This window comes from Passer domesticus, chromosome 8, assembly GCF_036417665.1.
Source record: "Passer domesticus isolate bPasDom1 chromosome 8, bPasDom1.hap1, whole genome shotgun sequence".
NCBI classification, from domain to species: Eukaryota; Metazoa; Chordata; class Aves; order Passeriformes; family Passeridae; genus Passer; species Passer domesticus.
The window spans coordinates 28365565-28858587 of record NC_087481.1 but is presented as its reverse complement, the minus strand read 5'-3'; the positions used below and the strand labels follow the sequence as shown (position 1 = coordinate 28858587).

The 493023-nt window shown below is 41.3% G+C and overlaps 7 protein-coding genes and 4 long non-coding RNA genes across 32 annotated transcripts; 5 read left to right on the top strand and 6 right to left on the bottom strand.

Annotated features, from left to right (window-relative positions):
• Positions 1–6213: 6213 nt before the first annotated feature.
• Positions 6214–165366, bottom strand: JMJD1C (jumonji domain containing 1C). 8 transcript variants are annotated; one of them, XM_064429944.1, is made up of 26 exons: positions 165052–165366; positions 113950–114114; positions 62279–62392; positions 45212–45317; positions 40369–40493; positions 38954–39097; positions 38650–38836; positions 36896–38562; positions 33666–33838; positions 31170–33349; positions 28401–28602; positions 26523–26737; positions 25472–25624; positions 22606–22695; positions 21221–21348; positions 20805–21018; positions 19296–19510; positions 18748–19026; positions 18190–18358; positions 17709–17799; positions 17464–17594; positions 16265–16387; positions 15102–15241; positions 12673–12849; positions 7451–7582; positions 6214–7117 (listed from the first exon to the last, which is right to left on the bottom strand). In XM_064429944.1, the coding sequence occupies exons 1-26, from the start codon at positions 165190–165192 to the stop codon at positions 7028–7030; spliced, it is 7551 nt and encodes a 2516-aa protein (XP_064286014.1). In that variant the 5' UTR covers positions 165193–165366; the 3' UTR covers positions 6214–7027. The 8 variants fall into 8 exon arrangements, with proteins under 8 accessions (XP_064286014.1, XP_064286019.1, XP_064286020.1 ...); XM_064429949.1 differs by lacking the exons at positions 113950–114114; positions 165052–165366 and adding an exon at positions 67410–67647; XM_064429950.1 differs by lacking the exons at positions 113950–114114; positions 165052–165366 and adding an exon at positions 67485–67647.
• Positions 165367–166539: 1173 nt separating this feature from the next.
• LOC135306322 (uncharacterized) lies at positions 166540–183465 on the bottom strand. 4 transcript variants are annotated; one of them, XR_010367113.1, is made up of 4 exons: positions 183322–183465; positions 180686–180828; positions 169195–169320; positions 167361–168470 (listed from the first exon to the last, which is right to left on the bottom strand). It is a non-coding gene; the product is annotated as an uncharacterized LOC135306322 (long non-coding RNA). The 4 variants fall into 4 exon arrangements; XR_010367114.1 differs by having other exon boundaries at positions 167361–167900; XR_010367111.1 differs by lacking the exons at positions 180686–180828; positions 183322–183465 and adding an exon at positions 170666–174604 and having other exon boundaries at positions 166540–168470.
• On the top strand, positions 167046–220207 carry REEP3 (receptor accessory protein 3). 8 transcript variants are annotated; one of them, XM_064429974.1, is made up of 9 exons: positions 170754–170868; positions 173214–173445; positions 199879–199951; positions 203560–203636; positions 204132–204252; positions 205547–205660; positions 212819–212966; positions 215382–215533; positions 216283–220207. In XM_064429974.1, the coding sequence occupies exons 2-9, from the start codon at positions 173429–173431 to the stop codon at positions 216337–216339; spliced, it is 759 nt and encodes a 252-aa protein (XP_064286044.1). In that variant the 5' UTR covers positions 170754–170868; positions 173214–173428; the 3' UTR covers positions 216340–220207. The 8 variants fall into 8 exon arrangements, with proteins under 8 accessions (XP_064286041.1, XP_064286044.1, XP_064286045.1 ...); XM_064429975.1 differs by having other exon boundaries at positions 170803–170868; positions 173227–173445; XM_064429971.1 differs by lacking the exons at positions 170754–170868; positions 173214–173445 and adding an exon at positions 167046–167113.
• Positions 220208–227941: 7734 nt separating this feature from the next.
• Positions 227942–235336, bottom strand: TFAM (transcription factor A, mitochondrial). Its single transcript, XM_064429970.1, has 6 exons — positions 235030–235336; positions 233788–233858; positions 232152–232301; positions 230694–230789; positions 229824–229880; positions 227942–228853 (listed from the first exon to the last, which is right to left on the bottom strand). The coding sequence occupies exons 1-6, from the start codon at positions 235310–235312 to the stop codon at positions 228635–228637; spliced, it is 876 nt and encodes a 291-aa protein (XP_064286040.1). The 5' UTR covers positions 235313–235336; the 3' UTR covers positions 227942–228634.
• LOC135306325 (uncharacterized) lies at positions 230948–234242 on the top strand. The gene is made up of 2 exons (XR_010367117.1): positions 230948–231336; positions 234139–234242. It is a non-coding gene; the product is annotated as an uncharacterized LOC135306325 (long non-coding RNA).
• Positions 235337–237420: 2084 nt separating the features above from the next.
• Positions 237421–253293, bottom strand: UBE2D1 (ubiquitin conjugating enzyme E2 D1). 2 transcript variants are annotated; one of them, XM_064429990.1, is made up of 7 exons: positions 253166–253293; positions 243663–243726; positions 243547–243578; positions 242526–242603; positions 242174–242279; positions 239945–240038; positions 237421–238300 (listed from the first exon to the last, which is right to left on the bottom strand). In XM_064429990.1, exons 3-7 carry the CDS (start codon positions 243553–243555, stop codon positions 238255–238257), a joined length of 333 nt encoding a protein of 110 aa, XP_064286060.1. In that variant the 5' UTR covers positions 243556–243578; positions 243663–243726; positions 253166–253293; the 3' UTR covers positions 237421–238254. The 2 variants fall into 2 exon arrangements, with proteins under 2 accessions (XP_064286060.1, XP_064286061.1); XM_064429991.1 differs by lacking the exon at positions 253166–253293 and adding an exon at positions 251416–251563.
• On the top strand, positions 238294–247414 carry LOC135306321 (uncharacterized). 2 transcript variants are annotated; one of them, XR_010367109.1, is made up of 3 exons: positions 238294–240322; positions 244564–244643; positions 244909–247414. It is a non-coding gene; the product is annotated as an uncharacterized LOC135306321 (long non-coding RNA). The 2 variants fall into 2 exon arrangements; XR_010367110.1 differs by lacking the exon at positions 244564–244643.
• On the top strand, positions 252586–265559 carry CISD1 (CDGSH iron sulfur domain 1). 3 transcript variants are annotated; one of them, XM_064429989.1, is made up of 4 exons: positions 252586–252744; positions 258254–258459; positions 262720–262837; positions 264729–265559. In XM_064429989.1, exons 1-3 carry the CDS (start codon positions 252714–252716, stop codon positions 262807–262809), a joined length of 327 nt encoding a protein of 108 aa, XP_064286059.1. In that variant the 5' UTR covers positions 252586–252713; the 3' UTR covers positions 262810–262837; positions 264729–265559. The 3 variants fall into 3 exon arrangements, with proteins under 3 accessions (XP_064286059.1, XP_064286058.1, XP_064286057.1); XM_064429988.1 differs by having other exon boundaries at positions 262720–265559; XM_064429987.1 differs by lacking the exon at positions 252586–252744 and adding an exon at positions 253103–253247 and having other exon boundaries at positions 262720–265559.
• A 342-nt stretch (positions 265560–265901) lies between these two features.
• LOC135306317 (basic proline-rich protein-like) lies at positions 265902–274286 on the bottom strand. The gene is made up of 2 exons (XM_064429985.1): positions 273697–274286; positions 265902–272008 (listed from the first exon to the last, which is right to left on the bottom strand). The coding sequence occupies exon 1, from the start codon at positions 274216–274218 to the stop codon at positions 273715–273717; it is 504 nt and encodes a 167-aa protein (XP_064286055.1). The 5' UTR covers positions 274219–274286; the 3' UTR covers positions 265902–272008; positions 273697–273714.
• IPMK (inositol polyphosphate multikinase) lies at positions 274177–308470 on the top strand. Its single transcript, XM_064429962.1, has 6 exons — positions 274177–274442; positions 278529–278614; positions 291552–291648; positions 297302–297474; positions 304369–304450; positions 305396–308470. The coding sequence occupies exons 1-6, from the start codon at positions 274217–274219 to the stop codon at positions 306028–306030; spliced, it is 1299 nt and encodes a 432-aa protein (XP_064286032.1). The 5' UTR covers positions 274177–274216; the 3' UTR covers positions 306031–308470.
• A 5629-nt stretch (positions 308471–314099) lies between these two features.
• Positions 314100–316246, bottom strand: LOC135306302 (uncharacterized). The gene is made up of 3 exons (XR_010367102.1): positions 315730–316246; positions 315381–315462; positions 314100–314431 (listed from the first exon to the last, which is right to left on the bottom strand). It is a non-coding gene; the product is annotated as an uncharacterized LOC135306302 (long non-coding RNA).
• Between the last annotated feature and the right edge of the window lie 176777 nt (positions 316247–493023).

Sequence of the window (493023 nt, the reverse complement as noted above, 5' to 3'; positions counted from 1 at the left end):
GCTTTCTAAGAGTACATTTTTCTTCCAGAATAGACTTGGAAGTGCAGCAAGAACACCTTACTGCTGTGCAAATTCTCCCCTTACCTCTGTGTACCTGGCATCTTCTGTGCTTGAAGGAGCGTAGGGACTGGAGGTTAGAAAAAGTCTATAGAAACAGAGGTAAGACAAGTTCATAAGAGGAGGTGCCTTGTGCTGAATTGTAGCTGGAATTTTATCTTGCTGGGGAAATAAAGAAGTTATTTTTCATGTGGAGCAGTTCAGTAGACAGCCCTATCCAGCTATGATGAGGTGACCTGTTCCAGGTCAGGCCCAGCTCTCTGCTCCCACCAAAGGGCAAGTTCCAGTCTCTGCTGGCTGACTATTCCAGGTAACAAGGCAGAGGAGCCTGCTGTTTCTATCATGTAAGTAAAGCAAGAAAATAGCATGTGCTCACAAGATGGAGATAAAATTATTTAAGCACCTACCTCATGCCACTGCTGGGGTGGTAGCTCAGGGTTGTTGTCTACAGGACAGACATCAGTGGTGTCTGCAAATGGCAGCTCGAGGAGATGGAAGCAGTTTTTAGGTCTGTTGAAGTCAAGAGTTCTTCAGAGGTGGGAGTGTGGGAATTGCAAGCTCTACCTTCTTCACTTTAACACTCTGAAGTGTCCCTTCACGTGTAGCTGCATAAACAAAACACCAGATCTGAAAGAAGCTGCTTCTCTGTGGGAAGGATGGCCAAGTAGGGGCAAAACTCCATACTGCCACTTTTGGAAGTGGTGCTAAGACTTCTCTCTCTCCTGCAAAGCAAATGTTTGTTTGTTCTTGCAGTCTGCCTACTCAACACGACTGCTGCTGAATCCCAACTCCAGGCAGTAAGGCTGAGCACAGGCATGTTCCACTCTCGTGAGTGATGCTGAGTTTTTTAAAGTAAGGAATTCTTCAGTCTGAATCCAGAGCTAAGCAATTCCTCAGTACACTGCAAGAAAGGTAGGTTGTACCGAGAATACTCACCACTAGAGGACAGGTTTTACAGATTCATAGCAATAAAGCCAGGGAAATTCTTCTCCCGTGCCTGGCAGCAATTTGTGTCACAACAATTTAGAGCTGTTTGAAGTTGTTAAACCCGCGAGCGGGGTGTGGCGGGCGCGGTTCCGCGGTGCTCCAGGCGGTGCGCGGATCCCGCTCCGCGGGCTCGGTTGTCACTTGTCTCTGCCCCAGCATGGGAAAAGGTGGTTCTGGGCAGGCTGCGCTCTCGAAGAAGGAGTCTGGACTCTTGCTTTTGGTCTTCAGTTGAGTTTATTGTTCCTTATCTACAAAGCTTTTCTGTCTGTCCAGCCGAGGTCTGATCAGCAAGACAGCCAAGGGCACTCTCCCCTGCCCACGGGGTCTCTTTTATAGTAAAAACTACCTATAAGATATTTACCTTCTATTTCCAATACTTTTCGCCCTTGTTGGCAAGTGCACCTTCACCATGAACCAATCCACACATGCCAACATCATCCTGAACATGGATGCCAAGGAGAAGAAAGAAGAAGGACAGGGCACGCCCAAATCCCTCCATCTTGGAACCCCTGACCCCCACGTACAGAATTTCAAACCCCCCTGCACAACCTAAAAAACCCCCCTGTACAGTGCTCTAAAATTTTTTCCTTCACCCTGTGATTCCTACTACTGTGCTACTTAAACTTTTGTGGCCTGTAATTCTTCATATAAGGTTGGCAATTTGCTCCATGAATTAAGATCGAATTTCCAGGTGTCTTTGGCTTCCTGCCAGGATCTCCGAGCCCCTGCCAGGGCTTTGAGACATCCAGGGCATCCAGAGAGATGCTCTGGGTTCCGACAGCCTGGGCAGCCCCCGGCTGCCACCTGCCGGGGGCCCGGCCGGGCCGCGGGGACTGTCCCCTCGCTGGTGTCACCGCCACCTGCCGGGGGCCCGGCCGGGCCGCGGGGACTGTCCCCTCGCTGGTGTCACCGCCACCTGCCGGGGGCCCGGCCGGGCCGCGGGGACTGTCCCCTCGCTGGTGTCACCGCCACCCTGACGGGCTGTGCCCGCGCCTGGAGAGGGTGAGGAAGAGGCGCGGTGCGGGAATGCAGAAGGTGACCGACGTTCAGAGAGCTGCAGCAGCAACAACAAAGCGGAAAGTCAGTGTCTGTCCCCGGGCACATCACCAAAGCCTGGCACAGCACACACAAACATTCCCGGGGTGCTGCTCTGCATTGTTTTATAATGGACAGAGTTAAAAAATCCTGTGGTCCGTTGTTTCAAAGTGTCTCACCAAGAACCAATTTTAAATACACATCCAGACACTGGCTTCTATTCATAGACTTTGCTTTAACCACAGAAACCACCCTTGTCTTGGCACACAGAAATGCTGGCCCTGCTGAATATTGCCAACATATGCTATGCCGAAAGAAACTGTAATTATCCAATCTCTGGCTGTATCACCACAGAAAGAGAAACCGGGAAGCAGTGTGGAGTCTCCTGAGAGTAAAATGTGCAGACTTCACCACTACCAGTTGCTTCTTAAAATGATGGCTAAAACCAAAACACAGAAGTTTTGGGTTGTACATTTTGCTTTTATTAAAAGGGAAAAAAACCAGATTTTGTGACTGCTTCCTCTGAGAGCATTTTTATCTTCAGGAACTCTGGTAGTGAACTCCTTCCCACTGTCCTCTCGGCAGCAGCTCTTCAGCCATCTGCAGTTCCTGATGACCTGCTCTCAGTGACAGGAGCCACACCTCAGCTAGACTTTCTCACAAAAGGCTGGATCTTTTAGACCCCTTCCAATCTAGCACTGTACATGGAAAAAAGCAAATACAGCCATAACAGCTAATAACATCCTGTACTGAGCTGGGCTAAAACAGCAGAAAACAAAATCAAACTGTTCCACAGCAATCAGAGCAGTGGTGTGGCTGCCACAGGTCAGGTACAGGCTGGACATTATTTGCCACACCTTCCTGCCTGAGGACTGTGGAGTTCAATTGTATAAAAAGTTCATTGTTCCCAAAAGAATCAAGAGCTATGGCCATCTTTTCCTCCACCTTCTTTTTCTCTCATGTTTGTTTTACCAGAAGTAATTTCAGCTTACTCAGGGTTTTGTCTTGTAATCATTTGAAGTGCTCCCTCAGGCCCATTTGCTGCAGGACTTAAGGTATTATTGAGATCAAACAATATGAAATCCTTAGAGCTGTGAAAATACAGGATTTCCTGCCTCGGAGCTACTAAACCCTACTCTATTTTCACTAAGGTAGCACAGACCCAGGGACTGGACAAAGAAACAGGCGCCTGGGACAAGAATATATGGCCTTGGTGTGGCTGGAAGGTACAAGAAATGTTCACTTTGAAACAGAACAGCAAAAATCCCTCAGTCCACCACTTACCTTTAGAAAGGCCCATGTTTAAAATGCAGCTATTTACACACAGCACATCAGGTGAATCACATCTTCAGTTTGCTATGAGGCAAGATTTTCCTAGCAGCTATTTATAGATGGTGACTTCCTTTTCAAAACCGATTGAGAACAAACGAAAAAAGTACAGAGGTTTATTTGTGTGTGCTGCTGACGCCACAGGGCATTTGCTCCTTGGGCAGTTTCCTGAGCCACCCTGCTGAGACGGGAAGAAAAGAACGTGGTGGTGGCCACTGCATCCAAGGACTGCCCCCTGCACTGCTGGGGCACAGGGACCATGGAGACACCGCGCTCCAGCCATCAAAGCACGGCCCCAAGTGTGGAAAGCAGGAGCACAGGGCAGAGCTGACACTGTTTGAAGCAAGCTGGGGGTTAGCAGGGGAAAGCACAGCAGAGATGACTCCAGGAATCTCAACAGGGTGAGGCGGCTCATCCAGCACGGATGTGGGGGAGAGCACAAACATCCTGCTCTGGAAAGCAGCAGAACAGGCAATGGTGGCTGTGGAAGGAGGAAGGAAGGGAAATTCCCAGTTCCAAGCACAGGGCAGGGAAGGCTGTCAGCTGTGAGAGCAGAAGAGGGCTTGACAGGATGTCACGGGAGAGGGTACAAACAAAATTACCACCTACCAAAAAGGTCAGAGAGCATGAGAACGTAGTGCTGATCAGATGGGGGGCTGGCCTACACACACAGATCTGAGCAACTTGCATGAAGCTGGAGGAGTAGAATAAATAGATTTGCAAATCAGACTGTTCTGAATCCCCTGCATCTGACCTCCCTAACAGGGACCACCATTTCCCTGCCAGCAATTCCAGAAATTTCTGTTTCTGCTAAACCATAAACGCAGCAGCCATCTGTGCTGAAATACTTCAGGTCATCAGAGCCCTGCTTTGTTCTTTGCTAAAAACTTGTTCTTCTTTAGGTACCTCTGCAGTATAACAGGAAAGAAACTGCTGTGGCCATTTACTGTGCAGCAGTGCTGAGGATGGAGATGATGATAAGGAGCTGGAAAAGAGGGAAAGAGGGGGTGTGGGGAGCAGGGCTCACAGTTTTGCTGACTCTTGAGGTGTGATCTTTCAGATGACAGGAAAGGAGAAAGGAGGAGGAGTTTCATGGACAGCAAAGCAGACAAAGACAGAGCTTGTGCTCAACAGGAAGGTAGCAAAAGATGACACACAGTATTTCATATCCATGTTCTAGCAGCTGACAGCATTCCTGCACTCAAACAGCTTCAGCTGATCTCAGTGAATACTTTTGGCTGTATTAAAATAGTTGAGATTGTCGAGCAGAAAATCCCCCAAGAGTCTTTAGCAAAGGAAGATGGGAAAAACATACCCAGTAACACCTCACAGAATATGGGAAATGGTCAAGAGGGAAAAACTAACCTGAAAACAAACCAGCTTCCCACAAACCCCTCTGGTGTCAGACATGAGCTGTGCACACCTCTGGTCATGCTCACAGCCACAAGCACAGCGCCAGCCCCACTTCCTGCAGGGGAGCAGGGAGCTTGGCTGCATTGTGACAGAGCCAGAAACCTTAAGGTACTGAGTAAGCAGAACAATTAAACAATTTTTTGGTGTCTCTTAGTGGTATTTGGAGTACCTGTGAACTTCAACAACTTCTGGCACTGTTTAGTCACTCTTCCAGTTTCCCTTAAGGAGAGAAGAACCTCTCTAGCCGGACAGGCAGGTGCCAGGGATCCCTGCCCAGGTCTCTGGGGTGGCAGGGGCAGCTCTCAGAGGGGCCCAAAGGGTGCTGCCAAAGCTCACACCTCGAGGCACAGCTGCTGCAGCTGTACAGGCACTGCAGAAAACCCCTGGCTTTGGGCAGGGCAGGCGTGGCCATGTGACACTTTGGGACACTAACTCGGGGCACAGCAAGCCCTGCCAAGACACACCAGCACAGGGGTGAGCAGGGATGGCAGCCAGGGCCCAGGCCCAGCAACTGCTCTTGGCTGCAGGAAAACAGCCAAGGGGAATGGGACTCTGCAGCAGGAATGATAATTTCATACTTGAAAGGCATATGAAAAAAATAGCAATTGAAGAAGGAAATACTTAAATATTTATGTATCTTGAACTTAAAAAATAAAAGTATGTACAACCAGAGTCCACTTCTCATTAAGCAAAGGTACACTGGCAGATCCTCCACTTTCAGGCAGTGCTGCACGGAAGAACAAAGATGATAATGGATGGAACAGAGTACGAAGCTAAGAAGCAACTGCTAAGTGCAGCACCATTAACTCCCTGGTATTTCTCTGCAACTTGACAAATTCCAAGTTTTCAAGCCAACTAAATGTTCTGACTTTTGGAATGAGGAATTGCTTTTGCACTTTATTATTTTGAAAGGTAACTTACAGGGCATTTGGGGTTTTTGGTGACCCCAAACCCAGTCAGATGTGTCAGACTGGAAGCAGTAACCAAGCTCGTTACTGTAACCAGGCTAATCACTATCCCCCTTTGGACACCTCATGAGCTGGCCACTGGCTCTACACTAAAACTATTCAAATACTTTAATTTTATAATCGAAGTATTTGAATAGTTTTAGTAACTTAAAGCACACTTCTTGTAAAGCTTTTCAAACTCACTCCAAAACCTAGAATTCTGCTCAACAGCTAACATTAATCATTATTCAATAAAAAAACCCATACAAATACATTCAAAAAACATCCATTATTTTGTAGTGTTCCTGAACTATCAAAGGCAGGTTGTTAGGGAATCCCCATTCCATGGGAACGCCTCTGCCGCTCCCGCGGAGCGGCGCCGATCGCTGCGGTGCCGGCTGCGGCCCGCAGAGGGCAGCAGCGAACAAACCAACCCACACCGCGCTCTGACAAAGTCCTTTTAATGGAAAATGTAAAACCCCTTTCAACTTCAATGTACAAAGCATGTGTAACACTTGCACTTTTAACAAATTAAAGCAAGCCAATGTTTTAAAAAAATACATCATTGAATGTATATATGTATATATTTACATAGCATATTAAGTTTAATATTTAAGCTTTTAAAAGTTCACATAAATTTTACCAAAATGAGACAATTTTTAAATAAATTACACCTTTTGAAAACGTTTAATTGTACACTGAATAGCTTCAATAAAATACTGAAGTGTCTGTATTTAATATCTACTTTATATACTTTATATTTTACAAAGTTTACAATTATTTGGCAGTAATCTTCAGAATATGACATGACTGCTGTGCGGACTCAGCAAGATCCCAAATGCAGGCAATAGCTGGTGTTTGTGTCCTACTCTCACAGTAACTGTCTCAATGTAGTGAAAAAGATCTGAATTATTTTAGCAAACTGTACAAGTCACATTTACATTTGATCAACAATATAGCATAGAATTTTGTTGTTTTTTCCAAAAATAAATACATCATCTTAAATCTTTGACATTTCACAAACTTCATGTACATTATAATACAGACAGCAGAACGCTGCTCAACTGTTTGCAAGTGGAACATGGAATCACAGTGGCTGTGATATGAAGCTCTACCGTTGCAGTGTCATTAACAAGTAAATATGATGACTGTGTTTTCTTGGCACTGATGGTTTGTGAAGCTTAAATTAGTGTGTATACCCTTCACAGATCAGGTGAAATAACCTCTGGGTGATGCTACCTCCAAAAAGCAGAGTGTGCTCAGTTCTCATCCATATCTTCCATTTCACCTTCGTGAATCTTCAGAGCTCTCACCATTTCTTTAACTGCGTGGTACAAGATATTTTTAACCTGCAAGAACATGACACAGATTTTAGTAAGGCCTACGACCTGAGGAACTCTGCAAAGTTTAAGACTGAGCTCTAAGCTCAGTGGATGGAAAAAATGAAGGCTTCATCAAGCCCATGCAAAAGGAACAGCTTTTTACAGATTTTAAAATGTAATGTGAAATAAAGCCAGCAGCTCAAGGGAGAGTCATTTACAGCCCTGGCATTCATGCTGCTGCTCATTGTTATTCTGTGTGAACAGCAGCAAGGAAGTAGCTCCACGCACTGCTCGGCATTTCAATGAGCCCGAGCACACCCTGCCTTCCCAGCCCCTTCCAGAGCAGCATTCATTTCCTACCTGCAGTTTATCATCATAATTGATTTCTTCCTTTGACAGCCTCAGCTCCTGCGTTAGGTGAAATGACTGTACAAGATGTTCTGGAGACACAAAGTCTTCCGTTACTTGAACGCAGCTGTGAAAATTTTGCACCTATCCAAAATAACAAAAAGAGACTGATAATTAGTATTTGGAGTTATTCTTTGGCAGAGGTACCTGAGGAAAGAGTGGGTCTTGAGATGCCTTAAGCACAGCCTTATCAGACTAGCGGGCACTTTAGAGGCAGAGAGCAATGATGTGTCTGACTTATCTAAGCTGGCTGCTGCCAAAGGCACGCTGAAGGCTGCACAGCTGCTGTGCTGCAGCATCAGTTCCACACTGAGGCCTTGTTCCTGCCTGAGCAGCTGCTCTCAGCCTCCCAGCACGGCGCAGGCGTGCTCTGCCGACCCCCGGAGCTGCCCTGCCCTCTGAGCTGCCTCCTCTGCCACGCTGGAAGCTGGCACCTTCATGGAAAAGGAACTGCCCGTGGAAGTACTTGAGAGAAACAACCATCAACAGAGAAAGGGGAGGCTGAGAAGTAGAGGGAGAAGAGCACTTTTCTTCCTTCTCTGAACATTTCTTCTTACTGACAGGAGACAACTACTGAGGAACAGACACCATCTCCTGCCACCCAGGTCGTGGAGGAAGGGAAAAGGGAAATTGCTTCCTCACTGTGACCCAACCACCAACTCCAGTTCACTCCCTTCAGAAACATTTGTCTTTTCACCCCTAAACCCTTACAAATTAAACTAATTTTTAAGTCAGCACGTCAAAACACTCTTTTCCCCAAACTCCAACAGCTCCTCACAGAAGCTGTGTAACATTTTCAATTCCCAAAGCCTGGGCGGGGAGGCAGAGCCTCAGCCATTCCAGAAAACACCCCACCCCATCCCACCCTGCTCAGGACTGACAGACATCTGTGTATTTTAAAGTGAAACCTAGCAAAATCTAGAGTTTCTAAATGCATACTCTAAAAATTCCATTATGGTACATGACATTCAAATAAACCACTGGGGTCTACACAGTTGAGGACAGGGGACTTAGTTTAAAAATTACTTTCTTCTTCAAAACCCCTTCCCAAGTCTGATTTTACACAGCAGCTCCCCCCCACAGCTGAAATCCCAGCAGGTAACCCCCAGCTCAGCAGTCATGTTGCACACAGGGTTTTGAGGGCTCATCATCATCAAGGACAAAGCAGTGCTGGTCCCTCCTGAGAATTAATCAAAACAGAAGTAATTCTGGACACGAGGAGGGTTTGTTGACGCCACACAATCTGCAAAGAGCAGAAAGCCAGGAGAGAGGCAGCAGCTGCAGAAGTGCCAGCATGAGGCTCCCACCAGCACTGAGGGAATTTCCTAGAGCTGAGGGTGAGGCGCCTCTGTGCTGGCAGCTCCAGCCCCCTGCCCTCCCTCACAGGCTTCCCACCTCCTTCAAGTCTCCACCTGCCCTTGGTTTCCTTGCCAGCCTATGAAAATCCCTCCTTCACTTTCTCCTCAGTAAGACAAGGTTTTACTGACTCCCTATCCCTCCATGGCAGAATAAGAAACATTTGTTTCCCTCAGCCCTTTAATTCTGCTGTGCCTCAAGTCTTCTCTTCCCTCCCTTCCAGGGCCTGTCTTATCCGTGTGAAAGTTTGCGGGGACAGATTTTACCCGGCTGGTCTGGTCCTTAGCATGGGAATGCCCCGCTGCCAGCCTCAGGCAGTTCTATTTATAATATTTATAACACAAGCTGATGCAGTGACACACACATAGAAACGTTTAGCAACCATTCCCCTGAGGTTTGTGGGGCGAGGAGTGCAGCACTCCCACGCCTGTGCCACTTCCAGCTGAACTGAGAGCAGCTTCACACGCGGCCCACGCGGAGCAGCCGCTTCCAGCAGGGCTGCGGTGCTGGAAAAGCCTCGGACTTGGGCCAGGACAGGGAAAGGTGAGTGGGCAGGGGAGAAGGGGCCACCCACCCATCCTGATGGCCACAGGATCAGCCACTTCCTTCAAGCAAGGCTGACTGCAGAGCTCTGCGTGTGCAACGCCCAGCCCTTTATCCTACAATCCTTATCGGAGCACTGCCAGGATGTCACATTACCTCCGAGCATGTTATTGTACAATACATAATCCTGCTGTTAAATCAAGATAATGCCTCTATAAAAAACAACATTATAATAACTTGCTCCACTTGTTCCAAGTTTTGCAGGGCTCCTGAACACCACATTTCAATTACTGGCTCCAGTATTTCTAGCTTTTTACTTTTAGGTAAAATATTTTACCGATTTGGAGCCCCCAAGTTAAAACCAGGGAGGCTATCCCTAGAGATGTCTGTGATAACATAACCCACAGTGGAGCAGCAGAAAGAATGAATCTTTCAGAAGAACAGGACCAACACCCTTTTTTAGCTGGGGAAGTTCCAAGGAGAGCTCAGGGGCTCCCTGTCACAAGTGCCACAGAGGGAACAAGGCGCAGCCATCAGCAAGGCAGGGACACTGCTGAGCTCCCACCCAGTACAGCCAAGAAGAAAGGAGATGGCCCTCACGGAGCACTCAGGGAAGCATCTGCAGAGGTGACAGTCCAACGCTGTATCTATTTCTGGATTCTCCTTCTGAGAGCAATTCCCTCTCCCAGAGGAACTGACAAGGCTGCCCTGCCCGTCACAGCTCACAGGAGAGGCTGTCCCTCCCATCCTACCAGGAACAGTCTGACTTTGCCTGCTGCAGCCATCTCAAGAAGAATGTGACTGCTGTCTGCAAGTACACAGGGAGGGGGAGAAAGCTGGGAAGCAAGAGGAATGCAATATGCTGCCATGAAATGTAAAGACTAAGTTACTTTAAAAGCCAGACGTGGATCCATAGAACCGGGGGGGGAAGGGGGTGTGGAAAAACAATATACAGAAGAAATACACACAGCCTCCTCCATGTTAGGGCAGTAAATTCTAGCCCAGCACGTCAGAAGCAGCAGTGTGCCAACAATCCAACTGGCTCCAGAACGGAAGAGTCACAACTACACTTATGCAGCAACCACAGGCAGCCAGGCTCCCCAGCTCCAGCCCTCAGACTCATTTCTTCTGCTCCACAACATTACTCATGAGCAAATAAAAATGTTAATTTACCACCTAATTTAGCATCAACTCTTACCCAGTTTTAATAATTAAAAGGTTCATAATGTGCACGTAAATCTGAAACACTTAATGTGTAAACTTAACATGGTATGTATTCTTTCTTGTGCAGACTTATTTTTCAGTTTTTAAATGTGCTTTGTATCTCTGAAGTGCTGGTGCTGATCCCTAAGGTCAGTATTTACGCATCTCTACAGAGAGCACTATGCACATACATGAAAGAACACGATGCTTTTATTTCCTCCTACGTGGCAGATTCACAGGAACTTCTTACTGAAGATGAAAAGGTTCTCAGCTTCACCCACTAAGGTTTAAAAACACCATGTTATTAACTCCTTGGTGCCAGAAGCTAGAATATTACCACTTCAAACACAATCTGCAGTTTAAAGCCAAAGAGATAAAGATAAGAGTGGTCTTATTTTTGGTCCTTAAATATATAAAGTATAGGGAAGACTGGAACAGTCCAACTATTTCATGTTTTATGTTCTGTATGCCTCTATATAATGGCACATGCTATATAGAACAGATTTCCCAGTACATCTGTTATTTCCCCTGGGTTCCCTTCCACTCTTCTATCTGGAATATCTCTCTTGTTTCATGAGATCAGGGTAAGGCTGCTGGAGGATGCAATACTTTATTCTGGGAGTGCCAACTTCTTTAGCCTAACATGAGCCAAGAACAGCAGCAATGCCAGATGTTCCTCCACATTTGTGAAACAACATCAAGCCCTGAGTCATTGTTTGGGGGAAGGCAAACTACACCTCCCTAGATTTGGGTCAGCAAGGACTGTCTGGGTCTTTCCTTTCCTGTGCCAGGAAACAAATCCACACAGACCCTCCAGAGCTGTGCACCACCATGTCAAACCCGGGCAGAACATCAGTGGGACGAGGAGGAGCCCAGTCCAGGTAAGGTACCAGCTGCTTTCCATGCCCCACAACAGACACAGCCAGAGACAGAGCAGGGACATGACCCCTGTCAGTTTTTCACAGAGGAAACCCCACTGCCCTGGCCACAGGGACATGGTGAGCCATTGCTCCCTCTCTGCCACAGCTGGAAGCTGATCTGCAGATTGGAAACCCAACAGCACCTTCTTCAGAAAGGCTTGGCCTTGCTTGAACCCACAGGGAGATCAATGATAGATCTTCAACATCACAATGGTTTACAACCAGCTGCAGGGTGAGGATGCTCCTCATTCTTTGACAGTCAATGACCTCATTAGGGGTGCCTGACAGCTGGCAGGACAGCAAGCCAGCAGGCTCCACTTCCTGCTGAAGCAGGGAAGAAATCTAGACTCCCTAAAAATCTCACCTAAACAACTGAGCTTTCTTCCTGTTTTCACCAAGGAGCAGCAGTTTACAGGCTGTGAGGGGAAAAAAGGGTAAAGGCAGCAACAAACCCTTTATGCCAGGGGGCAACTGAGGCTGGCTGACAGAAATTCATCCTGCTGCTCCAGAACTGCCCCACTGGCAGTGCTTTTCTTACCCAGCTACAGATTAGATCACTTAGCTGCTGCAAAGGGGGTATCACTCTTTCTAAGAGTAGAGAAAAGCTGCTGAAGAGACAATGATGACTTCTGGTGATTGATGTACCTTCTGTGTTAAAAGGAACTTAAATGTGGCATGGGAAAACAACCAAATATCTGTTACAGAAACACCAGAACACTCACTACAATTCTCCTACAGCTAAAGACAAAAACAACTACACCTGACATCCAGGTGCTTACCATCCATACCTGCTCAAGTTGCTCTCCCTGCCCCTCCTCGATTTGATTAACTTCTGGCTTAGAAGAAGAAAATTACTAACCTGACTCTGCCATAACTAGGCTGTTTCTTTAGAAATTTGCTACAGAAATGAAAAGTGGAAAGCAACAGTTAATAATGGTCTGTTCATTTGCAATTGTGAAGCAAAAATGAACTAATACTTAAGGCATTCAATTTGCTGTATGTTGATCAGCTACACCAGCAGATGAACCTTATTCTACATTCCTACACGCTAACAGACACTAATAAAAAATAAAATGTAACTGAGCACAGATGTCTCCACATCTTTGGAAAAGAGTTATTCATCTTGTATGTCTTTAACCTAAGGCACATTACCTGATGAAGTGCTCCTGCTGGTAGAATAATAGCATCACCAAGGAACTGAATAACTGTGCAGGTTTTTACTCCATATTCTTCAAAAAGTCTTTGGCGAAGTTTTTTGTTCACATACCAACTCTGATCACGGATTGGATCATGCTCTGGTAAAACCTCCAGGCCTTGCTCCTTTGCTATCTGTTGAGTACAGAAAAGATCCCAAATAACTTCCAAAAGAACCAAACCTTTTGCTGATAAATTTTAGGTATACCCACCTTGCCAAGCAACACCACTCAGTTCCCAACACCAAACAAGAACTCTGGCTAGGGATTCAAAACAAGCCCAAAGGATCTGGGAAGTCTCACTGAACTGAAAACATCTGCAACACTCCCACTCCAAAGTGCAGAGCTTTAAAGAACTCAGCACAATAATCTCTTAATAAGCAACATGCTCTCTGTGTGACTTCTTTCATCCAGAAAATAAAATCTGAGCTCAGGAGTTCCTGTGCTGCCAATTCCTCAGGCTTACAATCTTCTTCAGTTTTGACAGACATGCAACAGCACTACCTCAGCTCAGGAAAAAAGCAGCCAACAAAGCCAAAGGCTGTAGTTTCCCTGTAGTTCCTGCAGGGAAACCTGCTCCAGGTGACTCAGCCTGAGCACAGGGCTGGACAGAAGGGACCTCGAGGGGCCCCTTCCAACCTCAGCCACGCTGGGATAAGAAGCTGCTTTCCTACCACCCTATAAAGGTATTCAGAAAAAATGAACACAAAAATACTTCCTGACATCAGTAAATGGAATTGCACAACCATTTCTCATCAAGTGAATCACAGGGGAACAAATATTACTCCTAATCAACTGCTACAAAATCAATCCTAGTCATTAAAAAAGAAAAAAGTTATTACATATAAAGAACACAGACCTAATCCACCTGTCATGAGTCATGAAACAAGTATCTCATTATAAACATACTTTTTTTTGCTCTTATTTATTAAATAAATGTAATTATGTGATGCAGAACTTGAAACTCTCCTTGAGTATTATCACCCTTCTAAGAAGATACTGAGATTTTATATCTTAGCAGCAGCAAAGTGGTCCCAATGATTACCCATCAATTAATCTCCAAGTCAGTACTTCCCAAATACCACCACTCCTAAAATACATGGTGGGACACAACTCACTTGGAATACCAGGGCTAACTGTAGTAGCAAATGACAAACTTCTTTACACATCATCCTCAATGCTTCTGTTTCAAACCTGCTGCTCAAACAGTTTCACAGCTATTCACAATAGTTTCAAAAGTGCTGAGGGAGCACTGAGCATTTCCTCTCTATGTCCACCTATGCCTTTGCATTCATGACTGAATTCACAACTCTCTTTTTCAAACTGAAAAGCCACCATCTAATTTATGAGCACCTACTTTTTGAATGAACAGTCTTGCTGAATAATTCATAAACTCCTGGAATTAGCTTTGTTTTACTTACCAGTGCTCATTTTTCCCCACAGCTCAGCCTGCCAAAGAGCAAATGTTTGAGTCACTGGAGGACAGCTGGCCTGGTACAGAAACACTGCTTTATTGTCAAAGGGAATCTTCACTGCTGAATTTCTTAGGCTTTCCTGCTCACAGCAGAGCCCTTGGCCTCGAGTTTGTTTATGGGCCCCTTTGCTGCAGCCAGTTAAAACTCATCTGATCTCTCCTCACAGGAGAAGACAGTGAAGACATCTCCCCGAGCAATCACTTCAGTGATACTTTGGTATTTCTGTGTCTTCTATCAAGGCCACCTTCCAGAGCACACAAATGTGCTAAGGAGAGGGCACAGAAAACTGCTTCCAAGATGCAATCCCTACATTTAATGCACTGACAGATATTCATCCTAGAGAACAACCTCAAAGGTTCTGAGGTGGCTCTATGATCACCACATGCCATGAAGGATGATCTGCAACACAGCCAGGTTAAGCCTGCTGCCCCTGGGGATGCTCTCCCACTGCCTCCAGCTTCACCAGGAGCCCAGCCACGCTCCTGTGCTGGCTGATGTGACACAGTCCTGGCCAGGATTGGTGGCCACTGGGTGGTGAGGGCAGGGGATTTGCCAGGGGAAAATTTGCCAAGAATTCAGCAGCAATAATACAACAATGGTCAGTGACAGAAAAACACCATCCCACATATTATCTTCGGTATTAGAGCAGGGCAAGAGTAGATCTCCATGCCCTCCTAAGCCTTCAGTTACAGGCCACCTGTCACTCCTACAAAGTGAACATATGTATTACATACTTTATTTGTTGGTGGTGCAGCAGGTCAAGTATAATTTATGTTATGTGCTATAAAGGAAATAATTTTGCCTTCCTCCCTCTCTAACACTGAGGTGAGCCTTGTGGTTTTTGCCAGCCCCCTTTGATTTACCAATTACTTTGGTTATATTTATAAATTATGTGTAATGTAATAAATCTAACCTTTTGCAGAAACTCTCTTATCTTGTCAGCATCTTTGCCAGCATAAATGTGCCACAAAGCACCAGGTAATTCACTTGAATCTTTCAACCGCTTCCTTAGAAGGTCATCCAAATCTTCCTCTTCCAACTTCTTCAAAACTCCTACGGTTCAACAAAAATATTCTTTAAAAGTGAGAAGGAGAAAAAACATTGAAACTAAATACCTTCTTTTCAAATTTTTTGTGTGAGACTGAGCAGATGGAAGTTTGCTGAATATAAGAGAAGCCACCAGGTGATCTTTCTGTAACTCATTACTGGAACATAAATGCTGTGGATACCTTAAAAATATGTTTAATTTTTATACTTTTTCACACTTCCTGAATTCCACAGAACACAATCTCCTATCTGAAACAAACAAGCAGGGTTGGTACCAAAAATGAAAAGATGAAAAAGGTGTTTTCCTGCAGTCAGCACAAGCAGTGTATAGCATGCTGTTGTTGCAGCCAGAGCTCTCCCAGGATGCTCAGGTTTGCTGCTGTTAACTCCATGCATACACAAGTGAAAACAAAGCAAATGAAAGACAAACCTTACTGCAGCTCTATTAGTCACACCCAAAATCTACATTTGCTGATTATGGAATAAGAGGACAAAAGAAAAAGGGCAAAGAAATAAAACTATTTCAGTGATTTAAAGACTGTTTCACACAAGCAATAAGCCTCATAGAGACTACTAACATACACCAATTTAAGCTCTCCAGTGCTGAAAAATTACATTACAGCCCAAATTCAATAGAGCAAGCACAATGCATCCAGAAGCAGCAGCATAAACAGAAGGTTTGGCAAATACATCATCCTGACATAATTGTTAGAACCAGCACAGCTTCCAGAGAAAATCCTTCACCCTGCACTTCCATGAGCTATGCCAGTCCCAGCACAGCAATGGGGCATCAATTACAAGTAATGGCAAAAAGAGTGGAAAGAGTTTGAAATATCATTTCATAATTCATGAACTGCAGTGTATTTTATACGAACTAATGTGTGTGCAAACCCTTGGAACAAAATCACCCAGCTGTAAGCACATTCTCATGGATCTGTTTCACTGCCTTCCAAAGAACAGTGTCAATTTTAGAAGGGGCAGAACATTCAGTCCACTGACACCTCTTACAGTGAGTGAGAGTCACATTACCTGATTTGGAAAGTACTCCATTTCCTTTGGCTATGCCAACATAAACAAGGATGTTCACGACATCAGAAACTTCAATATGGAGATTTGTGGTTCCTATGTCATGGTCTTTAGTAGCAGCCACACCTATGTTACAAGATAAAATTAAGATTTGTTTGTATTGCATATTCAAATCAGAACATGTAATAACAGTGAAGAAATTTCTGAAGTATACTTGGCATCACTGAGATAGACAAATTAAAAACATGTTTTTGGTTCACCTGCTAAACAAGAAAACATTACTTTTTAACAGAGTCCTTGAGATTGTCTCTTAGCCCAGGTACCTGTCCCTACACAGCATCTGTGTCAGAACAAAACGTTTCAGCAGAATGGTCAGAGACATTTCCTGACCATGATGTTCCATTCCTCTTCAAGTTGTTCAGGGCAGAATACAGGCACAATGAATACACAAGGTTATCAAATCTGTCACTTTTATGTCTGGCTGTAAGAGAGTTCTTAACCAAAATCATGCCCAAAGAGGAAAATTCATTTTAGTTTTAAGAAGAGGAAACAAACATACTTAAGTGAAAAGGACATTCTGGAACACAGCCTTAGAGCAGTATTACCTCAGAGTGGCATTAATGACTCAGTTCTCAGCCCCATGCCATTATCACTATTGTTAATAAGCTTCTTTCACAGGCTATATTTGGAGAACTTTTAAAACCAAAGCCACCGTGTCACAAATTACTACTCATTTCTTGTCCTATTACAACAATTTGTAAAACAGAATTGAACAAAATTCTTTGCAAAAGAAGGAGCAAACAGAAAGTGTCTGAAGGAATCAACCTCTTCTGAACAGGTTTTTGAGTGCACAAAAATAAATTATGAAAAATATGATGAGATTAATTTATGACCATAATTACGAGTACAATGATTTTTCATTAAGTGTTTGGTCACATAGCATTACTAAAGACAGGTTCTATCACTGTGTAGAAGCAGCTAACCATTGACATGCTTCAGAATGCTATAACAGCATAAGAAAAGATGGAAAGAAATGGAGAAGCAAATAGACTCTCATGCTGAATACCCAAGTCAGTCAGTGTTTCCCCTACATTCAGTGAACAATTACTTTTCAAGAAAGCTCAGCTCTGTCAAGCATGGTCATGTGAGATTCTCCAAGTTTAAGGGAAGAGGTAAGGGCTGCATTTGCAGGGCAAACTCACCATATGCACTGCACAGTCTGGGTCCCAAATCCGGACGGACAAAAAATCCTGGCAGATGAGAAGCCAAGTTTAATTTTCCTTCTGGGCTACAATATTCAGGCAAGGGTAAACTTTTTAGTAAGTCCTCATATCTGGAGGAGAAAAGAAAAAAAGAATGTAATTGAATTTGTGCTGTTACATAGAGAGAGAAAATAAGAGTAATGCTAAGATTGACTGAAGAACATGCAATATTAAACTCAAAATACCTTGCTGGCATCATGGCCTTGAAATCCTCACCAGAAGGCCAATCTTTCAGTTTTAGCAGAGCTGTTTCTCCATTTTTTACTTTCTGCCGTTCTGTAACAGAAATAATTAAAAACTAATGTACTGTAGGTGTTTCACTGTATTCAACTGAAATATAAACATTAAATATGCCAAGAATCAAAATTTCATACATAAACAGGAGATAGCTGATTTCAAGACTCAAGAATGATACAAACCAAACTCAGCTAGTTAAGTAAGGAGGACATAAGTCCAGTTTCTTGGTCAGACCTAGCTAGTATTATAGTGCATCCTTAATTCTGCAGAGATACAAAATGCAAGTTTCCATCACATTCTCTGGAAACAGATTACCTAGAGCATTCTTTTAAAAGTTTCTTCAAAGCCTCAAGATGACAATTTTTAGCTGCAGTTTCTAACACTGATCATGTTCAGAATCAATACCATAACACATTTTAAGGAACATACTTGAAACATCTTCAAAACCATCCCAGAACTCCTTGACATTGGTGTTTGAAATGATACTGTCCTTGCAATTCAAGATATCTGCTTGCTGGTTTCCAAAATCCAGACTGATTGACTCAGCTTTCCACAGGCTGAAGTTCATTTTCTTATGCATACCAGACACCAAAACAGGCTGTAAAGAGCAAAATAAAATAACTTTTAAAAATCAGTACTTATCCTTTCACACGCAGACAAATTCCTTAACTCAACTGGAATACAAATGTGTCTGGAACACACATGGAAGACCTTGGCCTTACTGAGCTGTTAACACTTCCTCCAACAGCACCCACATCCAAAGCTGTCAACCCTTTTTGGAATCTGAAACTCCACAACAGAAATATCTTATTTATTATAGCTGGTTAACTCAAGTTTAACTACACAAGGTTCATCTGTGGGCTATACCTGAGAACCTTTTTTTACCCCCAGTTTAAAACACGGAGTTGGGCATGTCTGTCCTTTCATACACAACTCCCCAGAGCTCCTGCTGATGTCACTTTACTAACCAACCTGCTCAACACCTACCCTTCCTTGTTTCCAGCACTCTTTGAAGAGCTTCCAGTTGTTGGTGTTCTTGTGATCTCTGAGCCACAGAACATGCTTGTCACAGATCCACGAATACTGGATATCACTGTACCGTTTACTGCAGTCATCCTGAACACTTTTTTTATCATCCTTTGGCTCTTCTTTTATTTCAGATTTTACATTGATCTTTGGTGTTTTATTTGGTGGAATCTTGTTTTCTACTACTGAAGCAATTATATCATCGAGAATGTTTGGCATAGTCCTTCCACTCTTGCCACTCTGTTAGAAAACAAATGCATGCTTAAACAATGTAAAAGCAACTTAATGCAACTCCTTTTGAAAGAGAATAACATTTCTGATGTTGTATCAATTACCATCACATATAAAAACAAATAAAATGTTAATGTGTGTGTGCATATGAAGTGTTAATTATGAATGAGTATTTAAAGCAATACACCTATCAGACTGCTCTAACGGTAATGTGCCAAACAGACTGATAGAGATTTTCAAATCCCATGAGAAAAACTGTTCATCCTGTGCACACTTACTGCTGTTCCTGTAGAGTACACTGGAGCAAAAGCAATGCCAGCATCTGTAGAACCCAGGCGCAGTTTGCCTGCTGTCGTAGTTAACAGATCTCGTAAGGTTGAGCCCTGCTCGTTGTTCTGGGATGCAGGAGGGGAACTTTTACAGTTTGGGGACTCCAAATTATCCTGGTCCTTCCCTTCCTTCGAATGTTTTCCAGAAGGACACTCTTTGTTCTCTAAAACAGAAATAATCATTGCAAGTTTATGCTGTTGTATCATGGTGCACACATAGGAACAGCACCCTGCACTTCCTAGTGGTGGTAACAGACTGCAGCACTAGAGCTCTATTCACCTGGAAACACACCAGAGCATCAACTACACCCTTCAAAACAGAGTCAAACAGTGTGACCAAGCAAAGGCCTTCCTCAGCATCTCAGACCTGCAGCTGAGTGAGTGCCTGCCCCGAGTGAGATACACTGCAGCTGGAAATACTTCCACAGCACACGGGCATTCCACCAGCCATCTTCTGCTGACAGATTCTGATGCCACCAGGGAAGAGAAAAGAACACTGTCTTTTCCTTTTATGAACAGCAAATGGCATTATTTTTTTAACGAATTCAATTAAAGAATCACACAGAATCCCTAGCTTGGAAAAGACCTTAAAGATCAAGTTCAACCCATGCCCTAACACCTCAACTGAACCGTGGCGTGAGTGCCACATCCAATAATTTTTAGACACATCCAGGGATGGTGACTCCACCACCTCTCTGAGCAAACAATTTCAATACTTTATTACCCTTGCAGTAAAAAAGGTTTTCCTAATATCCACCCTGTATTTCCCTTGGCACAGCTTGAGGCTGTGTCCCCTGGTTCTGTCAGTGCTGCCTGGAGAAAAGCCCAGCCCCAGCTGAGCACAGCCACCTTTCAGGAGCTGTGCAGAGTGATAAGGTCACCCCTGAGTCTCCTTTTCTCCAGGCTGAGCACCCCCAGCTCCCTCAGGGGTTCCTCTCAGGGTTTGTGTTCCCAGCCCCTCTCCAGCCCCGTTGCCTCCTCTGGACGCGCTCCAGCGCCTCAACGTCCTTCCCAACCTGAGGGGCCAGAGCTGGACACAGCACTCCAGGTGTGGCCTCACCAGTGCCAGCCACAGGGGCAGAGTGACCTCCCTGCTCCTGCTGGCCACACCATTCCTGATCCAGGCCAGGAGCCCTTGGCCTTCTTGGCCACCAGGGCACACTGCTGGCTCATGTTCAGCACCCCCAGGTCCCTTTCTGCCTGGCCACTGTCCAGCCACTCTGTCCCCAGCCCACAGCATGCAAGGGGTTATTGTGGACAAGATGCAGCACTCTGCACTTGGACTTATTAAACTTCATCCTCCTGGACTCTGCCCATCCATCCAGCCATTCCAGGTCTCTCTGCAGAGCCCTCCTACCTTCCAAGAGCTCCACCCATGCTCCCAGCTTGGCGTCATTTGAAAAGTACCAGCAGTGCCCCCAAAGTCACAGACATCATATGGCAATTTGAAACATATACCTTTTTTTTCTTCTCTGGCTTTCTGCTCTGCAAGATCAGCCAGCCAGTGCAGTGGGGACTGGGATTCAGGTGGTGTTAACTTGCTGTCTGTGCTCACATCACTCCTGGGACTTGTGTTACCATTTGTCTCAGACTTTTGAGGAGTATTCTGCTGTTGAGACTCAGGCATACACAGAGAAATTTTATTACTGTGGTTAAGGACATTCTGCAAAACCTGTAAAGAACAAATTTATTTTTAACTACACAGCTTCACTTTAATGTATCTCAAAGACATGGCCAGCATTTAATCCCCCACATATGCAAACTAAAATGCAACTGGTACTTTTAAAATACAAAAATCCACCAGGATCAGAACACTTGAACAAGATGCATATATATATATATACACACACACGTTACACACATTTTAGACTCACCTGAGACACACCATTCATTGCAGGGAGCTTGCCAGCTTGTGTGTTCTGCTTGATGGTGCACTGACAATGGGATTTAATTTCAAATTTTTCTCTAATATTGTGCATAGCATCTAAAAGATCTGTCAAAACTAAAGACAATTAAGAAGAAAAACATTACTAGCTGTCAATCATTATGACCCCCTTTACGACATACATGGGGTGATGTTTTAAACTATTAAAAATCCTGAATTTACCACTCAAAACTACTCCAAAATGACTGCCCAGTTTATCATTAAGCTTGTGCACAGAGACACTCAATTAAATAATTGCACACTACTCTTCTGAATAATCTGAGCTTTAATCTGCATTCCCATTGCATGGCACACATCAAGTAAGCCAGTAATTATTTACTTCTCTTTGTTCAATGGGTATATCATTGCTTCATTCAATAAAACCATCAGCCACAGACTGAAGTGAGCCATGTCTTGACAAAAAAATCAGTATGTGAGCATGTAAATGAAGGCTGTTTGGTAATGGGCATGCACAGAAGAACAAAACTGAGGTTAAGTAGGCAGTCTTCATTGTGCTGTTTCCAGATGAGTGGTTCACTTTCACAATTTAAAATTCAAACCAGTTTCAGTCTAGAACCTGTTCTGGGAAATGTCACAATTTGAATTTGTTATGGAATCTACCCAACCTTCATTTCTACCTGAACTAACTAACCCATGGAATAACGACTTGGTTCTGTATTTTCGGCTTAAAATAACCTGGGAATTCACTTAGTACATTTAAGGGCACATTTCAGTTTTCTATTTTTTGGTCTGTATCAATGCTGACAGAAATTTTGTGCTAACAACCACTATACCACACCTAAAGGCACTACTTCACAGAATTTACTTAGTTGTAGGCAGAAATCTGAATCTAGCTGGGTCTATGATTCCTGTTTAGTTTTTCAATTATCATGAAATTGCATTCATTGCATTTTGCTCAATCAAAATGCAATTAATTTGGGCACGGGACACACGACAAATCCCCAAAAATCCATTGCCTCAGTGGTACTATTTAAACATTTTCTTTTAACAGCTAAGGTCATATTTATTAAATACATTCTGATTGTTTTATTCTGTTCAGAAAAGGTAGAAATCCATCCCAAAAAGGCCCTCAATTTCTTCACTGCCTGTCCCCAAAACCCCTTTACACATCTGTCAGCACACTTCTCTTATTTTCATCATCATCTGTGCCCAGTGCTGGTAACTGCCCAGAGCCACTTGCCTTCTTGCAATGATTTAACCCAATTCCCAGGTTTTTAAACAGAAAATGAGAAGTTTCAAGAAACAACTCTTGCCCTGCTTTCACAGGGAGACCTGGGGAAAAAGCAGCTTCTGCTGGTTTGCATATGGCCTTACCAGAGCCTGGAATGATCTGTGTTGGCATCAGGTGCTTGTGATCATGAGGCTGTCCCTTCACACACTTCATCCAGGCGTACAACTCCTTATCTGCAAAAGAGCATTGCCAATGTTTTACTTCCCTTGTGTTGCACACAGACAGAGCTAAGGCCTTTCAGACTGGTTTTGGTTAGGAACATTTCTCTGCACATACAGGCCTTCTGTCCAGGTGTCCAGTGTGACAAGGACTTGCACACAACAGCTGCTTTTCACATTAATGAAAAGAGCTTTAACAACACTGAAATCTGAAAGAGCTGCACCTGTAACACAGGCCCTTGCCAATTACCTCCAAATTTCAAAGTGTATTCCCTTTATCACATTTAGTGAGTTGCAAATTTAACACAGGCTGAAATCCTGTACAGTTGCTATTAAGGCCATGAGCCTCCCTTGATGAATCCTGCCATGGAAAAGAGACATAGTTAGGCTGTGATTGTCTGGTTCATCTAATTTAACACAGTCCACACTCCAACTGGAAGTGTCTGTTTTCAACCAGAGTTCACCAGACGAGCCAAAAAGATGAACTTTAACCAAGTCATCTCTCTGATTCAGCCTATGATGCAGGTACACCAGTGGCACTGGTGGCACAGAGGAGAGGGAAGCTGCATCACAGATTTGTGGCACATTAAAGCAGCCATGAAACCCTAAGTCTCTATGTACTGGCTGAAAATCATTTGTGCCAGCAGAAAGGGCCTAACTGGTAGGAGATGCATTCTAAAATGTTTAAAGAAGTATCTCCTGAAATATGCAATGTGAAAAAAAACCACACAAGAAGAATGAGAGCAAAAAATGTCTGGCCAAGCAACTGATCACCAATGTGCTATATGATTTTGGGGCAGAAAGAACACAATTTCTTTCTTCATTTCCAGTCCTATTCACTGAACTGCTAACTTTAAGACATTTTTCCAAGACTTTGACCAGTTTGCTCATTCCAGCAATTTAAACTAAAGAACATAACATAGGAAGCATTTAACACATTTAAGGCATTTTTTTACACTATAGTAGGTACACAATGTTTCCAAATGTTCCTTCAGATAAGTGTTACATTTATACGCTATTGGGTAGTTTTTCCAGCACCTAAAACACCTGAATATCCAACCGGTCACAAACATAAATAAATCAAGACAACAAAACAGTATGCATCTACTTAATCTATTTTCTCACAGAAATGTCATAAAATGGCATCCCACTTGATGGTGCCATAAACTCTCTGAAGGTAACAATGGTTGCATATTCACTCACTCATGTGGTAAAGTGATAAGAGAAGTCATTGATAAGTATCTGAATCTGGAATATTTAAATCTCTAACATTCCTGCTGAAGCAGGGAAAAACCAGGGGATTCTCTGTTACATTCAGCAACTGTAAAAACAACTGCTGGTTCCAGGAAAAATGGTGTAATATAAAGTCCTATTATATAGAGATGGGTGGGTGGTTCTGAACGTTTTTTAAGAGAGTACCAAAGAAGCAACACGGTTCTCATGAATCCTCCAGCATCATTAGAAATGAAGCTACAGCAAGGGAAGCTGTTGTACTGCTGCTTTCACACGTAAAACTGCAATCAACAGAAAGGAGAGAAGTCCTCCCTGCAAGAAAACTGAAGAGAAGCCTCCTTCTTTATACTGCTTGTTCCAACTTCTAAGACATTTTGCTAAAACTTTCCTGGCTGGTTAACACACACTATAAAAAGCCTCTGACTGTGTGTTCCCACCAGGGTAAATAATGTTTGGCGTCCATCCCAAGCCACGTCAGATGGATGCACACACATGCGCGCACAGGCTCCAGCCCGTGAAGAGCTGCTGAAGCAGCCTCCAGCACCAAAGCACTAACAACTGTTCTCAGTGCAGGAAAATACTGACATTAGCTCCCTAAAAACTTCAGTGTAGGAGGCTGTCACTGCAAGCCAGGGACAAAGTGGGTGAGACTCTCCATTTGGCAAAGCTTTGCCACCTCACAGTTAAACTTTATTTTACTAACGTTTCACATCTGTGGCATTACACGGCTATGACAAACATGGAACTGCTTTTCAAAACAGCATTATCCTTGAATCAGTTCCTGGCACAGTGTCTGACCGCAGAGCTGTGCCAGGGCACAATGCCTGCCTCCCAGGGAAGGCAGTGCATTCCACCAAGCAGCCTGCACACCAGGGTCACAGCCCAGGGCTCCAAGCCCAAATCAATCCTCCAAGTCATTCCTCCTTTCAATTGTAACCCAGCTGGGTCACCCAGAAATCAGAGGTTTGCAAGTCAGTCCTGTTATACTTCTCTCTCTCTCTCCAGACTAAAGCAGACATTTCCATTAGAGCACAAAATAACCACATGTATGTGTAGGCTTATGGATTGTGAAACTTCCATTAACACTTATTTTAAATACCATCCAAAGTATTTTTCTCCATCTCTTTCTTTTTTATGATAAAACTATAAAATAGGATGTTACATCAGTATGACAAGACACTTGTGAAGGGAGGACTCCAGAAAGCATTTAAATCAAGGCAAGTCTTAACAGCAATGAGTTACCATAAACAGGGAGGTGACTGAGCAACAGTCTCACAACCAAAGAACAAGATTTAACCTTGAGGGGCAAAGCACAAGCAATACACACAATAAGACTGAAATGTAGACAAAGAGCTAAAATAGCCCCAACAGCAGTTGCTTTCTGAATGACTGATTCTATATCTACTGACAAAAAAGGAGGCAAAAAAGATCTAAGAGAAACCAATACACACAAGAAGTAATTTAACACTTTACAGACAGACAGTTCTAGTGAATCAGCAGCTCTGCAGCAAATGAGAATAAACAGCCTATACAATACTCTAGTTCATAAAAAACTGACCTCTAGAACTTTTCCTTTCCTTTGCTTTGTAACAATCTAGGCAGACCACAAATCCACATTTTTGGCAGACCCAATGAATGTTAAATAATGTGGCTTCACATGCATCACACATCTCACGGACTCCTCTCACTGCTCTCTTCCATGCAATTTTGGCTGAAATACAAAATAAGCAGAATAAAAGGACTGAAATTTAAATGCAAAGCACAGAATGAATAGTCTTTATACATGAAGCATTCATAAGTTTCCCCCAGACACAACTGGGTTTAGGGGGAGGAAAGTGATCCTTCATGAACAGGCCATCAAGAGCTACCCTCTTAGTTCCACTACACAGCATGCCCTTCAATGCTACCTATTATCAACACATTATAAAGAAATAAGGCATTCAGAAAACACAGACTAAAGTAATACAGAAAATATATTGCTGCAAGCATTCAGAACTTCTTCAGTATACACTTTTAACCCATGCACTCATGAGGGTTTTGCACCTGACTGCCCAGGGGACATGCTTGATCTAAAGGGCAGCCAAACCAGTGAGCTGGACAGTTGAAGCTGGCAGAAGGGGAGGGAGGTGCTGTTCAGGAGACCTGGCTAGTGTGTGTTTTCTGCTCCACTTCCTCCTCATACAGCCTGGAATGAGCAGAGCCACCAGCCTGTGCCCATCTGCTGTGGGCCAGAAGGACGGAGGGCTGCTTTGCTGGGGAGGTGACACTGTTAGCACATGCTCTGCAGGGCCTGTGCTGCTGCACTCTTCTCCTCTGTTTAGGGAAGGAGACACATCAGAAACACACCATTTGCTGGCAGCATCAGTACCTGGCTCACCACAGGCCCTGGCTGCAGGCCAAGCTGGCAATGGAGGCTACTGCAAACCCTACAGGAGCCTGGCCCCAGCACAGGGAGGGGACGGGGCTGGCCCACTGAGGAAGGAACCCTCCCCAGCACTACCAAACAGCTGAGGAAAATCCAACAGCCAGGGGAAGAGAGCTGCACAAAGGGAAGCAATGGGCATCCAAGAAAAACTGCACAACACCTGAGAGCTTTGAGAGCTCCTTACCGTCTTTTTTCACCCAGGACATGGCTGTTTTCTCAGAGGTTACCAACTGACAAAATTTATCCCCTATGATATCTAGAATGTATTTAGAAGTTTCTAGGTCCAGTTCATCATCTTCATAGTTTTCATGTGTCCATAAGCTCAGTGCTTCATCATCATATTGATCAGGAGAGGAGAAACCATCTATCCTAACCACTCCATTCTTACTAAAAGACAACCTAAAAATGAAAACAGATAGTTTGACTGCATGTATCATTATACTCTGTGACTTCCAATTTACTGGCTGCTTATATCTTACAACACAAAAGTTTTCTTCTCCCCTTATCATCCTACATACTTTTTAAATTTTAAAATAAATCCTACTGATGAAAATAGTTTTAGAATTATAAATAAGGAAGCATGAAAACTAAAACTAATCATTTAGGAACTTTTTTCCATTCCATTCACTCATCATTGTCTCCCTCTAGCATTTATTACTCCTTTAAAATTGCAGACAGGAACATTTTCTTTTTCTGTTTTATTTTGGTCAAAGTTTGGTTCCACCCACTTTCCCACCTCACTTTCAATTTTTGGAATGTCTGTGTCAGCAGTCCCTCACTCTGACTTTTATTTTATAGATTTTTGTATCTTACTGCTCTCATACTAAGAAAACATGGGTTCAAATACAACATTTGAATTTTTCTAGGCAGAATAAATCACCAATAGAAGCTATTGTTTTTGTATCCACTAAACTCTGACCTTTCAAAGGCTTTCCTGTTACCCTACCCAGGACCATTCCACTAACCCTGGCTATACTCAGCCTATTTTTAAGTGGTAACAATTAATCAGTCCATCTTTTCCAAAACAGGATAAGTCATTATACAGATGTGATTATAACAGTTAAGGAATTTATGCCAGTGAGACAGTCCTGAATTTAGACATATCAATAATAACATTTAGATATGTATTCAAATGAACAAGATGAAATGATCAACTTTCAGCTTCCAAAACAACAATTTCCAAAAGAAGTGTAAACTTCTTTTGTAATTCAAGCCCTACTATCTAAACACAATGAAAATAATTAAACTGCTGTGAAATTTACCACAATAGAATAAAAACATTCAATAGTTTTTTTTTAAATGTTGGCAAACCTTTATGTTCTCTCTTTTATACGGGAGGAAGAAAATCAACCAAAATTCCAACTCTGCCAAATGTGGAAGCAAACATTCTTACAGAGAAGTTATTCAGAGTCCAACCTTGAAATGATTCCTACAGATCTACCAAGTCTAGTAACTGAAAATTCATTATAAAAAGTTAAATCCCATTTAGGGAACAGTTTCTTGTCAAAAACAAGTTGGATTAATATTGACAAACTGAAGGTGTTTTATCCTTTCTTGGAGCTTCCTGCACCCCCAGGAAATTTTCTTCCTTGTGAGTTTTCCTTGATGGGCCATCAATTCTAAAAAAAAGAGGTCACAACTCTCTGTCCTCAGAAAACTCCCAGGAAACCCTGAGAAACATTCCCACCGTATACTGGCATAAGAACAATTACAAGTAAGTGCAACTCTGTGGTTGTACAACTTATCCAGAAAAACTGAAGCTTGCCTTTTGAAAATCCCACTTCAAATGTCAGACACCTGTGTAATGGTGATGTGCTGTATTTTCTGCTTGCCTAAGGTATAGCAGGCAGATGTTCTGATGTCTTTGCTATAAAGCTTTTAAACAGCAATGAAGTCAATCCACAAAAGAAATGCAAATGTAAATACTGCTAAAATAGATGCTGTCTTTTATCGGGTAGACTGAGCCAGAAAAATCAGACATGCTTTCAAGTATGCCAGTCCTTTGTCAATATTATTTTTTAAAGCTGAAGCACCACATTACCAGGAAACCAGGCATACTTACCGCCGAAAGTAGTAAAATCTACAAAATACTGGTGAGTGAGTTGGTTCTTCTCCTTTCTTACTTCTTATTAACCTACATTCTCTGCATTTTTGCAAATTTGGTCCTATTTCAGAACAAGAATCATCCTGCAAAAAGGACTCTCCCGTTTGCTTCAGCTTCTTTACTTTGCGCCAGTCTTTTAACACTGAGCGAGGTATACCAGCTGCAAAGGAAGGACAGTTTCAATGAGGTACTGGCACTGCTTCCTCACACATCACACTCAAGACACTCATTCAGCATTTTTTTCTGGTACATTTGTTACCTGCATAATGTATTTCATTTTTATTTCCACCTGCCTGCTTGTCAGCACCGAAGTTTAAAAAGCAAATAAAACTTACACAGTAACTGCTAAGCTCCCAAGACACTACATTTTCCCTTATATTAGGCATATAATTCTCCTGATATTCTCCTAAAACCATCTTCAGAACCTCATTCTTACAAAAAAAAGCAAAGATATACACTACTGCAAGATAGCTACGTTTGAACTCTGTTTTTGGAGGTGTAGGCACAAAAAGCTACAGTTTAATAAATAAAAGCAGAGCTTAAAATAAACCAACCTAAAACCAAATTCCAACTCCATCAAAACTTTTTTTTTTTTTTAAAGTTACAGAATAGCAGCTATATTCACAGAATCCATTTACACTCTGTCTGGTTTGTTGGCTTTGCAAGGCCAAGCAATATAATTCTATTTTCGATACTGAAGTCAGCAGATCTGACACTGAGTAACATGAGGAGCAAGACTATTGAGTAATAAGTGCAATTTTCACATACAGGTTTTGAAACTGAACCCTGCTGTCATTTAACCAAGCTTTCATTTTAAGGAGTCTTGAAAGTGGCACCACTCTTATCTGCAGACAGAGAGAATTATCTGTCATTTCATCTACCACTACTCTTGAAAGTTCATGTCCTGTAAACAGGGATCTGATGTAGGATGATAAAAGGGTCAGGGTGTTAACTTTGGACTTGGTACCTGGGTGCAGGTTGGTGTTTTGCCAGAGATGACTTGTACAAACTTTACAAGTGACAGACTGCCTATGCCTCAGTTCCTGGCCTAGAAACCACATTCCATACTCACCCAAGGCATGACAGTAACTGGATTAAAACCTGAAGAGTAAAAGGGGCCAAAGTACAGGTCTGCTAGTCCAAAACAATGTTTTCTGCCTTGGAAGCAGAGATGCTGGGTGTCATCTGGTAGCTGCTAGACTTCAAGCTCTGTGGGTAGGCACTTGGAAGAGCCCCAGCACTTGCAGGGCTGTGAAATGCCTTGCTGTGCAGGAGGGAGCCCCACAGCCCTGAGCTCTGAGCACTCTGGCCAGCACATGAGCTCCCAGGGGCTTTCCAAAACAGCATCAGGACAAAGCACTCCTCAAGCCTGGCACAATCCACACACCAGCCATGCTGCAAAACTGCCACTGAGCCCCAGACCCTGCAGCACAGGTACCTCCAGGCAGCTTTTCCAAGGGAGCACCATCCTTCCTCAAACCTCCTCAATGCTGACTATGATTTTTGTGTAAAATCTTTGTGGAAAGTTCTTTTTGAAAGAAAAATCTCTGACCAGCTCTCTTGCAGAAATTTATCACAAAAAAATCTTTTGCAACAGCAGAAAGATCATAAACATTTAACATGTTAAATATATGCATTTACAGCTTACTTTAAGAAAGGAAGCTGAAAAAGAGTTTACAGGCATGTTTGCCTTGATCTTCCCCTTACCTGGGAGCAGAAAGAAATAGTACTATTACTACTGGACCAAATATCTAGAACATTTCAGATAGACTACAACACTTCCAGCACCCAGTACAATTCAGGGATCAAGTACTCTCAGATACCAGAAGAGTAACTTTATACACCAGACAGTGAAAAGCCACAGAATGTAATTACAGGCAGTATTGCTCACTTTCTTGCTACTTGTACTTAAAGTCTGACAAGAAGTAATTTAATGGTAGACTCTCTAATACTTAACCAGACCAAAGACAAAGAATTCTTGGAGAAGAATAAATTGGGATAAAAATACGGCAAGTTTTTTAATAAAATCCCCTATGTTGACAGACCAGTTTCTCTTTTCAGATTAATCTAGTTACAATCTGCTACACGTTACAGTATTCCATTTAAATGGAAATTTGTATTTCCCTAAATTTTTTGATTCCTTAAACAAGAGGGATGTTAACACCATGTACTACACATACTCGTTAGGAGTGTGAAATTATTCTCCCTTAAACCTTTCATTAAATTAACCAAATCATAACTGAGTGGCACCAGGCTCTCAAGGAACTGCCTCTGGCTTTCTGATCAAAGGATGAATTAGAGCTCAACAACAGAGAATCTTTCCCTCCAGCAATGCTCTAAAAATAAACGCATTAGATCTTAAAATAAAAAAAAAACCCAACATACATATATATATATATATATATATATATATATATATATAGCTCAATACAAGTGGCACAACTATATGCATCAGCCTGCTCAGTTCTGGTGGACAGCATAAACGAAATGGTTTACTTCTTATTTTTAGGCCAAGAACCAGTTTGTTAACACAGACATACAAAACGGTCTATTTCTTACACCAGGATATTTCAAATGGCCTCAAGACAGATAAATCAGGACCAACTCATTTACACAGGCATGTTTTTTAGCTCTTTTCCCAGCTATCGTGCATGACAAACCCTCCAGGATTATCAGTGTTGGACTTCACACACTTCTGTGTCTTCCAAATCAGATTAATATACTCACTGCTGTTACTGCCGCTCTGTAACTTCAGCTTGCTTTTTTCTTTGGCGCTCCTGCTAAGGACACCATTTGGTTTCACTTCTTCCTCGGTATCACCCTTTTTTTTCTGCAAATCATTTTGTTTCTTTTTGTAAGTTGGCTTGGGCTGCCGTTTAGTCCTTTGCTCTGACTTGCTCTCGCTTTCATCAGAGTCACCACTTTCAGAGCCAGACTCGTACGTTCGTTTTCCTTTTCTCCTTGGGTGCTTATCTTCCTTCACAAACTTATCTGCCAAGATTTTGCTATCCATGTTATTTTGCAAATCATTTGATGTAGAAGCTATTAAATTGACAGTACACGGCTTAATAATTTCTGAAACACTGTTCCCTGAATTATCTTTTTTATTAGTGTTTTTATCTTCCTCTGAATGCCTTGTTAGCCAAGCCTTTTTCAGTTTAGTGTGGTAGTTTGGCTGACTCGTCTGGGAAGTTTGCCCACTGCCTACAGAGTTCGCTTTGTTTATTGTATTACAGACGATAGCACTGTCTAGGGAGAGAGAGGTTGAAAATGTCTGATTTTTCACAGAGTTGGACTCGGTCTCAGCGGCGTTGCTACTTTTAAACTGAGCCGCAGCCAACGCTGCCTTGTGCTTTTTCAAATGGACAAAGTCGGTAGAGGTGGAGAATCCCGGGGCGGGCTGCGCGGCGCTGCCAGCAGCGGATGTAACCGGAGCTGCAGTGCTGACCTTGCACTCCTGGGGCTGCGCAGCCTGGCCCGCCGCCCTCGGGGCCGCGCTCTCCGGCGTGCCCGACACCGAGTCACTCACTTCAGAGCTCCCCCGGCTCGACACGCTGGTGGTCACTGCTGCTGATGCAGGGACATCCGTTTTGGTGCTGCAGATGATGGTTGTGGTAGGGGTGACAGCACGAGGAATGCTGCCTTGCGAGACAGCTGCAAATTTCTTTTCATACTGTGTGCGAGCACTGTCTGAGTTCATATTTGGCAGTATGACTCTTCCAGTCTCCCTGGCTTCCGCTGTTTTCAGGCAATCTGCTAGATTTGTCACAGCTGAAGATCTCTCACTAACTCGATCTTTGGAAGCAGACTGCATTACTGGTACATTCTCATATTTTGTGCTAGAAGGAGGACGCACAATAACAGATGCTGTAGCGGACTGCGACTTTCCACTCATTCTTTCAGCGTTCCAATCCACTTTTTCATTATTTGGGGCATTATTAGACTTCCACATTTCTGATAAATTCTGTTCAGAAGTGCCCTTGTAAACAGTTTGGGCTTCCTTGGGCTCAGGTACTAAAGTTGGTGGTTTCTGCAACTCCTGTATTTTGCCACCACCAGCATTAACGGGTTGAACAGGGGTCAGAGTTGGAGGGGAAAGGCTGCTGTAGCTGCTCTCCTTCTTCTCCAGGTTCTGGTGCACAGGAGGGTGAAACACAGGGGCCCTATGCAAGGCAGGCATACTCCGGAGTGTATTTGAAGATGACACTGACAACTGAGTAGGGCTCCTGCTGTCACTTCTGAAAGAATTTACAGAGTGAGACTGCACCGATTGTGAAAGCTGCTCGGGTATCTTGCTTGTAGAGCCTTCGCTCTCTGGTTGGTGCTTAATTAAAGGTGGCGGTTTTGAAAGGGAAGAAATGTAGGAGGGCAGAGCCTGGGGACTAGCTGCTGTTGAAGGACAATTACTTTGCTTATCAACATATACACCTGAAGCTTCCTTTGATGGGTAGGATCTTGGTGGTTCATTTACTACACTGTTAGACAAGGTAGTGAAATAGTTACTCTGCGGCAAATTCTGTGGAACTGAATGTTTCATTTTATACAGTTCTGACACAGAGCGTTCAGCATCTTTGTCGTATTTTACTGAATGGCTTTTGGGACTTGAAGATAAGGACGTTACCCTGGAGTAGTTCTCTCTCTCTCCCTCCAGTGCCTTTATTTTAGCTGTAAAAGGAGCAACTTCAATACTTTCTTGGAGTATCCGTCTGTGTTCTTCTTTGTATTTGCTCAGTCGCTCCCCAGTCTCCTGTGGTGGCCTTGGCAGCTGGTTCAACATTGGATCTGCATAATGTCTGTGCATATGGCTCTCCTTTGCTGTCTGTGTTCTGCTCTGCTCTAGCTCACTCTTCACAGGTGCAGTGGTAACAGAACGCAAAGGTTCAGCAAAAGCTTTCCTCTCCAGTTCCCTGTTTGAAGAAAGGTTAAGCAAACACAGGTTAGCATGAACGTAGTACCATGTGCTAGACGGAAGACCTTTCTTCCCATGCCCTGAACCAAGTTATCTATTAACACAAAATAAACTTTCCTCTATATTAAGTACAATTTTCAGAAGTTTTCAAATTACTCACAAACTCGAGTACCACACCAAGTCAACAAGGCAACACAATGACAAGCCTGGCTCCCCACAGGCATTCACGTCTACAAATAAACTAAAAGGAAGCTAAAAGGCAACACCACTTGCAGAAATGTCCCCTCAGACACAGAGATCAATGTCAAGCTTACTCTTTGCGATGCTCCACGATACTTTTGGACAAAGGTGGGCTGGAATGCGTTGTCAGTTTGAGAGGCCGCAGGGGATCTGCGCTGGATGGTCGCACAGGAATGTGACTCCGTAAACCAAGGCTGTCAGCTGAGGTCACTGGGGTGGGCTGGTGTAACCAGGGGCTGGGAGTGTTCTGTTGACACCAACCAGAACAAAAAATAAAATCAGATTTCAAAATAATCATGGGACCACAAGAGTAACCCTACCAAGTCCTACCAATGATCAAAGTAAAGTAATATATTTCAGTATCAAATCACAGACAGTAAATATAATTTAACATTTTAAGTCACTTTTTTTGACCAACTAAATAAAACATGATTGTACTTCCTCTGGATTTTCAGCATACAGAACAGTTTACACATTTCACAAGCATTCTTAGAACCATTTAATTTCTAAGTACACAGGATGAGCAGTTAATTCCAGAACAGCATCTCAAGCTCATCAAAATTAACAAACCAATGACAACCTGACAACACTTATATTCAGTTACTAGTAAAAAGACCATTACCTCTTCAAAGAATTGCATGAAGTATTTCTTAAAAAATACAAATATGGCTTGATATTTCTAGAAGCAATTTTATCTCCAGCCTTATGACAAATCTCAATAAAAGGGATGTAAGTATCTCTTTCCTGGACTGTTCCTCTCCTGCCCCAACCAAGTGATTAAGTATGATAATCCTAATTAATCTGCTTTATTTAGTCAGGCATTTTTGTTTGGCTCGATCATCATCATCACGCTATTAAAACCATAAATGTACACACTTGCCATACTGTGCAGCATGGCAAACTCACAGCCCAATTTTATGCTGTGTACCTAAACACTCCAAAGGTGGGCCTCCTTGTTCAGACACAGTGGTAAATCTTGATCTACGAAACTACTTTTTAACCTACTGCTTTGTTAAGTTTCTGTTTTCTTATCTTTACTGAAACTTGTGTAACAGCCTGCAGAAAAAACCAGGAGCAGCCCTCTTCCTCCTCTTGCCCCCTCTCTCCTCTGCTTAGGATACCTGCTTACAGGAAGTGCACACAGCAGAGTGGAATAGCAGGACACCTGTCCAAGAGGGGCCCAAACCAAGAAGGGACTGGGGACAAGAGTGAGCTTTTGTGCACACCCCAAAGCCTCATGGTGCTTGTCCATCCCTACCTCCTTCTCCTCCCCACACTCCTCACCAGTCCATCCCTACCCTTCTCCTCAGACTTGGCAACTCCAGTTGGGAACTGCTGCCGCAGAAGGGAAGCCAAGAGCTCTCATGACACATGCACAGAATAGATCTGCAGGTGCTACAACTTTGAAGTTATGATTTCTGTGTTTTTGAATATTTAAAGCAGCCACTTGGGTTTGTGCTCACAGTTTTAGTGCGCACGTTTCCTTGGCCAGGAGTTCCCACGCTGTGGCGAGTTCCCACGAACAGCCTGTAAGCTGCATTAAAGTATTATGCAAAGAAGGCCCGTCACCTTCTCCCTGGAGGAGCTGGGGAACATCTGCCTGAGCACCAAGCATTGCTCAAACAGCCTCCTGACTGCCACCTGCACCATCTACTGCCCAGCCCAAACAAGGACAGCAGGCAGAGGTGGGCTCGGGGCACGCTTCCTGCAGCTCAGAGACATGGCTCAGCCCTGAGCCCAGGGTGGATGCTGCTGCTGCTCTTACAGCTGAAGCACAGATCCTTTTCTGTGATTGTGGCATCCATGCAAACCGACCTTGGAAACGCCCATTCTGGGCTTCTAAGATCTATTTAAAAAAGGCCTCCAGTGCGAGAGCCAGAAGACAAGTCACCACAAGACAATTGCCACATATCAACATAATTAAAAAGCTACGTGCCTCAGTATGCAGGGCTGCATTCTTCAGGCAGCCAAAGTGAAAACAACGTCTATCTTAAGTTCTTTTAAAATGGACTTTTCTATAGGGTGGAGCAGGCAGCAACACGAAAATATAAATCCACCTATCTTTTTCTCTTAGGCTTTTCTTCACTGCTACGTTTTGATTTTATCACATTTTAGATCTAACTCATTTCATGTTACAAGACTAACTCAAACTGACTGTTTTGGGAAAGACTTAGCCACAATGGTTTGGCTTTTAAGAATGAATCTGGGGAGGAACAGCCTTCCCCATGATGGGGGGAAAATAAAAGAAAAAAAAAAGGCAAAAATCTTTCTAACCATTCAGAAGGCCAAGCTTTGACACAAAGGCTTACAATTTGGCAGAAAGACCACTGTCAGTGACATGCCTTTTGTGGTCCCTGTGAAAATCTGCCCAAATTAGGCCAAGTTGAAAGCCTCTAAAGATCAGTATGCACATGCTCAGTGGTGGTTTAATTGAAGCTGGCAGTAAAGCTCTCCAAAGTTTCTGTCTGCATTACACATGCTTCATCTTACACTATTCCTCTGAGGTGCCTGCAATGAGCATGCCATATCCCAAGCCTTCAGGAGCTAAAAAAACTTTTCCTGTAATTGCCACGTCTGCCTGCCAAACCCCACCACCGCACTGGGCACCAGGCTGAAAAACACAAACCACTTCTTCTAAGACTGCAGTGGTTACACTCAGCAAACAGACAGAGGAATCACCTGACTTGAATACAGAGGAGGAGAAAGCAGATGGGAAGGCAGAGGTGTGTGTCAACAGAAACAGAAGAGGAGAAAATGGCACTCCAAGGAAGGGCACACAGATAGGTGTACAGACAAGAGAAATGGGTGTACAGTGTGCATGAAAAACCTTTAGAAATGCAAAAGTATTTCTCTCCAGAACTTCCTACTGGATTTAGTACTCTTTCCTTCTCTGTCTGTCACCATTATTGAGTGAGCATGCATTCAATTTCACTATGAAGACGACTGTCTCACCTCTCCTAATATTTCACTTACACAATGGTGCAGTTTGAGGTACAAATATTTACCCTGTGAACCTCAGTTCCCAAACATGCTGGCTGACCTCACCCTTAGTCATAAATTAAAATCAAACATTTCATCTTTCTTTAGAATTCTTAGGAAATCAAGGTCTGGAAAAACTCCCTACGCACATCCACCATGAGACAGTGGTTACTGTAGTTTCATTCCTAGTTCTCTGCCTACTCAAAAACCTCACCATCACAATACACTCCCTGTGACACAAACTACCACATCTGTAAGTAGGAAAACACTGCTGGGAGACACCAGGCCCAGCTAAATACATCATTAAGAAAGGATCTTAACTCACCCTTCTCAAGGAAGCCTCCGCGTTAACAGGAGTTTCTGGGTGGACCCATTTGGAGGAGGGCAGACCGAGTCCTGAGTAAGCATGTGTTCCATTTGGATACTGCCAAATAATTGGATAAAGCCCTAGCTGATTATAGGAAGCAGAAGGATGAGCTTGTCCGAGAAGATGTGGAGACTGGTGTTGTAACATCTGTTGCTGCTGCTGGTGTGCTAATGCCAAATGGCTTAAGCTGCTAGCATGAGCAGTCTCTAGTCGCGGGTGGGCACCCAGCAAGGAGGCAGCAGGCACTCCGGGCAACACTGCGGGAAGTAGATGAGGGTGATGAACAGAATGGTGGGGTGCACTGCTAAGGGGGTGAGTGTTAATAGCAGACAAGGGAGCCTGAGCTGAAGACCCAGCGAGCAGATGGGATGAACCAGTTAATGCAGGATGATGTGCGTTTGGATTTAAACAGGTTCGGTGGGATGAGGAATGCAGAGGATAATTATGCTGATGCAAGTAAGGTGAAATGTGATTAGTTCCTGTTTCTTGTCCAATCAGAGTGGGGTCCCTGTATACTGTGAAATGTTCATTCTTGTCAATGATAAGAGGACTCTTAGTAGCTTCTAGAGCACTAACTCTAGCTGGAACTGGATGAAAACTAGACCTAGGCAAATCATGATCAGTTTTATTGGCTGACCTTGTTAATCCGGTAGCATGGCTGTTTTGGGAACTAACCTTCGACTTCACAGTATCAGAAGATTGGGTGAATTTAGGCTTAACATCAGGTGACTTTGTTTTAGGATGATCAACTGAAGCACTAGATTTTGACTTCACAGAATCGGGGACTGGACTTTGTTTACGCAGTTTACTCTCTTCTGCTACAGAAGCTACATTTAACGAAGACATAAATGAGCCATACTGCACTTTTTCAGAATTTAAGCGTTCATTTACCGGTAATGTTTTTACAACCCCAGGTTGTATCAAATCCGTTTTACCAACACTGCTAACCCAACTTTGATCAGCTTCCTGTTTTCTTGCTTCAAGGAAATTTGCATTTGCAAATTGCTGCTTTAAATCACTGCTGTGAGATTCTACTTTCTGAACTGTTTGCAAACCAAAGGTACTTGCAGCATTATCCTGGTTCTCCTTTTCAGAGTTGTTTTTATTAGAAACATCAACAACACACTTAGGAGTAGGAGGTCTGGATAAAAACTGCTCATTTTTTAACTCCACAGTATGATGTTTTTCTGAATTACACTCTTGAACAGGTGGATCCTTGGCATTCTGCTCATAAAGTGTTGGCTGCTCCGCTGCATGGAGCGAAGATTTTTCCTGATGATCCAAGACCGATGACTTCAGTCTTTCTGTCTCTTCATGGTTTTTATCCTGCTGTACTTCATCCCATGGAGACTGCCTGTCTGTTAGTGTTTGTTCTACTCCCTCAGTAGTTTGGGATTTTCCTTCTTCTCCATTTATCTTTGAAGAGTTCTTGCTTTTTAACTCATTTTCTGAATTTTGCTCCGAGGATGAATCTGTTAATCTTTTATTTGAAATCTCCGAGTCACTGCTCTCAGAATAATCTGAGATGTTGTCTGTCCGCAGTCTCTTCACATTTAGTTTTTTATCATCTTCTTCAGGTTTTCTTCTTTTACTAAGAAAGTGTTTATTTTTGGTTTTGGGGTTTTCTGCAAAAGATAAAAACACATCTATCAGATTTTCAGTCTAACAGAGTTTTAGGAAGCTCTCCCACCCTTTCCATTAACCACTTGTACCTCCTCGACCTATATAATCATATCTTTCATCTTTCATCTTCTCTTCATCAGGCATGCTGCTATCAGAGCCTTTCCTCTTATTTGGCCGAGTATTCCTCTGTTGCTGGTGAGAATTCTGTCTTGGTGCTGCAGCTTGGGAATTCATTGCTGGTCTGGGACTATTTGCTTGTGCACGGGTATAATGACCCTAAAAATAATTTGTTATTAATTCACTTAAATGCACCATTAATTAGTGTCTTTAAACATGTATTTTTAACATTTGCAATATATGAAAATACTTAGGTAAAAAGATAAATGTATCTACGTGAACTGTGTTGCTGTTCTGGTTGGAACGAGACCGTCGGCGTGAAGTGATGCCAATATTTTCACCTTTCAACAAAGAGTGAACAACATCATCTAGAAAGGTCATCTGAACCATAGAAGGATCAACATTCTGAGGTTCTAACACCTGGTTTATTAAAAAAAAAAAGAAAAAAAAAAAGAAAAAAAGAGAAGAGAGAAAATAACAATCCACAGATGTTCAGACAATGCCTAATCTGTATTTTCTGTACCAGTGTTCACCAGTCTATTTTGTGTGCTAAAGACTAATCAGAGAAAAGCCTACTTAATCCTGACAAGCAGAACTGACATATGACACAACAAATGCTGGGAACAGTGTCAAACCAAAGCAAATGTGTCTTTACATGCCATTGTAAAAAAAAAATTGCCTTTTTTTTAAGCTAAAAGTATCCCACCACCCATTCCTTCCCCTTTCACTAACCTGCAAATTTGAGATTTAACAAGCTATTCATAGAACAACCCCTAAGCAGTAATTACAATATACAGATATTTTATAAAATTAATTTAATATACTATAAATTATACTGCAGAAGCACATTACAGTACTGCTTTCAACAGAAGCAAAACTGCTACCAGAACCAATATGACTGGAAAGCAGAACTTTAGAACTGCTGAACGTTATTAGTGAGAAATACTTCATAAAGTAGGAAATGCTAACTGTATCTTCAAAGGACATGGCACAAAGTGGAAAAAGTAACCTTTGGGGAATACTAATTTGAGCAAATTAAGGGAAAGAACTTATCTGAGTAATAGACTAGTCTTAAATTTTTATTGTCACACATGGTTTTGTCAGTCATTTCAAGGCAGATGGGTCATTCACTCTATTACTGTTGAGTCATTACCCTACTCTCCTGAAATAGAATTCATTACTGCCATTAAAAATACCAGTATTAACTCTTCTTGCAACATCAAATTCCACAATAAAACTAAAACCCACCACAGCAAATATAAATTGGGGCAGCAGTAAAATGCTTAATTCAATAAATTGCAAAAAGTGACTATTTCAATTGCTTGGAAAAGGCAACCATTACTGCTGTGCTGAAATATTTCATTCTTGGGAAAAGAAATTCTCAACAGAGCAGGCAGGGAAGACCAGTTCTTCAAACTGGATTGCTTTACTTCAAAGACTTCACTAGTCAAAGAGCAACAGCAGAACAAACTGTAGGACTGGTATTAATCATATCACTGCACAAATACTCAGCTTCAGGAGGATTTAACTGATAGCCCAACACATTGTGCTGTAGTCTCAGTGCAGTGTAGCCTCAGCCTGCTGGAACTGAACCAACTTGGTGTGATTCTGAGTGCTACCAACAAAAATTAGAACCTCTCAAGGCACAGCTTACTTGCAGCTTTTTTTGTGAGTATCATCCATCAACTCACCTGGTCATTCATAACCACCATAGTGCGGGTGAAGAGATCATGGTGAGTGATGATGCCAGTGAACCACTGGGTGGCAGAATCCTGTCTGTACACTCTCACCCTATAACCATTTAAGGAGTACGGACCTTTGGAAGGGGAAGAAATAAAAAAGCCATTGAGGAATGTAGAAAAAAAAAAAGGAAAAAAGCATACATGAATTTTCCTATTTTTTTTAAGCTTCACAGCAAATATACAGTGCACATGGCATGGACAGCCAACCACAGATTCAGGAAGACATTTTGAAATGCAAATGATCCATATAAGTATGCTTTAAGGTTAATTCTGTTAACATTTTCAACATACAATTTTCTTATCTAACTAAATCTTTCTGCAACCACGATGACACATGATGGGAAAATTCCTGCCTACAAACAGCAACCACAGAAAAGTAATCTGAAAGGCTAGAAAGTGGCAGCAGCAGGTTATACAGAAGCCATCTAACAGGCTAGTCACATGCCCAGCTGCTTTGCTGGCTAAAAGATTTACATCTTGGTGGTTAGGCTCTGCATCTGCCAAGTCTTTCCCATAAGTGACCACAGAGCTTCTCTCCACTACAGCAAGCAGAAAGGCAGTGGAATGATCCCGTGACTGCTATGGCCACACAAAACATTCAAGCACACACATTATGAACACTTCAGCTCCTGTTTTCAGGCATACTAAATCCAAAGAAACCTCACACATTTTGCAAAGCTCAGTTAAATTCAGCTCCATAAGCCCCTGGGGATGGGGGGCTATTATGATGCAGTACCTATTTTACAGTTTGTTTCAAGACCCAGAAAGCAAGACTTGACAGTTTTATTCATATTCAGTGTCTTACTTGATCACTGGAACTCAAGTTTCATTGCACTTGGTGTTTATATGGCATTTTGTATAACCAAGCAACACTGCCACCAAGTTCAGTTCCAGCTGTGTGGGCTTTGCTACTTCCACAATCAAACCCCAGGTCAGGCAGACAGGAAGGGAGGAAAAACCAGTCAGTGACAACCTGCAAACAGCCTAACCTAAGTGATTTAAGACTGCTTAGTTGCTGAACCACACAGGCAAGGCCAGAATTTCCCTGTCTTTCCTAAAGATCAGTTTTTCCAAGCCCTGCCCAGTATATTAAGCAAGCTCAAACAGCTGCAGCAAACAGGCCAGGGACCTCACAGGTGACAGCTTTCTGTAGTAAAAATATCCAGGATCACACAAACGGGTCTGTTATATCCTCTGCATGTGACAGTGCTACTGCGAGGACTGTTTTTAATGTCAACATTTGACAGATCAAGAGAAGTGCAAAAGCAGTAATTATTTAATAATTTCCAAGTGGTCTCTTGAAACCCTTTTTGCATGTGACTATATAATTTTTAAAACAAGATGGAAGAGAAACACCACACCAGAGCAGCCTTCTCACCCCCATCCACATCATGCATGGCACAACTGAAACACTGAGACCTCCTGAACCCACCCTAAGCCACCTCAGCTGATGCCTGGAGTATGTTTCCAGCAGCACAGACAAGGGCCAGAGGTGTGCCAGCACAGGCACTGCCAATCACAGGTACATATGGGCAGAAAAGGAGGAAGAATCTACAAACTTATGTCTCATATTTCTGGTCTTGGACTAGACAGGGTTCCCATGGGGACACATTTCCTGATGGCTTCTGTCCAACCCTTACTCCATATGCCCCTGCAGAACGCCTCCAGCTCAGCTCCCACACTTCTGACTGCCTGACCTATCCACATTCTCACATCTTGAACTTTTAAGGGCTGTCCCAAAGCTCTGCCTTATTCAGACAGTCTCAGTAAAATTCTGCATGTGTCTCTGTGCAAATTTGCCATTCCTACTTTCCCATCCAATCTCCTCTTCTCTTGCATCCTACTGCTAACTGCACAACGATTTTCAGTCTCTTGTATAAGCAGAACCAGCATCTCCCCAGCTTCTTGTCTCATTTTAGCATTACTGTGACTCCAGGCCACTAGCTTTTAAGTCCTTTCCCCCAGTCTTCTCAGCTTACAAGCTCCATCCTTCCTTCTCCAACAGCTTCCAGCGTCTCCCATACTCCCCTGCATTGACCCAGTGCCAATTTCTTTCTTCTTACTCCTTGTTCTAATCCTTGTCCATCCTTCATTCCAGCTGTTACCCTATTTTTAAAAGAGTTTATCTATCTACCTTTAAAAACAGTGGGTTAGGTTTTTTTCTTACATGCTGATGGGATGACAGGAAGAAGGAGAAAGATTGAACTGCAGTCACACAACACAGACCAGCTGAGCTCCAGCCCAGCCCAGCCCAGCCACAAGCAGCCATTACAGGAAAAGCCTGGCTTTGTCTCCAGTCCCTGGCTGAATCACGCCAGCTACACATTGTTGAAACAGCCTGTGCAGTACTTTGAGAAAATATGTTCAGAGCTGAAGCACACTTGGTGTTTCAAGAGATTATACATGCAGCCTGAGATTGTAATGATAAAAAAACTAATCGGAAGAAAGAAATCAAATATTTTAATTGTTGAAAATCAAAGACACTTCACTATGTTCCTTGAACCAGTTTTATTTGTCCCAAAAGCTTTCAACTTGGCCAAGTTTGGGAGGAGTTTAATTTTTTATTAAACAAGGAACAAACTACTTTCCTGCCAAAGCTACAGTCTCTACTGCAAAGCATGCTGCTGTGACTGCCGCCCAAAGGAGAAGTTAAACGGGCCAATTTTTTTCTTTAGTCTCATTCTTGTAAATAATTGGACTGGTTTTGACTAAAATTCTCCCTCCTCAAATTGGCATGGTCCTTTCCAAATATTTGGAACCAGATTTTAATGCTTCTATCCAACCCTCTTCTTTCTTCAGATAAACTGTGTTCTAACTGCAAAAGTCAAAGGAGAAAATACTAAGTTATGATATGAAGGTTTCAGCATCACAGAAAACAAGGAAAAGGCTGGATACTAAAAACATTGTAGAGGATGAAGTAGAAGAAAGTGGGAATAACCTTAACAGATGCATCTAGACAAGGCAGAGCCGAAAATGTAGCTTAAATTGCAGGGAACAAGAAAATGGAGGAGGTGAAGCAAACCAGAGAAGAGAGAGAAAGAGGAAAGGAAGAGAACATGACCAGATTACAGCAGCTAGCACTGTCAGAGGGCTGTCTGTAAGCCACTGGAAGGTTGGTGCCAACAACTGCCAAAGTCTGCGTGAGCAGGAGCAGCTTATGGGCAGGGAGAAGCTGACAGCAGTCCCTGCTGGCTGACCACCATCCCATGGGGCTGAGGCCAAGGGCCCCATGACAAAGAAGCATGTGTCTCCTCAGGTCACACAGCACACCAGGGGAGCAAGTGGATCTAAAGCTTCTCCTCAGATGAGGATAACTAGCCTTCAAGGACCTTGGCATGAGATTCATCTTATCTATATTACTGCTCATTTGTGCACTTCTAAGCACAGAAACCTCAGTTTGACAATCTGTATCTATGAAGACAAAAATACAGATCCTGGAATGATGGGAGGGAGTTGTGTGGGTGATGGGCTGGCAGTCTCATTTGGATGACTATTTCAATACTGCTGGAGCTTTGCTCAACTATTGATTCTGTACCAATGTACACAGAGACTTTTACAATAGTCCTACTATCGTTACTGTAACTCTACTGAAATACAATAAACAAGCTCAATTTCAGTTTCCTTTTCATATAACCCTGAGTTAATTTGCATCAGCTTTCAATCCAGTTTTGTCTCCAAATTTCATCAATAGACTATTAACTTGTATTGCATCTGATGATAACAAAAGTAAAGTCTAAAATTACTAACACCAACATGCCAACTCACTATCTACACAATTCCATGTGTTCATTTCTTCAGCATCCTTTTTCTGTGGCCCATAAGAATCGTGTCTAGTCAAATGAGAAGCTCCACAGAAGGACAGACAAGGTTTTTACTCCAAGTTCAGTAATATACTTACCATATTCCTTTTGTCTTCTGATCTTGGTTTTATCAAAGAGACTAGACAGCAAGAAAACCTCAGAGCCATCCTTAAAATATCTGATTATTTACAGCTTCCCTCCTAATCTTCATTTACAAAATGACTGCTTAAGCATTTTTGCTCTGAAACTTCTTTCCTGGGGATTTTAGCCCAGACCCACAGAGGCTGATTTTTGCCTCCTAGTAACAGGAACTCCTCTGCAGAGCTTCCTGAAACTTAATGAATATGCTGCAAATGCATACAGTATTTTTAATATCAGCAAGATAACACCAAAATAATTTCTTCAAATTCATACTAGTTTTCTTGTAACTTGTATCTACAGCATAAATATTATTGTATACAGCTTTTTCTGCAACCTCCCAGCATTAGAACTGAGTTACAAATTGTTACTGATTTGAAAGGAACTTTTCACTCAGGGGGTGAGAGCATGGGGTGGGGATCTGAAAGTATTCTTCATCTGTGACACAACTGTGAAGAACTACAAGCACAGACAGGTACCTGAGAAGTTATCACACGTAACAGTAACACTAACAGAGCACAGAACAGTTTTAAACATGCCAAAATGTGTGTGGAGGCCATTCATACACACTTATTTTCACAACAAACTATAAAATATCTACATTCAGACTAATGACATTCAGCTTTTGCTGTAATCACTAAAACATCAAACAAGTTAAGAACAGTCTGAAGCAAACACCAACAGCTTCTTACAGTCTTGTTTCCTTGTATTAACAAATACTTCCAAAAATAACTTCCAAGTTAAAAAATATATTCTCCATTATATCACAATTGCTATGGGATGAGTCCCACACAAGTAATGGCCTTAAACTAGCTAACACAGAATATAAATAACACAATTTCCCACATAATTACCTTGCATAAAAATCTCCTGAACCTTTTGTTCCTTTACCCAGGCTTTTACCTCCTCATGTAACTGCGGGTTATCCCTGAGAACTGGGTTTAGACTGTCTACGTCGTCCTAAAGTAGAGATTAAAAAAAGAACCATATGTTATGTTTACTTGTAACATTTTTGTTTATTTTCCTAGATGTATTTTAAAATACAATACTAAGTCGTTAGATGCTAATTTTACTGATTGCCTACAAATCCCTGTACTATTTTTAGAAAAAACTTAAAAGCATAACATAGTGCTAGAAGTTATTTCATGGGAACACAGTATGTCAGATCCCACATGTGGCCAGACTTGTAAGCTATTAATAGGATCACACTTTCATACTGCCTTACTACAAGCTAAAAATGCCCTCTAAAGACTTAGGTGCTCACAGGTATGCACAAAGATTTTTTTTTTAAATAATTACTAAAATTTGTTTTAAAAAATTATAGTTTCCATATCTGCAAAATGTAATAATATGGACATGTTGAGCATAAACACAGATATCAAACCTACAAATGTAACACACAAGCAGTATTTCAGGAGAAACAAGCATTCTGAGATAAACACCACTGCTGATTTTCAAATATGTTGGCCTTTGTTAATTAGGTAGTTTCAAATAAGACATGTTTTAATTTTTATTACAATCAGCTCTCCTGGAAGATATTATTTTCCAGTATTTGGTAGGATATCATCTGGGAAATTAAGATATATTCAGTGGCTCCTAACAGAAAAAAAATTAAGCACAGAATCTGGTTCATATCCTTGCAAGCATGGCTTAAGAATCACCATTCATCTCTGGACTCCTAGAACAGCAATTTCTCTATTTCAGAGCAAACTTGCTATTTCTGTCTTTGAGGCTGTGGCAGAGAAAAAAAGCCTGGTGGCTCCTCACACCGAAGATGGCCTTGGAAACCCATGAGCAGCAGCAACATTCATTTATAGCAAGAGAACTTCAGACAGCTAAAATAATGAGTGCAATTCTCCACATACAAAATGTAGAATGTTTTATCAGTACTGCAGCTGAGATAAAGCAATTTCTTTCCTTGATCTCCAGCAAGTTCCTTGATGCTTCACAATTTATTATGAAGAGCTCCAGCCACAGAACACAAAGATACAAGTAACACCCAGTGAATCGTGCATTGCTGCCAGGCCCTCCAGTGACACAAGCAATTTCTCTATTCATCTGGATGAGATTATTCCTGCTAGCCCACTGATCACAGGATATCTATTTCCAATTCAAAATTCTCTTCCTGACACTTGGAGATTTGCAGTGCTCCACTATGGAGAATGCATCAACACTTTGGTTATAAGAGAAAATTACTCTATCCTTACGCTTTTACAGCGGATATGGCCTTGGATTGCAGAAGTGGTCAGGATGATCATTTTAATACATGCAAATTGGAACAAAGTGAGAGTGAAGGAAGATCAAGGCCCTCTACCACAAGGTTCAAAATACCAACCAGGTAAGTATGCTGCTAGCACTATAAGAGGGTCATAACTAAAATTTATTCAAGGATGGCCTCTCCCAAAGCAGTTCAAAAAAGAGTATTAGCTATTCTGTCTGCATCTGCAAATCCTTTTGTGCAATGATCCTACATACAACAGCACCACCACTAGAAAGAGGAAATTATTTGCCAGGGGAACACAACAGATCCTGGAACTGGAGCTGTGTGATGATCAGACATCTGTCCTCCTTCCCATGCACTCTCTTTCACAGCAGCTGCAAGAGTCTCCTGCACCAAAAATTTCCCTGCTCAGATCCACATGCACTGGATCTAAGCAACAGACTGAGGACTGCAATACTGAGTTTGGCTGACCTACAAATGTAGTTCATGTGCAGATCTTGGACATTTTGAGTAATGTCTTCAGTTGCATCTAAGAAAATTTATATCCTCATTCTGAGATTATACACACTGATTAAGCACCATGAAATCAAATCTGTTACTCTTAACATTATACTATTTCCATGAGTTCTTTAAAGTTTTCGAGTCTCTGTGTCATCTTAAGCCACTTTTGATTTGTTTCCTGAAGGCAACACACACTGGTGCTTTTTTTCTTAAGATTTCACATCCTTCTTAAGCATCTTGGCCTTCTTTGAACTTGACACTGAAGATACTGTCCATCCTACATATAGTACATTTGAACCTCTACCTCCTGTTCAGATGCATGACATCAGCATCTTTGGCTGAGACTGCTCCCTGTGAACATTTAGAAAAGGGGACTGCAAAGTCCATTTCGTATTTACCTCCTCACCCCTGGAGAAAAACGAGCTCAAAGATGAGCTACAAAAAACACAAGAAGTTAGGTCAAAGACCTATTACACAAACTGCATGCAGGTGTGACTGGGATTATGTGGATGATATCAAAGAGAACCCAGAGTTTCTAAATATACACACAATACACATTTAACACATCAATCACAGCTTGGGGGGGAAGATACTAACAGAGCAAGTTTCTGTAATATCAAAACTCTGCTCTTTTGTGTACATGTATCTATGAAAAAAAATGTGTGTGCCATGACTTACCTTTTCCCATCTGCAGTCTTAAATCTGAGTATCTAAAACCCAGGAAATTAATTGCATAATGTGTTAAAACTATAAAGCAGTGGCATTAACCACACAGTCTCAGCACACATCAAAAACTCTGGCAAAAACAGGCAAAGGTGATGACTTGCAGTCTCTTCCCCAGTTTAACACTGAAGACAAGCAGATGACTCTGCAGTTCCCAGTTCTTTTCCTTACCCTGTGTTTGTATTACTCAAGTACAATTACTGTCTACAGAATTGAACCTTGCCAATTGTAACCCTCAGTTTTCCTCTTCTTAGCTAATGCAGCATGATTGACAGACTAACCTCCAGAAGATTTAAATGCCCTGCAGGATTTTCCTCCAGACTTTTCCTCATTTGAAAGTAGTTTTTACAAACAGAAGTTATGGTACCCTCTTCCTAAACTAGTTTTTCCACAAGTCCTGGAATATCTCCTCCAGAAGGATGTTAATACTGGTTTGAAATCCTTATGCAAATCAGGATGCAAATCAAATAAAGGGAACTGTTATATTCTTCTTCAAATCTACTAGAGGAAGCTCTTTATGTACTTCATGTGGCAGTGCCTCTTGCTCCACAAATGATTATATGCAACTCTGGGAAGAAGACAAAGGACCTATGGGCTAGAAGAATATGGCTGAGATAACACCTCCTGCCCTTCTGGAAAACAGTCACATGAGGCAATGTGACTACCAGAAGCTTGCCAATCTATGACTAGTTTTTCACATCTTTGCTGATATTCTTCCTTCTTTCTAGATCAAAAGAGGGATTCACTTCTGGTGGACTGGACTTTACACTAAATTTTCCAAAGAACTGGGTCAGCTGCATGTCTCTCTAGGTGATCATTCTCACCTGCTGCTGGGGATGTGTTTGACTCCAAGGAAGTCCTGAGAAGGACAGAGAATGAAATTTTCCCCAAGTATCAAAAAGATGATGTGCTTTTCTGAGTGTATCTGTTCTTTATCCTTGTGCAAAATGATACAAAGCAGGTTGAAACCACAGACCATACCATCAGGTTAAGATAACATACTGGTCTAACCAGGAAGGAGAAATTTTTGTTCAGAGGAGCATTTTCAGAGAGTTTATTCAGACATAATAAAATAATTAAAAATAATTTATCATTCAGAGTCACAGGTGAACAAGTGCTTAGATCACTTCCCATGCATCAAAATTCCTTTGAGATCAAACAGGAATTTCAAGATAGTACCCACAGAAAAACAAGTCAAAATCCCAATGAGAATTCTTCTACTTGCTCTCCATCCACAAAAAAATATTGTCCAAGACACTGAGAGCTATCCCCAGATGTGCTGAACCTGCCCATTGCCCAAAGACCACCCAAAGTGCTCTGAAAGGCTCAAATGACCAGAAGCTCCTTTTGCATTTTGGGCAGCCAGGTGTGACTGTGCATGGACGGCCTACGTATTTCCACAGCTACCTCCTCCACAAGACCTGAACTACTGAAGCAACACATTTCCTCAGCATTTTAAAACACTCTTCCAAGTCATAGTTCAGAAACCTGAGAGGCAGAAATGAGTTCATCGAGAGATGAAGCCCTGGAGCAAAGAGGAACAAAGAAGATTCCAGTAGCTGCTCCTACCCCCAGTCACAGCCTGCGTGCTGCTTATGGGACAGCGCACACACTCCAGTCAGCTGCCAACTCCCCACTGTCAGTGAAGAAGAGAAGGAGAACTGACAATATGCATTCCAGGTAAGCCAGTCCTAGAAAAACAGTGGCTTTTGGCATTAAAAAGGCTTAAATTAGAGCCCTGAAGACTACATCTCAACACACATCACACATTAGGAACCTGCACACCTTCATTTGGGAAACCTCATTCCTTGGTCATGGTGTCTCTGCATTTGGCTTCATGCATCAAGGACATGTTCCTAATATCAGTAGGAACTCATTTCAGCTAGTGTTTTCCAGAGAAAGACTAAGTAGATTTTGCAGTCCTCGCAAAGGTCAACGCCACATTAGTCCTCACCATCTGTGGCTTAATTAACTATAGCTTCCTCTGGCTGCTTAGAGGTTTTCTGATAATTTAGGACACGAATTAGATGAAACTAGTACATAACCAACTTGACAGTCCTGTTTACAATGTTTACACAGTATGCACTGCACATTGAAATAAGCATTTTGTCAGGACTTTAATGATAGAGGGACTACATTTAAATTCAAACAGTGTAAAAGAAAACCTCAAAGTGTCCTGAACCTTCAGTTTTGTTCTTGTTTCGTAAGTGAATATTAGCTTCTATAAAATCAGACCCCAACTCTTTTTCTCTTTCTTTTGCAGCAACTCATTTGTACAACTGCACTGAACTTCAGCTGCATAGAAATTAGGTATGAGAACTGCAGTGTGAAAACAAGCCAACACTTCCCTCCTGATTGCCACAAGTCTTCAGAGAGCAGAACAGTAGCAGCAAAAAGCACTTTTCAAAATCTAAACAGCTGAGAATTTATACTAGTCCTCTAATACCGATTTCTGATTTATTTCTCCCATAAAGAGGAAATATTGTACCTGCACTCAGCCTCAAACACATTCATGTTAATTTTTACCTCATTTGAAAGCAGGCCTGTACAACTCTCTCCTTATTTTCATTTCTTGATAACCAGCAAAATCCTTTTCTTTCATCTTTCACTGATTATGTCACCTGACATACATGATTATATCACTGATCTATAATCTCTTTCACTGACAGTAATTTTTAACAAACCTTCAATCTTAACATTGTCCTGCCTGACATCAGAGTGAGAAAAAACACACAAAATGCGGATAGGCAGAATACCAAATATCACAACAAGAACATCACCTATGAACTGGTAGTATCCATCTGTTCTGCTACCAGACTTTTTTTTTCCCAGTGGCAAAAGATAAGAATCTAACTAAAACACAGAAAAACTGGCAGCAACTGACACCCCGAGGGTATTACCAGGCAGGCACTGCGGCTGCCACACAGACCACACCAGAGCTTAGGAGGGAAACAACCAAATTTAGATGAGTCTAAATACAGATCTCCTGCAGCTTCCTCCTAGACGCACAGCATGCGTAAACCACTGGTCAGGAGAATATTCCTGATTTCTCTGTGACAAGTGAAAGGCTACCCCAGCTGCCACGCCAGTGCAGCTGCTGGGCAGGAGGTCAGCCAGGCACAGCCACAGCAGAGGGGACAGCTCTGGGAACGCATCCACCCGACCAGGGCAAGCTCCCTCCTGCTCCACGCTTCCCACCGAGGGCAACGCCACCCACAAGCACCAAGGCTGGAAAGCTAGAAAGGCTAGAAAGTTTTTTGGGGAGATTGTAACTTCCCAGTTTACCTTAAACGGCTTTGTCTGAGCTGAGAGAAGAGGCTTAGGCTTACCAGGCGACGCTAGCGCTTTCTATGTAAACCCAGCCCACACTTGACCTATTTTCTGCTGTTCTGAGCGCACAGTCACAATTTACCTCATTCAAACCCGGCAGCTGCTGGGCTGCATCTGAACCAGTTAAGTCAAGCTTGAAGGCACAAGCCTGACCCCTAAAGCAGAAACAAAGTCGAGGCGAGGTCAGCCCTGCTCACACGTGCGCAGAGGCACGGCCCTGGGGAAAGCAGGGATGGGCAGTGACGCTCGCCCCGCACGCAGGGCCAGCACACACCACTGGGATAACTAATCCCCACCCAGCAAGGGGCTCGCAATGCTCTGTTCCAAGGACAAATGTTTATAGATAGTTCAGACCACAAACATTTAAAGATTAGGGGTTATTTTCAGTGTGTAACTGCAACGACTATGTTTCTGTAAGTAGGAAGTTAAAATTACAAGGGGAAAAAAGATGAGGATACAAATTTAGTGATTTTCCAACTGTCAGTAAAGCTAACATTTCTCAGGAAAAGCTATCAACGATTTTTCTGCTGCTCCCCACTCTTCCCTATGCATAATACTCCTCCCCACACACTCCTACTCCCTTCCTCATTTTACCTCAGGAGCTGAAACTGACTTTAAAATTTTAATTATCAGGTTTGAGAACCAAGGGATCAGGGCTACATACACTTCTCAAGTTCTGATTTCAGGCTTGAAGATGCATCATTACACTGATTTGTTCAGTTCTGGAAGCATAACTGGTATACTAACATTAGGAACATAAATATACAGGGAGGGAAAAAATCTGACTTGTAGTCTAATACTGTCCATTATTTTAACTTACACAAAAATCAATAGAGGTATTTGCCTTCCTATAAAACTATCAATATCTCAGGTGAAATGGGCATAGTGTAAAACTTATATTTTACAAGTCAGTTTATTATTCTTCTATCTGTAGATGACAATCTGGTGTGGGCAGGCAGAGGGGAAATCAGAACACCATGGACATGGATAGGATGAACATCCAGCAGCAAAATAAGCAACAACCAATTGATAAGCAAAACCAAACCTGGGCTAGACAAATATTGTCAATAACCCACCTAAAAGCTGCTCTAGTGGCATCTACAATAGTCTTGCAATTGAAAATAGAGATTAAAAAAATAGACGACCCTTATGCTCAGAAATTATATTACTCTCTGAGCAGCTAGGACAATCTGGATCAGAAAAGCTAACTCTTCCCCCAAAGTCAGGTATCTTTTAGCATCCAAGACTTGCCAAAAAAAGTGGCTCCTACCCACAAGACAGAGGGGCTTTCAGCTTCCACCTAGAACACTGTGGTGACTGTTTGTACTACTTATATTCTCCACATGCAGACAAACAAAGGTCAAATCAACTACACTGCTCCATGTCCACCTTCCCTCTCATTTTGCTGACACAGCCACACATTTGCTTTTCTTTCATTTTCCACTGAATCACATTTCCTTCCGCTTCCTCAGGGCAGGCTCCACTTTTTTTATCACCACCATCTATCTCAGCAATATGCAACTTGTACTAATTTGGCATTTTGTTTTTTCTAATTGTAAGAGAAACAGGGAGGGAGTACTGGTCCTAAGCCACTCAGTCATGTGGCGATACTGGAACAGCCTTTGAGTCACTAAGCAACTCACTGCCACTATGGGAAAAGAAACCTCAAAGTGCAGACATTTCCCTGAAGCAAGCAATTAGCAGAGTGAAGTTGATGCTAACAAGGAGACCTGCTAAGTAAGTAGATTGAAGAAATCTCTTTTGTACATTGATATTAAAATTTAAACTGAGAACCAGACACCCTGTGAATTGTGAACAGCTTTCAGAAGGTATGCAACAAGAACCAAATCACATCAGCTGAAGGACAAGCTGTATAGATGAAGGTGTCTTGAATCAAAAAAAAAAAAAAAGAAAGTACATTCTGTTGGTCACTAGGTGTCTGGACTACTGGGCAACCAGAAACCAAGCCAAGAGGCCTGCTCAGGCACTGACCGCTTCACAACAGACACATGCTCCTTGCACGAGGGACAGCAGAGGTTGCTGTGGCAGCTGGGAGGAAGGCTGTGCCCCACCATCACCACAGAAAATGACTGACCAGACAGGTCCTCTCCTAGCTCACAGCAGTCACCTCCATCAAAGCTTTTACAGTTCCATTGCTCAGCAATACCATATTCCTTGACAAGACTACTGGTAACTGAGAGCTTACTGAAGCAGAGCAAAGGCCTCTCAGTTCAGTCTGCAGAAGAGAACTGCAGAAAACTGTCCAATACGTGCCTGTGTGATGACAGATCCTAGAATCAACACCAGCTCCCAGAGATATCCACCAGTGTATCACTCTGGTGAATGACTCCCTGCTCTGGAATTTGAACTACCACCAGCTTACATTACCAACAGTAATCACACAGCTACCTAGTCTCTTCTGCATATCCTCAATCCTATTTGCCAAATAGGAACTCTGGCAACATACAACTTGCCAACTATCCAGCTCCTTTTCTCTGTAACTCCTGAGGATTATGGGCAGAAGATGAATCCCTACAAACAACCAAAATATATTTTTTTTTTTAAGGCAGAAAGAATACATCAGATACCATCCAAATGTTCTTGAAACCCCAGTGTTTTAGCCCACTGAATTACATTAATGTTTTATTTTCAGGCTTTCACAGATTAATCTGATAATGTGTTTCTTAGAATACAAATACATACATGTTGGCCCACACGCTGGTATTATGAAAGTAGATCAAAATAAAACTCATTTTTCTCATATTTTAAAAGTACCACTGTATTTGCAGAGAACTTTTCAAAGTTAATTTCTAACAGGATTTAAAGCAGCACTATCTTTTTTTCCTGTAGAGAGCTCCATTACAACCTGCTGGAGCCTTTTTAGGAATTTTCCCTATAAATAACAGATCTGACCAGCTGGGACATATATCACAGCTGGATTAACACCACAGCCCTCTGCAACTCTAGAGAAAGGAGTGGATATGCCTTTTATAGAACCGATGAATAACGGTCTTGCAAAGAGGAAAGATTAAATTGCTAATCAGAAAACAGGGATGTTTCAGTTATTGCTGCAATAAATTCCCTGGGGTAAACTTAGGTAAGTCATTCAGAGTTTAAAATTGATACAATGATCTTCTATTTCACCATATTTTTTCACAGACAAATCTCCTAGCATGTAGAACCAAAAAAAATTCCTATTGAAGACATAATTCAAAAGTGAGCTACATCACATGGGGAAGAAAAAAAGCTCAAGCCTGTCAAGCATCATAATTCAGCCACCAAGTCTTATGCATTCTGAAACCTGCTTTAACCTGATTTTATCTCCCATGTACCAAAATGGTGTGACATGGTGATAAGACAATGAAAGGGAAGAAAACATTCAAATGGGGTAAAACCCCTGCCTCTATGCTTGAAATATAATTTCTAAATTGCATGGTTAAAATTCACAACTAAAATCACAAAAAATGTAATAATTAGTGAGATGCACAGAAATTACTACGACTAAAACTCACTTGCTCAGCAAAAACATTAAAATACTACCCTCAATAATACTAGCAGATACACTCAGGAAGAGGAGGTTAGGGAAGAAAGGGAACAGTTAACTTTAATTCCATTCAAAAGACAGGAAATGTTTGCTAGATTAAAGGGGGGTTGCAGTATTTACAAACAATAGTAGTAAAAAGACTTTATAACTGTAATTACTAGTATACTGTTAAAAATAAATAATGCTCTGTACATCAAGCCCTCGGTAAAGTTATTCCAACATCTAAGAATACAGCAAGATTCATTCTTGGTTTTAATTTTAAAAATTCAAGTTGGTATAAAATTACTTGAGTTTCTCCCCAGATGTCTGGCCTGGAAAAAGAATTAGGTACACAAACCTGGAACTGCTATAGCTCTTAACCTCTACTAACTGTAGCTTGCTGAAGGCTGTGGAGCAGAATTCCTGTGAAGCAGTAACCCCAGATTACAAATTATTACTTCTATTAGTGTAATTTAAAAAATACATTCTGTAAGAAAAAGGTGTAGAGTGGCAGCCAGAACAAAGGGACATTGTGTCCAAGGGAGGAACGAAAGCAAACAAACCCATGAGCACTTCACCAAATGAGCAACTGTGTTATCGTGTCAAGATAAGGTTTAATTTGGATAAGAACACATTTTCATGAAACTCAAGTTTCCCCCTACCTGAAATGCAGGAATGCCTACTCTCTTCCTGCTCTGGGTACAAAGTCCCATGCAACACTGCAGAGCTTACTTGCATTCACACTTCTGGGATCCCTAAAGCACCGAGGATTTCCAATCCCAACAAAGAGCAACTTGGGAAACCAAGAACACAGGGGCAAAGCAGCAACTGGTTATAATGGGAAACAGACTTCTCTAGGAGCTGACTCTGAGTCTGCATTACAGAAGCAGGGCTGGTCAGGACCACCACACAAGAAAAATACTTGAAACTTTCATTTTTAATAGATGAAATGGAAATTTTAAGGACTCAGAACCAAGAATAAGGCTTCCTTCACTTACTACTGAGTGGTATTTTCCATGGATTTTTAGTGGTGAAAAAGTAATCACTTGTGATCAAATACAGGAAATTTTTACCCAGAAACACTGGATGTATTTTTAAACTCTGTAATCCCAAGCATGGCTTTTCACAAGTACCAAAATACTTCAGTAAAAGGATTTAATATTCACCTTCAAAGAAGAAGCATGTTTTGTTCTATCTCTTCCATTCTGAAATCCAGTCTTTTAATTACTTACTTAAATACTACCTCCTAGAGTAGGATTAATGAAATCAAATCATTGAACTGGTTTTGCAGAAATTGTAGAAAGAATATGACCGAGGAAGGAAAACAGTTTTCCTATGGATCTGAGTGCCATCTGCACTGGGATAACCCCAGCTTATCCCAAGGACCTCCCAGCTCTTTCCCCATTCTTCCTTGTGTATCTTCCCACAGCTTCAGCAGTTCCACCTGAACTGGTGGAGCCACACTATTTGTGGCAGCTGCGTCACCTCCTGTGACTGATGGCCTCCCCTCCACACTGCTCACTTCCCTAGGGCTTGGCAGATCTGAACAACTCCACTCCTGTGCCAAACCTTGCTGAGAGACAAAAAAGGTGACTGAAGCTCTTACTTCTCACCAGATCAAGGTAAAACAGAAAGGGGCCATTTTATTCCACCTCTTTTGAGAAAACAGAGGAAGTTCTCAAACAAGAAGCTCTTCTTCAAAGAGGAGCACAAATACAGGCTTCGGGCAGATGATGTACTCATCCCTCTGACTCTACAAATGGAGGGTGCCAATCCCTCCTCCCTCATTCCTCTCCTTTTGTGAGCACTGGGATGAAACTCTCCTGTCCTGCACGTGTTGCTGGGAGTGAGGACTGGGTGAGTCATCTGACCCACTTCTAGCTGGACCAGCTTTGTGCTTCCCCACATGCTGGAGCCCAACGCTGCAACGCCGACGTGTCGGTAACGAGCTGTTTAGACCATGGCTCTTTACAAGGCTGCCAGGGAAGCCAGCTGGACTCCTTATGGGTGGTCCAGAGACATGGGAAAGAATCAAGACAGTTCCTCAGCACAACACTGAGAGGAGTTAAAGATGCACAAAGCTGTGTGTGCCTGGGTTTTGTCTGTGGAGGAACTGAAAGCAGGAGGGGAGTGCACAGGTTCTGTGGCCAGCACCCGGAGCTCCCAAGCTGCTCCTGGCAACCTCAAAGGGTGGGTCCCACCCCAAAAGCTCCTGCCTGCCCATCAGTGGAGGTAAAAGTTTATGGGAAAAGCAATTTTCAGCTGCAGTAGTTATTTTTAAGCCTGAAGCCTAAAGTAAGAGAAGTCTGAAAGATGAGTGCACATATAATTATGGGGTGCTTAAAATACAGACCGAAAAATACTATTTTATCCCTGTTTCAAGATGTTTAAAGAATTTTTTATGTGCACATGTCATTACTATACAAGCCCAGCTTACTTGCTCCTACTACAAGCAAACAAGTCACAGAACCCAAAGACATCCAGGTCTGAAATATCCAATGTCTGCCCAAAAGGAACAGAAAAGCAGAGCAGTGGTGTTGCCCATAGCCCTTCACTCAAGTCTTTCTTAATGGCATATATGACTTGAATATGTAATAGATCAAGATAAGAGTGGATTAGGTCCTGTATCTGATGTACCTACTGCATGATTAGTGAGAAAGTTGATTATTTCAACAATCTTTAAGGCGTGTTAGACATTTGACCTGCCAGCATTCAGACGTGCCACACACATTTAGAAAAAGGGCAAAGTACAGGTGCCTATCACTGTTCATGCAACACCTCCCACGGGGGATTTCTCATTGCCCTATCTTTACATCTGCAACCTTCAGCACAGAGGTAGACAGGCAGACTGTACCATTTTGAAACACTCAAGCAACCAGGTTTGTCTCCCAGGGAAAAAAAAAAAAGTTCTGAAGGAGAGTGTGAGGCCTGAAAAGAGATCTCACCATAAATATTCATTCTCAGCAAGATTTTTTTCTTTAAATCAAATAAGCAAGAGGACTTTTTAAAGACTGTGCACCCTTCCACTTTCCTCCCTAAGTGGTAAAATACCCTTTGCAGGACATTTAATGATTGTGAAGGAACTTCATTTGAATTCTGTCCTGCCTCCACTGTGCACATTTGCTCCAGTGCTGTGTGCTCAGAAATCCTTTGGAAATACATTATCACACACAGTATGTACATATTTGGAAGTATATAATCAATCATGCACTCCTGCTCTGCCCGACCCAGACACAGCTGAAATGCACTCACTGCTTCAGGCAAAGCAGAGTCTTTCCAGATCTTTCCACAAGCCTATTTTACTATGAAAAAACCACGATATAAAACACTTTTTGTTATTCTTCATTTGCTTGTCCAAAGCATAATGCAGTTGACTCCAGCTGCTCCAGCCAGCAACAGCAGAATCACACACTTCAGTCCAACAGTGTCCGTGACGGGCACTGCCAAACACCACCCAGACAAAACCACCACTCTGATGAGGTCACACATACCATATGCTGGGCTTTAATGCTTCACATCCCCATCTATAGCCCTTCAAGTAAAAGACAGTGCTTAAACAAATTAAGGCATGATTAGCTTTGCTGCTGCCTAACTTAATATGTGTATCACAAAACAGACACACATAGATGTCACAGAACAGTACAAGTAACTTATTACAGAAAACCACTTCAGTTCAAAGTATCTGATTTAGGTCACACTTACATGTGTACACTTAACTGTAACTTTTCCTTAAAACAGCTTTTTGGAAAGGTGTTCATTTTCAGACTATACCGAGAACCATTATTAAACCCACTACACTAGTGAATTTTTAAACACAGAACACACATGATATATTATGAATGCCAAGTGGAATTCACATTAAAGACCTAACCTACATGTCCATTTCAAGATTAAACTTCCTATAGATACTAATTTGATATAAAAAATGCATGTTGTAAACTTTATGTCTGTTTCCTGCAAAGGACAGAATTTTCATTCCATTGCTAAGGAAAAGTACCACAGCAAACCTTCACATCTGCTTTATCCTCAAGATCCCCTCCTCACCACCATAAAAAGAACTACATGACTAAATGGTCTGACCATCCAAGATTAATGAATGAGTCACTCAGTCACACACAAGTTTCACATAGAGAATAATACAGTTTACATCCTCCATGAAACAACAGAGATAAAAGCCACCGGAAACAAGTTGTAGGTTGGTGTTTAAGACACCACACATACAGAATCCAAGCGATTTCTAAAGAGAAGGGCAGGATTCTAAGCAGTACACACAAAAGGCAAAAGAAGAACCACATGCACATTTAGCAGTAAAGAACAAATTCAAGTGTTACAGTTGGTATAGCAAACCTTGTGAAGACATGGAAGGGGGCTCATATAATGCAGCAGCATACCCTACTTTTACTAACGATATTCATCTAGCCCTCAGCAAGGTCACTGAATCTCTTAACAATTGAAACATGTTTATTTATGCAAAGAGCAGACATGCCATGGGAATGCATGGGTCACAATTCCCCAGAAGTCCTGCCAAAGTCTCTTTAATCTTGTTCTGGAAGAACCACTTCTGGTAACGACAGTAATTTAGTTCTTTGCCTACTCAAACTTTGTTTTTCCTGCCAAGTCTGAAAGGATGCCAAGTGTGCTGTTTTCTCTGCTTTGAGCAGTTGTCACCTTTACACTGGACAGCAGCACCTTATTCATGAAGCCTTTTGGCCCAATAGTTATGTGAAACACCACTGTTTCTTGATCAGAACTGATGTGAGCATAATTCATACCAAATACTCGTCTGCTGCCCATTACCAGTATTATGAGTCTATGTAATGATGGGAAAAATTAGTCAGTAGTTAAGAATTGTATCTAAAGTGAAATGGAGTCTTCCCACACAAATTCAAACTTTGTTTGTTTTGGCAGGAAGATACTGGAATTTTAGGCACTGACAGCAAAATGCAATAAAAAAGTGTTTAGGTCAACATGGTCTCTAAGGACTTCATATTGAAAATGTGCAGCCATGAGAGCTTAAACAAAAAACTGAACACGTTTCAGAAGACTCAAAGTTAACTCATCCCTGCAAAGAATGATTCCTCAGTTCTGTCTCCTGCTCACAAGGAGATCAATGCTTTTACAGACTAAACAAGGGAGCAAAACCACCATTTTCTTGCAAAGGAGATACTAACAGGAAGTTACCAAATATTCCTCTAGGACCTGGCATTATGGCAAAGAAAAGGGAGGTCTTTCAAAAAAACATACAAGTACAAACGACCTTACATTAAGTGACTAATGGCTAGGAATGTGATTTCTAGCATTAACAGAAAACAGCATGCAAAAAGAATAGAAACAATCCTCCCACTTCAGCTATCTTTGTGCAGAAAATAAGTCTCAGTAATAAAGCTAATATTTCTGTCTAACACACTGTTAGTACATATAGTTTCTATTCTCTTGAAGACATGATCATTCAGTAAAGTTCTTATCTACACAATTAACTTGTAAAACTTGGCACTGAGATATTGCCAGCCCTGTGAAGAGATATTCCTATGAAAAACATTTTTCAAGCTTTTTATAACTATTCAAATAAAGAAATCTTTGCACTATTCATCAGTGAGCACAATGCTCTTTTATGCTACTACACTCAATATCCAAGCAATATCCAGTTAAAATGCAGATTCTGGGTGCCTTAGTACTTAGAGGCATCTCTGTCAGGAAACGTCTTGTAATGTTAAAATAAACAATTTAAGTATCTTGTCACCAAACTACTCAGGATGGATACAGATCAACAGCCCTCATCTCAGGTTTCAATAGGTAACTATTTTCTCCATGAGAGGAGGAAACCGCCTGATCTAACACAGAGTTGCCCTCTATGTGTCAAAAACAGAGGCCAACAGTTAGGGAGAACAAGCCTATCTCTGGAACTATTTTCGACAAGCTACTGCTTTGTAGCAATTTTTGGTGAATATGTCTTTGAGAAGTGAAGTCGCCAACACTGCTAATTTCGTATTACTGATCAAGATATATTTTGTCTGCTCAAATGACATATTTTACAAAATGACACCTTCAATCTGAATGCACCTTCCCAAATTAAGGTGCTTCCAAGTCTAATGCCTTATCATTTAATATTCTTTGGAGGGCTTAAAATGGATAGAACATCGCTGTGTCACTGCCTGGCAATGGCATTGTTTAACAAAAGGCAGTCCTCCTATGTTCCGTTTGCTTTGTTCAGATCAGAAATGATCCACTGCCAAAAGGAGATTGATTACTGTTACTGGAATGAGCATTACCAGACACATGATCCTGACAGATTTCAGGCAAAGGACAGACAGTAGTGCCAGTATTTGCTTTGTAAAATGAATCGGGAAGATTGCGGCTGGACTCCGAGGGTGAATTTACACTTCATGGCTCAGCTGATTTAAGAGGTTGCTGCTGCCAAAGGAGGATATCCCACTCTGTGTTGCGTCACCCTGACCCCCTCCGTGGAGGAAGCTGCAGCACTGGATGCACCCTGGGCTAATCCAGCTCAGCTCATCAACATCACAGGCTCTTCCCCCGCGCCGTGTCCCCCCTCCTGTGCTCCAAAATCAAGGCTGTGTTGGTTTAGAGGACTGAAGGTGCTAGTGCAGGGTCTGAGTGGGAGCTGCCGTCTGCAGCAGAGCCAAACTGTGCTAGCAGCTCGAGTCATAACATGTAACCTCACCCTGATGAGAAATGTTCAACTCGTTTGGCTTCCCTACCACAGACACACAAAAGCACCAGCCCTTCCATGAACTGAACCTCCCTTTCCCCAGGATTCTCTCTCAGCCACTCTCTTTTTCTAGCTCTGTATTTGGCATTGAGGGGAAAAAACATCTTGGTGAAGCAGGAGGGAAGAAGGGGTGTCAGGACAAAATTACATAGCATTTATTCAGGGCCATCTGTTATTCCAAGCCTCTAAGTACTATTTCTGTATCACCACAGTGTACCATCCAAGCCATAAGGAGGAATTTATGGCTATTGTAATTGCAATCAGTTCAGCACAAACTGAAGTATCAAGTATTTTTCTATTTGTCATAGAAGAGATTTTTAGACCTTCTTCTGAAGCGGCAAGGGGGGAATCACTAATTCTCTTGCTCTTTAAATACACACACATTAATATATTAATGTGTTTCTAATTAATGGAGAGGCATTAAAATCAAGGATACGGGAAATTTTAGCAAGCAGCAGTAAGAAGAGTGTTTCTTTTTTAAGATACTAACATTTTCTGTTATTCATTTTCCAAGAGAACCAAAAATCAGTAAGTGGAATATCACTGTAATCATGCAAAGACCTGGAAATGAAAGCTTCAGAAGGAGGGATACTATCTTCTACCTGCTCTACAATTAATGGTACTGGTTAACCTTTAAAGGGGTCAGGTATTTTATCTGAAGGTGCTACAGTAATATTCATGGCACAGTACACCTTGACATGATCAGATTAACTAGAATAATAGAGTACCCAATATACTCTTCCACAGAACAAGGAACAACCTCTGCTAATAACCAATAGGAAATTGCTCCTGTAGCACAGAACTTGAACATAAAATGTACTTCAACAATAGTAAAATCACAGCTTCTAAATAAATTAAATTGATAGTATTTATACACAAGTCAAATTTCTTACCTGATAGGGCTGAAAGGCACTATCTTCAGTTATGAAATCCAGCTGTTTGTCCACAAGGAATTCTACTGCAGTAATTGAATTGTATACACTTTTTCCAACCAAGGGCTTGAATGTCTGTCAAGAAAAAAGGGAAAATTAGGCAACTGAAAAAACCCCTCAGCATATCAAACTCCCAAAATTGTATAAATGCTGACATGTTCTTCCCTTAAAACAAGCTAAAACAGAATAACAGTCACTAATAATACAAGAAAGGATTTTGTGTTCTGTCGGTTTTTTCCTTTGTGCTGTTGGTGGAAAACCAGCTAGAAAAGAGAACTACACCACACATTCTTCCTCTCCTTCACAATGCTTGAGCAAGATTGTTTACCACAGAAGCACCATTCCATCCTGAACACACAGCTCAGCCCGCAGAGCCTCTCTCCCTGCCTGCAGGACCAGCTAGCACAGCAGTGATTATACTAAGGACAGCTCAAGTGGAAGCAGACTGCAGAGAAATCCCTCCCCCCGCTTCCTGTTCTGAAATCGTTCACCTTGCCTCAAGTCAACCATCTCATTTCCCTGCCCATCTCTGAACTGTTCTGCCTCTGCTCCTGCCGCCCCCGCAGCCGCTCCTCCCTGCAGCAACCGGCTGCTCCAGCACGGCGAGCTCCGAGCCCACGGCGAGCTCCGAGCCCACGGCGAGCTCCGAGCCCACGGGCACTCGCTCAGGGCAGGAGCCTTCCTCGCTCACCCCGTGGGCTGCCAAAGCAACAAGGTGCTGCGACCCTCGCTGCTGGAGGAAGCAAGGAATCTCCCTGCTCTGCTGTAAAAGCCAGGCACAGAGAAAAGGGAGCAGGGAGGCTCCTCGACAGCCTGGAACAGTGTTTGCCCAAAGCCCCTGCCCTCATCCAGGCACAGCAGGATGCAGCAGGCGAGCAGGGAGGGCGCCATGCCTCCAGTGATCTCCCCTGAGAGGGGACAAGCAGGCAAAGCCTTCCCTGCTGGCTGGGTTTCCTGGAACAGAAGTACAAGGAGAGCCCAGGGATGTACCTACTGGGGATGAGTCAGGTGAAAAGGAAATCCCAGCGGATGAAGGGGAGAGAAATGCTGCTCTGAGGACAGACAGGAACAGCAAGAGGAAGACATCTGTGAACAAAAGAAATGACTGGCAGAAAGAACATGCAGGATGCCAGGGGAAAAAACATGGAGGGACAGAAAAAAATAGGAGGAAAGTTATTTTACAGGACAAAAAAATAATAACGAGGGAAAACAGGAAAAGAAAAAAGCCCTTTGAGACGGATTCTATATTTAAAATGCAGGAGAAAAAGACAAAGAGGAGAAACAAGGGCAGGTCAAACCACATGGAGCACTGTGCAAATGTTACCAACATCTGTAAAATGCTGCTATCACAGCTCACATGCAGCATCCTGCAGCAACAGACCCCAAGTACTTACAAGGGAAGGCAGGATCACCACGACCTATTTACAGATGGGGAAACTGAGGCACGAAGCAATCCCATAACTTGACAAAAGCCACTAAGCAGGGCAGCAGCAGAGCCAGTGACCTGCCCTGAGCCAGGCAGTCTGCAGGCAGCTCGTAAGAGAGCACTCAAGGTTTTATCAGGCTTCATTACCTACTTTCAAAGGTGTCGCCTCGCGATTAGGCTAAATATAACCCAAGTGTCTCTGGAGCTTCAGCTCTGGCACTTGCTAAACAAATGAGAGAATTCTTCATGGGAGATACATTATACTTTCTAATACGTCTATCAAACTCCACAAATGCTCCAACTGAATGCACAGCATTCTTGTTTCCATTTTATTTTAAGGTTTCACTTCAGCTGCTACTCTTTTTCTCAGACAAGGAAGGAAAAAAGCCAAACCTCACCTCCAGTCAGTCATCTCTACAAGTGGTAACTAGATGAAAGGGCTGGAGGAGCAAGAGTTTATGATAATATTCCAACTACAGAGTCCAAATAGTAAATAATTATTTAACCTCTATTAGCTAAGAAAGGGCCTTTGCTCTTGCATCACTTTCCTATAATGGATCTTGTATTGCTAATGGTTAAGAGAGGGTGGAGTTCACATCATGAAATTGCAAAGTGTTGAGTGTATAAACTCACAAGCAGATTTTTCTTCGAAAAAGCCAATGTTGTAGTCCTTGGGCTCTTTAACTGTCCCCATGTCTTCCCTCACACTGTTCTACTTTTCCCACACTGCCTTCTTTCTAACTTTCTGAGCTATTATTCAGGTCAATAAATGAGTTTCCGACTACAAACAGGACATACCACATCATCAGCTAAAACGAAACTGTGTGGAACGTGGCTTGCAGTTATCATTCAGGATTCAGACAACACCACAGATTAAGGTACATGTGAGCCAGTGGTTTATCTTCCTACTGGTATTAAAAGAACTAGTTCCAAATATATATCTGTGTGATTATTCTGAGAAGAGAAACGTAATGCCTTCTCCCTTACTTTCACAGATCTACGCCTCTAGACAGGTCAACGCCCCCAAAATACTCATGTGGAGGATGCAGGCTATCCCACAAGCACAGAGGAAAAATATGTAAATAAATAAAGCAAAACCATGCCATGTCACAGACCTCCTCCTGTGCACATAGCCACTCAGCTGCACATGACTTGAGATTTTTAAAAAACATTCCCACTATCAACAACAAAACACCACCCTTAAGTAAACGCCTTCTTGGAAAAGCAAAGTCCAGACTCCATCAGTTCCACGAGATAGGCAGGCCACCAAGGAGACACCCAGCCTGGCATAGGTTAGGGATTTCAAAAACTTTAAATAGAAGACATAACTGAATTTCACACTATATATCACACATGCCCAAAGAAACACAGACTGAGAGCACAGCAAGCAGGAGTCAGCTATTAGAGGTAAGCATATGAGGCATGTAATGACATGAAAATATATATAAGAAGGTCCAACAAGCTCCTTGCAGATTTTCAGAGGAAAAGCTCCTTGCAGATGCTCCCTCTTTCCATTCCCAAAGTGGAGGACAACTTTAAGGACAACCAAGCATACTGGCAGAAATGAGGAAAAACTGAACCCCTGTAAATTAAAGTCTCCCTTTCAAACCTGTAGCTTGTAAAAGCAGTTTTATATGTTAACCCAATTCCCCAAAGACCACAACTAAGTAGAGGACTCAAGCACTCAATTTTAAGAGATATCTGGCTTTACCCCCTATTCTAACTGGATGTTTAAAACAAACAAAAAAATCCTACTTTCTCCCCCCAGATTTCCCTGTTTAGCCAAAGGGAACTCCATGAACACACATACACTCTCTTTGGCTGCTTTGCTAACAAGCTCCCTGATGCTGAATAAAGGTGTTTCTTACTCTGCCCCCTCACCATGACTTTACCCCAGCTCATGCCAGAAATAACCTGCCTACAAGAGGCAGCTGACACTGCACTGAGTCTGAGAATTGGATTCTGGACCTTCTGGAAATTCCCATAATTTTTCAGAAGACATAAATTACCATCACTTCACAGCAAACAATCACAAAACCATTCAACAGCATTCACCAAATACCAGTAACAGCAAATTACTCAGTGACTGCCTTTCCTTATGCCCAATAACACAAGTCATCTCTTTATTTCTCTTTCCAAAAACCCCACAGCAATCACAGGACCCACTTTCCCAGGAAGCAGCACCAAGCAAGCACACAGTGCATTTTTACCTCTGCCTACAGCAATTAAACAGCTGGAGTGGGGATAATCTGCCTCCAGCATGCGAGCAGGCAGCTCCCTGGCACCGGCCAGGGCTCCAGACGCTGCTGCACCTCGACTGCTGCAGGCTGGGCGCTGCCAGGCTGTGACACCCAGAAGGCTCAATGCAGCAAATGCTCGGGTTACAGCTGAGCTCGCAGCTGCTGCCCAGCTCATCCCGCACGTAGCACTGCCTCAGCTGCCTCGCTGGAGCTCACAGCCTGCCTAGCTGGGCGCTCTGTGCCGCAAGCCTGCTCCCCACACATCCTACAACGCACACCTACCGCAGTGACCCTTTTTAAAAAATATTTCTAAAGGAATTTATGCCGTAAACCAATCAGACTGTTAAAGAGTTAATAATGTAATTTAGAAAGCCACTCCTACACTAAAACATCTACATTCTATACTTCTCCCTCTTTAAAGCACAGAAATCGAAAAGATTAATTAAACCTAATTTTTACATGCTATTCAGTAAACTTTTCCACATATTGTTCTCTAGCCTTGCTGTTTAGTCTGCAATACCGCAAACACCGGCACCTTTTCCTTATGACACTTAATCATTCGAAACAGCTGTAGCTCTCTTCCAACGCCTGTTTGTTGCCATGGTTTGTACTCAAAGGCAGAATTACCAAGTGGAAAAGAGCGGACGATCAGCAAAGCAGATCTGACGTTAAAATCGAGCACGGGGTTTCCTCATTCGCGGATTACCCTGCCTGCAATCCCTGCGGAAGCGGCCGTTTCCAGCCAAGGCGTTATTCCGGGCGGAACTCTGGCAGCCCTGCGGCGGGGGGGGCAGAAGGAAGTGCCCGTCGGGACGCGGGCAGAAGGCAGCGCCAGCCGGGCCCGCTGCCCGCCGGGGCTGCCGCATGGCAGGGCGCACCAACGGCGCCCACGGCCGCTCCAACGGCGGGGCCCGCGCCGTTAACGGCCGGCACCGAGACCCGCCGCTCCCGCACCCCGCCTTAACGGCATAAACTTAACCGAGAAAGAAAAAAAAAACCACAAAACCTCATTTTTTTTCCTGAACTCCCTCTCTCCCGGTTCCCAGGGGCGGCCCCGCGGGTGCAGGCGGTGCCCGGTACTCACGCTGTCCCGGGGTCGCCGCGCTCTCGGCCCCGCCGGGCCCCGCACAAAGCCGCCGTCGCCGGCCGCGTGCCGCGCCGCGCGCGCCCCCGCGGGAGCCCGTTCGTCACGTGCGCCGCTCCGCGCTCCGCGGGGACAGGACGGAGCGGGGCTGAGGGCCGCGACAGCCCCGCGGGCCGGGGGCGCGGCCCGTTCCGCCCCGGCAGCCGCGGAGGGCAAACAAAGGCGCCCGTCGCAAAGTAAAGTGTCCGCGGGGGTTCGTATCCCGCGGAGGCGCGCCCCCCGCGGCCCCGAACCACAGCGGCGGATTGTCCCACTCCCCCCGCCCCGGCGGCCGGTACGCACCTCGCCCGGCGGCCCAGCCCGCGGGACCTCCGCGCCCGCCTCCGCCTTTGAACTCACAAGGAAAATGGTTCTCACCGCGCCGCTTCCGGGTCGGGCCGGGCGGCCGTGCCGGGGGCGGAGACTGCGGGGCCGGAGGAGGAGGCGGCGGCGGGGAGGGAGAGGAGGAGGAGGACGACGGCGACTCACCGCCCGCCCTTTGTGGGGCCGGCGCGGACTATCGCGCAGCTGTGCGCGCTGCGGAGGCCCCGGCGCGTCCCCGCTGCTGGGTCATGGCGCGCTGCCGATGCCGCCGCTTACATAAGGGCGGGCGCGCAGTGCGCGGTGCCGGGGCGGGAGGAGCCGGCGGGGAAGCACCGAGCGGAGCGTCGGGCGAGCACAGCACGCCGCGGGAAGAGGCGGCGCTCGGCAGGCGCGGCCCGCGGCCACGTCCCGCGGGGGCGGAGTCCCGGCACACGTGTGGCGGCGGCTCGGGAGCGCGGCCGAGGCACCCGCGGGCCTTGAGCCTCCTGCTGCCGCCGAAGTTCGCTTGCAGCCTCAGTGCTGCCTCCCCCCGCGGGGCCGAGCCCGGCCTTGGAAAGCTGTTCTCTGTCCTTCCCGCGGGTGGGCTTTGCGAAGTTAGCAAGCCAGGGCTGCAGCTCGTCTGCATTCAGCCGAGGGGAAAAAAAAAAAAAAGGGCAATAAAAGGAAGGGCGGGTCAGGCATGATCTCAGTGCCTGGTCTGGGTCCAGGAGCAGCCGGAGCAGAGGGCGGTGGGCGGCTCCGCTGCCCCCAGCGCCGCGCAGCCCGCAGCCCTCGGCAGCAGCGCACGGTGCTCGCCCAGCGGGGCTCGCAGCCCGGCAACTCGCGGAAACTCCTCAAACACCATTGTCTTTTTTCAGTATATAACCTATTTTCTGCCTGACGACCCCCCGCCCCAAACCACACACCCCCCCCCCCCCCAAAAAAAAAAGAAACCCCAAAACACAAAAACCCCACGTTTTCACACTTTCCAACACTAGCTAATGTCACTGACTAGTTGTTTACAGTTCACATGGAAACTTCAACTGAATAGTCCAGGGGGAAATGGTTCAGGGGACACTTAACTAATGAGAAAATTATTTCCAGAGAGAAATTTAGTAAAAACACCTGTAATACACTCCTTGAGCTTAGCTCACATACATAAACATGGATAGTAAGAAAAAAAAAACCCAAAATCACAAGGGAGGTTGCAATAGAGACATTTGTTTTCCCCAGTCTCTTTAAACATAAACAGCTGTACATTTTTCACTTCACGGAAAAAATACAAGGCGTGTCACTTGCCAAGAAAGTATGAGAATAATGGGAAATCAATGCATGACTACATCTCTGTTCTCATCTTGAATTATTCCAAATGATGTAAGCTTAAAGGTGTACTGGAATGCTATAACATACTACGCTCTGAAATGAAATACTTAGGTACAGCTAAGTATTAAAGTCGAACTGGAAGGCTTTCTACCCACCACAGGCTTTTCTCCAGCAAGCTGGTTTTCTTCCGTAACAGCACACGAGCAAGGGCAGGGACCAGGCTACCTGTACATGGTGTTTGTGCACTACCCAGCCCATGCTCAAACTGCAAGACTCCTGAATTTCGCTTGGAAAGGACACTAGCAGAGGCAGTTGATTGTATTGATTTTCCTTTTTAAGTGGTCTTCCATCCGGGCTGGCTCAAGCAGCTGAGCAGCCTTATATGGCAGCAAGGCTGCGGGGAGGCAGCAGTGCCTCGAGCAGCCTCCATCTATTCCTGACCACCCAGACTGGACAGTTGCTCCTCTGGTTTCTGGGAGCCCTGCCACAGCCCCTCACCAGACCCACTCAGGGCTCACCACCAGCAGAACACAGCTCACTAACTCCTGGGTTCCCCCACAACACACCTCCTGCCCCAGCCATGCCATGGTAGGGCTGCACTGCCTTATCTCCAGAGAAAAAAAATTAAACATCTTAGTGATACCATTCTGACCCGATTTCCTTTCACTTCCTTTTTCTCCAGACCACCTCTCACTGGGTAGGGGGGAATAACACCTCAGTCACTTTCACCAGTACTGAGAGGTCATGCAGTAGCAAAGACTAAAATGCAGCCTTATTCCAGGTTTGGGGCTGCAGTTTGCACTGCTGTTCCCCCTTTAGAACAGAAGTGTGCCTTGTTATCTGCCACCCAACAGCAACAGGGACACTTTTTAAGCAGGCAGAACAGTCTTTCACAGACTTGGTCCTTCAGAGGCCTCATCACCACCAAGAAATAAAACTTGACCTATCAGTAATAGCTGACACAAGAAAATATCCTGGAACTCAGACTTTGCCAAGTAATCAATAAACAAAGTATTTTTCCAAACTTAAATCTGTACTTGTATAACCTTCAATTTTACTTTGAAAGCACACTTTAGATTACCTCCAAGAAGTACTGAGCATCCCAAAGACATAGTACTTCCACCACTAGATTCCCCCCTTTTTCATACAATTTTAGGTTTTGTTTTACCATTTCTCTTAAGGGCCCAGACACTTAATAGCTATTTCAGGAAGGGCAAACAAATGAAAAATGCCTATTAGAGAGCACAACATAGTTCACGCTACTCTTGAACTAGTGGTGCTGTGATAGCTGGGTGGAATGTAGTGCAACTGTCAAAGCAGGCAATCCTTAATAATATCCAAGACAGACACTATTAAAATACAAATCACAAGATGGTCTGGAGGACAGGCAAGTTTGCCCGTTTGGACAAAGCTTTATTAATAGATGGCGACTTAGTAACAAAGAATATTAATACCCAGCCCAGCACCACCAATTCATTACCACAGAGGGATTTTGCTAAAAATTCTCAAGTTGCACCAGCTATGCATGGAATACTAACTCAGCAACACTTATCTCCAAGAGTTTCACTCAAAGACATCCTCAGGAAAAATCCACTAAGTGGTAAAACACCTTTTGGAAGTAAAAAAAACCAAGGAAGTTGCTACTGGTGTAATTGTTAATGTTAAGTAGACTAAGGCAAACTAAAGTGACATTTACATCATTACTACTTACAAAATTTACTACAATATATATGTGTATGTTATTAACAAAACACAGATTTGCCACATAAAGATAAAATTTTAAGTAAGAATTATAAAAATTAGCACCTATCCAAGCCTGGTTTTGACATTTGCAAACTACTACACTTTAAAAAGGCTCATTTAGTAGTCACATTATTTTAGCACTGTTTTCCACTACTGTTTGCTCCCTCTCACAATTGGGCCCGAGCTCTGTCAAACAAGCCATACTATAAGCTTGCAGAACAGAGCTGCCTTTGTTCTTTGGCACTGCCAGTCCCCTATGGAATCAGGCAGCACACTGAACTGCACTCGACAAACAATCCCTGACCTTCAATTACTGCCTTGGCTCCCTGCCACAGGATACATGTATTACTGCTAACACAGCGTGCCCTATTTTGCAGATAATCACTAGAACTACAGATAATCATGAAAATCAACGGAAAAATGCAAACATTCCCTTCCTAAAATCGCGGTTGTAACTTCCCCGGTGTGCTGCAGCACAGCCCAGGCTCAGGCCACGCAAGTGAGGACAGCGATTCTGCAGGGTTTGTATTTTTAGTGACTGCATGAAAAATCCCAGGTGGCGGATGGCTTTGCCGTCCTCCGCTGGACGTTTTCAGTTTGTTTTTTGTTTGCACGCCGGGCTGTGCTGGCACGGTTGTGCAAGAGCTGCTCTTTTTCCCCTGCAGGGCCTGGCAGGTTTTCCAGCGGCAGGGCCGGTGGCAGCTGCAGCCGCTGCCCTTGCGGGCTGGCCGGCAGCCAGCCCGGGCCCCGTGCCACCGGGAATGCCACACCGGCAATGGCTCAGCCGTTCTGCTGTGACCCCCTCGGGCTTCTTGCAGGCAGAGAACCCCTTGAAAACCCCCTGAACTGCAAACCCGGCTCCTTCTTCACGCCGAGCCACAGAAACCCACGTGCGCGCTGCTGCGGGCCAGCAAAGAGCGCATGCAAATATTGCAAATGAGTAAATATTTAAACTTTGAAACAAATGAAGGTTAGTTAAATCGGTCTTCAGCATTTAAATTAGCATTTTTTTTTCTACTTATCTTCTTCCTGTCTGTGCTGCTCCACATTTGCTTAGCAAGCAGAACGGTTTCATAGCGATAGTCCTGCAGATATTTCCTGCAGAAATAATGCAGGGTAAGGGCAGAGCTACGGTCAGCCTCATGTTAGTGGAGAAATTAACTTTCTCATTATGCATTTGTGCAACCCATCGAGTTCAGACCCTGTACTTAAGTGCAGAAGCCAAAGTCCAAAGGAGAAATTAATGTGTGTGAAACAATTGCTGCAACACAAAAAATGCAGTAACTAGCATTCAGGTGCCAATTCATTTGGCAAATTCTTCATTTAACTCTCCTTTTTTGGTTATCGAGGTGGGCAAATCAGACACGCAAAAACTTCACCAGGCTATCTTTAGTAATTTTCAAAACTGAGAAACAGGACAAGAGTGTACATGAAGGAACATATGCAACAGTACAGTTAATACACTCCAGATCAGCGCTAACTGATGTTAGAGTATATTTCAAATTAATCCAATTTAAAATATGGTTTCTATATTTTTAATGTTTTCAATCTGCTTTTAAAACCAATTTTGTCCTTCCCTGGGCAGGCATCATGGGGTTTAATGCTGCATGCATCAACATGACTGTGCAATTTTCCCCATTACTTCATCCCCATCTACTTCATCATACCAGTACTGTTAACACAACTCTGGGAATAAGCCCTTTTAGTGATCTGGTGCTATATGTGTCCTGAATCAGTGTCCCTGCTGCAACAGGAGACCAATAATTGTGGTAAAAGAAAAACCAGATGCATGACCTTAAAAAAAAAAAAAATCATCACTGTAGTCAATAGAATTGTATGAGTTTTCTTATTTGCTGGACAGTGCTCTGACTCCAGATTTATGTTCAAATACAAAATATTGAGCAGTCTCTCAGGCATCACTTTGTGGATGTCTGATTTTAAGCCCTAGACCACTGTAAAAGACTTGTGTTTTCCCTAATCCCCCTTCCCTCATTAATTGATCCAAAATGCTGGCACCCTTGCCACTTACTCAAATTGAGTAACATCAATGTCACCTTATGTGTGTCCTGCTCTCTCTCATTTCTGGGTGCATGTCTTTCTAACAAAGCTTATAAAACATATTTTTCTACCCCTCCCCACAGTTCAGAGCACCAGTCTATATTGCCTATATTCATTCTGCATTTCATTCTGCCCTTAATAAATGCACACATGTTCAGACCATGCACAATGCTGTCACAAACACTCCCAGCCACTTTTTGCCTTCCTTCCTCCAGCAGCCCCATTACATCACACTGCACTTTCCGACAGAGCATCTTCCAATCCTGGTATCACTCATTTACCAATTGCAGGAACAATTTACTGGCAACACTAGCCAAGCTGATTCACTGACATCTTTCCATTTTCTCCTTAAAACTCTGCCTGCTGTATTGACCTCTAAAACCTTGACAGTGGCTTGGGCACTGCTTGATGGAAGCCTCATCTTCCCTCATAAGCAATGCTTTCTATTTCCCACCTCCTGTCTATGTGTGTCATCTGCCCTTGACTCACTCTCAGACTTTAACTCTGTGCAGAAGGGAAGCCTTTTTATTCTGTGCTTGTTGTAGAACTCATTGGACAAGGGAATTCTGGACTTTCATGTGAGTTTTCGATTGTCGTGGTAATGTGCCATAACATTCATTAACCTTGGGACACATTCTGTCTTCTACAAAGCAAGCACAACAGCTTCAAGTTCATAAAGCACAACAGCTTCAAGTCCATAATGTTCTTACCCACACTCCGTCTGCAATATTCATCAAACCCTTTTTAACTTGGGTGCCATCCATGTTTTGCAGTATTCATGCTTCTTCAGCCTTCTTGCTTCCATCACAGTGAAGCCAAACTCCACCCAACTCATTTCTTGGCTTTTCTTTTTTCTTCCAGCCCTATCAGCAACATTCACAATGTTCTTGCATCCTTTACCCCTGTAACTTACTGGATATAACATTCATTTACCAGGCCTCCTTCCAGCCTCACCTCCAGAAAAAACAACCTTAATAAGAAAATCAGCTTCAGGCTTCTAAACATCCACTGCATTTCTGCTCTTCTGATTCAGCAGTAGTGTCATGTCCCTCTCATTCTTCCCACTAATTGAAGTCCATTACAGAACAGGAGTCCACCTTTCACCCTCCTACTATTTCCTGTTCCTCTCAGACTACATTCCCAACTGCCTCTCAGAAGCTCATCTTCTTTCCTGAGTCACTCAGATCTAGCTTTCATAAGGTCCCTTTCTGTTCTTATTACCCAGAACCTAATACCTGCCTCACCTTTTTCCATCTTATCCCCTACATATTTGTTAACTTGAATTTCCAGAGCACTGGGGTTTTTTTCCCAATTCTGCTGTTTTTTCAGCTCCTCTGCCCTGCCACTCCCTGTCCTTTGTCTAGAGCATCTTATTCACCAGCTTAGTCATCTTCCTGTCTTTTAAATGGACTGTATTTTATTTTGCATTTTTCTTGCTCTTCACTAAAACAGCTCGGGAGCATCCTCACCACAGAAAGCTCAGCTTCCCACTGAAGTGGAGGCTCCTTGATTGCTCAGGCTGCTGGCAGGCCCTTTGGTCCAGGGACTCCTGCTGGAAACAAGCCACTGGCTCCATCGGAGGCGAGTCAGGGTGTGGTTCTGAGGGACCTCACTGCAGGCATCACTTCCTCTTACAGCCGTGGTGAGCATGCACCCGTGCTGGTATTTTCCATTCCTGCAGCCCCATAGGACTCTTGGAACATCAAATGCTCCCTGTATGCCTGACACCACACCCAGGGCATGCAACATATTCTTCACACCATGCTAGAAAATGGTCGCTTGAGTAGGAGGCTGGGACAACTCAGCTAAGTCTCTACGGGGAGTGGAACTGGCTCTTAAAACAGAGCTGGATATGTTAAAGAGGAGCTCCGGTTTGGAGCTATTTGCAATAACAAAAGCCTTAAAAACATACAGAAGGTGAGGAAGAAAAATACTGAAAAAAACATCAAGAACTGAGAGCAGTATTTTAAAAGAACACGTCATAGAAGCTGAAAGAGGGGAATGCCTACTTCATGTTATCATGTGAATAAAGTTGTTGTGCATAAATTTGGATTCAGTTTCTGAGAAGCAAATGACTCCTCAGGGCCACTCCTCCAGGTCTACACTTCCCTTTTACTGACAGAAGTGTATTCCACTGTTTGTCAGACACAGTAAGAGCTGTAGAATAAGCACATTCAATCTGCAACATACTCTGAACTGGGGAGGAAGAGGGTGGTTTGGGGGTGTTGGTGAATAATCAAAAGGCTGCAACTTCTACTCGTTCCTCCTTTTCTACTTCCACTGTCTCCAGAAAAGCAGGAACCTCATTTGGCAGCTCTTTAGGCTTTCTATCTGGCTGTCTATGGATTCCCATAGGCCATTCATGAAGGGAGAGGATTACTCATTTTGGACTTAGTGCCTCTTTGCTCTTAGTCCCAGCTTGCTGAGAGTAAGGTCACACTGGAACATTTGTCTGTGTTTTGCAATATGTCTTTTTTATATTCTAAACATTGTACACTTTACCCATAAGGGTATCTCAGAAGTAGTATTTTCATATTTCCAAACACTAAGACTTGAGTAACAGTGTGCATTATGTTTTAATTATCTTTATAGAAAGCTCTATCTTACTGAGACAACATGCTAAAATATACTCCTCAAATAAAAATACCAGACTGCTCACCTCACCTGTGTGCGGGAGGAAGAGAAACAATCAAGTGTCAGACTACACAGAAATGTATTTTAACCTTCTTGAGCAGTATTTTCTCCTGCTGTGATTATTTTATAATCATACTGTAACTCTGTCAGACCTCCTACACAGATACACTTGCTAATACACTGGTTTGATTCCTGAATCTGCAGCATTAAAGGCTTTGGAGAACTTCTCAAATAAAAAACTCTTACAGGCATAAGCCACTAAGAAGGTGAGGTTAAAAGTTTACATTTGATAATAAAAAGTCTGATGGAACAGACAAGATTTTAGTCAGTATATCCCAGCATCAGGATAATGCTGAAATAATGTTGAAACACCATCAGTCTATCTAGTAAACAAATTAGAAAATAACCTAGATATCATAATGGATTCTCCCCCCGCCCAATGCTATTTTTATATTCTCACATCTGCCCTACATGCTTGTCCAGTAGCAACCTTGATGGACAAACACTTTTTTTTTCTGTTCAGGAAAACAGAGGACAGATGGTGTTCAGAGTATTTCTCTCCGAGATAACAAGTTTTCCGCTTTTTATAAATTCACTTATCTTCAAACTGTGACAGCTGTGAGTTTAAAGATAAAATCAAAATGATCCAGATCTTGTTCATCTCCTTTCTCTAGGGTCTCTGAAAGGTCACACAAACATGTCTCACTCAGAAGTTTTCTACAGAATATGGAATGTTTTTCTAAGTTTAAACTTACTGGTATTTTAGAAAATTTTAATGTATTTTTTCCAAGTTATGTCTCAGGTCTGTATTGTGAATTTGGGATCTTCTGGATCCATTTGTATAGGATATCAGATAGTACTTCCCTCCAAGATCTATTGACAGTGGTGATTACATTGCCTCATTCCTCCCATTCTAGCATACATAGCAGTGTCACTAACCTGCATTTTCTACTTCCTTGTAGTCTCTCATGTTAGATTGTATCCTGTGCTCTGCTTATCCTCATCCTCCTTCCCCGTATCCTCTTTGGCTTCAAACGATCTTTCTCAGCTTGGATGAGCAGAATTGTGTCTGTGAGTGTGGAAGGGCTCTCAGGGCAGCTCCAGGGGGACAGAAGCATGCCTGTGCTCTCACACACCCCAGTCACACCTGCCATCAGCTCGACACCACACAGCCGCTCCTCAGGCCTCCTCTGACCAGCCACAGGCTCAGAGCTTCTCCTGCCAGTGCTTCTGCTGGATAAGCTCTCATCTATATTTGCCATCTGCTCCTAAATCCACCACTTTCTGTTTTATGCAGTGACATTTTGTTCCATTTTTATTCCTTTTGTTTTTCAAGGATATTCCATTTTAGTTGCATAAAAACCCCTCATCCTCTGTGTTAATGGCTTCTTGTATTCTGCACCATCTAGTGCTTTAATCAAATTTAATGAATTAGTCCAAACATTTTAGTAAAAACACGAAGCAAGTCATTCCCAAAATGTGCTAACAGCTATTGGCAGACAAAACTATTTCACCACAACACTCCACCTGTTTCAATACCACATAGCAAACATCTTATAAACTCATTCCTACCTAATTTACTGTTCATTTACTAATCCCAGTCTTGCTCTGATTGTTCACTGCTTGACATAATGTGGAATGCATTACAAAAGTCTAGGTGAATGACATAAATCACATTTTCTTGCCTCACAACAAAGCCAACTGAATTTTTATTCAGGTGGGTTCATGATATAGCATTTTGAGGTGCTGATGGTAAGAGTAGACCATGATTAAGGGCAGAGGGAGGAAACACACAGTAGCTATAATCAGTGTATTTGTGGAGATGTTAAAGAACACAAGACCATGAGTAAAAGGCAGCATTAAATCAAAATGTCAAAGCAAATTTCCTTGCCAAATAAAAGAGCAAGCTAGAGAAGCAGATCTATATCCTGACACTTTGCTTCCTATAATACTCATGTGTGCAAGCTAAACACATTAGACCAAAATGAAACTAATGGAGATGCATATCTGAAAAAAAGAAGGAATAAACAAAACAATTCTAAACAAAACAAAACAACACAAGAAAAAAAAAAAACCAAACAAAAAAAAAACTCACAAAAAAACACCACCAAAAACAAAACAAAAAAAACCACCCAAAAAGCCCAAAAACTAAACACCCCCAAATATATTCAGAAATCACCACTAACTATCTGTCAAAATATGCAAAATAGGTATGTAGAATGCAGTTCCCAAAGTCACCTACACTGCGTCTGGTCATACTCACTATATTTATTAGTGACCCAGATCATGGAACAGAAACTACATTTATTAAATTGTCAACCAACCAGCTTGATGGGACTGTAAATTATATTAGAGGACAAAAAGGAAAACTGGACAAGTGGTCTGAGAAAAAAAGATGCCATGCAAAACACAGCACGTAGGCAGAAGTCAACAGCAAAAATACTGAGTGGCTAAGGAAGAATTCCACAGAAAAAAGAGAGGTTAGGTTCAATTTATGGACTGAGTTAACAGTATCATGCTGTAAAAATATAAACACAATACTGGGATATACGAATGTTTGTACAACCTGTGTTCAGCATTCATAAAGCCTCAGTTATAGTACTATAAAGTGAGCAGAGTTCTGGATATTGCTCTTCATGATAGGTATGTACAATAAAGTGAACACAGTTTTGGAAAATACCATAGAGGAATACAGACTGAAGAGACTGGGAGGGGAAAACAGCTGGGTGTGTCTCCAGTTATGAAAACAGGATGCTGCAAGGAATAATTTCTTAATCTCTACAGCAGACACAACAAGTTTTAACTGCCTTAATTTAGATTAGATGATCTCAAGGTCTTTTTCAGTCATACGATTCTAGAGTATCTGCCGAGTCACTGACCTCTCCCAAATAAAACAGCATTTAGAAACACACAGCCAAATTAATAAATCTGCTTTCATTATGCCATGTACCTCTCTGCTCAACATCTCCTCCTTCGTGGCTTCTCTCAACAGCAACAAACCATTGTTCTGGGAGGGCTGCAATGCAAAAAGAGTCTCAAGACCTCGCTCCTGGCAGCAGTTATTGCAGTGCTCTTGGAGCTGGGAGGTCCCAGCTTTCCCTGGCTGCTCTGATCCCAGCCTCCGTATTCCCACCGCTGGAGCTGAACAGGAAGATTTACCTGCAGACCTTGGGAAAGGTTCTGGCACATCATGCCTGACCTCAATGCCAGAGAATGGCCTTCCTTGTCTTGAAGATTAATTCTCCCCAAAGACAAGTAGAGGGTCAATAACATTCACTCTCTGAAGTTGATATATTGTAGTTTACTTTCTTTTCTTTAATTTCCCAAATCCTGCCCCTCACCCACACGCTGCAGTGCCTTCCAAAATTTTACATATTGTGAGGATAGACTGACAGGCTTTTAATTGCTTGCCTAATTCTTCCTTTCTCCCTCTTCATGTTGGCACTGCTTTCTCCAATGATTGGTATCACCCTGAAGGAAAAATTGGCTAAAATAGCTACAATCAACACTAATTTTTTCCTAATTGTGAGATGAACATTTCTCTTGGCCTCTGAGTATTTTATGATCCTTAAGTTCCCTCTGGTTGTAGCAATTGCCATTCTCTTATTCTCATACATCCAGTATTTCCCTCTATTTATTGTTATCCTTACTGAAAATTAGGCCAAAATATTTAATGTTTTATTTCTGCATTATGGTTATTCTTTATCCTTCTCACCACACAAGCCTTATTTTTTGCAAGATCAAGTTTAATTTTTAGAAACAAACCTGAATTAAGTTGTCCTGTCCTCTTCCCCCACCTCCATTGCTTGCAAGATTCCTGCATTAGTTGTACTGTATATTCTCAGGATGACTATTTAAACAACAGACCATGATAACTCTTTACTAAGGATTCCGTTTCCAGGCAAGCTTTACATATCTCTAAGTTCCAGAATTTGAGTCCTGAGGCTCCTTACACCTATGACCAATTTTCCTTATTTAAATATGCCCCCAAGATTCAAAACCTAGATTTCCAAACCCAGTTCTCTATATTTTTTCCATATATTCAAACTGAATCAAGCCACGATTACTAAGGGTGCAATTTTCCCTTGCAGTTCATGTGATGAAGTGTGAGCTGACTGCCCCAGCAGCTCTCTGGAGGCCTGATCCATCAGAGCTCCCCCAGCCTGACTGACTCACTGCCACTGGAGTCACCTTGCTGATGTAACTCATGCCTTGGCTGCGTGACTGCTCTGATGAGCTGGACAGGGCCACAGAGAGGGAAGCCAGCTCTTCAGCAGATGATAAAGCATAAAGGGAAACTGAATGCTCAATCCAAAATGATTTTCTAGAATATCCTCATTGCTTTTCAAAGTGAAAGGTAAAGTAGTAGCACTTTCTTCCTGTTAGTTCAGTGACTAGTTTGAGGAAGAAACTTGCCAGCAATCAAATCCAGGAGTACCTTGGCCCTATCACTTCTCTTATCTCCACTGGGAAAGTAAACCACCTGATAATAAGGCAGTATTTATCTAACAACACTACATACAAAGATCCCTACCCCTGTTTGAGTCTAACCCTGGGGCTAACACAGATTCTTTGCTCCTTCTGTCATCTTTTTCCAAAGTGATTTTCAGCCAAACTGATTTCAGTCTGACCTTTTTACACCAAAGCCTTTTTTTCTAGTCCACTATATAATTACTACTGCACAAGTTTTGCTTTTGTTCAGTTATTTCTGAACAGCACAAAGCCTTTTAAACACATCTAGTCCAGTTAGTAAGAGCATTCTGCCAACCTTCTGATACTTGGATGTTTTATATCCTGACCTCTATGAGAAGCTCAGATTTCTCCATTTTGTTGTCCAGTCTCTCAACATTTCAGTTACTTCTTAGTAATCACATACCATTATCCAGTGGAAATTTTTCCTTAGCTGCAATGCCTGTCATTTTCCTTAATCTTGGAACTCTTTTCCTCGTCAGTCTAGTCTTCTACCCACTGGCACTTTTCCATATGCCAAGAAAGAAACATTTACCCAACAGCTCTCTCCTAAAAACTGAAGTCTGAATGGAGGTTGCATTGCTGGCCAAAGCTTTTCCTTACACTGAAGTTCTCAGCCATTGCACTAGCCACCCTCTCCAAAGGCAGTTTTTCTAGGTAGTCGGGATCAGAGCCTCTCATGAGTTATCTCCTCAGTGCTCTCTCCACCAGGTACCATACTTCCACTCAGGACTGCCAGAGCATCTGCTCTGCCTTCTCCAGATGGTATGCACATCTGTAACCCACCACAGGAGAAAATGTACTGTCGTTTACTCTATCATGCAGGCTAATGATGGAGTCTCTCCTTCCCACTCCCACTCAAATCCCTTCAGGATCTTTCTCAGCTTTCTCATTCCTCCTTATCTTCCCATTCAGCAACATCAAAAGTTCCACTAAGAAATCTGCAGTTTCTCAGCCTTCCCTAAATTCTTGGATCTGGTTTAAGTTCCAGCCTCGTTGCCAATTATATCTTGAGCCTCCCTGCTTTTCTGGCTTTTTTTCCTCTTCGCTTTGGAACAGTATTAGTAATTTCATGCATACTATATTTAGTCATCTTTATTAAATCTGCCATTTTCCAGGTTTCCTCCATTGTTCCTTTGATTATTAACTCTCCTTTGTTTCCAATCCCTGCCTTTAGAAAGGACACACACTAAACTCCCTCGATATACTCACCAGTTACACAACAACTACTTATCAGCTGCTTGACTTTTGAAACCTCTTGTCTAAAGGAATTTCAGCCCTTCATTTAGATCAGCTGTGGGTAGCAACAGGAACCAGTCTCATACCTAAGCTCACATGCTGTCCATAAATTACATTCAAATCAAACACTTGTCACTGGTCCTCAAGAAACAAGATTTGCTTTCCAATGCCTCAGGAGAGGGTGCTGTGCTGGCTTTGCTGACCTCTGCTATAAGCTCAGTGCTCTATAACAAACTGGATGTGTCAAAGATGTCTGCTTTGGTTATTCCCATGGAAGTCTACCCAAATTTGGCACAGTTAGAGGCCTTAAAAAATAAAGAGTTCACAGATGCCTGATGGAGAAATGCTTGCAAGAAAGGTGCTGTTTCCATTCCTGACAATCACTGTTCCTGATGACTGAGGGTTGTGGCCTTAGAGATCAAGACAAAGAGTGCTCCCCATTGCTGGCACCCAGCACCAAAGAAAAAGGGAGACAAAAGCAGAGGAGAAGGCACAGGGGCAGAGAAAGAACCACCAGGTGGGTGAGAAAGAATGAGCACACAAAACAGCTGGCAATGGATTAACAAGAATAGAAAGCTCTGTGTACTACCACCACACATCCCCCTTGGAAGCTGGAAACACACCTAGAAACCCCAGGCAACATTCCTCTGGTTTTTTACAAAGGCAGCTTACTGCTTCTTTTGTACCTGGGCCACAAAACCAGCCAGCCAACTGATGTGGAAAAAAGCACTTTACTCTGTAAAATGCTTGTGTACTAAGAGGGATTAAGCTTCTCTCTACCCCACTCCCTTCTCTCCATCATTTAAAACCGGGATCCCCCCCACCCCAAACTGACAGGAAGGAGCAGTATTTTATTTCTGCAAGTGCTACCTGCTCACAGCAGTGTCAAAGCAGAAATCATCCAGGCACTCTCCTCATACACTGTTCTGCTTCATACCTTCCTCTCTTCCCTGGCCTGTGTCACTTCTGAGTATTTTTGCCACTTGCAAGACACCTATGTGAGGATGAGAACATGGTCCTTTATTTCTGCCTTTCAACTTGGCGTAGTAATTAATTATTTTAAATAATTCTCCTGCTCATGTTCAATTTTTCGTAACAGTATTTCAATTTACTATTTAAATTAAATTACTCTTTTTTTGGCCCAACTAGCCAGACATAACTGACACAAAACTATTGATAAATCAGATAACAGCTTCAAATCTAGAAGTATTCAAAAGTTGGGGAGGTTTAATCCTATTTAAGATAGCCTCAAGTTGAGCTTAAAGGCATAAACAAGGGGTGGAAGTTTAAAAACAAAGCCTGCCTCCCTTTGGTCTTTATAGTCTCATACCTGTAAAATGTTTTTAGGAACTTTACTTTCTTCCTCAACCCCCAAGTAACCAGACCAGGCTTTACATAAGCCAGGTACTGAGGGAACAGAAGAATAACTCTCACTGACAGGTTTTTATTTTTCTCTGAAAGAGCTGTATCAGACCAAGACTCACAAGTAGAGCTAGACAATAGAGCAAGCAGTAAATCTCTGGGACATTTCCTCCCTCCCCCCCACAATTGCACAGTGCTATAAGACTGCACATTGAATTACTTCAGGAGAATCTATAAAATAAATGACCCATTTCTGGTCAAAAATCCCAGCTGTGAATCATATAGCCATTTGGCCTATAAAAAGCAAAAAACATAACCTTTCCTGCTCCCCACCACCCCACAACCTGTTCTGCAAAAAAAAAAAAAAAAGTGTGATTTTTCCAGTGAATATAAAAGCTAAGAACATTTTGAGAAAGAAGCACAGTTACTTTACTTTTAGAGCTACCTTCCTATATGACAAAATCATTCTGGCATACCTACAGATAATGCTTCATTTCTCTCTCAATCGTTATTCAGACACTGAAGCTCTCTGGATTTCTCTAAATCTGAGTTATACCTTTTTCTGTAAGGTTATTAGTCCCGAAAAGAAAGGGGATAAGGAAAAATACATCCACAGGTTTGAGATCTATTTCAGCAGAAGTGAAGATGCTTTGCACTAAGTGGCTTTAATAGTAGTTTTAATAATAGAAGAAACCCCCATACTGGCAACTTTTGTCTGCCTACAATGACCTAAGTAACATTACCAGTGGACTTCAGCAATAAATACCTCATCATTGTAATGAAAAAGAAATGGACCCCTAGTTGTCACAGCAGAATCTAAATTAGGTTTCTATATTTAGAAGTACCACCTTTCTTTTGAGGATAGAAATGTGCTTCAGTTGAAGGGCAAAAGAACTCTTAGGAAGTTGGTGCAGAAGCTCCTGAACATGAGTGAGTGGCAAAAGAGTGCAATCAAAGAAATTTATATGTAATGATGATGCGTATCAAATGTGATTATAACATCAACATTAAAACTCATTTGTAGGAGATGGGAGGTGTATGAAATTGGAAAGTGAAGTTTAACTAGCTGAGTTCTAGCTCTCTAAAGAAATTAAAAAGACAAAGATATTCATTCCATTATGAGCTTTTTATTTATGACCTTTCCAAGTGAAATTTTCGATCATTTTCAAGAAAAAGGGGAAGCCCTCTGTTTTGTTGTCTGGTCTGGTAATACCTCGCAGCCCTACTTTTCAGATGCAAAAAGTTACAATTTATTTTCAGAAGTGTTTTCTCTGTGATGCACAGACACACCCCACTGAACTCTAGATTATAATAGTCTTTATAATATGAAATGTATATTTATTGGAATTGATATTCTGCTGCACAATCCTACTTTTCCAATCAGAGAGCCCTTAACCCTGGATTAAAAACTACATTTTAAGGATCACAGTAGCTTGGAGGTTGATGCGGATAAGAAAAAATATATGGAGAAAAAAAATATTTTTTTTCCCATGCAAACTTTGCTGGTGTAGGTTTTGTGCCACAGAAGGAAGACCATAACCTGAGCTGTGGCAGGAAGCAGAGGGCAAGGCACACCCACTCTTCCACATGACTCTTTGCAGCAGGGTGGTGGAAAGCAGAAGCCAGACCACAGTCACTGTGGAGGGTCAGCACTCCTTTCACCAGTGCTCCTTACTGGAGCCTTCCTGAATACTCACAGGATACTCCACTGCAGTCAAAGTGCAATAAATGAACTTTTTTTTTGTTTCTCAGCAACATTTTTGAAACCAAATTCTCATTCAAGAGGAGAATGCTACATGCAAAAGGTTGACGCTTATGAATTAAGCAAAGGGGTGAAGCTCAAATAAATATATTTGAATATATTTTGCCCATCATTAGGAATTAATAAACATGGGAAATTATTGAATTTCTGGTTGCTGACAGGTGAGTCCAATATAGGATTATTAAGAGCAATCAAACCAGGTTTTGCATTATGTGCCAGAGGATCCTTTAAGCATTTACTCCTGAGCTTTCCTCTATGGCCCTTGGGGTGGACTGGGGGGAGTATTCCTGAACATTAATACAGAATTAATCTGAATTCCTTCAGGCTTTATGCATTGACAGAAAGAACTCAGCTACCATATTAAACTATTTCAGTCTGTTTCATGACAACTTCTGTGCCTCTGGTGTTTCCTGAAAGGCCTGTTAGTTTTTCTGCCTGTTGCCCGGCAGGCACAACACACTGACTTTTAGAGGGTATCAGCCATCAGCCCTGAAGTCTGAAGACTGCAGTGGAGGGCAGCATTTAACCTGAAGAAAACAGATATTTATACCAAGTTTTGCAAAAGGACTTTCCATGGGCAATCTGTTTTAACAAGTCACCACACTGGGATATGTGAAATGACCACAGTTTTTCCCACTCTAAAAGTGGAGCCTGGATGACCATCAGTTTCAGAAGAATTCATGTGTGTTAACTGGATGCTCAAATTCTCATATTTACAAAGAAAATAAGTGAAATGGGACCAATGAAAACTTACTAAATTAATAATTACATTTATTTTTAAAAATTAAATTATTCCATAATACGTTTTCTTCTAGGTTACACCAAGTTACAGTAAATACTAACTTTCAGTGCTTAAAGTAAGAAAAAACTATGCAAAAGATTCATGCACTTTAAAATATTTTTCTATTTAAATAAAAGGCCTATTGTGTTACAGTGTCAATTTAGCTAGCTAAAACTCATGGATGTGTATGAATGGCTCTTTTCTCCCCCCCATAATAATAAGAAAAAAAGATAGGTTACACTGAAGAATATTAGCATGATTATATGTTTTTCAGAAAATTATATACTCCTATACTCAAAGATGGACTAACATAGGTCTGGAAAGAAGCAACCAGAATTTTTTCCCCACAAACACTACACAACAAAGTTTACCATGTAAATATATTTGTATGAGAATAAATTGGAAAGAACTAACTTCTCTGTCAGATTTTCCTTAACTGTAGGTTATCTGCTTTCTTACTCAAAAGTGCTTTGAACCAATGGTGATGTATTGGCAAGGGTCTGTCAGTAAAATTCACCTCTTTGCATCAGAGTGGCTCATGATGCAAAGGCAGCAGCAGCTGGCTCGCGTGGCCACCATATTTACCATTCCCTAAAGCCAGACTGGAGGAGCTGCAGCCAGGTCTGTGAGACCTTGCTGAGCACAGTCAGGAACAAAACCCCGCACTGCACCCTGAGAACACAAGGCATGCACGCACAGAATACCCACACCAAGCTCTGAGGAGCTCCCAGCTGGAAGCTGAGAGAACAGCAGTGCAGGGAAAATGCCAGAGCCTGCCCTGAGGCCGTGGCTGTGCTGCCCCAGGGGCTCTGCCTGGGGCACAGCTGGGCCCTGATGTGCTGCTTATCCCCACAAGCTGCTCCAGGTTCCTAAAACTGTCTTAGCAAGCGTGTTCCTCTCCTACAGCAGCAGAGATGGCATCATGGGGAATTTGTGTTAAACACAGCAGCATCCCTCCTTGGCTTGCAGGTAGCAAAAATTCACAGCCTTTTTACTAGCACACTTTTGATGTGAGGAAATCTTAACATTATGACAAGGCCAGAAGCCTTGGGCTAGACTGGTAAGCAACTACACCCTTCTTTTCCCTACAAGAAGTATTCTGTTGGACTGGTGCTGGCAAGCCTGCCTGAGAAGTCACATGTTTTGGCATTTACTCTTTAAGGCAGTATATGGTTCCTCTTATAGCTTCTCAGAAGCAGCAAGCAGATGTCCTTGTATTTGTTACATTCACACCACATTTCGGGACTTCATTTTCAAACATGAGGTTTGGGGTTTTTTCCCCAGAATTATTAAAGAAAAAAAAATTGTCTTCCTCAAAACTGCAGGTGTGAGGCAGCAGGCCAAAGTGCTACCTGCATCAGCCCTTCACATTTCTCTAGATTCAGAGTAACCTCTTGCAATCACACAAGATAATCACCCCAGCTGAGAAACCTCAAACATGAGAACTGCTCTGACTGACAAAAGCAACCCAGGTGGGGCTGATAAAAAGCAGCTTTAATCACAGGTCTCAACATGCAGAGTTGCAATCACAGCATTCACACTACTATGGGAAATCACAAAGCACCCCAGGTGGATGCTTACTTATCGTACCTGTGAAATTCTAGGTGTCTGGTAGGGTTTATCCAGTGCTGATCCCAGTGCAGATCCACACAGCAATTGTACAGCTTCTGGCACAGGAGACAGCCTGGGGCTCACTTCTAGAGCTCCATATAAACATTTCTGGATTTGTACCTTGTACCACCTCAGACTGAAAAACACTGCCAAGTGTACATGGAGAGATCATGGGCTACCATTCCTTAAAAACAGCTTACAAAAGCATTGTGGCAGTACCCTTAATTTTGCATTTTTTTGCAAAAGTAAAAATTGCTTACTCATATTCATTCTCTCAGCACTGAGATTTCAAACCTCCTTTTTGGGAAGGCTTTATTGCAGCTCCTGTGGTGATGAGGTTAGCTGGTACCTCCATCTGGAAGCTCCACTAATTCTTTTGCTTTTTCTGATGGTTGCAGACCAGATGATTGCACATGTCTATTAACTGATGGCAGGAACTTCAAATAGCTCCATTTTTCTGTTCAAGGCACACAGAGCAGCACTGGATAATTGTATGTTCCAACCAGTCTTTCATAGGAAGCTCCCAGAGCTGACAAGGCTCTGTGTGCTCAAGGCCATCAGGGGCTGCTGAAACACTGGGTTTACCTCTGTGTCTCACAACAAGTGCTGGTAGCCCTCAGCACTGGCTGACAAGAACAACTTGGAGGCTAAACCTCAGTACCAGCTTTAGTGTTTGTGTTTGTTGTGTGAGGGGTTTCTTGCATAGACTAATTCAGGCCAGAAAGTTACCACGCATTTCCAAAGCCCAAAATAAACCACATCCAAACATATGGATTACATGGATTTCCTGCAAAAACCATGAAAATCACAAACTGAATACTATGGATTATGTTGTCTTGTTGTATGGGTTTGTTGTCTTTGCCTGGTAAAGTGTACTTCTAGCTGGTCACAGAAGATTTGGATGAGACTTTTATGCATCAGAAAGACACTCAGATACACGCAATGCTTTGAAGTCCTAGGTATGAAATACTTTAGAGGCTGTCCAAGACCCATGGCCATCATGGCAGCTAATGCTATGGAATTACAGCAGGGCCGGTGCTGAGGGGGGTGGGAGGAGCAGTGGGAGTTTACAACCCAGACAGCTGCTGAAACAATGCTAATTGACTTTTCATGCTAGTAAGGGGAAGGAAGGAGGACTGGGAAGGCACAGAAATGTTACTTTACAGCTTCACTAATTTGTGCTGTTAGCATCATCTGCCCTGTCTTCGCTGAGGATGAAATCACTGCAGAGTTGTTGGCTTTAATGCAGGGGCACAAGAGGACATAAAGAGAAACTTCCAAGAGCAGAAAAGGGCAGAAAGAGACCTGCAAAAGGCATATCAAAATGGAACAGCACAACTCCCCCTCTGACCACACACAGAGCTCACTAGACCACATCAAAGGATGTTAAAAGGAAAAAGAAATCAAAAACCTAAAAGGGAAAAGAATATTTCCCAAAGAAACTGACAAAATCTTTTCCAAGTGGTGTATCATAGCAGACTGCTAACTGCTGTTATTCCCATCTCTTCTCTCACCAGACTATGAGCAGTGATACCAGGTCACACAAGGGCACTATCTGGTCTCAGCAGTTCCCACACACACACTCTTTTCCCTCCTTGAAACTGGAAAAGGGCACCCAAAACAATCCAGCAGTTCCTGGCAAACAGCAGTTTATGGACTGACTTCCTGAGCCTGAGTCTGCATCCCATTCCATCATCCTCCCCCTGAGTCACCATCACCACTTGCCGTATCCATGAACATTTTTCACCACTGGAGCACAGCACTCAGCAGCAAGGGCACCATGGCAGTCACTATCATTCCCTTTGCTGCTAAAGCACTTCCTTTTGCTTGTTGTGAACCTGCTGCTCCCATGTTTCACTGAGCATCCAGTGGTATTTCAAGGCAGCAATTTCTGACGTGCCCCCTCACCAGCATGCACGGCCATACAAAGGCTGCCCCCACCACCAGCCTCTGCCAAGCCAGAGAACACAAGCCTGTTTAGGAGTCCTGACAAGAATATTTTCTTCTGGTCTTCTTCACTTTTACAGTTCTACTATACAAGCCTCAAGACAACCTGCATTTGCTATGCCAGGTAGACATGCACTGTTAGTTTTTACTAGAACATGATTTTAAGTTTTGCTTTGTCCTTACACTCAGTCGTTTTCCACTGTTTGCTGTTATTCAGCAGATCACTACAGCTAAAAACAAAATGGAAAAGCCAAGACATAGTTAAGGTCAACTGTGGACAGGCAACCACTACCTGCTCTTTAGAATGATGCTTAAATGCTTGGTAAACTTCAAGTGAGACTTTAGACATCTCTTTTAGAGGGCTAGTCTATTATTCTATTAGTTATTCTATTGTCTAATTTTTTTTAAATGCCACCAATGCATTTCTGAATCAAAGAGTGTCCAGGGGTGACTTTATGATGCTGAATTGTATCCCCATTTGTCTGTTTAGCCCAGAATTAAGTTCTGCACCTTTAAAACTAGATTCAGGAGTGAAGGGAGGGGAGGTGATGGTGCACAGTCCGTGTGTGCAGAAGCTCCATTCTCACTCCCCCGGAATTCCTTTGCTCTCGGTGTTGTCTGCAGCACAGACAGCAGGAGAAAGCTCCCCTTTGCTTTTAGTTCAGTTTTTTGGCTAGCTGAGACAGAGAAGTTCCCAGGACTGTGGCTTTTCTTTTTTTTTTTAATTGATCAGCCCTGCTGTGGACTGCAAACCCAGAGAACACCGGGAGCTCACACGTGTGGCCCGGGACACAGCGTTTCCAGCACAGGAGGGACTGGCAAGGGACTGAGCGAGCCGAGCTGTGCCTCACGGAAACTCCTGGATTTGCCATCTCTTCAGAACAACGAGAGGTTCCATGGTTTAATATTACTCATTTTCTCATGTTTGTGAATACTTTGCTTGCTAAATAAATAGTTTTTCCCCTTCTCTTGAAGAAGATTTATATCTCTCAAACTGGTGGGGGGAGGACCTTCTTGAATTTGCTTTCTAGAGGGACCCCTTTGGAAGTTTCCTCCCAAATTTGCCCTAAACCAGGACAAAGAGCTTCACAGAAAGGCTTTACATAAAGGTGGAGAGTTTGACAAAGAAATTCCTTCATTTCATGGAATTCCAAGATCATAGAAATTTGAAATTATAAATAATGTTATTTTAGATTAATAGCTGATCTACCAGAATAGTGTATTTCCATTAGTGCCTGACACTATCAACACCTGTATCAGATAAATGTCTGTCTCACTGGGAGGTGGGTATGAGCCAAAGTAACAATATATTTTAAATTGTCAGTGTTGCTCTGGGGTCCTGAAATGAGTCTGCATTTATAAAAACCCATATTTGAGAAAGAAGGCTATTATAATGGGTTTGATTCCTTTCTTACTGTCACAATTGAAAAAGATGGCTGAGGTAAACACTTTTGATGCATGTATTTGATACATCTCAAAAATACTGAAATTATTTTTACCATACAAAAACTTGATTTAAATTTGCTGTAAAACTTTCATAGTATTACAGACAAAATATTAAGAAAAAGCCCCCAGCTTCAGCAAGACAAGGCTTGTAGGGAGCCTTATCAAAAGGTGAAACTATAAAAAGACTGTAGACTAAATCTGATGACTTCAAACAAGGAAATGGCAAGAATACAGTACCTTTGGACCATCAGAAATCCATACCTCTTACCAGAGAAAAAGTAACAGAAGTGGAAAAAGTATGACTCTATTTCACAAAGTCTTTGTGACTTGCTAAATCTCACCTTGGTGTCCTGCACCAACACCAAAACAGCATTTTGAATCATTGCCCCCGGTGAAGTTCACTTGAAAATAATTCCTGAGGCTATTTAAAAGGATGTTTGCCAATAAAGCAACTTGTAAAAATGCAGACTGAGAAGAAGATATACTGGTATTATTTTCAAGATCATACCAAAGACCCCTATACACTTCAGCCAAAAAAGTTTTTCTTCACATTTCCTGAACATTTAAAGACAGCCATTTATAAGGTTCTAGCAGTAAGAGTGCATTCTTCATGGCAGCCACATCCTATTGAGTATCTATCAACAAATCCCTTTTGGAGGAGGAAGGGGATCATACATACTTGTCCTGGGGTGACTCTGTGCTCCTGAATCCCCTGTCATTTGCTCTGTGCACAGGCATGAGTCCTGTAGCTTTAAGCTGGAACGAGGGGGAAGCAGTGGAATTCTTTCAGCAGCAGTGTTCAAAACTCAGATAAGTCTCTGTCTTTTCCAGCTCTCTCAGCTTTCTTCCTCCTCAGAGAAACAGGGAGAGTTTCTCTTTGCTTTTTTTTATCTGGATTTTTAGGCAAGAGGCAAGAAGTTTTTCCTGGGACTGTGGCTTCTTCTTCTTCTGGAACTGTTCAGCTTTTCTCTGGTCTGAAACACCAGGATGCTGCCAGGGGCCCCCACGCCAGCCCAGAGGCCAGCTCCAGATCCCAGAAACAGCCGAGCCACACCTACAGAAAGGACTCCCAACCGACAAGCTCTTCTCTGCAGGGAGAGCTTTTATTATTTAACATTATTCGTTTCTTCTCATGCCTATGAGCACCCTGTTTGTTAAATAAACAGGTTTTTTTTCACTTTCCTCTAGAGATTCTTTTATGAATCTGCATGGGGGAGTGTCACCCAGAGGTATCGGGGACAGACAAAGGTGATACAGAGACTCCATCATCAGAGGGTATGAACAGGCACTTCATTATTAGAAATCCACAGTTCTTACAGAAACAATGGTGGACTTAAGACTTGATTGGCCTTCAGGAATCTTTTCTTTCCTATTGGTCAAGAAGGGAAAACTTGTAAACATCTTTGACAAACAGAGATTGCCTGCCAGGTGCAGAGATTGAGATAATAATTGCTTTAATTTTTTTCTCTGAGCTTTCTCACAGCTTCCCAGGAAGATCCTGGGAGAGCTATGTCTCTCTCTGTTCAGAAGATATGTGATTACCACAGGGGAGGGGTTGCTGAATTCTGCCTTCTATATTAGAGGACACTTGGATTTCAGGACATGTCTTCCCAGTTTGTTGCAAACTAAGACAATACTGTAGTTGATTCTCCAACTTTGGCTTTTAGTATAAATAAAAACATTTTTTCTTTTCAGAGTTTAAAAACGCGCTTAAACTCTACTATACTGGCATAAAAAAAATTCAATTAGCCTGATTTCAGTTTCACCTGAATACAGCATTATTGATATGAAATTTTATAAAGGATGACTACAAGGTATAGCCATCTTCATAATTAATGCCTTTTAACCAGAAAACTATTTTGGGCATTGGAAAGTAGAGCAGAAATTATATTTGTGGAGTACTAGGAATAAGTCTTATATAACTCTTGACCTAAAGTAAACATTAAAAAAGTGATGCTTATATTAAAAAGATAACTGACCACTTCTATTTTTATAGCACCAGTGATGGAACAGAAGAATTCCATTCCTGAATAACATTTAATATTTCATGTATTACAATGCTATCTGCTCAGCTACTTTTTTTTCTAAGTACAAAATATAGTCAAAATCTGTCCTCTGAATAGTTTAACATACTTTTATGCAGAACAACTATGAGGCACTCTAAATTCTATGATGTGTGAAATACTTCAACCAACTATATCTCAGCTACAGTTATTAAATTACAACTCACATAATGCTCTCTGACATATTCCACCATGATATTTTGTAGAACTCCAGCAAAATTAACTTTTTCATTTGTCTTCTCTCCAGCCTAGCTATTAAGTCAACTTTTCAGTTTTTAGGAATAAGCATGTTCTGGGCAATTCCCATAACTGTGTGCAGGGTAACGAGAAGAAGGAAGAATACATCTGCATTATATAAAATCTTAAAAATACTCAGGAGTTTGAAAATGATGGAAAACGCATAGTGAATCAGTAGGCCTCGGGTCAGGACCATCTCACACCATTGACAGAAGAACTGGTGGATCATCTACCCACTAACTGGTGGATTTTGAGATGACTGAGGAAGACTATTAGATGTAGACGCTGCCATCCTTCCATTACATATGCAGCTTTAGTTATAATTTTATTCAGCTAAAATGAAACCCAATTCTGAAGTTCAGGAACAGAGGATTGAAAGTTTGCACAGACAATTTACACCTCCAGATTCATCCACACATAGGAAAACAGTGTCTTCCAGTTTTTCAATGCCTGACTTTGCAACCTGAGCAGTGACTCTAAAGGCTTTTGGCCCGTGATCTCCTAAACTCTAAATGGAAACTGGTAGTACAGAAACTCCATCACGTGGGAGCACAGTGACCACACAGAGCTCACAATGCTAATTTGAACTTTCATATTTCATTTACTAGCCAAATTAAGTGAATGGAAGAACAGCAGGCATGGGGGCCCCTGTCTGGAACTACATGTATTCGCCTACTCTAAAACACTCTTCTAAAACAAAATGACAGCCTGAGATGAGGATCTTCTTCAGCTTTCACAATTTAATACCAAGTGTTGCTCTGCTCAGAGCTCTGTTCCTCCCTGTAACTGAGGCAGAAATCCCTGGCAGGGTGCCACACAACACAAACCCACAAGACCTTGCTTAAAACCAACCTACGTTGTCAGATGTCTTTTGAGCTCAGGAGCCTGAAAACCTGTGCTGCAAGGCAACCACAGAAGCTGGAAGAGTTTTTAAGAGAAGACTGTTCAGACCAGTCCCTAGAAGGAGATAAAAGACTATGTAAATGAGTGTCATAATTATCTGGTAGACAAGCTTTGGTACTCAGGATTCACAGGTTTTATTTTTAGTTCTGAAAGGAAGTATGCTTTTTATGGTCAATCCCAGTTGGCCTCTTTCTGCTTTCACACTCTTACCACTTCAGCAAGAGAAATTACAGTACTTCTCGTTCAGCTGCTCACAGGTTTTCCCATAATGGTTATGTGAAATGGGGATGAACTGATACTTGCATTGTTTTTCATAGATTTGTACAGCAGAGGTGGCTACAACCAGAATTAATTGAATAATTAATTTCATATTTATGCTTTCTACAAAACTGTGGGTTTATGTTTAACAAACTATCTAGACAGCTCAAGCACTAAGTTCACATACAGATTAGGGATCTATCATCCAGATTTGTCTTCATATAAAGAAAATGCAAATTCTACAGAAATTTAGAATTCTGTAGAATTCTAAATGGAGTGGCTAGACCTTGAGCACATTAAGGACATCTTTCCACCTGCAGACCCTCAATGACTTCCTTAGATTATAGGGCTTTTTTTCCCCATCTGTATAACCAGAAATCTTTTTCTTTTCAAGTAACGACACTTCCTTTTTTATCTTTCAATCGCTTCCTTCTAATCACGCCGAGGTTTGCACTAGAGCTGTGTGTCACCCTGCAGCCTGGTGATGAGTGAAGGAGGCACTGCCATGACTCACTGTCCCCTCAAATAACCTCCAGACTGTTCCGACCAGAGCTGCAGCAGAACTGGCTGCTGACTCAAACAGATGCAACACGGCCTCCTTCCCTCCCGAGCACGGTGCCTTCCCTGTGCCATTAAATATGATTCATGCACTGCACCGTGCCAAAATCAAAAGAACAGATCAACATTAGCAGACAGTAAATTCTAAGTCTGCTCTTCTTTGAATATTACATGCAAATAAGCCGGTATAATTCTGCATATAGCAACCTGCCCTTCAACCTCAGTAAGGATGTTACAAATTTAGCACCTTTAGTACAAATACACAGGCAGTTTGACCATGGAAGCACACAAAAAGAAACATCAGAGATGCCTGACACCAAAGTAAGGTAAATACATGCCAGTGTTTTGCATCAACTGGTATTACAGAATAATAATAATTGTTGGTTGTTAATTAGTAGACTGTGATGAAAGCACTGACATTAAAAGTTATTAAAACCACGTCCAAAACACACATTCAGATTTGAGAGAATCTAACATTCATCTCTACCCCTCAGAAAAGGAGGCAGTGCCTTTGGAAGAAAGGAGGACATGTGACAGAAGAGCTTTTGAGCAATGCTGTCAGACAGCATGGCATGAAGCAGTTCCTGTCTTGACAAAAAAGTCACAGAGAGAGACAGACTTGGCTAATAATTCCATCCTTTTCAACCAGACAGGATGTGGTTCTACAATAAAAGAGACACTATTGACTCCATTAACCTACAGTGCTGGAAATAAATCATGAAAAATGCATTAATTTCCACTGCTCATTACCACCCCCAAAATAGCTGCTACAGGCTTACCTAGCACTTGCACTATTTTTCAAGAAAATATTGTAATCCAGGCAGAGCAGCATTTCCTAACTCAGTATTTTTTTTTTCTTCAAGGAAGAACAAATCTATGTGTTAAACCAAGTGTTTTCATCTGCTGATATTTTTATAGATGATGAAATAGTCCCTTCCTGTGGTACAATGCAGACTCTCAAACCAGAAAATTGATCTTGCTGCCTAGATTTAAAAGGTTTCACTAGCAAGGAGTTGAACTTGCAGTTTTCAGTGATGTAAGTTGGGGGGGTGGGTTGTCTAGTAAAGCAATAAATAACTGGATCAGGAAACAAATTTTGATATTGTTCTTAATATGGAGATCAGTGTGTACATTTTACATGGCTACAACAATTTTGTCCAGTGATACTTGAAATTCATGAATATAAATTCAGATCCAATCTTTTTTTCACAGTCAGTCATTATTAAAGGATCATGCCACCTGTATGACCAAGACATATTGATCTTTTGCACTCCATGACTTGATAAACAGAAATACCCATTTATTTACATACCTGTCTCCTAGTTTTTTGATCTCTTTCCCCAGCTTGGGCTCCATAAATTCAAGATGTGTTAAGTCATCATGTGGTTTTGGCATTTAGTCCCAATCCTTTTCATGCCTCTATCTGTTTTTACAATTAATGACAACTTTGCAAATTAAGACAGCCTGCATACTGTAATAAATATCAATTCACAATGGTTTTGCCACTAAAAACACAAACTGCCAATATTTCACATTGTGTCCAAGGATCTGTGAGAGTTGCTTATACTCATCAAATAACTTATTCCCCTCCCATCCAAATGACGATCCTTTGTCTCTCAAACTGAGATGGACAAGAGGCATCCTAAGAGCATGGTAGGCTTTGTGGCAGCACTCAAGCTCTCAGAAGTTCCTGGGAATGCTCCTCTCAGAGATGTTATTAATTTCATTCCTGTGACATGTCAGCACAGCATGTTGGGGATTGCACCACCAGCTCCAAATGGGATTTTGTGAGGAGCCAGCTCCCATCCTGGCAATACCCAGGAACAGCACAGCCCAGCCACCTGTGACTCACAGCAAGTGAGAGTCTCTGCCAGCCTCTCCAGCTGCGTGGGGACAGGAGATCTGCAGGAGAGTTGTTCCACCAGCCACAGCCTGCCTCCTTTCACCGAAGGCCCTGCAGCACCCTCCTTAGCAGGCAGACAAAGCAGCAAAGGCACATGAGCAGACATGGGAAAAGCCTGCATTTTAGCCATGGTGACTGCACCCTTGTCAGGTGACTAAACACGAGCTGTCTCATGCAAATGTGCCCTTCGTGACTCCAGAGAAGCATTTCCTGGAGGCAGCTGCATCCTGTGTGTCCTGTGAACTGCTGTGACTGCCCATGTACCGACACTACTGGAACATGGCATTCAGGATCCAAAGGGGAGCTGTGGAGAGGAACTGCACAAATCAAACATCCTGTCCACTGAGGAAAACAAAGACTACATAAAGCAGATTCCCATTAATAATCCTGTACTCACAGAAAATGCAAAGCTCTCATTCCACTGTCCTTGGACTGGCTCATGAGGAAAGCAGAGCTAGAAGAGAGACATGCACCCTTTACAGGGGACTCCATGAAAACACAACTGAGAAGGACAAGAGGGATGGAGGATCCAGAACAGTGAAGAAATACCAAATGGCTCCCAGGCATTGTAAAAGGAGTAAGAGAAAAGGAACAAATGGCACATTGACACGTGTCTGCATTTGTATGTCAACTTCTTTTTTTTTCCCTAGACTATTATAGTTTCAAGTTTCTTTACGAAGTTAAGGTTACTGAAGCTGAATTGTTGGCAAACTGCAGAACCAGATTCCACAAATGGAGCACTTTTAGATGAGAAGTTTTGAAACTAGTGAGAAATCTTTAAGGAGAAGAGTTCTGACAACTGTTTTTAAGACAAAGCTCTAGGAACCAGGACAGGTGTCTGTAACTCTGAGCCTTAGACCTGACTCAAGGAGCATGTTCTGTACACTGCCCTGGGAAGCCAAACTATGGGCACAGGATTCAAAAGTGTGGTCCAGAGGGCTTTTTATCTGCTATGCCAACAGGAAGAAACTCATCACAAGGCTGTTAAATATGCATTTCCTCAGAAATCTGGTAAGCCTCTTCTAAAACCCCTCCACTTCAGGAGAGGTTGTGCGGCTGGGAATGAAAAGCTTTCTCTGTGTTACATGGAGATGATCTCCACCCTGGCTGAGATGACATCCCTACAGTTATCAGTCTTGTTAAACAGATCCTTGTGCAAGACCTGGCAAAATGAGGAAGAAAACAGAGGATGAACAGGAGAATGGAGGTGATCATGTGTCTAAAGTGAGGAATTTATAGACATCACAGAAAAGGGATCAGTGATTCCTGAAACCTGGATTATATTATGATCCATTTGTGAAATGATAATATTGCTCTGCCTGTGACCATCACCCCAGTCTCTGTTATGCAGAAGTGGTGGGGGAGGTTTCCTGCTTTCAGTTTTTCCTCCCAGAGCTCTGATGAAGGCTGTACAAGTGCATCACTGGTAATCTGGGGCTCTGCACAAACAAACACATGTAATTCTTTCAGTATCCACTCCTCTCTTCAACCCACCAGCTGGAAGCAAGGCAAAGGATTCTCTCCCATTCTTCCCTCCAAAAATGGCAAAAAAGACAACATGAAAATGTCACTAAAAGGAAGCAAAAGGAAAAAGCTACTGGACATCATCCTGTTCTGTTCTGAAATCTTCTGTAGCAGCAGTAATTCTCCTTTCAAAGGGAAAATGGAGACAGCAGCTACTCTGGATATGGTAAGATTCTATTTATCTCAGCAAGTTGGCTCTATGTGTTCTAGTTAAAGAGCAGAATCATTTGAACCATCTTCAGAGAAAAGAACAGGGAGAACAAAGACTCCCCCTTTTGACACCAGTGAGCTCCTGCAACAGTTCTCTGAATTTGGGAGATGATGACCTTATATTCTGGCAGTCACTTACTCAAGAAACCTATTTTTTTTGTTTTAGTTTATACCTAATTCTGTCTACTTGGGGAAGAGAGTAAACTAGCAATTGATGGAGTATTTTGTGTTAACAGGTTCAATATAGACAAAAGCTAATGCTGAAACAGAAGAAAAAAGTCAAAACAACCTGAAGAAGGCTACAGGAGAGCAACGAGGCTGGAGAGGGGCTGGGAACACAAACCCTGAGAGGAACCACTGAGGGAGCTGGGGGTGCTCAGCCTGGAGAAAAGGAGACTCAGGGGTGACCTTATCACTCTGTACAGCTCCTGAAAGGTGGCTGTGCTCAGCTGGGGCTGGGCTCTTCTCCAGGCAGCACTGACAGAACCAGGGGACACAGTCTCAACATGCATCAAGGGAAATATAGGTTGGATATTGGGAAAAATTTTTTACAGAAAGGGTGATAAAAAGTTCTGGAATGGTCTGCCCAGAGGTGGAGGTGGTGGTGGAGTCACCATCCCTGGATGTGTTTAAAAAAGGACTGGATGTGGCACTGGGTGCCATGGTTTAGTTGAGATGTTAGGGCACGGGTTGATCTTTAAGGTCTCTTCCAACCTAGTCATTCTGCGAAGAGGTGGTAAACAGAACAATCACAGAGCATTCTTTCCCCATTTCCTCTCACACCCATGGTTTTTTTGTTCTTTGATGATAAATTCCAAAATCCCTTTTTTCATCTGCTAGCACCCTCCATCCCAGAGCAAGCCCCTCAGACAGCTCCATGAGAACCAACACTGCTTGCAGTGTTACCAAACAGTAGCAAAGAACTAAACCAGGCTCCAGCCATAGCTTGGAACCAAAGACAAGCAGTTCAAGTAGACAAATCCATTACTTTCACACCTGTCCTGTTACTGGTGTTATCTCCTTCCAAACAGTGAGATACAACCTCCTATCTCAAAACATGCAGCACATCCTGGAGGCAAAGGAAGTAGTGAATCCTTTCTCAGCTGAGCAGCAATCCCAGCAGACAAATGAAGGAATTCTAGAACAACATATAGCCAAATTTTTTGTGTGACTGCTAAAATCTTACCAAAATTGGAAATCAGACCAATTGTGGGAAAAAGAAGACTTTACTCTCTGTCCCTTTGAATCATAAGAAATCACAGTTGACATCATCTCTTCTCACCAAACTACTCAAGAGAATGATTTCTCAATAATAAAAGTATAATTCCAGACTTCATGGTTGAAAGCTAAGCCTAGAACTATAACAGGCTGCAAATCATTGCTTCATGAATCTGGAAAAATTAATCAGACCTGTAAACTGCCTTGTTAATCTCAAAGCCAACACTACTGAGTCAATGTCCATGAGGCAGAACTCTGGCCTTTCTCAACATACAGTATGAAAAAGAAATTTTGGTTAATGAATTTCATCACTTAGTCTCAGACAGGAACTACATTATTTCTTCACTCCACAACCTCTTCTACTTGCAAACTCATTCCCTCAGAGGGTGACTAATGTGCAGGACAGTTCAATGAGCAGTAAAATGTAAAGAACAAAGAGAGCACAGGTTTTGTCTGCAAGGCAGAAGAGACAGAAATATGGTCTGGTGAACTCAAAGTCACTGAGGGAGGGCATTGGAGATTCAGTGAAGGTGGATCCGAGCTACAGTCTCTGACCCAGGACACCCAAAACCCTGCATTAAGAAAACCAAACTACTCTGTGCACAACAAATGACTTGAAGAGCATGATAAAACCAATGGCCAAGAACTGCAACAGTTGAAAATATGTGTGATTGAAAACCACTTCACGTAAGGATTTTTTACTTCTTATTTTCACTACTCTAATGGGAAGGCTGTTTGAACACAACACTGCTTGAAAAAGAAACTCTAATCTTACTAGCCTTACTTATTACAGTTAATTTGTGGGTAATTCATGCCCCTCTTCTCATGCCTGCCTTGGAAATGGAAAATAAGGTTTAATTTCTGGTAAAAAAAAAAAAATACTGTGTTTACATGCATTCATGGTTACCAGTATTCTTTGGCTTGTCACAATTTTGGATCACAGTTGGAAACAGAATTTCAAGGGAGAACCAAGTATCTGCTTTGGCCTAATGACTTATTTTTCCATATGAAATTTGATATAAACAGTTACTGGGTTTTCTTCTTTTAGTTTTTATAGTCAAAATGTTATTGCTGGCCAACATAATAACAGTAGTCATGATTTATTGTGTTTTATAAATTTTGCAATGACTTTCCTGTTACCTCCCATCTTCATCTCTCATTTAAGATAAACAGATCTTTTAGTTCATTTCAAATACAAACTCTAAAGGCAACCAACAAAAGCCTGGACTACATTAGTTGAAAAATGTATACTGACACTGAAGTAAGAAAGCAAACTGCAGCTAGAGTTTTAAACTCACAAGAGAGATGCTAAGACCCTGGTTAACACCAGTGGAAGAAAGTACATAAACGTTAAAGAGAACCAGTTCCCTGACAGAGAATAACTACCTTTCATGGTGTCACTGTGCCAAAATATCCACGGCCAGGTAACAGACCTGTACTTTCTTTATACAGTAAATTACATAGATTATGAAAACAAACCTGTCTGTGTCTCACTGTAAACACATATACTAAAACATATGTTAAAATACCATTAACATATAAAAGGAATTGTTTAGAATGCTGTAAAACCAGAGAAAAAGCCAGTTTGTCTTCCCTACTCTCCAAAATTTGATTAAAATAACACTAATAGATGTGGTACAGACACAGAACAGCTTACAGCTTTCCAGTGTTCTGGGCAGGTGAGATGTCCTACACACCATCCCTAAAAGCAGGCAAATACAGGAGCAGTCCAATGACATCCAAAAGCACCAACATTCCCTGTGGAATGCTTTCATTTGTACATTGTATGTGCATTTGTAGCATTTAAGGATATGACACTGGTCATTTTGTCACTGTGAGAAGAAGCTTAGGTTAGATATTCAGAGGAGGGTTTAAAAGGCACAACAAGAAGTGCACTGGTTATTCTAATAAATAATCCAGCATACAATCCTACGTGTGCCAGTAATGTCATTTGTATTGAAGGAACTCCAAGTACATCTGTCATTAAAAGATTGTGCAATTGCAGCAGCCAAAGATGTTGAAAACAGCATTCTACGGCAGTGGCAGTAATTTCACAGCTGTGTGCAAAAATGTGATTAATTACAGTTCACTGGGTATTTTGATAGCAACACAGGAAAATAGCTTGGCATAGAAAGGCCACATGATCAATTAAGAATGCCATCAAGCCCCCCTGAAGCAAAACCTTCTAGTAGTATGTGTACAGAACACTTATATAAGTTGATTAACTTCCAATATATAGGTTTCATATATAAAGGACAGAAAACCAAAACTATAAATAAGAGACCATATGAAAACTGTATGAATCCTTTCCTAACAAAAGCTCATCTGGATTATCCAAGTTTAAAGGAAACACAAATTGCTGCATATTCAGGCACACAGCTGCATTTCTGCCTGACCACATTTTGGGGGTGGAGGAAAAACAGCAGAGTCACAGCAAGTTCTCTACATATTGCATGTATTAGTCAGGCTTACAAAAACTATCCACGAGCCCTCCACCTGCAAATCCAGGCACACACATTTCTGTGCTGCAAGTGTACCAGAGTCCTCACTGACCAGATACTGCTGCTGCCTGCAGATATCTTCACCAGCAAAGCTGATGGCACTTGCTGGAGGTTCATTCCATTCTGCCTGTCTAGGGGATGGCCTGACATCAGTTTGACAAGAAGTCCAATGGAAGTTCTGATGCAATTTCAAATTCCTGCTTTCTTCCACAGGACAGCATCTCACTAGACAGCAGAAAAACATCAATAAACAAATGCACACAGTGATTCTATTTTAGTTTTAGTTATTTTCAAGATGACAGAGTTCTCAAAGACCTCTCTGACAATGTTATTCCTCCACAGTTGTCCATAACTGCCCTGAGTACTGCTCCTGAATAAACTGGACCAGGAATCTTAGATGACTGCACACAAATGCCTATCACTCTACTTGCCAATAAACAATCAATTCATTACCACCCCTCAAACTGCCTTGTAAATGTGTCCTACCCAGGAAGTTAAACAGAATTGATTAGGTCTGTCCTAAATAATCGAACAGGAGATAGTTCAAAAGGGGAGGATGGGGGGGTGGTGATGCCCATTGTTGAGGATTAAAAGGATTAGCATCTTGCCTCAAACTTCTGATTTCAGCAACAGTTTACAAGTAGTTTACATACAAGCAGTTTACAGAGTTGGTGCTCCTTCATGTACAACTCACTACTAACAAGATTCCTGCAAGGAAATGTCTTATGGTACATCTTCAAACTCTCCTTTCTGTAAGGTATGAAGATACAACCTGTCATTTCTGTAGCACTTTATGTAATCATGATGGGAAAAAAGAGTTGATTTTAAATTTAGAAGCAATAAAAAAGTTTAATAAATAATTTGGACTAAAGTACTAAAAGTACTGTAATTTAGAATAGTAAAAGTGCTACTACAAGCAGAGCATATGTGGACAAATAGAAATTCTTGAACCAAAACCAACAGGGTTCAGCTTGGTAACTGAGCCTTACAGAACACTGAATCATAGGATCACAGAATATGCTGAGTTGGAAGGGACCTACAAAGTTCACACTATTCCAGCAAATACATCAAAACACATAGGAACCTAGTTCCATAAAAAGCTGGTTACACTCAAATGCAAAAATTCTGTAGAACACAAAGAGATTTTGGCTGTATTTATACTCATATAAAGTTTTATCATTATACTTTCAAAATAACAATGTATCAGCCAGTGATAAGAAGTACTATTCAGCTCATTTCAGGATGCAGCTAAATGTTTCAGTGATTCCAACATCTATCCACTCACAATCAGCCCAGCTCATCAGGAATTTATTCCTATTGTGATGGTACTAATACAGTTTGCAGCAATTCAGTATATGCATTTAAAATCTCAGTAAAACCCTTCAAATTAAATATGTAAGAATTTTTCAGAGTAATCTGAAACTAGAGCCATGAACAGAAATATAATTTTGCATCATTTATTAAAAGAAATGAGGTACTTACCCCATGTCCTAGACTCAAAATTGATGGGAAATTTCAAATTAAAATAGTCAGGATTTTTTCAGAATGATGCATTATATGTAAGAATAATTAATTTTTTTCTTATACAGATCTATTCAAAAATTGGCTAACTAATAGACCAAGACTTTTCTATAAAGTAGTCAAAATGAAATACAATAGCAGCTAATAAAAGACAAAAAAGATGAATATAATACTTTTTTTTACCCATGACTGGTGAACCCTCTGAGAGTTGGTAGACAAAAAATAAACACTATATCATTAATTGTGTTAATAATTTACCTATCTGTAAATAAGAAGTCAGACTTACTCAAGGTTAGATAAAGTCTGCCATATTTCTCTAGTAAAGTATTAATTACTGTAAAAGGATATTGCTTGCAAACAAATATCAACCCCCTAATCAATAGGGGTCTATTTTGATTGCTTACAAAAGCAGCTTAATGAATACTCTTCTGAAATGGTTTTGGTTTCTCAAGACTTTATATAGTTCTAAATTTGCAGTTCTTAACATTGATTCACCTTTTGGTAATAAAGATACCATATGTAACAATGCTTTAAACATACAATGCACCTTAAATAAGATAGAACACCTCAAAGAATTAACAATAACCATTGCTGAAGTAACCTCAGGCTTTACTGCAAGGAAATGCAGATAAGCTAGGGGGAAAAAAACCAATCCCAAACTGAAGTTTCACTGTCTGTCCTTCCCCATTTACATGAATATATCACACAGCAGATGCCAGAAGTGCTCTAAACCCACAGACAACATGAAGTGGTTTGTTGATATCTGATGAATTTCAAAAGATTAAATGGTTTCAGTGTTGTTCCATCATTTGTTTAGCACTGACATCATCTTGACAGGACAGGCTTTGCAAAGAAAAACACAAGCATCTTCAGTTTAAGTTGTTGCTTTTTCTTTCAAGAAGTCATTGGATGTTTCTTTGTCATTTCTAGCCCTTGACTCAACTTCCTGATTTGGCCAGCAGCTGGAAGGATGTTAATCCAAGGGTACAAGAAAGGAAGTGGTAAAACAATATGCTCCCAGCCCTGGCCTCTGCATGTGCACAGCAAATGGATTTTGGACCCACAGCATATAAATAAATCCCGTGAGGACAGGATAGGAAAATTGCTCAGCAGAAGAAACCAACCTGTGTCTTCAGCAGGCTCCTCCTCCATCCTTCTCTCCCCATCAACACTCCCTCCCAATTCCAGGTAATCTGTGATTAGGCAGTAACTACATTTTAGTTGCCATCATGAGTGGTGTGACCTGCAGCCAACCAACATTTCCATTCCTCCTGCCCAGCTGAGGCAAATGCAGAGCCAGCAAACCCAAGAAAGGCTTCAGGAACACTCATCATATGCACGCCAACATAAATGGTCAACACGAAGTTCAGAAAGTAACGTGTTCCCATACAAAAATGCACCTGGAAAGAACTGGCAATTCCTTCAGGAGGCTGCTCTTGTGACAGTGAAGGCAGGAGTAGAGGGCATAGGGGGTTTGCTACTTCAGGGTTTGCTTTTCAAAAAAATGCACATGATGGTCACTTTGCTACAAAGTGAAGTTAGCAGAAAGTTTAGGATGCTAAAAATACAAAATAGAGATTCCACTCAGCTATTCTCCTCATGCAAGTTAAATACCTCAAGCTGACAGTCTGTTCCTGAACTTTCTTATGTTCAGTTTTCTCCTAAGCAGTTAAGATAAATTTAAAAAGCAAACATAGTAAAACATCAAATTGTTGCTAGAACAACTTCAGCAGTGTTTGAGTTGCTATGGAAATTTGACTTTTCCTGTCCTCAAGAAACTGCCATGTATGAAAGATTGCTCATGATAAATATATCACGGACAGCCCATTTATAATGCTTTAGCACTTATGACTTTTCTCCAAATACTTGATTTAGCCTGTTTTAGTGTAACTGAAGGCCTGCAACATCTGCCAGCAAAAGAAATTTCTGTTAATGGCAGGTAACTACCAACATCTCCTTTCAAAATCTTTTTAAAATGCAGAGCCCTGATAATGACAAAATGAAACAAACAAAAAAAATATAATAGATCAAAAGTGATCAATACAGTTCAAGTACAGACAATGCATAATAGAAATAAACAACAGCACTTCATTCTCACATATATGTCTGCTTAGTTCACAAGTGCTTAGTGCAAGCTAAAATAATAATTTCTGTAATGGAGGGGACAGAGATTCTGGATCTGAGACTGAGGTGGGTTTAAGCCACAGTGCCAAAAAGGGGAGGTAGCAGCATGGCCCTTCCAGCATCAGTGAGAAGCCTAAGCAGCAACAGCTGCCTTGTTTGTATGTCAATAACCAAAATTCAGGGGGAGTTGAAGGACATGCTTCCTTAAGAATACCAAAAAAGCCTTCTTCATTTGAAAAATACAGAACTTTTACCCCAAACTTGGAAAACAGTGTCTGGTCTTGACTGCAACATTTTTTACTTTGAGACACGAATTTCACCTGAAGCTCCAATGTCTCAGCTGAATGAGAATGGGAGGAACAGGAATGCACCAGGCCCTGTGTATCCACACAGTCCTGTAACCTACTGAAGTACCTTTTACAGAAAAAGCCCTTCACATTTTGGGTGGGTCTTCCACACTGCTATATGTAAGTTGGATATTGAGACTTCATACAACACATCATGGTATTCACTGTTAAGCACAGAGGAGACTGCTGGAATTCTGGGAAAGAAGAACATGAAACTCATAAAATTCTAATTATGCTTCCCATAACTTATCTTACTCAAGTAAGCATGATGTGAGCAGTGCTTCAGTACTGCACAGCTGACAAGTTATTAATGCACAGAAACAGAAGTGGAGATTTGAAGAGTGGGTGGCTTTCAAAATTAGCTGCTAAATGGATTTGACAGGTGTAAAGCCCAGCTGCTCCTCCTGCCATCACAAGAGAAACACTGAGCAGTATCTGGGGATGGAGGTCTTCTGGCACAGCTTTCCTTCATCTGGACAGCCCCTCTTGGAATGGAGGGCAAGTACCATGCTGACATCTCTCTCTCACTGTAGAGACTCTCAACAGGTATAGATCAGAAGATAGGCTTTTAAAAATGTTTATAACACACAGAGAAAAATATTCCACTTGTGTGTATACCTTCTAGACACAATCTATAAATACACACACATACATATATCTAATGTATATATTTACATTATATAGTCATAATTGATATAAACAGTAACAAATAAGACAGAGTGATGAGTCTGATGGAGATACACAGTCATCTTCCAAAGCTCAAGCTCTGGTAAATGAATTTTCACATTACTGTACTGAAATAACCACCTGCATTCATGAGTCTATATCCTGCTCACTGTGTTATTTCCAAAGTAGAGCTGATCTTTCTAATTCACTGAAAAAGTGCAGATGATCTAGGCAGCTACAAAGCAATTTGTTTTCTTCAGCACAAGTGAAAATTTTGTTCTCATAAATGCTGTTGAAAAGAAGAAAGAAATCAAAATACTTGAGACTTTCCAGTGAATTCCAGAGAACACAGCACACCTTGTAGCTCTTCTACACAAAGAAGCTGTGCAGTAGTCAACACTGAAGCCAAAGTGTGAACACAGTTCAGAAACAGCAACACTGACTGCAGTCTGGCTGTATAACCATATCCCAAACCAGCCTAGGTTTCAGCTATAAATATCAACATGCAAGCAGTCACCCTGCACTGAGCTCCCTGCAGCTGTGCCTTCAACTGCTCTGCTTCAAGTGCAGAGCTTGAATATGGAACCTCAAGATGCTTTCTGTCTGTCTTTTACAGAAAGACAAATAATGAGCAGCATTTCACTGCTATCTGACTTTGGAGCAGGTGCAAGAGACAGAGGCACACTCAACTGGGAGCACTGCTGACATACAGCTGGAGGACACTAAACAGTATCTGAGGCTTTTTACCTGGCACAAGCCTTGGAGAACAGTGCTTTAGCTTTCCTGCTAGTGCTTTACTAGCAGGAAAGAACCTGAGGTACAAAGACAGCTAGGGTGCTGTGATATGCTAAAGAAGATTTCTCTAGAAAATGGCCAAATGGCAACTAGCTGCCAAAATGACAACTCCCAGGCCAGTATGATCTATGTGGGTTGTGGTTACTGTTGAAGTCTTGAAAATACTCCATTTTGTTTGGAATTCTGTAATTTCCATCAATGAAATTAACATTAAGAACTAGTATTAGCACAGCACTTAACTACAAAAAAAAATCATTTATTTTATATATATGTAAGCATGTTTTTACAAAACTAAACCCTTTCACACACACAAAAAAACATCCCCATTGCTTCCAAGTACAAATTTGACAAGAAAATAAAAAGGAAGCCTGCCATTAGCCAACATCTGAAGAGAAAAAACTTTGGAACAACCAATGCACTAGTGTAAAGTGCACAGAAAGTACCAGGGCCATGTGGAAAACAGCACTGCAGTGAGGCTTTCCAGCCCATCACTTATTTCCAGAGTGGGAAGCCACAGGGCAACACCCATATTTCATAACAAAGCATCTGGGGAGGCAGATTCCAGTTTATTGCTCTTCATTTGGAGCATGTCCTGGGAAGGTAACAGCCTCTCCCTAGAAGGCTGCATGGAGAGCAGAGCCTCCCAGCAAGCAGCAGTTCAAAAGGAGCAGGTGCCAAAGTACACAGGCGGGATGTGGTACTGCTTGAGACGTTTATTTCTGTGGGAATATTACAGTAATGGACTCTCCAACAAAGTAATCTTTGAACCATCTCCAAGTGCTGTTTCTGCATGTTACTGTCTTTCACAATGCAGCAAAAATCGGGTCATTTACGCTCTGCTGAGTCAGTTACTTGAATTTTCTCTTCCCCAAGCTCTAAAGTTTTCCAAGAAGCTGACAGCTTCCAAGCATTTTCTCCTCTATTGCATATATCTTATCTTTACCCCATATTACCAAGGGATACAAGCACTAGAATTTTGATGCAGGGAAGGGAGTACCTGAAAAAACCACTATTAGTTTTTGATTGTTTTCCCTGGAAGCTACAGCACTTCCTCCCCTCAAATTTGAAATATCTTCAAAGTTTTTACTTATTTTTAGGACTCAGAAGACCGAGTCTTCTCTCTGCCTTACTTTCCAGAGACACAGTAATCCTCTGTGAATTAATTTCTTTTTACTGCTGGAGTATTTTGAGTGTCCACTGAGGATTTAATCATAGGATCTGGCAGGGTATACCTCTGTTTTTCACTGTGCAGAGAGAAAAGGCTGCAATGAAGTAACTGAATGTGCAGGGGGAACATCAACAATATCTATAGAAGCTCCTGATTTTGACAGGGATCAATCTGAGCCATGGGATCAACATATAAAAGAGAAACTTACACAGAAATCCTAAAATTAGATCATCAAGACAAAGAAGAAAACAAATCCTTGAGAGAGTGAAAAAGTGCTAGTGTGTCACAGTATAAACAGAAATGAACAAAGAACCTGTTCTACTTTCCATTATCGTGCCAAAGATAAAGAATTTGATTTGTCTCAAGAACATCTGGAAGCCCTGTAGAAACTTGTACAAACTGTACACTTTCTTCTTTAATCATGACAACAAATGCCAATAAACTGGCACGTCTAAAATATTTGCCTCGTAATCCAGCACAACCCAGCCAGCTGAAGCAGAATGCAGTCAAGCCAAGGGATTCTGCAATTGACAGCTGGGACAGGGGGGCACAGAGGGAGGAGGGAAAAGGCTACAAAAGGTCAGAGGACAAGTCTTCACTTCCATGTATCCAGGAATGCTTCACCTCACATACTTTACCACCAAGTGCCCTAACGTGCAGTCAGCACATGAACACATTGGGTTCATTCACATCTAACCAGAACAAACACATCACTGCCACCAAAACCAACCTCATCTCATCTTCTGCTGAAGATGATCTCCTCATTAGCATGACAGTCAGACTGAAGGCCCACAGTCCCACATGTGCCACTGGCCATTGTAAATCAGCTCCAGATTCTCACAATGAAAAAAGGTTCGTCATTGCCAGTGAAGATTCCCTCTTTGTCCCTGTTTTTGCTATAAATCTGCTAAAGCTCTATATTCTTGCAGAGCCCTACAGAGAGACCCAGGAAATACTGCTCTCAAGCCACTGGTTTAGCAATAATTTTACTTGATCCAAGAGAGACAGGCAAACAGGCATGCTCCTTTTTTTACTGGGGCAGGTTGAGCTGTTCTTCCAGCATCCCTACCTTAGGAGATATGCATATTCAGGATCTCCTCATGAAAATGTATTTTAGCTTTTATCTATATATTCCTCAGAAACACAGACTTGCAGGAGAACCAGTTCTTGCTGTATACCAGCCCCAAAACTGGAAGCGATAGCTGCTGCAGACCTTTGTATTAGTTGAGACCAAAGTGCAAATCTGTTGGTCTGACAAGGTGAATACTGTAAAGCTAATGAAGCATTGTCTTCATATTCAGAGCAACCAGCTACTATGGTTTCTTCTGATTTATTACATATGGATTCATACTGAATTCCCACGCAGCACTGGTTGGTTTACAGGTATAAAAAAGGGCAACACATGCTTCACAACACAAGGCATACCCAGAGGAACACATGAAACACTGACTCATCATCATCCCAGCACCCAGCTCTGCCCTGCCAGCTGAAGGTACCATTCCCCAGTCCTGTTTTTCATCACCATAAACTGAGCCAAACTATTTCCTCCTTTGACACCTAGCCTGCACAAGACCACCAGTTTCTTCCAAAATGACAAGGCCAAAATAAGATACTTGTCCTTTTCTGTTTTATAACATCTTCTTCCTTTCTTGTTGCAGAAGTTCCTCATGTGTGTTCTCATTCAATGTATACACTTTTCTCTATATTCAATTCCAATCCTTTTCTTTCCAACCTCTTGTGTTCTCCCAGATCCTTTACCTGAAAGTACAGACTTGCCATAACCTATCAACCTCAAACTCATTTAATCATAACTTTATTTTCCATTATTCTTCTTTCCTTATGGAACATGTTTCTTAAAATGCCTGTCTGAAATGTCTTTCTTTTGTTCCTATCTGTAGACCTTCAATAATAAATTTTCATTTCAGTATCATTCATGTTTCCAAAACCCTCTTCCCAAACACAATTAAGAAAAAGACACTCAGCCCACACCTTCCTGTACGTAAAACATGTACAGTTGATGCTGTGAAAAAATGTGAATTCCTATCTGTATTTCTACCATAGTGCCCTCTGCTAGTAAGCCTGTGACCTTAAAACTTTTCCTGCACATTATTCTATTATTCCCTAAAATGTCTCTAGCTGCTTCTACCCTTTGTCATCTCATTTTCTCCCTCTACGCTTGATTCTAGATATTTTAATGTGCAATTAGAGAGGCAGTAATTAAATTCAAACTGACAGCTCACAGAAGCATTCTGTTCAGTCCACATTAAAACCTTGGCTCCAATTTGTCACCCTGCCCACACACGTACTTCCATCTCCCCTCTTGGCTGCTGAGGGGACAGCACCATACTCCTAAGACTTCAGACTGAATTCTATCATATGCATCTTGTCACTGATCTCTAACATCATAGTACCCAAACTATTTCTACAAAGGAAAATTAATTTACCCACCCTAAAATACAACCATTCTTTGTCTACCTACAGGTCAAAATATTTTATTCAGCATGTCAGTTGCTGCAAAGGTATTTCTGAGAAATTCAAAACCTAAATCTGCCTCATTTTTGAAGTACTGGTGATTCCCCTAACTCACCACTTTAAGCCTATCATTCCTGTCTTTTTGTATCATGGCATGCACCCCCCCTTATTTACCAACCCAAACTGATGCCCTCAATTTCAACACCTTATCTTGGCTACTCTTTTTAATCCTTTAATGTGAGAAGGCACACCACTCATTTCCACTTACCTACAACTTTTTTTCAGACTCCATACTTTCACTTTTTCCTATGATAATACTTTGGCCAAGAAGTTTTCTTGTACACTGACATCAGTAAATCACCTCTCACTTTAAGGTAACAAACCAGCACTTTTTACCAAACATCCTCCTCCACAACATCCAGGCTACACATACACTGACATTGCTTGTCACTATTGCCATTTCTTTAGGCTTCTTGACAGTCATTTCTTCTATGACTGCAAACACCTCACATGCAAGGTGATTTCTAATTATACCAGCCAGGCAGCCAAGTCCTCCAGTGCTCCCAGGAAATCATCTCACAGGAAGGAAAAGCATCTGATTAGAGCATGCACAACCTGAGGCACTGCAGTTCCTCCCTCCTTCTCAGCCCTGCACAGTGGCAGAGGTATCCAGTCTAAGTCATCACATGAAGTCATCACAATGAAGCTTGTTACTGGCAATAGGGCTCCAGGTTCATTTAGAGCCAGCTCCTCACCTGAGGCAGGAATTTCACTTAAAAAAATTATAATCTCATCATGGGAGAAACTGAATTCAGGTGATACTCTACTCCTCTCCTGTTACTGAGTTTCTAAACAAGGAGAAAGAGACAGTGCTTCCCATCTCCTCCCTTTCTCAGCCTGACTATAGATGCTAAAATCTTAAGCATCATTACACAAGGTCAATAGACGCTCTGCTTTCAGGAATAGCTACACCTCAGGCACTCAGACATTTTAAAATAGCAACATTTGCGAACAATTTACATTCTAGACATTTCATCTATAAAGTGGAGATCAAATTGTGTCACACAACTGAGTGATGAGAGCAATCAGTAACTGAAGTACTCAGACACTAAACTGGTAACTACCCACAGAAAGCCCCACAGCAATTGCAGACCTTGTCTTCTGACCAGGCTTGAACACCATGCAGTAAATACAGGGTACATCAATCAAAGGAGAAGAGAAGAGAACACCTTTCGATAAGAACAATCGAAATAAACAAGCAGTTTTCATTCACTCCACTGAAGGCAAAGATCCTAGAGAAATACTACATAAAATTTTCTAAAATACTGCTCTGCTGCATTTACATTGGCATTAAAAATAAAGCTGTACCAAAACCATTTATTTTTGTATTATTTTTTTTTCAGTATTGCTCACATGCATGAGAATGCTTGAGACTTTTCCTTTAAAGGCTACATCAAGACTCAGCTTTTTCAAAATATGTGTATTACCACATCCACATTTGGGATTTCACATAAAAGTGCAAATATTCCTACTGCTGCTTGGCAAATCAATTTTTTTACCAGCTTTTTCATGTTTTCTTATTTTTAATAAATCTTTTGGAAAACAAACAAAAAAAACCCCCGCAACCAAAAGACACCACGCAAACCTTCACGGAGCTCATCCACTCCAATGCACCGCAGTGTTGTGACAGTCTGGTGACACAACCCAAAAGTTCCATGGCAGTTTGAGCACCCTCACTGCTCCCCACGCCATGGTGTGCTCAGAGCTGCTATCGATACACAGCAAAACCTTGGGAGGGCTCTGTGGAAGGAATCTGCTCTAACTACAGCTAATATCCTCTATCTGCACTTTCCCTCAAATATGTTTTTTCTGGAATGGATGACTAGAGGGTTTGACTCAGGAAACAATTGTTAGAACATCTGTATGCAGGCCAAGTATAAAGGAGAGAATTTCTGACAATTTCTCATCCTTAACATCTGAAAACTGTGACCTGAAGCCATTTGAGCCTCTCTTCAGCCTATATGATTTCAATTTTTTAACTGTAAAAGCAGGAGGCAGATCTTTTGAAAATCTTCATTCTCACGTCTATCAGTTGCCTCAAGAATGCAAACATTTAAAAAAAAGAAGGAATTTATAAGATAGAGAGGGAAGAAAAAAAGTTTTTGCCTTTTGCTGGACCAGCACAAGTTTGATAAAAGTGTCTGCTAGGAGAAAAGCTCAACCAAAACTTTCACACATTAGTAAATACATACTTCCAACTTGGGGGCAGGATCAGCAGCCAGACTAGAATACTTTATAGAAATACACCCCCTCTAAGCCCAAGAAGGCTCTCTATCCTAGAGGGTGAGATTAAAAGCATGTAAAATAGCAGAGTACTTAGACACTAAGCTAAGTTTTGAACAGATTTTAAAATACCCATCTTAATCAAGGAGAGATGGGTGGCTTCAAAGAGCAAATAACATGACTCCCTATAAAACTAAAAATTCTTCCTCAAGGATATACTAACTTGCCTGTACAAGCAAATACATGACTCAGCCTGTACATCCAGAAAGTTACCTTGCTTTACTCAAGTACATTAGCACACACATACAAGCTGAGTCAAGCAGGAATATTAACTGAAGAGGAGTAAGTCAATCCAAAATCATCTATGACTTTGACCAGACTGCTTCAAGACCGTCAGCATGACTGTTCCTACCCCAGCTTCAAAAACATTATCCCACAATAGCATTCCAAGAAATGCATCAGGTGTTCAGAGACAATAATATGAAGAGTATATTGAAAGGAAACAGATACAGCAAAAGCCAGAGGAAAAAAAATAATATAAATTCATTATGACTGTAAATATCTAAAAACCAAGACTGAAGTTACAGATATTAAGCTTATTACCAAATATATCTAAGACTTCCCTTCATCATTTCCACATATTTTTTGGAGGCTCCTTTTACCCACAAGTCTGTGAGGAATCTTCCCCAACTGTATACACAGCAAAACCATCCAATACAGTAGGTTCCCAAAATCTCACATCTGTTAGGCTCTTCTGAAGGCTTTGATAACACTACTAGTTTCTTTGGAGAAAAAAGGCACACATGTTTATTGCTTTTTAGATTATCTCATCAGATAGATCTAAAGGCATGTCACAAATGCACACAGCCTCCTAGCAGTTATCTCAACAGCTTTAAAAGCTCGGGCACCAATCCAGAAAGAACAGTCACAAGTATCACCTCATAAACCAAGCAAACAATTACCACTTACTTGATTAATCTTTTCTCATCTTTCTGAACTCTGACCTGAATTTCAGATACCTTCTTTGTGGAAGCTGAGGGTATCACAAGCTTAAGGGTTTATTTTTCACCTAAATTTTAATCCTCCCCAGAGCAGTAAGATGTGTTACTGGTAAGTTTATATTTGTAAGATGCTTTGACTATGCAAAGTCACATTAATCCTATTATGTCACTCAGAGACCACTTTTGCAGTGCTTTAGGTTGATTCAAAAAGGAAGATGAGTGACTATTATCACATCACTCCACCCCTGCAACACCAACATGCTTTACTAGTTTTTTCTTATCATTTTCTTACCCTTCTCCCCCTCCATGCTCACCACTTCCCATCATCACTGGAATAACCTAGACAGTTTCTTAAGGACAGAATTAAAGAGAATTAAATGCTTTAGTAAATGCAATTGTTAAAGTATCTTACCAATGCAGGCCACTGAATTTGTTTGATCTTTGATCCCTGAGTCTGGCTTGGGTCCTTTCTTTTTGCCCAGACCAGCTGGTACTCCACCAAGAAGGCTGCAAAATCTTCATAAACTTTAACCCATTCTCGCTTTTCCCATTCCAGGTCATCAAATTCCACATACACCTGGGGAAATTGAAGAAAGGAAAGGACACACATTATTGCTTATACACAGCATGTGTTCATCTACATGCACTTTCCAATACATACACTGAAAAATTTAACGCAAGATCTTATTTATTACCCATTTTAATGCTTTGGTTTTGAAATTATATATTCAATTCCTACACCACAGAAGACAGTTTTCTTGGCAGTTTGTGCATTTGTGGTGAAGAGAGGAGAGCTACTAAAACATTGCCACTAACACTGGGTGTCTTATCTCATGAACAAAAAGCATTACACTAAGTATTTAGTAGTATTATTCAAGTAATACATACAGCTATCTACATAATCACTAAGTTTTATGAATACCTCTCATTTTCAGTTCAAATACCTGTCATGTAAGATAAACCAACTAACCAATGATATGGTTTTATGGGAAAAAGAAAAAGAAGTCAATTGGAACAGCACCAGAAAGGACATCCTGAGCCTGCAGACCTTGCTACTACTACAAGCCAGTCCAACACACAGCAGCTCACAGAAGCAGCTCAGCTTCCTCCTGCAATTCAGCCCAAAAAAACAAACAAGAAACAATAGCACCACATTTTGCTTCCAGCTAGGTTAATGTGGAACCAGTTTGTAACTGTTTGATCCTGTGCTATCCCTGGCCCTCCCCAGGACAGAGCAGCTGTACCTTCTCCCCTCAGCTGCATTCACTAAACCCTAAGTTACACACACCACACCTTTTGTCTGCTCTTGTGCACAGCACAGGGATCTCAAAGCTATCCAAAAGCTAGCTGCATTACCAAACACAACTCTGCTAAACCCATTACATGTCAAAATTACAGAATTCATTTCAAATTTAAAAATAAAGTAGCAAGTTGTTCTCTTTTCCAAATTATGAGAAATGTCATAAGAAAAAGCAGCTGGCAAAATAAAAAAAAATGCCACTGCTTGTTACACTAAGCAGAGAAGAAGGGAAGATGCTTTCCTACCCTTCTGAACTTCAGCACTCAGTCACACCCAAGGCAATTTCCAAAACTGGAGTTTCTTCCTCTATCTGCTTCTGAGAACTAAAACTCACTGTCACAGAAATATTCTTCTCTTTTAGATCTGGTTAATTTTAGGCCTACAACATACTTTCTTGTCTAGACTTTCTGTCTCACACTATCAAACGTGTACTACACAGTGTTCCTTCTCATCTTGTCCTTCTCCCTTCTGAGTACACAAATTTTCACCAAGCCACTTCTCACTTCTGTACCCAAGTTCATCATCCCAGTTTTCCCCCACAGATACTTTTAATCCATGTTACTCCCACTTCATTCCCACACACTTTCCTTTTCCTTTCCCTCTTTAAAGCATCAGATCAAGAAAATCCTCTCATCTCCACTGTTGATTACTACAGCAATTGCCTCTTATTCTAACCAAAGCAAGTAGAAAACAGCAGCAAAAACTGTTATCACTAAAAAACACCACTTTTTATTAATTTTATTTCTAGAAACTAATTCTAAAATATGTAATAAAGTTACAGAATATTAATTTCTTAATCAAAAGAGTTATGAGGAACAGTTAACAGTAAACAGAGTAAAACTTTAAAACACTGGCAGGAAAGCACATCATATCCCAAATCATTCTAGCAGCATTCATGATCTTGTATTTGCAGCTACTTTGAACCCTTCTGGAGAACCACTTATGTGTAAGTTTTGTCATTTGATCAAATCTAAAGACAACCTTCAGTGACACAGTACAGTTAAAAATCATTCTCCAAAATTCACCTTCCTCCAACAAATTTCACTCAACTATTTCAGACTTCTCAAATAATTTTTAGTATCTGGAAAGACACTTCACCTGCATAGTCTGTAGCAAGGTGTTAAGAGGTTAAGCACCAGACCTCACACAGCAGCAGATTAAAAAAAAAAAAAAGGAGGCAAGGGGAATGAAATGAATAAATATTTTTGAAAAACACAGATAAGTCTAAAGCAGAGTTAGCACTTTAGAAACAGCCACACTAAAACATACTGCATCTTCTGGACACTGGCCAGAACTTGTGGATAGCTGTGATACAATCTAGTGTTTGTGTGCAAGTTTTGCACCCCAAATAAACCAAAATGCGGCACAGCGACAGTGGGAGTTGCTGCTGAGCTATCTGCAGAGTCTCCTGGCACCATATAATTAGATCTTCAAAGGAGCAGTTCCAAGAAAAGTGGAGAATGGAGCCTGGCACAGAGCCAGTCTGCCATGGCTCAGGGCACCATATTCCGCCTCTAGTTCCACACACACAATACTGGGGAATCACTTCTGCCAGCTTCCACCACTTTTGGGGTTCCATGCCAAGCCTATTAACTATCTGCTGGCTTTTTAAAGTTTATTTTTGAAAAGCAGAAGCAAGAGAGACAAAATGCAGTGCCCAGTCATTGCCCATTCTCTGTTTGGCTGGGAAATTAATTTTTCTAAGGCAACAGTGAAGCCTCTGAAGAATAGAGATTTCCCCTTTCTCTGCACACTGACCTCCCACACAGAGACGAGCACTATCTCAAACAGCACAATTTATGAAAGGGAGTAAAAAGGGAAAAAGATGAGGAAAGGAAGCAATCCAGCAACCTACGCCAACAAAATAAAATATAGAGCCAAAGTTAGACCCTCTAAGGAGTGCAAAGCCTAAAAATATTTCATCGTTTTTGCTCCACTGACAGAATGCTGTACAGCAAGAAACTCTATGACATTTGCCTCCCTAAGAATGAATGTTGATTTTGAGATTTCTCAGCCAAATTTTGCTTCCTTGCCTTGTCAGCTATTTGTGAATAGATATTGTATGTTTGTGTTCCCAGAGTAGCTGAAGTTCTCACCACGTATGCATTCTCTTGAATAAAAAGGAGAAATTCCCACTGGGATGATATTATATTTATAATTGGCATTAATGTGCTAATTTTGTAACTCACTGCTATCTTCCAACAGGAAGCAGCATAAGCTTTAGCATGCTCTTCCAAGTAAAGCAAGACAACAAATTTATTTCCAATGAAGTCAGCCAAGCAATTGCAACAAAATATTGTTATTTCAAAGCCCAAACACAACAACCATGGTGAAATCCTCTACAGGCAGCACTGTGATCGAGTTTTCCAGTCATTTCTCCTCCAAATAAATGTGCCTGACCAAACAAATTCTGAAACCCTTTAGAGCTGTCACAAAAGCAATGCTGACTTCCAAAAAAATTTGACTTAAAATGTTAAAAAGCAAAGTCCGTGCATCATCCACTTTCTTAAAACTACTTCAGTACCTTGCTATCCAAGTTCTGTTTGCCCTCCTAAGGGAAGAGAGTACAGTTTCCCCTTTATCACCTAATGATTGTTAGCAAAAGGTTTATTTCTAGGAAGAAAAACCAAGCAACCTCTCTGAAGATGTTTTCAATAGGGCCAAGAAAACACTGCTTTGTACAATATTAAATAGTCTTTCATCAACACCAGGTTGGCTGCTGACTTCAAGGTGAGCCTCAGAGTGCATCCCCCTGGGCTTCACTTGTAACTATTATATTAAAAAAGATAGAATATTATACCATGTTCAATTATTACACATATATACTTTAGAAGCAAATTGTAAGTGTTGAGAACTGCAGACTCAGATGTTAAATATTACCTGTGCAATTCAAACTTCTTAGTTATGCAGCTCAAGATGGACCTAGACCTCTTAGCATGTAATCAAGATGCAAAAAACAGCTGTCAATTTCCCAGCCTTGTGATGTGTGGTCAGGTGAATACACAAATGTAAACCTTGTATGTAATTTAACAGAAATTTACTTAAAAACACACAAGTGTAGAAAAGCACAATAATAATTGAGTATTTTTACAACAGAAGGGATGTTTTGCTTTTACAATCCATGGCACAATCATGGAAGGAAATAAAAAATTTTCTGTTTGACACCTTCAAGTTATACAACATAACTAAAAGAACCAGAAACTACATTGCAAGATGTCACTGCAAAATTCAAAAGACAAGTCCAAATTAGCTCTTATTCCCCAATGTTAAATGCAACCTGCAAATTTTCATTCTGGGGAACAGCATTGTACGGGATGTTTAAGAAAGGCTTATTCTTGGCCCAGTAACAAGGGGGTTCTGGGAGTTTCTTGGTTTTGAAAGAAAACCTACCTGCAGGAAAGAAAACCCAGGCAGCACCTCGTGCTGCTGCCACAGAGGTGGAGGGAGGCAGCGAGTCCAGGGCTACCACCCTGACCCACCCATGGCAGCCATGGGGGCTTGAAACTGCCAGCAATGTTCCTGGAGCTCTGAGCCCTGCACAACTCTGACACCCTGCTCAGCATAGCACACAGCTGACAATTAAAACAAACTAGACTCTGAAAAACTCGTTCATCTCCTGGTGGAGATGGATGTGCATGCCAAACATCCAGCTGGTACAAACTAAGGCCAGTTGTAAGTACATAGGGAATGGAGACAGGAAGGGTGTTTCTATAAAACTTCATCTTGCCATCCCGTTCCCAGTATCCTTGACTTCTCAGGTTTTTACAAATTGTTTCTTTCATGGAGATGGCATTAGCCAGCAGTCAAGTCTTTCTAAATATATCTTAACCTAATCAAATGCAATCAAAGCACAAGCTTTTTTGCTTTATAGTAACTTAACACAGGAAAATTATTACTCTGTTATGCAAGTGCTACCCATTTCCACAAGGAAAAGTGGTCAAATAGCAACCAAAGGCAGCAGTCAGGATTTTTCTTTAATAAAGGGCTTCAATGTTGTTTTTTGTTACCAAAATTTCCTCAGTCTTTCGCATTAGCATTTCACAGTCACTCTACAACAAAAAGAGCTCATAAAAAAAGCATTTTAAAGTACACTGGCGTTCTCCATATAGCCTAAAAGCAACTGAAACAGCTGAAATAATAGCAATGGATTAGTCTTTAACTACCAAATATTTTAATATTAAAAGATGGGGTTTACTGCCTCCATGTATTCTTAAAAATAACCAGCACTTTTACTGCAGATCAGACCTGTTCGTTCACTTATATTTGCAGTCAAGAAAGTGCCTAGTTTTGATAAAAAGTACTAAATGTACCTGTATTTTTCAGCCAGGGTGAGTAGATACCCACAATCCCACAGAAAGTCTCTAGACGACCTGAAAATGTTCTTGACAAAACTGGTATTCCACAATTTAAAGAACATAATAGCTTGCCTCTAAAATGCAAGAGCCCTGCTTCCAACTCTCAAGCACTAGAAAAAAAAAAGCTGTAGAATCAGATGTTTTACAGACATGAACACTGAAAGCTCCTTAAAAGATGGGACAAATTAGCAGTGCAAGGAGTTATTTTATGCTATTTCAGCTCTTAAAACATGAAATTGTTTGAACAAATATTCAAATCTGCACATCTGTTTTGATTATTTATGGAGTTTACAAGAAGCAAGAAATTTAAGGGCAGAAGATTTAATTTTCTATTAAATGAGAAGAGAAAGTCCTGCTACTTTCAGATGAGCTGTGGAAATCAAAGGGACAATTCCTCAAAGATTAAATCCTGTTTTGATATACCCTTCTACCATGAAACAGCATACAGATAATTGTGAAGATTTAAATTGTCTGTTTATTCACAAGAAAATGGAATAGGTGTAGTATCCCAGCAGCAGTCCTCAATCATTAGCTGGAAAGTTGAAGTGTAGAAGAGAGGCTGGTACATTATCTGCAGAATATTAAGTCTCTGCTGCTTCAGGAAATATTAAGTCTTCAGTTGCTTCACAACTGCCTGGAAACCCCCTCTTTTTTTTTTTTTTTTTTTTAGTACAAAATGATTCTAGGTCTGTCCAGCAGGAAAGCACCAAGATTTACTTCCTCCCACTGAAAGACCACACATAACAGCATCCAGCTACAGCTCCTCTCAAATGCAAGGAGATAACCCCTCCAAAAACACTGTTCTCATTACTGAGGGAAGAGTGAAATCTGCAGCCTCAGGATCATCTGCTCAAGATGCATAAAACTACAGAGGGTCTCTGTCATTGCTTGAGTCACACAGTGACAGACACACTCAAGCTGAGGCCACACTGGTACTGCCAGCACTGCTCAACACACTTCAGAAATAGCAGAATAAGGAAGACAACCTGCTCTCTCAACAGGCTCCTGAATAAAGCAGAGAGAGGTACACACTCACTGGAAGACATCTCAAATGAATGCCATGTGCAGAAGGGAACAGGGCCAGATGTAGCAAATACATCCTCCAATAAACATGGATTTTCCAGGTAGCTTCCTTATATTAAGCCTTGAAACAAAACAATTATTTCTTTCCAGAAAACAGTAGTCTCAAGGTACATTACAGGGTAAGAAACAATCAACATGTACAGTTTATGGTTCATTTTCAAACCTTAATTCTGCATTCCCCAAAATGCATGCTTGAACAGTGACAGTAAAGTAGCCTCTGCAGAAGAAAAATGCAGCAAAAAAAATGGTTGCAAAACTGAAGAAAAATACCAGTACTATTGCAACAGCCTGCTGCAGTCTGTAGCTTGGATTGCTAAGCAACCAGCACATCACGTAGAGCACGGAGTAGAGATTGCAGAGAGGATGACAGAATAAAAAAGCATCCTACTTGCAGGCCCCAATACCATGCTTGAAAATAAAGAAAACCATCTAACACAAGTATGTGACTTTCATCCCACAATTTAAAACGCATAGTCTGAACAGAAAGATGAAGGGAGAAAATATGATCTACAATGAAATGAAAGGGAAAACAAGCTCATACTTTTTGTATGTGAGTTTTAAATTAATTTCTCAAAAGAAATACTTCCCTCTGATGAAAAGATAATCTACAGGAGTGCCAAGTTTTACTTTACAAGCTATTTAAATCACTGTGTTTAAATTATTCGGTGTAACTATTTTGCAAATCTTTTTCCAAATTCAGAACTTAACAGCAAAGTGAAGTGACTCACAAACCAGAAATTAAATCATTACTCTACTGGACTTACAAAGAAACCAACGGGGCACAAATAGCCCCATTTGAAAGATGTTTTACATTCCAGACATTTACTGAATTACTTATACCAAGGGAGAAATAGAAGTGACTTACTACTTTAAGGAACCACAGCCCATTGAATCATAACTAGGTAAAGTATGCACATCACACAAAAACCTCTTGCCCCTTCAGACTTGAAAAAACCTTTCAAATTCTTTTCACTTTTACACAACATAGGAAACTTTTGCTATACCTAAATTTCTAAATGATCATGTCTAAAGGCAGTAGTTGAGAAGCACACATACTATAGAAAGCTTACACAATCAATTTAAAAATAAATTTTTGTTTTCAAATCAGATGTGATTTTAAATAAGGTAAACTAAAAGCCAATTTAAAAACTTGAGTGATTTAGATGACTTCTTAATTAATCTGTGCTAATACTAATATTTGTAATATCACATTAAAAAGACCAACACCTGTCATTTAATAAGGAACTATTATTACTAAGTTTCAATTTTTAAAAGATTATGCTGACTTTAAGATGTGACTAAAACCAACAAAAATAACCATCAGACTATTTAAAACACTAGATATTAATGGATTTAAGTCAATTTTTACAATGTAATGGCTTATAAATGAAGACAAAGCTTGTTCACCAGACCATCAGCAATCACAATGCACTATAGGAGGATAAATTAAAGTGACTGGTGAAAGGAATAGGTCACCTCCTAGTCAGAATTCATCAATTGCCATTGTTCCTCATCCCCGATCTGAGACAGAACCAGAAATCTGCCTCTCATGAGGCAGGAAATTTAACCACACAACCTGGCTATAGCTGTGGCCAGCAAGGTATGGCTGCAAAGCCACTCATGGGGAAACAGCTCAGCTCCAGTCCTCCTGAGAGTCTAAATTCAGTCTAAATGCACAAAGCTGGCACTTGGGAGATGATCAGGACCTGAGCAGGGAGCTACTTGAGTTTTTCTGATGTCTCACTCCAGCTGAATAGCCCAAACCTGAAGCACTGCTGGAGGGAATCACGAGAAGTGCTAAAAGCACAGACTTTCCTTATTTCCACCAACACAATCCCATCAGCCATCCTCAACTGCTGAGGAGCCAGAACAGCCACCCTTCCAAGGCTCAAAGGACTGACCCTGAGTAAGGACCTACAAGCACTTATCAGGATCTACCCAGACAGAGGTTGAACCTGATTTATGTGCTGCTAGAACAAGTGGTGTCCTCCCAAATCCGCAGTGCAGACACTGATTAAACACTGCACTTTGGAACAGCAGATCTTTATTTGCAGTGAAGCAGAAGAGAGACTGCAAAAGAAAAGCAAGGTTTTGAGATGAACTTTTGATACTCATACTTGGGAATCCAGGCTAGGAAAGACCAAGTGCCTCTCAGCTGCTCTGCGTGCCCACATCAGTCTCCAGACAGCAAGCCAAACAAAGCAGGAGTGGGCTCACCAACAATTTCCTTTTTGTCAGATAAAGCCAGAGATATCAAAAAGACACCAACAAATCCTTAGCATAGTGACAAATCACCCGAGAAAGCTGGCTGGTAGATTTTGTTTGTACTGGAGACATTTTCTCAAGGCCTAGCTCATATCAACAGCAAAAATTCCAGCAGACAAGCTCACTCAATTCATTGCTTTCTTTGGTCATCTTACAGGAATTAAGAGAATTATGGAGCACTATTCCAAGAGTAACCAGGAAACCAAGAGAAAAATTGAGCAACCAAAAAGAGACCTTATATTGGCATTTTTATAAATTATTGTCAATTACAAAATGGTAATTTACTGTATTCTGACAACAACACAGTATTTGATTTTGTAACCAAGACTGTTAACCTCAGGCAACAAGTCAACCAAACAAATCTCAGAGAGCAAATGAGAAAATAGCAGTAATAGTAACAATAATCATAATCTTCTGAAGCAAGACAAAATGTTAGTGAAATATTTATCTACTTCATTGATCATCTGCTAAACTCTTTGGAGACTTTTTCCCAGGCCTTTTTTCCATTATAAGAGGACTAGAATATTTGAGTAGAGAAGTTAGTGTACTGTATCAATTACTTTAAAGCATTATCTCTTATTGGAGAAGAACATGTTACAGTTTTAACAGTAATTTGCTGTCCTCTTTCCTCCACGCTACCTATAACCACACTGCAAACTGGTCGTGGTCCTGACAAAACCACCTCTAAGCAGAACAATAAACACAAACAGTTTCCAAGTTCTTCCTAGCTAAGATTCAGAGGTATTTGACTTTGGCTGTTTTGTTCAAGTTCTAATTTTTTTTGAGTTCTGGATTATTAAAGTCTTCTCTTGTAGTCTTGTGACCGTATTCAGTGCTATCTCAAAAGCTGAATTACTGTTTTGTTGTTTAAGAGTCAACTTCGTGGTACCACTGCAGCCTCTGAGTTTCAACCACCTCTACAAGTCATCTTCCAACACTATATCTCTGTTTCCTTCACACCTGTCTAGTTCTTCACACTGGAGAGTCATCACTCACTCGAAAAGACTCCCATATAATTTTTCTGATGTAACTAAAAACTTGAAGACACCTAACAAAAGATTCATAAACAAAACTTACCCAGGTCTACTTCTTTCCAATAGATTAAGTGCAGCATAAAACAGAAAAGTGAGATCTGTACTCAAGAGGTTAAATCTTCAAAGGATTAACAGATACACTTTAAGGTCTATATGATCTTCCTTTATTTTTCTATCTGACGCCAAACTGCAAGGCTAGACTTTACAGGGAAGAACTGGGTCATTACAGTTCATAGTTCACCAGTGCATAAATGCTTACATACTGGGATCAAGGTTCATTCAACTCTGAACTGAGATATCTCCAGCAATTACTAAAAGGCCATGTGAGCAAACATGGCATCAGGAAACAGCCTGCCAAAGGTAAGCAACATTTTGGGAGCAGGGGAGGAAGTGTAACCACAGCTTCCTGGGGTTTCAGACTGCCTTAATCCACATCCTCAATCTGCTCTGCCATAATGGCCACTCCTGAGTCACAGATCTAAGTGTCTAAGCAAAAAAAATTACAGCTCTGTAAAGAATAGGTAAACTATACAGAAATACAGTAGCATGGTAAGTAATTTAGGAAATCCTATTTTCCATTGCACAATCTTAAGGAAATGGTTTACATCAGAATAAAGACATTAGTTATGTGGACAGTCTGGTCCCAACTTAATAAAGCACTTAACTTTCATCAATGTATTTCAAAAGTCTATTAATAGTAATTTGCTTGTGTTTAACTTTCTTATTAAAAAAAACCCAAACCAAAAAGTCATGGATGGTGAGCTGGGAGGTTCTGCTCTCACTCCATGACACAAGGAAGTCACAATGTCTGTGCTTCGTACTCATCCTCCAGACCAAGAGTACAGTCACTTCAGCCCAGTGGTGCCCCCTCTGACCACGAATCCCTTGGGACCTCAGATTATGTTTACATGGCACTGAATGTGTTGCAGATTGAATGTCAGGACATTTTCAGGTGCAGCTGAGGTGTTACAAGACAAATCGTGCTGGGTCATAGAACTACAAACACAACCAGCTCCTCTGAACAATTGCCCACTTTGTTGTTGCAGCTGCTAAGGCTACAGCACAGGAGGAATGACTTCAAATAAACAGAATTACTGATGCAGAAAAGCTTCAGGAAAACAGGGGTGAAAAGCACTTAAGGTTACAGAAATCACACACAATACATACATGGAAATTCTCTTTCAATGTATTTGTCTACTACTGTTTTTCAGAAGAGAGACTTGCTGTCATCTAACATCACTTTTTGTCCTTCAATAAAACTTCTCAAAAATGTGAGGTCATTTAACCTTTTACATCTTGAGTATTCACTAACTTATTTCAGTATCACAGTTGTCCAAACCACAGAGAAATGTTTCATTTTTAATTTAATTGCATGATTGTTTTAAAGCCTTCAGAACTATTGTTAATTAGAAATTGTCCTAGAAATATCCAATGTACTACAACAAAAAAAGTGAAGGCAACGAAATATTATGCATTTTCAGTTCTCCTAGTAATTCCTTTCAAAGATCTTTTCAAAGGAGGAACAATAGATCCATTGATAAGACCAAGAGAACAACAGATCCCACAGATAACACAATCAAACCCTTAGTGCTTGAGGCCAGAAGAAAAGACATAAGAACAAAATATTGGCAATGAGTATACATCAAAAGCTGCCTAATGAACCCAATTAATCACCTTAATTACTGCATTAGCCATCTCTGGGTAACTTAGTAGTGAAAAAGTCAGACACTCCTTGTCACAACAGCAAGGATAATATTTTTTAATAAATGGCATTTTAAAGATTGTGATAAATTTAAAAAAAAAAAAGTTTATTTATGCACAATGGTTTTACAGACTGTAACTATAAGGGCTGTGACTGGGATTAAAAAAAAGTCCTCCCTGCAATTGAAAATGCTGCAGAGAAGAGAATAAAAAAGCATTAATTCAGAACTGTACATAATTTTCTCACCATCTGTTCAAGTTTCTGGAACAAAACAAGGTTTACTGTATGTCCAAGACAGCTTTTAATGCTAGAAATTATACACACAAATGTACCACAAAATGAGGGCTGATAACCTTTACTTCCTCTTTTCTCCCCTTTATTGCCTCATTATCATCTTGCTTATTTAAAATTAAGATTAGTTTTTTTGTATCCCCTGAATCAACCATTTCCATACACAAAAAAAAGAGGACAACTTCCCCCAAGTTTCAGCACCCATTCTCTGTTTGGAAGGTTTTTTTCTGAGGAGCTCCTTGAATTCCAATACTGATGCTCAGAATCTTTTAAAAAATGTATTAATGTAACCAAGTTCCTTTTTGTAACAAATGTTAGCACAACTTTATCTATTCCAACTTCTCTGAGTCACAAAACCTCTCGAAAACAAACAAAACCATCCCACAAACTGCAATTGACTGTGTACCTACAGTTACACAGAATACAAACAAGACTTTTGGAAAGACATCAGGAAATTAGGTAGGGCCTTGATGACCTGCAGAGGTAACTCGAGCAAGCCCAGCCTTCCTGCAGTGAGGAATTTGACAATTTTACTGTATTACAATAAATCAGTGCAAGAGAAGATAGGGCATAGTCACATCACACTTTTCCCATTCCCCTAGGGAATGAGCAATAAAAATTACTGTTCAAGTTAAGGGACACGAGTGTTCCCTTCAGGAAAATGAAAATACCATCTCAGTGTGTTCAACCAGAGTCATCAGCTGCACAACTATCTGTGGTATCAGATAACTGCAGTTTTCATTGATAGAGATAAAGAAGTTAATCTGTTTTCAAAACATATCAGGGAATGACAACTGAGGTTTCTACCTTGCTTTACAAAATGCCTTCTGCTTCTCTCTATAAACTGTTAAAAAATCTGGATGTTATTTCTAACAGCCAGTCTCATTTCCTTGTGAATTGTATGCAAAATATACCTTCTGCTGCAATCAACTTACTGTGCATAAGAAAGGAACAATTACTCATGTGAAAAAGTCCATTTAGCATTCAAGACAAAAGCAAGACAGAGAAGTCTGTCTCCTATAGTCAACAAATATTAATACTGCAATAAATTAAAGGAATATGCAATAAATACTTTTGAAAGTGATGTTCATTATTGGATTCCTTACAGCTTTTTGGTTCAGTTATGTCACTGTGATTCAAATAACTCATGTATCACAATTATGAAGAGCTTTAAGCACAACCAAGACCTGCAATCTTGCAATTTTTATACACTTGGAGTAGACAACAGTTGCCAGCATTTCAGACAATCACATATACCAGTATTTTTATTCAGTGCATGTAGGAAAATTAACTGCATGGAGGTGGCCAAGGGGGGAAAAAAGCCAGGTTTTTCTCCCATGCATTTCACTTCCCTCAAAACCAGTAAGAAGGATGGAATGTGACAGCTAAAACCTATTTTCTTAAGTCTCCCTCTCAGGGTGGGAAGGAGATCACCACTGATGAACCAGACAAACAAATATTTCACCCACTCAGGGAATCAGTTCAGTTCTACCATCTCCCACTACCTCATGTTTAGATCAGGAAATGAAAGCTGAATAAACAAGACTCAGAAGCAGCATTAAATGTGCTGCATTATAAGCAAGGACTGCTGTGCTAGTTTTGTTTATAAAAAGGAATCAGAATATTAGTTATATCCCAAAAAAACTTCATCTGATTTGGTACATAGATTATTAGATAACAAAATGAGCTGCCAAGGAATTTTGGCACAATTTCATGGGAATCATAAAATAAAGAGACATACCTGACAAGTTCCATAGCACTGGAAAAATTAAGTGTTCTTGAGTACTGAGAGCAAAGGGCAAAGATTTCCAGGCTTTTTAATGTATGTGTCTTCTCTTACCATCACATCCCTTCCCTCCTAATACTCATGTTAAAAAAAAAAAAACCCAAAAAACAAAACAAGCCTAAAAACCACAAAAAAACCTCCACAACATATTTTCACAGGATAAGTTGGATACATTTTGCCCAAGAGTCCACAATAGCAGGACTGGTTGTCAAGACTACCCCTTGCTCCCAGTAAAGTCTATTTCCTTAACATGTTTTCTGCACCCAAAATGATAATAAAAAAAACCTTAGACACTTCATCCAGTCAAAATTTTTTTAAAAGACACACATGTATGCAGGATATCTAATGCCAAGGCAAGATCAGTCCTCTTGCAATTATTTAATTTTTAAATTTAGAACCAGAAATAGACAACTTCGTAATTGTATTGTTCTCATTTCAAACCTCTAATCCTTTAAATAATTATTCTTTCCACATGCATCAGACTGAAAAACAATTGTAGAGGCCTGAGGAAAGCCAGCACCTGCAGGAAAGGGTTTAATCTGGCAACTGCTGGTGTTGTTGAGTTACTCAACACATAAATCTCCTACTAAGTCCCACCTCTTTCCTGTAGCTCTAACCGTTGGAGTTTGAGAAAACAGACCTCGTTTCATGCTGAACTCCCACCACTGAGCAGCTGAATCTCCTACATTGCTGAGGATACTGTTCGTGAGAGCAGACTTCACATGGAGTCATGCAACATCCTGTTCCAAGCCAAATGCTCCAGATGGGATATGTTTCGCTGCTGCCTCCCCCTCCCCAGCCCATTTAAGCTTGTTCTTTTTTCTTTGAAAGCATTTATCCCAAACTGGTGCTATAACAGCATGCTAAAACTGACCTTTTAAGAAAAATACAGACAAACTGAAATCTACTTAAAATCCAAATGTCTTATTACAAAAAGAAAAAACCCACACCACTTCCATTATCAAAATATTTCCATTAGCTAACCAATTAGCAAAATGATGCATATAAGAAAATAAATTACTTGATGCAGCTCTACACTGCAGGAAAATCTGCCTTGTTTCAAAAAGTTTTCTAATCATTTAAAAGCTTAACACTGTCACGCACGTTACTAATCTAATGGAAGCTCTCATCAACATAAGGAAAAAACTGTCTAGTCTGCTGATCACTCTGAATGCTGGCAATTTCTCAAACATCTGCTAAAGGTCAGATTTCCACTGCATGGAACCAATCAATGAAGCTACACAACAGTCCCAGCGCCATTGGAAGTGCCAAACAAAGACCACTGTTTTACATAAGCAAAGAAACTCAGCCTGAAATCTTCCAAAACACTACCAGCAAAGTCCTCGCTCCCATCGCCACATAGGACTTGTCTACCTGGCAGTGGCTGCTAAGATTTACTCTGGTTTTGCTTTTTAGAGCAGAACAGAGTTACTTAATGCCAGCCCATTTTTCCACATTGTTAAATAGTGGGCAGCTGATACCACATACAGAGAAACATTATGGAGGGGGGAAAAAAGGGGGGTTTTACTTAAATGTTAATCAACATAAAAACAAAGTTTCAGAAAACTGATTACTGACATAATTGGTGCCTTTGTTTCAACTCAGTGACTTCAACAATACCCCCCCACCCAAGTTCTAAAAAACAGATCTCAAAGTTAAGAAACAGACTGAAATCATTAAGTTCTCCCCTAAAATCCTTACTAAGCAACCTCAGAAATATAATCCAAATATGCTAACAGATTAGGGAATTGTAGGCTCCTGCTAAAAACAACATGCTTTTTATTTCAACAGCTTATCACATGTCATAAAACCAGTGCTTTAGCAAGAGTCCACACAGAAGAAATAAGTGATCAATTCCAACACTGCTGAAAAGCTGAGCTTGTTCTATTTTTACACATAAAGCGTTATTTTTATATAAGGATAGTCTGGCACTGATTTACAAGTGAAGCCTTCTGCACACAGAAGAGAAGGGCCAGTAACAAAGCAATCTGACTGAATTCAGGGCATTATTTTATGCTAATTATGTGTTACTAAGTGATCTTCAAACTACAAATTTAGGATTCTTTTCTAAAATAAGCCCAGTGGCGCTCAGTTAGCTCCTGACCCCCAGTCCTCCTTCCACAGCTGGGACAGTCCTACCAAATGGTCCAAAGGCCAGCACCCCAGGGGCACCACGCTCCTTACAGAGGGCAAACCCCACAGAAGCACCATGCCAGGAATCAGGACATGGGGGGTGGGAGAAGATGTGTTCCTGTGTGAAAGGAGAGGGCTGTGCAGCAGACACAGACAGTGGGACATGGGAAAAGGGAGCAGCACTCCCACAGCAAGACCAGGCTCACTGGAAAGGGCTGTTTAACAGCACAAACAGCAAAACAATGCAAGTACAGCTGCTCCTACAGCCACCTACCAGGAGGTTTTAGTGGGATGATAAAACCTGGTATTATCCAAGACACAAACATGAAATTATTAAAATTGAACTTGAATACATCTCTGAGATAACTGACTCTCTGTTAGTTGGTCTGGGTTTTTTTATTATGGCCTTATTAAAGCTGAACAGCAATAGGACATGAGAATATTTCAAGGAGACAGTTCTCTGTATTGCTTCCATTTATTCTTTGAAAAATGCATTCAGCTCCTTTGAGCAACCTTTTTTCCTGAGTGCTTCCTGTCAGATCTAGCTGTTAGTGTCAGCCCTGATCCCATTTTTGCAGGACACTTAGGGGTACAGAGTTTTGTCACATTTCAAAAAATGGAAGGCAGCCCCAGAAAGGCCTATCAGTATCCAGCTGTCTCCTGACTTTCAACCATTCAACCAATACTCCATTCAAGGGAAGCCAAGAAAATAAACAAACATCTGTGTGAGATGCTTCAGGGAAGGGCATAAGGACCAATAAGTCTCTGTAATGCTCTGTGTTTCTTTCAGCAGATCTGTACAAGTCCCCATTATAAAGTGATTTCTTCAAATTATATTTAGCAATGTTATCACCCATAAGGGAAGATGCAGCAATTCACATACCAAAGGCAAATCTTTGTAAGGATCACAGATCAGTGAGAGCTTGCAGAATTTGGACGCTTTTATATGTAAGCATTAGCAACTGCATTGATATACTTGAGAATAGATTTAATTTTCAAAAATACTGTATTGAAGAAGCAGCCTGGCCAAATGGGAATATAGAATATATACATATATGAACCCAAAGTACTTACATTAGTTCACATCTCCACATCTGTGTGTGGAAGAATATTGGTCTGGCATTCCTATTACTGACACTTCTACAGAAGGCAGACAAGGCATGCTTAACTCACTTCTGAAATTGAACTGTAGCAGTAACAGTCAGCAGAATTTACTTCTGGGAAAGATACTGAACAGGGTTAATTTCTCCAGCTCTCCAGGACATGAACATCCACCTCTACCTCAGAGAGGGTGCCATTTTCCAGGGAATTTCTGCTGACACGGTATTACCCCACAAAGCAGCAATTTAAGTGTCTGATAAACATAAACTGCAGATGCAGAGTGCACCTACACTACCTTTACTGACTGAGTGTACAGCTTGGACATGATCCAACAAAAGAGGAAGAAGGATGTTAGAGGAGAGCTAGAGGATCTGTAAAGACCAGTTTTATGAGTGCAGGCCAACTGCCAAAGCATTTACTTTGAACTCTGTTACCGTGGCTACGAGAGCTTAAATCCAGCTCAAGTACATCTGCTCTGCACTGCAGTGCACACAGACTGTCAGCCTGCTCTGCTGTGCTCCAATGCCACTCACTCATGCTGCTCCTACAGAATCCACCCAGAAGCAAATTATTTAAGCAGTCAGTAACAACCCTCAGTGACACACCTAAGTCACAATGTAACCTTGTCCCTCAATTAAGTAGAGAGAAAAGAGATGGGGAAAAGCTGCCTAAATGCTGCTTCCACAAGAGCTGTGTAGTCAGTGACTAATCCAAGGAAAGCTCAAGTAGGTCACCATTAGATATCCACTATCCTAGCATCAAATAGTTGGGAAGGAGGTTCAGTATTTAAATCTAAGATTTAAAGCTTCTAGTCATGCGTAACTATGGCTATCCCCTACAGATTTACAGCACTTCTTCATTCTGTACTGAGTGGATTTTTTTAAAAAGAATTTGCAAAAGTTCACTAGTTCAAAGGATGTAAAAAGTTTATTAAATATGTGCTACCACAATTGCTCCCCAAAAATCATCTCCATGCATGTGTATCTAAGATTAGTATCTTACAGTTTATTAAGTAGAGAAAATTTTAGATTTAGCAGTAATTTTCTCCCATGGCTTTTAAGAGAATGAAGAATAATGCTCTCCAGAGAACCTTTCAAAACAACTGCCCTTTTTCCACAACAGCTGCCATTTACTTACACTCTCAAAAGGATGGATGCCATAGGCTGCCTCTCAGCAAAGAATAACTTGGCTTTCATCCTTTCTCAAAGTCATCATCTATATCCCTACTGATAGGAAGCCACTTTCTCCCCTGGGGGCAATTGGCTTCATTCCCAGTAGCAAAAACAGAAGGCAAGTAGTGACCATCTTTGTTCAGGCAGTTGTGACTTCAGTCAGACTGAAAAATGAGAAGTTGCAGGCACAATGGAGGGAAATGCACTTTTAGGATCCTTTTGCTAAAAATTAGTCTCAGTCCTAGACATCCTCAGAGCTGCTCCATCTGAATTCGTCAACAAGATGGACACACAGAAAGGGGAAATGGGGGAGGGGGGGAAAATAAGGAAGAGAAAATTCAGAAGTTCATAAGGTATCAAGAATGAAAATAAAGTGCAGGTTGTTGCCCTGAGTGAGGCAAAGCAGCTGTAAATCTGTTCGAATCAGCTCTGCATTCTCCAGTTGCTTTGTAGCTCCAGAATGCATAAAACAGCCATCACATGCCAGCCAATCTGACCCCCTGACCGTCAGAAGTCTACTTTATTTAACACAGGTTCACTCCTTAAAGATTTCCTTTTGTATGAACACCGGATAAGAAGGCTGCCTACATGAAGTGTGAAAGATGGGTCAAACCAAAGAAATTGCCAGAAGAGAACGACATAAAGACTGAAGTCAAGTCACTCTTTTAGAATCAAAGGGAGCATTTTACTGGGAGAACTGTGGAAAACTGGGGGTTGGGGAAACACTGACACGTGGACAAAACGACAAAGACTTACAAAACAACCTTCAGACGTTTAAAATATCATTAATTGTGCTTACCATAATTAACTGCAGACAGAGAAATGCAGACTTTAACAACAGACACAGGCAATTCCACTTCTCTCAAAATTTCTGTTAAAAATTGCTATGCAATTGTCTATGTTAAATACTATTGGGAAGTTTATGGTTTTAGTATTCCAGTTGTTTGTGTGATTATTACATTCTTCCCCCATCCCAAAATACCAAGGAAACTCTCTGCCTTAACTTAGTAGTCCTTAAGATTTCACTGCAATGCATAGAACTACAAAGTGCAGCAAGGTAGTATTATTCTGCTGAGTTGGAAGAGCATTACCATCTCCTGACATTCTAGTGGTACTGATATTCTATTTTGCAGTCTTTATCTTTAATTGCATTCATATTGTTTTATATCCTTTGTTATTCCAGTGCAAAATGAAATTAAAGCTAAAGACTGGTACATGATACTCTTAACTAGAGCTGTCAAGATGTTTTTATCTCAGAGATGCCTGCAGGTCTTTTGCTCTTTAGATTGATACCTTCTTGAAAATTTTGAGGAGCCTACTAGGCAGTCAGCTAATTTAATGGATTTTATTTCATTAACTATTCTTGCATGTAGCACTTGTGATACTCCCTCCTCTCCTCATTTGCAAGGACGTGAGTACTCAGTTATAAGAAAGCTTAATTGAAGTATCAAAATGAAATCAATTTAGAAAGCATAACTACACTCTGATCTGTGAGCACACAAACACTTAGATTCCTAGTTAAACTGTCAGCAAAGGCAGCAGTCTGTAAAGTTAATCAAGCATGTCATATAAAGTAACAATTAGAGCAATTTACTCCTTCAGAAGACAAAAGAGCAGAATGGGAAAGAAAAAAGAAAAAGAAGCCAAAGTCCCCAAACTACAAGGAAACTAAGAGAAAGTCCACATTGCGTGTCCAACAGCTGGGCAGAATCCAGCAAGCAGAACACTTGCTTGCAACATGAACACCAACAGATACAGCCAAACTGCCATCATACACACTGTGCCTCTTATTTCACTGGAGATAAAATGGGATTAGAGTAACATCATCTGCTTACACAGATCAGGAAATTAAATTATCACTCTGTACAGTGCACACAGTACAAAGAATATTTTTACAACAGATGCACAAATGCAATAAATCTATGTTTATTGCAAGGAAAAAGTTTCACCATACCCAAGCTTGCAAATGCCAGATCTCACCACTGCTCTGGCATCATCATGCGACCAGTAATTCATAGAAACTCTGCAGGGCCAATTAATTGTGCAAGTGACAAGTTAGCCAACATCCAAGAGGTTCATCACAGCTGACATACGCTCTAGCTATGGCACAACCTAGAAACATTAAAACATTTTAAGACTTTTTATGAATGAGTATAACTTCTGCTTAATATACACAATGATACTCACAAGCTATTAGTGATCAACTCCAAGAATTAGAGATCTATTCCCTACAACCCAATGGTTGAAGGATCCTAGAGGTCTCTCACAGACTAAAAGAGCAAACTTCAAGTTGGCAACAGCTGCTTACTTGTACATCTGCATTGGTTTTTCCACTTGAGAGCTTCATCCCCAGAAAACAAAGGGGAAGCACCCAAACAGCCCCAAGAGACCCTGTTTATATCTCTTTTCAATTCACTGCTGTTCATCCTGTATGTGTGCAGTACCCCAACATTTCTGGTAGGGTGACAATTCCCTTGTTCTAGAAATGCAAGCATATTCAGGGTTATTTGACAGACAGGCAAAAGTATTGCAATTATCAATTCTGACAAGAAGGCTTCTTTTATTCTTGCCTCCCAGAATTAGCATCTTTCCATATTTCTTTAAATACCCAGGCACCATTTAATAAGTTCTCAGAACAGCATCACATAAACCTACCAACTGTAATCATCAATTTCTTATTTAACCCACCTATCAGCTGGCCTGCTGACAATCTCACTGAAGAAATGAGCTGACACAAAGGAGCATCGTATGGTCAGCTACACTTCAATGTGTGGAAGGGAAGAAAAAAGAAACAAGTCCCAGTGATTAGCACTTCAAGGCTTTTTCTAGAGAACTTTACTCTGATGTTTCAAGTCTACCTTCCCAACAGCATTCAACATTTGACAGAAATAAAAGCACAAATTCAAATACTAAGGTATACCATTGGCAATAGTCAATGATGCATTGAAAGGTTTGCCTGGCTTGTGTTTGTCCCTAGCTCAAGCCTGACAAGTAGTATGGACAAATTCCAAGTCTTTAATTCTTACAGAAATCCAATTAAATAGTTATATTTCCCTTCCACCTGCAAGAGAAAGCACTGAAGATCTAACAAAAACAATGCTCTACATAGAAGGGGCTGTGCTCATTTAATTTTGTTTAGTCCTCAGTTTATACTATCATACATTGAAAAATGATTTTGTCATCACTTGACAGCAAAGGTTTCAGGAAGCATGAACAAATTTAATGAAGCCTTCAATTTTGATTTGTTCATACATATCCTAAAGTCTTTCATGATGTTTCAATAATAAAACTTAAGCTTCTACAACATTTTCACATGGGAAATTATCACGAAAATTTGTGGCAATTTTGAACCACATTACCTGAGTACACATATGTAAAAAAAATTCTCAGTTGCATTCTCCACATCATATACATAAACTGCTTCAGGAATTTGATCTTGCTTCATTGTTTGTATTGAATAACAGCAGCTTATAAGGGACACATCTTTTATATCACTCACTGCCTTCGTACTGTTTTGGTTTTGGTTTTTACAACTTTTTTTCCCCCAGAAGCAGAAAACAACTATGTGGTGTCTTACATTCCCAAATACACTTTCATTGTAGTACTCTGAATTCCCCAGGAGTTGCAAAATTGAGTTTCCTCCCATACATATTCCAATACCTTACTACATCTTCCTCTCTTACACTGGGATCTTACCTCCACACCACTGTCCTGCAGCTTTATCTGGCCTGGACGATGGGGATGTGACAGCACATGCTGGGGCTTAAGAACATACAGACAGCACAACAGGTTTGTGACCAAATTAAATCAACACCTGCTGAGCTCCCTCTGCCTTTGTATGCAAAGTGTTCATTTGGACTCTTATTCACATACTAAACATCAGTTTTCATTGAATTCTCTATGTCTTTAGTTACCATAGTTTCATGCACCATATATCACACTGTAGATGGTCAAGGGACTCAAACATCAGCAAGAAAGGGCAGAAAAAGAAGGCGAAATTATGGAAATGCTTAAGCTTCTACACCCCTGTCACAATTTTCTTTGCATCTGTCCTAATATCCATCTGGAAGAAAAAAAAACCACCTGAACAACAAATACCTGAAATAAACTTATTAAAGCAAACTGCTGGAGACCTTTGCCCTTGAAGGACATGGGCAGATGTGCCCACCAACACAGAACTCCAAAAGGACCAGTAAGAGAAGCTGGTAGAGCTGGGGGAGAAGGGGCATGGATAGTGAATCTGAATGTTACAGAAAGGAGGAAATTCTTGTCTATCAAGACAGACGTGCACAGAAAACCAGATTCTTCAAGTACAGATGTTTTTTTCCCAATGAAGTCTAGAAACTTTTCCAATTTTCTACTTTAATCATGGAGAGACGGAATGGTTCTTATTATACATAACAGTCTTGAAGCAGCAACACCAGACTACATACACACTCTAACATCCAGTATCTACTACACTGAGCAGCCCTTACTTCAAACTGTGCTACTACAAATTGAAATGCCTGTAAAAATGGATAAAGAAAAGTGAAAAATCTCAGCAGTACCAGTTTAAATCCTTTCTTTTACTATAAAACCATTTCTCAGGACAGCATATCTACTACCTAGTAACTGCCTCCCATCTACCCATGTTAACATTTATAGAGCAGGAAAGAACAGGGTTTCTCTGCATTCTTGACAAACTCTTGGCCAGACACCATATACTTTTAGAAAGCAGACCTTGAAAATTATATTTCTGTCAACTGAAGGTCAAAAAAACCCCTTTTTTTCTCCTCAAGTGTATGACTATGGTACATATAATTAATCATTTTAAATGGGATGTCTAAGCAGCAACAGCACATAAAAATACACTAGGAAAAGAAGCTCCTGGGTGGATGGATGACTGTACCTGGCAGGGGAGGCACAAACTCACTTCAAATGCCCTTCTTTGAGAATAATCCAACCACTGTAAAACAGCAAAAATGTATACAAAGTCATACACATAAGCAGCATCTTGAACATCTTCCCCCATCTCTCACAGGCTCCTCTACCCAATAAAATTCAAGTCTGACTTTTCAAGCAGGCAAGAAGTCTTGCCAACCAACAGCAGCACTGATCCCACAAGGAATTTGAGCAATATCACATTCATCAGTGCTGTGGCACGTTGAGCTGACAGCTGCTGGGGGTCAGCTGGAACCAGGAGTCCCCATGTGCTGCACCAACACTGGTGACAGAGGCATTTCCGAAGTGATCGCGGTCAGTTGGTTTTTTTCTTGACATACTGCCAAGAAAAAGCTGACCACAATAAACATAATGATTTAAACACTTTCTCGGGGAAGAAAAAACCTCAACAATAAAGCCCAAAACTTCAACTCCCACATATAAGAGTGGGGTTTTTAAGTCTTTCAGGAAAAAAAAAATAAAAGATCTTGTAGAAGCTAAAACATCAAACAGCAAGCTGATGCCAGGTCACCTCCATGTGTGTATATATATATATATATATATATATATATATATATATACACACACACACAAAACAAGTCACTTCCTTCCCCCACTCAGACATAGCATCCTAAAACATTCTGAAATGGGTTAGCATGTTTCTGGGAGAGCCAGAAACTCAAAAAGTATGGAAAAACAGCAAACCTGGTAACCTGGCAAGCTTTCCTTCTGCAAAAGGAAATTTTACATGGGAACATTGTACCTGCCCAGCAGTACTAGGTACAAAAATACTACAGAGCTTGTTGATTTATCTGTGCACAAAGATATTTTCATACAACTGGCAAGTCAAGACCTGCAGTGTAATTTAGCCCTTCTGTGAGACTGCCAAAATGGCAAGAGCCAGGCATCAGATTTCATCCAACAATTAAATGGGCCAAACAGAAACTACCAATCAACTTTCTGTCAGAGAAAAATACATAATAACAATAGGTTTATGATGAAGAAATGGCATGTACTATTAGAAGACAGCATTTTAAAGGCAGAACATCATTGCATTAGTCTGCAAACTACCACACCTAACAGCTGAAAGCAAAGTCTAAAAAGAGACTCCTGATTAATTTTATTTTTCTGCTGCTGAGAATCAACACCGACATGCAAAGGCAGTCAACAGGAACAAAATTTATGCCTTAATTCTTTTTTTTAAGTGGAAGGAGTTAAACGCACTTTGGAAAGCTCATGCTAGAAGACGGAGTAATCAAGCAGTAAAGAGAAATAAGTTTCGCATGTGAAAGGCAAAGATTCTTTAAGTCAGGAAAGCAAGTTAAACCTACCATACCTGAATGATGTATTTCTGTAAAACCCCATATCCAAATGGAACTGGAAAGAACTGGATCATGTAGACATCATAAGAAGGACTCAATATAGTAACACTATTTTCTTTTGAAAATGCTTGCCAACATTGAGAAGGTGAGAAAATGCAGATCTACGAGTGGAGAACAATACAAACAACTACAGTTTAAGGCCCATTAGGTTTTTGTACCTCCCAACCAGGAGAACTTGGAAGATGTTTGCCACCAAATTTGTGAACAAAGCCATCTACCACATCGACTAGATAACATCCAGGGAGCAGATCATAATTCCTTGTTAAACTGAGTTTAAACTTCTTGAGCAACACAACAAAGGAGGCAACAACATTATTTTATTGCAGTAAAGAATATCCCTTGCAGGAGGCTTTTTTCAGGTGCACTTATACTGAATTCACATTCTAGAATTATCTTTTTAAAAGTACATTAAATCATAAGGTCAATTCTGCAGTTTCAGTAAATCTACTTAAATACCAAAATAAAAATTTGTATCTGCATCTCTGCCAAAAGCATTTACACCACACTATAATCACCCCAAAGCTATGCTCAAGTAGTAACTACAATTCCAGATATTCTGTAGCTGTGGATCCTACACATAACACATGCATGCATTCAGTGTGAGTTCAGGAATTCTCCTCAGCAGCCTCCGTTAGGGGTCACACAAGCACTCTGCCTGCCCTCAGCTCCAGGCAAGCACAGAAGGGTCAAGGCAACCCACATGGGCCCCACTGCAAATAAAACTGAGCTGCATGAGCAGAGGGCAAACTGCCCGATCAACAAATACAGAACATTTCTAAGCACAATTGTTATATTAAGTAACAGCTTTTTCCTCAAGTATCCATGCGACACTTACTTAGCAGCTTGGTCGTGTAGGAGATGGAAGCTAAAAATTCATCTGAAAGATCATAGAGGCAACTCTCACTGCATCTGTTCTCAGTGCTTCCATCAGCACATTGTTTGGTTAGCACATACACGAAGACCACGTAGCCTCTCTCCAACCCCTCACCACAGGGAACTCACCAAAATAAGCTATGAAGACAGTCTGAGACCGAGCTGAATTACTTCCAATATACAGTGGAGTATTTGTTGATATCATTCTTTGTTATGCCTCAATCTGTAATCCACTTTAGCACTGTCTGCCAAAAACTACTCCTTCTACAACCAAAAGAAACAAAACTATTTAGGCTTTAAGCAAACAGATTCTGCTCCACACAAACCCAGCATTAAAAAAAGAAAAATCAGACTAAATCACTGCCTCATCCTGACAGGCAAAAGGCAGGCACTTTGGACTGAAGAAAGAGAGGTTCAAAGACAACTTGAGAAATCTTAAGTGTGATTGCTACTCATCAAAAAATAATGCTGTAACCACAAACATCTTGCTGTACAAGGTCTGATAAACAAAACCAGTGAGGCTGTGCCAGAACCAGTGAGATTACCTGGGCACTTAACAGACATATAAGAGAAGTACACAATAGTTAAGCCAAGATCCACAACCAACACTGGGCTTTTCTCCTGCTACAATACAGGCCTCTCTAGAAGCAGCTGACCTACTCAAGGAATTGCTCATTTGAGGGCAGAACACTTCTATTTTATGAACAGAGGATCTGCCACAAAGAAGATTGGCTAATTTTTCAATCACTCCACAGCCATAAAATGTTGCAGATTTACAGCTAGCCCTTCCCACACCTGGACTGCTTTGGACAAGGTACTTGTCTCCCTGTTCATGTAACACTGACCTAACCCAGCTTTTTCTCAGAACATCTCTGTTTTCCACATACAATCAGGTAGAAGGATCCTCATTTTTACAAGTGGTTGTTTTCAAAACAGCCCGTGTGAAAGTTAGCAATCACTGATTGAATGACTGTCAGGCAATGCAAAAGTGAATATATTTCAGAGACAAATGTCTTCTCACTTTGTTCACCACTGAAAGACCACCTGTCTTACATTTGCTTTTTTAAAAAAAGGCTGATGCACCAATGCAACCCTTGTGAGCAGTATCACATGCACATAACTGAATGAGGGAATGATGTCTATTTAGCCCTAGCTGTGAGTGGCTTTGTAAGCTTAACAACAAATAGATTTGCATTTGAAACGTGTCCTGATGGAAATCTTTCACTTCCTGGAACTCCACAACTGCTGCAGAAAATTATGGACTAAGTCAGCCTGATTTAACCTTGTAACACTGACCTACAAGTCTCTACTGAAAACAAATCACAAATTACTCTGTTTTCTGACTAAGGATGTTTCAGGCATGTCAATGGATAACTATACCTACAGACTTTGCTACCAAAAGACAGCTCATAAAATTTTGTGAGCTGCTTAACCACAAAGACATGCAATAAGCGAAGTATTTGAGTCTGTAAACCATACCACAGTTTTCCCTGGTTTTGCACTAAGTGAAAATTTGTTCAAAGGAGAGTTATTGCATTATCACCTAGTATCCCCTGAGGAACAGCAAAGTACTGCAGACTGGAAATCTGTCACGGTGGTGATACCAGTATCCACAACACCAAGAGACTGAAGCATGGCTCTGGCCATTAACTGATACCCTGAACAATCTAGCAAAGTTTGCTACCGAGCTCCCTATGGTTTGAGAAAAGCACTGGTGAATCTTTCCCCAGTGAATTTCGACAGTACAACTTAATATTAAACTGTTCTGCCTAGAAAACAAGAGGGAGAAGGAAAAGAAAAAAAAGAATTATTGCCATCCATCTGCCCATGAGATCAGACTTCTTATGCACTGTTGTTTTAATTTTCAATTGCCATGACTGCTAGAGAGAATTGGAGAGTACTGTGAAGATACTCAACCCTCTTGGAAGGTATCCAATTTATGTGGTTAGCATGGTGTGATGATGTGGAAACAGAAGATAATGTGGCCCACAGATCTTTGGCAGGCTTTAAAATATCATCTTTCATCGTAAAATTACTCTATTTTAAGTGGGTGATTGAAAGGTACTAATAAAGCATTTGGGTTGACTCTACTACTGTGGAGAGAATTGCTGCATTTCTAGAAGAATTTGAAGAGTTCTGGCTCTTTTAAATAGTTTTTCAAAGTCCTCTATTTAACATTAGCTAGCACAGCAGTTATCAGCACGTTGAGATCTCTGTCAGGGTAAGGCTAAAAAACAACTTGGATTAACCACCTGTTTTACTTCACTGATACCACTCCTTGTACTGGGGCCATAGCAGAGAACAAATGAACAAAGTCTTGGTTACAAGTCAACCTTAAAGGAGCCATAAAAAAAGCTGCTTTAGAATCTACATGCAGAAATCTGGTTTAAAACTTGTAAAAACAAGAGGCATGTAAAGATCCTCCTCCCCTGAAAGACTATCAAGGAAAATAAAGATCTTGAGCAAGGTATATTCTAACTTGAGTCACTTAGCTGCACAGTTATTGCTCAAGACAGCACTGCAAACTTGAAAATCAGCAGGCATTTCCTTCCCTTTCTTTTGTATTAACATACCTCATCCCTATTATACCCAAAATGAATGAATCTAATTTTTCCCAGACTTTCTACCACCACAGGTTCCCTCAAGCCACAGTCCCTAAGTGAGGGAATACCACTAGCCTGACACTGCCTTGCCTGAAGGCTCACAAAAGCACTGATACAGACAGAGGACTGCTATAGGTAAAGGTAAAGCTAGAAAAGCAGATTACTTTTTTCCTACACATCAAAATCTAAGGTACGGAGAGCTGTTGTAACAATTAAAGCTGCTCAAAGTAAAAAAGCAGCTCCATGCCCTATTATTGAATGAAGTCGGTTTAGATTAGGACACAAGTCACAAGTTAATGCCCTGCAAATCAAAAGTAAAGACTTTGTTGCTAGACATCGTTCAGCAAATAATTTCTGCCCTCTCTGCTCTTATCCAAAGGGAATCCTACAAAACTTATTTCAAAAAATGAGCCTAGGGACAAACTTCAATTCCAAATCACAGCCACTGTAACACTAATGTCTGCAACATCAAAGCACATACAATAGCACATGAGAGGATCATGTTTTCTCTGTCTTAACCAATGCAAAATGCAACCTGCAATTAAGAGGTCTTTTACTCCATTGTCCTTGGGACAGAATTCATAATATTTAAGGTTGATTGTCTCCCCTTAAAGCAAAGAGAATCCCTGATGGCAAAAAACTGATCATGGATGGCGTCCATTAAAGCCATCAAATCACTGGTCACAACCCCCCTTCTACAGAACATCTTGATGTTTCTGAAAGTTCCACTGATCTGGAATGGATATGCTGCTTATAAATATTTGGGTTCAAGTTAAATAGGCTTTCTGGGACAATCTGAATTCTTTCATCGTATTCCCCTTTGAGGTACCTTACCACAGAAGGCTCTCTAGCCTTCTGCAAATGTTCCCTTAGAAATCTGCCTCTGAACTTTGAGCATCCTAATAAAAAGATGGAGTTCTGCTCAGCAAGAGGAACAGTCTATAAAATCTCACTAAGGGAAGTGCTTAGACCTTATTAGTTTTTATCTATCTTAAGTGACTCCCAAATGTTCTGACCACTGACAGCATTCAATGTACTGTCCACACAACACCTTAATGAAATTTAAGTATTTTCAAATAGAGAGGCAATGAAGTTTCACAGACATTTTGCTGCTTTCTTGGGGCCCACCAGTGATACAGAAATCTCTTCTGAAGAGAAAATGCCAAACCAGCACACTGCCACACACTAGGCAGCTGTTTCTAGCTGTTCACATAAAACACCACTTGCTGTAGCCACAGTTTGTTGGAACAAACCTTCCCAATATAAGACACAATGAGTTCACTCCAGCTCTCTGCCCAAGCACTGCAGGACATACAGACAGCTTCAAGTGCCCTCTATGCCCTTGTGAACAGCACAAGGACATAAAGACTCCACATACAGTCCTTCATGGCTACTCTTAATGAAAACTTGCCAAACCTCTCACTACAGGGTGTCAATCACTATTTTGCATTGCTTCTGGGTATAAGAAAGAAAATATTTTGGAAATGAAAACCAAACGTCCTTCCACTTGAATTAGTTTTCAAAATGCAAATAAGCAACTCTATCAGTCACCTGAACACCAACATGAAAGTTATGACCAAGCAGTTCCCAAGTTTTGGAAAGTCTTCTCCTCACAAGTTGCTTTTAACATGTTTACTAGGAAAATCTTCTAACTGAAATTACAGCCTAAGCTTGCAGAACTGCTGCTGTAACTGTAAACACAATGGCTTTTTTCTTTAATGTCTGTTTGCAGGACAAGCTATGAATAGTCACTTCCAAAGTCTCACTGATGGCTCAATTATAGTTTATGCTGTCATGAATTTGGCACAACAATATCTCCCATTCACTACTATGTGAAGAGTTCGCGCCTTCTCTGTCCCCAGGTCTTGAAAGAGATTGCTTACCAGTAAAAGCAGTAGGAAAGCTGAAGCTAATCGAAACTGAAGAGATAACAGGCAAGCAGAGAGGTAATGAAAAAGAATGTACTAGCCAAGCAGTTTTGGTGACATTATTCAATCTGAAAAAAAGAAAAAAACGTGGCAAAATAAAACATTTTCCAAGCTCCAGTTCAGAGTTCATTCCTGTCTTACTTGTTTCCAAAGTACAAGACATGAAAATTGTGGGTTTTTTTCAGCAGTGTAATATCTCCTTAAATTATCCTTAAAGCACAACCAGATCAATTTAGTAGACTTTCTTTTGTGAAAAAAAAAAAAAGAAAAAAAAATATATATAACCCAAGAGGTAGTCTCAAATTTTGGATTTGTGTTTGTGATTTACAAGTCTGAGATGAGGATTACACTGGAAACTCAGATTTCTTCCCTGAAACAGTCTTTTCTAAGTTACACAAATGATTTCTCTTCTTCCTGCCCTCTCCTCCCCCCAGCATCTCTTGAGAACCGCCTGGAGGCAAATATAATTGGAACCTTGCACTCGCTGCAGACATGCCATGGACAAGAACATAATCCAGGGTCACCAGCAGGCTAAAGGCTGCGCTGCCCTGCGAGGCGATCGGTGCCGGCATGGTGAGCGTGCCTCCAGCCAGGGCAAGCCCAGCACAGCTCAGACCGGGCAGCTCGCATTGTTCTCCAGGAAAATCTGTCCAACACTGCCTACAAAACATCCCTGATAGCTCTGAAAGCCATTCCCCCGCTCCCGGTTAAGAGGAAAAACGTCATGTCCTAAGGATTGAGGGGGGAGGGAAGGCTGAAAGCAAGGATCTGCTTACAGACAGAGAGTATCATTAACTATTAATAACAAAAAGGCTGCAATGCAGACAGCTTGAAATCTGGTACAGCTTACTAAATCACAACTGCATTTGAGACCATTATACTACAGTACACCAGTAATAGCTCCACAGCTCCCTTTTAGTGAGAAATTCATACATTTATATCAAGACCACACAGCACATGTCTCCAGCAATACTGTACTTCTAATGCTGATAGCTGTTTGAAAATTCAAAAGGAATTCTTCTAGTTAAACATTTCATTTTAAAAGTAGGTCTTTCTAAAACAGAATGTTTTATGCCAAACAATTTACAGATGCTATTTAATAAAGCATAAGATCTGAGTGTGCAATAACACTGGGGAGGGAAATGAAATGCACATCATGCATACCTAACAAAGTTCCCTCACTAGGAAGAAATTATGATTAAGTTTCCTCTGGGAAAAGCCCTGTGAAAGCCAGCCTCTTATGCCAAGACAGTGCAATTTCTTTGCATCTCACTTCAGAGAACTGGCAATCATAAGCAGTTCTTACTATAACTAATAAGCAAGGTACAGCAGAGATAGTGAGTGCCAGGTGGGGCTGGGGATGGTTTGCTTCAGTTTATTTTTACTTTAACTACACTGGTGGTTTAGGTGGAATCCTCTATTCCCATCTAAACAAGTCAATTTAGCTAATCGTACTTTTTTCCCATCCAGACATTTCAAAGAGTATTGATGTGACCTTTCAGGTGCACTCTTCCTTGGTGCAATACAGAGTAACTGCTGCTTCCAGACTGACAGGAGGACAAAGGGCTAAAGGAAAACAGGGAAGACCATCTGCAGGGCAAAAGGTTGGATCCCACTAGAGCCATTGTCAGAGAATAGGATAGGCAATGCCAGGGTCTCAGAGCTGTGAGATGAGGAAAGAGCAAATTGGGATGAAAATGTCTGTGCTGAAGCAAAGTGAGGATGCTCCAGGAAGGGGAGATGCAGCCATTTTAGTGCTCAAATTCCCCTATTTTCATCACCACGTCCTTCCTGCAGTTGGTTCACAGCACTGGAGTTATGAAATCCTGTGTCCCTGCTGTCACCCCACCCAGGCTCCACAGTGCAAGGAGGAGATAAAGAGTCCAGCCCTGGTGCTGGACCTCACCAGTTACACGCTCTCCTTTCTCAGCCAAGGTGGGTAGCATAGTTTGGAATGTACTGTAGAAAAAAGGTCTATTTGATCACAGCTGGTCCTGGTCTGGCAAGCCTCTCAAAGTGGAGAACGCTGCCCACACAAATGGCTGTTTGTGTAAAGATGGAAAACAACAAGGTAAGTGACCATTAACAGAAGATTTTTTGTGATGCTCTTAAATTCACAAATTATTCAGAAATTTACAACATTGTTTCAAAGTAACCCATACAAGAAATATGTTGAAGACAGAGAAATAAAACACATGCAGAGAATCCATTATAAGAGCCACACCAAGAAAAGTCAGGATGGACAGCCAACCAGGTCAGTTCTACAGCAAAAACTGCAGAGAGTTACAGGGTGGTCCACTTTCTAGAACAGAAGTACATCAAGAAAGGTAATAAATTTGGAGTCACAACCACATCAAAAAGATACTAACAAGTGTTAGCTTGTTTCTTTCTGGTATTTAATTTTTTGTGGATTTGAATGTAGAAATTCACTATCTCTCAGCATAAAAGTAAATATCCTAGGAAAAAAAGTAAATATTAATAGATATATATTAAAAAGAAACAAAACCCCAAACAAACTCGCACAAAAAACCCTTCTTTCTCAGGCTGAGAAACCAGCACAGCTTACTCTCATTTCTTTTTCCAGAAGAAAAACTGGCAACTTCTCCAAGTGCTTAAGACAGTATTGTTTTTTCCCTTCCACTTGCAGTTAAGCATGCTGGTAACATTCCCACCGAGTCTGGAACCCAGCAGGAGCCCAATGCCCAACTTTCAGAGACACAGAGACATCAATGATTTACAGCACCTTGCCATAGTGAGAGACAGAGAATACCTACTCCTTCAAAGAAACTCTGAAGGACATCAGAGACCAAAAACAAGAAAATCATTTTCCCCAACATTTTCTGAGATTGGAGGTAAAGTACTGCATCTCTCTCAGAGGCTCACATTTTTAGAAGCATGCTTAAAAAAAAATGGAGGATGTAGAAGAATACCGAAAATAGGCAAGAAAACCCATTTAGTCCCATATAATCAAATTATTAAGAAAGACAGAAAAATCTGACTCTAACTTGCAAACATTACCAAGAAATACTTCACAGAAAAACACTAGATAGTAATAGGCCTCTATGACAAAGTCACAACTAGGGCTCCTTCAAAATTTTCTTTTTTTTTTCTTTTTAATCTCTGCCTAAAATAATGAATAAATATTTCTTATCATCATTAAAAAGTCTGCACAGTCAGCAGCTCCCAAGTTTTTTTACATAGATAGGTACTGAAGTTTCATAGAAACTTCTTTGGTATGTGATGCTCTTCTCCTTTGCTGTTTGTGAAGGCAAAGTATATTTGCATAACCCAAACAAATCATCTGCTGGGAAGACAGTGATAATGCTGTCTGTGCTGCCAGCATCTGAGACGCTCTCGCATGACAAAAACCTAATGCTACACCAGACAGCTTTTCATTAGCAGAATGCTAATACATTTATATCCCCGAGTAATTAATTATGCAGACTGGGCAACAGGAAGTTCCACAGCAAACATGTGTTTGAGCTCCAGTTTGGGGAAGATAGTGCCCAGATGAACTGAGGAACTGAGTTTCTTTCTAACAGGCTGCAGATCTCTTCCATAAGTTCTCAGCTATGCTAAGCACAGCTGACTGAAAACCAGGCCAATGATCACTGATGATTTGTATCTTTCAAAAAGCTTCAAAACTAAACATGCCACATTATTCACTTGAAAATTCCACTGTTTTGAATTCCAAGCTTGCCTCTGGGAAGCACTGGAGGATTCCAAGATCTCATGGACTTTTCAATCTGTTAAGGCTTCTGCTGAAGAACCAAATGTGAGAATCACAAAAACATTAGACAATTTTGGTGTCAGGTGGCAGAGCAGTGAGAGGGGAATCACAGGACTTGAAATTCACCCTGATGTGCTTCTCAACAGGAAATTCAACAGTATTTTAACAGCAATGATTAACCACTAACAAAGGACAATGGACTCACTACTCGGAACCTTCAAATCAAGCCTAAATGCCCTTTCTGGAAAATATGCTTGCATTAAATGTGCTTTGAAAACCCAGCTAGACAACCTACAATAAAGCTTCATAGCCTCAATTATTCAAGAGATGATTATTACTAGGTTATCTAAATGGATGACTTTCATTGCCAAGAGTCCTGAACACTTGGGCTCAGAATTTTGCTGTGCTATATACTGAATTGACAATAAATAGCCATTTCTAATGTAAGAAACCTAGATTTTCCTTTCTGTGATTAGGTTCATCAATAAACCAGAACAGGATTTACCAGCAATTGCCAATTATACAGGATCTGCAGCTGCTTTGCATCTGGAGTGCAGCAATTCGTTTGCCTAAGTAAACTCAAGAGTTTTGGTACTTAACTGGCAGCAGATTTATTAGCCCAGAGTGTCACATTAGCAAAACCAACCCTGGAAGAAAGGTGGGCAAAGACTAGCTGAGAAAACATTAGACACAAGTTGATCAGAGTGATCTGTGAATGCAAACACAAGCAATACCTGAGCATTCAAACCTCCAAGTTAGTGCAACCTAGGGTTTGTCAGGATTCTCAGCCAAGGCACAACAACAGGTTAAACATCAGAAGGACTGAAGGCGAATAAACAGATTATTATTTAGCACAGAAGATCGTGAATCAGTTCACAGTTTTGTTTTAGAGGGTTCTCTTGCACACAAAATACTAAGCTGGCTTCTGTCCCAAAGCTTAGCAGCTACATTAGTGCCAGACAATGACTTGCCAGCACATCTAATGCCACCACAGTAAACACATTCTGCAACACAGACATCAAAATCCTTGCACCTGCACTTTCCAGAATGTAACATTCCTCATCCAATGCACTATGTGCCTAATGGAAGCTCAGAAGCCACAGTAATAGTGGAGCCCATTAAAGAGACATTTACAAAGGACAGAAATACCCAGCTGCCAGAGCAAGTCATCATTCAGCAAATAACAATTTCTGCCCTCTCTGCTCTTATTCACAAGGGAAGCCTACAAAACTTATTTGAAAAAATGAGCCTAGGGACAAACTTCAGTGAACACCAAAAACCATAAACTCAGTAAAATGCCATAAACTCAGTAATTTTACTCCCCTCTTCATGTTCCAAACAACCAACTTTTTTTTCTTTCTTTTTTCTGGAGAATAAACTTATTTTAGCACTTCTTTTACTCCCTCCTCCCATCCCCTCAACCCCACTGCTTTTATTTCAAAGACTCAGATGATGAAAAGCATATCTAGTTTTTTACCAACCACCTACAGAAAAACATTTAATAATGGTTTCTCTACCTCTGAAGCTTGGTTTGCCTATACTCTAATACAGTCACACAATGCCCATCTTTCAAGAGCTCCTATTTTTGTTTAACACATTTACTAAATCTAGATGACCTCCCTCCTCAGTAGCCCTTTTAACTGACACCCTACTATATATACACACATACCCTAAGCACAGGATTCAAAAGCTGCAGGTTCACCAAGGTTTTACCTTAAAAAGGCAGATTCCCTCCCATCATAAGCCATAAAAACTTTACCAATTCTCTGAGCACAGAATTGAAAAAAAGTAAAAATTTGGTTTAGTTACAGAACTAGGTTTTGGTATCACTCATAGCTCAGCAAATCTCCCTCCAGAGACACAGATGCTGTAACTGAACTTATTCATACATGATTTTGCTCTTGGACAAAGCCCTGTCACCCATAAGTAGTGCTCATCACCTACTGGCTCTATCTTGTTTACTGACTGATACTTTAGATTATTCTTTTTGAAACCTGTAACCAAACAGGTTTTTCTTTGAGCACAATGAGAGAAAGATTGAGAAAAAAGTCTAAAGAATGTCTATTTTAACATCTTGTGGTGATAGTTAAGGCTATGTTGATTTTTTCAGGCACACCCATTTTCAGGACTCCTACATCTCAGTCCGAATGCTTGAATTATTACAACCCACACTTGTGAGTGGGAGCTGAAAATGTGGGGAAAAATTTTTTTTTAAATCTTCTTTTACAACAGCAGTCCTGTAGGCTTAATTAAAAACAAAGAAGCCAAAAAAAGCAAAGAAAAAAAACCCCAAAACACAAGGGATAACACAGTCACTGGCTTAACAGCACTCAAATTCTTTGCCAAGACACAAAATTCTTTCTGTTCCTGCCTATTTTCCCTAGACACCTCCACCTCCTCCTTCCCATTAAACTAAACCAATATGTTCACACAGTTAAGCGTTCCAATAACTTGGTCAATATAAAATATTCATAGTAGTTCCAAATCTATCAAATTAGGATAAATACTCCCTCCCAAATCAAAAAGCATAGAGTCTCAGAGAACTGCAAGCACACCAATGCTGCTTCTTCCCCTTGCGACTCCCTTAGGTTGTCCTCTTGTGGAAGAATTAAGAACTTAATCCTGAGGGCATTTAATAACAGCACAGTCCAGATTTCACCATGTTTTACCACTTTTACAGGTTGGAAATGTTAAAACAAGGGGGTGTCACAAACCCTACTTAACACTTAAAATTTTGTTAGGCAAAACTGAATGAATACAGATCAGAACATATGGAGCACTTCTTCTGCTTTTCTTGATGCAACCCACAGAAGTGATAAGCTTGGCTTATGACCAATTTGACATCTTGACAAATCAAGTCAGCTCCTCACAGAAAAAGGATCTCAACTGTTACGTGTTTGGGCAATCCAGGTTAATTTGATTATTACTCAACTCTTCTGTCATTCACAATTATTAAAACCTCTACAATGAAGTCAAAACCAAGGGGTCTTTGCTACATCTATAACATAAAACACAACTAGCATCACAAGTGATATATGAAAAAGCCTGCTGGCAACTCAAGTTGCTACTAACCTCCGTCATCAAGATGTCAATGACTAAATCATCAGGAAAACATCTAAAGCCTTTAGGATTGAAAAGGGAGCACTCAAACCTTGAGATCAGTATTCACTTAAACTTTCATTAGAAATACCTCATTCCACTTACCACTTAGTTTCCTAGACCACAAATTATATGCACAGAGTGCAAAAGTCATGAGTTTAATCCATTTCAGAAGTTATTTCCTGAGTTGGTACACAGAAACAAAAGAAGTGTGATAGAAATGAAGAATACATTCTCTGTGCTGAGGGGAAATAAGTTCAGAATATACCTCTAATAGGAGCTCAATCAGACTGCTGAGCACAATCCTATGGTTAGGGTCACAAAGCCCATTAAAACTCCCTCAGTGATACTAACATGCAGAGTTTGCACCTCAAGCATACTGTGCTTAAGACAAAACTTGCAGTGTTCATCCCAATACTATTTGTTTCTATAATCTCCTTCTAGGTCCTTACCCTTATGTATCTTTAAGTCCTCCCCTAGGTTTGCAATTATTACATCATTTTTTCCTCTGGACTTCACAGAACTTTGCTCACACACAGCACCTCACAATGTGTTATGCAGTAATTGTATAATCACTCATAATGACAGTATCTGTCTTTTCTACATCATTTTGCCTCCTTCCTTTATTCATGTAACTTACTGGGATTTTGGTTTCAAAGACTTCAGACTCAGCTACAAAATGCCAAATCCCACTTCTGATGCATTCTTAGAACCTGTCACTGGCTACATTAAAAAAAAAAAAGGAAAGGGAAAAAAAAGAAAATTCCATTTCAACCTGCCACCTTGGAGTTTTATCCCTGGCTATCCTTCATGTTTGACAGACAACTGAGAAACTCCAGTAGAGCTACTCTGCTATACACCTCAAAAATGTCTCCTACTCTCCCCTGCCAAAAGACTTCCCAAAGGTTGGGCTGCAGGACACAAACAATACATCATTATAACCTCATTTCAGCTCCTTGTCACTCTGGATTTCAGAAACTCTGTAGCAGTGACAATTTTAGCTCTGCGTTTGCACAGCACCTACCTTGGTCAAAGAGTGTCCTACAAAGTAAACAGAGTTGCATGGATACAGAAACCGTAATCTCAGCAATTCCAAAACAGACTTGGCCAAAGTTTATCATGCAATACACAGTCTGTTTACCCTGGAACATCTCAGTCTTACCTTCAGACAAACAAAATCACATATGCACAAGTCCATTTTTGAAGTTAACCAGCCCAACCTGTCAGATGATCTTCAAAAAATATACCACTACTCAATCAATTTATTGCCCACAGAAGCAAAGAGCCAACAGATCTGTGCAACCATCTACCATTACCATAAGCATTTCTATATTTTATTTTTAAATGAGACATCAGTAGTTTCAGTAGGTTTGATCTTCACAATAAAAATAGAAGTCATTAGTTAGCTAACTGTATCTTATTTCCTGAGGGAAAGGAGGTTTACTGGAGTCTTCCAACTGTGAGGATAGGACTTGATGATTATGAGAATCCTGAAGTACTCTAACCATAGCAAAATGCAATAAAGAGATATGGTCTAAGGAGAAATTAAAATATAGCTCATATAGGGTAGGTAAGGTACAAGAAACACTAAACAGGACTTGGTGCTTTGATGCTAAACAGACTTGGAGCTTTGGTGCTAAACAGGATTAAGTGCTTTGCACAGGATGAGAGAAGATTAAAAGCAGTGTCAATAATTTTCACTCATGTTCAGAAAGATCTCAGGCTAATATGCTATTTTAAGACACCTTCTCTCTGCATAACACTTTCCATTGCCAGTTTTCTCATGCTGGCTACCTTGGTTCGATAGTTCTAAAATTAGAAGGTAAGAAAAAACATGGAACACAGCAAGATGCATGGGGATATTATTTAACAGCACTCGTTTCAAAGCACATCGACAATGCCTTCTAGCTGCAATGACTGTGACAATAAGTGTTCTATGAAATTGTTTAAAGATTTCTTTGCAAATTGCAACCTGTAGAAAAATTTTAATTGTATTCTTTTCCCCAGGAGTGCATTTCCCATAAGTCACATACACTTGAAGTTAAAGACCTCAAAGCAGTGTCACAGGCTAACCACCCTTCAAAGTGTTAACCTGTTTGGCATGACTGCTAAAACAGGACTTCATTTTCTTCCAGATCGTTAATAAAAATCTTTCATCAGAGTATCTGAGCAAGTAGTTTCCCTTTTAAATAATGTCAGTAGTGCTAGAAAACACATGAAAGGATTACACAGAAGAAACCAATAGAGAAACAGACTTCAAAGCACAACTTGAGCACACACTGCCCCATGTCCATGGCCAGTGCTCCCCACACCACCCTGCACCACTACCCCAGTGCCACAGAGCACAAAGCCCACCCCTCAGCTCTCCCCTCCCAATCAGCCATGCCAATAAAACACAGCAAAGGCCTGCGCAGTCCATGGCACCAGTACTACAGCAGCATTTTTCAACTTCTGTTGCAAACCAGATATATCAATTTTCTTATTTAATATCTCTAGTTTTTATCACCATAAATGCCAATACTAGTAGGCAATGTATCATTACCACACAAATTTATTACTTTCTACTATTGTTTCTAGGTATATATATATATATAATTTTTAAGTATGTTTTCCAGTCAAGATTTCCTTATTAACTTTCAGCTACTGACAAATTTCAGAGGATCTGGATGTCTCTGCCCACAAATGAATTTCTTATGAGGCTTGCAAAACAAATGACTTGCAAATCCTTACACTGTACTGATGAGCTGGCTGGCTGCCTAATAGGCAGGCCTGCAGTTCCAAACCTCATGCTGCCACTGCCCAGCTGACAGGCCCAATAAAGAAAGGTATGGAATACTGATGTGGTGAAAAAAAACACCTGGTATTAATTAAAAGTAGCTTTCAGCAAAACACATATTTAAGTTAGACATCACTGTCTTCTAAGGCCCAAAGGGAAAAAAACCACCAACTTCCCCACACTAAAGAAAAAGGTTAATTCTGTAGCCTCACTGGTTCAGACATTAAGATTGATATTCACACTTGAATAGCCTGAAGGTGGATAAAGCTGCAGAAAGAGTTTGCACTTTACCAGACATCTGATAAACTAATCCCCTTCAAGGCTACCCATCTGTTTGAGTTCTCATAACTAAAGGAATTCAACAGCAGCTTTATTTAAAATCTGAGACTAAAACAAGTCAGCTGCAAGGGAAGCCAATCAAGCAGCACATATTCAGAGAAAATGTGTGTGCATTAGCACAGACACACTCAAAACCACTTTTCTGTGTGCCACAAGTAGTCAAAAACCCACCACACTATCAGGCACCATGTCCCTCCACCACAATGTGTTTTAAGGAAGCAGCTTCCAAGATCTAACTTTCCAGAAACTTTCCTAACTCCCAGAATTATGCTGCTGTGTCATTATCCACAGTACTCAGACCACCAGCCTATAGTTCTCTATCCCAGAAACCTTGCAGTTCTAAGCGAGGTTTGAGCTCAGGCTCTGTCCTATACACACAGTCCCAAAAGAGCAGCACATGCCTGCTGTGTTATGAGTGAGTCTCCCTTTGCAGCCAAGGGCTGACAAATAACAAGCAGATACAGCTATGTCCTGGAAAGAGAAGTAAACAAAGCAATTAAGAACAGCCACAAAACCCCCCTCAGTTCTACAAGTGACATAAGAAATACCAAACTGACAGCTTTAGGAACAAGAACTGCACATGGCCCAAGCTGTAATTAATTACACAGCAATACCAGCCTCACGTCTCTGCTCTGACCTGAAGTAATCAATGCTTTTTGAGATCTCCTTATTTCCTGAGCTTAAGAAACCACTAGATTTGAGTAAAGCTATCAATTCAGGTACTGAACTTCAACATTTAGACTTTACTTGTTTACAATTTTCTTAATATTTCTTTGTGTTAGAGAATGGACCCAGAGCAGCTAGAAGCCTCCCAGGAAGGGATGCTGCCTTTTATGCAGACAGGAGGAGCCTTCCTTTTGTCAATTTACATCAAACTACATATGGACTTCTGCATTCAAACCATCAGAGTCCCCTCCTCTGTTGACTGACCCATACCTTCTGGTTTGTGTATGTGTCGCAGCACACATCACAGCTGAGATGGCCACAAAACACAGAGTATAACCGTACAATTTCAGAAAGCTTCAACCTATACAGAGCAATATCTCACCACTTCAGAAGGCTTCAGGTGTCTGCCCATCTTGCTCTTCAGCCCAGCTTTTATAGCCTCATGCTGATGCAGTGCCCCTGTGTGCCCTGTGCTCCCTTTGGTGGTTGCTCAGCACACCTCAGCACTCCATGGCTCATTAATCCAGTGCTGCTCACCTGCTCCTCCACAGCTGAGCCCCATTGGGGATGAGGCTCAGCCCAGCCCCATCCCAATCACCACAAACTCTGTGCCTACATGTATGTGCCTGCCTGGATTTTTTTCATAGGGAGTTCTGATTAAAGAGCTCAAGAACTGATAAAAAAAGTATTCAGGGAAAAAGAAAAAAAAAAACTGAAGGAAAAAAAAAGTTCTTTAAGTTCTTTTCCATTCTTTCCTGCCTTCAAACACTAGCTAACTCAATCCTAAGATTCCTGAGAGCCATTCTGCATATCCTTATATTGTCCTCTTCTTAACTGAAGACATACTTCCTAAAGTGCAGACCAAGACCAAAACTAGACTTCTGTAAAAAAGAAGGAAAAACATAAACATAGAATTAATTGGTTATGTCAGCTAAAGCCTTAAACTCTTTCAAATGCACCAGTAAACATTCCTGGAACACAGGTTCCAGATACCTGGAAATGGGCAGTTACCATAATATAAAACACATCTTAGACAAGAACGTAAGAGGATATTGAATGCAGTCCTTTTCCTTCAGCCAACAAACCTAAGAACCCTCTGGAGATACAAACTCCCTCCATTTAAGAGGAATCAACTGAAGAGCCCTATTCCTATTAAGTTCTACCATTATTCTAGCAGAAAAGTAATATATATATTATAAAATATAACCTCACACTTGTACCCTGTGTATCACATTTGAAACTAAGCCACTGAGCAGCCATCAGTTTTGCCATGTTATTGAAACATGAGCCATGCTCAAATGCATTTAAAAGTTAAAATAAAAATAAGTTTTAAATCAGATATCAGAAAACTTACTGTCAAAAAAATTGTGACAGGGGAAAAATATGCCAAGGTATGCACACACATCTCACTTTACCTGAAAAGGCAATATTACAGAACTAAAAAAAAAAAAAAAAACCAAAAAAAAAAAACCACAACCACATCAAAAAAATCCAAAAAAATCACCAAAACAAAAAAACCCAACTATTTAAGTGGTATCAGCAAGCCACTTTTCTAAGCATCAACAGAAAGCCAAATATTTTAATTTTAAATATAAAAAATTTTACAATCATTTACTAAAGTACTACATTCAGTTTTAAAAGAAACCCTCTGATGGAATCATAAAGTTAGTCAATGAATAATTTATTAAACAAGATTTTTCATTTTCTACAGTCTAAGGCCTGACTCACTAAATTGAAATCTTGTAAAAAGCAATCAGTAACAAAAGAAATGGATTAATTTAGACTACATACTTTTAAAGGAAAAAAATACTACAAAGTAACAAAGCACTTGAAACATTTTCTATTTATAAAAACAAATTGAACTGTCTTTAAAATGAGTCAAAATGTATTATCTCTTTTAAAAGATCACACAGAAAGAGGTAAGTACACCCTTACACAGAAAAGCTACCTATTTAATTGAGAAGTGATCATGACATTGTCTAAAAATATTCACATATCACATTCTGACCTACATAAAAATGTTTAAATATGACAATATATAGGAGGTTCAGGTGTATTTAGGACAGCACACCTGAATTAACAGTTAGCAAGCCAGAAATGTTTCATTATCACCTCCACATTTTTTTAAAACTTACTCTCAGCTTAACTGCTGTTCAATAGATTACCACCAAGGTCTGACCAACATCTGGGTATACTAAATGTAAATGCACCTGCAATAGACAATTTTATTACCAAAACTAAAACTAAAATCAACTATATACTTCAGTGAAGAAATAAGCATTTTTTAAAATTTAAAACTCATTTATAATATTAGCTCATTTCCAAAAAAAAAAAAATTAACTTGACAGTATGAAATTAAATCTGTTCAGAACAACCTGCAGAAAGGGAATCATGTGAAGATACACATCTTGGTGGAGAGCCATTGAAGATAAGCAAACAAACTGCACTCTTTGGAATAATCTAGTTCAAAGAGACATTTATTTGGAAAGGGTTGGTAGGGACTGACAGAAGAGATACCTCCTTTTCTCTTGGGTTAAGAAACAGTGAAGGAAAATTGCCACATTTCAAAGCTCCAGGAGACAAATATGATGTCACAGAGCAGAGCTAATAAATCCTGAGTGTCATGCAAAAATAATGAAAAAAATCATGAATGGCAAACAAGGGGTGACTGTGGACTTGTACCTCACAATGCAGGGAGCAAAGCATGCCTGAAACAACAGAAGGGAATCCTGAGTAGCATCCACAGGTAAAGCCTGACCCTTCTTTGTCACAGGATTTTGAGAATTTCACAGAGATTCAAAAAGATTTCCCACTAATTCATTTATGACAAACCCAGGAAGGGCTACCAACCTCAAAGACCTCTGCTGGATGAAGTCCCTGAGCTCCAAATCCCTGTAACAAACCACTGAGGAAGTGCAGCCATGTGCCAGAATTGTAGAGGTGTGACAATAAATCATCACAGTATCTCTGAAGGCCACAGTACCTCATTCCATTCAGTCTTCAACTATATCAGCTTTTGTACTTCTGACTAAAATATTGGCAACTATATCACTGTTAGTTCCTAATTCTTTAAATCTCACCAAGAGTCTCCAGCCTAAAACTCATTAACCTGCCCTCTAAAAGCTGCTTGCACCATGTCTTGATTGGACACTCCTGCTCCCATCTTTGATGAAGACCAAGGCTGAAAAATTTAAGTCTTCAAGTTATGTTGTAGGAAGAATTAGGGTACAAGAAAAAGTACAGATTAATGAGAAACTCCAGCCTAAGACTTCAATACCATTTTCTGGTTTTCCTTCTCCAGGATTTTCTATACTGACTGAACAGTCTAGATCATGTATTTTCTATCATTACCCCAACAGGTTTCTTTGCTTGACTTTGGCTTTTGGGCTGCTATGTTTGTTTTTTAAAGGTAGTAAATTTACATTCCATGTTTCAGGAAAAAAAGAGAAGCCAAGAAAAACAAAAAAATAAGGAAATCAGCTGGAGGAATGTTTCAAAATGAACTGTCCTTGCCAACACTCCTCCAAAATATAGCTTTTCCATCCCTCCTCACTAGACATGCAGGACTGAAGAGATTTGACTTGGATCACCTGGCAATGACTCAGCAAGTGCTCTCTTTTCCACAGAGCAATCAAAATTCAGATTTTAAACCATCATTTGTTTGAAGAGCCCTGGTTCCCTTAGCCAAAAACTAAAACCATGGTGAGCCAACCCAAATAATAAGTCAGCAGTGTCTACTTGAGTTACCTGCAGTGAAGCCTCGCTGCAATCATTTCAACATCTGCATCAGCTCTAGTGCTAACACTCAAAAAGATCTTCCTTGGTGCAGAAGTGTTATAGGCAACACTTTACTGAGTCATCAGAGGTTTATGCATTTTAACATAGATCTGGATGCCTAGGTTTCCCTGAGAGCATTTAGTTCACATCTATTCTTCCAAAACTTGCTTTTGTAAGCCTTGCATCAGCTGACATCAAATGATCGTGTCATGCGCTATTGTGAACATTTATTTCTTTATTCAGCTGAAAGAAGAAATTACTCATACTAGGTGAATAAGTATCATTAATACAACTGAACACATCTACTAGTTATTGCATACAACCCTCAAAGGTATTTAAGTCAGTTTTCAACTTCATTCAGGCCATGGTGCAGAGACATTTCTCCTGGACACAATTCCACCTTAGGTAGCTGCTCCTGCCCTCGGCCTGATCCCACACCACCTCATCCAACCTCAGTACAACTGCTTCAAGTGCCACATGGTGAAGGATCAGGAAACTGTTCAGGGTTAAAAAAAAAATTAAGCCAGCAGTGCCACCAAGAGAAATGTCTGTGGAACCACAGTCTTCAAAACTTCTAAAAACACTGCCACTGGAGGATCAAGCTAGACATTTTTAATGCTCATCCTGCATGTTCTGTGCCCCTGAAGCTCCAAACAGGGTACAGGAATTAGCTCAAAGCCAGTTGCTGTGTGCACATGAAACTAACTTCCTCAGGAGCAAATCAAGTTGCTTCATTCCTTAATTCTGAAACCCTGCAACAGCTGCTTTAAATAAAATAATATTTTAAAGAAAATTACTAGAAAACAAAACACAGCAAAATCCTTGATGCACATCTGGATCCCCTGCTCTCATTCTGTCTTATAACATTGAAAATTAGTGGTGCAAAGGTATAACATCATAAGGTGTCTCCTCCAAGACAAACACTCGCTGCCAGCTTCAGCTGAACTTCTCTGATGATCTGTGCTTGCTGTTTTTCAGCAAAAGCAGCAGGAGTTTACCAAGTCCAACAGAATGGGAACGTCAAACCTAATCCCAGTAAAGATTCAAGACTCCTGATGGAACTAAGCATCTCTACAGATCACTGATAGTAGGATTAGAAGAAGGCTGAGCTGATTTTTGGGCAAATTTCACAAGCATCACTTTTATAATTCATTCTATTTGATAATAAATAACAGTTCTGCTGTTCTCAAGCAGGTTCAGAGATCCTGGAAGGTGCACAAGAAGAATGGCTTCTTATAAAATAGCTGCTAATTTTTCACAAGTCCTTATGATGGCTAGGCCATGCTTTCAGACAGCTCTGAAGATTCACACAAAGTTCCAGAAAAAGAAAAATCTGAGGTAACGCAAATGTGGAATAATACAGTATTTATATACAAAATATATAAAAGGCAAAAGCAACTTTTTTATTAAGAAAATATCGATATCTCTTCCTAAGAGCCTCCTGAAAGATTTACCAACAGGATAAAACCTTCCTTTTTCCATACTTTCTTCACTGTTGCTTACTTTGCAACTAGGCAACAAATGGTTTGTCCCTAGCTCAGTACACCAAAACTCTCTTTGCAATCTTGACATTCAAACAAACTTTACTCAAAATCCATCAGGGCAGGAACATTTACTTATTGATCAACAACATACTCAGGTTTCTTTCAGTAAAAGAAGTGAAGAGGGAAGAGCAGGTATAAAGCACTGAATCCTTGCAGTCAATTTCATAGCACTACTCCTCTGTTTGATCTTTTTGTCAAATTGCTATGAAAGAGACAGTTCAGGAAGGAGTATCTCTGGAATACAGATGAGGCGACATTCACAGACACAGGATGACAAGCTCAACCTTACTAGAAACACAAAAGGAAATAGGAAGTTTTCTTTACAGCTTAGCCAAGACTGCCCAGCTGACACACACCAAACTTAGAAGACTCTTGTTGGCATCAACACTGATACAGAACAGCAGAAACAACTGAAAATGGCCTAAATCCCTGCCGCATTTTGAGCTCTCCCACTCCTTTCAAACCAGATTCAAAACACATCCTACAACAACATTCCTTCTTTCAGAGGCGGCAGTGATGTGATAAACTCTGGCATGTCTTTAGTGTCATTCCCAATAGCTGAAAGAAATAACGTGACAGGATCCTCACCAACAACTTGCTCTTCATCTTTAACCCAGATGCTAGTACAGAAACATACAGAATTTTTAAATTCTATTAACCACCAACAAGCTGTACACAATGAGTGTAAAACATATTTATTTCTTTACTTTCTACAATAATTTTACTGAAGATTTTTCTGTGTCTTCCAGTCTATATCAAGGCTAACAAGTCAAAGCTGTAGAGCACATACTTCAATAGTAAGGAATGAAAAAAGAAATGCCATTTTCAACAGACCAGCTCAAATGTGTTCAAAAAATTAACACATGCACCTTCTCTTTATAATACCATCTTAGCAAAAGGAGAACAGAGGACAAGACGCAACACACTGCACTAAAAATCGATATAAGGCAGAAATCAAGTGTAACCTACAGAAGTGCGATTCTGTGCCTCTATGACAAAGACAGATCCCATTCATAAACTTTGGGAATGCAGAAGCAGGAGATGAAAACAATTACAGCTTGTAAAAAGACTAGGTAAGAGCAGCTCCACACACAGTGAAGGCAAATTCAACTTCATCATTTATTGAGAAACTAATCAGGGTTTTGACTATTTGTCTAAAATATATTTTATTTTCCAATTACCTAAAATTATTTTCATATTAACTGCAACACAGTAGTGGTAAATGTTCACTACATTTTGCAAACTTCCATTTTACTTTTAAGTGGAGGCAAATTCAGTTAAAACAGATACACAATCTGCTGATATTATCTTCAAGTGGTTTTACCAGACTTATTGAATTTTTAACAATTGACTGTTTGTAAATTACCAAATATGAGCTACCAAAAAACTACAATTCACCAAAAGTATTAGTGTATTGTTTACACTATTATATCTTACTGACTTCATTGTAAATAAAAATCACACAGCTGCTTCAAACCATCATTAATATTCAGGCTTTTATGAAGAGTATCTGATCTGGTGATTTATTGCCACAATATATTCCCCTATGCACAATTATTAGATGTCAGTCTGCCTATCATAATGCATTAAAGACTACAACTCAATTTTTATGCTGTCTTCCAAACCATGTGCATCATGGCAGAAAAATTCATGCATCAATAAACACGAACTTACAAATTACTGAGATTTCAGAGTTTTAAAATTAATGAGAGATTTCTTTACTATAGAGTAGCACAATGTATGTTTAAAAGTTTACTTCCATTTTCTCTTTCATCACTACATCAAAAGTTTGCAACCTATGGCCCAGAAAGAAATTCTTATGGGACAGTAAAGACCAGGGAGATCATATGGCATTGACTCCACCTCTTTCCTCCTGGCCATTTCTTTATTTGCCCAGAGTTATCACTGTAATCAGAGCAGCACACAAGCCTTTCCAGGCAGTTAGAAGGAAGGAAAAACAGAGCTCCCAGTTTCCTCTAACAACACTCGGTGTGAAGCTGAAAAATAGTTATGAATTCTCTCAATGGCTGTGAAACACACACAGATATACACACAAACACATATATCAAACTTCTGTCCTTGCTTTGATTTTAAACAAACGCTCTGCATGCAACAACAATGTCCAAGAAAGAAAGACCAAGAGGTCTAACTTATAAAGCTCAGACTGTGGAAACCAGCAAGAAAACTCCTGGATTAGATTTTCTACATTGCACACGTTATACCTGTATGGCAGGTGTTTACAGCATTACAGGATGTCTAAGAAAGAGGCACAGCTTCCAAATCCTGGCATGGAGGGTCTCATGTAATGGCAAGAGCATTCATATTCAGGAGACCAACAGCATTCACAACCAGTGCCAGCTGCTCTCACCATATTCCCCACTAGTGGTGAATTAATAGGAAAGCTGAGGAAGGCAAAATTTTTAGAAAACAGTGGGAGAAAAGATACTTTGATAGTGTTCTCTTTCTTTGTAAAGAAATACATTATAAAAAGATCTTGCATATCAGCTATATTCCAATCATGAAAAGTAAAAGGAAAGAGTTATTTAACATACTTTTTACTTTATTAAGTACACTAATGGAGTAGGGGAGATCTAGCAAGAGGAAAATACTAGACAATTGAGTTATTTCCTATGTTTTCCTACCAGGACAATAATTTCAACTATGAAAATAATAATTAATTTATTATAAAAATACAATCATGAAACAAATTTAGCAGCATATGAAAACTGGCCTCTTGATTTCCCTGCTCAAAGGTGGAGAGCAGCTAGTCCAGCCTTCAGGTCTGGAGTTCCTGACTTAATGAGTACTTCTGTTTACAGCAGAACTAATGAAGCTCAGTGCCTCTGGATTTGCTCCTATAAGCCCTGTGGCCACTTAACATTAATTACATCAGTTGCCTCTAAACTTGCCCATGTCTCCTGGAGCTCCTGCAGCCCATAAAACTCCCCATTTGTCCATACATTCCCACCAGCACACACTGAGGCTCGCTCTCACACCTTCATTAAGGCTCAGCTCTTTGTCCTGCCCTCAAAGCCACCTTCTCATTCCATCAGCCCATCACCTATCTCTGACTGCTGCTAAGACAGACAGCACATGCTGCAGCTGCTTTCAGGCTGGGTGCACGCTGCCTGGCCAGCTGGAGATCCCCTCTTCACTTCCAGGAGAACACCAAATGCCATGACCTCCTCGCTTTTATGGTTTTTGGGGAGGGGGTTCTCAGTGTCAGCTTTCACAGACTAGGGGAAGGCATTCTTTCTCAAACATCTCCCTGTTCTTGAATTGTTGAAATTGGCTGGGGGGTTCACACTCACTCAGGAAGAAAAGACACAAAGTCAATGCAAATAGCACTTCCTTCCAAAGCCAGGATTAGGAGGTAACTCGGTTCCAATTCACACTGAAAATGCCCACTGCTGCCCTCCTCCTGTCCTGTGGAGGGTTCAGGGCAGCTTCTGCATTTCTCATTCATCCACCCCACTCTGGTGGGACCAGGAAAACACGAAATTGACAAAAAGTCTATTTCAACATATTTATACTGCACCCTGTGGGCAGCAATGAAACTGTCAACAAGAATTACTGCTTCCCTCGAGAGACGGGGAGCAGAAGGGTCTGGAGCTATTTACAGGGATGGCCACCTCAAAACAAAGGCCAAGGAAGGATAAGAGCAGTCGATACTCCAGCTAGGATAGCACACATAGAACAGGGCTCACAGAAAAACATCCCTGTCCTTTGCTGGGGGCAGGGCAAGAGGATCATCACATTAGCAAATAGCGACTAACAAGAAGTTAATGTTCATTATAAATGCAGAAAGAGAATCCTACCTGTTGCTTAAAGAAACCTTATCATTTTTTTCCTCTATCCACTTTTTTGTGCTTTGGGGCCAGAGAACACATAACACAAACCCCAAATGCTGCACTTTAAAGAGGGCAATGATGTTCCAGTAGTTAACTACTACTGCATGTCTTTTTAGACCTAGAAATTATTTTCAAGACCTTCCCAGGCTTCCAGCACTCACAGGTGCCTAGGAGTGTATCTACATAGCATAATGCAGTGCTGTGCAGCTATCTTGAGCACCAGAAGGAACATGGCCACGTTAGCACTGCACTGCACCCAGGCTGAAACGCTGGAGCATCCATCCTGCTTCTCAGGTAGATTGCATCTATGCAAATGGTGCTTCACTACAACACACAAGCATGCCCTTAGTCATCCTGCCTCAAAAACCAGCTGTAACCCCACAGTTCTTCCTTAAATTACCAACAACTGTAATGAAAGAGCATCTAAAGAGAAAAACAGACACTAAAGTCAAGAAGAGGAACAAGTTTTTACAATCGGCAGCATGCATTTAACAAAACAGACACAGCCCCTGAAATGCCTTTCTCTCTTTATGTCAGCTCTGCCCCTAGAGTTTACAAATTATGGGTCTGACTTGTAAATGTTAGTAAATACCTCCTTAAACCTTACTCAGTGTTTCCATAACTGTATATAGATTCTAGAGACTACCCTGCAAGAATAACATCCAAAATAGGTTCTAAAAATAAAGTGTTCTAGACGATTCTCACATATAGCCAAAGGCTGAAAACACAAACCATTTCATAAAGAAGGGCATGAACTTGAATTATGAGCTCGAATTCAAGGGCTCCTTGAATTATAGCTGGAGAATGGGAAAAAATCCAGAACAGCATGCCAAAAAAAAAAAAAAAAAAAAAAAAAACCAAAACAAAATAAATAAATAAAAAAAAAAAAACCACTAACCCAGAATATAGCAAAAAAGTAGCATCAAGTCCACTTTCTGTTTTTGAAACAAAGCTTGAAGTCTGGAACGAACAAAACCAAGAGTTCTAAATTCTGTGATTCACACTCCTCGAACTAAGCAATCGATAATCTCCAATGCCAGGCAATTGTTTGCCTGATGAGTTTGTAAAAAAGGCAACATTCCAGCCCGATCAGTGCCGGGCTGCGAACGCCTCCCCCTTGCCAGCAGCAATATGGATTGCCCAGCGCAGTCCGGTGATTCCTTTTTTCAGCCTACGTAATGCCCATTTACATAGTCGTGATATTTTTAAATGTGCTTCCAGAAGCGCTAAACGACACAAAAACATGGCAGGAGACAAGCACAGAGGTAGCACAGCACTCCTGTGACTGCGGAATTCACCAACAATATAACGACCAAGTCCGGGGAGCACAATAAAACTCCATTTTCCAGATTATGCATTCAGAACGCCAAGCCAAGGAAATCCTGGCCGTGTTTCCCCCCCACGGCGAGAGTGTGTCTGAGCACAACGGAGCACATATCCTGGCTCCCTCGCTAACCTACACGCACATTCCTACACCCCTTAGGAAAACACTGACAGCGGGCATGAAAGGAAGGGAAACAATGACATTCTTTTAATAACAAGCGCGATGGCCCCGGCCGGACAGTGCTGCATTCCCCTGGAGCAGCCGCATTCTCCCCCGCTGCTCCAGGGCAGCCCGATTGTCCCCGGCGGCCAGGCCGGGCACCGGCCCTGTCCCCGCGGCTCCCGGCCGCGCACGCCGCACCTGGCGCCGGCCGTGACCCCCGGCTCCACGTCACTGCCCCGGCCGGCCGCGGGGCCGTGTCACGCCGGGCCCGCCGCCCCCCGCCGCAGCCCCCGGCCCGGCCCGAGCCGCGGCTCTTACCGCCAGGTCGGGGCTGTGCGAGTCCCGCTGGGACACGGCGCGGATGACCCCAGCCCGCCAGCGCCCGCTCTCCGGCGGTTCCTCGCCGCCGAGGCACAGGAACCGCTTCCCCACCAGCTCCGGCCGCGTCTCCACCGCCATGGCCGCCGCCGCGCAGGCACCGCACCAGCCGCCGAGCCCGCTGCTCTAGGGGCCGCGCATGGCGGGCGTGGGGCGGGGACGGGCGCGGGGCTCTCGGGCTCACAGCGGCGGGAGGGTCGGAGCCCCTCGGCCGCGCCGCCGCCGCCACAGCCCGACACAAACAGCGAGCGAGGGGCGGGGGCGGGCCGGGGGTGCGCGCTCCCTCCCTCCCTCACCTCCTCCCTCCCTCCCTCCCTCTCTCCCGCGCGCGCCCGCCCGCCGCGCTGCGGCCCCGACCACTCCGCCCACGCAGCCCCACTGCCATGGCGACCGACGCCGCGCGACGTCTCCCTCCGCCAGGCAGCGCGGGGCAGCGGCCGCAGCGCGGCAAAGAGTCCGCGGCCGCTGGGCTGGCACCGCGACCCCGCGGGGTTCGTCCCGTCGCCTCCTGCCCAGCCCCGGCCGGGGCAACACGGCCCTCACCTGCCGCCCCCCGAGAGCAGCCCCGCGGTGATCTGACACTGGCGGGTACCCGCGCCCTGCCTCCGGTGCCAGGGCGGGAGCTCGGCACGGCCTCCCGGGGTGCTCCCCTCGGTGGAAGAAGCGGCTGTCCGTCCGCCGCGGGCTCGCCCACGCCCTGCTCATTAATGTACATAAATGTGCCAAGGCGGGGTGCCAGGAAGATGGAACCAGGCTCTTCCCGGTGGCGCCAGGGAATGGGACACAAAGCAACAGGCACAGGGAATAGGACACGATGCACAGGCAAGGTGTTGCTGTGATGTACTGGAAGCTCCACCAGAAGAAGAGAAAGAACTTCTTCACTGTGCCAATGACACTGGAAGAGATTGCCCAGAGAGTCTGCCTCGCTGGAGATACTCTAGAGCTGTCTGGACATTCCCTGTGCCACGTCGTCTAGGACAGCCGTGCCAAGCAGGGAGGTTGGACCAGGTGCTCCCCCGTGGTCCATTCCATCCTGACCCACTCTGTGATTCTGTGAGAGGCCAGGCTGGCAAAGGTATCCCGAGAGCCAGGCACCAGCATGCTGATGTCCCAGCCCTGCAGGGTTTGGGAGAGCCATCTGCAGCACCTTCTCCCCTAAAGTCAGTTTGGTGGGGACTTCACCAAGGACACCCATCCAATCCATCCTCATTTCCCTACTGCAAAGACTACAGAACTCCTCGGGAATGTAATGTCAGTTTGATCCCTCAGGGGCTTTTAGAGACAGAGGACTTCAGCCCTAGAAGACGCTTGAATTCTGCTGGATGCCAGCAAACAGAAGCCAGCCCAGAGGCTCGCAGGGGCTCAGCTGAGAGCCGGGGCTGCAGCACCCGAGTTTCCATGCAGCCACGTTCTGCAGCAGCTGCTATCGGTTTGTTGTTCTTTCCATGGCTGCCGTAGTCATGCTGTGCTAATGCCATGTTTGCATTTGAAGAGTTTTTCCTTTACGTTATCTGGAGGTGTAGCTTTCCTGAACTTCTGCCTGCCTTTACTGGTATGCTTGCCCTCAAGAGAGCAGGTTAATGATCTCTCATCTAGCACTAAAAGCAAATTTGAATAGTGCATTTTTGAAAAATAGATTATGAGGTGAAAGCCATAAATCAAGATTGCCAACTTCTCGCATTCCTGTATATTTTAGTGGAACAAATAACTTCTGGTACAAGAGAAGTTAATTAACAGAAAACAAACAAAAAAGAGAAATAATTCATCATTCACCATGACAAGTTTGTTCACAGGATTAGAATAATTTCCAAGACATAACATTTATTCTGGAACCTATAGATGGCTGGCATCCTGGGCTGGAATGGATGGAGGTGTGCTCTTTAGAGGCTGCAGAAGCACAACCATAGTGCATTTGAGCTAAATGAGATCTTCATTCACATTCCAAGGTAATGCTACAACCAACAAAAGTGTACTGCAGTCTTGCAGAAAGAACAAAAATTATGTAAGTACTAGGCAGTTATCCATAAAGGGTATAAGGAGAAGTAACAAAACTGACTAAATAAATATTAATCATATCAAAGTTCTTGTATTCATTCCCTCTTGTTTAATCAGAGAGTAATTTGAGGTGTTATTGAACTCTACAATTAAATGACATTAATGTGCAATAAAACATAAAATATACTCCAAAAAGCCAATTTACATGATTCTAATAGACTGAACTTGTGAATTTATCACAGAATAACAAACTATTAAGAATCAAATATTTTTAATTTGTTCCAAAAATTCATTTCAAGGCACTGACACTAGAATTATGTTTTAGTATAGATTAGAATTCGCTGAAGGCTATTGTTCATTGCAGAACCATTTTATAGTTGTTAATCACCTGAAAATATCAGGAAGATCAAGTAACATTGGTTTTTAGGTGGGAACTCCCATGGTTAGCTGTCAGTTCCCAGATGCCAGGTGGGATGGACAGGACTTTTCTCTACTCCCACAACACCAGTGAGCTGGACCAGGAGGAGACAGCTCAAGGGAAAGCCTTGACATATCACAGGGCAGCTTCACTCCCCAGCCACCCACACCTCAGCTCTTCTATCTTTCACTTATTCATCTTGGAGCACGTTTTTTAACCCAGAGGTGCTTTAGGAAGGTCAAAATTACAATGTTCAGGTGGATCAGCATATGAAACCCACAGGTTGCTGGACATTTTCCACCTCCAGCAACTTATTTTCTTGGTCTCTCTTCACTTATCCATTTCTTCTTTGCTGCTTCCTTCTCTCCTTGTTTCTCTGTGAGGAAATTGGGAGAGGACTAAATGCTCAGGATAAATAAAGTATAAATCAACTCAGAACCTCTGTCTTCAACAAAACAAGGTCATGATGCTGTGGTCCAAGGCCTGAAAATAGCTTAGACCCTAACTTTTTAAACACTCTGTAGGATTTCTTCCTTTTTCAGAAGCCGTTGCAAGCATCAAACCAATACATTAACTCCCCTTCCAGAGCAACACCTCCCTTTGTTTGTTTGATTAATATTAAGGAATATTTGAACTGAAAAGTCAAAGCACCAAAATTCACAGGATTTAAAGGATTAGGGATGTTAGGAATTGATGTATCTTCTGAAAAATGCGGGATAAGGAAGCGTCTTGTAGATTACTCTGAAAAGACCAGAGGAATCATCCTCTTGGAGCTCAGGAGCAACACCCAGAGCCAGATGCCCATAGGCAACAACAAAATAGAGCTGACACCTTCAGGCTGGTAGAAGTCCACAAAAAAAATAAAGCAAAAGAGCTCTAGGCTGAGCCCTGGGGAAGGAGAGCTTCTCTTGGGCAATTGACTGTGGACAAACTCGTCTCTTACTCCCTGAAAGTATAAACATTAGTTAGGTGCAAAGTCAAGATATTTACTGAGAGCTTTTTCTAACTTCCAGATTGAAATGCAGCACAGCCTGTACTAGTAGCAATTGTACCTTCTCCATACAGATAAATGCCATATTTAGAAATTATTATTTCCATTTTACAGGAAGGAAAATTGAGAGAGAAAGACAAAATGACTTGTCAGTGTCACAACTCTTAAGCAGAATTAATATTGAACTAATTCTTTCTAAAATATGTGCTATATACTTGTAGTCTATCTTACTTAGGACCACCAGTTTCCATCACTTTCCTCTGAATTAATAATTTCTTGGAAATTTGGAAAGTCACATTTAATGTTTTCCAATGTTCAGCAGCAGAAAATTACGAATCTACATTTAACAGATTGGTTTAAGAGTTTTGTAAGTTTAAAATTCATAGCCAAAAGAAAACAAATTTTTCATCAAGCATCAGTTATTTCTGATACAAAGCCAACTTTTGATTTCCAAGTGTGTTATCTTCTACATAGAGTCCATGGGCTTTTCTTAACACATCCTCCTTGAAAGCACAATTATTTGAGTGGTGAGGCAATTCTTGAACACTGAATGGGACAAAGAATCAGTGGGAAAGTATGATTCTTTAAAGACAGCTGTTTAATGTAGATGCAAAGGCTGCATTGAACACCTGGAAGTACAAAAGTGCAAGAGAATAAAAGCTGTGGTTTGTGGCATTACCTCCCCAGCTCTCCCACTACCATCCTGCACGGTGATCTGTTGCATCTCCAGCCGTCTACAGGCACTCTACATCCGAGTCTGTCCACTGACCACTCCTGTGTCTTGGCTTTCACAGCTGTAAAAAACCTGCAAATTTACTGCTATATTTATACTGCAGGTGAATAGAGCACCCCACTGTGTCCAGGTATCATCCTCAGGACTTTAGTACCGTCCTGGCTGCTGCTACAGCCCACACAGGAGGAAGATTTAAGTTTACTGCATTTGTGAATCACTCCAACCATATCTGCAAAAGAAAACATTGTCTTTCACAGGGTGCCACTCCATCAATGCTGACAACAGCAAGGAGCACTACTGAGCCTCCATGTGATGTTTCAGTCAATTTATAGCCTAGAACAGATGAATACAACATATTCCAATCCCAGCATTTCCTTCTCTTCCAGCTAATGAGATAGCACCAAAAAAAGGTTGAACATTCTGAATAAACATAGCTTTCGATACATTCTCTTCCTCAGAAATTTGGAGACATCTTCAGATATCAACCTATCCCCATACAACCCCTGGCCCCCATTTCCTGCCACCCTTAACCACTGCCTTACACCTGAGCCAGCAAACAGAACTCCCGGGCTCCCCACATGTGCTTGAAATGCACATCTGGCCAGCTCAGCCCGATGAGGCTGCAGGGGCAGGTTCTGCTGAGACCTGGAGCTGCTGAGCTGTGCTCACCCCTTGACCCTGCCCCGGGCTTGGCCGGCTCCCTCCTGCTGGGGATGGCAGCACCTTCAGCCGCTGCCACAGTTTTCTGCGGGGTTCAAAGGCAGCCTGAGGGTAAAGCATCGTTACACCGGCGCTGCCTTGGTACCAAACTCCCTCCGCCTACTGATGGGTTTACACCCCGTAGAGGTAAAATGCAGACGGTGGGGGAATAGAGATAACAAGGTGCTCAATCTCCACCTTTCCTTGAATACTTAAGGACAATTCCTAAGGTGAAACAGCATGGCCCTGCTTTGACCTTATCAGATAATGTCTCCATCTAAAACAACTTTTTTGAATTTGCTTGGAGGAAAATGCTCTCAGTTTCTTCAAGGCACAGATGGAAGATGCCATTTCTACTGGTCACTCAACCCAGGTGCAAGCATTAAGAGCAAGGATGATGCACAGCAGCAGCAGTGTAATATTTTTGTGGCCATTCTAGCAACGTTAAATTTCCACTCAAGTTTCTTTCCTGCTTTTAATATTGCTGCAGATGCCAGCTTGAGGCTTGGTACTTCTCAGCAATCAGACTGAGCTTTAGGCATATGGGTCAGCCCGTAACAGCTCTCCCACAACATGAACTGTAATGCCCAGAAGACAGAACAAAAACTGAGAACAAATTCTTATTTAGTTGAGGGGATCCACCTACAGAACAAAACACCAGAAGAGATGAAGCTTACTCAGAGCCTGAGCAGCACTGCTGATAGTCCTCCTACCTTACCTTAGGCTGCTCCCAGCTACAATGCTCCTTTCTCCTGTCAATCACTCACACATAAAACCTGAAACCAATCACCCTTAAAATTAATTAATCACCTCCCATGAACCTTTACTTCCAATGGTGCTTCTTCCCCACGCACACCTAAGCTGTATAAAGGTCAGTCAATAAGATTTCTGCTGCTGGAGCAGCATTAACTGGAAAGATAGGTGAGTGTAGGCTTCTTTCACACGGGCAAGTACCAGCTTTGTGGATTATCTTGTGTGTATTTTTGCCTAATGTTAAGTGCTTGGCTGCTATCTCTGTGATTTTACAATTAGTGGCTTTTGAAGGTTACCAGATGGGTAACACTAAAAAGAAAATCCCTGAAATCACAAACAGCCATGTGAAGGGAGTTATTGCTTCTATGTCAGACTTCTATCTCAGTTTTAAGATGTACTAAAGTTTCTCAGAATATTGTAAAGGAATATCTGTGCTGGATGAAAGGTGTTTAAGTAGATCATTTTATGAGTAGATACTGTTACTGATAAAAAGAGCAGGATATATTAAACACTGAAATAAACTTACAGATCTTCTTTGAATTAACTGGGAGGTGGGTTGAGTTCTTATCCTCACTGGAGATCACTAGGATATTGTGTAGCAAAGATAAAAGAAAGGAAATGTACAACTATATCTGGCTAGAGTTTTCTGCCTCCTGAGTTGTTAAAGGTCTTCCTGGCACTCCACACATACAGCATTGAAGTACTTGGAACAGAAGTTCTATAATCTTATTTCTATTCTGTACATACATTTCTTAATGTTTATCTTAAAACTTATAATTCATCGAAAAAAAAAAGGCAACTATTAAGAGCTGTACTGGTGCTGCAGTGCAGGAAGCTTCCTCCCTTCTGAACCTCTAGCTTCTCTATGATTTGTGTTGGGGTGGTGCCCCCTTGAAAAGCAGGGCTCCTGTTAACAGCAAGTTTTGCACTGAATTTACTTGGATGTTGGTATTGCTTAACCTGACATAACTAAAGGAGGTGATGGTTATGGTAAGGAAGTGGTTTATAATGCTGCTCTACAATATGCACAATAAAAGACAAACAGGAGGCTTTGGGCTTTAGGAAAGGTCTAAAGCTGAGGTAAGAAACAGCTGGTTTTAGCTATCATTAAAATGTACTAGATGGGGAACGTGACAATGTTCCTTATGCTTGTCTGGGGAAGAAAAAATATTAACAGGAAGATGGTTGGGCCTTTCTGAAACTGGGGTAGAAAGAAAAGCTCTTAATGGCTTAGGAAAAAAAATAGTTACTTTTTGTTTTTGAACCTTCTGTAACACCTTTTCTCTGCCTCATTCTCTACTCTGCTATCCAAATTCCTCTGCATTTTCTTAATGCAATTGCAGTATTTCCCCTATATCTTTATCTCACCAAGTATAATTGCGTGCCAGTTTTGTATGAAACAGTAACAGTGCTTATCACGTGGTAAGCACGCTTTAACGAACTTGTCTGATGAATATTTTTATGTGATGCTAGTTCTTTCTTCCTGCCAGCGAATTGTCTGCCAATTGGCTTACAACTGGCACACAGGTTTCTTTCCTGTATTCCAGCTGCCTGTCTTGTTCAGTTTCTGTACCAGGAAAGGATAACAAATTAGTGTCAGCTGTGTTCTCCAATTCAGTAATAGCTATTATTTAACAATATTTATCTCTTTGGTAAGGGTTAGGTCTTTATATTTCATAGTGTTGTCTGGCACAGAGTGTAAACAAATTATGTTACTGATTCTGTGATGATCAAGCAGTGGTACTTTTGTATTTTTCCTGGCACAGTTATCCCAATTAAAACTATCACATATTTTCTACTCAGCCAGTAACTTCTTTGATTAATTTCCTGTTCTCATTAGAAGTGTTCCAGGGTCTGTCTGTGACACTTGTTCAGGCGACATTCAAAATTGACCCTATAAAGGGAATTGATTTAAGTCTGCCCTTACTGCCAGAACTGTAATGAAACATTACATCTTATAATGACAATCTGAAAAGGCACAAACCTCCATGAGCATAGAGATGAGAAGGGACTTGCATGTCTTCTTGGATTTAAGAGCAGTAGATTGTGTTTGGCTGTTGCTGAGTCATTTAATTGAATGAGAAGGTTGTCTTGGAGTCATGAACTAGCTGAGGCTGGAAGGAACCTCTGGACATTGTCTAGTCTGGCCCCTCCCTGCTCAGAGCAGGGCTACCTACAGCAGCCTCCTCAGGGCCATGTCCAGCCAAGCTTTAAGTATTTCTTCAAGGCTGCAGACTCTGTGCAATCTATCATAGTGGAAAAAGTATTTTCTTAAGTTCAAATGGAATTTCCTGTATTTCAGCCTGTGCTCAATGCCTCTTGCCCTTTCCCTGGGCGCCACTGTGAAAAGGTAGCTCCTCTATTTTGTCTTTGAAAAAAGATTCCAGCAGCCATTTGTATAAATGGTGGTATTTGTATAAATAACACCCTGATATACCAAGTATCTATTACACATTCATTGCTGATTTTGTGGCAGCAAAGGAATCAAATTCTCCATCCTCCTTCTCCCTAAGTTACTTTCCACAGATTCCCAACCCAGCAGTGCTGGGACCTGCTTCCTACATTTGCATCCTTGCTGCTGCTCCTGTGGTGCCTACTGGAAAAGGTGGAAGCAGAAATTGGTTCTTCTTGCCCAGCTGGCTGAAGTTCAGCCAACAGCAAATGTTTGTCTTCAGTAAATAACCTCTCTGAAAGCAAGCACCAGCACTCCAGTGTACAAACCAGGGAGATGTTTTTCTCACTGAGGTAAGTCCCAATTGCAGGTAAAACTTAGAAAAGTGTGTACTCTGTAGCTGAAGCACCATTGACAGTAAACATGACTGAATTAGGAAAAACAGTTTTGGAAAGAATTAGTGGAGAAAGATGTGCTTAGTCCTCAGTAGTTGCAGGTATCTGCATTGCTGTTGTTCCCTGGGTAACTGATGCTCAATCACATTTTGTATCATTATTTTCCTGTTGCATATGACTTTTGAACCTGAAGCTTCTACTCAGAGAAATTAGTATTTTTGATTTTTTTATCTATACAGGAACTTATCTGGTTCTGTCCCATATATTTTGTAGGATGATATGCAGGAATCCAAAGGAACAATCTACTTTGGCATGTGCAGATTTTTAATATTAAAAAATGTTCATAATATAAGACTTGCTGAAGAAATTTTAGTAAGGTATGTGCAGGTGGTTCCATGCACTATGAACACAGTGTACAGGCCTGCAGAAGACCTGTCTCCTTTCAGTGAGTGCTCTGAAGATGGGCTTGCTCTTGCTGTGGAGTCCTAAACCAAGAACCTGCTGGGTCCCAGCAGGAGTACTGTGCCACCCTTTCTGTGTTTAGATACTGATCCTACTTTCAGAGTATGAGACCAAAATACTTCTTATCTTAACTATTAGAAGTGGCTTAAGTGAGGCAAAATTAAAGGTGAAATCAAAGTAACTGAAGATATATCTTTTCTTGGTGCTCTATTATCCCCCTGCCTTTCATCTTTTCACTTTTAATCAAAATTATGTTCACAGAACTTTGTTTTGGCATTACTAAATTGCATCAGCAGCTACCTGTAAATATTCATTATTTGACCATATCTTAAAAAGGTGACCCCAATTACAAAACATCAGGTTGCAATTGTAATCCTAATGAGAATACATTATGCAGAATATTCCCCAGCATGGTCTGGCCTGTGTTTGAAAGCACTGCATTAACATGGACTTCAGAAAAGGCCATCAGGCCATGTCTGATGGCTCTGTAATCCCAGTGGTTATTTACCTGAAGCAGACTTGACTGCACACAGCACTGATGTGATTCAGAAAGGTCAAGGTCCAAGGCAGGTGGTGAGCCAGCCTGCGTGGCTGGGCTGGGGAGAGATGCTCCCTTTCCAGTAGGAGGCCTTAAATGACTCTTATTAAATCTGTAATTTGTGACTCTCCTATGCCCAAACGTAATGCAAATCCACTGTCTTTCTTGTTTGCAATTAATGTCAATGGAAAGATGAAATGGAAGTTCAAGGAAATGGTTGCAATAAGCACCACCTCAGAGCCTTGTGTTGACTCCAATTTTCTTACATCACAAACTGCTTTGAGCCCTCTAAGTTATAACCCAGCAATTTAACACTTGTGCTTCATGTTGCTTAAGTTAACTTTAGACAAAAAAGGGGTCTGGAAGCACATGTTTGATAACTGCTGAACCAATTGATACAAGAAGTAATTGATACAAGAGACATTTAGTGGTGCTCACAGTTGTGATGCAGCTCATCTGCAGGGAAATAAAGTGAGGGAAGGTATTCTTGTCTTCCTTCCAGCATTTGCATAAGCTACAAGACTTGTTCCATACTAAGGATGGTGAAACCTGAGTACTTGTTTTATGCTTATGAACCCAGTGGGTCAATCATAAACATTAAAGCCACTCAAAATCATAAAGGTGACTTTGTTTTTTAATTCAGCAATCAACAATTGCTGTTCATTTAACTGAGCAGCATCCATAATTTGTGTAATTCATGGTCCTAAGTACTCCAGAGATCAGCTGCTGAAGTTCCTGAATTTTAGGTTGCACTTTAGTTTTGTCAGGAGTTTTTAAATTCAGGTTTCATGTATCTTGCTAGATTACTTTCCAAAATGTGTGAGAGGATGAAAAAAGAGTATGTGGAAGAACTGTGTCTGTACATTAATATTATGTGAAAGGAAGCCAAAATAAACCAGCTACTGATTCTCATTTTTGAGTTGCTGGAGAATGCCTTTTGTGTAAATTTTGATGTGTAACAGTTAATTCTAGCAAATTCTGGGACACAAGAGGTATGCAAAAAAGGTAAAGCTCTGATTTGTCTAGACAGAGTGTGTTTGACATAAAGAGGATGATTTTTTCCTACCCTCCTGGAGGCTACCAGCTCAGAGCAGCTACAGACACAGTGCATTTATCCCTGTTAAACCAGAAGTTCTGCCTATTGTTTTTCCTGCCTTCATCACTTTCTACTGCTATAGTCCAACTATGCTACACCAGGCTATTAAACATTCAGCATCCAGAATGTCTAGACAGGCTGAAAGACTGTCTGTGCTCCTTTTCTCCGAGTCAACTTTCCTCAGAACTAAAAGGCTAGTTGGAAAGCAAAGGTGGCACAGTTTTGAGTATCAGAGACACTTCTTCAGGCTGCCTTCTGAGTGGGTAGTAATACACACTGAGAGGGGTTTCTGGCAGAGCACAAAATTTGTGTGCAAACCTCTTGCTGCTCCCCAGAGAGGTTTCAAGCCTTTGACAATTACTGCTAATGTATTAAACAGCTTGCACTCATATTCTAAGGATACCAGACTACACAGAAATGTATTCTGTTAGCTGGCAATGTTCTACTCAAGTAACAGAGGAGAAAACTCAAGGGTGATTTCCTTGCCACAGAAGATGGGAAAAATCTTTTTGAGGCAGAAACAAATGGTTGCTGTGTAGGGGCCTGTGGACTAAGAGAGACATTTTGCTGTGTATATCTGCTGGTTTTGGCAATGTTGAACAAGAAAGCAAACAGAAGTGCCACCTTTTTTTCCTATGTAATCTTTATTTTCTTCAGTGCTGACTTGAGTCACTCTGTATAGCAAGAAGCAAGTACTAGTTTCTTGCAGGGTGGAAATGAAAGCTGCCTGTAGAAGCTTTGCAAATTGGAAGTTAGATACCATATAAGGGCTGTTGATCCTGTTTTGCTGTTGATGTACTGCACACTCTGTATGATTGTGATATATATTATAGAAACATGCTTTGATTTTGCACCTCAGGACAAGCCTGGGAGGCTTTTCCAGAGGTGGGGAGGAAGGGAAGGCAGTCAGGAGGCGCAGCAGGAGTTGTCCTTGTTGTGCTTGAAGGAGTGAAGAGACATGGGTGCTCCTATCCAGCCATGCCTTTGGGTCCATCCCACTTCCCCTTTCTTTAAAGAATCTTGGGAAGCCTTGTGCTAACTCTCTTAACTTCCAGCCAGGGAGAGCAGCATCTCAGTGGAAGTGTTTAATAGCCTGGGCTCTGACAGGAAAACAATTTTTCCTGTGTGAGGTGAGCCCTCCAAGAACAGAAAACAAAACATTCAGACTGGCAGCCAGGAGTTTGAGAAGCAGCATGCAAGGCAGGTACCTGGATCACAGGACAAACAAGTGAATATGAGCACCTGATTCTCATATTCTGAACATTCTGATTTCTCTGTTTAATGAGAACAAAAGAAAAAAGAGGGTGGCAGATTTATTATCTTATGCCACTCTAACAGAAAGTTTGTAAAGTTAACAGAAATGTGTTTACAAAGTTCAGCATATGAAAAAATGCTGGACAAATTTTGGGGTTAGAGTAGAAATCTACCATAAAGCATTTAGGGACTAAAAAAAACCATTCAAAGACACTTGCAGTTTAATTTATCAAGAGATTGAAGTGTGACTTATGCATGCATTAATCTTTGTGGAGACCTAATGAGTGAGAAAGACATCTCTACCACTTAAAGCATAGCAGGAAGCTAAACTGTAGACTAAAGGCAAATTCAAAGTTTAAAAGCGTGGGCCGAGTTTTCTCGGGAGAAAAAAATTTACTGGTGAAAATTAAAAAAAAAAGGTTGATGCTCTGATGCCTTCAAATCAATATCCTTTGTCAGCAGCACTGCTTCTAGGAAACAAAGGTTATCTGACACAACACATGAATTAATGATGTGTCTTGGGTTTAAGTTGGATGAAATGATTTGATATTCCCTTCCAGCTTTAAAATCTAGAGAGACGTTTTCCCCAGTTCAGGGGAGAAGGCAGAGAGATGACACTTCTTGGGGGGGGGGGAAAGAACCTAAGTAATGAGAAGACAGAAAGCATAGCTCCAAGGGAAAAACAAATCAGGATGTTGTTGAATATAACAGCTTCCTTAAATGCATTTGTTGGTCAGCAGTTTTGACTAGACCTGTCCTGGAGTGAGAAAGCAAGTGGGGTCAGCTGGCTAAAGGCTTACAAAGGGTTGTACATGGGAATTGCCATCCTGCCTCACCGCAGAGGTTCCCCTGAGTATCTGTCCCAGCTACTCATGCTGTGCTGCCCCGAGAGTGTGGGAAAGAAGAAAAGGGAAACCTGATAGCCCAGTGTCCTTTGCTGGCAGCCTTTTGAGTTGCTGGATAATGTATGAGGCAGTCTTTCAGCTCTTGGTGCTGATTATTCTCCTCTCAAGCTCTGTGTATGGATTTGGGCTTTGCATTTCAAGAATGTTGGGTTAGAAAGGAATAAAAAGGACTAGAAAATATCCCATAAGGAATTCTTTATTCAAAGGAAGATTTGATAGATAAGTATTTGGTTTAGTTTTTTAAGTTTCTGCAAAGGAAATTAACATTTTTCCTTCCATACTTGGGGGAGGCAGTATAAAAACTGCTGAATACTCCTTGACTCAGCTTGACTCTGATACAAGGAAAAGCTTCCCAGCAGGATAATGAAGGACTAGCAAACATAGTTAAGAAAAGGTGGGTAATTGTTGATGAAAGCTTCAGGAACAGGTAGGACAAGACATCTTTCCAAATGACATTGGGTGATCCTTGTTTCCTTATGCAGCAGAAAAACTTGGGGTCCTTTCTGTTTCTAAAATAAGTTTTTTCCACCTCTTTTGGGCTGGTGGCAATGTTGAACAGGCACTATTTAGCTGGAGACTATGACATTCTGCAAATAGATATTGTGCTGAACAACCTTCTAACAACATTCTATATCTTCTGTTGCCAAAGAAGGTATATCTCCTCTTCATTTTAAGTAAAATCTGTCAGCCAGTTCAAAAGGCAATCATTGTTCCCTGATAAAATGCAGCTGGTGTGCACATGAGCTTAGTCAGCAGACTAGAAAATAACATAAGCCTTCCACAGGGATCAGAAACATCAAAAGCAGAAGGTGTATTTAGAAACAATCTCCAACAGATTGCTATAATTATTAAATGTGATGCATCACAAGTAGTGGTGGAGTAGAGCTGAGGTGATACTACCCAGACAGGAAGGAATGATGTGGCTTTGGTGTCTGTCTCTCTATCCAGATTTCAAATCCCAAAGACTGGATCATCAGATGCCAGGTTATGTGCAGCTCATCATTTAAAATGGGTCTGCTCTCATGAGGGAGGTGTGTATTTACTGAAACATTCAGGTACAGCTTTAATGTCACTCTGCTTGGGAACATGGGAGAAATAACTCTACAAATCTTTCCACTGGGCAGCCCTAGTGGGATGTACTGGTGTGGTTACACTTACCTACAGGGCAATGTTTGAAGGCCCACGTGCAAGACATGTCAGACATTTCTGTCAATAGTTTATCAACACAGAGGCAGGGAAGTGACAGGTACAGCAGAGTGGCTTTGTGAGAGCCTCTTGGGCTGGAAATGAGCTCCTCTGTCACCTCAGCTTGCCCTTGTGGGGGCCACATTTTATATGCTTTCAACTCCAAATGGAAGCAATAAGGTAGGATGGACATACGACTGCTGCCAGGAGAAAGTCTCAGATGGAGCTGTTCTGAACTTTCCCCTTCCGTTTTAGATCACATTTCCCTTCAGAAAAAAAATCATAATGGATTGCTTTTATGTTTTTGGTAAGAAAGAACTGGAGGCACTTAACCCATTGCAACCCATTAAAAACTGATAAAACCAATCAGCAGTTGCATGATAAACTTTTTCACAGCATGGTGAATTTTCTTTAAAATAGTAACTAGAGTACCCTTTTAATATTTGTACTTAGAGGATTAATTGGATTCTGTCTGAACTGACTGCTGCAGTGATGAAAACACTTTGGCTTTGTATTGATAGGGCTGTTCTGAATTGCTTTCAGTTCTGTCTCAGCCTTATCTGTTTTTCCTGACCTACAGCTCCCAGAATTAACAGTGCTAGATGTCATTCTTTCACAGTCTTGGAAAAAAAGTCTCTGGGCCTGCTGCATTTTCTAACTCCTCTGCTTGCAAGGATTCCCCTCTACTACAACAGGGCAGTCATCCCACAACTCCAGCTAGATGACTTTTTAATTCCAAATTCTATTTTGCTTAAAATTCAGTACTCACTGGAATTGTCAGGGCCCTGAAAGTCAGAAAACTGCCATCAAGAAACACCTTAAACTATGAATTTTACATCATGTTGCAGTTTGTGCATTTTCAGGTTTTGCACTTGCAGGTATATCTGTGAACATGAGGGAAAGAAATTATTCAAAACCTAAGGCTTCTACTTATTCATATTGAAGCAAGAGTTTTAAAGGGAATGTCAGAATGTAATAAAATTGACAACAATAGTGGTTAAACCTACCAAAAGAAAAAAAAATAGGTAGAAACATCCATTTGAAACTGTTTTTTCATTAAGTTGGGTGGTCTACATTCCTAATTTGGAATGTTAATACATTTCACACAAACATTTCTGAAAGAAATAAACATATGGCCTGTTAGCATTCTGTCTGCATGCTGGAATAAAAGAATTTAAGACACCAATATTAGACACCAACTGGCTCTGCCATGCTCCTCAGCAAGATGCTGTGCTGGGAGGCTGAAATACCTGTGAGCAAGAGGTGCCATGTCCAGAATTCTGAGCAAAAGCTTCAGCTGCTTTGATTTCCTGAAACATCCACAGCATTGCCCAACACTCACTTTCAAATTAAACCTCATTAGGGCAGAAGGGCTTTTTATCTAGAGATCAGAGCCTACCTTTGCTGTTGATTCATGCATAGCATAGGAAAGGGAGATGAAGAGTTAAATACTTGAAGGTAGCATAAACTATACATTTCAACCATATTAATTAATAATCAGTTATGGTAATAACATCAGCTTAGTGTGAGAAATAGTCATCTTTATCATTCTGTATTGCTGTTTTAACAGATGAACTGGCATAATCTGTTCTGTGTTCTGATCCCAAAATTACAAACATATGTGATATGGTTCAGGACTGAAAGAAATGTCTATTTTTGTCAAATTATTCTAGATTTGACACTCATTTAGGATAGATAAATATAAAACAGTGAATCTATGAAAAACCTGTGATCAACCTATGTGTATTTTTAACTTACGTGATGCAAGTGGTGCTGTCTTTGGGAGCACATCCTTGTAATGCAGGGAACTGAATCCCTCTGTCACAGACTAGCCTGTGTCTTCCTGGGTGTTGTTCACTCACTGATTGCCCAGCTGCAATGTAATTAAAATGTTTGTTTACCTGTAAAAGAGGTGAAAGCTCAACATTGGTGTTTGTATACATACATTGTATTATCAAAGAAGTTAGGTGGCTTTTACAAATGATTTTCCAAGCACTGTTAAAACTATTTAAAGCAACTTTTAACTCTATTAAGTGGCTTTTGGAAGGGGTGTTAAAAATATCCCATAATGAGATACCTGTGAGTCTCCTCCTTACACAGAAATAGACAGACATATGAGTAAGACATGGCAAGTTTGACTAAGTACATGGCATGGATTTAATTGCTGTGCTGCTCCCTGTGTCCCTGCCATGCAGGAGCAGGGATTAGCATTATGTGGGAACTGGAATACAGGGAAGTCCATGGGGCATCCCTGTGCCTGTCTGCTGAGGGCCCAGCAACCACCACCCAGTTTGTTGCACTGAATTAAGTCTAGAAACGTTCTGTGAAATAAATTGTGATTTTCTGAGCAAGATAAATTACTCTCAGGAGCCATCTGCCTTTACCCTTTTAAAAAAATGTCTCTTTAAATGTAAATTTAGCTTTCCAACAGAGACAGTATCACCATGGTAACAAACGCAAGAAAAATAAATGTCTCTTAGAGGAAAACCACTTTTTATTTTGTGTAAACATATTCCATATAAAATAAATTATGCAGCTATGGAATTATTGTATATACAATCTCAGACAGTAAAAAAGAGTATAAGTCTTTTCCTGGAATGGTTCTCTGAGCTAGTACCAAACATAATTGCTTGCAGTAAAGAAATGTGTTGTATACTTAATTTCACATGCTGTGAACTGGAGCTCTCATCTTTCAGTTTGCTCTAAATGGACTGGAATGCTACAAACTTCAGTGGAGCGTCAGGCAGGCAGCAGGAGTTTACAGAACTGGAGCCTCAAATGTAATCTCTGCCAGGTAATTTATATTACAAGTGCTCTGCTCGGTGAATTTCCTCTGCCCAGTCTGCCACTGGAGAGGTTTGTTATTCAGAGAGCACAGAAGCAGTGGTTAGGATTTCTCCTTTTGTTGAATGAAAGGAAGAATGCTTTCAGGTTAGGCGTTTCAAAAATAAGATTGATGAGTGGTGCATTTTAAATTGTTCACAAACAAATTCCTCTCTACCTCTCCCTGCATCAGTAACCCCCTACAAAGGTCAGTGTGAGGAGACACCCAAGATGGGCAGTATCATTGTTTGCAAGAACTTTTGCATGATTAAAAATAATTTCTTTTTACGTTGTCTGCTTTCTCATTTCAGGCTTCAAATTTCACAGTATACAACTATAACAACTGTTTTCAAACACTGTCTTCGTTGAAAGGTCCCACAATTATTTATTCACCCTCTTTCTTTCCCTCCTTTTGGCTGTGTGTGGTGTGTTTGAAGGCTGCAGAGGAGCGAAGATGCTCATGGCTGGGTTTTAGTGGTGGGGAGAGGGTGAGGAATTCTGGTGCTTGCCTGTGGAACAGAAACCATTCTGCATTTACCTGGCAGCTCTCATCTGAATAAGACAGTAACTTGCACAGATAAAGCTCTTTCTTTTTTCTGTATGGCAGGCAGGGAAACTGTAGTATCTGCACTTAAAGGTATGTTAAAGAACTGATTTCTTCCAGAGATTGTGACACTGACTTTGGCATGTCATTTGCTATGAGAGGCAGCAGGAATGGTGCTGAAACTGTCATCTGCTCTTTTCCTACCTTAGCTCTGAGTTGAATGTTCAGAAGAATCTACATCTATCACTTTGAACATTGCTCTGTAACACTTCTTGAAATCAAAATAGTAAAATGGAATGTTTTCAGTGATGGCCTGGGCAGAACTTCATACAACCTAGTCTTCTGAGAGAAGATAAAGCAGTCAGTTTCAGGGAAATATTGTCCTTTTATGTGTGCAAACAGTTCTGAAGTGTAAAACTAATATGCAGAAATGGATTGCAATGGATTATCTAAGGTATCAGGGAGCAATCAGCTTCTCCTGCATGTCTCAGCCTGCCAGGAGAACCTGGACTGCATTACACTGTGGATGGTGCTCCTGGCTGTAGGGCCTTGGGCAGCAGCTCGTAAAAAAGATGTGTAAGGGAAGAAATAAAAGTAACAAGGCAGACAAGCACTAATCCTTCACGTGTCTATTCCTGGTCATGTGCAGTTTTGGATTAACTGCAAGTAGCAATCTGTGTGGCCCACCTAAGGACGTGACCTTAAAGAGTCTTTGGGTCTTTGAGTCACCCAGCACAGAGCGCCTTCCCGCAGCGCTTCGGGGGGTGCACCCCGCTCAGCAGGCAGGGCTCGGCGGTGTGCCCGGGGCACAGCAGCCTCGCCAGCCCCTCCAGCCCCCGAGCTGCTCCGGGCCAGCCTGAGGTGACCGCACAACGCCACACGGATGTCTTGGCTCAGCAAACAGCCCGCAGCACTGCGAGCGCACGGGCAAAGAGCTAGGCGAGCGGTGAGCATCCCACCCCTCTCATTGCTAGAGTTGGTCACTGTGTTTCAAACAGGCGGTGAGAAGGGGAGAAAGGTGCCTTACTGCAATCTTAACGACTTCTATCTGTTCCTCTCTCTTCAAGGCTGTGGGGGGCTAGGATGGACGCCACTGCTGCTCGGGCAGCTCCGGGATGAAGAGGCAGGAGCAGACAGGCACCTTCCGCCGGCCCCGCTCCCCTCACAGCCCCCGCTCCGCTCCCGCCCGCCGCGCGCCGCCCCAGCGCGCAGGCGCGCAGCCCCCGAGCCAATGGGGCGGGCGGGGCGGGGCGGGGCGCGGCAGCGCTGCGGCCATTGCGGCCCGGCCGGCTGAGGGGACGCGTCGCTGCCGCCGCCGCGATGGTGTCCTGGATGATCTCCCGAGCGGTCGTGTGAGTGCCGGGCTGCGGCTGCAGCTGATTTCCCGGGGCGGGGATGGTCCCGATGAGCGGCAGGCGAGGGGCGGCCTCCCTTTCCTCCTTCCCCCAGCCTCCCGAGGCGGGTGCTGTGCGCTGCCCGCTCCCCTCGGGGATCTGTGTGCCTCAGAGTCCTTGTGCTCCCAGAAACTCCGCCGGAGCGGGGCTGTGGTTACCCCGTGTGTGTCCTGCTCTTCGTGCACCTTTCCCTGCCTACTCGCGCTGCTTGTGCCGGTCACGCACAGATTGCAACCGTTGCTTGTAAATTGATCCAAAGTAACCTATAAAACCTCGTAACTTTCCCTTTTTCACTTGTAGCAGAGTTGAGAGGACTAGAAGGATGCTTGCTGGTGTGAGATGGCGGTCTGTGCTGAGTGTAGCTTATCAGCTGAAGAGATAGGTTGGCAGTGTTGTTGTGTACTGCGCCTCATAAACTGGAGTTTTTGGAAGCCAAAGAGGAAACTTTATTAGGCGAGAAGCTTCATGTTATATCTTGTGTAAGTTCTGTTTGAGAAAGAGTAAACTGCAGTGACACCTCTGATTTCTTTCATCAGCGTTGTACTGTTCCTTCCTGAAACTGATGAGTTATTGTGTTCATTTGAATTATAGTCCCTCGTAAAGGCTGAGTAATATTTGGGGAGCAGAGTCTTCCTCATGCTCCTCGCTGGATAGCTCTCTGGGGTCCCCAGTGCTTATTGGGTCTTTTAAGCTGAGATTTGCTGTGTGTGAGTTTTTGCCAGGCACATGAAGTGAATCTGCTCACAAAGCAGTCCAGCAAACATCCCAATTAGCATAAAGTGTGTGACCCACAGCGGGACATAATAGGATTGCCCTGTTTTGTTGGTGACGGATATCCCCCTTAAGCTGTCTGGTGTAATTTCATCTGCACACTTTGTCAGGTTTTCTCACACTTTCTCATACTGCCACGTATATTTTGCTGCTGCAATCCAACCACCTAGATAAGCAGCAGTCCTTGTCCCTCTTCCTGCCGTCCCTGAGACTTGTCACATAATTGCAACTTGCAGAGTGGAACATCACGTTCCAGAAGTGGCAGAGGACGAGAGAGGTTTGGAGGAGAGTCTGTGGGAGGAATTGCTGTTGGTGTACTTTGCCTGTGTGGTCTTCCCAGAGGCTTTACACGGTGCTATAGGCAAGAGGCATATTCTTGCTTTCTGTACATCAGATGGAGCTGCTTAACCTGTTTCTGCTTTGTTACATAACAGCACCAACCAGAGAATTCTTATTTTCGCTATTTAGACTGTGTTGGTTTCAAGGGAAATAGCAGCAATGTACCTTAATTTCTGATGACCAAGCTCTTGTGTAGTTAGTTGGGTTATTTCCCCCCTGAATTTCTAAGGGTTGTATTTGCATAAATTAAAATCCTCTATGAGCCTAACCCAATAGCACAGGGAATGAAGAGAGCAGCTACTGTTCTCCACAGGTTTATTGCAAAAGGCAGTAAAGGATAATGTACTGTGCAGTTCTGTGGAGTTTGGTTTCCTTGTTGCCACTGGTCACTCATCTAATGTGTGCCCTAATTATTTTTGCTAAAAAGGGACTCCTGAATATTATTTATAAATCCTTCCCACCTTCTTGTGTCCTTGTTTCCTAGATGTGGGATTTAAATAGATTGCCAGCATTCAATTTCTCAGGAAGGTGAATGTGTTCAATGAGAACTTGAACAGCTTTGAGATTATTGTTTAACTTTGCTAATAAAGCAAAATTATTGTGAAAACAAAAGGTGAGAAGTAGCACAGAAGTAGATGTGGTGTGACATGAGAGGTCTTAATTTCAGTGGTCTTGGGAACGTCCTTCTTGTCCTGTTTTCTCAGCATCCATTATCTTCCTTTTTTGATCTGTTTTCCCCTGGTCTCTTCACAGATGCACCTATTTCAGTGACTTTGGGTCTCTGAATTGTGTGTTTGGAGTTTGGAAGGTGTGTCCTATCTTTCCCCTAGAAACCCTAAGAAACAGATTTTTAAATACTATGTAGCCATGCAGACCTGAGGCTCTTTCTTGTGCAGCATTTGGATTCTGGTGTGGTGACTTCCTGGTGCATGGGTCCATAGCAGCCTGTCATCTTTGCTGTGGTGGAAAGGAGCAGCAGTGTTTTGTCTGTGGCAGAGTTCTCCACTCCTCGCTGACCTCCTATGTTTCAGGGCCAAAAGAGCAGCAAAATATTAATTTGTAGGTGAGTCGCAGTGCCCTCTGCTGACTTCTGGCGTGGTGGGCTTGTCCTGACATGTGTGTCCCAAGCAAACTGCCTTCTAATTCAGTTCGAGAGTTTGCAATTTGGAATTCATTAACTCCACTAAAATGCTTTGGTTAACGCTTTAAGGAACTAGGGAATGGAACTAGTAGGGAATTTGAATTCTTAATTGCATGTGAATTGTCTTGAGGAGTCAGGAAACAGGGAGTGGTTTAAATTCACTGTTCCACATAATAATCTCCAGCAGAACTTTGTTTTCATGAAATTTTTTCCCTTTGCTCTATCAATGCTACTGTTCTTAAGTATTTAAAATTGTGAAATACTTTGTACTAATTGCATGACTTTATGTCGAGAAGACTTGAAGTGCACAATTAAAACATTTTTCCATTTTCAAATTCTATGTCAATTGGGTGCTGTTGTAGTAAGTATAGCTCATTATTATTTCAAAAACACACTGGCTGTTACAACAATTTTTGGAATGTTTACTACGGGGATTTTTCCTTTTTTCATGTAACAAAAACAACAAAAAGATAAATTATTTCATTCAGAGTCTCAGAAAACTTCTCAGAGTGGCACATCTTGTTCTTAGTCTTTAATGGTGTAAATAATTTTTTTTAATTTGTGACTGCCCATCTTGTTAACTTCAAATAGAGCTTGTGCCTGACTTTCATCTGCTTGGATTGCTCATTCTTCTCATTTGTAAGGTCTGAGTGATTGTGTACACATCAGTTGCCGAGACAGTATTTAATAGTAAACACACTGAATACTTGTCAGTCACAGCCTGGTATGGATGAGATCAGACCATCCTCTTGTGCCAAGCAAAGATGTGAAAGCATCCTAAATACCAAGTAGATGGCCATTTTGTTCTTGCAATCTGTTAAAGCAGACTGTCTGCTGTAATCTGTTAACTTCTTTCCCTCCTCACTTAAAAATGAAAGTTCCCCCATCTGTGTTGCTTTGCAGCACACCCTCTCCCTTCATGTTTAAGTATGTGGTTTGTTTCCAGTGAAGTAGGTCAGCATCCATGGATGTTGGAAGGAAAAGTTGCAGTGCTCCACAAAAGGATGTATTTGTCTTGGGTACTAGCAGTTAGCTTTCTGTTTGCTTGTATTTATAATGTCTGTCTTCCCCACCCCAGTTTTAAAGCCTTGCAAATATTCCTTGAATCTGATATTAGATTATAACTAAATGCTTAAAGCTGGACAAAGACTGTCTGGGGGACACAGGAGGTGACCTGGAGCTGGGTAGTAGTGTTAGTCTCTTTCAGCTTTACAGATTTCAGCTTTACAGTCTTCTTTGCTGCTTTACAGATTGGAGCTGTTTCTTTAATGGTAGTTTCCAAGGCATTATCTTACTCTACTTTTATTGCTTCTGTTGTTCTACATTTCCAGATGTGCAGCTGCCCCCAGAATTGCTGCATATCTGAGAATGGGTGGCTGAAGCCATAGCTTCTGTGTTGATTGAATTGTTGTCAGGAATACCTGGCTTAGCATGTAGATCATGTTTTTTGTAACTGTGTATGCTTTGACTGTAAACCTAGTTCGTGTCCTGCTCTTGGAATACAATTTTTTTTTTAAATTAAAAGCATAAAGTGAAAAATATTTACCCTCTTGTTTGCTCATCAACATGCTGTCAAACATGACTTGAAGTGAACACAGCTCATGGGATGGAATTGAGTAACAATAACACCATGTGTGTGGAAGGCATAGCCTGATCTTCAACCAGGCCATTTGTGGAGAGGTTCTTTGACTGTTTGTACCTGCTCTCTGGCACAATGGTTGCAGCTGAAGTGTGAAGGATGTTGACTGCTGTTGGATGCTGAATGTCTGATGTACTCTTCAGTTTAAAGGCCTAAAAATTGCTGCTGCACCTGTGGGGCAAAAGGAGCTGCTGTCATAGCGTGAGTGAGATGTGCTGCAATGTCTGTCTCATCGCAGAACTGGAATGAATCAGTGACACTGTATCAGTTATCCTTGGCATTTCATGCTGAATACATCCACAGCCCTTTTGCTGGGAGGGGCTATCCTGTCCTTCATCCTCTCCTCATTCATTTTCCACATGATCCAAACTCTGTGACCACTGTGTAACTTTTATGGTTTTGTCAACTACAATGAAAGTTAGTGTTGATAGAAGTTCATCTTTTGTTAGTTGCAATGAGGTGCACCAGCTCACGCTGCTGTTGTGTAGTTGCTAGGTAAGTGCTGTGTTGAGAATGAAAGGTTGCAGGACAAAACCAGCATTATTTTAGGCTTTAAAGCATGCTCTGAAAATACATTCTTTGCTTTCACATTGTTGCTTATTCTTTCTTCTTATGAATCTAGTTCCAGTAATAACAGTGCAGCTGTTCTAATCAAACAAGGTGTCAGATTTTTTAAAGGGTTTTCAGTTTCATGGGTTGAAATCTGTAAGCATATGTAAGTCTAGGGATTAAGTGCATTGTCCTGACTGTGTGAAAGTTTAAAATCATTTACATAATTAAGCAGTGAAATCATCAGAACTCTGCTCTCCAATAGTTCAACTTCTCAGTGAGGTAATCCTAATGTATACAATGAGAAGTCTCTGCTCATGACTTGTAACACCCCTTGAGTTAGTACAATGCAAAATTTCTCTCTGACAACTTGTAAGGAAGAAGTGTCCCTCCTGCTTGTCTTAAATCACCTTGCCTTAAATCAGCCCTTGCTCTGCAGCCTGGCTGCCCCGTTCTGTGCCATGTTTGCAGGGTGGTGAGAGTGCAGAGCGCGTGCTCAGCGTGCTCAGCCTGCGGCAGGCGGCCGGGCGAAGCTTGCTCCAAACAGATGGAGCTCGTCTGGAGGTGTCCTGTGGAGTCTGGCATCCTTACTTCATGCTCTTGGCATGTGCTGTGTTACAAAATGTGCTGAACCCCACATGTGTGTCCTGTGCCTTGGAGATAAAGAAATACCAAGAACTGCATGATCTGGCACAAAAGGATGTTTTTAATTAAAACAAACAACTCCTCCCTTGCAGTGTTCCACACACCAATGTCTGCTTTGGGCTAGCACGTTTAGGCTATTGAGCACTTCTGCTCAATGGCTTATCTTTCCTGGGTTTGTACATAGAGGCAGCTCCCTATATGCTTGTGTAAGGCTGAGGAAGATCCTGAGCCAAATTCTGATTTTTTTTAAAAAAAAAAAAAGTTGCTTTGGCTCAATAATTTTACTACTTGACAGAAATCATCTTCAAAATATGTGTAAAAACATGTCTGGCAGAGTCCTCTGTTCCAGTGTTCCATGTGCAAAGGAGCTTTCTCTGAGCTTTTTGGTCCTTTTTATTCTGCTTTTGAAATTCCAAAATTTTGAAGCCTGTGAAAGTACTAGGTTTATATAGAAGAAAACATTACATCTGCCAACAGTACAATCCCTCTGTTGTCAAGACCTGCCAGACTAGATCATAACAATTTACTCCAGGACAGATGAGATGAGGTGTGTAGGGTCTAGGCAGGAAAGGTGATTGCAAGATTTTTGCTGACCAGTATGACTTCAAACACGACTGGCCTCAGTGGCACAGAACAACCAATCTGATAAGATGGTTTTTTATATGAGGGAAATAAAACACCCCACAGAGGCTATCTCTGCACTGAGCTTCTTGTCAGCCATCTGTGTTGCTTTGCTGTTCAGTTTATCACTGACAAAATGATAGGGCGTTCCTTCTATTTCTCTTGTGTTTCCTAGCAGTCTGCAAGCATCAACATGGAGGTGGGTTTAACTAGATGAATGTTTGCCCTGTGTTTATCATCTTTGGAACATTACTCATGCCTCCCGAAGACAGTTGGAACTTGTGTTTGATGTTGAAAACTAGGTGCAGTTTATTTCAAAAGCCTGCAACCTGGCTTTAAGTGCAAGGATTTCCCAAGAATTTTTCCTGATGTGAGGAGCCTGACATAATGCTGTATTTTTTTTTGTGTTAAAGCTGTTGGAACTTCCAGTGCTCAAACGGGAAAATCAGAAAACAGTTTGTGCTTGTGCCTTCCTATCACCACTGTCTGCTTTTGTTATTTCCTCCCCCCACCCTGTTTTGTAACTCATTGATCAAAACTATGGAAAGGAGAGTCAGGAAGATGGTCACTAGAGGAAAGATATCCTGATTAGTTTTTACAGTATGGTAACATTACCTTAACTAATATAAGAACCCCAAAGAATTATTATTTGGCTTTGTGCTGTCATTATTTACTTCTGTCTACTAATATTTTTTTTTCCCCAGATTAGGATTTTGTTCTAGAATGCATCATCGCCTTTAGAGCAGTCTAAAGGCACATCTAGGATTACTCAGTTGCAGTGTATTTAATATCAGAATGTTTTAGGAGCTGACCTATTGAAAATTTTCAGCAGTGAACAGCTTTTGGTTCACTTGGAAGACACAGAAACATAAAATATATGTTTTATGTGGCTGCTTTGGCAGTCATTAATTTGCTGTAGTTGCAATGTAAGCAATGTTGGTTTTACTATTCTACTTATAGAACTTTGAGGAGTAGTTTTTCTTGTCTAAAAGTTACCCTTGAATGGTTGAGACAAAATGAAATTTACATTTGTATAAAGAGGATAATGTGAATTGGGCAAATTACTTTACATTTGCATTTGGAAAATAACATTTCTGAAAAAGCACACGTTTCTTTTGTGTCTTCTGGTTTCTTAGCCCATTTACATATAAACAGTGAAACATGATTGTGTTAACAGAATTCTTCTCTCAGAAAAATTTTTTGTTAATCAGCATAGTGTGCTTTGTTTTTGAGAGCAAAACCTAACCCTCAGACTAATTAATGCATGAGTCTACAAACCCCCCATAAATTATTTGGGCTCAAAAGGGACAAAATTAGTTATCTTTTAGCATTGTATTTTTGTTATTAATAGAACTGCATGAATAAGGCTGGTGGAGGTTCTGCTTGTCAGCCTGAACTTGGTGCCTAACAGAGCCTTCAGAGTTCTCCATGTACCAGGTGTAATTGAGGAAACACGTTACTTGGCAATGGCAAGTCCAGATGCTGCCTCAAGCATCTGCCAAATACAGAGTTCACAGAAAGCTTTTCCTGTGTGCAATGGAAAGCTTTGTTCTTTGAATGCTCTAAGAGGCTTCAGAAGTACAATGAGTTGTTTGAAAATCAAGGACTTTACAGCAAAAAATTAAAATGTCTGTAGCTTTGGATGATTAAAAACAAAGCCACCAGCTGTCTGAGGTAGAGATAAGACATGCTTACTTGTACTTCAGGAGCTGCTGTTACAAGGTTCCACTTACCACCTTGCTCAGATTGTGGTGTTTTTGTAGCATTTTTTGGGAGAGGCAGGACATTGAGGCTGGTCTCTGATGATGCCCTTGGGTTCAAGAATGTGTAATGATTAAGCATCATTCCAACAATTAAGTAGGACCTTTCTGAGCCTTTGGGTTATGAACTTCACTTTTCTCTCTGGAGCCACCCAGGCAGATTAATATTCCACACAGTGTGACCTATAGGAGCGTGGACCCTTTTTTTTTTTTTTAATGCAACCCATATGAATGGGTGGTTCCATGTAGTGTGGTTTGCCTTACACTAACAGGCAGCTCAAAAATAAAATGTGGTTTCCCTTGGAATAAGCAGAAGTAATTTTTCTTTGGGACCACTCCTATTTTAAATGCCAGTTCCCTATAGCCAGTTATTTTGATGTTGATTAATATTTCCAAAAATAAAGATACTCTTAGAGCAGCAAACAATGACTGTGGATTTTAGCTTGTGAAATTACCTCAGGTCTCTAGCAGACTTGATGTAGGGTGAAAACCAAAATTGAAAAGGTAAGAATCCAAGTGGAAATCCATTTTTTGATTATGGCATTTGGAGGTGGTAGAGGGAATGAGCCGAGGCCCTAAGTGATGGCCAAGGAAGATCCTGGAAGAGGACCTCCAGTGGAGTAGCTAGATTTAAAGCCACTTGTCAAAGCTGAATAAAGCTTTAGATTTGAAAAATAGTTGAGAATGGGCATGACTTCAGAGTCTTGAGAGAATCTAAACTGGGTTTCCTCTAATATTGAAAATCATATTCAAGTACTGGATTCCTGAATCTCAAGCATTGGGTACATCAGGAAACTTTCTCCTTGGGCAGCTGCTGAGACAATAGAGGAAATATGCTCAAACACTTTTACTGCAAAGAATTTGTCCCCATCTCCTGCAGTTGAGACTTATGTCTATAGTGTGTGATGGGCTTCCCATTGTGACTTCTATAGCTTGATTGAAGGTAGTATAACTCAGGGTAAATATGCCCAAATCAACTTTAATAAATAAAAAACTGGCCATGGATATTTTTGGGCAATTACTTTACATTTTTGGGCAATTACTTTACTTTTTTTTCCCCACAGCAGTGAAAGAGATTCCTGCCACTTAAAGCACTGAGTTATCTTGTCTGGGGACTTGCATACATTAAATGAGTGAGGCTGCTTTAAAAATTAAGTACAGTTGCTGTAATGAGAATGTATTCTGCTGAGCTTTTTTGACTTTTATTCTAGGGATGTGATGTTCATGTATTTTTGGCAGAGTTTCTTTTAGTTTTCTGTTACCTGCAGAACTTCTGTGACTTATTTAGTATTGCTGCTCTTCAGCTGTGCTGCATTACTGCTTCTCTTCCAATTCTGTGCTGGACAAAACATTATCTTTGTATGCAAATCTGATTGTTTCCTGGTCATTTCACCAGGACTGAGACCTCTGAGGCTTCCAAGAGCTGAAGCTTTAAGACTGTTAAACATGTTTGAAAATGTGCAGGACTTGGCAGTACCAAGATGAGTCTTTGCTTTGTTTTCTTTCTGCTAGCTTTGGTTCTCCAAACATCCATCTAACTTCCCTGCTTTCAAAATTTGCTGTGGCACAGAGCAGAGAAGGAGTGGCTGCTGGCTTGACGCAAGTTTCTGAAGTTACTGGAATGAACAATTTTCCAGTACATCATATAGATTGCAGTGGAAGGTGTTTTAAGGTGTCTTCTGGATTCTTCTCCTTGATATGAAGGATATCATGTTCTTACATAGAAATAAAGACCTAAACATTTGTAGAAGCTTCCAACATAATTTTGAAGACACTAGGCACAAAACAAAGTATTATAAATAAGAGAGCTGGTAGTTTTAAAAATTAAATTTATGGAAGCCAAGAAACTACCAAGTGTATTTGTAACTTTAAACCTCATAACAAAATGAAACACCTCATTCTAGATCTGTAATGTTCCTGTTAATCTTGTTGAGCACATCATCTGCATTAAATTACCCATGTCTTTTAGGAGCTCTCAGAAGCATCCTCAATGGAGAGGATCATGTTGCTCATGAAAACTGCATGTGTAGGTTGTAGTACCTCCAAGAGCAGTAAGTGTAAAGAGCTTTTTCCAAAGCAAGGAAGCTCCTAAGTGTGTTTCTCTGTCATCTGTCAATTACCTTTATTATGTAAACTCTTGATGTGACAGTTTCTTTGAACAGGCATGTAGGTATCAGCTTTCATCTTTAAACTTTAAAAAAATTGTAGTCTTAATTGTATCTTGTTCACCTGCTTTATGAAATAAGCTTATTCATGCATATACTAAATAAAATAGAAAATATCTCCTGAAAACTAGGCTTGGTTTGATGTTTTTTTAAAAAAATGAAAAATAGCAAATTAGTCAGTTTGTTTCTTCTGACATCCTTAATCCAGCTGTCAGTCCTTGCTGATCATTAGAAGCTGAGTACAAGGACACATCTTTTTCTTGGATCAAAGTCTGTGCAAGGCTCTCTTGAGAGCTGTCTGAGAAGTCCCTGCAGTCGTTCCTAATTGTTGGCTATTTCTCAGTGTTCAGTTGTGCTCCTGCCTGATACCACAGCTGGCTGACATGGGGCCACAAATACTGGCAAGAAGTCTTAACAACAGAGAAATCAGAGATGTATTTGAAGAAATTAATTTACTTGAGATTTAAGTAAGCGTGAGCAGCTTTGAAAATTAATACTTCTTAAGTATGGATGAAATTTAGCTATTGAGTTTGAGCTAAGAGCTAGGTGGGAGATGTAAGTTCTCTTGTGAGGGCTGTTCTGTGTTTGAAGGCATTCAGTGTTTGCCCTTTATCTCGAGGAAGCGCTGCAGATGCTGTGGCTGCAGTTCCTGGTGGGGGTGCTCGGGAGGTGTGAGCTCACCTGAGTGCCCTGCCCGTGCTGAGCCTGTGGGGCTGTAAACAGGAAGGAGTGCTGGGATGGGCAGGACGCTCTTACAGCAGCAGGCAAACATGTATCATAAAAGCCAGAGGTGAATAGGTGGTCATGCAGAGGAATGACTAAGGGTTTTAGAGCAATTTCTGTTTGCCTTCCACTACTAGCTTTCTGGAATTTTCTGTACAGCTGGGTTTATTGGGTCTTTTGACTGTGTTTTGAGCAGGATTTGTTATCTGTTTCAGATTTTTTATTGGTTTTTTATGACATGGTGATGATATCTCCAGACTTTTGCTCTGTTAAAGTATGCCTAGGCTGTCCAGCAGCACAAGAAAAACTGCTCAGTTGTGGATGCAAGTTTTGGGCGCTATCTCCAGGCACAGGTGCAGATTCTTTGAGTTAGAATGATATAAATAAGTACCTCTGTACTGTACAGGATCTATATGTGAGCAGGAGGTGAGTTGATTCACAGGTTTTGTGTACCAGTAATGCCCTGTCAACTCATGAGAAGGGTGACTGGGACAACTGTTAAAACACTGATGCAACTTGACCATGTGAAAGAGTTTGCAGGCTGACTCATTAGAGAGGGTAGCATGGATTTTGCTTCAGGAGTTGTTTTTTAGCTGTCCCTTGTTCCACACTGCCATGGGAAGAGTCTGGAGAGGGCTGTTGGAGCCCATAAATCCATCACCATTTGCACACACACTCCAGTGGAGAACATCCCTTACAGAAGAGAATTTTTTATAATTTTTTTTTTGTCCTCATTTTAGACTTCTTTCAAGGTTCAGACAGGGATATATCTCCATGTTGAGACAACTTGAAGAGTTACCTGGCAAAAGGTGCCAGATAATTTGGGGTAGATCAATAATTAGTCCATAAACATGAGTAGATAGGGTACTTGTGGAGCCTGGAGGTCTGCATTGGAAAAAAGGCTTAATTGTCTCCTATCAGACTGCTTGCAATTGTTATACTTGGGACCCATTAAATGAAAGTTCCTGGCATAGAAAAGTCACAAATTTTGGAGGAATCAGTAGGGATGTAATTTTTCCTGTTAAAATTCTAGGGTGGTTTCTGACTGCTTGAGCCTTACTATTGGTTATGCTGTGCTTTGGAAGAATTTGGCAGTTGCTTTGGAGAATTCCAGCTTTCTAAGTTGGAAAGTTAATAGCTGCCTTGCTCTGTTCAAGAATGTGCTTTATTCAGATCTCTCAGTGCTTCTGGGTGTATTCTTTAACTGTTAAGACATTTTTCTTCTCTGGCTTTTGTATTCTGGTCATAAGAACGCTGTGAAGGTTTTGACAGACCTGTTTCTGATTGCATTCCTGCATTTTGGTAACTGTAATCTGCTAAAGGAGTTGCTGAATTTGAAGTTCACTACTGTTGGCAGACATGTTCTTTTAACAGGATTTACATGATTTTCCCTGCTCCTTGCCCAAGGCAGGGGGGGTTGGAAAAAAAGTAGGATACATTTCTTGAGGGGTTCAGGAGCTGATCCTCATGCTCCCCTGTCCCTGTAGCAGACTGGCATTTTGGTCCAAGTGTAGTTTTTGTAGTTACTTGAATATGTAGTGTTTTACTGCAGATTGTGTGGTTACTATTGTGTATCTGAATAGCAAAATGGAACAAAATTCTGTGCTGGACAGAAGAACTTTGTTTGGGGTAGTGCTTTTCAAAAACATTCAGGACAAAAATGCCAGGGCAAGCTTTTGTTTGTCTGGACATGTGAACCATAGCTGGCTTAGTCTAGAAGTCCCAACCTAGCTGTATCACTCAGGGGGAGGGGTAAGGCATGATTTAAGTCTTGCTTTTTTGGCAGTGTATTGGGTTTATGTGTCAAGGTTTTACTCTTATTTCTCATTTTCCCACTCTGATTTGATTGGTAATAGATTAACAATCCAATTACCCAAACCGGGTTGGCAATTGCCCATGACAGTAACTGGTGAGTGATCTCTGTCCTTATCTCTCCACACAGCCTCTGACCTTTTTGTATTATTTTCTCTCCCCTGCCCAGCTGAGGGGGGAGTGACAAAATGGCTTTGGTGGGCACCTGGTGTTCACCTGGTGTTGGGTCAACCCAACACATGCAGGGTTTTTGGCTGTTCCCCCTGAATAGGATTCTTCCGTGTACTCCTTGTGCCTTATTTCAAGCTTGAGAGTGCACAGCAGGCAAAACTTAATCCATAACTGTAGCCTCATCACTTGGGAGCCAAAACAAAAGGAGAGCAGAGTCCAAACTGCTGATCTTTGATGGGAGTGGCTTGGAAGTATTTGGGCAGTATACAGTCTAAGCAAAATGCTTCTGCTTTTCCAGTGTGTGCTGACTGAAATCCCATTGGTAAGGCATATGGCTCTATTTGCCTTTTTTATAGCCAAGAACAGCCAGCCAAAGATTCAAGCATTGTTCTTTAGATTTTTATTCTGCTATTTTGTTTTCATTAGTAGACTTCCTTTCAAATGAAATCTTGCTTAGGCTAAACTGGCTAACCATATGTGGAATAGTAATTATAGTTCATCCAGAAGTAAAATTGTATTACCACCACCAGACCTAGTTTCTGCATGCACAGTACAGTACAAATACTTCTGGTATTTCCATGTTGTCTGACCAGCTCTGAGAAAAAAACTTGTGTTTATGACAGGGATGGAAGGCACTCCTAACGTAACTGGAAACACTTGGTATTGAGAAGGGGAGCTGGGCATGGTCAGTAAAGCAAGGCAGTTTATCAGGCCTTTATATGCAGGTCCATGGTTCTGTGGAGGCATGGAGAATTCTTTTATTCTCCAGCCTGCCACTCAAGGGTGTAGGTACAAATTCCTACTGTGGGTGCACACAGTCTGGCTCTGTATCACTCTGTGGAGATCCTCAGCCTTTGAGTGGACAAATGGGTGTCAAAAATTTTTAGGGAAAGGGAGTTTTGTGAGTGCTGCTGTCTCCAAAGCATCTGATACTAAAAGAGTTTCTTGTATTGCTTTATACTGTTAGGTAGGGAACAGAGAGTGTTCCCTTTTTGCATTTTGGAGGAACAAAAGAATAAAGTGCCAAACACTATTCCATGCTTTGGGCAATACTTTGGCAATGTGAACAGACTGAACCCTTAAATGCATTGTTGTTAATGTTAATGGCTTAGTGTTTGAGGAGTCTGGATGCAAGTAGTATTTTGAGTGGCTTTTATTTGTCTCTTAGTTTCTTTTATTTTTAATAATTTTTTTTTAGAACTGTGGCTTTAGAGTTGTTTACTACCCAGGTGAAATATGTTCAGTGCCAGAGCAGCATGTGTACAGATGACTGATACTTCAGTTACAAGTCAGATGCAAACTCGGTTGCTTTGCTTCATAAATGAACCTTTCAATAATTATTCACTTCAAAGCTATTAAAACTGTAAGACCACAGATTATGTGGTTATACAGGCAGTAGTTTAGGTTTTTAAAAAATACAGCTCTATGGATATGCAAATTCATTGTGTTATTCAGATTTAAAGGCCCTTTGATACTTTTTTCTTTGTATTTCTATTTTAATCTCCTATTATATTTGAGAAACATTTCTCTTTACATGAGCAAAATGTCTGTAAAGGAGGTGGCTGTACCAAAAATGCTGTGGTAGCTACTGAGTCCAGCTGAAAACCTGAAATAGCTGGGCTTACAACTGGCAGTGAAATTACATTGGTAAGCAGGATTATCCATGTATCTACTAATAATATAAAGTAAATGACGTCACACTCAGCTGAAATCTGTTTCCATCTGTGGAAATTGTCTTTGTTTTTGTCTGCTCCATCCTTGCAGTGTGCTGATGCTCAGTGTGAAATACAAACCACACTTGGAAAAATAACGCTCGAGCTTTTAAATTTGAAAAGCCATAGAATAATTGGGAACATCCTTAAAGTAGTTGTACAGTTTCTGTAGAAATATCAGAGGATGGATGTGCTTCTAATGTGTAGCAGTAGGTGTTGCTGACAGCTTTGAGCTCTTTGGAGGTGTGGATCCAAAGAGGAAAAGGAGTAGAACATGTGGGGCTTTTGTAGCCATCTGTGTGCCCAGGCTCCCTGCTGCTCCTCTTGTGGCTGTTTCTGCCCCAGTCAGCTGCAGTGATCTCTTCTGCCGGTGCCCTGATCCATCGTGCAGAGATGGAAGCTGAAAGGGACTTTGCTGGCCTTCAGCTACACTCACTGGTGACAAGCTGGCTCCTGGCCTGTAAAATTGCCTGGTGGGTTTAACTGAAGTCAGAGGAGTTTGCCTGTGTGAGGAAGACACTGGTGCCAGAGTTGGCAGCAGCATCATGCCACACTTTGTGTCAGCTCTGGCTGTAAGGGATAAAAACTTCATGGTACTGGTTCCTGTTATTACTGACTAATGTGCTGATGTTTTGTTTTAATCCCCTCTACCCACTTCTAGTGAACAAATAGAAGTTTTTCTAACACTTCCATTTTACAGCAGTGTTGAAAACACTACTGCATTATTATATATTGGTGTATAAATAATAAAATAATAACAATATAATATAATAATGGTATATTGTGCTGTTAACCACTGCACCCTGTAGTTTTATAGTGATTTCCAGAAAAATTCTTTAAAAGAAAAAGTGGTTACTAAAATAGGTATTTTTTTTAACTCCTGATTTGACTAGTATTGAGTAACAGATCTTTCTAGATGGGAAAAACCAGCTACCTTTATTGTGTTTTCTATGCTAGTGTTCTTATTTAACTTGAGGTCATTTTAGTTTTATGATTGTCCTACTCTTTCTGTAATAATCTTGCTGCTTAAGATCAGTTGTTTCTGAAGAAGTGTTCTTAAAATCCTGTTTTGTCCCAGTTCATGTTTATAGCAGTTCCAGAGTGATACGTTCAGATGATCAATTGCTGTTTAAATGTAAAAATGTGTTGTTGTTTTTTTTTTTCTTTACAGAAGTGATGCTACCTGACAGTAAAGTGAGTGGAAAAGTGTAGCTGAAAAAATCTGTAAAGTGAAAGAGTCAAGCTGTTTCCCTTTCATATGCTTCATTGCAAGACACTTACATGAGCAGGCCACTAATAGTTATTTAAATGACTTTGGAGTGCTGTTTTAGAATTAGGGAGAGATGCATAGATGGCCAGTAACTGCTGGAGTTATTATGCATGTCAAACAGTTGGTAGTGGTTGTGGTGTTCAGGAACCTCTTCTGTATCTTTGAACAAATAATTTCCACGCTTATAAAGTCTATTTTATGGGTTAAAGGATGAATAAAGGCTTTTCTTATCTCTGATACCTAATAGTTACAATTTCAGCCAGAACAAGGGAAGGTGAGAGACATTAGAGCTGGTGTGTTACCACAGGGACAAAAATCAATTCCATTAATTCCCACTTTTCCTCCATTTCTAAGTGTTGCTATTGCAGAGTTCTAGCAAAAGGAGGTGAAATGTTCTAAGTCAGTGTTGTCTCAAAATTCTTTTGGAAATAAACTTCTGATACTCTGATAAAAGCACATGATTGTGATTAACTACTGATAGGCTCAGAGGCTCTTCAAGTTTGATAGCACTGCCAGCACTATCTTTTGGTGTGGACAGGCTGCAGGACTGGTTTCACTTGTAAAAGAACCTGAACAACTGGTTTTACATTATCTACTAGAAACAGACTTACAACACAGTTTGTTGTCTTTAGGGCATACACCCTTTTCTGTTCATGTTGTTCTAGTTTTGCCTATCATGAAACTTCCTCCAAGGAACATACAACACTGATTTTTTTTATTTTTAATTTTTTTTTTGTAATGCTAGAGAACAGGATTTTTTATATTAAGTTGGCCACATTGTTCTAATGAATTGTCACTGTATTGTCACTGTTTTCAGTGTTTTGTCATCTACTGTGTAACAGATCCTGAAGGCTCTTTCTCTTTTCCAATAGGCTGGTGTTTGGGATGCTGTACCCTGCATACTACTCATACAAAGCTGTGAAGACAAAAAATGTGAAGGAATATGTAAGTCTCGTTCCTTTTAATTGTTTAATGACACACCTCTGCTGATGTAGATCTGTGACATTTTCATTGTGTAATAAATCTTGTGAAATCTTGAACTGTCTTACTGTTAAATACAGCACTTGTGTGAACCTATTGGTAGTGCCCTGATTTGGTTTGGAGGGCTGAAGGTATCTCATACTTTACATAGTTTTATGCTGAAACATGTTCAACACACTATGCTGTATATAGATTTTTTTTTTAAAAGAGTATTTTTAATGTAAACCTAAAAGGCTTGGTTTCTATTTCAGCAAGTACAAGAAATAATGCACTTTTAGGCAGGGGGTAGAATGAAAGTTTCCTAATTCTGCCAACACCTCAAGTATAAGTATTGACAAACTGATTCATAGTGACCACTGGAAGAGCAGCAGCAGCTTAATATCATTGTATGGAGCTCAATAGGAGACTCAGAATCTACCAGAAAAAGGTTAGTTCTTGTTAATCTATTTTTCCTAAAAGAGGAGAAAAAAATGTAACCAGGGAAGGAAAAAAACTTGGTTAGGTGGTGTGGAGAAAAGAAGCAGAACAGACAGAAGAGAAAGATGGAGAAAAACACAATTATAGTTACTTCAGTTTTTAATTAAGCTGTTAAATTATTTACTTGTCAGTGTGAGCAATGATGATAATCATGAGAATGTTAACCAGTTGCAGTCACAAGGAGCTTTAGTCACTGTGCTGCTTCCCTGTTTTAAGAGACAGCCTGGCTTGATTTCAGCAAATAACCTGTCCTGAATCTTGGCCCTAACTTGGCTGCCCCACTCAGGGTGGGGTCAGGGCCATCAGTCACTCTGAACTTGGCAGTGTGGCTGTGACCTAGGGCTGCTGTCTGATGTGTGATGTCTCCACTTTGTACCTGGTTATAGTTGTAGGCTGTGGTAGCTGTTGTTCCTCCCCTTGAATGTCTTAATTTAGTCTGATCACCCTATCAAGGCCTCAAAGGACATCATATTTGTACTTCTGATTTCTGTGTACAAGCTGAGTGGAGCTTATTTGTGAGATAGAGCAGGTGCCTGCCAGAGTTAAACTCATGGGAGAAAAAAATCACCAAAATTAACAGGAGAATTTTCTCTGTCTCATGCTTGTATTACTCTGTCAGGAAAGTCTATAATGCAAGGAATTTATAATCTGCTTTTCCTCCCTGCTCCTTCAAAAGTGATCTACAGGCTAAGTAGGGCATAGCAGTTTCCAGCCAAAATAAAGGAAATCACTACAAGAGGCTACCATTGCCTCTTGCACTATGTTTTCTAGAAAAAGAGAAGTAATATTTTAGAATGCTGAGATATGTTTTTCACCTCAGTTGTCCTGTTAGCTATGACCTGTCTTTCTTGGGCATCCTGACACAGGACCCCTGCTAGTATGGCTGGAATTATATTTTTTCAGCTCTTTTAGTGTGAACCTGTGGTCTTTGAACAGTCCCAGAACTTGCAGTCACATACAAAATATTCATGGACCAAGATGAGTAAGAGCCATCTCAGTGACTTTTTCATTAGCAGGGCATGACAATGATTCATCAGTGAATTATCACTCCATTGCTGGTTGGGTTGACTGTCCAGATTAGGTCTTAGGGATGATCCATGGCTGTCATTTCCCCATCTGGGTCATTTTCTTTCACAGGAAAGGGTTTAGATTTAAATGCAGCTTTTCTTTTAAAGGCACAGGTCTGCTGTCACTCACATTATGGCCCAAGCACAACTTCCTTTCCAGGCTTTTGTGTGGCTCAGGAGCCATCTGGGTTGCTGACTTGATAAGAGCTTTGTAACAGTAAAATATCTTACTCAGCCACTACTTCCACCACTACAAACAAACCAAACAAAAAGAATTGACACTTGACTTCTTGTGTAGGTCATGATGCAGCAAATTGGTCAAAGATAATTTTTGGGGGAAAAAGTGTAGGGCTGACCATGGTAATTTAAAAGACTTAACAGAATTCAGTGCTAAAAATTAGAATCTGTGCCTTTGAGGAAATTTGTTTGTTCTTGTAATTACCCTGGTTTAATGGAGTTTACTAAGGTATTTGAAATGTTGGGTTTTTTTCACTGTATTGCACCAAAGTACTTGAAATAAGCATCTGAAATGTAGTTTATAAGTCTGAACAGACCAGCCTTTTTAAATCCTGGCTTCAAAATCCTGACCTGAAAGAATGTGCTTCAGACAGAGCCAACAAAGATGAGCTTAACACTTGGATGTTAGGAAGAAAACCCTTCAATGAAACAAATGTGTAATCACTCTTTTAACATGAAAAATAAAACTCAGTTGACGCTTCTGTTACTTGAAGTAGATGACAGTGTTCTGGGTAGTGTGAAATCTGACCTTCAATTTTTCATGTCCTTTTTTTTCTTTTTTCCTGGTATGAAAACTCCTCTAAGTCACTCAGGTTCATTTGTCAAGGATACTTGTGGTGCCTAGTGCATTAGTTGTACTAGAATGTGATTTGTGTTTTATAGAATCTCTGCCCAGTCCTCAGCAGGACTCCTGGCACATCTCATGTGCTCTTCTGCAGGGCTTTTTTATTGTTCTAGCAGCCCAGGAGAAAGTCCCCTTCCACTGTTGTTCTTGATTGGGTAAATAGGTGTTGATTAAAGAAAGAACAGCCTGGATAAATAATTTTGGTGACAAATACAGTCTTGCATGGCATCTTAAAAATTGCGTTGCATTATGCTTAAGTTGATGAGGCAAGGTTGGATGTAATTTTGTTTTCATTCAGGTGTTGACTCAGGTTCATGGAAGGGTCACCAGTCTAAATGTCACATGGCCTGTCAGCAGTGACTTCAGCTGTTGTGTACATTTGTCTTCGTTTATTCAAGCCTAAAATATCTAAATCCTCTCAGAGACTGAAGTGAAGAATGTTATCACATGACTGAGTTTCTTTTCAAACTGAAACACAGAAAAGCATTTAAGATAAATGGGTCTCAGGTTCTGACAGAGGAAGTGGTTTTAAACTGTAATGCACATCCATGAAACAGGCAGCAGTGTATCATTAGGTTTTGAGTAGTTATTTAAATCCACTTCAAAAAAGATTGTTTTAAAAGTGAAGATTAAATCTGAGCCACATCCTCTGTGGGAAGGTGTGTGTGTATATATATCCTCCCTTCGAAAGAGAGTACCATGAATTTAGGGCTCAAACTAGTCTCTAACAATTGTGGTGGGTTTGTTTTATTCTTTGCTGGTTTGGTTTTTTAGGTTTTTGTTTGTTTGTTTTTAAATGGTTTTGTGGTGCAGGTTTTTTGTCCTAGGAAGTTAAAGGACACGTGGAAGTTCAGTTTGTATAAATAACCAGTGGTGGTTTGCAGTGACCCATTTTGGAAATACATTGCATGTGGCATCTGATAGCTTAGGGAAGACAAATGCATGGGAACTATTTCTGTAGTATTTATTTTGAAAGAAGTAATCAGCTTAGGCAACCAAATTTGAACCAATGCTCAAGAAAAATGAGTGAGTCTCTTAACTGTTATAAAACAAAGTACTGTTGAATGTCTTGCTTTGACAACTCTGAACAAACTGTACAGTGTATAGTATTTTATGTGTAAAGGTGAAATCAAAGCTCTTAGTGAAGCTGGTATTTTAATTCCCAGGTTCGCTGGATGATGTACTGGATTGTGTTTGCTCTTTATACAGTGACTGAAACAATAACTGACCTAACAGTCTCTTGGTAAGACCCTGCTTTTATGAACTCCAGAGGAAACGATGTTTGTTCTGATGTTTTTTGATTTGTCCTGATTTATTTTGTGTAAAGAAGTTGTGCTTGTTGAATAGCCCTTATTACAGGAAAAGGTCTTGGTAAATAGATGAACAGCATCTGTTTCAAGTTTGTTGTCCACTGTCACTTGAAGTAGGGACTATAACATTTCTAGCTTCACTGTAGAAACTGAATGGGGGAATGGAATCTTAAAAGGATGGCCTAGAATTTCTCTGGGCAGGAATGTGTAATGAAAAGCAAGTATATTAACTGTTGTCATTTCTTAAATGACAGTAGTCCATAAATCCATAACTCATTTAATTTTTGTCTGGTGTAGCTTCTTGTTTATGAAGAATCCTATATGCTAATATAATTGTGGTTTTTTAAACGATCTCTTCATAATGATTAATTACTGTGCATTTTCTTACTGCAGTTGTTGATTTTGTGCAACCTTTAACTTGTCTGCAGGTTTCCACTGTACTATGAGCTGAAGATAGCTTTTGTTATCTGGCTCCTTTCCCCATATACTAGAGGGGCAAGTTTAATCTACAGAAAATTCCTCCACCCACTGCTTTCTTCTAAAGAAAGGGTAAGAAATTGCTTCTCAGATTTTTAATGCCTAATATGGAAACACCATATGCTGAAATAAAAGCTGTTGCTAGATACACTACAAAAGCAGAGCAGCTTGTTACTGTCTTGCCTGGCAGCATGAATTTGGGCTAGCAGAGGCAAGTGCACATGGCTGTGCGTGTCTGTGCTCCTGTTTAGCTTTGCTGAGCTGTCAGGGTCCTGCTTCCCATTGCCATGAGAGCTTGGTGTTCCCTGCTCTGCTTGATGCTCTCTGAGGAGCCAGTGCAGTGCAAGTGATGCAGTTTGACTTCCTGCTGCAAGCAGGTGTACAGTGCTCTCTGCACAGAAGCATGAACACAGCTTTACTGAAAGCTGTTAATGTTACCACTTTTTTCTAGCATAAACTAGTAATAGCACTTCTCAGGATGATTGACATCGATGACTTTTTTTGGTTTCCAAACTGACAAGACAAGAGGAGAGACTTGTTACTGAGTTTTAAGGGTAGACCAGTCTGCAACAGTAAATACCCAAAGATAAAATAGCTAGAAGATGGTTAGCTTTAGTCGAAGTATGACAGGGACACAGCTCTGCTTTAGCTCTTTTTCAGCATCCTGTTTGGATGTGTGGAAAGAGCAATTAGCAAAGGTGTGAAGACAAGCACTGAGAAACCTCTCACTACAGAAAATAGCATTTCTAAAGGTCAGTTCATAAGGCTAGACTTGGCCTTTATTAGGCAAAGCAAGTAGCTGACAAGATTGCCAGTGATAGGAACAGTAAGGTCATCTTGACCTTCTGAAAGTTGTGCTAGATACAATTTGCAACTTTGTAAGGTGAGGAGATATTTTCCTGTTGGGAAGAACCTTGCAGACTTTTATCTTCAACTCCAGGCATTTACCAGAGCTGGAGATAAATGTCATGACTGTATTGTCCTTGGTACTTAACTGTTTCAAAGCTGTGGCTTTGGAAGTTCTTTGTAAGTCGGCTCTACCTTTCCAGGGAGCTCCTGACTTCTTCATGTTAGATGATGTTATTTCTTGAAAAGCTGTCTAACAAGTTAAGCTTACTCTCCATAAGGAACTTGTTGCAGTGTTTCTGAGCTGTGCAAAAGTGATCTACTTTACCTTCTTGTTTGACCACATATAATTTCTTTAAATGAGAGAATTGTAATGAACAAAACATCTGAATACAAAGATATATCCCATTAAATATTTTCTTAAATATTCTGTCTTCCTTTACTGATGGAAAAATAATACTGTGGAGTAATTTTGCTGTCTTCTGAACAGCCTTCTAAAGTTTAAATGTTTTTCTTTTAGGAGATTGATGAGTACATAGTCCAAGCCAAAGAAAGAGGCTATGAGACCATGGTGAATTTTGGAAGGCAAGGGTTGAATTTGGCAGCAACTGCTGCAGTGACAGCAGCTGTAAAGGTAGGTTTCTGCTTGCATTCATTGGTTTTGAGTTTGATATAGAACAGTGTAATTGTACTGAGGGTTTACCATTCTTATATATAAAAAAAAGATAAATTCTGCAAGTGTGCTGAAAACCTGGGACACAAAGGCTTGCAGCCCTCTCCTCCTCATACTGTGTTTGTTGGTTTGTTTGTTTAAGATGGCTTGTAGTTATTTCTTGGATGATCAGATCAGTTTACTCTAATTCAAAAGGTACCATTCAGTTTTCTGTGCAGGCTTTTAATAAAGATGACCCCTGTTTCTTTTCTGTTTCTGTTGTGCTTTCTTGTTGATAAACAAACTTTAAAAAGGATTTCTGGCTTTTCTGCTGTTTTTCTCCAATCAACCTGAGGTAATGCCACATATGAAAGGCATGAAAGACTTCTACCATGGTTAAAAATTCTCTTGACACAATTAACCTGTTTGCAACTTGTTGGGTGAATTATTAAATTAATATACTAAGCATAAGCCTGCCTATTGATGTTTAGCAAACACTTGCTTTGTCATGTGTTTTCCATTAAATTATGGAGTAATCTGTTGTTTTTCCCAGATTACCTTCCTGCAAAAACTCGTCACCCTCAGTATTTCAGAGAGCTCTGGGTGTAGGAAAACAAAATACAGGCTTATATGTAAGATTGTAAGCAATTTGTGCACTGAAAGGAGCATACTTCAGACAATGTGTATCCTGCCTAACAGTAATTTAAACCAACAAAAAAAAAAAGTCACAACAAAAAAACCAAACAAAAACCAAAACAAGAAAAGAAAACCACCAAAAAAACCCAAAACCACACACACAAAAAAAGTGCATGTCCAAGTGAAATCACAGGTTTAAGGCAATCAGGATTAATTTCTTCCTGGGAATAAATGGAACCATTGTGCTCATAGTAACAGGACTGAAAACCTGAACACTGTCAGTAGATAACAGAAAACAATGTAGAGATCCCTGGCTGTCAAAGTTGAGTATGTACAGCTGGCATTTAGCTGAAGTGTCTGGGCTTCTTTGTGAACTTCCTGCATTATAAATAAAAGACATTCCTAAAAACTACATTTTCACATGCTACCTCAAAATCTTTGGAAAAGTAGTCATGCATATCTTGTTTATTCATTATCTTTCTTTTTAAAGATACGTGTGGGTGGTAGCATTACAACTTTTTGTTTTTAAATATGGTCATAATAAGCCTAAAATACTGAGAAAGTGATTAAATTTGATCACTGTAGGGGGTTTTGTTATTCAAATTCTTAATATTGCCTTGAGACATGAAATAATTTAGAATGCAGTAGAGTGTACCTCCAAAGGAATGAAAGTATCCAGAGTGAAAATAGGTTATTTAAATAGACCAAATAAACCCAACAAACAAACACCCAAAATGCTCTACTGGGAGAAAAAAGTTTACTTGCTAAATGCTAAAATGCAAATTCTTTGTATTACAAATTTATTACAATAAGTACCTGTAAGGATTCTTATGCTTTTTGTGTGCTCCTTATGTTTGGCTGTGGTTGGATATTTCCTTGTTAATTTTTAGGGTATAACAGAAATATTGTAAAATAAGTAATACCAGTATCTCCTCCCACTTTCTTCTGAAATAATGAAGAACTTTTTCTGAAATGTCTGTGTTTAGATTTCATTGCTATTCAGCTGTGACTGGCAAGATGCCTGCTCCATTTGTTCAAACTTGTTAAACATGCTCATGAATATTTGTACAGAATTAGTTCAGTGCAGATCAGATGCTCGGGAAAAACAACCACCACGATACCATAGACCTAAAATAGGCATGATTTTTAAACAGTATGAAAGAGGAGACTCACTGAAAAAAATCTTCATTTTGGCACGTTAAGCCTCTTGGGTTTGTCATTCCAAAATGCTGAGCGTGCCTGCTCCGTGCAGGCAAATGGACACAATGCATGTGTTCTTGATTTTGTTCCCTGTTCTTCAAGAGTTGACTGCTGCCTCCAGCAGGTGAAAGATTATCCCTTCACCAGGAGCTGGTGGAGCATGCTAGAGGATTTCAGGAACAGAATTGTAGTAGTGGCATCAGTCTTGATGGGAAAGAGGGCACACTTTCATCACTATTTTTTTAACCCTGTTTTTTAATAGAGCACAAATGCTTATTCTGACATAGCAGATCTCAGATTAGGACAGGGGGAGAGGCTAAACGTGTGCAGGGTTAAACCCATGTCAAAAGACACTAAAGTGTCCAAGAAAACTGCTTATGCTGACGTTAGGAGGGTGTTAAAAGTGGCTTGGAAACTTGCTGAAATATTTTAAATATCAAATGTGGGAGAGAGTGATTTTCTTCAAGGCTTGTCAAAGGAACAGGGGATTACCATTAAAAGGCTTGTTGGCTCTGTTAGGGAGGTTGGAGCAGCCAGCCAGGTCAGTCTGCTGAAATTTGACATAGATTTAAACCTGCCCCCCTATAGTTAAATTTAAATGTATTTGGCAGGAGTAGTGGCTTATAGCTTACATTCTCATACTGATATTTTTAGCTGGTAGTAGTTAGCCACTGTTCATATAAAATGTAGTGTTTGCAAAACCTGCGAAATAGAATCAGCAAAATAAATTAGCGAGAGAAATTGTCTTCAATTAGCATGTCAGAAACCATATATTTGTAAAATCCTGTTTTTGGGAGATTTAGAGATGAAAGATAGTCTGTGTTAATTTTTTCTTTATACTGAAGGAAATTTTTATTAAATCAGAAGCAAGATGCCTCAATAGCTCAGTGGTTTATGGATTTGGGGAAATTATATCCACAACACTTAAGTTCCAATGATATATCTCATACTTGGATGCATCTGCTTTTCAGGTCTTCTGAGATGATGGTTACCTCTGTTTCAATTTCTGCCAATCCATGAATTCAGATTTCTTGAGCTACTAGTGAAAACCGGTGTCTTTATCACTATGAGCACAGAGACTGCTGCTTAAGCTGTGAAATCCTCTGTCCCTCTTTATGAGGTCACACAAATAGTGTTGATTTGTAAAGTGGTGTTGGTGGTGATAATATATTTTGAGGGCTGTGTTTTCTGAATGCCTTCTAGTCATCCTGAATCTTTTTGCTGATTGAGTATTATTCTCCTGGTCTTTCTCACCCTTCCCCTTGTGCCCACTCCGGGCATGGCAGAGGAAGGAGCTCTCTTGCAGCCAGCTGTGGCACACAGCCAGCATCACCCTGGGGAGCAGCACTGCTTTCATCCTCCTCCCTGCTGGGGCTGCCTGCCATGCTGCAGAGGTCATTCACGGGACAGCAGGCCCTGGCCAGGCTGAGAGGGAGCAGAAGTCATTCCCTGTCAGCTTGGATCGGATCAGGGAGAGAACAGCTGAGAATGAGGGTGCTGCAGGCTGCCCAGTCCATTGGGAACTTGTCCAGGGAAGGCAGGCAGCTCCAGTCAGTGATCCTGGCCACTGAGGGGTGCAAGTCCCATTGAAGAGCAGAGATTCCCCGAGGCACACAATGTGGGGTTTGTTTACAGCAGCTTCCCTGGGTTAAGTGTACAGACCCTAAAAGCACATGCTCAATAACAGAATAGAAAATGGCATTTCCTATACAAGGGTCAGCTGATGAGACTCCTTACTAATAGCTTACTAGAGGCTGAGTAGTCTTGAAAGGAGACCCTTAAATTGGCTATATTTATTTTAAAGAGTTGATTTTGAAACATATTATGACTTTATTTGGTGTTTCACATTGGTCACTGCTAATGAATGCGGACTCCAAAAAATGTTTAGTTTGTTTTAGGAAATGCTGTTAAATAATGAAGAAAAAGAAATCATTGTTTAAGACTTATATTTTGTTTAAGACAACACACAGACTTCACAGTTCTTCTCTCAGTGTTTGCCTACATGGAAATTTTAGTGCTGATGTGATATATTTTCTTTTTCCCTGGCATTGTAATTGTAAATGTATGTGTCTCAGTCTTTTGGGCTGTAATTTAGTTCTCAGCCTCTGGGCTGAGTGCAGCCTGGTGTATTCCTTCCTTACTGGCAGGGGCTGTTGATGTCATGGGCCACCAGTGGTAACTGCTGTGCCATCTTCTCCTGGCAGCACCTTGGGGTGTGTGTCTGGGAGAGGTGATGGCTGCTGCCATGTCCATGGAAGCAGGAGATCCTCTTCAGCTCCACCTACAGCTAAATTGCTCTGCTTTTAGGGCAAACATGTTGCTTTCAAGCTGTAACTCTTTGACCTTTCAAACAACATATTAAAGCTCTTAAAGCATTATTATTCTAAATGTGAATGTTACTCTCACATTTCCTGCTGTAAAGGGTATTTAATCTCACATTTCCTGCAGTAGGAAGGAATTTAATATTTTTCAGCCAGACTTTCATCCTGAGCTGATAGTAATCCAGATCTACACAGAATGCTTTGTTTCAGCAAAAAGCAATTAACTGCTGCTTTTGGGCATGGGGGTGGAAGAATCTTCTTAAGTCTTAAATGCAGTGTGAGCACAGTGCTATGCAGACTCCCACAGAACACCTTGAAATTTGTCCTTCAGTCTATGCAGTGGACTTAAAGTAGAAATCAATCTTGATTTGGCTAGACTGGGTGTTCCAGGGGTGGGATAGGGACTGGGGGCCCTGAAGGGAATAACTGCAGAGGATTAGTGTAGTGTGTGATGGGGACTGGGCAGCACAGCAGTGGTTGTGCAGCTCCCATTCCTACTGTGACTCTCAGGCATGTGTGCTGCATCTTTATTTGTGTATATATCCTTTCAAACTTCTCAATGTTTTCTGTGTGTAACTTGAGTAAAACTTTCCATCTTGGCAAGTAGTTTTGGAATGAAGGGCCCATTGTATAAATCCCTTACGTCCTCCCTGAATGAGGCAGTGCTCCACAGGAGCTCCAGCTCAAGCGTGCAGTTTGGTTAAGGGCACAATGTTATTTTATGGCACATACTTGACTTTTTTTCCTCCTTTGAAAAACAAAATTCTCTATCCAAAAGCTGCACTGGAAAATAGGGTTGAATGTTCCTAGCTTGGATTTAGTCCTCTATCTACAGTGGAATGAGAAATATAGGCTTGTAATGTGAATTCTTACCATTGTTAGTTTTTATAATCTTGCATTATTCTATACAATTTCCAAATGTCTTTTTGTAGTATATCACATGATGAATAAACTTGCTGGGCAGCTGTTAAACAAGTGTGTCTTTCTATACTTCTGCTGCTGCCAAAACCAGCTTCTGACACTATTTTAAGTAGACTCTGTTCACTCTTGGTGAGTGGAACTGTGCTGAATTTGTATGGATTCTGCTGAGAACCAGCCAGGTCCATTTCACATACTCACCAGTGTTCAGTGACTGGGACTGGAGTCCAGCATTGGACACAGACTGATGAACAGTCTTGTATGTTATAGCAGAGTAATGTATTTACTGCAAGCTGTTACTTGTCAAAAGAAGCAGTTCTTTCTCCAGTGCTCTTCTCCATGTCCTAGCAGCTGATAAAGTTCTCAGGCATAGCTGGTTCCTGATGTAGTTTGCTTGAAATACTTTTCAGTGCAAGAAGTGGAGTAGTGGAAGGGCAGGATTTTTCCTGCCTTAGGAGGGACTTTAGGAGACCTGCCTCAAATGAGCCATTTTGGGGAATAAATTGGACTTGGGGATTTTTACAATCTTTAATGCAGATACTGTGCAGTGTTCGTAGTGCATTTTAACTCAAAGGCAAGCTGTACTTCAGTTTTTGAGAACTGAGTCATCCTACAAGTATGTAGGAAGAGGTAGAATACGTTAAGGCTTCTACTTGTCTCACAAAAAACCTTTTCTTTGTTGTTTGGTGACAGTCTATGAGTGGTGGGGTAAGAATTATAATACATCTGTCGTGCTTCAGTAGCACACTGTCCACTGTCTTAATTTTATATGCTGTACTAATGACTAGTCATTAGAAAATTAATATTAGGTTTCAGCCACTTTTCTCCCTGCCCTTTGGTACCCACACAAACTTAAGGAGCTTAATTCAACTGTCTCTTCACTTTACATGGCTATTTTTAACGTGGACTAATTCAGTGCTGGTCTACCAATTGCAAAAACAGTTGTTGTCATGAGACTGGGAACAAATGGCTGTGGCCAGCAGTGCCAGAATTGCCTTCTGCTGGTGCTGTTGCAGAGGAAGGTGTATGGAATTGTACCCAGGTTTCTGCTCCTGCTAGCTAACATGCTGGTCAAATGAAGAATTTTACTTAAAAGCTTCATTTGTAAGAATGAAACAAAGTTTTTAACACTTGCTTGAAGTGGAATTCATGCATGGGCTTGTCAGCCTTTCTCTGAAATGGTTATTTTTTGCCTTGTGCCAGAGATGGAAGAATTGAATGTTATTTTAACATGACTTTGAGTATGTGTTCTCATGGTCTTATTCTTTTAGTTGCTTATGCAATAAATTAATCTTTAATGCTTTAATAATAACATCATCTGATGTAAGATGAAAGAGCTGCTGGATGACCTTTCTTTCCAACAGGGAAATTTCCATATGTTCCATATGGAAAAAAAGTGAAGACAATTGGAGCAGGAATACTTGTTCATATGTGATTAACTGTTCTCCTGTGCAGCATTAGATTTTGGGTTGGTATTGTGGCAGTAAATCTATATTAGTAAGAGGACCTGCTAGCCTGGAGTCCAGGCAGGACCTCTTTGGTTTGTGGTTTCAAGTTTCTGTCAACTGGAGCTGCTTTTATAGTGCTGCCAGTTTCTCAGTTGTTTGAGTTAATGTTACAGAGTGTATTTTTAACACTTTTCTTCTTAACCTTATTCAAATTTGTGGAGGATAAAATATAAAGTAGCAGAAAACGAACTTCAACCATACTCTTTCAAGTGGAAGTGTTACTGTCGTGCTACCTTGAACTGCCATGTTTGAAGTGAACATTTCTGATGTGTGTTTCTTTTAAACACTTACCCTCAGTCTTTATTTGCTCAGATTAAAGGAGTAAAATGCAGCATTTGTAATTAAGCTGCCAGCTTGTGTAACTTTGTCATCTGGGAGCAATGCACAGTTAAGTGTGGGTAAAGCAATTCCTAAATCAGATGTAAAGCTGCTGCATGTGTGTGTTCAGTGGGTTTTGTTGTGCAGCAAGGAAGCATGGGCTTAAACATCTTAACCCAAGCTGAGCAGCAAAGTTAAACCTCTGCCTGGTTTCCAAAGATACTGTTGTTGTATTTCAGAGCCAAGGTGCAATAACTGAGAAACTGAGAAGTTTCAGTATGCATGATTTGACTACTATACAAGGAGATGAGCCTGTTGGACAGAGACCTTATCAGACATTGCCAGAAGCTAAAAAGAAAACCAGAGCCTCTACAAGTGAATCTTCAAGTAAGTATCTTTTTTTCTTCCCTACCTAAAAGAACAATTCACCCAAAGCAAAAGTGGAAGAGCAGAAATACATTCACCCCATTTCTAAATTGATAGGGCCTCAAAAATTCCAGTACACTCAAGCAAAGTAAATTATGACAGTTAAGAAATCCTTCCTGAATTACTTCCTTTTCACAGCCATTCTCAGTGTAATCATACTGTGTTCATCACTGCTGTCGTTGGCAATTGGCAGCAAGAATTTATTATCAAAGTAAAACTTAATTGGAAGTCAAATGTTATGTGATTAAGTGGAGTTTCTTGTAACAAATGTACAAGAAGTTAAATGTGAAAACATATGGAAGCTCGGTAAATAGAAGAGAAAATTAATAGAAATTAATTCACCAGGTTTGTAGTAATAGATCAAAATGTAAAATTGTACATGGTGATAGGAATAATAAAGGCATCAAGTTTTCATAATGGACTGGTGCCCGTCAGCACTTAGAAGATGGTGTGTGGTGACCAATATATGGTTTTGTTCAGAGACACTATTATTTCATTATTATATTACATGTTCTGTTATTGTCATCATCACTTTGCTCTTGAGCTTGTGATGCTTGAAGGAAGGTTTTGCTGGAAGTCTGGTAACTACACCTTTTTAAATGGCAAGGCTATGATGTAAAGGAGCTGATATTTCCCACAAAAGAAGCAGATCTGGGCTGTTTATCTTCACCTAAGCCTGTCATTCCTTCCTATCTCTCCATTTTGGGGAGGAGTAGTGTTTGTGTGGTCCAAGGAATTCCATGGATAGTGTGGTAGCCCATGATGTTTGTGAGGAATAGATGGCCAGCTGAAGGGACCTGGCTGAATTGCACATTGTTTCAGAGGGTATCCTGTGCAGGGCAGTGTGAGCTGGAGCTTCTGGCAGGAGAGAAAGCCAAGAATTCATGGAGAGCTGCACTGGAGATGATGTCACTGCAGCTGTTGTGCAGGGTCTGTTCCTCAGTGAGAGAGCATTACTTACCTATCTGAAAAGCTTGAAAATGCTCTAATTTTTTTTAATGCTTCAGTTGATACCGGATAAATAATCACTGATTGTCAGATTCAATCTCAAATGTCAGAAAGCTTTCTTACAGCTAGTTGAATTTAATGAATTGTTTCTGCTGCAGGTCTGATATCTAGCATACACCTCTCATGTTTTCTTTGAATTTCTGCAGCATTAGGAACTTAAAAAAGATTAAAAGTACACATAGATTTAGGAACACTCTATAGCAATATTCTGCTGTGCTTAGCAGGATCTTATTTTTTGTGGTCTGAGCTGGGAGTTCTGTGCAAATTGGTTGAAAAGGCCTACTTGTAGGACATGGATCATAGGATGGTGCTGAGCTGGCAGGGAAAAAGGGAGTGCTGTGAAAAAGGTGGATGGGATGCTGATGCATCACGTGTTACAAACAGAGATAAGAAGTGTTGGTGTCACTGCAAACACTGCTAGTCTGAAACAGAGAGACAGATGTGATTGAAATATTTTCTGTTGAAAAAGATAAATTGAAACTACTGGAAGCAGAGATGTGTTGCCTCTAAAATGGCAGAAGAGAATGACAGAATGTCTACCTCAACTAACAGTGCAATAGATTGTGATTCTAATTTCTAGGGAAAAAAAATTGAGGAAAAAAATAGCTAAGCCTAAATAAAATATTGGCTTAAGATGAAATGTATTCAGGTCATTAATAAAGTTTAGTTTGGAGTCTAAAAGGTGTTGCTGAGTGTTACAGCCTGTAGATTCTGGGATAAAAGGAGAGTTTTGTTGAGTAAGGAACCAGAGTGTATTTGAGAGCTTTGTGATAGGTCTGTGATGGGGATTCGGGGCTGTTGGACCCCAAGGAGCTTTTCAGGGTTTGTTTTTGAGCAGTTTGTGCCCTCTAGTGAGAGTCTTAGGTAATAATCTTGGTCCTGGTTTTGCAGCATGTTAACAACCCTTAAGGGTACTTGGGTGTGTTACCGATCTGAAAGGAGCTTTGGTAATAAAACTGCAGGAGGAGGAGAGTATGAAGGATCCTATCTATGAGAGTCATGAAATGGTTTGTATAGGAAAGGATCTCTAAAGGTTTATGTAAGTGTAACCTTCCTCTCATGTGGATTGTGTTCAAAAATCTTGAGTACTTCTTAAGATGACCACTAAGGTTTTTGCAGTTTAGTGTAAAGCAGAAGATGTCAGCAGACTTGTGGCTTGAATTTTGACAACTGGAGAATCACTGCATTTCATACCTATGGAACCAAGGGGCAGCATTAGAAATACCAAACTCGTGGCAGAGTGAATGTTTCTGTTTTGAAATGAGCACATCATTTAAAAGGATAAATCACCTGTGGTAAAGATGAAAATCACAGCTTTCTTAAAAATCAAAAAGTTACAGCTACTTTGTTTTTATAATTTTTTTAAAGGTTACAAAACTCCACTGGAAAAAAATCCCGGAGATGACAAAACAGATGAAGAGATGGAGGGGACATATTCAGAGGATGAAATGTTTGCTCAGAGAGGCCTTCGAAGAACTCAGAGTATGAAATCTGTGAAAACCATTAAAGGCCGCAAAGAGGCAAGTATGATCCCTGTCAATTGAGTTTGTTTGTTCAGTGTATATTGGTATTTTCATAGTGCAGAAATGGATTTTTATTTTTGATCTTGGAGAAGTTGTCAACAATAACTGCGTTCTGGAATGCTAAATGGGGAAGGAAGTATGTGATAACAATATCTAGGTTCGGAGCTTTTGTAGTTTGGAGGGTTTAGAGGAAATACATGAATGAAATAAACTAAGCAAGGAGCAAGGGAGAGGAGATGAAACAGACTCTGTGCTTGCAATGCTAATTCTGACACCACCGAGCCCACTTTCAGGAGCTCTCACCTTGGAAGGGTTGTGGATAGCAATATTATCATTTGCATGTTGTGTACACTTAACCATCTCCTGTTTAATAGATAAAGAATATTCAGAATTTTTAAATTCCCATAGACACACGGCCTGACTCTTTGTGATCTACAAAGAGAAGATCCTGGTTAGTGTTCAATGCACTTTATTTGTGCATGCATCACAAAATTTAAAGATACTTCAGGATAAATCTCTGTGGAGTCTCATAGAAGCTTCTGGGTCATTGCAGGAAAACAGATGATACTTATTCTTCTTGCCCAATTCTGTTGAAACTTTGTTATTTAGAGGCAGATTATTTTAGTGAAACTGGGGTGTCCAAAACACATTGAAAGACATTTACAAAATAAGATTAGTGGGCAGGTGAATCATATTTCTGCTTGGTGTGACTCAAATCTTTGTTATAATTTTCTTTTTCCCCTCAGATACGATATGGATCACTGAAATACAGAGTAAAGAAGAGACCTGCTGTATACTTTTAAGTGTACTGCACAATGCCTGCAAGAGAAACTGCTGTACTATAGTAACTTGAATTCAAGTTTTCAAGATCTGTGTACAATTCCTAAAATGAGTCTGTATGAACAGATATGGTAGGACTTGTTTTTGTGAACCCAAGCGATCAGATAAAGTATTACTCTGTTTTTCTATAATTGTTTAGATTTAAATCTGGACAAGTTACAGCATGAATTTCAGCACTCCTTGAATAGGAGTTAAATGAGGAATAGGAAATACTCTTTTGCCAGAGGTATTGAACAGATTGAAATAATTACAACTCCAATTGAATTAGCAGAAGATTTAAGTATCTAGAGCTTGTGAGAATTGAACCATAGTGTCCCCAAGTTTACATTGAAAGATAGATATACTTGAAATATTTTTCTGAACTACAATTCCTGAAAAGGCCTTTGTGTAATTTTTAAATGTACAGTTTAAAGGACAGTGGATGATGGTGGGAAAGAAAAAGGAAAGGTGAGGTAGGTTGGATACATCCTAAACATCATCATCTTGCATCATATTGCCAAGCTTTGCAAACTGGGGGTACATATAGCACTTTATGCAAAACTGTATAGTTTTGCACACTCTTAATGATTTACAACTGCACATGTCATTTTAGTGACTTGCTAGATAGGTTAGAGTTACATTTTGAATGCCAGCAATTCTTGTATTTTATGATCTTTTTAAAATTTATCCTGATTCCTTAAGTACACTTAGGATGCTGTAGATACTTGCTACTAACAATATTATCAGGTGCCTTTCTATGTGTTATAGGGCTGTGTGGGTTTTGTCTGTGTGGTTTTTTTTTGGGGGGTTGGGGTTTTTTTGTTTGTGGGGTTGTTTTGTTTGTGTCTGTCTTCCTCCATCTAAAGAGATGTAACATGATTTAAGTCAGTTTTTGGTTAAAATTGTGGTAAGTAAAACTTGTAGCAATTCCAGTGATACGCCTCAGGGATCTGATCAGCCCATGAGCTGTGTGTTAAAGTCATGCTGCCATAAAGGTATGTATGATAGCTTAGTCAGGCCCTGGTTTAGTTTTGCTCTACATTGCTTTAAGAACAAATATATTTATATATAGTGTACTTCAGAACATGTATGAGTGTATATTTCATACCATATGTGGATTCTAAAATGGCCTGTGTAGTACTTTCTTTTATTGCTGAAGTTATTACTAAAATATTTGCATATAAATAGCTTCTTCTAAAAGTCTAGTTGATTTAGTCATTTTATAACCTAGAATCCCATGGCATATCTGCACAGAGATTAATTTTGCAATGTCTTTCAATGCAGTGACTTGTTAAAATTACTTTTTTAGGTCACCTTTGGTACAATTTTCTGCAGTTCTGAGAATTAGGCTGATTTTAGTTTGCTGTGTGACTATATTTCTACTGTGGATTCAGGGAGAAACCACCCACTTTTTTGCAGATAGTATTTTATTATGCATCTTTGGGACAGTCCTTGCTACTTCCCTCAAAGAGGAAATGGCATGGATTCCTTATCCTTGGATCTCTGACTTCAGTCCTTAGGCCTTTCCCCAAGTATTGACAGTAATCTGTAAGTCTACAGCAGAGATCTTAAATATATTCCTGAGGCTTGGGCCTGCTGCAGTTCTTTTTCTGTTACAGCCATAGCAGTTCACTGCTGGTAGGCACTTGGTGGTCTGCAGCATAGACTGGCATTCAGAGTAATCCTCTGCACACTTCAGCCAGGGTTTGAGTTCTGTGGGTGCACGTGCAGCTGGTCTGTGTTGGTGTTGTTCCTCCCTGCCTGTGGGAAGTGTCTGCAAGCCCTGTGCACTTTGCACTTCAACAAAACAGCACTTCAGCATCTCTGAGGAGCCTCGGTGCTTTAGTGAGAACTCCCAGCAGGCCACGTGTGATTAAAAGGCTAAAACCTGTTTTACTTCACTCAGAAACACAGTTGGATACCAGAAGACAGGAAGGCTGCTCTCTCCCAAATGAGTACAGTGCAAAAATCCCATCTCCTAACCAAAACTGTACCTTGTTATCCAGCTTTTCTAAGGAGCTGTGGGCAAGGAGTGATCACAAAAGCAACCTTCCCCGGAGTGTGGGACTTCTGCCCCAGGAATGTCTGTGCTTCTCCTCTGTTTCCCTAGGCTTGTCTGTGTGTTTTGGCACTCTATACACTAATGTATAAGACACTAAGGAGCCCTAAGCTCTTGTATTTGCATCTCACCCCTCTCTGAATAGTAGACTGACCTGGGCCTGGGATGGAATCTCTAACTCTTACTGTACAGTTGAGCACTTACTGACACATTTTGCTGTAACCAATCATGCTTGTTTTACCAGCAAGCATGGCAAAAAAAGGATCATCTTTGTACAAATCATAATCCTGCATGAAGGAGTAGAGGAAGCCATTTTTTCAGAATTACAGCTCCTGTTACAGGTTCATGTAGATCCTGTTTTGGGGGTTGTGTTTTTAACACATTTCTAGGGCTAGAGATCATTGAAGTGTTTCAGGCTCTACCACACTCCTGTCAGGAAGTAGCTCTATGTGTCTCTATGTACCTGAGGCTGTAACTTCTGGCAGAATTAACTTGCTAACTCAGTAGTGATAAAGGCTAAATAAATCCTCATCTTCCTGGAACTTGCATGGAATTAGGAAAGCTGGCAGTATTATTCATATTCATTACTGTTTGCATATAAATGTACTTCTTTCAGGTAACTCTCTTACATGATCAAACCTTCAATGTTTCCTTTGCTGTTTTCTTCAGTCTAATAGCCAACTATAAAAATATTTTCATGCCAGCCTGATTTTGATCTTTGAATTCATCCTCAAACTGGTTCACTGGATTATCTTCATTTTTTCTTCTTACTGTTCATTGCTAGGTGATGCTTGTCAGGGCTCAATGGCATGATTAGCGTTCATCCCAGTGATACTTAGTTCTCTCTCCTTGTTGAATGTAGTTTACTTTGGTTTTGAAACACTACAGTCTTTTAACTTTGGTTACAGGGAATTTTCAAACTTTTTTGCCTTAGCAACTGCAGAAGTCGTCTGTCTAGCTCTTGCCAGGAAACTTTGTGAAAAAAAATGTTAAAAATCAATGTTTAACATTCTTTTTGGATTTGGTATGTAGAATGTAGTTGATGTCAAATTATCTAATCTTCTGAACAAAGTGTTTCCTAAAAACTGAGTGACTGCTAATTTGACTGTAGTCAAACAAAGACTTGGGGTTTAAAAGTGCTTTAAAAGAAAATATGTATTTCTGTTTAAATCATATCAAGGTTTCAAGCCTTTCCAAAATATATCTGAACTGACTCAGCTTTCTTAGCAAGAGCCTACTGTGCTTGTTAAATACCCAGTCTGAGATGAGGATTAAATTGGTGGCCTCAGCTGCAAATGAGCTTAGGCTGGACTTTGATTGCAATGTAATTGCCAATATTGCTAATACCTTTGGTGTGTGAAAGTAACTGAATAACATCCAACATGCATTTTGCAAACTATAATGAATTTTAAAATAAAGATAACTTGGTAAAAGAGAATGGTGAAGAAAATGCTGGACACATTCAATGTGCTGTTCATGACAAAAAGGTGTTTTATTTTTGGTGTTGCTTTTATTAATGGGAAGTTGGTATTTTTAAGTACTTTTTCTACAAAAATGTATGTGCAAAGGCAATACTTTAACATTTTTCAAGAACTTGTATTTTTAAATGCTACAAACCAGAGAATATACATTTGGACTGAAGATAGTAGCTTTAAAAAATGCAATGCAAGCTTTAATTTTTATATTGTAATAATAACTTGCCGTCAACTTGTTTACATATTTGTAGGATGGAAACTTCATTATGCATTGACTTACCTTGATGCTGTCTTTAATAAATGCTGCTTTGAGCAAGATGCAGTGGATATTTTATTACCTGAATTGCTATTAACAAACTAGTCACTGTGTAATCTGTATTGTGTTACTTATTATAATGGTTCTAGCACCAAAAACAACCTAGCTGAACTTTGGAGAGACTTGAAAAACTCTTGAAAGTATGACTGAATTGCCCTTGAGGTTTTGCCATGAAGTCTGAAGCTAATTTAAGCTGAAATGAAATGTACCCTGCTAAAGACAACTTGAACTTGCTTTAGTGTCACCTAGTTGGGTTAGATGTATGGTTCAGAGTAAATAATTACTGAGATGTTCAGTGTCCCAAAAGAGTGTAATTCCTGGGGAACTGCTGGACATCAAACTGATTTTGTTTTATATTCCCTAGTCAGAGTTATTCCGGTAATCCAGAGGAGGAGATGCATAGATGAATTTGGCCCTTTCCTTTTTCAACCCTCCTTTTGAGTCATCTGTTAACACCCCTACCAAAACCCAAGCAAAAACCTCAGTAACCACATTTCCTGGGCCTTGTTTGCAAGGCTTCCTGGCTTACTTCCTCAAATAAAAGAATTTCTTGATATGGCTAATTGAGGAGGAAGATTTAAAAGACAGTAGCAATAATTAATTTTTAAGCATTATGACAATCAATCCCAGAAGCACAGACTGACTCTTAAGGGATCTTGCAGTGATTCAGTTTCTGATGTCAGAAAAGTTCATGCAGTACAAGCACCCTGCTAAGAAATTGTGGATGCCAGAAAGCAATGCTGAATTTTTTTCCTTTATTTCTTCATCTGACATTTAGCAGGTAGTGGGAGCACTCCTGAATGTGGGCTAAAAGCTGCCTTCCTGCTTTTTAACATGATGCTGGTAAGACCCACTCAGGGAATAATCTGATTATTCAAAACTAGTGGTGTTTTGTTCATCTTAGCTTAAAATGTTAAATATTCAGCAGCAGCAATGGTGACAGGTTTTTGGGGTGTGTTGTTGTTGGTTGGTTTTTGGTTTTGGGATATTTTTTAAGTTCTTAAGCATTGTGCATTTTCCCCACTAGTATGGGATAACAAATGGTGGAATATGGAGGAGAAATCTAATACATGTTGTAAAATCAGGAGACTTCCAAAATTATTTTCCTCCTTCCTGTAGATTTATTCAGGAACGGAATGGGAGCCTGTCTTATGTGTGCCTGCCTTTGCCAAAGTTCAGCAACAGATTGCTTTGTTTGCATTAGGATGGGAATTGTGGAAGCAGCTGGAGCAGAGACTACAAGGAATTCAAAAGGTAGGATTTCACTGCTGTCTGCTAATTCACAGTGACTGTGTGGATGGGGAAGCTAAGAAACTGTTTAGGAAGTTCATTTTTCCAGGCTGCAACAGTTCCAAGGGAAGCAGCACTTTGCCCTCACTTAGCTTTTCCTGTGTACCACACTCACTGTGTTGCTCACTGCTTCCTCAGGGAGCTGCACCACCCCAGCCAATCCTTCTCCTAATTTTAGTAAAAATGAACTAAAAATACTGAGGGAAAGTCAGCCTACCTTACTGCCTTAAAAAATGGAATTTCTGTATATGGCTGAGGAGAAAGACTTTTTAAAAAAAGCCCCAAAGCAAACCTAAAACCCTGTATAAAGTTAGTGTGATTGTAAACAAATGTAATGCTGATAAAAATGCAGCCATAACCGTGTGTGTTGTGCCTTCAAAACATAACCATGTCCTGAAGGAACTGTGCCAATGGCCACTCACTGTGCTTTTGTCAAACCCCTTTTTGGAAGGTTTCATTAATGATGGTGATGTCTCTGTCCTTGCTAACTTGAAGGGAGTTTCTCGTGCTGTTCATAGGATGTGGAGCTTTTACGTGTTACTCTGCAAGCCCCAGGGTGAAAAGAGCATTTTGTAGTAGTTCAAATTGATCAGGACAATCTCCTGGCCTTTGGAGAAGGCTGCTGAGCAAAATAAACCTTTGGTAGAGGCCTGCAATTATCTAGTCTAGATTGAATCTTGATGAAAAACAATGCTTCTCTTAAAATCGAGGTCATGAAAGAAGGAAAGCTGCTGCCTTGTTCAAACCACATAGAACAACTGCCAAGCTGTTCTGCTTTTCTCTGGGGGGTCTCCTGCAGCTCCCCTTTGAGTGCCAGTTTGCTGGAGAGATGTGGCTGTATCCCTGTGAGTCCTGCCTGGACCAACCCCCTCTCCTGGCAGCCCCTTCTCCCCCTGGCAACATTTTTGTTGGCAAGCTACAGTTAATTTTGAAGAATATTGAAAAAGCTCCCTTTGTGCAAATAAAGTAGATAGCTGCATTCTTTTAAAAGTTACTTTCTTCACAGATCACTGTATCAAACTTGTTAAAATACAAACCTGCAGCCCCTAAGCAGCAAAAGTACCAGTTTGTAAAAGCAATCTTTTCTCTTGTTCTGCCCTGCAAGAGCTGCTTCTGTAAAGTTTATTTCCTTTATTTTATTGATGGAGATTAAGCTTAACGGAACTTAAATATTGTCAGTTCTGTTCTGGTTTTGCAGGGACAGTGTTCTCAAAAAAACTCCACAGTGGCTCTTATGTTCTGCTTCAGGAGCTAATCACTGTACAAGCTGTCTGTGTGCCTTGCCCCATTGGGAATTGGTATTTTCAATCCACTATCAGGTAATTGTCTTCTCTTTGATGATTTGTGATTGTGCTGCTTCAGTTTAGATTTTGTGTGAGGTAGAAAATATATTTTATAAAGAAACCTATACTTGAATTTTTTTAAAATTATAAATGCATGTGCACAGTAAGATACTGAAATACCAATGAGTAGCCCATAACTAGTTCTGAGCATTTTTATGGACCAAGACATTTTGCTGTAATCCCTTTCTGGTTCTCTCAAACAGTTCAAGATGTGTTTGGTGAGGGAAGGCACCAGGGATCACTTATTGTTCAGAAGTACTGCAGTAGTGAATGTGCATTGTACTTCTTAATGGAGAAATTTTAATACCTGTTCATTGAAATAATTGTGCTGGTTTAGTGGTAAAATGGCTATGCTTTTCACAGGTCCTTGTTTTAATAGCCCAAGATAAGCTGCCTTGCCAAAGTTTGGGAATTGGGATGCAGGTAATGTTGCTTACCACGTGGAACAATTTTAATTTATTACAATGAAATTTCCAGGAGGAGACATGTTAGAATCAGTTATGGAGGAAAGAATATGTCTAGTGTTGGCTTATCTATCAAACTTTGGATACAACTTTAATGGAATATAAAAGAAGTGGGAAATAAAATAATAATTTGATGTCTTTTATTACTGGGGGAAGGGCATGCTTTTAATAAGGATTTTTTTTAAAAGTGGTACCTAATTGAACAAGAAGCCTACAAATTAAGCCTTGCATCATCCCTGTTTTTTGCTGGGATGCTCATTGGAAATGTCACACTTGACCCTTTGTCAGATAAACTGGGCAGGAAACCAGTGTATATCTCAGGTGAGATTGTTGAAAGGTTTTTCTTAAGTATTCTACATGGAAAATAACTTTCTTGCCTGCCCCTGGGCCACCCTCAAACGCTGCTCGTGGGTCCCTTGCTCTGTCAGTGACCTGAGCATTTCACTGGGAGTGGAGCAGCACTGAAAGTTCTCAATGTCAGTGTGCTGAGCAGCACAGAGGCCGTGCAGTATTAGTGGGAGGTGAAAAAACCTGCTTTTGCCATGGCTATCTCTACTGGAGATAGCATTCCACACATTACCTAACTATATTGTTTGAAATAAAAAAATATTTTGCCTTTTTTCAGAGGGTAGGGGAGACCACTTTACCCAGGCATCTTCAGCAGTGGGTTACTCCTGTCCTGGTGTTTTGTTTTCCTGTGTAAAAGCTGTGTTTGCAAACAAAGGGTCTTGTTAAATGAGAACACACTCAAGGAAATGCCAGGAGTCTTCTTCCTCCTCCTTTCTTTGTAAGTGGTTCACATGCATTATAATGATAAGAAAAAAGATGCAGTAATTAAGTTACTTTTCCCTGTCATTGTTTGAGTGAGAGGCAAAAATGAGGATGACATTTTTCTTTATGGGTTTGTGAACCAAGCAAGATAAAAATTATATTGTGTGCAGGAAGAGAGGATGTTAAATGAAGCAGAAAGTCAGGGTTACCCAAAAGACAAGCCTGTGTTTCTGAATGCTGTTACAGTTGTGGTGGCCAGCTGTGTGCCAGCTGTCCAAGAAAACTTGATTACAGATCTGCTTGGGGAAGGGATGGAAGGCCTGCCAAAGGCTGTGAGCTGGAGCATCTGCCAGTAGCACTGCCTCTTGCCAAGGCAGGGCTCCAGCACTCCAGAACTGCTGGAAGTCATCCTAGAGGGATTTTAGAGTTTCTTTCCATGAGATGCATGCAAAGGGAAATAAGTGGGAGCACTTGGAATTACCTTTTTAGCATGTTCTGCTATGTATCTGCTTGCTTTTGATGTTCCTTGTGCCTCTTTCTAGTGCTGGGTGCTCCTGTTTTGAATTCCTACACTGGCACTACCATAATAATGATTATAAACTCCTTCAGTATGTAAGGAATTTAGTGCTAGCTTTGTCTGGCCTGTGTTCTTAGAGAATGTTCTTTTAAAATAAAAAGTTACACACCTCATAGGTTCCTGATGACTAGTTAAGCTGCAGAAGAAATAAAAGAATTAGTGTTGTAGGTTGCCTGCACATTAATACCAGGAATGTCTGGCATACAGCACAAATTGAACAAAGCTCTTCTGATTTGATTTTTTTAGATAGATCTGCTCTTGAAAGAAGTTCTGTTAAAGACTACACTAAAAAACCCACCTCTCTTCCTGTAGTCAAAAAATACAAAGCCTGAGGGCATCATAAAGAAATTCTGCATTATATATTTTCCTCCATGGTGTTCTGTTTCTGATGAAGTAGAATTACTTCCCCAAATACTAAAAATACTGGGATCCTTTGAAGTAATGGAAGTTAAGTTTGGTTGTGGGATGTATATCTCTGTTAGGAGCGCCAGAGAAAATAAATGTTCAGTTCAAGATATTCCATTCCTTATTTTATGGCTCATATCAAAGCTGCAATAGGGGGGAAATAGTTGACAAATATTCACCTCTGGGGAATGGAAGTGTGATAAAAGAGGCAATGAATGAAGCCACACAAGCACCATGCCTGTGAGCACAGTGTTCCAGGCTGCAAGAGGAGCGTGGCTGCCACACGCCTGCTTGCCCAACTCACGTCAGCTCTTGCTGCTCTCTGTTCCCCTTCCAGCCCTCTGTGGAAACAATTGCACTCACCTCTAGCATTGGAGATGCACAGAACATGATGGTAGATGCAGTGGAGGAGGGAAGCACAGAGAGAAGCAGGGAGTTTGTGTGATTTACGTGAGGCAAGGGGAAGGTGCAGCCCAACACTGGCTTTTACTTGTACAGCCTGTTTGATGGGGCAGCTGCTCCACGTTCATAACCCAACCACGAGAGTTAAAAATGAGCCACTTCATATAGCCTAGAAGGAAAGTGAGTATTCTGAATATGCTGTGTGCAATTTAAATAGTGCTGGAAGAAATGGCTGCCTTAGGAACGTCTTCTGTCCTGACACTTTCTTCTTTGTGAGACATAGCTGCTTGGGCTGTGGACTATGTTGAAGCTGAGTGGAAGTGATTGCACTGGAAATCAGGTTCTACAGGGTAGAGGGAAGGTCAGCAGATGTATTCTTTCCTGGCACACCACTCTGTCTGAACTGCAGATGGAATTGCTGCACTCTAACAATGGACTCTGCCACCCTGAGAATGTGAAGGTGCTCTAGGTATTGTTGAGCAGGAACGTGTGGATCACTGGTGTGATTTGTCTGGCTTGCAGACTGCAAAGGGGCTATGAAGGCCAGAAATGGCTTTTTGCTCTGGAACTTTTTCTCTGGGAGTAGTTGCTGGATGTTAGCTGCTGCAAGAGTTAGAGTGCAAGAGGGAAAGCACATATCTCCAGGGAGTTTGATGGAGTTCAGTGGGTTTGTGTTACATGTTGAGCATAGCAAGGGTTCTAAAAGGAAGAGACCATGCTGGAATTGCCTTTTCTTTTGCAGCCTCTAAAGTGCAAAGCCAACAACGAAACAATTCCTCTTCCTTTCCCGCAGTTCACAGTCAGTCTCCAAGAGCCCGGATCCGCAGCAGAGCCCTTCCCTGACCTGCTCCCACAGGAACGGGGCTGGGCAGAACAGCGCTTGGCTTTGCCCTGGGCACTGCCAGCGCTCACAAAATCACCACACGACGGCGCCGTCGACACGCAGAAGAAAGACGGGCACCGAGCCCAGCTCGACACCAGCCCCAGGGCAGAGCCAAGCTGGAAACGTCCCTGCTCTCAAAGCAGCTGTGCCAGGACAAAAAGATTTCCCCGATCCGCCCCTTCCAAGAGCACACCCCACACTCAAAGAGCAGCACAAACTCCTTTGCCCATACCAAGCTTTTTTGCTCTCACAGAGTCTGACCACAACCTTGAAAACATCTGGCAAAACCAGAGCTCAATGAGAAAGCTGCTAGCAGAGAAAGCTCTTGCTGCCTACAGCTTCAAGTGCACCCATCGATTTACCAGCTCACACCCTGCTATCAGCACTGTCCTTCTCAGCTCTAGGTACCATCCTCTGCCTTCAATCTCCCAGAGTCAGGATTCAAACAGAATGGCACCAGGGACTGCTCACACACTGAAGGTCCCAGGACAAAAAGCTCAGCAGAAGCAGCTGGGTCTCATGGCACACTTTGCATCCAGCAGGGGTCAGAGCCCAGGCCTTGGCTGGGAGGGTTTCCCCTAAAAGATCCTACAAGCAAGCCTATTCACGTCAGTTGTGCAAATTTCCTAGAATGATACATTTCTTGCAGATAACTACACAAGGTTATGGGAAAGTTTCTAAAGCAGCCAGTATGGTGTGAAACAGCTGGCAGAAGCATCTCAGTCATCTGTTTTTAGCCAAGTAATACTGATGGTATCAGTCATATAATGCCCAAGTTTCATCTGTGAAGTCAACTCTGGCTGAGGCCTGAGCATCAGCACATCTGAGTCACTTGGTTTGTTCAGCCTGGAAAATTGTGGAGACTGAAGGGGAGACCTCATTGAGGCCTTCAGTATCCCCTTGAGGGGCACTGGAGGGCAGGTACTGATCTCTTCAACTCATGACCAGTAACAAGGCCCAGGGGACTGGCTGGAGCTGTCAGGGAGGATTAGGTCAGGTATCAGAAGGTTCTTAGCCCAAAGGCTGGCCAGGCACTGAACAGGCTCCCCAGGGCAGTGGTCACAGTACCAAGGCTCTCTGTATTCAAGAAGTGTTTGGACAACCCTCAGGCACAGGGGATTCCTGGGGTGTTCTCTACAGGGCCAGGAGCTGGACTTCATGATCCTGATGGGTCCTTCAACTCAGGCCATTCTGTGATTCTGTGTGCACTGAGTGACTATCTCAAGCTGGTTTGCACTGCACTCACAGCTTGTCTGTAATTGCTTCCACTTTATGTCTGCAGTCAACCCCAGGGCACTGACAGACTGATCAAACACAGAGGGTTTGAGGAAAATGCCCCTTTTTGGTGAGTGTCCAAGGCCAGGTTGGATGGGGCCCTGAGCAACCTGATTTAGTGAGTGGCATCCCTTCCTATGGGATCTTGAGGATCCCTTCCAACCCAAGCCTTTCCAGAATTCCATGATTATTTTGTGGGTCACTCAGAACAGATGAGATCCATCAAATACTAAAAAAGTTGGCCTGCATTCTAAAAACAGATTCCTCAAAATACCTAAGAGATTTAACTAAGATGGAGAAACTCCAGGAAAGAAACCAACCACCTCTTCAAAATACCTGTATTTATTACACCAAAACTCAAAGTCCAAGCAGTTCACATACTTCTTTTCCTTCTAGGTTACCCCAAATGCGACACCAGCAAGACAAAAATGTTTGTATGTATCCAAAGAAAACCACAAAATCAAAGTCCAATAAAGGTACGTTTATACAAAACTCACATGGTCTTTAAATGCAACAGAAATGGCATACACAGATTAACAGGTACAAAAAGACAGATGCATAAAAGAAAAGCTAGCATTTTGTGTTTCTTGTGCCTGTTGAAATGTAGAACATCTCACTAGCAGTAACATGGAGGGAATAAAACACAGCAGTGTTAACTCAGATTTCAGCTCTTATTTACAGAATTTAGATGGTAACATTGCAGAATATTCTTTCTTTGATAAAGAGTATTTTTTATTGTTTCATTAAAAAATACCTTATAAAAGCTGGATATTACCAACCGTTACTGGAGAGCACTGCTGCTGTCAGTGGGTATCAGTATTCACAGCTTGATTAATTGCTATTCTACAGTTCAGGCTACACCTGCAGTGATTATTTCAGTCAGTTCTCAGAGACAGTAACTCCTCTCTTACCTGATCACCTTTCCAAAGGGCCCTTCATGGGTTTTCCACATTTCAGTGCTAATGCTGACTGCAGCATTAATGCAGCAGGACAGAAATAAGACAACTGAAGGGGATTTTTTATTCTTCGGATTTTTTTAATTTTGCCTTTTTTCCACTTGAGGAAGCTTTGGCTTTGGCTGTTTCAGTTTGCTTTGCAGTTTCAGCAGGTTTCTTTCTTAACCTTTGCTTTGTGGAACGCACCAGGTCTTCACGTCCCAGTTCAATCATTTTTGCTTCCCATGATTTCATTTCATTCTCATACCGAACCTTATCGTCTTGAGCAAGCTGCAAGTATGGCTGAAAGAAAACAAGGCACCAAGAAGTTACAGAAGGGGCTTTTTCTGGAAAATTGCACACACAAAGGTGACTTAGAACAACACCTGTACAGTACAGACCAGGTATTTGCTTTCTACCCCAGCTAATTGAAAAAAAAACCAAAACCCAAAAAATAAAACTCGCAGAAAAATACAAAGCTTTAGCACTAAATTGCAGTTATGTCAGCAGCTGGCCATTCCTGAAGAGGAAATTTATTAAGTAAGTTCTGCTACCAACAGTTTATTTGAGCACTACTTTGAGACAGCTAGACTAAGTGAGGCACAGGAACAGATATTGCTGTGGAATTATTTCAAATTATTTTTCTACAGTAAGAACATGAACCTAGCCTATGTCCTCAGTACACACTAAAAACCACCTGGAAGGGCATTCAGGAGGAAGCACAGCAGGGTACAGAAAGCCTGAAAACGTCAAGGTTTACTTCAGATTTCACTACAGCACTGAAATCAGTTCATAGTTCAATACACTCAGAAAGCTGGCAGAAAATTATCCCCCAAACAACCAAAGTTAATAAATTACCCTGTGCACATCATTTGTGGATTTCTGTTACATTCCCTTGTAAAAAGTCTTTCCATGAGCAGCAAATTCTTATGCTGGTGTTAAAAGATATTATGGATGATTATAAAAAAATCAAATTGTTGTATATTATTCCACCTTCTTCTCTAGATGTTGCTTAGCATCCACTTTAAGGCACACCAAACTTCCATCCTATCCCACTGAATCACGTTTCAACAACACTGTGAATTAAATGGTCACTACTGGAATAAAGGTAGTGACAATCTTTTTCAAGATGCATAAACATCTTGGAGTGTTTTCCTCAGTGTTATAATTTGAGCAACCGAGTTCAAGATTTTGTACGAATATTCAATATCAATTTTGACTCAAGTTTTTAATTCTGATGAGATCAGAACCTCATTCAAATCCTCTGACATACCTGCTTTTGGGAAGCAGACATTTTTTTCCACGTATCAAATAGTTTCTTCAGCTTTGCCTAGGGGATACAGAACATGCAATACATGAGAGTTGTTTTAGGACCAGACTGACTTCAGAGGGGTACAGGTGAATACTGCATGAGCAAAAGCACAAAAGCATAAACCAATGCAAAAAAGCACAGTATCTTGCCTCCCCTTATTTACCCTTTTTGTGTAAGTAAGTAATAAATTATATTGTTCAAAACAAGCTTCTGGGCATCATCTGAGCCACAGTTACAGTGCAGGCCTCAGCTGGCTGGAGAAACCTGCCTTGTACATGGAAAACTGAGGAACAAACTATGTCCACCATCCTTACTGACTGAATGTGCAGGGTGAGGAACACATGAGGCACACAGGGTGGGTCTGCAGCACCTCAAGGGCTGTAATCCACCAGCAAAGCACAGTTTAGTGCACAACTGGTGAGTTTGCTGAGGAACTCCTGTATTTCCATAACACCAGCTGAACTACAGAAGATACAACAAACTGCTACTGCCAGAGCAGGAGCACACCACCACAGCTCTGTGAAAAACTGTATTGCTACATCAAAACAAAGGGAAGAATAATTCTCTCTTACAAAAGGAACAGATAAAGTCTGTAACACTGAAGTGCAAAAAACAGCACAAATGTTTTAAGTCTGTATATCCACAGAGCACTTTTTTATATAGGCCATGCTAGCAGTATAGCCAGGTGGCCACAGCTTAAAAAAATAACCTAAGCAATGCAGCATCCAGATAGTGAACTACTGAACAGTATCTCTGAGAATGACAGAATCTAAATTACATTTTTCTGAATACAATGGATATATTTTAGAAAAAGAATCTTTCCTGGCTTACCACAGGTGAACTTCCCTCACTTTCTTGAAAATTTTCTGACAAGAAGATGTTAAAGCCACTACGAGCTCTTTTAGGTTTTCCAAGCAGATTCAATTCCTTTAAAAACAAAAGAGAAGTTATTCCATCTACCAAGTATGCATTTGTTCCAAAACTAAACTCAGTATTTCTCTTTATATTTTATGCAAAAATCAAATTCTTTCTTTGGTGTTTTATTCTGTAAACTGGACTGTATGTCAAGATGCTCTTAGTGCTTTTCAAGACTAATGTGAAACTACAAAAAGCTAACAACTTGAGTTTTCACAAGGTGTTGAAAAAGCATTTAAAACTGATTCTTACTTCAGCTAAGTCTTCCAGAAACCAGAGAGTGCTACTAAATTCAACTGTGTAAGGGTCATGATGACAGATTTTCTATTATTCTTTTCAGTAAGGCCTCAGTTTGTGGTGTGAAATACTGGCTGCACACAGAGAAGAGGGCACACACTTATCTGTGGGAGGTGAGAAGGTGGAAGAGAACTGTGTTTCTGCTGTCAGAATGCTTTGCCTACAGGGATGATGGCTAGAGAATGAAAGTACAGCAAGTTACAGATGCAATTACACTTCCTGTTTTCTCCAGTCCTGACATTCCCACTGGAGCCTGTGTGCTGTAAGTTAACATCTGCTTAGGCATCAGATATGCCAACTGAATTCCTTTTGGTGACATACTCTACAAGGATCAGCAGAATCATTAAGATTACAAACTCCTTTTAAGCAGGGGTCTTCTAAATCAAACTTGTTTTGCTTTTGCCATTTAGGGCAATGTCACAGTTTAATTCACAGAAATAAACAAGCAATACCTAACCCCTTTGATCTTTCCAGGCAAACCATAATATTGTACTGTTACAGATGGTTCTGTCTCTAAGGATTTATACATAAACCAGCCAAAAAGGAATAGGGAAGGATGGTGCCTATGAAAGTGCTAGTAAAGGACACAAACAGATGTCACAGCAGCAGCTACAAAGTGGCAGAGCCCAAAAAAAGCAAGGAAAAAAGGCTACTTCAAACAGCTGCTACCTTGTAGGGCCTAATGAGGTAACAGATACAAGGTCTTTGTGCAAAACCATTTCTGGATGTCTTCCCATTTGAAGAAAGTGTTGCTGTTCCAAATGACTTTTAGTGCCTGTCCTTTCTCAGGCAGATCCAGAAATAGGGAGGAAAAAAGCATAGAGAAGCTACTTCTAAGCACACAGATCCATGCTAGTTCTGTGCTCTTCAAGCACAGGAAAGCCACTGAACTAGATGCTAACACCAGTAATTATTTTAGTCCATGGCATTTTGGGGGGGTTGTGTATATTGTGTGGGTTTTTTCTGTTCTGAGTTTCTTTTGTATTTCTAAAACATGCTTCAACTCTGCTTTGTATACTAGACAAACAGACTTCAGGTTCTTTGAGAGAAAAGAATCCTGAACTTCAAAATACTTACTCTTTTTGCCCTGATTGATCTTCTCCTTGCCAGGTGTCTTCTCCTTTCCTCTTTCAGAGCTGCAGCCTGGGCTGGAGTCAGCTGGGCTTTATAAGCAGCCATCTGCTCCCCGTATCTCTTCCAGTCTGTCTTCATGGCTTCCTCATAAACCTACAGCACAAACCACCAGCAGCCTTAAACTTAAGCTAGATGTCCTAGAGTTAGTTGCTTTACGTTACCCCTTGAAACTGCCACTCAGAGAAACTTCATTGTTTCATATTATGTTGACACACCAACATGAAACATTGTATTATGACTTAATATGATGACTCCTAAAGAAATTTACATGAACCAACAGAAGTTGGTCCTTTCATCAAAATTAACTGAGGTTTCACCCACCACATGAGAGCAGAACCACTTTACACAACTTGCATTGCACATGTAATGCAAATACTGCTGTTCAGAAAGGAAGAATTGGTTTGCAGCCCACAGCCACATGGAGGGAGAGCTGTGTCATTTCTCTGGCAACAGATTAAAACTATTAAAGCCAAGGTCACATACAAGTGCAAGAACAAGCAGCAAAGAATCCTCCTGCACTGGGTTGGCATGGCCAGATTCTGGTGGTGAGGGGGTACAGGGATGGCTCCTGTGAGAAGCCTGATGGAGCCAAGGCCAGCCAGCTCCCAGTGGCACCTGCTACTGGCCATCAGTGACAGTGGTGGCACCCAGGGCCAACAGAGTTAGGAAGGTGGAAAAGAAAACTGCACAACTGCAGCCAGAGAAAGGAGGCAGACCACATCACAAAAACACTTCTACTGATCCTAAGGTCAGGCAAGGAGAGGCAGGAGATGCTCCAGGCAGCAGAGCTGAGGTTCCCCTTCAGCCTGGGGTGAGGCAGCTGTGCCCCTGCAGCCCAGGGGGGAGCAGAGATCACCTGCAGCCCCTGGAGGAGCCCCCAGTGGAGCAGGGGATGCCCAGAGGGGGCTGTGACCCCGTGTGCAGCCTGGTCCTGAAGGACACATGCTGGAGCAGCTCCTGAAGAACTGCAGCCTGTGGGAGACTCACACTGTGAGCAGTTCATGAGGCTGTCCCCTGAGGAAGGAGCCCAAGTTCTCCCACTGCACAGGAAGGAGCAGCTGAGGGGCAGCCCCATGTGATGGACTGACCTCAGCCCCCATTCCCGTGCTCCTGCACTGCTGTCAGGAGGAAGAAGAGAAACTGGGAGTGATGTTGAGCCTGGGAAGAGTAGGGGAAAAAGGTGTCTTAGAATATGAGTTTTTATTTCTCATTATCCTACTCAGAAGTTTGTTCTGCCCTGACAGCAGCCAGTGAGGGACCTCTCCCTGCTTTATTCAGACCCACAAACATTTGGCTGTATTTTCTCTCCTCTGCCCAGCTGAGAGTGGCTGTGGTGGGCACCTGGCATTCAGCCAAGGTCACCCCACCACACTTCCCCTGACTTATTCCAAGCTCCCAATTCTCCCAACTGTTTTGATGTCTGAACCTTTGTACACATGTGCTTTTTCAAGCCCTTTAAAAACATACCAACCAACCAAAAGACCCAACAGATGAAATAAAAAAACAACAAGACACCAAAGCAAATAAAACCCCACCAACTGCAGAGTTCAAAGTACTCAAGGAAAGGACACAACCTTACCTGCTTCTGTGATGCTGGTAACTCCTTCCACGCACCTGCTATTTTTTTTATCAGTTCTGTGTTGCTCACTTCTGTCGGTTAAAAGAGAAAGGCCGGAAATTGAGATCAACATTGTATCTTTAGTAAGCTCCTTCAACTTTTCCCAAGGAAAGCTATCACAGGTGTCCTCTTCCTGTATAAATGTATTTTTGTCCTTTCATAAAACACTGTGGCAGTTAAAGGGCACTGCAGTATTTGGGGGATGGGGAAGTCACTGCTCACCTGGAGCCCAACATGCAGTAACAAACTGAAGCACCATTTCAAGGCAGCCATTGTTACTCCACAACAATTTCCTATTTTTTGCCTTTTCAGCTGGATCCTTTTCTATACAATGCAAGATGGTCTGAATTTGGAGCGGAAGAAACCAAAGATAAAATTTCCAGTTCTATATGAGAGTGTGGAACTCTTGAACTGGTGAGCTATACAGGGTATCAAATGGTTTTCCCTACTTAAATCTTCCTCAGGATTTGCCCAATATGACCATAGTTCTTCAAACATTTTAATCTTCAAGAGTATTTCAAAACCAGCTCATCCTTCTATTCTGCAGCTCTCTGGCAAGAGTCACTGCACTGCCTGTAAGTCAAGTTTTTGATAGTAAATCAAACATATTCACAGGAAACCATTTTCCTCTAAATACACTTGCTTCTTCTCCCATATACAGTGATGCAATCCAGTACCTGCAACTTCTCAATTACTAAGCCTCAAAGTCACACACAGCTCATAAAATCAGCAAAAACGTACTTCAAATACACGGAGTCCAAAACCAATTGAGAATCACAAATCATCGCTCACATGCATTACCTAGGCGAGCTATTTCATCACGCACTCTTAAATCTTACATACTATGTTCATTACTTTGACTTATGAGGCACGGAAGGCCAAGCACGTGTAGGCAAGGAGCGCGACCGCGCTGGATTCGCTCGGGGAGGGGCAGGGGCGAGCAGCGGGGCTGGCTCCCCGCGGTCCCGGCTCCCGCAGCCCGGCTCCCGCGGTCTCGGCTCCCCGCGGTCCCGGCTCCCGCAGCCCGGCTCCCGCGGTCCCGGCTCCCGCGGTCCCGGCTCCCCGCGGTCCCGGCTCCCGCAGCCCGGCTCCCGCCGGGATCGCCGCTCCGGCCGCTCCGCCCCTCCCGCTCCGGGGCTACCGCAGCCCCGGCTCCCCACACGCCAGCCGCGGGCCCCCCTCTCCTCGCCTCCCCCCTCGCACCTGGGTTTTTTTCCCTAAAGGCCGGACGGTTGTCCATCATGAAACGAAAATAGGCGGTGAGGGGCCGCTTCGGGCGCTGATTCGAGCTGGTCCCGCGAGACAGGCAGCGCTCCGCCGCGCCTCCGGCCCTGCACAGCACGGCACCGTCCAGCAGGCTGCCGGTGCCCCGCTCGCGCAGCGCCGCTCCCGCCGCGCCCCGGAGGAGCCGCCGCCCGCCCGCGGCCGAGAGCAGCGCCAGGCCCAGGCCCGCGGCCCGGGCCAGCGAGGCCGCCGCCGCCGCCATGCCGGCCCGCCGCGCCTGCGCGGCAGCGCGCGGCACCCTGGGACCGCGCCGTGAGGGGCGGGGGGGCAGGAAGGGCCCCTCAAGGTGACACCGGCACGGGGTGACACCGGCACGGGGTGACACCGGCACGGGGTGACACCGGCACGGGGGGAAAGGTGACACCGGCACAAGGTGACAGGTGACACCGGCACAGGGTGACCCCGCGGCCCCGAGCTGCCGGCACACGACCAGGTGAGCCCGCGGCCCCGAAGGTTCGGCACCGCGGGCGGGCGGGCTCGTTGTGCGCCCTCAGGAGCGCGCACCGGCAGAAGCGGTAACAGATCAGAAAGCGAGCGGGCAGCGGGTACTGCTCCCGTTCATGAGGGGTGGCAAAGCCAAGCCACGGCTGCGCTGCTTCCTCCGCGATGGGCAGCTGCTGGGCGCAGCTGTGGCTGGAGCGGCAGCAGCCACAAAAAGTTACTTTTTTAAAATATTTTTTCTTTTTTTTTACCCCCTCGGGGAAAAAGGAAAATTCACTTTTTTTTTTTTCCTTCTTCTTCTTCTTCTTTTCCCCCCATCGTAGTAAACAGCACAGAACAAAGTAAACTCTCCAGCCCCGTCAATAGAATCTGCACAAAAACCATTAACCGAGGAGCTCTGAAGGTGCAGTAGTGGAAGTGTTTCTCTCCACAGATTGAACCCAGCCATTCATAGCATGACTGAAGTCTTAAATAATGCATTTATAATTCCATTGCAATTATTTCAAAAGCAGAAAGGCTGAACTGCTAGGAGTAGCATAAGAATCAAAGACTTAGCTTCATACCTCCATACCATGATAAGTTCCTTTTTTTAATATTTACATATGCTTATTATGTCCTACACACGGGTGTTGGTTGGTTTTCAGTCCTCCTGCTGGTTTCATCCCGTGGTGGGAAGTCATTCATGCATGGCACAAAGCAGGAACATTACCAGGTAAAGCATAAATGTTTTCAAATCATCCCTGACACAAACTGATAAACCAAAAGAAACCAAGTCAAACTTCTGATTTCATACAGTTCTATACAGATACTGCAAAAAATTTAATAACTTCTAGTACAAAGAGATTACTATTTTACCTAGATAAAAAAATAAAAATGCATTCTGATGGTCAGTTTTCTACAATCATTTGAGCAAGAAGTATAAATTATGTCTCTGCCTTCCTAGCTACACTGCCCTAATTCAAATATTATGAAGCACTCAGTAACAAAAAAATCCATTTATTCAGCTTGCAAAATGTAGTGTGAACAGGGATATTTTAAGATTATCAGAACCAATCTCAATCAAGCTGATGTTTCAAGTGTCACCATTACATCATAGATAAAACTGGCACAGAAATGACATTTTCCCATATGTGACCAATCTAAGCTGAGTAAATCAGAAAAGATGAAGTTCATATCCCACTGATAGAGGTAAAAGCTCCTTACCACCCATACCCCACATTCCAGTTTGATGCATATGCAAATAAAAAACAACACAAAAAAAACCCCCAAAAACCAAAAAAACCCCAAATGTATCTGTCATGTTAAAAACGTATTTTATGATGACAAATTTCCCAACTGAAAGTAATTTTTCTTTCATGTAGAAGATACAGAGAAAAACATTTTGTCATCTTATTTTCAAGTAACCAAGAAGAATGAATGGTATGAAATCAAGAGTTTTTCTGCTTTTGATCTGTGTTTAAAGAACAGATTGCCCCTCTCCAGCACTACTGGTTTTCCACATGCATAGTCTGAAGCAACTGAAGTGCAAGTTGATGGCAAAGTTCCTCTCCAGTGTGAGTTTACTGTAACATTCTGATACTGCAGACACAGCACCTCGACAGACTCTTGTGATTATCTCCTCCCTAGATGAATATTGGTGTGGCATGGCACTAACATTTGAAATCCTCTATCCAACAACGTGTATGGGATGCTAACTCCACTAGGCTAGAGCTAGCATAAAAATGAACTCAGAGCCCAGTTCTAAGTAGCACCTGATGCCATGATAAAGGATGGCTTTGTTGGACACACACACCGCTGGCAGCTCTCTGTTAGAATGTTGCAACAAGTACTTCAAGGATATGCGTGAGTTAAGATAAAAAATTAGCCAAGGAAAGTAGAAAATGTATTTTATTTATATGGAAAAGGCTACATCTGGATTTGTAAAAGGTCTGTGATAGCATTATGTTGCCCACACGTCACAAATCAGTTGTGAATAGCAACAAAATAGTTACATATCTTTCTACATACCAGTGCAATTAGTTCACATTGCAATAAAATTAAGTCAAGTATGCAACAGAATCAAAACCAAGTGTTTCTCCATAATCAGCATACAAAAATTTACAGTGCAAAGATCATTTTAGGTTTTAAGAAGTCTGCAGTCAGTCTTCAGAATATTCTAATGGGTGAGATACTCCAATTATTTTCACTGTTAGCAGTTTGTATCTTGTCAATACTGTGCACAAGCAAGTCTAAACTGAAATGACTTACATTGTAAATAAAATAGTCTATACAATAAAAAAATACAAATTATACAAGAGAACTAACAAAAAGAAACTTGAACACACGTATGAAACAGACAACATACTTCAATGACACACATACAGTATTCATCACATGAAAACAGCTACTTTTTCCAGCAAAAATAATTTCATTGATTTACAACTGAATTATAGATCTTGTAGTCTGAAGATGCAGGTGTCCAACTCTTAAAAACTATAATAAATGTCTTCTGCAAAGCATACAAAGAGGATAAATATTCTTATCAAAGTCATAAGGTTATTTTCAGAAGTTTGTTCTCTGTTGCTCCAGAAACACACTTACATGGGTGAAAAAAAATTCAAGGGGTGTCACATTGAAACCATAAACTGTGCTCCATTTCCTTCTAATTTTGAAAAAAACTAGAATTTACAGTACTCTGTGGTATATGAAAAGGTCTTCAAAAGTTTACATTGCATATTTCTGAGTCCATTCTCTCGCATGTCTGTTGTATCTGTACGTGCAGAAAGAAGGCATTACAGTGAGGAGCTGTTAGTGATACACTGACAGTGGCCACCTATTTACTTACACACAGGCTCTGCACCTCTGAGCTGAGCCAAAGGACATCAAAGCAGTCTAAAAGCCAAAAGTATAAACCCACTACACATTCAGTTTCTGAGGTATCAGTACCAGAGCTACTCAGACCCAAACCCAACAGGTTTGCATTAAATTGTGCATCCTTCATTTGTATTTCATAACTGCTTCCCTTATTTGCACCTTAATTTCTTGTCAATTACTCCTAAAGGTACATGCTATTAAGAGTCTGACAAAGTTTACACATTTTAGTCCCACAGAATTCAGTATCATTAACTGGGATTTTATTCTCCATTCTGCACTGCCAGCTGCATTTCAGAACTTGAAAAGAAAATTTTCTGAAAAGCATTTTTTACTAGGTTTTAAGTCTTGGGTCTTTTCCTTCTGGTATGAAGCTGATTAACTTTATAATTCCATAATCCCAAGGGTAAATGTCCTTATAGAATTGATAGCTTCCACTCTGATCCTTCCATTTGCTACATTCTACTCTTCAGACTGGATTCAGTTTCTTGAGTTAACCAGAGAAAAATTCTGACAAGTTTAACTCTTAAGATCAGTATAGCAACTCATTTACTAATTGGTTTTCTTCTTGAAAATATGCTACCATACAAGTCTTTGAATTTTAACTTATAGTAAAATACTCATAGATAAATGCTCAGGGGTAACCAGCCATATCTTTCATTTCCTAAATCCAAGGTAAAACAACAACAAAAAAAATTAATAGGTGATCATCATAAGAAGACAAAGCTACAGTCAAGACTACATATTTTCTCACTTTCCCTAGCAATGATGAAATTTTGAGATTTGGAGACAGAAAACCATCCCTCATTCCCTTCCTTCACAAGCAGGAGGCACAACAGCTGAAATCACTAATAAGGAGGTGAGTGGAAAAAAGCTGAGCCACAAATGAGGAGAAGCTGATGCACAGCATCCTCAACTTGAACACCTTCTCTTTGCAGAAGGAGCTACAGCATTCAGGCACTTCAGAAGTTACATGGCTGGACTATACCAGACACTGAACTGAGAGAAAAAGGCCATTTTAATAATTCTTAGTCTGGGCAGAGAAATAATATTAGACCACAGATGTCCATGTAACTTCTCCATCACTCCTTTGCTGTCTACTGCTCAAGGTAAAAGCAATTCTCAAATCTTCCTCAGTCTGTGACATGTGCTGAGCCACAGGCCACTGCATACACTGCAAGAAGTTTTCAATGGCTCAACACTGAAAAACAGGTACCAAATAACTCAGTCAAACAGAAGGTCAGAAATTCTTCTGTACAGGTTTTACAACCAGAGGATTGCAGTAGCAACAAATAACTCATATTTGGGAAAATAATTTTTCATGCAATCCATCTGTTACACAAAAGCATGAAGGTTTTATGTAGTTAAGTACAAAAAATTAGTTACCAACAGCAGTGTATGCCTACAGTTTTCTACTTGCCATAGCTATTCTCAATATTTAAAGAGCTAATCCTGTGGAAGTCTAGGAAAAGGGTATTGCTAAAGTTAATACGGAAGGTGCACAGCAGACAGCCACACACACAATTATGTATGTTATACTCACTTTTCCTTGTCTGACTTGTAGATCTGTGCAATATCTGGTACTAAAGGATCATCTGGATTAGGATCACAAAGTAAGGAGCATATGGACAATAAAACTAAATAAAAGAGACACTAGATTAAACAAGTTAGTGTTTATTTCTACAATCCTTTAATATATTCCAGTATACTGAAGGAGGTGGGAGGAGGGTATAGGGAAAAGAATGCATATTAGGATTAAGCTGTCATTTAACAGTTTTGTCCAGAAATGTTTATACAGCATCATTTTTCCAGGGCCTAAGCAAACACCTGATACAAGCCCAGGGAATCTGCAGCCATGCACCTGTACCTTTTGTAATGATCTCTTCACATCCAAGCCTAGGACCCCACCTGCAGACTACAGGTACATACAGATATTGCTCACACTAAGCCTTCCACCTGCATTTAAGGTACCAATATTATTAATATTACATTGCCATGCAGTACTCTATTTGTGAATATCCTTTTCCACTTCTGTGCTGACAATTATTCTCTCAGTCATAAGACTATTTTACCTAAGTGTGACTTCCATTTTGGGAAATACTTGATCAGCATTAATACAGGTATTCCCTTATAATTTCATATTAATTTCCTGGTATTGAACCAAGGAGTTTGATTTTTTTTTTCCTAACATTTTCAGGCCATACTTTTCAGGCAAATTCTATTTTTATGGTCAGAACTAATATGCATACAAGAGTACACAGTTAAATAATTGTAAATATGTTGTGAAAGGGAACTTCATGCTGCCATAAGAACAACTGTAGAATACCTTTTTCCCCCCTGCTTTATCTTGTTGCTCAAAAACCCACACCCATTTTCAGGAGCAGAAATTTCACTCACTTCAGTACTGACTCATTTTAAGTGCCAGTAATATCAGAAAATCAGGTTGGAATACATGCTCACACAGACGGTCAGAGGTGCTACAATATGCTCTAAACTTTTGATTCAGTCAAAGACTAGAAAGGAGAAACTTCCATGAGTCACTGAGCTAACTTCCAGTTTATGAAATACATAACTTTATAACCACAGAAGTTAGCTCAGCAAGTAAAGAGATAGAAAAATGCTGAAGATCTAAAAATTTGACAGGTTTTCAGTTGTGGATGCCAGCTGTTAAACCTAAGTGCCAATTTTCATTTGGTTAATAACTAGAAACAAGACAATTTTTGGATAGCTATAAAACAACTAATTTATGTGGGAAAAAAATGATACCAATTACACATAAGAGTAATTGAGGTCTTTAGCAATGACTTCAGGAAACAGAATATTAGACTTAGATTTTATATGGCTTGTGAGATTACTGCACTGGCCTGTAAGCAGGAGAAGCTGTTTTTCCAAGTGGACTTGCACAGAGCAATTTCCACTGGCCAAAGACCCAGAGTTGTTTCTTTGCTTGTACACCCAGTGCAGTGACACCCTGGCACACAGCTCAGAGCTCCCAAGTACAGGAGATGTGATATGGCTTGACCTTTTGAGTCACAGGAGAAATTTCTGTAGTATGACTAAGTGTGCCTTAGCAATTTGAAGACTGGTGAGAAGAAACAACAACACCCACATTTTAAGCAGCTTTTTAAGTGCCACAAAATGCCTGCAGCAAAAGAACTGCTTAACTGTTAACTCAATGTTCCAGAAATCAACAGTGTTCAAGTTTTGAGAAAACTTAACTACAGGATGAGAATATTTTAATAAAACTTTTACTGATGACTGTGAAAGGAGCTACATTTTGAAGTATTCATCTTACAAAGGAATGCAAACCAGAACAAATTACCTCATTTTTAAAGAAAGTGTAATCAAGACCTTAGTCCAAAGAGTCATCAACAGGCAATCATGTAAGCTCCCACAAGGTCAGTATCAGGGTTCCACATTTACTTCCAAGCTGTGATTTTCAAGCCCTGCTCATCATTTCTCCTCCATTCAGCATGCACAGCCAGCTATCACATTTCAGGCTAAATGTACATTATTATCTCACCCAACTTGGTTTAGAATATTTCTTTGCTGTGCATGCTTTTTTTGGTTTTTTTTTGTAATGTGACACTCCCAATAAACTGCACAAGATCTTGGATCATACCAAGAATTCCAATGGAATTTGCCTCTTCTGAAACATGCAGGATAAAGGAGTTCCCACTGTTTACCTTTAAGACAGTGCAATAATACACAAAAGAAGTGCCATGGCAGGGTATGCAGCTTCACACATGCATTATCAAATCAGTGAGTTTACCTTTAGAAACAGTCAGAGCTGGTGACCATTGTGATCTCAAGATATCAAGACAAATACTCCCATTACTGTTTATGTTTGGGTGATATATTTTTGTTGTAAAAGCAATCTGTAATAAAAAAGAAATAAAAACCAAATAATATCAGATTAGGGTGATTACATTTGGAATTCTTAAGATCATCCCTTCCTTTCCAGTTGTATCAGATCTGCCAACACAATTTTGTGACAGTCTTATCTGCATCCATGAAAAACATGTATACACTATTGCTCACGTTTCTGGTTTAACTTCAAAAATTAAGCCTCAAAGAATAAACTTGGACCTAAAAACTTCCTTTCCTTAAAAGAAAGGACTTACCTTTGGTGGTTTGAAAGGATAGTCTGTTGGAAAGTGTACTGTGAGAAAAAATACTCCCCCTTGATATGCACTATCAGGCTGAGAAAAGAACAGAACAGATAAAACAGATTAATATATTTCAGCTGTTTTGGAGCTTTCCTTCTCCTAAAGAAAATCCATTTTTTCCCCAGCACATAGCCCACTATGGGCCACAAACTGGGAAGGCACAGAGGGAAGTGAACCCTCCCACTGGCCTGCAGAGTTGCAGTAGAGCCAGCTGTGGCAGCACCACAGTTACTGAGCACTGCCCTTTGGGGAGAAAGAGAGAGGGAGCCAAACAGCTTCACTGCAGGAAGGGAATGCACAAAGCAGAGCAGGCCCTCCAAATCCTGTCCCTGTGCAAGACCACAGCTGCTCTGATCTTCCTCCATTCTTAAGCTACAAACATACTTACCCTAAGAAGTGGTTTCTCTTTGCAGATGCAAAGAGTGGGATTTTCCAATATAATTCAGTTCATCATGATGGTATCAGGGAGTTTTAAAACACACAACATCTTTGTGACCTGCACAAATCTGTGCACATGCATTTTGTCAGACAACATGAGCACAGGTTTATGTCCAGGTTGCACACTATCAAATAAAATAAGCTCCATCTAAAAGCCCTCTGCATCTCCACTCTTGTTTACAGTTACCAACTTTAATATCAGATTTCACCCACTCTTCCTCCTTTCAGATGGATGAATCTTCCAGAATTGATCATCTATGAAAAGCAAGCTTTTTGCTTTGTAGCCCATATCACCAACTCACACACCACAGCTGACTAATTAAGCACCTCTAACTTCATGAAGAGGAGGGATTTTTGAGGAGTTACAAAAAGCAACTGGTACCAGACTAATAAGAACAACAATATCACCCTAAAGTTTTGAGCTATTCACAGCACAGCTGAATGTGGCTGCTGTGTTTACAGAAACCCAAATGAATCCTTCTGTAACAAAAAGAGAAGCAAGGTCTTACATTTTAAGGGGCACGATTCCTATACTTACAGGTCCCATAATAGTTGCTTGCCAATGAAACACTGAAAGGCAAAAGATACAACAATTAGAGATTTTCTGAGCCTTTCCAGAACTGAAATGTACTGAATGTTCTAGGAGGAGCTTACAGTCATCTCCAACAGGTCCAGCAGAACAGTGGGCTGGTGGATCTCGCTGCAGATCACTTAGTTCCTGCAAGAAACACACAAATATTTGAAAGACATGAAAATCCAGACCACTTGGCAGCATGCCTGCAAAAGTGGGAACACAAACCCATTTTATTAAACCCGTGGGCATTTTTTGTGGTGTTTTGATAAAACAGTCAACACTTGAAATGTCCATTGAAACTGAATAAGTTTTTTTGCCAGATGACCTGCAGCTAACACTGTGCTAGAAATTAATACCTGGAAGAATTTTAGAGTTGCAACCAAGTTCATACTAAGTTCAATATACTTGAAGGAGACAGAACCAATAAAAAGAGTTTTTTGATTAGTCTGTAAACTCACAGTTTAATTTAGTTACGTGCTAATGTGATCATTCCCTTAGCTTTTGATTTTACAAAAGTTTCTGTATTGTCCTAGTCTATGGACATCAGCTGAGCTAAATTGGCCCATAAAATGTTTGCAGCCTGCCTGGAGATGATGTATGAACATAATATAAAGGGCTCTAACTAAATTGGAAACTAAAGGTAATATATTAGCTCTACACCTTATTTACCTTGATTCAATTCCCTGCATGCTTGCTTTTTTTTTTTAATGACTTCTAAAAAACTCCCAAGTTGAAACTTAAGCACTCAGAAGAGCTTTTGGTTGTCATCTGATTTATTTCTCTTGCTGGAGACCACACAGTCCCAAATAATTAAAAAATATAATGTGATTTCACAAAACCAGCACTGTTTTTCATCTGATTTATCATCACTATTTCAAACAAGCAGACAGTAATGTCAGTTCATTTTCCTCATTTAATTCAATATACTCCTTTTGATGTCTGAACTTTGACTGTGCTAAGGAAAACTTTTTCCAATTCTAGGCTGATAGACACTGTGCTGTAGAAACTTGAATGACCACATGCAAGTACTTCCTTTGAAATAAGTTAAAGGGTGTGTGTCTGTAAGTAACTCAATTCCTTACTCAAAACATGCACATTTAAGTTGACAATAGACATAAGCAGGTCTATGAGTTTACCTTAAGGAGTAACACCAGAAACACTTCTACTTAGTGAAGACAACTACTTACAAATTCAAGGTTTAAACTAAGTTTAACTCAAGTGTAGAATTGATGTACTTAGTCTGATCAGGCCTTACATATAATTTGAAGGGTTAAAAATCTGCACTTCTCAACTGCTGTGATGTATTTTTCCATTTATGATATCCAGTAAATATTTCAACTCAATTTACCATGGACCCAACACCTAAATTCAGGCAGACTTACAGCTCCACTGTTGGCCCTGAAATCAAAGAAAAGCACTGCACCATATCTTACTCCTGCTCTGAAGTGACTTCTCACAATCTCATGATTTAAACAAGACAGACACTTTCTCCTATACTGAAACAGCACAGGTTGTCAGCTGGCATTACTTGTCTGCACTTTAACTTTATTCTGCTGGTGACACTGCATGCTGATCCAGAAAGAACACTCTGGGCTGGACTTGAACTAATACAGGCACTTTAGAAATGCAGTTCCTATTTTAATCAGAGGACTCATGTTTCGTTAAGGAGTGATTCAGAGAACCAGCTATTTATGCAAAGCCAAGCCACTGCCAGTACACACAGGCAGTCAACAAATCTCAGGTTTCCAGCAGTCCCAGAGACAAACATGGCCAGCAGCAGAGCTGTTACTGGCACTGCCTTCTCGAATTTGCAACTCAAGATCTGACCCAACAACAGAAGATTAAGTCTTGTACACACACTAAAACAACCCAACCAAGACCAAACAGCTGCACTACAGTGCTGGAACAAGAACTCTGCCTAACAATCATGCATTTTGCAACAGTCATTATTGACTACTAAATTCAAGGCAGGAACTGGAAAAATATGTAGCTTGAACTTTTCAGAAAGTCTTTGAAGTATATGTAAACATTCCACATGCACACGGGAACTACCAGGCAACCAGTCAGAGTCACAGGTCTGTAACAGTGCTTTTGTTGCTAGATGTATTCATCAAGATCTTTACATACCCCAAAACCACACAAGTTTATTTTCTTTCATATATACACTTGTACTTAAGAATTAACAGAACTGGGGAATGCTCCTCAGGTGTACACTTCAATTTGTTCAGGCTAAAAAGGCACTGACATCTGTTTATTATTAGAAAAAAACAGCAAATATTTTTCATCATACATTGATGAGACCCACAACTATAAATCACTGTTAATAAAATTTCCTAACAACAATGAAGAAAAGGTTCTCTTCAATCAACTTCACCAAATGAGAGCGATGTTCACAAATACATTCTGAGACCTTCTGCAGCTGTGAAACATAAAGCCAGATCAAACTTCAAAATCAGTAGAGCAAATTCAAGCTGCATTTTGCATCCATATGTAAAGCTAATGTGGTTTAAAAATACAAGTGGTAACACGATCCAACAGCATGAACAGTTTGAATCTTTATATACAGAAATTCAGATCAAGCTGTGATAAAAAGGAAGAACTATTCAGATTTACATTGTTGATTATGCTGTTTAAGCTTTAGGTTCAAAGCAGAATTATCTGAAGAGCTGTAAGATTTAGGCTTCAAGCTTTCCTACACTTTTTGAAATGGGGCAAGCAGATACCCAGATGTCCCTGAATCAGACTGACCTGCCAGTGCCCAGAGTTGAACAATGCAGAACAGAAATGAGGATCCTCTAAATACATGTAGAAAGACTTCTTCATGACTTCATTTATTCACAAAAGAATGAGAATACAAAAATTCTCAATACAAAGCACAGATGCTCTTTAGAAGAAGGCCAAAACTTTGCTTTGTAAAGGGACAAGGCTGAAGATTCACAAAGTTTAACATGCTGAAACCTCATCAAGAAGCACAAGCTAACTGCACGTGAGGCACTAGACAGTCAACTAGAGATTGCCCTGTAATTTTAAGTTAAGCAGCTTTGTCCAAGCTTTATGGATTATTACCATGTAGCTGCATGGTCTGGTCACTTCCAGGGTCTGCACGAATACTTTTAGCCACTGGTATAGAAAGTGCTGGTGCAAGATGCACATTTGCTGACAAACAGGATCCACAGCTCATTTTCAGATTCATTTTCAACAGAAAAGGTCACCAGTGTACACTGGTGCAACATCATTTATGAGAATACACAACCCCAAGATTCTGTCTGCAAGAGATGCATCAGAAGGAGGAGTGATTTCCAACACTGTAACATAAAATGAATGTAACAACATAAAAGCACCTCTCAAGAGCTGCAACACATGCCACACTACCCCAGCACAGCCAGGATCAACGAGCACGGAGAAAAATACCTAAGCTGGGGACAGCGGTAGGAATAAATCCTCTAATCCTCTCTACAAAACATTTCAGGGTAGAATAGAATGCTAATGGTTAACACACTACTGGAGATGGGCAAAGCCTCCAAATTATCCCTTCCCTTGCACCACACGTGCTCCTGAACAGCCCTATAGACAGCATGAAGCACAAATTCAAGTTTAACAGCTGTAAAAAACAGGCTGTGGTAAGCTATGAATGTTGGAGACGTTTCTGAATGTGCAGAAAATACCCACGGTCAAAGAATAATACAGGATGTATTTCATAAGAAGTTGAAGACTGCAAGGCCAATTTAACACTTACATGCTTGATCAGCATTCAGGCTTTTCTCCCAAAAAGCTACTGGAACAACATTGTAAAGGATATTTTGGTAGTAAGGAAATAAATCTTTTCAGCATAGATGTCCTAAACATGTCTTTTTTTCAGTAGAAAAAAACAATTCAGAAAAAAAGACTGCAGATTATCTGAAGACCAAAATAAACTGCAGACAGCATCACTGAAAGCTATTTTCATTCTCCAAACAACACAAAACCACAAGCTTTCTCCACACTATTATTTAAAATATAGATTTATATTTGTCAATTGTGTTCTTAATTTCTTGCACAAAATGCACTGGAGACCACAGACTCATTTCCTACCAATTCCATGCATACACTGCTGCTTGGGACCATTTATCATAAAACCCTACAGTGATCATACTTAAGACTAGTTAAAGAATTTTCTGGTTCTTCACAAATTTGGGAAATATAAAGCACATATTTTTAATAAGATTTATTGCTATAATGTTTTGTCAGTAATAAATATTATATTTCCATGTTCTATTTCTAATGCAAAAAAAAATTGCTAAAATATGTAGTATCCCAGCTGAAGTTCTGAAAGCAAATTCAAATACTTTATGTTAGAGCCAAAAAAGTTTCCTTGTTATGTTGATTACCATCTAAAGGCTGCAGGTTTAAAGTCAAAATCTAAACCACAAATATCAATATTTTTTGAGTCAATTTACAGTTACAAAAGTATTATTTTCAACAAAACTTTTCAAGTTAGTATGTCCTGTTAGCCTATGCATTTATGAAACACATATTGAACCACAGAGACCTACAGTTCATTGAAACAACTGAATGTTTGAAATGCTTCTATTCTTACTGAGTTGTAGGAAAAAACCAATCAAGCACTATATATCAATAAGATAAGAACAACAGCTATTCTTAAAGCAGTGTTCAAATCTATCTCCTCCTTCTTTATTTCAAAATGTCCACTAAAATCTCTTGAAGTCCTATTTTTTTATGCCTGAACATGAACAAGCACATCAACCTCCCACTAACACTGGAGTGGAGGTTGATGTGCTTGTTCATGTTCTTTACCCAAGTAAAGGACTTATGATGAAAACAATCTCAGCTGCAATATGGAACTAACAGGATGGCAGACTCTGCAAATTAGATATGTGACCAAAGAATTTGGAACAGGAACCCCAGAGAAATTGTTCTGCGTAAGACAGATGGGCAGAACTGAGACCTACACACTATTTTGCAGAACCTGACAGCCTGAATTATTTTCCACCTTTCACAAAAGTCATGGTATCTCACTCTCCAGAGGTGGCAAGAATAAAGGCTTCTTTGCACAGTATTTCTTCCCAACTAAAATACTATTTGTTTTGCTTTCATCATTTGCAACATCTGGAATTTACACTGCCCACAAAAATGTGCTGTTCTTTCACTGCCCCAAGGAACATCACAGGCAGTGTAACTGAGCTTTTTTGAGAGTGTAGAAATTCAGTGCCTCTCTCCTACAACAGCAAAGCAAAGCACTCACAAGGCAAATGAACACAGGATCCTCAGCTTATGATGAGTAAGAATCCCCTGACCCCAAATTCCCTGAGGGACTCTGAGATGAGTTTGTCATGGAGATGCTGCTGACAGAAGCAGGGCTTCATGTCCACACTGTTCTCCCACCTACAGCACTAGGATCAACATGCCTCCATGGGCAGGGATCAGCTTCTCCACTGGTTACTCAGTTGCCCATTTTTTAAGAAAGCTGCCAAGCACAAATGTCTTTCTGTGGCTAGTCTTGGAAGTCCACATGCTATCCTCCTTTGAGGATCCCCTTGAAGATGACCAGCAGAATGCAATGACACAGATCCCAGTGGCAATATCACTTAGAAATCAGAGTCCCAACCAGTATGACAAAAAATATGCTTACTAACAGGTTGACATATTATAGCTTTGCTTCCTTTGTAGGTGTTGTCACACTGAACACACAAATTATCAAAATTACTGTGAGCAAACACTCAAGCTTGACACCAAAATTCCTTTGTTTAAGCACAATTCTGAAGCACCCTAAACCCACTGAAGCTTAACTTCAGACAGTCTGTCTAGACGGATGAGCTCCAAGCAATGCCACTGTGTTTGCTGACAGTGTTTTGTTCTGCAAAGAATTCCTCTAGGCACTCTGAAACCACAGCACTTCCTCTACTCCAGATCTTATCCCTTCCTATCCTTCAGACACAACATAACTAAAAACCTTTACAGTCAGTCTGAAACACCAGGAAAGCAGAGGAGACAAACACACCAACATATAAATACATTTCATCTACCATTAAACTTCCATGCCCACGATCTTTGAGGAAAATTTTATGTATTACAATGACATCAAAATAGTCTTTTCAAACTTCTCCACTTCATTTGAACTTTCCATTTGAAACAAACTTATTTCCTCGCCATTCCCTTTCCTCTTCTACTTCTTGAGAGAAAGACTGCTAGCCAAATCCCTCCAGTAGAATTTTTTCTTCTCCTGGAAAGGCAGAAGAGAGCAATGAGGGTAGTTAATGGAAAAAAAAAAAAGAAAACCAGCAGCAGTCATTTCTGCAGCAAACTAGAAGCAAGTGGTAACTAGTTCTGAATTTAATCTCTACTCTTCTTGGAGGTCCTTACCCAGTACCTCTTCATGTTTCAGGTAGAAGTATATTTGTATGATCAGGAAATCTCATAGCACCTCACAGTCAGCAGGTTGGAAAGCATAGCTTCATTTTGAAAGAGTAGAATCAGAATTTAATAAGGCTAACAGAATAAAAGATACTTAGATAAAAAGTCTAACATCTATCAAAAGTTCTTGAATCCCACAATAAAGAAAATTGTGGCTTTCCAATATGTATGAATATCTCTAAACCAGAAAGAAAGTTATGTAGGGAACATGATAAAAGTATGAAGACTAATTCCATTCTATTTCCTCATTTGGAAAGCCCCAAACAACTATTCCATCTCAAAAACACTAGATTACCAGACTTTCCCCTTTGTCTCTTTATCTTAGCAGAAAGAAGATGAACAAGAATTGGAAAGAGATAGTATTCAGAATAATGCTTTTCTTGAAACTAAAGAGATGTTCAAGATGTGGGAAATTAAAGTGGCAAGAGGCAAACCATTTATATAATATGTAGAAGTACGACAAAGTTACTGCTAAAGAAAACCACTGTAGTAGTTTGATATATTGGTCGAATGCAACATTCATGACAAACGTGTGATATGAAGGCACAAAATTGTTCTGTGATTGCACTGTGTGTAAAGGGATAAGCTTTGCACCATGAGGCAGGACTACCAGCTTCTGGTAGAAATCCATCCAAAGTTGGTACCTGCTGTAGGGTATCCCAAACCTGCCTGCTGTGGGGTTAATCGGTCACTACAGAATCCTATTTCTGCAATACCAATGGCTTCCGACAGCAAAAGGGAATCCTGCACAAGAAATAATCGCACCGTCACGTAACCAGGATGGCACCGATGCCGCCTAAATATGGCACAGCAAGAGCAGCCAAACAGCCCGGGCTCTGCCCCACGGCCGAAGCACCAAGCTCAGCTCCCTGCCGTGCTGCGATGCACCGCACAGCCACCGGCTCAGCCTCGCCGAACAAAAGGAAACCGGGAATTACCAGGCCATTTACACGTATCAGCCCAAAACACTACAGCCGGGGTACGCTCAGAGGTCACAGCAAGAGCCATGCTGACAGCACTCAAGGCGGGCAGCAGCCGCGCACAAGGGCAGCGAGGGAAGGCTCGGCTCCCCGCTCTCCCCTCGGCTCTCCCTGCTCCCCCGGCTCTCCCCACAGCACCCGGCTCTCCCCGCGGCTGCTCCGCGAAGGGCGCCTCAAAGCCCCGACTCGGGGTGCGGGGCCCTCCAGGAGGCACAGTCCCGAAACCGTGAGGAGGCCGGCTAGAGCCCCCCTTCTCCGTCTCACACCCGCTCCTCTTCCCCGGCTGCCGGCGAGGGAAGGACGAGTCCCGGCAAAGAAAGCGCGCGGCTCGCTGAGCCCGCTCCGGCCGCCGCCTCGACCCCCGCAACAAGGGGGCAGCCCCGGCGGCCACCCGAGGGCAGGGGGACCTTTCCGCCCCCTCCCACGGCTCGGCCCCACTCACTTTTTGTATCCGCTTCAGCGCCATGGGAACGCGCGGCGGGAGCGCGAAGCAGGCGGCGGGAGCGCGGGGCGGGAGCGCGCGCCGTGGGAGCGGGAGGGGCGGGGGCGCAATCGCCGTGCCCTTTGTGTCCTCCTGCGCATGCGGAGCCGCGGCCGCGCGCGGGGCTCGCCGGGAAGCGTAGTCCGCGGGCGGGGCGGCGGAAATCTGGGCCCGAGTGAGAAATACCGAGTGTGTCAGTGTCTGGTGAAAGTCACGGCCGGCACTGGGAGAGGTGAGGAAGAGGAACGTGTGAAGCTTCAGAACTGCATACAAGGAAAAGGTGTGCCATGTTCCTGATGGTGTGCGAGAGAAGCAGTAGGCGTGTGCGTTGAAAAGTCTGTTGAACAGGTCACAGAGTCATTAAAGTTGAAAGAGACCTCTAAGATCGAGTCAGTGCAGAAAAATCACGCAGAGTCCACTGGGGCACACACCCACTCGGTTTTCTCCCTCAGGGTTCGGAGGGCACAGCCCCTTTTACCCTGAACTCCCGGCTGCACGTTGCCCTCTTCCTTTCCCCATCAGCTGAGGTACTGGGGAGGTACAGCCTTCCCAAACCGCCTAGCACATATTCCCTCCTCGTATATGTAATTTTCCCCCAAGGTTCATAAACTCAGGTTTGTGCCGACCTATTTGTTTCAGGCTGTCTGGGTTCAGTAACAAACCTGTGGCTTGAAGTTGGTGTAGAGACATTAAAACGCATGTCAAGGACATTAACACCCATACCCTCACCCATGGAAGTATTTTGTAAAGACATAAGCGCACATCTTTGCTCTAAGGTCCAACCATAAACGAGGTCCCAGAGTAGAGAGTCCCTTATCAGGTATAGAACTTCGGTAATACTTTTTTGAGGCATAGTAATTCTCACATCTATACCCAAGTTTCTGAGGTTCGAGGCGGCTGTCACTCGGTGGACATCACTTTTCAGCTTCATCTTTCCACAGCTACACAGGAGAGAGCTCACACAGCGATCTGCCCTAAGCGCTTTGCAGAGCTGCTGGGCACTGACAGCACCACAAGCAGACGAGAACGGTGCCTGCACAGGACGCAGCGGTGCCCGACACCCATTTCACAGCTGCGGAGGCCTCCCTGCGGGCCCTGTGCCGGGTGTCAGTGACAGCCCCTCCCTCCTGCCGTGCACATCGCCGTCCCGTCCCCTCGGCCGCTGCTGCGGCCCCGTCCCGCCGGGAGCCCTCTGAGGGGCGGCCCCGCGGCCATCTTGGGCGGCGGCGCGTGCGCGGTGCGGAGCGGCAGCCGGAGCCATGGGGCCGGGGCAGAACGGCGCCTTGAAGGGTATGGCTGGCCGGGAGCTGGAGGTGGGAGCTGATGGCAGGGGCGGGGCAGGGCTGCGGGCCCGGCACGGCCCGGCCCGGCACGGGGGGCGCCGCTCGGGGGGCGGCTGCGCCTCGCGGCCCGTGCCCCGCCGGACCCCCGGGACAAGATGGCGGGCTGCCCGCCGCCGGCCCCGCGGGGCGCGGGGGGCTGCGGGCGGCCGCTGGGATCCGCTCGTCGGTAAAACCCCGAACGCGCTGTGGGGGCTCGGCCTGAGCCGCCCCCCTTCCCCCGGTCCCACCCCGGCGCCGTGTGAGGGCCCGGAGCCGCCGGGCCCTTGCGGGCGCTTCGGCCCTCGCAGCGCGCTCGGCCGCCCGCCGGGTTCTGTCTGCACTGGGGACAGCCCGTTTCAGGCACCGCTGTTTTACTGCTGCCGTCCCACCTGTTTGAGTGAAAATGTGGGGAAAAGCCGTAAATGTCAGAGGTTTTGTGTGGCTCTCAGTGCCCGCTGCTGTACAGTGGAGGTAACGGTGACATTTGCGCTGTGTAATGACTGACTTGAGCCGTGCCTGAGGTAGCGTCCTGTGTTCTGAGTGCTGTTGCACAACCAGACAGGATGAAAGAGTTGGGCCGGCTGGAGGATAGAATAGAACGCTGAATCACCTGATTTTGTCTAAAATATGAGCTTTACGTGCATGACTGGTTTCCACTTGCAAAGCTGCTCATGGTTTATGTCCTTGATTTAGCGGGCAGATTTTTTTTTTTTTTTTTTTGGGTGGAAGCCGCTGTTACAGAGGATGGTGGCAAAGACATTAGTCTAAAACTATAGTGGTGGAAGGCTAGGCTTATTAAAATAATCAAATCACTGAGGATCACTTGGTAATAGCTTGCATCCACGTTGTGGTCTCAACGGCAGCTTGCTGTCATTTATAATCTTGAAAGAATTAGAACAGTTCCCAGACACTGGGAAGTAAGCAGAAAATTTCTGTGGAGATTGGAAGAAGAATATGCTCCTAAACAAACTGAAAATATCCTCATTATCTGACAAAAGTGTAGGAGAAGCTGGTGGCATTAGTCTGGAGGGTGCTCTGTTTAGGAGGCGACAGCATTAGGTTTTTGTGATTTCTGAAGAGATTAAGCTTAATCAGTGCCTTGTGACTGGCAGGTTACAGTTCTTCCTCCAGCTGGCATGTGTCACAGGCTGATGACTATTGAAAATCATTTATTCTCTACTGAAAACTAGACACCAGAAACTTACCGTATTTTTATGGTGAGATTTCAGTCATGGTAGCAGTTGCTGCTGTGCACATTTGCCCTTTGGAAGGCAGTGAGTAGCACAGCTTTTGGTCTGAGGTGTGGTTGTTTGCAGGTGTGACCCCACCAACCACAGATGTGATCATGGTGATGTGCCTTTCACTGCTTATTGGTGAAATCCAGCAGTCTTTTCCCTCAGGTGGCCTCTTTACCAAACGTTTTCAGTTAAATCAAACCTGCCAGTCATAATCTCTTTTTTTTGTGGATGTTTTGGAGTGGTAGAAGTGACTTTGTTGGCTTTACTGCTTGACTTTTACTGTTAGGCTTTTTGTGTATCCATTTATCTTGGATGACTCTTCAGTAAGTGTGCATCATGTGTTTCCCCGTCATTGGCTTTTATTGTGGGCAGTGGCACTGCTGGACTGTCATGAACAACTCTTGCACAATAGTGGTCTCTTCACTGGCAACAAAATGAGTACAAAAGTGCTTGAAAGTTACAAGCACTTCTGGAGACAAATCACAGTTTTTCATGTCAGGCATTATTACTCTGTGACTTTTGAATAACATAAATATTTTCTAAGCAGCACAGGTGACTTGACTGTTGCCTCTTAGGGTGGTCTTGGACTTGGACTTTTTTGGGTGTAGCTCTCCCCCATATTGTTGGTAGTTGCTAGAATGTGAATTGATCTGAGTTCTCAGCAAGGATCTTGGTGGAGGCAAGACCTTCACTTTCTTAGTCCATTTCTCAGTTGGTAAATGTGTGTTTTCTTGAGGATCAAGTGTCTCAGAGCTCTCTAGCAGATCCAAAATCTCCCTCCGTAGTGGAGATCTGGGAACACCCAGAGCAATGTTCTAGATGTTTAGAGAAAGAGGAGAGGAGAACCTTTGATCTAAATCTCTTTCATTAGGATATGTCCAAAGAGTACAGAAGAGAATAAATCCCTGTCAGTGTCTTACTGCCATTCTTGTCTCTGACTTTCTTATTTCTGTGCACTGGCTGCTCTCCTGGGGCCTCACACTTTGAATTTGTTTCCTTCTTTCCATCTCTCTTGCTGTCTCTTCTCTCCTTTGTGTGTTAATTTTTCTGGAGTTTTAGCTGAACTTTTTTCCATTGTTTAGTGCTTAAAACACAAAACCAATTTTTTCTGCCATGTTAGGCCTCTTAGGTCTTGTCTTGTAACACTGTGGTTTGGTATTATAGCAGAATTTGGTGTTTTTTAATAATAACTCAGAAGTTGTTCCTACTGATTTTTAATTTAGGAAGAAATAAAAACCCCTTGACAATCCACATCAGTGTCACTCTGTTAACAGATGCCTCATGCATGACCTTAGGAGTCTGGCAGCAAACTGTTGAATTGGCACCAGAGGTCTTTTGAAACAGTTCAGGGTATTTAAAAATAAAAGTGTTCTTCTCCCACATGCATTTTATGGTTAACTTAGTTAGAAAGATTAAATGGGTGTTCCAGCTTTTCCAGATCTGTGTGTGAAACAAGGCATAGCTTACTGCCTCTGAAACCCTGTAGGATGATTTACCAGAGTCTATTGACTAAATTAGAGTATTTCTTCTAAATTTTCATTATATTTATTAAGGCAATTCTGGAATTTAAAGAATAAGACTGCTTTAAATGTTTTGATTTAATGCATTATTGGTTGATATAATTTTCCATCCCAAAAGGGGAAAAGTGAAGTGGTTCCAGTGAAGCCACTACCTGAAAAAGGTAGCACAGTAGAAAAGACATTCCTCTATTATAAGAAACAATACCTGAAGCTGTTGATATGTGTACAGCTTGCCTGTGTGTGTGAAGGATGACTCTGGTCCTTGGGAGAAGAGGAAGAGGATCACTGCAAGATGAGGTGACAATTTAGTTTGTGGTGTTTGCTGAGCTGGAGCTGATGTGCAGAGTTATGGGGGATGGCCCCAGGGCTGCCAGAGGGATCTGGGCTGGCTGCAGATGTGCAGAACAGCTCTTCTCAATGTGCTGCTGAATTTTAGTACAGACTTCCTTGCTTGTAGTGAGTCACAGAAATATTACCAATTTGTTTTCCTCTTCTTACTTGCTAAGTTTTCTTGGACTTTTAGGTAGGTACAAGTAAAGATCAGCTTCCCTAAGGTGCAGTACCTAAAGGGTGCTTCAGTTAGAGGAGCCAGCTGGGATCTTCATTGAAGTCACTCTTTCCCCTTAGATTCACAAGGGAATGGATATGATCCCCCTGTGCCCTTATCACAAATACAAAGTGTAGGTGAAGGTTTGGCCCCCAGGCAGGGCATTGGGCAGTCCTGGCATGAGCAGAGCCTCAGACTTGCTTTTGCCCTTGCAGCTGCCCTGAGCGTTTCAGCAGGGGTCACTCCAAAGCTGTCAGACCCAGCAGGTCCCCGAGCCTGCTGAGCTCCTCCTCCCTGCCACACCCCGGACAGAGGTGCTGCAGCGCTTTTTCTTGGGAGAGCTGCTCGTCTTGGGTTTAAACTGTAGTTGTTCTTTTGATTAGTTTGGGCTGTTCTGCTAAATTAAAGCAGATTCTCATGGAATCCTTTTTTAATTTTAATTTCCTCACTTCTTCATCAAAGTTAGTGCATTACTCTGGGGAATAAAGGGTGAGAACTCACTGAGTGGATATAAAACACAGCATTCACAACGTGGTCTCTGGGGCTTTTGTTGTTTTAAGGAATTGGGGAGCAGGGAAACATGCCTGCCCTAAATTCTTCCATGTTAAAGATGATTTTCTGTATCTTAATATCACCTTACTGTTACAGGAAGGGTTTGTCATTCATTAGCAGGGGAGGTCTCAGTGTATGTTGGTCTCTCCTGTGTCATTTACTAAGAAAATGAACTCTGAAGGATCAGTGCATCTTTTACTCCTTTAGTAAGACTCTAAAAGAGTGCCTGCCTTCCCAGATCTGATGGCACTGTACAATTAGACACTGTACAGACAGCTGTCTAATTGCACATATTGCTGCAGCCAGATCCCTGTGGATCAGTTTGATCCTATCAGTGTTTCAGCTGAGGAAAGGGCTTGATAGAGCTTTTAGCAAGGTCTGTGGGACAGGGACAGAAAACCTTGATGCTTTTAGTCCAAGCTCTCAGTGGAATTACAGCAAGTCATGGAAAGTAGCAAGAACTAATAAAGGTTTTTGTTTCCTCCTAGACTTGGATGTAGTGATGTCTCTTGCTCCACAGATGCCATCTAGCTTGGCATCTTACAAATCTAATTAAAACATAGAAGGACAGGAGACTGTCCTTTTATTAAGTTCTGTAAATGTGGTAAAACTTAAATTCTATTTATTTGTCTGTAAACAGAACTTGCAGCACATGCTTATGTAGGAGTGGTGGATAAAAAGCAAAGAAAGAGCAGCCCCTTGTTACTCTGAGAGGAAACAGCCAGACCTGGTGCTGCAACCTGAACCTTTGAGCCAAAGTCCAACATATTTTCATGAAGCAGAGAGAAAACAGTAGAGCCACAAAAAAGTAGGAAAACCTCTTGCAGGAATGGACATTATGCTAAGACAGACTGGAGAAATTTTATTGGTAAAGGGAGGAAATGTGAGGATGAGGAGTTGTGCTAAGAGGATTTTTTAAATGAAAGTTGTCTTGCAGAGATTCAGGACTTAATCTAGTTAAAATAAACATGTGCTATGATTCTTAAATATAATCTTTTTGGATCGTTGTTCTTTCTTCTGTACCACAGTAGGGATTTAGTCTAAGATGGCTTTTGTTACTGGCGGTAGTATATTTAATAATTCCCCATTGCCAAACAAATGGCTTTAGTTTTTTTAGTTACAAGATGCATTTTATTAAAAGCTACTCAGTGCCCGTGCCTTTTTGGGGTTGAAACCTAGTTTTGGGTTGTTGGCATTGTCTGTTCTTCTTTAGTGACTTTCTTGCAATTGAAACAAACAGGTTTTTTGCTGCTCCAGGATGTGCTTATACCTGGTTTAATATGCTGAGCTTTGAAACAACATGCTACTGATGTTAATATCAGGGTTTGCTAAGTAGAAGAGTTAACAACAAACCATGAAACTCTGCCAGGTTAATTCTCACTCTTGTGTAGAAAGGACTTGGGTGAAGCAGAACTCTGATCAATAGAAAAGAGCATTTTAACTAGGTGACTGTCAAAGGAAAATACTCTTTTAAAGTAGAGTTACTACTACGGAATAAAAAGATCTGTTGGAAAGTAAAGAGGTGTTGCTGCAAGTATGAAAACATTTACTCTGAGTAGTTTAAATAGAATGTTGTGGTCAAAACCTGACAGTCTCTTGTTTTTTCTTCTTTTGTTCTAGTTGAATGGATTGCTGCAGTCTCCGTAGCTGCTGGAGCAGTTGTTGTTGGATATCTAGCTTACAAAAAACTTCTTTCTAGAGACAAATCCTCCAAAGCAATGGTGAATCCCCATATCCAGAAGGATAACCCCAAGGTAGTCCATGCCTTTGATATGGAAGATTTGGGAGACAAGGCTGTGTACTGTCGTTGTTGGAGGTCTAAGAAGGTAAGAGAAGAATGAATGGATCCAGTGTCGTTTATGTTCATTGTTCATAAATTATTAAATCTTTCAGCAAAACTATTTTTAAACTGCTTTATAACCTCTTTTCACCTAAACGGTTCTGCACAGAGATGTAGCAGTATTCTAATCTGTAGAATTATGCACACTTGTTCTGATGCTCAGAGTAAAGCCTGCAGATCAGTGCTAATAGTGGACAAAATGCTCCTGTAGCTCTGAAGAAGATAAATTGAAAAGGGAGCAACTGTCTGGAGCATGACCATGCATGACAGATGCCATTTTGTGTACTACCTGTGCTGATACTGAGGCTTATCCAAAACTATTGGCCTGTTGGCAGTGGGAGCTCAGGAAGCACAGTCTGTGAGGATCTTAAACATCTCTTTTTGGAGAAAGTTGGAAGCTTAATCAGAAAGTACTTGCTAATAGTACATGGTGTGTGCCAGTGCAATCACAGTGGCATACTTTAAGCTTCTATTTTTGAGCAATTTTGAGCTTCCATTTTTGAGCAATTAAAAGTCTGGCCTAAATACTGGTCCAGCTTGCTTGCATTTGAAGTTGGGTTGTTTCAGTTGCCTTAAGCTAGTGATAACCTGGCCTCTCAAGAACAGCACCTCAGATTTAAATCTGCTCTAAGAGGTGTGTGACACCTAATGTAGCTGAGATGTATATACTTTAGCTATAAAGGTAGTTCTGGAATCTGTAATGAGAGAAAGCAGATGGCATGGTTAATCCTCTACCACTGGTGCACATTTAGAAGCTTTTTTAGGAGGTGCCAGTGTGTGGAGTCTGAAATAATACAGACACCTGTATCAGAGCCAGACACCTGCCTTGGAATTTAGCTCGCTGTCCTCCAAGGAGGTGAATACTCAACTTCTCAAGTCTTAGACATTGGTCTCATCAGGCCAAACTCAGCCATTTCCAGATGCTGTAACTTTGGGTTCTTGCTGTTGTCAGATCTGACTTGATTACCTTGCAGCTAACTCAGGAGCTTACACATTTGTACCTGAATTGGGTTTTACAGGGTCACACTGCTAAGGATTAAACAGCATTATGATTTGATGCTGAAATAGTCTTGTGGAGGTGGCCTTGTCTTCTTTATTCTGTCTGAACTGAAAAAACCCTACTTGAACCCTGGTGTTTGTGCTTTCTGCTTCCTATTCCATCTTCTGAACAGAAATGGAAAATAGCTATTGGCTGCATTGCAGCTCCTTCCAATTGTTTGCTATTGTTTGATATTACCCTTTTTTGGTGTGAAATAAAAACCTTAAGAAGTACATTTTGGCATATGTTTAATGGATATTGTCAGTTTAGGAACATATTGCCCTACAGAGTTAAAAACAAGGTAGATGAGGCTATAATGAGTGCATTCTTAGGATTCTGATCTGAAAGGTCTTGTAGAGGCATTTAGGAGGTCAGTGGAAATTTTGGAAGGTATTTGTTTCCTTTTACTGCTGTTTAATGATAAGTATTTTAGTCAACACGTTCCACCTCAGACTGTAGTTTCCAGTTTTATTACCTTCCTCTTGCCTTCATGGGCTGACCTTGCAGCATGGGTTGCATAACCTTCAATAGGGTTTGTGTGCATATTTGTTGTTGTGAAATAGTAATAAAGTACATCATTCTTACATGCTTGTCATAGTTGGAAGTTGTCAGCTAGCCTTATCTGGCTTTTACAGTCCTCAAACTGTTGAAATTTTTAATTATATGGTGTCAGAATGTGGAATGTGTGTGCTTTCAATGCAGGAAATTACAGTTACTTGGAATGCATGAGGTACCTGTTGTGTTTGTGTTAAATAGGTGCATCTAAAGGCTAGAAGAAATGTCCTTTTGTGTCACTGTGCACTCCTCCTGAGATTCAGGCTCACCTGAGGCACGAGGCTGTTGGTAGAAGCAGTAGCATTAGGAACCACAGAATGTTTCTGCTGCACTCATGGTTGTGCATGCACTTACAGCTGATCCCACACGGTGCTCCTCCTCTATATGGAATAACAAAGCAGTTGGACTCCACCAGAGTATTTTGGAGTAACTCTTGAAAAAAGAGCAGTTGTTTTTTTTCTGAAATAGAGTACTTAAAAGGCTTTTGTGCTGGCCAAAGTCTGTGTCATGTATGTGTTTTAAAAAAACAAACATGGTATATTGAAATAAGTTTGTCTTGGCATGTAATTATCTGTTAATAATAAATGGGTGGTTCTTTAAATGACCCTTTTCTATTCAGTGTTGTGCTCTGCAGGCACTTCATAGTTGTCCAGTTTAGTGAAAAAACCCAGTGCTCAAACTTACCAATGTAGAGGCAAGAGTTTTGTCTTTTAAACTACAATTAAAGTTAGAACACTTGGTTTTTTTACTTGTCTTCATTTTTAGGTGTGAACTGGAGGAGTGGGAAATTTAACTTGCTGTCTTACAATGGCATGCAGCCTCTGTGTCTTCCAGAGAAGTATTAGTCCCCAGGTTGTGGGTTGAGGAATACTGCTGCAGACTAGCAGCAGAAATAGTGATAGAGAATCCAAACGTGTTCAGTGTCAAGGGAAATCAACGGAACTGTCCAGATCACTGTACAATTCCCCTGGGTTTGAGCTTTGACCACTATTGCTGCTAGCCTGCTTTATTTTTAATCAGGGGTGAACACATTGTGTCAGGCCCAATATCCTTCCATGCAGTATCTGGTCTTTGAGGTGACCAAGTGGGCACTTTGGGAAAGTGGAGTTTGGTTTGTGTTTGTCCCTGAGGAGCTCAAGGCCAGTGTACCAGCCCCTGGGAGCCTGTGTTCAGAGACCAGCTGAGCAGTGGGGTGAATGCAGAGCAGTCACTGTTGGTAGCTGTTAAAGATGTTTGCATGCTGTCTGAACCTAGGAATCCCAAGGTTTTTGTTGCTTGGAAACTTGAAGTGATGATGCTGTAGCTGGACTTTGGGTTGCTTCCTTGGAGCTTGTGAGATGTTAATGTCTGCTGGAAGCTGTGTCATTTCATGTGTGAAGCCCAGTGGATTGTGGTGTTGCATGGGAGAACAACTGGCCCAGGAACATCTGTTGAAAGCTGGCCAGTGTCCCAGGAACATACATTCCTGTTTGCTGAGATTTTGTCCAAGTGTCTGTCACTACTTATTCATTGAGTTACAAATGACTGATGGGTTGAGAAAGTTTCTCCATGAATCAGCTTATATGAGAATTCAAGATTTCTTTTTTCTGAAATATTGCATGCCATTTTTAGCTTAGGTTTTGACATTTCATTACTGTGAAAAGCCAGAAGAAACCCCTACACCTCATCTCTCTCCTTCCCTCCCAATACTATCCTACAGACAAGGTGGTGTTATTTTTAAAGCTCTGTGTATTGTTTCATTGTGTTGGTTTTTTGCAGTACTTTGAAATCTTTTATTCTAATAAAGCATGGGTGGTAGGGTATTAATGTTTTTCAAAGGCTGTGACTGAAGCAGGAACATTGAGATCAGTGGAATGTTGAGTTCTCCTGTTCTCCTGACTGTGACAGTACTGCAGGAGAGTAGTACTATTGCAGAGGCAAAAGCTGAGTAATGCCCAACTTTCAGTCCCTTTACTTCTAAGCAAACAAAATAGTAACTGAATGCAAAATACTGGTGTGTGATGTCTGTGATCATCTCCAGAGTTTCCTGTGCAGAGGTGGCGTGGCCCTGAAAATGCATCCTTGAGAAGTGATGGGATCCAGCCTCACTCTTACTGCCTCACAGAATGTATTTCAGCTCATCCATGTGATAAGAGCTTCCCAGGAGCAGTAGTTACCCCTTCTCTGGGACCTGGGCAGTTAGAGCTGGCTAAAGGAGTCCCTGTAATTCTTGCTCTGACCAGCCTGTTCTGGGGTGGGGTTTGTTTGGGGTTTTTTAATGGAACAAATATTTCTTCAAGTTACTTTCAACTTACGTGGCTCTTAAGGGCAGCACTGAGGAAGTGTGGGGCAAGGTTGAGAGTAAGATACTCCAGGTAGGTTGCAGCTGAAGGTCTGCTCAGGCTGCAGTTTTCTCCTGCTCACCTGAGGCAGGAACACCAAAGAGTGGAGCTTGGTGGCTGCAGTTTCAGAACAAGCCTCTTGTCTGCTCTGCACTAATAAGGATAAAGCTAGTGCTCAGCCAAAACTCAGGGAGACCTGAGATGCTGGCATGAAAGTTGTGGTGTGTGGTTTCAGTGGCTTTAATGAGAAGATGCCTAATAAACTTTCAGCCTAGGCTCTCAGTTCTGACTCTGGATGTACTTTAGATGTGTTTATTCTTTCTTGTTTCAGTTCCCACTGTGTGATGGCTCTCACACAAAGCACAACGAGGAAACTGGCGACAACGTTGGGCCTCTCATCATCAAGAGGAAGGAGGCGTAGAGTGGACACTAGAAGCTACAGAATCAATGTCTGACAAATCCTCTGTTCTCTTGTAATTGGGGGCAAAAATCCACAAATTCTTTGTCATATCACTGAAGATTTCACAATGTAGTGTATACATCAGGCTTCAGCATGTATATTTTCTCTGGTGCTTGTTGTCTTTCAATCACTACAATGCATAATTTACTAGGTAGTCATGGTTTAAATTTTTTGTCCTGTAAAGTGTGTGTACCCTCTCACTGAGTGTGAAACTAAAATGAGGCACAGAATGTACTTCATCAGGAAATAGGTATTAAATTATTTTCAAATACATGTGTATTGAAAGGTAGATAATAAAATCCTCGAGAGGTTCAGAGCTGGATAGATATCCATGTAAAAGGCAGTGGCAGGGAAGAAATCACAGTGCCATCTTAATCTCTGATTATGCTGCATTTTCTGCAGGTGTCACATTTGTCCTGTTACACTACAGTGTTGTACGGCTTCTGTAAAAGAACAAATTCAAATTCAAAATTGCTAGCTTTGAACAGACAACAGAAAAGGCTGACAGTAAGATGGGGCTAGAGGGCAACTTTACTTTTGATTTTACAGCAGCATTGAAACTTGACCCTACTTCCATTTGGTATCAAGAAAACACTGTCCAAGCTGCAGACCTGTATTTAGAGTAGGATTAGGGAAATAGTCTCTAGAGATTTCTTAATAGATGAGTGAAATGACAAAGTGGTTCAAGAGTGGTGGGCAGGGGGAGTGGCAGGATTGTTGTTGCTATTGGAGAAAGCCTTAGTTTCACTTGCATTCTTTCAGTGAAGCCAACTTCCCCAGACCACAGGATGCTTCTGTGGGGTGGCTACGCTGATTAATTCCAGAAGCTAAAATAAAAACTAAAACCCCCACCTGTCATCACCATCTGCTTCACCATTGCACTGGCTGGTTCTGGAAAGCTTTTCCCACTGAGGAGGGAGGAGGCATACCTTTCTTAATATGTGGCCTTAGGCTCTATGTGTCTTAACTCCTGCCTCCCTGAGCTGCTAATGTGGTTCAGCTGATTTTACCAAAAAACCCTGGCATGGATCAAGCAGGGCTTTGAAAACAGATAGAAACAAGAAGGGAGGGAAGGATGAGACAGAGAGCTCTTATCCTCCTTACCCATGGCACTTGTCTTCTTGTTTGGTGTGGTTGCATTAATGGCTGTCATGTTGGTTTCCTTAAATAGCTTTGATTTATTAACATGCGTGTAAGTACAAAGCAAAACCCAAAGAGTGGGGCAGCTGGGGGCAATTTTGTACTAAACCCAGTCCATTAGTGTAACTGTGGCCTGCAAAAGATTGAGCTCTGAATGTCCTCGGACAGAACTACCTCAGGGCTACATGAAAGGCCTTGTTAGGAAGCTGACATTTTAGCCTGGACCCTTAAGGATTTGTCAGATGATCAGGGCAGGAGAGGTTCTGTTTGTTTTATTTTTTTAAGGGTAGTTGGTACAACTGTTAAAACTGAAGATGTTTTGCATAGTCTCTATGTGAGGCTTTTAGAGGCTGAGGTCTTGGCCAGTTGGCCTGGATTTGGGCAGAAAGCCCAGAATGTAAAGAAGGAGGCACAGATAGAGAAAGGTGGAGTCAGAGTAAGGGCACTACTGACCAAGAGACCTCTTGACCTGAAAGAAGTTGCAGTCAAATAAGTCAGTTTGTCTTTTCTGTCTGAGTGTAAAGACTTGATATTTTTTACTTTGCTGAGTACTAATGCATATGGAAAGTTGTTTTAACCTTAAATTATCAAATGCATTTTATCCAAAGCAAAGTAACTTCTGTATTATTAGAATATGACAGTGGATATTTCTGTATTTTTGTCAAATACACGTTTGAGCTCATCTTAATCTCAAGGTTGTAAAGTCTGTGTTCTCATGGCTATGCTCTTTCTTTCAGTAGAGCTGTACAGTGCTGCTGTAGTCATGAACCTCTGTATGGAGTGGATTTTCCTTCTGAGACTCCTTTTCCTGTCAACATCAAAGCCTGGCTGCTCCTGAAGGAATAGAAATTGTGTTAATGGTCTGAGAAATGAAGTCCTGAAGTTTCAGATAAGTCTCCCGAGTCATAAAACTATTTTGTGGAGTTTGCCAATAAAATATTTCCGGGAGTTTGGGCGTCAGGGAAGTGGGCCCCATGGGAAGTTTTTATTCCTGAGAAGCAGAGTCTCTGTTGATTTACATCCTGGTGACTTTTGTTTTGGAGAAGTGTTGCATTTCTGAATGTTCAGACCTTAATTAGAGGCACACACAATTCCTGTACTGTACCTTCTTTATGCAAGCTGTTCAAATGTGATGATGAGAAGAGAGTCTTGGATTTGAGGAAACAAATTTAACCAAGCAGTCTCAATGAGCATCACAGAGAACACTGCATTTTTTCTCTTAGTACCATAATAGGTACTAAGGTACAATAATAGGCACTACATTCTAATGGGTGGAGTGCTTGACTGTTCCAGTGTTTTCCTAAGTCTTGTTCTTTAGTGTTTTCCTCAAATAATCTCTAGAGTATGAAGTGCATTGGTTACATTTCTACCAATTTTAACCATAAATTTAACCACATGATTCAAATGTGCAGTTTTGACCTCAGATTGAAACTCCTAATAGAAATCCTTCAAAAAATTAAAGCAGAGAAAAATCCCTGCCACAGAGTAAAACTATTTCTGCTCCTGGTTATTTTCAGCATACAAGTGTTTGTTGGGAAGGTCAGGCAATTAAAGTACTGATTCTTGAGTAATTGAGTGTGACTCTTTGAAATAGTGTGAATGTCAGGTATTTGAGTGCTTCTTCGGTCAGGATCCTCGAAGGGGAGAGGCTGTCAGTTACAGGTATTTCCTGCAGGTTGCATTGGAGCACTCAGCCTGCAGGCTGAGGAGGCAGCACTGCAGCTGCGCTGCTCCGCTGGATGGAAACAGAGGCCGTGTGTTGTGGTTTGACACTGGCCAAACGCCAGGCGTCCACAAAGCCATTCACTCACCCTCTCTTCCTCTCAGCTGGGCAGGGGAGAGGGAAAAAAAATTAATGAAGGGCTCATGAGTTGAGATGAGGACTGGGAGAAGACACTCAAGGGCAAAACAGGTTGAAATCGAAAGGTATAAAGTAAATTTATTGTTAACAGAGTTACAGGAGGATAATGAGAAGTAAAATAAGCCTTTAAAACTTTTTTTCTCCCCCAGCCCCTCCCTCCCTTCCTCCCTCTGACAGTACAGGGAGACAGGGTGTGGGGGTTTTGGTCAGTTTGTCACTGGACATCAACTTCTGTTTGCTCAGGGAGAGGAGTATTCCCTCTGCTGTGCTGTGGGGTCCCTCTCATGGGAGACAGTTCTCTGTGAATGTCTCTAATGTGGCTCTAATCTCAGAGCAGCAGTCTTGCCAGAACTGCTGCCACATGAGTGCATCCCAGGGGCAAACAGTCTTCCCAAAACTGCTGTGATGTGGGTCACTTGTCCATGGGGTGCAGTCCTCTAGGAATAGGCTGCTCTAGTTGGGAAACAAGGGCTCCCTATCTCTGGAAGCAGGAACCCTCTCTCTCCATTCAGGTCTCCCACTAGATCACAGCTTTCTCTGGCCTCCACCTGTTTGAGTGTGAGCACTTCTCCCACAGGCTCTGAGTGGGTCTCTGCATCCCCCATGGACTTCATGGGCTGCAGGGGCACAGCTGCTTCACCACAGTCCTCACCACGGCCTGCAGAGGAATCTCAGCTCTGGTGCTTGGAGCACCTCCTCTCCCTTTTTCCACTGACCTTGGTGCCACCATGTTGTTCTCCCCACGTGTCCTCACTTCCTTCTCTTCTCTGACTAGAAGAAAGACTTTTGCCTGTACTGTTGCCAACAAGTTCCCCTAAGTCAAAGATTCTTGCAGGATCCCACAGCGCTGAGAGGTTGATCTCGTCTAGGTTCCATGCCAGACAGTCCCTCTCTGTGTCTCCCGTGCGGCCCCGCGGCGCTGAGCGGGCAGTGGTGGTGGCACTGGGGCTGGGGCTGTTCAACGCCGGGAAGGAGAGGCCACTGCCAGCCCTGCCCTGCTGCCCTGGCATGGCTGGCTGGGGGTGGCCAGGCAGGCAAGGCTCGCTGCAGGCCGTGCTGAGGTGGCAGTGGCTGCAGCACATCATTGTGCGCTGCGCTGGGATGGCCCTGGTGGTGGCACCTCACCACCCCTGGAAAATGAACTGTCTGTGCCCTGTTTTGATTTTCTTCTTAAACAGGTCATCACAGAAGCATTACCAGCCTCTGTAAGTGGGCCAGCAGCATTTCCATCTTCAGAGCCATCAGAAATTGGCTCTGTTGGACATGATGAATGCTTCTAGCATCTTCTCACAAAATCCTCCCTTGCTACCAGAAAACCAGTCCATGCCAAATCACACCATGCAACTCCATGAGCACTGATCTAGGGGCTTTCTCCACAGCCATGGATTGAAGGGGTTTCAGCAGCAGTGCTGGCTGGCTGAGCCCAGGCAGCTGGAAGTGCTGCATAAAGCTGTTAGCAACTATGCAGCCATGCCTAGAGCCTCATGCACTTTGAGTCCAGAAGTTGTACTGCCAGTTCCCTGACAGCAAGCCTGCTAAAATTACCATGTTGTTGCTGTTTGGGCCTTGTTCTGGTGCTGTTGGGGTCTGTAAAACTTACCTTTTGCAATTGTGCAGCAGTTAGACGTGGATTTTCCTTGCAGTGTAATGCAGCTAAAGACATGGAAACATGAGTCACTGTTGTATCACAGTTGCTCACATCCAAGAAACGGAAGAACATTTTATAATAGCAGGAAGGATAAGAACATAGGCATGAAACTAAACATTGGTTTTGCAGAGGAACCTTGTCAGCTGGCTTCTTAGCCACCCTGGACATGGAAGTCTCATGCTAAATCTGGCTGTTGCTTCAACTCCTGAAGCTTCAAGGTGGACAAAACCCACGCTGAGCCCTGACTGGACTGGATGGACAAGCACAGCCTCACCCTGGCCTGTGGGCAGAGAGAGGATGCCCAACACCACTGCCAGGGAGCTGGGGTTATTGGTATTTCAGCCCAGACAGAACATTTCATGCAGATCTGCACTGACACATATGCAGTCCAGGAGTGTCAGATGTCTGTTCCCCCAGTTGCTCTCTGTATCCAGGCTTTTTTGCCATGGTTTTCCTGCACTGATGAGTGTCTTCTTTTGCATTGTCATAATAATTTTCCTAGAGCCATGATTAATTTTAGTACCTGGGCCTGCTGCTTGAAGTTCTCTGATGCTTGTTTTCTACAGCTGCCAGGCTGTGCAGTGCATTTCTTGGCAGGATGATTTCCAAGCTGATTAATGCTGAAGCTAATGCAGAGAGCAGCTGAATAAAAACCAAATAACATAAAAATGAACAAATATGTGAAGAGAAGAAGAGGAAAACGAAGAAAAAAGATGTGGTGGATGGAAGGAGAGCATAACTAGAGAAGATTTACCATCATGTAACAGTACTATGTCGGAGCAAAAAGGGATAAAACAAATGACACAATGGTATGTTCCATTTCATTATATACCCTAATAGAGCCAAGCATTAAAAGTATAAAGTGGTGGTTTTATTAGCCAAACCCGTGCTTCTCAGAGTTGAAGGGTTATGTGTTTGAGCACACCTCTCTTACTGGGGTTTTTCTTCCTCAACTGTTTGTGAAATCCCACAGTACTGGACAGAAAGCAGCACACCCCTGCAGTGCAGTAGGTCCCTTTAGCAGTCTCCTGTTCCTCCACACCCCACTTTGTAAGCTGTTTAATTAGATGTGCAGTTGTAATAAATAGAAGGAGAATTTACTGGTATGCCCCCAGAAGTCAGTAAAATCACAACAGGTTTACAGGACTAGCTAAGCAGGATGCACTCCACCTTTCCCATATGCAGTCTGGAATAGTAAGAGATTTACCTGGCTTCTCAAACAACTTCTGTTTCCTTCAATATCTAGAAGGTGCACAGGTCTCACGTAAGCACAGTAAGATCCTGTCTCCTGTTATCTTTTTCCCAGCTGAAAACTCAACCATCCCTCTTTCCTATTTGACATTGCACTGCCCTTAATCCACCCTGCTCTGCATCCTTTTTTGTTACACAGACTGTGATTTTCTTTTGCTGTTTTTGTATATGTGGCAGACTTACACCCAAAAAAAAAAAAAAAGTGCCTTCTCTCCTGGAGCAGCCTGTGCAAAAAAGCTTCCTGAGCATCCCAGAGATGACATTTTTAATGTGTAAAGCATTCATAAATCAGTGTATTCCAAGGGTCTGCTCAGTAACAGCAATGTTTGTTCTATTCAGTCAAGTTAGCTGGCAACAGGCAGCAAAATGAATGATAAGGCCACACTGCATAACTTTTCTCAAATACTTTTCTACAGCTGGAAAATATCACCATACATGGGTAAGACATGTTCAAGATGCACTGTCTGTTCACTGCCAGGGTTCTTGATCAAGATTCAGGTACCAAAACAATGGCCAGCACCGACTTCCACTGCAGTAATTATCAAATTTGATGCTCTTTTCAAAGAGTTCTTTCAATCTCATTCTTGGCTTTAATAGCTGTGCAGGTTAAATTACTTTTTAAGGGTTGTGACTGTTGTTTTGCAAATTAATTTTGGCAGTAGAATACCATTTAATAACAGCCTTTTTTAATGCCAGTGGGTTTAATCAATAAATAAGTGTTTAATTTTACTGCAGGTGGAGGCAATCTAAGTCACCTCCAGGGAAAGACAAACAGGCATTTAAAATAAATCTCTTGGCATGTTAATTACCTTAAATCAAGTTCTGAGCTTGTCCTAAAGCATTGGGATGTGACTGGTAAAATTCAGATGCCATCATGCATTTGTAAACCCTGAGCAATTCCCAATAGTGATACAACACTGTAGTTGGAAAAAATCCCTCTTTAGAAGGACAAAAGGAGGATCTGTATCTGCAGGTAATCCATGAGATCAGGAGATGGTACCAAAGACTGATCTGAAGTTTCTGTTTCAGATAGAAGCTCAGCTTCTTTTTCAAGGATGTCAAAGCACACACATCTGTCACTGCTGTTTTCTAGGACTGGAGGCAGCTAAAGCATGCTTCAGCTATTTAGGCTCTCCACAAATCATGGTTTAATCTTCCACACTGATAGTTAATGGTATGTTCCTATTCTCTGTGATAGACCAGGCATGGAAGTTGGACTCAGTATGTGTCATGCTGAGGCTACACAGAGCAACAAAATTACACCTTTTGTCTTTCTCTCAGCTTCTTCCTGCTGCTTCCCAAAAGTTTTGTTGGCTTTTTTTGGCTGCAGATGCACACTGGGCTGACGATCTCAGGCAACTGTTAACAGCAACTTCAGGCCTCTTTCCTGGGCCATGATGGCCAGTTCCATCACCAGCATCAAAGAGCTTTGGTTTGAATTATTTTCCTCTACATGTGTATCTACATTTATCTGTACTGAAACGCCTATGCCAAGTGTGCCTTTTGTTCAGTTTTGTGAGATCCTGCAGGATGTTGTCATTGGCATGGCATTTGAGTGCCCTAAGGAGGCCAGGAATACTTGTAGACCTGGAGATTTTGTGCACTGTCTTTTCTGCAGGTTGTGATGAAGATGTTGAATAAAACCAGTCTCAGCAAACACTCACTGCTGCCTCCTCTCCACCATCAGAGCCCTTTCATTTGCTTCCCAGGCCTTAATCTACTCTCATTTCAAAAATGAACTTTTCCTTCAAATACTTGGCTTGGTTTCTTAATTGATAACCAAGGAGAAAATAAAATCCAGGGATTCTGAAGAACTGTTAAAATGAGCTTCTCACTTTTATATTCCTTGTATCTTTCCAATACAGAACAGACTTTCCAAGATTCACAGCTGCAGTTCTGATTGTAGAAGAGGTAATCCAGAAGATACACAACTGCCATGAGTTAACCTTGCAGTAATTTTTTTTAAGTGTACCACATTATCACAGAGAGTGTAGGTTGGCTTTTGACAGCATGCCTTTGTTTTCATTCTAGAAAACACAAATGGACCAGTTGCCAGGGAGGAGAGTAGTGTCACAGAGTTTGCATCCATTTGCCAGGTAAAATATTAGTCACTGTGGGACATGATGCCTAAGTGACAAGGCCATAGCTGGGAAAGAAAGCAGGATGGCACCCTTGGATTTTACAGATGCAGCAGACAAGGGCACGTTTAGATTTTCCTTCACTTAACAAGAACAAAACAGGACAGAACTTCTGTGAATTTAACAAAGGATTAAACACCCTGATTTTAAGAGGTCACAATACAGCAACACTTCTGCTTTGAGATGGCAAGAAAAAAGAGCTGCAGTGCTGCTGCAAGTTCCACGCTGCTGTGAAGGTGTCTGCCTTGTGTTGTGTGAGTGGGACAGGCCTCCCTGCCTGCAGGAGCCCCACTGCAGATGCTTCTGCCTGTCCAGCAAACAGCTGGTTTGGGTGATGGACACTTGCTCTCAGGCCCACGTGTATGGTCCTGGCTGGCTGTGTTGCAATCTTGTTGGGCTGGCAAGAGCTATTCACATGCTGCAGCCTGAGCAGGAAGTGGCTCTGTGGGCAGCAGGATCCACGTCTCTCACACAGACTTAGCAAAAAGCACTGCTCTGGCAAAAGAGCAGTATTTTTTTTGAGGTGTGGAAGAGGTGGCTGTGAACCATGTGAAGGTACAGTGAAAAATCCAGCAGAGTTTGCTGTCAGCATACTTCTAGAGGACTGATATTTTGGCGAAGAGCCGGCCCCACTCCTCTGTTTACCTAATGTCCTCTTGCACTTCCACTTAAATAGGAGCTTATTTCCTGTACCAAACTACAGTGCGTCTTGTGGTTAGTCATTAACTCGCTTTTGTGTTTGAAAAAGGCCTTTATTTTAACAGAAGGGGATTCTTTTGTAATTCTCCCTCAGTTCGGGCAGCTGTGCAATCTGCCCATGACGCATCCTCGCACAGCACAAACACAGTCCTGGTGTTCTCTAGGCATTGTCATCAGACTGAATGAGGTAAGATTGGTCTTCAGCAACAGGGGAAAAGAGTAATCCAGAATTAAGTATAATTTTGCCAAATGCATTTTCTCAGGGGAATTGGAGGAGATTCTCAAATGCCCCTCCTTCAGAAGCTGTTCACAGCCTCTTCTGCTTTCTTTTTGGAGTGCAGTCACACAGCCTGGAGATGAGAAGTTTCTTCAGGAATCTTGCTGGTAGGTTCAGTTTTCAGTGCAATCTCTTACAGGATTACACTGTGGAGAAAGGAATTATTTGCCATTTCTGCTATTCTCTCTGTTTCACTTGTTTCACTTTAGGAGAAGTTCCCAGAAATATTAGTGAACTCCATGTGCTGAAGTGTGAGGGTGGAATGAGTGGAGGATAGTCTCACGTCACTTGTTTTCTGTATGCATAAATCTGACTAAAGCAGATGTCCGGGAAAAGGAAAGAGTCAGTGTTTGCTTATTCCAATTACTCATGCTTTTGTATTTCTTTTAATGCCCTCCAGGCGCATTTCTGTTAGCTGCAAGAGTATCTAGCAGCTCCGTTGAGGACTAGGTGCTTGAATAATCTTTAAATTCCAGGGTTTTTTGCCTTTTAATCCCATTCTTTCTTCCACTGAGCTTCTGAGTTCAGGCAGATTGCAGTGTTAGATGGGCACTTAGCTTTGAAATGTCATCTCTGTTTTTCTCTCTGTGTTTAGATCCAGATTAGCTGAAGTGCCTCACATCTTTGCAGAGGGAAATATCTTTCTGCAAGGCTCAGGTTGGCATCCAAACCTTGCAGCAGCTACTGCTGTCAAGACTGGGAGCCTTCTCTCTGCCAGACACACACTTATGAATTTTTCACTGTACACCTCACTAATCCTTGTGCAAGGGTTGGCCAATCTGGTATTTCTCTCCTGTGCCAGCACCCCCCTGGGAGAATTCACCATTGGGTATCTGAAGATGGGAGCTTACTTTTGCACCCATCTGGCTCCTGATCTTTAGGGCTGTACAGTAATGACTGATGAGAAGGGGATAGTCAGGAGGAAGAAGTGTTTTCTGCCCAGCCTTGTTACTTCAGGAAGGATCTTGCTGAGTTGTAACCTCTGTCTACACCACCTTATCCAATTAAGTGTGTAAAACAAACTGTTCCATGAACAATGAACTAAGAAACTCAGTTTCAACAGGTTTATGTTTTGCTCTTTTCTCTCACTCTTCAAGTTTTAATTCTCTCCGTGACCTTCCTGCTCCTTTGATACTCTGATTTCCCCAGTAAATCCCTTAAATTGCCATCACATCCCAACCACCTGCCACATCTCCCAGCTATGGGATGGGGAAGAGGTGGTAAATAGCCAAGCTCATCATATCGAGTTTTCTCTGATGTCAATGCCAATTCTTGAATATACATTGGGCCATTTTATAAAACCTGTGAAAACAACCTATATCTGCTGAAATTAATTTTCCTGTCTCTGGCCTTTTTTTCCTGTTCCTATCCTACTAATGCTAAACAGAACTTGATCCTGGCAGATATCACAGCAAAATGCAGATCTAATACTTACAGAGATCTGCTCATTTTATAAGGGATAGAAACAGCAAAAAGAAAAGGCAGTAATTGCAGGCTGCTAAATGGAGCTGATATGAGTCCTAGGGAAGCCTTAATGATGTCTCCTAGCCAAGCTCTGGGGTTCTGACAGTGAATGCAGGGCCATGAGTACCTTCCTGTGTCCATGGGGAGGTAAAATTCAATTTAGAGATTAATCTGTTATCCAGTTTAATCTGGTGTTGGGCCGGGTGCAGTCATCTATAATGCACGACCAGCACATCCAGAGCGTGGAAAGGTTCGGGTTTAGGCTGCTTTAAGGGCTCCTTGTCAGCTGTCAGGGGTTATACTGTTTGCACACCCCGGCTGGATCTCCCTTGCAGTCACTCCGATCTACTGGAGAAGAAACTGAACAAACCTCGCTGTGACGGTGGATTTATCTGGAAACGAAGAGGACTCGGGGGTATTTCAGGTTACCGAGAACCAGAGCAGGGAACGCCCCCTGCCCGCCTCCGCACGGTTCTGCCGGCTCAGCGGGGAGCGAGGGCTGGGGGTGCCGGGGCTCGGGGCCGCTCCGGCCGTTGCGCCGGGCCCGGCTCCCTTCTCCAGCGTCCGCTGAACCGGCGCTGCCGGCCAGGCCTTCTCCCGGGGCCGCGCCCCACGCGGCGCCGCCAGGGCCACCGTCATCGTCAGCACGGCGGCGGTCCCGCCGCGATCGGGCCGGGCCGGGCGGCGCAGGCGGAGCCACGCCTGGGGCGGGGCGGGGCGGTGGCGGTCGCTGCCCCGGCGCGGGGTGGGCGGACGGCGCGGTGCGGGGTGATGGAGTCGCGGGGCCTCGCCGCCCGCGCCCTGGTTCGCAGGGCCCGCTGAGGCCCGGCCGCAGCCGCCAGAGCGCGGCCAGCCCCCGCCCGCCGCCGGCAGCCCCCCACCGCCGGGACATGGCCACGGAGCCCCCGCGGCCGGCGGGGCGCCCCGAGGGCGGGCGCGGGTGCTGCGCGGGCGGCGGGCGCGGCGAGACGGAGGAGGCCGAGGCCGCGGCCCAGCCGGTGCTCGGCGCCTCCCCGGGCCCCGCGGCGGCGGGGGGCGGCCGGCGGCGGGCGCTGAACGGATGCGTGCCGCTGTCGCACCAGGTGGCCGGGCACATGTACGGCAAGGATAAAGGCGGTGAGCGGCGACGGGCGCGGGGAGGGGGCGGCGGGCCTGGCCGGGTCACCGGCGAGGGAGTTCTTCCCACCCCCACCCTTCCCTCCGTTTGTCTGAATTCCCCCAGACGGGCTGCCACGGGCGGGCTTGGCTTGAGTTCCCTCACGGCCCGGCGGCGGAGGGGCAGCTCCGCGGCCGGCGGGGCAGGGGTCGGTGCCGCCGTGGCCGAGCTCCCGCCGTGGGGCTCCGGCCGCACCTGTGCGCAGGAGGCGCCGCAGCAGCAGCGCGGGAGGCCGGGGCCGGGGCCGGGGCAGCGCCGAGGGACCGGAGCTCCCGGCAAGGCCGAGGGGGCCGGCCGAGCTCCCCGCTGCGCACAGGCCGTGGATGGAGCGGTGTAACCGCTGCTGCATTTCATTCTTCTGGTGCTTTCTCTAAATGGCTTTAGTCTGTCAGGACGTGGTAGTTATCAGGCACCCTGAAACCGAAGGACTTCTGCTGTTCAGCTTCATTTTATCAGGCACCTTTTTAAAAAGGGCATTCAGGTAGCAGCATGCTGGTTCTCTCAGAACAGATGTCAGAAACATGGTTTATCTAACGGGACCACCTGAGCCTGTGGCCACCAGAAACTTCAGCTAATTATTACTAAGCTATTGTTATTTGCTTGTTTATTTGATGATAAATCTGAACCAATGGCTAGGAAGTCATCTAGTAATACAAAGACATGAGGATACAGCATTTTAAAATATGCCTCCACCAGCTCTAAATTTCTATTTTAGCTCCATGTTGAGGAGTAAGGTGTTGGCCCTTCTGATGAAGGGGCCATTTAGCATAGGCAGTGGTCAGTGCCAAAGCAAGCGGCCAAATCAATGCTGCCAAATGGCGTTTCTCATCTTTCCAGGACATTGCATTTGGGGTAACTCCTGCCTCTCAGCCAGATGGAAGGTGTGCATCCATTCAGCTTGCAGTGTGCTCTCTGAGAGCAGCTGTAATGAGTACCTGCTCGGATATTGCCTTGAGCCCTGGCAGTAGGATCTGCCCCTGCTGAATAGGCCAGGGGCTGGATTACAGAGCCCTGTCAGCTATCAGTGAATGAAATTACAGCACTAATGGCACTGTAAGTTTGTCTTATCTACGGCCTGCATCCATGGTGTGCCTTGCTGCAGATAATCTCAACAGAAAAGTCATTCTTCTCTTTGCCCCGCCAAGGGCTGAACTTCAGAACCTTTTAGTTCATCAGTGACTGGAATTACAGCACTAAGGGCACTGTGAGTTTGTCTTATGTGCAGGTCGTTTCCATGGCATTGTCTTGCTGATAATCTCCACAGAAAAGTAATTCTTGTCCCTTGCCCCAGCTGCAGACAGTGCAGTAAAACGTAGATGGAGGTGCATTGGGTCCTTGAAGGTGTATGTGTTCCATGTTCATACATCATAGCAGAAGGTGGGATCAAGCAACAAAAGGCTCACTTCAGGGAGAGCTTCACCTTTGGCACATCAGTCTTGCTGCAGTTAGGTCAAACAGCACAGGTGACCACCTGTATTTTGGGTGCCACTCCAGTGGGTTAGGTAAAGCTAGCTCCACTACATCTCATGGGCAAGGCCAGGACTTTTCTGCAGAGGTACCACCATGGTCGATGAACTCATCTTGGAAACTGTTTTATGTTGACGTGAAGACCAAAGCTGTTCTGGTACTCACAGCTCTCAGTTTTGTAACTCGATTTTCCCTTCTATTCCCACATACAAACAGACAGAGGACGTGAAGGTATCCAAAGTATCTTTAACTTTTACTTTTTTTAGTAAAAGTACAGTGTAAAATTTCTCCTGAATAGCCTTCCCTTTCCCCTTTGTTCCCTGTGACTTACTGCCTTGCAGAGAAAGGCCTCTCACAGCCTCTCTGCATGCACGTGTAGACATTAGGCTGCTGTGCATTGTGACTGCCCTTTTGTTGAATGCTGTGTGCAGTAGTGCTTCCCCAGATAAATGGTGTGTGGTGAGTACAGTACTGACTTTGGGTTGTGCCTTAATTCCCTAGGCGGGTAGAGAGAGCCAGCCCCTGCTGGGATGTGTCACCTCAGAGAGCCTCCTGCACCTGCCTGGGGTTTGGGGCCTGGAGCTGCAGAATGCTGGGGGTCCCCAGGCCACTAGTGGGGTTCTGTAGCTACAGGGGCTGTTCTCCTTGAGAGGGACTTGCTTTGCATCCACAGCCAGGGAGAAATGTTTGTGAGATATTTCCGGGTTTTATTTTCAGCACAGCTCTGTTGATTCCTCAGAAATATTAATTTGCTTTTTCATGTGTTAAAAGAGTCCTATTCCCTGTCTGTGCTGAAAAATCCCAGGAAGCCTGCAACAAACCCATGGCCAACATCCATCTGTTGGTGTGATCTGCTGGTGGTGGTGATCTGTGCTTCTTGCAGATCAGAGGGAAGGTTATGGAGTTTGCATCTTTGTGGTGGATGTTGAAACATGGTTCTGGTTTTCAGGCCTGCCCCAGTCACAGTGACACAGTAGTGCAGTAAATGTTCTAGTCAGTCAAGAATGCAGAGAATGAGGGACTTTAGATGTCAGTTTATATTCAACTCTTCAATTAATATGTATCAACCCAATGGTGTATGGATTCTGCTTCCAGGCATCTTTGCCTGGTCTTTCTGCCTTGTAGATTGTGTCCTTGTCAGAGGCAAAACACAGATTTTTGAGGTGTATTATAAAACCTATTTTAATGTTTAACCTGTATTATTTTAATGTGATTGTTAAGAGTTCACATATGGAACATGTGCACACATGGAAGTACTTGGTGCACTTTGCAGAGTGGCTTCCAGCACATGCAGGGAGGGGGAACACAAGCTGCTGTGTCTTGAACATGTTGGGGTAGTCTGCACATGTGTGGCAATATTTTCTAGTTTTGGAAAGTGTATAAAATCCAACTCCAGGCATGAAACATGGCTTGAGAGCTATTTAATGCAAATTTTGAAAGCAAATCTTTGGCATAGCAAGCTATTGAAATAACTATTCTAAGCCTGGTGGTCGTTTTAAAGTAAATATCTTGGTCTCTAAAAATTTTGTTTAGTTTCCAAGACTGCACAACAGAGCCCATTCATAGATAATGGGTTTTAAGAGGTGAAAAACACAATTGCTGTTATAACTGCAGACTCTCTTTGGGATGCAAAGCTCCCGGCTCATTTTTCTGTTTTCTCACATGGTAGTTGAAAATAGAACCTATTTTGGATACAGTTGACATTTTTGCTACCATTCTAAGCAAAATAAATTACTGTCTGAAAAGCTAGAAATGAATCTTAGGAGAAAAATTGTTTTACAGAAGTGGGTTTTTGGTTTTCTGTTGAACCTAATGATGCAACACAGGACACATTTCAGAGGAATGCAATTGCTTTTCTCCTTTCTTACCTACATCCATGTCTTGAGCATCCTCGGATACTCAGTTGCATTTCTTCTGCAGGTTTTCAGAAATACTGGTAACTGGAGAGTCACAAAGCTGTTTCATGAGGGTATTTTGGAGGGTTTTTTTCGTGCAGGCTTGATGGAGGTGTTGCCTGGCTGAGATGAAATTCTGTACTGTAATTATGGGTGATACAAATAGTAGCATATGATAGCTTGGAGTGCTGTAGGGATGCTACTTCTTGTAGTAAAGATGTACTTTTATCTGTGCCACTAGTATAGATGTACATCCACAGGACATTTATTTCTGTTCTAGTAGTGAGAAATGCATTAAATGTGGCACTCCTTGAAAGTCTTGGCATTGCTGGAATACAATTTATTAATTATTTAAAAAGGGAGTGTCTGTGTAATCTCTTTTAGTTAATGATGGGGTTTTTGGGGGTGGAAGTTTTAATGTCAAATCCCAGTGTTGGCCTTGGGCAGAGCTACACCCAGGAAATTATTCAGTGGGTAGAAATAAGAGGAATGCAAGCAAACCTCTGCTGAGGGTTATATGTAGGAGCTGACAATTTTGTCTCTACTGTGTGTGCAGCAGAAGCAGTACAGCTTTTCAATAGGCTGTCCTTGATGGTGAAATCACTATTTCTGGAAGAAAAGAAAAGGCAAAAAGAAAGCTGTATGTCTTAAAACTAAGCCCTGAAGGAAATTCTTCTCTTCTAGGCATACTGCAGCATCCAGATGGAACTGTCCTGAAGCAGTTGCAGCCACCACCTCGTGGTCCCAGGGAGCAAGAGTTCTACAACAAGGTGAGGGTCCCACAGAATGGAGGAGGCTGGCCTGCTCCAGCTGAAATGGGGCTGTGCTTCCTGTAAAAGTACATCCTTATCATTGCAGTTGGGAAAGTGCAACCTAAGTGCCCTGCCACGGTATCTGTGTGCTCTCTAGAACTTTCTGCTCCTTGCATGTCAGTCCTCCTGCCAGACCTACTTCACTCACAGCATTTAAGCTTGCTTGCTTGTTAATAGGGTAGCAGACTTTCACAGCATCTAAGATTTCATTGAAAAGCCTCATCTCCTGTCCGTGTTGAAAGGGTTGTATGTTTGATCCCAACTTTCTCACATAGCTAAGTCTCTCAAAAGTGCTTACATCTAAATTTAGCATGTTTTGTGTTTCTTCCTAGCCTGGTTTACTGCTAGAAGTATTGCTCTGTTCACTGTATTAAAACTCAGCTCCTTTAAAAAGTCAATAAAAATCAAATCTCTCAAGTTGTTTTAATTTCAATTGTTGTATTTTTCCTGTTGCTTATCTTCAGTTTGCTTTATCAGTAACTTTAACAAGTGCAGACCAGGAAAGCTGTTGCTTTCCTGTGAACAGTTTCTAGAGCCTGCTCTGTCCTACCTCCCTGTGAAGGTCTGTCGTGTGGTTTTTGTGTGTCAGATTGATGTGCCATGCCTCTCCATGGCTTATTAGGTACAAAAAACTATCAATATCTTCATGCTTGCTGTAAGAGGAGTCTTGAGACCCTCTGCTTGTTGTGGTGTTTGGCTTGGATTTTGGTTGGTAGGTTTCTTTTTCCCTAAAAGAGTATGTTTTAAGTTACCAAAAACCTTGCAGAATTTGTGAAAATGTCTCACATAAGCAAAGCAAGGTGCTTTAAGTGAACAGTGTTTGCATATTAGCATTATTTGATAATTCTCATGATGGGACAGGACAGCAGCGCTTGACTTATTAGGAGCCAGTTAAATGTAAATATTTTTCTGAGTTTCTCTGTGACTCTCATTGAGATGAGGTTAAGAAATATGCTATAACTTGAGTAGGAGGCAGCTTGAACAGACTCCTTTGGGCACCAGGCTACTTACTGTGCTGTGAAATCCTCAGGCAAAGACAGTGACGTGCTGTCCCTGCCTAAAGCCAGCAGGTAAGAGGGGTAATTCAGGCATTGCTTGCACATGAACTGTTTAAGTTCTGTTTAAGCTTAGACTCATGTGACAAGCTGTGAGCAAGACCCTGGGCAGAGTCTTTGAGAAGGGGGTGTCTGTGTCAGTGTGCTTGTTACTGTGCTGTGGAGAAGTCAGGTCCCAGTGCTAATAACTTGCCAAGTCAGCTTCTGTTCTGTCTCCTAAGGCCTTGCTGGGTTGCTTCAAACACTGAATTTTTTTGGTTATAAGCCATAACAGAGAAAAGGAAAGATGTTGACATGATTAGTTGTGTGTGGACTAGAAGGCCTTTTAGTGAGAGAAGGGAAGGAGAGCACGTACATGTGTGTGGTGGTGGTGAAAGTACAGGAGAAAGGTCTTGGAGATTTGTTGCTCTTCAGTGATTACCTGCTATCATGTTTACTCTCAGGAAAGAGCTGTGTGATGTGGGTTACAGACATCTAAGCTCTACACATTATTGTTATAGGGTGATAATTGCTCTGGGTTGGGAGGGTTAGGATAGGGTACAGTTCCACATGCAGTTTGAGCTGATCCAATAGCTCATTGTTGCCTAAAGGGAAATAAATGCCTTTCTTCCCATTCCTGCCATTTACCTTGCACCATGATGGTGCTTTTTGGACATTTATGAACGAATTTGACCTATTTAAAAGATGGCAAAACTTCCTTGTCTTGGTAGTGTTCTGGCAGTTTAGTGGACTAATCTGACAAGCAGTAGGAACAACAGCAAAGCTGCTCTGCTTTGGTGACTGAGTTCAGCCTGTCTTGTGGGCTGTAATCAAAGAGATATTATCACATTGGAGAAGGCTGATGAGCCTCCAGAGATGGAGGGAAGGATAATTTTACTGCTCCTTGAGACAGGGAGTTGTTTAAAAGGTGGCCGTGAGAAACAGTGCAGAAATGAAACAAGTGAAATAAGCCTGAAAAAAGCTCTCCCTTTGTCAGGGCAAAACAGCAGGTTGATTGGTAAGATCAAAGCAGGTGGTTTTCCAATAGTATATATGGATTAATTGTGACCTTTTTTTTAATTTCTGCTCCTGTTTTTTCATACGTGCTTGGAACTGTTTTGTCTGTAGGTATGTGAGTTATTGCTGCCTTTGCATCCCACCTTATACTAGCATGCATGAAAATTGACCCAGTACCTGGGTCAGAAACAAGGGGTGGGTATTTTTCCTTCTGGAACAGCACACCTCCTCGTGGGAAGTAACTGAGAAGCTCTGTAGTTGAGGGTGGCAAGAAGGGGAGCATGTCTCAGTTTCAGCTGCATGAGTCAGCTGGAGAGCAGCTATGGCAGATCTGAAGCAGAAGTGTCTTCCAAGCAGCAGGAAGTGGCATTTCAGTGTGCACTTGTCAGCTGGAGGCTGCAGGGAATGTGTCGTGAGAGATGATAATGAAGCATTAAAGGGACAAGTTTGACTAGAACTCTGATATATTTAATGTGATACCAGGTAGATATTATCTTCTGTTTGGACCAAGAAAGTCTTCTCTTCTGAAACTGCTGGATTTGCTTGCAGCCTGATGTGTGAACATGACAGAGGTAGAAGTCTGTCAGTGAATCAGATGTTTTTTCCCTTATTTTTCTGTTGAGCATGATGCTCAGTACTTACCAGTAGAGCCCAAACAAAATGGGCTTCTGTTTTGGAATGGAAACTTAAGGAAGACATGTACTGCAAAATACTAGGAAGTGGTCCAAAACTTGCTCAGAAGCAGGTGGCAGATGAAGTTTGGAAGAATTTCACAGGTCTCTGTAAAATCTGGAAAATTGCTGAAGTAATTCCTGCTCAGGCTGCTGTCAGGTTGCCTTTCTGTTTTCTTCATACAGTGTTTTACATTTAGCAGTCAAAAAAAAGGTCTTTTTTTGTAAGAGATGATTTCACCAATCACTATGTCTCATTCTCTACTGCTAGGGAAGGGACTTGCCATGTGTTATGAGGGAGGGGAAAAAGAGAGCATGATAAGATTATCATAAATACCTTCTAACATAAAACATAGTAAAACAATGAGCTGTCTGTTAATAGCTTAACTAGTTTGTTGATAGCTTACTGTGCACTGCTTAACTTCTCGTTGGAGTGTCACTTTCTAGCTGTAATGTCCTCTTGCTATTGACTTCTGTAAATCTGAGTAATTATCTAATCAAAATAATAACATTTTAATTTTGTTTCTGCAAACTCCCTTGCTGTACCTGAGGGCATGAACTCCTTAAAAACATTGCCTGCATAACCATGGAGTGTTTTAAGTGGTATTCTGGTACCCTTATCTGTGTGAGAAAAATAGGAGGTTTTTTAACCTTGAATAGCTACAAAATACTTTGTTTTCAATAGGTATGAGCAACAAGGGAATGAAACTAATTGAGGCATAAGGGTGGTGTTTATTTAAGGGCTATCTACACTGCTGATCAGTTGTTTCTGTGTAATGGCAATGCTCTGTGTAGGTGGAGGTACTCCAAAGGACTACTTTTAAAGGGGTTTTGGGAGAGAGCAATATACAGGGATGTGGGAACAGGGAAATAGTGTTGTTTGAAATTGTAGTCTTTTCAATTAGAGAGAATAAATTGGTAAAAGGCACTGTGAGGTTATGGTAGGCTGCCTGTGCAAGCATACTGAGAAATCCACATAAGTGCCCTGCTCCTCAGTGTGTTTTGAGGGTTGGCTTCAGCCTGATTTATGCCAGGGCTCATTTATCCATGCTGAAATGCTCTGGTTTAGTCAGCAGTGTTGATAGAAGGAGGAAACAGGAAACCTATCAGCACTCCTACAGTGGTCTGTTGCACCAGGTGAGTTGAAAAATGTGAGAACAGTGTCCTTTGAAAAAGTTAGTGCAGCCAGTGTGTGAGGTAACCCCCTGCTCAGCTGGGTGTGAGCTCCTGTCTCAGCCAGGCTGTGCTCCAGGGCACTCTGTGCTAGTACAGCTCTGCCTTTGCATTTCAGAGCTCTCCAGCACGGGGCTTTCCTTGGTTTGTCATGTCTGGAATGCAGCATTGCAGAAACTGTTGTTCTGTAGGAGAGGGAGGAGGATGATGGAATGCCGGGCCTTAAATAGGGCAGCTGCTTTTGTGGGCACTAAAAGAGGGAGATTGGGCTGCGGGGAGGGGATGCTGCCCAGCTCAGGGGTGTGCAGAGCTGCCTCCAGCACAGGAAGGACATGGACCTCTTTGAGGGAGTCCAGAGGAGACCTCCACGATGATGGGAGGCCTGGAACACCTCTGCTATGAGGAAAGGCTGGGAGAGTTAGGGTTGTTCAGCCTAAGAAGAAAAGGCTCTGGGGAGAGCTTAGAGCCTCTTCCAGTTCCTAAAAGGGCTCCAAGAGAGTCTGGAGAGGGACTTTGGATAAGGGCCTTGAGGAACAGGACAAGGGGGAGTGGCTTCCCACTGTCAGAGAGCAGGGTTAGATGGGATATTGGGAGGAAATTCTTTCCTCTGAGGGTGGTGAGGCACTGGCACAGGCTGTCCAGAGATGCTGTGGCTGCCCCTGGATCCCTGGAAGTGTCCAAGGCCATGTTGGACAGGGCTTGGAGCAACCTGAGATAGTGGAAGGTGTCCCTGCCCATACCAGGGGGATGGAACAAGATGGTCCTTAACATCCCTTCCAACCCAAACCATTCTGTGATGCTATGAAAACTGAGGAAGAGAGAATTGACAGTAGTTATCTTTGTGACTGTGGTTGTCTACAAGCTGTGTATTAAACATGAAGAGATGGAGTGTTTGTTACTGTTCAGTGGAACAAGAGAAGGTTGCTGAACTGTTTGGAAATGGCTGCTCTTTGACTGCTGATTTTGGCTTTCACTCAGTACTGTTGTAGACCTGTTACTGTGTGTAACTTTTCTGGGCATGGCCTACTGAAGTTTAAAGTTTGCTAGTGGAGCAGCTAATAAACTGGGATTTTATGCTTAACAGATCAATAAATCTTCCTGTAAACTTTTATTTGAATTGCCCTTCAGTTTGCCTGTGGTGACTGCATGACACTTGGGGGATGTGTAGCACACTTTCCCTCCTCCTGCTGCAAACTGCTGGGAAAGCTCCTGCAGCTTGGGCAGCTTCCAGTGGATACCTTTACTTTTTCTTTTTCCCTGTTGGCTGTACATCAGAATTGTCATAGCTGGTTCTAGTGGTGTTGCCCCATGCCATGGCTCCAGATAACATTGCTGCAATGGCATAAGGTTTCCAAGGCTGTTGTAATGCAAGTCATATCCAAATTCTCAGGTAGTTCTGTCCCAGGTGGTTTTGGGAAGTTGGATTGAAAAGGTGGACAGGGTTCTCCCAGTCCCAGCTCAGCTGTGGTAACCTCCTACCTCTGGCCAATGCTTGTGAACCAAGAGAGATCATTAACTGCACCAAGCATTGTAAAAAGATAATTCAGCTAATTGCTTGGCTCTTCTGGTTAACAAATCTTCCACCCTGCCCAGTTAGTGATGGCTGTAAACTGCTGCAGCAGTTCAGGGTGAGTCCTGCTGACATTGAATCTGAATGCAAGGAAGTTGTTACCAGTGGAGATAGCAGAAAATGTTTTTCACTCTTGTTATGTGTCCTAAAAACAAAGCCAGGATATAGGAGACACAAATAGCTCCAACATGTAAAAGAGATTTACAGTGGTTAGGTGAGAGTTAGGCACGTGAAAGCTAGGAAGGAATGGCTTTGTGTTTGCCTACACAATTGTTCTGAAGTTTCCTTTGGATGTATTGAAATGCAGTTTCCATAGGTCAGTGACCTGTGTTTGTTTTGCTTTCCCTCAAGAGCTCTCTAGCTCATTTTACAGCCAGATACAAGGCAGGATTGATATTGTTTGTGCAACTTCTGCTGTCTTTTTTAACAGTCAGGCTTCTAGTTTGTAACCAGGGGGTAATGTGTTAGTGAAATCCATTTACTTTAATACTTCTGAAGCCACAGTTCTTGTGCTTGTGGGGTTACAGAGAAGAAATGTTCAGGAATTGTGCCCATTTGGACCACTAACAGTAATCTTTTCCTTCCCGTTTTATTTATTTTGTTTTCAATAACTTGCTGCAACTCCTGGGCTATGTCTTGTCATTCCTGCTCAGTGCTTGCTTCTTTACCTACTAATTTTAATTAGTATTCCAGCATCTTTAGTCAGTGCAGAAGGCTTGTGGTGATTCCCTCCCCCCCATGGCATAAAATGAAGCCAAGAGTCTGAAAGATGGGTTTTGGCCTGAATTTGCAGGGAATTGCAAGAACTGAGTCATAAGGCTCAGCTCCCTTTAAGCCTATATAGCATAAATCATGATAAGGCAGCCTGTGTTCCATAAACTGTTCTCTGCTACTGACAGGAAAGGAAAGGGGTTGGGAGGCAGAGTACGTCTTGTTTCAGGATAAGTTACCCTATTTTGTAAGCTCAGTGAAGTGCTTTTGTGCTCTTGATTTAGATGATAATCCTTGGCTGAAAAAGGAGTGGATGATGGCCATCGTGCTGCTGTTGTGTACTAAAATATCCTTATCCTGTGATCACGTCTCTGGCTAAGGTTTTGATTTCCAGTCTTGTATGGACAAAAATACAGGATGCCTGGTTTTCTTAACATCTTGTTTTGGAGAAGCAATGCCTTGCCCATGCCTTTCCTTTCTACTGCATTTGGAGCTGTAGCTCAAAAGGATCTTTGGTTGTGCCTCATTCTGGTACATGTGGATCTGCCACGTTGAGATGCTGGTACTGAGGTGTACAAATTACCTGTTGGCAAACACAGTGAGCATGTTCTGATGCAGTTCACTCCTGCTCTCAGCATCACTCCTCTGCTGAGGAATTGTCTAGAAGGGATCCTCTTTTGCTGGGGAAATGAGCAAACCAGCATGTGAAGTTAGCTTTTAACCATGAGCCTGGGAATTGGCAATAAAAGCAAGGACACACAGTAATTCTTGATTAATGAGAAGAAAATGTTTTTTTGATAAAGTTGTGAAATACTGGCAGCTGGTATTCAGATCTTTTTTCACATGAGGAGTTGTCTAAGAGAGACGAAGGATGAAGTACAGCTGTAATAATCTGCTGAGTTCCTACTACTGCTCTATAAATAATTTTTTTGTACTTCACTATTAAATGACTGGACAGTAAAACTTGGAAAATATGGCAGATTTTTGTGGTTCTTGCACTCTGCAGCAAAAACCAGTTTGGAAGAAACACACCACAGAGTAGAAAGTTAACCTAGAAGGATCTGGTGAGTGTCTGTTTCCCATGCTCTTTGAGGATTGTGTATCACAGAATAAACTACAACCCAATTTAATAAATCTAGGAAACCCTTTAAAAAGGGAGACAGTAAAAGGCCATTATTGCAATTTGATGCAATTATGGAACTACTGGGTGGAGTTGGGAACAGACTGAGTAGTCTGTAGTCTATGCAAATAAGCAGGAAAAAAAAATCCAGTTCTCCTAGCAACCTAATTTTGCAGAATATTCCTTACCAAGAGTAGATCTGGTTGGAAATAAAGTGAAAATGCATAGTTGTAAAGTGCACAGTATGTTAAATTGAATTAAGACCCAGCACTTTGCTCCTGCTCTGCTGGAGGGTCATGCAAGTGCTTTTTCAGCCTGGATCAAATACTGTTTAGACTTCAATTATGAATGTTTTTAGAATATGGATCAACTTACTAATACATGTTAGTGTTATAGAGAAAATACTTTCTCATTATAAGTTCATTTAAAAGTAAGATATGGTTGGTGAACTGACAGAATGAGATTGAGGAAAGTGTAGGTTGCCTACTTGAAAGAAAACCAAAATAAATTCAGTCTCCAAAAAGAATTCTAGTTTCCAGATTTAAAAAAAAAAGACCCAGACAGGCTTGTAATGTTGCTGATGATGTACTTGAGGGAAGGGATGCCATCCTGGGGAACCTTGACAGGCTTGAGAAGTGGGCCAGTGGAAACCTCATGGAGCTCAACAAAGAGAAGTGCAGGGTCCTGCCCTGCAATCCCAGACACACAACAGCTTGGAAGGAGAAGGGATTGAGAGCAGCCCTGGGAGAAGGACTTGGGGATGATGGTTGTTGAAAAACTCGCCTTGAGCTGGCAGGGAGTGCTCCCTGTGTATTTTCAGTGAAAATGGTTGCAATCTCATTAATATGGCTGCATATTAGATAGTAAATTATGCAATTTGCTATAATAGCATTTAGTGTAACAACATTCACAAATATTTAACTTCTGAAGTTATTGTGGTATGACATTTTGAATATTATAAGCAGAGATGGCTCAATGCCAGTCATTTTGTGGAAACAGGTTCTGTGGACACAACTCAAACCATGATGGTACCACTTCAGAAAAAACCCAGGGCTCTCTGAGTTGTGGAACCAAGCAGTTATGAATTGCTAAAATCACAGCTGCTGTTTCAACCTCCATTTTTTGACCCTTGCACTTGCCTGGTGTAAGTGGCTGATGTAAGAGTCTGGAGGGAAATGCAGTGTGTGCTCAGGTAATTAAAGTCTGTGATATAACACATACCCAATGGAAGAAGGAATTCAGGTTGCCCTAGCATCTGTAAGTCTTGCATTTGCTAATTTAAGTGCATGACTTAGCTGCATTAATTGGTCAAAAAAAGTCTCAGATCCCACGGTGGACAGTGAATTCTCTGCCTGATGTTGGCAGCTGGCTGTGTAATCTGAGACTCTGGAGGCTGTAGTGCTGCTGCCTTTAGGGGCAGTTTATGATAGCTGGCAACAAAGAAAGGTGATGCTTCAGACTGATATGCCTACTCTGACACTTGGTTTCCTACTCAAATAGCTGTAAAATAGATGTTCTTTTAAACTAACTCTTTAATGTGCTTCAGAAGGTTCTCTAAGGATTACTTTTCTGTGAAAGTGGTATTTTTTTCAACAGGACAGTCGAAGACAGGTCTGTACTGCTAGAACTAGTTTCCTGTTGAAATTGAAACACTTGTTTTACCCTCCCTCTATAATTTAGGTCATTATCTAGCCTTTAGCAAAAAACTCTGAATGTTGTGTTTTAAATAAGGAAAAGAACATTCCCATTGTCCTAAGCAGCCCCTCTTTGCATTAAAAGCAGATGACTCTGTTCCAGGAAACCCCAGAGTGTACTTTGGATTAAAAACTTAGGCATGGTAAATAAGCCTCAGAATTAAAAAGTCCTGCATGACTGGAAATTATGACTTCATGGTGTCTGTTAGACTATCTGAGCTGCCTCAGAACATATCTGGAGCATGTTCCCCCATGAGTTAGTGGCTGTAATTTGTAATGGTCGTGCCATGAGCCCCCCAAATGTCAGCATCCTATTTACTTGCTTTTCTGGAGATGTTTTAGGTCTCCAGTCTTGGAGCTCTTGGAGGAATGTAGCATGTGATATGTAGAAGGGATAACTCCCCAGGCTGAGCTGGCATAGAGTTGTTTTGGATATCCTGATTTATTGGATAAAGACGTTATATACGCTAACACAGAAATTGCTTGTATTTGTCATGTTTGCTGGAGAGATGGACCTCCACTGTTACAGTAAAAAAAAAAAAAAAAGCACTGTTTCTTGAAGTAAAATTGGAATATTGCTGATGTAAGTAAAAATGTAATGGTTTATTTATTAAGGTTTTCCTAAGGTGAGTGATAACCTGCATTTTTCAGGAATCTTCCAGCAGTATTGGTAGCAATACCTTTTGGGGCATGAGGTGCATGGTATATTCCCTGTGTAGTTTGAGAGATGGTTTTATCATGTTTACATTTATATTTGGTATTCTGTGGCTTGCTACCAGGTTGTATGAAATGAGAAAGAATGCCCATGATGTGTACTGCTCACGAGGCCCCGTTCTAATGAGCAGAAGTGGTTCTGTCCTGCACAGGAATGAGCATCATTCCTGAAATGTCTGGTTTTGTTGCTTTGCCCACACCAAGTGACTTCCTCTGATCTTTATTAATTGGGTGCTTATTCTTGTTTGACATGTGAATACGTTACAGGCCGAGATGGAGGTCTATATTAAGGTCAAATAAGTGCCTTGTAAATGTTATGCAGAGTTATGAGGGGAATTTCTTACTGGTTCTGGGAGCAAGATGAGTTCTTGAGAGACACAAGTAATGCAGTTAGTTCTGTTTTGTCAAAGTAGTGATACTGAAAAATGCATTACGGGGAGTTCTGTCTCCATTTAAAATGTTTTATATTGAGGAATAGACTGCTTGGAAGATAATACTTCTGGAGTTCTTTTCTCCATTTGGTCTCAACTTTGTGCTATTACACCCCATTATAAATTATCTGAGTATCTTTGTTGTATCCTGCTGTTTGAAATACACAGGAGCATACTCATAATTACTTCTTAAGTTGCAAAGTTTAATGGTCGAATGTTGACTTACTTTAAAAAGTAAGACAAGGGCCCTGTCTCTCTTAGAAAAACCAAAGTGGTCTCCTGACATTCCACTTTCTCAGAATCTTTTCCTAATAAATAAAGTAAATGAGTTATTATGTTTGCCTATTTTTTTCAGTTGCATTCAGTGTTTCTCCTTGTTGTCTGCTGCACTTTTGGTTTCCATCACTCTCCTCTTGGTCCTGACCTATTTATATGCACTTGCTCCCATTGAAGGTATGATAATTTCTGCCTCTCAAATCTCCTCAAACTCATCTGGGAATAGAGCACTGCTGGGGGCAGTGGGGTGCCCTGCCTTGGATGTAAGATGTTATGATCATAAGCTACCACAGTAAGCAAAAATTGGGTTTGTACTACTTGCACACAACATGAAGTGATGGCACCAGTCAGTGCTTGGAGTGCTGGCCCAGAAACTGCTGTCTGAGCTGTTGTCAAAGAGAGCAGTGATCAAGTGTGTGCCTCAGCATCTGCCTGCTGCTGATCTTCCCCTCTCTTCCACCCTTAGCTGCTTCCTTTCTTCCTTAAACGAGTAAGATCAAGCTTCACTGCAGTCCTCTGGAGAAAGCACTGTCCTCTGCTGGCAACCCCCGAGGCTCAGTGAGGAAATGTTGCGTAAATTCACTGATCACAGGGGCAAGAAAGGTTTTTTTATCTTAGAGCACAATGTAGCAGCATACCAGCTTATGCTAAAATGGAGGGAAACTGGACTTAGACATATCTTCAGTGGTCATGCCAGCTTGTCAAACCATGACATGTGAAGAGAGTTCAGTGCCCTGTGATGTGACACTGTGACTTACAAGGTACACACCCAGCAACTTCTCTATACTTAAGATAGCAACAGTAGTGACAGTGGGTGTGGTCTGGGTGTACCCCAGAGTTTTGCAATACACTGTGCACATATTTGTCTACTTTGAGCTTTCAGGATTCAGCCCTTTGCCCTAGTAGCTTTTAAATGGGGCCTGTACCATGAGCTGGTTAAAGGAATGGGTCAAATTCAATACCTTAGCATACAGTCAGCATGGGTGTGTCATGCTCTTGATCAGTGCCCACTAACTGTGCTTGGTGCAAGCCCAGGAGAGCCCTGCTTTCGCTGTGGAGAAGTTCCTCTGTTAGAAGCACACTGGTGATTTGAGTTCACCTAGTTTGAGATTTTTGCAGTGAAGCCTAAATTTAGGACAAGCTCCCATTAACTAATTTTAACACTGCTGCTGCACGAGGTGCTGTGTCGAGTTACTGGCACTGGTGAGGGTAGCCAAGGCTTGTCTGGATGCTCTAAAATAGCATGTGGACTTCAGGCCCATTTTTTTTCCTCCCTAGCTGTATTAACATAATGCTGCAGGTATGTATTTTGCACTGCCTCCCCTTTGTAGCTGCCAGGTTTCCCCCACTGTGGTTAAATGTGGCCTGACCCAGTGAGCTGAGCCAAGTCTGCAGAGCTCTTAACACCTGACATTTTTTTTGCCTTGCTGCCAACTTTGCAGTGGTCTGTGGCTGCACTGCAGGGACAGCAGAACCCTGAGCATGCCAGGTCACTGTGCAGCATCCACATTGCTGTGTGGCCGTGGTAGGGCTGAGGGCAAGGACACCCTGATGGCAGCACAACTGGGACGTCTCTATGGGCAGTGGGATGAGATGGCTCCTAAATGCAATGACAATCATTGTAACCTGGTGGGAATATAGATCTTTCAGTCTACAAAGTGTGTGGAAGCATGATGTAGGCCATCCCTGATGTCTGCAGCTACATCCCTGGGTGGGATGGGGGCAATCTGGGCAAGGCAATGGTTTTGAAACCTTCTCAGAAGTGCTGCAAACTGGTAACAGTCATGCAATTCCACAACAGATAGTATCCAAAGCTTCATTTTAACTGCAGAGTTGTTCCTTCAGGAATATAAGCCAGCTACTGTTTCCAAGCTCTTACTGTTTTTCCTACGGAAGTTGAAAAAAAATGTTGAAAGCGTTAAAAGCAAATGAAAAGAACTGTGTTTGAATTGTGCATGGTCTGTGTGGTGTAGCTACAGCATGAATTGTCTTGAAGAAGATGAGAAAATGCTATCTAGTCTGAGCTTCTATACTTTACCTGATAGAAATTAAAAATATTTGGATATATAATACAATGCAGTAATCCTAAACAGTCTTGAATGCAAGTGTGAGAGCACCTTTTTCAATATCTAGGCTTTGAAGTTAACAATTACAGTTTAGATTTTTATTCAAGTTAAGCCATAAATTGTGTTTAGGGTTAATGTTTTGTTGCCACTTTAAAATTTGAAAGAAAGGATGCCACTCATTTATGTTGGACTGTGATAAGTATCATCTTCATCTTGTATGTTTTTTAAATGTAAGGTAAATACCTTAGACTAATGAAAACAAATACTGTAAGAAAGTATAATTATGGGACAACTGGAAGTTGTCATGGTTTGGCCCCAGCTAGCTGCCAAGTACCATGCAGATACTTGTTCACCACCCCACCAGGAAAAATGAATGTTTAAAATGATGATCTCTCCAAGCCTGCCTATTTTATTTCAGGTTTATGACTCCGACTGTTGCGACAGCATTCTTCTGCAGCTGCGGGAATATCTGCCAAAATACTTCGGTGTCTGGTCACCACCTACTGCACCAAATGGTACTGTTCTAATTTTATCTCTTAATCCAAACCTCCTGGAGAAATTTTCTGGAGACTGATTTTTGGCAGTTGTGAGCTCTGTAGGGCTTTTTTGGGCTTGTTTTGGAACCCACTGACATTCCCTCTAACACGTGGTTCCAGTTTGCAGTCCTGTGGCTGGGTTAGATCTTTGGAGTCTTCCTCCCAGGGAAGATGGGGTGTTGCTGTTTGTACAGCAGAGGTTTCCTGAGTAGCTGGGCCTGATGGACATTGCCCCAGAGCTGGGTGAGGTCGTGGTGGGGGAGTGGGCTGGTTCCATGGTTGTGTGCAGCCAGGTGATCAAAGGAAGAAGCACTTTGTGGGTGTGGAAGAAAGGAAGATGGATACTCTGGGGCTGAGGAAGCATTCAAGCTGGAATCTGCTGCTGTTTCTCCAGAGGTTGGATCCCATCACTGTGCCTTACCACCCAAAGCACGCACTTCAGCAGGTGTCGTGGTGGGGAGTGCTGCTTGTCATCCTGTGTTACTGGTTTCAATGAAACAAAGATCTTAAAATCTGTGTTTGTATAATATTAGGAGTCAGGAAGAAAAGGGTGCTTTTGGTAGAACAGTTGGAAGATCATCTCTTCAAGAGAAAATATATATTGTTGTATTAGAAAGTAGATTTTCTTCTGGGGACTTTTCTCATTCACAGTTGGAAAATGAAGGTTCTGGAACACACAGAAACAAAGGGATGCCATGGAGTCCATTTGAATAAATGGGCACCAAACTAGATGCCATGCTCCTTTAAAATGTCTCTGTCTTCTGCTTATGCTATCACTTGATAGACTTGTTTTCCAAAGAAGTAGTAAGACAGTATCCAAAGATATGGTATAATATCTACAAGAAAAAATGAAAACAAGATTGTGTTACTACCAGCAGTTTCTTAGCTCAGATTTGCCTTCATGCTTTCCTGCTTGGCACTAACTCTAAATAGCTCTACAAGAGCTATTTTTCCTTCCCTCACAATTTAATGTGTTATGGAGTTCACCTAATATTCCCTCTCAATTGCAAATGATTTTTTGCTATTTGCGGTATGATCTTAAGATGTGGAAATATGTGGTCTAACCAAGAGACAGTAATTCAACACATTGCTCATTTGCTTTGGGGATTCAAACGCACTGTGCACCATGGGGCTGGATTTTGGAAGGTCCCCCCCAGTCATTCAGACATAGGAATTAGGAATAACTGTTTAAAGGAGGAGAAACTTCTAGTTTTGTTTGTTTTGCTTCTTGAAAAGGCTGTGTGCTATCATGAGGCCTCTTCATAGAAAGCTGTGGCCACAGTTCAACCAAAACACTGCACTGCCAACTCTTATCTGTAGTATTAATGAGCTTTGTGTAGTCTTGATAGAAATCAAAGCTGCTGCAGATGATGGAGCTTAGCAGAGTGTGTGTGTATCTTGTTCCTAAATGTAGATTGAAGATATATTTGTAGGTTTGCTGCAGTCTTGATGTTGGAAGCCTGACCTTTCCCTTGGCAGTCACTGCTCTGCAGGCTCTGGCATCACAGCTCTGTGCAATCCAGTAGTAGTGAACCCAGTAATTTCCTATTGTTACTAAATTAGTCATAGGTGACTTCCGAAAAAACAAAACTTAGTCTACTCTCAACTTGATTTGTGGCCCTTTCTGAGTTTCAATGTGACAGGTAAGCAGGAATTGCAGTTTGTGAGATGAAGAACATAATTTAGTTTCTTAGAGAAATATTTAGAGAGAAGTGTCAGCATTCTATACTGAAATATAGGTGAGTGGATGAAATTGCTAGCTAAAAGGGGTGAAATGTATGAAGTGTAAATGAGAATGTAGGAAATATGACAGAAAAGATGGACTCCCAGTATCAATGCAATTTGTAAAATAACTCCCATTCTGCTGAAATCACATACCCAGTGCTATTGCAAAGGAAATGGAGGTAGAGGTGGGATGCTGTTTTCCTAAGCTAGTCTGAAATGGGTTGGACTTGAAATTTAGCTTCACTGGCGTTGTGGGTATTTGGATTTTATTCACAAAGCAGTGGAAAAGTTGTTATAAAGATGTAGGAGCCATCTGCTGCTGAGTTTTCTGAGTGTGGCTGCCTAGTTGTTGCCCTTTTTTATTTTCTTTAGTTTTTTTTAAGTAACTTCCCTGCTGCTCATTTCATACTGTTACCCAGTTTTGTTGCCTAACCTCTGAACAGGATAGATACATATAACCCAGCTTCAAACCTTTCTTTTCTTTCTTTGTTGCTGTGGGCAATTGTGGCTTTTCCCTGCTTCTTGTGTTTTGAGAGGTGTCTCCTAAGTTATGAAAAGGAATCAGATGCCTCCAGTGAGTTTGTCTCTTCTGTCTCCAGGGAGGATGGAATGCACTGGCATGTCTCTGCTGAAGTCTGCAGTGGTTCATGCCGTGGATACTTGCTGAATTTTAGTGGTCTTAGCTTTATTTCCTTTGGGACTGTAAAAAATGTGTAAATAATATGTCAAGGCACACCCTCCTGCCATTGGTAAACAGAAAAGGACAGGGCAAGTCTCTGATGATTCATTTATTTAAATCCTTGAAATGTATGGTCAAGACTATCTAGCAATGCAAGTTTTAATATAAAAATCTTGATGAATTTCTGCCTACATGGGGTTTTTTAATTTAATTTAGTTTGAGATAGAAAATGCATCATTTCCTGAAGCACACTGGGTCAGCAGGGCACTACATAATAATTTAGAAAGTCTGAATTGCTTGAAAAATCTGCAGGTTTTTGTTTAACCAAGCAAGGAGAAGGGAGGAGAGCCCTCTAATTACCTGGGATGTGGTGCAGACTCACTGATGCCCTTGAGAAGTACACTTATGGTCAGAGCTTCAGAGGTTTGCAGTAACTGGGGAGTGAAAATGGGGAGCAGTTGATAGATATGTGAGGGTGAACTTTGTTTGCCTTAGTCTCAGTGCTTGGAGGGATCATAGGTAACTGCTGGAAGTGAAAGTCATGTACCAGTATTGTGGGTTTGGGAGCTGTTTCATTGGACTGTTGAATACAGTGCAAATAAGCACCAAGGAGTGCCAGGAAAGATGGAGTGTAAACAATTGATCCATTTGTTTGAAGCAATCATCAGAAAAAGTAACTTGCTTTATCTGGGTGGCATTACTCTGCCAAAAAGGACAAACAGCTTTGTGAGAGCAGAGGGATGTGTCAACAGATGCCTAATTCTGAGCTAGCACTTAGCTAACAAAAAAGATTTAATTCTAGAAAGTGTGAAAGAGATGAGAAATTTCTGGATAATTTACAGGCTTTGCCAAATAATTAGTGTTTCCCAGGATTGGTGTTACCTACAAAGGTAATTTAATGCTTAATTAAAAAAAAATTGTTATGTTTTTAGGAGGTCGATGAGATAGTTTAAGAAATCTGGAAAGGATGGGGAATAACAAAGTGACAGATATTTAGGACTTTAAAGCATTTGGGAGGTGCTGAATGTTGGTGCTGTATGGTTAAAAGCAGGAACTAGATCAGAGCAGCAGAGGACAGCAGATGCCAATGGGTACCTATGGAAATAGATGTTTTATTCTCCTTTCTATATGGTTTTATTTTAGGGTTGATGAAAACATTGCAGCTAAACAATTTGTATTTTTTATTTCTAATAGTTTGATCCTGGGGTGCTCTCCACATGCTTCAAAGCATTTTGGAATTGGTGATGAAGGACTCCAGCCCTTTTCTGAGACTTTTTTGCAACCTCCCATGTAAACTTGTGACTCTTTGCTTTTGAGAGCTATGTACTGAAAACCTTGACCTTTATTTAGTTATTTTCTGCATTGTTTTAGAGTGATGACACAAATCTGTTGATTGCAGTGATTTCTGTAATATGCAAAAATAGTCGGAAGGATGACACTTAGATTTTTACAATTTTTGGTTTAAGAAGAGATAGCTATCAGATTTTATGGACTCCCCAGGTATTGGTAGTGGTTTCTCCAAGTCCTGCAAAAGCTGTGCTAATATCTGACTGGATTAGACCTCTGTATAACAGCTTTGAAGAGTAGAAGCAGCACCTGCAGTTCAGGTGATACAGAATATGCTGCCTGGTAGGGAGAGTATTTGTCCTGCTTCTCCTTTGGGAATATTCAGTGGGCAAATATCAAGTGTGTTGGCTTCCTAGGGCTCCTCAAAGGTAGCTATGAGTTATTTCAGCTTGAATGTATTCCTGCAGCTGTAGTTAGTGGGTGAGCTAGCCCATAACAAAACACTTTTTGCTGTAGCTAGATTGATCCTGTAGCCCAGAGGACATTGAAAGCTGGGGGAGTGAGTTAGTGGAAGAGTAGTTTTGTTTTGTTTTTTTTAAATTTTTTTTTTAGTGTATTGGTTTGACATGTTTTCCTGAAAATGACTACATTAACAAGGTGCCTAGTTCCATTCATACAGAAAGCAGGCAGCTGAGGATTAAATACTTTGTGAGAAATCAGGACATTTTATTATGATGGTGTAAAAACTGAAGTTCTGTTAGGACTTAAAGTAGTAGAAATCCCTTTCATTTCCTTTCCTTAGGAAAGTGTTTCTACTTATTAAGTGTAAATGAAATGTTGCTTGTTCCTTTTATCTTGACTGGGACTTTTGGTTTGTTACCTGTCTGTACAGCTTTCAAACAAGGTACTTTGTGCCTCTTTTTAAACTTGAACTAGTTTGGCTTTCTCTCACAATCCCATTTTAGATCATACTGCAGGAATGGGATATAATACAATGGTTTTTTGTGTTCAAACTGCATTAAAGCCAAAGAAATACATTTATGGAGTAGGCTGTACTGGAAAGAAAAGCAGATATGAAGTTTGTGCCTGGTGACAGGTGGATTTACAAAGCACATCTGGTGACAGGTGGATTTACAAAGCACACATGAATAATGAGACCATGTTGAGGCTGTGTGTTGCCTTGGTGTCTTAGCAAGGGTTGGAGGTGGGTGCTGCTGTCTCACTAGCAGGGTTGTCTGAGAGCTAGCTTTATACTGACTCCATTTCCTTCTTGAGTTCTGATAGTGAGTGTGGGGGTCATGCTGGTAATGGTCATTTTCATCCTTTGAATCTTCAGGTACTCCAAGTATTTTTGGGGTTTCTTAGTCCAGCTACCCTCCCAAAGGGCTGTTAGAAATGGATGAAAGGCAGCCTAGGATTCCAAGAGCATTTTCTCCTAAAGGTGTGTCATGAGAAATAAGTGTAGATGGGAGTGGGATAAAGAGAAGCAGAATGAGCTGCACTTCAGACCCTGAAGGCTAGGACTGAAATGTTTTCTTCATTTTTAAAATGACACAAGAGACCATCGGAATTGCGAAACCAGCCACACAGCTGCAAAAGCTGCATTTGTATGTGGTTAGTAATGCTCTTCGTGATATGTTAATGACTTAGTGAAAGCTACTCAGGGATTTTATCTGGGCAATAATTTGAATTTGAATGCTAGGTTAATGCATGTTAATTGTATGCAATTTTCTTAACAAGAAAGCATTTAGAGTTTCATTGCAATAGAATTTGTGGGTGTCAGTGACCATGATTTAGCCTGCATTCAGAGACAAATTTGACTCTTGAATTCATGTGATATTAAGCCTTAAACTATTCACATTCCTCCACAGGTGCTCAGCAGAAGCTATGTAATTATTTTGCTATGACCCACTGTTAACAAAAGTTTTGGTTTTTTGACAGATACATATCTAAAACTGGAAGATGTGACCCGTAAGTTTAATAAGCCCTGCATAATGGATGTAAAAATTGGTCAGAAAAGTTATGATCCCTATGCTTCAGCAGAGAAGATACAGCAGCAGGTCAGCAAGTACCCGCTGATGGAAGAGATTGGCTTCTTGGTTCTTGGAATGAGGGTAAGAACTTCTGTCCTCACTTTCAGTTTATGCTCAGGCCTTTTGTCCCACACCAGGTACAGCAGCTGGTTTTCCTAGCAAGCAGCAATCCTCTTGAGCTGTACATAAATACAGTGTTACCTGAATGTCTTGGTAGTGCTGGTGTCAGCTGTTGGGTGAAGTCAGTTCCAAAACACTGCCCTGGTTCAAAACAATTATTTAATTGGCTGTGTCCATTAGGGCAAGCTATTTGCAACCTGGGCACTGTATAGGTATACAAGAGAGGGGCTGGGTATTTAAAACTGAATATAGTTGCAACTAATTCTTCACCACCACAACAGATACTTAAAATTATTAAGTGGATTTTTGTGTGTTTGCTTTCTTTCAGGCTTACATCATGGATTTACGTACTGAACCAGTCTTTCTAATAATTTAGTAATGAGCTGTGTCCTCCACATTTTTCATCTTTATACTCTGCTTTTAAATAAAAATAATTTTACATATTTTTTTGTGTTTAGGGAAGAGTCAGTAAGCTCTCAGAGGCGATGCATATAGCCATGAACAGCTGCTTATGTTTTGCATTTTAAAAAGTTTTCCATCAGAAGGAAACTTTTTTTGATGTTTACACACTCAAGGAGATTGTCAGGGAAAGGTTAGTTGGGCATGTAGACATCCCTATAGCTCTTAATACCCTTAGAAATACTAAGAGTCAGTAAGTGTGTATTGGCTACTTTAAGACTTCAACATAAAGAAAAGCTGTACAGAACATTTGTGGCTCAGTAGGAGAAATGTGTTGATGTCACTGAGCTCCTGATGGAATCCAAAAGTAGTTTTCTTTGCAGTGATAGGTACAGGAATAGTTTTCTTTTTGATGTGGGATTTTTGTTTTTCCTCTCACACACAAAGCCAGGGCTCCTCAAGCTGTGCAGCATAAATGGCTGGAGGCTTTGATAAGCTTCCCCTTTGCTGTTCAATAGCAACAGCAGCCAGGTTGCACCATTGTTCAGGATAATTCTAATATCCCTGTAATGTTTTGTGCAGAGCTGCCCAGCCTCCCAGCCCTTAACTCTGCCTTGAGATAAGCTGCTATATAAATTATAGTGGTCATGAGTAGTAATTACGTAAGCCTGTGAGCAAGAGTGTGGGAGTTAAGTCAAAAAACAGCCAAGCAGTTTAGATGGAAAAGGAAGGTTAGAGATTACAGCTTTGGGTCTGGTTGATGTCATTATGTAACCTTTCTTATCTCATTTGTAAAACAATGTTCTTCATGTCCTCTGTTTCATGACAGTGCAGAAGGAATGATTGATTGCTTCTGTGGTATGCCTGTGGCTATTGTTTCTAACACTGTCACTCATTTGTGTCTTTCTCCTGTTGCAGAATTTTTTTCAATCCCCTAATTGAGACTGGATGTATAATGATGATTCTCCCAGGTAGTGCAGTTTGCCATCCAATGTTTAACTAGATGAGATTTGGATTTTTGCCTTTGGCACCCAATTGGATGTTGGAAGTTGTTTTCCAAAGAGATTTGAAAAGGTTCCTCCTGCCCTCACACATCACTTGGCAAACTGAATTCACAAGGCATGTTCTCTGCCTTTTGGTCATGGAGTGTTCCCTGTGCTTGCTTTATTTTTGCAACCTTCTGGCCATACTATAAAACACTTACACAGATATGTACAGCCCAGAACAGCTCACGTGCTGGATGAAGGCTGCTCCTGTTCACTGGACAAAACATGATGTTACAAAGAAGTACTGGGGTTTGGTTTTAATCTCTCCATTCAATGTTTTTTTTACCAGGGAGGTGGTCTTGTGTGGTAATTTTTTACGAGGCAAAGGAGAGAGCCAGGAAAAACAGAGAATGTAGCTATGTTTTTTCTAAAGCACCCATTGTATAAGTTGTCATGAAGAGATACAAGCAAAAAAGTGTTATAGGTGGAGGTTTTAGCCCAGAATCTATTTACAGTGTATTTTTACCAAAAAGGCTATTGAAACAGCCTTTTTTTATGCATTGGTAAACAAGCAGTCATCTGTTCATATATAAAATGTGTGGTGTGTCCTTAAAAATAGGAGCCTCCTGTCTAGCCCAGCATTAATTTATGTACACAGTTCTGGCATTTAAACTGTATTTAGCTTAACACACTGAATAGACAGAATAAATGCATGGAAATACATTTAGGAAGCACAGTTATTTCATAACATTGTTTAACAACACGATTCTGTACTTAGTGGAGAAGTTCCTTTCTTTAAGAGATGCCCCTGGATCCCTGGAATGTCCAAGGGCAGGTTGGACAGGACATGGAGCAGCCTGGTTTGGTGAAACCTGTCTGCCCATGGCAGGGGATTGGAGCTGGGTCCCTTTGAAACCAGATCATTCTGGGATTCTCCCAGAGTGGACATGATTTGTTGTGCAAGTAGTTAGACTTTATATAGAAGTTGGAAGTCTCAGATACTGTTGCAATAGCAAAAATACAAATTGTAATACGTTTTCAGTAGCAGTCATGCAGACAGGTAAGAAATCCCTTTGCAGCACAGGCAGTGTTACATACAGAGCATTCTGCAGGCTGTTGAGTGCACCACAGTATGTGTGGGCTGTGCTCTCATTTCAGATTCACAGTCCTTTTGCAATCCACAGTTCCCAGATCCTGCAGATTTTCTTTTGTTTCCAGGGCATCAATTGCAATCTCACTTACTCCGAAATATTTCTGAAATGCTGTTTTAAAGCACAAACTGGTGATTATGTAATTTTACCATTATAATCCATCATTGACTTCTATGTTTGTGCCTATGAATATGCAGGCAGTAATGTATAATAATCAAAGCTGGTTTTACAAGTGAATTTTTTAATCTATAGCACATGATTCTGCAGGATATTTTCAGATTTACTGTAACTGACTCTATTTTATGAGGTTTTTATGAACTCCTCCTTGTATTGTGGTAATTTTCACAAGCTCTGATCTGCTAGTAACAAGATTTAGGAGGGAAGTCATAAAAGTATTAAATTTTGCATCTACTGTTCAGATTCTTCTAGACTGAAAAATTACCAGAACTGGGGTTTTTACATTTATAAATCTAATTCTAGCTTTGATGTTTAAGGAAACAGGAAGACAAAGCAAAACAAAACCTAAAAGAAAACAAACATCCATGAAACAATAAATAATGAAATAAATAAAACCCTAAGCCAAAGAAACCAACCAAAAGCCCTGAAAAAAAAAATCTTCTAAACTGGAGCAGGTGGTCTTTTATTGCATAAAAGAAATTTATTCTAATGAGATGCTTTGTGAAAGTTCTGGGAGTCTAAAATTACTATATTAAGCTGTTTTAAAGATGGTTCATGATTTAATTGCAGGGTTGTAGTTTCTCTTATTTAGGAGATTAATAGTCTGCTTTTCCACTGGATAAATTTCAGCATAATTTCATTCTACAAGTTATTTGTGTAATGACTTGACTAGAGCTGTATATTGACTGTCAGAGCATTTGGGGGTGTAATCAGTCATGTGAAGCACTCAGTCAAAGTAGTCCAGAGGAACAAAGAAGCAAAATGGGCAGAGTAATATCCAAGTATAATCTTGGAAATGAGGGAGCAGGGATGCATCCTTCTTGTGCTGGATTTTCAAGGCAGCAGGAAGCAGGGATGTGTGTACTTTCATCATCTGTGGTCTAGGTCTAGCTACAATACATTAAGTTTAAAAAAAGTAAAAATGAGGGAATGAGATGTTGAGGTAAATGGATTTGGATAACTGGGCATGCTTTCAGCAGCAGTGTTAATGTGAGAGCGTTACTATAAAGCAGAGATATATCAAAGAAGAGAATGTTTATTTAACAAAATTTCCCCCTTAGTTATTTTTTTCTTCAAATCCTTGCTTTACTTAAGGCTTGTTGAAACTCTTTAAGTCTTGCACTGTGGCAGGATGAAGGGCCTGCAGAGAAGCCTGGGTTACTTGAGCATGAAGGAAACATGTATTTATATTGGGACAGTGATGGGGTACAGGCATGGGTGTGGCTCTTGACCTGGTGCCAGGATTGTCCCTGCAGAGCTGGGGGATGGATGCTGCTGTTGGATGTGCCTGGATGAGTTGGGGTGTCACCTGCTTACCCCCACTTTCAGCTTGTGGCTCCAGCTTTGGTAGCAGCTGGGTACTGACAACAGCTCTCATCTTGCATAGTAAGAATACATAGAAATGGCTGATGAAGCAGGAGGTTTCTTGAAGGCAGTGTTTTGTAGCTTATAGAAAGAGTTTTGTCTTGCACTCTGCAGGAGACCTGCCAGTGCATACAGAGCAAACACAAAACAAGCTGGGGCAGGTGGACAAGAAATGAGATTTTCCTATCTCATAATTTCTTGGCTGCTGTTAAGGTTACAGATCTGACTTGACTTGTTGTTCTGACAGAAATGGGCTAGTACAGACAGCTGCAACAACAGGGATGCAGGAAAAGCTTGGTTCAGAGGCAAAGTGTCACTTTGGGAAGGGTTAATAGCAGATGATTGGTGGTGGCCCTGTGAACAACAGCACAGTAGAGCAAGAGGTCTGTCAAATAGGAAGTTGATGTTAGCCTCCTGCTCCTCCAGCACAGCCACCTGTGTTTGGCTGGGTGAGGGAGGAGCAAGGGCTGGTGAGAGATTGTTTCTGTTTGAGCTGGGCTTTCAGCTCCCTTGCTTTCACAATGGGGTGTAATGTATCTGTATTTGAGTGAGGTTTTCCAGAAATGTTCAACTAGTCCCTTCCTGCAGTTGTGCAAAGTCTCAAGGTGGTGGTCAGAGATTGTTTTTGTGATTATGCAGATCTGCTGTCCTTTAATGCCACTGGCTGCAGCCAAGCCTCTTGGTGACTTTGGCCCTTCTGAGTGCACAGGGCAGTTAAACACAGACATTACACTCAGCCTGTGCCTCTGGGACTTGTGCTTTGTCACTGACTGCTTTGTATAGTTAAAAATGTGCTGTTAATGCAGCATGCACATCTGCCTCGGTGTCTGTAAGAGATACAGAAAGACATTTGGGGAATGGGTTTGTTCAAATTATGAGAAGAGGTGGGGTGGCTTCTCGGGAAGCCCAGCTCAGAAGCACAGGGTCTGATGTGCTGCCCCAGCATTTCTTTGGAAAACAAAATGAGCTTGCAGATTTTAATCAGTGTGTTTGAGCTAATGCCCGTGTCAGAAAAACTGCAGCTCCTAGGGCAAGAGATAAGGAGGGTTCTGGTAAACAAGATGATTTGGTCAGGTACTGCTGCAGTGCTGATGTCTGCAGAAAGCTGCCCCTTGTCCAACTACATGAGAACACTTAATATCATTAAAATGAAGGCACAGCTAATGAAAACTTAGATGTAGTCTTCAGACTCGTGATTCTCTTTCGAAGCAATGTTATTCTTTATTTAACTGCCTTTGACTTGTAGCTCTGTAAAAAGTTTTGAAACTTTTGGTATGTTTTTGAAGGTTACTTTGGTACCTGAAGTATTTACATACGTAATCTTTGAGTTTCTGTGTTGTATGCTGGTACTTCTGTCACATGCTTTGGAAAAAAAAAAAGCAAAAACTAAGTGCAGAAAAATTATTTTTCTTGTGAACCCAAAATCACAGTTGTCAGATGCAGTTTTAAAATAACTCATCTCTGCTATGGCCTTCTTCATTTCATAGACATGGAGGCTTCAGTTTCTCCAAGTATTCTAACAGCGTGAAGTGTCTCTGCTACTGGATTCAAACATTTAGACTTACAGCTGTTCACGGCCCCTTCAGTTCATAAAATCAATCTTTTTGTTAAAATAAAAGCTATTTGAGACTTCTTCCTAGCTGCTTTGCAAAACAGGAGGTGGGGATCTGTGTAATTATCCTGGATTTATTGTTGTTTGGATGGTGAGAGACTTTGGGGTGGTGGGCTGTAATGAAAACAGGGAATTAATTCTATTTTCTTTATTTAATGTTCCTGTAATATTTCTTTTTATTGCTGTTTCTCTTTTATGGACTTTATTGGTTGGCTTCATGAATAAGGCCCCAGAGGAGGGATGGGGAGCAGGCACCTCAGCAGTGTGCCCTGACTGGTTCAGTGGGATCCTCTCTGTTCACAGCGGTGAAGGGAGGGCAGGGCTGTGGAGGGGGTGGATGCCACAGGAATGGGTGGTCTGAACAAGTGCCAGGCACCAAGTTCCTGCCAGAGACAGCTGCCTGCTTGGTAACACCATTATTTCTGCAAATGAAAATTGTCTGCACTCTCATAAACAAATTATACTTGGGCCTTGCTGCCTCGCACATTGCTGCTATGGAAATATTTCAGTGTGGGAGAAAATATGTCTATATGTGAAGCAGTTTTGAATTAAGTTCTGAAGCTTGTACAATTCCTGATATGGACAAAACTGTACCCATGTGAGTTGCCTCCCGTTCAGATGAGAGCTGCAGTACTGCTGTTGATGCTGGAACCAGCTTTTGCCTGGCTGCTGCCATTTATTTAGTGCAGCCTCATTTGTGCTGACAGTTGCAGATGTGTCTTAGGGGGTTGGGCCTTGGTGGTCACTCACATACAGCAATTCTTACTGTTTAGCTTTTGTGCTAAATAGTTTTATAATTTTAAGAATAATTGCATTGAAAATTTTGCTTTGTTGTCTTACTGATTTAACATCCACAGTAACACAAACAGGAGTCTGATAGTTTCAGGTCTCAGTTGTGATTTGCAAGGCCTTATAAAAGAGTTCCCTGTAATGGGCACACAGCTTTTTGCCACCACCAGCACGTCTCTAGCACAGGAATGCTGTAGCTTGGAGCCAAGGACTGAAGGGAGAGTTTTGGAGAGCACTTTTTTTTTGCTGGGCACTGCAAGAAACTTAATAACTGCGAGGGCTAAATATTTTGTGGCCTGTCTGTGAGGTGTCTCTTGCTCTGCAGAAATACTGGTGCTTCAGAATACATAGGGACACCCCTTCTTGCCTCTTTCAGGTGTACCACGTGTCTTCAGACAGCTATGAGACTCAAAACCAGCACTATGGAAGGAGCTTGACCAAGGAAACAGTGAAGGATGGTAAGTAACAGAATTGGGGTGTGCTTGGATCTTTTCATTTAAATACTGATTTATAGAACTGTGTGGAAAAACTGTTCTGGGTGTTCCTGTTTTAAAAGTCCTTTTTTGTCCTCAAAGACCCTCAGATGGGTCTTTGGCTGTTCCCTGTAGTATTTGAACTGTCAACCTGAAATTGTGTGCAGTTGGCTGTAACAGCAGTGCAGAATACAGGAATTTCATCCTTGTGTCTCTTTTGCTACTAATAAGGGAGAGAATTCTAGAATTCAGCTTCTTTGCAACTTTGAAACGCTAATGAAATAGAAATCTTTAAAAAGTATTGTGTTTTTATTATAAATATTTTTTTTCTCTAGTTGTCCTCTGTGAATATCTAAGTGTATTTTCTATTAGAAGGCTACTACAAAACATCTTTCAGTTCAAAGGACTTTGTCAGTTGAAGTCAAGTCACATGTTGCTCTACATTGACAATTAATAAAAATGCTGCCATCGTGGGGCTGTTTGGTGATAATGATTGCAGACTTAGTAGTTGACACCTGCTCACCTGTCCCCCAGCAGGGGATAGAGGGTACACACACAAACACACTTGTAATAACAAGCTGCTTGAGCCTGTTTATTCATGGAGAATTTAATGGGTCCCTGCCCAAAACTGTCCAGACCTTTGTTCAGCTGACCTGGGAGCAGGAACCGTGTTCTTTCTCTGTGTGCTCCATACATTTAGTTCTACTTACAACCCAAGCCCAAGCTGTAGTATGACACAGCAGTGACATGACTGAAGGTCTCAGAGTTCTTAGGTTCACTTTGGGTTTAGTTAGTAATTGGCTGAATAAAAACTACCTGAATGGTGTCTGTTCCTTCAAATCAGAACTATTCTCATCCCAAATGACAAAAAAATTGTTTGCTTTCCGTTCAGAAGTGAAAATAATCCCAATGTGTGTGCATTTCTTGCAGGCATCTCAAAGTTTTTCCACAGTGGGTACTGCTTGAGAAAAGATGTGGTAGCTGCCAGCATTCAGAAGGTTGAAAAGATTTTGGAGTGGTTTGAGGGCCAGACACAGCTCAACTTCTACGCAAGCTCATTGCTGTTTGTCTATGAAGGTTCATGCCCAGCCACAACCGTGCGGCTCAGTGATGTCACCTTGGCAGAGAAGAGAAGAGTGCCCAAAGGCCTCTTAGCAGCTGGAGACGTATTGGAGTACAATAATAACATCCATGTCATAAATTCTACAGAGAATGGAAAAATCGAAGCCTCTGTAGGTAAAGGCTTGTCTAAATTTTATGCACTTCACAAAAAGGCGTGCTCCAAAAGGCACCACAGTCAGCTCTCGCTAAAAGTGGAGAACTCAGAGCAAGACAATGTGTGGAAAACCAGCACATGCATTACGCAGGAGCACCTGAATGGAAATGTTCTACCCCAACTGGAAAAAGTTTTCTATCACATGCCAGCAGAGCCCAAGGAAAGTGCAAATGTCGAAGTGCGAATGATCGATTTTGCTCATGTGTTTCCCAGCAACACAAAGGATGAGGGCTATATTTATGGTCTGAAGAATCTCATCACAGTACTGCAAAATATTTTGGATAACTAAATTCTTTGCTATGTTTTTTATTGGGGGCCAATGATAAAGAGCAACAACATGAAGAATTTCTGCACTTGTAATGCTGTATAACTGGGTTTGTATTGTTCTATATTTTATTTGTCTTTGTACTTTTGGTAGAAGGGTTTAACTTTTTATAATTTCACTCAGGAAAAATATTGATAGTTAATTAGGAAGTGTGAAAGGATGAAGATACTTGAGATAAAGCAGGATAAGTAAATTAATAGAATGAAATGTATGTGGTTGGCTTAAGTCCAAGGTCTACCAGAAGCAAGGGTTGTGTTAATTCCTCTAATGACTTTAGCATAGATGACATATTTGCCCATTTAGCCTTGACACTGAGCCACATCTCCATTAAGAGGTGTTTAGAAAATAGACTGAAAGTTGTAAGGTGCAGGATTGATGTCCTCAGTACTGCCCTTGTGTTTACTGTATTTGAATAACTGGAGTAACTCTGCTTGGAGAGAAATCCCATTCTGAGTCAGCAGTCTCACCTGAAGCCAGTGCATCCCAAAGTGCTTTTCCATGTCACGGGACAATATTGTTGTTCTTTCAGCCCTTCCCCCTTCGTAGATGTCTGTAGCTGGTGTTCACCACAGATGAGCTACCATGTAATTTGTGTTGAGGTGCTAAGAAAATGCTGGAGTACAATACCATAACAGGCTTAAACTGCACAACTTCCAGAGAAACTGTTTGTTCCTAAGAACGAGCGAAAGAAGGCAAATGCAAGATGTTCCAGGAACTAATTTGGATTAGGAGATTATGTCAGTCTGTTAATGGAGTATGTGATGCTGTGATTAAGGAAAATGTCTCACTCTGTTGTTCTCGTGGCCCTTCTCCAACAGCATTGCTTTAAAAAGCAAACCAGTAGAATGGGGAAACAAGTGTTTAGGGTGAGCGTGCAGAGCTCTCCTGGCTGTAAGCCTCTTGCATTTTTGCAGTGAGTGTTTGATGCTTCAGCACTGACTGGAACCTCAAGCAACAGAGGCAGAGGAGCCTCCTGCGAGATCGTCCAGCCTTGGAGCCACCAGCTGTGCCACCCTTGTGCCAGAGGAGCTGTGGCTCTCCGTCCTGGGCTCCAGACACTGCAGGTTTCTTTATTGACACACAGGCAGGCTGTGTAATTTGAAAGCTGTCCCATTTCCCTTCCTTTTCACAGGAAAAAGTCAACGTTTGTGTGGAATGCTTGAGATAAGGATGATGTATCCAAAGCAGTTTTGGTGTGTCTCTTCTGTATGTTGTGTAGGTGGCTGTGCTGCCATGCATTTTACAGTGAGCTGTATGAAAAGTGGGAATGGAGGAGTCCTGCCATCCCTAGAACAAGATTTTAATGCTTAAAGCATTTCCAGGACGAAAATGTTTTAGAATGGACTTGGTCATTGGAAACACACATCTTTTTCATGTGGACTTAGTGACCCTGTGGCCTTGCTGCTCTCTCTGTATGATGTTCTGCACTATGCACTCAGCTGTGTTCACATCTTGACAAGGTCTTCATTGGACATCTGTTTTCTACATGACAAAGAGATTCATACTTTTTCAAGCAAATACGCTGTTTTAAATAAAGCTGAATTTTTAGCTCTATCTGAGAACTTGGGTTAATTGGGAGAAACAGGGTATTACTATGTGTAGAATTACATGATTTAAACTTTGGAACTCATGTTGGCCAACACATTCAAGAATGAAACCAACCTTTTAGTAACATGATGTTTTAGAAGTATGGAAAAAGGGGCTTGCAGGAAGGGTGAGACCAGTGTGTTAAAAATTTTATGTGAAATACAGTGAAGTCTGAGGGGGAAAGTACCAGGAAGAGAGGAACCTTTTTCCTACCTGGTATTTCTCTTGCACCTTATAGTTAATATATTCCCAACTCTCTGTGAATTAATTTAAGCCATATTCTAGAAAGAGTTTGTGGTTTTGTTTGCTTTGTCACTCTGTTATGATTTTGTTGTTTATCCCTTAAATAGTCAACACTAGAGTAGTCCTGACTGGTAGTGGCCTGGTATGATAAAGGTACAAGGTTTTATAGGAAAATATGGGCAAAAACATTTTAACATCACCATTTTTGTCCTCCCTAATTCATCTCTTCTGGGTTTTAATCCATTTTGTACCAGAGAAATGAGGCATTTTCCTCAAGTCAGTTATTGGAAAATGATTAGTATGCACTTAGCACTCTCCTGTCTCTGCTTTAAGATACATGTCCTCAGTGTTTGAATGCTCTTTAAGTATTGATTGTTTTGTTGGCTATGGCAGTATTTGTAACACGCCTGGAATATTGTCAATCTGTCAGAATATTTTGAATAAAAAAATTTTATCATGGTTTTTGTACCAGTAGTTATTATGAATGTATTTCTGATAATTTAAAGTGTAGCTTGAGAAGTAACAGTATTTTTTATTGGAAATTGTGTGAATAAAGCTTGCTGTGGAGATGTTTGGGCATAGTGGCAGCTGTGAGTTTGAGCCTGCAGAGGCCTTGTATTCACACTGTTCTTGCAGATTTTAGACTTGGTGTGTCTTGTGTCTGAGCCAACTGCTTTCAGTTGGAAATGTATTCACAGAAGTCATTAAACAGAATATGTGATTAACCAGAAGATGAAGAGGGAGACAGTGGGTCACTGAACTGATGCACTCCCAATGACTGATCTCCCTCCCTCTCAGCAAAGCCCCTTTTGCTCTCTGGACAGATATACGGACAGGCAACCATGACATGGAAATCTTTATGGGAATGGTTACAAGGCTTGTAGGTGTTTACATCCCATAAAACAGGGGCTGCTGCCCCAGACTAGTGTGGTGTAGCTGGGTGCTAGGCCTGCTGAGGAAACGGATGATTTTAAGCAATAAGAGTTGGGTTTAGCAGAGCTGACTCTGAAAGAGGAAGAGCTCACACAGCATTGTCACTCATGGACTCTGAGAATGAATTCAGGCTTCTGCCTAGGTGGTGTGAGGACTGTGCTTAGGATTACCTAAGGGGAACTTGAGTTGTAAAAATTTTTATGAAAAGCATTTACAAATGTATTTTTGAATATGGGTGAAATTTGTTGCATAAATTACATTGGAAGTTACTATACCACTATGAAATACTTAAAATAATTTAATCAATTTGTTTTATGAACTGGAGACTTTACTGATAGTTGTGATTCTGATTTAACTTGCACTGTTTTAGTTTTTTCTACTGTAATGTATAACAAGGGTGTTCTTTTCCATAATCTCACAGTTTCATGGAGAATTTTTGAAAGTACTGAGTAGATTAGGAAATCTATTTCCCATTAATTTAACAGAGTTCATATGTTCTTAAAACATTTCATTGCATGTAATATTGTAAGTAATGTTAACATGCTACAAATCCAGACCCCCAGTAAAACTTCCTCAGCTGCAGAGAGCTCTTGATGTGATCTGGGTTGTGCAGAGTTCAGAATGGGACTTTTCAGGTGTCAGGGCTGCAGTGGTGAAGGAACGGCGTCAGGTGTGCAGGAGTGTTCACATTGTGAACCTAAAATCACTGGCGTGACTGGCTCCCTTCGTGATGTGAAGCACAATCAAATGTAGGAAGATGCTGGAAGAATGGAGACTCACATCCACACTTGCTGTTTCAAGTTAGGATTAGTTGTTCATTCTCCTAATTTCCTTTGGGTTTCTTTTCCCTACATGCAGTTCCCCCCTGCCCTGAGTGCCCTTGCCACAGGTGCCATCACGATGGGAATTTCTATTTCCTAAAGACCCGATGCCCCATAACTCCTCTTGAAGTGCTGCTGCTGACAAACACCATGAGATGCCTCAAATAGTGTGGGAATACACTCTCCCCTGGAAGAGCAGGAGTGGTGCTTGATCTGATGGGAGATTGGATCATAGGCTTTGAGCAAGTTCTTTACTCCTGAGTTGCAGATAACGTTCTGGGGTCAAGGTGAGTGACTGCTGAGCTGTGTGGAGCTTCCCTTCCCTCCCTGCTGTTCAGGTGAGGGCTGGGTTTAAGGAAGTACAGCAGAGAGCAGTGAGAGTTCCTGAGGAGCCCTGAGCAGGACACTGGCTCCATGCTGTAGCACAGGGAATGGCTACAGGTAAGATCCAAAGGCTGCAGATCTCCAGGTGTCCCACAGAGAGAATGTGCTGTGCTTATTCAGTGGCTTAAAACAGGATCTTATCTGGGAAGTGCATTCATCACCACAGCCACGGGCCAAATCGTGGCTGTTTTTCATGTTCACAGCAACCTGGAAATGGAAGCTGCAGTAGAAAATTGTCATTCAAAGGGCAAATGTGCTTGAAGGGGGAAAATAAGCAAACTAAGGGTTGTACCACAGAAAACGTTTCAATAAATATCTTTTACTCTGGTCTTGTTTAGTGGAGATAGGCCTATGGATTTGAGGTTTAATTAGTTACATGACATTAGAAGCAAAGTCAGAACAAAGGTACTTCAAAACATCTTAGTCTGAATTGTGGACATTGGTTGAAGTAGTTATTTTATTTCATAGGTCACTTTTTAAAGAAAAGTAACTTCCAAACACTGTGTGTGTTGCACCTGACTAAACGAAACTACAGTGCACAAAGGCACTTTAATCCTGTGGGAACTGTACTGGAACATAGCTGAAACCATGTGAAATTGCACCTGATGCTGTGTTGTTAATTGTTTTTGAGATTTAAAGTTCTACATTCATTATGTTGATGAATGAATGTGTCTAGTCTAGTCTCAGTTTCTTTGATCCAAGTGTCTGAAGCTGCCCCTCAATCTCCTCTGATCTGTATGTGTTTGTAATTTCATTTGCTATTTTCTGACATTCCTGGACCACAGGGAGTATTGTTAATATTTCCCATGTTTATTTTATAGAACATTGTACTGTGCTATCTACCAACTTTTGTAACTTAATTCTTAGTGATATTTAGGGTCATTCTAATAGCTGTATATTTGGCAAATTATTAAAATTTTCTGCAAGTGACTTGCAAGTATAATTGGTTTCTTTTAAATATAAGAAGATTGAGAATTATTGAGAAGATTGAGAATTATTGCCTGCACTGATGATGAATCCTTCTTTCTATCTTTATTTCTCCTTTTTTTCTGTGCACTCTGCAATATTTACCAGGTTTGCTTTACCACCACATTTTTGTCCCAGCATCCATTGCCATTGTTTGTTAGGAATACCTGCTGGGTAAACAAGAATCATCTCTATAAAATAAAATAAAAAATCCACAATCCTTTAAACTCATACTGGAAAGTGTTTAACAGCACCACAAGAGGCTGTACATCTTGTTGATTACAAGTCCTTTTGCATCCAACATCAGCTCCCAATCCAGAAGCATGCAGGAACAGCCTTAGTGCTTAATGTTGAAGTTGGTTTGGTTTGGAGGGGGGGTTACATTGGGATTTTTTTTTTAATGTGTTGTCTTGCTTGTCTACCAAAAACTTTTAAAATGTGTTCAGTAGTCTTAAGTGCTGTCCCATGGCTCTGTGGAGCCTTCCTTCCCATGCTCCAGAACTGGAAGAAATGATGAGGTGAGGCTGTAACTGGCAAAATCCAGAGTATTGCAAGGATTTAGGGGGTTTTGTGTTTTGAATTTCAAAAATGGATAGTGGTTATGCACTGAAGAATCTTGTAAAGAAATCCCCATTTCCTTGGTTTAAAGTGGAGAAGGAATCACACTCATTGGTTCCTGCTCGCATCACTTGTCAGGGGATTGCTTGGCTGCAGTTACCATCTCTCCCCTTTTCACACACGTGTGTTTGAACAGCTGCACAGTGAAATATCTCAGGGGGCTGATTCACCTGAGAACTGCCTTAGAGTTAGAAAATGCCATGTGGGAACTGCACAGAGCCCCCACACAGGAATATCCCATCGAGGATGTGCAGGCACCGAGTTTGTGGTGATTGGGAGTGGGGCTGGGGCTGAGTCTCATCCCCAGTGGGCTGCAGCTGTGCAGGACAGGTGACTGATATTGCCATTAATGAGCCGTGGGGTGCCCAGGGCACTGACCAATCACACAGAGCAGAGGGCACACAGGTGCACTGCATCAGCGTGAGGGGATAAAAGGCTGGGCTAAAGAACAAACCCAGCAGACACTTGTGGTGTTCTGGAGTGGAATGGTGTTACTTGGTATGGACAGACACCTGAAGCCTTCTGATCAGGTATGGTGTTATGCTTAAAGCCTGCTGAAATTGTATGGTGATGCTCTGTATTGTGGCTATTAGTGCTGTGACAGGGGTGGGCATGGAGTTGAGGTTGTTGGGATATGGCCCTGTGGGACAACCAAGCCTACTGTTCCCTGAGCGCAGAGACCTGCTGTGAGTCTCTGCTAGCACAGCTCTTGGTTTGTGTTCCACTGCCTCTGAGCACAGCATGAGTGATGCCTGGCAGATGCCAAATGTTGCAGTCCCACCTATCTGACACATAAATTACTAATTTTCTGTTTTCCTGGCTTCCTTAATTTGGCTTGTTTATAGGGAGAGAAGTGCCTCTTCTGTGTGGGGGGAAAGGCTGGGGCTGTGGGAGGGGAATGGGAATTAATCCCTTCAGTGCAGGTAGGTGGAGGGGAGCTGCAGGTTGAGCTCTGGGGGAGCCTGGGGCCAGGGGCTGTGACCTGCTGACCCTCTGTGCAATGAGGGCCCAGGGACTTGTGGCTCTGCCAGGGGACTGGATGCTAGGAGACACAGCAGGAGCAGAGGACCCAGATCCTTGCCCTCAGACCGTGAGGGGATAAAAGCCAAGGGGTTCCTTTTTTGGGGTTTCTCCTCAAAGGAACCAGCTGGAGTTGTTATTTAGTTACTTGGTCATTGCACCAAGATTAAATTATTTTAAGAATTTGAATGTCTGAGTCTCTGCCATGGAAAACCTGGGTCCGAGCCCATAAGGGAGCCCATGTGAGTGTGGGCTGCAGCTGTGAAGGGGCTTTGGTCCAGCTCAGGTGGTCTAAGAGTCAGTGTCCGAGTGGCCCTGGATGCTCAGGGAAGTTTCCTTAACAATGGAGTGTCTAGAAAACCATTCAAAAGTCTCACCTTTAATATCAGACATTTCCCTGTTGCTGCTCCACTGTTTTTGCTTTTACTTTTCATCCTTGCCATCCCCAACGTTAGACTTCCTCTAAGGGTAACTTAGTTTGTGGTTTAGGCCAGCACAAGAACTGAGGCTAAATAGAATCTAGACTAAGAACTGTAAAATACCTGCCATATACACCTTTTCCTCTGGCCATCTCTACGCTTTCTTTGACCTTGAACAGAGCAAATAAATCCACCTGTGTGTTGTGCAGTGTATCTGAAGGGCAGCCAGTTGCCTGTTGCCCTGGATGGCAGTAAAGGATTGGTGTCAGTGCACACTTTTTGGTTGATAAAGCATAAGGAGGAACTGAGTTCAGCCCATTTTTCTACAGCTATATAAACTGCAATGTGGCTGGCAATAAAAACTTGATTTTTTAGCAGTTTCAGTGGATATAAATTGGGCCAGCAGATGGGAAACTGTCAAACAGGTACCATGCTCAAGTATTAATTTTGCAAAATTATTTCTCAAAAGAAAGAAACAAACCAGGAAAAGCTACAAAGAAAATGCTCCAATGCAGCTCTTCCCCTACATTTCCCCTCAGTCAGGACTCCTACAGAATCTGGCTCACAGACTGGAACCACACACTGGCATTGAATCAGCTGGAACTCACAGCTTCTTCTTACCCTGCCTGGAAGCTTTTTGGGTCCATTTCAAACATTGCTACCCCAAAATTTGGAGCAAGGAGGCTACAAGTCTCTCCTCTGGAATGGTGATGTCTTGCTGGAGGCTGACAACCAGCCAGGCTTTGTCACAGCTCAGCTTCCACATCCCCTTGCTTGGGGCATGACCAGAAGCACCAGTGTTTTAACACTATCAAAACTCTGCCTGGAGAAGTAAAATGATGAATTGTTTGATTTTCAAAGCCTGGTGTGCCTCTAGAAAAATAGCAAAGACACAGAAGTCCTGAGTACACCCTTGATTTACACTTCTTTATAGAGTCTTTTTTCACTTTAAAGGCTTCCACCTCACCTGGTACCTGTGCACAAGCAGCTGTGCTGTGTGTTGGAGCAGTCAGCAGGACAGCCAGGGAAGCCTGAGAAGTGAACCAGGAGGTATTCATAATGAAAACTTTATTGCCACCAGGAAAGGAAGGTTCCACTTGTAGTCCTCAATTACATTAGCTTTGCTTAAGTGAAAAGATCTACATAGAACCCAAGGCAGAATGGATAATCAACTAAAGAAAGGGCAGGGAGAGAGAACCAGGCTGAGGAGGAGGAATTAATTTACAGGAAACTGGGCATTTATCCCCCCCTTCCCACTCAGATGCATGAGCTGGGCTCTGCATCCTTCAGGAGCCTTTTGAAAATGCTGTGTATTTGTATTGGGACATTTGTGGGATGTCTTCAGGTGAAGCATCTTAAAATCTTTCCAGTTACCTGGGGAGAAAAGAACATTTGTCAGTCCTTTGTACAGCATTTAGGTTAAAGTAGAGATTTGGTTAAATAAGGCTAACATTTTGGCTTGTCAATAGTAAGAGTATTTGGTGGAGTTCCCATGGCGCTGGACATACTCTGTGTGTTGTGTACAAACTGGTGAGGACAAAGGGGGTTTGCTGAGTGGGCTGCTGAAAACCTCCCTGAATAGACAACACCTGCTGAAAGCCTCCCCGAATTTCTGAGATCTACAACTATTTTCTTTGGAGGCAGCAGCTGAGATACTGCCAACAATAAGGAGAGCTGCTCTGCCTCAGTGAATGCTGGAGACAGTGCATTAAACCTGACCAAGACAGGTTTGCTGCTGCTTATCTGTTGGCTTTATAAATGTCTATTAGAGAAACCAATCTATACATAATGGGATTATCTCACCAGATGTGGCAAAGTAATAGAGCTCTTCTATCAGTGGATTTGTGGTAAATACTCTTTGGACTAATTATTAATTCCTACTAATATGCAGGAGCACTTTCCCAGGGGTGCATGTTTAGTGCAATGTGTGACTGACACATATTAATTAGTAGGAGCTTTGGTCCCAGCAGTGAAAGTCTGGGACAGTGGGAGTCTTATTGTTACAGTGGCTGGGAAAATTTCTTTTTCCTGGTGAAAATTTGAGGGAGTTACTCACAGCTCCACCATCACTTACAGCAGCGTTTCTGAGCTGGCTCCAGCAGCAGAAACTCTGGAGGGAGCTGTAAGCTCAGTGCTTCAGCACAGCTGCTTCTTTTTATTTATTTATTTTTCCTCTCAGCCAAAATGAAACTTTAATGAGGTGGTATGTTGGGCATTTGAAGGTAGTTATATTTTTGAGTGGTTAAAAATGAAATAGTTTTACTTAGCCCTGCACCTATGAGCTTCAAATGTAGTTTCTGAGGTCTCTGAATGCAGTATTCACCTGTGCCTTTGCTGGTCAAGCTTTAGTGGTTTTTATCAGTGTATGAGACCACCTCTGTTTTCTGTGCTGGTATCTGCTTCTTCTGGAACAGGGAAAAAAGGAAATTGATAAAACTACAAGATATATATGTGGTGTGGATTTTTTTTTGTAATGGATTGTCATGGCTTTGGAGTGCTCCTGCTATTTTAGAGATGTGATTAGGGGAGGGATGGTTGAATTTAAAACCTGAGATGTTAAAACCAAAACTGACCAAAGTTAGCACTTAGCTTTGCAATGCTTATTAACTGTGTATTGGGAGGCACTTTTTTTTTGCTAAAAATCACGGATAAAAGTCCTGTGAGAGGCTGACCTGGAGGTTGCAGAGCTCTCCTTTCGCATGAGGGCCGTTCCCAGCCCTGGGCGCTGCTTGCTTTGTGTGCTGATGACAGGAAAGATGCGTGCTTATGTCTTTACAAACAATTCCATGGGTGAGGGGATGGGTGTTCATGTCTCTGAAATTGACATTCTCAATGCCAATGTCTCTACCAACTTGAAGCCACAGGTTTGTTACAGAACCCGGACAGTCTGCCTTTTCACAGTGTGATTTTCCATACACCTGCAACTTCATTCCCATAAAGGGAGAGAGAGCACGGCCGCAGGGTTTCCTCTCTCCAGGTTTCTGTCATTTCCCCCAGAGTTGGGAAACTCAGGCTTGCGCCGAGCCATTTGCCAGTTTCACACTCAGACTGGGCTCTGTAACAAACCCGTGGCTAGAAGTTGGTGGAGACCTTAAGACGCCTTTCCAAGGCGTTGGCACCCGTGCCCTCAGCCCTGGAATTGTTTGCAGAGCCATCAGCACACGGCGGCTCCGGGCGGGCCGGGCCGCGCTCGGGCCCTGTCCCTGAGGGCAGCGCCTGGGGCTGCCGGCGGCGCGGCCTGAGCCGCCTCTCCACGCCACAGGGCACAGATCTGCCGGCACGGAGCTGGATTTAAAGTTTGCCAGTGCTAAAGTCTCTCCCTGCGCCACAGCCTTAGAGCCTGACTCACGAAGGGCTTGTTTTAATCCTTGGAGCCCGGCGTTTGTTTTCCCCCAGGCTGAGGGGAGCTTCAGGCTGTGGGGTGACAGGAGCGGCTGTCTCTGGGGACGCATATGGGGCTTTGGGAGGCAGAACTGCCTTGTTTTGCTGCTTTTGCTGTTTTGAAAGTGCAAAAAAGGTAGAGCCTGGAGCTTATCGCATCAGAATCCTGCTGGACACTGCTTTGATCCAAGCTGGGATCTGCTTTGCAGTCCCGCAGTGAAATCCTGTCCCAGCGATGGTTCAGTGGTAAGCTGAGGCGCAGATCCCGCAGGCACCGAGTCTGTGGTGATTGGGATGGGGCTGCGGCCGAGCCTCATCCCCAATGGGCCACAGCTGTGAGAAGCTGGCCAACAGCACTGAAAGTGTGAAAAACAAGGTTGACTTTCCTGGTCAAATTTTAAAAGTTTAATAAAAAGACAGTAGGAGACAGAAATAAAGCAAAGGGTTAAAAACGGCTGGGTGAGTCTCGGCACTCGGCCCCTTAAACACCTTTTCCTTTATGCCTGTTGCATATTCATAGATCTTATGCATAGTAAGCTTTTCTCCAAACTAATTTACATGTTCCAAGAATTGTTTAGCATATCTCCTCCTTGGATCTGCCTTTTCCGAGCGTGTGTAATCCTTGGTTGTGGTTTAGTCCATTCTTACCACCTCCAGTTTTAGGGCCTTGGTCCACACTGTCTTCAGACAGTGAGTGCTGATAGCTGGCACATCTGTACAGGTGTCCTCTTCATATGTTCATTGGATGTTATCCTGTCCAAGCAGGCATTTTAACACAAGCATACTTCTATCAGCTATTTCACAACTATGTTATAAAGACATTGTCTAAGCTTATTTAACAAAAGAAATAAAAACTAAGTTACTTTACCACTACACATATAAAATCCATTTTAATATTTGCAAAAAGCCGCTATTACAATATGTATCTCTAACAAAAGCAATGAGAAATGGAGTGCCGAGGTGTGTTGATCAATCATGAAAGGGTAAAGAGGACACACAGGTGCAATGCAGGAACAATGAGGGGTATAAAAGGTTGGGCTAAAGAACAAGAAGGGCAGACACTTCTGACGTGGTATGTGGCTTATGCTGTGACAGAATCCTGGCTTTGAACTGTCAGGGTTTGCCTGCTCTTTGTCACCTCCTGCCTGGCTATTCCTGTAGGAACCTGCAGAGGAAGGTCAAGCACAGGCCAAATGAGGGTTCAGGACTGTGAGCAAGCTGCTGCCTGCTCTCATGCTGAAACAATGTCAGCTGAGAAAACATCTTGTAGAAACAAAGATTTCCGTATACTGGTGGTTCTGCAGCTCCTTTGTAGGGCATGACTGTGAAACCATCTTCTGGTCTTTGCCAAAATGGGAAGAGTCCTGACTAGTAAAATTTTACTTTGTTGTCTCAAATAAAGCTTTGAGTTCTCTTGTTGGATTAGAAAGAAACAGAGGCTTCTGTTGCATGCGTGCAGTGCGTGCTCAATGCTGACAAGCTGTGCTGTAGCACTAGATGTCAGTAATGCTTTACTAGAGTCTGTGTCAGCCCTTGCAGGTTTTATTTGCTGCTGGCTTTTGGCACATGATGCCCTTTTCTTATTCCATATTTTCAGGAATAAATACATGCAAATATACTGTCCTTCAAAACTTTGCTGTCCTTGGTGAATAGGCTGCTTAGTTCTTACTGTACAAAAGTTGCATCTGGGCTTGTAAGTTGGCAAATAGTGCTCTTGTCACAATTAAAATGCAGGTGTGAAAGCTTCAAAAGTGATTCAAACACTGCCAAAGAACTTTTTATTTGTAAAAAGGTACCCAACTTTGGATTTGGTAATGTAATAGTTATTAGTGGTTTTGGTTCAATTATTATTGTAGTAGAGTTAGTAAGAGTTGAAACTATTAGGTTTTTGTTATAATTGATTGAAACAGTGGTTGGAAAAACTGAAAATTTAAGAATTATGTTTTTGTTTCTGTTTATAATTAAAAGTTTTGGTTTTGTTGTGAAATATTAGTTACTCTTGTGAGCGTAAATTTATGATAAACATATTTTAAAAGGTATCTTAAATTAGGAGTTCTTAGTTTATGTTGTGTTTTTGGGGTAAAAAGTTGGGGTTGTTTGGGAGATGATTGGTGATTTTGTAAATAGTAATTGGTTTGTGTTGTTTGAGTTTTTTTGTGATTGAGTTAATATTTTGGTTTTTTTAATGTAATGATGTATGGTTGTTTGAAGTTTCTTGACAGAGGTTTCTTGTTCATGTTAAATTTGGAATGACACTGAATAGTATAATGCCCCTTTTTTGTATTGAGGGTAAATATTAGGTAGTTTTGTAATTTTTTTGTTTTGTAATTTTTTAAATTACTTTTTTTATAGTTAAATTATGTTTTTTAAATGGCTTTTACTTGTAGTGAGGGGCTTTTAAATATTTTTAAAATTTTAATATTTTTCTTGTATTTATTTTTAACAGATTTTGGAATTTTGTAAATTGCTTTCTTAGTGTATTAGTTTGTATAGTTGTGGTGTGTTGTGGAGTGTTTCGTTTATTGTAAGTAGAGAGTATTTGTGGTATTGTTGGTAATTGGTTTGGTGTAGTTAAAATGACTTTTTTATCTTTATTGCTTGTATTTGAAAAGGTGAGGATTTCAATTGAATGAGGATGTGTTACTTTCTTAGGCTATTGTTTCTGAACTGTTTGTGTTAAGTGATTTAAAAGGTTCTATAAGGTTTAGTTTTGGTTTGCTGAGTTAGAGAATAGGTGTTTTTATGGGTTTTTGTAGGTTGTATATATGCTTTTAGTATAATTTTCTATTAATTTGTTAAGGTGTTTTTGTTCTAAATTTTACAGAATATATTGCGAGTTTGATAAAATTATGGACGAAATATTATAATAATTTGAAGGTGTTAGGTTACAAGAATCATGTATATTTCCTATTAAGTTATTAAAATATGGGGAGTTCAAGTTGGTTTTAACAGTTTTTTAAACTCTAATATTATGATGTGATACAGGTTTTTACTGAGGATTAGTATTTTCTTATATTTAACTGGTATAGTAAGGAGTTCTCTGTATGGTGAATTAAAATCTTTATCTTGTATGAGTTTATGTCTAATCTTAGTTGAATTAGTCTTTTTGAATTATTTTCTGAGATAGGAGTAGGAGGAATTGAATTTGCTTCTCATTTTGTATGTTTGGGGCTAGGAAGCGATGGGTCAAACTCTTCTTTTGAACTAAAGCTTGTTCTTGTTAGATTTCTATATCAATAAATTTCTATATCAATAAATTACAGGGTTTTTTTCCTTTTTGGTCGATAATATCTTTTTTGTAATGTTAATAGGGTAATTTCTCTCTCTTTTTGTTAAGAGTTTTCTCTTTTTTTCTTTGTAAGGTGGGGGTGGCAGATCTCTGGGTGAGGTGGGCATGGTAGTGGTGTTTGTAGGCTGAGAAAACAGAGGGAGCAGTGAGGATGCCGTGGTTCTATTTGAGGTTTTAGGGTTTCTGGTTAGGACTGAAGGGGAGGGAAGTTTTGGGAATACAGCTGGGAAATTCTGGGAGTACAGTTTTGGGAATTGTTTAAATATGTTAACCAAGGTTTGGTATGCTGTGGCCTGCTGGTTGTATTATTTCTGTTTATGGTAAAAGCATTGTGTGGCTTGAGTTTAACTAGATCTTAGAAGGTGAACAGAGAAGTATTATCTATAGTTGGAAACTGCTTTTGAACTCAAGATAACAAATTCTTTACTTCTTGTTTTGAATCATTACAATAATTAGATTGATCAGAGCCTTAAGGCTTTTACAAAGGTCTCTGGGTTGTTTGGACATCTTGGGCTTTGGGGGACATCATCAGGCACAACTGGTGTTGTGCAATAAGGTAATGTTGGTCTCTGTCTGAGCTGAGCCAGTGATGCAGGCAGAAGTCTCGACTGCTTCTCCCTTGTAGAAAAACTAATTCCTTAGGGTCCTGCCTCCTTTTAGTAGCACTGAACAAAAAGTATTTTGAGGCCTTCCAACTGCTCGACAGATAGTTGAGTTATTGCTTCCTCACAATGGAAGTACCATTTCATTAATTTTTTCAACTTTTACAGAAATAAGGTAACTGAGAAGCATTTTAAAATATTTTATTCTGTTATTAGTCTCAATAAATAGTGAGACACAAGAAATATAAAACTCAATGTTATTCCATCAGAAACAAACCTATTTCCTAGTTACAATACCTTACAAGTGTTCTTCAACCTATTTACTTTTACCACACAGTACTACTATTACCTTTAACACCAATCACCCATATTTTTCCCCCTTGTAGTCCTTCTACAATACATCTTTCACAGTTCTAATTCTCTAAAATATCTTTTTACAAAGCCATATTTTAAAACATATTTCAACTTATTTCTAATTAAATCTCTCTCAACATCTTCTCTATTCCATAACCTTCTTAAGTCAACACACTTTATCTCAATGTTTACATAAAATGTACAAGACTACATGAACTTTCTGTCAAATTTAAATTCTTTACAAATCTATTTCTCACATCTAGGTCTAAAAACTCTGGTTTAGCTGCTTGCCTTTGTTAAATTTACACAAGACCACTGCCAGCAAGGTGTTTTAGTGAAGTGGTTTTTATCACACTTCAGGAAAGCTAACATAAAAAGGTGATGGCTTCATTGCTTGAAAGACAAAGATTTTTCTGCTAAAGATTCTCTAAAGCAGAAAGTATGTTTTCATGGTGATCCGAGACTGTTTCCTGGTTCATAATTCTTAGTAAAAAAATGCTCTGGCTGATGTTGTGAGAGAAGCTGGGTAATACAGCCACTTCCCAATCCCTGCAAGTGGTCAAGGCCAGGCTGGTGGGGGCTTGGAGCAGCCTGGTCTAGAAGGTGTTCCTGCCCTTGGCAGGGAATTGGAACAGGATGGTATTCAAGGTCCCTCCCAACCCAAACCATCCTGGGATTCTATGAATCATGATTTTTTTCCCTAAGAAATATTTAATAGATTAACATAAAATTTATGAGCCCAAATTTCTGTTATTGGAAAATCTTCTGGAGATTAGTTATTTCTCAGGGATATGCTGATGTAAAAATTCAGCCTGTATCGAAAAGTTGTGCTGTTTGACTTCAGAATGGAGTCTAAAATGTGAGTATGTTTAATGTTTAGTCTTGTTTTCTTCCCTCAAAGTCACTGTAGCCTCTCTGGGCAGTTGCTGTCCTTGGGTGGTTGGATGCTGCACCTCTTAGATGCACAGTGTGGGGAGGAGAGATGTAAACTTAGGAAAAAAAGGAAGTTGTATAGAGGGAGTTAGCTTAAGCTCATCAGATACACCAGAGGAATCTCAGTCACAGACTGATATTTTGAAAATTTCTAATTTTTGCTATATACCAAGGGCACTAATCATTACAATAATCTGTGTGTGCATTTGATTTAATGGGATGGAAGGGCTTTATTAATTTCTCCTAATACAAAAGCTGGGAGTGTAACATGAAATAGCTGGCAGGTTTGGGGCAAACAATGTCTTTTACACCAAGTTCAGTGAAACTGGAGAGTTTGTTCCTGCTGGGGGCTGTAAAAGTTTGTGTGCTGGAAAAGGGAATAAAAATTGATATTGGATAAAGATAGATCAGGGACAAGAAATGCAGGTATTGCTGATCCATGGAGCAGGGGGTGGTGTGCCAAAGCCTTTGCAGGGACTCTACGTGGGGAGAAGCAGATGCTTGTCTGGTTTGTGGAGGGGTATGAAGCCTGGGGCATCAGGCAGCAGGTCCCTCTGTCCCTACCATCAGTCTTGCTTTCCATCTTTACATAAAGAAACAAAGTTTTTCTGAGAATAAGCATCTAGAAAGAGGTTTCTGTTGGGAAAAACATTTCTGATAGAAATAATCTTTAAAATGCACAGGGAAGGTGTAGAGGATGTGATGGAGGTGACACTCTGGTGCCATTTTTGTGAAGCTGGCAGCAGTGCTCTGGATACAAAGAATGACTTTTTTGAAAAGCATTCTGCTCTACCAGAGAGGGAATTCAGGGCAGCATTACATGTTTGGAAGAGGCTTGATGCTGTGGTGTCTAGCAGCAAAGGGTGCTGAACCAACCTAAGTATTCCTGCAGCCAGGAAAACTATGAGGCTGTACTAAGTTTGTTTCCAGATTAATTCCTGCATGTGAATGTAACTATGGAAAGGCTCACTCAGACATTATGCTGTTTTTAACATCTGCTAATTTTACATCTGCTAATTGCTGGATATGAGTGAAGAAGATTGGAGTCTTTGTTCCATTCAAGCCTTCTTCTCTGTAGTGATATGCTGACATAACTAAACTTGAAGACTTTTGTGTTACAGACAAAAGATAACTACCTACTGCATCAGAAGTGGCTTTTGAAAAGTTTTAAAGGCTGGTTTGTTGTAACTTAAAAAGCAGAAAATACCTGAGGATAAGGAATGAAGCGAGTGTATGAGCTGCTAGGAAAAGAAAAATGAAATCTGAGTTCCTTGAAGCAGAGATTTTTAACTTGAATGTTTTATTTGGAACAGAACAAAGGGAACAGAGCCGGCGTGGTGTGGGCATCTCCTGCAGTCAGACATGCATCCATGTCCTGGTGGCGATGTGGGCCAGGTGGGACTTCCCTACCTGGAACAAACACTTGTGGAGGGTGTTGCTTTAGTAAGGGCTGTGTGACTTGGGCACATCAGTGATCCCCCAGCCCCTGTGAAGTTCATATTGTACCAACACATGTATTTATCCTCAACTTGGAGGAAATGGGCCCAGATAAAACTAACACAACTTCTTGTACTAAGAATAAAGATGCTCACCCAGCAGCTTGTGGTCATGTGTGACCAGCCCATACCCACTGGAACCTGAGATTTTAGAACTGTTTTCCTGTTGGGGTGTTTCTGTACAGCAGAACAGGCTTTCCATAAAACACAGAGCAAGTTTTCTGACAGCCACTGCAGGAAATATCACTAGGAGGTGTTGCCTGAGGGTGTGTGTACTCTGGGAGTTTCTCATATCAATGATCTTTCCAGAATAAAGCTACTGATTTTGGCTCTTGACTCTACTCATGTTCATTAGGCCGATTTTGTGCCTTGAAAAGTGTGCTATTGAATCACAGAAGAGTAAGAAAGGTCAGTGGAGAAAACCTGTGGAGACAACAACAAAAAAGTAAAAACTGGTAAAAACATGAAAATAGTGCTGAAGTGGGGGAGTTTTTGGTGAGTTTTTAGCTGCTGTCTCTGAGCTGAGGTGGTCAGGCTGGACAGTGAGGGACAGCTGAGAAATGGGATGGGCAGTGAAGCAGCTGGGGATGCCGGTGTGGAAATCTGTGAAGTCCCTGACAGTGGCTGAAAACATAACCCAGCCCAAGAGGGAGGATTAAAAGCAAGTGTTTGGAGCTCTGAGCAAGGGGGAAAAACAACATTTTTCCCCTACCTCTTGGGCAATTTATTTTCATTTCCAGCTTTCCATGAAAGCCTCAGAGATGTGACTGTGCTGTCAGGGCACGTGGGACCGATTAGTGGAAAAGTGCAGCTCTGTGTCTGCCCCTGTGGGATGAACTTCCTTAGCTGGAGTCAGTTTGTATGGCAGTGTGTTAAGGACAGGCTGTGCACAGCATCCTTTGGTGGGCTTGCTTTTTCTTGTTGTCCTGCCTTTTTTAATCCGCATGGACATGTGGGTAGCAGTCTGTAAGATGAAACTGTTTTAAGATTTGTGACTTGAACTTCTCAGTACAGTTATATCTTCACTGTCTGCATCAAGTTGCTTTTCATTTTAGTGGTGGGCATTTGGCTTTTCATAGTGCAAGGATGAAAGTTACTGGTACTGCTCTGCAGCCCCTCTGCAGTAGAAAGTTCTCTGAATGCTTTACAACCATCACCACAAACACTGATGAATGTTAATTCACACGATATGAATGATATGTTAATTATTTCTAAAGAATGTGTGTGGTGTTCACTTAAATACATCGTGACCTGAGCACAAAATAAATTTTTTGTGAGAGCCCCTTTTAGAGAAGAGCAAATGCACAGTGTTTAACAATAGCTGTCCCTGCTGTCCTTGGAGCTGGGTCCAAAACCAGCTTGCTGTGCCTGCAGCCTGCTCTGTGTGCTGGGCCATTGAGCACTGCTCTTTCCTCACAGTATTCCTGCATGCCTCTGCAGCTCCTGCTGAGTTACTGGGTGAGCCATTGCCATCTTCTCATGGTCCAGATTCAGTGAAATGTTTTTGCAGCAGCAAGAGGATCTATGCTTTCCTTTACTTGCTGTAGAAATGCTGCTCTTGAGTCTATTTTGATGGTCTTTTGGGTCCCTCTGTCTGCAGAAAGCAGTGGTTGGGATGAACTGTGGGCAATGTGTGGGGTTTGGGCTTTTTCTGAGTACAGGCTGTTGCCATATCTAAGTGCTCTTAAGCAAATGTAGTCACTGACAGCCTGTGCAAGGTTAAGGAGAAGCAGCCAATGCCCTGGAGATGTCTCTTTCTGGCACAGGAGAGTGTGGCCTTGCAATGCCCCTAGAGCTCTACCTGGTGTCCATTTACTGTAATAATACTAACTTTCCATCATTTTATTGATAGCAAGTTAGAATTCAGTCTTCGGGGAAAAAAAAATAAATTAAAAATATCTAGAAGTCTTGAGGGACTCCCTAAATGATTTTTGATTCAAAGAATATGAAACCTAAAACTGGCACATATTAGATACAGAATGCTGGAAAAGGTTAATAAGATTTCAACAGTACAATTTGGGATCGCTTCATTGCTCAAGTGAGCTCAAGGCATACTTACACCAAGTGTTCACCAGATAGCTTCACAAGGTTATCTAGGTAAGTGCAAACTGAAAGGTATTAATCAGAGTGAGACAGTGAGGAATATATTTACCAGAAGCTCCTGCCTTATTTCATTAAAGCTTTTCCCAACCTGCCATGCTGGAAGACTAGATACTGTTTTTCTTAACAAAGCCAGCTGAATTGGTGTTCTGACTCTTTCCAAGTGAGCCACTGCACATATTCACAATTCCTCTTGGTAGTAATGTAGGATCCCGTTTGTACATAAAGTGCGGAGAGATGATTCATTCCAAATTTATGGAGTGGCTCTTTAGTGTGAGAAGCAAAATCAGGCCTCTCTCTAACCAGTGTTTATTATAAATCTGAGTCTCTCAACAGCAGTAACAAAATACTGGAAGCACTTCCTGAACAGCACTCTGTTAGCTGTATGTTTTGAGAAAGATATTATATCACATCCCAGTCCCAACACTGGGGATAGTTACTCAGTTTATGGCATTCCCTGAATGAGTCTCTCTGCTTCCAAAGCCACAAGGGTAAAAGTCTTCGCTGTGACACAAGTCTGTGCCCTAGTGAAGTTGGGAGTGGTAAGTTAGAAGGGTTTTTTTGTTGACTTAAAGTTTTTGAAATATGTAAATATTAGCTCGCTGAGACTGTTTTTTTACAAGGGTACATGTATAATTCAGATGTTTTTGTGTTTGACCAAAGTTTGTATTGTCCTAGAAAATGTTTAGGTGTGGAGAATCCCTAAATCCTGCAAGGAAATCCTAGTGATTTTTAGTGATTTGTAGCTGCTGGATAGCAAAAGCCATGGCAAAAACCACTGCTGGGATGCAGTAGAGGTGCTAAGTGTTTGAGAGCAATAGCAACTCAGGGCTGCCTCATCTGCTGCCATTAACCAAATAAAGAGGGTCATTAGGTGACAGATTCACCCCATGCCCTTACATGTAAAGAGAGGATATTACAGTGCAAGGTTTTCCTTCTCTGGATACCACAGGCCACATTAATTTCTTCTCAATCACCTCTGTACAATGTATGAGCGTGCTCAAGAGTCTGATTAATTCTTGGGGCATTGAACAAGTCTGGGTGCTTGAGGAGCAAGCTTATGGAGAGGAAAAAGCTGTGTCTGTCACCTGGTGTGCTTAGTCTGTGCCTGCCTCTGGGGACCTGTTGGGTTTGAAATTGTGGGTGTGACCCACTGGTTTCCTTTGCTTTTTGAAGTGTGCAGTAGTGAATGTGAAGTGGCTGCTGTGGCTCTGGGTGTTTAGGGGAATAAAGAATTACAAGGAAAAAGAATGACAAGTCAGAACCTTGCAGACAAACTTGAGTTGTTCCTTAAAACCTGGATACGTATTATAGCTGCTTCTGAGTGTGCTGCTGCTGTCTCCCCTGTTAGTTAATGAAAAGAATGATGTTGCAGAAACTGTATTTGTTGTTCTTGCAGATTTCTTGCTGAAACACAAACAACTATAATGAAGTACTTAAAGGTAGGAGTAAGTCTAATGTTTGGATAGATACATAAAGTTAGGCAACTTTCTAAGGAAAAAACTGCTGTAATAGCTTGAACAAGTTAATATTGACTATGGCTTTTTCTGACAGCCTTGTAGACAGCTCACCCAAAACCCAAACTGCAAAACTATGAGATTGTCAAAGGAATTGAAAACCCATTGTTCTGAAAGTTCATCATTGGACAGGAAGATTTGTAAGTGCAATTCCATAAGCATATTTGTCTCCTCTGGTCTAGAGCTTGAGTAGGTTTTATTCCCAATATCTTACAGGGTGTCTGAGCACTTTTCCTTGCATTAGGGTTTCATTTTCTTCTACATATCCTGAAGTCTGAGTGCAAGTTGGGGAGCCTCCCTCCAACATGTTGAAGCTGAGAATAGGTGAAGAAACTGTCACTGCATGTATCAGGAGCCATGCTTGTACCAGAAAACAGAATTTTTGTACTCATAGAAAGGTTTGTATTTGTGGTGTGCAGATGTAGGTTGGAAGGGTTGTGTTTGGGTGAGGTCAATCAGCTGCAGAGAACTTGCTTGAGACCTACTGCCCTTTATCCTCAGACTCCTGCCTACCTCATTTTTCTTCATGTTATTTCTTTTTCCCTTTGGACTTCTTTGATTTCTTTCAAAAACTTTCAGGTGACTTTTTTAAACACTGTTATGAGCTTGTGACCACAAAGCAGCTGAACAGTGTCCAGCTTTTGGAGGGGTTTAAGCCTAGGCATTGAACCTTCTAGCCTCAGGATAGGAGGGTGCATGTAAGAAAGCAGCTTGCCTCAAGCAGAAACTCTTTCCCTTTGCTTTTTGATTTTTCATTATTTCAAGAAACAGGCATGGACTATAATAACAGCAGACACATTCAATTTCAATTGTGTTTTTTCCTTTCTGCAAAAAATAAGACAGCAGCTGCTTTTACTGTCTAAAAGATTATTGAGTGGGTCTGTTGCCTGCTCCATGAAAGAAGAGAGATATCTACAAAACAACATCCTTTACTGCTAAAGTAAAAAGATTGTTTGCATGGGATGTTTTCCCACTTTTTCCTGTTTTTTTTTTTTTCCTATCTTGAAGTTTTTGTGTGGTTCTTTATTCCTCCCTGAACCCTTTCCAGAGTTTCTGCCTACAGTAGAATATAGCAGTCATTAAATTTCTATCTTTCAAAACACCAGGTAACAACTTAAACCTAGATAACGGCAGGGTCACTCTAAGATTTCTGGCATCCAGATGCCATTCCTTTCATTAAAATTAAGGTGTCACTTGATGTATTTCAGTCTTAACACTTTTCCAGATGATATTGTGGAATCATCCAGCCCCCTGTGGGTGGTGTGGGTAACCACCAGGTTTCACTGCGTGCTGATCTTTGTGCTGCCAGCGCTGCTCATATTTGCCTGTGGTATTGAGGCAATCAGAACGATGACTTGTTTGGAAAAGGGCCTGTTCCTGTGCTGAGGTTTCTATACAGCAATTAGCACAGTGTGACCCAGTCATCATGGCAGATTTCAGAAAGCAAAACAAGCTAACAACCCTAGAGTGGAGAAAATAGCTCAGGTTTTTTACATCTGGGGGCCAATCCATATGAGTTTTTAAGTTTGAGTGATACTCTCATCGATTTTACAGTGAGCACCTTGTTTCTTGTGGGGAATTTCAGCAGCTTTCTGCCAAGTGCCTGTTTCTGGATTCATTTAAGCATAATGCTCTGTGCAGTAGTGCTGAAGCCCAGAGAAAACCAGTGGTCTGTAGCTCTCTCTAAGCATGTGCTCCCTCTTTCTGCTGCCACAGATGGATCCCTGTGCAGCTCCTCACACTGAGATACTATGCAAAAAAATCTGCAAATGCTCATCAGGGAAAATCCAACTGCTTTGCACTGGATGACTATAACTGGTGTGGTATTCTTGATCACTGCAGAAACTCATTTAATTTCCTCCACGGCATCTGCAGTCACTCTAGACTCTTTGCAAAATGCTTCTTTCTTCTCGGCTTTAGATCTCTTTTCTAGTTGAGAGAGGTGTTGAGAAGAAGGATGCATCACAAAAGGGAGAAAATGTAACAAAGCTGAAAAAGTACTAAAACATTGTGAATAAAGAATATAGTTTAAGAGCATACTTTGTAGGAAGTGAATAGAACATCGAGTGATAGTAAGAGTTCTCACAGAAAATTGCTAAGTTAAGCCTTCTCTTCACTGACAGGTAAGAGACGTGAGTTAATAAGGCAAGGCAGGCATAGGAGGGAAAACTTAAGCTCTCAACTTTGCTTTTCATGAGGAAATGCTGAATTATGACAGAAGTGAACTTTTTTTTAAGGGAGCATAGTGGAAAAAATAAGATTGCTGTTAATGTTTGGGGCTTTTTTAAGAGAAAAAGGGTGTTATTAGTCTAGAATACTGATTCATGAAGTCAGTTCATGTGTCCCCTTCATTTTGTGTTTTTATCAAAATAATTTAAATAGGAAATGGTTAGATTACTGGTTTTGCTTAGCATATTTAAATTCAGAGTAGTAAAAATGAGAAACAGCAATCGAAGCTGGCATCTTACTGAATTGTATCAAGATGAACAGGGTTTCAGTAGTGTTTTCTGGAGCCCTTACTCCTTAAAACCATTTTTCATTGGCTCTTGTTTCATGATGTCAAACACTCCATTATAAAATCTATCTCTAATTAACATCAGACCTTGACAACAGCTTGATGGTGGGAGTTTCCTCTCCTTCCTGGCTATTCACTAGAGAGAGTTGTCTCCTTTCAGCATTATAGCTATCAGAAGTCAGGTTGGCTGGAAGCATGAGAGGAAAAAATGTTGGTTTCCTTCACTTAGAGAAAAATTTTGAAATTATTTGTCCAGTGGCTCTGCAGAATGTGCATGAGGAGGTGGCAATCAGCTGGGTCAGGTTGGTATTTGGTGGTGTGGGATCAGGGACTGTGTCCTCTGTGTTGTGATGCAGTGACATGCATGGCATTGTGCTGCAGTGGTGCAGCACAGCCAGCCTGCCTTTTCATTTTGTGTCACATCAAGGATCCCTGCAGTGCTGGAGTCTCCATGCTGCATTATTGGCAGATTTTTCTGTTGTTTTCTTTTCCAAAATGATGTTCTGTCAGCTCTTATTTGTCTAGGTAAAACATCTCTTACCTCTGCACAATTTGCTGGCTCTGTGGAGATCCATTATCCTTCAGTGTTGTGTTCATGTACAGAAATGTTTCCTGTAAAGCCTCAGTTGGCTGTGATTTAATGGTTATTCAGTGCTGCTGTTTTCAAAGAGCCTTCACAATGCGGGAAATGATTTCTTCTCAGTTTGACACAAGATAAAAAGAACATTTTTGTGCTGAATGACTTGGCTTTGCCGTGTTAATGAATAGCTAATCAAGGTCTGAAAAGCAAAGCCTTGGAGCTGCTGCCTAACAGAAGAGGGTTACTAAGTTCTTAAGGGCTTGGCTCAGAAGCTGCGTACAGTTGGGCAAGTTTGTACCACTATTCATTTCAGACTAACTTTTATGGCACCTAGGGTTAATTTATTGTGGCATTAAAAATAAGAATTAAAAATTTGTGTGCCACCACATGAAAGGTGACTCAGCCACCTAGCAAAGAGCAAATTAACAAACACGGCCTGCTGTCAGACTCAAGCAGGCAAAGAAACTCATGCATTGGAAGTATTTCAACAAGCCAGAGCCCAGAATAAGGACTGGTGATGGGTTGCAGATGTATGAAGCCTGGAAAATGCAGGAATGGAGTCAACATGAATGAGTGTCCCCTTGGCAAGGCAACCTAGACAGAATGCACTATACTGGCAATTTTGCTGCTAATGATCTAGAAAAGGCAAATTAGGGATAGATGTGATTTAAAAGAGAACAGAAAGGTGGCATTGATGCGAGGTGCCAGAGTAGAAACAGTGCCCCAGTGACATCCCCAAATGTCAGCTTGGGCTGGAAGAAGCTTTGGCAATGGTATTGGAGGAGAGGAGGAGGCAGTGGGGCAAGAGGATGGCTGCAGGCTCTGCCACTGCCAGCAACAATCCAGCCTCGTGCAACTCTGGGTTAGTTGTATGGGGGAAATGAGGACAGCAGCATGTTTGTTTCTTCAGACTGTGCAGGCTTGATAAAAGAAGATTTGCTATTATTCAAACCTGGTATTCAAAACTGCAGGAGGTGAAATTTGATTTTTTTTCCTGCCAGTATTAATTCAGTGCAGAGAAGACACTTTGTCAATGTTTTATTTTCAGTCCTGAGCCATAGGCACTTTTTCCAGAGAAGTATTGAGGGAGCATTAGCAAAGAGGATGCCATACGGTCTCCTTAGGGATGTAATTCAGTTACAGCATGCTTTAAGTTAAGTCTCAAGGTGTGCTGTGTATGCTGTTGGTGTACAAATTATCTTCTACACCAGAGGGGGCATGGTGGGGCCCTCTTGGTTCTTACTTGCAAAGCATTCAAGAAACTGGTGGGATTGCAGGAGGCCAGAGGGAACTGTGGGCATGGGTGCTGCTGCTGCAGGTTGTGTTGGAGGCCCTGGCTTGGAGCTGGGATGGATTTGCTTCCGTCCCTGCAGGGATAAGGTGTTTTCCCTTGTAACTCTGATGACACAAGCATCAATGTGAGCAGTCCTGTGGTCAGTCAGTGCATCCTCTGAGCTCCTCTGTCTCTCTCCTCAGAGCTGTCGTAGTTGATTGACTTCTTACAATATTTCTGTTATCATGGGAATATGGTAGGAAAGTACATGGGCTTTGGTGGACTTGTATCTGACAAGTACACTACTATACTATTATATTAGCTATGAAGAAAACTATTTCTGCTCTGTTTTTCAGGTAAATAGTATTTTGAGATGTTAAAGAAGTATGACTGGACAGAAGAATAATTACACTTTTAAAAAAAGTAAGATGGTGAGGAAAAAACACCTATGACTGATTGCTTCTGTGACTAGGGAGGTTTTATGGTTCTACTGATCCACATGAGAGATTGTTTGCTAAAGACTGAATATTGTAAAGTCTTTTTTGTGTGTGTGTAGGCTCACAAAAACTACACAGAACCTTGCTTCCTTGTGTTCCTGCAAGATTTTCCTGTAGGAGAATCTATTTCTGAGATCATGTTCTACCTTCAAACCTCTTTGAAAGGAGAAGACAACAATATTTTCCTGTTTTCTTTAATTACTTTGTTAATTTGTTTGGGTTTTGTTGTTGTGGGGCTTTGGTTTTTTTGGTGTGATTTGTTCATTTTCTTTAACAGAACTTTGCTGTGGGTGGTTGATTGCCAGAGTTGAACTGTTTTGGCAGAAATCTATTTTACGTCCCCAAGACTTTTGAGTTTTAGTAAACACTTTTTTTCTCATGTGGAATAACAGAAATGTTTTATTTTAGTTATTATTTTTTTTCCTTTACAATCTCATTTTATTAAAAAATTTGGCTTGGGCTCCAAGGAATAACTCAGACAAGGAAAAGCTCTCTACAATGTCAGAAGTTTTTTCCTCCTTGGGCTGTGTCAGGCAATAATGTACCTGGAGCCTTTTCCTGGGTTGCACCAGGTGGAAAAGCTCTTTCCTCTGCTGAAAGGGAACACAGTGGTGGTAGAGAGTTGGACATTGTCTCATCTGCCCCTGACCCCTCCTCAGTAAGCTGGTTTTGGATCTCAGCTGGTTTCAAGTTTGTATTTCAAAATTGAATTATGCTGCACATGTAATCAGCAGAATGCTGTGAATAAACTGGTGTATTGAGTTTGGCAAAACAGAAGGAAGATAAGTCATGGATAAAGGTAAGAATTAAACAGAGTAAAAAATATTTCTACTTCCAAGTGCTGGAATTTTCAATTTTGAGGTAAGAAGCGACTTGAAATGAAAATGTTTCATTTAGGCAAATATAGTTACTCATAATTTTTAGAAATGAAAGACCATTTTATTTTTAATTCTCACATTTTAAAAACCCACAATGGGATCTCTTCTCAATTCAGTGAAATACAGAATACAATTGTCCTGTGAATCATTTCAGTTGGCCTGATTTCTTCAGTAAGGAGTTGATCAAAATGTTTTGCTTATCTGTTTCAGTGAATCAGATCAAGTCAAGTATCTTACTGTGTCTAAACACAGCCTTAGGATGGTGTTTTGCCATACAGTTTTTGATGAAATCCTTTAAATGTTTGTTGTGTTGATATGGTGTGTCACCCAGCTTCTGCCTATCCCAAGGAAGGAGTTCTCCTGGGTATTTTGAGTGGATTAATTAGTGCACCAGTGATGATTAGTTCTACCACCTCTGGACAGTACAAAGCATTTGTTATTTTTCACATAGGGAAAAAAGAGAAGAAATTGCTGGAAAATAATTTCTGAAATGACTATAATAATGAATCATTAACAGCTTAAATACTAGTGTCAGGGATACTCATTCCAACTGGCTTGTAGTAAAATGAATTCTACATTTAAGAGAAGAATTAATGGTGTAAACTGCTGTTATAATGATGTTTTAATGACTGGAACAATCTTACTAGAACTATTTTGCAAATGTGGTCTAAACCCAACAGGTGGCTGAATACAGCCTTTAGACTAATAGTGTTATGCAAAGCTGTTGCATTTAGTTTTTGTCTTTGAGTTAACATTTTAATTTAATCAAGAACTATTAGATTCCAACTCCATTGATTAAAAATATATTGTCACTTCAGGTGAGCTGCATTGCAAGTATAACCTCCAGTGAGATGATCCCTGCACTTCTGGCTTTGCTCTTGAAAATATAAAGTTCTTGTTGGGTTTGTTTTTCAGAATCAGTAAAACTTTGCAGAGTTCACTTTGTAGTTTGTATGTAAGTAGTAGTTCACTTTGGTTTTGTATGCTGCTGCTCAGCTCTGCATGTTATAGAAGTGTGATTTGCTTGCTGAGAAGCAAGAAGCTGTTTAAATAAGGTGAATGTTTCAACAGGTATGCCCAGCTTTTTTAGCTGCTTGCTGTGGTCCTCAGATTAAATAGTACAGATATACAATTTAGAAAGAAACTGATGAACAAGCACAGGTAATATTTACTGTAAAGCTTCTTGCTACTGCTATTGTTAATCTGTAATGTGCAGCCTAATCATGTAGATCCATAACAGCAAATTTAGAAGTGAGCAGGATGTGAAATGGCATATGCAGTTCTTCATAAGGAAACAGACTTTTTTATTTATTTAAGCCTTGCTGTCACCAAAACCTTTTATTTAACTGAGGGAGGGGGATGTATTAACTAAGTACTTAAATTCTCATTAATGAGCAAGTAAACTAGATAATCTGTAGAGTTTCAGTTCAATAAGCTGCTTAACCTCGGCATCTCATTTACAGGGTGAGCAGCTGATAAAGTTGTGGTTAGAAGGAGGAGGATACTATTTGGGAGCAGTTCTACATCTTGATCCAGTCATATGGATGTATTGTATGAGTATGTGAAATTCAAAATCCTGTCACAGAAGGTCTGTATAAGATACAAGTGTCTAAATTGCAGTAACATTCCAGGTGCCGTTTTTTTGTGTTGCATAATGTATTGAAATAGAATAAAAATACTATCCTTATATTTTAAGGATAGCAATAGTGTTTGTAGGCAGGGCTATGAAATGTGGTTTAATATAATCATCATTGCACCTACTAAACATGACCTGCTTTTGGAATACTATTGTGAATATAAAAGGAACAAAAAAAGGCTTGAATTTGGAGCCTGATTCTTGTTTTTCTTCAAAACGATAGGAGGTGTTTGTGTTATACACAGCAAACTTGGAGATCATTTTAAGCACTCCAGTGGCTTACAGTTAGAATTTTATTACCCTGTGTTTAGTTAGAATTTTATTACCCTGTATTTAGAAATGAGAAAGGAGTTCAACTGCCTCTAAAAGCATTGCCACCACAAAGTGGTTAAGTACCATTGTGTCTGACCTTATGCTGAAGTCAGTAATGTGCCAAACACATCAGTCCTGTGCTGCTACCCACGTGCAGGATGTTTGCTGATGCACAAGCTGACACAGAGGGTGCAGTCACAGCAAAGAGCTTTGGCTGAGGTGGGGACAAGGGGTAGCACATGGTTTAATGATGAGATGTTATGTCTCTAGTGAAAGCTCTGTGCTTTTCTGCATGCGAGCAAGTAAAATGTGTGTCAGTAGAAGGAATATAATCTGTCCTGATTCCCTAGGTCTGGGGGAGCTTGGCTCCAGAACTTAGCTGAAATAAAAAGTGGTAAGAGTTTAGGTGTGCAGCTCAAGGTATGAAAGGAGATGTGAGACATGAATGTGCTCTGAGAAAGCATTTGCAGAAAACAGGTCTGTGAAAGATGGAGAAAGGGGAAGGGGTAGATGGGGGACAGGTTAGGGAGGAGGGAGGGAGAGGATGAGAGAAGTGTCTGATTCAGCCCCAGTTTTTACTTATTTCTCTTATTTAACAGGTGTATTTTCTGCCAGCACTTAAAATGACACCATCTGGTTTGCATGTTGTTTAAGCGTTTTTTGTTTATGTATAACTAGCTCAATGAGATTATTAAGATGATCTTTTTAAAGCAAATTCAGTGTCAAGTAGGCATTCTTCAGCCCATGTGGTGAAGAATCTGGAAACAGAGAGTCTGTGTTTCTCTTGGCTCATATCTGTGGTAGAGGGGTCAGGTCACGCAAAGAAGTTCCTCCCTATACCAGAAAGGAAGGTCAAGGCTGAAGCATAGAATTGTTTAGGTTGGAAAAGACCTTCAAGATCTAGTCTAATTGTTAACCTAGTATGCTGCCTTTATTTTAGAATTTTAAGACCTGTAATAGTTCTTCTGGCATAGTTATAGTTGTGAATAATTTAATAAGGGCAAACAAATTTTCCTTATGTTTGTATAGTTACAACTGCATGTGAGGGAAAGAGAAGGGACAGATACTGATCTCTGCTCTGTGGTGACAGTGACAGGATTCCAGGGAATGGCCTGAAGCTGTGTCAGGGGAGGTTTGGGTTGGATATCAGAAAAAGGTTCTTCCCCCAGAGGGTGGTTGGGCACTGGAACAGGCTCCCCAAGGAAGTGGTCATGGCACCAAGCCTGACAGAGATTAAGAAGTATTTGGACATTGCTCTCAGTCACAGAAGTGACTCTTGGGGATGGTGCTGTACAGGGCCAGGGTTGCACTTGATGATCCTTGTGAGTCCCTTCCAATTCAGCACATTCTGTGCATGCTGGGTGTGTTGCAGCTGTTAAAAGGGAGATTGCTGAGCTGGTGCTCCCCTGTCCAGCCTGGCAAGGTTCTTTGTGAGGCTTCTGCTGTCAAACCAGGGAACACTTGGGTTTTCAGCCTGTGCACGTGCTGAAATTTGTGTTTCTCTGTCCCAGACTCAAGCAAAACTGTGTCCATCTGCTGATGCTGTTAATCATACATCTGAACTGCAGTGTCAAACCCCTCCTGCACTACCCTTGCAGACAGGATAAGGGATAAAACCCTTGCCATAAGCCCCTTTAGTAGCTGCTACTTTTCAAGAGAGGTTTAAATGGCTAACTTTCTCCCTTCCATGGTTTTATTTGTAATGTGTGCTGGAATTTTCTTAGGGTGCTGCTGCTTGGTGATACTAATTACTGGTTTTGGAGACAACTGGAGAAATCCATAGTGGCAAAACTGGATGCTGTCTTTTGTCTTCTTTCCAGAATCAGCTGTGCCCGAGTCCCTCTGTGATAAATGTTTGCCCTGTTCTGCTTCTTCATCACCTCCCATGGCAGAGATTTCAAGGCTTGCTCAGGAAGCCTAACCCCCCAGTACTACCCTGGCCTTAATTCTTAAAAGTTTCACTTCTTACCTCACTTAGGTTTTCTTTGCACCAGTAAAAGTGGGTTATCTCTGTCCCTATCCACAAGGACACTGAAGAGATTACTCCTTGCCTTTATGCAGCAACCTTTTTTGTAGTCTGTCCTTTTGTTCCTCTTTCATCTCCTTTTCTTGGGGCTAAGCAATGCCAAATTATTCAATCTCTACACCTGTGTGATCTTTTAAACACCTCCAAAGGGAAAAAGTACATTTCAGTTGAAATATTTCAAATAATATTTCATGTATATCTTATTAAAAAGAAAGTTCTGTACAAACTTATCTTTGCATAGTGGCATTTTTTCAATTATACTGGCAGGGGAGATTTATCTGCAGTATTTTTGTATGTGTTTTTTATTTAGCATAAAATTGGAAAATGATTTGAAGCTTCATGGAAAGATACACTTTGAAAATGCATTATGGAAACTTATAACTCAGGTGGTATTAAATCCACTTATCCACCAGGTAGTCCAAAGAACTGGGACAGTCATCAGCCACTTCTGCAGTGCTTGCTTTATCCTGAATTTCAAATTACTTTTTTTAAAACTGGCTTATTAACACACTTCTAAGTGTGGAAGGGGTAGTGATCTTCCTAAAAATATTTCTGCCTGGTTGTGCTGCAGGAGTAGGAACTTGCCATGAAGTTTAGAGCAGTTTGGGTGAAGGGTTTGGAGAGGGGGAATGAAGTTGTAGTTAGTCTTAGAGAAATAACTCAAATGCATGCAGGGAAAATGTTGAAGAGATGCTCTTATTAGTCCCCACTGCCTGTGGTCCTCATCTGCGTGTCACAGAGGGACTCCCACCCCTCCTGCTCTTGTGACTATGGTCACACACCTGAATTTTTGCCAGTGCTGCTTCCATAAGTAATCCCTAATTAGGTAATGCTTGATTTGATTATTTTTTTGATAATGAAATGCTTCATTCTGCCCTCATGAATGGAATTGTCTCTTGCAGTTCCATTATACAGCTTTATTCAAATAATTTGCATTATCTGGAAGCCCAGAAATGTTGGGATTTTTCTACCTCATTTCTCAAAACCTTTATTATCAACGCCTTAATTCTCAGACTATTCCAATGTTGATTATAAATGCTTTTGGGAAGGCTAATGTTCAGAAATAATGAGGTTTTCTTCATTTATAGCTGTGACCAGGAGATTGTGTAGTAATAACGCTTCCTGCTGCAGTAAAACATTCTTTAGAATGTTTTGAGGGCCTTTGTAGTTCAAGGTTAAAGATGTTAAGATAAGTCAAACTATATTTAGTAGTTTTTAGCAGTACACAGAAGAGGTCCTTGCAGTTTGGGAAACCAGTTGTTTCAAAGTGTTACTTTTTTTTTAGTTAGCTGATGAGACAGACCAATTTGATTTTTATTTGTGCCTCAACATGTGTTCTACATGGGGTGAAAAATTACTCTAGGGGGTTGTACAGGTGATGAAGGTGTGAGAAACAACCACTCACAAGTGTCAAAGGTTTATTAAACCTCAACAAAGGACTGTATAAGGAAAAAGGGGCAGCGCTGGGAGCGTCGCCGATGCCAGAGGCTCACCCACAAAATGGCTGCTCCACCTTTTACGCCCCCGGGTTTGCATCAGCCAACCCTGGCCCCACTCAAAATCTCCCAGTCAACTCTTCTTTGCTGTCCATTGGTGGAGGCCTTCTTGCAGCTTGGTTGGAAGTGAGGTGTTGCCCTTCCCCATTCCCGACTGCCCTCCCTCCATGTATCCCCGACACCCAGGCTGCCTGGTGGGAAGGGGCCCACGGGGAGAACAGAGGGTGTCCAAACAACAAACCACAATAACAGAACTATACATCAACAGAACTTCTCTCAACCTACGCACAATATTCACCCCTGAATTGTGAGAGCCAATCATCATATTACCTGTCTGTAACCAAGGGGAGCCTCTGCTGCTGTTTGGAAATGGCCCTCGGCCGGTCCCAAGAGCTGTGCAGGCCATTGCTGCTCGCAGCACACCTGCTCCATCTGACACTAACAGGGCTCCTGGGGTACAGCAGTGACAATCTGTCACTGCTTCTGTTTCTCTCTTTGTCTCTTTCTTCCTCTCTGCTCTCTTTTCTGTGCCCCTTTGGTAGGAACACTTACCCTTCTTTATCAAAAAACAATTCTCAGATACAATTTTGCCACATTTGCACTTTATTTTCATCCAAGAAATCTATGAAAAATAATCCTCCCCCATTCCCTCTTTTATAGTTGGACAGGACAGCAGATTAGCTTCCTAGATGAAGAACTAAAGCATTTCTAGAGATTTATGTTGTGATTTTTTGATTGGCAGAAGTAATATCTACTCATTAGGATCAAGTTACTAATGCTCTGTACTTCAGTCCAAGTTCATCCTAGTATTTTCTTAGAGGAAGTATTGTGCTGTTATACTCCCATGCATCATAGAAGTAACAAAGTGGAGATAGACTTGGTCTCTAGTGATATTTCCCAGGGCTCAGTTTTAGTGCAGAGCCTAAATAATATCATCAATAAAGGTTTTGCATCTTTATTGATGATTTGGGAATGGTGATTCAGTGCACACTCAGTACATTTCCAGACAGCACCAAGCTGGGTGGGAGTGTGTATGTGCTCGAGGGAAGGAGGGCTCTGCAAAGAGACGTGGCAGACTCCATGGATGGGCTGAGGACAAGGGTTGAGGGGCAACAAGGCCCAGTGCCAAGTCCTGCAGCTCCAGGCTGGGGGGGGAATGGCTCAGGAGCTCAAGGCAGAAAGGTCCTTGGGGGTGCTGGTCACCAGCAGCTGGACATGAGCCAAGTGTGCCCAGGGGCCCAAGAGCATCTTGAATATCAGGAATTGTGTGGCCAGCAGGACCAGGGCAGTACTGTCCCCCTGTACTGGGCACTGCTGAGGCCACACCTGGAATGCTGCATCCAGTTCTGGGCCCCTCACTTTAAAAGGGACGTTGAGGTTCTGGAGTGTGCCCAGTGAGCAGCAAAGCTCCAGAAGGGTCTGGAAAACACGTCTGGTGTGTGGCTGAGGGAGCTGTGTGCTCTGGAGGAGAGGAGGCCCAGGGCACTTCATCACTCTCCAGACTCCCTGGCAGGAGGGTTCCGTGAGCTGGGGCTGTCTCTTCTGCTGTGCCTCCAGTGAGAGGAGCAGAGGAAATGGCCTCAAGCTCAGACAGGGGTGATTCAGGGCAGATATTAAAAAACCCAATTCTCTCAGGGTTGTCAGGCCCTGGAAGGGGCTGCCCAGGGAAGTGGTGGAGTCACCACTCCTGGAGGTGTCCAAGAGGTGTCTTGGTCTGTTGCTGGGTGATGTGTTTAGGGGTCCCCTGGGGAGTTAATGTAGTCTGCAGTGCTCACTGAGATGAGAATGCTGATTTTTTTCTTTAAATTAAATTTTAAAAAATAAATACAGAGTACTTGGATGCAATCGGCCAGCTCTGTATTGACTAGTGCGTGGAGTGTATCGGGAGTACAGTCTGGACAACCAGCCAGCTATAAGGAGTAGTTAGTATGTGATATATTGAGCTGCATTGAGTTTCTGTGCTACTTTTTATAGGTATTTCTTAAAATTTGAGTTCTGCCCTAACAGCAATGTTTTCTATATTGGTGAAAATGTTTCTGCAATATCTAGAGTGCATTGGCGAGGAATTTCAGAATACTGGGGCATTTTTGTGTCTTTAATTATGATAGCAAGAGTAAATGAAGAAAAATCCTATATAAGGTAGTAGCTATCTGGAGAGTGTTAGAAAGGAGTCTGGGTACCACTGTTAAGAAATATGTACCGGTCTTTGGCTACTTGCTTATGATATTTCCTTCATTAAAGTGGATTTTAATGTTCTCTGAAAGAAGTCTGCACTGCATTATGGAGAGCCAATGTTAAGACACGTCACTAATTGCTCCTTGTGGCAATGTGTAGATATAAAAGTATGCAATGCAGTTTCCTCAAAATCCACCGAAATCCAGAAGGCTGATTTACAGGTTTAGGTCAAAAATTTGAGCTGGGTCCTAGTATTTGTTACTTGATAAGTTGATCAGCACGCACAAGAAGAAAAAAAAAGGCAAGTTTCTGAATGTAGTACAAAAATCAGTTCAAAATAGTGTTCTGTTTTCTTCAGCTATCCTTAAAAGAAGCATTACTCTATTGCATGTTCCTGTACTCTGAAAAGAGCTGGGACAGGATTTCTGTGGTCCCCTCTATTGTATCCCTGTTTTCTAGAAAAGGAGTGTTACCTTGAGCTATGTCACCTTCATGCCAGTGATACATTCTTAACCAGGGTTTGTGGTTCTAAGGATTACTGCAGGGGCTGTTAAATCTTCTGTGTTTCCTGGAGTGTGGAATGTGTTATGCTCATGGCTGTTCTACTAAGATGGGAAATATTTCTGTATATTATCTGACTGCAGCCTTCAAGTGCTAAAATAAAAAGGTAACTGGATAACAAATGATTCTAAAAAAATTAATGATAACCCCCCAAAACCCAACCCTGAACCCATAATATTAATGAACAGCTGTCAAAAAGTACAAGAAATTATAAATGAAAAAAGAATTCATCTCTTTAAAATCTGTTTTCCCAATAGTCCTATTTGAGTGCTGCTGTATCTTTTCTCCCTGAATTAATTTTAATATTTCTGTAAGGTTTCAAGAATCCTGTGGAAAATAAATATGTTTTTAACAATGTCTCACCATGGTTCTGTTTAAGAAATAGTTATACCAAATAGTCTTTCCATAATGAATTATTTTTCCAGAAATCAAATGTGGGAGGGATGGAAAGGGAGACTTTATTAAGTCTGTTGCTTTCCTTGCTTTGGTTTGTTGTAGGTCATTGTCGGGGTTTAGGATTTGTCCTTTTGTTTGTTTCTCTCAGGGAATATTGTCCCAGCTATTTCTGAGGAACCATAATGCCATGATACTAACGAGAGATAAAAACAAGTGGAAAAGCTCAGGGGAGGAGGGCATCTGGCTGCATTTCTCTTATCTGAGGGTTTCTTGTGGAAGGGTGGAGGTGTTTTAATAACCTCTGTAATAGTTGGCTTTTGCCCTAATCTATGTGCTTTTGCAAGTTATTATGAACTGTAATTGCTTGTAGATTTAAATTCAAAGTTATAATGATTCAGAGGGAAGGGAGTCATATTCTCCATTCCAAAGGAGGTTCCTGCCTTCCTTGGCAGACATCTGTCTTTCAAACCTAGAGAGTCCTAAATAGGCTGCAAAATTCTGAATACTGCCAGGGTTTGGGATGAAAGGTCTTGGATGACTTGAAGGTGTAAAGATTGGAATTCAACTTGGGTCTCAACTCAGGGGAATGGGCAGAAGCTGAGCCCAAATGTACATATGCCAAAGGCCAGTTTGAGAGGGCCTTGGCAGCTTGGGATTGCAGCCAAACTAGCATTCAAACACCTGCTCGGGAAAGGGAATTCTATTATACTTGTAGATTTTTTACATATTTCCTGGCACCAGTAATACCTGTGTCTGTGCAGCTTGAACAGCTGTGCTCAGTGTACAAATATTCTGCATGGGAAACAAAAGAAAAAGGAAGACATGGTGATGAAGAAAAGAATTAAAATGCAAAAAGCACTGATTATCTCTCCAAATAGATAAATGTCTACTGTGTTGGGCTTTTCCCTGTATTTTGGGGAAATTTTCCTCTGGTGTTAAAAGCACTTCTTTTTAGCATTAACTGTCCAAATATTTATGAAACAGAAAAAACCCACACCACCTTCTTCACTTTGGTACAGATAAAGCAGGTGAAACTTAATTTACTTCTTGCTTTGTTACACTATAGACAGGCAGATTAATAATTTGATCTGATACCTCTGACAATATGCTTCTTTTTTTTTTCTGCTTGAATTTCTACAGTTGATTATAACATTGAAGACCACAATATTACCCTATTTTTTAAGGAGCTCTTTTGAGTTTTTCAAGTCCCTTAAATACCTATCAAATGTCCCCATCATGAACGGAATGCAATACCATCTTCAGTACAAAATGCCATTATGTGGTGTAACGTTGGAATTTTTTCCACTGAAGAAATGCACTGTTTTTGTGCTTTGCTACGTTCTGTTAAGTAATTGACTTCAGGGTCTGCCTCTGTTTTCCGTCACTTCGCCTGACGGGGGTAATCAGGAGCCCTTTGCCAGGTTTCCCAGTGACTGTATGTGACAAAAGCATTTTTATTAGCTGCGTGGAGGGAGTAAATCCAGCTCAGGTGATGAGTACTGCTTTCCTATGAAAAACTTGCAGTTAAATTCATAAGAGATGAGAACGTGTGCAGGTTTGTAAAAGGCAAGATGTCATATTTTTCTCCTCCTATTTTCTGTTACCAGATTTTTTTTCCTTTATTTCCCTGGTTAACCAGCTTTGTACTTTAGTAACTGAGCATTTTATGTACAATTTTTCTTTCTCAAGTTCATTGAACATAACTATAGACGAAATAGATTTTTCTCAGGTTTTATCTGCAGGCGGAGAAATTTTGTGAAAACCCAAAAAAGCTATTAATAGACCATTCTGTCAGTGCAGATGTCAGCCTGTGTCTCATCTCAGTGTCCCACTGTCCATGTGGGCTTGCAGAAGCAGATCAAAAAGAGGAGCTGCTAATATCCTAGGTGTCTTGCTATATCATTTATCTTAGTTGAGCCAGAGTTATCAGCAATGGGAGGAATTATGCTTTTACCCTGATGAAGTAAAATCTGATGCTAAGCATGTTTTTGGGGATCTTCTGATACTGATGTAAAGTCATATGTCCACTTTCCACTTCCCCCTTCCCCCCTGCCCAGCTTTTCTTCTTTGTATGAGCTGATTGCTGCTTGGATAATACCCAAACAAATTGAACTGTGGATTATAGAAGATTTTAGACTGAAAGGACTTGCCAGTCTCAGCTGTGACTCTCTGGATGTTCTTGTACTTTGATAATAAGGAAGCATCCTTTAAACACACAAATCCCTGGGCTGCACGCTGCTCTTGCTAAAGACCATGCAAACTGGGAACCTAAAAACTTAGGAAACTGTCCCCAAGATACCACCCTCCCCCACTGGGGGCTTAGAAAGAATTTAATTAAAAAACCTAGGCACAGCACGATCAGCAGATGAAGAGCAATGTGGTATAGGTAAGCAAGGAACAGTCTCTAAGGAAATACTTTTCTCTATCTCTGGCTGAGATTTGGCCCCTCACTCCAAAGGAAGTTTTGGGTGATCTGTCAGTGCGAACTTAAGTGTGAAGGAGAGTTCTATGTCAGAACAGTTTTTTCTTACATCTCTATTGGACAAGTGCACCTTGTTTTTGCTAACCTCTGCTGGTAAAAGTGCTTCCTTGTGTGTCTCTGGAACTACTAATGTTCTGCTGTGTTCTCTCCACTGTGTTTCATATTAGCCTTATGTAGCATGTCTGAAATCAAGACGGGCATGTGCTGTTACTAACTCCTCCAGTCAGGAGCTTCTGAGACTTACACTGCATAACCTTAAATAATTTAAAACGTTATCTTTCTTGCAGGTCTTTAGCCCTGAGCCACTGAGCCTTGGTGTGTTGACCCACATATAAATGACCCGTTAGCTGAGCTGGGTGTTTGATAACCTGAAAAAATGGCATGCTGCTCTTGGAGCTTGCACTGCAGAGCCCACACTCCACAGCCATGGGCAGTAACAATTCACAGCACACGGGGATTGGCACAGTACAGTCTGCAGCACCCATACGTGCTCAGTGAGCATTGTATGCAGCATCAGCTTTTTGCCCTGAGCAATGCTGTGCTTTGTGTACTCACTCTCAAGTCCTACATGAGTAAATGTCCTCTATTTAGAATACAAATAACTGAAGGGTGGCTGTGGTGGCTCAGACTGAAAGTCTGCCTAACCTCATGTCCTGCCTCTGATGGTGGTCAGAGGAGCTTGTGGACTCACACGATTACAGGAATTTTTCAGTTCCTGCTGGCAGGTGATGCAGTTCTTTGGTGGAAGGAGGATCTTTCACTGTTGAGGGAACTGAGTTATTCTCTGTATTTATTTGAGTCTAAAAGGAGTTGAGAATATACAAAATTATGAGACCAGGAGGGTTGCTTTTGCCTGCAAAATCCATTTCACTTTCTCCAGAGAGTGCTTCCATTAATCCAACAATCTTGTTTTTGCATATGTGCCTTGCTCTGTATGACAGTTTAGATGTGTTGGACTTCGAATTGTTGAAAGAAGTAAGTTACTGGATATACATAACACTGGAAACTACAGCAGTCTCATATGCCCCATGAGATAAAAATTACATAATGTTCCCCCCCTGCCAATCCCACACCTTTCTCAGCAGAATGATCCTCTCACAAACTAGTGAGGGGGAAGAGCTGTCTTGTCAGTTTGTTCTGTAGGTTGGTGTTACTGCTGGTTTACCTCTTTGAAGAGTGGTCCCTGAGTGCTTTCACACCAGTAGCTCTCAGCACCCATTGTTTCATCCTGAAGAGTGAGGAGCAGAGCAGTCTATTTATAGTCATTTCACACCCCTCAATTTTGAGAGGATCTCATTTCCTTCATTTCTGTGGACTTTGTGTCAGGTTCATATGTTACTGTTGAATGTTGTACCCGCCAGTGCATCTGATACGTGGTAGGTGCTCTCTGTATATATATGGATTAATTTTGTGTAAATTTTAATCTTGTCTAAGCATTATAGGTGTTATAAATTAGTATCCTTGGGCCAAAGTTAAATCTAAGACTGATAGTCACTAGTGGAGCTGTGCTGGCATGAATAAGTCTACCAAACCTTTGATTTTGGACTATTTATAAGATGTGGTTAATCTAGAGTTTTTGTAATGGCCATCTCTCAAAGTATTATTTTACAAACTACTGGAAGTGTAACAAGAATGATTGTCCTTGTGCTTGTTGTGGTAAACCAGAGTGTATCACAAGCACAGCTCAGCCAGAATTTAGCCACCCAGGATTGTGCATTTTCTCAGTCTCCTCCACTTTGGCCTGTGTGGTCTCTTTGAAGTGACAATTATTTCCTGGTATCCACTTCTTCAGAATTTTTCATTGCTTTTATTGTTGAAGACCTGGCTGTGGGACAGTCTTTTCCTTGGGGAATGTAAGAGCCCTGAGCATCCTCCTCCCCTCAGGGAATGTGGGAGGACTCCGGGAGCTGAAGTTTTGCAAAGTTGTTCTAAACACCAAACACACTGTGGCACCACATAGGAGGAATAGGGCGGTTTCAATTCAGTTCAGTGCTTTGGGGAAACCATTTCAGATTTTGCTGCAAATTATGACCATGTCCACAGACAAATATTGCATTAGGTATCACTCTTTTTGGTGCTCCTTAAATCCCTTTTTGCAGACTATTACGCTGAAGTCTACATTCTTGAGTGCTGGGATACACTGTGAGTGTACTTCTGCCTTCAAAAGCTGAATAATTGTGTAAGCTACTCTTTTTATAAAGAATTCAGTCAGCATTTCACCTCTCATATCAACTTTTGGTCTTCTTGATGTGGATTGCCATGGCTGAGCACCACATTGTACTAGTAATGAAGGTGGAATCTGGTAGGGATGAAGCTGCATAAAAGGCTTGGTAGTAAAATCTGTGGCAAAAAGGCTGCTGGTTTTGGTGTGCTTTTTTTTTTTGTATATGCATTTGTTTTTAAAATAAAATATTTCAGTATCTGTAGTGTAAAATATCTCTATTTGATATTTTTGTCTCCTGCTTTATTTTGTCACCTCAGTGGTCTGTAATGAAAGTGTTTGCCTGTTGTAAGATGTGGTTATGTATTCCTTCCCTCCTCTTAATGTCTCCTACACTACCTGGCAAAAAAAGAAATGTTTGTCTTATCCATGCCCCTTAATTCCCTGTGAAACCTTAGAACTGAAGTTGCCTTTGGGTGTATCCCAAAGACCCTGGAGTGCTAAGGACTATACGTCTTTATCAACAGATAATGCAAATTTGGTGAGGATTTATTTTAAAGAATAGTTCATCTTGAAGTGGGTCTTGATATGGGAAATGGTCTTTTGCATGTGTTTTTTGAGATGACCTCAAAGCAAAATTCCCAGTTTCTTCCAGCATTTCATATGCCAAGCTCTGGGATCTGCTTTGATTTACCAGATGCTGAATAGCAAAGCATTTCAGCAATTCTCTTGCAAGTGATGATAACGGTAAAACTAGGACTGTATTAAAAATACATATTATTTAATTGGGGATCTTTAAGAAGTATTTACTGTTTTCAGCTTTTGAATTTTTCAAGTCTTCATCTGTCCATTAAGACTTGCTGGGTAATTTTAGTATTTTTCAAATTTTTCCATTTTCTACTTTTTCCTCCAGGACTAGTAGTAATCAAGTTACTGTCACAGTATAAGGTTGGGTTCTTATCTGGTTTCATATAATGTAACTGCAATCCATCCTGTTGATAAAAGCAACTTCATTTAGCCACAGCAAACTGCAGTGTGACTTTAAAGCAGGTCAGCTGTGGAAGTGATAGTCCTATGACAGAACCAGATGTATTAAGCAATACATTTCTCCCTGTTTTGTGAAGATGGATACCTGTAACTCTCTGTTCGTGCCTTGGGAAGACCTTTACTCATCTGTGGTACGACAGCTCCTTTGGGGACACTCTCATGACTAAAGGAAATAATTTTCTATGTATATTTCAGGCTTACTTTTTATATAATTCTGGTATAGAAAGGAAAGAAGAGGCAGCACAGCACAGCAAAAAGGCTTGAACTGCAGATGGCCTCTGAGAATCTCACTGCAGGATTAGAAATTCTGTACAGGAGAGGGAGGACAGCATGGTGGAATGCTCAGTGTCCCTCCTGGCTAAAACTCTTGAGTTTCAGATACTGCTGTCAATATCTGCTCCATTTGGGTTAGATTGTAAAGAAGCAGGCAATTTGTACAGAAAACACACTGTAAAACTGTGCCATAAAATAAGTTTTTATTCCTAAATAATTTATGTTTAGGTGTGCTATTTTTCCTCTTTTTTCTTTCTTTTAAATGCAGAAAACTGAAGTACAGCTATTTTTTAAACTTAAGAAGCTCAGCATTTGTCTTGTAGCTTCAGGTTTCTCTTGCCTTAGCCACTAGTGTGCTAGTGTTTAGTGTTCTCCAAATCAGTAAAAGGTAGGTAGTAATTTGCAGTTTATTAAATCAAGTGGGTCAGGAGGAATGGTTACTGTGGCTTCATGTAGAAGTTTTGCAGAGCAAGGTAGATTGGAGATGAATATTTGACAGCAAGGTAGAGAGGAGATGAATATTTGACAGCACTAGATTGGAGGGGGGAGGTTCTGTGGCCAGCTGGCAGAGGAAGGGGCTGTGTCCTTGGTCAGGACCAGATGCCTTTCCTGGGCTCACATTGGTCTGGGAGGTAACTGAAAAAGCACTTTAAAATATGTGTATTGTGAAACTGGGCTTGTCACCAGGGGTGGCACTGCTGTCCCATTCCCAGTGGCCTAAAGGGAAATTGTGAAATCTTGCTTCAGAAATTGTTCCACGCTGCATGTGTGTGCTTCAGCAGTGAGGAAAGGGAATCAATCAAGCCATGGATTTATTGAGCCCCAGCATAACACCTCACCCACCAGAGGTTATTCCTGTGAGCACTGGTTAATGCTGTTTTAGCACTTGGTTTGCAAACTTTCTTCTATACCTGCAGCTTCCTCAGACATCTAAATAAGAGATTTATGGTTGTTTAAAGTAAAAGAGTCTGAGTGTCCTAATTCAATATCTGAGTTCTGGAGTGAGCAGACATATTGGTGGTACTCACTGTAGCAGCTCTATAGCAGATGAAAGGCTTTGAAGCTTTAAAAAATGTTTTTAATGTTGAAGATACTTATAGCAATTGGTTCTGTGATAGCAAAAATTAAGTCCCATTGTGCAGCACTGGTAATTTCAGGGAGTTCAATCCCATTATTAGTGGAGGTTTAGGCTGATTGCCTACCAGGTCACCTTTGGTGGGTGTCTGCCCTTTGCAGGTGGGGTAAATGCTAATGAGACCAGTTATTCTGTGCCTCACAGGCACAATTGCGATTGGATTGAATAATGTCATTATGCAACTGGATTTCCTGCGGATTGTGCAAAGAGATAAGTGGTGTGCAAGCCACATTGTTATTGATTCATGCACCATTTGCCTCTTAACTCACTCAGAGAAGCTCAGTTACTGCTGTTACACTTCATTTAAAAGAATTGCAACTTTTCAGCTGTGCAAACAGCCATTGTGTCTGAGTTTATATTCTTCCTATTCTTCCAAATCTTAATGTACTGGTTTATGTTTTCTTGATTACAACCAAATCAAACTTAAGAGGGTTATAAAGTTATTTATTTCCCATTATTTATTCTCCCTCTGCTGACCTACAAAACTACAGAGCATTTTCCAAAGTCAAAGCATAGCACATGCATTTCCATAATTTATATTATACATTATTTTAATAATTGTGTAAATGTTTGTATTGAATGAATTAAAGCTAAAGATGGGATTTAGGCTCTGTGCAGACATTTGTGATTTCCAGCACAGCCAGCAGGTAGAAATTTCTAGATGCCAACACATTTGCATGGAAGTATAAGTGTAAACAAACATCACAAACTTTGTTGGGCCAGAAGAGTTTGATTAGAAATACTGGCTATCACACATTTTAGTGACTTTAAAGGGTAGGAAGAATTTAAACTGAGAACGCCTAGGTGACAGCATGTGGTAGTGCAGCTCTGTGGGTACAGGCAAGGAGGAGCACTGAGGGTAGCCCTGGAGAAGTGCCAGTACGTGTGCTGGGCTGTCGAGTGCTCTCAGCATGTGTCTTGCCCTGGTTTGGCTGGAGCTGACTAAATTCATGTTGTTGCCTTAAATTGAAGGGAGAGGGATGCTAACAAACATGCTCTTGGTTGCTGTTGGTCAAGCTGAATAAGCAATGGTCTTTTCTGGAGTAATTTTTAAGGTGTCTGAAGTGCCATGGTATTACTTTGTGTATTAATGGGTTTGTCATGATAATAGGTTTGCTCTTAAAATCTGTGTTTACAAACAGTTTTCACTGACAAAGTAATTCAAGGGTTATTTTCATCCTATATTGTGTGTATTAAGTGTGCCTCTGTGAGGCTTATCCTGGAAGAGCTGCTCTCACTGGGAAAGCATATCCATGTCTTGGAGCAAGAGGAGTCTGAGCAGCGGGAGCTGCGAGTGGTCTTTCTTGCCACTCTTTGCAATTCCAGGTTTTCCAACAGGTTCTGCACTGGAGATGGGTTGTTTAAGCTGCCTTTTCAGTGCTGGCTCCAAATGGCACTACAGAAATTGAAAAAGCAGCACTTTGGGACCAGCCACAGGAGCTTTCCTTCAGACTGCAGCAACATTAGCAGAGATGATCCTCAGAGGTATCTTTCGGCATTAATGTCAAACTTAATCCTTGAGGGAACATTGGGCTGCAGATCATAGTGCACTAGATTTTGAGAGCAAGTTTTCCTCTCAGAATATGAGTCATACTTGAAAATATGTTTTCTAATCAGGGAGAGAAACAGTTTTGTTCAGAAATGTTGTTCCTCTCAAATAGCAGCCACCAGGGAGAGTTTGTTTTATGCTACAGTAATTTCTCTGCTGTATTTTGTTCCTGTTCATTTACCCTCTTGAAAGAAATTTTTAAGGTGACTCATCATAGTAATAAGGATTATGCAAGCAGGAGCTTTCTCTTCCTTGCAACTTGGCACGTTTATCATCTTTAGTGGGGTTTCTCTGACAGAAATGAGGAAAAAGCTGCCCTCAAGGTGAGCAGTGATGCTGCTGGAGGAGCCAGAACAGGGCTTGAGTCCCCAGGGGTTTTGTCTCCTGAAGCTCTTTGTTCCTAGTGTCATTGAGAGAAAAGGGTAGTGGATGGCTTTTCGTATTTTTATTTATCTTATTTTAAATAAATAAAGGGGGTAAAAGGCAAAACAGACTGAGTGCATGGTTTCTGTTTTGGCTGAGAGTCCTTCCCAGTAAAACTGTGTGTAAAAAGGCAGGGTATGCAGAGATGCTCTGCATTGGTAGAGGGCAGTGGAATTTCACCAGAGACTTTGAAAGAAGTAAAGATGGGATTAGGCTTATGTTTGGCTCCGTTTTGACACACCCAGATGCCTCATTTTTATTATTTATAGTCAAGGAAAAAGCCATCTATGAAGCTGTTTTCTCAAAATATTTTCACTTGACAAGATAATATTTTATGAGAAAAAAAAATCTGTAAAACTCATGAAAGTTTTACAGTCTGCCAAACCTGTAGCCTCATTTTTAGCTTTGTTTTACCCTTGCTGATATTTTAAGACATTGAACACAGTTACAAGTCTGTATATCTTCACAGATTTGAAAATCAGGTAAGTCCAGACCAAATTAACTGGAGCTGTTTCCCCACAGCCTTCTCCCAGCACTTGTCCTATCAGGTTAATCTCCATCTGCCCTTTTCCTAGACAGAAAAAATGATGTAATTTATAAATCCAAACAGTTGCTGCTTTAGCTAAGGAATCTCCAAAGGGCTTCACTCTAGAATAGCTTGGAATACAGCTGATAGATACAAAGTATTTGTATGTATTAAATGTAATTATGTCTATATGAAATACAAATATGTCTATATGAAATATACAGTTCTTACTCAGTGAAAGCTGAGTAAATATTGTCTGAGCCCTCCCTCCACAGAAGGGATACAGGAACAACTGTGTAGGCCGTGGGGAAAACATGCAGCAGTGGAAGGTGTAAGAGGAGTGGTTTAGCTTTTTGGGGATGGCTTTAGGAGAGGAATGAAGGCAAGAAAACTAAAAGCTGATTTTGGTTATGGGGCTGACTTCTCCGAAGCAGAGTGAAATTTCCTCTAAACAGTGCCATTGGTTAGCTGAAAAGGAGAAATGACCCCTGCAGTGGTGCCACTCCCCATGTTATCTGTGGGGACAGCTAAGTGTGTGAGTTGGGAGGGGTAAGGCTCATGTACAGAAGTTTTCCAGTGCACGTACCAGTGTTGAATGCTGAGGTTCATGGTGCCAGCAGAAACCTTGGGTGGTGTCTCTGAGGCACACTGTGTGCTGCCAGCTGTGTGAGAGTTTGAGGCATGAGCCATGCATGGGACACCCTAGTCCTGGCCCTCCTGTGTTACAGATTTTAATAGAGCAGGTCAGTGTAACTGGAGCCTGTTCTGTACCAGTGCTCCCCTGCCTGCCTGTGGCCCTGCTCTGCTCTCTGGGTGTGTGGCACAGCTGTGATCTGTGGTGCTCAGTGTCTGTTCCCTGTCTGACCCTGCATGGCCTTTAGTGAATGGTAGTGAAATCACTGCAGAAACCTCTATACAAGTGATTTTTTAAAAATTCTGAGCTGTGAAATATTGGCCACATTTATTTAGACCACATTCATTAAGCCACATTTATTTCTGTGAACACGTTATTCTTGTTTAAAGAGTGATGACTACCCCCAAATGTCCCACTTTCAGTGTACTAACAGGCCCTCCTGTGAAACTGCAGGTAGTGCCCAGGGGAGCCAAGCAAATGAGTGCCTGGAGTGTTTTATATCCAAAGCTTGTTTTACAAGCTCTGGTGCTTGTTTAATAAAGTTCTTTCAGTTGTTCTGGAGCATTGCTTCTCCTGGTGACTGACAGCATCTGCTCTTTACGTTTTGTTTCTTTATGTTCATAACCGTATTCCATTCCTGTGTGTTTGAGGAAGTTTGGAAGGCAGCAGAATGTGGTGAACAGCAGCCACAGCCACGAGATGGCATGAGGAGCCTGCAAGGACTGAGAAGACTCTGAACTGCTCAGCAGGTCACTTACCCAGCTGGCATCAAGGATGGCAGCACAGACCTGGCTCATGGGTTGCAGGGCTGAAGGGTTGGACCTTGGTTTTTCTTTGTCTTCACTGATTGCTTTGTGGTTTTGCTGTTTAAAAAATTAAGCTGTTTTTTCATTCAAAAGAAATCACAGTGGGCAGGTCATTGTAAGGAGATAGTTGGAGGATAGACATCTAAAACCCTGGCACAAGTCAGGATCCTTCCACAGTATTTTCTCCCTCTTGTATTTACAGATGGGTCTTGGGATGCACTGATTAGAGACCAATCTCAGACTCCTGGATAACTCTTTTCTTGGCTTGGGAAAGAAATTATGATCTTTAGGCAATTGGTAACATGCTAGTACAAACTCCAGTAATTGCACCCAAGTGTTATCTTGGAATGGTGTAAAAAGAATGTGAAAGTGAGAGGCTGGTGTAGCATTGCATGGTTGGATGCTGATGCTCAATTAGATATGTGTGCTCTGAGTCCTAAAAATTGTACAGAGCATTTTAAAAATGTACTTTCTTGGTCATTCATATTATGCAGAATATTTTCTGTATCTTGAATGATTAATCAGGGAAAATCACTGCAAAGGTTCTGTTTAAAAACTATAGAGATAAATTAATTTGTTTAGAGGCAGAAAAGCATCAACATGCAAAGGTGCCTTCCCTGAAGTTGGTGCTAGCATGAAAGTCTGAGATCCCCCAGGCTAACAGTTGTTGACTTACCATTCAGATCAGCTCAGGGTGATGGAGTGGGAGGGCATTTTGATCTCTCCAATTCCATCTGTGATACAATCTCAACCCACAGAGAAGGAGGTGTCTCTCCAAGCTGCCTCTGCTACCGGTGGGGTCACGTTTCCAAATGAGGGCCTGTGATGTGAGTCACTTCCTGCACATGCTATCTTAGGAAAGTTTCCTCCTATCTTACAGGCAGTGCAAATGAGGGATTCTGCTGGCCTTGGCAGCAAATGCAAATGCAAACCATGTTCTGCCAAGAAATAGCCTTTGGCTGTTTATTGTTGTAGCTGGTTTTAATATTTGTATGCTGCAGATAAGTGAATCAGAATAAGTAGCAGAAAAATGTTTATTTTCTGGCCCTTGAGTTTATGCAAGTGAAATCAACACAAATTGATGTGGGGGATATAGTGAATTTAAAGCTGCTATCTAGTCCAGAAATGATTTTCAGGTGACCCACAAATAACATGTGTTTGGTTTTTGTGCCCAGTAGCCTGGCTTTGCTTCCAAAGCCTGAGAAGCTTGCCAAGGACATGGCCAGGATTGATGTTTTTTTTAATCTCGTTTGCTTCACTGAATTTGTTGCATTCAATTATTTTCATTTAAATGTACGTAGGAGGAGTTCATTTGCATAATGTGTATGTTATATGGATACACATTCAGCCTGCAAATGCAAATTAGACACGAATGGAGACTCAAAGAGCATTTGAGATGGGAGATCTTGGTCAATCCCACTGGCACCAGGACATAGATGGCATCAGCAGAGTCTGCTGGGCTCAAAGGGCCAAACTTCTCCAAAATTCCTGGAGTGCTAAATGGAAGCCTGTAGCCTTCCTGCCAAATATGTGGGTCTATCTAGTTCTTCCCTCTCCTCCTGCCTGCTCTGTGGGGTGCTTGTGCTGTTGTGAGCAGCCTGTGCTGGCCCTGACACCTCTGTGCATTGATGGTGCTGGCAGCTGCAGCTTCACTGCCTTTGCTGAGCGTGCACACCCCTGTGATAAGGAAGAAGTCTGTGGAAAGGTGTACATCACTTCTGTGCCATGCCTAAATTATTGCAAAATTCCCCCAAAGAGGTGGTCACCCTTGGTTTGCTAAGTATGCTTGATATATATGCTATACTCTGTCTTTTGGAATGTCTGCAGTGTCTGTTGGGGAATTGCCTGTCTGTTTTAGGCTCCTTTGGACAGTTCCTGGAGCATTTTTGTGTGAGAAGGAGACAGTTCCTAAAGCAGATATTGTCTGAGAGATACTGGGTTGTGCCTGCTCTGTCTGGCAGCAGCACTGTCCCCTTCATGGGGTGAGCTGCACAAAAGCACTGCAGGCAACCCCAGAGCTCTCAGGGGTTCTTGCTGCTGTGAGCTCTTGGAAGCACTGGGGGAGAGCTGTTGGAAATTGCTAGCTTCACAGAGATGAGGCAACTGAGAGCTGTTTTAAAAGATTTTATTCTATTACCAGTCTTGTTGAAGGATGAGACACAAGAGATGTAAAATTCAATGCCAGTCTATCAGAAGCCAACCTATTTCCTGATTACAATACCTTATAAATGTTTTTCAGCCTCTTAGCTTTTGCCACACAATGCTGCTAATACTTCTAACACCTATCACCTATATTTTTACCCCATGTGGTCCTGCTATGATGCATCTTTCACAGTTCTAGTTCTCTAAAATATCTGGGTTTTTTTGCAAGGCTGTAGTTTGAAACTTGTTTCTAGTTCAACCTCTCTCTCAACAATGTCATTTCTATTGCATGGCCTTCCTAAGTCAGCACACCTTATCTCAGAGTTTGCATACAGATGTACAAGACTTGTGAGCTTTCAGTCAAGTCTTGAGAACCCTTTACAAATCCATTTCTCACAGAGAGGCAGCTTGCTTTTTGTTTTTTTTGGCCGCCTTTATCTACAGGCCCAGTGCTGCTGTGAGGTGTCAGCCTGCTCTCTTTCCCATTGGAGTCTCCAACGTGCAGTATGCAGCTTCCAAATTGTCATGGTACCAGCATCATTCATTTGCAACCCCTGTCATGTGGTCACATTGTAAAGATTTAAAAAAAAAAAATTATTTCCTTGTGAAATGCTGTGGGCTAAAATGCAATGCAAGCTACTTATACTTTTGAAACTAGTGGAGGAATCAATTAATTTGCTCGAGAAAGATTTGGTCAGGACATAGCTTTGAAAATATTTCCCTTCTGCTTTAGGTTTTTGTGGTGATGTCAGCTCTTCAGCAGTAAAGGTGATCATTCCTCTCACGAATGGGGACAAAATAGGAGAGACCAAGGATAAATTTAGTGATGGCTTATATCTAAAATACAGACCAGAAAACTTCCACTGATGTTTTTCTTCCTTTGATTTCAAATATGCCTGTGATATCTGTAATAATTCACTTTATACAAATTTGAGATCCACATGGCAAATTATTTTAGTATCTTCCACCCCTTTTCCTGTTGACCCTTTTCTTTAAAGTACAGGTGTAACAGGGCAGCTTTTTGGGTCCAGGAGATAGTGCAGGGTACAGTGTCTTAATAAGTGTTGGTAGGTCTGATTACTTCTAGTCTGGTAGAGGGATGGTGGGAATGTTTTAAATGGTAAAAAGCTATGTTAGGTGCTTTTGGGGCTCCTGAATATTTTCAAGCCTTTGTTTAGTTTCTCTTAGAAGAGGTTTAGTGTTGTTGTTTTATACTTGTGAAGTGCTTTGCTGTGTTCAGGATGACTCTAGAAATCATGGAGTGGTTTGGGTTGGAATAAAACTTATAAAACATCTCATTCCAACCCCTGGCTGTGGACAGGCACACCTTCCACTAGGTGGAATCCAAGCTGGATTTCAAATAATTTGGAAAATGCTGCGAATGTGAAGGTGTCTCTTTTGGTTGAAAAGAATTTCCAAGAGCACTTAAATGTTTAAAGCTGTGTGTGGTTGTTGCATGTATATTTTTTAAATACATCCAAATAAGATACAAATAACTGATGGGTCACAAAGTTAGTGTTTTACAAGTCTGGACAGCAATGTGCAAAAACATTTATTGACACACCATTTCTGCATATTGAATGCTATATACATATATAGACATAGATTAGAAAATAATATTTTGTACCTTATGTCATACTTTTCTAACTATTTAGTTGGAAATGCCTTTAAGCAGATGTATTTGAATGACTGTCTAAATAGCTGATGTGATTACAATAATGCTAAATCCAAACCAGTTTACACATACTTTTCTATTAATATTTTCCTACTAGTTTTAGTAAGCCGTTTAGTTTTATTAGGTTTTGGGGGGAAAACCCCCCAGAACTCCACTAAATTCTAAAGCAGCAAACCCCCCACAACTTACTGGAGCCTGTTGGTAGAGGCTTAAAGCATCTGTGTGAGTCATTGACTTTGTTTTTATTTACTTAAGGGGAAGATGAGATAATTGCAGTTCCAAAATGGATTTCTACCACTGTGTAGCAGTATGACACATCTCTCTGCACTAACAAGAGTAAGTCCCAAAATATTACTGTGCTTTTAACAGCATCAGTCTTGCAATGTGCTTGTAGGGCTGCATGTTCTCTTACACCTTCTTTACAGGAGCTGGTGCAGGTGCCTAGGCTCTGAAGTCTGACTTGATACTCAGAGCCAAACTGAGGTGCTTGGGGAAGAAAAGTCCAGAGCCTGTGGTACTGATGGAAGGTGCATGGAAATGGGAATCCAGCCGTGGTGCATGAGCTTCTCCCAGCTGCCAGAAATGGATGCCAGCATGTTCTTGGTGGCACAGGCTTTTCTTGGCTCCTGCTTCTTCTCCTGCTGTGGCAATGTATTTTAGCTCATGCCAGTGTTGGCAACTCCCAAGAATAACAAGTGATTTTTGTGGGCCTCCTATGAATTTTCTTGTAGTAAAAATCTCCAAATGTGAAAAGAAACAAATTGATGTTTTTCTGAGGAATTGCTGAATAAATAACGGAGGGCTGGGATGTGGAGTTACATGTTTGCCATTTCATGGTAGGATAGCCCCTAGCAGATTGTAGCACGTGGTCATTCTGGTGAGTAAAAGTGAATTTGCTGCAATGGGCAGGTATTGCATTGGTCCAACACTGAGCACGAGTGTGGAAAATGATGAACCATATACTGGGGAGTTTTTGATGTAAGTTTCTCATGTCAGGAGAGGAAGCCTAATGAAAGCAATAAATTCCTTAAAATCAATGGGCTACCATAAAAAAAGTCATTAAATTTTATGTTGGCTGTCCTGGTTTTGGCTTAGACAAGGTTAATGTTTGCAGTGGCTGGGAGAGGTGTGGCCAGACCCATTCTATACCACTTGATGTCACTGCTGGGGGTGGGGGACAGGGACTCTCCTGAGGAGAATGGGTTCTGGTGGAGGAACCATCTGGTATTGTTTGCTGTCATGGGCATTTTTGCATGTGAATCACTCTCTCTTTTGTACACTTGTGTTATTAATATTGTTGTTCCCACTGTTCATTTTCTTATCTCATTACTGTTCCCGGTAATTTTTTCTTATCTCTGTCTGTGATCTTTACCTTTCTTGCCTCCCACTGGAGGAAGCTGAGGAGGAGCAGTGTGGGGCTTTTTTAGTGAGAGTATGAAATTGGAGAGTACAATTCCTAAACCATGGCATTGGTTTAACCTACCTCATTCTTTTCTCTTGACGTTGTGTATTCTTTTCTATTCAGGATGGGCTTTTGTACAGACCATCCTATTGGAATGGCACAATGTACTGTTTGTGTGTTCTCTGAGGGTCCTTGTTGGAGGTTTGTTTCTCCGGGAAACAAAATGAAGTCACCACAGCTAAAAGAATTGTATATGCTCTTTATTTTATTGAGTTAAGAAGTGACTTTTCAGTTCCAGCTGAGAGCAGTTGGGAAGTTGAAGTGGCTGCTGTCTCTGCACCATGGCAGACAACAGGAGGGAAGTATTATGAATTGGAAGAAGACACAATTAGACAGGTGTGAGTCTGGGTAAGCAAAGCCCAAGATGGGGAAGAAAAGAATATGAGTAATGTGTCATATGAGTAATGAGTAATCATTTGACTGGGAGAAGAAGTTGTGTGAAAGATTGAGGAAAAAAACCTTGATATTATTTGGGGAGAGCTTTGCTGCCTTGGGAGCAGCAAATTGTGTATAAGCTGTATTGGTAACTCCACTTTCTCCAAACAAAACATTGGAAAATGTTTGTTCTCATTTAGTTGTTTGACAGTACTGGCAAGACAGCCTGCAGTGTGTTAAGTGCATAGACGTGTGGGGTGAGATCAAGTCTGGAAAACTCCTAATGCAATTTTACAGGACAAGGAATTGAACACATTTTAAATGGGGTAGATAACACCTGGCAGTGGTGCTAATAGGAATGGAGGGGATTTTTTTGGAAGCAGGACCTTTTTCCACAAAGCAACAATGATTGATTAATAAACCAGAATTTTTTGTCTGTTGGCTTGTTTTTGTTGGTTTTTTTTTTTTTTTTACCTCCATGAAAAAAGACAAAGTCAAGATGCTCTAATGAGCTCTCCAGTGACATTGTTAACCTGGTTGGGTTTGGGTTTGGTTTTTTTCCCCTTGTCTGCTTGTGAAAGGTGCTGAGTTGCTGGCAGCCAGTTTACTGAACTGGAGTCAACTTTTCCATCACTACATCCTCAGGTCATTTCCAGAATATTCCTAACTGGCCACCTGTTGCCTTGGACTATTAAAACCTGATTTTTTGGGGGGTTTTAGCTTCTCTGAGAAGTCTTTTAACAAGCATTTCTGTTAGTGAGAATTGTCTGAGCTCCTGGCTCCTCAGCTGCTGATAATTTACCTTGTTTGGGTTATCTCACCACTGCCAGTACAAGTTATTGACTGATTTTTCAGCTTAAGTGGGAAATTGACTGAAACTTTTTATTGGTGTTTTTGTTTGGATATCAAATATGGTATTTACAGAAACAAGTGCAATAACCATGGATGGGTTAGCTTTTGCTGTAGATAGCATCTGATAAGACTACTTGTAACTTTCTGATGAACTACTGTCTATTTGTGACACCTTTTGCTGCTAATAGAAAAAATGCTTTTAGTTCTAAAGAGTTCAAAAATCCTCTTTCTCATTAATAGAGGTCTTCCCTTTGAAAAATACTGCTGTACTGAGGACAGAATATTCTGTGCTTTTTAAAATGAGACTTTCCTTTCAGAAGAGACTTTATCCTTTCATCTACCATCTTGGACAGCAGCAGTAGGAACTAAACTCTGAACTTCTAGAGTCCAAGTTTCTTTAAGCTTTCCCCTTTTTTTTTTTGGTTGTAGCTGACCTTTCAGCTACAGTTTTCTGTGACTGTCAGTGAGAGTTTAGGTGGCTTCTTTGCTCTGGTTAAACTGAAAGTGATGCTGAATGTCAGATGTTATTTATCCCAAAAGGGAAAATAGAGAGTCTTTCTAGCAAATCCAATTTTTCTTGAATGTGTCTTTTCAGAGAATCTCTGCAGTGAGCCAGTGTTTCATAACACACTATTGATTTATTGTTCAAATGCCACAATCTTCCACAAGGAGGTCAAATGATAAAATTTATGGAGAATTTATGGCTTAAAATGAAGGAGAACATAGATATATCTCTGAAATGACTGAAGTTAAGTTACAGGATTTTATTTTTTTAAATTGAATTGGTAAAAGTGGTATTTCATCAGGTACATTTGGACTGATATCCTGCACACTCTGTCTGTTGTTTCCTAAACTAAAACTCTGAAAACTTACTAAAAACTGACACCTAAAATACTTGCTGTAATGTATGCAGAGATACTTCTGAACAAAACCAGGGATTAGTCTGGGCTGAAAAGTTATTTCTTTGGTAAGAATGGCATTAAATTCTTCATTGCTCACACTTAGCATATTGAACTGTCATTAATTAATCTCTAATCTAAGAGATTAATTAATCTCTTAGACTTGGGCACTGTAAATATGAGAGGACAGATGTTTTTGGCAGCCATTCTTGTGGCGATGCATTCATGAGCTGATGTAAGGGGACTAGGTACATGAGATGGCAATTTTCACAGCAAGATGGTCAGATGGGAATACCTGCCAGCTTCATTTTCTGGGGGCTTATGCAGGACACAGTTTAAAAATTAAAAGAAAAAAGTCCTCTAGTAATTAAGACACAGATTATAAAATACAGGTTAGTCAAAACTCTGGGTACTGAAAGCCAAGATGGCCTGCTGTTACCTCCAGGATTGTTCTGCTCTCAAGCCATTGGCTCTGGGGACACTGTCCTCTGTCTCACAGGATAAGAGGGGGGAACTGGGTGCTTGCTGGTGTGCCTCAGGGTTAGAAACACAAATGAGGTTAAAGGTTGGGATCCAAAGCAACAATACAACTTCATTATTTGTAAAAGAGGAAGGAGAGAGAGGAAATTTAGACAAGTAGGAAAAATATCCAGAATAATTATGAGATGCACAGGAAAGGGATTATCACTTGCATGGGCCCAGCCCTGGCTCCTGAGTGTGATGGGGGAGGTCTGTGTTGAGTGCAATGCCTCTTTGCTGGGGAAGTTCCCCAGGAGGGAGCAGGATGAGCATGGAGGGACACAAGCAGCCTCCTAGGAGCAGCCAGGATGGCAAAAGACAACAGAGTACAGAGAAGATTTTGGCATTATTGTGTTGGGTTTGCACAGCCTGGTTTTTGGTCTCAAGGGGGCCACAGAGGTGGCTCCTGTGAGGAGCTGCTGGAAGCTTCCACCACGTCCAGCAGAGCCAATCCTTGATGGCTCTGAAGATGGACATGCTGCTGGCCAAAGCTGGGCCAGTTAGAGGTGATGGTAACACCTCTGTGATAACGTATTTAAGAAGAAAATCAAAACAAAGTCATACAGTTTTTCTTTTAGTCAGAGAAGAGGAGGAGGTGAGAACATGTGAGGGAAAAAACATGGAGACACCAAGGTCGGTGGAGAAGGAGGGGAGGAGGTGCTCCAGGTGCCAGAGCCGAGATTCCTCTGCAGGCCATGGTGATGCCCATGGTGAAGCCGCTGTGCCCCCACAGCCCATGGGGGTCCCCAGGGGATGCAGAGATCCCCCCACAGCCCATGGGGGTCCCCAGGGGATGCAGAGATCCCCCCACAGCCCATGGGGGTCCACGGGGGATGCAGAGATCCCCCCACAGCCCATGGGGGTCCCCAGGGGATGCAGAGATCCCCCCACAGCCCATGGGGGTCCCCAGGGGATGCAGAGATCCCCCCACAGCCCATGGGGGTCCCCAGGGGATGCAGAGATCCCCCCACAGCCCATGGGGGAGGTGGCCATGCCAGAGTGGGTGGATGCCTGGAGGAGGCTGTGATCCAGTGGGAGACCTGGTGGAGAGAGAGGGCCCTGCTGCCAGGCTGGAGCAGCCTGTCCTTGGAGGATGGCACCCCATGGCAGTGACCCATGGCACAGCAGTTTTGGGAGGACTGCTGCTCATGAGAGTGGATCCATGCTGGAGAAGTTCGTGGAGGACTGTCTGCCATGGGAGGGACCCCAGGGTGTGACAGGGGAAGGACTCCTCTCCCTGAGCAGCAGAAGAAAATCTCAGTGATGAACCAAAAGCCCCACACCCTGTCCCCCTGCACTGTCGGTGGGAAGGAGGGAGGGGCTGGGGGGAAAAGGTGTTTTAAGGGCTAATTTTATTTCTCATTATCCTCCTCTGATTCTGTTAGTAATAAATTTACTTGATACCTTTAAATTTGAACCTGTTTGGCCCTAAGAATATTTTCTCCCAATCCTTATGTTGAGCCCTTGGTTAATTTTTTCTCTCCTCTGCCCAGCTGTGGCAGGGGAGGGTGAGCGAGTGACTTTTGTAGGTACCTGGTGTTTGGCCTGTGTTAAACCACAACACTTGGTGTATCAAAAGTCTGCTGCTTGTTCACCTGGTTGATCAACTACAAGCTCTATTCATAACTTTCAACAGGGTGCCTCATTTTCTAAAATAAGCTGTTTCTAAAGTTTTTGTTGTAGGCAATTTAGAACTTTAGTTTTGAAACCCTAATCTTTGAAGAGGGAGTGGAGAAACATTGCTTACTTTTTAGTCATTCACTACCATCTCTTAAGGCAAGACAGAACTGGAAAACAAATTCTCTAAATGATGCAGAGAGATGCTGGTCATCTTGACTTTTATAATGCATCTGTCAGTTCTGCTCTGTGTTACTTGTGTCCACGAAGTGGGGTTGATTAATATGTTTGCTCAGGGGCTTGTCTTACCTCATGTTTGCCATCACAGGTCATTTAACACATCTTTGCAGGATTAGTTCAGACTTTTTGATTAATCTTTGGCAGCTGGATTGGGTGCTGCTCTCTTGTCAGCTCTTAAAGTTTCAGAGGCAGGAGAGAAAGGCTGCCTCATGTCCTTGAGCTCACTGCAGGCTTTGCTCCTTGTGCTTCTGTTCACACCCCATCAATTTGGAAATAAAAATCATTAGGAAAAACCTCTCCATGGTTTTCAGAGCACAGACAAGTTTATTTGGAATGTTTCAATCCACCTGTTGGGCCTAGCCAGGATCCTGCAGCAGGTGGACGCAGAGGATCTCACACGTGAATTTTGTGACACAGCTCTGCACTCAGCTGTGTTAAGCAGGTAGAGAAAGATGAGAAAATCTGGTGTTATGGCCTCCAGATTTTTTATTTGGAACTCTAAAATACATTTGTTCATTGTAGAGGAGAGCAGAGAGTGGTCTGACTCTACCTAGGTTGGTTCTTCCAAACACTTCTTTTAAATCTCTTTTCTTTAGCCTTTGTGTGTGGTGGCTTTGGCGTGTTGCTGTCCTGTTGCAGCAGCTGTGATGGCAGTTTCCAAGGACTGAAGGGGATCTTCACAGCAGCATCTTGGCAATAGCACAAATAAGTCATGAAGGAAAATACTGATGTGTTGCTGGATGTCTTTGTGCCTGTGGTTACCATTACTGGGAAGTGGTGATGTGGAAGAGAAAGAGGAGGAAGAAGAGGTCTAAGGCTATCCAGGTTATTGCCACTGTAGTAAAGGTGATTTGTGCTGAAAGGCAGCAAGAACAGACTGGGAGAGGAGCTGGTGTTCAAGGTTTTGGATGAGGTTCAAGGCCTATTTGCACCCTTAAAGTCTGAATGTCCTCAAAGGTTACTCTACAAGCGTGCTGGCAGAAAGCTAGAACATTCTGTGTGTGATGTTTTGGTTATTTTTTTTCTCTCTACTGTTACTAAGCATTTAACTTCTTTTTATCCCTTCTAATGTTAATTTTCCCCTCTCTTAGTGTTGTGGTATGAAAGATTCCACTTTTAGTTTTGCTGATGCATTTGGAGGACCCCAAGCAGCCCCTGAGGACCTCCCTGGAACTCTGCTACTATTGTCAGAAGTAGCAGAACCCCTGTCCTGGTGTCCCTGTGGATAGGTTGGACTAGATGATCTTAAAGGTGTTTTCCAAACTAGTTAATTCTGGGATTCTGTGATAACTTGTAGGAGAGCATTCTTCAGTGTTCAAACTCAGTGGTCTGTGAGAAAGATGAAAGTGGTTCTGGCTTTTGTCCCTAAGAAGCAGCATATCACTCAACCTCGATGTGAGATCTTTGGTCTTAAGGTTTCATGTAATAAAAAGTTACAGAAAATTTCCTGTGAATATAAAGTTATTTTTGAGGGAGGAAAAGGCAGCCCAGCAGATGACTGAACCAAGCTGCTCTTTGTAATCAATCCCACAGGAAAATGCTGGGAGGATTTTTTTCCTGAGCTTGTGAAGCACTAGTCAGTAGGAGTCAAAATTTGGGTACTGATGTACTGATGAGCCTTTCCTTTCATCTGAATAACCTTATTACTTTGGGGATAAGGGGATACAGAAAAAAAATAGCTCTAGAGAGATGCTGCCCACCCATCCTTGGAGAAAAAATTGCTAATCATATTCCAGTTGGTGAAAATATAACGGAGGCATATAAATGTTTAGATCTTACACCAAAATAGATTAGCAATTTTAAATGAGACACATTTAGCAAATTTTACAGAGCATTTTATGATGCAGAGATCAAAAATTAAATGAAAAGCAAGGGAATTAGTGCTGCAGTATATTGCTTTTTTCCCCTCCAGTGACAGTAAGGGGAAGTTCAGATCCAACATAACTGATGAATGAAGAGCAGAACAAGTTGAAATGTGATTAGTGGAGTGTCAGATGAAAAAAATATGCCAGCAGAAACTCACTGTTTCTGACAGGCTGCAAATGCTCTGCTATGGAAATAGAACTGCTTGATTCACGGTAACCCAGTCCAGATCAGAGGAAATGATGCTCTCCTTTGGAAAAATGCTGTGGGTATATAAGGAAAATCATTTAAGTGCCCCCACTTGTGGATGCCCATTTCAGGGGCCCTGGGTGCCTTTAGCTGAGCAAGTACAAGATCTGTAAATAGGAAAAATTGTCAGTTGTGCTGCTGCCATTGTGCCTGGAAAAGTTTTCAAACTCAACCCTCATGGAGGCTGAATTCTGAGTTAATCGGGAACTTGTCTCTCCTGTCCAAAGCAAGTGGAAAATTAATTTGTCTAACTTCATAATTAAGAGGAAAAAAGGCAAGTTAATGATCTGTTTCTGGCTCTGGAGAGAGATGTGTATCTGATACTGAATATTCAGTATGTAAATCTATAGGATATGAAAGACCCAAACTTTCTCAAGGGGGAAAATGGAACCCTTTTTGAATTTTATTTTTTTAAAAAAATACTATTATAGATTTCTATGCCTCCTCATTTTCCAATAAGATTTTATTAAAAATACTCAGAATTAGAAAGCACATTTTAGCAATTTGACTGTATAGAAAGGGATATTTGTCAGGGTATTTTGGTTAATAATTTTCTGCCTTTATACCACTGACAACTTCAAAGTGTGTTTTAGAATAAGCTTACAAATATAAAATATGTTGAATGTGCCCCTGGCTGAAGATGGAGATGATTCAGGTATGTTATCAGACTGCAGCAAGTTTACTGTGTAAGATATATGGACAGCTGTGCTTCACTAGCTGGAAGATAGGCAGCCAGGTAATTGTAAATTTAAAAATGCTGTGTGAAAGTTCAGTTAATGCCTATAAGAAAAGCAAATCAGAATAAAATCCTATCACTGGGGTATATTTTGTAGCATATCTTTAAAATAATGTTTTCCATCCAAAACCATATAGCCAAAATATCAGCAATTATGTTGTGATAAATGTGGAATGTTTGGATTGCAAAGTGGGATTATTCAAATGCAAAGAAAGATGTAGTGTGGTAACTAATAAATGAATAAATTGGAGGTAAATTAAGTGCTATTTTAGGGCTATCTTCTAATAAAATGAACTCCTTAATTTCCCAGGAGAGCAGACACTGCAATACAAGAAAATGGAAGAGACGTGGAAAATATTGTCAGATAAACAAGTGCATTTTTTCAGCTGTTGAATATTTGGGGACCCCAAAGGTCTTTTATAGCTCTCAGACTATAGAATGGATTGAATTCTGGTATCCTTTGTGTTGGGAACAGGACTGGCCTGGCCTGCACTCTGGGTGTCCAGTGCGTTGCTCTTATTTCACTGAAAGGAGGAAATCCTCCTCACCCTTGTCAGGAGCACTTTATGGATGTACTTACAGACATTTTCTTTTGCTGCTGGATCATGCTGTTCATAACTGTCCTCCAAATCCTTTCTAAGTAGGCTTCACATAATAGTATCTTTAGAATATGTTTATTCTCTGAATATTTGAGGTTTTTTGTTACTTGTGACAAAATACTTTTGTCTATACTTGGTGATTTAATGCACAAATTCTCTCCACTTCAGTCATTATATTCTATTTTAATTTTTGCAAGAATTTTGCCTATAACAAGTGTACAGAGGATGTGTATGAATCAGCATTATATATATACACTCCATAATACATACTTATAATTTTTATGAGATAAACACATTTGTGCAACAGTTCAAAATGAGAGGCACCACAAAGATCCCTTTGTGTATAACTCATTTGAATCAGAGAACATTTTAATCCAAGGAATGGGAGATGGAGAGGAGAGCAGTTTAAATCCTAAGCTTTAGCTATTAGTTTTTTGCAATAAGATTGAACTTGCAGAAGAGAGATCACAGAGCCTTTAGGACTGAATTCCTGCAGTGCTTTACTGCATCCCAATCTTGGGAAGGTCCCCTGTCCCCCCCAAACCCCCAAGTGGGATAAGAAAGCCAGCATTCCAGAGTGTCTGGCAGACAGTGACTGGCATCTCTTTGTGATGACATTTTGATGCAGGGGAGTTTGTCAAGTGCTCAGTCTCTGTTCTTTGAGTCTATTTAGTGCAATTGTTTAGCTGACCTTTCTTCTGGGAGTAGTTCTAAGCTAAAACCACAGCCTTTTCCCTTTTGAATACCTACTACCTACCTCTCTTTGCTGCAAAGGCATTTCTTGAGGATAAAATACTAGCCTTAGCCATAATTAATGTGCCTGACTACTCTATGTTATTCAGAGGTTTAATTGGGAATTGCCAAGGAGAGGTGTTTGTAATTCACATCCTCTGGAGCATAATGTATGGACCTTCTGTACGGAATGGACTTTAATTTCTGCCTGGGTTTGTGAGTGACAGTTTCTGTTGGTGAAAGGAGGTTGGTAAGGGGGCTGTGCTGCAGCCAAGCACGGCTCCTGTGCTCACCAACCTCCTTCTTCTGGATGCTGGAGAGCTTTGTCAAGACCAAAATGTTGGCAAGAGGAGACATTCATAGGGCTTTCATACAGCTAGATGTCCTGAAGTGGTTCAATTTATTCCTGGTTCAGGAATGGAGACAGACATGGAGCTAAAGAAGGATTGCATGGTCTCCTGCTCTTGTTTTTTTTGCCTTCTTTTGTATCTGCCTCAGAGAGTGTCAGTATTAAACTCCCTTTGTTCTGGACATGGAATGAGGGATGTTTAAGGAGTTCTGTTTCTCCCCAAAATGGTTAGTTAAAAAAGCAAAGCAATTGTAATAATAAGTGCTGGAGGAGGAATAATTGATTAATTCTGGGTGCCAGCTGTTGCTCATTTTGTCATGAGGGACAGAAGCCCAGCTCGTGTTCTGTGCATAAGTGGTTTAATTGCTCTCTCTCTTTGGACACGTGCCCACCGACGTCTTCCACTGACTGCAGTGAGAGCAGAACAACTTTGTGCCCTGGGCCCACTGACAGAGGCCGTAAATCAGCCATTCTGGTGCTCTGCCTTGTGTTGAAAGGGGGATACATGCATCATATTCAATCTAAACAAAAACTTCTGTTAAAACTTGTTGAAAATTACAGTTTTAAACGCTGCCCTTGGAGTCAGGGAATGACAAGGGAGGTTCTCAGAAATGCTGGGAGCCAGCCTGGAAAGAGCATGGTAAATGTGGGCTGCTTCTTGTACCTCAGCTGCTGTGACCAAAAGGATACCAAGTCAGTTTTGTATTTTCTATATCCTTCAACTAATTTGGAAGCACTGAGACTCCAGTGGTGGGAATGGCAGCAGCTCTTGTGCTTTGGCATGAGTGAGAAGCTTTTGAAAAGCCTGGATAATCTGAAATTAGCCACAGCAATATCTGGAGGACCTCAAATCTGATGTCTAAAATGTATTCAGTGTACCATGAAGCAGAATGGAAGCCAACCAGCTGAATGCACAGCTGAGCCAGTTGGAGGATATGTGGAAGACTGAAAGTAAAAAGATTTGGACAATGCAGCAGGACATAAGCCTAGAAAAGGAGCTGGGCTCATTTGTTCCTGACATGACTGGAGCTAGGCTTGCTGAGCAACTGTTGAAGACAAAACCAATAAGACAAAAGCCAACCTAAAGTAGCAGATGAGGTGTTTTTTTTTTTGGTAACTATCATGAAAAAATTTCAGCATAAATAAGCAATCATCTGCACTGGTACCTAAATAGACTTGATGCTTTGATTAACAGCAGGCCAGGAAGAGCATTGCTACCCTAAAAGCTGTGAAATTTCCCAGTGGAATTTAAAACTCTCCTTGCATTGAACAAAAGTTTCCACTAGTGAGAAAGCAGTTGATCTGCACATAATTTGGGGTCAGCTGTGTCTGACAATGCAGAAGGCATCTGTCTGGCCTAGGGACACTAGTGACTAGTTTCAGAGGATCATGAATGTCCATGTGCTCTCATAAGTGAGAGTGTGTGGCATGAGGAGAAATGGGGCTTAAACTGCAGTGAGGGAAGTTCTGGGTGGCTACAGGTGAAATAATTAGGAAGTAGCATACATTGGCATGGCAAAACGTAGCACACTTCATCTTCTTCCAAAGTTTTCTATGAGAGTTCTTCCAAATAACTTTGTGGAGTTCTTTGAGGATAAACCAGATTAACATCTTTTATGCACAACAAATGTTGTCTGTTCTGCATTGCTAGGGGCTCACTGGTGATCACCTGTTCCCTTTCTAGCCCTGTGCTTGAGCAATGCTGGGTTAAATATGAGTCCTTAGTCCTTGTCTGAAAACAAACTCAAAGTGGACATAATTGGTCTCTAATGATTGGTAAAAGCTGACATGCATCTGATGCTTTGGCAAGCTTGGGTTCTAAAATTGCTTTCTGATATGCAAGAGACAAGTCTGGGAGTGGAAATGAGTGGCTTGAATGTTTTCTGGTGCATAACCCCTTCAGGAAATCCCCATTTCAAGTCCACTAGGGAGATGTACAATGGTGCTGATCTGTCTTGGGGTGGTTTTTCTATTCCCTGATTGTCTGCTCTGTGCCCAGAGATGGTTGTTGTAGTTTTAAGGTGGGTCTGGGGGAGCCTTGGGGCTCCTTGGTGGGCTTTTTCAAGGCTTCATTCTCCAGGTGTCTGGCATGCTGTGTGGATTAGGTTCCTTTTTTCCTTAGCTAGCTTGGTTTTTGTTAGCTTAGCAAGAAGTGTTTTTTCCCTTTCCCTAGCCTTGGAAACTGTGACAGCAATTCTTTGGTATATTTTTAAAAATTTTTTCTTGAATTGAACAGTTTGGTTTTGGTCTGAGATCAGAGTGAAACATTGACCGGAGATGAATTGGCTGGGGACAAGTGGGAAGGTGAGGGACTGCTCCATCCCAGCCCCTGACCTTGGAAAAGCTGAGCCAACAATAGAAAAGACAACAAATCCACCAAATCACAGCTTCATCTGCTGTGAAGAGGGCACCCATGCCAGAAATTCACCAGGTTCTCACCTGTTTTGCCTCAGCTGATGCATGAACCCTTTGGGTTTGTTTCCTTCCCTGAGATAGGAGCCAGAGCTGTTTATTGTTTTTTTTTCCCCTGCCATGTTGTGGCTGTTGTTTTTATTTTTCTTTCCCTGGCATTTTGGTGTTTTTTTGTTGCGCCAGTGTGGGTGAGTATGTGTATATGTGTGGGGAGGTAAGGTCTGACAATTCAATATCTAGCATTTATTCTTTTTTTTTGGTGGGCACCCCATTTGTCAGTAAATGATTGGGGTTTTTTTCACTTTCATCTGCTAGCATTAATTTCTTGTTGATAGAAAGGGATTGTTGGAACTCTACTTTTTAGAGGAAACACTAATTCCAAAGTGTTTTTCTCCTAAACTTGTCACTAAACTAAGACATAATCCCTGGCCCTTGTTGCAGTTCTGCTAATCTGTTCTTGCTGATGGGACTGTTGATGACTTCATGTAGGAAATGGGTTTTTGTGTCTTGTGAAAAAACAGTGTGGCTTCAACTTTTACTTGCATAACCTTACAAGCATATAACTGTATATAGAACAGTAGTCTTTGAGAATACCTACAAGTTTCTGTGAGGTTTCTGCATAAATAATTGAAATAAGAATATAAATATTGTGCTTCTGTGATTAACCTAGCTAACTTTAATTAGCTGTAGATTCATCCTTGTAGATTGATAGCCTGTCAAAGGCAGGTCTTTCACACCTGCCAACTCACACTTTGCTGAGAGAAGATGAGAAGGCTTTGAAGTGCATTCTGCACCTCCAAATACTTATTTTTGTTGTCCTGCTGTTGTTTTTTAAACAGAATTAAAAAAATAAGAACCTCTTCAATTTTCTCCAGAATATTCCCTTGCTATCCACTTTCCCCCTGCTTTTAGCTGATGGTGAATTACACAGTATCCTAAAAGCATGGCAGTATTTACGTGGTAATTTTTTTAATGAAATAAGATATTTACAAGAATCAGATCTTTTTAACTGGCACTCTTTGTCTCTTACAATTACTTTCATCTTCTTGTGTGTCATAATTAATTTATAGTGAATAAATCCAAATAGTGATTCTGGGAATTTTCTTTAGCCATTCAAACAGCATTGCTGGCATTTCAGTGCTTCTCCAATATAACTGTCACACTAAGGTCACAGTTATCTTACGTGCAGTGTTCCCCAAGGTTTCCTGATGGCAGTTTGCATAGCCTGGCTGCCCTGTAGCCTTGTAACACTATTCACAAAGACCTGGAGATGTTTCTGGAAGTTTTTTATGTGCTTTCTCTCTTAAATTTAAATGGTCTTTGTCTAGATTTCTTCTTAGAGAAGTGAGTATATCTTGACATCTTTTTGTTCATATTTGGGCACAGATTTATTGAAACATGTCCAAATGCATAGCAGATTTAGGCTTTCAGCACATTGCTGCAATTTTGGGCTTGCTTTTCCATCCATTAATATTTCAAAGGAAACCTGCACATTTCCCAACACCCCCAGCTCCATTGCCCAATGGAAAACATGATGGAAGAAGTAATGAAGTGGTTATTTCCATTCTCCTGAAAGCCAAGACACCATTTGGTACCACCACAGGGAAGTGGAGGAGGACATGCATGTCCCTGTGCACTGTGAGTGCAGAGCTCAGAGGACAGCTGAAGGTTTTTGGAACCCACCCTGGTGGACTCAGCTCCTCTAATTTCTGCCACTGGAAGAGAGAGGATGTTTCCCTTTAAACAATTACATAAGGGTAAGCAGCATCAGGAACTGATCTTACTCTAAACACCTTTGCTGATGGGTGATACTTTGGCATTCAAATTCTGCTCAACATTTTGTGATCTTAGATCTGTTTTGCATAGTGAAAACAATTCACAGGTTTCCCTAGATGCTGAACTTTTGACAATGGGTTATGACTGACCTCAAACTCTCCAAAAGCACCACCGTGGGCAAGGGGACCAAAACTACTCAAAAACATACAGCATAAAGATGCGTCTGTGGGCTAATGGCACTGATAGAAGCAATGTAAAATTGTATTTTTAAAGGCTGCTGTAACAAAAACAAACAAACAAAAGGAAAAAAAAAGAGAAGAGTCTAGTTTGGTGGGCTTTATAGGAGCCCGTGGGGCTTGATGCAAAAGCCTGGGTCTGCCCCTGCTCCCTCCCTCCCCCTCACAGCATTGTGGCAGACTCTGAAAGGATATGTGGAGAATTCATGGAAAGGGGTCAAGTCACAGATTAAACTAAACAGTTATTAATAATGTTTGGTATTTTTCAGCATTTTTTGTCCTCTGTGGAAAATGGAGCTGCTGCCAAATTGCTTTGTGGTTTTTTATCATTGCTTTTGTCAGATGTTTGACTATGAATTCAAAGCCAGTTCTTTAAAAGGCAAAATGCTGAATATTCCATAAATGGAATATTTAACAGTACCAGCAAAGTTAGTGCATAAAAATCCATGTAATTCAAACCTCTGTTCATGGCACAAAAGGGCAAAACACACCAAAAAGAAATTGTTTAATTTGGCAAAATTAAAAATCATGTAACACAAATACTTTTAAAAAAAGAGATCAGCTTAGTATTGTGCAACAAGTGTATCACAGGTTTTCAGTAAGATGGTACAGGCTTGCTTAGGATTCCAAAGAAAACAATATTTTTAGCAAGACAGTTATCCAGCTGTAAAAAGGCAGTTTAATCTTGTGCCTTTGAGGAGGTGACAGTATCTTGCTTTTTCTATTTGTCTTACATTTGGACAGATCATAATATTTTTTATTAGAATTTGTGGGAGGAAAAAAGTGATGGTAGTGAAATCCCTTGTGAAATCACTTGAAATTGCTTTTCACTTGCCTGAATAAATTTGATATCGATTTTTGTCCTTTTATAAGAATGAAAGGTTAATGAAAACAATCCCATTGCTTTCATCTCTAGGTAGAAATTATGTAATACATAGAGGACTCAGTCTTTTAGTTTTTCTGCCTAACAAAAATGTTAGTGATTGAGTATTAGCCTTGTGAAAGATTAGCTGTTGTGATGGGCAAAGAGTTATGGTAGAGTATCTCCAAGAGCTGTCATGCAGTGCATGACAGATTAATAACTCCAGCCTTTTCATCTTTTACTCACTGGTTATTTGAGATTGGTGCCATCAGGACTGGGATCTGTACTCCCTAGATCTACAGAGAATGTTTTATTTCTTATGACATTGAATAGAATCTAGAAGATAAACTCTGTTGTTTCCACAGGAGAGGAGGACCCCACTAGAGTGGGGCTGGTCACTAGTAGAGTCTCTGGAATGACCATCCTGGAGGGAGACAATGTCTGTATGAGACCTTGAAGGTGTGACTTCAAAAGCAAAACTCTCTACCCGTGGCAGAAAAAAACCCCCATGGTGACAACTTGTTAAAGAATCCTTCTTGAGAAAAGGTTCCCCTTTATGAATGAGATGAGGGAGTTTAGACAGACCCTGCCTTTGCTCAGGTCCCTGGCAGTGGGCAGCAGCTTTATTGAGGTGGCCAGCACCCTGAAACGACTCACTTACAGGTTCTTAATAAATGACCAGTCCAGGTCTATTACAATGTGAATTATTTATTGAATTGGCACAAGGAAAAACAGCTGCAAGGCTTTAACAGGCTTAGTACCCAGGACAAATGAAAAGGAACTACTAATAGATTAAAAAAAACCCCAGTGCATGCTAAAAAGTACCTGTATAACAGCTAGCAAATAAATAGTGTGGATTAGGAGCCAATGTCACTTACCAATGAATGGTAGTGGTGTATGGAAGTCTCCTTCCTCTCAATCTCAGGGAAGTAACTCGAGGTGGATGTCTTCCCTTTTGAGGAGAACTCTCCACATACTCAGAGGGTATGAAAGATATTCTGACTTTATGAAAATTCTAGTGGTCTTTTACAGTTTGTAAAAGTGCTGTGTTTGTCAGTCATGGATTTTTTGCTAATCTTTCCCCATGCATTTGAGGCAGGATATTTATTGCTGGCTAAGAATGTTTTCAGCCAGGATAGCTCACCACGAGGCAAGCTTATTCTGGCCAGGTTTTAGCCTTATGGGGTAAAGAGATAAACTTCTGTGTCAGGGGGTGAAAGGTCCTGTCACACCCTTGACCTTGAAATCAGACCCAGCTCTTAACTTTTGTGCAGATTGAGCAGGTATGAGGAGAGATCAATGAACACTGCAGCCTGCCTTTCTCTCCTAGGCTGAGATGTGCTTACCCTGGTTTCTCCATGGCTTGCCTCTTGCTGATGTTTCTACTGAGTCTGCTGCTCTGGTGTGTCTATGGACTTCTCTACATGCTGCAAGCTTCTACTCACAAAAATGCAAGCAGGGAAGCTCAATTCCTTTGCTATGTGCCAGCCATGTGCTCCCTTTGGGGCTTGAGTGACATAAAGATTCCTCATAGCACGCTTACACGCAAAAGTGAATTTTTATTCAAAACATGCAATCAGGTTTGATTGTTTTATAAACAGCTGCTACACCACAATTCGTTTTAAGGTCAAATATAATCTATAGTCCATAAATAAACCTTTGAGCTGGAAAGCAATGAACTGCAAGAAAGAATTGCATTTCTACGCCAATGGCTAAAGTTTAATCACACCTCCCAAAGCAGACAATTTCTGACAGAATGGCAAATTCATTTTCCTGAAGACACACAGTTGATAAATATAACATGCTGTTGGCAAATGTAGGAATTTTTCAACTTCTGAAAGCCTTTACAATTTGGTATAGCCAAAAAAACTGTGTCACATGCAGGATTGGAATTCTTTATCAATCTCAAATTGTACCAAAAAACCCCATCCCACACAAGAACTTGGACTGTCAACATCCCGTAAAATCAATGATAAAAAACATGCTGCAAACCTGTTTCTCTCCTTATTCTATTTTGTTGCATTTTTTTCCGGTTATAAGGGGCTCAAAAACAGCATCTGCCCAGTTATTGCTGCAGTATAAGCATGCAAGCCACCAATTCAAACATTAAATGTCTGTGTGTACAAACTCCTGCGGTGTCTTATTTACAGATCATTCTCCGACAGCTGTAATTCAATTTGTAGTTTGTGTATTTGGTCTTGAAATCAATGCCTGTGTTTAAAGGTGTCTAACTCATGAACTGCAGATGAAGGTTGCTCAGGTTGCACCTGACCTGAGCTCTGAGCCAAGCTCCATGCTGCCTCCATAAATACTATTATGGTGCTAAAACCAGGTGTTGCTGGTGGTGTGGGGTGTTTCTTTCTTCTCTTTGCATAGGGAGGGAAGACACCAGAGGGCCTCATCTTATGGTGCTACTTTCAGCTTGGGATTTTATGATTAAAACAAAGGTAGGAGGCTTAAAAAATATAACTAGTAAAATCACTGAATTTTCTGTTACTATTGCTACTGTTAGCTTGTATTTCTTTGGGCACTGGGGAGGTCGATCTCCAATGTGAGGCAATTGCTGTGAGTTTATTACTCTAATACTTAAGTTTTGCTTTTTGTATGTTTTATGAAGAACTTACATTAAATTTTGAATATTGAAAGTTTAATTTAATACCCACAAGCCACTCTTCAGTTGCTTTTTGTTTACTTGTATTTGCATCCTACCTGCTGGTTTGGCTCTGTTGGAGATCCTTCTCTGTTCATTTTTATAAGGCCTCATTCAAAGAGGATGTTTATAAAAAAATTCTGGAGCCATAATAGCTGGCTTTCTGTTTCTCCTTATTTCTCCTTTTCAAATTTGACCTCTTTGTTGGTTTAATCTCTTTGAATTTTAAACTGACATTTAAAATTATTCTCCTCTTGCATTTTAAATAGATTAATTACTAGGTAGCACATAGAATACCTTCTTAGTGTGACAGGCTATTTCCACCTCTCTAATCCATATTAAAGTTTACCCTCTTGTGTCAGCAATGGCCTATCCACAGTGTTAGTTGTATCAGTGAGTACTTAGAAAAGCTCAGCCCTTCAATACAGGTTTAAAGCCAGGTGGCTTCTACACCCTGTGTTTGTTTGCTGGGTGAGCTCATTTGGATGTGTGGATGTGCTCACTAAAGGAAACAGAGACCAGATTAAAAGTGAGCAATGGTCATTGAGTCTTTAATATAGCCCCTGACTATTGTCTGTAGACATTAGAAAGAAAGCTGATAAATTTTGCTATTCCAGTCCCACATGTTAATAACATCTTTCCAGCCCTCTAACACTGCAGAGCAGCATCTAACACCAGGATTTCTTGAAACCCCTCCCCTTGAATAAGTTCCTTTTGCTTCTTTGACTTATAATTCAGACACAGTTTGCATTGGAAAGAATTCAGTGATTTGCTAAGAAATCAACTGATTTTGAAACAAAATACTTAAAAAATGAGAATATGTTTGCATAGAGACTGCCTGAGACTGTGTAGTAGATATTCATATCCTTCTGTACTCTTTGTCAGTAGGTGTTTTGTTTGCAGTAGCTGTGAGTAGTTTGTGCTGGCAGTTGGTACTAAAGGTCTGTATTTGTGGTGGGTGTTGTTGCTTTAGTGCCATTTTCTTGCAGCATTATAGTGAGAAAGGAGTGCTCTGGTTTTGAACCTTGCTGAGAAAGACCCAGAACACTGACACAGCTAATAGTTCCCTTGTTGTCAGGTTTTATTAAGTGCAAGAGGTGGCTGTTCTCTTGTGCCTGGGGGAGGTGTGAAGCCATTGCCAGCATTTACAATCCATGCAACAAATAGCTACAGAGAGAGCAACACGTGGATTAAAGGTGTAACAGATAGCTTATTTATATGTCAAAATGCACAGGCCTTAAAGGTTGATTTAGCTGGTTTGGATTGAGCTTGGCTGAATTTCAGTAAAGACCCTTTTATTAAAATTGTATCACCCTTGTAAAATAAGGTGACTTTGTCTGGACTTAGTAGTGCTAATGATACCTAGTCAAGCAGTCAAATATCAGTGGGAATACCAATAAATATAAGACTGGTAATACCCAAGGGTTTGTGAGAATATTGGCAATATAATAGGAGTTTATGTACTCAGTGAAAAATAAATCGTATTAATTCTGTGAACCACTAGGATTTTAGGAATGGGTAGGAAATATTAATAGATATTTCTATGTTGATGTGATGCAAAATGAATGTCCTCAAAAGTTATCATCAAATTTGATAGGAAAAATGTGCTAATGTCTTTACAAACAATGGGTCTTAATGTCTCTACCAACTTCAAGCCACAGGTTTGTTACAGAACCCAGACAGTTTAATCCCGAGACAGACAGATGGGCCCACACAAGCCTGAGTTTCTGAACTTTGTGGGGAAAATGATATATTTAAGTGGGAATATGTGCTAGGCAGTTCAGGAAGGCTGTACCTCAGCCGATGGGGAAAGGAAGAGGGCAACGTGCAGCTGGGAGTTCAGGGCAAAAGGGCCTGTGTCCTCCAAACCTTGAGAGGGAAAACCCAGTGGGTGTGTGCCCAGTGGACTCTCTCCCTTTATCTGAATAAAGTCACAGGACTCCTCTGTCTTTGTGGACAGAGAAGTTGTGGACTCCTCTATCGTCTTCTGTCTTTCATGGAGTGATTTTCCACACAGACTGAAGTGTCTATCTAATTCAGATAACTTTTCCATATCATCATGACCTTAGTGATTTTATTGCTCTGTTCTTGATGCCCTGTATATGATGGCTTGATATAGGACAGACTAGAAATTCAGGAAAGATAAAGGAGTAGCTTGGTAAAAATGTGCTGAATATGAAAAATGCTATTCTTGAGCCTGTTAAAATAGAACCCTTTCTGCTTATCTCAACAGGGCCATTGTTTTTAAATATTTTCCTCCAGTGCTGTTTTTCTCTTTGGTGTCACTGTTTTATTGTAGTTGTTTAAAATAAAAAGCTGAAGTGAAAATGCTGATGCAGTACAGCATGCTGCACTGCCAGTGCAGAGAGATTAGATTGGGGTGCTCAATTAACCCTGCAGCTATAATTTAAAGTGGGACTTTCAGCAGATCTGCTTTATGCATAAATTGTTTCCTAATGCAGGGCTGATGTACCTATTAATGAGCAGAAATGGGAAGTGGAGGGTTCGTTCTATTAATACTGCTAATTGGTTATTTAATGTTTGTGACACACAGTGGCATGTAAATTATTAGCCACACTGTCAGAAATAATGCAAAGCCAGAAACAATCTGACTTGTACAGAGAGCAGCGAGCAGTTAATCCTAAATTATGAATGACCAGGAGAAAAATAATGCAAAGAAAACCATCTCTGTTCTTGAAGGGGATGCATGTGTTGTGCGCCTGGATCCTGGTGACCAAGGAGTGTGGTGGGAGGTCCACAGCATGGGTACAGAGTCTCTCTTTGGGCTTTTGAAGGCCTTTGGAGCTGCTTGTCCCTCTGATGGGGGTACGAGCTCTGAAATCTGCTGTCAGCAGCAGGGAAGTAATGACTGCCCAGGGCTGTAACAGTGCCCAGGGCGTTTGGACTTGTGCAGGTTTTGTGTTTTAAGACAGACCTGGGAAAAGATGACTTCATGAAAATCTTTGGAAATGTGCCTCCAAAAGACCATGAAAGGCCCCCAGAGCAATCACTGCAGTGCGTCTCTCCTGTGGGGATGGTCCTGCTGATTCCCAGTGCCTGGAAAGCAGCAGGACTCCTTTGGCTTTGAAGATTCAGAGAGATTTGCTCATTTTCATCTCCTGTCTTCTCTCCAGGCCACCAGACCTGTCCAGCTGAAGGACAGATTTTCCAAGCACAGTCTTTAGGCTGCAGGATTTCCTCTGTAGTTCTGGCTTTCATGTGGCTTTTATTATTAATTGCTTTAACCCAAAGGAAGAAATGAAAGGGAAGAAAATCAGCAACATGGTGGAGTATAATGAGAATAGAAAGCAAAAGCATTTCCAGGAGGGAAAAGGAAATACTGAAGAAAGTAATAAAAAGAAAGTTATATTTTTTTCCCCCCAACATATCCTAAAAAGTAAATTACTAAATACAAAGCTGTGTTGAGAGTTTGGTCTGTAGATTTTCAGTAGAAAGTCTGAGCTGCATTTCAGGCTGCAGGAAGTAAGATTTTTATTGCTGGTGCTAGCAAAACCCAGGTGGTAACATCTCACCCAGGGTATATCAGCAAATTAAATCCTGTCTAACTTCTACTTGACCTACTCCCAGATAAGTTCTTATATCAAAGTATGTGAGAAATTTCCAGTCCAGAGAAACTGATACGTCTCTAGCACAGTTCAGCCAGGAGGTGTAGGAGATCCCCACGGATTCTTGAGGAGAACATACAAGAGGTGTTAAGAAGTATTTATATTGCACCATCATTGCCTGATTCTGTAGTGTCATTGACTCATCCAATTCACATCTTCCATGGTGCTGGGGTAAATGTGCTAATGTAGCAATTATAATTTAAACTGCAGAAATTAACCCTGTTTTGTTTCATGTTCTTGGTTTCTTTGCTTGCTTGCAATCTATGTAAAATATTTTGTGCATATGGCAAAGATGAGTGAAGAAGAAAAGTGACGGCACGCACACACGATTTGACTTTTAAGGCCAAAGGGACCTTTATGGTGCTCTACTCTAATCTAATTTCTAGTCTTTCAGGGCCTTGGACATTACTGGTGCATGGTTATTGCACTTGGGAGCCTTGTTAGCCATGTGGAGATGGGAGCACCACATTTGCACAGGAACAGACATGGTAATAACACTCCCCAAATGTTGTTCTTATTCTGTTAGTTATTGAAGCACTTTTTATCTGAAATGCTGAAATGTGTACTGGATTCAATGGAAATAAGTTTCAAATCCACTTCACTTTATCTGGTATTGGAATGCAGATGCTATAAAACATGACTTCTTCAACTGAACCTTGGTTTGCTTTTGCTTCTTCTGTAGTGATCCTGCAGAGATTCACACCCTTGTTTCAAATATTTAAATACAGCGGTACAGATGTTGTTTTCTAGTCTTAGGAGCTGAGGCTTTGTCTTTATCAGATTTTGCAGGAAGAGTGTCTCCAGTGTTTCAAAAAGTTGGGATAATTTCCGTGGTGTGCTTGTTACTTTGATTTATTTTTATTTGCAACATACATCCAAGTTCTGGTTTGTAGTTAACACTAGCCAGCATAACCTTTAGACAGGTTCTTGTCTGATAAGACAACTGATAAATGGGTTTTTTAGTAAGAAAAATGTTAATTTACTTCTATAATTAAAGTATGGCCTCAATATTTATTTCTTTACATTCACTAACTCTGCCAATGTCTCTTTATTTCGGAAGCTGTAGTCACTGGTATAGACCAGGCTTCACTTTCAGACCCGACTGCCAAATCTCAGTGCCCATCAATGTTAGAAAGTGCTCACCCTCCTGACATCCACCACTGTGGTGTCTGTGAGGAGCAGTACTATTAGCCTGGGAGTTAGGTGCTTTTCCTACAACAAGCAAAGAAGCTCAAGTTATTTAATTGGTTGACACCAACTAGCTTGATTTTTTAAAAATATTTTTTTCTAATTTTGATTTGAAAATTCAGTTACTTTGGGTAGGGTAATTATAATTTTTTAAACTGATCCGGACTTGATATTTTGTAAAGGGAGAAGGCAAAACAACTTGTGATCCTTCTAATTGTAAAGGTCTTTTTGGTAGCTTTTTGAAAACCTACCCAACTTGGGGCTGCTCAGGGGCATTAAAATGCTATTTGACAATCTCGATTTGTATACCTTATCCCTTCATTTGTGTACCAGTAGAAAAAAACCATATAACTATGCCGAAGTATAATTTGGTTATAGGTTTATTCATATTCATGACTCTGTGTGAGGCTGGAAATGCCATCCCAATAGAGTACAGTTACTGATCACATGAAGTGACTGATCTTTAATTGGTTTAAAATTATGATAATCTTGGTTTCACTTCCCTGCAGAGGACCACTGAAGAAAAAAAAAATCATATTTTGTCAGAGCCCATAAAAACACAATTTCTAATATTAGCTTAAAGGGACTTTGGGTTCAATTACTGTAGAGCAGGGTTAAGATTTTATACAAGGTCAGTGCCAGTTAAGCAGGGTCTCTGGTACTTTATGATCTTTAACATTATTTTTTGTTATAGTAAAGAAGAGTCAATTTTCCATTAACATTTAAAAAATGTTTTTCTTTATGAAATCCTATTCCAATGATTCTTTGAATCCTTCATAATTAAACCTCTGCTGCAGTTATAAAGATTGTCATAATTTCTGCTTAAATCTGCATTTCTGAAAGTTGAACAGTGGTGAATATATGTTTAAGTTCCTATATAGCATGCAAATTGTGGATGAGCTACAGACTTTTTTTTTGCCAATTTTTGAGACTGTTCTGATATAGAAAAGCAATTTGGTAAAACACATTGCCAGCATCTTTCTGTATATAATAAGGAAACAAGCTGAGTTTTGGTGTGCAATTGTTTAACTGCTTTTTAATGTGTATTATCCATCAGAAGTATGATTCAGCAGTCCAAGTGGCCTTAATTCCTGGTACAAGTAGTTAGTTTTGAGAAAGAGTCCATTTGGAGAAGGAGAAAAAGTGGAACAAACACTAAATTTTTAAATCTTCCTCAGTCAGAGTCTGAATTCTACATAGTTTTTATTTACTGCAGAATATACAAAACTGACTTACTTTTTCTTGCCCTAGCAAAAGGGAATTGAAATTTCTGAATCAGGGAAACTTTGTCTAATAAATGCAATGTAAGCTCCAGGGCCAGGCTGCATCCCTCGTGGAGCAAATGGAGTCTGCAGCTTGTTTTAGTGCTGGTCTGTTTTCCCTTCCCACAGCAATAGTCAAACATGATAAAGGCCAGAGAGTTCAAGTTCATAGTGCCTTCTTGGTGCTTCAGAAATAGAGAGAAGCTGGAGACTTTTAAACTTGTAATATGTTTAGCTCTTGTTCTTGGAGTAGTGGGTTTTTTTGGATCCAGCTTACCATGGAGGGCTGCAGATGGAGGAGGTGTGGGCAAAGACTGCATATTCCCTTTCAAGGTAGGGTTTGAAGGAGGTTTCTCATAGTGTCTGCTGCTGAACTGCCTTCACGAGTGCCTGTGAGAATCTAAAGCACTGTAAAAGAGGCCAGCATGGCTAACACTCTGCTTGACCCACTGGTCACAAGCAGAAGACAGACAGTACTTGGTGGAAAAATATGGCTCTGAGCAGTAGTTTGAGCTGCAGTAGCCATAAGGTGGTGGCTGGATTGAGGATTTACAGGAAGGGTGAGAAAGTGAAAAGCCAAGAGCAGTCAAGAAAGCAAGCTTGAGGTTTTTTAGGAAATCATTGGGCAAAAGAAGGGGAATGATACCCAGGAGAAATGGAAGGTAATTTTTTAATACAAGCTCTTTTTATAACTCACTGTGGCTGCATTTCTTTACTAGTTTTTAGTGAAATGCTTTCTGGTTGTGCTTTAGTTGGACTAAATAGGGGTTATAGTGAGGAATTCTGGATTGATATAGGTATCTGTCTTTGTTTGAAAGACAGATATATGCCACGGAATGTGGGAACCTCCCTTGGAATGGAAAATATAAGCCCCTTAGCTTTGAATTAATGTGACTTTGAACTGAAGGGGCTGTCAGGCATAGCTGAGGCCAAGGAAGGGCAGCTCTGTCCTCGTGTGTGTGCAGCAGGCCGAGCAGCCCGCGAGGGCGGCAGCAGCAGCCGCGCACAAACCCGGCCCCGCCGCTCTCGGCCTTCCCCGCGCTGCAGTGCCGGGCACGGCCAGCGGGGGCGCTGCTGGCTCCCGGCCGGGCACGGCCCCGGCCTGCAGGGGGCGCTGCGGCGCGGCTCAGCCGCGCTCCCCTCAGGCGGTAATGGCGGCCGGGCGGGCGGGAGGGGATGGAGAAGGGGCTTCCTTCATGAACCCACTGGGGCCAGCCAGTCCCGGTGCCCCTCGGGATAGCGAAATGAGGCATGACAGGGACCTTGGAGCAGCTGGAATGGCAGAGGTGAGCAGACCTGGGCTAACAAACAAAGCGTAGCAGAAACTTGGCGGCTGTAGCCGGAGCTGTGGGGAGTTCTGTCAGGCAGGGGATGTGGGATTATCATGAAAAACCCAGAACAGAGGCAGAGAAATTACATTGGTGGCTGCCCGGCTCCCAAATGCAGCCAGGAGAGGCTCCCCTTCATAGGGTTCCAGATCCTGGGTTTTTCCCCTGAGGCCCCTGAGTAGATGGCGAGGGCTCTTTCTGGTGAGGTCGCGAGTTAATAAGGTCCCAGTGCAATGGCGGCTCCTGGTAGTGCCAGGGATTAATTTGTTTCACTGTGGATACTGTGTAAGTTTATTTTTGGTGTATCTCTGAGGCATGTTAGTGTATATTTATGTACAGCTTTAGTGTAAGATTAGAGAAAAAAAGGGAATTAAAAGGTACCATAGAACCAGACTAAGTGCCAGAGAGTGCAACACACGTCGAGAGGACTTTATGCATGATATATTTCCTTCTGTTTTAGTTGACCATCTCTTCCTCATTTTAGAGAGTTTGGGGATCTAAATGAATAATTGTTATACCTAAACTAGCATATTTTCAGCTTGCTTGTTAATTTATTATTAGATTATTTTTCTTTTCCAAAGGAAAAGGCCTGCATGTAACGATGTAGTAGAAAGTGTTACATTATCACAACTAAGTTGTGTTCCAGATAACGGAATCACAGAATTACTTTCATGGGGAAGTTGTTTCCACATGGGTGGCTTCATGGTTTGCTTCAACTTCCAAGTTAGATCAGATTGACTAAGTCTTGCCCAAGGATGGGGTATTTCACAGCTTGTTATGGTTCCAGTGTTTGATAACCCTTTTTGTGGACTACTTCTGATGTGGTCGCTGGCAGCATTAAGATTGACCCTTGAGTTTCCTCTTTGGATGGTTAAACGAACCTATCTCAGCCTCTTTTTTCAGGTGCCATGGCAGCCCTTGATCATCTTAGCAACCCTCCACTGGACACATTCCAGTGCACCCATGTCTTTCCTTTGTTTGGGCGCCCAAATTGGGCTCCCAAGTAATCCAGATTGAACCTCAGTAGTGGAAAACCAAGAGGAGCCACTCAGGAACCAAAACCCGTTCTGATATAGGAGGAGGGAGATCTTGGAAGTGCATGCCAACTTGTTAATGATGCTGGAACACAAGGCTGTTTTTGTGAGAAATATGTGAGTCTCTGTGCTGGGTATTGTGTGTGTGTGTATGCATGGATTTATGCAGGTGCACAGAACCTGCAGAAGAGATGCAGTTTGTATCTTTGGATATAAATTCTGGGATCTGGTTTCCTTTCACACTTAAAGAATGTAATATAGAACTATTGGCTCTGGTTTACATGTGAAAGAGTACTGCTCCTCTCCATTTTTAGCAGTTGCTTTGTAGATTTGCCTTATACCTTTGTCACATAATTAAGAGCCTCTTGAATGGTGCCTCTCTTCAGCACCCATGCTGGAAATTCAAATGTGTTGGGAAAGCTATGATTTCCTGGAAGCTTTCACTTTGATCTGCTACTAAATTTGCTATCCCTAGTTGATTGATTAGCCACTCTCATGTCTAACTAATGCATTGAGTTGTTAATGGTCAATGTTAATCATTATTATCTAAAGTGAGTAAAATGCGCATTATCAATTATTCTGGTTGTTATGAATTATGACAGCTGTCAGACAAATGAGCATGTTTCTCCTGGCAAATACAGGAATGCACCCCTTAATTAGTTTTTTTTCCCCTGACTAGAGCAAGCTGAAGCCTTCAGCAGAGGAGAATGGAAAAAATGCTGGGTAAATTGCCATTACCTTCAGGGAAATAGCTGAGGTTGGAAACTGGTGCTCCAAACCAAGGGATGCCCTACTGAGAATAGGGAAGGAGGATTTATTCCACCATTTGATGTCAGTATATGCTCACTCCGGAAACTAGATAGGATTTTTTTTCCTTTCCAGGGAGATCTCTGGGTAAAGGGCGTTTGCCACCTTTGTGAGCGTTCCTCGCTGTCCACATGTTGTTGACACCAATTGACTGAGGAAGCAGGTACACATTGGTGAGAATGGTTCTCAAATGTCCTCACAAGTGCTGCCTGCTTTTCCTTGGAGAACAGACAACTTTTGTGTAATAGACAAATGGTTTCTAGGCTTAGGGTGTTTGTGGGGGTTGAAGTAAGTAATGAATGAACCCCCTTACAGATGTGGGTTCATTACTTTTCAAGGCACTTGAAGTGATCTCAGCCATTCATTACTTCTTTGATGCTCTGTGTTGAGAAAACTGCCTTTTCATTGCCCATTATTTCTGTATCAGCCCCATTTTTGAAGCCTGTTCTCCCATTCCTCTCCCTGCTTCAAATTGTGGTGGAGATACTGAAAAATTCTACTATTGCCCAGTTTGACTCCTCTCCCCTCCCTCAGCTTTCCTTTTGAGCCATTGCAATGCTGAAGTAGCCAGAGAGCTGGGTTTGAGCCCTCCCTGGATCTAGACCAGCAGAGGAGGCAGCTGTATCAAATATCTTGTGTCTAACCTGTGAAAAAATTCTCTCTTTGCTTTCCACTAGACTGAGTCTTTGTACTAGACTGAGTCATTGCAGTTACTAATTGCTCTATGAATACATCTCTGCTCTAAATGCTTCCTTTATTGTTAATGTGAATAATTTCTTTGACAATATAGTCCACTGGAAAATCAAATTGAGATTTAAATAGAAATCTATTTGGTTTAATAGTTTAACTATTAAACTAAATAGTTTAATTTTTCTCAAACCAAAAAGACAGTTTTGGTATATCATTCAGTATTTGGTTGTGTGTGGAAGATGATTTTCCTGGGTCTGTGTATTCACAAAAATTCTATTTGCATGTCAGAATAATTGTTTTAAAATAACTAGCACATTTGACTTGGCATTGACATTTAGTAGTCTTTTAAATATTCTTTAAGCCTTTTAAATCAGTTTTAATAAATCACTCATTTAAATTGGACACAATTTTAGAAAACTCTGTCATTCCTGGGGTTTTGAAAGCTGCTGGAAGGGAAAAAGTGCTGCTGAAACTGAACTGAGTTTGACTGCTAGTCATAGCAATGTGGGACTGGATTCCCTGTGACTTCAGAAAAGTAAGATCATAGCTGGCACTGCAGCCAGCCAGGGAACTTGTAGAGACTGGAAAAATCCTAACACTGATAAAACTTGATGTGCTATTTAAAGGTTCTGAATTTAAATCTATAAGAAATAGCAACAAAGTAAAGACAAGCAAAGGTTATGACCTAGGTCATCTGGCCAAAACTTCTGAGTAAAACTTCCAATGTGTTTGAACTAAATGGGCTCTGCAAGCCTGGAAAATATATTTTATACTGGGAAAGTCTGTTTGCAAAAGAGTAGCAGATCCCATGTTGTGGTTTAAAGTTAAAACCAGGATTGAAATCTGGCTTTAAAAAAAAGTATTTTTGGATATATTAGTACATGGTGATTTGTTTGGAAGTTAAAATCAAACACCCTTTAAGCATCTGTGCTAGTGGCTCTGTGGCTGCAGTGGAGAGAGCCAGAAACCTGCATTATATAAATACTGCAAAATACCACGTGGTGCTCAGCTCAGATCTGCTGTACTTGTGGGTTATCCCAAAGGAAGGGTGAACATTCCTCCCTCATCCCTGGTAATGTTACTTCCTTTCTCCCTGCATCTGTTACACAAAAAACCCCCTTTAATTTAAAATCACAAACCATTAGCTAGTCATTCTGCTTTTTTCTACTGCTCACCTATATGATGGCAGGTTCATTGCTTGGTGGTTATTATGGGATATATACTGGAAGACAATGGCACCCTGGGATTTGGAGTCAGGCTAAATTGTTAGTAGTTTAGTATATCACTATTCCTCTTTCTTCTATGTGTCAGTCCCATTTTCTGGCACCAGGAAATCAGCAGCTCTGCCACTGCAGGCATTAATAAGGACTGCAGCATGTATTGGCAATCATTCAGCTTTGTGTGAGTGGTGCCTGAGCAGCTGAGACAAAGACGAGGAAGCTGTTGCCATCAGCTGCTCCTGTGGGTGATGTCTCTTTGAGGATGTCATGTGTAGCCCTTGCTTGATGCCCAAGAGGGTGGTGTAGGCAGGTCCTAAGCAGCTCCTTGTGCTATGCCTGCGTTCAGCTGCCAGCCAAGAGAAAAATGTCCTTTGGGGCTGCGCCCACATAACATGGATGAGTGTTACCAGCCTGTGGTCCTTCTGCATGTGGTCTGATACCCACTGAACCCTTCCAGAGCCCTGGCACCTCATCCCTCTCAGAGGAATCACTGCTGTGGCCTCGTTGCAGACCTCTGCTTAAATGCTTGTTTCGCAAAAATCAGGTGCAAGCTGCAACGTAAAAAAAAAGACCTGTTCTTGAACCAGGCTTATGCTTTTAAATAGCCCCTTGACAAGAAATATTCCATGCTGTTGTGGGGGTGTATGTTTGACAGACTTCACTGCTGAGGTTAGATATGCATTGAACAAGAGATCCCTCATTGCTTAATGTCACACTGAGAATTCTTATGGCTTGACTGCAAGGCAAGAACAGCAGAAATCTTTCAAAACAGCTGCTCCTCTATATGAACAAACTCCTCACATTTAAAACTAAAGTAAAAACTATACCTTTTGTACCCTCTACCTTGGTCATGTACCTTATACTTAGTATGCCCTATTCTGCTGGTTAATGTTAGAGAAGTGTTACCCATATTAGTTTCAATAAGAGTTGCAGTTCAGCTTAAAAATCAATCTTTTGAGTAATTTGGTGGCATATCTTGACTTCACAATGAGATCTTTTGACATTGGTGTCAGAAGCAATTAAAGCAATTTTATTCAACAATTAAAAAGACTATAATATGGTATTTATTCTTACTACTCTGTGCCAACCCTCCCTGTATTAAACATTTAGATATCTGTTTTTTTGTGTATAACAACCAAAGACTCTTATGTCTGTCAGAGAAATTACACAGTTTTAGTGAAAGTTTTGAAGATAGAAATTATTTCCACGTAAACACAATTGTTAGAGTAAAATTACTTCATATAAATAATGAATATCTTAATATATTCCATACTAGTCTTTACAGCATTGTAAAGATGCCTGTGGAGCTGTTCCAAGCCCTGCCCCATTGGTGTGCACTGAGCAGTTTTGGGCAGGAGGTGCTGAAGGAGGCAGCAGGCCTTGCCCTTTTACATGTATCTTTGTGTGTGCTTATGTAATTCCTAGAGCTTTGTATGGTATAAACTTCACTTTTTGTACGTTACAAACCTTCACTTGTAATGTGGAAAATACTTCCTAGAGTATGGGGCTGTTCATGAGGCTTATAGTTAATGCATGAAACAATGGGAAAGTTGTTTTGCTGAATATAGGTCTTCAGAGAGCCATGATGTCATCATTACCTTCCATTGGAAAACAATGATGAGGCTTTGGAAATGATTAGCATGCCAGACATTTTTCTTTGTGGCTTCACTTACAAAAATGACAGAAATTTCAATGCGGGATTTTTTCCCTAGTGTATTCTTTAGCATTGAGTAAAAGCTGGAGTGAGAGAGGTAGATCATAATAGGTACAAATCAAGGAGGGAACACCATTTGCATAATTAAAAAGTATGCATCTTGATGGGTGTTACTGCCACTTGGCAAGTTTGGGGCTATTCCTTTTGGAGTCATTATCCTCTGCTGGTTTTTCCTGCTGCATCATCTTTTGTCCCTCTCCAGCTGCTGGTTTCTCCAAAGCACTTTTGAAGTGTTTATGATTTCTGGTGGCATAGTTTTGTGTCCTCCCCAAGTTCTAGCAGCTGTCACAGAACTGGAAATGACAAGGGTGCTCTAGGGATTTGATAGTGGGGGCTCTTATGCCTCCTGAGCTTCTCTGAACTAAGAGCTGGTGAATAAGGCCAGTGGTCTGTGTGCTGGTTTTAGGTCCTAATAAGAAAAGAGTAGTTATACTTTCATTTGTAGCCTTGAAGTATTCATATAAACGTTTTGGGAAGTTTTTCAGATCTCAACAAATAGAACAATTTGAAAGCCACTGACAAAGTGCATTTCTTTTCTTTTTTTGAAACCATGCCTTTCTAGTTGCAGAAGATCCACATCAGCCCATGACCTCTAATTCCAGCTGGTTATTTTCCTGTTACTTAAAAACTTGCCTTAATTCTGCATCTGGTTTGTTGAGCTACTCTCAGTCCTGGTCTGCTTTAGCATGCTGGATTCCAGGATTGTCAAATTTTTGTAGATGGCAGGAGGCTGTGATCAAGCCACCACGTAACCTTCCATTTGATAATCCAAATGGATTGATCTCCTCAGGTCTTCTACTCTAAGGCATTTTTTCCCAGTCTTTTACCTTGTCTGTGTGCTTTGACAGCCTGTGCAGAACTGATTCTTTGGGGATGAGACCCTGTTTATTGAGTTGGGAATAAAAACCCCCACACCCTGTTTGTGTTTTTTTTTAGCCCTTCATGCACCCACTTGTGCATAAAACAATTCTGTTGTTGTTGTCTGTTCCAGATTGTTCTGGCTGACTGTAAAATGTCTGATTTGAAATGATTTCCAGGCTTGACTTAAATCAATAGGAGGGAGATGGAAATGTATTTCAGGATGTTTTGTTGGTCAATAAAACCTTATACCCTGTGACATCAAAAAATGCTGAAATCAGCTTTGAAGAAGCAGAAAAATGTAACAGTGGCAGATGCAACTTTAATGACTTGTGGCTGTAAATCACCTCCTCTATAGAAAGGTGAAATGAAAGTTAAAATAACAGAAAAGAGGTGGTTTTGTTCCGCAAAATCTGATATTTAGGTCTGAGGTAAAAGAGGAAATTTATGCTAACATGAAGTTTATTTTACTTTTTTGTAATGAAGAGATGGGAAGGACATCAGATGCTTCATCACCAATATTAGTGACATTTCATTTTAATTTAATTAAAGCAAAAGTACTTGTATTGGGTATTACCAATTGAAGTTCCCTTCTTGAGTAGTTTGTCCTTGTTGTGACACAGGGAATGAAATGTAACTAATTTTTTTTTTAAATTGTGATTTACATCTGATACACACGTGGTTGTGAATAAATAAATCCTCAAAGAGCAGTGCTGTTGCCTGAATTAGGAATGAATGAGGTGAGGACTGAGCAACCTAATCATAGGACACCATCTCAACAGCCCTTTGATGGTGGGTTTGGAGCAGGACATCATTCAGACAGGTTCTTCAAAGGAAGGGTTGTGTGTCAGTCAGAGAGGAGAGGCACCAGTAGCTACGAGGTCCAGGAGCTGCTCACGTGTCCTCAGGTCTGGTCAGACACCGAACACAGGCTTGCCAAACTTCAGTGGGTACCTTCAGGAACTTTATCTTGTCCTTCGTGGAGTTTTAAATTCTTCATGCCCTCACAGCGTGAAAATATAGACAGGTCATTAGAAACGTAATACTGAAATAAAATTACCAAATTTTTACATCTGAAATACTCCCCAGACTTCCAAAACAGTTGCTTTTCTTCTTTCTGGATTTTCTGTCAAATTATTTCCCCATAACCCCCATCTTATTTGAGGATCAGATACTCCAATTAGTGCCATCATTTTTTCCTGTATGGAGCATTTTACAGTATTGGATTAATAAACTTTATCCACTTGTAAGATAACAAATTGGCAATTATTTGGGCTCACACCAATTATTGCAGAACATTAACAGGAGAATGAATGCTGTGTGGTACCCACTGCTGTAGTCTAGAGCAAATAAAATCTCCTAAATATTTGAAGTGAAAGACCTTGTATTTTAACTGAGACAATAATCTAAATTCCAGTGGCCTGTGGAAATACAGCAATGCTTTTACTTAAATAATTATGTAAGAGTATGTTGTGGTACCAATAGGATGTGATGTCCTAACCGCAATATCTTACCGAGACTTATTATATGTGATGAGGTTTCCAAATGTATATTCTGGTACTTTTTATACATTTCAATATTATATTAACTTGTGTGAAAATTTGCATCTCCAGAGATTTGTGTTTGTTATAATTCATGATTGTAAGATTCATGCTGATAAAAAGAACAGATTGTCATTATGCCATTAATAGAAAGAGGATAGTTTGAGCTACATTCTTTCTGGATTCACTGAAATTTTTGGAAGTATGAGCTGTGAATTTCAAATGTGCAATCCTATACAGGAAGTAGAGTAAAGGGTGATAGATCCATAGGTTTGAACTAGAACTGGAGTTGTAGCAGTGCACCTCCCATTTCCAATGTACCCTCAACTTACAGGAAGAAAGTTTCTCAAAATACACTTGAATTTTTACTTTTTTATGATGTTGGCTTAGGGAAGCTTGGCATATGGCATATGATATGAGGGTGTATAAATATTTATAAAACATTTACAACACTGAAGTTATTTATCTCTGAGAAAACACTGCAGGGTGATAGGATCAATATGTTTGAACTGCATCAAGGATGTTAGGAAATCACTGCTGATCATTTGGTCAAGGCTGTTGGGCAGAACAGAAGTAAAGCTTCAGATGATTGAACAGACAGCAGGAACATTTCAGATGCTGTGACTGTACACAGAGTAGTGATTATCACCTCTAAGCAATTCTTGTAAAAAGAACTATAAAGTATAGGACAATGTAAAGCAAGAAAAATAATTAGCTTGATTACTTTATGCTTCAGTATATGTGATAATAGGAGAGTACAAAGCCCATTACAGACGTGTGCGATAGAATGTGTTTAGAATTAAATGCTTTCTGCTTGAATGTTATTACAAGTCCTTTCTATTCCTGAAGATACTCCTCAGTCTGTTGAGGATAGATGAGAGCCTAGACTTATGTTCTGTGCCTGGCTCAGCTTGGTCTGCAATGAATCCAGCTATTTGATGTCTCTAAAAGCAATGCCTGTTCCAGGATATTTAAATGCATTTCTGTCACTGAATGCAAGTGCAGAGTGCCAAAGCAAAGTCAGTGTCTCTTATTTCCTCCAGAAAATACAATATTTTGAGCCATAAAGTAAGAGAAACCTGCTTTTAAGTTAGTATTATGGCTGATATATATCTAGAAGCTATATGTGCTGAGATATATTATGTGTAAATATTTGTCCTGCCTGGAATGGGAGTTACTGAGGATGTCCTATTAATGATCCAGGGCAAGCCTGAACCAAATATGATGTGTTGTTATACACACTTGAAGCAAATCCAGAAGAGTCATGACTCTCGTCTTTCTACTTTGCCTTTACTGGTTTTCATTTTTCTACAGTAGCCAGAAGTAAGGGTTTTCATTGCAGGAAATCTCTTGTATTCTTCTGACTTCTGCTATAGCATGTATCAATCACTCTAAGGCACCTTTATAACTGGGGAGCTCATTATTGCAGAAATGATGATTTGGAGCCACGTGACCTGGAGAGGAGCGGTGCCCTCTGGCTCACAGGGGCAGCACAGCTTGGAAGATGATTTATTCAGAGGTTTTTTTGTGGCTAGGTAGGGAAAGATGCTGAATGAACACCGTAGATATTAGGAAGCACAATATTTCAGATGGCTAAATGCCAATGTAAATCTTCAAGATCTAGCAGTATTAAATGAAATACTGATTATTGCCACTGTGCTAAAACAATGCATCATAAAGTTATACACAAAAGTATTTGAATGATTCTTCAGTGCTATTATTAATAGTAACCTGCTTCTCTAGATGAGGAGGAAACAGGCAGAGAAGCAATGAGCCTCTGCCCTGGTGGGAGCATTCTTAGTCATAGTGCCCATATAATAGAAATATAGAATCACTAAGGTTGGAAAGCACCTTTAAGGTCATTGAGTGCAACTGTTAACAAGCACTACTGTGTTCACCACTAAACTATGTTCCCATGTGCCACATTCACACCTTTCTGAACACTTCTAGGGATGGTGACTCCACCACTATCGCTCTGGTATTCTATTCCAATGCTTGACAACCCTTCCTTACAAAAATTGATGAAGACATTTTTCCTAATATCTAATCCAAACCTCCCTGGAGGGGGTTATCATTGTAAGGCTGCGCACACAGCTCATTTCTTTACACGGAAAGTGGCTCCTTGGATTATCATTTCCAGGCAGATATATGATTGACTTGGAAGACAAGATTGCAATACTCCCAAAAACTTCTGTAATTACTTGTAATGGAAAGCAAGATTTTTCCAGGTATTCTCCATTTATCTTGTAGGCCTAGTTTCTGTTATTCTCCTAACACACTTTTTTCTTCTTATAATGTATACTTTACTTGAAGATGTGTGAATGACTTGTTAAGAAAAGATAAAAATAAGTTTCTCTTTGTGCCTTTTCAAGGACTTTTACTTTAGATTTGGAGATCAGTCTGCCATTTAGCTCACCATATTTTTTCCCCATCCACCTTTGTGTTTCTTCAGTCAAACACGATATTGACACTGTCACTGAACATCCTCTTCTGTTCTGACCATGAAGCACTCTATTAAAGTGTAAGGGCTTGGTCTCTGCTGAGTAATTATTCCAGTCCTGTAAGCTGCTGTGGATAAACATACCTCAGCGTCAATTCTTACCTTTATTTTTAGTGTTGAGTATAAAGCAGTTGAGGCTGATTACATTTTAAGTGGTTTAATTTCTTAGTGGGAGGAGTCGTGACTGTGAAAATATTTTATAGGAGCTAAATACTGAGCAGTGCTGGGCAGCTACAGCTCAGTATTGAAATGAGTAGAAGTGGTAGTTTAATTCTCTTATAAAAGTGTTGAAGTGGTTTTACTGAAAATACTTCACACCTCAAACATGAAATATTTGTATCTAGAGAAGACTGATAGTATGTGGCAGCCCTCATTCAAAGCTTCTGTTATTCTCTCTTCCTGGCACGTTGTATTTTATCTAGTGCTCTGATCACTGAACATGGTGGATGGTCACAGGGAGTAGGAGAAAGTTTTCATTCAATAAACCTATCTATTAAAAGGACCTCGAGAGAAAAATCTATCAAAAAAGGCTTTGAAATAATACAGCAGCAAAATGTGGTCATTCTGCTGCACAAAAATTTTGATTACTGGTGGGCCATGCTCCAAAATCGATCCTATCACCCTGGTCCATGCTTCAGCCCTGTCAGCTGCCAGGGCAGTGTGGACTTCAGGGCCACAAGGGAAGTTCTCAGTCCCCTGTGCCTCTGGGGACTGTGCTGACACTGCAGGACCTGGGCATGCTGCTCTACTCCTGGAATTCTGCAACGCTCAGCACCAGTGTGAATCCTCTGCTGCACTTTCAGGGCACATGCACATGGAAGGGGAAATGGCATGAGGTACTGGGCTATTCCTTTCCTAAATAATGAAATTTTTAAATTTTTTTCTGGTTTCAGCTGGACTGAAATATCACAAATAGTGAAATTCAAGTAAAATATAGTAACTGAAATTCACAAGTACAACTCAGCTTTAGCAGCTGCTGTTTCATTCTTACTGAAGAAGCAAGTTTCCCCAAGATAATACTGCTCAGACTCGTAATATAATTGTAATAATTTGACGATCTGCCAGTTAGTATGCCAGGGTATTTCACTGAGTAGTCACAACCATGGACATGTTTATCAGTTCATAAATATTATTTGTCATAAGCCATAAGATTTCTAGATTAAGCTAAACCAACTGGTTTTTTTTGGTATGGTGAGTAAAATATTGTTCAGAGAAGGCATTTTGCCAGAGGTGGTCAGGGAGAGAGAAGTGATGGCAGGAATACAGTGTACACTGCAAGCAGATCATCTCCGGTGCACATACTGCTTTTATGGGAAGCACAAGGCCAGGCTCACTGGTAGGCTTCAGGTGCTTTTCCATGCTTTGGAGATTCAGAGGTGCAGTCAATCCAATTTTGCTGTGCAGCTGAACAAGGTTTACAATGGCTTTGTGTCACTGGAGTGGAGCAAACCCACCAGACCTTAGGTGTGAGTGTGGCCTGTATATGTCAGAGAGAGAAAGGGCATGGATCAATAGTAATCCCCAAATCCTTTGCTCAGTTCACACACATCCAAGGGTACAAATGTGCACGTGTGTGGTTGCACACTCCCATGGATGGATAAATCTGTGACAGCACATATTCAGTGCATGGTTCCGTGTTTGTCCCTGTGTGCCTATTTTGTGGATGTTTTCTACTTTGGGTTATTTCACCAGGCTACTGAGGCAACAGCAGCTGTTTTATAAAACTATGAAAAATAGCAGGTTTTTTATTACAGCCCTGTAAGGCACTGTATGCAAAGAGTGTGTGAGGTAATCTCATTCCTCTCTGGTAGTTGCAACAAAGTAATTTTCTGGTTTTCTCTCCTGCTTCCTCTATATATACTTTTGCTTTATTTTCCAAATTATGACTCTCCATGTGTGGAGTGTAATTTTTTTCCTGTAATGTAACTCAAATTTTATGGATATTAGTTACCCTATCAAACTGGCTAAGGACTGTTAAGCAATATCAGAGACTATAATAGCAGTAAATCCTTAACTCTTCTTCTAATATGTAGAAAACTAAACCCCATAAACTTTTTAAATGTTTGAGGTAAACGAAGAGGTGATGTTACTGACAGTTTTATAATGTTTATGGAAATGTTTCCATACTCATGGCAGAGTAAAACCAATGAGTTAGAGACTTAAGTGGAGCATATTAAGTCTGCTTATTAAATGAAATGTCTTGAAATTGTTGTAGCTGAGGACAAGGAACATAAGATTATGGGTGCCCAATAAATAATTTGTTGTGTTTTTTTTAACAGGTCCCTTGTGGCCAAACCTTTGAGGCCAGTGTACTTACACGTTACTCCTAGGCATTCAGAGCAGACTTGAAAGTCTCTTTAACTTAAAAAAAATAAAAATACCCACTAGTGTAACTAGTTTTTTACCATGAAATTAGATGAAAGGATAATATGAAGGTTTAATGCCCAACTCTCCTCCGATCCATGGTGTGGTTGTAGGTCAGTCACTTCTTCCAGGTGTGGTTTCAGTCACCTTGCTGGCTTTTGGAATCACAGCCAATTCTGCTCTCTGGCCAGCTTTTCTTCCTGCACCCACACAGTCCTGCCTCACTTGGTCCTGTGTTCCTCCTTAGAATTTCTCTCCATCCTTGCTGAGAATTTCTGTGTAAAAAGGGTCACTTTATTAGAAAGGCATTTCCCACTCTGCTTGAAGATAAAGATCAGTTCAAAAAGCTCTTTTCAGCTGGTTTGAGATGTTGATCCTGGCCAAGCATCTGGTCTTACAGCCTGAAAATACATGCATTGGAGGTTAACATCCAGAACATGAAGAAATTAACAAAACCACCCCTAAATGTGTTTGTTTTTCCCATTGGCAACCTACATCAGAGGAGATAGTTTGCTTTTCCCAGGTCAGCTCAGTATTATTTCCTGGGCACAGGTGATAAAGACATTGGCCTTAATAATCACCTCTTTTTCTCTTGATGGATTATCCCCAGTTTATAATCACTCTTAACTTTTTGAGTCTTGACAGGGTTAATTTCTTATCTCAATTATTCCTTTAAGTAGAGGAAGGCTGCATGTTATCAGAGTAGAAGTAGTTTCTGCTCCATATAGATTTAAACATGTTTTCTCTAGCAGGACTGCTCCAGTGACATTTAAAGGTCTCTCTTCACTCTTTGCTGCCTTCAGGCTCTGAGGACTGCACTGAACTTTACATTTGCTTTTAATGTGTATGTTAAAACTTCTGGTGAAGCCATCCAGCCCATCTAATTGGACATAAATACTGTTGTCTCTTGAATGAGATTAGCCATGTTCTTGCCCACCATGGCTGCCTACCACATCTGGTTTGGGATGCTGGATTCTCAGTCTTTTCTTCCATACCACAGTATTGGAAAGTTGCTCAGGTGTGTCAGCAGTGCAGCACTAATAAATGAACTGTAGCAACTCACCTCTTCTTGCAGATGCTGTTTGCTCAGTTCTTTCAGAACTTGGTGACCTGTATGGAAATAGGTTAGGGAAAAAACCTAAAAATGGCCACCTATTGGTCATTTGCCATGGGACATACGGCCATGCCAATGTTTGGTGCTCTTTTGTTCAGAGTCCCATAATGCAGTATGGAAGCTGCAGGCCAAGTTTATTAATAATGTACTGATATGTAAACAAGAGCATATGTAATGTGCTCAGTTTCAATAGCTGCAAATCAGGTAGTGCTTTGGGGTCCTGATTGCTAGTCAGGCTATTTGTATTTAATTGGATACATTTCAAACTATCCAGTTCCATTTTCCAGCAAGTGCACAGAGGTAATGTTATGATGCAAAGTGTTTCTAATTTTGTACTTAGCTGAAATAGATGAGTTAATTTATTTAAAAATCTTAGCAACCATGCTGAATTCTTCTGGATTGAAACCAGCACATGTGAAATGCCTAATTTTTCTGTTCTTTATATGAAGTGCCATTCTACTAAAATGTGTTGTGAAAGGTGTGCAAAAAGCACATGATGGTTGTCAGATTTCAGATCTAAAACTTTTTAAAATTTGCTTCCTCTCAGAGAATGATTTATTATTTAATTTTCACCACAGCAGTTATGGTGATAGAAATGATTATTTTGAATGACTTTTTTTTATCTGACATAACCTCATTACAGCTTCAGGCTTTGCCAAATCTAGAACCAGTATTCATACCTTTTTCCTGCCCTGGAGCTCTCCAGACATCTCTAACCTGTGCTATTGCAACCTCCTGGTTTCAGAGGTTTTATACAATTTTGAAAGTCTAAAAACCTCCTCTAGGTGGAATGTGTCAGCTTAAACTACAGTTAACTCGGCTTGTAAGAGAGAGTGATGGGAAAACTGGAACAAAAATATCCTATAATGCTGCTGCCTTTCATCCTGTGTAGTCCAAAACTAAATGCAGAACCTACTGAAGCACATGGCAGGAAAGTAATCACTAGCTAGTGCCAAATATCTGCAGTCATATTGATCTGATCCCTCTGAATTTTGGCTGGAGGTCCAATGCTGTTTCGTTCACAGAATCACAGAGATCATCCAGCCTGAAGCCAGGAGTCTTTACAAGCCCACCTATGACTGAAATGGAGAATAAACCAACATACTGCTGATTAAGATCCTACACTTACAGGTCTTACCAATCAGGCTTCTGTCACTCTACAGACAGAAGTAGTTGTCTAGATGGATTTCCAAAACTTCTGAAAATTCATAGCCACCCAAGACAATAACATTCCATTTTGTTACAAAGTGTAACTTCTTTTTTATTAAGGCATCCCTTTACTAATGCTTAAAACTCTTGAAAACTTAAGGACAACTATTATGTTAGTTGTTTCCTGGAGGTTATTCTCACTTGTTCAGTACACAATTAAGAAAAGAAAATGAATTTAAATCTCCTTTTTTAATGCAATCAGTCAAATTCTATGGCAGTAATGCATAGGAACCTAAGAGGGACTGTTCTGTCTTTAAAGCATTAATCCACTTTTAATGTACAGCTCAAATACTGCTGTCACAGAAAATTCCTGAGGAATGATGTGAATGGAATCAAGAAATGCTAAATTGAAAATTGTGCATATGACATGTTAATTTAGGAAGTTAGTCTGCAAGAACATGACTGAGAAAGATTGCAGTATATTTAAGGGTAGAATTGGAGGAGAAGCAAGACAGTGAAGTCTGGCCTTAGTGACAATACTGTGAGAGTGCTGGGACCCAGCAGACACTTTTCTGAGGAACAAATCTCTTGTAAATTTGGAATCCTTTTTCCAGATGGAGGGAGAGGATAGGCTGTGAATGCTGCTGGAAAATGGGAATGCTCATGGAAAAGGAGATGTTTGCTGTGCTGGTGCTCCTCTAGGAGCCAGCTGGGCTGCTGGAGGAATTGGTTTTCCATTGGCTCAACTGGAACTCATGCCAACAAGTCTCAGCTCCCCATGTTCAGGGCCTGTGCTGAGCCACAGCTCTGACTCCTGGGGCTTTTGGCTCTGGCACAAGCTGCTGATGAGATCAGAGTCAAGCCAAGTTTCCAATTGCTCTTTCGAAAACAAAGCTCTGGCCTGGAAATTGCAGATTAGTGGAACTTCCTTTTTGGCCTGTACTGTTCTGATTCAGGGTTGTGGCAGCCCTGCAGATAACTCGAGTGCTTTGCCCTTCTCCAGCGCTGGCTTGGTTTCCAGTTGGCGCAGGGTCATTTAAGGCAATTACAGCCACCAGTCTCTCTGCTTGCTACTTTTGTAGAGGCAATGAGAAGCCAAAGGCATCTGCTGTTTGGGGAGCCTCAAGAAGCAGGTCTGGAGTGAATCCAGAGGAGTCTTGGGCTGGGATCACAAAATAGAAAAGCAGTAATTCAAGGGATTAGCATTTTGCTAGTGGAGGATCTGGGCTTTGTTGCTGTTGGCCTGAAGCCCTGCATGGTAACCAAGTCTTGCTCTTCATGAGCAGGACAGCACAGTGCAGATTCAGGGACAGTCATCAGAAGAGAAGGACCAAAAGCATTTATTCTATTTCCTTTTTAGCCTCCAGTGACCTTAATGGTATGCATCAGTTTTAATCCTGCCCAAACTATCCCCAAAGTACTTGATTGAAAGAGTGACTTTGGAAAATCCAAACTTATTCAAAGAGCTGCTTTGATAAAGTGTTTTGGAAAATCTTTTTGTAAAGACCTAACGCTTTTCCAACACAAACAGCTGTGGAAAGAAAACCAAGACAAAAATTTTTCTCTTTACCCCAAGAACTGGCAAGAGGAAAGAAACAGATGTTGAGATGAAATCAGCAGCTGAAAAGTTATTGCTTTGCTTAGTAGCAAGGAGTTATTGAGGAATGATAAGCATTCACTGTGTAGGGAAGTGACAGTGCCCAGTTGAAGTCATCTGAATAGCCAAACAAGTAAGATTTAGCACCCTGCTAACACCAAAGACAGAGTGCTAGAATGGGGAAAAGAGCTGTGTAATGGAGTTAAAGGAGCTGGGATGCAGTCTCAGAAAAAATCTGCTGCTTAGAATAATACAACCAATGCAGTTTTTCTGGCTGCAAAAGGGACTGAAAAATAACCTGGAGTAGTGAAGAGTAAAAATAGTCTGGGAAGTTAATGGGTCACTGTTCAATTAGAGCAAACAACTGTGTAACCATTAACACTGCAAGTCGGGGAGAACTGTAAGCAACTGAGCAAAATGTGGGAACAGATAAAAGAGTATTTGAGTGCAAATAATGAGGAAATGCTAGTGGTTCTCAGTTTGAATAAAAATAATGGCCTTAACCAACCCAAAGTGCCCAGCTGTCTAGATGAAGCTGTTGACAAAAGGCTTCTGCAGCAGGGGTTGAATTTCTGGCAAATGGCCCTCTGCACCTCTAATAAAAGATACAAAATCACAGCCAATCAAAAATAATTGGAAGAGAAAATCCTGAGAATGAAATGTCAAATGGCAGTGGAAATGTTAACAGGGGAGGGAAAATTATAAGTAAATATATAAGTGATACAAAAACCTCTCCCTTTATGAGTGGAAAAGGCAATTATAAGTGAAGGGCAAATACTCTCAGATTAGGTATCTAATTGGGATTATTTATCACTGCTCATTAGAAAAAGGGTTGTGCATATCAGTCTCATATGAAAATTATAAGCCCTGAGAACAGGGATTCTGTAAGGAGGTTGTGCAATGTATACAGTACCCCTATGGTGGTGTGAAATTAGGAGCTTTAAAAGCTACAGGGAATGAAAAGCTGCAGTTCTTGCTTTCTGTGGGGCAACTCCTGAAAAAGGGCAGCACTGAGGCAGGCCATACCACACTGCTGCGTTCCAAAACATCAAATGCCAGCAAGGTCTGCCCATAAATGTTACTCACTGTAAGAGAATTAGCCTTGATGGTTGTAAGGGAGGATGGTTCCAGTTTCCTCTGGTTCCAGGTGAGTGGGGCACAGTAGAGCCAGTGGGGAGGGGCTGCGGGGTGTGTCTGTGTCTGGCTGCAGTGGTGCAATGTGCACAGGTTGTGTTCTTCAGCTGCTGGTTGTTATTCACCCCTTGTTCCATAGCATCCACCTCATGCCCAGAGCGAGCAGCACCGTGGTTCAAAGAGCCTCAGCGGGAGCACTAAACTGGGGAGTGTCATTCCTAAACCACAGCAGTGGCTCACAGAGGGGCTGCCCTCTCTGAACTTGGTATGTTTGGCAAGTTGGCACTGTCTGCTTGGAGACAAACTGGACTTCCTACTGCAGGTCGTGAAGACTTGATATGTCCTTCCATGCTCTCTGTGTTCCTACCAGGGTAGAAAAAAAAAATGTATCCCGCCTGACAAGCTGTTCCACTCTCACCATTACAGTTTATTTATGGGTTATTAATGCTCAGTTTCAAGGTGGAAACTCATTTTTACTTCACCCACCACAAACAATCAAACAGGGAACTTGCATCCTGGAGACCAGGAGGTTCAGTTACCTGCTTACAACCTGCAAAATAGGCCAGCACCCAGGCTGGAGGCAGGATGGTGCTTGTACAGGTGGGACAAGTGCTGTGATGCTAGGGAGGATGCATGGCTGTGCAGTTTCCTACAAAGCTCATGGGAATATTTCTGCAAGGAAATATTTTCCATGATAGTCCAGAACCTTTGCAATAGTGCAGTGTTCAAGGTCTGTACAAATTGTTTGAAAGTAGGATGGATGTAACTGGACTTGCTCAAGGGGAAAAAGAGGAGAAGCCTAGTTTGTGTTATGGAATTATAGAATGGTTTGGGTTGGAAGAGACCTTAAGGACCATCTTGTTCCACCCCTTGTCATGGACCGGGACACCTTGCACTATACCAGGTTGTTCCAAGCCTCACCTAACCTGGTCTTGGACACTTCCAGGGATCCAGGGGCAGACACAGCTTCCCTGGGCAACCTGTCCCAGGGCCCCATCACCCTCACACAGAAGAATTCTTTCCCAATATCTCATCTAACCCTGCCCTCTGGGAGTGCATTCCCCCTTGTCCTGTCCCTCCATGCCTTGTCTGTGGTCCCTCTCCAGCTCTTTTGGAGCCCCTTGAGGCACCCCACAGAGCTTTCTCTTCTCCTGGCTCAAATCCCCCATCTTTGTCAGCCTCTTTTCTTAGAGTTCCTCTACCTGATAGCATTGCCTACAGCTTCAAGGGCAAAGATTGGTAATGTATTGCTAAAATAGGAGCTCACAAAGCAGGAATGTTATGTGTACTATTTCTTTGTTTTGTCTCTGTCATTGCTGTAGTGGTGTGCTACAGTGACATTTTGCCAGCTCTCTCTTTTGGAGAGGCGGTTTGTGCTTTTGACACCTTGATCCTGCAAATTATAAATGCTGGTAACTCACACTCCTGAATCTTCTTTATTTTGGCAGGCATCTTCATACAGCCAAAATGATATATTAACAAAATTGATGGGATGAACACAGCCTGTTTAGAAATCTGTAGTGGATGAATAGATAAATTGAGTATAACTGGCTGCGCATGTTTAAGTGTGCAAAATGTTATTAAAAAAACCCCAAACCCTTGCAAAATAGAGAAAATAGCCCGAGAGCCAGAGCTGGTCTTGATCATTGTTCTTCTTTCCTCAGGGAGGTGTTTATACTTCCCAATATATGTGCTGTCCTGGGCACATGTGATTAGAACCTTTCAAGGGCACTGGCTGAAATAAAAGGCAACAACAGAAAAGTGCCCCTTTTGAAAGCCTTAATTTGCAATTAATTTGCAATTTTTCATTTGCATATAAAAGGCTCAGACGTAAAAACCTGCATGAAACTACTGCTTTTTTGTGTAGAATATGAAGACTGGTTTATTGCTCAAATTGTAAATTACAAGGTCTTGAGCCATGGAGTTCTAGGCTTCAGTTCCCCATGAACAATCTTGTATTATCCACGATGTTTTTAATAAAGCAATTGACAAAAAATAAGTAAAAATAAGAAGAAAGGATTAGATAAAGATAAAAATAAAAATTGTCCACGTGGTTTGGGTGGAGAGTCTGTTACAGGTGATACACAGACTAAAAAGGTGGGGAGTCAATCCTTCGCAGTGTAGTAATTATAGTGATATTGGCCTTTGCTTTACAACATTAATTTTTGGTATTGAAAAAGCAGTACAAACACATGAAACTTTCAAATAATCTGGATTCACTTTTACTATTAGAGAAAATATGGTTAAATTTATCTACTAAAATTTACCTAAGTAAAAATATAGCAATATGTAATTTACATGGCATAGAATAAACATTATTTCTCTCCCTTTAGATGATGTGAAGAACATAGTTCAGTTGTCTAAAAAAGGCACCCTGATCTCTGGCAGTTGTCCTGCCTGTCCTGTGGAGAGCAGAGGGCTCTGGAGAGGTTCCTGTAGCTCCCACCAGCAGTTCTCCCATCCTCTTTGCCAGATTGTGCCCATTGCTCTGTTAGCAGAGTGTGCAGGAAATGGGTAAATGTTGGCTACATAAGGAGGATTTTAAGGGATGATGAGAAGAATCACTGTTGGTGATGCTTTGAAATGAACAGCCTTCAAATAATATTCTTAAAAATGGTAAATGTGGGGTCTTGGGATGGAGGCAGAAGTTTCAGCTGATATAATTTTGAAGCATTTCAGCATATACATAGAATGGGTATGAACCACTGTACAAGATTTGAAATAATATTTTGCGTTTGATTATTCACTGTATTATTTACAGTTCATCTCAATGTTCTGGGGTCAGCTGGTTTTTATTTGGCATTCAGGATGCAAAACATGGTAGGGTTTTGCAATCAAACCTGTTTCAGCCTTGTAATGGAGATATTTTCATTGCCCAGAAATATACCCATTTTAAATTGTTTCCATCTATAGGACTGTAAAATATTAAATAGGTAAATATTCTTTCTTTTCTCTGGGTATATTTAGAAACATTCATTATACAGATGAAAAATACACACCCATTAAAGTGGGGCTGTTTGGGATTTGGAATATCTAAACCCATGTAGTATTTTAATGTTCACTGTTCATTTATTGCTTTACATAGTAAATAAAAAAAGAACTTTCTTTGCTCTTACATAAACATTAATAAAATAAAAAAATCTTCATTTCAGCATGAGGTTTGCTTGAGCAAAAAGGCAATATTAGGTCTTGAAATAATGTTTTTGCAGCAGTTAGGTAAAAAATTAAGTTTGTGTATGTTATTGCACAAAGCCCAGAAGGAGAAACAAGGTCAGTAAAAGCCATCACTCAGTTTGGTGAATTGTTTTTTGTGTATCTGCATCTCAGGAGTAAAGATGAGAGATAATCTGCATGGGCAGAGAATGACTTCCTTCAGGCTTGTAGTGCAGAGTTATTTGTACCCTGTGAGACTGGCCAAGTTCAGTGGGAGCAAGTGCAGGTGAGCATTTCCCACTCGGGATGAGTTCATGGGACCAAGCCAAAGCTTTGGTACCCGGCTCGAAGGATGAATGGTTTGGTCTTACTTTTGGGGCTAGTTTCTTCTTCCTTCTTTCCTCTCAGTAACAGAATGTTTGTTTAGAGGGGAAAAATTAATATTTAATTTGGGTGTAAGAAAGAGTGTCATCTTTGGAAACAATGGTTGCTTCTTTTTCTGAGAATGTAGATGCTGTTCAAGAGTACTGGATGAATGCTGTGAAACAATCTGTCCTTTTCCGCTTTATAAGACACCAAATTCAGACAGATCTTTGTGCTACTTTAATTGAAGATACAACCCTTGATTTAATTTTATAGCACTCCATGTTCTCCCACCTTAGTTGCTGCCCTGCTATTTTTATGTATAACTAAAGCATAGGAAATGTTTAAAGGACAATGTAGCTATGAAAAAACCGTCAATGGTATTTTGGCTGAGCACTGCTTCAGCTTTGACAGCCACATGGAAACATTTAATTTGTAATCACAGGACAAATGTTGTGGCTGAATGTTTCTTGGCTGGAGAGGAAGGCTGGATGTTCTCTGCTCTCTCAGGAGAGGTGGCCACTCTCCTCAGCTTGATACCCAAAACAAAGATGGAAATGTACCACCATCTTCCAGTATTGCAGTCTCTTGATTTGTCTCTGACACCTCTAGAGTTACTTAATTCAGTATAGCAATTTCTGAATATGTATAAAAGGAGATAAGTGAGGGAGTAAATCATTGAAGCAGAGGGCTGCAATATGACTGGGGTCTAAGTCTGTGAAACTCGTGGGTTGTATCCTGTGAACTGTGATAATCTTTGCATTCTACCTGTGGAGAACGGGGAAAAAACCTTATGTGAGCAAAAAGTCTAACTTTGTCACCAGGCTCTTTCTCCTCCATGTGTGCCACTGGGGTCTCTTTCTAGCAGTTTATGCTGAGGGATAAAAGCATAACCAGCTCTTGTGCTGCTGGAGTGGGGGTGTGATTTTGCACACTGCTGTCAGTCCTGGCCGGCAAGTGCAGATGTGCTGTGAGTGCACTAGGTGGCCAAAGAATTTGTTCTCCACTATATGATGGCTTTAAACTGGATGGATATTTATCCTTCATGCTTATCATTGTGTAGGAAGTTGGGATTATGTTGCACAAAAGAAGTAAAAAGTAAGAAGTAGAATTTCTTTCTGCCAACAGGGAACATAGGACAAATTTTGTTCCATTGGAGCTAAGGAACTCAGCTATACTGATTTTGGGGTAAGCAAGATGTGGTATGGTATATGCAGGTTACAGCCCAAAACAAATGTGCATGAAAAACCAATAATCTCATGTAGAGAACATAATTTTGCCCAAGTCTGGGGCATTTTAGTAATTATATTTTCATAATGTAAATCACAGCTTACAAATATAAATGTGTGCATTTAGAGTTTGGTCTTCCTAGGAGTTTTGCCAGCTGGTTTTCTGGCACTGCTAGAAGCCTGCTAGAATACATAAAAGAAGGTAATTGAATTAATGCATTGGAAATTGGTCTTATGTAAAATACAACTGAAGACATGTTTATATTAATTTAAAGAATATTATCATTAAAGTATTGCCTTGTAAAGCAATTTAATTCAGTGGTCTGGAGCTGATTGTATGCTACATTAGTGTAACTTATGGGAAAACACAAGAACAATTGACTTACTCCAGATTTATGCTTGTGTATCTGAGAGCAAGACCTGGCTGAAAGGTAAAACTTTGTTCCACTTTATTGTAAGTCATTGTAGAAATACAAAAGTCTAATGTGAATACTGTGTAATCAGCAATTCATAATACAAGAGGGATGAAATAGATTATTTAGAAAAATCATAGTTCAGTTTCCTGGGGTTTGTGCACAGGAATGAATCACCAGCTGTGTTTGGTTTGCACAGCCTGGTTTTTGGTCTCAACGGTGCCACAGAGGTGGCTCCTGTGAGGAGCTGCTGGAAGCTTCCACCACGTCCAGCAGAGCCAATCCTTGATGGCTCTGAAGATGGACATGCTGCTGGCCAAAGCTGGGCCAGTTAGAGATGATGGTAACACCTCTGTGATAACGTATTTAAGAAGAAAACCAAAATAGAGTGAGGGCACAGGTTTTTTTCTAGCCAGAGAAGAGGAGGAGATGAGAACATGTGGGAGAAACAACAAGTCTCCACCTTGGTGGAGACACGAAGGTCAGTGGAATTGGATGGGGAGGAGGTGCTTCATATGCCAGAGCTGAGATCCCCCCGCAGCCCATGGGGGTCCCCAGGGGATGCAGAGATCCCCCCACAGCCCATGGGGGTCCCCAGGGGATGCAGAGATCCCCCCGCAGCCCATGGGGGTCTCCAGGGGATGCAGAGATCCCCCCACAGCCCATGGGGGTCCCCGGGGGATGCAGAGATCCCCCCACAGCCCATGGGGGTCCCCGGGGGATGCAGAGATCCCCCACAGCCCATGGGGGTCCCCAGGGGATGCAGAGATCCCCCCACAGCCCATGGGGGTCCCCAGGGGATGCAGAGATCCCCCACAGCCCATGGGGGAGGTGGCCATGCCAGAGTGGGTGGATGCCTGGAGGAGGCTGTGATCCAGTGGGAGACCTGGTGGAGAGAGAGGGCCCTGCTGCCAGGCTGGAGCAGCCTGTCCTTGGAGGATGGCACCCCATGGCAGAGTGACCCATGGCACAGCAGTTTTGGGAGGACTGCTGCTCATGAGAGTGGATCCATGCTGGAGAAGTTCGTGGAGGACTGTCTGCCATGGGAGGGACCTGAGGGTCTCGCACGGGCAGGACTCCTCTCCCTGAGCAGCAGAAGAAAATCTCAGTGATGAACCAAAACCCCCAGACCCTGGCCCCCACTGTCAGTGGGAAGGAGGGAGGGGCTGCGGAGAAAAGGTGTTTTAAGGGTTTATTTTACTTCTCCTTATCCTCCTCTGATTCTGTTAGTAATAAATTCACTTTGTACTTCTAAGTTTAGCCTGTTTTGCCCTTGGAGTGTTTTCTCTCCATTCTTATCTCAACTCCTGAACCCTTTATTAATTTCTTTCTTCTCCTCTGCCCATCGGTGGCAGAGGGGGGTGAGCGAGTGACTTTTGTAGGTGCCTGGACTTTGGCCTGTGTCAAACCATGACACCAACCTTACATTTTCAGTAACATGCACTACTTACACTTTGTCTAGTCTTTCTCATCAGGTCCTATTCAGAGGACTGTTATAATCACAGTATGTTGAATACAGGCAGGTGAGCATCTCAGCCTAATTTCACCAGTAATACATTTTGATTTACATTTTCTTTTAGGATGTTTTTACTTGAATTGTAAGAAAGTTGCCAGGTCTGAATGGTCTCTGTCTGCAGAGCAGCTATATCCCATATGGCTCACAAAACCACGCAGGTGCCTGCAGGCATAAAATGCTAGTGTTTCTAGGAGGGATTCACTTGCTCTGGGCAACAGCATTGCAGCCTTGGCCCCTAGACTCTGACCCCTTCATATAAAGGCTCCCAGGAAAAGGTCCAGCCCTGTCATGATGTGACTGTGATCCCTGCGACGTGTTTCATTGATGTCATGCCATTTGTCCATGACTTGGTTTTCAAAGTAGCACTAGAGGTATTTTTTAATTTTATTTTTAATTTAGTCTCATGAGGAGCAGGTACAGCTAGACCTGGAATCCATGCAGTTTTACTGACCTCTTCCTCCTCTCTCATCCACCAGCTGTTGTGCAAGATGAATCAGGAATGAAAATTAAATATGGAACCTATCTCATGATTCATTTTTGATTCAAACCCAATCTAGACTTACTTTATAAAATTTTTTGCAGCTGGTGTGCCACCAAAATTCCAGAGGGAAAAAGGGTTATGTGAAATTGCTCCAACCTCACCAACCTGGATTTCTTTACTTTCAGAAAGCTGGATTCCGAGGTGATGCTCAGGAGTGAGAAAGTGAAACAGGAAAAAGGTAAATTGTTGTTCAGTGATGAATGACAGTTGAGATATGTTATGCAACTAAATGTAAGAGCACCTGGAAGAGTGTAATCAGAATGGGCCTTTTGTAGTGATTAAAAAAAATGCATTGGGTAGCTACTTGTAAGTTGAAAAAATTTGATAGTCCTTGTTTTCTTGGTTTACTTATCACAACACAGGCTATTAGCAAATACCTTGTTCTCTCAAAAGTGTTTTTATGGCCCTCATTACCATGTTGGAAGTTGAGAAATGTTACTTTTGGGGGTGGAAGAAATAACTCCAGGGCAAGTTGATCCCATTGTTAGTCTGCCGTGTGAGACAAAGTGAGTCATCAGCACTAATTCTAAGCATCTCTTTCTTAGACTGTAGAAAGAACTGGGTTTCTGGCTCAGGCTAGGGCCAGAAGTTAGGAGTGGCTGTGCTGGGACGGAGTGAAGTCCATATGGGCAAATAAGGCTGTTTTCTGTGCTGCACCTGAAATTGTTCTTCACTAGTATGGAAAACCCAAACACAGTCACTTGATCAATGTGGGCAGAAAAGGGTAATGGAAAATGCATGTGGGGAGACAAATTCTACCAGTAATTGTTACTGGGCAGATATTCCTGTTTTGCCTCTGCCACGTTACCCAGTCCAGCATTTTTGGGGAGAGTGTGATGTGGCTGTCATGCTGTGAATACTGACTAGTTCCAGTGTGTTGATGAAAAATGGCTTGACAAGAGAAAAAGGTATTTGGTATGATGAACCAATTCAAAGGCAGATTGTATCTTTCTGAGATTTCTGCTGCTTTTTCTTGCAGCTGTGGTCAGGTGTTGTTGGAATTTGCAGACTATCTTCTTTCCCTGTGATGCTTTAAGTAAATCTGATGTGTGCTGCTGCTGAGGGGGCAGTTCCCTGCAGACCCATCTGTTCTGGTTCCAGCCAGAACAGGGTTAATTTTTTGCAGTAGCCAGGAGGAGCATGGCCAGGACCTGAAGGTTATTCTCTACCAACTCATGTCATTGTCAGGGGCAGGGGAAAGGGAGTCTGTTCTGAGGAGAAGGGGTTCCTCCTGGTCTAGGAAATTTGGTGTAGGGAGAGGTCAGGTGTTTGTTGTCAGAGTCCATGTGAATAATTTCTTTCTTGCATCCTCTGTCATTAGTATTGTTGCTGTTACTGTTTGTTTTTGTACCACATTGCTGTTTCCAGTAAATTTTTCTGTGATCTTTAACTTTAGTGCATCCAGTTCCCCTCTCCACCACAAGGGCTGGGGAGGGAGAGTGGTGGGAGATTTGAAGAGTCTTGGTGGGAGACTGAATTGAGCACCATTCCCACAGCACAACACTCATAAACCAGTCAAAACTCTCTCATATTTCAAAAGATGATGAACGCAGGAATATGCAGCCTGTGTCTGCTGGAGCTATTGACCAAGAGATGTGGTTTCTCATATTGAGATAACATCAGGATAATGTGGTTTGGGGCCTCTTCCTCCAGTGGCAAGCCATGAAAAATTGTTACTGAAATACATTGGTAAATTATTCTTTTTTTCTATCTCTTTGGGTTATTAAATATGGCATGATAGATTAGGAAAATTCACTTAATTTGCAAAAGATAAAAAGAAATTATCTAAATGACATGCTTTACCTTTTTGAGTTACATCCACCACTATGAACATCTTAATTCATATGCCACAATTAGCAATTACACGAGAGGAAAGACAGCTTTGTAGGGCTCTCCTTTATGTGTTACATTTGTAAAATTAGTTTGTTTTAATTTCCCCTGTATACTCTTTTTCAACCCACAAGAATGTAAGAAGCTTAGGAGCAACATCAAAAAAAGAAAAATCAGGACACCTTTGTACAAATTGAAATAAAACTGATGTATATGTATCAAGAAGACAAATATTTCAAGGGTTAATTTTATCATTAGCTGAATCTTTTAGGGTAATTTTGCCATCACCAAAGCAACATTAATAAGCAACTGTACAAGTAAGACATAGCGGAGCTGTGATTAAAGAGGGGGATGTTTAACTAAAAGACTTGGGAATGTGCTTCTCACCTTCATGGTTCTGGCTTATTCAGAGAACAACCAGCTGAGGGCTGTGCATGTAAAGGGCAAGAAGAGAGGTTTGTGAAAGCCCAAAACTTAGTTAGAACTGGCACATAATGACAGGATGAAATTACTACCTCTTCTGGCTGGAGTCCTCCCTCGGAAGCCAGGACTATAATTTAAAGTGAATCAAAGATGAGTGTACAATCTCCCACTTTCTCTCTTTGATTTTTTTACACATATTATGAGGGGGAAGAGAAGATGCCATAACTGAATGGCAACAGAGCTTCTTGTTCCATCCCTAACATGTGGAAGGAGTGCTGGAGATCTGTTGCTGTGTTTTTTATGAAGGTGAGGATGGTATGTTTGTATCAGAAATAGGCATGGAAGTCTTTGGTATCTGCTTTCAGCTCTGAAGCTTTAGTTGGCAGTGTTGGTGGAAGCCACAGGACAGTACCTATGAAAACCCCTCACCTTTAATAGACATGGATCTGTACAACAGGAATTACCATATGCAGATCTTCAGGGACACACTTTGTTATTCTGCAGTTTACAAATCAGTACCTTGTATAAAGCCAAGTCTTGGAGTTAATTTCTGAACTAGGATAAAATGTGAAAAGTTGATCTTTCTCTAGTGGCCTTTGGATGAGCTTCTTAATTCTTATTCTTTATTTATTTAGGACAACTTTTGCACACCATGTTAATTACATGTAAGTTCTGAAAAAAACTGGTGAGACTGTTAGTAGTATCATCAGTATGATGCACAAAATTCAGTGCTTTCTCTTCTTGTTGGGCTCAATTTTATGAACTTCCGAAAATGTTAGCAGAATACTAGATACTAAGATCAGGTACTGAACATTGATAAATCTGATTTCAAATTTGCAGTGAAATGTCAAATTTTAATGAATTTTACGTGACTTAAAGTTTTGGAGTGGGTATTTAAAAGAAATTACAATGGTACATTAAATCAGAAGTTACATCTTGGCCACATGCATTCCCAACTTGGTATAAGGAGCTCAGACTACAAAAATCTGAATTGCAGTTGACAACAAATTGCTCCTAAATTCTCTATAATATTGTGGTACCTCTGAGTTTGTTTTATGATTGTTACAGATTCATATTCAAAGTATAGTTTGGTGTTAGGCTAATTCTTATTTATTTAGTGTAATAGTAATTCAGTAAAGAATGTTAATCAATCAGAAATAATTAGTAGTGACAGTAGAAAGAAGATGGTACATCAGATAGATGTATCTGAAAGACTCAGTGGAATCTTAACTAGTGCAAATATCGAAGACATTTGAGTATCATGGTAACCTTAATAGTTTTGTGTTCCAGTAAAATTTCAATGATTTTACAGTAAACAACAAGAGCAAGCTGAAGTTCCTATGCTATCACCAAGCAGCAAAGGGCGACCTGCCTTTGGGGAACAACATGGTTTTTTCAGTTCACAGTGATTATTCTGTTCTTAATTGTGAGTGAAGGAAGGAAAGAGGTTTTTGAGTTAAGAGAGTAGCCTCCTGTTCACACGTACATATTTTAGAGGGAGTTTGTTAGACAGGAGGACAAAGCTGAGTGCTATAATCCTTGCATGTGAATGGTGCCCACCTCACTTACAGGATCTGGCTTTGCTCTCCATGGTTTACCTGCTTTGGGTTTTATTTCATGTCTTTCTGCTCTTGAACTTACAAATTCATCCCACTAAGTATTTGCCTTCTGATCTATACTTGAATGGCAATCCCAAGAAAGTGGTGAGGGTCCCTACCAAATACTCAGCCCTTCCCCAGAAGGTTGATGTAGATGACTTCCATGGTTTTGCAGGTCCCGTGGAAACCTCTGCACAAAGCTCTGAGGAGCTACAAAGAACTTAGAGCTGAAAGTTCTTAAAAGACAGAGTTAAAGGCCAATCCACATATTGACTCTTACCTTTCTCTCTCAGCACATAAGCCACATAAGGTGAAGAATTAACTGGTTGTAACTGGGCACAACCATTTTCATGCATTTGCATTTGTGGCTTACTGATAATTTTTTCTTTAGTCCTGGTCCCTGAAAGATGGGATGGCAATAGCACAGCAGGGTGATAGGCAACTTATACATGTTGGGGTGGCATAAGGGTTCTTCGTGAGAAATAGGTTTGAAATTCTGTTCCAGAAAGACGTGATTGGTGATACAAACCTGAAGGTTTGTATCATCAGTTTAGGATTAGTAGTTGTACTTGTAATGTGTAGGCCACATGCACAGTGCTGACAGAGAAGGGGCAAAAAGTGGTTTTGTGGCTCTGAGGACTTGGAGTCTGAAGCAAGAAACTAGTAACTCAATGGAGAAAAGAAGAGAAAATGCAGAAAAACTCTCGGTGCTGTTTACTGGATCCTATGAGAATGAGTGGCAGAACATGGAGAGGATTTTTGCTGAAAGACACAACTTAGGTTAAAGCAGTGATAGAACTATTTGATTAACTCAGGTCACAAACCCCACCTGGTTTGTGTGTGCAAACACTTCAGGCAGAGGAGGAAGAGAGGGAAATATCAGAAGGGCCTGGCTATATCACTGGGCGAGCTACAAGAGCAGAAGGAGAGGGAACATGATTCATCAAGCAGCTGTGAGAGGGCTGTATGATCTCCTGAGCTGGGATTAGTTCTGGTGAGTCTGATAAAGTGCAAGCCCTCTCACTCCTTGTCCTTGGCCACAGAAAGGAAGAAGATAGCATTCTGCTTTTCACCCTCCTTTTCACTCTTTTCTCCCTAGGAGGACTGTACATTGCCTCCCAAGTTGCCGGCCTCTGAAGGGCTGTTTTTAAGACCTTTGCTCATCTGCCCAGGGTCTCAAGGAGGGCATCTGGACAGCATTGCTGCACTGGCTGTTTTTTTGTGCCTCGTGTACCTTTTTTCATTTGTTGTTCAGTCAATGTGGGCAGTAATTATTCCCTATAGAAATGCCTTTTAAATACAATTGCGAGTCTACAGAAATTACGAGGAAAACTACAGTATAATGAAGTACAAAAACTCAATGCTAATGAAATAACTTTTGGCTTTCAACAGAGGAAACTCACAAGTCTTAATAGTGATGGCCTAGTAGCATGTTCTAATATGGGAGTTCTAAAAATGTTTTAATTTTCCCAGCAAGTTTTATATTACATGATATTTCAATAATTGTGCAATATCATTAGAAAAGGAGGGAAGGATTTGTCTGACAAATGATGACAATGTAAATAATGCTTTACGTGCTGTGCAATTGAATGCTAATTCTATTATGGCGTGGAACATCAGACGTGATTAATTTAGAAGGTTTTCATTTGATTGACAAGGATCCAGAAATTAGCCCACAGCTGTTCCCTGTTCGGAAAGTAGCTCCTTATTTTGCAAGAAGTGATGGAACTTCCATCTGAAAGGCATTTGTTCTTCATTGTGCCATGCTGGGCTTCACTAAGTAAAGGCAGATTGTCGTGGTTTGACCAGGAAGTGAGTTTCTGGAAAAGTTGTGGTCAAACCAATCAGTGGCCAGATTTGAATCCACAAAGATTGATTTTTTTGATCCACAAAGATTGTGTCTTCCAGCAGTGTGTTGAGAGCAGTGCACGTCCCACTCCTGGGTGTGTGGGGACATGACACAAAGCTCTCTCTCATCATGAGCTGGGGATACAAGCTGTGATAAGAGTGTCTGGTTTACGAGAGTGCTTGCAGTGCTCACTGCTGTTCCCAGAGCCTCATCCCATGCAGGGGTTCCCAGCAACCCACAAAGATATACCTGAGCTGATCTCTGTTTCCAAGCCATGCCAAATCATTCCTGTCCTCTGAGGTGTCCATCAGCTTACCAGTGCATGGTGGTGTGTTTGAGAGGGGAGGGGGAAGTCCTGCATGAGATTCAAGTGAGAGATGAAGAAACAGTGGTATGTTTTTCCTCCATCCAGTTTGCATCCAATTTTGGAGGCTGTGGGCACTGCCGTAACTTGAGCAAAGCCAAAAAACCCAGTCCTACTGGAACTTGGGCTCATCTATGAACTGGTATCACAGGACATTTCAATGAAAGTAAATTGTGGCTGTAAAGAAATAGATATAATTGGCCAGCTGATGTCTGAGATGGAAGTGGTGCTCCTTACATCATTCACAGTGCTTGGAGATGCCCTGATTTTGCATTTCCTGAGGTATTTGTGCAAGGGTAGAACTCAAGTTGTAAAGTGGCTTACACTGCTGTGTTCCTACTCCTGCATAATATCCTATAATTTCATAAATGATGTTAACTTTAATGATTTAACAAGAAATATAATTATGGTTTCTACAGCAACCATGACTTTAAATATCCTGAATTATGTAGATGTATAATCTCAAATATAATGAAAGACTAATGCAGCTCATTGCATGTAAATGATATTCAAAGTTAAAACTTTCAGGAGAGAGCTGCTTTTGAATGATCAGGATGCAAAAATGTGCATAAGAAACTCCTCCTTAGCATCAGAATTTATGTTGGTTCATGCTCAGATTGTTAAAAGTAAAACAAGTATACTTTGGACTTTCCAAACCAATTTATTTCTTGACTGAAAATAAGCACATGAGTGTAGTTTGTCAGTGCTCTTTACACTGTATAGAAGTTTATGAACCCACCTTCTGATGCAGAATTATTGTGTTGCTCCCAGAAAATGTTGCCACCACTTGTGATTTGGGAAAGTAACACTGACAGCAAATTGCTGATGGCTCTTTGCTTTGTTCCTCCGAGGCCTTGCTGAGGGTCTTGTCTGAGGGTATCGATTTCTGATCAGCAAAAACCACCGCAGAGACATTTGCCTTTGAGAACAAGTACATTTGTGTGAGGACAGTTTCAGCTCTCACAGAAGTTGGCTGTGCTTTGCTGTAAGCAAGGGAAAGCAAGGAGTTTGGAAAAGGTGCCAGTGCTGCTGTGAGCAGGGAGGCAGCTCAGAGTTGAGGGGTCAGTGCTTGGGCTGAGCAAACAGATGCCCCTAAAGCAGGTGGGAAAGTTGTCAAAGGGCTGGGAACCCCAAAGGGGCCAGAAGCACAGGGCCTCCCTCCCCACCCAAACCAGAGAGGAGCAATCCTCCTTCCAGACAGCAGAAACATGAATTTCAATATTTCTTTTGATTTAAAACTCTTCAAATTCATATTATAGAGTGGGCCTGGGAAGATTCTTTTCTTCTCTTGCAGTTACATCTCTGATGTCTTAGGTACAGAAGTTAAGGCCAAATAATTTTTTTCCCTAAATTTGAAGGGACTTTTTTTCCTGGAGCGGATTTGTTCTTTTGGATTTTTGTAAGTGTCTGAGAGCAGCATTTGATGTCTCCAAACGAGTGGTTCTGTGCTTTGTATCACAGTAGATCTGTGGAAATAAGGAGGATGTTCAAATACAGCACCAAATACTTAAACTTTTAATAAGGACTTGAGTTATAAGTACTTTAACTCTTATCACTCTTCTGATAAAAATGTATATTACTATTGAATGGAAAATAAGTATGGCTATGTTATTTAGGGTGCATGTCCTTGTGATTTGAACCTAAGAAGTTAAGAATGTGACTTAATTTCTGAGTTTATATTGCTAGCTTCTAGCTCTAGGCAAGCGGTTCAGTAAAAAAAGTGCTGGAGAGTCAGTGAAGTTTCAAACAAAAACAAAATAAAAGCACACCAGGAGTTAGAACAAAAGGCAAGCTAACAAGATGCTGGCAGAGATAATGATTTTTGTCTAGCAGGAGGATTTCAAATATCCAGTCTCCTGCCCCTGTTATTCTCTGACTAAACTGTGATAAGTTTTAGTGCTACTGAAAGACACGTACATTTGTTTACCTTGAAAAATCTTTTTCCTCTTTTGTTCTAACGTGACCAAAGCTGCCAAGTTTCCATAAACAAGGCTGGGTCTTGTGTCAAATTATCTACTGCAGTTTGCAGAGACAGTAAATAAGCTAATGTATTTTTCTCTTTACAGGATGCTTTTGTTGAAAAAGTACATTTAATACTTTCACTGTTGGTTTCTCTCCTTAGGATTATATAACCACCAGATGTCTCTAAAACCCTACTCTCTCATAAACCTTTTATAGTCTTTGAAGATGTTGAAAATCTGTGATTTATAGAACTATTGCATCCATCTACCCAGGGATCAAAAGCTCTATTACAATTACCCCAAGTGCAGAGTCAGAAAATGTATTTAGCTGAGCAGATAAGTTTGAGAATTTTCAAAAGTCCTCATTTAATCTGTATACAGTAAAATCTAATATACTAACCTGCTTTAGAGATATAAAATTAAAATCCCTGTACGATACAATACTTTTATCAAAAATGTGAGTAAGGGAAGATTTATTAAGCAGGATAGCTGTCCCATGAATCTGAATATGCCATATGGTATTTTATTTCCTTTTGCTTATTTGAAGTTCATTCACTTTCATACAAATAGATTTTTAAAAATTCATATAAAGAACTCCCCAATGCAGCAGAAGTTTTGATGAACTGGAGAAAAATATCAACCTCATGTTCTAAAGGATCCCTATTGCAAATATGCAATCCTTGATCATCCTCTATTAAATCTGGAGGCTGGTAATTTGGTTAGATGAGATGACAGCCAATATCCAATCTCATGAATATTCAGAGCAGGAATAGACAAGCTGAGGATACTGCTTGATACAAATTGGGACCAGCTGATAGGAAAAAGCACATCCACTTGGAAAAGGTGAACTTGACCCTTGCAAATCCTGGCCTGCATCAAAAAAAGGTGTCACCAGCAGGTTGAGGGAAGTGGTTCTCCATCTCTGCTCTGGAGGACCCACTGGAGTTCTGCATCCAGCTCTGGGGTCCTGGATGTGGAAGGATGTAGAGTGTTTGGAGCAAGTCGGAGAAGGCCATGAAGGTGCTCCAAGGGCAGGAGCATCTCTGCTCGAGCCAGGCTGGGAGAGCTGGGCGTGCTCACTGGAGAAGAGAAGGCTCCAGGGAGAGCTCAGAGCCCTTCCAGGGCCTGAAGGGCTCCAGGAGAGCTGGAGAGGGACTGGGGACAAGGGATGGAGGGACAGGACACAGGGAATGGCTTCCCACTGCCCGAGGGCAGAGTTAGGTAGGATATTGGGAAGAACACACACAGAGATTAGTTTTCCTTGCCTGCTTGGAGGCATAACCAGTGTAACTGGCTATGTTATGAAATGTTCACTATCTCAAAGTGGGCACAGGAGCCTTTTGCCTGATTAGGCTATTTGTCTTCCTTTGTAGTGAACACAGTTGAATCATCACGGTGACCTGTGTTTGTGTGGTCCCTGCATTGTATCAGGCAGAACAAGGTTAAGAGTTGCATGTGCAAATTTTGCAGCTGTTGAAATGATTTATCATATTATTATCCATCTTTTGTGGGAATCATTAATGAGTTAATGTAGTGTGTGAATCTCAGACAAGGGGTGTAAAGAATGTGTATGCTGATCAATAATTTGTGTGAGCTTGAAAAACATGTTATTGAAATCAGTCATAATTAGCTGTAGATAAAATCCTTATAAATCACTAGCAGTGGAATAGTTCTCTTTAATAAAAAATAATAAATAAATGGAAAGACTAAGGGAGGGTCAGAGCAGTGAGCTAGGAAATTATTCAGGAAAGGAAATGATGACATGAACTGATACTCGTATGAAGATAACCTGTATGAGAACATTTTAGTGAAGAAAATCCCATTTTCCTGAGGAATGAGGAGAAATTGAGAGAATAGATGATTATTTTTTCCCAGGAAGCACCAGCCTCTCTGTATAACTGAGTTTGTGTGCTACCACCCTCTGAAATGTGTGCTGCAATTTCACCATTCTGCATTTGGAATGTTTTTAATGGGAATGGTTAATTTCAATCAAAATACTTCACTTTCAGATAAGATGAAATGCTGTGATCGTGCTGGCCTCAAGGTGGGTTTTAAAGCAGAGCCCTTGATTATTTTAGAAGGAAATTTGTTTTCTGTCCTATACAGATGATTGCAGAGGAGCTTGCTGTTTCTTTACTGTATATTGTTTGAGGAAGAGGGGGAAAAGTCTATAATCAAAACTTACTGTGTATGTGGAAAAGAACAGAATGGAAGTTCAACCCTGGCATTGCAGTTGTTGATGTCAATAACATAACTAGCTTTTTACCTGGAAGCCAACATGATGCAAATAAACTGGAATGTAAAATACAGCCATTCACAGAAATCTCCTGCTTTCAAAGTTAATGATCTGAATGAACATAAGTATGCAATTAATATTTGCAAGCATGGGGATACCTCAAAGTCATAAAAGTCAAATCCTGTCATTGTCATGGCAATCAAACTAGCTAACATTTAACTCCCTGGTCTGCTGCATAAAGCAGCAGCAAATGTTTAGAGATACTGGTTTGGGTGAAGCAGAGAAAACTGCCCTCTCCAAGGAATTGTGTTAATACTGTATAAAGTACTTTTTTAGATTTGTTTGGAGCACAGGGTCAAGGTTTTGTTATGTCACAAAAAAAAATAAAAAAAAGGTAAGCTGGTAAAAAAGAATTATGAAGTGAATAGCCAGGATAACAGATGGAATTTCTATCCAGGGAAAGACTGAAAAATAGATTTTTTTTTTTCTGGAGCACAATTAAGTGAAATTATTGAAGGATTTAAACTAGTTAAGGACATTTATAACACCAAGTCTTAAGGTGTACTTGAGGGTATTAAGAGAAAATGTGTTAGAGCACACAGGGCAGAGAGCAGGGAACATCTGTCTGGCAGGCATGAAGGGTCCTTTATGGCCATCACAGAGCTTTTGGGAGAGAGGCTTCTCTGTATTCAGCTGGTTGGATTCCTTACACATCTCTTTTGTTCTTTTATATATAAGGACGTCTCTGTGCAGGTGAATTTATCTTTGCACACATGTTAACTCTTTCAAGCCAGAAGGAATGACAAGGTTACAGCTCAGCAGCCCCTGTGGGTGCAGGAGGACACAGGATCAGGGACCAGCATGGCCATGCTCTTCCCAGCACACAGGCATTTCTGCAGCTCCCCATCCCACAGGGCCGTGCATGGCACCGGCAAAATAGGTCCTGGCTGTGTTTGGGAGCCTCATCTCCCAGAGGAGCAGCGTCTTTGATCTATTTGGAGTTTTGTAGTGCAGCATTTTACTTGTCAGTGCCCTGCCTGAAGCCCAAGCAGACAAGTTTTAACTATTTTTTACATTTTGTGTCCCCAAACCCTACATGAGTAGTGTGACAAGCCTGCTTTGGGAGCTGTAACTCCCTTGTGCTGCCAGTTTAATTTACAGTATCTTTATTCATCACCTCAAGGGCAAGGTTTCCTTCTCCGTCCGTGTGATAAGACATCTGTTGCCAATTCACTTTTGGGTTGATACTGGAACAAGGATCTAATTGCAGATACTTGATTGAGATCAGCTTTGCAGCATCTCACACTTCAGTGAAAGTTGTACACCACCAAGGATAGTAGAAATGAGGCCTGTGCTTAGTGACTGCATAGGTGTGAAAATTCTGTGACTATGTGAGATCATTTTGCTAAGCTAGTTTCCAATGTTAATATCTTGTAATAAGAATCTCTCCACAAATAGCATGCAAATTGTTTTCCTATCAGCATGCAGAAGGCACTTAATGACATTGCTGTGACATTTTCATGCACTTCCCAAACTATTTCTTATTATATTCTGCAATATGATGAAAACACTGTGGGCTCTCTGCATGTTGGCACTGTGCTAATATTGTTGTACTCACACCCAGGGACAATGTAATGATGGTGTAATGCTTTATTGCTACATGTAGGAACACTGAAAGAAGGGAACTAAAAGAAGGGATTTTTCTGCTTTGTGAAATAGAGGTTAGTCAAAAGAGTTTAGCCTGTCACAGATGAAAAGGCTTTGAACATGATGTCAGATGCTCTTTGTTTCCATGGAAAGGGCTCGACCATGAAAACATGCCTCTTTTTAATAGACTGCATTTAAGATATCTTTAGAGCTGTTTTATTTAGGCTTCTTGAGCCAGAGACGGGCAATAAGAAAATATTTATTTTCTTTTTCAGTAGCTTCTACTTGCCTAACTATAACATGAAGCATTAGAAAAAGCACCTTTCTATTTTGGTTTGGTTTCAGGACATGCAGTTTTCAATCAAACAATGTTTTTATTTGTTACACTGATAACTGAAACAAAATATTATACCTCTGTTCACATGAGATGCAGCTCTTGTATAGCCCAGCGCTCTGGTGAAACTTGCTTTAAAATCATTCCCTGGAGAGTTGTTTTGCAAGGCTTGCAGCAGACAGAACTGTTGCAGTTTAAGTGCATTATGGAGTTCTTCTTTTCACTTCATCAGGCTTTGGATAACAATGCCCTGTGTTGCCAAATTGTTTCTTCCTTATCTGCCACTTCTATGAAATAATTTTTAGCCGTGCATCATTGGAATATATCAGGCTAACATAAGAGATTAGAAGTCCAAATAGAGAAATGTATCAACATTTTCCTTGGAAGGACGAGGGTGATACACAAGCCTTGTCTGCTGGATGATTCACAGAGTAGAAAGTAGCATCATTCTAAAAATCTTTTTTTGGTTATGTTTATTCTAAAATGAAGCAGTTTCAAATGTGCTGCTCTGGAGATCCAGATTTTTCTTGTTGTAATGTTTTTTTCCTTTTCTGTGTCATGATTCCTGTTCACTGAATCAAATCTCTATGGCTTTTCAAAGCTAAACTTTTACAGCACCAGTAATAATATAGTTGCCATTATATTATCCTTTTACATAGGTTTAAAGGCCAGTTTATGACTGAAAGGGAATATCTGCAACCAGTAGGGTCCTGATTCTAATTTGCATGTAAATTAAACATTTCAGAATATGACTGTGATTTCTGAATACACACAAAGTATGCTGTTTTGATTCCTGGAAAATAAAAATGCATAACATTAATAAGAAGAATATGATTTATATACTGGCTCTTTTATCTTACCAATTTCTGTTCACTTGAGTATTTTTTTGAATGCTTCTGTGGCAATGGCTGATTATTCCTGCTGTAAAGTGGAACAGGATGTGACAAAACCTGACTTAATTCTATCCACATTAATAGAGAACTCTCAAGTTCAATTCTGGCTGAAGCCCAGCACTGTAGGCTGTTAGAATCTAGTGTTATGCTATTATAGGTGGGTGATGAAGGTATGAGAGCAAATGGAGGGGAGAGAATTTTGATATATGGATTTTTTTATAATTTCTGGTATTAACATTATCCCCTTATTCTTTGCTTGAGATGAACAATACAAAAGACGAAGAAAGGATAGCTGAGAGAAGCTAAAAAACAATCAATCAACTAAATAAAGATAAGGGAATAAATGGAAACAGGGAGAAAAAAAAGAACAGGATATTTCTTATCTTGTATTAAAAATGTGTTTATGGATCTTCTAAGATTCACTAAAACTGCTGAAATTTGGATTTGTTCTTTTAAAGAGAGTTGCTCATATTTACTACTGAGTTGTTGAGTTTGTTAGAGTTACTCAAACTGTTTGGTTATTGGAAATATTCAGGCTCACTGGCACGGCTAAAGGGGAATAAAGCACCAGAAGGAGTTGGGGAATATGGATTTATTTGATTTTTTGATGAGAATATCTTCTTTCATGACGACAGACATTCCCACTGCTGGAGCTGCTCTTGCCGTGTACTAATGAAGACGTGACGCAGAGAGTGAACCACAGGACCACTCGTCTCTGGAAGGCAAACATCAGCCTGGGTGATATGCAAGCTGTCAGATACCAGAAAGAATGTGGAAAAGAGAGGTTTTGGGGTATATATATGGGAAGAACTTTCCAAAAATCATGTTTACAGCAGCAAGGGATCAAGCCCTTTGCTTTTGGGCCGGGCACTGATTGCAGTGGTTGTCCTGGAAATTGTACATGCTTGGGATGGAGGCTGGGTTCATTTTCCTGATCGATCAGTGAACCCTGAGCTCTTTGTGTGGGAAATAACCCCCCCCCACTCTTCTTCTCTTAACCCTCCTACCCTGCAATAATTGGCCCCAGGGCAGGGAGGCAGGTCACAGGCATAGCCTCATCCTGAGCCTCCCACGGCAGCCAAGCTTTGACTGCTTTCCTTATGGCTGTGGTTTTGCTTAGCCAGAGAAGCAGGCTGACTCTTCTGGGGCAAAGTTGCCGTGCATGTGCTGAGTGGCCAATGTGTGTAACAAAGAAAAATAACCAAGTGCCTTTGGTGGAGGCCATGAAAAAATCTAGATGTGAATTGCTATCCTTTATTTGAAGCCCATTCTGGACACTAGTCTGGGTGAAGAGTCACACCCACCTAGACTTGCTCACCTGCATGAATGAAGAAGGATTTTGTAGAAAAGAACAGAGAAGCAGCAGAGATGTGCTATGTGCTTTAAGCCCAGATGACTCTCTGCTGCCCTCCCTACAGTTCCCTCTTTGTGTCCCAGGTTTACCAGCTAACTTGCCATTTGCCTTTGAAGTGTGTGTGCAGCCTGTGTGGAACGATCCAGCTGTGTCATGCAATAACCTGGCCAGCGCAGTGCCAGTGCTGGCTTGCAGATGGGATTTTCACTGGTAAGTGATGAGTATTTTGAGGAGCACAGTTTCACCGGGAAGTTAGATGCACCTGGGCAACAGACTGGTGGTAATGGGGATCCCACAGGAGTGATCAGTCACTTGTATAAACTGGCCATGGGTGCAGGTGCCAGATGTGACCCCTGAAATTTCTACATTTCTGTGTAGAAATGGGACTGCTCTCACCCCAGGTGAAACCCATCACCTTCTCCTGGGGTTGTGTTTAGGCCTTAAATGACAGGGAGTAAGCACACTATGTCATGAGTGATGAATCCTACAGGTTTGGAAATTGTGACACTGACTTCCTGAATGTGTTAGTTTCTCTTCCATCCTTGTTTGAATTGATTCTGCTGACAAGGTTTGCCATTCCCCAGCCTGACTACATACCCATTGTTGGGTTTTGTGTCAAGGAGGTGATGTTCACCAAGGTTGCTACTGTTATGACAGTTGAAACAGCTCCAAACAAGTGCTTCCAGTACCAAACTGACCTGTAACAGCCTGGCACAGTCTGGGGGCTGTTAATTTTGACTTCATCTCATTTGGTACAGTGTCCATTGAATGGCTGCCCTGGCCTAATTGCTTGGCCTCCTCTGATAGGTGTTTGCTCCACTGCTTCATGCAGAAAGGTGCTCAAATCCCTGTACAGTGCTGCAGCAGGGAAGATAAAAAACCACAGGTACTTCTGCTCAGCTGGGCTGGAGGGTAAATAAGCCCTTTGTAGAGGAAGCCAATAGGAAGCACCTTGTTCTTGTTTATTCAGGAGGTTTATTCATTCTCCTATGGAAACTCCTGGTTCCAAAATTCAATTGTTGTATGGAAGAGTCTTTTTTGAGGCTTTCATTGGCAATTGCAGGGAGGCCTTCTGAAGGAATTCCAAGAGAAACCTGACAAATCTGGCATCATTATCAGCATGCAGCCAAGGTATCAGGGTGCCTGAGTGAGGGGCTAGGGGTCACAAAGGGGTCACAATTTGTCCGAGGGCTGATGGCAGTCTTGGGGGGATGGACATAAAATAAAGCCTAGTTAGGATATATATATATATATATATATATATATATATATATATATATATTGCAATACACTGCATGGCTGGCTAAAGCAGTTCCTAGTTTTTTTAGGAACCTTCTTGCCTTTTAAACCACTGGCAGTCAGACACAAGTTATTTAAAATAAATGGAGTACATGTCAGTGATCTGCTCTGTTGTTCCTTTTTTCTTCCTAGTACAATGCCAGCTGCCTTGCACATGTTAGAATTAGGTCCATTTTAATCAGCTTGTGCAAACTCATGAAGTTAGTGAACTCCAATTCACTTTGATTTAAAAAGATCAAATCACTCTGATTTAAAAACAAGAGAACATCCCACCCCCTCTCACCTTTCAGTTGATATTTACACTTTTAATTTGATAAGGGCAAGGAAAGTCCCCTCTGCTGGCAACCGATGTAATAGATTTCAGACCTAAAGAAATGTCTCTATTGAAGGTATATATATACTTAAGAGTTCCCTCCTCTGAAGGAATTTCCTCTGAAAGAATTGTTTGAGGAACAACTCTCAAACTTACTTTCTGCTACCAGCAGGGTGTTTTTAGGCCCTGCTAGAGCACTGGGGGTGTTACAATGCAAAGCCTTGCTATTAAAAAGAAGGTGATATTGAAGTTAGGAGCACAATGAAATATCTGCAGAGATGGAAAACTGGTTGAAAGGATGCTATTACAGTCCTTTCTGAAAGTTATCAGTACAGAAGGGCTGCTTTCAGTATACAGCACTAGTCTTGGAGAGCATCAGAGTGCTGACACTGTTATTAGTCACACCACGCTCACTCAGAGGGTAATGCTTAATTTTCCTACTGCACACTCAGAGACTTTATTTCCAGTCGCATCACTCAGCATCAACAATCAGAATGGTGCTGATTAAACATCAGGATCTCAAAAGAGTTTGGAAAATTAACATATAAAACCTCCCAGGTCACAGGTAGTGTGTGTGTTTATGTGATAGGAAAACTCCCAGACATTTAAAACAGAGCTGTCTTTGCAGAAGTCATGGGGATGTCTCCACCACAGTCCAGATTTTTCCCAAGGCTCCTTTTGCTGAACGCTGCAGTATCTCTGCCTCTAGCTTGGGGCTGGTCTTTTGTGTGTGGTAATTGCTACAGTAGCTACTCAAACCTGTTGTAAGTGTGACCTGAAAGGAAAATGAGTCTTTTCTAGGTGTTTTGGGTGGTTAATGGTCACACCTCCAGAATTTCTTTTTCTCACTTACACATGTCTTGCCAACTCTTGGGAGGATGAGCTAATTCACTGCCAGCCCATCTTCCTGGAGATTTCCCTATTTCCATGTGAGGACAGATACACAGTCTACATGGAGCTTTTGTTCTTGCTAAAAACAAAGATGTGCTGGCATAAAATGATTCCTACTAGCAATATACCGTGGCCTAATTTTCAGTAGATATGTAGCAGTCTGGAGGGTATTGTCACCTTTTGGACAACAAAAATGAATTTCACTCTTTAAAAGGTATATTTAGTAACATTGAACTGAAAGAATGAAATAGAATGTGGACATCTGTCATCACTAAAGGTGTTTTTCATTCACTCAACTAGACATAGACAGCTGTGTTTTTTCCATGGTGATTGCATAATATGTCATGCAGCTCAGAGAATTAATAGGGTTGTAAAAGCTTGTGCTTTGGGTGATGATGTACTCTCTTTTCTCTTCTTAACTCCTGTGGCAGTCCAAAGTGCAGGGGGTTCAGCGTAGGGATATCTGGTGTGAATATCAAAATTGCCAATGGTCTGAGCTCTGGCAGGGTGGAAGCTGCAATGGCAATGTGGGGCAGAGCCCTGGAGACACGAAACCTTGCTGTGGTGCTGGACTGGAGATTTGAGGGTTCATGAACCAGAAAAAATATATCAGTGACATAAGAGGGAAGTTTGGTTTTTTGCATTGGCCGTTTGGAGATGGGATGCAGGGAAGCACAAGGCAGGGAATGAGTTGAGTCAGTGAGGAACCCCCAGGCTGCATTTCAACAATGCTGGTGGACATCTGGGCATGGAACATCCTGGAGTGACAGCAGCCATCATGGTCTGCCCAGCCTGAGCCCTGCTCGTCTGTCAGCAACTGCTCAGTGCATTGCAAGCTGTTTCTCCATCATTGCCTTTGACTTTCATAGAAGTAAAATTTTTATCATCCTATAAATGAGATAACTGAGGGGAACCTGCTACAGGCAATTTGCATGTCAGTTTGTATCTAATTACTGGAATATCAGTACTGAGGCTAAAAGCCTGAAATGGTAATATGAAAAACATACACATCAAACCTGGGCTAAAGGGCAGGAGCTATTTTTAGGTGAGTAGCTTTTCCTTTTAAAAGGGAAGGAAAACCATGTCAGCTTTATTGTTAGCGATAGCATATATGCAGAGTAATGCAGTTTTTGAGTTCAATTAAAAAGGCAAGTCTTGAATTTAAAGGTAATTCACTGCATCATTTGATGAAATAGCAGGCAGGAGAATGAACAGATGCAGCAAACAGGTTACACCTGTGGCTTCCCATGATCCTCTAATCATGATGGAGGCAAGATATGCATGGTGGCCCACTCCAGGTGCTGGGGCCATGGTGGGGCAAGGAAAGGTGTGGGGAGGAAGGAATGGCAGAGTGGGTGTGTTAGGGACTGTCACCTGCATTCCTCCACCCCCTGTGCTACTCGGTGGTGAGAAGAGTCAGGAGTGAAGGTGTGACACTGCACCAGAGAAGCAGGAGGTGGGCGTTAATTTTTGTTTGTGTTTCTCACTGTCCAACTCTATTCTAACTGGCACTAAATTGATTTAATTTTCCACAACTTGAGTCAGTGTTGCCCATGGCAGGGATTAGTAAGTGGTCTTCCTTGTCTCAATCTCCAACCTACAAAATTTTCCTTGTTATTTTCTCTCCATCCTGCTTAGGAGAGGGAAGGGAGAAGATGTCTGGGTGGGTGACTGGCAGCTGGCCATGGCCAATCCATTACATAGACAATCTTAGAAGAAGATGAAACACTCTGCTTGTGGTTCATTCAGGTTGTTTCATTTTCAACAGGAGGAAGTTTGTGGCTCTTTGAAGGGAGAAGAAGTATTTTCAAAGGCTCTGGAGCTAGAGGTCTGTGTCTGCAAGAGCAAGTCCTGTCTGATGAAACATGAAAGAACGCCAGGTACGTTCCCACTCATTCTGCTGTTAACCATTAGTTCTCCTGCATGCCATCCCTGCTCCTGGTCTGCGGTGTGCCATCCATAGGGCAGACCATCTCTAATCACAGATGGAAGCTTCACCCTGGTCCAGCTGCAGGGGCTCCAGGTGGGCTGGAACCTCATAATCTCTTCTCCCTGTCCTCTTTCTTTCTCCTCTGCCATCCCAGGCCACCCGGCAGGGCTGGTGGCTCACCCCTCTCTTGGCACAATGAGAGGTGCTCTGCCTCAGCCCAAAGCCCTCAAAGCCTTCTCAGCCTTCCCGTCCCTGTACTTGACTGTCCTCAAACTCCCAAAGCTATTTCCACAGAGTGTCCCTACAAAACCTTGCTAAAGCTGAGGATGAGCTGCCATTCCCATAAACGCTGAAAAGCTTTTCTGTCCTTCTGCATGTCTCTGCTGCTCTTGGCATGGTGTACCCAGGGATTCCTGTGTCTCTGGTTGTAGTAACTAAACAGGCCACCTGATATAATTTCTCTCCTCATGTTTTGCACCTGTGTTACAACTGGTTTTAGCCTTGAGCTGTTCAGTGAATCACTGAGAAGATGCTTACACACACATACATTTGGGGACTTTTTTCTATGTTTTCAAAAGAAGAAGAAAGTAATTTAATGGGTAAATTATTTAAAGTTCTAGGAAAAATCTGTTTCTTGACCTAATAGTCAGACATGTACTTGGATAAGAGACATATAATTCCATTGGCATTCAGCAGTGAAACAAGTGCAAATGTCTTCAGTATAAAATTGCTGAATCTCAGTCCTGTATTAGCAGCATAAACAGAGGGATCCATATCAGCAAACTTACTGCTAATGCCACTGAATGACTAAAATATTATATCTGTGATATTGGGAGAATAACACCATCAGAAGAGAAATCTCATTGTATGAAGAGTTCTACTTTGAGGCTTGTGACTTTGTGGACAGATCAATACACAACAGTTTTGCTTTGTTGTATTGTAAAAGCGAAAGTCTGTGGTATTTGACTGCAATTACATCATTTTGTAGGAATTAAAAATACAGGGCTTTGGACAACAATCAGATGTCCTCCAGAAGATGCCCTTACAATCCAGAAAATAATAGGCCCATGTTACAGAACTTCCTACAGAATTACTTGTGCTATCACCCAAATCCTTTGTTAATCTTCATCTGCTTTTCCTTCTGGACTGAGGCAACTGTATGTTACTCAGCCTTGCATGTTACTAAGGGCTGTGTTCTGAGCTTTAGCTTTTTTGGGTTATTCAATCCAGTAATCAATCCCAAGCTATTTAAAGCTTTCTATGGCCAGCATATAGGGAGAGAAGTGCAGCAGTTCTGTTTTGTTTTTATCAGGAGGTGAGAATTTTGCAGGGAAACTGGGAAAGATGCACTGAAAATGTTGTGTCCTTGGTGTTGTCAATAGAGAATGCAGGTACCAAGGAAATAGGTACATTTTTTTTTGAGCATGACTTCTATATAACTTTTTCCCCTTCCAAGTGTCCCACAATATTGTGTCTGTAACATACTGGGGTAAAGTTTCCAGGGAGAAAGTCTGGTAGAAGATGGGAGGAAGTTTGATCTGAGCTTCAAACTGTTTCCCCAAGAGGGATGAACATAAGGTGAAGCCTTAAGTGTTGTACTGACTTGCTGCCAAAATCTTGTGCTCAGGTAGTTTGAATATTCATTGGCTGTGTCTGCTTCCCTTCTCCCATTTCCTAGGATTCTAAGTGTTAAAACTGCGAATGACTCACTCCTCTTCTACTCTATTAATACTGCTTTTCTTATTATTGAAGTGGCTTCTGTAGCACAATGTAAGGAAATGGCGTGACACTCTCTGTCACACGTGGTTATAGAGCACCGTGTATGACTTGAAGTGACTTTATACCATCCTCTTTCCTTCTTGCTTGTGGATATCTCAGAATCAAATATCTCATAAGACCATCAATAGCCTTCAGATCTGACCTGCCAAAGTGGGGTGGGTCAGTTTGTGGAAAAAGTCTTGGAAATTCAGCTGGAGCACCCAGAGCAGTGTCTCAGTGCCTCACCTCTGGAATAAAGAAAAACCACCATGGATAAAAGCTTAAAAGAAATTAATGTCATTATAACATACTCAGAAATAAATGATAGGGCTTCACGTGTGGTTTTGGTGGAGTTCTGACACCTGGGTTTGGTGAGGATGTGTTTGTTCTCAAAGGCATGTTCATGTAGCTAACCCATGGTGCGGAATCTGGCTGTATTATCAGGGGGAAAGGGGAGAATTCATGCTTTTATAATAGTGCATAAGAAGACGTATCTAAACTATATTCAGAACCAGAACTAGATGCTTTCTGGAAACATGCTGAACAAAATCATATGGCTTAAGTGTGCTTCTTGGAGTATGAGTTTCCCAAGTGGATGGAAACAGCAAGCTGGGTGAGGTCTGGGCATTTGGGGCGCACAGCTCTGAGAACTCCATTCCTTAGCAGGAATGGAGTTGCCAGGCAGCACATATTGCCTGTCAGTATCTCACTCAACTATTGGTAGGGGACTTCAGACCTGGGTGCTGCTTGCCTGAACCTTGCAAATCTGCATTTAATTCCAAGGTGGAAGATCTGAATCGTGTGTGTGTTTGCATATGACTGCAGACAAAGTTCAAGCATTTAGGAGAAGAAAGGGAGGCAAATGTCATGATGCCATCAATATCCAAGATTCATAATGCTTCTTAAAGTGCAGGCTAAAAACATGGGTTCTTGGAATCCCAGAATAGTTTGGGTTGGAAGGGACCTTAAAGAACATCCTGTCCCACCCCCTGCTATGGGCACCTTCCACTATCCCAGGCTGCTCCAAGTCTCACCCAACCTGGCCCTGGACGCCTCCAGAGATGGGGCAGCTGCAGCTTCTCTGGGCACCTTGTGCCAGGGCCTCACCACCCTCACATGAATGGGAAGAATACCCCATCCAAACCTACTTTCTTTCAGTTCAGGACCCCATTGTTCTGTCATTACATGCTCTTGTAAATAGTCTCCCTTGATCTTTCTTGTCCAGGTCCCCTGGATGGCATCATGTCGTGCACTCTAATGTCTGCATAAGCATAGTCAGCAAACTGCATGTTCCTGCTTATTTTTTTAAAATCAATTATTAACAACCAAGGTTTTCAAGGGAGAAATATGTCTTTCCTCCCCTTGATTTTTATAATGATAATCAGCTTTTTTTTTTTTTACATGATTATCATACTGTCTAAAGTGATGTGGAGACCAAATTGATCTATCTGTGCCCAGGTAAGTTTATAACCTGTATGTAGCGTTTGTAAAGTCTTTTCTTAAGAAGGCTTTGGCTTCTTAAGCCAAATTATTTTTTTTTCCAGTAGGTCTCTAGGAAATAAAGAACTAAAAGTATTTTATGCTAGATGCAGGAATGTATTATTAATTATCCTTGTTAATATGTCTGAATGTTAGATAAGTGGTTTGACTAGACTTTTTCAGAGGCAACTGTGTTGATTGGTCTTTATCTTTCTCTTATCTGGTAAAAATTATATCATTTTACATAATGAAGGTGGCTTTCTAAGAGATTAATTTGAGATTTGTCATTACATCCTTTACAAAGTCTCTAGTGATCTTTGAAATTAAGATAGTGATGTGAGTAGAGGGAAGGAACATACACTCCCATTTTTTTTTATTTTTTACTCCAGGTAGGTATAGATGACTAAGTTAAAGAAAGGGCAATACTTTTTACTGTGAAGGATCTTTGTAGTGTAAATATATATAAACACAAGAATTTTTTTTTTTAATATCAAAGCTTTGATCTTGAGGGAAATAGCAAAAAGTACAGAAAAATGCAAAATTTGCAGAATCCACACATTTTTATGTTTGTTACTTTCTGATGTCATTGAAGCAGTGGAATATGAAGAATACTTGATATAATAATCTCTGGTTCACTGCCTGTGCAGTGTTTCCTTGCTTTGAAGGAAGGAAATGGTGCACAGTTCAAGACATCTCCTGTTTTCGATACTGTCAGATGACCTGTTAAACTTTTTCTCCTGATATTCAAAGTTTTGTGAAGGAAGGAGGCTGAAGGAGAAGGCTTTGCTCTGGGCTGTTTTTGTTGTACACATTTACTGTTTTTTAAAATTTGCCTTTTTCAAGTCAGAATTCTTGATTTCTCTGCCCAAGCACTCTGTTATATCCTTTTCCATGATGTTTTATGGAACTAGCACTGTCCTCATGATCAAGGTGACTGATCAAATCATCTTCATCTCCAGTGTTCTTTCCTCAGAGCCGAGTCATGCAGGACAATAAGCAGTGCCAGAGCTCACATCTGTCTGTGCCATGATAATGTTGGCAAGGACTCTCCCTTGGTTTTTCTCTTGAGCTGGCCTAGCCCAGGGAGTGGTCCCAGCCAGCAGACTGGGTTGACCTTGCTGCTTGGGGTAGTAGGAGTTCAGCTGTTGGGACACAGCCATGTGTGGCACGGTGGCAGCTAAAGCCATGCAATGGTAGGTGGCAAGAGTGGGCTTTTGTATTTGTCAGTCCAGGATGGAATGTGCATCCCAAACTGTCACAATATGCTGAGTAGAAGAAATTTACATTCTTCAGTCAAATATCTTAACTGGGGTCCAGTCAATTCCTGTCCCAACTATTCTGTTTTTCCCTGTCAGCAATGCTAAAGCTATGCTTTAACCAAACACTGGCAGCAAAGTATTTTTACTTGCTCTTAGTCTGATCACAGTTTCTCTCATTTTCCCATGTCTTTTCTTGAGCCTTGTGCTGGTGGTGGTGTTCCCCACTCCATCTTTAGTGTTTTCCCTCATATCCCTCTTTCCTATCTCACCAGGAACTACCTTCACTTGGCACACCTTTCTCCAAGCTCATGGCAAGCCACCCGCTTCATTTAAATCTCTCCTGAAAGTGTCTCCCTGCTTACAAAAGCAGAAGGTGGAAGGAGGAGGGGACAAAATAAAGCTGGACAGAATCAGGAGAAGTCTTTCTTGAATAGCACTAACATTCATCCATCTTTTTTTCACTGGTACCTTGTTTCTTCATGAATGCCTTAGCCATAGAATCACAGAAGCACAGACTGGTTTGGGTCAGAAGGGACCTTAAAGCCCATCCAGTGCTACCCTCTGCCATAGGTAGGGGCACCTTCCACTAGACCAGGGTGTTCCAAACCCCATCCAACCAGGCCAAATCACACTGGGAGCAATTCTGGAGCAGATGACTGCACACTACACACAACTGTGGTCCCTTCATTAATTCCTTAATGAGCTCTTCCAGGAGGCATACGGAAATTAAATGGGCCCTGGATCCCCATGACGGGGAAGCAAAGGTTACTTTTTCCCTCTCAAATAACCACGGAAGTGAGGACTATCTGGAGATTAAAACACCAGGAAAGAGGTATTGAAGATGCCCTATATTTACCCCTTGCAGTGCCCTGGAAAGCAAAATGACACTGCAGAGAAGAATAACACACTTGACAGTGCTCACTGCCCTCCTTCTGCCTTCCAAAAACCTGGGAAGGTGCCATTTATGCAGCTACCACTGATTTAAAACCTTTTTATGATTTAGCCTTCACTTTTTCTGTCTGAAAGATTAAGGAGAAAGACACATCTGAGAAGAGCACAAGTAAAGCTGAGGTGTGAGAAGGCTGTGGTTTGGGCACTGCTAAAGGACCCTGAATTGCTGTGAAGTTGTGAGGAACAATTTTAAGAAACTCTCTGGAATTCTATATTTGTCTGAGGGTGGTATGCCCAGCACTTTTCTCAGTGGCCAGGCTGTGTTTGTGAATCCAAAGGTACGTACTTGTGCTCAAAGATTTTTGTTTCATTAAATAGTTGGTTTGACAGTATTTTTGATTTTGGTTTGTTTTCAGCTTTTAGACAGCTGAAGGACCAAGTTAAGCTGACATGTCTGTGACTCATATCTGAAAGGAGGTTTTTGGGGATTTCTTCTACTAAATTACTTTGACCCCTCCCAGTGCCACCCAAATAGCAGATTTAATTTGCACTAGAGTTCTGTGTTGTGGAGAGAGTGAATCCATACCTTCTCCAGCTTGCTGGGACCAGAGCCCTTTCATTGGGTTGCTGCCTTCCCCTGTTGGGGCTCTCCCTGATTCAGGTTGTGCTGCCTCTCAGAGAGGGATTCTGAGCTCTGGTGGCTCCGTGCTCATTGGTCTCGGTCTATCTTGAGCTCACTTCATATTTGAGACTAGTAATTGCAGCTAGGAAAAAGAGAAGGTGTCCTAGACTCCAGCTTTATTGATCTTGTTTGTAAAAATGTCCAGGTATAATCTGAAAAAGATAAGAGAGGTCATAGTTATTTAAAACTGTATTTCATTTTCCCTGTTTATAGTACAACAGGCTAAATGTTAATATTTTTGCAGCAATATGTGGCAGCAATATTGAAGCAAGCAGTAAAGCTGATATGGTTCATCTGGTTTTGGTGAATATAGCTCCTGATTAATTTCTAATTTACAATTTTATGAAGAATTGGAATAAAAAATTCAGTTTTCTGAGCTCTAAAGGCAAAATCATTTTTAGAATGAGATTTGACTATTTTGTAGCTACTGAATTGATACATTCTGATATATTTATGATGATATTTGTGTCAAGGCAAATTTCTTTCATATAAAAAAATTCTTAATTTTTGCTCAAGTAATTGAGGTGGAATATTTTTAGGTAAATATAAACCCTGATGAAATTCTATGTTTGCTCTTTCCATTGCAAACTAAAAACCAAATTTTTTTTCCAAATAAAATATTAAGATTCTTGAATTTTTGAGTAACAGTTCATAAATGAATGTAGCCTTGACAGTGACTATTACATGAAATTATCTAATTAATTAATAAAATAAAAATGAAAAAGTAGCTATTTTTTATCCTATATGTTAGTCATCTTTGTTATATGTCACAAAGGCTTTCCAATTCAACATTTTTAAGTGGAGTGTAAATAAGTTCATTCCTCCACTGTCTCCAACTAGAAATTCTACATGATATTTTCTTTGTGAAATAGCAAAAGAGGCGAGAGTGGTGCTTCACTTTTCATCAATATATAACATCTTCTATTGCAAAATGGCTTCATCCTTTTGCTGCAAGAGTTGTCTTTTACAGTGTCTTTACATTTGAACCCTGTGTGTTTTTGGGCCGTTTTAGAGTAATAATTAATGGACTGATTTTCCCTTTTTCAAAGTGAGGTCACAGTCTTACAGTCTAATTTCACTGTGGTTACTGGAGCATAACCAAAGGTCATGTTCAAAGTTAATGCAGAGTAAAAATCTTTGCACAATAAAAGATAATGCTCCAGCTTGAGTAAATATATCCAGCTTACTGCAGTTTCCCCTCAAGGATTTCTCAAAGTTTCTCAGATGGATATAAAATGATAAATAAACTTTGCAACAACATGCAAATAAAATAGTTTCAAGTGGGGAAGCTGATATGCAGGAGGAAACAAGCTAAAGATTTTTGATTTCCAGTCACTTATGTGCAACTCAAATAAATTATCCTCTGATAAATGGAGGTGCATATTGACTGATAAGCTCTAAGTGGTTTTTATCACTTGGGCAGCATAAAGCAGCCATTGATGCTTAAACTGGGTTTATGACTGTTGTGCTTTGCCAGCATAGAGAAAAAAATCCCAAATAAAGGTCCTGCTGCCTCATCTATTTGTGCAGTTAATGCCCCAGATAAAGCACTGCAAATTAGGTATACCTAATTTAATCTGCTGAATGTAGTAAAAAAGATAAGATTATGGCTTCTTTTCCTTTCATATTAGCTTTCATATTAGCTGCTTCTTGGCTAACATATACACACTGTTGCTTGGAGGAAAAAAAAAGTAATTATTTTTATAAATAATTGCTGCAGCTCTAAATAAATGTGAGATCCTCCATCACATTTACAGTAAGACTGGGGAGGGAAGATGTGTGCTGGTGTCTTTACAAACAATTTGATGGGTGTTAACATCTTTGAAATGGCTCTCAGTGTTTCTGCTGACTTTAGGGACTGGGTTCCTTATCAGGCCTGGGGCCTAAAACCAACAAGGGTCTGCACAAGCCAGAGTTTCTGAACTTTGGGGTAAAGAGACAGGTTCAAGGGGGAATATCAACATGTGGTTTGGGAAAGCTGATGGGGAAGGGAATAGGGAATCATGCAGCTGGGAGTTCAGGATAAAAGGGAGCCTGCACCCCCTAAAACCTCGAGAGAGAAAACCCTGCGGGTGTGTGCCCCAGTGGACTCTCTCCCTTTGATTCATCCCTCATGAGCAGCAGTGCAGAGCACCACTTGGCGTGGCTGTGTGGCAAGAAGCTGCTGCTGACTCTGGAAAACTTGTCAGGAGGCTGCAAAAGTTTTCTTCCCTTTTGTGGCAAGCAGCTATGGTCCCTGATTTAGGATAAATCACATTGTGACAATGCAGAGCCAGGAGAAAAAGACTTCTCAGTCATGGGCGAGGTACAGTAGGAGGAGTTGACTCTTCTGAGAAGGTCAAATTTTGGAGATACAGTCATACAAGGATCTTCATGTGGATTCTGGGTTTGTTCTTTGTCTACTTCCAAACTTCTAGGTTTTTTTTCCACCTTGAAAGTGCTGTAAAGAAGATTAACTGTGTGTAAAGGTTGGGAGAGTAATAAATGGTTTTCCAAGTGGGCAGTTAGCTACCTAAGGTGTGTAGACATTCAAGTAATTATCAGTAAGAAAAAGATTGCAAAAAACCTCTTCTCATTCCAGACAAATAAAGGTGGTATTTTCTGTATTGGTGCATTCACTAGGTAGAATCAAATTTTGTGACAGTGGATTAGGAGAAACAAAAGCCTTCCTGTAATATTGTGTCAAAAGGCTTATTGTGATTCAGAAGGAAGTTTTACATGTCACCATGGCTTATGGCATACTATTGTCTTTTCCTTTTGATGAAATGCAATTGTGGAATGTAATTATTGCATTCGTAATGTACCTGGTCCTGTAATTGTCCTTTTACCTTGAAATATCTTAGGTGTGCTAAAATCTCCCATTGTAATAATGACCCATTGCAGTAATAAAGTTGTCAGGCCAGGTACATGATTGACCCCTTTGTATTGTTGTACATGTCCTTTTCATATCATATAAGTCTGACTTTATTACTGTTGTGCATCAGGTTTATGGGGACACCATAAAATCTGGAGGCAGTCACAGCATATTTACCTTCCCCCATTCATCAATGGGAGCTGGTTTTCCTCCCTCTTCCAAAATAATTTGTTGAACAAGAAGTTCTTTTATTATTATTTTATTATTATTTGAACAGAGATAATATTCAGTAAAAAAGACAGACCTAACATTATTGAAATACGTTTTTAGACTCTGTGCCCAGTTGCTTTCTAAGGGGTGTTGGGACTGGTTGACTAGAGAAGGTGTGGATGACCTCTCCCTGGAAGCTGTTCTGCTGTTTTGGAAAAGACAAGTCATCCACAACCTCTGTAAGTGTGCTCACCACTGAATGGAAGGATAAAGCACCTACTGCTTCCACTTCAGCCAAACCACTGGGACAAGTTTAACACAGATTTTCAAATAGCTTTGTGATGACAAACCCCATGTTTGTGGCAAACTACTTTTCACTGCAAAAGGTTCACATGGGTCTAATCTATAGGACATGAGGCCATGCAGCAGCACAAGGCTGTGGTACTGAAGGGCAGGAACCAAAAGTTAGGGTTGGTAATAAAAACGCCATCTCTGTTTGGTGCTGTTTTATTAGAGATTAGCAAGGCAGTAAATTAATTGTTTCTTAGTGACTGTATTGCATTATATCATTTTACAGTCATCAAGTTAAAGAACAGCTTCGTTTTGAGGTCTGTGTCTGATCCTCTTCTTGTTTTCAGACTGCATGATGTATTTGGCTGCTCTTTGGGAACTGATTGCTCTCCTCTGTCACATGGGAAAGTTCAAAATAGCTCGTAATAAATAAAATCTATATAGTATAAAGCTCAGTAACAGCAGGAAGAGAGAGCAGCAGCAGCATCATCCCCAGTCCTTCCCAGGGCTCGACTTCTGGTGGCTTCATTTCCTCAGGCACATTGATACTCTTTGACAGCCCAGCAAACACTGTGTGTGTCCATAACTAGGATTCATTATCCAAGGGGATGTGCTCACTTCCTTTTATGTATAAATATATACTTTGTTTATCAAAATATTTCCAAATGATTCAGGGGGCTCTAGCTGCGTCCTTACGAAAAGACTATGTGAAAAATCAGTTGTTTTGGATAATTACTGTCATTTATTGGATTTGTGATCAATGGTAAAATAAGATGGAAGAAAGAGCAAAAAAAAGGAAGTAGGAGGTGGTGTGGCTTATGAGAAAAACAGATTTGTTTAATTGAAAGTGTGGCTTAAGTCTAAGAAGCTCTAGATCTTGTTAGAGGCCAGAATATGACCTGAGGTTTGGAAGATTCAGCTAGTAGCATTCATAAATCTGCTATAATGGAACTATTTTTGCAAGTGAATTAAAGAAATGCAGTTCCTACATTTGATTTTAAAGGGCATAGCAACTTCCTCCAGTTTTCTAAGTGGGGTTTTGTTGAAGATAACTGTTATTTTCCTCCTTCCTCCCACCAAGTCTTTGTTACAGCCCTCTGTGGTGTCCTGATATCCATGGGAACCTATGCCTGAGTGCAGCAGCTTTCTGTATATTGTGTTCTTCTTTTGTGCTCTGGCTCTTCCCTATGGTTTTAGTTTTATGCACTGAAATGCTTTTTGAAGAGCTACAAGTCCTTATTTATGTCAGTGTCAGCTTTAAAGAGCTTTCCAAGTTTATTTAAAAAAAAAAATCTATTTGGAACATTTTCTCCTCAGCTTGTTCTTGTGCTTCCTGTGCTGTGTCCGCTGAGTGACAAAGAGTAACCCTTCTTTCCCATCACCACTGGGTTCTAGGTTAGTTAATCTGGGCCTCCAGCCCTGAGTGGTGGAGTATATAAATGAAGATTTTCAACACCCTGAAAAGACTGTAAAAAGAAAAAGAGAGAACTGTCAGTCCTGGGGAGGAATTTTCACTGTGGTGCCTCATGAAGGAGCAGGTTAGCACAAGGAGGGTATCCTGTGGATTTGCATCTCCTGCCTATCTCTGTGGGGTCTTGGTAGCTCTGTTGGAGAAGGAATCTCTGTTGGCTGCTGCCTGATGGTGGCTCCCAATGGAGACACAGAGCTGTGTTAGCAGAAATCCTCCTTTCACTGCAAATGAAAGAAACTGTTTTTAGAGACCTGTATTGATTAGGCTGTGGAAGATGAGTCAAGTTCAGGAAGGGAAATATCCTCTGGTCCCCTAAGGTTCTCTTCTTTGGCAGTGAAATCCACTTCCCTGTAAATATCGGTAAGGAGAAAGGAAGGGGAAAGTCCAAAAAATACATTATCTTTATCACTTCTGGTGGGTTTTTGTAAGAGAAATGATAAGCAATCTTGAATGTAGATTTGTCAGCCTCCAGAAGTTAACTAACTCTTTATAGCTAGGCAGCAATTTATTAGGGGAAGTAAGACAGTAATTTTGATAAAAGTGTTAACCAACATCAGTAACATGTTAGGAGGAATTCTCCACGTACTACAATCTCTAACCATTACAACTATTTTTAATTCCTCTGAGTCATTAATGTGATTTGTTCTTTATTATCAGAGCCTGATTGGCAAATTTCGATTAAGTCAGAGCTAGCTGAGATTTTTCAAGCAGTAACAGTATAGGTTTCTCACATTACCTTGTTAATGTTGAAAAAGCAAAGATGACTTAGTCCATTTTGAGGGCTATCAGAAGGAAAATGAATAATCTAAATTCAGTTTAGTTCAAACCATCACTACATGCTATCTTTACACAATTAGTTTGTTGTCAGTTCATTCTATTTTTATAGTGATGTATTTAGTTGCAGCTCTGGAGAGAAAGTTGCAGGAATGACTCGTAGGAAGTGAATTTATTTTGAATGAATTTCAGAATCATGGAATAATTTAGGTTGGAGGGAAACCTGGATATCTATCTTGTCAGTCAGGGCTGACTTTAGCATTAAATTAGATAGTTCATGGCCATGTCTTGTTGAGTTTGGATCATTTCTCAAGCATGGGGATCCCTCAGCCTGTCTGGGTTGGAGCAATCTGTGCAGAACCATATTTTTAATACCTGATCAGATCACAACTTTCCTCATTTCAGTTTGCTTTTTGTCCTTTCTGAAAAAAGCCCGTGTCCTCCCTTCCTGCTGCCCACCCTAAGGAAGCAGGGCCTTCCACCTCCTCCTTCAGGAAAGCATGACCAGGGCATTGTGCTTCTCAACTCTAGAACTGTTCCAATACTGGCAACATTTCATCATGCAACTTCAGCCATCTGCAGTCACCCATTTGAGTGAGATTTAAACCCCTAGCAGTTTCAAAACAGAAAGGGAGAGAAACCTCAGATCACCTTCAGTCATCCTTTTTATTTAATACACGTCTGATCTCCAGAGCAGGGTAACTGGCAGGGTGCCTTGCCTCTAACCATGCTGGGTGCTACACCTACCAGGAAAAAAGTAATATTCTATGGTACAGGGAAATGAAACTGCTGTTCTGCTGGCAAGCTGCCTTTCAGTCTTGTTCTCTTCACATTTTAAAAAAAATGGGTGCAAGACCCCCAAGTTTCTGGATTAAAAATAAGAAGCTACAGGAAAAAGGAGAGGAGAGTGATGTGATAATAATGAAAGAATGAAGATAATTTGAGAAAAATATTAAGAAAAGTTTTAGAGGAATAATGAAGGTAGAAAGTCAGTCAAGGATAATGCGTCCTGCCTGCTCTTGCCCTGTCGGATGTGACCAGGGCTAAGGTTAAGGTGGAGTGCTCAGGGCCACAGCACCTGCAATGAGAACTGTAAAGGATTCTTCCTTCCTCTCCTCCCACCTCTCTCACTCTTGTCCTCTCTCTTCTCTTAGTTGTTTTCCTACTGAGACACTGAACAATCATTATGGATGTATGATTTCTTTAGACTTGACTAGAGTTCAAGCCACCTGTGATCCCATCAGGTGAGTAATGACCAGAAGAGTACTATTTTATTGTGTATATACAATTTAAAAATTCAAAGCATGAGAGAAATATGTATTTTCTTACAGTTCCATCTTGGCAGAGACAGGCTATTATTTTTTGCATGTTCTGTGGTAGGTTTTTCTTTAGAAGAATTTTTGGCAGAAATCCTTTTCCATTCATGAGCAGCAATCACTCACAATCCCGTGTATGCGTGATAATAAAATGCTACAAGCAGGTGTGAAGTAGATTTGGGAAGTCATGAAGGCAGAGAACACCTCTGATCTTAGGTACAATGCAAATATATTGACAACTGAACAAAAAGTTATGCCAACAGTGGTATCACTGCTTCTCCAAGTCCTGGGTATGTTGGCAGCTCTGGAAATGGAGGGATCTGGTGAGAAGGCTTTATGTTATCTCTGTCCTGCCCTCAGCTGGGTTATGTAATTCTAACAAGTGTTTGTGCATGTAGGTGCCATGAGTGACAGTGGTTCTGTATAAACAATCTCACTTTTCTGGGTTTGTATGATTATGAGCAACTCATCCTGGGAAAGATTCATGTTGGCACAGGAAAATCCAGAGGAGACCTGGAGCAGGCACCAGAGGACTGATGAACTGTTTGGGCTTTCTGTCCTGTTCCCAGTTATCTGAACGCTGGAATCCAGAGATGGATGAGTTTGAAAGGACTTTTCTCACCAAATTTCTTACAACAGAGGCCCCAGAAACTTCCTAGGCTCCTTCAATCTGGAGTTTGATTTTGCACATTACCTCATTTTTATTTTTTTAATCTCTTTTCTTAATGTGGCCATAGTCTGTGATAGAAACTACCCAACCTCTCTGCAGGAGCTAAGGCTGTGGAAATAGGAATGAACGTGTCACTTTGTTTGAGTGCAAGTTTTGTGGTGCTCTTGGTGAATATCTGGGATGCTCCCAAAGGCACTGCACCTAAGGTTTCTGTCTTAGCATACCTTACTCAAGACTTGGAACTTGTGAATTTGGGCTCTCTCCTTGTACCTCATTTGGCAAAAATGTCAGAGTGCTAAACCCTTCTTGCTCAAACCTCTCTATTACAGTTTTATGTTTAATAACAGTAGTATTTCTTTTTTATAACCTGACATTTTAAAATTAACTTTTTTGTCTCTTTTCAGTTTACACTGGATAATAGTAGTAATAACTCACCTTACTCTTCTTGTTGTGCCAAACCCTTCAACTAGCTACTCCTAATCTTAAAGAATTTGATGTACTGCATGTTGTACTGATCCATATTAGATATTAATTTAGTATGATGGCAAAGGACTTGCATAATTTATGCAGAGACCTATACTTGAACTGAGTAGAAAATGTAAATTGGTGCTGTTCCCCTTCCTCATACGTAGAGTCTGTCTTCACTGAACAGCTGAATGTAGGCAAAACATTTTCATATTTTTCAGAATGGATTGTGTGTAACTGTAGTTGCAGAAATGTGACTGTAAAAACCCATTTCCTTTTTGCCTACAGTTACTGATGTAACATTCATGGATCAACATGTATTTGGACACTGAGGTGTCATGTTATGTTATTTTTTACTGCTTAAAGAAGTGAACACTGTTACCTCTATGCTCCAGAAGACACTGTTGATGTAAGTGGGCATTTGAGATTGAAGGCTTCTCTTTGAGAAAATGTTGCTTCATCTCCCCCAGTGAGTCTGCAGGGGAAGGGAGAGTTTGTTTTGTTCTTTCTGCATCTCTCTTCCTCTCTGCATCTATTTTTAGACAGAGTCTAAAGCCAGAACTGTGTGCTGCAGCCAGTTGCCCGTTCAGGCTGTGACACATGTACTGCAGTGACTCCTTGTCCCTGCAGAAGGGCTGATTGAGTGGCAGACATCCCAGGGTGGGTGCCACGTGAACACAGCTCAGACTGCAGGACAGGCTGGTGGATTTGGCCACCAAACTCTCATATTATCAGGTTCACTTTTTTTTGGCCAGGATTCCTCAGCAATCAGTAGGTTCATGGTTGGGGCAAAATTCTTTAATTTTGTCAGTGTGTGAAATCAGTCTCTGCATCTCATTTTCTCTGACTCCTGGTGTTGGTGGCAGCCTGACTCAGTCCTGGCTGATGATTAATAGAAGCAGAGAAGGGGTGGTCAACAGCTGAATACCCAGCCCTATGCTGCAGGAGAGACTGTTCCATCGTAAGCATTTCCAGTCTCAAAATTTGAAAGGCACTGGGTGAACTGGGAAAGCCTTGCCTGCCTGCTGAGTCTCTAGGTGCAACTATGCTTCAGTCACATTGCACCTGTTGAGCTACTTTCTTAGATAAATGACTTAAGCAAAAATGTCTGTTTTTTAAACTCTATCCAGAAGGTGGGAATACAGCTTTTGTCTTGCAGCATGTGGCTGTCCAAAGGGAAATGACACAGAAATCACAGTCACAAAAGTGAGTAGAGTGACACAAAACTAGTCAATACCATGCACTATTGCTACTTGCTCTTATTGAAACTTGTGGCTGGCTGTGTTGTTTGTAGCCTGTGGATGTTTTTAGGTTGGCAGTTTAACTGCTGCTCACAGCAAATGGCTGCTTGGTCTGATTGCTATCAACAGGGAATTTCCCAACCTTTCTCAGTTCTTGGAGCACTCTGTGGCCTGTTGTTTTCTTTAGCCATGTTTTTAAGGAATAATTCTCACCAAACTGCTCTTAATATTGTCTTCAACATCGTAGTATTTCTGTCTGACTCCTGGTCTTGTGGGACTAACCACTAATTCCTGAAATATATTTAAAATTAGTGAAGCTGTCAAATTGGCACAGTGCCCTTCCAATTGCTCATGTTCTCTCACTGCCAGCAGCATCTATATGTATTAATACACATACAATAATTCTGAATAAAGCTTGAGGCTTATTCAGATGGATGAAAAATTCATTCAAAAGGATGACAATGCAGTTGTTCAACTCACTTATTTAAACATTGATCCTGCTTACTGAAGCAGTTGGAAAGCTGCACCTTCTCTGTTCTCCAGCAGTGCCATAAGCCTGTGCAGTCTCAGTGGGATGGCATTGGATATATGGTTATAATCTACAGGTAATGCTCTTTGAATTAGGTTACCCATAAAGCTCTTGCTTTCTGCTATGCTCTGGTGGGTTTTGCCAAAACACACATGTTTTTTTAAAGATAAAGTCTCCAAATAGCAGCTGAGATAGAAGGCTTGGTAACTGCTGACTTCAAATTAAGCATTCCAGAGTTTCCATGCTTGAGCTGTGATGTTTGATAGTTTCAATTAAAGCAGCTAAGATATCTTGTTAAATACACGAGAAAACACAAATATTGGGATTTCCATAGCAAAGTGCACCAGAGAGAGGGCAGAGAGAGTGCCAGGCTTATTACTCAGGAGGCCCTATGATTGACTAAAACACATAGTGTAGTAGGGAAGGAGAGGAAAGGGACAGTGCCTCTGAGGTGGAATTGCAGCAGAAATACCTGTGTGAGAGGCAGGACACAGCACAAGCCTCTTGGGCTTTGTGAGCAGGGACACACACTCATTATTTGTGCATCTCAGCAAGGGATTCACTTTCTCCAGTTAGAGTAGTTCACTGCTTGGGTTTTCTTAAGATTTTTTAAATTCTGTCTTTTTAAACTAAGTTTTTCCTGTAGTTGACACAGCTAAGCCTGCATGGGCAGGAATTTAAGTATATGGGTGTCTTCATTTTGGCGCAGGCAAACATACTGATCCAGAAGAGCCTCTGAGCCTCAAGAAGCAAACATGATATTGCAAAAACTAGACAGACTCAAAACTTTATTTCCCATCAACCTCCATGGAGTGTTCCTGTGGGCAGGACAGCCTGGGTAGCCAGTCCAAGCATCCTCTGAGAACTGAGGAGATCACACTGTGATGGTAGACAAGTGTCTCTTGGAAACAGTCTTATGAGCTGATCAGCAGAGTGATGTGTGCAAAAGTGTGTGCTGACTGTGAGAGTCAAATCTGTGTGTCCCTACCTGGGGTGAAAGGCAAAGCTTTGCCAGATCTGCTTGCCAGAGCTGACCTCTATAATGACAATGTCCAGGCTGCTACAGGAGTTTTATGGACCTACTGTGGCACCTAAAAGAGCAGTAACTGTTCCCTATAGAGAATGCACAGGGGTAGAGGAGATTTACTTATTTGTTGTATCTCTATGAAAATATTTCAATCCTACGTATAAACTGTAGCAGAGTAGGGAAAGATGGGAAAGCCGGCAAAGAAAACTCCAGAGCAGGTGGACTCTGGTGGTCATTTTGTACTAGAAATGCTATTTACAGTATTCCTTCATGCAGCAAATACTGAAAGTGCTATAAATCAAAGGAAAAAAAAATGTTATAACTTTTTTTCTGTTTGGAAAACTGTCTGGGAACTGTTATTCTTTACTATATTGCATAAGAAATGGAGCTTTAATTCTGTGGAATACTTCTCTGAGTCTCTTGAGAAGAGAACTCTAAGCCCTACTTCAGTAAAGAATTAGCTCAGGTCCAGGAAGGAGTGTTTAGCTATGATTTTCTAGCCTGCTACGCTATCCCAGAGAATTTTGGGCAGAAACAGTTCACCTGGTTTTCTCAAGGTATGTATCCAAGGTGATTTTGAATTCTGCCTCTTTAATCACAGCAGAAATGCAGAAGTAATTGTCATTTGTGGTTTTGAGGCACCGGAAGCCTTTGGGTTCACGCATGCACATGTTAGGATGTCCTTCCCCAATGGACTAATATGGGAAGGAAATCACATTTTTTGGCCTGCTCAAGTATAATTCTTTCAGTAACGAATATGAAACACTGAATTTCCTAACACCAGAAAATAAACTGCAAGACTAGAAACAGGTGCACTGTGCTGCATTCTAGAGTGAATACACAAGAAAGGGGCCCATTTGCTTTATTTTGTACATAAGGCAGAGGGAGAAATTGCAGGTAAAGGGAAAAGCAGAAGCTGATCTGTGTTTGGAAAGCAGAATTTGGCTATGCAGCATTTTGCTAATAAGATACACCTATAAAAAATTAATTTACAAGTGTGTGGTTGTCTCATTATCCAACGTGCAGTGTACAAAACACTTTTTCAGGAGATGCTCTACCATTTGCTTGAGGTGTTGCAAAGAGTTTTGCCATGCCGGGCCCCAGCTGTTGTGTGAGATGTTCATGCCTCCTGGATGTGGCAGCCTTGCAAAATTGCCTTTTTTTTTTTTTTCTGCTGACTGGTGAGCATTAATCAGCTTTAATTATCACTGCTGGATATACTAGCAGCTTAGAAAAGTTGCCCTCTCCATTCTGCTGTAAATGAAGCCTCAAATAGTTGTAGTTGCCTACGGCTGTGTGCTGGAAAACCTGTTTTGTTCTGTGGCTCACGCATTCACCCTTTAATCAGCACTTGTTCTGAAAACGGCAGTGCCATGTCTCTGAGGGTGATCTCATTTTTGAGGGCAGTAGCCAAGGGGGATATTGTCATCTGTTTCAACCTGTTCAGAAAATGAGACTCCAAAAAATACATTTCGAACTTCAAGAAAAAGCATTATTCTGGTTTTCAGGCAGCTCATCCAGGAGTCTGAACAGAGAAGTTTGGGTTTTGCTGATGCTGTTCTGCTTCTCAGGGGTGCGTCAGGACCTCTCTCCGCGCTGACTCGAGGGACTGACCCCAGGAACACCAGAGATGTTACAGTAAGTGTCTGCTTGGGACTCAAGTATCTCAGCTCCCATTAGAGAGAGCAGATCCAAAAAGCAGATGAGCTCATCCTAAAACAGGTGCCAAAGAGGTTGTGTCAGCACAGCTGTCTGCTGCTGTCTGGGATGCCCTGCAAGATCCACAATGTCTGCACACACCTGGCAGGTGTAGGCCATTCACAGAGGACCTGTGTCTTTTTATACCTTCAGCTGGAGGCTCAGGGGCACCTCACATGTTGCTGGGTACAGCAGAGGGGCGACTGGAGGCCACTCTGACAGACTTGTCATATTTCGATGGTCTCTGACTGCACTGACTGGGGGTTACAGCGAGACCCTAAAGACATGGAGTGCATGCGAACACCTAAGTTCAAGTACCTGAGCTAAATTAAGTCTTAGGCTCAGTCTAACTTCAGAAGGATCTGTAACTTGTTACAGTTTAAATTGGTTTTGTACTTAAGAGCAGAGACAGATCTTGTTGGGTGCATGTACTGGGAAAGTAAATTATAAATCTAAAAATGATAACCACAAAATAAATGTGCGATGATACCATTCTGCCTTATTTTCAGTTAATTTACAGAGTGTAGCTGTGTTGTGATGAAGAGGAGGGAGGGATGGAGGGGAACAATGTGTTGTTACTGGAGAGGGGCTGTACTTCAGTTGCTTACCTATATTTTTCCCAGTAAATTTGTCCTGGGTAAAAATGTCCATGCAATCATGATATTCAGAATCTATTTGAGCCTTGAATGGAAATACGATGTGGCATTTATTCATCAGAAGCAGCCCCAGAACCACTCAGCTCTGTAGATTTTTGATCAGTGTTATGTCTATGTCAGTGTGCTGGGAAAATTTTGCTATCATTACAAGACTTAAAATATAAATGTGGTTTTTTTAATTGCCCTTGTAAATTGACCCTATGTTTTTTATCAGTTTTGAAGATAATTAAAATGTCAGAGAATTTATATTGTTTTTTTTAAGCTACAAGGTGAAATGCTAAGTTGGTTTAAATCAGCAAGATTAAAAAATGTGTTATTTTTGGTACATGCCTCAAGTATATTCACTAGCTAGCAGCTTTTATTTGATACAGTGCATATTTGACAGAGCACACCACTTTGGATAGGCAGCACTCAGATTCTTATGAAATGCATTGAGTTTACTTGGATAAATCTTAAGCAAGACATAATCTCTTGCCATTTGCATATGGATATAATTATGTAGGGAAATACTGCATTCCGTTTCCATTTAGTTTATGGCCAACAGAAGTGACCACTTTAAATTCACAGCAAGCTTTATTATGTTTTTTGCATACAGAATTGCATCACACTGTAAATGTGAAGATGCTGTCAGTGAGAGGCACTGCAGGCACGAGGAATGTACAAAGGTAAGAGTGGCACATGCCAGCACACCCAGAGGTGCAGGTGTGCTGCTGTACTCATTGGGAAAGCTGTCTGAGAGGAGACATGGTGCTGCAGGGTGTGAGGAGCTGCTGCCAGTGCCTGCTCACAAACAGAATAATGGCAAAAAATACCATGGGCTGGAGTAGAAGAATTGCAGTGCAGGTACTGAGGGTGGAGAGACTGGAACTGGCTGGGGGGAAAGGAAGAGGAGAAACTCCATCAGAGTGAAGGTCAGATGGTCAGCATATGTGGCGAAAGCCACCAGATCCTAATAGACACAAATCATCAGGGTGTCATCAAAATCCTAATTCAATATGCCAATTACAGAGCTGAATAAATGTTCTTTTATTGAATACTGATGGGTACGTAAGGCATCATAAGCCTTGGAGAAATGGAGCAGGCAGCTGCTCACTCAGTGCCACAGACCCTTGAAAATATATGCCAGCATTTTGCCTAGGAGACAAAACTCACCATCCCAGGTTCCTGATGTCAGTTTGCAGGAGGCACATGGCACTGTTAAACCAGCCACAGTTGCCTGTGGGGGCACCTTGCATCTGGGAGGCATCCTGATCCGTTCGGAATTTCAGCCGGGAGCCGGCCACTCCGGGCCACAAGCACATGGTCACCAACTCCAGGTCTTTTCCCTGGGAAACAAAAGTCACCAGCCCACATTCCTGATGTCAGTTTGCAGGAGGCATTTGGCACTGTCAAAGCCGTGGGTGTTGGAGGTGGTGGCAGCTTGGGTCTGAGAGGCATCCTGCGCCCTGCAGAAATTGAGCGGGCAGTGAGGCACACTGGTCCACAAGTCCCTCAAAAACAATTCTGGCCTTTTTTCCAGAAAACAAAAGTGGCTGGTCAAGTTTCCTGGTGTCAGTTTGCAGGTCGTATTTAGCACTGTCAAAGCAGATGGATTTGGTGTTTGTGGCAGCTTGGGTCTGGGAGGCATCCTGTGCTGTGCGGAACCGCAGCAGGCATCCTGCCACTGGGGGCCACTGGTCCCTGAACACCAATGCCGGCCTTTTCTATGGGAAAGAAAAGTGACCAGCCCAGATTCCTTGTGTCAGTTTTCATGATGTGCTTAGGAGTTTCAATCCCGCCACGTTGGCCTTGGTGGCGTCTTGGGACTTGGAGGCATCCTGTGCAATGCGGAATTTTAGCAGTCAGTGGGGCACTCAGGGCCACAGGACACTGAACACCAATGTCTAGGCCTTTTCCAGAATAACACAATAAGAATGCCCTTTTAGAAACTTTTTTATTTTTGTTGTTTATGTGGTAGCCATTCTGAAACCAACTGGTATTTCACAGCAAGTACAACTTCCAGAACAGAGACGCGTGAATGCAGGGGATCTGTATGAACTTTGATGAGCTTTAGCTTTTTGTACTTTTTTAAGCAGGGTAAACAGACTTGAGGCCAGATATTCTGTGAGTCACACGGGAGACTGCTTAGGAGATTTAAATATGCTTTATTTTCAGCTCGAATCTTCAGATGTGGCTGATGTTTCTGCAGCTCTGAGGGCTGTAAGCTGTTCCAGTAGTTTCATGAGGCATGTACTTTCCATTCATTACTGCATGCAGCTCTCTGGATTATTTCTTCTGTCCAGGTAATTTAACATAAGGAAAGCTTGTGCTATTAACAGCCAAGAGCTGTAGAATTTCGAAAGTGGTGATTATAGTGTACTTGCAGTGAAGGAATAAGAAATTTTGATGTAACTAATGTGGAATTGATGTCTTGAGGGAAAGAGACTATTTGAGGAAACAGTTTATTTCCTGCGTATGATATATATTGGTTTTTAAAGTAACACTGTTGAAAACTGAAACAGCACCTACTAAACCAGTGACTGCATATGTGACTGGCACTTGCCAAGCAGTAATTACCAGGACAAAAAATCATTATACCCCAGGACTTTGTGCCTGTGTGAGCTTCCTTTATTTCACATTTTGGGTCACATTTCATGTCTGTTCTGCATTGCCATCCTATCTCCTCATTTAAGTTCTCCTCCCTATCACTGAGCCCTATGTTGCCTTGTGGCAGGTCTAATTTTAGCAAGAATTCTTTTTAACAGATATCTGAAAACTGTTAATGAAATGTACTCTGCTCAAGAATTGAGTAGTTTTGTAAACTAAAATGGTATAAAATTAATTTTTACAGTTACTTTACTCTTTTCAGTCAACTGTGAAGAGACAGCTAAGCTGTGGAGTGTAGAACCAAGTCAAGGCTTTCTTTGATCACTGCATGTCTCGGGAGCATTGGAGTGCTTGTTAACTCTGGCTTGTCTCCCGTGTGTAGCTGTAATATTTCCTGTCTTCTTGGGGACAGATTTGTAGTCTTTGCATCTGTGAGGTCAGGTGTTTAGACATCTATGTCTTTGTGTCTATAGATTTGATTCTCTTTATTTTTTCAGATCCAGTGCAGGAGGTGTGGGTGGTATCTGTTACAAACATCAGTGCACCTTCCATCAGCATTTCTGGGAATGCTGGCTGCTGGAAGTGGCAGTAGAGGCAGTTAAGATGGGAACAAGCTGTTACGAGCTTGTTTCCTTATGTTCAAGTCCTAGAATTGATTCTACAAAATCATCCTAATTTCTCAATAAATTCAGTCACAAAGGGCTGTTAATGCTGAAGTTAGTGTTCTGCATTTTATCTGATCCAGATTCTTATGCATGTAGGAAAAAATAGGCATAATAAGATGTGTAGAAAAAAGGAAGAAATTATGTTTCAAATGCTGCTGTAGTCTGCAATCAGTTGGAATACATTTAAATACAGCAGCTAAAGAAAGGTGTTAAGAAGAGTTTTTCCCCCTCTGCCTTGACAGCCTTGACAGACAAGGCTCATAAGTGCTTTGTGCTCTTAGCCCTGGGAGCAGGATGCTCTCTAATGTATCCTCTGTCTGCTGCAGTAACGGGAAGCATGTGTTCCCTTAGCACTCTGCCAGATGTTGGCAAGCACGTGGGGACCATAACCTTGTCCCTGCTGCCTGGGCATGCTGCCACTACTGCATGTTACCTACTTGTACATGCAGTTTTTGGCTGACTGAGGGTAGTAATTAGGTTTTGAATATTTTTAGTTTGCTCCTAGTTTCACTTGACCAAGGCTGCCTAAACAAGTGGCATCACACGAGGACAGATGGTTTTATCTTGATGGCACTGCTTGCATGGTAGAACTCTTTTTCCTTGTACCTTCTTAAACTGATGCTGAAATAGCTAGCAGTGTTCATCTGACAGATTCCCTGAAGAAGCAGCAGCTCTTTTTGAGGTACCTTCCTGCAAGGATTTGTGATCTAATGAGACTTTGAGAAAGCTGCAGGCTGCATTCATCCTCTATATACTAAATGACATATTACTATCGTCAAGCCAATATGGCAAGTTCATTTGTTTCTACTTCCTAACAACTTAGAAGGAAGAATAAAAGTTCTCTCACTGTTCTCCTCCCCACAGGCTGATGTTGGAGTTGCAAGCTTCCTGCTGCCATTCTCCCTCTCCTCCTTTACCTTGTCAGTTTTCCCACAATAAGTGAACATGCTTATTCCATGTCTTTCATCTCCCAGAAGTTCCCTTGAAATGCTCCTCGAGTTTTGCGAATGGAGAAGGTGGGGAGCTGAATTCCACATTTGTTACCTGTGATTGGAGCTAACGAGAACTGAGTATCACAGGAGAGATTATGACAGTCTTGGTCTGTGCTATCAGTTACAAGCCTGACCTTTTCTGAGGGCTTTGGTAAAGCAGTTGTCCATTTTCATGGGGAGCTGTGTATAGCAACAATAGCTGTAACTCAGATGGTTAGAAAAGCATCAGCTGAAAAAAAAAATCTTTCTCCCTCAGAGAAATTTCTTCTTCAGTACACCAGGATTTAGGTTTCCTTCTAGACAGTAAGGTTTGTAACACATATAAGTTTTCAATTGCACCTCAGCCACCTCTGTTGATTTATTGGCAGGGAGAAAGGAAAAGCTGCTCTGTGAATTCTAGCATTTGTTTCATGCAGCTAAATACTTCATTTGGGATGTATGACTATTCTCACAATATATTTATACTTTGATAAGACAATATGAAATGCAAAATAACATTTCTTTAAAGAAATCTGTTTCAAATCAGATTTCCTTATGTGATAATCCAGAGTTGATGTCTTAATTTTACCAGTCTAACTCTGAAATTGAGCTTCTGTGTAGTGCAGTGAAATCATGGTTTTTCTAGGATTGTTCCAAAGCATCCAGCTGGATATTAGGGAAAATCAAACAAGGCTTTTATTTTCTGCCCATCAGATAAAATAATTTGCTCTTGTCTACAATTACTGGGGAATTGTTAATCATGAGGGTTTTATGCTTTGGGGGTTGGGGAATGACTAAGGATAAAAAAGAGGGAGGTAAGTCAAAGTGTTTGGTTTTGTCTTTGTAAAGAAAGCCTATTTTTCTGCTGTAGGACTTTGGGTTTGTTTGCTCTCCTACAAGAGTACTTGCTGCTCCTTGATTTAAGAGCTCTTAGGGCTACTTAGTGATACTAGTGAATTCAAGATGATTTTTAAAAAGAGGAACATAATATTTGCATGTAATGAAAGCTAGCTGATAGTAATTAAACATTCTTTCACTCTGATGAGGGGTACAGGCTTTTGAGGTAAATATTGAGAGTTTTGTGACTCCACGCCTCAAGGCACTTTCCACCTTAGTTTGGCCTTGAGGGCGTAATTATTTTCCCTCTCAGTGCAGGCATTGCTGTCATTCTTTTATGTTTTACACCCTCATAACTTGATTATTGCTTGTGGCTGTATCTTAAATCAATCTAGAAACTTTGCCTGGTGCAGAATGCTTAGTAGTGTACTGAATAATGAAGCTGGAGCACAGCAGAATTTAATGTTCTCGGTTCTATTCTAAGTGAATTCCATAGTATTTCTACAAGGTACCACGTGAGCATTACTGGTGACAAATGCTTCTTTTGTCACCTGCCATGGTTGGTAGCACAGCAGGCTTTCCTACACAGCCCTGCAGTCTGATTTACAAAGATCTTATGGGAGGGCAAAATACCCTTTTCATTGTGCACAAACCCGTTGTCTCTCCTGTGCTGGCAAGACTTGTCAACAGAAGCAGGAAATGAGCTGGGCACGTGTGTCTCATAGCCACTGAACTAAAGTTCTTTAATGTCCACAGGGAATGGAACAGGCTTCACCCTTTATGGTCTAAGTGGAAATTTCTCCCTGGCAAACAGCAGGAGATGCAATTTCTCCACTTTCAAGATGAAAGATTGGCTTGTGTCTGGCTTCAGTTTGAAGTTAAAACTCTAGGGAGACAAAATATTTTAGTCTTCACCCTGTTAATCTAGTCCCTACAGTAATACCAGAAAGCTCTACTGTATGTTATTTTGTTTTTCTTTCCCTAGAAGATGTGTCTGTGCAACATTATTTCCTTATCAGCATATATCCTGGGAATACTGTCTTTCAGATGGAATGCAAGAGAGTTTGCGTGTCTTGGTTTGAGACAATTTAAAGAGGTGGGCACTCTGAAATAGGTAACCTCCCCCTTGATTCCAACTAATCCCAGCTAATAAGGAATGAGATACAAGTAGATTTAAGTGAAAACCCCCCCAGTTCATTAACAAACAGAACACCAACAGGCAGGGGAGGAAAAAGTAAATAACTGTTAGATACCTCAGTGCTAAATTTCAACCCCATGGGGGGAAGGAGACGGGACTGGCCTGTTGGCACTGGCATGGGGTGTCCTGTCCCCAGGACCTTGCTTGCTTTCTTTTGCTGCCAGCAGGGCTTGCAAAGTTCACTTTCTAATTGTCAAATGCAGTTTTTTATAAATGTCAACAGGTGCAAACCCAAAGCTGCCACCAAAGAGAGAGAGCTCTCGAGCTGGGCTGGCTCTCTGGAGCAGAGCTTCCTGCAGGCACCCAGGGCAGCTCAAACCCGCTGACTGCAGCCTCTCCAAAGCAAGGAAAAAACCCAAAAAAGAAAAAAAGGACCAAAAAGCAGAAGAAAAGAAGAACCTTTGCCCAAGCAAAGACCAACAGCCCCTGGAGCAAATAGCACACGGTGAAAAGCAGGAAGCTGTCTGGGCAGAGTGATTTTAAAAATGCCCATGGTAGCATTCCCCCACATGAGGTCCCCACTGCAGGGTCTGAAAGAGATAGGAACAATTTTTGGGCACAGTAACTGTAGAATACAATATAACATTCTGGATTACTCCAGGACACATGCACAGAGAGTTGTATACTGTCCTAAGTACTCTGCTGGGTAGAACTAGTCAGGAAAGTTTTTCTTTTTTGTGGTTTTTTTTTTCCTTTTTTTTTTTTTTTTAATTTATCATTACATGTGCCTAGGATGTGGGAGAGTGAAACTCATACATGTGACTTAGAGCAATCACTTGACTTTGGGTCTTGTACTGGGTAATGGCTAGTTTGCAATAAAAACATCCTTTTTCATGACTGTTCCTAAAAAGAGATTAGATTTCATGCTTTAAACATTTCAGTGTCCTTCTAGGAACATATTTGTTGATTTCCATCAGCCATGGATTTCTGTTTCTAAGGGTTATTTATTAGGATGGAAGGAATGCAGACAATTGGAGCAGGTGTCTTAGCTCAGTGGAAAAGAGCTGTCACATCTCTGGGATCTGCAGGAGATTTGAGTCTAGATTTCACTTTTTTCCCCCATGACGTTTTATGTGAACAGACTGTCATGATACTGCAAGTGCCTGTGCCTCCGTGGTTGCAGAAAAATTTTTTGCTACCACCTACCGAACAGTAGGTCTGTGTTTGTACCAACTAATTTTAGTCTGCTAGACTCCCATCAATATCCTTATGTGAGGTTAAGCTACCTAATTAACAAGGTGTAAGGAAAGTGTGGTATGAGTTGGGTACCTGAAAGCAAAGGAGAAATAGAGCACTAAGTTATGAAGTATAAATTGTGTGTGGGACTTAAAAGATGTGGCCAAGCTGACTCAGTACTGGCAGATTTTGTGCTGGAGCTGGATGCACAGCAGAGTGGGCAGGATGGAGTTGGAGTTAGGAAGGTAGTTTGCACAGGTGTGTGTTGTAAAAATTGCTGTTGTAAAATTTGTTGAAGCTGCTTTGAACCCCTTAGAAGGTTTTTTTGGTACAGCAGTGTCAGCTGGTATAATGGCACTTGAGAGATCTAGCAGTGCACATCCCTAGGTTTCTGTTGGTTGTATTTTTTCTAGGACTGTTTGTTTTCTCATGTTGTTTGGTGATCAGCCTGTCTCATTCACTGTGTCCCTACAGGAACACTTCTCCCAAAGGGATCTCAGCTTGTTTCAGGTGCTGAGGGTGGTGGCAGGCACAGGTCTGGCTGAAGGTGTTGCTGCTGTAGGCTTAGAAACAAACAGAACTTAACATTTACTGTATGCTAAAACTGCTGATCCTATTTTTTAAAAGATGGAGAGAAAACAGTATCTCATAAAAAAACTTCCTCTGTTTTTTTAAAACAATCTAATGCAGAAATTCTCTTTGGCCTATGATGTGATAACAAGAATACTGACTTGACTTTAGACTGTGTGCTAGTTCAAAGCCAGTACTGGCTTCCAGAAAGATCTTTGCTTAGCCTTTTAACCTTGTGAGAGAACTCGGCATTCCAGGGTGGAGCAGCAGCACCAGAGACTTCCAGGTGGAGATGAAGGTGATGTCCTGGACACTGGTAACCAGGAAAGTTCCAGTGTTCCCCAAAGAATCTGGGCTTTTGAAGAATTAGAGCAGGCATCCAGGAATTCTTGGAGCCAAATGAAATGCTAGGTCCAAGTATACCTTTCAATACAGGTGCCTTGGTGGGATTGTTCCTGAGTAAAATGAATTTGGGGTGATTCTGAAGCTGCTGGAGTGGTTTCTGTGTATGCACTGTCCTTGCTGAGAAAACAAGGTGCAGATACAACCATTCAGTGTGAGATAAGGGAAAAGCCTAGGAGATAGAAAAATGGCAAGTGGCAAAGCTGCAAATGATAAAAAGCTAGACTAAACCATACTCCTGAGGAGCACTGGATAGATTCTTATTCACAAGCAAAACAATTCTATTTGGGAATAGGGACACAGTTCAAGTCTGTTGTTGTGTCCTCCATCTGTCATTTAATAAGTATTTTCCATCTTGTTTCTCTGATCGGGATGTAAACAAGCAGAAAGAATCAAGTGGTGGAAGTGCTGTGTCTTTACACCGAAAAAGCATTCAAGGTGGGTCACAACAAAGTGACTTCCCTTCTCCTAAGAGAAGGGCAGGGATGACTTGGGTCATAAGCATTCATTATGTTTTAACAGTGTGAGGCATCCCATCTCAGTGTGAATGGAGTAAATGTTCACAGTACAAAATCTTCTGACCTTTGTCTGTAGGTTTAAAGTCAACACTAATGATTGTTGCATGTTGCATATTTTTCCAGGGAAAAGTATTTTTGAGATAGGATGTGGTATTAAGGTCACTTACCACTTGAAGGCAAACTTTGATAGTTGAGTTTCCAATGGTACTGAAATAAAACTGTTGAAGACCCTGTATCAAATATCACAATAGCTGTATAGGCAATTCTTGTGTGAATTTGGTGCAGGAAAATGTAAAATCACAGAATGGTTTGGGTTGGAAGGGACCTTAGAGACCATCCTGTTCCAGTCCCTGCCATAGTCAGGGACACCTTTCACTATCCCAGGTTGCTCCAAGCCCTGACCATCTTGGTCTTGCACACTTCCAGGGATCCAGGGGCAGTCACAGCTCCTCTGGGCAACTTATGCCAGGGCCCACCCTCACAGGGAAGATTTTCTTCCTAATATCCAATTTAAACTTAGTCTCATTGAGTTTAAAGCCATTCCCCATTGTTCTGTCACTCCATGCCTTGTGAGCAGTTCCTCTCCAGCTCCCTTGGAACCCCTTTGCTACTGGAAGGCTGCAGTTATGTCACCCCAGAGCCTCCTCTTCTGCAGGCTCAATGTGGGGCTTGCTGTTCTTTAGACAGGTTTTCCTCTTACCAGGGGACCAGGTAGGAGCAACAGCTCTGTCCAAATAGTGATGTTCTTCTATTGTTCCTACATCAGAAGGGAATCCCTAAACAGGATGCTGCTTGTATGCAGAATTCCCAAAGTAAACTATAGGAGAAGGTTTAGCACAGTGCAAAATCCACTGTGTACTCTAGCTGGTTGGGGAACAGGCTGCACTGCATCTTGCAGTACCAGAGTTCTGTAAAAGCCCCCTGCAATTCAGAATTTAAAAAAAAAACAACAAAAAAACCAAAACAAACAAACAAAAAAACCCCAAAACAAAAAAAACCCCAAAACCAAAAACAACAACAACAACAAAACAAAACAAACAAAAAAAAAACAAACAAACCCAAAACCAAACAAACAAAAACCAAAAAAAACCCCCACCAAAACCCCAAACAAATTCTAGAGGATATTAAAAAGACTGGAGAGTAAATTAAAGACTAATCTTTTTAGTGTGAGCTTGCTAGTTTTAATGGTACCCTCTGGCTAGCTGTGGTCATGCTATTAGCCTGTAATTCTGGAAGATGAGAACTGCTGTGTTCTTGTTCTGTTTCTGTAGCTGCCTTTGTTTTTTTCCTTCTTGCAGCCAGAAGATAAGAATTCATTAAATCCCTCTCATCTCAGCATCTACCTTTCAGGCTTTGTTCTTAAAAGTCTTTAATAGTTTTGGGAGCAGTTGTTCCTTTTCATTTGTTTGTTTTCCCTTTTTTTCCCCACTGCAGTAAGCATGCCAGGTCATGCACAAATAATACTGATCAATTTACCAAATGGTGACTTATTATTGGAAAAAATCTCTCCCTTTTTTGCGGAGGAAATGAGATCCATCAGTGATCTACGTACAATTCAGAAAGTTAGCCTTGCAAATCCATTAGTGACCTTTGTGCATCATTGAATTTTGAGCAGTGGGATATAATCCAGCAATATAATCCTGGCAGGTCACCTGCCAGCATCAGTAGACATTACCTACAGAATTAGGAACAAACAGGTTGGTGTCTGGGTTGGACTGGTGGGTTTGGTTACCAGTGATATGATGCTTGTGCAACCTGAAGGAAACCTTTCTGGTTTTGCTGTGTAAACCTTCAGAACAACCCGTGTTGATTTCCTGTTTTCCCATTTCTTGCTGTTTGAATTTTTTTTAGTCTCTACTTTTATTTTTTAAATTCTTATTTGTCATTTGCCACAACCACTGGTCATTCACTGGCATGTCTTAGCTTTATCTCAGCAGTGATCTACAGAAAGTAACATGTCTGTACAAGTAACTCCTATCATCCCTTTGTATTCTCTACTGCAGTTCTTGTGAGTGGCTGTCAGTCTGTCCATGTCTGTACCATCCGACTGCCTGATGGGCAGTACTTAGAGGACATTCAACTTGCATTAATAGTTAGCCTGGCACTCAGTAAGGTTGTCTCTGGCACTGAAAAGGTGTGTGAGCTCTGCAGAGCCAGGCTGGAATTTTTCCATTCAGTCCTTCTCTTGGTGGAGTAGCTCTCGGCAAGGATTGGACACTTCACAAGGAAGGGAAAAAACCCAGCAGTGTAGTGGTCTCACGGCACAGCTTTGGACCTTCAAAGTAACTGCTGAGAATCCTGGGGGGCTGCTTGGGGATTAAAAGAAAAAAAGTGTTGAAAGAACTTGATTCTTCTTTCTTCTATCCTCCATCTTGCCTTTTTTCTCTGGAAACAAGGCCTGAGTTTGTTCTTTTTATTCACTGAGTTGATACTCCAGATGGATTAAAAAAGGGCAGGTTACTTTCGAAAGTTCATGCAAAATGATGGATTAATTCCCTGCAGATTTATCCTGGAGGGATGCTCAGCAGATGCACCTCTGAGAGCCCTCCCCGTGTGTTGGTAACGTCTGCTTCTCAGTACATCTTTTGGATCAGCTTTCTGCTCTCATATTGAGCCAGGTCCCCTGTGAAGGCCTGAGAGGGCAGAGTAATTCTTGGCTACTTTGTAAGAAATAGAGACTGTGGAGCAAAGGAGCAGACCATGGATGCTTTGGGCTCCTGACTTCTCCTTAGGTCCTGGAACAGTGATGCCAGGAGCTCCCATAGGGCAGTTTTATCAGAAATGTGAAAATTGGACTTTTACTGTAGAGGTTCCTATTTGTGACAGCAGATGTTAAAACTAATTTAAATTCTCCTTTCTAAATAAGAATGAAGTAAAGATTCATTATTGAGTAATGCTAATTGTTTTGAGAGACAGGTGCCTGCCAAAAAGGTGGAAACCTCCCTTGGAATGGAAAATGTAAGCCCCTTAGCTTTGAATTAATGTGACGTTGAACTGAAGGGGCTGCCAGGCAGAGCTGAGGCCAAGGAAGGCCAGCTCTGTCCTCGTGTGTGTGCAGCAGGCCGAGCAGCCCGCGAGGGCGGCAGCAGCCGCGCACAAACCCGGCCCCGCCGCTCTCGGCCTTCCCCGCGCTGCAGTGCCGGGCACGGCCAGCGGGGGCGCTGCTGGCTCCCGGCCGGGCACGGCCCCGGCCTGCAGGGGGCGCTGCGGCGCAGCTCAGCCGCGCTCCCCTCAGGCGGTAATGGCGGCCGGGCGGGCGGAGGGGATGGAGAAGGGGCTTCCTTCATGAACCCACTGGGGTCAGCCAGTCCCGGTGCCCCTCAGGATGGTGAAATGAGCTGCAGCAGGGACCTTGGAGCAGCTAGAATGGAAGAGGTGAGCAGACCTGGGCTAACAAACAAAGTGTAGCAGAAACTTGGCTGCTGTAGCCAAGCTGAGGGATGTTCCGGCAGGCAGGGGCTGTGGGGTTACAGTGAAAAACCCAGAACAGGGGCAGAGAAATGGTGGGGCTGGGCAGCAGCTTCCTGGCTTCTGAACGCAGCCAGGAGAGGCTTCCTCGGACGGGCTGAGGGTCCTGGGTTTTCTCCTGAGGCCCCTGAATAGATGGTGAGGGCTCTTTCTGCTGAGGTTAGGTGTTAATAAGGTCCCAGTGCAATGGCGGCTCTCGTGAGCGGGGCCTCACTCATGGTAGGAGAGGACAGCAGAAGATGGAGCCCTGCAGTGGTGGCGAATTCTCCCCACAGCGACCCCAGCCTGTCTCCCCTCTGATCCCAAAAACAAGTGAGAGAGAGGAGAGGAGCTGAGCCCAGCCCGTCATCCCCAGCCAAAATTTCACGGTATCTCTGCTCTTCCAAAAGAAAGCCCCTCAGCTATGAGAGTGCAGATGGACGCTCTCCTCCACCTTGGCCACTTCTTTTTTCTCTCTTAAGTACCAGTTGTTATTGTCTCTTAGGCAACAGATGGAAGAAAGTTCCCTGAGAGAAAAAGGAAAAATAAAAGGAAAATCCTCACCTCCAACACTAATGCCCTTCAGAGTGTTTAAATAGGCTTTCTCATCCTTTTAAGATTAGCAGTGCTATGCAGGGGCCGGGAGAACCACTTTAATAAAACCACTATTTAAGTACAGGATTAAAAGACCTTATTAAAAGGAAATAGAATGCAAAAATTCTGCCTCTATTTTTCTATATTACAAAGCTTATAATAACAGGTATGCTTTGCTGCCTTTAATTGACTGCCTGGGTGGTTCTGTCAGAAGTCTCAAACAGCTCTAGGCTTCTGGAGTCTGACATGCCAACATTTTAGGAATTTTGCAGCCTAACCACAATGCTCTTTCTGTATATCTTCCATGCAGTTATTGCTGATTTCTGAATTACCCTTTGCTGTCTGATTGAAGTTGGACATGACTGGTATGATCCCATTATACATAAAGAACTGATCTTGTAGACAATTGTAGTAGACAATTCTACTGTTCCCATTCTTTTTTCAAGGTGATATTTTGGCCATCTGCTGCTTCATCCTCTTCCTAGGTAGTTTTATCTGCATAAACTACTACTTTGTCACCGGCTTGTATTTGAGGAGGTACCTTGGATCTTCTAAACATTCAGTTATTATGCTGAACTTCGTGTAGTTAAAATTGAGTCCGAGTCTCCTCCTTTTCCCCTTTCTTATCCCAAGAATAACATTAGGCAATTATTTAGCATGTTCCAGTTGTTTCTAAATCTTGCTGACTTCCCAGAGATTTATCCATTCAGACAAAAAGTTCCCTTGTATCCTCTTGTCTAGTTTTGACTTTGTGTTTTTAATGCAAACTGAACCAAATTTACTCCCTTTCATTGATCTGGAAAGGTGAATGGAACAAAAGAGTCAAGGTTCTGTCACTGACTTTCTTTCAAATGACAATCTAACCTTTCTTGTCTTTGTTTGAAAGCCTTTCATAACACAACCCTAAACTAGCTAAGATAAATAGTGCATTAACATTTTACTGTATCTGCCAGTTCCTTCTTTCCTTCAGTTTCTCTCTTTGTTTCTTTTCATTCCCTTTGTGGTCCTTTGTTCCCAATTCAGAGCTTTTTTTTTTTCTGGTCATTCTATGTAGACTGTCTTAATTAGTTTATAATTAATGGAAGAATCATATTTAAGGGGTATGATGGGCATATAGGTGTATGTTTTTTTGTGTTAAAACTCTTGTTGGTAGGCACAGAGTTTGTGGTGATTGGGATGGGGCTGGGCTGAGCCTCATCCCCAATGGGGCTCAGCTGTGAGGAGCAGGTGAGCAGCATTGGATTAATGAGCCATGGAGGGCTGAGGTGTGCTGACCAACCACCAAAGGGAGCACAGGGCACACAGGTGTACTGCATCAACATGAGGCTGTAAAAGCTGGGCTAAAGAGCAAGAAGGGCTCCTGATTTTGGCCTTCTGAAGAGGTATGGTGTTGCTTTGTATATTGTGGCCATCTCAACTGAAATGTATGCTGCGACAGATAGTGACCTCAACGTGACTTGGGGTGGGGCTGTAAGGTGAGGCACAGCCAGAGACAGAGCCCAGCGTAGCATTGGGAGAGCGAGGAGATGCTGCCTGGTCTGGACCAGACTGATTTTGACACCTGGAGTCCAGGTAAGTCACTTGGGACATAATGGGGAATAACTTACTAAGTGAAGAACAGATTGTATTTATCTACATGGCTGTCTTGACTGTGACATATGCTGTGACATGTGGGCATTTTGGATGATGAAAGTACACATTTTGCTTAGGTTGCCTTCTGATGCCTATTTTGGTACTTGGATAATAAAGCACTTGCACTGACTCTCATGTCCGTACTCTAGGCAGTGTAGATACTAATCTAGACATTTTCAGTGTTCTGTTTATTTTTGCATTGCCACCTTTTCTTATTCTGTAACATTTGGTATTGTGCAGTTGTCTCCTGTACGTTACTTTATTTACATGCCTTTCATTGTTCAAAGCATTGTTTCCTTAGAATGAATACAAATGATAGTGTCTTAAAGGAAGTGATTGAGAGGTGACATGGAATGTGTGGTTTCAGTGGGCTTTCTGCTGTGTTTGGTGATGTCCCAATATGTGTAATTTCCATGTTCCAAAATGCCTGAAAATGGTTTTTGAATTTGTGAAACAAAGTGTTAAAGCTGTGTTTTTAATTCCTGTTTGCTGTAAGTACTTTTGTAGACTTCTCTCCTTTGGGAAAGCTGATTTTTAAAATTTGAAGTTTGGATACTGGAATTTTCTGATTAATTAGTTGAATGTTTAAAATATTCTCTTACCTTATGTATTTTGGTTGGCCTGGTTGTGAAAATCAATTTGTAGAAATGCAGCTAAATACTTATGAATGATTATGATAATAAAAGATACCTAGGAGAAAAAATACAATGTTTACGAAATTCTGAATGTTAATATGTACAGTGAGCAAGAGGGTTTGAGTTCAGCTTGACTGGGGTCACAAATACTGTTTTATGTATATGTATTCATACAATCACTGACCCTCAGCTCTTAATTTGAGGACATTTAGTGAAATTAATTTGGATGTGACAGTATGTAAAACTTTCATGATTTCTTTGAAGCACTAATCCACGTATATAGTACAGTTGCTTGTTTTCTTGCAACTTATCATGAGAAAAAGGACAGTTGGACTTCATCTATACCTTGTATTGTTGGACAGAATTGCCTTGTCTGACCTGTTTTTCATAGGAATTCTCTTTTGCAGAGAAATAAGAATATTGGTATTCAAAAGAGGCTTGCACAGATGCATTAAAATTTTTTGGTAATTAAGGCAAAGCAGATGGTCGCTTGCTACGTTTATAATATTGCTTAGATTTTTATTTTGATTCATTAATGCAGACTGTAAAATCACATAATGAAGCAATAGAGACACGCCAAAAATGGAAATCAGACTATTAAAAGCACTTATTTTACTAAACCAATAAAAATTAACAAGTAACATAATTGTCACATTATATATGTAGCTTTCCCTTAGCATAAATACTGTTGACTATACTGGGTAATATTGCCAGTAATGCTCTATTAATCAAAGAATTTCCCAATAAATTGAATTTGGATGACTGTTACCAAAAGTTTCTAGGAAAAAAAATACAAAGGCAGGACTCCTAAGTGGTTTTTTCCAGTTTTCCTTAGCGTATGAGCTCTTTCTGTTAGAAGGTATTTCTACTGAGTTTCTCTGTAATTGGACTGCTTCCTGTAGCAGCAATAAGAGTGTATTCAATATATATTTAATTCTTGATTTATAAAAATAGTGTATGCAATGTACTTTTCTCCCCATCTAAGCCATCTGTGTCCCAATCTTTCAGTGCCTGCTGTTCTGTGAAGTTCAGGCCTGTAAAAAACAAAGCAGCATGTTTTGCTCCATAGCTGAAATGATTCCTGTACGACACCACTCCTTTGAAGGCAGGTATTTCCTGAGGCAGCCAGGGCAGGGCCAGGCTGTTGCTGGTGCTTCCCCTTGCCAGAGGAGAAGAGGTGCCCTGCCAGCAGCCCCATGTGTGCCTTCAGTGGGGATTTGCATAGGTGGGAGTCTCAGCCAGCTCTTCACAAAGGCTTTAGGCTTTTATAGCTTTCGGAGTTTTTCAAATGGCAGGGTGTAAAAATGGTGGAAAATGTTGTTTGGATTTGATAAAACCTCACTCTTGTCCATATGATGAGTCTGTACGCTTCTTGTCCTTTGGGCCCCTATTCCTGACAGTTTTTCCTTGGTATCTCTCATCCAAAACTTCTTTGGGGCCACCCAGGTTTATTCAGGGACTGCCTCAAGCTGCACAAGCTGATTTGCAGCCCCAGAAGAGCTTTTGAAATGGTTTCTGTTGTGTCCACTTAAGCCAGAGGAGGGGTTGGAACAAACAGCCAACAGCAAATGATTGTGTGTTTTGTACTCTGATTTTCTGAATAAGACTGTACATTGCTTTTGTATAGTAATAATACATTTTTATGATTGTAAATACTTTGCAATTTATAAAAAAATGTATTAGGGTCTATTTGTTTGTTTTATTTTATTTCTGGTGGGTTTTTTATTTTGTTTGGGGTTTTTTTTTTTGCAATATTGCTCCTCTCATCACATTCTTATTATTTGTTTGCCTCTCTTTAATGCTTCTAAGTGGCTAAGTAACCCTGTAGAAGATGAAATTATGACACAATTTCTTTTTTATTGCTCCATTATCTTGTCTTTCCAAGTTAAGAACAGGGCTCTTTGTCCTCTCACTTTTTGCTGTGGATTCCAGTTGTTGGCAGTAGGTTTTTGCAGGTTTGATGTGAAGCACATTGCTCTTACTGTGAATCTGACACCATGGGCTGTCGTGTGTAAGACTTATTTCTGCAGCCCTGCTGATTCTGAAAGCAAGTTTGTATACTATGACTGAAACTAGGCAGCTGAATTATGTTTAATTTTTACTTCTGTGTCTCTACAGTAATTGTAGTTACTGGAGTTAAGCATTCTGGAACTGCAGGCACTGGGCAGTACTTCCTGCTCCAATGCCATCTGTATTCCCAAGCACGCTGTTGTTTCATATCTAGCTTGCCTGCTGCTTTCTGGGTTCTGCAGGTAAACTCCGGGCTCAGCAGAAGCCCTGCAGTGACCACTGTGTGTGCTTCACCAGGATACCCCACAACAGACATTGGTTTAGGATTTTGAAGGAATACAGGGTCACAGGTTCACCCTATCGTGTGGGAATTTCCTGTAGACCCTTTTCAATCACAGGCTTGGAAAGCAGTACGTACGTGTGCCAGGTCCTGAGGCACGTGTGGGATGCTGTTCTCGAGGTGCTGTGTTTACATATCTTACATATCCCGGCAGGGATTTTCTCTCCTCCACACCACCCTTTTGACATTCATGTCCAGAAGCAGCTCTGGATGGGGTAGTCTCCAGCTGGAGAGGAGGAGAGAGGGTGGATCTTGTCTTTGTATACTCAGACTTCATTTTATGGAATTCTACTTTTGCCAGCTGTTGCCTTCTGAGTAAGGGCATCTTGGGTGCAAACCCAGTGTTTGCTTGTTGCCACTGCATATTGACAAAAAACTGGGATTTATTGAGGCATTTTATCTGTAATTGTTGGGATATAAACAAAAAAATAATAGTATTAAAATTTTATTTTTGGAAGGTAGGCAACGATGCCATAATGCAGGACCAGCTGTGGGATCTAATGAGGGAAGATGTATGCTGTACACAAAATCAATCTATATGTGTTGTTTATACAGTGACAGCAATAAAATGCATAGAAGCTGCCAGTCAAAATGCTGACAACATGCAAAACTATAAAACAATAAAGCAAGTGCTTCTGATGTTTAGTGATGAAATAAATGTTTGTTATCCCTTTTAGTTTAATGCAACTCTACAAAGAAGAGACAAAGGGGATGCATTATGAATATCCATGCATCCCTGCTGCTTTGTAGCAGTCTATGTGTTTCTCCTCTTTGACAGAATCCCAGGCAGAAAACCCTCCCCTCCAGCTATGCATTGTGACATTATCTTGTTAGTAAATTAATTCTTTGAGGTAAAGGGTTCATACAGTTCAAAAATTAAGGATCAAAGGGGTGTAGTTCCAGATCCCTTTCATTTAAAGGACTGAAGATCCAGACAGTTTCTGCTTCCATCTCCACTATTTAAGGCTTCAGTAGATCTCTTTCTTTAATTGTTCCTGAGTTTTATGTTGTTAAGGGGATTGTTCTGCTGTATCAAATATTGTAACTCATCTGTAAGCTTTTCTGTTCTTCCACATTCTTTGTTTCTTAGCTCTTTTCCACCAGCTATCTTTAATATTTTTGCGTTTGCCCCAGCAACAGATGAAATAATCTCTAAATGTTCTACCGCCTTGTGAATACCCTGTAGCATCCCCACCATTCCTGCCATCTCAGTCTGCAGTGCAGTTCCTGGAGTTCGCCTCTCAGTCTCGTTTTTGTGTGAGAAATTCCCTGCAGCCTGAAGGCAGTACGGGGTAGCACTTTGTCTAGGATCTGAAGGATGAATAATGGACCCACTGAGCTAAAGGACATCTTCACAGAGACTGAAATTAACAGGCAAAGCAGGAAATGAGTTTCAGCTTTAACAGGGGATAGATTGATAAGGCAAAGCAGCCTTAGCCAGCCATCTTTCCACTTGGGTCCGGCTGGGTCGTTCAGCATGAGCTGTGGTTACAACTGAAAGTTGCTCAAGCTTTTTATTCACATCTTTTAGAACCCTGACCAGGTGGTTACAGCATTAGGTGAACTATAACACAGCCAGTTATCTAACCATACTCAGGTTGTTCTCCAGCTTTGCTTTCACTAGTGTTTATCCCAAAGACACAGGATTTTAATGTAACTTCTGTGTTTTGGCATATTTGGAAGACATGAAACCTGGAATTTCTCTTCCTTTTTGTTCTGTCCTCCCTTCCTCTGAAAGGGAAGATGAATAATAAGGAGAATGGATAAGGGGGCTGGGTGAAAGAAATTGAAATCAAAACCTATGCTGGTAAGCAAACTTGAAACTCTTTAGCTATATGAGTTGAGAAAGCTTGTGTTACACAGGGTCTTCAAGGTGAAGGTGAGAAGACTGCATTAAAGTGGAGGTAAAAAGTAATTGAAATGAAGACTGGCTACATCTTATAGCCAAGAATGTAGTGCTATTTACAGACTTGGCAATTGCACCCATATTTGTGAACTTTTTTCTGGGAAGTAGCAGGATTGTTGTTCCTTGGCTATTGCTGTGATCCACTTCAGTTTTTGTTCAGTGTGGGGTGCAAGAAGGTCTCACATACAGGGATGCAGTGCTATTGTAGCTCTGCTGCTCTCTGGAATATTAGTGTGTTCACCTGATACTTAGTTTTTATCATGCTTTTATTGCTACAATATGATTTCCAGCAAGGTACAGTAAAAAAGAGAATTTAAAAGCTTCCCAACTAAAACGATCTGTCCTGGTAAATGAGATCTAATGCTCAGGGAATTGTCCCACCTGGTAAACTGGTGGTAGTAAATGAAAGCTGATCCCTTCTCTTTGCTCATCATGCATGAAACTGGACTGTAAAACAGTGAAAGTTATTTTAAAGAAAAATGAGTGATATTCACATGTCTAGGAATAAATAAATATAGCTGTAGCAAGGCAAGAATGTGAAAGCAGGTTTTCTCTGCAAAGTTGTCAGAGGTAGGGAGGAGGGGATTTTTTTGTTTTTGTTTTTTAGGTCTCATTCACAACCTTCATCAAGGTTGTCTAATGTGAAAGACATTAAAAGTGGAATGGAAAAACTTGTTATGAGTCTTTGAGGCAGAACTCTAATGTAAAATGCTAAATTGTGAGCCCTGTGTGTTTGAATATCAGATATTTTATACTGTGACTGATAATGCAAAGGGGTTATGTTATTTATACAACAGAAGCATTCATGCAGCAGGGAGCTTAAATATCTTTCCCTTCAAGCAGCTCATGCTAAAAAACAAAGGTTATGCCTTGAACTGAATTTCTTTGTCTGTTAAATTAAGCTGTTACATACCAAGGAAAATCTCTTCCCTTAGAGTTGAGTTTGAACTTGTTTAGGATTTTTCTTTCTTTGTTTTCTGATCACAACTAGTCAAGATAGATTCTTGTAGCCCTTCCTGCTACCATATTCTCTGAATAACCACAAGAGTCCAATAAATGACCCCTAAAACTCAGGTGCTTGGGTTGTATTGAAACAAAGGGAAGGTTGGTGTCATACTGGGATGGTCTTTTACCTGAAATATTGGAATGTTGTCTTAAATCACATGCAGAAAACTGTGCAGATACTAATTTTGTGAAACACAGGTGCAGGACCATTCTTTTAGGGAGGGTGGATTGGGTGTTTTGCATTTTTAAAAGATGGAGTCTCTTTTTAAATATACAAAGCTTCCTGCAATATGTTACTAGGGTAGAAAACTTCAATGCAAATGTACAGCTTGACTGAATAATTTATTCTGAGAAATGCTAAGTGCTGCTATAATCCCAGTCACCTGAAATTCAAGAAATACATGTACAGACATTACTCCTGATATTTTGAAAACTTCAAGCAAATTTTTTGCAGACTTCAATGAAATTTTCTGAAGGTCTGGATGGGATCACTTCTTGTGTGGCAGAGCTGCAGCTGAAGCTCCCATTTCTGAGTTTACCAACCTTCTGGAAAGGAATATTGTAAGGGTGTCACCACAGGCACTCAGAAACTAAAGGGTATTTGCCACAGGCTTCAGTGACAGCTGTGCAATTTCATTTCTGAATCCATGCTTCTCTGGTCCATGCTGCAGAGGGGCAGCAGCCGTGTGAATCATGGATTCTTACAAAGTTCTAAACTCATGCTGGTGTGGTGAATGGAACCATGATGAAATGGGAATAACTTGTATTTATTAGTGTTTTGTGAGCATCAGTTTACATGATTTATTTGTGATTCATCTACATTTCCTTAACTTGATTTTGTAGCCGTTCTGGGAGGCCAAAGAATCTGTTGTATGTTAGAGTCTTAAAAATCCTGCAGAATTATCCTGTCTGCAAATGTTGATACAATGAAGTAGTTGATGGCTCTGTTCTCTGAAGCCTCTGAGCTTTTGTGAGTGGCCTTCAGTTTGCTTAAGCTTTAGTCATTGGATTTTTGCCATGTTTTGCTGAACTGAACCTATGGTGTGGAGAAATTGCCAGCACTTCACATGTGATGTGAGGCAGGCAGCTCTGTGTCTTGGGAACTGGTGCTCCATTAAAGGAATTCAAAGCTGGTAAAGTGCAGGCACAGGGAAAACCCAATTCTTCTGTGGCAATCAACCCCCAGGAACAGCTTGCTGCTGTGCACAGTCATGTTCACAAACCATCTCTTGAAGAGCATTTATTTAAAAAGCACAGAGATAAAAACTATATAAACTCCAGACAATAAAACTTGCTTTTTTACTGAAAATATATGAAGAAAGCAGCAGATGTTCTGCAGCAGGATTTCCTCTTTTTTCACTCAGGTCTCAGCTGTGTTGTGCAGGTTTTCCTTTGTTGTGTGTTGTGTTCCTCCTTTTATTAAAGGATCTTCAGGAGCCCATATGAATTAGAAACGACACAAGATAAATGGAATGTAAACAAGATCAATGTTGTCTTACCACACCACATCTTAGTGCAGTTGGCTACAAAGATAGCTCTTCCCTTCACTGTCAGATGATCTGCCATTGGTGTGACTGTTATGTTGTCTACAAATGGGCACTTTGTAAATTCTGTGTAAACATGAAGAACAGCCTTCCTGACAAATGAGAACAAAAGCCACAAGTACTGCCTCTATGTGAGGGGAAGGGTGTGCTGAGTTTTTGGTGGGTTTTTTCCTTGTTGTTGTGTTGCAGTCTTTTTTTTTTTTTTAATGCACAAGTATGAAAATTAAAATGGCACAAGTAGCTTAGAGAGTGAAATGATAGTAAGAAATGGATGGGCATTGTTGGAGTTCCACTGTTTCAGTTACATATGCTGGTCTTTCCTCTAAGAAACTGCTTTTCTAACCAAGCTATATGCTCATTGTTACACAGAGCTTCTAAACTTTATTGCAGCACAAGGAGAATGTAATGAACTCATTAAGGCTTTTAAAGGCCAGTGAGTTTTAAGTGATCTACTGTGTACAGCTGTCCCACAAAGCTTGCTTTTTGTTCAATAGTAAAAAAGAAAAGTATTTTTATTTTACAATTTGCTATCCTTCTTTCCGCTGTTTATTGTTTTGGCTGCAGAGACTCATTGCAGAAAATGAGCTCTTAACTCCTTTTCAATTCATTTTTTTGCAGTAAAGCTTGTACAGAGCTGCTCCTCCCTGAAGTTTGCACCCTTTGCTCTGGCTCAGTGAAAACTCCTGCCAGCTGCTGTATGACCCTCCATGAGCCAGTCGGTTTGAGAGCAGCCCTTGAAATATCTTCTTTTTTCTATAGCTCCTGTTTTGGAGTAGCAAGAACTGCAGCCCAAGCCTGCTGTTCTTTCAAAGTGGTTTGGTTCATGCTAGTTCTAGCATTTCTGGTTCCTGAAAAGGACCTTTTATTCCCAATATTTTTTCCTTTTTTTTTCCTCAGTCCCCCTCCCAGTACTTTGAGCGTGGAATTCTCTTGCAGCATGGAAAAGTGAGAAATCCTATCAAAATATACTGCATAAAAAAGTGCAGAGAAATGAAGGATGGCAGAGATGAGTTTGATTAATTGATTGAGGGGAGAATATGCCATTATACTAAGGACAATTTACAGGTGCTGCCTAAGAGGTCTGGGTTGGTTTCTGGGTTCGTGCCCATTAACTTTCCTTGCTGGTTTTCTCTCCAGCTAAAACTACCAATTCCCTGGAAGCTGTAGTTGACCTTTGTGCTGGTTAACCCAACAGAGAACCAGTAAAACAAAATGGTCTGAGGCAATAGAGAGTAGAAGGAGAAGTCTTTTTTTCTGCTTTATTTCTGTTTTTATATGTATAGATTATATCCATTTCATCTAAAACTTGTTTTCAAACTTTTCTTCAGCGATGATTGACTCTTTTTCCACATTTCCCCATCTTGTTGAAGCATCCTTGATTTATCACCTTGGCTCTGAGAAGTACTAGGTTGAAGTGCTGCTGCTGTTCTTTGGTGACTGGGGATGTTTGCATGCTGGGGGTGCTGATGAAGCTCTGCCTTGGGACTGTGTAGCAGATGTGATGACTCTTCCTCCCTGGCAAGCCCAGTACCGCTTTTTGCCCCAGACTTCCATGATGATGATAACATTCACCATCAAACAAGCATTCAAACAAGGCAAAAATTTGCTTTTCTTAAGGCTTAAATATCTTGTGGATTTAGAAGACATTGTGTGACTTGTAATGGTATCTGTTTCTGTAGGAAATGGTCAGGTGTGTAGGAAAGATGCTCTAAGATTAAAGTGACTGACAGACACCCCCTTCTTCATTTAAGAGATTACAGTGAGATGCAGTGTCTGTCATGTTCATATCTTTATTTAATTCCTCTTCAGTATGCTGAATTTTGTATGAAGAAAAACCTTACTTTGTTCCTTATTCTGATTGTCACATTTAAAAAAATCTGTAGGAAAGTCCAACTGGGCTACAGAGCAGCCTTACATGTGAAATACAGCCCATATGTGCCTTAAAGTATGAATTGTTTGTTGGTTTACTTTCTATGTCTTTCAAATTACTATTAAAAAAAAAGATAGTCAATAGCCCAAGGATTTCTCACTGAGTTGGATAAAAGATTTAAAAAATAGGTAAACTTGAAGCTGAAGTGGCCTAATTAAAAATGCAGAAAATATGTAAACTCAAATTCATTAACTTGTGTAGCAGTTACATTGGGTTGCTACAGATTTTGTGGTACTGGAAGCAGCTGAGTGAAGACTATTTTTAAAGGATGTAAGACTTCAGTTTAAGTTGTATTTGGCTTCTTACAAAAAAAACCAACCCAAAACCAAAGTGGTCTTTGTGATGTGGATTGGACAGTAGAGGGGACTATAAGGTCATAAAATATATAAGTTTCTTATTGGTGCCTTTTCCTGCTTGAGAACTGACATGATTTACCTGAAAGCAAAAGTGACTTTGAAGTTTGCTAATGGCACAAGCCCTGTTCCTTCAAGTTCAGCTAGGCCTGTTGTGCTCTAATTGTGGAGTGGGTTGTGTGAGCAGTGTTTACATTCATTAAAGTGTTTCATGTAGCACAAAGAATACCTGATGCTTGGATTCCTAGGTAGGAACATGCTCAAGAACTGCTCCATATTTTCTGTAAAAGAGGATTTCTACTGATCTTGAGTAAATAGCACGTAATTGCATTAATAATGTAACAATGGTAGACTTGGACTGTCTTTGTGCAGGCTTTGGATGCTTCTGTAATTACGGCTTTGTTTGTGCATGGGCACAGACAAAGCTGGCAAACTCAGAGGAAAATCTGAAAATTTAGGTTTGTAGATAATGAAATTAATTTCCAGAAATTTGTCTGTATGCCATCCTTACTAATTAATTCACTAAGTATTTTTCCCTGAAATGTTGCTGTGGAAGGGGAGTTAATTTTTAAAGAATTGATATGCATGAGGTAGGCTAGCAATAAGGACTAGGAGGAATTTTGGAAAAGACTTTGCATTTTAATTAAATCCATCCTTTGAATTTTTAAAAAGTAGTTTGAAAACAAAACAAAACTCATTCTCACATCATTCATTCTGAGGCCTCAGGACATTCCAGCTAATCAGGGAAGTTTTGGCTCTATGTATGACACAAGCCCTAGGTATTAGACTGAAAGACATGTGTCAAAGTATAATATAGAAAATTAAACAATGAAGTTAGTTTTTGTCTTCAGAAAATATTGACCTTGTTTGCCCATGAATAAAATTGAAGAACTGTCAGAATATTCTGGTAGAATGAAATGCTGAAAATGAGAGAGTGTTACCTGATAACTAATTGTCTGAAAGAGCAAACAACGACAGATGGCCGGTTATGATGCTTAGGGACTTTTTTGGTCATCTTCTGTTGTCAGTTAAAATCCTTATTGGGAGTCAGATCTGAAATGATTGCCACTGATGGGGTATTTATCAGGAAATTAATTTAGAAAAGTCACTGGTCTTGGGGAGGAGATCATGAAGCCAAAGCCTCAGAAATCTCACTTAAAACTGGAATTTAATTGCTGTAGCTGCTCTGGCTTCCTGCAGAGGTGAATTTCACTCTTTATGAAGTGAAACTGAATATATGTCTTAAGTGTGGCTCTCCATTAAGAGAAAGGAAAGCAGAGGCATGCTGGAAAATCATTGTTGCAGTCTGCTGCAAAAAGATGTTTTCAAAATTGACTGAGGAGAATGAAGGAATTGGCAGACTTCTTGGAATGAGGCACTTGGGTATCCCAAATTTTCCTTATTTCATATGATGTCAAAACTGCTAATTTCAAAGCAGGGAGAGCAAAGCATTGTCTACAAGTGAATAAATACAGCTGGATTCCATTGCTGGTTCTATGCCTGGCCCCTCCCAAGGTCCCTGTGGGGTCACCCCAGGGCCCCTCCCTTCAGTGGGAATGAACAGCTGGATACTGCTCACCCCAACACTGCTGTGCTCAGGACTTTACATGGAAATGCTATGACAAGTCCTGAATTGCAATTAAGGACCCTATGAATCACTGTGAGGCAGTGGAAGAGCCCCTGGATCAGCCCTTCCCACCTGGAAGAACGCACACATGGCAGCTTTCACCCTCCTGCCTGGACCTGGTCATTTGCTCTCATTGTGCTTAAAACAGTGAAATATCTGTGCACCTCAGGATTTCTTCAGTTGAGGAACTTCTAAACTTCAGCTTCTGAAACTACTCACCAGTCAGCCTGGTAAAGAAATCTCAATGATCTGACACAGGACACATCCCTCTGCCAGCTAAGAAACTCTCTGCTGCAGTTGGAAGTGTACACAGGTTTATTTACATGGCATGTGAAATTTAAAATAAAATATTTGTTCATGGCATTAGAATATGTAAAGCAAGAAGCCAGCAGGTAAGCTCAGGAAAGTAAAAAAGAAAAAATAACTTGGAGTTCTATGATCCTCCTTAATGCATGGAAACCTCACTGAATCTGTTTTGGCAAATATATGGGAATGTTTTCTCAAGCTCCTGTATTTACTGCTAATGGGAGTTTTACTTGCAGCTTCCCACGCTCTGCAGTTAAGAATGACTCTCCCTTTTAATGTTGTTTTAACATGATTTTCTTGTCATTTCATTACTTATTGTAGATCACCAAAATTACTGGTTTGCAAACTTTATCATAGTCTGGTAATAAAACTTAATAAGATCAGGAAACATAAAAAATACTTAGCTACTATATCTTTCCGCAAGTGTTAGACTAGCTGTTACTTCACCCTTGAACAATAAAGTTTAACTCTTTATGGTAGTGGAGCTGTTACAAGGAAGGTGTCATAATGTGATGGGCTGGCAGTAGCTCTTGTGTTATGTGTGTAGGTGCTCTGCACAAAGGTGAGTAGTTTGTGATTTGTTCTGTACTGTGCCTGGGCCATAAATAAAATTACTGTGGCCAAGTTAAAACAGAAGCTAGAACCAAGCGTGTATGATGTTAGAATAAACAATTCATGACTGGGAGAAGAGGTAATTCATCCTTATAATGATGGTTCTAACAGTACAAGAAGCAACACAAAAAACTGAATAGAAGATGAACAGTGTTGCATTCTGTAGAATGAGAAAACCATCAGTTTCTCAGGCTTGAGAAAAACCATGGGTTAAAGCTATTTGCTCTGGAATTGAAAGAGGCCTGCAACCCCTGGCCACAAAAACAAAGAAAATTTAGAGAGTTGGTTTAGAAAACAAAATAAAACCAAAATAGAAAACTCATGCAAAACCCTCACTTATTCAGTGCAGTAGAACTGAGGTGTCTTCAGAGCTTGACTAAAAATGAAAAAAGCAGCAGGGTTTTATCAGGGTGAAGTGATGGAGACCTGCACAGAGGGAAAAGATGCTAGTTAATGCTGAAATGCAGAAGTGTACAACAAAGCTACAGAAGAAAGTAGAGACTCAAAAAATCATAAGGAAAGGAGATAATACAAAAGAATAGTGTCTAGGAGAGTGTTAAGGGTCATTGTATAAGAAAAGTAAACTATCCTGAATGTTGATTAATAGGCTTGAAATGAAAGATTTGCACTCTGAGCCCCACCAGACTAAACTGATCGAGCAGCCGACATCCAACTTTTATCAGCCTATGCTTTATATTAAAGCACTTGGTTAACAGAGTTCTATGTTTCATATGTTAAAGAAGTCCTGTGTTTAAAGTAGTCCTGTGTATCAGTATTTTAGAAAATTATGCTAGGAGGTATTTGAATTATGAAACCAAGACTAGATTTCATTAGCAATAACATTGTGTGAATTTCTCATGTGTAAAACCTATTGAGAGACGGCAAATAGACCAAAACCAATGTACCTAACATATGAATTCAATGAGTTTTCAACTCCTTTCAATGATGGCAAGACAGAATGGAGATACTGCTCTCTTTTGGGACTGTTGGAGATGTCATTCCTTGCAGATAGTTTTAAAAGCCTAAGGGATAAGGGGACCAGATGTCCTTTCATACCTGGGGTTAGACAGACACTTTCTATATGTCACCACAGTCTAGGACCATCCGGTGCTGGTGAACAGTAATTCCTCCCTGTTACTGATGTGATCATGAGGAGGTTCTCTCTTGAACTCTGCCTGGGCCGTTTGTGAGAAACATTTTGATCCAACGTTTTTTCTGCATGGAACCATGTCTTGGGGATGTTTTATTATCCTATCTAATTTTGGGGCATTTTGTTCTGTTTTCTTTTGTCTTTTTTTGGGATGGTCATCCCCTTGCCACCCTGATCCTCCCTCATATTCCCAAACAAAACAACTGTATTCTTGCAAGACAAGTTTGTATGGCCCCATGCAAAACCTGACTTTCAGGTCTATGTGAATAGAAGGATTTTGTGTCGTTTGAGATGGCTCCCCACAATATTCCTGTGTGTTTTGCATAACCTTTGCATAAGTGCTGTCTGTGACTGAAAGCCAAAACAGGTTGATGATGATGTTTGTTTGTAGCTGTTCAGTGGTAGAACAATGAGTTCTGTGCCTTGAAAATGGCCTTCATTTGGGGAGAGGAAAAAAAAGCTTTTCTGCTGTGCCTGGTACTAGCCACTCGTTCAAAGTCACCAGGAACCTTCCTTCTTTGTAACAGTTAAAAAGATTTGCTAGGAATTCACAGAAATAATTCTGGTGTCTGTTAGAGGATTGTATTTTATACTGCTTGTAATACTTATTTTGAAAGCGTCTCCATTCATAATAAAAAAAACAACATTTCTGGTTAGCTGCAATACAAAATGTGACCTTCACTCTTTCTCCTTCACTTTCCATGACATGTTTTACCATAAATAGCAGTTGCTTATTGTCTGTTACTTCAAACTAATCTCCCTATTCTCTTGTAAATAAATAACAGAACTGGAATATTTGATTGTTTTGTATGTTTATAGTAGGCAACAAAAATATTTGTGGTTACCATCGGTGATATCTTTGTGCAATTGGAATTCAATGCTGCTTCCTTCCAGAAGTTACCAAAGCATTTATGAAATGAGTGAACACTGTGCAGCTCACCAAGACTGTTCAAGCAGAGACCAGAATGTATTAGGGCAGGGTTAATACTGCCTCATGTCCTGACAATTGAGAATATATTTGTACATAGCCAAAAGAAAAACCTTGAACTTCTAAAACCAGCACATGTTGAAATGAGACATGAATTTCCTATCAGGACTGACATAGAAAAAATGAAGATATAATATTATTCCTTTATAGAAATACATGCTATATATAGATGTGCTGCAGACACCCTTATATATTTTTAGAATCTGGAGCATTGATACTAATTTGAGTCAGTGTACCTTATTTGTTTGCTCACCTAATATTTCTCATACTTTTCCTAAAAAAGTAAAAAAGAAAACAATGCCCTATATGTTTACATATAAACACCCCCATCTCTCCCCCCACTTTAAGTGATGCAGTATTAGTTGGGGTCATTTGTTTTTGTCAGACTCATGTCTGAGTTCTGATCATGTAACTGGAGAGAAGGCTGTCCAGCTAGACTGTACACAGACACTGGGTTCAGAATGATTCATCACAGGAGTGAAAAGATAACCTATGCAATGGTATATCCATTTATACTTTGAACATTTCTTCTTTTCTTCTTTGGTATTTCCAGCAATCGTCAAGGATGTATTAGATGCTCCTAATTTCATACTGTAGGTTTCATCTGCAGTTTATAATTCCTCAGAAATGCTATTTCAATTTCACCTTGTTTCAAAGTCTTATGTTACAATGACAAAGGTAAACAGTACAAAATAAACATACCTGCTATTGTTAAAGCAGCACCATGGACGCTTAGGTCACTTACTTTGTCTTACCAAAGTATTTCCTGCCGCTTTCACAAGAAATCTGCTGAGCATGCTGATACTGGAATAAGCAGCACATCTGTCTAAGCTGAACCCATTTTTTTACCAGTTGTCCAGTGCATTAAATGAGCTAAAAAGTGTGGAAGAATTTTATTGCCATACTTGTTTGGTATTTCTTTGTATTATGGGCTAACCTGACCCCTTACCTGTATTGCATCTTGGAGATTTAAAAACATGAGTCTACTAATGCTTCTTAATAACAGATTTTATAGCAATTATTGGGTGTAGAGGCCAAGACTCAATATCTGGTTGAAGATATTTGACATGCACAACAAAAAAGCTTCCCTGCATCCTACTGAGTTCCTCTCAGCTGGGTAGTTTAAAAATGTGCAGAAAGTGTAAGTGAAAGCTCTCTTTTTAAACTCTAGTCTTTTTGTACTGACTATTATTTCCTATATCTTACTCACACTGATACTGGCTTTCTGTGTTTCTCTTTAAAACAGCAACCTGGGTATTTCCTGGCTAAATTTTTCTGCTTGGGCCACAAATTCCTGGTTTTCCTAATTTGGAAGTGGAAAGATGAGCATTTCTGCTAAGCAGGATGTGGAGTGCCATTGTGAGGAGAGGGAGGATTGTCAGTTTGCTTCCAGTGATCCTGAACACAAATCTGTGGAATTTAGCATCAGACACCCTGTACTACTCAGGGTGTATGGCAGTGATCCTTGGCCCAGAGAGAGCTGTTACTTGGTCAGGCTTGAGAGATTTAAAGACAAGAAATTTGTGGTGCAGAACACTTGGCAATGCTGGGCCACACTGGTTACTGAAAGTGAGTACAGACCTTAAGAATCAGAATGCCAGACTTGCATCACAGACTGGACATCTGTGAGATCTCTAGAAGTTAAGGAATCTCTTACAGTTAAGGAATGCATGAACAGCATACAAAACCAGTGTTCCACTCCCCGGTTTACAAAGGTCTTGTGTGTCCAAAAGCCTCTGTGGGCGTTCAACTTATATCACTCGTCTAATGTAGAGCAATCCCAACCTTGATGGGAGAGCCCTGTGTAGAAGCAGTGGCCTGTCACATTGATCTCGACCTCTATAAAGGCTCTGTGTTCTCTTGGGAAGGGTGCATACCAAAGGATTGACTCCAGCCATAAACACCACGTGTGAATGTTTTCCTTTACCACCTGAAACGCTGGGAGGTGGCACGTTTGGGTGAAAGACTGATAAGGGCAGAAATGTCTGCTCTTTGGGTGCTTGGTGGTGTGGCTACTTTCTCTTTACTTCTGCACTTTCCCTAAACTTTCCCATAGCAGAAACATATCCATACTGGAGTGTGTGTAATCAAGATGGATCCTGCTAGAAGAGGCAGTGGTCTCTGTTTTTTTCCAAGCTGCTGCATTATCCACCTGCAAACCTCACCTTGGTGTGACTGGAAGCCATCGGGACCATAGTAAAATATGAGGGAGTAAGTAGTAAGAGGTATTTGTGGTCTGTTTCAGAACATTAGTTGATCCAGAGGATTTCAAACTAGAGGGATTCTGTAGCAACTCAGGTTGAGTTAGTGAGAGTCAGAATGAACTCAGTTTACTGTTGATTTAGTGAGAGTCAGAATGAACTCAGTTTACTGGCTTTAATTTGGCTTTTCATCTTTATCTAAGAGCTTTATGAACACTGGTAGCGACAACAGGGTTTCAGTCACAAGATCTTGTACAGATTCCGGCTCTTCCTGTTTGGAGGGGATGTTGTCACTTATTCTCCCATCTACCCCAGGGTCTGGCCAATATATCCGAGACCTAACTTTGAGTTCATCTTACCTTTGAATGCAGTGTTTATACTATGCAGTGGTTTATTGACTGCTTTGTTTTGGAGAACACTAAATAACTCTGAATTCCAAATGTCAGTATTTGCTCAGTTGTACATTTTATAGAAGTTATTCTTTAGACTATATTTTCTTCTCTTGACTCCGCTGACATCAGCATTGCGACATATGCGTTTCCTTTCTGCTCCATGGAATCATTAATACTCATTTTGGAAATTGCCTATTGTTTATTCTGTTGCAGGAAAGTTATTATAAGTGCTACTTACAAGAATATCTTATTTTACCACTGATTCTGAAAAAAAAAACCCAAAAAAAACCAACCCACCAAAACAGTTGTGAAGAAGCTCACTACAGTTCTTTTTACAGAAGGGAGAAAATGTTACTTTTTTTCTAACCTAATTAGAGTGATGATGGACATGAGCTCTTAATACTGACTTGTTAATTGCCACTTAACGTTATTCTGAAACTTGAAGGAGTGTGGTTCTCCTTTTGCATACCCACAGTCAAGTCAGTCACAGGAAGAAGACATCAGCATTACTAAATTTCCGTCTTCAATCACAGTGAAAATACTTTTTCTTCAGAACTGCAGAAAGAAGTCATCAGCATGGCAAGGCTGAGAAATGGAGGTATAATGTTAGTCAGTATTATCAGTATTGTCAGATCTTGATGATAGCCTCATGTCCAATAAAAACAGTGCTTTAGTTTAGCTTAGTGCTTTAAAGAATTTTAAGTGAGTAGGAGGTGGTGTTTGGTCAGTACATTCCTGCTCTGGAGAATAGGGGTTATAGTAATCCAGGCCATAGGAAATGAGCTCAAGGGCTCTTTGAGTCCTCTGTGGAAAAAGTAATGGGACTGTTGGAAAGTTTAGGCTGTCTTGGTGGGCGCTTCTTCAGGACACAGGTTTGTGCAGGTCTTTGCTGTGTATTGATGTGATGAGTTCAGAGGCTCATTGGGTCAGTGCAGTCAGGATTTGACAGAGCTTGTGACAAAAGCATGGCTATCATTCAGTCATCAAACTATTATTACTTTAATAGTATTTAGTGGATGCGTAGAAGGCATAATTTCGTTTAAGGTGATGAGGGAACGATCTCAAAATAAGACATATAGAAGGACTGAGAGGCTGTAGGGCTCATGAAATGTTCCAGATGATTCTCAGGTTCACTGTTCTTTGCCCAGTCCTCATCTTTTAACTCCTAGAGGTGAGCAAAAGGGCTACAACTCCAGAGTGGAGCAGGGTGGCCCTAAAATAAACAGTGCTCAGGCACCCATAGTAACCTGTAGTATTGGGAGGGGGAACATTTCACATAATTCCCTTTAATTTCTTTTATCTGAGCCTCCATGTGTGCCCGGAGCCTTGGAACTGCTTCGTGTAGTTCTCCTAGAGAAACCTCCTGTGTCAGTGAATAAAATGCTGTACTTGGGATTGAGTTTGTTTTGACCATAGTTAAAGCCAAAACTCTGTTGCTCATAAGTAATGTTTTCTATTTAAGAGGAAAAATGAAAGGAGTAGTTGGTAGGATGTGATTTGTTTTTCATGTTTTCCCTTGTTTTTTTTAAGTTGGCAGCCTTGCCTCTTCTCGTTTTGCCCTGGTTTAGCATATGCTGTACACATGAATGTTTCATATGCCTCACTGGGTTTTTAATAAAAGACAGACACAGAAGACAGTCTGATACTGTAAATGTTCCATGACTGGTGGAACAAATTAGGTAAGAATACCTTATGGCCAAACCATATGTGGAATCAAAGTTACACTTGAGGAATTAGTTCCCTTGCCTGTGTCTGTGGAGGTGAGGAATTGCATGTTGTTATCCTTGGAGCACTTTTTTAGACAGAAGAGTGAAATGTGATCTTGCAGGAAAGAGGCTCATGGGGAGGGACAAGTGTGCTTTGGATAAATAAAGCCGGATGAAATCTCACTGGACTGGCTTAAATAACATTTGAGTTGTGCTTATTTCTTTTCAGGGAGACATGCTGCTTTGGAGAAGCACAGTATGGGGGTGGTGACATTGTCATTCAAGTATTTATTGTAATTTTTATTAATCAATTCCTTTTATTGTTATCTCTGTCACTGTTGGGTATGCTGTACCAAATAACAACTATGAACTAGCATTGTCTGAGCTATTTTCAAGTTGCATGTACAACGACAGTAGATTAGAAAAGAGTGAATGCAGAGTATGTGCATGGGCAGTGACAGGAAAACCTATTAGATACTTTGATTTCATTTTTAATCATGCTCTTCAGTGTTTCATTTGACTGGGCATTGCATTGAGACAAAATACATTCCAATTATCTGTAATGGGAAACGAAAATACATTCTTCAGAATAAATTCTGACAATACAATATCTGGAGAATGTGAAATAATACAATGCTTTTCTGAATCCTTATGATACAGTAGCCTGATCCCCATTGTTCTGATTTCTAATGGTGAGTCACAGGTATGCCTGGGACTGTGTCAAATCCGCATTGCAAATCTGTGTGGTACACAGCAGCCTTAAGAATAATGTACTGTTGTCTCTTTTTATTTAGGATGTATTTTAATGGATGTGGTTTTGTCAGCTAGACAGTTTGGAGACCATTCACATATCACAGTGACAGATGTCTGGCTATTCAAATCCTGCATTATATTCATGAGGAAAAAGATCTTTCTTTTCCACAGAATTTTTGAAGTCATTACCTTCTGAGGCTCTCCTGGAGAGCTCCACATGTACTCTGATTTTCTTCCAGTGTTCTTCAGCTTCCTGTTTGGTTGGTGATTCTCACTGTAGAAGCCCTCAAAACCATCTGTGGTGTGTGGCCCTTGATGCTCACCTGCCCCTGGTATCTGGAAGGTGAAGGAACAGCAGCTGCAGAGCAGTTTCAGTCCTTTAAAATGACATCTGAGGTTTTTTTAAATGGATGAGAATCAGAGTTCATAGGGGAGATTATGAAATGCAAGGAAGTAAAAACAAGCTCAAGTCAGTATACTGATTTTGATGTAGTTAGTGGGGGTTTTGTGTTGTGCTGGATTTTTTTTTCATACCTTCTTCTTAGTACCCAAATGAATTGGATTTTGTAATTTAGAGGATGGGTTTTAAGTATAATTTTAAAGTACTGTCTATTGGTACCTCATGTGACCAGGAGGTTAACCTGCCTTGAGGGATATCTGGCAGTGCTCAGAGCTCGCTAATGGGATTGGCTGGGAATATCTCATGTGCCCTGAGAGGCTGTTCAGGGTAATCCCTTTTTGGCTTGGAAGCCCTAGGAAGGACTTGTGGGACAGAAAGGAAAGAGAGAAATATTTTGTGTTGTGTTTCTGTGACACCTTGCTGCCCAGACTGTCTGACTGGTACAGAAACTTCAACACGTTTGCTACCCATGCTGTACTCAAAGGAATTTTGGGGGTGCCTTAGCAGAAAATGAGCAGTGGCTGTTTCCCAAGCCAGGGGTTTGTCTGCTCCCAAGGCCATAGCAGCTCGTCTGCAGAGACAGGAATGGACAGTCCCAGGTGCTCATTTCCATGTGCTGAAAGTAAGTTTTGGAAATGGCAGTGGCTTTTTGGCCTCAAAACTGGGAGCTGTTTTGCTCATATCTGAAAGAATAAATAATATGCAAGAAGAATGAGAGACTTGGAGAGATAAATGTGTGCAGGTCACTCTTGTGACCTTTTCAGTTTACAATAGTGCTGGGAGCTTCTGTGTTAAAGGAAAAAAAGGGAACAGTTATTTCTCTCTGTGTGAGAGACCTTTCAAGTCTGTGGTTAGTCAGCACAGAACAGTAATTTGTGTTTCAAAGAAAAACTGTTAAATATTGCTGAAACACACCACAACAGTGTCCGAGTTCTTAATGTGACAATTTCTGTCCGCTTTCTTGCTATTGCTAGAGACAAAGAGGGAGGGAGTGCCTGATGCTTCCTTAGCTGGATCAAATTAATGAGGTTATGGATACTCGCTCTTAATCTTTCAGTGATGTGTGAAAGCACACACAAGCACAATCCGAGTTAGTGTTAGCATTTCTGAACAAGAGAGACAGCTTTTGCAAGACTTTTCAAGTCAAACTGGACTTGAGGTCTCACAAGCTGACATTCTCATGGAAAGAAGCTTTTTATTTGTGGTGTGTGAGAGGAATTGCTGGATACACCATCAGTTACCTTCAGGACAAATGAAAGCTGGGAGAAAACAAATTTGGAAAGTAATTGGACACAGGCTTTAAGAGACATGATGTAAGGCTGAAGTCTGAAGAGGTGTGAGGCATTTTGCAGATTGACATGTTGTATTAAGGCATGTGGATGTCATTTTATGTGCCATTCCCTTTGATGTTTTTAGTAACATTGAGGTGCTAGTTATTTATTTTTTTGCTTTGCCGAAGACCTTGCTGAGATGTTTAGATAACTCAACAAGTGCTGCAGCCTGAGCTGCACTCCTCCTGTCCCCAGGCTTTGGAAAGTGGGCTAAAGGAAACCCAGAGACACCCAGCCCTTCCAGCAGAATGACTTTCTAGCTATAGAGAACTACAAAGTCACCGAGTCTTCCTAGATCTGGAAGGATTTGGATGGCCTTAACTCACATTTGTTGAAGAAAAGAATCTGCTTCTAGTTTTGTACAGCTTTCATTTTTGATAGCTAATGGCCTATGAAAATTGGATGGCTTTACAGGACAAAGTGCAAAAACTTAAACTTCTTAAATATATTTCACATATGACACGAAAAAGTGTGGTAAAAATTTATTTGGTTTTTCACACATATTTAGAAGTCTCTCTTGCAAGAAAAATCATTGTCCTAATTTTAATGAGAGTGAAATAATTTTGGATTTTTATTGCCATGCTATTCTCAAGTTCAAAAATAAATAATAGCCAGTATCTCTCTCTATTTATCTACTTATATAAAAAAAAAAATTCCTAGTAAGGGAGAAGTAGTGTCTTTCTGGATGGCAATAATTCTGATTTCTAAGTATTAAATATATTTTCTTTGTGTTATTTGTATAGGGTGCTGTGAAACTACTGACTTATGCTCTTGCAGCCTTAGGATGAAATCACTGCTTTTTCTTGTAAGAAGGTGGCAACATCTCACCAGATGTCATAAGAATGACACAGATTCTGGGTATCATTCCTATCACCCCAAGAGGTCTGAAGTAGCATTCAGCAGTTCTAATTTTGTTTTATTCATCTGAGTCCTGAGAGCAGTAAAAAACAGGATGGAAGGAGGGCTCCAGGCAGAAACTGTAAGAAGTAAACTGAGCAGCTTTCAGTAACTTCTTTTATAAATATTTGCAGGGATGTTTTGCTCTGATATTGAGTAAAATTGATTTCCTCTGGAGATCTGCTTCATTCCCAATTCATTAATCAAAGAGCAAAACACAACACTGTTTATAAATGCTCTTTTAGTTGCAAAATTCAAAGCACTCCCAATGCACCTGGATGTGTTTGTGTCACCTGCTTTATGTGACCCTGCCTTGGCAGGGGTGTGGGACTGGATGATCTCCAGTCACAGCTTTCTACTGGTGAGAGGTTACAGCTGCTCCAAGGGTAGTTGGAGCATTGGGGTTCCAGCTTTTTTAGCCCTTAGCAAATCAGCCCAAATTGCTCAGCTAAAACATGAAGAGATTCTACTTTTAACTGAGAGCAAATATGCTGTATTTTTTTTGGAAAGGTAATACAAGAATCCTGAAAAGATGAAATTATAAACTACTGAGGAGTCTCCCAGAGAGCTAATTTTGTACTGAGTCAGAACAAAAATACTGTTGTGTTTTTTATATTCTCTTTTATTAAGGGAGATTTAATGGAGTAACTGAAGCTCAGAGGTAGCTATTTATTAAAGCCAAATCTTGTTAATTAAGATATAGTTGCCTTTTAATTTACTTCTGGGCAGGCCAGTGAAACCCATGTTAGTAACCTCCAGAAATTGTTTTCTTATTTCCTAAATTAAAAAAGATAAAATGAAATTATACCTGTAGCAAAGTTAAAATGGAAGTTGAACTTGCATCATTGGGGTTTCTGTGTTTCCTTTAAGTAAAATGCTGTAGGACCTTGTGTCCACATTTTGATCTCCCATTAGTATCCTGATTAGTGATGTTTTCTTGAATTACCATTTCTTAATATGGAAATGGATTTTAGACCATAGTAACCCTCTGAGTATTTTCTAAAAATAGATTAATTTTTGTTTTCTCTGCCAACTTTGGGAAAAACAATTGAAAGGTTGCCGGTCTTTATTGTGAGGTCGCAAAAATGGTGCAGCTTCCTCTCACTGTGAACTACAGAAATAGATAAACCTCCCCTATTCTGACTCCTTCTTTCTCTGCAGAGAAAGTTGTGGTACTGCCTGGAATGTTCCCTTAGCAGTGGTTGTTGTCTCTGTACATGGAATTACAGCTGCTTTTCCTACACTTCCCACTGAATGCCTTTACTGGGAGGCTGCACTGCAACATGATCGAAGTGACACCACAGTGTAAACCAGAGGAAGACACAGGAATGTAGGTAGTCCTTCATCATGAGGATTTTATGGAAAAGATGCTTATTACACTGCATTCTTCTTTCATATATTGCATTTGTAGCCTATTGAGGTATCTCCTGCTAGAGGAGGAAAATAAGTGTGCAGCTTGGCAGGAAGCCAGCTGAGGAGATGATCTGTGTTTGCAAACACTTAGCAGTTTGCTCTCAGGTTACTCCTGCTCTTTATGAGAGGCAAGTGACCATGTTCATCCCTTTGGAACAGCAAGGTGCTATCAGGGAACGCACATAAGAAGCACATAGGCATTCTTAATTAAGTTTATGATCTCCTTGTCCTTTTGTGTTGACACTGCAGTTCTGGGAGCAGCCCCTGTGGAGCCTGACGTGATGGGAATAGCTGCCTGCCTGAAATCCACTCACTGCAGCTCCTCACTTTCCTGCAGGCACAATTTCTTTTGATCGAGTCCCGGCTTAAAGAGGGAAAAGTACCTCTATCATATAGGGTAGAGAGAAATGAAAAGTGTTGCATTTGCTCCTTGCCAGAAGAAATTCAGTCCCAAGTCACAAACTATGCAGAACTGCTGTCTGGTTTCAAGTTTTTAAGGAACATCTAATTTCTGTAAGAATGGAACCTACAGTCATGGCATTACCCTTTTCTGATTCAGAATTTTAACTGTTTCTTTAGTTAAACTCCTTTTTATGAAGCTTTTCCTCATAAAGTTTCAGCTATACCTCAAATTTTCATCTTTCTTGATGTGCAGATTCTTTCTTGACCTTAATTAAATTTACTTTTTATTTCTGTGTTTATTCCCAAATGTTTGGTCTCTAGTGAGCAAAATGCTCAAGGATTTTCTGCAGGTCTCAAGAGAGCTGCTAATTTTACTGCTATGTGTTTGCATTTGCTGCAGATAGAGGTGACATTGGAAGAGGTGCTCCTTGGCCTCGATTAATAGGTAATTTTGACAGCACTGAGTGTATTTTAAGGGGAGTTGAGGATATGGTGAGTTGCCAAGGGTCACTGGTGTAGACTGTCATTTGCCTTGGCAACTCATGGTTGCACATTACAGCTTTGACTGGCTTCCAGTGTGAAACACACGATGAAAGAGGTGGTTATTCACATCCCTGAGGCTGTTCTTCCAGCACTGTGTGGAGACAGGAGCGCATGTGATTAAACCACACCAACACATAAAAACCTCGAGTGAGTGGAGGTTTTCCTACAGTGCTCTCATGGGAGGAAGATGATTAATTGACAGTGCTGAGCTGCCACATCCTGAATTTCTAGCTCATCTGATGTTTCTCTTGCATTTGCTGGCATCCAAAACAGGCAGAGCTAATTACAGGGGATCAGGGAAGAGTCAATTCTCATGAGAACACTTAAAAAGGACAACAGTGAACAACTGACAGCAGAGCTTGTAGTTTCTGTCAGCCCTCTTCATTTTGAATGCTCACTTGCATAGCATGTTAATAGTTCAGTAAGCTGTTAAACTTAGACTTTTAAAACTGCAAAAATGAAAGCCACAAGGTCTAAAAATTAAAGGAAAATGTTATTGTGGGAGTTCTGTGAACATCTAGAGGCAAACAAAAAACATCTTAAAGCTTTGTTGCCTTTCCTCCATAGAGGTGCTCTCTAGTTCAGTTTGTATACTTGCAGCTGTGGGGCTGCTGCAGAGTTTTTCCTGCTCTGTCCCTCCACTTGCACTGTGGTGGCATTTCATAGTTCAATCTGCATCAGGCCCAACAGTATGAAAATAATTAATTTATTTTCTTGGGCAGAAGTTAGGCATAAAAAAATTTTGTATCAAAATTTTTACATGCCCTGTGACTTGAAATGGAGAATGTTGGGGTTCTTTCCACCATCAGTTTCTTCTGTTTATGATTCTTTTATATAAATCAAAGACCTAATGGAAGTCATTAAGCAGAGAAGTGTTTTGTTTTTGCTGAAAAAAGAAAGATACTCAATACCACAAAGATTAGTTCCACAGTAAGGAGGACTGGAGTCTTTAGGAACAAATTAAGTCGTGTCCTACAGGCAAGTGAAAAAAAATTATTGAACTGGAAGACAAATTATTGAACAAGAGAGATAGCAGAAACCTCAGAAAGTTGTCAGACATGGTTTGAAGCTTGTATTTAATTTTGTGATGTGGTAAGAGAGTAGAAGAGTGAGACACTGAAGGACAGGAGCAGGAGTAGAAGTGCCAGCAGTTTTCCACAGGTGCTTCCTTCAGGGGAGCAATGTGTGTGTGTGTGTAATACCTGTAAAATGGCACACAGCCAACATCATGGACACTGAGCTTTTGGTGCTTCTGCAAGGCTGGCAGCATAAGGAGGATTTGGACAGTCTGTAATTCAAACCCTGGACAGCTCAGACTGGTAAATCTAGAAAAGAATGACCTTGCCCTGCAATTTCAATAGCAGGCTAAGAGAACTGAGCTTTTTCAATAATCTCTGCTAAACTGGGGGGAAAAAATCAAAATAATTTCAGCTATCGATGGGTGGCAGCCAAGTGCCTCAATAATTCAGTTCAGGGCAAAGTAGCAACAGCTTTCAGATGTGGCCAACATTGTGGAGACATGAACATTTGAATTTATAGAATAAATTCAACATTCCTTGGAGATAATGACATACAAAATTGCATGATGTTCTGCAAGACTCATTTTCATTAGGATGGTGCTGCGGCAGTTCTGGGGCAGGTATGTGGACTCGGCATCTGTCACTGGGCTAACAATCTCTGTTTCCTTTGAAAAGAAACTTTTCCAGTTTTTTGGCCCTGCCATGATTTTGGGGTAGTTATTTTAGCCCTCATGTACTTAGGTTCCTGTTCTTGGCCAGTTGATTGCTGGCCCTTATTATAATGAACAGTAATCTTGGCTTGGTGCAAGAACATTTTGGGTACTGGACAGCCCAGAGTTTTAAAATGAAGTTGTAAGATTTCTGCAGCTGGATGATAAGAAGCTTGACTGGAACCTTTCTGAGGTTCATAAAAATGAAACACTGGAGAATGACAAATCCTTTAGTCTACCATACACTACTTCATTTCTGAGCAAAAGCAACACTGTACTTGGAAGATTACAGAAAGCTGTGGACACCACTTACATCCCAACAAGAACAACAGCAACAAGAAGTCAACAAGAAGTTTGCTGACCAAATGAAAGATTTTTAAATCACTTTTGTGTGCACTAAATATTTGTGGCCATGGTTGCTATATTTGATATACAAACAATAATCCATTCTTCAGCTGTCCTGGTAGATCATCAGGTCACTGCTGAGTGTTCAAGAGTGGAGGTGTGGGAATGGCAAAATCACTGATGTGTGACAATTTTATAGAAGCAACCCATTACTTTGGGCAAATGGCTGCTTTTGATCTATTTGGTGATTGAGCTGGTGCTTTTTCAGGACAGCAAAGTGTCTCTGCTTCAAGTGCAGCATGCTTTTCATGCATAATAACATTTTTTAGCCTTCAAATGTTTTGGTTTTAGAAAGGCCTTTATTTTTTAGCTTTTGTGGTTATAGAACTAAGACAGTTAAACAACTTTGTGCTGCATATGAGCTGGGATTTTATTCCAGCATGGAGAGTTAATTTAATTGAGTAGTTCTGAGTCACTTGCTCCCAGCACTGTTTTACTGAAAATGACAGGTTTGACAGAAATCTAAGGAAGCCAGGGATCTCAGAGACACTCAAGGAGTCACGGTTATTCAGGAGATGTTTTTTCTTTTGTCGACTAGACACACATTAAAAAAAAATAAAATCTATGATTTATCAGCTCTCAATTGCTGTTTTTTAATCTGTGGTAGAATAGCTAGCAGAAGAAAGTGTTTATGGCCTGATCAGTACAATCTCATCAGAAATTCAAAATTATTTTTTTAATCCTTGTCAGGAGTTTCAGTGTAGACAATTACTGTTGCAATGTCTGTCTCATTACATGATAAATTGAAGCTTCTATTACAGTAGACTACATCTGCTTAATTGTCTATTGATAATGAAGGATGCAGCCATGCATACTTGACAAATATTAAGAGAAAACAGAATATCAGCTGAAACTTTGTCTGACTAAGCATCTCTCCAAGGGCTTTTGGCCCTGAATTGTTTCAGCGTTCTGGGAGGTGGGAGCTGATGCTTGTCAGAGTGCCTGTGCCACCACTCCTGGGACTGAAGGGAGCCATTAGTGACAGCTTTCTTAAGTGCTAGCTGTGCCAACTAGCAGGGCAAGTGACGGCAGAAGGAGCAGTTTGGGCAGCAGTGGGATGTTTCATGCCATACTTCTTTCACAAACACATCATCATTAGTTAATTTTTTTCACTACTTAAATTATAGAAAAAGCAGCAGAAATGGCTTGATAAAATGTCCTTCCTTCTTCCACTACCCCCTTTTTCCAAATCATGCCTGTATAGGAATAAAACTTTCAGTGTAATGAGTTTTTTAATAAGGATTAATTAAATGTGTGCATTATTAGCCTGTTGAATTGAGCATTTGCTTGGTAGCATGTGGAGCAGTTGCCCTGTGCACCGTGGCCAAAGAGCTCCCAGGCACTGCTGTAAATCAGTGTGGCCAGTGCCTCCTGCAGGCATCCTGCATTCCAGCACTATTAGCTGGGAGTCACAAACTGTGACAGAGCAGATTCTGCACACAGTTCTTCTCTGAGATTTGTAGTGTGGTGACTCAATCCATCTGCCTGGTGAACAGCAGCAGTTTCAGCAGTTTGATATAAATAACACCTGCATCAGTTTTGTGAGCATGTAGTAGTTGAGTACATCCTAGGGATTAGCAGCTGGAGCATCAAAGTGATAAATTTACAAGTTTTTTCTAAACCATACCTATTTATATAGAATATTCTAGTTGTTGTGGGTAATTAAATAAAGGTTAAATTTGGTTTTCTGTCCCTAATGCACACAAAATATAACATAAAATTTATATTTTGCTGTGAGCATATCTGAGTTAGTTTTTTTAGGTATTTCACAATATAAAAGATAATTCAGACATCATTAATTGGATTCCATCTGTAGCTTTTTAGTAGTGAATATATTTTACCTTTGTGGCTTAGTGGAACAAAAGATGCTCTTGTTCTGGTATCCTTGTTCAAGAGATAAGATCTCCCAGTCGGTAGGGAATCATCCAGATGGAGGAAGCAAGCATGAGACTGTTTAAGGTCACAACAACTTGAGCAACTACTTGCACACATTGCAAATTTCTTCTCTCCTAATGTGAACTCAATCTGAACTCCTCTTTCTCTTGTGTTCTCAGTCTCTCTTTCTGGAATGCGTTAGATTAATGAACACCCTGTTGTGATTGTTGGTTACTGTGGGTATTCCACCTACTGACTTGGCACATCCCAGAGATCTTTCCCAGCTCTTGCTGGGCACCAAAAGACACCATGTTCTCTCAGGCATACTAGTTCTGTGCCTGAGAAATGACCTGGTCCATAGTGCTGGGACCATGTGCCTCAAATTTGCCATTCCCAATGCTTTGGCATACATCAGGGACCTCAAAAACAACTCATATTCCAGCTCAGTTATGGTAAAAATAAAAAAAGTTGATATATAAAATGCAGAACATACACATGTTTATGAAGACAAAGATAAGAGTTTGAAAGGAAAAACAGATATGCAAAATGCATTATATTGGAAAAGACAGAAATGTCCAGCTAATTGCTTGCTGGGTGCTTAGCTACTGCTTTTGCACCGGACCTTTGTTCCCTGTGCAGGGCAGGTGTATTTAGGACACTCCCCAGGAAGGGCTCTCCTCACTTTCCATGTGTTGATCGCCTGCAGGCTCATGTCTTTGTGCCCCTCAGTCTTGACAGCACTGGCCCTCGGTGTGCTCAGGTGGTAATTTCGGTGTTTGCTCCAGCACTGCTCTCATGTACGTAGTAATGCCCACACTTGGAGGCAGAGCAGGTGCCAGTCTCCTGAGCTCAGCTGGGGCTATGCATATTTAGCTTTTTATTTTAGCAGCCAGCACTGTTTCATAGGACTATGAGAATGAGACAAAGAATTGAATTTCTCAAATCCAGTGTAAGCTGAGGTTACTTTTCCTACACATCCCTGTCATGGTTTCATTGACACTACATCTGTCTGTCATTCTAATTTACATCTACCTCTGAGAGGCCCTGTGTTTTCCTGCATGAACTACACATATTGGTCTATCTGATCATGACTGTTCATGTGCATAGTAGTGATGCCTTTTTTTTGCTATTTCCTACAGAAAAGTACAGAAAATGAATTTCAGATGTCAAGGATTTGGTTATGGGACTGTCAGTATGGAGGCTGTGGTGATTCCTAGAGGAAAATATGGAATCACAGGCTCTGCTCCTTTGGGCATTGGTGAACAGAGAGTATGGTTTAGACACGTGGAGTTTCATTGGGTTTTATGTCTACGCAGGAGAAAGTTGGCAATGAAGTTTGGTGTTGTATGAGAAGAGATAGGATAGAATTGAGCTGCAGGCTGTGGGATGTGCCTGCAGAACTCCATGGCAGCACAGGGAAGTTTGTCTCCACCTGATTTGGGGGGAGGAGGTACCACATGGCAGAGCCCTATGGAGAGGAGCCTGTGGAAGCTGACAGACCCCGGAATAGCAGGTGATCACCCCTACAGGGACATGAGGACAGCTGTTGCTCACGTGGCAATGTGTGGCAAGGTTGCTTAGTGAGACTTCCCATATAGGGAAATACTGTGTCTTGAAGAAGTGTATAAAACCAGCTTGTTTCTTTGGATAAGAAATTCAGATTCCCTGCTGGTCTGAGTCCATGTCTCAGTTGTTACAGAGTTGTTACTCTGCTGAGTGAATCAAACTTTTCTGATGATGCTGTTGAAGGGAAAGGAAGTAGAATGTAAATTCCCTTTCAGGCTCTTTTGCTCTCCCTTTATGCTTTAAACTCATGCTGTATATGGGAAGAGAACAAACTGTCCAAAATTATTTCCAGGTGATAGGTGGTAGGATCCCAGCAATACTCCAAATGATGTCATCTCAAGTCTCAGTGGAAGCTGGACAAAGATTTGGGGCAGTTCAGTGCAGTTCTTTAAACTAAGGGAGTGACAGGCATTTCTCTGGATGTTCATTTGTCTGTATAATAGAAAACAAATTTTTCTTTCTGACGTTGCTGGATTGCTGAGCATGTCAGAGTGAGCACCATCAGTGTGATTGGCTGGGCTTGGGTTTGCAACCTCCCAGGTTTGGGGCATGAGCAGCAGTTGCTCATACTTGTGTGCAGAAGTGTGTTGGCTTTTTCACCCAGTGTGTATGGATGTCTGACTGTGGCTTGTCTGGTCAGCTGTGTGGGGTCACCACTGTCCTCCTCAGCTGCCTGTGCTTTAAAGATGATAATCCTGTTGCACAGGATTGTCATCATTATTATTATTATGTTAGTCCTTCTAAACAAGGAGGAGAGAGGCTTGCTGGGGTGCAGTCAGGGAAACTGGAAAAAGAGCTGCCTGTCACTGGAAAAGGGTTGGTTTAAACTGTTTAGCTTGTGTTGACATCAGCAGTGATGCTCAGAATAAGAGCACAAAAATGGGAATTGTGTACTTATGATATAGGTGATACCACCTTTCTGCAGTTTTTACTTCATAACTGTAAGCAAATTGTCTTGCTCCTGCAGAGGAAGAACTTGTGTTCTTGGTTTTTTTTTTCAATCTTCAGTGTAAAGAAGCTTAAAATAGATAATGATTCTTGGAATCCTTTTGAAGATTCTTGGAATAAAGATAATAAATATAGAATAAAGATTCTTGGAATCTTTATTTTGAAACAGAGGTTGGAGTCATCATTCATGAATCAACGTTCAGTGAAATTTTGCCAGCATTTCAAGAGAAAGATCAGTAGATCAAAAGTTATTATGAACTATTTTCTTAAATTTATTACTCCCCACTCTTGCAAGTCGTCCTGCTAAAATAATTTTCAGTATCGATGGGAATAACTACCATGTCAGGTAGTTTGAAACCTGACTTTGAAAGACCTCCATGGTTTTTGTGAATAGATCATATCCGCAACATAGCTGAGGAATGTACAAGCTGTTGGTTTATCAGATGAGAGAATACAGTCATATTAGAAGTCACTAGAGAGTGGCCTTTTTTTCTTTTTTAATCTAAGAGTTTATTTTTCATGAGAGAGCTCAATTTAGTTAAGTGAGGACTTAGGAGTAAGTTATTATTCAAGCCACCTTACTTAGTTTAGTTTCTTTCATAAAAGTTGTAAAACTCAATTAAAGTTGATGACTGAGGAAGAAAATTAGGTGAACTGGGAACTCTAAACAGATCTACAAAAGCACGTGGAGAATTAAGCACAGATTATTCTGTTCAGGTACAAAGTCATTTAGATGGTGAATGGAAACCATATACTGTGAAAACCAGCAGATATTCCATGTTCATAAATAATTGAAGCTCCTCAGGGTAAAATATTCAAATGCAGTAGACACCTAATAAAACCAGAAAAAATAAAAAGGACATAAGACCACTGAAGAATATCCAATGCATGATAAAGGACTCCATTGCACCTGCATCAAATGTCCCAGGTTAACAACTGGTGTCAAAGTGAAACTGATGATCAAAGTGAAATAATAGAGCAGGTTGATTATCTACTGATAGTATCTAGTAGAAGAGCCTTTTGCCAAGCAATATGCATATTCATAAAGAACAGCAGGTTTAAAACTTACTTCAGTCTTAAACACCAAGAAATAGGTACATGGCAGTTGGGATTCAAATACTTATTCTGGAGATTGATGTTTTAAAAAGTATCTTTATATTAAAATAGATGAAGAAAAAAATTACTGAGAAATATTTTGCTACTGTTCTGTGACATGTCTATCTACAAAGTGACTATTTGTAATTCTGAAGATGCTTGTAAATAATTATCAGTGCTTGTTGAAACAGTGAGACAAAGCCTGCTCTCTGAGGAGGTGAACACAGGAAAAAATCCCTTTAATCTGGTATCAAAAACTACATACACCGACATTGGAGGGCATGGGCTTTTAAAACGAGCTCTGACCTCAGATACATTGCTGCTGCTGTTGTCAGAAAAAGGTTAATTATGGGAGTTAAATATTTTCCATTGCAGATTCCTGGATTATTGCCACTATAAAACACAGCAGTGACCATGCCATCCCCTCAGGCAGAGGGGACAAACAGTCTGAGGGACAGGAGCACGGGCAGTGCTGCAGAAACCAGCCCCAGGGACTCCTGCAGTTGCCCAGCTGGGGCACACGGCCTCTGACAATGGGAGTGAGCACTCAGACCTGTGCCTTGCATCTTTACTAAATATTGGTATTTGCCAAAAGGGGTGAAAATAACTGTAATGAAGGTAAAGATTCAACTGATGCAATGAAGGCATCTTGGTACTCTCTTTTGTGTAGCTCCAAGCAATGACTTGCACCACTGAACTGGCTTTCACTCTGTTAATGTCTGGGTTACCACATTTCTGTTCTTTCCTGAAACAACCTCACCCAAACAAACACCAGCTGAGCCTTGAGAACTTTTCTTTTACAAAACAACTTTAACGTTATCTTAGGTAGCTTCATGGCAAGTTTATTCACAAAATGTGATGCTTCATAATCACACAAAACTATTTGATATGAACTCACAACTAAACTATATCAGATATATATTGTGGATATTCTTTGGCTTTTTTTGGTCATGTGGCCTAGCTGCTGAATTGTTTTATGGTTCTCAACTAACTGCAGCAGGGTTTTGCAAGAGCCAGCTGTGGTGCCATCAAGTTTATTTTATAAAAAGTGGTTTTTGCTTTGTACTCATATTCATCAAACTGGCCTCTAAACCAGTCTGAGATCTTTATAGCTTTACAGGTCTGGTGTGACTCACAGAGCTTGGTGTGTTATTCCAGTCTTTATGCAACTTCTGGAAATACAGAAGCTAGAGCCACAGTAAGCCCCATGTCATCAGCAGCTGCTGGTGATTGCTAGGAGGAATTACAGCCCAGAAACTCATTTTTGTTTGCTGCAGCAATAAGCCTATCCCCTTGATTTGCCCTGAACACAACACAAACCTGGGTCCTTTTCCTTAGTATCACCTGTCTTGCAAATAGGAAAGAATATGGTCAGTTTGAATTTTCCCTCTCCTATATTGTTCTGGGCTTTGTGTCCTATTGTGAGAAAATTCTGGTCTCAGTTAATCCAAATTCTGGGAGGCTTCATGTGCCTGA

Bases quoted from the DNA above. Each gene is read 5' to 3' on its own strand.
- LOC135306317 (XM_064429985.1), bottom strand. From the start codon at position 274,218: ATGTCCCGGCGGTGGGGGGCTGCCGGCGGCGGGCGGGGGCTGGCCGCG.
- JMJD1C (XM_064429944.1), bottom strand. From the start codon at position 165,192: ATGGCGGTGGAGACGCGGCCGGAGCTGGTGGGGAAGCGGTTCCTGTGC. The intron at 28,603-31,169 runs GTGAGTATATTA...CTTCCTTTGCAG, and splicing joins ACAGAGCGGCAGTAACAGCA to CTGGTATACCTCGCTCAGTG. The intron at 15,242-16,264 runs GTAATGTGACTC...GTTGAACCGTAG, and splicing joins TGGAGTACTTTCCAAATCAG to GAGTTTTGAAGAAGTTGGAA.
- CISD1 (XM_064429987.1), top strand. From the start codon at position 253,199: ATGTCAGAGGTTTTGTGTGGCTCTCAGTGCCCGCTGCTGTACAGTGGA. The intron at 253,248-258,253 runs GTAACGGTGACA...CTTTTGTTCTAG, and splicing joins CCCGCTGCTGTACAGTGGAG to TTGAATGGATTGCTGCAGTC. The intron at 258,460-262,719 runs GTAAGAGAAGAA...TTCTTGTTTCAG, and splicing joins GTTGTTGGAGGTCTAAGAAG to TTCCCACTGTGTGATGGCTC.
- UBE2D1 (XM_064429991.1), bottom strand. From the start codon at position 251,439: ATGGCGCTGAAGCGGATACAAAAA. The intron at 242,280-242,525 runs GTAAGTCCTTTC...TTTTTATTACAG, and splicing joins ATCCTTTCAAACCACCAAAG to ATTGCTTTTACAACAAAAAT. The intron at 240,039-242,173 runs GTAAACTCACTG...TCTTTTATTTAG, and splicing joins AGCTCTGACTGTTTCTAAAG to TTTTATTGTCCATATGCTCC.
- IPMK (XM_064429962.1), top strand. From the start codon at position 274,217: ATGGCCACGGAGCCCCCGCGGCCGGCGGGGCGCCCCGAGGGCGGGCGC. The intron at 274,443-278,528 runs GTGAGCGGCGAC...CTTCTCTTCTAG, and splicing joins GTACGGCAAGGATAAAGGCG to GCATACTGCAGCATCCAGAT. The intron at 297,475-304,368 runs GTAAGAACTTCT...TGCCTCTTTCAG, and splicing joins TCTTGGTTCTTGGAATGAGG to GTGTACCACGTGTCTTCAGA.
- TFAM (XM_064429970.1), bottom strand. From the start codon at position 235,312: ATGGCGGCGGCGGCGGCCTCGCTGGCCCGGGCCGCGGGCCTGGGCCTG. The intron at 233,859-235,029 runs GTGCGAGGGGGG...TTTAACCGACAG, and splicing joins CTTTAGGGAAAAAAACCCAG to AAGTGAGCAACACAGAACTG. The intron at 232,302-233,787 runs GTAAGGTTGTGT...TTTGTGCTGTAG, and splicing joins TACCAGCATCACAGAAGCAG to GTTTATGAGGAAGCCATGAA.
- REEP3 (XM_064429971.1), top strand. From the start codon at position 167,061: ATGCTACAACCAACAAAAGTGTACTGCAGTCTTGCAGAAAGAACAAAA. The intron at 199,952-203,559 runs GTAAGTCTCGTT...TTTAATTCCCAG, and splicing joins CAAAAAATGTGAAGGAATAT to GTTCGCTGGATGATGTACTG. The intron at 215,534-216,282 runs GCAAGTATGATC...TTTTCCCCTCAG, and splicing joins CCATTAAAGGCCGCAAAGAG to ATACGATATGGATCACTGAA.